The 576,716-nt window shown below is 38.5% G+C and overlaps 3 protein-coding genes and 1 pseudogene across 7 annotated transcripts; 2 read left to right on the plus strand and 2 right to left on the minus strand.

The window, feature by feature from the left end:
- Positions 1 to 88,661: 88,661 nt before the first annotated feature.
- FNDC3B (fibronectin type III domain containing 3B) lies at positions 88,662 to 414,045 on the plus strand. Of its 3 annotated transcripts, XM_081302600.1 has the most exons (27): positions 88,662 to 88,860; positions 160,474 to 160,615; positions 184,786 to 184,861; positions 254,290 to 254,366; positions 271,169 to 271,412; positions 275,032 to 275,322; positions 309,968 to 310,026; positions 318,601 to 318,752; positions 321,498 to 321,557; positions 329,816 to 329,954; positions 333,023 to 333,076; positions 347,840 to 347,964; positions 349,152 to 349,326; positions 351,157 to 351,243; positions 353,112 to 353,250; positions 355,471 to 355,542; positions 358,009 to 358,127; positions 360,087 to 360,192; positions 361,121 to 361,293; positions 363,324 to 363,437; positions 363,770 to 363,919; positions 368,563 to 368,843; positions 383,682 to 383,894; positions 398,791 to 398,957; positions 401,506 to 401,633; positions 412,262 to 412,594; positions 412,702 to 414,045. In XM_081302600.1, exons 2-26 carry the CDS (start codon positions 160,502 to 160,504, stop codon positions 412,571 to 412,573), a joined length of 3,627 nt encoding a protein of 1,208 aa, XP_081158726.1. In that variant the 5' UTR covers positions 88,662 to 88,860; positions 160,474 to 160,501; the 3' UTR covers positions 412,574 to 412,594; positions 412,702 to 414,045. The 3 variants fall into 3 exon arrangements, with proteins under 3 accessions (XP_081158726.1, XP_081158725.1, XP_081158727.1); XM_081302599.1 differs by having other exon boundaries at positions 88,664 to 88,860; positions 412,262 to 414,045; XM_081302601.1 differs by lacking the exon at positions 88,662 to 88,860 and adding an exon at positions 88,874 to 89,736 and having other exon boundaries at positions 412,262 to 414,045.
- Positions 414,046 to 460,951: 46,906 nt separating this feature from the next.
- On the minus strand, positions 460,952 to 464,742 carry GHSR (growth hormone secretagogue receptor; the record flags this gene model as incomplete). The annotated part of the gene is made up of 2 exons (XM_081302704.1): positions 460,952 to 461,256; positions 463,947 to 464,742. 2 exons carry the CDS (start codon positions 464,740 to 464,742, stop codon positions 460,952 to 460,954), a joined length of 1,101 nt encoding a protein of 366 aa, XP_081158830.1.
- Positions 464,743 to 502,074: 37,332 nt separating this feature from the next.
- Positions 502,075 to 521,078, minus strand: TNFSF10 (TNF superfamily member 10). 2 transcript variants are annotated; one of them, XM_081302694.1, is made up of 5 exons: positions 520,720 to 521,078; positions 511,903 to 512,040; positions 508,800 to 508,842; positions 505,220 to 505,321; positions 502,075 to 503,489 (listed from the first exon to the last, which is right to left on the minus strand). In XM_081302694.1, exons 1-5 carry the CDS (start codon positions 520,876 to 520,878, stop codon positions 503,041 to 503,043), a joined length of 891 nt encoding a protein of 296 aa, XP_081158820.1. In that variant the 5' UTR covers positions 520,879 to 521,078; the 3' UTR covers positions 502,075 to 503,040. The 2 variants fall into 2 exon arrangements, with proteins under 2 accessions (XP_081158820.1, XP_081158821.1); XM_081302695.1 differs by lacking the exon at positions 520,720 to 521,078 and adding an exon at positions 512,152 to 512,404.
- Positions 521,079 to 540,262: 19,184 nt separating this feature from the next.
- Positions 540,263 to 541,046, plus strand: LOC308653303 (small ribosomal subunit protein uS5-like; annotated as a pseudogene). The gene has a single exon. The product of its transcript is annotated as a small ribosomal subunit protein uS5-like (transcript).
- Positions 541,047 to 576,716: the final 35,670 nt, after the last annotated feature.

Genomic DNA, 576,716 nt, shown 5'->3' on the forward strand with positions numbered 1-576,716 from the left:
ATAAGGGGTTGTGAGGGGAATGGGAAAATAAACAAGGAGAGAAATGAATTACAGTAGATGGGGTAGAGAGAGAAGATGGGAAGGGAGGGGAGGGGGGATAGTGTGGGATAGGAAAGGTAGCAGAATACAACAATTGCTAATAGGGCATTATGTAAAATTGTGGATGTGTAACCGACGTGATTCTGCAATCTGCATTTGGGGTAAAATTGGGGGTTCATAACCCACTTCAATCTAATGTATGAAATATGATATGTCAAGAGCTTTGTAATGTTGTGAACAACCAATAAAAAATAAAATAAAAAATAAAAAAATAACTTTTCACATGAAAAAAAAGATAGTGTTTCTTAATTTATTTACTTAGCCATCATTGAAGTTACAATTACAAGAGATATAAAGTTGGATAAATCAATCCCTGTCTCGTTGAGTGTCTTCTAGCCTGAAAAGAGAACATGTCCAATTCAATGGTGATACAACATTGGAGGTTATGATTGTGGAATAAACCAGAACCACAGACAAAAAAGAAGTGTCAACTCATTGTACCTGGGGCTTGAGCTGATGCAAGTGTGTCCTTATAGGATGCATGTGGGTGTGTGGGGGTGTTGAGGGCTCATTCAAGAACCTGATCAGCTATTGGAGACAACCATTTTGTCATCAGTTCATTCAGGAGTCAAGGTGACCTAGTGAAAGAGCCTTAAAATTTAATGTGAGCATCTTACTAAAATGCAGACTGTGATTTAGTGGGCAGAAAGGTGGACTCTGAGATTCTGAATTTCTAACTAGCCCAGGTGATACCCATGGTGTGTTTGCGGGGACCACACTGTGAGAAGTAAAGTTCCAGTAAAATGGGCAAGAAAATGGAGCTGGGATTAAACTCCCTTCTATGTGAAAACCTCTGTAATATTATATACCTTCCAGCCTGCAAAGGTTGAATAAGAGTGTAAGCTCGATGTTTGAGACAAAGTAAAAGCCTAATCAAAATCAGTTCCTTTTCTCTTGATTTCAAATACACAATATGTATTGGTTGAGAAAATAAATTTGGCTCCAAAGAAAAAAAATCACTTAGAAAGCAAATCTGATTCCTAAGTTTCATGACCCTTTTTCAAAGTAAATATCCTTGATATATATTTGTTTTTACAGCAAATTGAGGCATTAAGCTTTTCCCTGAGGCAATAACAAAACAATGGCCAACTCAGATAAGAATACAGGAAGTATTATGCCAAGACTCATAACCTAACCACTAGCCCACTGAACCTTTTCCTTAATGAAGTCATGTAACCGACCGGTGAAACACGGGCAATTTTGGAACTTCCCAACATAGCCAAGGGAAAGGATCTGCTATAATGTGGTTTCCTACCTCTAAACTTTCTTTCATGTACATGGAAAAAGATCATCGGAGATAAAAGCAGTAACCATATTTGTATAGGGTTTTACTTGTTTCGTTTTCTTGTGTGTCATTTGAACCTCAGAAATACTGTGATTGTCATGGAGGTCATGAAATGAGGAAACTGAGGACCGAAGAGGTGAAATGTTATCCCTTCCTGCAAGTGGTTCAGTGACAAGAACAGTTCTGCCCCAGAGAAGCTGCCTCTAGTAACTTAGATTTGTTTTGCCAGGGATGGGAGATGGAGTAGGAAATATGGGGGGGAGGGGGATAGAGATTTGTAGTGGGGGAGGGAAGTGGGGAGGGAAGTGGGGGAACTTGTGGGAGATGCCAGGAGAATGGAAGGCTTCTTTTACCTTCTAGTCACTGTGGCTTCAGAGATTTAGTGCCTGTGTTCTTGGTGACATTTGTTGGGCTGCAGTTTAAGTAAATCACACTGGAGGGAGAACAAAATCTCACATGACTGATTTTTAAAAATGTTCTGGCAAATTTACAAGTTGTGATTTTGGGATTCACCCAAAGTTTTTCTTGATTTCAGTGTGGCCTTTTTTTTTTTTTTTTTTCTGGCTTCAGCTTTTTTTTTTTTTTTCCTGTTTTCTCTATTGTTTTGTGATTAAATCCCAATTTAAGGAAGTTTGGCCAATTGTGAAAACTCTTGTATTAAATTCAGATTTCCTTTATCCTGCCTATAGCTCAAATTTATTAATCCCAGGAAATATAAAGTCATTTTAATGAAGAGCCTTTAAGTAATGGGATTAACAGTTTATATTTTAAGTAGGATTACTATTTTGCATGCTTGTGACATTGGCTCTTCAGATGTAATGTTTGTCCTACTGAAATTAAAAGATAAACTAAATTGAAAAAAGATAAGCAATACTTTTTAGAAAACGTAGCAGCATATTCCACTGCAAAACAAGTTAGTCAGGGCAGGGGCTGTAGCTGTGGTAGAGCATTCACCTGGCATGCAGGAGACCCAGCACCTGGGGGTAGGGGTGGGGGGTAGTTGATTTGACATCCTACCACTAGGGATTTATAATCATTACCTTCAGACTTGGTGATCACAAATGTTTATGAAAATGACAAGAAGGAACAAGGCTCATTCAACAACTACAGCTACTCTTGATAACTCTTCACCAGGCACAGCTGGAAACGTGATCGATAAGGTCCTGTTCAATAAGGAAGTAACACTCCAGTATTTTCTGGGATGTCTTCTGATCATGAGATAGTCTGCTTAATTCTTTGGAATTGAATATGTCATTATATTTTAATTTTTTTTTGAAATTACTAATTAATATAAAATGGCAAGTCTCTATCCTCCGCTAGCTATTAAATTCCTTGGAGACAGGAACCACATCTTGCTCATCATTCTTTCTATGCTGACCAGCAGAGTGCTTTGCTTATAATAGGCATTCAATAAATATTTTCGAATTCAAGTTTCTGGATGAAATCTTCAGAGAATTTGATGAACTGACTGCATTAGGTAATGGAACTTATTAAATAAACAGACATTTTTCATCCTAAATTCTCGGTTGCTTTCCAAGATCAAATGTGAGACTGGAATGAAAAGATGATTCATCTTTTTGAATGCATATTACTAGCCCTATGCAGCTTTAAATTCAAAAGAAAAAAAAGTTTTAACTTTTATTTTTTAATAATGACAGCTTCTGGCCCTATTTAAGAGTTCACAGTTGTTACAAAGCAATAAAAGCTGGTCAGAAATTCCAAGGTGCCTGCCGGGCAGCACATGTCAAAGCTTAAATCCCAAATAGGTTATAAGTGTCATCAGTTTGGATTTACATAAGCAATGAAATTCCCTAAAATCACAAATATTACTCACTGGTAGAGAGAGTGGTTTAAGCGAACTTGCCTTTCTCAAAAGGATTAAATACCCAGATAATGGATGGGCTTATACCTTCTTTGATGAAAACAACTGTCTCTGTGAAAGCTGCTCTTTTATCTTTATCTTTTTCTTTCTCCCTCTCTCTCTGTCTCTCTTTTATCCTACTTCTTTTCTAATTATGAAGCCAACAGTGCAATATTTGCTGAGGAACTTGTCTATTTCTTCCAAGACTTGTAATAACCTGATACTGATGGTTTCTTGAAAGCAAGTATTATTTCGTTCATATTTTAGAGTAGTACTGACCTTCTAACCTTTCTCTATTTTCTTTTTACTCAGCATATTTCCCATTTATTTTGTCATCAATGCTTGAATAACTTAATAATTAACCTCAATTATCTGAAACCCAATAAAATGTAAGCCACAAAACAAGATTGGGCTGAGGTCTGCCCAGCTGTACCAGTCTACATTTCTTATTAAGAGAAGAGCCACAGGTGGTGGCAATTGAATCTAAGACCATCCAATGTATTTGTAGAATCTAATGTAACCAGGGGTGTGCTGGTAAATGTTCAACAACCAGATCTCTGAAAAGGAAAGAGTCTTAGTTTACAGTGCCTGTGGATTTTCACCACATCGGTCCTCCCACCAAAGTGATTTTCAAGCTGACCATAAAAAAAATTGAAAGAAAACGCTGCAATTGGCTCTCGAGACTAGACAGGTGCTGATACTGTCACATGACTTGATAAAAAGTTCAGAAAATGAGGTCTCCCTTTCTCAAAACTGCTAAAAATAAAGCCAGAGTCTGATCTGATCCAATGATTGACACACAGAGAAAGGAATTCTATGACAGGTCTTAATATAGAAAGCCCTCTTAGAACAATAGGGGTGGCACCGCAAAGGCTTTTGGAAAGTTAAAATGTTCAAGAAAACAGCTTTGGTAACAGAAGTGGATGTTATCATTGTTTTTCTTTTTCCCTAGATATCATCGTCTAACGTATTATTTTGATGATTTAACGTTCACTGGAGATCTGATTAAAAATGTCATTCAATATTGTCAGGGAATAGGTATTTTACAAAAATGATTTTTTTACACAACTGAAGTTTATCTCTCTGCTCAAGAAATCTTTAAATATCATTCTAATCGTATTACATTAAAACTGGGGGGAAATATAGCAAATTTCTGACTTCTTAGCCAATATATAATGGAGGCTATTAAATCCCTGGCCCTTCTTTTAGGGCATTGAAAAGGCTTTGGACTGGTCTATAAGACACTGCAGTGCACTGAGGAGCTATTTAAATAAAGCGAGCTGTGGGAGTCCCCCTTGCCCACTGTTGTGTTCTTGAGCATTTAGGTTGGCTTTTTATATTTCTCCCTTCCTTTCATCCTTTCTGCCTGCTGTGAGCTGTCACTTGCTGTCTGAGTGACGGCCTCTGGCTATTTCCCTGCCTCCTTCCCATTTCTAATTTGCTGCTTCTAACCTGCTGAGGGCTAGGAAACAAAGCAGCCTGCCCACCTTCTTTCCCTTACATAAAAAATAGACTCCGAGAAGGTCTGGAAGGCTCTCTTAAAGGGCAATGATTTCAATCCATCAATTTTGACATCCGCTTTCCCAACTGGAACTCAATCTGTACATTTCCTAAAACAAGCAAAAACAGACTAGTGTGGGTATGATCCTACATAATTGAACTTGGAGCCAAGATGGGTATTATCCACAAATTGACTAAGGTATTATGATTGTCATCTTTCAACAATGTGAAATATTGAGTGACGCTTTTCCTATCTAAAGATACCTTGAAAAATAGATTTGTCCTATTAAAATAGAGTTGGATTCCTGACGTGAAATTCCTTACCTTTGCCTTCTTCTATTCGGGGTTCTCTACTGCCTCCAATTTGTTACCACAGTCACACAGAGAAAGAAAATTCTGCTTAAAATTTTGAGATCTTTCTTTCCCAAAGTTTCTTCTCCCTTTAGGTAAAATTTGCATGCAGAAATTCAGATCCCAGGTGTACAAGTCAGCACATATTGATTAATGTATACACCAAAGTATCCATCTCTCGGATTGTGATAAAAACACCCATCCCCCCCCCCCCAGAGAATTCGCAATGCTTCTTCCAGTCAATTCTCACCCCTCACAGGCAATCACTGTTTGATTGTCTACTTCTGAATTTTGTCTCTGGCTTATTAGGTGTATCATAAGGTTTGGAAGATTTATCTTGTGGTTCATTATTATCAGTTGTCCATTCATTTTTATTGAATAGTTGAATAGTTCTCCAGTATATAAATGTACCACAGTTTGAATATCCATTTCTCCTGTTGATGGATACTTTTTTAGTACTATGAATAATGCTCTGTAAAAATTCTTGTGTATGTATCTATGTGAACAATTTTTAATTTCTTTTGGGTAAATATCTGGGAGTGAAACTGCTGTGACACAGGGCAGGCAAATATTGTTTTTTGTTGTTTTTGTTGTTGTTGTTTTATTTTGGTACTGGGTATTGAACCCAGAGGTACTTAATCACTGAGCCACATCCCCAGACCTCTTTTTTTATTTTGACACAGGGTCTTGCTAAGTTGCTTAGGGCCTTGCAAAATTGTTTGGGCTTTGAACTTGCTACCCTCCTGCCTCAACCTCCTGAGCTGCTAGGATTACAGGCATGTGCCACCACGCCTGGTGATTATTGTTTTCGCTTAACATTGTGTTATAAAATTTTTAGATATACACAAAAAAACGAAAGGAACTACGCAATCGAATTATTATTTTTTTTTTAAAGAGAGAGAGAGGAGAGAGAGAGAATTTTTTTAATATTTATTTTTCAGTTTTCGGTGGACACAACATCTTTTTTTTATTTTATGTGGTGCTGAGGATCAACCCAGTGCCCCACGCATGCCAGGTGAGCGCTACCGCTTGAGCCACATCCCCAGCCCCGCAAATTATTAACTACAATATTCATCATCTAAATTCTATAAGTAGCATTGTGTTAATTTACTTTATCCTGTATCTATTTCTGTATTTAGCCATTAATCCACCTTACTTTTTGATACTTTTTAAAACAGATTGCAGACACCAGTACACTTTACCCTAGACAGTATATCACTAACTAGAATTCAGAATTTGTTTATAGACCTTTTTTAGGTAAAATTTATATTATTAGTTCATGTCTCTACATGAACTATTTACATGAGCTTACAACTCCACTTAATGAGTTGTATTTTTGTTATTGGATTGTACAGTTTTTATATATATATTCTGTGAGACATGCAATTTAAATATTTTCTGCAATCTGTGGATTGCCTTTTCATTTGAAGTCTTTTGATGAACAGAGGTTTTCATTCTCATGCAGTCCAAATTATTAATTTTTAATGCTTAACGCTTTCTGTGTTGTTTTTAAGAAATTTTGCCACTTCCAAAAATCACAAAGATATTCTGTATTTTCTTATACAAACATTATAGTTTTAGTATTTACATTTAATATGGCGATTTTTTTTTAAAAAGCAATTTTAAAAGTGTATTTAAAATTTTCTAGCTTTATTGAGGTATGTTAACAAAAACTATATACATTCAAGGTGTACAGTATAATATTTAGGTGTATATATTAATTGTGAGGCGATTTAATAATCAAGCTAAATAACATGTTTGTCACTTGATAGAATTACCTTTCAAGTGTATGATGAAAATATTTAAGATCTACTTTTTTAGCTTCTGAAGTCCGGAAAATGCTGCTAATACACACATTAGTCGTATACAAAAATAAGAACTGATAACTAACTTCATTGTATTAATTTTAAATATTTTCTCTCTTTTTTATGGAGTTTACCTAAACTCTACTCAAAGGAGGAATCAGTTTCTCCCCAGCTCTAACAACAGGAGAAAATCCATTGTGTGGTCTTGTTGAGTTATTGAATATGCATCTCCTGGTTTGTGGGCTGATTTTGGAAAGAAGCACAGGTCCTCTCCTGATGGCCACTGTGCCCAGGGCAGCAAGTGATGTATGAAAATCCAGGATTGGTGGGAAAGTGCTGTGAAGTATTGCCTGGTCCTTTGCCAGCTTTGTGTACAGGATCTTGACTAAAATGTCACTCTGACTCCTGGGTCAGCTACATATTCCTAACAACATTGCCTCAAAAATTCAGATCCTTATCAAGGTTTAACCGAGAATGATGACAGTACACTGGAATGTGATTAATAAACAGAGAGAGAAAGAGACAGAACAGTAAAATACACAGCTGTTTCTTCAGTAGGATCTCCAGCCTCCAGCCCCTCACTGAGGAACTGTGAAAGACCTTCACGAGTCTAAGACTGACCACCCCACCTCCACACACACACAGATTTTTCCCCTTCACCATCCGTCCTTCAGGTCTGCATTGTCTGTTGCTCCTTCTCTAGGCAGCCCTAGTCACAGCAGGAACAATGGCTTCCTTGTGTTCTGTTATTCAACACCAATTGCAGAGAGAGAGCTCTGGCTCCGTGCTCATGTGCTCCAAGCTCAAGTTTTTCACTTTTTTTATTTTTTCTCTTCACCAAACCTTTTTTCCATAACTCTAGCTACCCTGGTTATTAATCTCACAGAGTAAAAGGAGGCGTGCCCCCATGCAGCTCCTGCCACTGACTGTTTGGGGGCCTCCAGAGCAGCACCTTGGTGCTCAACCCATTCTGTAGGCTTCTAAGCTGCGGCAGTGGGAAGTGTTAGGTGCCTCTCTTGGGCCTTTGACAGAAGACAGCTTCTGGTATTCCAGATTGAACATGAACTGCAAGTTCCTGCACCTAGGGATTGCTGAATGTCTCTTTTCATGCCCTGGCCTCCTGTACCTTGCCTTTGGGGCACTCCAGCTTACAGCCTGAGTAAGTGGCTGGAGCAGCACAGTATGCTTTGTGTAAATACCTAAATTAAAAATGTGCTTCCGTGCTGGTTCACAGGGTGTTAAATACAGCAAAAGCTTTACTTTTCACACAGTCTTGTGACTGCTTACCAACAGTCTTTGTTGAAATGCTTAGCACTTTAATTTATGCAAGTTAGTAATTCTCACTCCACAGCTGGTTTACTCTAAAAATACGGACATTTAATTTTACCAAAGTCAGTAAATATGATAGATTTTTTTTTTTTGCATGAGAATTCCTGGGAAAACATTTTAATCACTTAAAATATCATTAATTTGAAATCTAATTAGACTAAACAAGATTTGGCAAATTCCTACCCTTAAGACAAATCGTTCATATTTTTCTTAATTTGTTCGTGCACGTTACCATGGAGACGGTGAAGTCAAAACACGCCAGCCAGTGCATTGTTCAGCTCTGGACTTCCTACTATAGATTTGATTAAGTAATCTGGCTTGCTCGTTTTGAGAATCTGAGAACATGGCATTGTTTCTTTAGTAAAAACATGTTTGGCATTCAAACGTGATCAATAAAGCAGTGAAAATTAGATCTTAGTGTGACGGTGGCCCTTTCTCATGGGATAAAATAAGAAAAAGGTAAATCATTTACTCCAATTAGTTATATTTTGGGGCAAATGTAATGCCTCTGATTCATTCCTCATAGCAACAGGGCTTGATTTTATAAATGGGATGAAAAAGAAATGCTTATTTGGTAAGTGGAACAGGTGGCCTTTGAAACTAAAGCACCAAATAAGGCAATTTGGGGATTCATTTCCTTTGCAGATGTACTGAATGTTATTCTCTTTCTTCCTGTCCTACAGAACACAAGGAACAATAGGAAACACACCTCTCTTTCAATAGAGTATATTTATGATCTTCTGATTTTGCCTTTTCAAGATCCATTCATGACAGGTTTTCTCATGAGAATGTTACTTTTACCCCCACTGGGGTTCATCTAGAAAGTCAGTATGGTTATCATGTCTACATTCTTTTCTTTGCTCTGAAGACTGGCAGGAGAGAAAGGTGAGACAATCTCCTGCTTCAAGGAGAACAAGATAATAGTGCCCAGAGAGGTAGATTTTGCATTTATTAGGACCCACTCCTTCATAAGGACTTGGAAAGAGGAATGTCTTAGGTTGGTTTCATTTTTTAAAACAAAAATGATGAATTGTCTGACTCACCAGTTATCAGAGACCATCCTATTCCATGCTCTATTCATTATCAGCAAAACAAAATTTATTACTTAAAAAAAGTATGTTTTCTTTGTATCCAAGCACTCCAATGGAATTTTGAAGCCAACCAATTGCAGTGATTTGTTTTTCTAGCAAGGGTTTTATTAATTTCAGTGCTTTGTATAAAAAAAAATGTTGCTTCTGCAACAAATAATGAAATTATTTGATTGCAAGTACAGAAAAAGACTAACTCTAGGTTTTTCTACTTGACTGTATTTGGAAAATACTTCTTTTTTTCTTATTTTATTTTTTCTATATTTTTATTGGTGTATTATAGTTTACATAATGGTTGGATTTATTGTTACATATTTGCACATGCACACAATATCATAATGATTTGGCCAATATCATTCCCCAGTGTTTTACCCCTCCTTCTTCCTCTCCCTCCCACTGGTGTTTTTCCTCTGCTCCACTGATCTCACTTTGATTTTTATGAGATTCCCCCCTTTCCTTTCCTTTTTCCTCTCTACCTTATATGGAAAATATTTCAATAATAGTTTCCTAATGTATTTCTTTCCTATAATTAAAATGTGAATATTTAACCATATAATTACATTTCATCTTATTGGAGAGATTTATGTGTATAATTTCTACACACGTCTTAAAGTATGGAACACTCTGTAATCTCAGAGATGCGATCTCTTCCATGGCATGCAACTTGAAGCACATACCAGACATCAATGACATCCATTGAGACTGCAGTTCATCTGTACATACTTTGGAATGTACTCCTGGAGAAAGATCCATCCCTTTGAATCTGCCCAATCAATGGCCTGTTCAAGGCACAGGCATGGAGCAGACTCCTTACCCAATTCTGTTGATGGGGAGGTGGAGCCTGGGGGACTGTCTCTCTGCCTTAGGGAAGCCTCTGTCCTCCTCTCCAGGGAGAGCCAGGACAGATGGGAGTGTGTTTGACAAGGAACCCCTGCATCCTTGCTTCAACGTTCTTCTACTCTACTTTAAAAGCAGTACTGTATTTTTTAAGTGTTGGAACTGGCAGCTCTACCAGCCACTGGCTACAACTGAACAATCCTCCATTCAAATCAAGCAGCCCCAACCCAGATTCAGTGGAAAGTTGGGATGGAGCACATAGAGGGAGGCCTCTCTGCCCTCCACCGCGCAGAGGGTGAGGGTTATGTCAGGCACCCCAAAGATTACAGAAGGAAGAATTCAGCAGATTTCTTATACAGCATTATTCCAGTTTCCAAGGAAGATTTACAAACTGGGGGAAGAAAAAGTTTACCTTTGTTGGCTTCTTTCTGCAGTGCCACCAGGGTCTGAGCAGGAGGCCTGAATCTCTCTTCCTCCCTTGGAGGCCTCTTCACCCACACCAAATTTTGTAGCACTAACATTTCTGTGTAAACATCAGAATAAAATGCTCCTTATGAAGGAGCCAGTGCAGGTCTGGAGGGAGAGGTTGCAGATTTGGCAAAGCAACCCCAAGGCAAGAGGAGAAAGAAAAGTGTAAAAGGGAAAGAAAGGAGAGGGGGAAACTGCTAATAAGCATAAGTCTTTTTTGACAAATGGCATCTGCTTAGCTTCCTAGAAGCTGGTGTGTTACCCGCCTGTGATGTAAATTGCTTTCCAACAACAGCAACATACACAAATGCACACAGCCACACACCACACACACACACACACACACACACACACACACACACACACACACACAAACACACCACTCTATCAATTCACACAAAGCTCAGCTGTATTGGTTTCCTAAGGCTGTTATAACAAACAACCAAAAATGTGTTTTCTCACAGTTCTAGAGACTAGAAATTCAAAAATCAAGGCACTGGCAAGGCCTGGCTCTCTCTGACAACTCTTGGAGAGAATCCTTCCTGGCCTCTTCCAGCAGCTGGTGTTTGCTGGGAATCCTGGACATTCCTTGGCTTGTAGATGTGTCACAGGGGTCACGTGGCTGTTTCCTCCCTCTGTGTCTCCACATCATCTTCCCGGCATGCACTGTCTGTCTCTGTGTCCAAATCTCCCCTATTTATAAGGCCTCTGGTCATACTGGCTCAGGGCTCACCCTAATAACCTTGCTTTCACGTGATTACTGATGTAATGACCCTATTTCCAGATAAGGTCACATTCTCAGGTAATAAAGGGTTAGGGCCCTCAACGTATTTTTGGGGGGGTGATACAATTTAACCTGGAACAGACCTTTCCTTGTGAAGCACTTCCCAGTGCTCTGTGCTTGCCTCCTAACAAGTGGCCACTGCAGCAGGGGAAGCAAGAGGAGCCTCTCAAGGGACATGAAGTTCTGGATCAGGGATAAATAGAATAAGAGACTTCTGTAGCTCCCAGAGACATGCCACTGATGGCATTGGGAAGACATGGATCTCTCTCTTCTTGAGAACTCACTCCAGTTATCTCTTGCTGTCCATGGAAGATTGGGTTCAGGAAGATGCCAAAATATCTAGCTGCTCAAGTCATTTGTATAGAATGACCAAGTATTTGCATATAACCCATCCACATCCTCCTGTTCTCTTAAATCATCTTTAAATTCCTTATACTGCCGAATACAATTTCAAGTCTGCATGTTAATGGAAAAATAATGGGGGAAAAAGTCTGTACAGGTTCAGTGCTGACACAGTTTCTTTTTTCCAAATATTTTCCACCCAAGTTTGGATGAATCTGTTAATAAGGAACTTAGTAGATACAGAGGGCTAACTTTATGGACCAGGGCTACAGCAGGCACTTTACAACCATCACATATCTAAAGAGCTGGATCACCTAGTTCCCGTTAAACTTTGCTTTTTTCTCAAACCCGACTAAGCACTTTCACCCTATCACAGACCTGGGATATCCCCTAGAATTTAACATCTCTTGAACCAAATTCTTAAGTTGTCAGAGAGACCAAATAATCTCTCCAGTGATGCCCAACTAGTTAGGGTCAGAACTAAGACTAGAATCCAAATTTACTGATTCCTGCGGTGGCAGTCTTTGTTTAAATGTTGCCTACTGATTTGACTTTGACATTATTTACAAAATGGGTATAAAATTTAATTTTAACTCCCAACCTTCCCAAGCAGAGCAGATAGGAGGGCTGGTAGACACTGTCTGGAATTCTCCCTGAGATTTGGCCACTTCTTAGTTATTTTGCTCCCAAGACAAGCATACATTTGCATACGAGTAGCAAGTAATAGATATTTCTTGCACAGATAACTCTGTCCTTGCCAGGGCCTGTATGGAAGATGAGAATCCAGAGAAAAAGAGAGACAGTCTCTGTCTTCAAGGAGTTCATAGTCTTCTGGATCATGTTCATAGTCTTCTGGATCATGCAGAGATGTAAAAAAAAAATGAATCCCATTCTAATGGGAAGCATCACAAGATTTTAAACAAGTGCAGAAAGGAGGTTAGAGATGGCTAGCAGTTTAATGGATCCTAAGAATGAGTTTACTAGGTATTATCAGTGGAGCAGGTCAGTTTAAGGCCAGAGACTGTGTGGTGGCTTCCTGGGGTCTGGAGACCAACAGAGGTTTGCAATGGCTACTGTGTTGGATCCTTGAAACAAATAAATGAGTGTCAAAACTGAAAAAGTGCTGGGCTCAGTGGTACATGCCTGTAATCTCAGTGGCTTGGAAGGCTGAGGCAGGAGGATTGTGAGTTCAAAGCCAATTTCAGCACAAGTGAGGTGCTAAGCAACTCAGTGAGATCTTGTCTCTAGATAAAATACAAAAAGGGCTGGGGATGTGGCTCAGTGGTTAAGTGTCCCTAGGTTCAACCCCTGGTATCAAAATTAAAGAGACAGAGACAGAAGGTTGGAGCCAATTTCCCCAAAATCTTGGGTTCCATAGGAAATAACTTAGACTTCATCTTATGGGCAATAAAGGTCCAAAGTTTTTGTTTTGTTTTGTTTTGTTTAAAGAGAATCTTTTTTTTTTTTTTTTTTGGTAGATGGACACAACACAATGCCTTTATTTTTTATGTGGTGCTAAGAATCGAACCCAGGTCCTGCACGTGCTAGGCGAGCCCTCTACTGCTGAGCCACAATCCCAGCCCTCCAAAGTTGTTTTTAAAGCAGAGGAGTTATAGGAATGGCATTTTTCTCTTAGGACACAAGGAGAAGGTCTGGCCGGGATGAAGGAACCTCATCTCCCTCAACAGGGCTTTCCCCTTGCAATAACTGACATCAGACACACTTCAAACTCAAGCTGGTCCCAGATCATAGCCCAGGGCTTCCCCCAAAAGCAGGAGTCCTGAGTGAGTGCCAAGCAACCAGTTTACCTGTGGGAAAATCCAGCTCCACTACCCCAGAGAAAAGCCCCTGATAAATTGTTGAGAGAGAGGCAGCAGGAGGGAGCCTCGGCACTTCAGAAAACCCTTTTCCCCTCCCATTGTCCTTCCCAGTCTGTGTCATTAATTTCCAGGCCGTCTCCATAGCAAAGTCCAAAAAGCACCTTGGTATGTGGGTGGGAGCGTTATCAGGCAGAACTGTTTTCAGCTATAGGTATATTTTTGGGGGGTTCAATACTCAAGTAAACTCTGACTGGTTAATGATGCTGCTTTCCCCAAAGGTTAAAAGGAATAAGACCGTTTTTGTGCTTTTGTGGTCTGACTTTTTACAGGCTATTAAGAAGAGGTGGGGGTATCCATATAATTTACATATTAATGTTTGCTCTAAAAATATTCTCTCAGAAAGGAAAAAAAGGAAAATCTTCAAAATATGTTTTGAAGGAACATTTCAGTTTTTATAATCCCAGCATCAAACAGTAAAGGAAAGAAATTGATTCATCTCCATTAATTTTATTTATGACAAGTTTCACATGTCATTATTTATATTTAAATTTGGGGTTAAAATATCATATTTATGTGCTTATTAATGTCTAAATAGGATCAGGAAGTTCAAGACGACATTCCTGTGAAATTTTTCTGTTTCTCCCTTTCCTTCCTCGACAAATACATCTCAACCACTTGTTCTTGAGGCCTCAACCTGGCCCCAGATGCCTCAACTTGCAGCACCTCAACTTCAGAAGCAGAAATAAAGTTGTATAATCTCATCCTACAAGGAAAGGAAGCCATAGTACAGTGATCCAATTCATTAAGAATTTTCTGACTTATGAGTCAGGATATGAAATTTTTCTCCTAAAGGGCACCACAGAAAAATTCATCCTGAGGAAAATAGGATGGGCAGTTAGGAGTCTGAGCTCTCTGCTCTGAGGCTGGCCTGAGAGGGTGAGCCTCCTGGGTGTTTGCAGGGTGGCCCGGGAGGAATTGCTGTTGCCTGTGGAATCACCCTCCCCATATCCTGGCCTGCCCGCTCCCCAGGAGGTGTCTGCCCTTTCAGTATTAACCACATTTGCTCAGAGGAAGATGAAATCACCACCATGTTAGTTTGGGGGATGGCCAGAGAATGGCCTCCTCAGATAAACTGGATCCATCTTGGGGAGCAGGGAGGCCACACTTTCCTGGGTACTTAACCTGGGCAAATCCTGAAGAAGATTTGAGGGATCTTCACAACTTTTGTCACGGTTTCCATTCCCTTAAAGTTGTGAAAACTGGCCTTTATGTTTCTCCCTCTATCTAATTGTGTATTTGTTGAGGGGAGAGGCGTCACCCCCCCTAAACTACTAAAGTACAGAAATGAAGTGGGGAAAAGGCAGAGCTTGGAGGGACAATATCCTGAAGAACATGCAGCATGAAGGGAACCATTGGCTCAGAACAAAAGGCGGGATGGCACCAAGACAGTTTTTTCCTAACTTTACCCAGAGCCAGAATAAATGATCTACTGCTGCTAGATCAAAGCATAACCCAGCATTTGCGAAAAGAAATTTTCAAAAAAATTGTGTCCACCAGGAGGGCATAATGGCATCTTTTTTTGAAGCCATATTGATGCAGGATCATTTGAATAAATCAAAATCTTCTATCCCAACAGATTCATTTGGTGAGAATGCCCAACAGGAGTTAGTCCATACTAACCCCTGTACCCGTTTAACTAATGTATAGGTAGATTTTCAATCCAACTGACAAAGGATGAGCTTGTTTGCCTTTCTCCTTTTTTCAGAGCAATGTGATGATTACCCTTACCAGGGTTTCTGAGGAATGTGCACGTACGTGTCAAAGACGACCGTGACAGATATTCAAATCAATCACATTGATCAGGCACCTTTAGATTTTAGGCATCACATTGGAGAAACAAAGATAAGTAAGACATGGGCCTTGACATCAGAGAGGACTAAGTGTGTCAACAAATACATTACAACACAGACTCCTCCCAAATGCCATGACACACTGTGGCCTGAGCAGGAAGGAGATGGAAGTAATTAACTCCTTCTGGGAATGTTTCTCAGTGATTATAGAAATTGGGGGAGGAAAGATTGTATTACACTGACTCTTGAACTATTTATAGAGGTGTTGTTGTACAACATTTGTAACAACAAATCATGTATGATTATAATGCCTCAATAAAATATATGGGAAAGGGAACATTTCATCAAATGATTTAAACAGGTCCTTTTGTGCAAGATTTACTTTTACTATTTACTTTCATCTGTTATTATGTTGAATACATACGTGTGTATCTCTATAGATACAGACACACCTTACAATTATCACTCCAATGACATAAGGGGTTAATACCTCTATTTTACAGATAAGGTAATGGAGGTACAAAGAGATTTAGAAGCTCGTCTAAGATATACCCCTGACAAATGGTAGAGCCCATGCCCAGGTCCCAGGAGATACCTGGTAACACAGTAATTGGGGCTGTGTGTTATGAGAAAGAAGTCAAAGAAAGAAGGTGGCAATGGTTTTCCTAGCAGTAAAGTAGAATCTTGTATCCTCTCACTTCCCAAAAGGAAAGGGGAAATCAGTAGAGAGCAAAGAATATCATGGTTGGGGCTGGGGATGTGGCTCAAGCGGTAGCGTGCTCGCCTGGCATGAGTGCGGCCCGGGTTCGATCCTCAGCACCACATACCAACAAAGATGTTGTGTCCGCCGAGAACTAAAAAATAAATATTAAAAATTCTCTCTCTCTCTCACTCTCTCTCCTCTCTCACTCTCTCTTAAAAAAAAAAAAGAATATCATGGTACATACACCAATTGGAGAAAAGATGGTGAGTGAATTTCAAACAGTCTTCTCTAAGATCAAAATCAAAGTTGTGACCAATAAGTACATCCAGTTGGTCATGATGGTACATGCCTGTGATCACAATGACTTGGGAAGCTGAGGCAAGAGGGTTGCATGTTCAAGAGGGTTGCATGTTCAAGAGGGTTGCATGTTCAAGCTTTGGTTGTTTTAGTTAGCTCTTTCATCACTATAACCAAAATCTCGACAAGAACAACTTAGAGGAAGAAAGGTTTATTTGGGGCTCACAGTTTCAGATGGACTGAGACCAGTCCATAGATGGCCAACTTCATTGCTCTGGGTCCAAGATGAGGCAGCACATTATGGGGGAAGGGCACAGTGGAGGAAATCTGCAGCTCGTTGCTGGTTCAGGAAGGGGAGGGGTCCCTCGGGGAATATTAACCCTATTGGGGTACCCAGTGATCCACTTCCTCTAGCCATATGTTACGACCTAGTCAGTCCATTCAAACTATGATGGATTGTCAGGTTACCACACTCACAATCGAATTATTTTACCTCTGAATATTCATGCATAAACATAGGGCTCGTATCAAAACATAACAGCAATTTAGTGAGACCCTCAGCAACTTAATGAGACCCTGTCCCAAAATAAAAAACAAAAGAATGGGGATATAGCTCATTGGTAAAGGGCCCTGGGTTTAATCCCCAGTATAATAGTAATAATAAGAAGAGTATCCAGGATTGGTAAGTGTTTAGGAATAAACAATGATTCATGACAGGGTTTTAAATGCTGGGTATGTTATGAACTGTAGGGCAATCCACTATACATTATATGTAAAACTCATCTTAATGGAAAAAGAACAACTGTTGATTGTACTTCTTAGAAATACTCTTGTATGAACTAAGGATAAAATTCCACCAAATCTCCAGGAATCAATATGTTAATTTTAATAGGAGCTTTCTATAAAGAAAGACTTCAGTGTTAATGGCTTTCATTTATTGAAAACCTAACACTTAAGAGCATTCACTTTAGGGTCAGAATTGTACAGGAGTTCAAACCCTGGCTTTGGCTCCAGCAGGTGTATGACTTTTGGACAATTTATTCTCTCTGCCTGTGCCTTCATCTGCAAAATGGAGATAATAAGACCAGACTCCCAAAGATGAGGATTTAATGCTTCATGCATGTAGCATAGCATCTAGCATTTCATGTTGCCTCAAAACTTAGCTTTTCCAATCAGTACTGCTCTATTTGTTCACATAAGAGCAGAGAGGAGAAAAATGTTCGATTCATTCTAGGGGGGAGAAGTCAGAGATGAGTTCACAGAAGAAAAATATTTGTAGTGCTCTCTAGAATGGCTATTTTTTATAAGAAAATAATAAATGTAACAGGAATGGGGAAACTGGAACCTTCCTACGTTGCTGGTAGGAATGTAAAATGGTGCAACCACTTTTAGAAAACAGTTTGAAAATTGCTCAAAAAGCTAAGCCGAGATGTACTATCTGATGCAGCAAGTCCAGGCCAAGGTATATGCCCAAGAGAAATAAAAAATAGACATTCACAATAAAGCAAGTACAGATGTATTTAAAAAGTAATGAAAATTCAAACACTGCTGTCAATTCAAAGACATACAATGCTAGTAGTTAGAAATAATTCCATCTTACTAAATTTTCATTCTTTTAGGAACCACTTTTAAATAGAAACAGAAGTTATAAATAGAAGTTATAATCCTTATGTTAAATAAATCTTCTTTATTTAATTAAAATAAAAAAACTAGTATATGTTACCAGCAACGATATTCATGATAGCCAAAAAGTAGAAACAACCCAAATGTTCATCAATTGATGAGTAGATAAACAAAATATGATCTATGTGCCATGGAATATCATTCATCCATAAAAAGAAATGAAGAACTGATATATGCTACAGTGTGGATGAACCTTGAAAATGTTATGCTAAGTCTCCAAAAGCTACATCTCATATTCCACTGATAGGAAATGTCCAGAATGGGGAAAATCCATGAAGATTGAAAGTCATGCAAAAAAAAAAAAGAAAAAAGAAAGTAAGTAATGCTTGCCAGGGGCTGGGGGAAGTGAGGAAGGGAAGGGACTGCTAGTGAGCACAGGCTTTCTTTAGGTTGATAAGGAATGTTTCAGAATTGGGTAGTGGTAACGATTGCTCAAAATCTTACATGTACGAGTCCATTCCAAGGTGTATGCCCAAGAGAAATGAAATATATATTCACATTAAAACAAGTTCAGATTTTAAAAAAATAATAAAAATTCAAACACTGTATCAGTCCAAAGAAACACAATGCTAGTAGTTAGAAATATGTTCATCTTATTAATTTGTCATTCTTTTAGGAAACACTTCTAGGATTTATTCATACAAAAATTAATTTTAAAAAAGAAAAATACATTATAAGCTCCTGAATTGAATTTATACTGTAACATGGTGAATTTTATATTATGTGAATTATTTCTTAATTGAAAAAAAAAAACTTAATGTGGGCAAGACAAGTAAGGAGGGGCCAGGCCAAGCAAGGGGAACAGGAGCAAGGGCACTCAGGCTAAGTCAAAAGCAATGTCCCTGGTTTGCTCAGAACATGGTGAAAATTGGTGAAGATAGAGCCCTATGGCTGTGTAACTCAAACCATTGCCAGTGGACTTTGAATTGTTTATTACATTCCATGATTTTTTTAAGTTTAAAAACTGAGAGTGAGCTGTGGTAATTAGCAGCTTGGCATCTCATCGCCAGTAGCCTCTTCCCTTTGGATGGGGTATAGACCATGCAGAGCTTGTGGTGAATTGCATGTTGCCCAACTTGCACACTAGGTGTGCACAGTAGTCACATATGGGATCTTGACAGACCGGAAATGAAAACAACTGTTAGTTCGAGAAGCACCAGTATATGAAATATAAAGAGTAATAGGATAGAGAAATAGGTTGGGAACAGAGTACGAGGAGCCTTGTAGTAAAATATTTGGAGACCACTTTTTGTCCCACCTTCTATAGCTAGGTTGTGTTTACTTATGCACAACAATTGTGAACTGTGGCATTTCTAAGGATGGATCACCTTTTAGGAGTCGAGAAAGCAGAGTAGCCAGGAAACTGCAGGGAAGAGAAAATCTTAAAGAAAACCAAACCAATCCTGGAAAACAAATAAGGACATATCTACTCCATCTTGGAAAGAGGGGGAGGTGGCAGGGAGAGGGTGAAGAACAGAGAATAATTAAAAGGGATTAAAGGAGGCACACGACATGCTAATCAACATGCAAAGGTTTATTTCTATTTGTTGGCTATGAGAAGGGAAGGAAACTGAATTCAGAGCCAGGGAGGTGGCAGAGAGACAAATGAGGCAGGCAGGAGGGCAGTGGGAAATCTCCCAGCTCACACTCCTGCAAAGACAAAGAGCAAAACCGGTCATCTCAGTGTGTGGGAAAACACTCTAAGCCTCTCGGACCAAGAGCACTATATTGATTCCAGACGTTGTTATTCCTGCACGCAGGGGGAACGAAGAACAGAAAGGAAACCAAGGTACTGACAGGAAAACCAGCTTCTACTTTCTCATGGATGTCACCATGAAGCAACCACGAGACGTGCCCATTGTCATATGTTGATTCGTTCTTCCTCAAGCCAAGGCCATTGACTTAACGTCTGGTCTTGTTAAAGCCGATGAGATTTTGTTTCAGAATCCAGGGCAGTGCTAATGTAAAGGCTTGTTTGTCCATGCCTGTGCAGAATGAAGGAAGTTCATGCTCTGCGCAAGTAAAGCAATGTGTCATGTCATCTTGCCAGAAAGTTGCATCATTTCTAAACTTTCCGGAAGACTGGATGGGCGAGAGGTCATCTGTGTTTATTTTGTGAAGTTTGATCTACCAGGAAATGTGTGGGTACAAGGGATATTTTGGGCCCATGAGACTCTCACTTAAGACACTTAATCCGGCAGCATGTGCTATAAGCTTCAGTCTCTAACTAAATCTTTGCAAGAGTGGCAAGTTGCAAAGTATGTGAGGTTTTTTGGCTGCACTAACATAGCCACGTATAAAACCCTGTTGCCAAACAGAGACCAGAACCAGATGACAAAGACTGAAAACACACACCATGTATTGACTTTTCTATAAAATACTCATTACAACCGAATCCAGCAATATTCATTTCTAGAATTGCATAATCACTCACTGACCCACATTAATTAAGGGTGTAAATTGACCTTAAAAGAAGATTTTTGAACAAAATTTTCTATGTCAAGTTTCTTTAAGAATATAATGGAATTACTTCAACAAGGAAGAAAAAAAAAATGTCTTAGGGAAGTAATTTTCAGCACACAGTTGAACAGATGTGGTTATTAATGGCCTACCAACAATCCTTCTCTGGACCTCTTAGAGACATTTTATTTTGATCTTCTCACCATACGCAGTCTAGAAGACAACAAGAACCCTTACCTAGAAGAAACTATTCTTCCACTCACACACACCCCTCCAACACACACACACACACACACACACACACACACACACACACTTCCCAACCCTTCCAACTCCAATCATATAAGCAAAGCTCAGGAAAACCCACAATAGCAGATAATGAAACCAACACAGAGGAAGGTAATATTAACAGATGGAAATGGAGGCCAACCGTACCCCCTGGAAGGCACAGGATTGAGCAGATATATCCCTTCTATTGTTTAAGCTATTTCCATTTTTTCTGTTACTTGCAACCAACACTAAAACCCAGAGTCTCCATCTCTCTAGCAGACAGCAATCCATTTCTCTCTTCCAAGAACATCATTCTGGGACTGCTGCAACAGAGAGTGTGGATTATGTGGCTGTCCCCTCTGGAGGACAACCATGTTAATGTGAGCTGCTTGTGAATGGTGCCTGGAGTCATGCAGTGTGATGACAGACCGGATCATGGACTCTCCTTGTTGTGCCCACCAGCCCCCTCCATTTCTCCATACTTTGCTTGGACTTGAGTGAAGCTGCTTCTAGAACTTTCTGCCACATACACAGTGCTGTGTGGCTATTCAGACAATATTTCTCCACTGTCTTCCCTTCCCTGGATCATCACAATGCTGGGATTACCTACTCTATGGAGAATCTTCCGGCATAACACCCAGGTGGAACAAGGCTTTTTTTGCCCTTAGAAACACTTGTAGTCTCCATTTCCCTAGAGGCCACAAGTTCACTTCTCAAAAATCCACCTCAATTTACACATCCTTCGAACTTTTCCAATTCATAGAGGCATTTTCTTCTTCTGACCTGTCCTTTCCCTACATATTGGATTCGAAAATCCATCTGTCCTGTCTGCTTTTAATACAATAGTAACTCAGAAAATGTACTGTCTCCTTCTTTAAAAGAATCCGTTTAAATCTTGGAAGCAAGATTTAGGTTTCTTTGCATGTGGGAATGTGCACCCTGCCGAGCCCTGGATTCTTTCCTTACTGGTTGCAGATGCACCTTCATGTGTCATTGTCCACACCTCCAAGGGGCCTATCCTTGACCAATGGAAGAGGGAAGAGGCCTCCTCTCTGGAAAACACTCAAAAAAAAAAAAAAAAAAAAAAAAAACAAGACATGCGGAACCCCTGAGGAGCAGGAAGGTCATAAGTTCAAATCCAAACTGGGCAACTTAGTGAGAATGCATCTCAGAATAAATAAAAAGAGCTGGAGAGGTAGTTCAGTGGTAGAGTACCCTTGAGTTCAATCCCCACTACTACTACAAAAAAAAAAAAAAAAAAAAAAAAAACCCAAAAAACAAGATGAACTTCATTGCCAAGCCTCTGATAAAACACACCCTCCCCCACACTCACACCTACACACACACAGAGAAAAAAAAAGTGAACAATGACAAATTTAAAAAAAAATCAATTGACCTAAATACTGTGCCAAAAGTTGTTTTAAAGAAAGAATCATCTCTTAAAGATATACCATAAAAAGGCAAAGGGAAGTCAGTTCGTTGGTGGGAAGACAGTCTGCCAGGAACCTGCTGGAACCGTCCTCACAGCTCTCAGAGCTTCTGCCCTCCACCTGATCTGCATCAGTCATTTGTCATCAATTTTATTTCCACCCTGGTCATTTATACACCCAACACATATTTATGGAGCACCTACTGTGTTTGTAGGGACAAGAGATGCAACAAAGGAGAGAAACAAAGTTCCTGCTCTCCTGGAAATTATAATCTAGTGAGAGAGGAAAATTATAAACACGTGAACAACGCAATTTCAAATCGTGAGAGGTGCCGCAAAGACAGCAAACCAGGATCTTCTGCCTGGAATTCACATTTTAAAAATTCCTTCAGCTACTGTTCTACTTATGATCCTCATTCCTTTTTAGCTGGATAAATATAATCACTTCCTATTGGACTTCCCACTTCCTGCCTGTCTCCATTGAAGCAAGAAATCCCAGTGCAGTAGAGCCATTCATCTATTTGGGAACTACAGCACAGGCCACATGAAGTACACCCCTATGTGCACCACTGCAGGCAGCACCACAAGCGCCCCTTCCTGGCTCATCTTCCACCCCTATATTTTGGGCAAACCGGATAACTCACAGGGCCTGGGCACTCCATAGGCTTTCCTGGCTCCCTTTCCAGGACCTTAAACCCACAGTCCCTTATGGATTATCTCAGAGGTCACCTCCCTGTTGAAACCCCAATCATATTCTTTCTCCTTCCTCTTCTCAATTGCAAAAATCATCTCTCTCTCTCTCTCTCTCTCTCTCTCTCTCTCTCTCTGGCCCCCCAAAAACTTCATTTGTATCTGTGCATTAGATTTGGCTTACTACTTATTTTAGACTCACTGCTACCCTTTGCTCCTAAAAGCAAGAATAATGGCTTCATAGTTTCTGGATTCCTATTGCATGTCACTGTGCTTGGTAGACAGAAGCTTTTAGATGATGTTTATTGTGAAAATTATTGAGAATAAATTGAGTGATCAATAGTAAATTTTAATGATACAAATTATCCTCATGGCTGCACCTACAAGATTGAGATTAGGTGATAGGTTTCGCCACAAGTGAGTTTTACAACAGTGATTCTTAGTGTGCTTTGTGGACCAAATGTTTATATTCTCCCCAAATTCATGTGGAAATCCTAGTTCACAATATGCTGGCATTAGGAGGAGGGCATGTAGGAGGTGATTAGGGTGGAGCCCTCACAAATGGAATGAGTGCTCTTACAAAGTGACCCCATAAGAGCTTTCTTGGAATCTTTTTGCCAGACAAGAATACAACAAGCAGATAGAAGTCTGCAGCCCATAGAGGACCCTCACCAGAAGTCGGCCAGGCTGGCACCCTGATTTTGAACTTCCAAACTCTAGAACTGTGAGAAATAAATTTTTGTTGTTTATAAGCCATGCAGTCTTGGTCTGTGATACATTGTTATAAACAGCCTTAACAGCTAAGACATATGGTGCTGCTGTAACAAATACCTAAAAATGTGGAAATAGCTTTGGAATTGAGTAATAGGTAGAAGTTGGAAGAACTTGTTTGAAGATGCATAATAGAAAAACTCTAAATTATCATGAATGGATTTTTTAATATTTATTTTTTAGTTGTAGTTGGACACAATACCCTTATTTTATTCATTTATTTTTATGTGGTACTGAGGATCGAACCCAGGGTCTTAAACTTCTGAGACAAGTGCTCTACCACTGAGCCACAACCCAAGCCCCCATGAATGGAATTTTAAGAGAGCAAAAATATTTACACTGGATTGGTAGCTCCAGCTAGGAAAGGAAAAGGAAATAATACTATTAAGCATCTACTATGTGTCAAATATTGTGCCAGACACTCTGAATATCTCATCTGTCCTCCAAGTAAGGAAATCATCCACATGGTGAAAAGTAAACATCTCAGTATATAAATTTACCTTTTAAGCATCAGGATAATTTCATCAAACAAACTATGCCTTATTTATTATTTTTTAAAAATTATTTATCTCCCTCATCTTCTTTCCTAACTAGAGCAGAGACTTTTTCTTTTTTCTACCTCTGTACTATCAGCACCTAGAATAGTGTTGGGGAGCCAGAGTAGATACTCAAAAATATCTACTGATTGGATGATTTTTGACTTTACCATTTTCTTTTCAAATCCCTGCAAATTTATCTTAGCAGGTCTTCCAGTGGAGCCCTGAGAACAAAATGACCATTTAAACATTTGCATGTGAAGATCGCATTCTTCTTTGCTGTAAATAAAACTCAAGCATTTTTCCCAAGTGACCCAGCTTCACAGGTGTACATCCTGAGAACCAGAAACATCTGGGTGAAGAGGAGGAAAAAACCCTGCGATGTTCCAACCCTACAAAATGCATTTTAAAAGGCAAAATGAGAGAAAGCTTCAGGAACAGCCAAAGGCTTTTACAGAAAGAACTCCCTTGTGGAATGATGGAAAAGTTTGGAACCGAGGTTTCCCTGGGGCTAGAAGTGTTGCTGGCCTCAGGATTGAAGCAATAAGGCTGCTGCTCCGAGGGTGTGGGTTCCAAACTCTGCGCCTGCCAAATCCAGATTCCTTCTCCCCAATTCTGAAGACAAACCAGATAGGAATTAAATCGGCTGGATGTCTGAGGTGCAATGGAAAGTACATGTGGTTACAACTAAAAGAAGCCATTTCTATTTGTTTTTGAATAGCAGACTGCTCTTTCACATTCTTCCATAATAATGTCTTGGTAACCGGCATGTGATTTTAGTAGCAACCGTGCACTCTTTTCTTCAATAAATAAGTCGGATAAGGGACATCATCTCTAAAAGTTGATTGGACTTAAAACTTGTGGGACAAATTAATAAGCCTATTTGTTTCAAGATACCCACTGGAATAAAAAGAAAATTCCAAATGCTAAATATTCCTGAAACTTCAGCCCAGGAAACTGCTACATTTTAAGGGATATTTTCTCCTCTGATGTTTGAGTCTTTTCCACTTGCATTTTGAAAAGAAAACAGAAAGCAGTTATTTCCCCCTTCCTGGACCAGCCTTTCTTTATTTTGAATACCATCTCTGAAATGGCAATGCCAAGGTCAGCAGGACTTTGCTCTAAGTGGCAGAAGCTTTCCCCTTGACAAGGAGACAAAAGCTGAGGATAAGGAAAATTTGGTTTTCTGGCTCCAACACATTGAGGAAGAAGGAAAGACTCCTTGATTCCTATGCCTTTTAAATTCATCTCTTTTTTTGCCTAACACTCCCTTCATCCAAAGCTCATATTGGACTAATATCTATGTGCCCATCATATGCTGTTCATGTGATACAAAGAGTCATTCTTCTTCATTGAAGAGGTGTGTATTGAGCTCCTAGTACCAAGTCTAGACTCCAGAGTTAAAGTCACAAAGAAGACAGGGTTTCTTAAGATTCCTAAAGCTAAGGATGGATGCACGGTTTAAGCCTGATGATGTTACAACAGAAGCAAACATACTGGAATACCACAGAAGGTGAAAGCAACACTAAATCTGTTGCGTAAATGCCTTAGAAGACTTCATGGAAAAAGTGACAAGTGAGTCAACTTGCACAGAGGGAAAAAACAGGGATAAGCATGTGCAAAACAGCAGAGGCAAGACAGCAAGCAACGCTACAGAAATAAAAACAATCCAGTGTGGTTCAAGGACAGGTTGAGGGTGATGGTGGTAAAACACAGCCTGGGAGACCAGAACATTCAAAAGCCTTATATCCTGAGGACAAAGGCAGATTGATGAAGAAACTAAGCAGGAGTAAAGGAAGGGACATGACTAGAGATTCAGAAAGACCACTGTGTGTTTAATGCAAAGATCAAAAACTAAGAGGCAGGATGTGAGGCCCTGGTGGTGATTTGGAGAAAAAAAAAAAATGACCCAAACTAAGCTCGTGACAATGCAAGGAAAGGTGAGCTCTCCAAGCTGACAAATGTTTTGGGGAGGTAGGGAGTCTTTGAGACCTGGATGTTGATTGGATGCAGCAGTCAGGAAAGAGGGAGAGTCAGGAAGATGTCTAGGAGAGGCAGCAGGATTTTGAGTGAAGTAAAGAAAGGAGCTCCATCATTGAGTGTAATATGCAAAGCATCCAGGTGTGAACATTGAGGAGATCTTTGGAAATGCAAGCCTGAAGGTCAGGAGCACCTTCTGGGTCATTGGCATAGTTTCAAGTGTCACCAAATCATAAATATCCATTGTAACCACAAGAATGGATGAGCTGACCAAGGGAGTGGACGAGAGTGGGAGAAGAGAAGAGAGCCGAGGTCAGAGACTTGAGGACAGTGAGCTACACAGAGGGCAGAGGGAAAGCTGTCAAAAAGTAAACTTTTTTTTTTTGATCTTTTTAGATCTTTTGGAGTGGGATAGCAGGTCATATGGTGGTTCCATCCCTAGTATTTTGAGGAATCTCCATATTGCTTTCCAGAGTGGTTGAACTGGTCTGCAGTCCCACCCACAGTATGTAAGTGTTTCTTTCTCCCCACAGCCTCACCAGCATTTATTATTGTTTGTATTCTTGATCATTGCCATTCTGACTAGAGTGAGATGAAATCTTATGTAGTTTTGATTTGTGCTTCCCTGATTGCTAGAGACGTTAAACATATTTTTACATATTTATTGGCCATTTGGGTTTCTTCTTTTGAGATGTTTGGTTTTAGTTCTTTTGTCCTTTTGTTGACTAGGGACAAATTATTATCATTATCATTATCATTATTATTATTATTATTATTATTAATTATTAGTGTTGTTTTTTGAGTTCTTTGTATATTCTGGGTAATCACGTGAGTGGTAGCTGGCCAAGATTTTCTCCCATTCTGTAGGTTCTCTCTTCACATTTTCTTTTCCTTGGAGCAGCACAATTCATGATACTTAAATTATGGAATCAACCCAGATGCCTGTTAACAGATGAATGGATCAAGAAATTGTTGTATATACACAATGGAGTCCTACTCAGCCATAAAAAAAGAATGAAATTATGGCATTTGCCAGTGAATGGATGGAAATGGAGAATATTATGCAATGTAAAATTAGCCAAAGTCAGAAACTCAAAGATCAAATGTTTTTTTTCCTCATATGGAGAAGCTAGAGTAAAATAAAAGAAAAGGAAGGATAAGATAGCATAAAGAACCAATCAAATGCAAATTAACAAACCAGAAAAAGAAAGTCTAGTACAGGAAGAAGAATGGGAGCAGGGAGGGAGGATGGGAAGGAAAAGGGGAGAGAAAAGAGGTGGGGATCATAAACTGAAATCAATTTCCATGCATCTATGAGAGTTTGTAGGGATGAACCCCAACTACTGTGCATATCTATAAAGTAAACTGAGAAGGAGCCTCAGAGACAGAGGGACACTAGGAGAATGTGGCTTAACAGATGGCAAGTGAAGAGGACATCCAAAGCAGAGAAGGAGATGGTGAGTGGTGTCAAATACTGAGAGGTCAAGTCAGATAAGAAACAGAATTGTTCCTCAGATTTAGCAATAGGGAGGCAGTTTGTAACCCAAATGAGAACAGTTTCTGAGGACAGGCGTGGAAAAGAAATACCTGGCCAGGCGTGGTGGTACACATCTGTAATCCCAGACTCCAGAGGCAGAGGCACAAGGATCGCAAGTTCAAACCCAGCCTCAGCAACTTAGCAAGGACTTAAGCAACTCAGGGAGACCCTGCTGCTATTAAAATATATATAAAATAAAATATATAAAAGGGCTGGGATATGGCTTCATGGCTAAGTGCCCTTAGGTTCAATTCCTGTTACCAAAAACAAAAAAAGAAAAAGAAATAGAAAGAAAAGAAAGAGCCTGTAAATAGTTGAGAGGGGAGGGAAGTGAGGAAGCCAGAAAGAATATGAACAGTTATTTCAACAACTTGGACTGTGAGGGGGGAAGTAAGGGGAAAAAATTTTTTTTTAATGAAGAAGACTTGAGGATATTTAAATGAGAAAGATTTAGTGATCTAGTGAACATGTCAAGGTTGAAATGTAGAAGACAGGGATTGTTGTTGGGGAGAAATGCCTGAGAAGACCCACAGTGATGAGAACCTCAGAGCAGGTGGAGGGGTTTATCTTAGCAGAAGATGAGCAGAAGTTAGGGATAGGCAAGATGGTGGAAGGGGTGGGCAGGAAACTGTGCATATACTCATGTCTGTGTTGGAGGGGGACAACAAGTCATCTGGGAGTAGAGGTGAGGTTGAAGAATGAAGGAATGAAGTAGACAGCTTGAAGTCCGTGGAGGAAAAGTCTCATAGTAGATGCTCTGGAGATGGAAGGAAGAGAGATAACCATGGAAACTGGAGTTCCAGGGCAGTACCGCTGGCCGAGGTGATGGGAGAGTGAGTTGGGAGTCCACCCTTCTGGGAAGCTGAGTGCTTTTCTCCCACTGCTGGCCCAAGGCATGAGAAAGGTAGACAAGCGTGGTTGGGAAAGTTGACAAAGTGTAGGGAAGCACCCAGTTCAGGAGTGATCAGGCATCAGGGAAATGGAGAAAAAGTTCAGAGCAGAGTGAAGGGGGGTGGGGGGACTTTCCCTTTGGAACTGGAAAAAATGGAAAAACACTCAGGAAAAGGGAAGTCAGAATTTGGGTCAAAGAAAAAGAATCCAGATCAGAAAAGTCACATGGGAGGAAAGATTTGTCCCAAGAGAGTCAAACCTGGAGCAGTGACAAGGAAGGGCAATAAGGCAAAAGGACTGTGTAGGTATTCCCAAAAGAAAGTTGAGCAGTCATTTTGTAACTAGGAAGACTTCAGCCTCTGCAAAGAAGGAAACCGAGGCTTGCATTGATTGCCTTGTTAAGGGAATGGCATAGGCCCTCAGTGAACAGCTGGCTCCTGGGACCCTCCTCCCATCCCTCCAAAGTAGAATACTGGAGTTTTCTAGAAGAGCAAGCCTATGTGTGGTTCAAGGGTACCTCATTTCTCTGTCTTATTAACATAAGCTTATTTGAAAACCTTGTGAGGTAAGTAGTGTTATCTCCCATTTACAGAGACTCACAGAGTTTAATAACTTACTCCAGGCCCTGAGCTAACAAATGTTGGAAGTGGGACTAAGGGTACAGTTTTCTGGCTGCACATTCAATGCTTTCAAACTACAGTCCTCCATGTTATGGGACTGTCAATCCTTTAGCTACTTCAAACCCTATAAAGAAATGCCAGAGAAACAGTTTTGGCTGCTGTTGTTTCTTGTTTTTTACAGTACTGGGGATTGACCCCAGGGACACTGAGCTCACCGCTTTATATTTTTATATATTTTTTTTAAATTTTGAGATAGGGTCTCTCTAAATTGCTCAAGCTGGCCTTGAACCCATGATCCTACTGCCTCAGCTTCCCAAGTAGCTGGAATTACAGGCATGCACCATTGTACCTGGCAACGGTTTTAATATTTTTGAAAATAATAAACTGATTTTTAAAATTCAGGTTAATACCCAAAGCCTAGATCCTTCTAGCTAATGTATAAGATAGGTCAAGTGGGGATCAATACCTCCCATCTTGGGAATTATTTGGGGGCACTTTTTTAACATTTTTTTTTTAGTTGTAAGTGGACACAATATCTTTATTTTATTTTTATGCGGTGCTGAGGACTGAACCCAGTGCCTCACACATGCTAAGCAAGCGCTCTACCTCTGAACCACAACCCAGCCCTGGGGACACGTTTTGATTGTCACAATGATATAATACTGCTGGCATTTAGTAAGCAAAAGTCCAGGATGTTAAATGTCTAACAACACCTAGGGCAGTCTTATCCAGCAAAGAATTGCCCTGCCACAAATATCAATGCTGTTCCTGTTAAGGAACACTCAAAGAACAATGTGGTGTGGTACAAAGCTTCCAAGGAGGCTCCCAATAATCCCATATCCTGGTATTTACGACCTTGTGGAGTTATGCCCCCACCATTATACTAAGGTTGGTCTGTGTGACCAGTTAGATATGGCAGAAGTCATGATACGTCATGTCTGACATTAGTTTATAAATATTACAACTCCTATCTTGGTTTCCCCCCCATCCATTCATCCATATCTCTCTCTCTCTCTCTCTCTCTCTCTCTCTCTCTCTCTCTCTCTCCACTTGCTCTGTGGGAAGCCATGTCATGAACAACCCTATAAAAATGGCCTCCTAGTGAGGAACTGAAGCCTCCAGCCAAAAATCATATGAGTGAGTTCAAAATGAATCCTCCAGCCCTAGTCCCATCTTCAGAGACTGTAGCCCTGAGCAACAGCTTGACTATAACCTTAAGAGAGACCTTTAGCCAGCTAAACTACTCCCAGATTCCTGACCCTCAGTAGCTGTCAGAGATTATAACTTTATTTTTAAGATTCTAAGTTTGGGGCATGATTTCTTATATAGCATAAGATGACAAATGTAAATGATAAAATCATGATTCAGCTTAATTGTTTGTCTATCTTAATAGCAAGGCTAGTCTTCATAGCTGGGGTTGGTAGACTCAGTCCTCAGAGCTCTGACATGAGTCATGGGGATGGTGACCAAGGATATGGCACAACAGAAGTCTGTGACTACCTAAAGAGAACGCTGAAGGAAGAGCCTCTGGGAAAGAGATAAAAAGATAAGGGAAGGAGAAGAAAAAAGAAGCACTCAGCATTTGGGTCCTATCTTGTTTGTGGTTATGCACTTTGTTCAATGGATACGTGTCTTTGAACAGAGAATCAAGAAGGGTATCGAGGCCATGTTCCACCCTCCAAGATTTGCAGCCTAGCCCCAGGGTACGTCTTCCTGAGAGGTGTCACTTTATAAGGGACATGTTCTAGTTTCCTAGAGCTGCTATAACAAAGGACCACAAAATAGGTGACTTAAAACAATAGCAATATATTCTTCCACAGTTCTGTGGAGGTCTAAAATCAAGATGTCAGCAAGATCATGCTTCTTGGAGACTCCAGAATCCTCCCTTGCCTCTTTCTAGCCTCTGATAATGGTCACAGAACCTCGGCATCCCTTGGCTTGAAGCTATAATCACTTCAATCTGTCTCTGTTGTCACATGGTATTCTTTCTCTGTGTCTATCACATGACATCTTTCATCTTCTTATAAGGACAACAGTCTTATTGAATTAGAGGCCCAATCTATTCCAGTAAGGTCTCTTAATTATATTTATAGTGGCCATATCTCCAAATAACATCATTTTTTGAAATACTGGGAGTTTAGGACTTCAGTATATCTTTTAAAAATTTTTTTTTAGTTGTAGTTAGACACAGTAACTTTATTTTATTTTCTTTTTTATGTGGTGCTGAGGATCAAACCCAGGGCCTCGCTCGGTGCTAGGCGAGAGCTCTACCGCTGACCCACCACCCTGGCCTGACTTCAGTGTATCTTTATATAGTGGATAGATCTCTTTATCTCTTATTTACTCCTAAACAGCAACACAAACACCACCATAAAAACACAAAGGAAGTGATACAGAATCAAGATGGTGGCTAATTTTGGATCTGAGGGACACAAACTAAGCTATACCACCCAAATACTTTTTATAATTATTAGAACATTGTAGTTGTACACAATAGTCAAGTCCATCCTGACAAAATCATTACAGACACAGAATTCTATTTCAGTTCACATTCCCCTACTTTTCCCCTATCTCCTCCCCTCCCCCCCCCCACCACTATCCCCTTCCTCTACTTTAAGGGTCTTCCTTTTACTCATCTATTTATTTATTTTTGATTGGTTCTTTCTACTTATACATAAAGGTGAAATTCCCCATGGTGTATTTATATATGCACATGACATGATTTTTTAAAGAATTTGTTCTGCATTTCTTCCCCTTTCTTGCTGCTCCTCTCTCCCTCTTCTATACTACTGATCTTTCCTATATCTTTTTGATGTTTGATCCTCATCTCCTTCTTTCCTTTATTTTACTCTAGCTTCTACATATTAGATAAAACATTTGACCTTTGATTTTCTGAGTCTGACTTATTTTACTTAGCATAATGTTCTCTATTTTCACCCATTTACCAGCAAATGCCAAATTTTATTCTTCTATAGGACTGAGTAAAATTCCATTGTGCACATAGGCTGCAATTTTCTAATTCATTCATCTATTGATGGACATCTGGGCTGATTCTATAATTTACCTATTGTGAATTATGCAACTATAAATATTGGGGTGACTGTATTGCTATAGTATGCTGATTTTAGATCCTTTGGGGAAAATACCAAGGAGTGTGATAGTTGGGTCATATGGTGGTTCCATTACTCATTTTCTGAGGAATTTCTATATTAATTTCCAGAGTCTACAACCCAAATTCTTAAGAGTGAAGAATAAATGGGGGTGGGGGTGGAAGAAGGCAAGTATGATTTTTTCCCCCCTACAACCAGCTAGAGGCATTATATAGCGCTCAACAGAATGAAGTATGCCAACATTTGAAGGCAAATCAAACTAGCTTCTAGGAGACTTATCCAAGCAAAAAAATTTATAATAGCAGTTGAAATACATCAATATTAAAATAAAATCAAGTTTTACATAATAATCAAAAATAAAAAAGACTGAAAGAAGACCATGTTTAAAAAAACAGGGGCAATTCAGCAAATCAACAAATGTATGCCAGTGGTGGAAATGGATAATAGTGCCTACCCAGCCCTCCTCTAGGTGACTTGTAATTGGATAGAGCAACCTTAGATCTATGATATTGAAATGTTGGAAGCAAGTTCTTGACAAATCAGTCCCTTTCTTTTCAGGATGCCATGAGATCACTGCTTATAAGGCTGCAAAATTCTTGGCTTGGGCTTGACCTCTTTTCTCATATTCTAATAGTCGTGTAGGACTCTGCTTCAGCTGCGTCTTGGTTACTTGGTTCATTTAGAAGTTCCTATATTCCTAACAGGATCTGTTTGATCATAATTGCTGACCTCTGGTGCTTGTTTTCCTTGAGGATGGACAAGCACTCTGTGCCCAAATAGTATTCATTCAAGGTGAAATAACAGTGATTCAGATTTACATTTAGGCAGTGAGGATGGAAGGGAACCTATAGCTTAAACAAACCTCCTTCCCATGGAGTGTCCTTGCTTCCTGGAGGGCTTTCACTTCCTGAAGTTCATCAGGCCATTTGAGTTTTTCGTTGGGATAGTTACAAAACCAAACAGGTCATCATTTTTCCAATTTTTTTTTTTTTACTCCTGGACAAGTTTGCTGAGGACACTCCCCAACATATCTAAAGTCCCTTGCATGGGCAATTCTATTTTGGCATGGGTCTTTTTTCAACCTGTGCCCACTATATCTTTGGGGGTAATAAAGTTCAACTTATAACAGGACTTGTATAAGCTAGCAGTCTCTGGCTCACTTTTGGATTAAAACAAATAGGCAGATAGAGATAACAAGATATGTTCAGAGGTTTTCCAGAGGGGAGGGCCTTTCCTGACTTCTCTAAAGAGACACTGGGACAAATTCAAGTTCCTTTGAAGAACCCCAATTTATCGTGGAAATAGACACGCTGGATAAAAGTGGATGGGAGACAGGGGCAGGTGGAGAGAAGACTGGAGAAGGGCCCATAAGGTCTCTTGTGGCTCTCATGTGAAGTAGAAGTGACCTTGAAGTTCCCACACAGCCCTTATTGAGACTGACTGAATAGAGAGCCAGTGGGCCTGACATAGGGCCACTGAGGCATGGGATAAGGATGAACTTTCCCACTTTGTCAGCTCTGCCTGCAACCAGAGAAACTGCAGAATCCTGGAAGACTCAAGAGAAGGAGTATGAATTTCATCACTGAAGGCTTCAGTGGCAGATGTCAGCAAGGCTCCCTGAGCCAGGAAGGATAAGTGTCACCTTGGGTGTCATAAGTCACTTAGAGCTCATCAAGAGCCTGTTTTAATTTAACAACTCAAGAACCAGTTTCCCCTCTCTCTACCCAACCTCCAGTACCATTAAGAGTCAATTTAGATCCAGATGCAAAGTTGGCTAGAAGACTAAGGGAAGGAATATACTCAGAAATACTAAATATTTACCCAAAATGGACAAATTACCCCAGACGTCAGTTTTAAACAGAAAGGTACCTCTGAAAGTTTTCTTTAATTGACAAATTTATGCCCCACTCCAGCAGCTCATGAAGAGCTGTAGGATATTGTTTATAAAGAATTTCTAAAAGATTTTTGGTGCTCTTTCTAATTTGTAGTGGATCATATATTTAACCAATCGAACTATCGATGTAGTACCTATACCAATTGCCTGATTCTTTTCTCCCTGAACATTTTAAATAAGGAAACATAAAATTCATTTGCTTTTGAATCAAATCTCTAGTGCATTTGGCCACCCTAAAACATTTCTTCCAAATGCAAATATGAACAATAATATATCTTATAGACTACAAATAATTTTTCCATGAATTAAAATTATTTTTAATATTATTTTTAATTACTTTTTTAGTAAAATGTATAAAATGTCTTAACAATTAATAAGTATACAAAGTTGGTTGGAGATGAAGCTTTAAATATCACAAAAGTGTCTTCCTTTCCACGGAAAAATGCTGAATAAAAAAAAAAAGAAAGAAAGAAAGAAAGAGCTGATGATGTGGCTCAGTGGTAGAACACTTGCCTAGCATGTGTGAGGCACTAGGTTGGAATCTCAGCACCGCATGTAAATTAATTAATTAATTAATTAAAGGATCATTAACAACTAAAAATTGTTTTAAAAAAGAAAGTGGAAAAGGAAAGATGAAAACTAGAAGGATAATCCCTTATCTTGACATTTATCTTTATTTTTCTTTCACTTCTTCATTCTCCCTTTATATATATATATATATATATATATATATATATATATATATATATATATATATATATATATATAATTTTTTTGTAGTTTCAGATGGACACAATATCTTTATTTTTATTTATTTATTTTTATGTGGTGCTGAGGATCGGACCCAGGGCCTCACACATGCGAGGCAAGCACTCTACTACTGAGTCACAACTCCAGCCCCTCCCTAATATATTTTATTTTCCAACTTTATTTTAAATCCAAAGCTAATTTTTCTCAAACTTCCAATTTTCAAGTTGTTCTTCAGAGGAGAAGGGAGGTGCTATAGTAGGCTAGTGAGCAACTAAAGAAAAATAAATTTATGAATATACAGAGATGTAGAAAGATCTCTCAAAGGGTAAAAAGTCCATCTCCCGACCATCATAATTCATTCATAGCAAGGTGCAATAGAAAAAATCTGGATCTGAAATAACAATACAAGGCTATGAATCCCAGTTCCACCCTTTATATCTTTGTGAAATTGTAGGATTTATTTAACTACTGTGAATATCAATATATTAAAACTACATACATCACAGAGTTCCTGTAAGGGTTCAATGAAATAAGAATATAATACCCATACTACTTGATAGTAATGCCTAAAATAACCTAATATTGTACAGGAATTATTATAGTGCTATGTATCTCACATATAAAACAAGAAATAATTGTTCCACAGCAAAACAAAAGAAAACTGAAGCTACCACATATGCAGGTGCTAGAACCAGCATTCATATGGTACACAAATTAGTAACCAGCAGCTGTTCCCATGGTTAACAACTCCAGTATGTATTCACTAACAAAGAATTATAGCAAATGCAGACACCCAATGGCAGGCCAGATGACAAGAGAAAATGGGAATCAAATCCACAAGCTGAATTATCAATGGTTTCATAATGAGAAAGAACTGAAGGGTGATAACAAGTTTTGTTGCAAAACCCTATTACCTTTAGATTCTAAAGCTGCTCAAAGTATGATCCATGGACCAACAACAGCCACATCACCTGGGAGGGAGCTTGTTGGAAGTGCAGTATCTCAAGCTCCACCTCAGATAGGCAGACCAAGATCCTGCATTTTAACAACATCCCCAGGTGAATCATATGCACATTATCATTAGAGTAGCGCTGTTTTGAATTGATTGAACCGAGACATATAAGTTCAAGTATATGTAGTTCTCAACACATGCTTTTGAATGTTCATAAAATGTATGATTAAAGAACTCTTCTGGGTATTGTTACACATAGAGAAATCATCCAGGTTGACTCTATTTGACCATTATTATCATGACCTTGATACTCAGATGGGCAAAAATAGGTAAGCAGCACTCTTTTCTAATGTGGTTATGAATACTTCTGTTGGTGTGGCAATACTGCTTTCTACAAAAGTCTCTATTAAGTTCTCTGGTAAGAATTCAGTACATGGGTGTCTTTCCCCTACCCTCTCCTATTTGGTTGCCATGTCCTGAGCTGTTTTCCTCTACCACACCCTTCTGCCATGATGTTATGTCTCACCTTAAGCCCAGAACAATGGAGCTAGCCAACCATGGACTGAACCTCTGAAACCATGAGCCCAAATAAACTTTTCCTTCTCTAAGTTGTTCTTGTTAGGTATTTTGGTCACAGCCATGAAAAGATGACTAACAGAAATTGGTGGTAAGAAGTGGGATCATTGCTGTGACTAACTTGACCATTTGGATCAGAAGCCTCTAGAAATGGTGTTCAAGAGGAGTTTGGAAAATTTTGAAGAACTGCAAGCTGGAGAAACATTAGAATGTTGTAAGCAGAGCTTAAGCAATCAGAATACTGAAAGGAATGTGGACATTAAAGACTATGTTCATGAGGTTTCAGAAGAAAACAAGGACTCAATTGGGACTAAAGTCCACACATTTAATCTTCTGAAAGAATGCCTACATTGTCTACATTTTGCTTATGTCCTGAGACTTTTCATGAGGCTGAATTTAAAGATGACCGACTAATTAAGCTGTTAGAGGAAACCTCAAGGCAGAACAGCATTCAGGAAGTGGCATGGGTGTTTCTGGCAGCTTTTAGCCAGGTTTGCTGTGAGAAGCAGCAGGAAAGACAGAAGATTTTAAAAATTTGTATTTTGGCAAGAAAAGTGTGTGTAAAATTAGGGCCAAGGAAGGTGTGGTTGTTGAGATTACCACCACTAAATAGAAGTTAAGTACTTTGCACAAAGACAATAGGAAAGATTCATTGAGGGTATCTCAGGAATCAGCAAGACCATACCCATTGCAGGATCAAGGATGTAGAAGTGAAAACTCATTTAAGAGACCTTCAGGGTAGTCTAATTACACAGGGTCATTAGAAATCTGTTTCCCCAGGATTCATTTCCCCATGTTCAGCTCCCCAGGCACTTAGAGGTTCCAAGGGGGACCAGGTACTGCTTGAGCTGGTCACATCATCCATGGCAGGTGCTGGTTCTGCATAAATGCACAATGCTGGAGTTAAGAGGTCATGGAGGCTTCCATCAATATTTCAAAGGGAGGCCTGAGAGGCCAGGCAAGGTATAGTAGGGTCAGAATCCTTGCAAGCAATCCCTAAGAAGGCAGTGAATAAAAATATGGACATGTACTATATTCAGGGTTTTATCTTTAAACCAAACCTGAAGTAAATATTTTTTTAATTAAAACTATGTCTCCTCAAAAAAAATGGAGCTACATGTAACTGAAAAGCTTTTAAATCAAGGAAATTTAAACAATTTTACTCTCTTGCTTTAAAATCTATTACCAAAAAATAAAATATTTCATAGGAACAGTAATAGATATTATAAAATACACAGTTGAAATACACTATTTGACCATTTCATCAGAGCAGCCTGGGATGAAAATAGGAAGAAAAATACACAAAACAAGAAAGAATAAAACATGGATTGTGGGTAGGCTCAAAGAAAAAAAATGAAGGACAAGGTGCTGAGAGATGAACAGAGAGAGACAGATAAAAGTTGAGTAAGACAAATGCAGGTGAACTGCGTATGTGGTATTAGGCAAGTTAGAGCTGCTTCTGTCACATCTGACACGTGTTCAGATGACCCACATGTGTTCATGTGAGTTCATGGTAAGACATCATTTCCTTTCACCTTCCTTTGTAAAATTCTGTGGCACTTAAGTATCCTTGACTCTTCCAATCTGCATATCAAATACCACTGCCTCTAAAATGGAGGGGCTGCAGCATTTCTTCTGTGCTTAAAAGTACTTCAATATTGCTTCCAATTATAAGATGAGGATTAATTAATTATCAAAAAGGATAATTTGTATAATTCTAATACTTATCGTGCCCTGGAAAATCTGCTGTAAAGATCTTGCCATCTAATCAGTAGTCATCAAAGCAAAGATATACTCAAACTTGATGTGCACCCTAAAACCCTGGACTAGAACCATTTTATTCCTTTTAAAAAGATATCCAAGAATAGAGGTGACATCTTAACAAATTCATATAAAATTGACATTCATCTGGAATCTAAAATTTATTTTAATAGAAGACCACCTCAAATGATCTGAAATGAATAACAGTGGAATACAGTGGTTTATTATCCCATGGGAACGGGGGGGAGGGGACTTGCTTTTCTTTTTTTTCTTCACTTTTAAGGTAGAGGTTCTTATAGTCTTGGATCTTCTCAAGGCTTACCTCGCTCCCAGAATGAAGTGACACACAGAAGACAGGAGCACTGGCTTGCTTACAGCTGGCTCACCATGCATGTAGTCTAACAATAATGTGCAAGAAAGCAAAGAGACCAGCAAATCCACTGACAGAGCAATTTGAGATTTCCCATGCAAGTTATCCTAGAAATGCCAATTATCTTGCTTCTGACAAATCAAGAATGAAAATGTCAGTTGTCATATTCACTGCCAAAAGAAAACATGTAGAGTGAAAGCCTTTCACATTTTTTTGGTAAAAATAGAAAAAGAGGGGAAAATCATTCATCCTGCAGAAGCTCTGTAATGTAAATTACGCAGTACACTGTAAAAAGGAAAGAAAATGTGCTGCAGACAACCAAAAACATAGCTTTTAGGGAGATGAGCTGCTTTTTAAAAGATGAGTCTGTGATTCTACAATAATGACATAGCTAAAGTGTTATTTCCTAGTCTTTATTACATTTTAACTGTCATCAAAATGGAAGTAATGGAAAAGTTATATTTAATTATCCATTCGTCACAAAACATTTTATCCCTTATCTATTTAGAGAAAATTATAGCCTTGCTTTCTAGAATTTTAGAGAACAGGATGTTGGTTAATAAAAATTTCAGTTAAGTAAGTGTTCATTTTTTGTTATTTTTGTTAGTCTCCCTCTTATTTTCTCCCTTATTCCTTTTTTCTAAACTGGACAAAAGACGTTTTCCAGTGATGTCTGTATTCTTTCCAAAAATTAGTAGGAATAATAACTAACTTTTTAAATAATCTTCTGACATTAGCATTCAGTAAAACTTTTGTGATAGACTACCAGATGTGTTGAATCTAGATAGATTAGTAAAATACTAGATAACATTATTTGTCCATAATTATATTTTTAAAAATACAGCACATAGCCAGGCATGGTAGCACATGCCTATAATCCCAGTACTCAGGAGGTTGTAGCAGGAAGATTGAAAGTTCGAGGCCAGCCTCAGCAACTTAGTATGACCCTGTCTCAAAATAAAAAAATATAAAGGACTGGGGATGTAGCTGGTTGGTAGAGTACCCCTAGGTTCAATTCCCAGTACCACACATACATGCAAAAAATTTAGTATATATATATATATATATATATATATATATATATATATATATATATATACATACACATACACACACACACACACACATATTTTACTCGTGCTTGACATATGTATAAATACTTTCTACCTCATTGTAAGCTTATGGGGGAAGTGACTGAGCCTGTCTTGTTTATTTGTGTATAGCTCCTAGCATTTACTAAACACGATATATCTATATACTCGTTGTATAATATTTATTTAATACCTACTATGCTCCAAGTAGTTTCTATATACTTAAAATATAGGGTTTAAAGACTAAAGAAAGAAAGATTCTGATGTTATGGTGGTACATGATAGAAGGACTAACAAGCAAATACATAAGTCAAATACATAGTATATATGAAAAAATAAAGCCATGTAAGAGATGTAAAATGACAAATGTGAGATACTACAGATATTGGGTGGTAGTAGAAGTTACGTTGTGCCATCCAGCTCTGCCTTTAGGACAAGGCACTCATTCTTCCAGCTGCTATGAATGTTGATGCTGAGGGCTCACAGCCAAGTCCTCTCCAGGACTCACTCTTAGTAAGAGAAAACTGCCTTATGCCAAGGTCTCACCCTTCACTGAGAGTAGCCAGCATCCAATAAACTGTTTCATGCAAAGATGTCTGATGGCATGTTTATCTCATCTCAAGTGAACAATTCTGAGGGCTTATCCCATCTCTAAAGCTCTCTAGAGGATCAGCTGAGGTCTCTGTTGTATTTTGCATCAACAGTTCAACTTCCACATCTCAAAGCAGTTTTTCTAACCCTCATCCATCACTGATGTTTATCTAAAAGGCACTCACCAACAAATATCATGTAAATGTCAGAGTCTCAGAGTGAGCACAGGAGAGTGGCCTTTAGATTTTATTCTGAGCTGTCAAATAGGTGCTTGATATATGATTAGAGAGTTCATGGAAGAAGTGGAGCCAAGGACAAAAATTTGGGAGTGGCAGCAATGCCAAAGTCATAGACTACATAAAAACGACTCAGAGAGTAAATAGAGAATACAGTCGTTTCAAGAGTGAAGTTTTGGAGCCCTCCAACATTTAGAAATCAGAGAAATAGGGAGAATCAACAAAGAAGATTGAAAAGTAACAGCCAATGAGACACAACTGTGGGATGCTGCTGACCTGGACACCGAGAAGGAAAAGTGCTTCCAGGAGGGTAAAAATTGGGTCAAGTGTTACAGAAAAGTCCAAGTAATGAAAACTGTAAAATGATGACTAGATTTGGCAACATAGAGGTCATTGGCGACAAGGGCTGTTTCAGTGGAATCATGAGGACAAAAACATTCATTGATTGGATGAATATAGCACATTTTGTTAGACAGATTTATTAAATGACTTTTATGTGAACAGGATGTACCTATATATCTTCCATATTTGGGAGGGTAGGTAATTTTATTTCCCAAGTCAAGAACAATGCCTGCCTCATGGGTGTGTCTAATGCATATTTTTAAGCATTTTATTACATGTTCTCTTTTTTCATATACCTTTATTTTATTTTACTTATTTATTTTTATGTTGTGCTAAGGATCAAACCGGGAGCCTCACACAGCTAGGCAAGTGTTCTACCACTAAGCCAAACCCCCAGCCCTAATGGGTATTTTTGAATGAATAAAATATACTAGCCCATCTTTGTAAACACAAAGATGACCTGACCATATTTAAACAGAAAAAGTGATCATAATTGTCCCCCCAATTCAACTGTTTCTTTTTGCATCCCTGCAAACTGTGGCCTGAAATTACCACACAGCTGAGCTGTGACCCAAACGCAAATCTCTGAAGTTATCAGCTACAGCATCTTAAGATATGAAACACTTGCTTTATGTGACTTTATGAATGTAAAATCTCCTTCAGTTCAAAGTATAAGAAAATGGAAAAGCTTTTCATGATGTTAAAAAGCTATTAACCTAACTCATTGGTGACATTTCTTAATGCTTCTACATAGATTAAATTGTGTGAAATCTTGTGATTTAAATTTTTATTATTTCATTTAATCTTATTTGCAGTGCTGGGGATCAAACCTAGTGCCTTGTGCATGCTTGGCAAGTGCTCTACCACCAAACTACACTCCTAAGCCCAAAATTCTACTTTTTAATCATATGTTTTCATTCATAAGATACTAAAAAGTCTAAGAGTTTCCAAAATATTTCAAAAGTAACTCTGAAATAGAACAGCATAGGATTTAAGTTCCATTCTTATTCCAAGCAAAAAGTTAACTTACTTGATTATTTTCATTTAAATTTTTAATAGAGTAGTAAAACATAAACTTTATCATTTGAATAAACTCTACATGTACATGGTGATTTTCTTTCCTTTCTCTCTCTCTGTCTCTCTCTGTCTCTCTCTCTCTCTCTCTCTCTCTCTCTCTCTCTGTGTGTGTGTGTGTGTGTGTGAAAGAGAGAGAAACAAGAGGGGGAAAGAAAGTGTTCTGGGGATTGAACTCAGGTCCTTATGCATGCGAAGTATAGGCTCTACCATTGAACTACAGCCCCAAACCAATGATGATTTTTTTTTTAAAAATAGTTTAAGACAATGCCATTTAGTCTGAGATAAATTTACGTTGTGCTAGTCTCTTGTGCTCAAAAGGATCTAACTTATTTTTAATATTAAAAAATGGAGTATTGTGAAATTTCCTAATTTATTTTATAGTGACAGATTTTTAATGTCATACTCAGAAAAGTACTACTTACAGGCAATATTGCTGAACCAGCCTTTGGCAGAAACTTCAAAAACATCTGTCAAGTGCAAAAAACAGAGAGTAGATTAATAATCTAATTCTGGTAAGTTTTACTAATCAATATCACTAATGCAGATGCCAAATTCAAAAAGTGTAATTAATTTGTCTCATTGGCTAATATGTTACATTTTTTTCCTGAAAGTATCAGATAGTCTAAGAGAAAACAGAAAATGTCAGTTGTATTCAGTTTGGTCATGGAGAAATGTGTAAACATAAAGTAAACCTCTTTATTTTTAGTCCACACAGATCAGGTTAAGGAGAAAGGAAGTCATTATGTAGATCATTTAGCTCTCAAACCTGATATGTAACAAAATCAGAGCGTGAAAAAAAGATCCAATATACTTCAATTGAGTTTACTTTAAATAATAAAAAAGATTCATCTGCAACCACCAATGTAATAATTTATTTCGGCAAGGATCATCAATGCCCACGAGATAGCTGGGCTTCTTGGTGGTACATGCCTGCAATCCCAGTGACACAGGAGGCTGGACCAAAAGTGTATATCTTTTACATTAGTATGCATTGCAAGATTACCTTTCAAAACCTGATAAGAGTTCACAATTTCCACAAGGAAGATATGAGATGATTATTCTTCCCCAATCATACTCCCACAACACTAGGTATTATTGCTCTGTAATTTTTCCCATTTTGATGGAATAGAACATGACACTTCACAGATGCTTCAATTTGCATTCTTTCATCATGCTTCATTTTATGTATCTAAAAATTATATTTATTCATTATTTGTCTTTGGTCTTCATATTCCTTTTCTATTTTTCTCTTGAATGGTCAATTCCTTGTTAATATCTATGACTAACTTATATTACTAGAAATATCCATACTTTGTCCTCTGTTAAAAATTTTCTTCAAATGTATTATTTTCCCAATTGATCTGTGTATGTACATTTGGCTATAAATGTATTTAAATTTTATGTATAAATATATGTGTATATTTCATATTTATATAGGGAAATAAAGCTTAGACATTTTTTTTAGTTAAGAATGCCTCCCATACCCATAGATAAAGAAAAATTAATTTATACTTTTCTTTCATATAAATTCTTTGCATTTCTTGTCTAATTTATTTCTATGTTTTTTGATTTTTCATTTTTATGAGAGTGTTATTGAGGTGTAATGGGAATACCATAAAATACCCTGATCTAAATGTACAATTCCATGTTTTTAGCAAATTTTTGTAATTGAGCATCCATCACCATAATCCATTTTTAAAGTATTTCTGCCACCCCAAAATGCTTTTCATGCCTGTTTAGTCAATTTCTTCTCCCATCTTCGCCCCTGACAACCACTGGTCTGCTTTCTGATTATAGATTACTTTTTTCTGAATATTTTATATAAATGGAACCTACTGTCTGCTCTTCAGCATCTAGCTTTATTTCCTTAGCTCAATGTTTTTGAGGTTGCATTAGTTTTCTGAGACGAACACAAATTACACAAAACTGTGTGGCTTAAAACAACAGAAATGTATTGTGTCACAGTTCTGGAGGCCAAAGTTCAAACCCTAGTGTTGGCAAGTCTGCAATCCCTGGAGGATCATTCCTGTTGCAGGACCACACTCCCTGGGATCTGTTCTTGTCTCTTTCTATATGCACTCCTCAGCGTTCATAGTTTGTGGCCACATCTCTCAGTCCTTGCCTTCATCTTCACATTGCTTTCTCCTGTGTAAGTGTCTGTATGTCTGTGTCTTTCCCCGTTCCTCATCAGATCTCCTCATACCTTTATCTTATAAAGGAGATTTGCCACTGGGATTTAGGGACCAATCTTGTCATCCAGGCCAATCTCTTCATCCTAAAATTCTTCAATAAAGGGCATCCTCAAAGACACTTTTTCCAAATAAAGTAACATTCATAGATTCCAGAAATTAAGATGTGGACAATCTGGGAGCAAACGTTCAATCCACCGTAGAGGTTCATCCATGGTGCAGTGTGTGTCAATACTTTTTATTGCCAAATAATATTCCATTGTATTTTTATCTATGCACTCTTCCATTGACAGGCATTTGCATGGTTTCTGCTTTTTGGCTATTATGAATAATGCTATGACAAACATTCATGTGCAAGTTTTGGGGTAATCATGTGTTTCATTCTTTTGGATACACACCTAAGAGTACAATTTCTGGGTCATGTAGTTAATCTATGCTTAACTTTTTTACAGACTGCCAAGTAGTTTTCTAAAGTGAATAAACTGTTATTTATTCCCAACAGCAATATTTGAGGGCTCCAATTTCTCCATATCCTCTCTAATGTTTTTAGAGTATCTATCTTGTTTTATTGCAGTCATTCTAGTGAGTCTGATGTGCTCTCTCATTGTGGTTCTAACCTGCATATTTCTTCGTTCTATTTACTTAGCCTAGGAACAGTGATACCTCAATAGCAATAAGCACACTTAGATCCCAAATCTTGGTTTCTAAACACATATTTTTTTAAATACATATTAAAGTGAATGAAGGGTTCTTAGAGAAATGGCTGATTTCAAGGATGGGGCAGGGAAGTGAAGTTTCTAGAAAATCTTGCTGTAACGACAACAACAAAAAGCAAAGATATGATCGCAGAAAGATACACATCTATCAAAAGCCATCGTGTTTCAAAAGTTTATAAGAGCTCCCACCAGCCAAAATATGAAATAATTTGATCACCAAAATAAGCAATAATAGGAAAGACAAGTAACTCACTGAACAAAGTAAGGATCCCTTAGTCCATATTGATAAATAAATAAATCATAAGAGAAAGTTCTTCCTTACAGGGTAATGCCAACCACCAAATGCAGAAGAAATTAGGGGAATTGGAAATCTCCATTTAACAACCATCATGGTAATCATTCATTTAACAAAAACATCACAAGAAAAGAGTGAATGAAAGTTGGCAGAGAACAAGATGTTTTCAGTATCAATGTGCCATTCCCCTCAAATACTAATTCATTATAAAGGACAAAAGAGAAATCTCAATAGTGTTGAAATCTGGCAGAGGCCACTCTAACTAAGAGAGAAACTCTGCCAGCCATTAGGCAAATCAACCTCATGTACCACCCAAGGGAAGGCAATATCATGTGTTGTGTCCACCCTGCCAAAGATTCATCATCTTGTCATTAGGATGGCAAATCAGACAAGCCCGAATTGGGGGATTCTAACAAATAAATGGTCAGTGATCTTTTGAAATGTGAAAATCACGAGAGTCAAGGAAAAGCTAAGGAACTGTCTCAGGATGAAAGAGACTAAAAAGACAAGGATAGGTGCGACATAAGGTCCCAGACTCGATTATTTTCCCAAGAAGAACAAAACTGGGAGAATTGGCAAAACTTGAATTGTGTCACTGAATGAAATCTCTACGTGAGTGCTTCATGTTCTATGAGTTTGATGTGATTTCAAATTAAGAAGAATAAAAGTTATATAGTTGGATCTCCTGAGAGTGACTGTACTAGTGGAATAAACTCAGTTTGGTCACAGAGATTATTATTTAACACTCTCTTCGGTTTTGGTATTTAAGTTTTCCTGGCTTCATCGAATGAATTGGGGTACTTTTCGTTTTCTCTAAGATCTGAAACAATTTAAAAAACCTTCCAATTACTTTTAAGTTTTTCTAGACTTCAGATATAAAGATAATTGATTCTGTTGCCTTTATAAAAACTAGATCTTAAATTATTTTTAAAAAGATAATAAAATCAGTCACGGTGACATATGCCTATAATTCCAGTGACTTGAGAGGCTGAGGTAGGAGGATCACAAGTTTGAGGCCGGCCTCAGCAATTTAATGAAGCCCTAAGCAACTTAGTGTGACTCTGTCTCAAAATAAAAAATAAAGCTCTTAAGGATGTGGTTCTGTGGAAAAGCACCTCTGGGTTCAACTCTGAGTACCAAAAAGCAAACAAAAGAAAAAACAACTCTTCAATAGTAATTAGTTTATTAGTTTATTTGATTTTCCTGCTTTTACTTGGTTTAATTGTTACATTGTTAGCTAGGAAATAAGCTATGTCTCAAATTTCAAATTTGTTATATAGTTGCATGTAGGGTTTTCTTCTTTCTTTCCTTCTGTTTGATATTTATCTTTATATGTTCTTTCTCATTCACAATTTGTGTATTTTTGCTTTTGTTTTTCTTAATCTCAAATAGAAATGATTTGTCGTTTTGTATGTCATTCAAAGAACCAGATTTTGAGCTTTATTTTATTTATTTATTTCTCCTTATAGCAGAGAAAACATTCTGCATTTGGTTTTTGGGATTGGCTAACTTCACTTAGCATTATCTTCTCTAACTCTATCCATTTACCTCAAATGCCATGATTTTATTCTCTTTTATTTCGGAGTAATATTCCATTGTGTATATATGCCACATTTTTTTTTATCCATTCATCTACTCAAGGGCATCTAGGTTGGTTCCACAGTTTAGCTATTGTGAATTGTGCTGCTATAAACATTGACGTGGCTATGTCGGTTTTTGTTTTCTGCTTCTTTAAATTCCTGTTTTATGGTTTTTGTTTTTTGTTTTTTTCCTTAACAGGGATTAAACCTAGGGGTGCTCAACAACTAAGTCACATCCCCAGGCCCCCCTTTTTTAAATATTTATTTTTTAGTTGTAAATGGACACAATGCCTTTATTTTATTTATTTATTTTTATGTGGTGCTGAGGATCGAACCTAGTGCCTCACACGTGCTAGGCAAGTGCTCTACCACTGAGCTACAACCCCAACTCCTGTTTTATGTTTCTTAACTAGGAAGTAGAAAATTCCTGCTTTTTATTTATTTCATTATTTTCCTGATTTTTGTGAACAGTTACAGAATTTCTATATTTTAACATCATCATTCTTTAATAACGAAGGAATTTAAGTTCTACTTTTTTGTGTGAATTAGCCCTTACCAAATACCATAAGCTTTGTATGCAATATTATTTCCTTTGCTTTATAGATAATTTCAAAATTTTCTTTGCTTTTTAAAATGCTCTTTTTAGTATTCCTTTGAGTTCAGGGGTTATCTAGATATGTACTTTTTAATGTCAATGTAATTAAGATGTTTATATTCATTTTATGTATTTCTAAATTTATTGGATTATAATTAGAAATCATAATGAGATAATATTTAAGGAAAAACACATGGGATATATAAATATATCTGAGGAACTAAATTTCTCTTTAAGTCTATATAGAGTTGATTCTCATTATTAGAGATAGCTATCTCCCACTAATTCAGCACAACACTGAGTTATCAAATACTGCACTATGACTTGTAGGAAAAATACAGGATTTGGTTCCTTTGTACATCAGACATCACAACATTTTTGTTATCTGATCAATACATAACCCTCCTTTATTAGTGTGTCTGTTTAAGGAAGCCATTTATAATACATATTGATGACTCATCAATATTGAATCCATGACCAGCATCACTATAGTTTATGCCTGAACAAAGCTTATATCACGTGTGTATTTTCTCCATAAGGCACATCATACCTTCCTTGGGTTTAGGAACAGGAGACAGCTCAAACTACATTTGGAGAACATTCTGAACAGCAAAATCACCAACAAAAATGTGGCAAAATTTACTGCTAAACAGACACTTGTTTATAGTATAAGAGCTGAAACGAGAACGCAGAGTGTCCTCTTGTTTGATCTTAGCTGGAAACATATCTATTAGGCAACTCAAATTTTTTGCTACTCTGCAAAAATGTCTCAAATATTGAACTGATGGTGACAAATTTTAGTAAGCAGGCAAATGGCAACTAAGGAGGACCAACTGGATCCATATTAGACCAAGCTTCATGAATTCACTATTCGACTCCTCTTTGTATACATACATGTGTCTATCAGAACTAGCAAATTCTAATGTTCAAAGTTTTATTATAACATTGTTACATTTTAAATAGTTTTTAAATTTGTTTAGTTGCCATTTTTCTTATACACAAAGTTATGGCTTTGATTTTTTCATAAATCATGCTTTTTATGATTACATCTAATGTTGGTCTTTTAAAAAAAATCTTTTAATTAATTTTTTATTTATATGTTACAGCAGAATGCATTACAATTCTTATTACACACATAGAGCACAATTTTTCATATCTCTGGTTGTATACAAAGTATGTTCATACGGATTCGTGTCTACATACATGTAGTTTGGATAATAATGTCCGTCACATTCCACCATCACTTCTAACCCCATGCCCCCTCCCTTCCCCACCAACCCCTCTGCCCTATCTAGAGTTCATCTATTCCTCCCATATTCCCTCTCCATATCCCACTATGAATCAGCCTCCTTATATCAGAGAAAACATTCAGCATTTGGTTTTTGGGGATTGGCTAACTTCAGTTAGCATTATCTTCTCTAACTCCATCTATTTACCTGCAAATGCCATAATTTCATTCTTATTGCTGAGTAATATTTCATTGTGTATATATGCCACATTTTTTTATCCATTCATCTATTGAAGGGCGTCTAGGTTGGTTCCACAGTTTAGTTATCGTGAATTTTGCTGCTATAAACATTGATGTGGCTGTGTCAGTCTTTTTTCAGTTTAGAGATTTTAAACTTAAATTTCATTTTCTGTGTCATAGATCCCTACACTTCCTCTGAGATTTTGCTACCTTTTATACTTATTGTTACCTGTTCTTTTTCGCTCACCTATGTAATCAGACATTTCCCTATTATTACAAGAAAATGAGACACCCACTTTTCCCCCACTGAGAAGTCTCTTTAGGGTCCCTCTCCATCTACAGCATAGAGCCTGAAGAGACCTTTACTCCAAATTCCTCCTCCCCCTCTTCCCAAACGATGAAGTCTTTGGAATGTTTGTTGCTTCCTTGCTTTCTTCTCATGTTCCTCCTCACCACAATTCTTCCGTTTTGCTGAGGTGGGTTAGTTCTTTCAACTCCCGGTTATTATTAGAAATTTCCTTTTTATATGCTACTGTACTTCTAGAGTATTTAGTACTCACGTTACACAGTTCCTGATCATCCTCGTCCACTTAGATTAAGTTCATTGTTCACAATGGCTTTCTCTCCTCAAGTCTGTTCCGTTTGTTGTTCTTTTTATGAAGTCTTTTCCTAGAACTTCTCCCCTGATGAGTCATGTGTGTGACTTCTCTGAATCCTTACATATCTGCAAATACATTTCTTTCATTCTGACAGGATAAATATATTTAAATTGAAAATGTATTCTACTGTCTTCTAGCTGCCAAAGATGCCAAGGAGAATTTCAATGCCAGTCCCATTCTTTTTCCTTTATAAGTAACTTACAAGCTTCTACACAGACAGAATGAGATTTTTGTCTTTATATTTGGTGTCTGAAAATTTTATATATGGAAAATTTATTTAGCTGTGTGTGCCCATGTGTGTGTGTGTGTGTGTGTGTGTGTGTGTGTATAATCTTTTCTTATGATTCCTGCCTAAAAGTTGACATTGTTTCTTCCATCCAGGTACATCTTTTTTTGTTTGTGCATTTCACTTTGTTTATTTTGGCTTTATTTTCTCCTTCATGTGCATTGTTTTTCCTCCAGGAACTTCTCCTAGTTGCATGGAAGTTCTCTTAAATCCCACCTCCATCCCCAATGCACTACTCATGATTTGCTTTCTTTTTGTTCTGGGCTTTGGAATATTTCTTGATCCAGTTCCCAGGCTACTAGTTGGATCTTTACAATAACCACGTTCTTCCCTGGTGCATTTTTAAAAACTTTGGTTTGTGTTTTTTGATCAGGGAAGTCTCCTTTGTGTAGCCCTTGTATCTCTTTAGTGATTTTCTTTACAAGTTTGTGTTCTCCGTCCTCCAGCAACTGATTCACAGGGATGCTGTCCTGAAAGTTCAGCTTGTTCTTTCTCTCTCTGTTTGGTCTTTGGTGATCTGTTCATTAAGGCTAGATCGGCTCCAGCAGCTGGCACACCTGTAATGGCAGCAGTTACGGATAGTGTGGCCTGCCTGGAAGTCTCTGTTCAGAAGTCTTTGCCTGGAAGACCCGCACAGTGATGTCAGGCAAGTCGCTGGTGACCCTGGAGGCCACAGGAGGAAACCTGTGCCTGCCACATCTTCACACGGCCTCCCAGCAAACCTTGTCTACCTGTCTGGTCCCTCCAGGGTCAGGAAGAACACTCTCATGCCCACTTTCAACTACTTATTATTTTCCTAATGTTTATTTTATTACTTTTATACAATTTTGTTTGTGTGTGTGTATATGTATGTATATGTGTGTGTGTGTGTGTGTGTGTGTGTGTGTGTATATATATAATTTTTTATTAGCTTGCAATAATTGTACAAATTAATGGAATTGTATATATTAATGGAATTTTTTGAAAATTTAACTTAAAGTCACATTTACCATTTCTTTCTTATTCTAAGCATTAAGAAAAGATGGGGGCTGGGGCTGGGCTGTAGCTTAGTGGCAGAGAGCTTGCCTAGCATGTGTAAGGCACTGGGTTCCTCCTTAGAATCACATAAAAATAAATAAAATAAAGGCATGCTGTCCATCTACAACTACCAAAAAATAAAAAATAATAATAATAAGATGGTACTAGTTAGATGCTGTAGCACACACCTATGATCTTAGGGACTTTGGAGGCTAAGGCAGAAGGATCACCAGCCTCAGCAATTTATCAATTCCTCATCTCAAAATAAAAAGTGAATAAAGGGCTGAGAATGTAGCTCATTGCTACAGCAGATCCGGTCAGTCCCCCGGTACGTCCCTGGTCAGTCCCTGGCACGTCCCTGGTCAGTCCCTGGCCTGGGGGACCAGGCCGTGGGTGGTGGGAGTGGGGTGGGGTGGGGTACGTGTGCTATACTAATTCTGTGTAACCAAATTACATTTAGTGAAATTGAGGAAGGGAGAGGAGGTTCTTGGGGGAAGAAGAGTTTCTATTTGATACGAGGTAATACTGCTTCACACATGACAAACATTGAATTGGAGCCTCAGTAATATGATGATATATGTTATATGTTATAGAAATATTGTATACAAATATATGTTATAGAAAATCAGCTGTAGAATTTGAAAGTGGAGACCTGTTTCCAATGCAACCTGTAATTCACATAAGGACTTATTTTTAAAGGAAAACATGAAAATTATCACTGTCATGTTTACAAGTCTTGTTCTTTTTTTATTTTTATTTTTTTAGTTGTTGGACACAATACCTTTATTTTTATTTGTTTTTATTTATTTTTTATGTGGTGCTGAGGATTGAATCCAGCGCCTTGCATGTGCTAGGGAAGCACTCTACCACTGAGCCACAACCTCAGCCCCTCTTGTTCTTAATATGCTAATTAATATTTCCGATAAGTTTTGGGGGGGAAATGAAAAATGGGTAGATTTTTTTCTTTATGTATGTATATATTTATTTATTTATTTTGCTATATTATGTTCTTACTCATCACTCTCTAGGAATACCAAATAGTGTAATCTCTTAAGATGTACTGAGCACTCAGTCCTTAAGGAAAACCTGTATTGTTTACTCATACACTTACTTTTTAGTTTTTGATACAGGTGAAATCCACACAACATAGTATTAACCATTTTAAAGTGATCAATTTGGGCTGGGATTGTGGCTCAGTGGTACAGCGCTTGTCTAGCACATGCAAGGCCCTGGGTTTGATCCTCAGCACCACATAAAAATAAATAAAATAAAGGTATTGTGTCCAACTACAAATAAAAAATAAAATAATTAATAAATAAATAAAGTGATTAATTCAGTGGCATCTAGCTAAACATTTACTCTGTGTGTATTTTCATCATCCCAAAGTAAAATCCCATACCCATTAAGCAGTCATTCCCTATTTGCCCCTTATGCCACCCTTGGAAGTTATCATAGTGCTTTCAGTCTCTATGGATTTTACCTATGCTGCATTTTTCACATATATGAAATCATAATGTGTGTCATTTCATTTAACATATTTTCAAAGTTCATTCACATTGTATCATGTTTCAGCACTTCACTTCTTTTTATAGCTGAAGAATATTCCATTGTATGTATACAGTTGACCCTCTGCATCTGTGAACTCTTCAGCCACCGATTGAATCAACCACAGATCAAAAATACTTGGAAGCTGGGTGTGTTATCCCAGACTCAGGATGAGGATCACAAGTTCAAAGTTAGCCTGGGCAATTTAGTGAGACACTGTCTCAAAATTAAAAATAAAGTAAAAAGGACTGGGGATGTTGCTCAGCGGTAGAATGCCCCTGGGTTCAATCCCCAGTGCCAACAAATCAACTAACCAACCAACCTTGGGAAAAAAAACTCCTGAAAGTTCTAAAACACAAAACTTTAATGTGAAACACAACAGGTACTATATGGTACTATGCTGAATTCACATAATAAACTAATTGTATTAGGTGGTAGAAGTAATTTAAAGATAATCTAAAGTATAAGCAAGTACTGCACCTTTTATATAGGGGATTTGTCCATATACTTTGGCATATATGGAGGAGAGGGTCCTGGAACCAATCTCTCACAGATACTAGATATGACTGTGTTTATCCTTTCATCCATTGCTACACATTAGGATTGTTTCTAATTTGGAGCTATTGTGACTGATGCTGCTATGAAAATTTGTGTACAGGTGTTTGAGTACCCGTTTCCAATATTTGGAAGTATATATCTGAGTGAAATTGCTGGGTCATATGATAATTCTGTGTTTAACATTTAAGGAACTATTTGATTTTAATTTTGCTTAATTTGAACCTCTATTTCACTAGATAAGCAAATGAACCAATAACACTATAGGATTATTAGTATGATAGTGATATATATTTCTCAAAAAACCAAAGGCCAAATGTTTTCTCTGATGATAAGTGGATGCTGATCCATAATGAAGGAGGCAAGGGATGAATGGAGGAACTTTGGATTGGGCAAATAAGGAGAATGGGGGCGGGGGTAGACATGGAGGTAGGAAAGAAGGTGGAATTAGATAAACATCATTACCCTAGGGACACATATGATTGCACAAAAGGTGTGACTCTACATCATGTACAACCAGAGAAGTGAAAAGTTGTGCTCCATTTGTGTACAATGAGTCAAAGTACATTCTGCTATCATGTATAACTAATTAGAACAAATTTCTTTTAAAAAGCCAGGGCTTTGGATATAGAACTGAGACACTTAATAGTTAACAAGGGACTGACAAACTCTCTAACTACAAATTACAACGTTGTATTAATTACTGAATGTTGTCAAGTGAGAGAGGAAGATGAAAGTAGATTTCATCAGGACATTTATTCAAATTTACATGAAATGTTAAAATTTCATTCTTGAAGTCCAGGTTGTACTTGTTGAACTTAAATCCATAGTCTTTGAAATCAAAACATAGCAGAAAACTTTCCAGGGCATAATTTTTAAGGGGAAACCCCTTTAAAAAATATTTTAACTCCTTTTTTAATGTTTCTGAGAACTACACACACAATACAAATACAGACATTAATATGTATATATCTTTTACTATCTTTATCTTCAGGAAGGGGCCATAATCATAAAGACAATTTGGAGGCATCATGGCATCATAGTTTAAAATTTAGTTTTAATTTCCCTTTTCTTTTAACATTTGCTTTTTTTTTTTTTTTTTTTTTTTTTTGGTTCTGCGTTTTGAATGACAAGGAAAAAAAGACAAATCGAGCATTGTAAAGAGTGCGTCAGGGGAAACTCAGGGGGTATAACCACCTAATTATGAATTTCCTGAATGTGCAACTTGACCAGCAGCAACTGGACGTGATTAGTACAGTGGGCCTCACCTCCAGCTGTTCTACAAAAACAAATTAGCAAAGGATTTCCAAGGCACATTTTCCTTTGGACTTATTTTGTTTTAACAATGCAAATAGTGCAGTATTCCTTTTTTTTTTTTTTTTTCAGATGACAGACTGAAAAGGAGCAAGAATTTCTTACCACAAAGAGATCAGTCTACAGAGCATATGCTTCTGCTTGAGGTGAGTGTGTTTGTATCGGTGCAAGAAAATAAAAACTACTAATCTGTCTCTTTATATGTGGAACCCAGACTGGAAATGTTTGCTCTTGGGGCAACTGTAAAATCATATTTCATCCTGGCACATGGGCCAATGATTGTGCTGTGTGAGTAATGCAGAGATGTAATCCATGTGGTAAGCTTCATGGACTGAGAAAATGTCAGTGCTATCGGCCAAGGCTTGGCAAGCAGGAACCATTTATTTAGAAAATTTTACATGGCCTGAAACAATGCAAAAAATGTACTGTCCAGTTTGTCAGCTTGTAAAATCCACAGCACTCCCATGAGCTCAAAAATTGAGGCAGAAAATCTCTTTTGCTGTTTTTCAGTTTACACTTAATAGAAAAATGATTGTTCTTTTATGAGAAGGGAATTTATGCTTAATGTATACTTTCACCAAATCAAGAGGTACCGATGGGTATTTGTAGAAAAAGAAATCCAAAAAACTCTGACAATTCGATACACTAGCAGGAAACTCAAATAACATTATAGATTCTAATATCATTGTGTTCAGATAAATTTTTAATTATTTTGGGGCATGGATTCTTGAATTTTAGACTACTTAGAGAATATCTTCACTATGCACATAGCAGTAAGCTCTCAGGATGTTAGATAGCTCCACAGAAGAAAAAAAAATAAAGAACCATGAAGATAAACAACCTAGAAAGACTCCCTTAGTCTTTGCCAATCACAAGAAAATTTATTTAGACGTCATATTTTTTTTATTTAATCTACAGACCATTTTAAAATAGAATCTTTCAATTCTTAAAAAGTGACCTAGAGTAGCCAAATACAGTAATGAACCTCTGTAAACTCAGCTTAGGCAGGAGGATCCCAAGTTCAAAACCAGCCTCAGCAACTTAGCAAGGCCCTTAGTCTCAAAAATAAAAAGAAAAGAAAAAAAGGACTGGTGATGTAGCTTAGTGGCAGAGCACCCTGGGTTCAGTCCATAGTACCAAAAAAAAAAAAAAAAAAAAAGTGATCTAGGTAGACAAAAGAAAGAAGCCTGAATAGTTGGACAGTTAGTGGGGAAATTGGGAGTGAGGGCAGGCAGATAGGCAGATAGTTTTCAAAAGGATGCTGAGTTTGACTTTACTTTCAAAGTGTCTCACAAACTAGTCTCTGATGTTTCAATCTCATCTTTTACATGGCTTCTTGTAATGTCTTTTCATTAATCTTACCTGCCACACCAATGTAATTGCTTTACAATTATTGAAAGCTGATTTCTGCCTATGAAGGATTAACTGCTACAGAAATTTCCTTCCCAACATAAACAACTAGGGAAATGAGGCAAAAATATATGAAATGACAGTTTTCAGACATTAAACATAGTGCGGAACTGAATCTCTGAGGGAATCCCTATTATTATCCTAGATTACTGCCTGCAGGAAGTTTAAAGGTGTAGCACAGGGAAAAGGAACTTGGCATCTTTTTTCTGTAGAGGAAAAAGGTGTGTTTGGATATGCCAAGCTAGCTATAATATTAAGGCAGAGTTCAAGAGAGAGCCAGGCAGAAGGAAGTTCAGAAATTTGTATAGGAGTCACCTTGAGTATTCCTGAATATCAATCTGTATATCCATAAATTCCTTCTTCTGGGGCAAGAAAAATTTTTAAGTAGACACTAACTAGTGAGAATCTTCAAAATGAACAATCCCAAGAAGTCACAAAGGATCAAAAATATCTGAATTTCCTCCATCCAGAATGGGGAAATCTTGTTGAAGTCTTAGCTATTTAGTAGGAACTAGAGAGCTACATCTTAGAAGTGAGATTAAATTAGCTCCATAATTAATGTTATCCTAAAAGTTCCCTAAAAGAGCTTTAAAACAAGCCACAGAAAAGATAAAAAGTGATTGGACCCCAGCAATTTCTATAGACTCAATCTCACATGGCTGTGCAAGCCCAGCTGACTTCCAGGGAAGAAGGATGCAGCACCCACATAGTTCAAGTTTCTTTGGGTCCACAGTTTTATGGAGTTTTGAAATGTGTCTCGGTCCATTTGGGCTGTTATTTAAAAGTAACTTAGACTGAGTAACAAGAGCAAAACAAATTTCTTTCTTACAGGCCCGGAGGCTGAAAGTCTAAGATTAGCGTGCCTGCAAGGGTTGGATCTAATAAGGGCCTCCTGGGTTGCAGAAAAGAAAAGTAATCTGCAATAACTAACTCTCCCCCTCAAAAGCTCAACATTCTTTAAAGGAATACAACAAATTCCAGTATTAAACAAGGTAGAATTCACAATCATTATCCAGTTTTTAAAAATCATAAGACATCCAGAGAAGTAGGAAAATGTGATCCATATCAGGCAAGAAATTAATAAATAGAAACAGATCTAGAAATAACAGAGATGGGGCTGGGGCTGGGGCTCAGTGGTAGAGCACTTGCCTTGCATGTGTGAGGCACTGGGTTTGATCCCCAGCACGACATAAAAATAAATATATTGTATCCATCTACAACTAAAAAGAATTTTTTAAAAAATGACAGAGATAATGGAATTAATAGACATATGTCAATGTAGCTACTATAAGCATGCACTGTATGCTCAAAGATAATGGGACAACATAAATATGAGTCAGTAATGGAAGGAAGATATAAAATGTCTGAGATAAAAGTTTCAGAGATGAAATATATAATGGTTAGTTTTGTTTTGTTTTGGGGGATTGAATCCAAGGGCTGCTTTACCATATCCCCAGAAATGCATAAAGTTTTAAATAAGATTTTCACTAAGTGGGATTAATAACAGATTACATACTGCAGGAGAAAAGATAAGGACACTTGATCACAACAACAGAAACAACAGAACATGAAGCCCATAGAGAAAGAAGCCAGAAGAAAATGAACAGAACTTTGGTGTCTTGTGGGACAAAAAGTGATTTCATATATGTCCAATTAAAATTCCCCAAAAAGAGAAGGAACAGGGAAAAAATAGCTTAAGAAATATTGGCTGGAAATGTTACAAGTTTGATGACAACTACAAATCTACAAATCCAAAAAGTTCAATAAACCCCAAGAAGGATAAACATTTTTAAAATGCACAAAGGGATGCCAGGGATGGTGGCACATGCCTATAATTTCAGTGACTCTGGAGGCTAAGGCAAAAGCATCACAAGTTTAAGGCCACTCTCAGCAATTCAGCAAGACTCTCAGCAACTTATGAAAACCCTGTCTGAAAAAATAAAAAGAATGAGGGGATGTAGTTCAGTGGTAAAGGCTCCACTGTGTTTGTTCCCCAGTGTCACACACACATACACACACACACACACACATGCACACACACGCACGCACACAAACCCACCAAGAAACAACATAATCCAATTATAGAAAACCAGTGATTAAAAAAATTTTAAAGGACCCAGAGGAAAAAGGATATATCACATAGGGAGATACAAAGATAAGAATAAAAGCAAATTTCCGGTCAAAAACTTTGCAAGCTAGAATGACATCTTAAAGTGATGAAAGAATTAAAAAGTTAATCAAGAATTCTATACCCAGAATAAATTCATTTGAAAATGAAGATAACATACAGACTTTTCAGACAGACAAAAATTGAGATAATTCAGTGCCAGGAGACCTGCAGTATAAAAAATACAAAAAGAAGGGGTTTTTAAAAAATATGTATATTTTTTTAAGTTGTAGATGAACACAATACATTTATTTCATTTTTAAAATAAAATGTAATATACAATTCAGTATCACAAATACATTCATGTCATTGTGCAGCCACCACCACTTTTCCAGAATTTTTCATCATCCCTCACAGAAACTCTGTATCTATGAAGCTATAACTCCTCAATTCCAACCCCCAACTCCAGTAGCATGCATTCTACTTTCCATTGCTATGAACCTGCCAAGTCCAGGTACCTCATATAAGTGAACTATTTGTTGTTTTGTGTCTGGCTTATTTCATTTAGCATACAATTTTCAAGGTTTATCCATGTTGTAGCTTGCATGAGGATCAAACCCAGGGCTTCACACATGCTTGGCAATTGCTCAACCACTAAGCCACAAACCCAGCCCCAAAATAAGTTCTTTAGATAAAAAGAAAATGATGATAGCCGTCTGTTGGATGAAGTGATTATTTATAGAGGTAATCTAAAAGAATCCTCAAGAAGTGAGACAAAGGAAGAAAAAACAAGGAAGATAAATAGAAAACCAATAGTGAAATGATAAATCCAAAACAAATGTAGTAATAATTACATTAAAGTTACATGCTCAGAAATTATCACGATAAAAAATCAAAGCCAACTGATTTTTAAGTGTTTTATATATATATATATATATATATATATATATATATATATATATATTATATATATATATATTATGTATATGTGTGTATACACACATACACACACACACCATGGAATATTATTTAGCTATAAAAAGGAATGAAATTCCAATGCATGCTATAACATGGATGAACCTTGAAAATTGTATGATAAATGAAATAAGCCAGACACAAAAAAGAAATAGAATCATTTCTATGAGATACCTGGAATTGGCAGGTTCATAGCCATAGAAAGTAGAATGCATGCTACTAGAGTTGGGGGTTGGAATTGAGGAGTTATAGCTTCATAGATAAGAGTTTTTGTGAGGGATGATGAAAAATTCTGGAAATAGTGATGGTGGTTGCACAATGACATTCATGTATTTCGTGATACTGAATTGTATATTTACAACAGAACTAAAATGGCAAATTTTCTGTGATGTATATTGTCATGTGTAATGTTTTGATCAACAATGGACTACATATCTATAGCGCTATAGTAGTATGTGTGTTTAGAATTTTAGCACGCATGAGGTTGCTCGATTTCTAGCATACCTACAAAAAAAAGAAAGAAAAGAAATAGATTGTATCACCTAGCTATATCAAACTCATTTAGTTTAAGTATACTCTATGTTTGCACAATCATGTTTGCTAACAATGCACTTCTCAGAACATACCCCAACATTAAGTGGTGCATTTTATCATGATAAGAAAATATAAGGGACTGGGGTTGTGGCTAGTGGTAGAGCACTTGCCTGGCATGTGTGAGGCCCTGGGTTTGATCCTCAGCACCACATATAAATACACAAATAAAGTGAAAAAATCCATTGGCAATTTAAAAAAAAGTTTTAATGTAAAAAAAAAAACAAGAAAGACCCAAATATATATCTATAATAAACCCATGTTAAATATAAAGATACAGATAAATAAAATAGTTTAAAAAAATAACATGCAAAACTAATTGAAAGATAGTTGAAATGACTCTATTTACATCAACAAAATTTGAATTCAGAAAAAAGGACTATTAACAAAGGGGAAAAAAAAGATAGTTCCTAATTATATCAGGGAAGCTATTCTTTAAGAATAGAACAACCCTGAATATTGGTGCACTTAAAAACAGAGATTCAAAATTCATGAAGCAGAAAGTTGATAAAATGGAAAGAACAAAAAACTAAATCTACATGGAACTGTTCGGATCTTAAATGTTCTTCAAAGGCCCCTTTTCAGAGGTTTGGTCCCCAGAAAGGCATGATTGGGAGGTTGTGAAAACTTTTAAGAGGTGAGGCCTAGAGGGAGGTCTTTGGGTCACTGGGGTTGTGCCTTTGAAGAGGATTGCTGGGCTCTGGTCCCTTCCTCTTCCTCTTTTTTACTGTCTGCCTCATGATAAAGCAAGCAGTTTTGCAATGCCATATGCTCCTGCCATGATGTGCCACCTTGTCACAGACACAAAAAGTAGAAGGGCCAACTGATCACGGACTGAAACCTCCACAACTGTGAGCCAATAGAAATCTTTTCTCTTTTTACATTGATTATCTCAGGTACTTGTTTTGGTGATGGAAAGCCAACTTACATTCTATAACTACAGTTGAAGAGTTCAAGAATCGTATTTCAGTAGTTGATCGAAAAAGTAGATGCATGAGTATGAACACTTGAAAACACTACCATCCTGCTTAACACTCCACCAAATAATAAAAAGAATATATAGTCTGTCAGGTGCCCGTGAAACATTCACTGCAATAGATTATATTCGAGGTCCTAAAAGAAACCTCAGGAAGTTTGAAGGCATTAAAAATATACAGTATATATTCTAAACCACAACAAAATTAGCAATATTAAAATATTTATTGAATACCCCCAAACAGCTGAAAATTAAGCAACACATTTCCAGCTGGTCACTGTTGTGTATACCTGTAATCTCAGAGGCTCAGGAAGCTGAGGCAGGAGGATCACGAGTTCAAAGTCAGCCTCAGCAAAAGGTAGGTGCTAAACAACTCAGAGAGACCCTGTCTCTAAATAAAATACAAAATAGAGCCGAGGATGTGGTTTTGTGGCAGAGTGCCCCGAGTTCAATGCCCAATACCCTGAAAAAAAAATTTCCAAATGACTCAAAGAAGAAATAACCAAAATTGGAATGTATATTGAACTGAATAAAAATGAAAACACAATATGTTAAAATTTGTGGAGGGTAGCTAATGTTTGCAGAGAGAAATCTACAGCTTTAAAATGTTCAAATATTCTAAGATTACTTTTTTCCCTCCTTTGGTACTAGGGATTGAAACCAACGGCACCTAACCACTGAACCACATCTCCAGCTTCCACCTTTTTTATTTTAAGACAGGGTCTTACTAAGTTGCTTAGGGCCTCACTCAATTGCTGAGGCTGACCTCAAACTTGAGATCCTCCTGTCTCAGTTTCTTGAAATCACTGGAATTACAGGAGTGCACCACTCCATCTGGCTATAAGATTACTTTAAGAAACTAGAAAAAAAGTAATCAAACCCAAAATGAGCATAAGCAAAGTAATGATAAATCAAAGAGCAGAAATAAATGATAGAAGGAATCAATGACACCTGAAACTGTTTCTTGAAAAGAGCATCCATAAAACCCTATAATATGCCACAAACTTAATGGTAAAAGACTGAATTCTTTTCCCTAACACTGGGTAAAAAACAAAGATGTCTCATCTACCTCTACTTAGCAGTAGAATAAAGCAGGAAAAAAATTATATGGATGTCAAAAGAAGAAATAAGTAGTTTTTGATACAGGTGAAATCCACACAATATAGTATTAACAATTTTAAAGTGATCAATTCGGGCTGGGATTGTGGCTCAGCGGTAGAACACTTGTCTAGCACAGCAACTTGTGAGGCTGAGGCAGGAGGATCACAAGTTCAAGGCCAGTCTTGACATTTTAGCAAGACCCTATCTCTAGATAAAAAATAAAAAGGGCTGAGGATGCAGCTCAGTGGTAAAAGATGCCTCGGTTCAATCCTCAGTATCAGAAAAAATAAAATAAAAACAAAGTAAGCCTAGATTTATTCTCAAAGAACACAATCACATACATGGAAAATGTTAAGTATCTCCAAAACCACAACTAGAACCTCAAAGGTAGGTCAATTATTTACTAATGACAATTAGAAATTGAAATTTTAAAATACTATTTACAACACCATCAAAACATACTTAAGGATTATCTTAACAACAACAACAACAACAAAAATACTACCCCTGACGTTGAAAACTGTAAAAGGCTACTGGAAAAAAATTAAAGAAGACTTCCATAATTGGAGAGACATATTATGTTCTATTGTTTAAAGATGTCAGTTTTCTCCAAATTGACCTATAGGTTTAATGCAAAGCAAATCAAAACCCCAGAAGGCTTTTTAAATTTTAATTTGACAAACTAAAAGTTAAGTCAGTTATAAAATTTACTGGAAATAAAGAGTCTAGAGACAGACCCACACGTAGACCAGAATCTGATTTTTGAAAAATGCATCAAGGTAATTCAATAATGAAATATTTGTATTTCCAACAAATGAAACATCTTTCCAACAGTCACATCTTTGTGACTTTGTGTAAGGCAAAGTTTTTTTACATAGAATGTTTTGCAGATTTCCATCTGCAAAAATATGAACTTCAGCCCTTACCTCATACCATGTTTAAAACTTAATCCCATAGAATATATAAAGAAGTCTAAACACTCAACACCAAAAAACAAAAACAAAAAACAACCCAGCTGATAAATGGGCAAATGAAATAAACAGACACTTCTAAACAGAAGAAATACAGGGCTGTGGTTGTAACTCAGTGGTAGAGCGCTTGCCTACCATATGTGAGGCCCTGGGTTTAGATAGATAGATAGATAGATAGATAGATAGATAGATAGATAGATAGATAGAGTAAAGGTATTCTGTTCATCTATAACTAAAAAAAATCAACAAAGAAGAAATACAAATGGTAAGCAAATATATGAAAAAATGTTTCACATTTTGCAATTAAGGAAATGCAAATCAAAACTACACTGATTTTCATCTCACACCAGTCAGAATGGCAGTCATCGAGAACACAAACAATAATAAATGCTGGAGAGGATGTGGAGAAAAAGGAACAATTTTACACTTTTTAGGGATTCTAAATTAGTGCAACTACTATGGAAATCACCATATCACCCAGCAATACCACTCCTTGATACTTATCCTAAAGAATTAAAGTAATCATACTACAGTGATACATGCAAACCCATGTTTATAGTAGCACAATTCACAATAGCCAATCTATGGAACAAGTCCAGGTATCCATCAATGGATGAATGGATAAGAAAAATTTGGTATATATACACAATGGAATTTTATCATCCATGAAGAAAAATAAAATTATATCCTTTGCAGGAAAATGAATGAAACTTAAAACCATTATGTTGAGCAAAATAAGCCAATTTCAAAAGGCTAAGGGTCATATGTTTTCTCTCATTTGTGAAATCTATGGAGAAAAAAGAAAAAGAAAGGTATAGGGGAGAGAAAGATCTCATGAAAATCAAAGGAAGATAAGAAGAACAGAGAAAAGGGACCAAGGGATGGGAGGAGGGGAAAGAGTGAGGAAGTGTTGGGGAGTGATAGTAACCAAATCATATCATTATATTGCATGCATGCATGAGTATATAACAACAAATCCCACCATTATGTATATCTATAGAGCTCCAATAAAAAAACTGAAAAATTTAATCACAAATAGAACTGAACCTAAGTGTAAGAGCTAAAATAGTAAGACTTCTAGAAAGACATTTTTGTGACTTTGTGTTAGGCAAAGTTTCTTTACCTGGGATGTTAAAAGCATGAAGCAAAAAAAAATAACTTGTTAAGTTGAACTTTATTGAGATAAAATTTTTTTGTTAAAATGGTATCTTTAAGAAAATAAAATTGAAACTATGGATTTCAAGAAAATACTTGCAAAGTATAATCCTGATAAAGAACTGCTTTTTAAAAAATATTTTTTTAGTTATAGGTGGACACAATATCTTTATTTTATTTTTTTATGTGGTGCTGAAGATTGAACCCAGTGCCTCACACATGCGAGGCAAGCACTCTTCCTCTGAGCCACAATCCCAGCCCCTCCTGATAAAGAACTTCTAACCAAAGAACACACTGTTAAAACACAGAGAGGACAATACAATGATCTTGACATATCATACATTTGAATCAAATGGGGTATAATTTCTCATTTTTCCAAGTGTACAGGTTGCAGGAAAAAAAAAAACAGAGAGGACAAACAACTCACAAAAAAACAGGCAAAAGATTTGAATAGAAAAAAAAAAGATTTGAATAGGCCCTTCATCAAAGAAACTATATGAATAGCAAATAAAAACATGAAAAAAAATGCTCAACATCCAAAATTGTTAGTCATTAAGGAAGTACAAGTTGAAACCATAATGACATACCATGATGTACCCATGGAAAGGGCTATCATTTAAAAGACTTACAATATTAAATGTTGGCAAGGGTGTGGAGCAACTGGAAATCTCATACATGGCCTGTGAGAATGTAAAGTAGCACACTGGATTTTGGCAAAGAGCAAGACAATTTCTTAAAAAGTTAAATATACACATACCATATATCCAGCAACTGCTCTCTTTAAGTATTTACCCAAGAGAAATAAAAATAGATGTTTATAAAAACTTTTGTACATGAATGGTCATAGCATCTTCAAAATAATAAGTACTTAATAATTTTTTAGTAAATATATATTTTTAGTTGTAGTTGGACAAAATACCTTAATTTTATTTATTTATTTTTATGTGGTGCTAAGGATCAAACCCAGCATCTTGCACATGCAAGGCAAGCACACTGCTACTGAGCCACAACCCTAGCCCAAAATAATAAATATTTTGATCAAACCAAATTCTCATCAAAAAATAAGTTAAGCACAATTCATTCAATGGGCTACTGCTGAGCAGTAATCAGAAATGAAAAATTGATACATGCTATAAAGATGATGAATCTGGAAATCAGCACCCCGAATGAAAGAAACCAGACACAGAATGTATGACTATACTCATATAAAATTCTAGAAAAGACCTACGTAATCTAGAAAACCAAAATTATATTAATGGTTGTTTAGGTCTGGTGATGGATCAAGAGTCAAGGTCATATAGAGAGGACAAACAACTGGGGTGATAGAAATAGGCTATGTCATGGGAGAGTAGTTACCTGGGTGTGTTAATTTGTCGAAATTCATGAAAATGTGAATTTAAAATAGATATTTTTTTCATTGTCTGTAAACTGTACCTCAATAAAATTGGGATTTTGTTTGTTCATTTGTTCTGTTTTTTGTTTTGGGAAGTACTGGGGATTGAACCCAGGGCCACAGAACTCTACCTCTGAGTTATATACCCCCATGCCCTTTCTTAAATTTTATTTTGAGACAAAGCCTCACTAAATGGTGAGGTGTCCAGAGTCCCTGTGATTTTAGGTGCATGCCACTGTGCCCAAACTTCTCTGCAATTAAAAACAAAATCAACTTTAAACTGGGCATGGTAGCACATGACTGTAAGCTAGTGATCTGGAGGCTGAGGCAGGAGGATTGCAAGTGTAAGTCTAGCTTTGCAATTTAGTGAGACCCTGTTTCAATATGTTTTAAGAAAGGGATGGGGATGTAGCTCAGTGGCAGAGTGCCCCTGGTTTCAATCCTCAGTACTGAGAGAGGAAGGAAGGTCAGGAGGGAGAAAGGGAGGGAGGATTGCAGAAAAAAAATAGGACAGTAGTTGGGAGAAGGTACTTATTTTTTTAATATATATATATTTTTAAGTTGTCAATGGATCTTTTATTGTATTTATTTACATGTGGGGCTGAGGATCGAACCCAGAGCCTCACACATGCTAGTTAAGTGCTCTACCACTGAGCCACAACCCCAGCCCTGGAGAAGGTACTTATAATGGCTCCCTCACTTCACTTGGCCCTCTTTTTCCATGGACTTCTCCCCCACACTCACTCTAGCCTCTGCTCTTAAATCACAGTCTTCTTTCATTTACCGGCTCTTCAAATATTTGGAGAGGTCTCTATCAATGGTGGCCTTCAACCACCCACCCCCTCCAAAGTCTCCTCTCCCCTGGGTTAAACATTGCCAGATCCCCAGACATTCGCATTTGATGTCCTTTCTACTCTTGATAAAAGTGGGGCTGGAAAACTTTGAGGCCTGTGCAGAGAGCCAAGATCCGAAAGGGCTGTGAATTCCCGAAACTTAAAGAGGGTATTAAAGGGGCTAGGCAACCAACACACACACACACACACACACACACACACACACACACAAACATACACACCCACCCAAATATAAGTGTTTATAGAGGTGTGCATTGTGAGGATGCCTAAGTCACAGTAAAGATTTTGTTCCCTCCTAATTAAGCTTTGGAAGAGAAGTGACAGGATCTATACCAAGTCAGCCTCCCCACATTGGGCCCAGAGAATGTCCTTGATTAACTTCGTCCTTGGCTGCACACATTGGGTATCAGTATTAAGTGACTCCATCATCCTTGACATAATTTATCTTTTCAAATATTTTGCATTCTATGAAGCACAGTGTCTTTAAAACGGTCTTTACATTCTGTGTTATCTCCTATTTTCTCTCCCCCTCCTCCCCCAGTTATCCTAATCCCACTGGAGGCTCCTGTGGATTGAAGAGGTTACTCAATGTTTTGGCCTTGGTTTTATCACCTGTAAAATAGGGACAGCAGTTGTAATAATTTCAAATCATTGCTGTGATGATTTAATATATTCATATTTTTGAAATGCTTTAAATATTTCCTTGCTCCTAGTGAGCTCTCTGAAGTATTTCCTGTTATTATTTACTCAAGGATAAAGGGGGAAAATCTCACTAGCTTCCAGACAGAATTTTAAAAGTTCTTTGGAAAATTAAGAAAAATTTAAAAAAATAAAAAGCCTGGCGATTAAATTCTCCTTTATGACACTGGAAGGTAGAGAGGGTAGTGGAATATATTTTTAACCTAAAAATATTTGGACCGATTGCCATATATTTTACTTCTCTGAGTGAGAAAAAAAGATATTGCATATATGCAAAATGTAGTTCTTTCTCCATAGGAAGTGTTCTGTAAGGGTTTTCCCTTGTCATTATGGATGGCCATAATTTGGGACCTCTAATCTACCTTCTTGGGTTACATCTCTGCTTGCATTCCACACATGCCATCCGTCTCACTCTACTAGACCCATCCTGCTCTCTGTTCTTTCCCACTTCACATTGTAATTATTCCAGTCCCAGGAAGCCAGGAAGAGTCTCTTCTTTCAGCTAACCTAGTGATGTATTTATCCCAATTTTTTCCAGCTTTGTGTGAAAGCAAGATATTTCAATTAGAGGAGTAGGAAAAATGAAAAAAAATTTAAAAACCAGGAATATATTTGGCCTAACTCAACTCTTAGGAAGGAAAGGTAGAAGGGGTTAAAAAACTAACTAAAGCATATCTGCCAAGAATTTTACATCTGAGTTTTTACTCATAGCGATTTAAGGGGGAAAGCAATTCTTATGTTTCTGAATCATTTTTGCTTGAATCATCTAATTGTTTTTCTAAAAGCTATTTCATGACATTTTGAATCCCTTAAAATTTTGTGAGTTCTCTTTGTGCCTTATGTTTGCCCCACACTTATCAAATTGAGATATTGCTAGAGCAGGCCCACTCTTACTTCCAGGCCCTTGTATGGGCACTTTTCTTTGCTTGTAACACCCTTAGATAGCTTCATGGTTAACTTTCTTTTTTCTTTCTTTCTGTTTTCTTTTCTTTGTTGGGTGTGTGTGTGTTTGTGCACGCACATGTGTGTGAGTGTGTGTGTGTGTGTGATGTTTTTATTGTTTTTCCACAGCTTAAAAAATATTGTAGATATACAACTGACAGTCAAATTATTCAATTCAGCCCGTTCCAAGCCACAGAAACCCCTTTCTCATTTTGAATTCCTCACAGGTAACACTTTTAATTCTTTTAGCTGCTTGTTTAGGTAGTTACATTCATATCAATAAGTAATAGGAATAACATGAACCTCTCAACTTTATTTCCCTTGTTTAAATGTAGCCTCTTTCAACCATCCTATTTCAAATTTAAAAATAAGATTAAATCTGTGACAATACATAAAAGTAATCATGTATATTAGTCCCCCAAACAACTTAGCTAATTAAAACTAGGAATCAAAAAAGTGTTAAAGGGAACTTGAAGTACTTCTAGGGTCAATTTCTCATTTTACAGAAGCAGCCTAGAGAAGTTAAGTGATTTCCCTCAGATCAGAGAACCTGAAACAGTGGAATTCGGAAACCATTGTATGTAATAGATGCTCTACCATCAATTTGTGAAATGTTGCTCCAAACTGAACTCCTGTTGCCATCCCAATCCTGAGCCTCCCATACCCGTCCTCATCTTAGTTGATGGCAGTGCTATCTTTCCAGGGTTCTGGCTGCTCAAATCTTCTCCTCCCTTCCTTTCACCCCCACATAGTCAATCCATCAGCAAACCCTCTTTGCTCTACCTTAAAGATGGATACTCAATCATACTCTTTCCAACCACCTCTATGTCTACCACCTTTGTCCATAGCACCAGCACCTGACCTTAGGTTACTATTATAGTCTCCCTGTTTCTGCTTCTGCCCTCAAGACTACTCTCAGGCAGTAGGCACAGTGACCACTTTAAACTTATGCCAGTGCATGCCATTCCTGGGCTTTGTTCAAAGCCTCTTTAGCTCTCTATTTCACTCAGGCATTGCCTACACAACCTGTCACCATCTGGCCTCCCAGTTCCCCCTGACCTTATTTTCTACTCTATCTCTTCTTCTGTGCATTTTAAATATAGTATTCTCCTTGCTATGTCTTGAAAAAGCCGGGCACACTCCTACCTCGGGGTCTTTCGCTGGCTCTCCCCTTTGCCTGGGGTGCCCTTCCCATAGATATCCTCATGGTAATTTCACCTCTTTTATTCAAAGGACATCTTCTCAATGAGTCCATAGTGACCTTTTTGTTGACAGCTGCAAACTATCCATATAAACCCCAGTGATACCAGATGTTTCTCACCCTGTTCTATTTTCCATTTGCTTCTAAAATGTATGGTTCTCTAATACAGTATATTATTTATCTATTTTATAACTACCACAAGAGTGACAATCTTAGTGTGTTGTACCATTGTATCTCCAATGCCTAGTACCTGGCATAGAATGGGTACTCAATATTTGGTGTGTGTGTGTGTGTGTGTGTGTGTGTGTGTGTGTGAGAGAGAGAGAGAGAGAGAGAGAGAGAGAGAGAGAGAGAGAGAGAGATACTGTTCCTTAGACATATGGTCATTATAGTATCTTATGTTGCCTACACCAAATGGACACAACTAACTTCTCTAGAAAAATGTCTTAAGCTGACAACAAGGCATTTAGGAAAAGTGTCTTTCATATCCCCTTCTATGTCCTTCATTATGCAAGACTGCTACTCTGATTCTCCTATTCCATGCAAAATCTGCCTGGTGGAGGTATTAATGAACCCAAGCCACACAACTGTTCTCATACAGTTTTGTTTCTCAATATGTTAAACTTCCCTAGGTATTTACATTAAAAACAAAAACAACAAAACAAACAAACAAACAACAACAACAACAAAAAACAAATACTAGGAAAAGGAGTGAGTCTTTAGTAGTAAAATTACAGGCAGTGTGCGTTGTGGTTGGTAGGAAAAGTCTCAACTGTTTTCTCTAGGTAAAATTAGTCCACTAGTTTAAGTTTGCCAAAATATCTTCTAAATAGATGCAAATAAAATTGAGGGGAAAAAATTACAGAAGACTCAAATATTACAAAATAGAAATCACTTCCAAGCTCCCATATGGCAAGGTCATGGTCTGGTTTGGAAGGATATATTTAGTAAAAGGTTTATGGAATCTAATAAAACGTAGCTTGGAATAAATTCCTAATTTTAAAAAAGATAAAATTATATCATGAAAAATGTAAGTATGAATTTGTAGTGAAGGGAGAATGGGTTGAATTAAAGCATGAATGTATATGAGAGGAAAATTGAGCCTCCTCTGCTAAACAACTAAGAATCGAATAAATTTTCTTCAAATATTTTAAGCAGAACAATCTATTTTGTATTTCTACCAGTCTATACATTGAAAAGCATCCAGAGGGACCACATAAATTTAAACGCAGATAGATAAGACACAGAAAACACCAAATTGTGCAAATGTCTTAAGGAAACAAATTTCCTATGACTTTAGGAAATGAAAAAAAAAAGAGTTGATTGGTTTAGGTGGGGAATGAGATAACTTTGGAGTGGATTGAGAAATTAGTCATTTGAAGTCTAAAGATAAATACAATATAATATCACTTTCATGTAATATATGAATTAAATATTATTTTGCACACACAAAGAAAATTTCAAAACTTACATAAAAAGATTAATATGGTTACTTTTTTGTTGTTGCTCTACCACTAAGCTACATCCCCAGCTTTTTTTATTTTTTATTTTGAGACAGATTCTCACTAACTTGGTTAGGGGCTCTTTAAGTTGTTGAGGTTGGCTTGAACTTTCAATCCTCTTGCCTCAGCCTCCAGAGTTGCTCAAATTACAGGCATGTGCCACTGCATCTGGCCATTTTAATTTCTTAATGACTTAAAACCAAGGTGTTCATGTTTAGCAAGTAAACAAGGTTAATCTAAGAATACTATGCAAGCATTAATTAGGGCAATGAGTATTTCAATTCCATTCACCATCTACAATATAGTAGGCTCTCTATTATAGTGTGCTAGGGCCTGTGGATCCAGGCATGAACTCTGTCATGGAAGAACTCATAGTTTTGTGAGTGAGATCTCTGTGTGCACACAGTTTTTTTATTTTTTAGTTTGAGATAGAGATTTGCTAATTTACTGAGGGTCTTGCTGAATTCCTGAGGCTGGCCTCAAACTTGCAATCCTTCTGCTTCAGCCTGCTGAGTTGCTGGGATTACAGGCATGTATCACCATGCCTGACTCCTAATAACCTTTGTTAGCAAATATCTAGTCGTCTGCATCAGGGAGCACTTCTCTGGATTTACTTACTTTAAGATGCCTCCTTTCTTATTGTTTGTTCCTGGTTTGGGTGAGATTGACTTCATTTGGTCCTACAGAGATAAACCCAGATTGGTTTAATAACCCTTTTTGAAGCCATCTTGGAATTGATGTGTAACCTGGTCAGAGCCAAGGAGAGGCTGGGATGCATTTACTAGGGCTTGTGGGAAAGAGACACTTCCTTGCTTTCTCTCAGGATTCATCAGAAAAAAAAAAATCTCTTCTCCTAGACATTAAAATATGAATATATTAGGTCTGGAATTACTGCAAGTATTTTTTTAAGGAAAAGATTATTTTTTTATTGGCTTCATTTTTAATTTTAAAATCAGGTAACACTTCATTCCATAAAACAGAATCAGTTTTCCGATGAGCCAAGCAGTCATCAAAAATAATTTGATGAGTTAACATCAGAGTATTTATTTTGCTTACACAAAATAAGGACAAGGAAACTTCACTATTTCGCCAGTTGAGAATGGCTGTTCTCCCTCCAATCCAGATTTCTCTTGGAGGACCAGATGTGTCAGCTTGGTTTGATTGACTCCATGTTGGTTCCCGCCCGCCCCGCTGAAATATTGTCTCTGTTGAAAAACTGGCTTCACAAAGAAGGTGGCAGCAGGAAAATTTCAGAATCTAAAGCTTAAAAATAAGTCTTGGGCAGTGTGGGGTTATTTTCTGTCTCTGGGAGGGATCATCCAGTGTCTGAGGCCTGGGGACAGAGGCAAAGTCCCCAGCCGCTCATCCAGGAGATGTCACTCTCAGTAGCGTCTAGTGTCCTGAACTGTGCTCGCCCAGGATGATGGTGGGTAAGGAGCAGCAGGTCACAGGAGCCCCCTGACCCTCTGGGAGACAGCGCTCTCCCTGGGCAGACCCTGGGGCTGAGGGTCAGTGGCCAGGGGAGAATCATGTCAATGACTGTCCCTGCTTGTGGTCCCTGAGGTCCTGGGACAAGAATGCAGGAGGCAGCCAGTGTCACAAGACGTCCCTATCCCCAGCCAGGCCGGGCACCTGGCTAAGTGAGGAGAAAGATGGTGTCCCTCCTCAGGGCCTGGCCCCTGCGTCTGGTCTCACTTCTTCCCCAGCACTGCCTGGAAGGGGAGGAAGTGACACCCAGGGGAAGGCCGGGAAGTGAGGCCACCGTCACATTCAAGTTCAGGGTGCAACAGCTCAGTCTGCCCCCTAATAGGTCCCATACTCAGCTCCCCTTCATGGGCCATGTCCCTTCTGAGAGTCACACCCTGCCCTTTATAGGCATAAGGACCCAGAAGTTCCAGGGACACGTCCATGTTTAGGCTCCCGGATCCAGAAGTGCCTCAAGCGTCCATGTTTAGGCTCCCGGATCTGGAAGTTCCTCAGACATCCATGTTTAGGCCTCCAGATCCGGAAGTTCCAAAGGTGCACGTCCATGTTTAGGCTCTAGGATCCGGAAGTTCCTCAGGTGTCCATGTTTAGGCCCTCGGATCTGGAAGTTCCTTAGTTGCACGTCCATGTTGAGACTCTAGGATCCGGAAGTTCCTCAGGCGTTCATGTTTAGGGCCCCAGAACAGGAAGTTCCTCAGGTGCACATTCATTTTTAGGCCCCCAGATCCAGAAGTTCCTCAGGTGCACGTCCATCTTTGGGCCCTCGGATCCAGAAGTGCCTCAGGCATCCATGTTTAGGCCGCAGCATCCAGAAGTTCCTCAGGCACACGTCCATGTTTAAGCCCCTGGATCCGGAAGTGCTTTAGGCGTCCATGTTTAGGCCCCCGGTTCTGGAAGTTCCTCAGGCATACATGTTTAGCCTCTAGGATCTGGAAGTTCCTTAGGTGCACGTCCATCTTTGGGCCCTCGGATCCAGAAGTTCCTCAGTCCTCCATGTTTAGACCTAGCATCCAGAAGTTCCTCAGGTGCACATCCATGTTTAGGCCCCTGGATCCAGAAGTTCCTTAGGTGCACGTCCATGTTTAAGCTCTAGGATCCGGAAGTTCCTCAGTCCTCCATGTTTAGACCTAGCATCCAGAAGTTCCTCAGGTGCACGTCCTTTTTAAGCCCCTGGATCCAGAAGTTCCTCAGGCATCCATGTTTAGGCCCTCGGATCTGGAAGTTCCTCAGGCCCACATCCATGTTTAAGCCCCCTGATCCAGAAGTTCCTCAGGTGTGTGTCCCATGTTTAGGCTCTAGGATCCAGAAGTTCCTGCTGCAAGTATTTTGCTGCCAGAAGGGGAACAGCTAGAGAATGAGGCTAACAGTAGCTCTAATTCCCTTTACCGTAGATTTGGTATGATGGATAATTTTAAGTGTCAACTTGAATCATCACAGGTTCCCCAGATATTTGGTCAAACATTATTCTGGGTGTGGCCATGAGGGTGTTTTTAGATGAATTCAAATCTGTCGCGTGAGTAAAGCAGATTGCTCTCCCTGTTATGGGCAAAACTCATCCAATCAGGGAAAGGTCTGAATAGAGCAGTGGCCAACCCTCAGACAGTTAAAGTGAGCTCCTACCACCCACCTGACTGCTTGAGCTGGTCCTGCCTTCAGATGTGAACTGAAACATCAGCTCTTCTTAGGTCCCAAACCTTTTGTGTTAAATGTATATCATGAACTCTGTTGGTTCTCAGGTCTTTGAACTTGCATTGTAATTACACCATCCGCTCTCCTGGGTCTCCAGCTTTCTGACTACAGATAGGACTTCTTCATAAGTCTCCATAATCATGAGATCCAATTTCTTACAAGACCAGCAGAAGTGGTAGCCCCACCTAAAGGGGCATGGACTTTCCATCTCCATCAAGAGGAATGATACTGCATTGTCTCAGGAAATAGTAATGGTCGCCCCCTGAGGCATTTGCTATGCAAAACAATGGTTATCCTCCTCAGGACTTATGCCTTCCATCCCTCTTTGTGTCCAGACCTAATTAGACTCAAGTCTCAGCAGGCACCTACAGGTGAGATACAAAGTGTAACCCATAAGTAGATGTACAACCCTCCATTACTGAACCCAGATCCATTTCCTTGCTGTTCAGAAAGGACGCAAGGAAGCAAGGATGAATTGGGGGCAAGGAAAAAATTTTATTTGGTAAATCAGCAAAACCGAGAAGATGATGGACTAGCAGCCTAAAAGACTATCTTAACCCAGGTTTTAAGCTCCCTTTGTACTCCTTTTATCTTTAGGAGGAAATGATTGATGAACCATGGTAGCTGGTAATCTGTTGATTTGCATCAGTCTTAAAGGAGGAGGAGTGAGATTAAGAAAGCTTCAGGTAAATCAACCTTGTACTGCTTGTATAAATGATTAATGAGGCCTGCGTGCTTAGGGAGGTATAGACTTTTCCTAGCAAAGGATAGGTACAACTTTGAGGCTGCTGGGCTAAGTTTTCTTTGCATGGCTACATAGTTACTTGAATTTTCTAATTTATACCAGCAGAAACCCAGGCAAAGTATGTGGCTTAATATCAAATCAGGTTTACTTTATTCATATGGGCCCACTAAACAGAAATTCTGTGTTTAATATTGCAGCCTGAGGAGTTACAAAGGGCTCTGATTGGTTGGCTGAAATAAGAATCAAAATATGGCCACAATGAGCAAACTGGAAATGTCCAACTTCCCTTGGTTTAATGTTCAGGAAGGGACTCAGAGGCTTAGGGAGATTGGAATGTTTGAATGGATTTGGCATTTAAGACCTACTCAACCTCACTAGGAGGGTTCCAGGAGATACATCTTTCATCAATTCCTTGAGAAAAAAAATTGTGAGGGGAGCCCAAATATCTTTGAATAGCCCCAGGCTTCCCCTCCTCTGTAGGCCAGATATTACATTGGGAACCACACCACTTTATTAGAAAACCTAAATATAATGAAAGTAACTGGATCTTGGCATGACAGGAGCCAAACGGTGGCATCCAATCACCAAAGGCAAGGTAGACATAGTTATTACAACGGACTACAGAATCAAATCAGCAATTATAATAGTCTGTCGCAAAAGACCCATGGTATTAGTTAATTGTAGTGTTTCTAGAGGTGAAATAGGAAGACTACTAAATTCTTACTTGATCTGTATGAACAAGCACTTCTAGGCCAATTGAACAAAAGTTTAACTTGAATCACAAAAACAATCATAGCTCTTCAATCAGTTCCCAGACTTGAGCCAGTTCACAGACCCAGAACCAGGTTTGTAAGCTCTTCAGAAGGATAAGCTGTGTCTCTCAAGGTCCCTTAATATTGCTGAAAATGTGTACTGTGACTCTTCTCCCCAGGCTTCCCCAGAAGGACCTACAGCCACTTACCAGGGTAAGTGAGCAACTGGGAAAAGGAATTAACCAGAATTTGGGGGAACTACTGGATACTGGCTCTGATCTGATACTGATTTCAGGAGACCCAAAATGTCATTGTGGCCCTCCAATCAGAGTGGAGGCTTATGGAGGTCAGGAGATTGGGCCTTTAAACCCATTTGATTAGAAAGACCCCATATCCACCAGAAACGAGGCTGCCTTAGCACCTCTGCTATGATCAGTCATTCCATGGGAAGCCTGGAGGAAATGTGTCCTCAAGTAATGTGGTGGTGGATGCAGAGGTGTGGCAGCTGGAATTGTCAGCCTTGCAGTGGGGGATCTCAGAGGCTTACTTCTTTGAGAACTTAAGGGGATGGGTAAAGGAGAGTGCTTGAATTGTATATGTAGGAGTCAGAAGTTTATAGGTGGAATAATTTGAAGGTCACACCAAACCTCTTTATGTTTTTAAAATACTCTGTACTGTTGACACCAAAAAACCCAAATAACCCAATCAATAAATGGGCCAAGGAACTGAACAAACACTTCTAGAAGAGGATATACAATCAATCAACAAATACATGAAAAAATATTTAACATCTTTAACAATTAGAGAAATGCAAATCAAAACTATTTCATCTCACTCCAGTCAGAATGGCAGCTATTAAGAATACAAACAACAATAAGTGTTGGCGAGGATATGGGGGAAAAGGTACACTTATACACTGCTGGTGGGACTGCAAATTGGTGCAGCCAAACTGTAAAGCAGTATGAAATTTCCTTGGAAAACTGGGAATGGAACCACCATTTGACCCAGCTATCCCACTCCTCGGTCTATACTCAAAGGACTTAAAAACAGCATACAACAGGGACACAGCCACATCAATGTTTATAGCAGCACAATTCACAATAGCTAAACTGTGGAACCAACCTAGATGCCCTTCAGTAGATGAATGGATAAAGAAACTGTAGTATATATACACAATGGAATATTACTCAGCATTAGAAGAGAATAAAATCATGGCATTTGCAGGTAAATGGATGGAGTTGGAGAATATTATACTAAGTGAAGTTAGCCAATCCCCAAAAAAACAAATGCTGAATGTTTTCTCTGATATGATGATGCTGACTCATAATAGGAATGGTGGAAGGAGCATGGGAGGAATGGAAGAACTTTAGATAGGGCAAAGGGGAGGGAAGGGAAGGGAGGGGTCATGGGGGTAGGAAATGAGATGGACATCATCACCCTAAGTACATGTATGAAGACATGAATGATGTAAATCTTCTTTGTGTACAACCAGAGACATGAACAATTGTGCACTATAAGTGTAATATGAATTGAATTGCATTCTTCCTCATACATAACACATCAGAATAAATAAATAATTTAAAAAGAAAAGAAATACTCTGTATTGTGCTATGGAACATACATTACCAATCATTAGCTATTTCCTTGGGTCATAGTTTGGAAGACATATAGTAATAGGTATTCAAGAGTTACTCTTGAGAACCCCAGGCATATCATTACTTTTGCTCAGAGGGCACTCTATGATAACCTCTGCCATCACACATATCCTATTTCATAAGATCGTTAATTCACTTTGCTATCACATCACCAGACTCCTAGAGGGTAAGAGTTGTGCCTCTTCTCACTGGAATCCTATGTCCTTTTATTGGGATGACTGTGTGTTGGGAAAAAAAAATAACCAGACTTTGGGGGACTACTGGTACTGGATTTTGGTATGGTGGGGAATTTGATTTTATTATACATCTGACCCTGGAACACAGTGAGTTCTAAAAAAAAAAAAAAAAAGATGGTCAGATTAAATGATTGAATGTGTTAATTTAAAGAAGGTTAATTACTTACGAGATTTACAAGAAATGTGCTTTAGAGCAGATGAAGTTAGGTTAGGACTAAAAGGGATACTCACCATTGGGTAGCAGAAATTGATGTACACCTGGGAAATATGTAAAGAAGGAGGAGATCCTCAATACATGTTGAAGTCTTAATCTTTTCTTGCGTCTGGCTGTTTTTCAGTGAGCAACTGACTTTTATGATGATACCACACTTTATCCATTTCTCTCAACTTCTCCCTTAAAGCTCTATTAGACGTCAAAATAGCCTGTCATTATCAGATAAAGATAAGAAAAACAGTGAAATAGAAAAGGTAAACAACAGAGTAATTAACTTTTACCTCTTAATTGATTGCCTTGGTGTCTACCGATGCCAGAGCATATACAAAATAATAGGCTCCTTAAGGAAAAAAATCTTGGGCAAAACTTTTCACCAGAGCTGGGAGATTGATTTGAAGGTGGAGCTCCTGTCACATTAGCTCCATGCTCTCAGCTTATTGCTGTAGAGGAAAAAGATAAGCCTACAGAGTACAAGATAACAGTACTATTTATAGTAGTAATCATACCTGGATTCAGGCTGATATCACCCATGTGACGTGGTGAGAAGGTTGGTGTTAGTTCTGATTGGTTGGATTCCAAGTCATATCCAATGTTAAATGTTTTGACTATTATTGTTGCCAGATTTCTGTTCTTTAACTTTGTGACTTGGAAAGTTACTCAACTTCATGAAGTTTGCTTTTTCATCTATAAAATGGGGTGCAATTATGATAATGACACTTCCCTTATAAGGATTAAATGAAGAAAAGTAAATGAAACATACAATCTATAAAAAAATTAAAAATTCTAAATATTAGCAATTATTACTATTTGTAATACTAATTTTTGGGAGATACTGGGGATTGAACCCAGGGATGCTTTACTGCTGAACTATATCCCTATCTCTTTTTATTTTTTATTTTGAGAGAGGGTCTTGCTAAGTTGCTGAGTCTGGCCTTGAACTTGAGATCCTCCTGCCTTGGTCTCCTGAGTCTCTGGGATTATAGGCTTAAGCCATGATGCCCATGTGATTCTAATTATTGTACTCCTGTTGATTATGTTTTAGCTTTGATGTTCTGGAGGTAAGTGGGACAGGTACAGTATTGATTCAGTAGTCAATTTCAACATGGTCTGTTAAAGTTAGGGCTGTGGATAAAATGTAAATTGTGAAGGATCTAACAGCATCAGATTTGCCCATAGCTGCCATCCTATCAACAGTCTTTATTATGTGCCTGTGTCAAAGAGACTCCTATTCATATCTTGTCTTTACCTATATACAGCATCATTGATCATCAATAGTGCCAGCATTGTTTGAAGCCAGCCTGAGCAACTTAGCAAGACCCTCTTTCTCTCTCTCAAAAGAAAGAAAGAAGTAAATGAAGTAACATAATACTAAAAAAAATAGATAAATCTATACAACATCCTTTTGTATGCATGAAGTCTTAGAATAACATCTTGTAGCAATAAAGATAGTTTTAAATGGATATTATATCTATTTTATAAATCACATAAAAATATTTTATGAACACATATATGTTGTCCTTACTTTCAAAAATATCTGTATTGTGAGGAATGAGATTGGCCAAATTATATTATGTGCATGTAGGAATATGGCATAATGAATTGCACTGTTATGTAAAATTATAATACACCAATTAAAAATTTTTTAAAAATCTGGGTTGATAAATCTGTACTTTCCTAAATGGGTAGACTATGATTTCAAGTACTATATGTATGTATGTATATATGTATGTATATGTATTTTTGTGTGTTTTTTTTTTGCGTGTGTGTATATAGATTATATATAAAATGCTTTCTATTTTTTTAGTGAGGATGAAATCTCACAGTACTACTAATGCAATTTTTTCAATTTGGTGATTAAACAATTATTATTGAGCATCTATTATTTGCAAGGTAGTGCCAGACATTTGGGGGTAGACAAAGACAAAGATATCAATTAAACTCTCTAATGGTCTAAAAGTACATGTGATGGTAAATTTTATGTCAACTTGGCTAAGCCCAAATACCTAGATATTTGGTCAAACACCAGTCTAGATGTTGCTGTGAAGGTTTCCTTTTTTTTTTTTTTTCAAATGAGATTAACATTTAAATATGTAGAATAAAGCAGATTGCTCTGCATAATGTGAGTGGGCCTCATCCAAACAGTTGAAGGCCTTAGGAGAAAAAAGGCTGATGATCCCCACAGAAAGAAAGAATTCTGCCTTCAGACTGCTTATGAACCCAAGCTGCAACAACTCCTCTTTGAATCTTTACTCTCCTAGCCTAAACTGCAATACTGTGTGAGCCAATTCTTTAAACATTCCCTCCCTTGAAAATATGTCTATATCTTCAACCTATTGATTCTGTTTATCTGGGAAACCCTAATTAATTCAGTATATGATCAAAATATATAATTATTTTTCAGTGTGTGATAATCTCACTTAGATTACAAACTCCCTAAGAAGAAGGATAATGTTGGAGTTTATTCCTTATTCTTTGGAATAATTAACATAAGTTTGAATAGTAAAAGTTGTTAGTAAATATATGTAAAGTAACTAAAACTTATCCTAATAAGAATAAACAATGTATTCTCTCATCTATCACATACAAACTAAAGAATTTTAAAAATGATTACAGTTAGTTTCATTTGTATGAGGAATTCTAAACCAGATTTAGCATAAGCTGTTTCATTCTAACCTTGATATTTTTTCCCTCAATCTATTTTGTATATATTTTCTGTCATTTGAAACCTAAATAGTGGTAAATAAAATATGCCTATGTCTCATAAGGATAGGACAGCATACACTAAGACAGAGGTAAAATAGGTCATTAAAATAAAGATACAATGAATAAGAGTTATGTAATAAAAAAGGAGGAAGAATGTCTTTATCAGAAATCCTAGGCTAAGGATAATTGCCATATTGGGAACATAATATATTTCTGACATTCTTTTTTTTTTTAATTTTTATTTATTTTTTCTTAGTTCTCGGCGGACACAACATCTTTGTTGGTATGTGGTGCTGAGAATCGAACCCGGGCCGCACGCACGCCAGGCGAGCACGCTACCGCTTGAGCCACATCCCCAGCCCCTATTTCTGACATTCTTAGAAGACAAGGCAAAAAGGAATCAAAATAAATTACCTTATTCCTGTTAAATAAAGGAAGTGTATCACTTCATCAAGAAAGATAAACTTTTTGGGTGAGAGCACTGGGAATGAATACAGGGGTGCTTTAACCTGAGTCAAATCCCAGTCCTTTTTAAAATTATTATTATTTTTTTTGAGATACAGTCTTGCTAAATGGCTCAGGTTGTTTTCCAACTTGTGATCCTTCTGCCTCAGTCTCCCAAGTTGCTGAAACAACAGGTGCATTCTACTGTGCCCAGCTAAGAAAGATAAATAATAGATAAGTAACTAACTTAGTTACTAAGGCAGCAGAGCGGTCTCTACACAAATATTGTGATATCATCATGGACAAGATAGGGATATATTTGGGCCATCAAAAATGCTAGTTAAGCTGGGCGTGGTACCTCACGCCTGTGATCCCAGTAACTCGGAAGGCTGAGACAGGAGAATCACAAGTTCAAGTTTGGCTTGGGCATTTTAGCAAGACTCTATCTAAAAATAAAAAAGACTGGGGATGTAGCTTAGTGGTAAAGCACCCCTAGGTTTAATCCAGTATCAAAAAAAAATTTTTTTTTAAAAAGGAAAAGAAAATGCTGGTTAATCCATCCATAAAGATCCCAGAAACTGCAAGATAAATGACATTAGATGAAGTCTAGTTCTTTAAGAATATTAAGTAAGGAGTCGGAGACCCAGAGAGGTAAAATTATTTTTCTGAGATTACACAGCAAGTCATAGCAACAGATCAGTGTTCTTTCCATTAGAAAAGATTAACGGCATCAAACACACAGTAACGTGGTGGGGAGAATGGAAGAACAGAATTTCATTGGATTAGACAAGGGAGAATGAAAGGAAGGGAGAGGAGATGGGAATAGGAAAGACAGTAGGACGAATCAGACATAACATTCCTATGCTCATATATGAATACATGATCACTGAAACTCCACATCATGTACAACCACAAGAATGGGATCCTAATTAGAATAAGTTATACTCCCTGTATGTATCACATGTCAAAATACACTCTTACTGTTATGTATATCTAAAAAGAACAAATAAAAAATTTTAAAAAAAGGATAACAGGATCAGTTTTTACTCAGTCCGAGGAAGGATCCTGAGCAAGAGCAGTAGGCCCCAGGGAAGCTCACTTGCTCATTTCAGGAGTATTTGTTTGGAGTGCAGACATAGGTCCAGGGTTGGGGCTTAATGTCTGAGCCCCTCTTGGAGGTTGCTAGGAAAGTCCATGAGAACATGGGGAAGATCTTATCCCCCATGAAGCCAGTTGTGCCAGGCGTCTGGTCTAGTAACACTTTCTATCATAGGATCAGTTGTGACTTTCGTCAGTCATGGGATCAGAAGCTGGGAGGGAAGGTGTGGCTCTGAGCACACTGTCTCTGCGACTTGTTGCCTCACCCAGTGAGCCTTCATGGTTTTGTGTGTGTGTGTGTCTCAAGGGCAAGGGATTTATAAGCGAAATTTGGGAAGGCTACTTCTCCTTTTTTTTTTTTTAATGTTGATGGACCTTTATTTTATTCATTTATTTATATGCGGTGTTGAGAATCAAACCCAGGGCTTCACACATGCTAGGCAAGCGCTCTACCACTGAGCTACAACTTCAGGCCCAGGAAAGGCTACTTCTGCATAGATTCTTTTTTGTCTCCAGACTTTCCCTCACCTCCAATAACAAATCAGTGGCATCATATCATTTCCATCGGAGTATCCCAAGTCCATTTATTACTCTCTGTCTTTACTGCCACTACCTTACCTGATCTCTTACCTGATCCATCTCTTACCTGATCCACTCTAAAGGCCACTCTGCTTCCAATCTAGCCTTCTTTCTCTCCCAGGGTTCACATGCCCTGCAGTGCAATCATTTATAGGAGGAAACCAGATCATGAATCATGAAACTGAAACTCCCTTTCTAAAATCCACACTAGCGTCTCTGAATAGAATATAAACCCTATGTGACCTGTAAAGCTATGTGTGATCTGGCTCTGTCCATTTTACCCAGTGTCATCTCTTGCCACTTGAACTATGTATGTTTAGTTCTCTTCAACTTCAGCGTGTAACACATGGTTGGGTGTCTGCAAGGTTTTTCTGCAGATTTCAGCTTACATATCAATTTACAGAAAGACTTCTCTCAAAGTAGATTCCTGCCCTCTCCTTCCTTGGCTACCATAGTACTCTGTTTTCTTCCTTTGTTGTACTTTTCTCAACATATAGTTACAGGTTTACTTCTTTATTAAGACTCTAAAACCACGAGACTTAGAGGTATGGATACAGTCTATATTATATTAAGTAATGTCTGTCATGTGGTAGGTGTTCAGTAAACATTTGTACAATGGTTTAATGTACAACGACCATGAGATATTGGGAGCCGAGGGCTCTCTAATTGGTGACCATTATAACAGACCTTGTCAGAGCAAGAGAGGAGTAGGCCAGAGGTGGTGCTGGCTTTGTCGGGAGGTGTTCACGTGGCCTCCTTGGCTGGGTTAACAAGTTACTCCACATTGCTTCTCAGTCTTCTGCAAGCTGAAAAAACTTACCCACAAATTCACAGAAAACTTCTAGAAAGGATTGGAAAGTTTTTATACTACTTCCAAAGAGAGTGGGAAGTCCTGCCTCTGGCAGTCAGAGGCCGAGAAAGGGTGTTTAATAATGTTAATGTGATTAAAATTTAACCCCCTAGCTAGTGAGACAAACAGATTATTATGTGAAATACCAAAAATTACGACAATACCGTAGTAACTCTATAGAAGATGAGACACAATTTCAAATATTATATCCTACTCTTCATAAACCAGAATTGGCCCAGTTGTCTCATTACTGTCTTCGATTTATTGCTTTCTGGTTAAATCTCAGAATCTTTTCTTGACCAAAATGGTTTATGTCTGAGCCACATTGCCTGAGCTAAAGACATTTCTTTGTTTCATTTCTCTTTGAAGGGCACTGTTATAAACTGAGAGATTATATCCTCCTTAAAAGTGTATGTTGAAACCCTAACCTTGAAGGTGATGGTATTTGGAGGTGGGGCTTTTCAAGGTAATTAGGTTATGAGGATGGAGCTCTCATGAATAAGATTAGTGCCCTTGCAATTGGCATTCCAGAGCTTGCCTTTTCTCTTTTTGCCCTCTGCCTAATGAGTATACAACCAAAACATGATCATCTGTGAACCAGAAATCTGACTCTGAACCCTACACCTGATTTGTCAGTACCTTAGATCTTGCACTTTCAACTTCCAGAATGGTGAGATAGACATTTCTGTTGTTCAAGCCACCCAATCTATGTTATTCTGTTATAGAATCTTAAACTAAGATAGACCTGTATACACATATCTACACATATCTATATGTGTATATTTCTCTCCAGGGAAATTTTTAAAAATTGTTAGAGGATGACAATATTTTACATAACTGTTGAGAGGAATCTGGGTACCATTCAGAAGTCTAGACCTCTTAGGAGGAAAAATGACCCTAGGAGCAAGTCAGGTAGGAGAGTGGGCACATCTTTATAGTGATTCTCAGGCTCAACCTGCTCCTCTATGGTGGTATGGTTCAGGGCAAGTCAGTGTGATATGCATATTTGTAGCTTTGTAAATAACTTTGCCTCATGAGAAACATTTCTAGTAGTTTGTCCTTGGGCTTCTCTTGTTTTGTGTTTTTATTAGTGACTGGGATGGCAACATGGGAAGCATTCTTATCAATGTCAGGAAATTAGGAAAGGTTGTTGACAGAGACAAAATCCAAAAAGTCTTAGCAGGCTGATACGTGAGAAATAAAACTTGTAAACAAAATTTAATAATTTAGCTCAATTACATATCTGATATATGCCCAACTTGACAACTTTTCACAGATGGAGTCCTGTGAATTAACAGGATGAGGAAACTGCGAAGAAAATGAGCACAAAATTCAACTATATCAATAGGAGTGTTTTGTCCCGGTTAAGGCAGGAATAGGAACCACTCTGTGGTTTTGTTCTGATCATGCCTGAAATATTATGAACAGAAGAAGCTGGATACTCAGTTTTGAACAAGTAGGCCCCCAGAGGTGGTAGAAAAAAAAGATGGCAACAGATCCTTGAGGAGTTTAGCATGTCAGAGACATTTATCCAGAAATGAGAATCTTTAGGGAGCCAATGATAGACATGATCATTCATCAGAAGGCAAGGTTAGTGTTGTTATTTTGTCTGCCTCCAGAGGGCAGAGACAGGACCAGGGGGAAAGTTGCCAAAAGGCATTCAGAGTTGCCTTCTTGGCCAGAAGCCTTTTCCCTATCCCTGGGGGTGTCCGGCTGAGGCTGGATGGCCTGGGAGCAAAGATGTTGCTTTGGGAGGGGAGCCCAACAGCCTTGTGCTTTCATGATCTCTGACAATCTCGATAGCTTCTCTACCTTAACAGTTCTGATAACTCTTGGACACATCTCTGAAATGTGTTTTTCTTTTGTAAATGTTGGGCTAAAATTTGTCCTTGTCTTGCCCTGAACAATAGAAAAGAAGGTGAAACCACAGGTTTGACTAGTTAAATTGTTCTGGAGGAATTTGTTTAACTGAAGTTGCGATGTTGCTCTAAGATTGTCCTTTAATACTCTAGTAAATTCTGAATGTTGTTCAAAACAGGATGAATTGGCTTTTTGTCAATGTTCAGATCTGGCTTAGGCATTAGAATAAGAAGTAGATGCAAAGAGTTAATGCCCTTCCATCTAAGGTCAAGACGGGTTTTCAAGATTAGGGGCAAGCCAGAGCCTGCCTTTGTGGCAACTCCAGCTATTAGAGAAGGGAGGATATTGAGACAGAAACACCTGGGTCTTCTAGATGCTATGTGCAGCCACTCACAGAGATCTTTGACAAAGAAGCTCAAATTTAAGGATTTTGGACTAAAGAGGGTCTCTGAGGTTTGTTTAATCATTTGAGACCTTTTCAATACTTTCATGTTTACCTACGTGTTACTGTGGCATTTCCTTTGTTATAATATCTCCTTCAGATCAGGAAATACAACTATGACTCTTTTTAAAATATTTCTTTTCTCATATGACTCAGCCAACTTTACATGGGTGATGGGAAGGCTTTTAAGTGTTTATATTTTGTTATAGATCTTAACAACTAGGTATCTTCATTGGATGCTAGGTTTTGGATTTAAATAAAACCTAAACTGCTTTTGGAACAGTCTTAACCTCAAGTTTGGTTCTATAATTTGGAACCTAGGGCAGTAGATGACTCAGACTGTCAATACCAGATAGTGGATTGTGTTGCGTTGGGTTGAGGTTCTTCTCATTTCCAGAAACATGACTCTGATCTAAGTCTTCATCATTTCCCAGATAGGTTCAGAATATGACTTTCTGATGGGAGCTTCTTCTACGTCTAGCTGCCAGAAAAATCAACCTTGAAATCTACTTCAAACACTTCATGCCTCAATAATCCCACAGTGTTTCTCATTGTATGAAATCTAAATCCCTCAGTAGTTGAGAGCCCTCTATCCAAAGTCCCATCTTTTTCTTTGAAGCTTCCAGTTTTCTTTCCTATTAATTTTACCAGGAAAGACAATTTATACATTCAAGGAAGAATCATTTTTTTTTATTATCAGGTGTTTGAGTTTTTAATCCTCACTTTAGCAGAAAAGCAATAGCATAACTTAATAATTAAGAAAATATAGGCTCAGAGAACTTTGATAACTTGTGCAACATCACTGATTTTTGTCTGATTATAATTTCCAATCTCTCTACTGTATCAATTTTCTATTATTTGCAAATGTTGATTGTGTTTCTTTTCTGTGCCAAAGCTGGTATTAGGTGACAGGGATGAGAAGATGACTGAAACACTGAGATTATGTATATGCACATGCATCTTTAAAATTGTTCCTTTTAGATATACATGACAGTAGAGTGTATTTTGACATATTATACATACATGGATTGTAACTTCTCATTCTGTGATTGTACATGATGTAGAGTTACACTGGTTGTGTACCATATATGAACATAGGAAAGTAATGTCTGATTCATTCGACTTTCCTATTCCTATCTTCCCTCCCTTCCCTTCATTCTCCTTGTCTAATCCAATGAACTTCTAGTCTCACCCACTTACTGTGTGTTAGAATCTGCATACCAGAAAACATAGGGCCTTTGGTTTTTTGGGATTGGCTTACTTCACTTAGCATGATAGTCTCCAGTTCCACCCATTTACTGGCAAATGCCATAATTTCATTCTTCTTTATGGTTGAGTAATATTCCTTTGTGTAAATGTACCACATTTCCTTTATCCATTCATCTGTTGAAGGGCACCTAGGTTGGTTCCATAGCCTAACTATTGTGAATTGAGCTGTTATAAACATTGTTGTGGCTGTGACACTGTAGTATACTAATATGCTTTGGGTATTTGTTGAGGAGTGGAATAACTGGGTCAAATGGTGGTTCCATTCCAAGTATTCTGAGGAATCTCTGTACTGCTTTCCAGATTGATTGCACCAATTTGCAGTCTACCAGCAATGTATGAGTGCACCTTTTTCTCCACATCAACACCAACATTTATTGTTACTTGTATTTTTCATAATTGCCATTCTAACTGGAGTGAGATGAAATCTCAGTGTAGTTTTAATCTGCATTTGTTGAGTTGCGAGAGATGTTCAACATTTTTTCATTTTTGTTGACCATTCCTATTTTTTCTTCTGTGAAATATCTATTAGTTCCTTTGCCCATTTATTGAGTTTTTTTGCTTTTTTGGTATTAAGTTTTTTAAAGTTCTTGGTATATCCTGGAGATTAATGCTCTGAGGTACAGGTGGCTAAGATTTTCTCTGATTCTGTAGGCTATATATATATATCTTTATGTTCTTGATAGCTTCCTTTGCTGTGAAAAAGATTTTTAGTTTGATACCATACCATTTATTGATTCTTGATTTTACTTCTTGCGCTTTAGGATCTTATTGAGGAATTCGGTTCCTAAGCTGACATGAGGGAGAGATGGGCCTACTTTTTCTTCTAGTAGGCACAGGGTCTCTGGTTTAATGCCTAGGTCTTTGATCCACTTTGAGTTGAGTTTTGATGCACATGCATTTTTATATACATTAATTCTTCTTAATAAAAAGAAATCTAGTCAGCTTATTGGAAGAAATAGGCAAAAATTTCCATCCACTGAATTCCTCTTGCCTACTCTTCCTTTCTTTGTAAAGCTTGTTCTACAACACTTAATTTGAACTTTCACCCTTTGAAGTTGGCCCACTTATCTAGTCATTTAAATTCTCCCATATACTTTATAATTAATGTATTCAATAAACATAAGGGGGTTTAGGTTGATGCTGGGAATTTAAAAATGAACAGGACTCAGTCAAGTGGAAGAAATATGAGAACTGAAAAGAATGATGAGCTTATGGGAAAAGAGCCTTGGACACGGGATGGATAAGTAAATGATTTTAGGGAAGAGAAGGAAGTGTGTTCTGACAGAGGGAAGGTATGTACAAGGAAAGGGGTGTCTTTGGGAGACATGAGAATTAAGCTGACTGATGGGCATGTCTCAGGAGCAAGCTAGAGGGGCAGAGGCTGGAGAAGGCATTTGGGCCCAAGTGGAATGAGTCACCTGTGCCAGGATGAGCGTTTGAACTGTGCTCTGCGGGCACCAGGGAACCATGTTTTAAAGAAAAAAAATTTTTTTTCCTTTGCATACAGGGTTATAATTTAGAATTGGAACCATGTTTTAGAAAGATGGTTTCAAGAGCCCCCTGTGGGGACATCAACAGGAAAGAAGCCATTAAGGAGGGCTCCATTTGCCTGGACTTGCCATTATCCACAAGAAAAGGAGTTTTTTCTTAGCTTTTTTTTAAAAAAAATTACTTTAATAAGTACTATTTATTTATTTATTTATTTGGGTCAATGAGAATGATATGTTGTCTCTGGTGGCTACTGAGTATTCCTTTGTAGTTTAATAATTGAGAGAGAAAGGAGTTATATAGAATACCTGGGTTGCTATGAAAGGGAGGGGTCTCTCTCCATTAATTTCTGCTTTTTCCTGAAACCCTCCCTAATTTGAGGGGTGAGATGAGAAGTAATCTGTTGACCTCCCTGAGCTTGTGCAATAGGAATATATTACATTTGATTTAATTAATATAAACTCAACAGTTACTTAATGAGCCCTTTTGTGATCCTTGCACTGTGCTATGATATGAGGAAACAAACAGTCTCTACACTGAAGGGCACATACCAGACACTGAAAGGGAATATAGATATTTTAATTTTGGCTCATAAAACTTGCTTATGATATGTTAGCTTCATGAACAAAACTCCATGAGAAATAAAGGAGTGACAGCTGACGAGGTTACTGTGGGAATTAGCCACAGAAAAAGGGAAATATTACGTGTAAATGAAATGTCAGTCTTAGCTTTGATTATTACTGAGCAAACCCTGCATTCCTGCCGGCGTTTTGGAGATCTGCAGAACGCGCAGCCCTCGCAGTTCAGGAGCCGAGAGTTGCCCTAAGCTTCAGACTTCTGTAGTCTGTCTGAATCCAGAGGAGTTTTTGTGTAGCTAGGCCCGGCTGGGGGACAAGCGAGGCCCCCGCCGAGTCTGCGATCGTTCCGGCGGGTATACTCGGCGGTTTACGGTAGTGGGCGGGCCCCAAATCCCCATGTGGTCCCGACATCATTGACATGGCGGAATCCCCCATCAAACCCTCCTAGTAGTTATTTGAGCAGCGGCGGCGGCCGGAGGAGGAGGAGGAGGAGGAGGAGGAGGAGGAGGAGGAGGAGGAGAGCGGCGGCGGCAGCAGGAGCGGCGTAGGGGGCGGCAGGGATTCTCCGGGCTGCCGACTGGGAAGGCGTGGGCGACCCAGTGTGTGCGCGCTCAGAACCCCGCGTTTCAGCCGGAGGGAAGGTAAGGCGTGCAGGAGCCGGGGGCTGGAGGGGACGGGGACCCTCGTTCAGCCGCCGGTCCCGGCGCGTTGGAAAGCCCCAGGCTGCACGCCGAGCCCGCCGAAGTACGTCCCTGGCCCGTGAGTGCTTCGGGCTTCCCGGTGAAAACTTGGCGCCACAGTGCCGGGGCACTCCTCGCTCTCGGGGGGTACCCGGGAACACCGGACTGGCGAGGGGGCGGCCCCTCCTGTCCCCCACTGCTTGCTGAGGTTTGGAGGAAGGAAAGAAAAGGATAGAGTCCTCTTGATGAGGAAAAAAAAAGAAAAGAAAAGAAAAGAAAGAAATCTGGGCTTACCCCCACCCCCCGGCCTTCCCAGCAGATTTTGTCCGAGGAATCCGCTCCCCCTCCCGGAATCTCCGCGGCAGGAACGCTGCCCAGGAGGGGGAGGGCGGGCGGCGAGGCCGAGGAATCTTCGACGTGTCACTTTCTGAGACTGTAGATTTCCATATGGTGGAGGGAGGGGGGCGTGCGTGCGAAGTGGGGCTGGAAGTTGGGGCCTCCTCTGTGCCCGGCGGGGCGGGGGCGGGCCGGGGCCGCCGACCCGGGGATGCTCGGGGAGGGTCCCAAACCCACGCGGGCCAGACCCGTAGCCCCGGCGCCGCCCGGGCCCCCCGCCCCCGCCCGTCCTCTCCGGGACACTCCCCGCCTAGCCGCTGGCCACCTCCGCGCGCGCCACGTCCTCCCTCCCTGTCCTGCCCCCCGGGCTCCCCCCGGGCTGGGGGCGGTAACCGGCGGCCGCGGCCGGACTTGGCGAGCCAGGCGGCTGAAAGCTCGGGCGGGGAGCGGGGCGCGGCGGGAAGGAGCGGGCAACCCGGTGTGTGGGCCAGCGGAGCTCCGGTCAGTCGGTCACCCCGAGGGGCGCCCCGGCCGGGGGTGGGGCGGGCGGGCGGGCGGAATCCGCGCCCGGAGGCGGCCGGGAGGGGCCGGGCAGGCGGGCGGGCCGGGGCCGCGCGGACCGTCTGGTGCCCGGGGCGGGCGGGGGCCGGCCGGCGTGGGAAGGGCCTGTCAGTCCCGGCGGAAAGTGGAGCCTCGGGCCGTGCCCGCGAACTTTCCTACAGGTTGGGGTCCGGCGCCCCGTGGGAGCTCGAGGACCCGGCCAGTGTCCCGGGAGACCGGGCTGGGCCGCCCGGCGGCGCCGTTGGCGGGGAGGCTTCCAGGAGTGCGCGGTTGGAGTTGGAGATTTTCGAATCCCAGTTCCCACCCTGCCGTCCCAGACGAAGGAAAGCAATGGCATTTTATCCAGACAGTGCCGATGGCAGACTTCCTTAAAAGTTACAACTTTTTATTTTCTTTTCTCTTTAGCCCAGCATTTTCTTTAAACAAAATGTAGAATTTGGCTGCGATGGGCTGAAGCTGGGGCCAAAAATGCACACGTTTATCTCACCATCCCGGTTGGTTTCTAGTCTCCCTCCCCCTTCCCTCCCAGGCTTAATCATATTTTGGAACGGGTGAGGTCTTTTGTTGGGTGGGCACCCCCTGATTGCTTGTCTGTTTATTTTTTAATGTGCAACTAATTTGATTTGAATTTCCTCCAGTTACCAGGCCTTGTTAGGGAAAGCTAAGGGAGAAGAAATATGCCACTTTTCTTCTTTTCTTTTTTTATAAATGTGGCAAGAGGTGGGGCATTAGGAAAGGGGAGGCACGGTGGTTGTGGGCAAAGAGTCAGAGGAGCAGACAGACCCGGAAGAAAAGGAATCTGTTCTGGAATAACACTTTTTTTTTTTTTAAGGCTTCAGGCCTTGGGCAAAATCAGAACTGCTCTGTTCTGATTTCTGCTGCTGGAATTGTGCCTTCACCCCCAAGTTAAAGCTGTGACCCTGAGGGTTTGGGCAGATAGCAGCCTGGCCCTGGTTCTGTGCCTCTTGTAGGGGGCCCTTGGTTCCCCCTCATTGGAGGCTGACTCTCTGGATTTAGCGTTCTGTAAATTTCCTGGCTCCCAGGGAGCAGCTGTTAACGAGGGTAAAGTCTCTGGGCATGTTTCTGGCCCTGCAGGAGGACCTCACCAGTGAGGGTACAATTCTCACTTTGTTTAGACACCAGTGGGGCACCCACAGGCTGGCTAAGAGTAGGTATATCTGGTAAAAAAAAAATGCTGCCTTTATAAAATGGTTTTTAAGGTGTTTTTGTTTAAATGCTTTTAGGAGAAAAAAATTCATCTGTAAAGATAGTGTTCATTTAAAAGAAATGGTGAAACTGCAGGATCTCACGGAATAGGGGGTTATAGCTTCTAATTACAGTATATACAATTTCAGAAAGATATTCCGGTAATCTTTTAAGACAGACTTTATAAATAGCTCACATCAGAGTGTGGGCTATATTGGAGAGCCAGTCTTCTGGGGTTTCTGGAAGAATGCTTGGGATCTGTTAGGAACTCTAGGAGCCTAGGTAGTAGTTTACTCAGGAGTTTATTCCTCTTTTGCTCAACACTTCATTTAATGTGGCAGCATTTGATAGGGTCCTGAGAAAGTGACAAGAAGAATTTCCCAAACTTTTCAGTTTAGGAAAATAGAGCTTCCCATGGAGGGGAAGTGAGTATTTCAGGCTCATCGTCATTGTCCAAAGTCCATTTCAGGGTTATATTAATACCTGTTCTTTCTTGGGCATAAAATGTGGGCTGAGTACTATTTCTTGAGCTTTTAATATATTGTCTCATTAAAATTCTCATAATTTTCAATTTAGGTGTTGTTAAGTGCACATTTTACGAACAAGGGCATTGAGATTCACAGAAGTTAATTAACTTGCTTAAGATCATGTTGTTACCAACAACTCTCCAATGTCCCATAAAATTTTCTTCAGTGATGGAAATGATTCTGTCTGTGCTGTCCAGTATACCAACCATCAGGTGTGTGCAGCTGAGTGAGATATGGCTGTTGTGACTGAGGAATTGCCTTTAAACTTTATTTACTTTTAATAATTTTAAACTTAAATTCCAATTATGGCTAGTTACCATGTTGGACAGTAAAACAGAAATTTTGACTCCCATATCTGTTTAATTGGTCACACTGCCTTTTGAATTTCCTAGTTCAATTTTCTTTCTTCTACACTACTAGAAGATGCTTTAGATCCAGTCCTTAAATGAAATTTAAAGGCGTAGTTATCAATCTCTCAACTTTGCTTTCCCAAGTAAAGTAGGTAAAATAAGCACATTGTTGTTATTATTTGAGGTTCTAGGTATAGAATCCAGGGCTTTGCACATACTAGTCAAGTACTCTACCACTGACCTATCCCTTCAGCTCTTATTGTTATTTTTAACTACTTACATTTGACAATAAAGGAATAATAACATTTATGTCCCCTTACATTTGACAATAATAAGGGAATATAAATAGGAGGCAAAATGAAAAGGTCACTAGTACTTGAAAAATAATTATCCCTTCAAACCTGTGTTTTTCTTGTTCATTGGGCAGTTCTTTTCAAATGACTTCAAAAGTGCCAGGCAAACTGTTCCCTTTTTCTATGTAGTTGAAAAATTAATTTGAAGAATTCAAATAATTATTTTATTATCTAAGTATAAAATTCAAATATCAAATACTAGATTCATCCGTGAATTGGAAGGAATATGTGTAAGATTAATACTAGAAAGATCCTTTTGATGGCAAATGGTCAAATGGTTTTCTGATTAATGGATTTAATTTCAATCTGTTGCACTTTTTAAATTTCATTTGGTAAAAGGAATTTCAAGGACTTTCTGATTTTGTCTGAAATAAGTAAAACTTCTAGCCTATGTTAGAATAACCATTCATTTATCTGGGTTGGATTCCATCCATAAATATTCCATAACTTAATACTTTTTTTTTCTTTTGGATGGCTCTTTTCAGGAAAAGACAAATAGGATAAAGCAGTCTCTTTTTATAAGAGTTTTATTGAGTCATCGTCCATGTTCAGTATCAGTATATCTGAATCTGCTATACCTTCCACAGTATGGTACAGTCCATGGACATTTGCAGGTCATAGCCTTGACTCTACAGCATTCTGTGATCCTGAAAGCCTTATTTCAACAAATGAGCTTCAGATTGGTAAATGTTATATATATATATTGCATTATTCCCTGCCCTTTGAAAATTATGAATTCAGCTACAGGTGAGGCATCAGTTAATGAAACTATTCAGATAACTGAACGGCCTCTTCATACCCATCCCTGACCATTGGGAGCACTCTACTATTTTCAAAGAACCAGGATAAGAACCGTGTTATTCCGCTAGGATTATAGTGTCCTAGACAGTGTGACAAATATAGGTAACAAAATTTAGCCTATGATATATTGTTGGATTTGTAGGACATCAGGGTGCTTAGTCCAAATGAGAAATTTACTATAATCTTGAACATGTTGAAATGATGGACAAAGATTGCGGGCACATCTGAGCATTAGTTGGAAATCAGAAAATCTAGTCTGTCAGGGAGTGACTTGTTTTTACTTGTGTCTCTGATAGGCTTTTGAAACCCTATTAGCCTGGCTTTTCTAATTTTAATGAAAGGAGAAAACATTTCATGCATACCTTTTCAAATGGTCATCACTAGGATTAATGATTCAGTGTATTGAAAAGTGTTTGGGAAAGGATCATACAAACTCAATAATTCGTTATACTCCAAAGTTTGAAATAGCGCTGGTCCTATGGTGTTGCTTTGCATGTTTTCAGAGACCTCAGAATTGTTCTTGGACAGTGAAAAATGAGAAAAAATTTTCTCCTTTGTAGCCAGTAAATAAATCTTCAGGCTTTTATCCATGCCCCCCTCCCCCCATGGAATAGTTGATTTGTGACCCCTCAAAAGTTGTACTGTATCTAAGTCATCTCATCTCCATGTTTTCTGGGAAGTTGACCTGTGGCTAGGCTAGCATTGCTGAAGTGCTTGGGCCCATCTGGCTTGATTCCGGGTCATCCAGATGGAGGGGGGAAAAGTGCAGTCTCTTAGAGCAACTTCCCATATTGATTAAGGCCTAAGGTTTTAGTTCTTGTGTGTTATCTCAGCTATTATTTGAGCTTTCAACAGTTATAGATGAGTATGGAAAAGAATCATTTTCAGTAGAGGGAAATCTTTGCAACCTATGTGGGTTTCTACTTTGGAATCACAATTGCTTTTCTTCACGTTAATGAGATAAATCCATTAAAGGAAAGATTTTCCTGATATGATACTATTTTCAGGTGAACCTTAATTTTCATTCTTAGGTATTGAGACTACACTTTGGTGGTTGAGGCAAAACTTTGTTCTTCAGTTTATTCTGTCTTTGAATCTAGTAAAATTCTCATAAGCCTGTGTTTATTATTTTTTCTTAAAAGATACATTGTAGTATGGCATTACTTGTTTTCAAGAGGCTGAGCATGGTTGAATTACTGTGGCCAGTCAGATAGGTCTCTCTCTATATATTCAAGTGCAGGCTTTTGTGGGAAGTAGCTTCGGTGGTACTTGAGTGCTTTGCATCATCCAGCCAAGGAGAGGCCAGTCCCTGGCCATAGGCTTACCTGGCGGACAATTGTTTATTTTATATCAAGGGTCATTCCTTGGAGATCAAAACTGTGTGGCCTAGGGTTTGGGGTTTGGGGGACAGGGAGGATAAATGTCAATCTGGCAAAATAGTGATCAGCCATCTACAAATGGGGGCATTTCTCAATTTTAAAATGGGTCTTTGACTCTCTTTCTTTCTTTGCCCCTAGTTGAGATATACAAGTATAACATTCTGTAATTTCTGGATGGTAGTTTCAGTTCAGGCATTGACCACTAATATGTTTCGTTTCTATAATATCATTAAACCTCCTTGTCAGCTGTAAATCTCTGAGATGCGGGGGTAAATATTTGTGAGATGGTATTGAGCCAAAGGTAGCATTATTTGAGGTTCTAGTAGGTATCCTTTAAAATGTCTTGTGTTAAGTGATATAGAGCTTAAACTGTAATTTTTGTTCCATACACTTGTTATTGACTTAGAAGGCATTTATTGAGATCTGTACTAGATTCTTTCTTAGTGGAATATTTTTCTGTGCTCGCTCGCGTGCTCGCTCTCTCTCTCTCTCTCTCTCTCTCTCTTTTGGCAAAGGTAAGGCATTTTTCTATTTGCATGCAGAGGTATTTTGCTCATATTTTTGGAATGCTCTGTAGCAAACAGTGTCTATCACCTAACTCTTGGGGCAGGATGGTGGCAACTTTGGTCCTTTCTCTCTCCTGAAATTTGCAAAATACTAAAATTGGAGCCCCTTCAGTCTGTGTTCAAAGCTAAATTTATACTAGAATTTAAGCTTCTAAATTATATTAAAATTTAAAAGTCCATTCTTGTTTTGACCCTGGAAGGAGTAATAAAAATTCTTATAAAAATAACCAGTAAGAAAAATTTACTTAAACCAAATTGATACAATACTAACTCAAAATTATAAAAAGCTTTCTGTTGAAAATAATTGCCTAGAAAATGGTCTTTGTACATGAGCAAATGTAGTATGTTTGAGAAATAATTGAAGATTCTGAGATCCCAGAACATAAAAATGATTTAATTTATTCATAAGTGACTTAGATTCTCCACAGCCTGTGAATGAGGGAGTCTCTATTAAAAACAACTCCATTGTTCTGGATGTAACTAATTAGAAGTTTGCAATTATTCAGGCAAAGCTAAAGTAGAGTTTGCCTTCCTATTTTATATGATATTTATATTTACTATAAATATCAGACATTTAAATAGATCACCAGAGAAATATTTATTTAATTAAGAGAACAGATCACTTTTAAAAAACTTGGGAAAATCAGTGTACTTAAAAGCAATGTAAAGAATGCAGTGTGGGCCTAGGCTGAGTCTGCTGCTGGACTTGTCCTGGAGATGCAGAAGATTCTGCACAGTAGGTCCTGTTTATGGATACCTTGAAATAGATGTTGATTTACAACAGACTAGGAACAGTTTACCAGCCACATTTAGAGCTATATTACTTGCATGCAAAATAAGCCACAACATTCATCCCCTCCACCCCATCCAGAGGTTCTAGTTTGGAGTTTTTCCGTTGACATTTGTTTTCCTGCTCGTACATTTCTCTTTGTTACTTTTAAGTACTTGATGGCAGATTGGTAAGAGCAGGTGTTCAAGGTTTAAGAACATCCTTATTGCTTTTAGTAGCCCATCTCCTTCTACCTCTGCCTTTGGACAGAATTGTGAAAAGTCCTGATGTATTTAGATAAGCTAATGACACATCCTCTTCTTTTTGCTAGAACCAAGACCATCCTGGACAGCTTAGTGGTAGGTACTGTATGAACTTACTGGTAATAAGAGTAAATTTCTTTAAAAATATCTCTGTGTATTTTACATTTTATACCCAGTTACTCAGACATGAGGTTTTCTAGTATGTTACTATTTAGTGGTTAGATTTAGTCAATTTTTATAGTACATATTAAAAGTATAGCTTGCTTCATATATTTTTAAGATCATATGTGCCATTTTCTCTGATATATTTAAACTCTTTGGGGAGACCAAGGATGTATGTTAACTCAGTGGTAGAATACTTGTGACACCCTGGGTTTGATTCAAAACCCATTCTGTATCTTTTATTGCTTAAATCATTTAAGAGGAAAATAATAAAATTATTTAGATAGTGCTGTTCTGGATATTCCTGTCATGGTTTTTCTCTTATCTGAGGAAAAATAATTCTGATTAAGAGTAACAATATTCCGTTTTTAAGGGGGTATGGTTTAGTGGTAGAGCAGTTAATTGCCTAGCGTGTGCAAGGCTCTGGTTTGGTCCCCATCACCACCAAGACAAACAAACAGACAAAAAACTGAAAACCTCTTAAGAATAACAGTAACAGAGATAAGTATTATTCTGAATTAGTGAATCAGACAATACTTAAAAAATACATTAAACTGAACCTCTTGTGTATTGCTGTGGGAATGTAAAATGATACAAGTGCTGTGGAAAATAGTTTATGGTCTATCAAAAATTCAAACTGAGTTATCATATGATCCACAATTCCATTCCTAGGTATATACCCAAAGAAAGCAAAGACTCAGACACTTGTACACCATTGTTTATAGTGGCACTAATCACATTTGCCAAAAGGCTATCCATCAGCAGATGAATGAAAAAACAAAATATGGTAAATAGTTACAAGGGAATGTTATTCAATCATGAAAAGGAATGAGATTCCAATACATAATACAACATGAGTGAACCTTGGGCTGAGGGGGAAAAGTGGGGACTGAGAGACAATGCTTAATAGGTACAGTGTTTTTGGAATTTTGAAAAAGTTCTGAAAGTCAGGAGTGATGATGGTTGCACAGCATTGTCAATGTTATGTAATCCCTTGAAATTGTATGCTTAAAATGGTTAAAATGTGAAATTGTTGTGTATTATTTTATGCAAATAAAAATGTAAAAAAATTGAAGATTTATTGTGCACAATCTCTGTTTGCCTTTCTTTGCTCTCCCTGGGTCTACTCCATGCAGGTATGTGTTAGATAGTCTTTTTGTTTTTCTTCATCCTTCTGTTATAGTGTAAAGGAAGATTCCCCTAGGTCATTTAAAAAAAAATTTTTTTTTTGAGATGAGAGAGTTTCTGTATTTTATTAACTGACTTGAAATCAAGAGGAAACAGTTTAAAAGTGGTAGATCTCTGGAGGAGGAAAAAAGCATTTTGCTATTTAGATGAATTAAGTAGTTTATTACTATCCATGAACATGTAAGCATATACAGGTAATCTCTCTTGAGTCACACGTTGAGCCATCTCGAATTGGAAAGTAGATGTACAGTAGGACCTGTCACATTTTCTAACTTTTTAGCAGTTCATTAACTTTTTTTTTTTAAACTGAGGATTGAACCCAGGGGTGCTTAACCACTGAGCAACACATCCCTAGTCCTTTTTATATTTTATTTAGAGACAAGGTCTTGGTGAGTTACTTAAGGCTTCACTAAATTGCTGAGGCTGGCTTTGAACTCAAGATCCTCCTGCCTCAGTCTCCTGAGCCACTGGGATTATAGGCATGTATCATCATGCTTGGCTTCATTCACTTTTGTCATTTTTACTGCTGGAGGAAGCACTTCTACCTGGAGAAATGATCTAGTCTGTATTCATGTTGGAATACATTATATGCTAAAATTCTTTAGTTCTTTAGACTGTAAAACCAAGGTAGGAAGGGGATACTGAAAGTATGTATTTTCTTTTATTTATCTGAATATGTCTAAGGGCATGTAATAATTGCATGGTTATTGCTCTTGAGTGTTGATTACTTTTTAATTTTTTTAGCTTCTGAGGTATTTGATACTGAGTTTAATTAGATCACTCATCAAAAGATGGAAAGATTTTCATTAAGTGATGGGATATAAAATTTAAACATCACATGTGAACTACAATTAGGGATACATATACATGTGAACTACAATTAGGGATACATATACAAAGAAGTTACAGAGAAAATTGTCTGCCATGCACTATATAAAGTATTTGCCATTCGTTCTTGAACTTTTGGAAAACATTGTGGAGTTGCAAGGGTGTGATAGGAATGTGTGTGTGTACTCTCTGGTTATATTTTCTTTTGCATATAATTTTGTGTATATAGTATACTCCATGTATTTAAATACATTTTTAAAAAATATATTTTTAGTTGTCAATGGACCTTTATCTTTTTTATTTTTTATATAAGGTGCTGAGAATCGAACCCAGTGCCTCACACATGCTAGGCAAGTGCTGTACCACTGAGCCACAACCCAGGTGCTTTAAATATCCACACACACACACACACACACACACACACACACACACAATAAATGGTTTGATATAACTCCATTAAATGAACATTCATACCATAGCTGGTCTTTTTTGTGCCTCCTCATATCCCTGGAAGTAGGATTGTTATTGGTTGATATCAAAAGGTACTGAGATTTATGGTCCCCTTATATCAAGGAACAATGTGAAGAATTATTCCATTGTTTTTACAGAATAATAGTTATTGGTTTTTGCCTTCACAAAATAAAGTAATGTCCCATTCTTATTATGTTCTGGAGTTATTGTTTTATGTAATTTATCATTTTCTTAAATTTCTTCTAGTACTTTACAAGTATTTTTCAGAATATTTGTCCCTTTCGACATGGTCTGATTGTCTCCTTTTCTCTCTTGAATGTAGTGATGATTAGTGTTTTAACTTAGGGTTTTCCATGTTAATTTGATGGCTGGATGGCAGGATTCCCAGGTTGAATTTAGTCAGGATGTCTTCTGTCAGGATGTCTTCTGCTTAGTTGATCTCTTTGAAGCCTGGGCCATGTTACAGACACTTTTGTGTTTCCATAGTTTTCTTGAAGTTATTATTTTTTTCTATTTAATTAAATAAAAGGGAACTATTTAATTAAATAAAACAAAGACATGAGTCACCCTCAGTGGAAAGCTAGCTTTCATTTATCGCTATTTAAACAAAACAAACATGAAAGTTCTCTAGAGAGAATATAGACTTTTTAATGTCTCTGAATGCTTATTGATTTATAAAATTTGAGCAAGTACCTTATTTCTGTTCTCTAAAAACATGGCTGTCAATTATATATCTTTTGCTTGTTTATTTAAGGCGAGCCCAGGAATTATAAATTAAGGTATTTTTTTAATATTTATTTTTTAGTGCTAGGTGGACATGATATCTTTATTTTGTTTTTATGTGGTGCTGAGAATCGAACCCAGTGCCTCATGCATGCTAGGCGAGCATGCTACCACTTGAGTCACATCCTCAGCCCAAGGATTTTTTTTAAAGGTAACTTTTCAGAGATTTGTGGTAGTTTTAAACAGTCCCTTTATAATGAAATTCCAGAAGCTAGATACTAAAGGACAGAACCTCCTCTTCCCCCCTCCAATGTGCCTTGCTAAGATGTCGGATGCCCAGCTGAGTTGATTCTGCTAGACTTTTGGTCAGAGTGGTATTTACTCCAAACTAAGTAAGCATTGGAGAAAGCATCAAAGAACTTGCTCTGTAAAGAATTTCAGGAGAATGACCTCAGCTAAAAGAGTAAAAGCCTGTCAGATAAGAAAAGAAGCTCCTGGGGCATTACAGGGTTGTGCATTTGGGGTGGAAGTTGCATGGAGCTCTTATTCTTCAGGTCTGGAATGGGATCTGGCAATTGCTATTTTATCAAGTGTTTTAGTTGAATGATATGATTAGACAAGTTTGGGACAATCAGACTTTGGGAGTTGGCCCTTTTTGTAATCTGTTCCTCTAAGGATTTCAATCTATTGACTGGAAAGAAGTGAGGTGAGAAGAGTACCTAGGAGATCAGAGACCTCCAGTTAGGAATTAGGGCAGAATAGAGGGGTTCAATCATAGAACCCCTACTTAGGGGTAGGGTGTGGGGTTAAAAGATGACCAGCTAAGGACAAGTTATATAAAAATGAAGACACTTGTGCACTATACTTGCAAACACGGACTACAAGTTAGATGAAAAGTCCAATGACAGAGACCAGCAATTTTCAAACCTCCACCATTTGCCAGGCACTTCATTGTAAATGTGTATTTCATCCATGTGTGTATTCCATATATAAAATAACTCTGGAAGGTAGATATTATTTGTTTTCATATAGGTGTTTCCAGTATCCACAGCAGAAGCTGGTATATACCAGGTGAATCAAAGATTGGACAACATGCTTAAAAATGTTAGAAATCTTGGCTGGACTGATGCTAGAACTTTTTTTTAGCAGTATCACACTACTTCTCAATAGATCACAGTAATGATTTTATTTGTATCTCCAGGCTTAGTGCAGTGTCTATGTTTTTAGGGAGCCAAATATCAAGATCAAGTACTTGCTGAATGCATTCTGTGTGCTCACCCTATCTATTGCCCAGGAACCTGAAGTTTATTTGTGATACAATTTTGGACGTCTCCCAAGAGGGAGATTTTCTTGGATTGTTTGTGGTAATAGCAATTTAAGCTTAGAATAAAAGAAACCAGAGAACAAGAGTATACTTCATAGAAAGTAATATATAAGAAACTCAATGTAGTGATTGGGAAATATCTGAAATAGTTAAATTATAGTGGAGTTTTACCTTCTTCAAGCACTTTAAAAACTATGAAAAAGAGTTCTTTAACTCAGTAGTAATACAGTTTTGTTCATCCTCAGTGTCTTAATTTGTGTAGAATAAGAGGTTATACCTATAATTTGCACCTGGAAAAGCAAATCCTATTCCTAATACCACCCTTTCTCTCCTTTTAAGGTTCATAGTGTGTAGTGGTTTGGATTGTACCAACAGTAGCCAAAGGGCAGCCCAGAAATGACTAGAGGAGTCTCATCCCTGGCTATTGGGAGAGCAGCTCCTGCTGTTAATTAAAGGTGACCTCAGGATTCAGAGGCGGCCTGTGTTTTCCCAGGCGGCCCAGGCTAAACCTGGGTAGCTGGCAACCCTAAATGCTTCCTTTGTTAGAAATCATTTAGCTTTCTACTCCATCTTTAGAAAGTGAGTTCACTGAAGGTGAGTTAAGGACAGGGCTCTGAAGTGAGACCTGACTGGTTTCTTTCCTTGTGTTTGTGGGGAGTGGTGTGCACAAAGAGACCAAGTGAAGATGCAGTCCCTGAGGCTGTCTCACCTAAAAACAGCTCTTTGGTTCCTCACAGAAGTGTGCCTCAGGGTCCAGAGGGAGCTGGGGCAGTCTCTGCAGACTTACTTTCTACAGGTGAGGACTGAGAACCATTCTCTCTGGTTCTCTCCTGCCTTAGGAGGGAGGCTGTAAATGGTAACAGGTCAGTGAACAATAGGCAAAATCCCCAAAGTGCAGGGCTCCCTACTTTGGCCACAGTTGAGATAGGAGTCCCTGTTTCAGTTTTCCTTGGTTCAGAGTGTCTTATTTGCTTATGTAAGCACATCTTCTCATACTTAGCTTCTACTGTCACCACCTAAAGGTGGAGAAATAATTAATTTTGGAGTAAGGGACACCAAATTTTCCCTGTGTGTGCACTCTGTTTTGAGGAAATTATTACAATATTGAAAGTTATAAGTGTCTTAGTACGGAAATAAGCTCTCTTAAAAAAAATGCTGTGTGTGTGTGTGTTTCCCTTTTTTGTGGTGTTGGGCATTGAACCCAGAAGTTCTCTACCCTGAGTGACATCCCCAGCCCTTTTTGTTTTTTATTTTGAGACAGAGACTGCTAAGTTGCTGAGGTTGGCCTTGAACTTGCAATTTTCCTGCCTCAGCCTCCCAGGTTGCTGGGATTATAGGTGTTTGCATCTATAATCCAGCCCTTTGTCTTTTTTTTTTTTTTAAAGGAGGGAGGAAATATATAACAACTTTTAAATCTTTTTATTTATTTTTAAATATTTTTGGTAGATGTAGATGGACAGAAGGCCTTTATTTTATTTGTTTTTCTTGATGTAGTGCTGAGGGTTGAACCCAGTGCCTGCTAGGCAAGCGCTTTGCCACTGAGCTACAACCCAGCCCCTAAATCGTATGTTTTATTTTATACCTCATTTAAAAATAGATATCTAAAGTTACCATTATATTTTATCACTAATGAAGAAACAAACAGGTTTATTTGATTTTTGGAAGTAATTTTAACCTTGTTATGTAATAATTGTTCTGAAGCTTTAACTAGATATTAATGATACCTGTGGCAGTCTGAATAATCTAAAAACATACTCTTGAACTTTTAGGGTTTGCTTTGTTAGATTCAATTTAAACATGGAAACAATGTCTCTGTTTCACCTTCCTATTCTCATAAATTAGATCAGTGTTCTTAGGAGCTTATTCAAACCTATCAGGATGTAGTAATTGGCTAAAGATTGTTGAGGGTTCAAATAAATTTCTCTAATAGATTATTTTAGCTTCATTTTGGATCTTAAGTGTTTGTCATTGCTGTTTAGTCTTGCAAGTTGTACTTCTTTGCCTTTTTTTTTTTTTTTTTTTTTTTGAGTGGTGATAGGGATTGAATCTAAGGCCTTGTGTATTTGAGGCAGGCACGCTACCAACTGAGCTATATCCCCAGGCCCCCTGTTCTTTGCCTTTTTGAGGAGTAGGGATAGGAGTGGTGAGCAGAGGGAGTAGGTGTGGGCTTGGGAAGGATGTGGCACCAATGAAGGTGAGTGAGTTTGTTCCTATTACATTTCACATGGGATGGCAAGTTTTCCAAATTCTGGTTTCCACTGAATCACTGATGAGTTCAGTAGAGGAACGATTCTGCCCTGTTATCAGATGTTCTGCTTGGTAAATTAATGACAAACCTTTTCTCTTTTTTTTTAATATTTCTAATACAATTTTTTTTTTCCCTCCACTGCTGGGGATTGAACCCTGGGGTGATTTGCCACTGAGTGACATCTCCCGCTCTTTTATTTTTTGAGGCAGGATCTCACCAAATTGCCATGGCTGGCCTCAAACTTGTTATCCTCTTTCCCCAGCCCCTAGTGTGCCACCACCCCTTGCAGATTGGTGTATTCCACCCCCCCCATAATTTTTTTTATGGTGCATTATAGTTGTACATGATAGTGGGATTCATTGTTATATATTCAAACATGCACACAATATAACAGTTTAATTTGGCCTATATCAGATTGGTGTGTTTGTTTATCATCAGTAAGTTTCAATTCTACCGAAGAAATATCTTCCATAACAGTTTCCAGGAGAAAGTGTAGAATGATTTTCTAGAAAGTTTCACTGCAAGTTATGTCAGGTTTTAAGTCTTTTTAGAGAAACCAATTTTCTTTGGTATTCTTTAGCCCTTGTCCATAAATAATAGCAGATTATCACATACAGTTTTCCTTTTTGGGGTGCAGGTGAAACTACTCACCTTGCTTGGAGTTAATATTTTTTTTTAAGAAGTAAATCCCTAAGTCATCTTTAGAGTGGGAGGACCAAGCCTAAGTGCTATGGAAACAGATCTGAGTTTGAGACTCTGTTGTGCAAATTTCCAACTGTGCTTCAGTTGCTCAATCTCTGTATCTTCATCTGTAAAAAGAAATCGTTAGGACTGTTTAACTCATCATAGTGCTTTGAACAAGTGCTTATTTTATTGCTTTACTGTGCCTATAGAGAGGTTTGTTAGGTATATATTTTTAAAAATATTTTTTAGTTGTAGATGGACACAATACCTTTATTTATTTATCTTTATGTAGTGCTGAGGATCAAACCCAGTATATCACACGTGCTGGGTGAGTGCTCTACCACTGAGCCACAACCCCAGCCCCAGATGTATTTCTTAATGGGATAATAATAATAATAATAATAATAATAATTTTTAAAAATCCCCAGTTATTTTTAAAGTATGTTTGAATATTATTTAACAGTTTTGTCTTGGTCTTGTTGTTGACTCCTTGAATGTCCTTGTTCAAGGGACTGCTTTATATTTCATCCCTAAAGTAATTCTTTTTTTTTAACTTTATTTCATTTTTTTTTTTAATGTGGTGCTGAGAATCGAACCCAGTGCCTCACACATGCTAGGCAAGCACGCTACACTTGAACCACATCCCCAGCCCACATCCCTAAAGTCATTCTTGAGCTGTTTATCTTAGTAAGGTAGTGTGGGCATAAAATGAAGTAATGTACACAAAAAGCACTTTGGGGGAAAAAAGCATGTCTGAATCCCAAGTTGTACTTCGTTATGACAAGTGCTGTTTCTACCAATATTGTTCTTCCTCTCTGTCTCCTGAAAGAGAGGTTGTCCCTTCTTAAGTAGATATATGACAGCTCTGCTTCCTCTCCTAAGTCTAGGATCAAAGGAAGTTGTAATAAAGGAGAGTCACTCCCTCCCATTCCTTCTCCCTTTTTGTGGATGTTGTTCTAACTGTTTTTAAGAGAGATCAGGCCTTGACATTAGTGGGTGAAACCATGGGGCTCCCAGGACTTGCCTTTCATCTCTGGGTCACCACCTCAGAGGCGTTCTTCTCTGCAGTGGCGTCAGGAAGCCTCTGCAGGGAATGTGCTCAGCAGGTTAAGACCTGGAAGAATTGCTAGAAATCTTAACCACCTTTGTTGCTCATTGTTGTTTGGATGTTCATTTCTTTAAAATGACATAGACTGTTTGGCAGAGGTATCAATGAATAGAGTAGTTTTCTTGGCTTTAAGAGTGCCTAAACCTTGTCAACCTATTGTAGATTGGGAGCCTAGCTTCAAAAAAGGTAAAAGAGATAAGAAACAAAGCTGAGTTTCAGCTGGTTGTTTATTGGTAGGTTTATTCTGGACATAAACACAGTAGAATAGAAAGGATAATAGAGACTGGGGCCTATTTTGCTCCATGAGAGTGAATGAGCCAGTTTTAGATTCTAACACTGGACAAAAACAAACAAACAAAAAAGAAGTCCTAGACAGTCCATGCAGTGAAGGTCAGTTTCTTCAGAGCCCCACCTCAGTTCAAGCCTTGGGCCATGGCAATAATGGCAATCCCATTTTTTTTTTTTTTTTTTTTTTTACAGTAGGCAGGAAATGCTGTCTACACCCATTAGATTTGTTTCAGGGCCCCTGGCTGGAAATGAAGAAATTTAATTTTCTGAATTGCAGGGAGGAAAAAAAAATCATAAGAGTGCTGCATACAGTTTGCTACTTGGACTGGAATAAGAAGAGTGTCTTTTTGAAAATTTGAAATTCTTAATCTCAATTAGGACATTTGGCTCTTAATCTCATTGAAATCATGAATGGATTTGTGGGCATATTAGGTGTGTGGACAGACTTATTGACTGATGTCAGAACTGCTCCAATTCTGGACTTTGTGACCACATATTTGCAAACTGCCCAGATGTTCACATATCCCTCTGGTTGCTGGAGACTTGGTTGAAGGAAGACTTTGTTAAGGTTTCTCAGATTAGTTTGCTTTTCAAATGTAGCATTCATGTTGGGGAAGATCTGTGTATTTATTAGGGCAGTCAGTTGCTTTGTGGCTTCTATAGCAAGAAGAAAAAAGTTGATATTATAGGAATAGAAAAAAATGTGAACCTGTTCTTGTTGTAATCATATTACTTTCACAGTTAAATTTCCTAATTTTATGGTTAACTTGGTATCCACTACCACTTTTATGTGCTTTGTTTAAGAATGTAATCTTAAATTTCTTATTTTTTAAAATCTGAGCAAGTTGATGTCCTTCATAATATATCTTTACTTCTTTTTTTATAAGCCGAAGATCTTTATTGCTATTTTGACATATTCTTTGATTCATTGGAATGTTCTGTTACAGAAGCCTCATCTGGCAATTCATTCTTAGACACTCACTCAATATCTATCAGATATCTATATTTCTCCATGATATACATTAGAAGAGGAGAGTCTTCAGGTTACAGGGACTTGTTTAACATCATAGGTGGAGTCAGTATTAGAATCAGAGCATGTTTCAGTCTTTGTGTCAAAAGGAGGTAAAATAAAGTAACCCATCTTAACGAATACCGAACAAAACCCCTTGCCCCTTTAAAGTCATAATTTCAATTTGCATCAGCTACACACAAAGCACTTTCTCATTGCTTCCTGAAAAAATGCATTGGAAAACCGAGAAGCTTCTGTTGTTGTCACAGGAAGGCAATGGTGAATGAAGGAAGTTTTATGAACATTTCTCTTTAGCAGTTGCCTGCAGTGGTGGTTTGCCTCTGTCTTTTTGCTTGGTTGTCATCAGTACAAACATTTTCCATTATGTCTGCTTTCCTCATTTATTTGTCACTGTAACTACTTACAAGAAGCTTTATGTGGAGTTCTTGATTTTAAAAAATAACTAGTATTAATATTATAACTTACTTGTCATAGCATGGGATAATACATATTTGGGGGAACACTTTTTTCTTCCAAATTTTTATTTCATTAATAAAATTATGGGGCTTTCTAGTGGCCTTTTCATAATATGGGTCTGAGGACCCATAGACCCTCTCAGTGGTTTTTTTTTTTTTTTTGATAACTCTGAGATTAGCTCTTAGGACTCCTGATATCAGTTGTGTTCTTTAGCATGGGGTATATGAAGCTAATGTATATACGGTTAAGTGCTTTGAAAAAGTCTTGATAGTCAAAGAGTGTTTGGGAGCTATGTTTTTGATCTGAAAAATTACATTCTTTTTAAGTACCAGGGCCTGAACCCAGCAGCACTTAACCACTAAGCCACATCCACAGCCCTTTTAAAAATTTTTTAAAATTTTGAAACAGGGTCTCTCTCACTAAGTTACTTAGGGTCTCACTAAGTTGCTGAGGCTGGCTTTGAACTTATGATTCTCTTGCCTCAGCCTCCCAAGCCACTGGGATTACAGGCATTTGCTACTGAGAAAATTATTTTCTTGACTGAGAACTGAGGTTTAAAAATGGTTCTATGGATTATTAGCTGACTAACTGGACTCTGGTAGACTGTCTGACCTATTTATTTGAAATGTATCTAGTACATTTAAGTTTTGCAAGAAATCAGGGCACAGACACATTAAGCATATTGTTTGCTTTCCTAAGTCAATAACGCAGTTTGTTTTGCAATGGAAAAGTAATCATTGAAAATAGTACACCTGATAGCCTATATAAACTCACTTAACCTTTAGTATAATGGTATTTTTTCCAGGATACTGACCGGATGATTACGTGTAAGGAAGTTTATCTATAGTCCAGTGAATTAAAACTTTTAGGCAAATAGAAGGCATGTATCACATGTATTTTGAGCTGTCCTTTTAAATTATTTGGTTAATGAGAACCTTCATTTTAAAATGTTTCAAACCAATTAGACATCTTTCAACCTTTAGCTTTAGGAATACATATTTGAATTTTGCAAGAATGAAGATTTATCCAGTTAGTTAGTTCCTATTTGTGGTGAAGATCTTTGACCTTAATTGACTGGTGCTTATTAAATGCTTATTTTCTTGCAGAGTACTTCTGTCATGAAGAGAGAGCCCCATAGTGAACAGTGAGTGGAGCCAGTTGATGGTGTTTTGGTGTTCTCTTTTAGGATTCAACAAGTCAATCTTGTAATCCTCTGAATCAGTAATGAAACAGTGGATTTTAATTTAAAATTGTAGATTTGTCTTTTATATGTCAGTTCCTTTGCTCTAGGATGCCGATGGTGTTGGTGTATTCTGAGTTTGGTGGTGGTCGTTGTGGGTAGAGGATAAGGCCCGTCACATGCATTCCTCTGAATTCCCCAGGTCATAAGGCTGATTGCTCACTGCAAACCCTCTAGTGTGGCTCACTCCATACTTTTCATTATCCCTTTAGAACTAAGAAGTAGAAGATGAGTTGCATGAACCAGTACCTGAAGCCTAGAGTATCTTTAATAAAATCCCAATAATATTGATTTGAGTGCAACTTAAAGGTGTGGTAAGAGAAGGAACAGGCTAATTCCCCTTTGTGTTATTTTCCCATAAAAATATAAGTTCCTTGAAAAGAGGTGTCATGTATTTATTGTATCCTTATTGTATATGGCAAACAATTAGTGCTCAGTTAGTGTTTATTAAATGAATGACTTAATGAGGGAGCGAGACATATTGTGTTGATATTTTGGGTGCTTGAACCCAAAGACCTAAATTTGATTTTAATTTTAAAGCTGTGTTCTATTTCTTTGAAGTATATGAAAATTTCAACTAAAAGGAATAACTGAGATTCCTGAAAATATGTGTAGGTAGAAAGATTTTTTAGTGTTCAGTCAAGGGTTATTGTATTTTAGGTAATAGAAGCCTTCTCAAACTGGCTTACTCAAGAGGGTTTGATTTGTTGGAGGAAATGAGGGTGGTGTTGCTGATCCTCCTGAACTGCTGAAACCAGCCCTGGGAAGTCACTGGGAGCCAGACTCCCATTCCTCCTTCTTCCCTCCCTTCCTTTCTCCCTCCCTTCCTTCCTTCCTTGATACTTCTCTTTCTATAGAGTCCATCTTAAATGAATGCTGGGTGCTTCTAAACTCATAAGGTTGTTTTGGTTTTAATTCTTTCCTTACAAAATGGCCTAGTTTGTGTGCTACATTGTTTTTAAAAGAATATTTTATTTTTTGGTTGTAGTTGGATATATAATACCCCCCGCCCCTTTTTTATTTATATGTGGTGCTGAGGGTTGAACCCAGGGCCTTGCATATGCTAGGCGAGTGGTGTACTGCTGAGCCACAACCTCAGCCCTGTATACTACTTTTTAATGACAAAATTTAAGGGTATGGATAATAGATAATTTGTTTTAGAGCCATTTAGAAGCAAATTCCTTTCTGTGCATGTCATTTACAATCTTTGCGGAAAGAAGCCTACATAAAAAGAAACGACCGCTATTCAAGAAAATGGTGATATTCTGTATTTTTCTGTCTTTTTTGTTTCTTTAAGAAAGTGAGCTGTGGTAAGACATGACCAGGATGATTTCTTCCATTAAATTACCTCAGAAACTATACCCAGTTCATTAATTGCTTTGTTCAGTGGACAGGAAACGGTTATGTTTGTACAAGTTACACAATCTTAACGAACTTGGGGCAAGGAACCAAAGGAGATCTCTGATCTTTTTTTTTTTGAATTAACCTTTTGGTTCCACAAACTAACGTATGATGCATGAACCAGGTTACTGGGAGATATTTACCAAAGAACATAACTTCTCATCAGACTGGCTGCTTGTTTAGGGATATTGAGAAAAGGGGTGCGTGAGATCTTCATGCTGGTGGTGAGGTTAAGTCTGTACAGTTTTACTTCCTTAACTGTTTCTTATACATGCAGTGAAGGAGAAATTCTGAAACTGGTCTCTGCCAGTATTACAATGAAGTAATGAGTCCTCATTCCCTCCCTAGCCCCTTCTTGCAGGCTGTTTGTAAATTTACCTTTTTACTTTTCTTGTATTGGCAAAATACCTTCTTTCTTTCCACCCAAGCCTGTTAACCTGTCTCTAGTACTCTAACTGAAAGCTACTTTTCTCCTTTTTGAAAGTAGGATTTTTCTCTTCATCTCCTTTTGATGATTCTTTAAGTGTTACGATTGGCATTTTGCAATTTGAGTTGAAGTGATTTTATATATAGTATTTCTAAATACTTTTCCAACTGCCTAAGTTTTAATATACTTGTCAATTTGTCTGTCCATATTTCTTCTCTTCTCACTCCTCTCCCTTATTTTGACTTCTTGTAATTATTTCCTGAAGCCCATTTTTTTTTTCTTTTTTGTATTGTGGATTGAACCCAGGGGCATCTACCACTGAGCTATAGCCTCACTCCTTTTTATTTTGACATAGATTCTTGCTGAATTACCCAGGCTGACCTCCAGTTTATAATCATCCTGCTTCAGCCTCAAGAATAATTGGGATTATAGACATTGGCTACTATGCCTGGCTGAAAGTAAAATTTTGAATAAGTGAATGAGTAATAGAAGTTAGAGTGAACGGAGGATGAATGAAGAATTAAGTGAATGGAGGCAGAGTCAGAAAATAGTTTCTCTTTAAAGCCTTAGCTTTTGTGACCCCTCTGAAGAAGTGAAATTGCTACATGAGTGAATGCTGAAAAAACCACATTTCACTCTCATAGGTTATTAAGATTTCACTCTTGAATGATCCATTGACATTTCTTGGGTGCTTGGATCTTTTGCTCCCTTTCTTCTTTGTTAAAATACTTTTTTGTTATTACATATTTTTGAAGTGAGTTACTATTTTTGTGTATATTCTCCATTTTTCTTAGAATGTCCTACAGTTCCTTAAAATAATATGGCATTCTTAGCCTTTTCTTACACTCTATTCTTTGCCATTTACATCACCACCCCTACCCAAAAATGTTCTTAAAAGCCCCTGCTTTTCCTTTTATATTGTCCTTCTGTTCTTGGAATTGTTGATACCTCCTCCACTACCCATTCATAGCTGGTGATATCTGCCTTGGAATTGCCAAATCTTTGGGGAAGGTAATTCTGTCAGCATTCCCTTTTCTTCCTGTCCTAGCCCCAAAGACTGAGAAAGAGTATCCTCTTGTGCATCCCTTCAATGAGGCATCAGCCTGAAGTGTCTGTTCTTTTCATGTGTTCCGAGTTCACTGTGACTGCCTGATAAGATCGCCAGCTTTTTTCCTCCTCTTATGGTTGGACACAAAGGCCCCATTTGGAATTGGCACAGGACAGCCAGATACCATTAATTTAGTAATGATTACATGCTTCTTTGAAGGCATCTCACCTGCCCCCTCCCCCCCCAAAAAAAAGGGAAGCACCTCTGAGAGGTGAGCTGGTAAAATCAGTATGGAATAATCTCTCTTATACTTTTTCCAGTTCTCTTACTCTGAATTTGTGAATTATCCCCAAAGGATTTTTTTTTCTTTATTCCCTCCCCCCCTCCAAAGGGTAAGACCCTGCTGTGGTCCCAATGTTTATGTCATTCTACAGTTCATATGTTGAAATTCTAACCTCCTACGTGATGGTAGGAAGAGATGGGGCATATGGGAGGCCATTAGGTTAGGAGGGTGAAGACCTCTTGAATGGGATCATTGCCCTCATAAAAGAGGCTGAAGGGACCTGTTTGCCCCTTCCACCATGTGAGGACTCAGCAAGAAGGTACAGTTTATAGTTTGGGGCAAGGCCCTCACAGACACCAAATCTGCTGTTGCCTTGATCTTGGACTTCCAGCCCACAGAACTATAGGAAAGAAATTTCTGTTGTTTATGTTACCCACTCTAAGGTATTTTGTTATGGCAGCCTAATTGGACATACCCATTATTACCTATTTTATTATGTTTTTATTTGTAATCTATTTGCAGTTCAATTTTATAATTCATGGTTAGCTATTTTTTTACTTATCTTTTAATCATTTTTAAAACTCCTTATGATTTATCTTTGTAAGAAATAGTCTGCCACTCAATACATGTTCAAATTGTTCACTTTAAAATGTTTTACTTAAAAGCATAAGATAGTTCTGCAATGCTAATTGCAACTTCAGAGATAACTTTCATTTCTTTGAACCCCACAAAAAGATATTTGTAGGAAGTCCTTAGCATTGCTGGTTGACAACTTTCTACTGTTGTGCTCCAGGGGAGTACTAACAAATTTAAGCCTCTGAGCTTTCAAGTGGTGCTTATTGTCAGTGGCTTATTACGTAAAATTGGTTTTTATTCTTTGCAAGATTTATATTTTTGGCAAAGATGTTATGAGCTTTGATTTCATTCACCATTGCTGTAGTATTCACCACATAGTAGGCTGTCCATTTGGTATATTGGATGAAGAAAGCGATCTTGTTGATCACTGGGGTTTAAAAGGAAATCCCCAGCAACTTGATAGGTCACTATTTTTTTTAACATTTATTTTTTAGTTGTAGGTGCACACAATACCTTTATCTTATTTTTTATGTGGTGCTGAAGATCGAACCCAGGGCCTCACGCATGCTAGGCCAGCGCTCTTCCTCTGAGCCACGACCATCCCTGATAGGTCACTATTAATCTGAAGTTCACCCCTGTTGCCTCATGTATTATGTGACCCCACATTTATTGCAGCCTTCTGGATATCCTAGTCTCTGTAGGGGACAGACTCTTAAACTTCCATGTGCCATTTCTGAAATGGGAATGGGCATGCATATTGGCTCCAGGCTAGTCTAGAGGTGGATTTTTTTTTAGTGAAACTTATGAAACATCTTACTTCCTGTCTGTGAAATAAAGTAATAAGCTCATACAGGAAAAAGGCTCTGAGTGACATGATCACTGTTCAGTTTGGAATAGTGAAAAGCAGGCAGATTGATTTGGAAGCACTTTGCTTTTACTGCATGTGTAAAACTCCAGGGAGCATTGAGTAGGACGTGAGGTGCTCCCTTTGGCTGTGCATTAGCAACGTGGCAGTTACTGATCTGTCATTTATTTTGACAAAGGAATTATGAAGTTTTGGCCTTGTGCCTGGAGTAGCTCCAGATGGTCAGAAAAGATTTTTGTATTGAAGTCAGAAAGTATATTGCAGTGATAGAAGTAGCTTGTCATGTTTGTGTTACAACACTGACTTCCCACTTCTTCCCTCTGCGAAGGTTTTCTTTTCCTTCTTTACTTCTTTTTTTCCTCTCCAGAGGGAGTGAGGGGAGGACAATATTGCTTTAGCATTATGGAATCTAATATTTGGAATATCTTTGTTCATGGTGATAGTGACATAGAGATACAGTATGTGGTTAATATAATTGTTTTTGTCAATCTCAGTCCCCCTGATAATTTAGTATTTATAGGGATGCACAAAGACTTGGAATGTGGAGATACATCAAGACCATTCTAGCCTGTTTGGAGAGGTCAGAGACGTCCCTTGGGTTGCATTTGCTTCTCTGATAACCTGGCTGTTAGCCCACAATTATTACTGTAGTTTTCCTTACTTCATCTTCCCTCCCGTTTCCTCATGATTCTGTGGTCACTAGGTTAATGAAGTTTCTGTGTCTAGTATGGGTAGAATATGGGGCCCGGGAGATGAGCAGTGCAGGGGCAGTCGTACTAACCAGTAATTGCCAGGCTTGCTGTTCGGGGCACTTCTTCTTCTTCTTTTTTTTAAAAAAATATATATATTAGTTGTAATTGGACACAATACTTTTATTTTATTTATTTATTTTTATGAGGTGCTGAGGATCAAACCCAGCAGCGCCTTACATGTGCTAGGCAAGCGCTCTACCACTGAGCTGCAACCCCAGTTCCACTAGCACTTCTTTTAAGTTGCACACATGATCTTGTGTTCTTCCATATCAACCCTGGAAGAGGAAGGATGTGAATCTTCTTTTCCAGATGAGAAAACTGAGACTCAGTGAGGTAATATCTACCCAAGGTAACAACTAGGAAACTCCCGTCTGCAGCCTGCTCACATACAGTGTGGGGAAATTTATTACAAGCTTCCTGCCCTTTCAGGGTAGAGGTGACCGCAGGCTACAGGAAATAAAGCTCATTTTCCTCTGGGAAACTTGGGCTTGTCCGAGTTGAGCCTTTTAGTACAGTTTGGTCACAAGGTGCAGATTAAGACCTGAACCTGCTTGCTGTGGCTTCCAGACTTTCAGTTAGTTTTGTGGTTATTGAGTAACTTAGGGAACTTGAAGAACATTAACAGAGTTTTATGTTTTCGAAGAAAAGTATTGCATAGGGGAAGTGACATCAAGTTGTATAATTTAGAATGGAATTTTTATCTCCTTTGAGATTTTGTTATAAATTGAAATAATGTAAAAAAAATTACTGTTTGATAATTATACTCAGTTTAATAGGTGTCAAGGGTGTTTGACATAGGTTATTCTTTTGAAGCACCTTTATTGGAAAGTGTTAATATTTTTGTTGTGGTTATTCAGTAGCAGATATATAGCATCCTTATTGTGGATGGATGGGACTTGTATCAGCTTACCCTTCTCTCAGAGTACAGCTCTTTCTGAGTCCCTGCTTCAGGGGGAGTGATTCTTAAGTGGGTGTTTTTTCCCTGTGCACACCTAAGACTTGGTCAGCAGCTCTGTTCTCACTCAGTCTTCCATGAGGTATCAGAATCCTCCCTTGGGCTTTATGGTTCTGCTTCATAATTTTATATTTTTAAATTAAATTGCCCATTGTTTAGCTATTATTTAGGCAGTAGTAGTATTTTTCTTTGTAGATAACATGGCATTGTAATTAGTTGATGAGGTCTTTTGGGATTGGGTCATAAGCTGCAGGAACAGCCAGCTCTGACTGATGTGCTGTTTGAAGTCCTACTGCCTTTTTGATGAGAAGGATGAAAGTGGTGTGGAAGGTAAGTTTGTCTGGTTTAATGTAAATCCAATCTGTGAGGCTTTTCTGTATTCACAAAGGCACCAGAGTAGGACTCTTGCTTTCTTTTTTTGTTTGCTGTTACTTTATTTCACTTAGGAATGAAGCATTAATGCAGTTATTTTATAAGTGATCATAAAATAAATGTACATTTATTAATGTTTTATATTAACAAAAGACAAACATTGAGTCCTAGAGCTACAGTTATATCAAGAGTTTCCTATGGGAAATGAAGTCTTTAGGGGGTTTTTGGTATAGTCTGCACCTGGATCAGTAGAGTGAAATGTCATCACCCTTGAAAAAAATTATTTGACAGGCCTAACAGGAGTCTTTAGCAGTTTGCATCTTCCTAGAGCCTTGTGGCCAGGAGGTAGTACTACAGAACAAGCCCTTTCACTGGTCTAGGGGAATTTTCCCCATTCTTACCCTTATGACATAACTAAATACATTTTAGGGGTTCCCCCCACCTACTTGTTCTGAAGACACTTCCTCTGGGAATTAATGGTAGGGCACTTGTGGCTCCTGAGAGCAGAAAGTATTCAGGGTATCCTCTTCCTCTCCCTCTGAACCTCGTGACAGGGGTCAGCTTTCTGCTGAGGCAGCACACCTCCTGTATCCCCTTCCCTGGGGTCCCTCCCCACCTCCTCCTCTCCTCCAGTTACAGGATGGCTACCTAGATTTTTGTTTGCATTTCCCAACTCTCAGGCTCATAATAGTGGAACTCAGATAGTCCTTGTATTTGTCAGCTTTTTGTCATTGTGACAACATTCCTGAGAAAATCAACTTAAAGGAAGAAGGATTTTATTTTGGCTCTTGGTTTCGTAGGTCTGAGTCCATGGTTGATTGGCTCACTCGTTCTGGGCCTGTGGCAAGGCGGAACATCATGGTGGGGAGTGTGTGGAGCAAAGCTGCTCACTTCCGGGCAGCTGGGAAGCAAAGAAAGAGCCAAAGGAAGGAGCATGGTCCCACTGTATCCCTCAAAGGCATGTCCCTAATGACCTGACTTTCTTACATTAGGTGCCACCTTCTAAAGATTCTCCTACTAGTGTCACAGCTGGTGACCACACCTTTGGTACAGGGCCTTTGGGGGCCATGTAAAACCAAACCATAACAGACCCCAAAGCTCTTTTCAGGGGCTTGTGTTTTGTTCTTTATGCTGTTGTCCTTAGTTACCTGCCTCTTTCCCCACTGGAATCTGATTCTGGGCTCTTCCAGAGGGATTGTGGGCTCATCTTTTATATCCCCAGCGTCAGAGCTGAAGCTGTGGGATGTGATGCTGAAGGGGACTGAATGAGAGCACAGGAAAAAATAGGAAATGAGCAGCGCTCTCAGACTCTCAGTACTCATTCCCCGATTTACTTGAATTCATATGTGGTTCACTCCTTGAGAACTGCTGACCAAATATTTGGGCACATTGTATTTTTAAACTTAAAATTTATTTGTGGTGTGGGATCGAATATGGACTCCAGAATGTTTTTTGAGGTATATGTAGATCCTTTTGTTCTTACAGCAAGAATAAAAACATTTGGTAGGGAAATTTAATAACAATCCCAGACTGAGTGGCAGACACTGTTCTGAGTGCTTTGTGTGCATCTCTTCATTCACTGTTCAGTTTCTTGAGGAAGGTTCTTTATTACCGTCACTTTATGAATGAGGAAACCGAGGCACTGAGAGTAGGCTCCTTGCCAGAGGTTCATGCTAGTAAGTTGTGGAGTCAGAGTTTGTTCCCAGGCACTTGAGATCTTCAGCCAAGTTGTGTGAGATAGGAAGGGACATAATATATCCCTCTCTTGAAATCTCAGATTTTTTTTTGTGAGCCTTTCTGTGTTACACATTTATTTGTTCTTCATATACTTTTTTTGGGTCAACCTCTTATGCTTTTGCTGCAGAATGTCACTATCAACTTCCTTGACCTGGTAACTGCCTGGTGAGATTTGCCAGCTCTGCCAGTCAGTTCTGCCCTTAGTGGGTCACAGGAGGATCTGGGGGAGTGTAAGGGCATTTCAGTGTAAGCCTTGAGAGATGGCTTTGCTGTTGGCTATCCCTTCATTGGAAGTAGATACTTCTGAATGTCTTTAATGAGATGAGATGAAAGGTTCTTGGTTATTTGCTCATTTTACTTTGCTAAGCAAAATGTTTGGTAAAAGATTTGCTGACTTATTTGGCTAGAGTGTGTAGCTATCTCTGTTAAGGCAAAGGTTGAGATCTTCAAGAATTAGTGAATTGCATAAGTTCTTGTTGCACGTCTCTGGTCCCACTGACATGCCTCTCTTCTGACTTCTGACTCTGTTCTCACTTTTCATAGTACCTGACCTTCACAGTGTCTGACTTTGCAGGTACACACCTTCTGCACTTTAGAATTATGTGGATGTTAAAATATTTTCATCCTGCTGACAATTCCTCTGTTATTAGAGTATTTGACATTCATTTTTATAAGTGGAGGATGGAGTTAGAAGTCACTCTAGTTACCACAGTTGTATAATTTTAGTTCTGGCCAGGAGGCTCTTGTTTCATCATGTCCAGGAGGGAGTTGTAGAGTCTAGCTAACTATTCCATTTAGTTCTCTTCGTTTTCTTGGCTTTTTCCCCCTCTCTAGTTCTAAGTTGGAAAATGGCCCAGAATCATTTTTAGGGGGGACACTAAAATTGTTTACAAGTTGATGCCTTATGGTTAAATAGCTCTTTCTTTCTTTCTTTCTTTCTTTCTTTCTTTCTTTCTTTCTTTCTTTCTTTCTTTCTTTCTTTCTCTCTTTCTCTCTTTCTCTCTTTCTCTCTTTCTCTCTTTCTCTCTTTCTCTCTTTCTCTCTTTCTTTCTTCTCTTTCTTTCTTCTCGCTCTTTCTTTTTTAAAAGATGTTAAATATATATGTATTTTCTAATGCATAATTCTCACAATGACACTGAAGTAAGCAATTAGACATTGTCCCAGTTTACAGGTAAAAAAAAAAAAAAAATCTAGTTGGAGTGAGTGTGCCTGTCTGAGAGCATCTCTGCAAATTAAGGGAGAAATTGGGACAATTCAAGTTCAAGGCTCCCTCCGTCTTTCTTTCCAGGACATGATGTCGTCTCAGAATTGGGTAGCCTCTGATTGAAAAATCTCTAGGTACACACCTTCTGCACTTGAGAAATTATGTGGATGTTAAAATATTTTCATCCTGCTGACAATTCCCCTGTTATTAGAGTATTTGACTTTCATTTTTATAAGTGGAGGATGGAGTTAGAAGTCACTCTAGTTACCACAGTTGTATAATTTTAGTGGTTCTAGTACTAAACTGGGATCCATCAACAGAATCCAGTCTTTTGATAGCTTTTAAAAAAGGGGCGCATTTTGGACTCAAGAATTATGGTATCAGAGTTAAACCCTTGACTATTTCTGAAGTGTGTTAGCTAATGTACCCTGTGGTTTTCTTTCTCTGGAATTGGCGAAGAAAGAGACAAGCAAAGTCCAAAACCAAGTCATATGAAAAAATTAGCACTCCTTTGGGCATGCAGTTGTTTGGGATAATCATAAATTCTGCCGCCTGTGGTGGCTAGTAGGGAAGGGGCAGACAGCAGAAAAAATTGTACACTCTGGCTGCTGGCTGCGAAACTGGTATACGCTTGCTATGACTTTTAACCTTTGCCTTTTACTTGAGCAGAAACCTTAACACTTTCCTTAGGTTAGTTTTTTGTTAAGATTGTAATTCATAAGACTTTTGATCATATTCAAAAGTAGGTAAAGAAAGAGAATGCTAGTGGATCCTCTTGTACTCACCACCCGACTTCAGCAGCCGCCAACCCATTACTTCTGTTCATTCCCCACTCCTTGCTGTAATATTTGGAAGCAAATCTCAGGTCAATTTCAGTATTTTTTTGGGTAGAGTCTTTCAGAAATATATTTCTTTTAATTGAAAAGAAAAAAGATTTCCAAAAGAAATACTGGAATTTCTGCTACATAAGTTGGCGGTCAGAATTATGCAATTTCTGACTAATCAGCACTTTTCAAGTTGACTTTGGTTTCAGCTGACAATTTTTCCTACATGAGGAAAAAGTTATTAAAAGTAATAAAGAAATGCATATTTTGATGATGCTAAAAGTTGGTCTGTTTTTTAGACTTTTTCTTCACTGAAAAAACATGGTGCTTCATAAACTTTTAAGCTATTCTATAGCTAGGAACATAATGTTCTTCAAATTTATGCATTTCTTTTTTTTATTGGATGTTCACAACATTACAAAGCTCATGACAAATCATATTTCATAGATTAGAATCAATTGGGTTATGAACTCCCATTTTTACCCCAAATACAGATTGCAGAATCACATCGGTTACACATCACATTTTTACATACTGCCATATTAGTGATTGTTGTATTCTGCTACCTTTCCTATCCTCTACTATCCCCCCTAAATTTATGCATTTCTAATCATGACATTTACCAGCCATTTCAAATAGGCTAAATATAGCATACCTTAAGCTTAATCATTAATTTAGACTACTGATTTGGAATTTTCAGTCAGTTAACTATAATTTCCATTTAACTTTCCATTTAAACAGTGTATTTGCTAATTGTAGGTGGTTATTAAGGAGAATTCTTAAGGTTTTATGGAAAAAGTAAATTGATTTATGGTCTCATTTATCTTTAGGTATATGTTTATATACCTTAATGCTATGAACTTAGCCTGACTTGAAAAAAAATAAAGTTATATATTACTTTATATGTACACTTAATCAATTAATTGATTCAGTAAAATTTTTATTTTATTACAAGTAATAAAATAAAAAATAAGAATTTTTATTCATTTTAGGTGAAGAGCCTATTTTTTTAAAAAGTGGTCCCACTTAGAAGGCCAGTTCTGACTAATGAATCTTACCTTTTCTCTATGTGCCCTGGGATATCATGGAGGTTGGTTGTCACGGTCATGCATAGGGAAAACATCGAAACATTTATTAACTAAAACAGCCTATGGGCACTTTAAAAAGTTTTGAAACATATTATAGGGCTTAATAAAAATAATGGCAAATATTTGCATAGTACTTGCTGTTCTGAGTACTTAGATATTAGCTCATTTAATCCTTAACTGCAGTCCCATGAGGATAGGTGTTGTCATAATTGTTGTTTTACAGATAAGCAACTGTGGCTTAGAGAGGTGAAGTACTGGCCACAGTCCCAGTGCTAGTAAGTGGTTGAGACAGTTAGAAATTAACAGTTAACTCTAAAGTTCTGGTTCTTAACAGCTCTGCTAAGAGTGTCTTGTTAGGCTTATAAGGTAATACTAATAGTTCATGCCAGAAACACATCTCTTTTGTTTTCTTTAGTGAAAGTATGGCATTTTACAATGTAATATTTAGTAGATTTTTTTTTTGTGTGTGTGTGTGTGTATGTGTGTTGTATTGGGATTTAACCTAGGGGTGCTCTACCACTATGCTAATACATTAAGCCCTTTTTAAAAATGTTTGTATTTTTATACAGTGTCTTGCTAAGTTGCTGAGGCTGGCCTTGAACTTGCAAGCCTCCTGAGCCAATAGAATTTTTGAAATCATGGAAATATATTCTCCGCATTATCTAATGCAACTCGTAGTCACCTGTGGCCATTGAACACTTGAAATGGCTGACTGAGGAATTTATGATTTTAATTAATTTAAATTGGACAGGAAGGTTTTAGAGTCTGAGACCTGGGAGAATTTATAGTTTGTGTTTTCCTGGTGTAATAACAGCATCTTTACATTTTGTGACTGTCAGTATCTTGACCTCGGTAAGGTAGTCAGTGATTATATCATTAAATAGTCATGATGTTAATGAGGGTGAAGATAGATTTACAAATCAGTAATTGAATGTTTAAAAGTAGAATGTCTCACAACAAAATTCTTTTTGATCACCAACGTGAGAGATCACCCATCTCCCACATCTGGAGGCATGGTCTTGTTAATTCCTTTGTAGCCAAGTAAAATTGCTTTGACATGCCCTTATGCATTTCAGCCTTGGAGAGGAGTTCTTTATAGAATCCATCTTCTTGGTCAAGCTTAACATCAAGGAGTGATGATAAGATAGTAAAATGGATTTTGTGGGCCAAAGGCAGTCCTTGTGAAGCAATTGCTTGGCTCTTTATCTTTTTCCTACAGCCTGCCTCTGTGGGATCATGTTGACAGAGCTCCCATCTATGAAACTACATCAAGAAACCCAGGGGTAATGAAGCAGGTTTCATTTCAAATGAGAGCACATAAACTGTGGCATTGATGCCTCCTATAATATGCTTTCATCTAAGTCTTTATGAGGCACTTAAGTCTAATTATTTTAATCTTTTCTTTATGCTGATGAAAAGGGCCAGTGGTTGTTTCCATCAGCCATGGTGAGTCTCTGAAACGCATGTAGGCAAAGCCTCCAGATGGTGGCAGGTTTTGGACCTTAGCCACTTGCAGACATAATTAAACATGTCTGTAGTTCTCCCATTTAACAGTACTAAAACAGACATTTTCTTTGTTTATGGGATTGAACTGTTATCATTAGCACTGCTGTAAGGGACTTGAAGTACGTTAGCCAGGTGCTATTACTCAGCTACTGCGTTAAACTTTGGGTTTGGAACTCTGCTTTGAAAGGTTTGTATGAAGAGAGGTTTTCTCTAAACATTGGAAATACCATGTCTATTTTTCTTTTTTGATAGTGCTGGAGATTGAACTCGGAGCTTTGTGCAGGCTAGGCAAGTGCTATACCACTGGACTATGGGAATTAACGTGGTTGGGTTCTTTCAACAGATGCTGTTGGCCTAGTTCCCATTGTAATTCTTAAGTGTAGCAAAATTAGAATGTAGAGAGCTGAGACTGGGGGTGAAAATGCATTGGGATATGAAGGCAAAAAGTATTGAATGGCAGGTGAAAATGTACCTTGATCCTGGCGGCTGTACCAGCTTCTTTTGAAGCTGGGTAAGTCATTTAGTTGTTGTAAACTTTGACTTATCTGTTTGGCAAAACTACTTTCCCGATGGGAGACCACATATCAGTAGAAAGTGATTTGACTTCTTAAAAAGAGAATTTTGGTTTATTCATGGAATGAAAGATGGCTGTGATGAATGAGTTCCCATGTTTGCAGTAGCTGTCTCATTGCCAATAAACTCTCCATTTACACTTTCAGTGATGATTTAAGGAGCAGGTAAGCATTAAAGGTATTTGTGATGAATTAATTTCATTTAGGTATTATTCATAGTTACCTTTTGCACTGACACTTTAGAACTGACCCTACCTTGTAGTGAGTGAATGATATTGTAAGATAAGTTTATGAATGGATCTTGCTTCCTCTCCTCTTTATTGTGAAACTCTCATTATCCAGAAAAATAAAGTCACTTTTGTGTTTTTCCCCCCTATTCTCTTCTCTCACCATCCTTAAGAACTGTTTTGTTTGGAAACCAGACCCCTTCTGTCATCAATTTTGGAGAATGTCAAGCTGCATCTTCAAGTAAGGATGCATTACTGTTGATGACTGGAGGAAAACTTTGGATATGACCTTGCCAAAGAAGGGTTGAAATAAATTTGCCAGCAAATGAATTGACATATGTTAGACTCTGATTTTCTAGTTACTTAACTGAAAGAATGCTTCTGTCATGAGGGGGTCTTTATGCTGCTGATGTTATACTGATGCTCAACTAAAGCCTGTAGCTGTTGTGATTGCCTCTGATGTGGCCCTCTTGCTATGCAAGGAGAAATGGTTACAAAATTCCACTTGTCAGTATTAAGACTATTCTGTATTTACAGATTTTGTAGGCTAACCACGTATACATGTATGCTCACAAACATTAGATCAGTACCCACACATAAAAAATGACCACTGATCCTTGAACTTTTTTTAAAAGGGAAAAATTAGCACAAGGTTAAATTCTACTTACTTAGAGACATCAGATTTGTTCTGTTTCAGAGCATTCTGTTACTTCATGCTATTACACGTCAGTAACTTGTTCTAGAGTCAGCAAGATTTGTTGCTTGTACTATAGAATCTTGTCTTTTGTCTGTGGAGGATGATTTCATGGTGGTTGCAGATATCTTAGTTTGCTTTTTTGTAGCAGGGGTTATGCTTTAAGGGCAAAAACAAAAAAATAAAGTAATTTAAGTCTGTTTTGGGGCAAATGGAAAGGAAGCTATTTTGTAACTATCAGTCACGTGAAACTTGGCAGGCCCCAAGACTATTAGTGGCCACAGTCACATGATTGATTGCCAGTTTGGGACCCACAGTTAGCTTATTGCAGAATTACACAGTTAGCTTATTGCAGAACTACATCTGGCATAATTGATGTTGTCACCCAGTGTCAAACGATCCACCCTGTTCTGCCAACTTCCTTCCAATAACAAACGGTTTCTTGTCTTACATGTGTGAAAGTTTGTGTGGCTGTATGTGTATAGTTTTAAACATGATCCAATCAAAACTCTTTGAACTTCTTGATTTTAGTAGGACCTAAGGAAAACTGAGGATTCAATAACTTTCCTACCCCTTTCCCCATATTTGGGAAACCTGTAGGTTTCTTCTTATTAACTTAGGGGTAGAAAGATTGCCCTAAATCATGAGAGTTATCTTTGTGCCTTGAGCCTAAAAGAAAGGGACCAACAGGGCTCCAAACCTTTAAATAATGTTACTTAAAAGTTACTTAACATGAAATAATATGAATGTCAAATGTGTGTTGTTGGTTTTTCATGGAAATTAGTGAGTTGTTTCCTGAGCATTTGCTATGAGGAGGCATTTAGTTCTTCTAAAAGGTGTGGAAAGGGGTGGCAATATGGGTGGGACTGGTAGGTAACTGAACAGATTTTATTAATACTTCCTTACTACTTTGCTTTGAATTCTGAAAGATTAGGGGCTAATGTCTCTTTACAGGGGAAAATATGGCAAGGGGCATTTTGATTTCAGAGCCTTTAAAGTTTTAGGTAAGTTAACTAATGATGGAATTTCTTTATTTTAATTAAGGTTTATCCAATACTTACTGTGTCAAAGAGGTGTTTTTCCTTTGTGTCTTTATAATTTGGAAGTTTTAATTTTTCTTAGTGGAAAAATTATTCTAATTTATTTAAAACAATTTAATTAACTAAAAATTAAACTTTTAAATAATATTATAAGTTATATATTATAAATTCTATTATTACCATTTTATATTATACATAATTATATTATTATGGTTTGGATATGAGGTATATCCCAAAAAGCTCTGAACAATGCATGATTGTTTAGAGGTAAATGGTTAGATTGCAGACTGTGACCTAATCAGTGGATTATCCATTTGCTGGATTAATAATTTGAGTAGATTTTGGGGTGATAACTGTAGTTAGGTGGGGTGTGGCTGGAAGAAGTAGGTCACTGAAGAGGTGCCCTTGGGGATTGTCTCTCTGGTCCCTGTGAGCAGTTTTCTTTTGCCATACTCTTATACTATCATGTTCTGCCTCACCTCAGGCCCAAAGTAATGGATTTAGCCAGCCATGGATTGAGACCTCTGAAACCATATCCTCAATAAACTTTTCCTCCTCTAAGTTGTTCTTGTTGTGTGTTTTGGTCACAGTGATGAAAAGCTAACACATATATTATTAAAAAAATTATTATAAATTATTTAATATTTCTTTAATGGTTTTCATCATATTTAAAATCCTGAACTCTATAAATAATGTACTCCCCATTATCTTTTTATGCTGATAATTTATAAATCTTACTGTCTAAAGATGTGTACAGCACTCGTCATTTTGCTTCAAAGAACATAATTGATAGGAACCAGGAAGACATCTAATTCTCTATTCCAGTGAGTGCTGAGACTTCATGGACAACATCTTGACAAGATGTTCCAAGAGTTCTGATTCTTTCCCTAATTACTAGTTTGGTTTTAGGTATCTTTATTTTTATGATTAATGAAATGAAAAAACTGGACCAGGTGGTCACCAGTTTTCTTCAGCTCTTGATCTCTAATATCCACTGACAAGGAGACTTCAACTTTGAGAAGCAATCACTTCATTTTTTTCTTTTTTATATTTCTCATTATTATATTGAACCCAAATTGGCACGGTGGGAGATAGGTGTTCTAAAACACCACTTTTAAACAAATTTTGATGGAGACACACATAAAATGTATTTTACGTTATTGTCCAGTAAGCATAAATACTTACTGGACAAATCAATAACTTGCCTTTTTTCTTTTTCATGTAATTCTATCTTAATCTGTTTATTTGAAAGAATGCCAGTCAGTGACCCACTGAATTGATTATATGACCCAAGAATGGGTCTTGACCTATAGTTAAAAAACACTATTCCACAGCAACCTGTTAGAAGTTTGCTGCTTCTTTCACAACCTCTCAAAGTCAGCTACAGCTAGCTCATTGGCCTTTAGTTCTCCTTTTTATAGGCTTATGGTCCCAGTTTTTAAGGCTTTTTCTTGTATGCCTTGATATTTTGATTCACCACCATCCTGGTTAGCTTTCTCCAGAAACCTGTTTGTGACCCTTTTCAAGTATGATAACCAGAAGAAATGCAGTCTCAAGATAAGACTTGACCTTGGTCATTCTCCCTCCTTTTCTACTGGTGTCTGTGTGTTGCACATTTGTTCCACAAATATTTATCCTACACGCATTTACTGAACTATTTGTGGTGCTTGAGGATTTTGCGGACAGTAGAATAAAAATCTCTGATTTCAGAGAGAGAGAGTACATCATAGCGAATTGTGCCAGCCACTAGGCGTATGATGGTCCATCTTACCCAGGCCTTCACTCACACAGGTCCCTATTTAGAGCTGTGTTGCACGTGGTCTTTTACAGCTCTGTGTAATTGTATGCTTGTTAGGCATTTACTCTCCAAATTGTGAGCTCTTCCTGCCTTTCCACTTGAGTGCACATCTTGGCAAAGTTGAAATGTCAGTTTCCAGGGAGAGAGCATATGTATTGTTTCCTTTATTATTTTTAATTTGTTGAACAAGTTAGGTTGAAGTTAGTTAAAAAAATTATCAAAGTAGAAAATATTAAATTATTCTTCCTGAGGCTCAGTGGTTAAGAGAAGTTTTGAAAGTTTCCATTATATGAGATGAATGCATATGAATTCTGTTCAGTTCACGAGGGCATGAAGAAGGATCTTTATCTTTTTGGGAACATGAATATACTTTAAAAAAATATATAACATTTCCTGGAGTGACTTTGTCATGGGTAGATTTGGGTTAATTTTTAAAAGTTTTAGAGATTGAATTACTTTTTAAATATCTGTTGTATATGAAGTCACATATTGGGGGAAGAGGTTTGAGTGAACAAAATAAGAGGTATGATCCCTTTCTTCAAAGTTTGCATTTGAGTTAGAAAGCAAAATCTACACATATAAAACTATACAAACTGGTGATCAAATCACATAATGAATACAGTTTGAATAGGGAAGCAGAATTAATTAGGAAAGAGTAACCAGAGATGTAGCATTTGAAGTAGAGAATGACCTGGACAGAGAAAGACTATTTTTGCAGTAGGTTAAGTGCAATTTAAGAAATAGGAAGTGTGTTAAAATTCATGGACAGGTGCAGTTTCTTTACCTTTTAAAAAGAGTGTGATTTTTTTCCCCATTGTTCAAGAATTAGCAAATCAGGAATTTGTCATAGAGATGTAAGTATATTTCTGACATGAGAAACTAATGTTTAGATTGGAAGGCCTGGGAAGCAAGCGTTCACTGTGACACTATTCAGTTAGAATAGGCTTGCATGGATCCAGGGGTGTGAAAGTCATTATGGAGTGGTATTTTCACACAGGCCTCTTCCTTTACTTAATTCTGAACTACGTAAGTATCAATTAAAGCTTGCCAGTCCAAGTTAACAGATGGTGATTTATGTTGGACTTATAAACAAAGCCCCACAACATTACTATACTTACTTGATGAATGCTCTCTCCCTTCTCTGAACAAAGATTTTGGCCTCCAGTGTGGTTGAGAGAAAATTAATGAATTCTTTTTGGTGATCTGTAGGCCCTTGCTATAGAAATATTTGTTTGTTTTCCCCTAAAGAAGAAAACTTGAATACTTCTAAGTTGCCTGGTAATTTAAGTTCACAAAAGTGGACTAAAATAGGATTTGGGCAACTGCTATGAAATTGACCTAAAAAATATAATTTTGGCTTTGAAGTAAAATGATGCCTCAAAACCAAAAATAGTAACTAAAATGAAATACACAGAAAAGTAGAACGTGTCCAATTATGATTTCAGATAAACATACAAATTAGAGCTCATTTTAAGCTTTTTCTATGAACTCTTTTTCTTAAAGAACTTGTTGATCTCTCTCTCTCTCTCTCTCTCTCTCTCTCTCTCTCTGTGTGTGTGTGTGTGTGTGTGTGTGGTGCTGGGGGATTGCACCCAGGGCTTTGTGCATTCAGGGTAAGCACTCTACCAACTGAGCTGCATTCCCAGCCCGAACTTGTTAATCTTCCAGTTGAGATGTCATTTGTACTCATTTTCAGCCTGCACCCTCCCCTCCATTTGAAATAAATCTGCAATAACTGTTTTATCATGTGCTTCAGGAGATGGAATCTTGGAGGATAGAAGGGCAATTGCAGATGTCCACGTCTGCTGGAATGTGAATCTCTGAAACAGATTAAATCAGGAGGAGCCACTTGGCTGGTACATCAGTTGTGTAGAATGTGTTCCTTTTGATTCATTTGGAAATGGTGAATCTCGGCTTGTGAAAAAGCCTACTTTGTCTTTTCATCCTAGCATCTTTGATAAGAATAATCTTCTGATTGGGGTAAATGTCTAAAAATAAAGAAACATTTAGATTGCTGTAGATGAAAACACTGGCTTTGGCTGAGAGCAGCTCACACTAAACACCTTTCACTTTAATGAGAGCCTTCCTCTGCTGCCTCCGAGGTGTCTTTCTTGTGTTCCATTGGTTTGAGGGACATTCTTGAAATGAGGAGGGGCAATTCAGATAAAAGTTTTGTGAGTTCCTGCCCAATGCAGCCTTCTAAAGGAAGTTCTCCTGGTGATGACAGTCACATGATTGCCCTGGGAATGTGTTTACCTGACTGTCTGTTGACACTTTGATACAGGCAATAAAGAACATACTGATCTCTCTTTTTCTTATTCTGATCTCTGATGTAGGTAGTAACTCTTCCACACCTTATAAAAATTAAGTGTTATAGGACTTTGTTAGACATTGATCTGTGATAATTGACCTAATTTGTATCTGGCTTTAGGTTTGTAAATAAGTAGATCACCAGCAATGTCATGACATTAAAAATATGAATTTACAAATTCTCCTCCCAAACCATGCTGGGGGAATTCATGGGTTCTTGTGAGTATCATATAGTTATGCTGTTAGACTCTAAAGAGAATTTGAGACAAGACCTCTGAATCTTCTGTCCCATGCTGATTGGAGAAAAAGAAAAATCTGTATCCAGTTGCAGAAGCTTGTGTGATCCTCCTGCTTATCAGATCCAGAACTGGACTCTTGTTTTCCTCCAAAGTTGGAGTTGCTCGAGTGGGATTTTATGTTGGGGGCTGCAACTGCAAGTGCTTCTGCTAGTTTAATAGGAAACCTAGATCAGGAACAGCAAACTGGCAAGTGATGCGGTGACTTCAGACAATTGGAAAGGAATTTGGCATTCATGACTTTTTTTTACCAGCAAGGCAGAGGTATCTTGGGATGATTCTTGTGTTGTTTGGTATTAGGGTCTTACTTTAGCACTTAATTCTTTATGTTCTGAAGCTTTTGGAGACGATAAATAATTCCTAGATAGCCATAATCTGGGAAATCACCAGTGCCCTATAAGATGATGAAATCTAATTTCTAATGAAGGCCAGATTTAAAGCAGTTTTGAAGTGAGGCGCTAATGCTGGGTGTGGAGAGGGAGCAGGGCTGATTTCTGCTAAATGCTTCTCCTTGTCTTTCAAGTCTCTGCTTGTCACGAGAGAAGTATTGTTCCTGGAAATGAAAAGCACGGAAGCAGAAAATGTATTTCTTTTAAGACTGCTGGCCTAGCTCTTGATCTGGCAGCCTTGGCAACTGAAATCCTGTCTACGTGGCTGTGCAGGATCACAAATGCTTGGTTTTAAGTCTGAAACCACAAATAGGGTCCTAAACAAAATAATGACTTTAAAATAATAGTGATGAGGAGAAAAAGATTGATTAAATAGACCAGCTATTATTTTTTAAAAATGTGAACTAGGAGTTTGTTTAAATCAGGAAAACAAAGCAATGGAAAAACTCAGATCAGTTATTATTATTTTTTTTAATTTTAATGAAATGTTCACATTTCACTTTCAGGCCTCCTTGTTAACAACATTCATTTACCGTAAAGAATTATTTTAAAAGGGGACTCTGCCCAGTTTTAGTAATTGCTTTGCCCTGGCTTTGGAGAGATATTGCATATTTCATGACTCTTGAAGTTTGGTGCTATTAACATATTTTGGATATTCTCACCATTCAAGTTGGAGGTATCCATTCCTTTCAAATCTTAGAATTTTTGGTAGTATCTCTGAAGAGATGGAACCTCCTGTCCACCTGGAGTTTCACTCTGGGATGAAGCCAGAAGGCCTCAGCTCATTTGTAATACTTTTTTCTATACCTTTGTTTCTATTTATTTATTTTCATGTGGTGCCTAGGATTGAACCCAGTATCTCACCCGAACTAGGCAAGCATTCTACCACCGAGTCACAACCCCAAGCCCTCACCTGTAATTTGGTGATGGGACACTGATAGGCTGTCATAGGTTCAGAGTTGATGTTTAGTGGGCTGGGGTTGTAGCTCAGTGGTAGAGTTCTTGTCTCGCACATGTGAGGCACTGGGTTTGATTCTCAGCACTGTATATAAATAAAATTAAAGCCCATTGACTACTAAAAAAATTAAAAAAGATTGATGTTTACTTAGTAAGAACCTGTTGTGCTCCAGAGAGGGTATGCACTGACTCCCCTGACTGTATTTAGTAAGGGGACCTCACCTATTATGCATAATATCTTTGTGTAGCCATTAGATTCTTTGAGTAAGTAACTCACTTAAGAATTTCATTTAAGGCCTTCAGCTTATTAAGTTGTTTTTCAGTGTTTGGAAATAGTTAATTAACACTCTTTGGAAAATTGGTTAACCATTAGGGTGTCACTGTAGTTTAAGGGTTTAGCTTAAAAATAGACTTGATTGAAAATTGTGATTTATTAACTGTTTTCCCTAAGACTTACCTGTCCCATTGATTATTCTTTTACTCCTTTTAGGATTGGTTCCAAGACATTAGTCATTACTGGTTTTCAGTTAATGCAAAATAAGAATTAGATTTCCTTTTGGATTGTCCCACTGGCAACCATGTCTTATGTCACCCATCTAATCATCATTGTTTTCTCCATTAATTGGAAATGTAAACCTGGTTTCTGTGGCATTTGTCTCATTAGCTCTCTGCTCTCTCTTTGCTTTTTCTTGACATTGCACAAAATTTATTGACGCAGATCTGGAATTTTGAAGTTGGAACAATTATGCTAATATTGTGATATTCCATTTTTGTGCTTTATATGTAAAAGGACTCTATTTTGAGTTTTTATTTTTCCCTCTTGTTGTTGGTGCTGAGGATTAAACCCAGGGCATTGTGCATGCTAAGAGTGTGCTCTACCCCTGAGCTACACCGCCAGCTCCTCTATTTTGAGTTTTTAAATTTTTTTGGTTAAAATTTTAAGGTTTTGCTGGGCACATTGGTACATGCCTATAATCCTAGCTACTCTGGAGGATCACAAGTTCAAGGCCAGCCTAGGCATCTTTGGGAGAACTTCTCTTAAAAAATAAAGAGCTGGGGATATATTTCAGAGGTAGAGTACTCCTAGTTTAATTCCCCAGTACCACAAAAACAACAACAACAAAACTTAAGGCCTTATTCCCTACTTACATTTCAAAATACAGTGTTGACTTGATATAAAAGTTATTTTCTTTCTCCTTTAATATGTAATATACTGAGTATGTGTGTGTATGTATATATATATATACATACACACACAAATATATACATATATTATATACGTGTTTATACACATACATACATATACACATAACATATATATATTTTTGTGTTTGTGGTACTGGGGATTGAACATAGGAGTGTTCCCCGATGACTACGTTCTCAGACCTTTTTATGTTTGTATTTTGAGACAGGGTCTGCTAAGTTGTTGATGCTGGCCTTGAAATTGCAGTTCTCCTGCCTCAGTCTCCTAAGTCTCAAAGATTACATGTCATGCCCAGCCCTGAATATTTTTTGGAATGCCAAAAATAAAATTGTGAACAGTAGTATAAATTGGAAGACCGAGCGGTTGTGTTGGTAAGGGTAGTAAAGTGTGATGGATTTTGTAATCATACTTATTTGTCATTAGTCATGCCTTCTGTCACTTATTCCTCAGAGCAATTAGATTAGCAAATTAAGCTTTAAGTTTAGGAAATGTGCTTCAAAGTGTAAGGTAGTTAATACTTACCTAATTGGCTAGGAAGAGCCTTTATTCTTTTAAGGGAAATAATTTCCTTGTTTCATATTATCCAGCATAGTGGCCGAGTGAAATTAATTGTTAACTTGAAACACATTATTTTCTGTGGATGTGAATATTCTCAGAGTAGATTTGACACTTGGATAATGCTTTATTGTGGGTTAGGTTCACAGTTGCTGGTGATATGTTGAGATGCAACTTGGGGGAGCCTGTTACAATAGTTTGGTAACAAGAGACTCATTATTTACTAAGATTACAGGAAATAAGTAAATAATTTTTTGGCATGCGAGGTCTTTTATATATGAGAATCTTTTTCTGTATTAGTTTTGTAAATGTGTACGAAAGTTTGATCAATATGTATGTTTTCTTTTGTACATATTTTTCCTACACCAAATATAATATGAACAAACTTAGCTTTATTCTTGCCTGCCCTGGTCATTCACTTTCTATGGATAAATAGTACTCCTTGTTATTTGCAAGGCTGATGTAACAACACAGCTGTTGAATGCTTGGCATTTCTGCTTCTGGTGAAATGCTATTTGTGCAGATTTATCTGATCCAGATGTGTGACTAGCAAGCCACATTTCTAATTATAAGGACAGCCAAATTCCATTATAAGCACATCATGGGATTATAGGGCCGGGAGGCATCCTGAGAGGACATCTAGTTCATTCTCCAGCCTTTCAGCTGGACCACACTTCGTAAACCACTCCAGCACTGAACAAAGCAGCAAAGAATGTTCCACCCATGTATAGGCTGAACATAGAATCATTGGAATTACAACTGGAAAAAGCAAGGAGTCCCTCTGATCTGGCCCTCTTGCTTTGTGGGTAAACAGATTCAGGCCCAGAAAAATTTGAGTTATTCTGGATTTTTAGGACTTTTTTTTTTTGCCTAGAACTTCCTGTGCTTTCTTCAGAGTGTTCTGAGCTAAAGGAGAGAGGGTGGATGACTTGATTGGAAATGCCAGTTTCTTATCCAGGATGTAGCTCTCTAGTTACTCATTTAGAAATAAGTTCATGAATTAGTGACAGCTAGATTCCACTGAAGCTATTAACTTCCTAAAACCTAATAGAGAGTGAGATATTTCATTATAGTATGTGTATATGATACTGTGCTTTAGTGATAAAACACACAAGAAATAAGACACACCATTAGGGCTAGAAGGTTTGCAAATGTTTTACATAAGCTTATCAAGATCAATTTCTCTGAATAAATATGTGGTCCTTTAACTTGATGTTGTTGGGCTTGGGGTTCTATTTTACCCTACTTATAAGCTAGTAGGTAGCTTGTTACTGTTGAATGGATGCCAGAGGAAGACGAGGGACTCCTGTACCACAGACAAAGGACTTATTACTCCTGGCAGCAAATAGTATAAACATAAGCACAGTTATATTGGTTTGTCTTTGCCCCAAGTCCCATAGTGATGATATGGATTGTCCAGATGGAGCTGCACACACAGAGGATTTCTGTCCTTGCCGAGGAATGCTAAACTTGGGGAATCCTTGCATTTATAATGTGTAGTAGGTGAACTTGCTCTTTGTTCCAAGGGGAGACATTACCTCATTCATCAATGTTGTTCACTTCAAATGTAACTTTGAGAATGGCTCTGATGCAGAATGGCCAGGGCCTTACCTTTTAAGCGTACTTGGCAGGATGAGTGAGAAACCTATGGAGGGGGTCTCCCAACACTAGTGATTTATTTCTATCTTGTTATGTGCTGTAAGAAAGAGGTGATCAGATAAAACAGTACTAGCAACTTCATAGACGGTAAAAGAGATCAGGTAGCAGAAAATGTTAAATGCTGGATATCAAGGAGAACGAAGATGGTAGGAAAATATGAAGAGCTTACTTTGATTGCTTTTGTAAATTGACATTACTGTGACTTCAGAAAAAGGTTATGTTAAAAAATTAAAATCAAGTTACAAAGCTGGTTTCTATAATACTAAATCCACTTTTCTTTTTTTGAAGGTAAATGGACCACATGGACACAGGCATAGGGTTAGTTCTGTTTTCTAACTGCATTGTGACTTTTTTTTTTCAATTATAAAAATTATTCTTGTAAAAAAATTATTTTCAAATTTTAGAGAGGTAGGAAAAACTAAAAGCTTCTCCATGCCATCATGCTGTCCCTCTAGAGATCAGAGCAACTGTACCTTCTGTGGCCTTGATTCTGTAAACGTCAGCATGGGGAGGAAGTGTCAGTGATTTCAGTGGCCGTTTGTTGCCTCTGAAGGACCAGGGTCTTGTGAAGTGCTAGGACCACTTAAGAAATATATTGAATGTTTGGATAAATTTACGAAGCAATATTATAATTGTATTGCTAAAATAGTAGCATTATAGTATGATATTATGTTTACTCTTCTCAAATATTAGTCAATGGCTTAGCTACTGGGGGCAAAGTTGATCAGCTAATAATATATTGTATGAATAAGGAAACTGAGGCATATATTTTGGCTCCAATAAAACTTGTGTAAGATAGGAGACTAAATATGGAATTATCCTGTTGCTTTAAGTCATATGTATCATTTTCTTGCAGTCTATGTAATTTACTTAGGGATTACGTTATTGTTTGTTACTAGTGTACTATAATGTAAACTCTATGAGAACAGAGATTTTTCTTCCCCCCAATGTCTGGAATACCAAGCAGCCCACAATAGATATTCCATACTGAATACAGAGATTAAATGATCAGCATGTGGTATATAAATGGTGCTACAAGGAGATGAGACCCAGCTATTAGGTTGTGTTACCAGCTTTGGGCAACTGGCTGGAGATCTTTGGGTGACGCTGATTCATCTGATTTTTGTGAGATTGAATTTGTAAACTGGGACTGTGGGATGTGGCCTATAGATTTTGTTTTTGTGTTTGACTTTGTTCAGTGTTTTTGAAAAATTGTAAGCAACAGGGTCTGGGGTTGTAGCTCAGTTACAGAGCACTTGCCTAGCATCTGTGAGGTACTGGGTTTGATCCTCAGCATCACATAAAAATGAATAAAATAGAGGTTTTGTGTCAATCTATAACTAAAAATATTTTTTAAAAAATTGTAAGCAAGTTTGAAGATTTAAGGAAGTTCACATAAAAAAAGATTTCTGGTTTCTCTTTGAAAATATGACCTGCATTCTGCCTGGTGGTTTATGTCTAGAGCTGAGTAGCAGCTCACTCTTTAAAAGAGGTATTTTTCTCATAGTCTTCACCGTTCTCTGTTACGCCTTGATACTGAAGGCCAGGTATTTTTTGACATCATGTATGTAGTTAAAGTTAAAAAAAATTAAATATATGAAGAAATATTTCTCTGTAGACATGTCTTCAAAATCAAGGGAAAGAAAGAAAACATATACTTTTCTCTTTGGTATTCCCTCCTTGGGTTGGCTTTTGGTGTGTGCCATGTCTTAGGTATGTCAGACTTACACCTCTTGTAGGTTTGAACATTCTAAGACTGCAATTATGATTGCTGATGGGATGTAAATGGGAAGAGATAGCAATTCAAAGGAATTCACCTCAGTTCTTTGTGGAAGTATGGATCTGGGGAAAAGTGCTTCCTTTGTTGAACTATTCACGCATAATGGATTCAGATGTTGAAAGAACATGGCCACATTGCTTTGTGTTCATGCTCAGATACAGCATCAGAAGGGCTCGAAAGGCATATATTCTTGATTCTAGAGAGTATTTGTTTTTCTTTTTATCCGTAATGGTAGAGAAAACATTTTATTGCTTGGGAAAAGTGATAGTTCATCCAGAAGAAATGAATATGTAGATTTGTCATTCTCTTAAAGACTTAAAAAATTGACCTGGGTCCCTTTCAATATAAGAGACAAATGGCATACATTCCTAGGATAAATTGAATGACTAGGCAATTTCAAACCATGCTTAATGGGGAAATGTGCCTTATATTTTGATATTATATGGATGAATAAGATTATACAATCAGTCCTTTAGGCTCATGAATTGCTTATTTGATTATGGGCTTAACCAGTAGGTTCAATTTTATTTTATTCTTTACCTAAAAATTGGCCTAAGTTCTTACTTGAAGAACTATGTAAGTGAAATGATAATATTTTGTATCATCACATAATGTTTATAAAACTAATTTCACTAGGAGAGTTGAAAAGAATTAAACTGTTATATCAGTATTACCCAAAGAGCATTCTCTGGTGAACTCTAGCTCTTGAGAAAGATTTTTATGTTCAACAGAGTTCCATCTTGGAGAGATTCTCAGTTCATATTAGTTCTTTGAAGTCCAAGATTTCTCAAGCTGACTTGATAATAGAATTCATTCTTTACCTCGGGCATATTAGCATGTAGCAGTCTTTGTACCATGGCTAATAATTTGGAAATTCTCATGTGGATGGATTCAGAAACGAAACAAAATGAAACAAAACAAAACAAAAGACATCACGTGTAGTGGGTTCCTGTCTCCAAATTGATTTATTTTACTTTTACCTGGGTTTAAAGTTACATTTCTCCCAGGGATATAATTTAGTGACGTGATTAAAACAGTGTGGAATTCAAACAGAATGGAGAGGTTAGTTGGTGAATCATCTTTTTTGTTGTTGTTGAGAAAATATATCTACATTGAAAGAAACTGATTTCCTGTTTTTGGGTAATGAACTTCTACTTAAGGCACTTAGTTCACTTAGCTCACCATGTTTGCATTATAAACCACCATCTTAATTATTGCCATTCCTTCTGCCATTGATCCTTGGAGACTTACTGCTGTTCACATAGATGGTACTTATGTTTTCTTTGAGTGCTTGCCTGTTTTGGGAGTTTGCACATAGAAGCTGATGTGTTGGGCAAAGACCGTAGGTATAGTATTTTAGAATTTGGTAAGTAAGAGTGAGTGTCTGAGTGTGGGTGTTGTAAAATGCTTGTAACTTAGTTAGGTGGAAAATACAAACTTTGTACTTAAGTGGAAAATATGTTCAGGAATTTGAGATGTTTTGAAAAAAATGAGATCCTACCCTGCCGTTGAGCAATGGTGTGACCTCTAAAAAATAAGAGATTAAATAGATAATCTTGAAGGTGCTGCCGATTTAAACAGCAAAATTAAAAAAAAAAATTCCTTGCAAGCATTAAACGCTGAGATTGCGTTTTTGAAATTACAGATTGTATGCTGGGAGGGAAATCACATCCTCGTGGTGGAACAGTTAATGCTGATGTAAAAATATGATTTGGAATCCTTGGTATTTGCCAGAGGCTGCAAGAATTAAATAGTTCTCCTTTTTCTTTTTTCTCTTTTTTTTAATCGTCTCACATGAAGACTGCAGGAGAATTGGAGAGCTCTAGCGTTAGATCTCAAAATAATCAGAGATCTATAGCAGGATACCATTGGTGTTAGCAGGAAATGATTGTATAATATATATCTCCTCACCTATGGATCTCAAAACTTTTGACATAACACCCGAGCCATTCATTTTTTTTTTCCCCCAGAGTAAGTAATGAGAGCTTAGAACTAAGAAATTGCTTGCCACATCTTGTTCCTGGAAGAGCTGGCAGCCTAAACATGCTTATCATTCAAGGTGTGCCCTGAATGAGTATTGTACAGCCATCATAATTTCTCTGTAAAAGACGTGTGGCTGGGCAAGGTACTTTCTAGGGAAAGTTTCTTCTAACTCTGCCTTTATCCACAACTCTAATCCCAAATTAGCAAATAATCCGATTAAGATCACAGCATTTTATATTAGAAGGGAATTTGTAGATAGTCTATCCCAAATGCCTTATGTTGCAGGTAAACATAGGCTCTGAGAAACCTAAGTCACATAGCTGATGTATTTAAAGGAATTTAAAATAAACCCACATGTACAGATTGCCACCCAGGTCTTCTTTTCTTCGGAATCATGTGGATTTCAGGCAATGTGTACAGTGATAGAATTGTTTGTGAAATATTTTAAAAATTGACTTGTAATTTCCATTCCTCAAATTACACAAATTCATATCTTCATAAGTATACTTTGAAGTGTAAATGATAATTTAAAAACCACTTTTTAAGAATAAATTCTAAATGATGGGGATTTTAACTTTCTTATGGAACAGAATATACCTTGACATAGAGTAGACTTGTCAGGGTGTTGAATTCACAGAATCAGCTTTGAATAAGTAGGACTTACAGTATCTTGTGAGCTTTTTAAACTCACAGTGAGCAACTTCTACCCATAGGACTTTGCAAAGTAAAAGTTAGTTGAAGGTTGGGGTTGTGGCTTGTGCCTAGCACATGTGAGGCACTAGGTTTGATTCTCAGCACCACATAGGAAAATAAATAAATAAAGTTATTGCATCCATCTACAACTAAAAATATTTTTAAAAAATTAAAGTTGAGAATGAATATTGTTATTTTACTAATTTCAGTTTCTGTGTTACATATTTGAATCAAGAATGTACAAGCACATCTTTTAAAATATCTGTTGTAAGAGTACAATGTAAGATTAGGAGCAAGATGTTTTACCACAGCATGTTCTTAAACCCTGGAAAAAAACAGTCAGAATTCATTAGGGGTGAGGAGATTTCCTTAGTGAGCCTTGGAGACAGGATGCACTATGGCACAGCTGTCTGCAGAGGTTTGGAGGGTTTCCCTGGGATAGTCAATACCCAGTCAGTGTTTGATTGAAGGCGATAGCACATACCACACAGAAGTTGAATGTCAGATTTATTAAGCTCTCAGTAGTATGAAGATTTTAAATGATAATTTCAATTGTAGAACTCTCTTAATCTCTGACAAAAGGATCTTGGAACATTGAGAGAGAGAGAGAGAGAGAGAGAGAGAGAGAGAGAGAGAGAGAGAGAGAGAGAGAGAGAGATATGAGATATGATACCTGGGCATGGTGGCACACACCTGTAATCCCAGTGGTTGGGGAGACTGAGGCAGGATGATTGCAGGTTTGAGGCCAGCCTCAGTACTTAGTGAGGCCCTCAGCAACTTATCAAGACTTGTCTCAAAAAATAAAAAAGGTTGAGGACATAGCTCAGTGGTAAAGCACCTCTGGGTTCAGTCCTCAGTACCAAACCAAACAAAAAGATTCTAATAAGGCTGTTCTGTAAAAATTAAGGATATGGATGTTTGAAAATCCAACTTTATTATTTAGATGCTTCATTATTTAGATGTCTCCTGAAATCTTAGCTCAATTGCAAAGTTAACTACCAGTGCAAAACTGGATTTCCAGGGTCAGTCTGCATAGTGGCAGTTGCATAAGACCCAGTAAATGTTTGAACACCTGAGGGAATGAATTTCCAGATCTGCCAACTCAATTTTACAAATTCAGTGACGTCTATGATTTCAGCATATATTTATTCATATCATTGTTTTGGGCACAATATCTATCAGATGTGAAATCTGTTAAATGAATTGAGTAGGTGTGATTAATCCTAATATCTTAATTGTTAGATGTTGCTTTAAACTTTTTGAGTTATTTTTGATTCTCAAACATGGATATTGTCTTTGAAACATCCAATGAATTAGAAGTGAGAGTGTCTCTGTAATTGTCCAGCATCAGATGTGCCTTCTGTTTTCTGCTACTGCTAATCTTAATTGACTCAGAGAATGCTTAGTTTTGAGAGTTCTTGGTGCTTTTTCCCTAACCAGTGGATAGCAAATACGTGACATGGATCTTCTTGCTCTTTAATCTCATGACCTTGACAACTATCTCTGATGGTCATTGAACTGGGGCAGTTAATCTTTCTCAACACTGCACTCCAGGCAAGCACCAAATCGATTCGTGTGAACGTGTAAGGAAAAACCTAGGGCAATTACCAAACAATGAATGTTAGACAACTGGAGAAGGATTTGTGCTTAGGAGCACAGAAATAGTTCCTGATGGAATCACGGTGACCCAGCTTTCCTGATTTTTCCAGTGCAGTATTCCTTATTCATTTTACTTGCTCATGTAACAGGGTTGGACTGTAAAAATGAATTGAAGTGATATCCTTACTTGGGGTCTAGCTCACAGGACTAAATCATTCTTTAGCTTGTAGGATCTTTACATTGAAGATATAGCCAAGCTAATTTTTCAACCCAGTTTTCTTTTCATTGCTTATGTAGAGGTTGGGAAATAATTTAGCAAAATGAGGCTAGGATTGGGGATTTGGGGAGGGGGAGTATAATATAATAGAACTCTTCTGAAGTACTTGGGAATTTTAAAATGGTAGCAATTATTATACGTATGTCTTATCTATTAAGTATATCAGGCAGAATTTCCACTTGGTAATGTGTTGAATAATTTAACTGCATTTAGATTTGTTATTGCAGATACTTGTTTTCATACATTTAGATGTTTATTTTCATTACCAAGATTATTATATCCATATAATTTAAAATTGTGAAAAGAGACAGTATGATCTAAAGAAGAGGTGGATATTTTTCCTTAATTTGCAGACATTTGAAACATACTATTGGTGGAGCATACCTAATTTAGAAATGTAGAATGTTCTGAATTCTGAAACTTTTTGAGCACTGACCTTTACACTCAAAAAGTTTAGACTTTTGGAGGATTTCAGATTTCATATTTTCAGGTTAGAGGTGGTCAACTGTAAACTCAATGCAAATCTTCAAAATCTGAAAAAACAAAAAAACAAAAAACAAAAACAAACAAAATAATCGCAGACCTGAAACATTCCTGGTCCTCAGCATTTCAAATAATAGATACTCAATCTGAATTAGCAATTATAGAAGTCAGAATTTTTAATAGATTTAGAAATGGATCATCATATCAAGTACTCTGTACCTTTCTAGTATTCTAAAGAGTATGTATATATTTATATATGCTTGTGTCTGTAGTATGCACATTGGTGTCTTTGTTTTGGAACATCTGAATTTTATTTGGAACACCTGTCTTTGTGAGATTACTTTGCTGCTACAGTGCTGGATGTATAAATTCATATTTGTATCTGAAGTTTGATACAGAAATTGCCAGTTTCTTCAAAAACTTCTCTTTTTATTTTTAGGAAATGCATTTTAACACATTTTCATGTCAAATTTGTGTTTATCTATCTGGACAAGAATCATCATTAAAGAGCAATTTGCATATTTGAGCAGCTTCTAGGCATAGTTTCTGGAGAGCCTTGACTTTTTATTGACCTTGGGGTGTGTGTGTGTGTGTGTGTGTGTGTGTGTGTGTGTGCCCCCCCTGCCTGAGGTGAGGGGGCGGGCATCAGTGGAGAGGGATGCTCTTGAATGCTTTAGATTGCCTTAGAGAAGAAGAGTGCAAATGATCATAAGATGACCCAGGTATCTTCATTTCATGCCATGGAGGCCCTCCTAACCTAAACAAGTTCTCTCTCAAATGTCATGAAACCATTGTTACTGATGGAAAAAAAAAATCAACACAAATGACAATTCTTTTTGATAGGGATTGGTTGTACCATCTTGGGACAGACAACGAACATTATGTTTCAAACAAGAATACAGATGTGACAAGTCTCCCATGCAATATCTGATATAGACACCTAAGCAAACTGGAGGTACACATATAGGTTCAAGCTGAAGCATTGACTTCTTTAGTATCAATTAAAGAGCTCATCAGGTACTTGAGCCCCTACCTATGCTGTTCCCTAGCCATTATCCTAAGGACCTTTTTCCTGGTTAACTTTTTTTGTGTGTGCTGGAAATTGAACCCAGGTGCACTTTACCACTAAACTACATCCCTAGCCCTTTTCGTTTTTTTATTTTGATGCAAGGCCTTGCTAAGTTGTCGAGATTGGCTTTTAACTTGCAATCCTCCTCATCCTCAGCCTCCAGAGCAGCTGGGGTAACAGGTGTGTGCCATAACACCTGGCAACAGATTTACTTTTTGGAGCCTTAAAAAGATAACATTCTTCCTCAAGTTATTTAATTTCCCCACATATTAAGTGTGAGAGAAAATTGCACAAGACACATTTATGAATGTAAAGGAGGAAGGCTGCTTCCTAGGGTCTTTCCTGAGTCTCTTGCAGAGCCTCAGAATGTCAGGTGTAAAGTCTAGAGTTTCTCCAGCCTATCATTCTCATTTCATGTTGCTGGGTAGGAAGGCCCAAAGGGTTTGTCATAGGGGTCATTGGGAACTGGGTAATCTTGAGGTAGCTGTGGACTTTGCAGGGTGCAGGAGGAGGTATGACAAGAGCAAAGGCTCCTGGGTCTGTTTGCTCCCAGGAGCTAGGTAGTGGGCAGGGTTAGTGGGTAGCATAGGAATTATTCAGATAGGAAGGGTGACTGTGGAGGATCTGTTTGGCTGGAGGTGCAGTTTTGGTATGTGGAATATAATGCATAGTCTCAGAGTTGGAAAGGAGGTAAGACAGTGCTAACTTTAGTGTACTGAAGAATCTTCTGAGGCGCTTAGTGAAATGCACATCCCCTGCCCTTCTTATTCACAGGGAAGTTACCCAGGTCTCCCTGTAGAGATTCACATTTAGTAGACCTAAAGTGGACAGTTAACTCATTTTAGGGTGTAAGATTAATTATTTTCAGTATATTCATCAGGTTGTGTCACCATTACCACTGTTGAATTCTAGAACATTTTTGCCCTTTCTAAAAGAAATCTCGAATCCATTAGCACTTAGCTTCCATTAACTTCCCACCTCCAGCCTGTAGCCCCCAGCAGCCACCAGGCTATTTTCTTTTTTTTTTTTATTATTCTTTTTATTTATTATTAGTTGTTCAAAACATTACAAAGCTCTGGACATATCACACCAGGCTATTTTCTGTTTCCACAAATTTGCACATTCTTGATATTTTATATAAAGGGAAGCATACGATATGTGGTCTTTTGTGGCCACCTTTTTTTTTTTTTACTTTGCATAATATTTTCAAGTTTCTTCCATGTTGTAGCACCTCATTCCTTTTTATTACTAAATAAATTGTACTGTTTGATATACCACATTTCATGTATTCATTTGTTAGATGATAGATTTTGGTTGTTTCTACTTTTCTGGCTACTTTGAAGAATGCTGCTGTAAACACTGGAAAGAATCTGCATTTTTGAAACTAGCACCTCCTTTAATTCTGTTTTGGGTCATTCCTGCACAATACCTGGAAAGACCTTAACCAGGGGCATGGGTGTTAAGGAACTACTCTCTCAGCAGCATGAAGTCCTTCAGTGCATATCTCTCATGGATGCTTCTCTGACCTTTGCTTGAAGAGATACTGTTTTGTGAGTGAATGTGGTGGCTTAGTGGAAGGGATGTTCCATAAGTGAATTCCATGTATGACACATATGGGTGATGTGGACAGAAGGGACACAATAAAGAGACAGTAGTCAGGCTAAATTAGTCCTGACCTTTTTTCAGAATCTAGAAGTAATTTGATTAGTTCTGGAACTAGAGTATTGCTGCTATTACTGGTGGCAGTAGAAAAGAAGGGTCAGAGGCAATGAATGGGCTTTATCAAAGGAAGACACCATTCACTAATAGTGATTTAAAAATACTCAGCAGTTTATATTTTTCATTGACTCAGACACAGTTCTAATTTTGACCTTGACTGCTCCTATCATCCTGTTATTCCATGTAAGTGTATTTTTACTGACTGACAGAAAGGAAATCCTGGGGTAACTAACTGAAGATATAGTATAATAAAAGAAAATGCCAGGTTATTATATTTTGAAGCTCTGATCTATGAGGGATGTTTGCATATACTACAAGTCTGAGTCAGAATTGAACTTTTCATAGTTCCTTTTTAGTCCTTTAGGATTCTTGCGGGTTTAGTCTTGAAACTGAAAATAACTTCTGAGAGGTCCACAGTCCCCACCATCACTACCTGGTGGCTTAGCTGTGCCTAGAGTGAAGGGGAGAACCACACCTTTCCTGATGAACTGTGCACAGCTTTTGAAGATGGGCTGACATCTTTATGTCTGCAACTTGTAGAGGTGCGTTTTGTCTGTAGCATTGTCCAGCAGCTATCTTTTATCTGTTTCTCATCTTCTTTCCCCTGCTTTACACTGGGAATTGAACCCAGAGTTGCTTTATCATAGGTATTTGATGATTATAACAATGACTCAACTTTTCTTTTTTCTTTTTTTTTGGGGGGGGGTTGTGGTACTAGGGATTGAACCAGGGGCATTCTACCACTGAGTTACACCCCCAGCCCTTTTTATTGTTTATTTTAAGACAGAGTATTGTTAAATTGCCCAGGCTGGCCTCCCACTTGAGTCCTCTTGCCTTAGCCTCTCGAAACACTGGGATTATAGGCATGAACCCCTGCACCCAGATGTTTCTTATCTTTCAGTTACATTATTTGACATGTATAATGAAGTTGTATTTAAGATTTTTTTTGTTCTATGCACAGTCATGCACTGCATAATGAAGTTTTGGTAAAGGATGGACTGTGCATATGATGGTGGTCCCGTAAGGTTATTATGGAACTGAAAAATTGCTATTGCTTTAGTGATATTGTAATCATCATGATGTCATGGCGAATCATCTTACTCATTTTTATGGCAATACCAGTGTAAACAAATCTGATGTACTCAAGAATAGGAATGTGGGCAGTCTCACAGAGACTTGCCTTAATCATTATTTTAGACTGTACTTCTATTTATTAAAAAAAAAAAAAAGGTGACTGTAAACAGCCTTAGGTTCTTTGGAGGGACTTCTGAGGAAGGCATTGTTATCATAGGCGATGGCTGTTCAGTGGGTGTTATTGCCCCTGAAGAGCTCCCAGTGGGACATCACATGGAGGGGGAAGACAGTGATGATGATCCTGACCCTGTGTAGGTATAGACTAATGTATGTGTTTCTGCCCCCCCCCCCTTTTTAACTAAAAAGCTTAAAAAGTTTAAAAAAAAAGTGCTGGGAGTATAGTTCAGTAGTACAATATGAGCTCAGCATGCATGCATGAGATTCTTGAGTTCAATCCATAGCGCACACATGTACATACACACACTCAGTTAAAAAGTTTTATAAATAGAGGAAAAGCTCATAGAATATGAATACAAAGAGAATATTTTTATATAGCTGCACAATGTGTTTTAAGCTAAGTGTTATTACAAAACAGGCAAAAGTTAAACATCATTTAGAAAGCTTGTAACATAAAAATGTTACTGTAATCTCAGCTTAATTTATTATTGTGGAATGAAAAAAATTTAATAGACCATGTAACCCGTGCATACAGTATTTATAAAGTCTAGTATAGTGTAGTGTGTGGTTGTGTCCTTGACCTTTGGGTTCGCTCAGCACTCAGTCTCATCCAGAGCAACTTTTAGTCCTGCAAGCTTCATTCCTAGTGAGCGTTCTGTACAGGTGTGCAGTTTTTAATCTTTTATACTATATTTCTATTGTACCTTTTCTGTGTTTTGTTATGTTTAGAGTCACAAATACTTAGCATCGTGTTCCAATTGCCTGTGGTGTTCAGAAACAGTAACGTGCGAGCAGGTGCAGTAGGAGCAGAAGGCCATGCCCCACTGACTAGGTGTGTAGCAGTCTGCCATCTAGGTTTACACTCTGTGACAACCTTCACCCAGAGGTGAGACTGCCAAGAGCACTTTTCTCAGAATGTGTCCTTTCGTTAAGTGAAACATGACTGTACTTTTCCCCCTCCCTAACAAAAGCATTATTAAAACAATTCAAAGTGTTGATAAAAGAAAAAATTCTTCATCCCACCTCCTTCCTCATAAACACCATGAACACTGGTCTATCTTCTGTACTCTTTTCTATGGGCAAATCAACATGTATCTGGTTTTACACAAATAGGCCTTGTTTCTGTTAGCGCATTATTCCTCTTCTATACACAATTGTGGTGTGAACTTCTTCCAGTGTTAGCAGATTGATTTCTACAGCAATTAAAATTGATTGCCATAATCTTCCTTTGTATGGATGAAATAGCTTCAGACTCACCATTTCATGTGGTATTGCATGTCTTTGTATGTGTAAGATATTTTGAATCACATAAAATGTTTTGCCAGTCTGGTTGTGTTAGTGATTCTGTTGGAAGTAGTATACGTAGATACCTAGAGTTAAGTGTTTTGGGGCAAAATGCTGGTGTATGCATTCTGCGTAGAGGAAAGGGTAGGTTCATAGTTGTGAAGGAGGTGCTATGAACAGTCAGCAAAAAATATCATATTTCAGGGGATAGAAAATAAAACTCTTTGGCTTTCAGGAACTTACATGCATGTAAACACAGAAACAAATAGTTGCATTCTAGTTAATCCATAATCCTATTTAAAATACGCGTATACAATCTAAGAGGATTAGATCATTGTAACCTAATATCATATTGAAAGAAATCATGCTTCTGGATACACGTTGGACTTACTAGTTGTACCACCTGTTGTTCCTAACTTAGATTCTGTCTTTTTGCCAAAGCTAAGGACCCTAGAGGAAAATTTTGCCCCCTTCTCTGAAGTAAACTATGATTTAGGAACTAATTCTTCCTTAGTTTTTAAAATTGTCAGTATCCACATACCTGTTATCCCAGTCACTTGAGAGGTTGAGGCAGGAGGATCACATGTTGAAGTCCAGTTCGGGCAATTTGGTGAGATCCTGTCTAAAAATAAAAAAAGGGCTGGGGATGTAGCTCAGAGGTGAAGTACCTCTGGGTTCAATCTCTAGCACCACAACAAAAGTTGTCATTTTGTTATAATTGTCAAATATCAAAAACCAAAAAATTGAAAGAGCTATACAATGTAAGCAGTAGTCCTCTAACTATAAATTTCATATGTCTAGGAAAACAAGATGACAAGTTTATCACCATTTTAGCAGGAGCTATTTCTGAATGGCATGATTATGAATAATTAAAGTTTTCTTCTTGTTTTTTTTTTTTTGTATTTCAGATTTCTAGAGTGAACATGTATTATCTGTTACAATACATGGGAATGTGGGAATCAAAATATGGCACAAGCATTTTTAGAAGGCTCAGAATGAGGGAGGACGGGATGGAGAGAATCCACAATTGACAGTTACTTTTCTACGGTTGGAGGATGAGGCCTGGTCACCTCTAAGGAAAATCTCTGACCCTACCCTGTACTTCTCATAGGGAGAGCTTTTGAAGTCCTTTGTGTTAGTTGGGGACTAGCATTGTTAGCACAGTTAATAAGTATGTAACATTCTATTATTAGGTTTATCTTTGCTGATTCTCATGTGATTGACAGAGAGTGCTCCACCCAAAAAGTTTGATTTGTCAATTGGAAAAGAATTTTACTGAAGCACTTGTTATCTAAAATAGTAAGCCTTGGGTAACCTGCTTTCCCTCTTCCACCTTTTTTTTTTTTTAAAGCTGTTTGGGTTGGTCCTAGTGAGCATTTCTAATCTGGGGATTATTCAGCAAGCATGACCCAAGGGCTAGTTTTGTAAATGATACCAAATCTTATTTTTATTTTTATTTTTTGCTTTTTTGGGTACTGGGTATTGAACTCAGGGGCACTGCAGATGTTCTTCCATTGTTGTTTGCTATAGTCAGAATAGAATGGTGGTAATTAGTTCTGTGAGATTTGGATAAACCCACAGATAGGTCTTTTTGGATAGATCTTTTTGTTGTATGGTAGTTTGAAAGTATTTTATTACAAAAATCTGAACAATGATGTGGTACAAAGTAAATTGAATTATATGGTTTTTAAAAAATTTAACTTTTTTATCATTGTAAAACTTACCAGATGCTCATTGTAAGAGTATTTTAAAAATATAAGTGCAGAGGAAACCTGTAACTCAATCATTATTCATGATCCAAAGGTTGACCATTGTCAGCATTTTGGTTCTAAATGTCATTTCAGTCTTTAAAAAAAAAAAAATCATAGGCTCTGACTGTATACATTTCACTAAATATGTTGTGAATCTGTCTTCATATTATTTCTGCTTACTTTTTCTCTATTGCGTGGTGACTTCCTGAATCTGGTAAGTTGTATGATTTGTGATTGGCATGGATATAGCAGCTGCCTGAAGTGGATTTCCATGAACCTTTGAGCTGTGGATACTAATTCTGATCTTCTTACATCATTCAAATTGATCGATTATTAGAGCTGCAAGGAATCCAGTCCTTTGAGAAATGAGAAAAGAGTTACACTTTGCCCAGTATTATTAAATTATTTCATGGCCTTAAAATATTAGGAAGCAACTGTAATTTCTTTTTTGCAGATCGAGAAACTGGGGTATTGAAAATTTAATCAACATGATTCTTAAAGAATAGGGTTGTGTTTCTTTCTGTGGTCAGTTGTGGGAGGAAAAGTCAAAATATTGAATTGATCAAAGTTATTCATTACTGTTTTTATTCATCCACCAGTGGATTGATTTGATAGTTATATATAAGTGCCGTTATCTTCATTTCCCACACATACCATTGTTCTGTCTATATTTGAAATTTGAGGTTCTCATTTTAAGAGTCCCCTTTATGTCTCAGAAGACTCTTTTTGTGTTCTTTGAAACATACATAAATAAATGTGCAGAAATCATTGTTGATATGATACTATTTGAAAATACACTCTTTTCTACTTGAGTTAAAATAATCATTTTTAAAATTTATTTTGCTTCATTGATAAACACAATGACTGGCATTTAATGGACCATAATTTTCAGTGGAGATAAATAAAATGTGACATTTGAAGTTTTGATTTTTTTTTTGGTATTGCATATTCAATATTAACACCTTTTAGTTGGTTTTGAAAAAGAATAGCTTCTTGGGAGTATTTTCCAGTATATTTGAGAAAAATGTCATTTTTTTTTTTTTAAACAAAATGATGCTTTGAGAGGTTATCTAGAAAGATGACATGGAATTGTTGAGTTTCCTTTCACCTTGGAAGAACTTGGGGGGATGGTTGAGAACAACACTGGCTTTGTTGACCCTGAAGTGTGGGCAGTACTCGGGCCTGTGAGCATGGCCTTTCTAGTGGTTCACCATCTTTGTTGCCTGGGGAAGCTGTCTCTGGAACAGCTGAGGTACTCCTTGCAAGGCCTGCTTCCTGTGTGAGTACCTATTGTGGAGCCCTCCTGGGATGGGAGTTTTATGAGGAGTGGTTTCCCACCAGCACACAATGCTGCCTCTCAGGAATATAAATACGCATTACACATGGGGTCAGGCTGACAGTGACTGGTTAGGATGCCCTTGCAAAGAAAAATATTTTTGAGTTTCATTTATTTATAGTGGCCAGTGGAAAATTAATATGCCTGTTAAATCTATTTTTTAAAACAAAAGGGAAGCTTTTCATCTTACTGTGTTTGTTGAATGCAAATCAATTTGCAGTGGCATATTTTGATTATGCTAATTCATTGCTCTAGGAAATGAATCTCAACATCTTACTAATTGTTCTGACTATATTTGAAAAGGAGGTTCTGATTTTAAGAGTCTTCTTTATGTCTCAGAAGACTCTTTTTTGTTCTTTGAAACACATAAATAAATGAGTGGCCCTAGAAAGTACTAAATCAAATCATTGCAGGATATAAAATGGGCTCATTGAGCAGTAAATGAAGGTCTAGAGATCAGAGCAGATAACATTCTTTCTTAGGAATAGCAACACAATGTTATTTGTCCTTGGTGTTGATCATTTGCTTTTAATCTAGGGCATGAGTCTGATTAAGGGGAGATGAATGGGAATCTGCACCTATGGGCTTGGATTTATTGGCCTCCCACAGGAGTTACCTGGCCTCCAGACTTCAGTTTTCTTACCCCACCAGCCCATTTCTTTTATTTCTCAAAAAATGCGTTAAAGAGTATAGCATAAAGAAGACCTGGAAAGAGAAATCCGTGATAGAATTTGAATACCTCTTTATTTGGATTGTTTTCTTTGTTTGGATGTGTCAGGTGAATTCTAGATGTAAAAATGTAAGATCAGGACAGTAATCTTACTTTACTAGAAAGTGAATATATTTATTTATTTATTACATTTTTTTACATATGTACTACTTGTGTATAGCAGTAGTTCTCAAGGTATAGTCTAGGAGGAAACCCTTGGGCATTCCTGATACCTTTTGTGGGGTACATGACATCATAACTTAATAATCCTAAATTGTTATTTGTTTTTTTCACTGTGATGCTTTTCTGAATTCACTAGTAATATTAACTGAAAAAATATTTTTTTGTGTGGCTTTTGTACTCATCACATAAGGAAAAATACTAAAATTGAATTGGAGAACATGCCTTTCGAGATATGCCTTTTGTGTCCAAGTTGAAATTTAAAATTATTTTTTTTCTGGAAAGATTTTAAAACCTATCCTAACCTCAAATTTAGAATTTTTCATAATTTCAATACAAAAGAATGTCTCATATAGAGTAGAACTTAATTATTCAGTAAATGAATGGATACAGCCTCCTTTTTCTAAACCAATTGTATTAGTATAAACTAGTGTTATATCATTGTTCAAAGGCAGCATTTAGAATATAGACAAACACCATACTTTCCAACACTTGAATTTATTTATTTGCATATAAACCATGTATACATCACTTACCGTTTTCATCTGTTAATTTAAACAAATCTGATGCTCTGGTATATGACATTTTATTTTTTTCTTGAAATGAAATATTTTTCTAAAGAATTGTTCTTTTTTGTGTGTTTTCAAATTGTTAGTCCAAAGTATTAGTAATGTTATTGAATACATATTTCACTACAATTTTATCATAATGGGCTAATCTGAAATAGTAAATAGATGTTTCTTTACATGATGTGTTTTTGCACCTCCTAAATTTGTTTCTTTATAAGTCTTGTCATTTCAGGTAAAATTTTTGTTTCAGTCCCTTCTGAGCTCTAAATAATACCTGGTATTTGCTTTGGATGAAGTCCCATTAATTGAAATACAAAACTACTTATGAGAATTTCATCAAATGTAATGATTTCAAGATATAACTTGTTTTTAGAAAGACATGGTTATTAATAGATTTTCAGTGCATCATGTTAATACGTTGATCCCTGTCCCTCACCCTGCCCCATGAAGTTGGGAATGAAATACTTTTTTGAAAAAAAATGTTGGAACCAATATCTGAAATTATATCAGAAAATTTTGAAGCTATATATTTGTATAAATTGGATGAAAGATCAGTGATGTTTAATGGTATACATTATTTTCCTTATAATGAGTGTTTTTTAATAGCAGTTCAATTAAAGCAAGTATATAAAATAAATATGACTGAATTCAATATGAGCTGATGAAAGAAATAATTTTCATGTCCTTCTGACTGATCAGAATTTTGAAGATTAAGGTGGGGGCATGTTTTGAAGACACCTCCATCTTCTGTAACACATGTCAGATTTTAAAGACTAGAAAAGAGACCACAGCTGGAAAACCAAATTTAGACATTGGAGCTTATCTCAGATGAAAGGTTTATAGAGCATGGCGGTCTTCTGACCTTGTGGGGGTTTCATCAGATGTGCCCAGTGTGGACTTGTTCTTAGCTAATCAAGTATAACATTTCAGTGTAATGCTGTTTAACCTCAGGCCTTTATTTCTAGGTAGAATTCTAGTATCATGCCTGACATAAAGTGAGTGCACCATTACTGTTTGTTAATGGGTGATCTTTGTTCAGGTCTTTTTGTTTGAGGCTATTTTACAATGTATCTTTTAGCTAATTCCTTTTGGAATATTGCTAGTATTATTATTATTACCAAAGGGATATGTCTTCAATGTTCTTTGTACTTACTTTATAACAGTTTTCTAAAAATTATAGATTCCTTAAAAATTCTTATTTATTTTTAGTGTATTAAAATTCCACATAATAGTGGAATTCATAATCCCCTGTTTGTGCAGTACATGACATAATATGATTGGTCTTATGCTGCAGTTCCTTCTATTACACATAATAGAATTGCTGGGTATGGTGGCACATGCTCATAATCCCAGCAGCTTGGGAGGCCGAGGCAGGAGGATCATAAGTTCAACACAGTGAGATCCTGTCTCAAAATAAAAAAAAAAAAATAAAAGGATTGGGAATGTGGTTCAGTGGTTAAGGGCCCCTTGTTCAATCCCTAGTACCCATGCCCCTCCTTCCCCCCATCTTGAAACCCTTACTATCAAAGATATTGTTCTAACAGCCTCCTCATTAATAACTTGCTAAGCTCTCCTCTTGTGAAGTAATTTTGTTTTATGTTTAATCATGGCATATCTCATTAAAATCATCATGGAAGACATAACTTTAGTAGTTTATTGTTTTGTTTCTACTGTTTTTTTCCCCTCTAATTTTTATCCATCCAGGCTAAATAATAATATAGTGATTATAGCTTAATCATCCTTCAGGTATTTTAAAAAGTACCTTAAAAAATCATTAAATCTGTTTGTTGGTAAGGATACACCAAAAACTCAAGGGGAACTGAGGACTGCATAGGAGTGAGATTTTGTATACTCATTGGGTATCTTTGAAAGTTATCAAAGTTTTGATAGCTTTTTCATTTTGTATCATTTGCTTATTTTATCTTTAAAACTCACTAACACACATAACGTGTGTGTGTGTGTGTGTATATATATATTTTTACCAGCTCTTCTAGTTGTGTTTTGTTATCAGATTCTTAGATGTCACAGTCAGCTTAGATGTTGCAGTAAGAAAGCACCCATCTGTTGCCATTACTTTTTGTCTGGTGTTCTTTGAGCTAATTACATCTTAGTTGGTTTGTCTATAAAAGGGCACTATTAGTCATTTCACATGAATGTTGTGAGACCAGACACAATCAGTGTGCAGGTGCTTCAAATAGCAGGTTGAAGTGGAAGCTTGGAACTTGTTTTCCAGACTCTCCAGAAAGCAATCAGTTGTGTTTGGGATGCATTTTTCCCACCTATTAAGGGGTGTTACATTGTTATTAGGTATCCAGGATGATACAGAAATGTGAATTTAATTCATAATAGATATCTAAAAGTAGAATAAAATACATTTTGGCTTTATTAAGCAGGAGTCTAGAAGTCTAGTGTTTGAGCCCCCATATCACCCACATTATAGACAAAGCAGCTGAGGCACAGGGAACCTATGTAGTAAGTGCTAGGCAGTGGGACCTGAAGGAGTGCCAGGCAGGCGCTGTATCCCAGGACTGAGTGAGGGGTGCACTTCTAGTGCAGGGAGAGTGGGCTCAGCTTCTGACTTCCACCCTATGCCCCTCCCTGTGCAGTGGGCGGTGGACTAGAAGGGACTTTAGAGGTGACTTTTTGGCTGTAGTTCTCTGGCATTCTCCTTACTATTAAAAGAAAAGGTATAAAGAAAAATATGGATTTCATTGAAAATGCATACTTTCAGTTATTCTCATTTTTGGAGAAAGTATGTGACACAGTTAACTTGGGTACAAATGAGAGTAAGGGCTCACAGCTTTGCAGTGTTCCCTCACCAATGCTAGACTGTCTCCATTGGAATGTCAGAGAGGGATGTGAGATTTATTGTGATATGAATGTACCTGGAATCTAGATGTTCTAATGGAAATGTCTAATTACATCTGCAAACTTATTTAAGCACATTTAAAAACAACCAACAAAGCAAATGAACCTTTGGTTTGTAAACAGTTTTGGAGATAAGCCCCCTTTCTGTTTAGTTAATATTTGCAGATCTCAGCTGTTATTTATGTGAGGATGTGGATCTGAGGTCAAGAGACTGTGATGTAATTTTTTCCCCCTCTTAGCCTTTATGTTTCTGTAGAGATCTGAGGTATGTGGGGTGCTGTAGAAGCAGCCTCTGTGTATTAATGAAGGGTTATGGAAGCAGCCTCAAATTACTTATATTTTTATTTACATATAACCCTTATGTATGTGATTTTATTTTTTCTTCCCAAAATAGTACTTTTCCCAAATAGTAGTTCTTAGTTCAGGAATGACTAAGCCCTGCTAGATTTAAGATTATGCAAAGTCATTTAAAAATATGCAAAATCAAATTATACAAAGAAGAGTATCTATGGATTCTTGAAGTCAGGGCCTATACATTAGTGACATCTTCTTGCTCTCAAGAGCACAGTGGACAGTTCTTTTTGACTTGTTGCTTGAGCCATGCATCATTTTTTCTTTTATTCTGGAGTGTTGTTCTTTTTAATCTAAAAAAACTCCATTTCAGAGGATTTCTCTATGGATTATATGTTCCAAACCAAATCTTCTCTGCTTATAATTGGATGCAAAAAGCAAGAATGTTTTTAAAGTTAAGAACTTTTTCAGACAACTGTGATTTTACTTTGCTAATGAACACATATCAGACAAGAAGGCAAATTCCAGACTATTTGTGCCTCAACCAACCAGCTGGGCACATACCTCCAGGTACTGCTCATGTCTCAAGAGGTTTTTCTGCATGAACAATTATCACCACTCCTTCTTTCATTCAAGTGGCAAGCCATGGCAAGAGTCTTTCTTGCACAGCTGTATAGAACTCAGCTGTAAAATTAGATTTCACTGGCATAAAAACAGTGACTACCAGCACTATGTGCTCAGTACATTTTTACCTCCAATATTTTACTTAAATTCTTCCTCCCTCCCATTCAGAAGGCTTAGGCTATATCCAAATGAATAACAAAGACCAACAGGTTAGTTTAGTTCATATTAAATAAGCACAGCAAAGATTTTGAAATATAGTATGTTAAGAACAGAAAGGAATCTGTGCTAAGTGCTAAGGAAATTTAAGGGCTAATCTATAATATTTTAATTTTATAAAAGTGGAAATTAATTGCTCAATTTCAGGGCAAAGACCCAAATTGGAACTCATATTTTCTAGTACTCAGTGCTCCATTGTAGTGCCTTTAAAAAGAAAAACAAACACAATCAACAATAACATACTGGTTCTTTGAGCTATTTTTAGCAATGGAGCTGTGAAAAATTCTAACAACGGTCTTTAATCTTTATTTTCTCCCTTTCCATAGCCCTTTTTCTTGTTGCTATTACACTATTTGATTTGATTTTCAAAAAAGGAAAGGGCCAATGCCTGCCTGTACCAAGCACCTTTCCTCGGGGTTGCCCAAAGTGTACAGTAGAGGTGAGAGCAAGGAAAGCACTGAACCACCCCTGGGTTTGTGTCCAATGGCAGTGCCCCACATCAGGTTCATAATGGCCACATGCTAATTCTACCTGGGCAGAGCCAGTGCTAGTGGTGTAGTGTTACTGGGAAGGAAAAGAAAAACTGTACTCACAGTGGCAGGGAATGGTCAGGAAGGTCCTGTGTATGTTGATGGAGGAGAAGGTTTTCTCAGAATTTCAGAGGTACTGAATAATAATTGTGTTTCTATTTGTTTTAATCATTTTGTTCCTTCCGCTGATGTTGTTGGTGTTTCCATAGTTATTATCAAAAAGCTTTGTCTGTTTTGCTGGGAAGGCTAGAAACGATAACCATTTTTAATTTCTAGGTCTAGAAATCAGTCAGGGGGTTTACCTTTCAAAGCCAGCATGGACCAGGAAGGAAAGAGGTTTTTCTGACGAGAAAAACAAAATAGCAAATGATATTTTCATATCCCTCCGGTGGTAGTAATGTGTGTAACTGGCTACCTTGCTTGTTCGCTTGTTCTCTCCCCTTTCTCTCAGTCTTTCTAAATCTTGTTAATAAGCTTAGAAGGGAAGTACACTTTCAGGAAGTTGTCAGTCCTTGTGACTGATGGCTTTTATCCTTAAAGGCCACCTGTATGAGGGGTGGTTCATGAATGTAGTTTTTCTTTTTCCTGTGCTATATCATCGGTTTACATTTTGACTTTTTATGACTTTTCTTTTTTACTATAGCTGTGGCTTAAACAAATGAAAATCAGCTGCATAAATGTTGGTCATAAGTTTTATTAAGTTTTGTATGGGAAGCCATTTAGAAACTAGTCTTGCAATTCCTCATAAAACGCTAGCCACGTTAAGGTTATGTTGGTTTAAAAGAGAATGTAGAGCACAGTGATTTCTTAATAACCCCCCAAATCCCTCTACCCCAACACAAAAGCTCTGTTTTCTATGATTCAGGAGGCTTGTCAGTGTATCATTTTGAGTATTGATGTGCTTTCCCCCATCTCCATGAATCAGAAAACAAGGTTACTTTTCCTTATTGCTCTTATATAGATAGTTAGAACATTTCTGTGGTGTGGTTTTGACAGACTTTCTGAAACCTGACCCATAACAGAGTCTCATTATTAGAAATCAGTATGTGTGTGTGTGTGTGTGTGTGTGTGTGTGTGTGTGGAGGGAGGGAGGAGAGAGAGAGAGAGAGAGAGAGAGAGAGAGAGAGAGAGAGAGAGAGAGAGAGGTGTGTGTGTGTGTGTGTGTGTGTGTGTGTGTGTGTGTAGATAGAGAGATACAGCTATAGATATGAGATCTTGCTGTATTGCCCAGCTGATCTCAAACTCAGGAGCTCAAGAGATCCTCCTGTCTCACTCTCCTGTTTGTTTCCAGTGTTACAGGAATGCACCATTTTCCTGGCTGTAATTATTTTTTTTTTGGTAGAGAAAGAAATTTTCATGAAACATGAATCAAGCTATAATTTTACCAATGGGCCCATGACATTATTTTTCTCAGTGTACAGAACAAGCATGTGCAAATGTTTACATATTTAAATTGCCTGACAGTGATTGGTTAATCTGAATTTTATTGGAAAAGATACTAGCTTTATAGAATTCATGGAATCACAGTTAACTTTAGTGAGATGAATCCTGAAGAGCTTATTTTAAGATTTATTTGCAAGTTGCTTTATAGGTCTTAGGTCTTTATATTTTATAGATTTAGAAAATGCATTTTGAATTGGACCGTAGAAATAAAAAGTTAAAACTGACCATGTGGCTTCTCCTTATTTGTTCTGTTGCCTCATCTAGTGTTTAAACACTTCCCCAGGGTAGTCTAGTCCTTGGTGCACACCCTTGGCTGGATGTTGGGAAGTGAGTGTGGGGGCCTGAGCCTCAACCTGGCTTATGATGGAGCCAGGGAACAATCTTCTATATCCAGCCTGGCGGGGCTCTTTGAGTTCTGGTGGGTATATTTTGTTCCTTTTGGTGTTGTTACGTTTCTCTTTTTCTTGTCATATGAAACTAATTTGTGTACTGTATTGCTAACTCACATCTTGAATTAATGTAAGGAAATTTGGGTCATCAGCTCATGGAGTGAGTACCAGGACATTTTGTTACTAATTTGAAGGCCAGGTTCATAGACTTAAAAACTCTCCCAGCAGTGATTAGTACTTTGGCTCTAAAAGGGAAAAAAAAATTTTTTTTCCTAGTATATAATTGCTTTCTCTGGATTTTGGAGATGGATCAGCTGTTCTCTCCTGTGAATCAGGTTTTTCATGAATTTGGCCTTGTATGTTTTTTAGTGTATTCGGTGACCAAAATGTAGAAAACCTTTTCAGACTTGGAGTAGGGTAAGTAAAATAAGAGAAAAAAGCAGTAAGTCAGCTGCCTTGAGAAATGTAAAAACTGAGATCATTTGTAATCTAATTTTAAAATAAGATTTTCTTTAAAAGCTTCAGGGACATATTTGGGACGAATTAAATGTCTAACAGTGAAGATCTGGTCGTTTTGTTTCCAGGGTACCTAGCCCCGACCCCTGCCATTGTGCTCAGGAGATGTTCCTCAATCTGGGCCTTGCTAGCACATCACTAAGGCCTTGCTCTATTAGGAGAGAGGGATGAGAACCACAGGAGCTCACATGGCAGCCTTCCCTGTTAATCAAAAGGATAGAACTGCTGGGCATGAAGAACTGTGGTTTCAGTTAAGTTAGGATGTGTGTTGGCAGGAGAGGTTGTGAGGGCCTGTGGTTATTGCCAGATTCCTTGAGATAGAAGTATGTGTAAGGGTAAAATAAAGAATGAGAAAAGCCTTGGAGCTCTGTGGGGATGGCAGTGGAGTTCAGTGGACTAGAGATACAGAGAGCTTTTGCGGCATTTTGATCTTATATATCTAGGGAAGTTTTTGTCACCCCACCCCCCACTCAGCCCTTTCCACCCCACAAAACAGTACTCAAATCTCAGGGCCATAGGTTAAATGTGCTATCTTAAACTCTCTTTGGTGTGACAAGTCAGATTGTCCACTGTATACAACAGAGGAAAAAGTCTCCAGTAGGGGCCTCAGAAGTATCCCCAAGTAAACTGTGCCATCTTCCTTGACCACTCAGGACAGATATATAACCTCTGGAGAATCAAACTGTAACTATGTGGTTTTTTTATTTTTAAACTCAGAGCCCAGGAGAAAACACCCTAATGAAACTCTCATTTTCTTGGTGTGGGTTCATTCTCCCCTAGACAGATGTGTATCTGAGCTAGCCAAATCCGTCTCAGAACGCAGGCATCTGAGCCAAGGTTGCACCACATCCACACTGTCTACCCGAACATGCAGAAATCTTGCAAGGAGACCATTCTTGAGATCATTGCCCTTTCCAAAGAAGAATAAATGTGCTGTAGAACTAATCAGAATTAATTAAAAAAAAAAACAGATCATCTCTACAACAATGGACTTCTCTTGGTTATTGGTACTTGAGTCTCATGGTGGCCTTTATTCACTTTCTTGATTCTTCCATTTTTCTTTGTGATTAATAGTGTGGTTGCTGGGCGGCTGAGCTGCAGCATTCTGAATGGATAATGTTCATAAATACCCCCTGTACTTCCTCAGGAGTGTGTGGACATACAGTTGACTGTATAGTTCCTCTGTCTTCCCTTCTCCTATTCCCTTCTCAGTAATGTGTAATAACCACATTATTGAATAGTGATGGAAGTTGATAATCCGTTGTCTAGTAGGAAAAGAAGTTTTAGGCATCTTATCCAAAGTTGCCTAAAAAATATTTGAAAGTAAACACAATGATCTCCTGGTGCCAATGGATGCAGTTTCTTGGGCGTAAAATCCAATACTAAAAGAGATATTTTTGCAGCTGGGCACAGTGGTACATGTCTGTAATCCCAGAGACAGAGGAGGCTGAGGCAAGAGAATTGTGAATTCAAGGCTAGCTTGGACAACTTAGAGAGACCCTGTCTCAAAATAAAAAACCAAAAAGGGCTTGAGATGTAGCTCAGTGGTAGAGCACCCTAGATTCAATCCCTGGTACCACCACCAAAAGAAAAAAAAAGGATGTTTTTTTGCAACTCTTTTTTGTTCCCCATACTCTATTCTACATCTATCTGTAAGACTTTTGTGGACCTGCTCTCTTGAGGTCCATCCACCTTAACCCACTCATGCAGAACATGGCTTCTAACTCCCTACTTTGGACTTGACATCTGTGCTTAGGGGTGCTGCTTACTGGGGCTGGATTGTTGTGTCTTGTCATTAGCAAGTCCCGTTATTTAACATGATGCCAACCGTAAGGTTTCTTAAACGGGCATCATCAGTGTTGTTGTGAAGACAGTCATTGGTATTGGGGACAGGGGACCAAGACTACCTGAATTTTCAGAACCTGTGTTCTATCCCCTAGAAACCACAAAAGAAATGATAAATAGGAACAAAATAGTACTGTTAATTGAATTGAGGCTCAAATCCCAATTTTAAAAACTTTGGTTCTCTGAGTTGGACCATATGGAACATAAATAGCTTTGGCTGGAAGCAGGTTCTAAGGACCGCCATCCCCTGGCCCCTACAGTGCTCTAAAGTATATCATTATTCTCTGTACTCTGGCCTAATAGTAGGGCCTATTATAGAAGCTGGTCAGACCTTCGTGCAGGCCATGAATTGGCTTGTTTCTTCTGCCTTGTTGGGTGACAGAGAGATGGTTCCCTCTGGTCTAGGAGATGACCAGAATTCTTGTTGCTCACTACTGTAGCAGAGGGGAAGGGAGAGACAGCAGAGATCTGCAGTCTGCACCACAACTTCTAGCAAGTGCCAGGATCTCCTTTGTTTGGAAGGAGTGGGAAAGTGGAAATGAGTAGAGTGATTCTTCACCCCCGGATCCTTGTACTCAGACCCCTAATGTATTTTACAACTCACTACTCAGGGATCCAGCCTGCCGTTTTGAAGAAACATTAAGCATCACACTTAAGAAACAGGCCTGTGTAGTATCAATTTGAGAAAGAGTAGCCGTTCTTCCCTCCTGCACTAGATAAAATATACTCGGAAGAAAATTGAAATGGACATTAGCTTTTCTTCTTGATTATCAGTTACTTAAAGTCAGTTATGTCATGCTAGTGTCAGTAGGATTACCTTAGTTTTAACATAGAGACTACATTTCCTTCATCAGGATAAACTATTGGTCTTTAAGCTTTTGTACTTTTATTTACTTAGGAACTGAGTAATTGCCTCATAAAACAGCATGATGGTACTATTAACACTGAATTATAAGACCTGTTATTATGGAATGTGCTTCTCTAGTTGGGACAAGACCTCCTTGTTTGGTGCTTAAATAATTAGTTTCTCTAAATGGGGTTATAATGAATAGTGTAAAATTAACCAATTTAAAATAAAAAAGTTTATAATCTCTTGGGTGGTTTTTATGCATTACTTAATATGTCCAAGGAAACTGTTTCTTTTGGATGGAAGGAAGAGGGGGGAGGCATATTTAATGTTCAGGATGGAGTTAAGAATGAGAATATCTTATTTATATCACACCTGAGACAAATTCAAGGCATTCATTGAAGGATTTGCTGTACTGTTTTGATTGATTTGGTTATTGAGTACTAAAAGATTCATTGGCCAAATATCCTTGAATTTGAAATTTTGGGGGATGTTTTTATGTATAATAAAAATTTAACTTTATGGTAATTTGTTTCTGAAATAATTTAAAATTGTGTTTTATTCTTCTTTGTGCTGCTAAACTTATTGTGCTACAGTTTTTTTTTTTTTTTTGGCGGGGGCGGGGGGTGGCTAGGGATTGAACTCAGAGGCACTCAACCACTGAGCCTTATCCCCAGCCCTATTTTGTATTTTATTTAGAGACAGGGTCTCAATGAGTTGCTTAGTGCCTCACTATTGCTGAGGCTGACTTCAAACTTGAGATCCTCCTCCCTCAGTCTCCTAAACTGCTGGGATTATAGGCGTGCACCACCAAGCCCAGCTGTGCAAGTTTTTTAGGCATCATTTTTAGTTTTTTAGGAAGAAAAAGGAACAAGTTATAATTTTCAATAGGAATTTACTATTATTTTCTTCCTATTGTATTGAAAAGCTAAATACATCAGGAGGCAAGTACTAATATGGAATGCAAGTGGGCATTGTGTTATTTTGAATATGGGTATGAATTTCATTTATTCTGTGGAAACAGTGGCGTCTGCCTTTGGGCCCAACTCTGCACAGGAGGTCATGGGCATATCTGAGACAGGGGAAAGCTCTAGATGTAAACCTATAAATAAAAGGTTAATATGTAACAAGTTATAAATTCAAGTCAAGGAAGTGATGGGGGAGAAATAATTAGAACATGAGTAATTAGTAAATTAATGACTCAGTCAGAAATTACAGCAATAGTATATATACTTAGCCTTGGTTTACTTGTTTGAATTACATGCTTATGTGTATTATTTTGATCCTAATGAAAGGGGGAAAATTATAATGATTAATAAGTATAGGTCATTCTGTAATGACTTAAAGAAAATGATACTATAACAGTTTTTGTTTGGCATTTTTTTCCATGTCAAAATATTACTTTATTCTCAGAAAGCTCTCTGGGGTAGGGTGGTTATTATTATTCAGATTTTTAAAGTTTATAACTGAATGACAAAGCTGAGGCCTAAGAGTTCTGTTTATGTTGCTACTTGGAGACTCTGGTTTTGGTCTCCGGGTTCAGACTATTTCCTTGCCTTTTCCCTGTCCCTCCTTGGGCCTTGCACAATAATAATAATTCTCTGTGATTAGAATAATTTGGGATTCAGAAGTCTTCATGATGGCTAACTTATGTGACTTATGTTACAGGGGATTTTTGTGTCTTTTTTTTTCTTTTTTAAAAAATGATGGTTCTTTTTGCAGGAAACCAGTTGAGGGAAATTCTCCATGAATGTATGTCACAATGATGATGACCGACCAAATCCCTCTGGAACTGCCACCACTGCTGAATGGAGAAGTAACCATGATGCCTCCTCACTTGGTGAATGGAGAAGCAGCCCAGCAGGTTGGTGTTGTAAGAGGGAAATTTTAAATCAAATTAACAGCATTAACCCAGTGTTTAATTTATTTTGGGATTCAGAGGTCTTCAATTTTGAACCTGGGTATTTCTAGAAATATTTTTGTTATAAAGTTGCTATGTTTAAAAAAGTATTAGGAATTGTTTTTGGAAATAACAAATCTTACCTCATCCAGTGAGTATTCTTGAAGCATCAAAAAATATGTGTTTTTTGAAATGAGTCATTTTGAGACCATGTGTAAGTCTTTGGAGTAAAGTGACTATTTATTCATGTCAGATATTGTGTTTGATTTGCTGGATTGGCCAGAGCAGAATGCTCTGAGGGTCAGGTTTGATTTCACATAGGAAGGAACTTGACAAAATGTACAGGTCAGTATGAAAATGTACAGATTAGGATGAGTCCCTCTAGCTCTTGAAAAAATCCATCCACATGTGTAGCTTATAAAAAGTAGGGTGTTTTTTTCTTTGTTGCTAGTTACTTAACATTATGGAATAAAAAGTTATTTCTGAGCTCAGTCATATAGCACTTACAGAAAATATTTAAGCTATAAGGAAAACTTAGAAACCATTAGGAACTGAACCATTTTCTGATAACATTAATTTTTTTTATCTATTATAAAAATTGGGTTTGCTTTGTTTTGTAACTAAATAAATACTTTGCATTTTTTTTAGCAGCATAAAAATCCTTGTTTTATGAATAGTAGAATTTGGAGTAATTGCTTAAAATATTTACTTAAAATATATTAATAATTTAGGTAAGTTAATCAGTCATTTATTTGATGTAAGTTCATGCCCTCCCCATGTATCATAGTACATTAATATTCCATCACAGTATGTTGATACTTTGTAAATGCCTTTGTTGGGATATTACCTTACTGCTTAATAATTTATATTTCTCTTTCCTGCATTAGATTGTGAATCTCTTAAGAGTGAAGAACATCTAATAGGCTTAGTAAATGATAGTGATTTGGATAAATTTCATTCCTTCTCACCACCATGCGACTGTCTCCCTTCTTGATATCCCCACCTCTTTCTATACTGGATTGTGTCTGCCAACATATGATAGTGTCTTCTCTTTTAAACACACAATTACACCTCACCACACCCAAACAAATCAACCCCTCCCTTGCTTCATCCCCCTCTAGTCACCGCCTATTTCCTCTGCCTCTTCCCCCGCCTCCCCGCTTGTAGCAGTGCTTCTTTAAGTGGAGCTGTGCTCACTGCCTCTTCTTCCCAACCTCCCCTTCCTCTTTAGCGCCACAGTTTCCATTGTGTCTTCTAACCTCCTTCTTCCAGCCTTTTAGCTGATGTTGTTAGCATTATCTCAACAATGTTTGCCAAGTCTATACTTCACTGGATCTACTTCATTCCCCCAACCACTACTGTACCCCAAGCCATTATCCCACCTGGATAGGATGGTCCTTCTTGCTGATCTCTGCTTCTACTGTTGTCCTACCAGAAAGCATTTGCTTCAGTAGCTGGAGTGATCTTTTTAAAATATAAAGTATATTTTGTCAGTGCTGTCCTTAACTCTGCCCTGTTACACAGCTAGAATGAAACCCGACTGCAGTGTGTGGCCAGGCAGCGTTTCATGGCCAGTCCTGGCCTCTGTCTTCTTCTCTGGCACTCTTCTGCTCACTGTGCCCTAGCCATTCGTGGGAGGCCTCAAAATGCTGTGAGTGGTTTCAAGATGCAGTTGTTTGCTCTCCCTTCTTTTTACTAATTAAAAGGACTAAAAAAGATAAGACACTGGAACTTGACTAAACTTGGAAAGCAGTTAAGGTCTCCCAAATGTATTCATCGAATTCTGCTTGTCGCCTGGCGACCTGAAGCAACCTATCCATGTTGTTGTGTACCATTTTTGTGTTTTGGTGATTTCTCCCTCATTGCTATGATTCACTGTGCCCAGAATGGCCTTTTGTAGTTTATTAGCCTGCATAAAGAGCCCTCAGTTTCAGAATTTTCCAGTTTTCCCTTCAGAAGTGAACTCCTTTGCCCATAGATGTGACCAAAAGCTATGGCCTTCCTCAGAAAGCCATGTGGCATTTCCTACTCCATATCTGACCTCAACTCTTAAGTAGAAGCGCTTAATAATTTGGGATAATAAAAGCACATTTTCATTGCATCTAGGAAGCTTTCTCTAAAGCTGAAAAGGGAAAATCTGTTAATTTATGTTTTATAAATAAATATCAAGCTTTCTTTGTATACTTTACAAAAATCTCACAGGAAAGAAATGTTTCAGTTGGTCGTGCTGGAAGCATAGATTTATAGGTTGTGTGGGCCAAGGTATTGATTGGTATTAACCTTAAATTTCCCTTAATGGGGCAAAATTGTTAAGTGGGCAAAGTCTGTTTGAAACACCCCTCTCAGCAGGACCAAACCCAAGATTTATTGTCCTTTGATGTTGCTACTCTGTCACTGTGGCTCAGCCTAGACAATGGCCCATGCGCTTGATGTTTTTCATCCATTTTGTGTCCCCAAAGTTTCCATCTGTGTCTCCCTATTCCTTCAAGCCTCCGCCTGCTTCTTTGCATCCCAATGTTTGTTATTGGCCTGGGTGAGTGTGTGCAGTCCTGGAGCCTGTGTGTGGAACTTGGGCTGAGGCACTCGAGGAAGATAGACTGGGGGAGCCAGCAGAACCCCAAACAGCAGAGAAGTGGGGAAAAAGGAGTGATGGAGGGGACCTCCAACTATATGAATGCTTTCTGAGGCTTTTCCTGTGCTCACTCTCTGAGGCAACACATTCTCATCTTCCCCTGCCTAATTTCTTCTTTCTGACTGTCTGTCTGTCTGTGTCTATCTATCTATTTTAATTAGGTATATATGCCAGCACACATTTTCATCTTAACAAGAACCTTTTGGAGGCATAGGAATGACTTCAAGATGGACATCGTAGGCATTGTGTGACAAACCCCTTGGAAGTGACACTTTTAAGACAGGTGGCACTGTGGCCACTTCTCAGATAAAACCCTTGTAAAGTGCTGCCCTCTGGCCACAGATTCTCTGTAAATGTCTTTGAGACGTGCATATGGGGAAGCTTACCTTGTATGTGTTTACAGCATTCTTAATACTTTGCAGCTGTGGAAAGGACATAATAAACATTTCTATATATGCAAAAGAACCACACAGTTATGAGAAAGCTCTTTGGTTCCCACAGCCCTCCTCCTTAGGATTTCTGTCCTAAAGGTTTCTGGATTTAATTAGGGTTAGTTCTTGGCAAGTTTCTCTGTTGTGTTCTAGTTTTCTAAATAAAAGATGCTGTTAATTTTCATAATTTGAAGTCATGTTAAGTTTGAAACCTTGGTTTGTCTTCATGTAGGTAGCAGGAAAGGGAGAACAGTAAAATAGATGATACTTTAAAAAGGAAATTCATTTTTATTATGAATAAAGCTTTTTAAAAAATATATCATCATCTAAAAAATAAATAACAGAACACAAGGTGAACAGAAGCAACTTACCCCACAGCTGTACTTATTTTGCAGCTTTATTGAGATATAATCCACTTGCCATATAATTCACCCACTTAAATATACACCCAGCGGAATTCAGTATATTCACAGCTCTGACTACAGCTAACTTAGAACATGTTTTTCTTCCCTAAACAGAGACTTAGCAGCAGTTGCTCCCTGTCCCCCATTTCTCTGTCCATTCTCAGGCAGCTACTAATCTGCTTTCTCTGTAGATACTGCCCGTTCTGGACATAGCATATAAATGATATCATGCAGTATTTGACTTTTGTGTTTGTCATCTTTCACTTAGCATTATGTTTTTTAAAGTTTGTCCATTTTGAAACACGTATCACTACTTCATCCCTTTTTTATTACTAAATAGCATTCCTTCCTTTGTATGGATATAACATTTTATTAATCCATTCATTAACTGATAGACATTTGGTTGTTTCTCCTTTTGGTATTATGAATACTGCTGCTTATGAACATTCATGTGCAAATTCTTATGTGGACATATATTTTCATTTCTCTTGGATATATAACTAAAAGAGAAATTAAAGAGCTTTATTTCAAAATACTGTTTTCTAAATAAAGTACCACTGCTTGTTTTTAACCTACAATTTTGTCTACTTTTGGATAATTATGCCCCAGCATAACTAAATAAAGTTTGCTTCCCAATAAGCCTAATTATATACTCGTTATATAAATCAAGATTTTGATTTGAATTTTTAATGTGTGATTGTATAAATAATGGTGAATATCCTCCGGTAATCAGAAGATTGGTGCCAGTGTTGACATTCAGAACTTAATGGTGTATTGATTTAATTATCTTTATTGTGGACTTGTGGGACCCCTTAGAGATTTAAAGATGTAGCAGCTAGTTTTGAGCATGAAAGAGAAAATTGCAGCTCAATTTCTGATTATTAATATTGGTTTAATATTTTAATAATCTCTGAAGAAGTATTATAGCAGCCACCAGTTAAATGAAGACAACATTAGGTTAAGAGCAGAAGTACTCACATAAGGTAGGTAGGGTTTACTGGTTTCCTAATTTAATGTGGGCACTTACAACTTAAATAAGGGTACAGTGCCACCTTACATTCCTGTAGTTTTGGTGGCCCTTGATGTATATATTCACTGAAGGTCAGTCTTGGTGGGATGGGAACTGGGTTAGATGCTTCTTTATCCTGACCAGCATTCAGAACGTAGAGGACACCTAATAAATATTTTCTCTTTATTGTTTTCCTAGTAAATATTCTGTTTGTCCTACTATATTATTTTTATTTTTATTATTTATCTTTTAAGCAGATAGATTATTAATTGCTAGTGAGTGTTTTGGTTGCCTCTCCTTTAGGAGGCAGATCTCCTGAAATGTAGACAGAAAATCTCTTACCAGCTCAGGATAGCATGTCACCAACTTGCCCTGAGAGATAGGAGTTGCCTTCAGTTATTTCCATTCTCTGGACTTTTGCCTTTTCCTGGTGATTAGCATTTAGCATGTCATTTCACTGAGAGTGAGGTTTTCTTTCTCCCCTCTCCTTTGATTTCTTTGTTTTTTTGGAAACCCTTATTTCCCTAGACAGAATCCATAGCCAGAATTTTCCTGGAGCATTCCTTTGAATACACATTTCCAGACGATGCATTAAACCTATTAAAACTTTCCATGTTTCAGATGGTGCTCATCATTGGCATGTCTGTTACATCAAAAGTGCGTCTCCTAGTCCAGTGACCTTTTCTGCTCTGGTTGATGTCTTCTTAATAACTCTTCCCTGATGGCTTCCTTCTTTTGTTCAGTAGTTCAGATCCTCTGCCTGCACAGGTTTACTCTTTAAATATCCTAAGAGCTACCACATTGTGGGACTCAAAAGAGTTTTGTATATATAAGAAGTTTTTTCTACTCCTCAGAAATTCCAATACAAAGGAAAATCTACAGGCGTGTAGTGTAGAAAATGGATAAACAACTCTTGGGAAGACTACTCTGGAAAATGAAGGATATTCAAATGAAGATGGTACTTGCAGTCAAAATAGAGGCTGCAGCTATTATTGCTGGGTAACATTATATAGCTATTCCTTTATGTGATAGAATTCTATTTATGGGCTGGGATGTAAGCTAGAAAGTTGAATTAGGCTGGTTAAATGTTGAATTTGGAAAACCAAGCACGGGAAAGCTGTCTTGGGTCACACTCTTTGGCATCAAGATGCACGAGATATGCATAACTTGTGCAGATATTTAAATAAAATTTTTACTGTAAACTGCTACCCAGCTTCCCTCCCCCATTCCAACTTACAGAGGCCTAGGATGTCAAGGTATTAGTAGCCTCTCTCTTCAGAGATATGGAGTTGAAAGGAGTGAGAGGGTAGGATTTATGACTGGATTAAGGAGTGACTGAATAATAGATTTGTTCATTTTAATAAGCATTTATCAAATGTCTTCTGTGCCAGCACTGTATTAGGTGCTAGAGACACAAAGATGAATCGGCACTGTTCTTGCCCTAAAGGAAGGAACAATTCAGTGGGAGAATGAATCCTGGTTTACATGTATGTCAAGCCACAGAAGTGCTTGAATTGCAGAATATAATTGGGCTGTGCGAGTGCAGAGGAGGGCTTGAGGAGTGGGAGAGGTGGGCAGGAGTAAAGGCCAGACTAGGAGAAGTATCTGTGGGGAGACTGAAGTGAAGTTTAGAACTATGATTCAGGCTTTGCACATCAGGTAACCATTTCTGTTTTATTCAAAGAAAAGGCTCTGTAAAGATCATCTGTGCAATGGAGATCTAGTACTAAGGGTACCCAAAGACACTAATCATATCTGCATAATAATATCTATGAACTTTTTGTTTACTTTTGTACTGGGGATTGAACCCAGAGGCATGTTACCACTGTGGTACAACCCCAATCTTTTCTATTTTCTGTTTTGAGTCAGGGTCTCACTAAGTTGCTGAGGTCTTGCTAAATTGCTGAGGCTGTCCTTGAACTTGTGATCCTCTTTCCTCAGCTTCCTGAGTCACTTGCATCACAGGTAGGCACTACCATGCCCGCTATGATCTCTTTCCTTGAAATTTTGCTGTTTGGTGTCCATCTGTATCTTGATATGAATTCCTTTGGCCTCTGATGCTCCAGTCTAGTGGTCCACTCTGTCTCCTCCACGTCTGTTTGTCAGCATTATTGACTCCATGGATGTATAGATCACAAGCACAACTCAACTGGATCCATTTTCCAGCTGCCAAGGCAGCTCTCCCTGCTAGTGAGAGCCTCCTTTTAACTGTGAATAAGATGTGAGTTGATTCAGGTCCATGCTCTGACTGTTCAGTCCTCTTTGCATTATATTGCCTGTTCTGCTCACTACGAAGGTTTCCCCAAAGGCATAGCCCATGCAGAGTCTCAGTCTTTTAAAGGAAAATGTTGATCCCATATTATCAGAGGGTGTTGTTCTAAGTGGCATCCACAGTAATTAGGACATATGACATATAATTATGACACCTCTGACTGTTTGGGTTGAGAGACACTTCAGAATTTAATTAGCCAAAGGCAATAATAAGAAGATAGAAGATGTAGGCAGGATCCTTCAAACGCTAGATATTAAACTGCCTTCAAAAAAGAGAGAATTAAGAAAAATAACTGGTGTGGGAAGGTTGTACCACAGAAAAATGTCAATTTAAAATTCTACATCAGTTTTAACATTATTTGAAAACATGATTGTTTTCAACTTCCTGCAATCTTTGTCTGATTCCATTATAAACTCAGGGAGAATATGGACTGTCTCCCTCTTGTTCATGCTGTGCCTGGCATCTGAGGTAGCAGTCAGTAAATCTTTCTGAATGGATGAAGGGTGAAAGAAATGAACAAATTTAATTCATCTAAACCAGGGCTTGAAAACTGCCTTCTTGTTGCATTTGTCATACAGGCTTTATTTTTTAATTACTTTTATAGTTAAATAAAATAAAAAAGATTTAGGTGCCATTATAGTTGATCCTCCATATCCTTGAATTTTGTATCCTTAGATTCAGCTGACTGCTATGGATCACAAGTATTTACAGAAATGAAAAAAAAATTAGTTTCTGTACTAAACATGTACAGACTTCCCCTTTTCATTATTTCCTAAACAATACGGCATAACAAATATTTTTTGCATTTTGTTTGTTACCGTAAGCCATCTAGAGGAGATTTAAAGTGTACAGGCAGATGTGAAGGTTATTTGCAGATCTTATACCATTTTTAAAAAATATATATATTTTTAGTTGTAGATGGGCACAATACCTTTATTTTATTTATTTTTATGTGGTGTTGAGGATCAAATCTGGTGCCTTGCACATGATAGGCAAGCGTTCTACCACTGAAATACAACCGCAGTCCCAGATATTATGTCATTTTTATGAGGGACTTTAGCATCCTTAGGTTTTGGTGTCCACCAGGAGGCAGGTTGTTCCAGAACCAAGTCCCATTTGGATAGTGGGGAAAAATAGAGAAGATCCGATAACACCAGCTCAGACTTCCCACTTGATGACAGTTGACTGGCAGAAAAGGAGCAGTGGCTGCTTCCACTGAGGAACACAGTCTTCAGTCTCACACTGGCCACTTCCCTCAATTTGGCTTCTGTAGATATCCAAATTTGGAATCTGGAAATAGTTAACATTTTTATTTTTGAAATTGCATCTTGCTCTCATGTGTATCATGTTTTAAATAAAACATTGTAAAGATTTTTAGGGGGATACTTAGTTTATACTGATGAAGCCTCTTAATTTTCTTCTTATGTGATGACTTGTAAATGAATTAGAGTGAGCTCTGGTTGATATGACTTGGAGAGGGTTTCAGTTAGACTTCTTATAACTCAGGACTCATGTTTTGGTATTCCTTTTTTTTTTTTTCCCTCTAGTTTTCAGTGAACAGTGTTTGAACCCCCAGAAGTGCCATCCTGAGCACTCACCACAGTAGAGGAAAAACCAAAGAAACAACCAGATGCCTTGGTTCTCCTATTTATACTCTAGTTAGGAGACATTGGTCAGATTTAAGGTGAGAGTGTTCCAAGGGCAGAGATGCAAGTACTTGGATTTAACCTCAGTTTTACAGTCTCTAGAAACTTAGAGTTTAAAATATTTATCGAGATTTATTTATTTATTTATTTATTTGGTGACAGGAATTGAACTCAGGCACTGAGCCACATCCTAGCACTATTTTGTATTTTATTTATTGTCTCATTGAGTTGTTAGTGTCTTGCTATTGCTAAAGCTGGCTTTGAAATCCTCCTGCCTCAGCTTCCTGAGCTGCTGAGATTACAGGTATGTGCCACTGTGCCCCATGAGAGATATTTTTTTAGAAGTAATCTTTTTTTTTTTTTTTTTTTGGTATTACCTAGATTAGTCACTTTTTGAAGCAAGTTTTGTTCTTTTTAGTTATACATGACAGTAGAATGTATTTTGACATATTATTCATACATGGTATGTAACTTCCCATTTTTAAATGAGACACTTTTAAGAAACATTTGTAGATTAGCATTTTCTTTGGATAAAATTGAATTTGATGGATTTTAACCTTTGTTCTGTTCCTTCCCTTTCTTTTTACCTTTTGTTTTGTTTTGTTTGAAGTTTTGGGGGTTGACCCCAGGCAAGTGTTCCACTGATCTACACCCCTCATCCCTGTCATGTTGAGTGTGATATGATAGCTACTTCTTATCTTGTAATACAGTAAATAATATAAAACAAACAGGAAAAAAGACAAGTTGCTTCTATATCACAATGTATTAAGACATATGTTAGTACATAATGATTTCACGTAGGCAGACTCTTTTTCCTTTTTTTGTCCAAATGATTGATTTTAAAATGTTACTATGTAAAATATATACATTACACTCTGAACATGCTACTGGTGAGCAAGCTGCATAAAATTAGTAACATTAAGCTCCAAGCTCTAAATGCAGATATTCATTCTCATTCTTTTTCTCTCCTACATTTCCAAATGAAAAAATAGCCTGCCAAGAAGCCAGTTGCTTAAGCATCATAATACTGTATTTCAGTAACTTTGGGTTTAGCTACCTTCAGATTATGTTAATTCCTCCATTTAAGTTGGCATTGGCCTGATGGGTGTGGTGGCACACCTTGAATCCCAGCTACCTGGGAGGCTGAGACAGGAGATCTGCAAGTTGAAGGCCTGCCTGGGCAATTTAAGGAGACTGTGTCTCAAAACAAAAGTTATAAAGGGATGGGGGTGGGTAGTTTGGTGGTAGAGGGCCCCTAAATTCAATCCCTAGTGAAACAAACAAACAGGTATTGGCCAGAGTTAGTTGCCTATTAGCCGTTTCCTGGTCAGCTTAATGTTAGAATAACTCAAAGCTCTAGATATGGTGGATCCCTAGTAAAAACAAATTTCATGTGCTGCTTTAGTGGTTCTTTTTTTTTTTTTTTTTTTACATTTAAAGAAACGAAAGTTTATTATTTTCAAACTGTATAGTTTACAACCAATATGTAAATAAACACTGATATGCAAAATAATGTCAGTTGATAAAAACAATAACAATTACAGTAGGCTTACATCAAACATGATCATGTAACCGCAGAAATCTTTAAACACAAAAATTTAATTATTAGAACCAGAAGTTGAGGGCATATTAAAGGTATCCTTAATATTATGAGGCCTAGGTGTCAAAAAACTACCAATTCTTGAATGGATTCTACTCTGGAACTGTTTCCTGATTACTTCTTGTTGCATCTCTTTCAGTGTGGAATGAAACCTTTGCTTTAGTGTTAATGCCTACGTTGGTATTGCTTCTCAGCCCTGGGCCTTTTTCATTAACAACCATCAGATCAGATCATCTGTTGAGAGGGAATGTGTTTTATGAGTAGCTGGTTTTTTTTTTTCCCAGCACAATCATTAATCAGAATTATTTGACCCCACCTTTCCCAGACTATGCTGTCCATTCCTTGCTTGCAAGAATAATTAGATAATCTTTTTTTTTCCTGGTTAATTAGATAACCTTTTGATAAAACAGACAATCTGCATTTAGGAAGTTATCTTGCCAAAATCTTCTGCTTTGCAAATAATTGGGCAGTGGAGTCAGCAAGCAGCTAGAGGTAACTGTGGTTTATTTTTGAGTGTAGATGGATTGGAGAACACATACTCAGAAAACATGAGAACTTTTTAATGACTTATCCTAAACATTTAAAGCATGCTACATAATTGAACAACAGGGCAAATCCATTTTCCTTCAGATCTGACATTTGGCGCACAGTAATATCTTCTTTCCTTCCTCCCTCCCTCTCTTCCTTCCTTCCCTCCCTCCCTTCCTTCCAGTAGTAGGCTTGGCACCTTCATGACATCTTTGCTGTGTAAATACTGTAGTCAGCCTGCTACCAAAACTTGACCATGGTTACCTCCAGTTCTTTGCTGTCTCTGCTTAACTGCCCAATTATTATCATTAGCACAGTTCAGCACTGAGCATGTTATTTTCTCAGAAGTTTCTCTGGTCTTTCTATGGCAGTGTTGTCATTCTAGTTCATTCCTATCTTCAAGTCTCATTAGTGGAGGCTCTTTGGAGTTCCCAGGATGCTTGAAGTGGGACAATGCATAGAGGTAATCAATAAAAAGTAGAGAACTCTTAGTTCCTGACTCCCAAGAAACTGCTTTAAAAATGGGAAAACAGGCTCTGTGATACACCAAAGCATGTGCTTTAGTTAGTGACTGTTTGGTAGGTAGACGGGTCAGAGTGATGCAACTTACTCATCTTTTCTGATTTCACCACTTAAATTTCTGTTTTGCCTTACCAGAATTGATCTATTTAAGACCCGATTAAACTATATAAAGTCCCAGGTGTTCAATTCTGCGACTGTATCAATGAAATTGACACAGGTACATTAAAATAGGTTATAAATCATAATTATATGATTTATTATCAGGGTTATTAATGATACCAATAATCATGAATATCACACTAATCAGTCACATTACTTTCTTAAAAGACTATAAAAACATAAATATTTTAAAGTTATCATAAATGGTATATTTGTTGCTCAATTTACGTTTCATAAATGGGACGATGGTATACAATGAGTTAAACTCTCATCACCTTGGCAAAAAGGCCCCCACAAAGAGAATCCTTTATAACTTATTTGGTGGCTTTAGTTATGACTGAAAGTAAAACTGTAATGTAATATACTATTACAATGTGAATTATGAAGCAGTGGCATCTGTATTTTTCTTTAGAGGTTGTAATAGTAAATTGGATGTTACATTTATATAGAATATCTTGCCTGTGAATTTTATCTCTTTTAAGGACCCGGAGAATCAGTCAAGGGTAGAGTTGGATGACAGGTTGTCATCCAATTGACTTCTTAGAGTTTCTGTTTTCTTGTTTTGAAAATGGTGTGCTCCTGGGCCAGGCACTGAGGGTTCTCCACATTGCAGTGACCTCCCCACACACCAAGCACCCTTTGAATTCCAAAGAGCCTTCAAAGAGCCTTCACCCATTAGACTTGTAGAAGCACATGCCAGGTGTGAACTCCTTCTTTGAGGTGGACAATGGTTCCTAATAATTATTCTAAAACCTTCAGGGAACTGTGGGACAAAAGATTGTGTGAGTTTGACGTTACACAGATTTCAGGGGTATAATAATGTAAAAGGTATGTTAGAAGTCAGATTTTCAACACTTGAAGATTGCCAAGTGTTTGACTAAATTTTTTGGCATTTACTGCAAACTAGAATTTTACTTTGTAATCTTCCTGATCACCAGAAGACTTTTGGTCTTAATGACTTTTAATTGGGTGCTTATTTGTGGATGATAAATTCTTGGAAAGAATGACTTTTAGTAGGTACTTTGGTTTCTTTGTTCCTTCTGCTGTGGAGAGAAGGAATAGTAACCATTTGTGGACTGATGAGTTCCTAAAACCAATGCTAAGCACTTACATTCATCATTTTATCCAGTATTCATATACTCTAAAAGGTGGCAGTCATCTTTATGGACAGAATATGAAGTGAGAAAGGTTAATACTTTTATCAGGCAAATCATAGGGGTGGGATTTGATTCCACTTAGGTCCTCTTCCAAATGTGGGTCCTACCTTCTGGGGAGATGGTGCTGCCTGGGTAGGGCATACACTCACTGTTAGTCTTGTTCAGGCAAACAACTGGGGAGATATGGGATGGGCTTTGCACAGTAGTAAATAGCAAGTTGACAAAGAAGGTTGTTCCTTTTCATTAACTTATGTGGCCTCTACATTAACTCCAGAAGGTGGCAGTGATTCTGGCTTTGAGATATGAGAACTGAGATATGAGAACGAAGCAGTGGCTGAAGGCCTGGGGGGCAGATTTGGAGCAGGAGTTGGGAGCCAAGTCCTCAGAGCCCAGCCCAGGTCACCCTGGGGCTCTCTTTAGGGAATTGTTCTCTCCCTGAGCTTAGTAGCAAGGGAGCAATTTCCTTGCCGCAGTAGCTGCTGAGAGATAGTGGTGACCACTGAAGTGTGGTAGAGTTCCTCCTCCGAGCAGTTTCACACGGGGAGCCAGGAGGGCTTTTCTGCCTGCCTTCTGCTCCCAAACTCCACCCTTCATTTCCATTCAACATTTTTTTTTGAAACTAAAGAAATATAGAAACTTACTTATAAGACTTGATTCTATTGGTTGTTTTTCATTTTGAATTTATAATTATTTCTCTTAAGTAATGCCAGAATAACCCCCCCCCAAAAAAAAAAAAAACCAAAACCCTGAGTTTATTTTCCAAAAAGAAAAATGATAGCCAGTTTGCCACACTATCATTTCTTAGATTTCTCACCTCTACTTTTCCTGTTCTCCAAGGGAAATATAGAATTAAGCTTCCTGCAGTATTTGTACTGTGAACTGTCCCACCACACCCATTTGCTAGTGAGTTTCTCATTTTCTTTGTTTGAGATTGATGAAGGGTTGTTTGGACTTTGACTCTCCTCACGATGTTAATTATATGTTTCAAAATCATGTGTTCTGTTAAAAATCACTTGCTCATAGCCTTGGAAAGAAACTGGAGGCAAGGAGTTGCTTCAGGGTGCAGAATATTGTTTTGGAGGCCTTGGGAAATAAATCTTAGGAGTTAGTTCATTTACCACCAAGACATATTTAGTCAGTGTATATAAACAAAAGAAGTCACAGTGTGCCTGGACATTATTTGTCCCAGATGGAGTTTAAACTTGGCTCACTATACTGCACTGATGTCATGGTGCATAAACTGGCCCCGAATTAGACGTGCATGGAATCTGCTATGTGTTTGTATGTGCTCAGGGCATGCAGGGAGGAGGGGCGGGGCTGGCTGGAAAATCCTTGTCACATTTTTCCTTCGCACTCTACAGAGACTAGTGTCAGTCCTGAGTTTGGACTTGGCGCAGAATGAGGGAAGAATTGGAATGATCTGCTGTTCATTTGTTCAAGTTGGTATGTGTATGTACTCAAGGATGTGATTCTTCCAAGATTGAGAATAAAAATGCGTGTGACTTTCCAACATTTGCTTAACAGAGCTTTAGTACTAGATCTAGCTTTATATTAGAAAGAAACATCTGAAAGAATTTTTTTTTCTTTTTCTTTTCTTTTTTTTTTTTTTGTGGTACCTGAAATTGAATGCAGGGCCTTGCACACACTAGGCTATACTCTAACTACTGAACTATGTCTCCAGCTCTGAAGCATTACATTTTGAAAAAGCACTTTCAATCTGTTTGCCTTGAAATCTTAAATCTGGATAGTTTCTTTAAACTTTTTATTAGTTTTAAGTATCCAACTGTTTCATTTTGTTTTCCTGGATTTTGTGCTAGATAATATCTTAAACTAATTTCTTTAAGGTCTAAAAAGACAAATACCTGATGTTTCTTGGAGATGTTAAAGAAGAGTTTAATTCTTCCATGTGCTTTGACAGAGCAGCCTTTGGGTCAGAAAATAACCAGAGAGGGAGTGTCTTCTCCTGAACTTTAGAAAATTGTTACATTCTGTGGTGTTACTGTTATTACTTTGTCTTGACGATTTGCTTTATGATAATCTTAATCAGAAGCATTTCCAAGTAATCCAAACCATTTTATAGTTGTAAGGGGCTTAGATTTCAGAACTTCCGTGAATGGATTCCGAAGTTACTCTGTTGCTGGGATCTAAGGAAGCTGAACAGATCGATACTGGTGTGTGGTGAGCTAGGAGGTGAATCTTTCCAAGGAGAGCCAGAATGTTTCTCCAACAGAAGCTCTGGACAGAGGTGGGAATTGGCTGTTTTTGGTTTTTATTGAGAACATGAAACAGCGGATTTGATAAAATTTTTTTGGGGGTGTCTCATTTTTATTAATTAAGACTTTGTCACTGTTAGGGTTTTGAAGAAAGTATTAATAACAGTTTTGTATAGAGCTTATATTATGGTTAACGGCCTGCCCTAGGCTGCTCTGTTCTGTGGAGCAGACTAGACTGTGAGGTAGTTATTCATTTTTACAGATGAGGAAATGAGGGATGGACAGGCTATGTGGCCTGCCTGGCAGAGCTGGGACTCAACTTCATCTGTCTCACTTGCTCTTCTCACGATGGATCTTGTGAATACATCCCTAGTTGTCTCCTAGTTGATTTTTAAACAGCTCAAAGATGAGTTGAAACTAAAAGGAGGCTAGCAGAGAGTGACTTAACTATTCAGTTTTTATATACTTGTAATGTTACTCAGAAGACAGCTCTGACCTGAACCCTTTCTAATTTTACTTTAACATTTAGTATGGCAGGAAAAAGAAACTTAAACATGTAATAGCATGTACTTATATTTTGAAATGTTGAATGTCTTTAGGATTCAGTTTTTTCAATTAAAAATTTTTTAATTGAAAAAACTGAATATATATATAAATATATATATAATATGATAAAGGTAAAATTATAATGTCAAGAAATAAGAAACTCAATAATATATATATATATATATATGACAAAGGTAAAATTATAATGTCAAGAAATAAGAAACTCAACTAACTGGTTTAAAATAGAATTACTTAGAAATCAAAGATATTTCGGGGTATGATTAATGTTGGACTTTTGAAAGAAAGTAGTGTACTGATTCTCTGAGACTCAGAATTTTGTTTTGCAGTATTTCCCCTCATACTCCTTTCTGTTTGGTCAGCAAAGCAATGGAAAACATTGTAGGTGGGCAAGAATAGTCCACTGCGACTCAACTACTTGAGAAGTTGCATGAGGTAAAGGGAAGGAGTACTCGGCTGGCTGTTGAATGCTTTTGGAAATTAGTTTTTTAGAGCAAAACCCAAGAAACCAAAGAGAAACAAATACCAAGGGACAGAAAAAGCCTAGAAGGAAGAGGCATGAGAGAGACATGCAGGTGGCAGCACTGATGGAAATGAGAATGGCAGAAGATAACAGGATTATAGTGATATGAGGTAGCTGTGGCTTGGAGAGCCATACACATTACCTCCACAATTTTAGGAACCCCAGTGTTGGTAGAAAGGTTGAGGGGAACTGTACTGCAGCATGCCCTGAGATCTGGACAGCCATAACATTTGATCTATTAGTTATTTTTACAAACTCTTACTTAGAACAGTGGAATTCCTGAATTACATTGCAGATGGATGTTTCACCAACATCTTTTTGCTGGGCTCCACAGGTCTAGTGTTGGCCTCTAAGTTTGAGTTCTCACTGTTGTGAGTTGTCTCCTAATGCAGCTGTATTGCTGTTCACAGGATAAAGTCCAGAATTTTAAGTAGATCCAACAAGACTGTTTTGAGAAAGCCCTGTCTGCCCCTGCAGTTTTTATCTTTGTCCCTCTGTCCTGTTTACTATCCTGACAGCCATGTCAGAATTCTATCCTTTGTTAAACACATCACACTATTCAGGCCTCTGTATTTACTTGTACAATTGTTCTTTTGCTTATCCATTTGCAGTCTCCAATATGCCCCACCCCCTTTTTTTGTAGCATGGGGGAGAGAACCCAGGGATGCTCTACCACTGAGCTACATCCCAGCCCTCTTTATTTTTTATTTTGAGATAGGATCTCCTTAAATAGTGAGAATGGCCTCAAACTTGGTGATCCTCCTGCCTCAGCTGGGATTACAGGTGTGTGTCACTGTGCTGTGACTATTCTTCCTTTAAATGTCACTCCCAACTACAACTTCTCCTGATTTCTAGATGGTTTCATCAGTTTCTATAGCACTTACCAGCATATAATCATATTTTGTTACAGGTAAGCATATTTCTGTACTATAGCACCAACACACAAGATGGGTAGGATTTCATCAATCCCATACAGAATCATCAGTGCTTAATAAAGTGCCTGGCAGTAGGTGTTAACTCAGTAAATATTTGTAAAGTTGAATGGAATGACTAAGGTTTTGGTAATTGCATTATGTTTTGATTTAATAAAGGGTAATATAATCTATGCAAAGTCAAAGTCTGAATAGGTGATATATTCTATACATTGGGGTGGGGAGGGATCTTTCTTTCTCTTCCCTCAAACCCTTCCCAAATTCTAGAACTATGTTAATGAACACAAAAATAAGGTAACAATAGTATTAATTTCAAGCAATTAAGAAATTTTAGAAATATGGAGAAGTTGATTATAAAATGATTCTAATGGCAAAATATGGGAAAATAATATTCTGTCAGAAGGATAGGATCATTGTTTATGAGCATATTCTTTTCTTAAATCTTAAGGAGAAGAACAGTGTTATCTGCATACATAACCAACACTAAAATGGGTTTAAAAAGTGGTAGACTATTGGAATGTAGGCAGTTAAATAACTTTCCTCACTGGTCCAATGATTGCAAAATTAACCGTTGCTTGTTTAGGTTCAATGAAGTTTCATTGTAGAGCTGTGTGACATTAATTAGCACATCAGTGGGGGATCATGTTGCTCAGCCTCAGCTGATCAAAACCAGACATGAGGTAGCTGGATCTAAATGGAGTGAGATGTGCTAGATTCAGTGTGCAGAGCATATTAACTGTTGAGTTGAGCTGGTAGGTTGGAAGTGGCCTTAGCTGCTGATTCCCATTATTGTGGCCAAAACCCAGCTTGAGAATTCAGGTGTAGGGAAGACAAGTTATATTTTTGGCTTTCAACTGCTCTTAGAAAAATGTATTTAATAAAACAAAAGGAAAACTATTTAAATAGTCATGGTGGTACTCCAATCCTGTATGGGTGTTTGGCAATTATTACTCTTGGGGAAGGTACTACCATAAAGCTTACTTGGAATTTTGGCCTTTTATGTTCTTGGTCTTTGTTTTGAAAGTCCTATAATCAAAATTCAAATTCAGGTGTTTATGGCTGTCTTAAAAGAGGCTTTTAACTTAATTTGGGCCCTCTATATTACATTTTTGTCCATTTAGGTTCATGCTATATTTATATTCTTAACACTCAGCAGCTCTTTTTATAATAGAATCCCTTTATTCAAGGCAGTGTGCAATTAGGGGTAGTAAAAATGTACAGATTTTTGTAAATTACCATTGTATTTTCTTTACCACTGTCTTTAAATGGTTTATTTTTATTTAAATGACCTCTTTTTAGGACCTCCAACTCCTTATCCCAGGTAATTCCCTTTCATCAGCCCAAAAAGGACAGCACTTTGTGTTGTCTAGGGCTCTGTCTCCAGTGCCTAGAGGAATACCTGAGTCATCCTGGCACTCACCAGTATTTGCTGAATGAAGTCAGAGACAGTGCTCTGAGAGCATTTATCATTGAACTCTTCCATGTGAATATATTCTCTGCAGGCATAAAATTGTGTGATTTCAGTGCATAAAAACATCCCACTTGATTCATCTGTTTTCTCTTTTGGTAGTAGCTATCCCAGTCTATTTTTGTTAATGACATGTGACTTTGGGAAGCATGAGGGCTTGTAATGCAGTCTTCCCAGAAATCATCTTTTATTTTTCTCATGCGTAATGTTGGGCCATGAGAAGTGGCATCTAGCGATTGGATTATTATAGTATTAGCTCATTAGTCTGTCTGTCCAATATAAAAGTTAGGATCCCTCACAACCCAATGGCCCTATCCTAATTGTAGGGTAGGGGGTTCTGCTTCTGGGAGTGAGCACAGATTTCCTGGAAGAAAACTTGTCCTACATCTTTAAGGGATGTGCCTTTGATCAGTTAGTGGTATTCTTTTATTAGGGAAGTTTTTTGAAGCATCACCATAGAGACGTGACCTTGTGAAACTCATGCCATTTAGAGGGGGAGTGGTGTTATGGAAGAGGAGAGCATGCATTTTGGTCAGGCAAGATTGGATTCCAGTGCTGGCTCAGATACTTTGTAGTTTAATGGCTTTGAACAAACTTCTTGTGTTCTTTTAAGTCTCAATTTTCCCATCTGTAAATCTGGTTAATAATCAGCATAAAAATCAGCATATCTGGCTGACCATATAACTATTTTTGTAGACATTGTAGAAAAAAATCTGGAAAAAGAACTTGATAAAGTAGACTGCATCATGCTCAATCAATTTTATAAATGTGAAAAGTCTGAGGAAGGAGACAACATTTTAACCTTATGTCCTTTGAGGAAATCGGAATATTAAAATTTGGGGTCACTAGAAATAATCTCAAAGAAGCCCAGCAAGAATCAAAGGAAGATCATTTACCTTACTAGTTATGCTGACCCCTGAGGTACTTCACCTGTGAGTGTGTCCTTGTACCTTGACCTGGTGTTTGTTTAAATCCTCTTGGAGGCTTCTTCTTGTTTACTCATTTCCTGCCATTTTGGATTCAGGCCTCAGGGGGAGATGGGAGAGCATGGTGAGCTGATCAATACTTTTCCCATTACTGTGCAGTGCCTTTTTCGTCTGCCTGCTCACATTTTTAATCCTGGGTAGTTTTCTTCATGTGTATTATTAGCCCAAAGAAAATTTTTAGTCATTTGTAACACATCATTTCCCTTTTCCTAATTGGGAGAAAAGAGAGGGATCTAAGAGAACAAATAATGTATGCATTTCAGTTTTGCCTGAGGCCAGCTGTGGTCTGGGACCTGGAGACTAGAATCTCACAGGTGTGTATGGATGGGTAGTAAATTTGGTAATCTAGGATGAGAGCATATGAGGGAGAGGGTGGGGAAGAAAGAGTCCAGAAAATAGTAGCACCAGGCTTAGGTACTACTGCTCCTTTCACGCAGACAAAGGTCAATTTTTAAAAGCTATTATGGGCTATGGCTCAGTGGTAGAACACTTGCCTAGCATGTATGAGTGCTTGGTTTAATTCCCAGCAAATCCCTTCCCCCACCCCACAATCAAATAAAATCAAATCTGTCAGATATTCCTGAATGGAGCCTTGACTTACATGGGACTCTGGCAGCTTTTAGGTTGTATCACGTTTCCTCCCTTATCATAAATGTTGGCTCCAAGGGAAGAGTTCATTTATACATGAAACACCTAAGTAAGTATAAGAGTAAGACAGCCTTCACAAATTGTGGTCAGTGGAAAGAAATTTCTGGAAGCAAAATGAGGTCTCTTCCTGGAATGGTCCAGGTACTGGACTGAACCTTTTTTTTTTTTTTTTTTTTTTTTAAAGAGAGAGAGAGAGAGAGAGAGAGAGGAGAGAGAGAGAATTTTTTTAAATATTTATTTTTAGTTTTCGGTGGACACAACATCTTTATTTTTTTAATTTTTATGTGGTGCTGAGGATCCAACCCAGCGCCCTGCGCATGCCAGGCAAGCACGCTACTGCTTGAGCCACATCCCCAGCCCTGGACTGAACCTTTAAAAGTACTGCAAATACAATATTTTTGCTGTGGGTTAGTGAGTACTACTCTTCTAGCAAAAGTTTTTTTTTTTCTTGCGGAGTCGGGGGGAGGTGTCAGGGACTGAACTGAGGGGCCCTCAACCACTGAGCCACATCCCCAGCCTTAATTTGTGTTTTATTTAGGGACTGTGTTGCTTAGAGCCTCGCTTTTGCTGAGGCTGGCTTTGAACTTGCCATCTTCTTGCCTCAGCCTTCTAAGCTGCTGAGATTACAGGCATGCACCACTGTGCCCAGCTAGTAGAATGTTTTTGATGGACTGATACACACTACAATGATTGCTTAGGTGTCTGTGATTTTTTTTTATTTGAGGCATAAATCAGAAATTTGCCTCCAGGAATAGTCTTAGATGTTATTGCTTTTCTGGTTAATCAGCCAAGCAAAATGTAAATTGCAGAAGTAGCTTTTCTTTTTTTTTTTTCTTCTGATGAGTAAAAAACAGTTGAATTTAGATTTATATCTGTGAGGAAAGATTTGCTACATCCTCTTTCAGTCTGCTTCTTGGGTAAAGCATTCCCAGGATGCTGTGTTCAGCCATTTGCTCAATTATATTAATTCTAAATCTTGTTTTATTGTTTTGTTAGATTTTGGAAGAGTGGTCACTTATTTTTCATTAAGCCTTGATAAACTGCCTTGTGTTTATTTTGGGCTTCTTGGTTCAGGTAGCATTAATGGATTTGAAACAGATCCGATAAAGCAATAGTACCCTGAGGTATGCTTCTATGCTTTGATCAGTGTGGTTCTTTTTTAACATCTCTAGGGAAGAAAATCTATCAGTGATTAAAATCTTTGCCTTTTTCTTCTTCTCTGACAAGACACAGAATATAGCATGAATTGGTTTAAAGTTGTCTTTGAAAAAGCAGGAAACGGTCAGTCAGTGGACAAAAAATGAGATTTGGACAGCTATGTTATGTGTTTTGTATTTAAGAGAACTTGCAGCAGTTAGGTTTGCTTTTTTTGTGTGTGTGCGGGGGGGGGGGGGGCGGCAGAGACAGACACTGGTATGATATAATACAAAAGGTCAGATGCCCTAGCCTGCTAAGGTGTGACTCATGCTCCTCAGGGCTGCGTGATGCAAGGCCTGTTGCGGGAACTCATTCATGTCTGTTGGCGGGCAGGTCACTGGAGCTGGTGCGTCAAAATGTTATTTTTATCTCTGCTTATTGACAGTGAAAGCAGCAAGGTGGTCAGCCTCCCTCAGTAGAACATGACACTTTCCTTTAAACTATCTTTGCAAATATGAATATAGTTTGTTCAAATAGTGGCTTTTGCTTTTACTAAGAAACATTGGTATTGGGACACAAGAGATTTGCCTGGTTTCTGAGGTAACTTGGTAGATTATAATCTGGTTGCCATTATAATCTGGTTGCCATAGCAGCTCAGCAGCAGTGAAAATTACAGAAACTAAACATTTGAAGAGAGGTATTTTGTTAGAATGCTTAGAAGTTGAGCTCAATAAGCAGAGCCGGGAAGGCACTAGTGGATTTGGATGCCTCCAGGCCACATTTGAATGTGTCCTGTAGTGTCAGCAACCACTAAGGAAGGGTTACACTTTTTGTGCAATATACAAGGCAGATAATGTGACAATCTGGAGCATACCCCACTTCGGAAATCCTTTTTCTTGCCTGGGACTTTCCATAATACTGGTGAATTGTATTTTCAGAACCAACAGTCAAGGATACATTGCCTGACAATTATAAGTGAGGTAGAAGAGAATATATCAATTTGGAGTTGTCAAAGAATATGGGACACAGAGTCTTGGTGCCCATTAACCCCCCCCCCCCCAATTAATCCCATAGGCATATGTTACATGCTTATTCCTAGAGCTGTAAACACAAAGCAGATGGTTTCTGCTCTGTTACAGTGATGCTAGAATTTGTACATGGACTTCTAAAAAGACAAGTATAATTTGGCCTGTATTTATGTAGAAACAGAGTTAACTCAGATGATTTTCATGTTAAATAACTTTAAAAGCTCAGTTTCAAAAAAGCAATTGAATTTTTTTAATCATTCTAGAGATCTGAAGGGATTTCCTTTTGAGTCCTTAAAATGGCACAGTGTGTTTACATTGGTGAGAACTTGTACACTGAAGACTCGAGGATTATTTGCATGGTTATTGTACAGGAAAAACAAATTGCCTTGAGGTAGTTTATCATTTATAATAATGAGAAGCACAAGGAATGAAGCTTAGACTGCTTCCTCCTGAATGACCTCCCCACCCAGTTCATGTACTTTCTAATTAAAAAAAATTTAATAACCTAAGCCATGTCTTCTATGGTGAATTATTGTAAGAAGCAAAAGACATGGATATTAAAAGTTTAGTTTTTAAAGGTGAAATGAGTTTTACATATATTATGGTACATATAGTAAATAAAGTTGACTGAAATTGCATCTTATGAAAGCTTATTTTCAAAAGTTAAAATAATTCTGTGCAGTTTTTCTTATGATTTATGACTTCCATTCTTTCAATAAAAATAGTTATTGAGCATTTATTCTATGCCAGGCACACAGCTAGACAGTCAGATCTTATCCGTAAAGCACCTTGATTAATGAAGGAAAGACAGTGAAATCATTGCTTAGCTAATTAATTGCAATTGTAAATTCTATGAAGAACTAAGAGTGTTTTTTTTTTTTTTTTTTAAAAAAAAAAAAGAACATCTATTGGGGCCCAGGCTTGCTCTGAGAGTCAGAGGCTATGTCTTTAGCTCAGGGGAATGAGTAGACATTAGCTGATCAGGGAAGGAATAATGTGTGTGGTGGGCAGAGATGAGCAAGGAGACAACAGTGTACTTGGTAGTTTCAAGCCAAGAAGGCATGAACACTGATACCTATCAGTTTCTAAAAGTATATATTTTAATAGTGCTAGTCTTGCACCTGATAATTTTTAACTCTAGTTTTAAAGTTTGGATTATGACCTTTAATTTATATTAGATGTAAATTACTGATTTTTCCCTTTGTTATCCTTTAATTAGAGCTAAATTGTGAGGCTGTTGAAAGAGCATATTTTGCCATTGTCACTCATAGGCTAGTCTTTTGGAAGTAATCTACTTATATCAAATGTTTAGATAACTGAAACACTACCTCTAGGTAATAAACTTAAACATGTGAAGCTGGTTGTTGTGGTGCACATCTGTAATCACAGCTATTCAGGAGGCTGAGGCAGGAGGATTTCAAGTTTGAGGCTAGCCCTAGGCAATTGAAACAGAAAAGTCTGGGGATGTGACTTAGAGTTACAATGTTTGCAGCATAAGCAAGGCCCTGGATTAAATCCTTAGCACCACAAAAACACAAAACAAAACAAAACAGCTGAGTATTTGGTGGGGCTTATTTATAATATTACTAACTTATCTTGTACAGGTCATCATTTCTTCAGGATCTTATACCCAGATACTTCTTTTTTGCCACTTTTAATTTTTATGAATTGCTTTGTATTGTTATGTAGTAGAATCTTATAACTCAGATTAGTAATAGACACTTGGGAGCAGAATACAACAATGTCATGTCATAGCTTCATTTCTAGGTGCAGTTTTCATTTATAAATAAAGTGTTGCTGTTTTTTCTTTTAAGAGAGAGAGAGAGAGAGAATTTTTTAAATATTTATTTTTCAGTTTTCGGCGGACACAACATCTTTATTTTATTTTGTGTGGTGCTGAGGATCGAACCCAGCGCCCTGCGCATGCCAGGCGAGCGCCTTACCACTTGAGCCACATCCCCAGCCCAAGTGTTGTGTTTTAATTTATGAAAGAGAAAAAGAAGTTGTGCTTTCCAAACAAAAGGCATCTTAAAATTGATTTTTTTTTAAAGTTATCTAAGTAATGTAGTAGGAATCACTTGACTAACTTTAAATGCACATATCCTTTTTCCCTCAAAGTTTGAACCAGGTTTAAGATTTATACCCTAAGTTTTGCATTTATACAAGGTATCTGTGTGATATACTTCCTGCATACTGCTTAAATTTAGATAATAAAACTTGAAGAAAATTTCAGGTTTACTAGTATTAAATTGAAATTTGTGTGTTATTTTGGCAGGTTATTCTCGTTCAAGTTAATCCAGGTGAGACTTTTACAATAAGAGCGGAGGATGGAACACTTCAGTGCATTCAAGGTAAGGAAGTTTTGGTAAACATTCAAATCAAAGGATTTTTTCCCCTTATTTTAAAGAAGGAGGTTTTTCTTACACGTGTGCATGATTTTCTAGAGGTAAAAATATATCTTTTCCCTGAAAAATTGTCTCAAATTATGATGCTATGTAGATGATGCATTTAGTAGTAAAATACTTATTGGATATCTAGTTATCACTGATTAAATGGTCACTCCAAAATTAATGACTTTAAACAGCAACAATCTTCGTTTCTATGGATCCTAGGGCTCAGGACTTCTCAGAAAGCTAAGGTCAAAGTGTGGGACAGGGCTCAGTTGTCTTAAGACAAGTCTGTACATGGATATTCTAGCCTCACTTTGGTTGTTGGCAGCATTTAGTTTTTTGGGGGCCATTAGAAAGTTTTACTCAGTTCCTTGTTAAATGGGTCTCTCTGTGGGGATGGGGCTTATTTTCTGGCAGCTGGCTTCATCAGAGCATTTAACTAGAAGGCAAGAGGGAGTCAGTAGGGCCAGCTCACTATCAGGAAAGAGAATTAAATAAGGGTGTTAATACCAGGAGGCAGTCATTGGAGGCCATGGTTAGAAAGCTGCCCATCACAGCTTTACCCGTTGGCATCCAATGTCCTTTCCATGTGCAAAATGCCCTCTCCCAAGATTTCCAGGAATATTACCCTTTTTAGCATCAGCTGAGTCTTGAACCTTGTCATCTGAAGAAACTGCTTGTGTAAGTGAGGCTCCTTAATATAGTATATTAGGCCTGGGATACAATGGAGGGCTGTATATCACCTATAAGCAAGGGGAAGACTAGGCAGAATATCTCCCACTGTACAGATAGAGTTCTTCAGATGTTTTATGAGTATATGACTTAACTTCACAACCACAGTCCTTTTACTTTGACCCCCATCTAAAGATTGGAAATATGGTCAGTTTCCATCCTCCCGCCCTCCACTCCCAGCACATTCTTGGGGGTCTTTCTTAGTTCACCTTTGAAAACATCAAGCCTTCTAGGCACCTAGTTTTGTTTACTCCTGCAGAAGGCGTGGTTCGTGGTAGCTTCTTCTGGCAGCTATTGGGATTATTGCAAATAGTAAATTGACATGTAACTTAGATCAGTATTAGGTTATTTGTTTGGACTGTAAACTCATCAGAGGACTTGTTTGCAATACATAAACAAATGAGAGGAAATGCCCATCAGTTTAGTTTCCTATAATGAGCTGCATAGAAACAGTTAGTTTTTCCATTACATTCCTTAATGAAACAGCATGGTGCTTTGTAGTTCCATTACTTCTTTTGTATCTTTAAAAACAAAAATATACAACATTCTTTTTAAATTAATGAGTACATTTTTAAAGAATTCAAGCCCAATGAGTATTAATTAGAGTTAATCTGAAATGATTTTTAATCAATGATTTTTACTGGCTGAATTTCTCTCTAATAAGTGGATATTGTCATCTTTGAAAACCTCAACCTATTTTGTATTAGATAAAATCACACTAGAAAAGCTAGATGAAAAATTACCTATATAGTATAAAATTGAGGTTTTCAGTTTAGTAAGAAAATAGTTGAGTCTCTGGTCATGGTAACATTGGCATCCTATGACAGACCCTGTCCCTGTAGAACCAACTGTTTATAATAGAATCTATGAAGGCAAATTGTTGCATAGAGCAATGTATATATAAAATCTAGTCTTTAATGACACCTGAGTTCACTTTTTGGAAAACTTGTAGTTTACTTCTAAGGAGTGTGCACACGTGTGTATATTCTCATAGTTAGCTTTTCCCTGGCTTTTTTTTTTTTTTAAATCTAAGTCAGTAACTAGTATATGCCACAGGAAATGCTGCAATATATTGCTCTGTTCACAATGGGAGCTTTGTATTTATTTATGATAATACTTGGAGATAAGTGACACTGACTCTCTTGCAGTGATTTAAAAAATGCCTTTGACTAAAGAAGAATTGTGAAGCCCATTTATTTTTGGCTCCCCTGGCCTTCCTTGTCTTCGTTTTCTTCTGAAGACCCAGATACTTCCATTATCTTCATTTGGTTCATGGAGATATCTGGCCCAGTTAATTGAAATGGCTCAGGACAGAATGGGAAGGGCCAGGGCCAAGAACCAAGTACTGTGCCGGGATTGGGAAGCACTGTGACAATAGGGTGAACTTCAGAAACCCGAAGTTGCCTGATAGGCTGAACCCCAAGTCTTGACCCATTGACTGCCACCAATGTGTAACAGGCTGTCACCCAGGCACAAAATTCAAAAGCCTTTATTGGAGTTCCAGCATGAGTTAGTGATGCTTCCCTCCACATGGGTAAAGTAGAGCAGTGTAGGATGTGGAAACAGGTGATGTGTTTGTAAATTCCAGTGCATGTTATGCCATCCTTAACTTTCACTGTGGTTTCATCTCTGCTGTTGCTATCCTGTGCATTTTCTCATTTAGAGTATAGTAGGTACACTTGAAGACTCTGAGGCTCATAGATATTGATTCACACTTCAAAATCACACAGCTATTAAAAGGGCAGAATCGCGCTTTCGTCCCCAGCTAGCTCACTCCAGAGCCTGAGTTCTTCATTGCCTTGCTCCTTCAGGGAGGACTCCATTTTCCTCCTCAGGCATGTGACAAGAGCAAGGTGGGTTTCTCTTCCAGAAATAACAGGATTTCTGGGCGTGGTGCCAGGATGAGACAGAGATGGTTTATACAACAAAGTGAATGGGATGGTGATGTCTAGGTCTTGAGAATAAGATAGGTAGTTGGTTGACAGAACTAAGATGTACTTAGTAGTTTAGGGGTGCCTAGCAGATGTGTGATGTAGGGTGTACTGGTTTAGAACTCCTTACATTATTTCCACCCAGGATTGGGCTCAGATTTGGGTGGACTGAGCTTCTAAGTAGGGTGTCCAGCTCCTATTGCTGGGAGTGGGGAGGACTGGTAGAATGGGAGATAGTCTTTTCCGGTTTTCTTTTTGAAAACTTACTGGGAAAGAATTAGAAACTGAGTCATACTGTAGTGGAACCTTCTGAAAGAAGCATTTACGTCTTAGTAGATTTTTTTTTTGTTTTTTTTTTTTAAATTGGGATGAGGGGTCAGTAGTGGTAGAAGGATATTTCTGGAAATTTTTGAAGTCATACCCATTGCTTATGCCATGGTTGAAACTGTCTGCCTAGTAGCTGGCTGTTTCAGCACTATTCAGTAGGTTAGGGATTGCTTTGGTGAAACTAGTGGTAGAAAGTAGAGTTAGTTGCTGGCCCTTCCTGGAACCTTTGAAATCATACCATCTGAGGTCAGCCCCCTTTGTTTGTAGTTTAATTTGTTACTTAATAATTTTCTCTGTAAGACATTGTGAGATCACCCCAGAAACTCATTGTGATGTCATTAAAAGGCAGCTTAGAAGTTGGAAGCAGATGAATATTGGAGAATATAGTTACTCTTGGAGAAAACAAGATTTTGTTTTCATGGGAATGTCCTTGGTGATAATGAAGGAAGAAAAACACAGGAAACATACAATACGCTGTGAAAGCAGATTCATTTCTAATGGAATATTTCTCAATATTTTCCATGAAACATGAATCATAGGTCTTGAAGGGGCCACACAAGGGCATGGTTCATTTTCACTTGGAGACTGCACTATACCTATGGCATCCTAGACAAAAGATTTTTCGTTTCTTGGCCGGATGAAATTGTATAAAGAGCTAATTGTTAGGGGGGAAAAAGTCTTAGCAATCAATATGAATCCTCGCCTTTGCTTAGAGTCAGGATTTAATAGAGGGCAGCTGCAGATCTCGTTCTTTTCATGTCCTTGTCTGGGCTGAGGTGCTGGCAGTGCCGCCTTCCTTCCTGTCCACATAGGCCATCATTTCTTTGCTCCCTGTAAAGTCCTCTAGCCAACACAAATACCTACTTCCTGGAAGGCTCTAAGCCTGTCTCTCCCGAGAGCCCTCCTGGACCTCTGTAGTCCAACCTTTGTCGAAGTTTGGGAGGAGCAGGGAGAAGTAGCACTACTGATTCTGAAGTCAGTTGTGACAGGGACAGTATATCCTTCACCCCAGCCATGCAGCCTGGTGATCATCACTGATGGCACTCTGACTCTGGTCGGATGTCAGGTGTGATGGCTTTTCTTTTAAAGATTACTGTGAGTTGAGAGATGTTTCATTACATGCTTTTACTGGTCTCTAAAGTCTCTATAGAACTTTCAAATTTCAAATCACATTGAGAACTGAAGCTAATTGTTTGCTTAAGAGAAACATTTAAATTTTAAGACATGTCCATAATGATCTATTATTATTACTGCAGCTTTAATATTTTGTTTTAAGGCTAATGCATACTAATTGTGAGTGTGAAGAAAATAAGTGAACGTCATGGTGATAGAAGGAAAAACAACTGAATGTAATCTGCCTGTAATCCTGGCTGAGGCAGGAGGAGTGCAGGTTCAAGGCCAGCCTCAGCGACTTTGTGAGACCCTGTCTGAAAAGATACAAAGGGCTGGGGATGTAGCTTAGTGATAAAGTCCCCCTGGGTTCAATCCCCAGTACCAAAAAACAAAGCAGATTAAAATGTTTAGAAAGCACCATTACTTGAATAAATTATAACTTTTAAAAATATTTAATTGCCAGTGGTTTTAGTCCAAAACTTTAGATCTTTTACAGCAATGATTTACCCTGCTAACTTGTGTTCAGTGAGTTGAAACCTCAGAATGACAAATGACAGCAGAGTCTATGGTAGGAGGGAGACTCAAGAGAGCCTCACTGTGAGTTAGTCTTAGCTTTGAAGCTGTTAGAGTGTGCAACTTTTTTCTTCTCTTATTTTGCTTAAGCCGTCTTCAGCTCTGTGTCTAATTCTGCCTCAGCTCCAGCAAGTGTGGGAACTGTATCATTGATGAACACCACGCTCTGCTCAGTGGCTCTGTGAATGACACCATTGAGAGCTGTTCCATGTTTCTGAATTTCCTCATTTGTCTCCTCCCTCCCTCCCCATCCCCCCATGTGTGATTCAGCATCCAGAATGTTATAGGGATGTTAATGCTATGTTCTTTTTTATTTTATTTTATTTTATTTTGGCACTTTCTTTGCACCTATTAGGCTTGTTTGACATATTAAAACACTGACCTGTCATTCTTTCTAAGAATTTTATGACAGGTCTTAGGGAACTCAGGTTGTCTCTTGCTCTGTTTATTGTGAAATGTCATGAATAGTGTCATAGCTTGGGTTTACAAGCTGAGGTAGGTATATAATTTCAAAAGCAAGGCTTCTAAATGGTCTATTTCTTTAATGCAAGCTCTGCATATGAATGAGAAATTCCTGTTTTACTAGTTTAAAACATAGGAAAGAAGACCTGTTGTAATGAACTCTGGTTTTAGAGTTTGAACCCTTACCTTGGCTTAAACACAACCAATTTTTGATTAAAAATATTTAGGTAGTTTAAACTTGAACTTATAGTGTGAATTCATGGAATAGTTCTGTATATTTTAGTGCATTGGATGCAGAAATTATAGTGACTTGATTGTATTTAATTATAGAATGCCTGTATTAGAAATTATATCTTACTATTACAAGATTAGGATTTGGGGAGCTAGATTTGATACACAAGAAACCCCTTGGAAAACACATTGACTTACATTTGGGTGTTTTTCAAGACATTGAAATGTTTTTGTGAACACTTAGGCTTCACTTGAAAATCTTTTAGAATTGAAAATAGCAGTCTTTCGCCCAGGCTAGCTTCAGTGTTATGCCAAACTTTGTGATTGACCCAAAGCAGCTATATTTGGTAGGTGTTAATTCACAGTCTTGCAGGGAGGCTCCAAGCCAAGAGAGTGTGTATTTAGGAAAATTTAAATTATGTCACCAATTTTCCAGTCCATCTTATAACTCTCAAATATTAGCTTCAAGGCAAATCAGTCCTTTACCTGTGTCTGTGTGTATTTGCTTTATTAGAATTTTTTTCCATGCTTAGAGTTACACATTTTCCCATGAAATATTGGAGAAAACAACTTTTAGCTTTTGAGCATGCCTGATCTCTGAAATGTTTGGGAGCTTTATTTTGCATATGATTGAGCTTTTCTCCTGAACAAGGATGGATACATGCCTACTTGTTACAAATAGGCATTCCATATGCTGACCAGACAACAGCTTGATGTTGAGTAACTTGACGTTTATCAGCGATTGTTCTCAGGCTGGTCAGTACTGATGGACCCACAGCAGAGAATCCAGTTTATGGAAGGGGTGAGAGGAAAAGCTATGATGGTACTTACACTGTCTTCGGGGATTGAGTATTGTCATGGCTCGGTTCATTAATGCCAAACCATGTTGCTTGCCCAGGAGACGTTGAGTCTTTTTTAAGGAAGGTATCTGGTGTTTCTGCTGCCATCTTTCTCCTTCTACCCTTTCCAATTACCTTGATTGTTGCTATTTTTTATTTTATTTTATTTCTTTTTAGTTGCTGATGGACCTTTATTATAATATTTATTATTATTTATATTTGGTGCTGAAAATTGAGCCCAGTGCCTCACATGGGCCAGGCAAGTGCTCTACCACTGAGCTACAACCCCAGCCCTGTTGCTATCTATTTTTATACTTGTATAATTATGGAATTTTAAACAAAACTTCACCCAGTGTTATATCATCAGATTTTCTCTACGTAGAATTTTAGTGATTTGTTAAAAGATTTAATTGGTATTAAGTTTTTAGAGTAAATGCTCTCTAGTGCGAATCCCTGGTCCTTTGCTAGCTAGTGCTTGCCCTTTGAGCCTCACTTTCCTCTTTTAAAATGGGAGTAGTGTTCATACCCATCTGATAGGGTTGTGAGATAATCCACTGTAAGTGCTGTTATCTTCCTCATCATCTAGTCATGTATACAGCTTTGCTAATTATTATTTTTTCCTGAAGAGACTGCACGATTAATTGTGGGCAGTGACTTATTGTCCTGCTTGTGGAAATCAGTTGAAGTTCCAGCTTCTGTTTCATTGCTTATTTATAATAGGCTTTCATGGGATTGCTAATGATGGCACCAGTTCAAACATTTCAGAAGAAGGTTTATGGGAATGTGTATACTGTTCAGATATAGGATTGTAGCTAAAACAATGACCCCACTGTTCCATGCATTTCAAACAAGTCTTGTTGTAGTTGAAGCTTCAGTTGTTGCTTTTCTTTAGATAATAGCTATGAACTCTCACACCATGCCTGAGCAGCCATATTCACATAAGCCCTTAGAACCTTCTGTTGTACCCAAGAAAGCAGCTCCTCTGAGTATGCCTCCCCTTCTATAGGCCTTGCCTTTTACATTTCCATTAAATTCCATACTTCTTCTAATCTGTATTTAGTACCCCCTACTCTTAGACCATGCTAAGGGACAGTGAGGCATATTGGTAAGATCATTATAGGTTTTGGGGTGAGATTGCCTGGCTTCAAAATTCCTGCATGTTAGCACAAATATTTTAATATTGTAAAATTACTTCTTCTGCACACTCCAGAGTAATATCTATCTTCAAGGAATGCCATGAGGATTAAATGAGAAACTGTATGTAAAGGACTAAGAATATTTCTGAGTCATAGTAAGGATCCATAAATAAGAACCATTATTATAAATTCCAGGTCTTCCTTATAGGTAGATATTGAGCCTCCTTTCATTTTTGTTACTCACAACCTTAGAAACATTTCAGAAAGCCCATGTGAACTCGGGTTATTAGAAATTTTTAGATATCCTCATATTTCAACTCTAAAGCTTCAAATAATACATTTTAAAATTATGCAATGGGAGTATACCTTCTGTACTTTTTTTTTTTTGACTTTTGGGCTTAATAATCAATGATTATAATGTCATCTCTGAAGGTACCACTGTTCGGAGTTCTTAAATGTCACAGATCTTTGCATGTCAGGTAATTCAGAAAAGCAAACAGTGTCACATCACTTTAATTGTCTGCCACATTTTATTTCACAGCTTGTAGTCTTTTACTTTTTGCTTTCTTCTTTCTGTTCTTTTTATTCTTGTTCTTACACTTTTAACTTGAAATAGAAAAGTTTGTGTTAGAAGTGCCTTTAAGGAAGACTGGATTGAGTTCTTCAAGGGTAAGGGTCAAATCTTAGTTATCTTTGTAACTCACTTAGTTATCTTTGTAACTTAGTTATCTCTGTCACATCCTAGGTATCCAGAGTAAAGGGAGGCCATTTCATTTATATATATATAAATTTTTTTTGATGGACTTTATTTATTTATATGTGGTGCTGAGAATTGAACCCAGTGCCTCACACATGCTAGGCAAGCACTCTACAAATGAGCCAGAACCCTAGCCCAAGGAAAGTCATTTCTTAATGTACTTGTCTTAGTTTGTTAGGGCTTCCATAATGAAAATACCAGACTGGGTTGGCTTATTAAAAAAATATATATTTCTTGGTTTCAGAGCCTGGGAATTCTAGCATATCTGGTGTCTGATGCAGGTGAGCCTTCTGGTTCATAGATGATGCTTTCTTGCTATATCCTCACCTGGTTGGAAGGGCTAGAGATCTTTCTTGGGCCTCTTAAAGGGTATTAATTCCATTCGAGAGGGCTCTACCTTCTGCAACAGAGTTGGTCATTCTATTCTGCAACTCAGGCTAGATGTACTTTCACCATGTGTATCACATTGCCATGTACCTGAGGCTCTTCATCCAGGTTAGCCTTCTTTAGGAAGTTTGGTAGTGTTTTGAAGAGCCTAAAGATCTTTACTCTCTTATTCATATACTTATTAAATAAAATCTGTACGGTGACTGTACTGAACCTTTTAAGACTGCTCTTTATCTTTTGTTGTAAACTGATGTAAATAATAAATAAAGGTTCAGCTTGAGTTGAAGTTTAAGCTTTCAGCATAGTAGATTTATTTTACCTTTAGATGTAAACATAATAGCACGTTTATTTTAACTAATTCAACGTTGATTGAAACAGATAAGGTATACAGTGTGGATAGAATTGAAAAATTGGGGCTGGGGCGTGGCTCAGGGGTAGAGCGCTTGCCTTGCACGTATGAGGCACTGAGTGATCCGCAGCACCACATAAAAATAAACAAACAAACAAACAAACAAATAAATAAATAAAATACAGGTTTTGTGTCCAACTACAACTAAAACATATTAAAAAACGAGAGAAAATAATCATCTTACAACTTTGGTTTCAGATGCTTCTTTGAGCATGGTTTCCATTTGCTTTTATTAAAGAGTTGAGCTGGGACTCTTGCTTTCCTGTTGGTTCCCTTTATCTAGATCAAGCTGAGGACCTTGAATGGTGTGAATACCCACAAAAAACTTTGATGCTTGATTGGGGTGGTCCCCAAAATAAATGGGTCCCAAGTATGGCAATGCCCTTGATGATTTCCAGTAGGTAGTACCTTGGTTCTTAGATTTGAGCCTGGATCAGAATCAAACAGTAGCTGCTTCTGTCCCCAGTATCTCTGATTCAGGTGTGTAGTAGATGGGGTCTGAGAATTTATATTTCTGAGAAGTTCCCAGGAGGTACTGATGTTCTTGATCATCAGTACTTCTGAGTATAGCTGAGGTAGGAGATGGTTATGGTGGGGGATACTTGTAAGAAAAGGAGATTTATAGAAGTCATGCCCATAAATGAAAATGAAAAACAAGACTCTTAGGATTAAGTTTAGTCATAGAATGGACAAGAAAATGCAAAAGAATAAAAAAGACAAATTGGCTTAATATTTTTTTTTATTCATAAGCTCACAGAATTTTTTTCTTCTTCCTCTTTGTGTCTGAAAAATTTCCAGTGAACTGAGGTTTGAACCTTAGTTTCAAAGAATTTGTTTTTATAGGCTTTCAGTTTACATCTCCAAATTCAGTTGCCATTTTATTAGGAATTAATTTTCCTCCTCTATGCTTTAATTCCCACATAAGGAGAATAAATAGGATTGCTAAATATATCCTAGTGATATTTTTTATTTTTCACGATTTTGGGGATCAAACCTAAGGTCTTGGGCCATTCTGGGCAAGCGCTGTACCATTGACCTATATCCCCAGTCTTTCTAGTGATATAAAAGTTTAATGACTAGTATTTATATAATACTTAAAGATCAATGAGCCAGGAGCAATAGCACACACTTGCAAGCCCAGCAACTCAGGAGACTGAGGCAGGAGGATGGTGAGTTCAAAGCCAGCCTCAGCAAAAGCGAGATGCTAAGCGACTCAGTGAGACCCTGTCTTCAAATAAAATACAAATTGGGCTGGGATGTGGCTCAGTGGTCAAGTGCCCCTGAGTTCAATCCCTGGTATCAACCTCCCCACCAAAAAAAAAAAAAAAAAAAAAAAAAAAAAAATCAATGAGTTAGGAAACCTGTACAAGTATAAAAAATATTCTGAAGAGATGAAATGTTAGCATATATTACTGTATAAGATAATATATCTCCCTGGTCTGCTGGCCTTAGTTAAAAAACAAGCCAAAGGGGAGGAGGATTAAAAAGTAGCTGGACTGATATGGAAGCTGACTTTGCTCTGTAAAATATTGTAAAGAAACGGGAAAGTTTTAAAATTTAAAACTGGGGAGAAAGGATGTGACTCAGAATTCAAAATAGATAGGACTCACCCCCAGTAATGCTGTGGAACTGAGAAACGCTGGCTCCAGAGAGAGACCAGCCATGAGGTATGGTGGCGGTTAGGGAATGGCTCCATAGAAACGTGGGAAACAGGGTCACCCATGTTCTTTCTCTCCTTTTCTCATGTGGACAGGACATCATTGTAGAAATTTAGACATTGTGCCCTGTTGTAAAAAACAGTTTTAAAGGTCAGATTGTTGATTCCCAGACCCATTATTAGTAATGATGGTTTCCGTGTTGAGGAGTGTTCTCATAGTTTCTAGGAGAGTTCTGCTGTTATTCTGTGAGTTGAGTTCATTGATCATTTTTCTGCTCTTCATTGCACTGTCATGCTGATATCAGCAATTAACATTCTTCATTAGTAAATAGAATGCCAGCCTCCAGCTCAGATGTAACTCAAGAACAACAGGTGCACCTGTTTCTTGGCTATTCCCAGAATAGTCAGAAGGCAAGTAGTTAACCATAGAACAGACGTTGAAGAAAATGAGATTCTTTAAAATCTGAGCCAAAGTGCTGCAGAGTAACTCTGGATATGTGTTTAGGAGATGTAGGAAATGGCTCAACAGGAAGGGTGAAATAGCCTTTCTAATCTGGCCTCTTTAAAATTTATTTCAAGCCTATTTCCCTTCCTTGATAAAAATCTTATTAACTGTATGCCTTCCAGAGACCCTGTGTTGTGCAACTTCTAAGAAAATTGGTTTACATCAAAAGGTCATTGGACTTGAACTCACAGTAAAAATCAGTTGATTATAGTCTTAATTTTTTCCCTTCCCTTTTAAATGAATAAGCCTGATGAAATCTGGCTCTGAGACGAGCATGAGAATTTTCTGATACAGATTTAACTGCCCTTTCCATTCAGTCTGTTTCCATTCATTAGGGCCGCAAGTTTCCTCACCTTAAAATAAGGGAAACAGATAATTTCTAAAATTCTACCTACCTCTCAATCTCTTTCTCTTCTCTCCCTTTAACTTCCTTATAGAGTTCTTATTCATTCAAATGTCCCTAATTGAAAGTTGTTAAATTATCATTTGACACTCTTTATGTACTACATGAATTTTTCCAAAGTTTTATTAGCACAAGTTAATGATCTTGACAAGTAACAAAAGGAAAGTACCTGGTGTACTTTTTTGTTTTAGTAATTGCCTTTTTCCACTTTATCTTTTTAACATATGTAACTTTTGTATGCTTGGTGCTTATATTACTGGTTAACTCTGGCCATGTATGAATCACTTGGAATTAAAAAAAAATAATTATAATAATCCCAGTGCTTGGGTCCTACCTCTATAGACTTAGAGGTAATTGGCATCCAATATATTTTTAAAGATAGCATTGTCATAAGTATTTAGCTTACTTTGCATTAAAAAAATAACCTTTGGATATTTAGGGTATGGAGTTAATTTGCAAATGAAAAAACCCTATAAACAAGTGTGGCTTATTTGCCTAGGAGCTCTCCCTCAGATGAGTCTGTGTGACCTCTTCTCTACTGCACTTGATAAGATTCTTGCTGCTAGTTTCTCATCTCTAGAACATTGAGGTGATTTCTAAGGCTTATTTCATTGAATCTTACTACCTCATTGATATTAAAATGCACTATTGTTTTACATATCTACAAAAGAGAAGGGGCCATCAAACTAATTTATAATTGAAAGATTCATTCCTTTTTCTGGTGATGTTAAAATGTGAAAAAGGTTACTTGGAATCAGTGGAATACACTAATTTAGTTTTTTTTTTTTAATTTTTTTTTAGTTGTAGTTGAACACAATACATTCATTCATTCATTCATTCATTCATTCATTCATTCATTCATATGTGGTGCTGAGAATCAAAACCCAAGACTTCCCACATGTGAGACGAGCGCTGTACCGCTGAGCCACAACCCAGCTTTTTGGCAAAATCTGTACTTTGGGTTTTAAAATGTTTTAAGGTTCTTCAATTGTTCATCTGTGTGTTTGCTCTTACAGCATTATTCTGTTGAAAACCATATTACCCAGTTCTATATTATGGGCTTCTAGCACTTACGTGGAAAATACTTAACTTTGCTTGCTTACACCCCTCTCTGCTTCCCTTCTACTCCCATGTGAACCAGGAGAGAGATTACCTTTGGATCTAGCCCATCTCTCTCTAAATACTTCCCTCACATAACTAATTTAAATTTATTCCAGATGTACAAAAATTATATGAGATTTGGTAGTTTTATTTTTGATAAACTCTTTAAGGATTTCTCTAACTTTTTAAAGGTACTTTCCTTCCATGAAAATGCTATATGTTTATTTAAAGCTAATAGCTAATTCATTAGTTGGTAGCTAATTCATCTTGAAATACTTGTTGGGTTTTCAGTAAATTAACAGTAGAATGATATGTTTGCTTTCTCCATCATAAATGGAGATACCCACTTATGGATACTCAACCCTGTTTGAAGACCAGATTTGAAGTGGCCACTCAGTTTAGATGAGTTGGGCGTTTTCATTTTTACAAATGTTTGAATACAAAATTTTATTTCACTAAATCTCTAATTACCTATAACATTTGATTTGGTTCGACGACTACTAGTTTCTCATTACAGAAAACATTGGTTCTGCGGCCTTGTGGAGGCTCCTGGCTATTTCCCTCCGTTTCAGGTTGTGTTCTTGATGCCTTTTCATGCTAGACTCTTCTTAGAGCTTTGTGCTCTGGCTTTTGGATTTATGTGTGCATGGGGCACTACGTCTTCTCAGGAGAGGCTCAGTCCGTGCAGAGCTGTTGGGATGTGTCCTCCTTTGCTGTTTCCATACATGCTCTTCCCCATCCAGTGCCTTTCCTCCCATTTACACATCATTTTCCATGTTTTGAACTACCCTTTCTCCTCCTTTCTCTCCTGCTCATATTCTCCATGAGAAAGTCTTTAGCAAGTATTTTGCTAAAGTATTTTGGGAGAGAAAGTTTTGAGTTTTGCCCCTTAAGAAGCCCTTCCTCTGAGAACAGAGGGGGAAAACTCTCAGCTTAAGACATTTTGGAGAAAAACCACATTTCTTCTTTTCACAGGATCGCTGGTTTAAATTTGCAGCAAATTAAGAAACTCCTAGACAGCCCAGGTGCCTAGGAGCCCCTGCTGTTTTAACACGTTAACCTTAATCATGTTGGCTTTCATTAGTGGGATTGGTTTGGAACTTAGTGAGCCAGCTTCATGAAATACAGTATTGACATTTGTTCAGGCCGTCTCTTTGTACAAGGTGATTCCTTTCCTGTGTCATGAATCCATCCTGTTCAGCATTGCGATGCCATCTGACATGGCTTCTTTGTTTACTGTATTTACTGTGTGTGTTTAGAAGAGAAAAGACCCAGAGTGACCACAGCTCTGCGTCAGCCCCTTAGGTCAAGTTTTCCGCCCTGACTCACAGCTGTGTGTCGTGCTGCTGGGATTGGTTGGTTGGGTGTGCAGAATTTCCTCTGTTGGACTCAGGAGCCAGAAAGCCACGACGAAGTTTGATTTGGCTTGTGGCAGCATTTTCCAAATATGAATCTGGATGCGGTACAGTAAGTCCTCTAAGAAAAGGAAGGAGAAGAAGGGAAAATTGTAACTCTATAACTGGAACTATTTGGGGAACATTTAGAAATGGGGAAATTCTAAACTGTCGTGTTTCATGTCTCCCCTAAACTGTTGTCACTGTGGTGCTGAGAGACTAGCCTTCCTCCAGGCTGAGCGCTCCTGTGCTGGGGAGAAGCCATAGAGGCAGCCTCTGTCCTGAATTGCTTTGCACTGCCCTGCTCCAGACAGTCTTGACTGTGACCTGGCAGCCAGTGCTGCTTCCTGCTGACGTGGCCTCCCACAAATGACAGAACAGAGCTGCCTCAGTGTGCTGAGGAAGGAGCGGGCCCAGGGCATGAATCACCAGCAGGATAAGGAGCAAATTAACAGGGGAAAGCGCCTAACTGTTCAGGTTTCCTTGTAGATATACTTAAAAGACATCTTTCTTATAGGAAGGGAGGAGGGGGAAGAGAATAGTGAAGAATGCGACGAGCATCAAACAGTGATTTGGTTGGCCATAGAAAGGGTTTCTTATCAGCAGGAGTAGACTTCTGGGGTGAGACCCAGTCAGCCTCAGACATATGAGAGGATGCTTTTAGAAGGCCAGCTGCCTGCATCCTGCAGCCTTCACGGGCCACATTTGTGTTCGGGAAGTCTGGGTGCCCAGCCATATCTTGCGGACACCATGCAGACAGATATTAAATAAAATAAAACCCCTGAACCAAACAACTGAGTATTGTGTCTTCGTGGAGAAAGCTCACCTTTCTCCAGCTCAGTAGGAACTGAAGCAAAGGACTCTGAGAAACTGTTAGGGCTCAATCTCTGTGGCGTGATTTTCCCATCTATGGTGTCAGCATCCTGTTCCAGGCACATTTTGTGTTTATGCTTCATTTACTCTTTAATACTTCAAATTTGCTTATTTGAAAAGCTCCAGGGACAGCTAGCTTCCTGTTACCTTCTTGTTACCTTCTCCAAAAATAAAGGTATTGTGGAATTTTTAGAATGAGATGGGAATTTAATTTTTATCTGATCTAAACCTTAGTGACTTCCTCTGTTGTTCGGAAGTTTTTATAGAGTCTTTCTTTCAGTGATTTTCACTTGGGAGTCCAGTATTCAAAACAGATGCAAGTGGAGTTGACTGAAGGTAGAGGGGTAGGCTCACCTGCTTGGTTTTCTTCTGGTAGTGGCCCTTGAAAATTTTCCTCTGACCACTCTGAAATCACAGCATACTTCATTTAGAAACCACTGATCTGATTCACTCTTCTCATTTTTTAGGTGAGGACCTGTACCTTCAGGTAGGGTCACGATGTTAGATATCACGGTAACTTTCAAGGTGCCTTAGAATTAAAGTTTCACAGCTTTCACCATTTTCCGGCCTTTGTGCCTTCATCATATCTCCGCTAGTGACTGTAGCAACCTTGATGGGTTTTTCACCTCAGTTATGGAACAAAATTGGGGCAGATTCAGGTTTAGCATATGGATCTTGTTCCTGGTCAGCACTGGCCTCAAGTCCAGTAGCTAGGTGGTCTTGGGTTCACAAACAGATTTTGGAAATGACTTATGTTGGCTGCATTTTCCAGTGTTTCTCCTTCCCTGTAAGTCATTTTCCTCTGTGGCTCCCCACACTACCACCCCAAGTTAGTAAACAGAAGCCTCTGCCTGAAGCAAACAAATCCCCCGGAAAAGGAAGCAAACTAGGAATGGAAGGGAGAGAATGAAATATTGAGTACATAATAAGTCTAATTACATTTTCAGTACAGTCATTTGATTTACTTTAAGAGGCTTTGAGTTTCACAGATGATGCTTGTAAAGAAAGTCATCCAAGTCACTTATGACTTGGGTTTTTTTTTGTTGCTGTGTTGTAGGCTGGGTTTATACTTTGTGAGGGGCAAGAAGGGGAGAAACTGCATTATCTGGTAATCCTGTTTCAGTAGCAGAGGTGCTGTGTATGCAATTATATGCCTCCCCCACATTTTTCTGAACTTATGCCAGGAAAAAAAAAAAAGCCCAGATACTCTTTTTCCAAATGGTCTTGGTAAATCTATTCTTTTAGTACAGCTGTGAGTAGGAAGCCATGGCAGTTGGGGGTGGTCATTCTTTTGTGTGATGGTAATGAGATAATTTCTGCATTACAGATTTTCAGGAGACTCTTTGTTTAAATGAAACTTCAGATCCCTTGCAAAGCCACATTGCCCGTCTCTTTGCCTTGTATTTTTACAGAAGGTTGTATTAACTTCATATGTTTTGCTGTCATCAATTGCACAAATTAATACAATTGTTTTGAATAAAAGAACTTGGCCATCATCTGTCTGGTGTCTTGTCTTCTTTCCTTTTATTCCCCCAATGCGATTCAACCAAGCCTGGCTCAGAACTGCTATTGTTCCCACCATTAGCCGCCCACTCCAGTGGCTTTTTCCTGGTTGCCAAGTGGCACTTCATCCTGGTGTTGGGCAAAGGCAGGAGGAAGTGTTCAGGTAGAGTGCAGAATGCAGCCAGGTGAGCTGTTGCCCCCAAGGCTGGCTGTGGCCTTCCTGTGGGCTGCAGGGCCTGGCACAGGAATTTCCGTAACATGCAGGAGGGAACCAGGTGGGGGCATGAGGGGTCAGAGTGGCAGACAAGAGCTTAAACAGTTCTTTGTATCATTTGCTAGTGGAACTTGGAAAACCTCCTTGTGGAGGGGATCTAGAGAGAAGTGACTAGAGCTACATTTTGAAGTTTTTCTTACATGTTCACTTTGCAAAGTAACCAGAACTTATTTGGTTAAAAAGCAACTAATTAATCTGTTTGATCTTGATATAGAAATGAGCCATATCAAATTTCTAGGTCAAACCACTTTCCTTTGTAGAATGCTTTCTTACTCTTTTGAGGTGTATTCATCATCAGATTATAGATTATAAAAAGTTTATGTGTCCTCAGTAGTCCCCTCTGCAGTCATGGCATGACTATTGTTCTAATAATGCTTTTAGATATAAATGTAATTTTGTGAACACATAAGTCACATTTATTAATAAATTGTGAAAAGTTACAGGACTGGGTGACTTAATCATGCATGTAGTTCTATATGTGGCACTCTGCTTGAAAAACACTGTGCCATCTCATCTCCTTTGTCTCAGATATAACCCGGTTTTTATTTTTATTCCCCTTTTTAATTATAACTTAAGCTGCTAGCTAATATGATCTTTATTTTAAAAATGAAGAAATTAAAGTTCAGAATGGCTAGCTAATTTATCTGAAGTGTTAGTAGCAGAACCAGAATTTGCACTCAGAATAGTTCTATAGCTCCTAGTATTTTAACAAATTTTAAATTTGCAAAATAAGTTCCTAGGGAGTTGCAAAAAAATGAGCATGGAGGTTCTACGTATCTTCCCAGTTTTGATGGGAAGTAATATCTTGAGTGCCTATATTTCAGTATTTAAGCTAGAAATTAATATTGGTACAATCCAAAAGTCTTATTCATATTTGTGCAATCACTACCACACTTAAAACATGGAACTGTTCTATAACCACAAGAAAGACTCTGTTCTGCTATCTTATTAGAGCTGCTCCCCACTTCCCCACCATCCCTAATCCACCAACCACTAATCTGTTCTCCTCACTATAGCTTTTGTTATTTCAAGAATGTTATATAAATGGGATCTTACAGTGTGTAGATTTTTTAGATTGGCTGTTTTCTCAGCATAATTTGAGATTCATTTGTTGTATTGGTAGTTCAGTACTTGATACTGCTGGGTAGTATTCTGTGATATGGATAAGTTTGTGTGCTAGCCTGTTGACAGACATGTAGTTGTTCTAGTTTTGGCTATTTTAAATAAAACTTCCATGAATTAATTTTCTCATTTTTATTAATTAATTAATCAATTTTTTTATTTTTGGGTACCGGGAGTGAACTTCGGGCCACTCGATCACTGAGCCATATCCCTAGCCCTATTTTGTATTTTATTTAGAGACAGGGTCTCACTGAGTTGCTTAGTGCCTCCTTGTTGCTGAGGCTGGCTTTGAACTCGAGATCTTCCTGCCTCAGCCTCCCCAGCTGCTGGGATTACAGGTGTGCACCACCGTGCCTGGCTCACTTTTAGTTTTCAAAGAGATAGGGTTTTACAACCCCCCACTCCGAGAGAGAGAGAGAGAGAGAGAGAGAGAGAGAGAGAGAGAGAGAGAGAGAGAGATAGTTAGTTTTAATATTATCCAGGCTGGCCCCACACTCTGGACATAAGCAGTCCTCCTGCCTAAGTCTCCTGTGTAGCTGGGACTATAGCCATTTATGCTACTGTGCCTGGCTGCCATGGATATTTGTGTACATGTTATGTGAACATGACATTTCATTATTTGGGATAAATGCCTTATTTTGTGTTCCCAAATTTTAATGTGTAACCTAACCTCCAAGGTGGTGGTATTAAGAGGGTGGGGCCTTTGGGAGGTGATTAGGTCAGGCGTGTGGATCCTTTGTGAGTAGGATTAGTGTCCTTAAGATACCTAAGGGAATTATTCATCCCTTCTGCCCTGTGAGGACACAGTGAGAAGGCACCATCCATGAGGAATGGCCCTGATCTTGGACTTCCTGAATTTAGAACTGTGAGAAATAAATTTCTGTCCTTTATAAATTATGATATTTTTGTTATAGCAGCTCAGGCTGTGACAGTGTACAAGAGTACAGTGCAATGTCCTGTTATAATTGTATATTTAGCTTTATACAAAACTGCTCAAATTTTCCAGAGCAGTGAGGCCACTTTATGTCCTATCTGCAATGTATGACTGGTCCAGATCTCTGTATCCTTGTCAACATTTGGTCTCATAAATATTTAGAATTATCATTGTGGTTTTAATAATATTCCTTCAATAGTTAGTGATGTTGAATATCTTTTCTTGTGCTTATCTGTTTTCTGTATATTCTTTTTAGTGAACTGTCTCTTCATGACTTTTACTTCTAATTAGATTTTTTGTTTATGTTTTTAATGTAGAGTTTTGAGCGTTTATTATATATTCTAGATACAAGATCTTTTTTAGATGAGTAGTTTGCAAGTACTTTTTCACAGGCTGTGGTTTATCTTTATATCATTTAACAGGTTCTTTAGTAAAGCAAACGTTTTTCATTGTGATGTTTAATTTATCATTTTTCCTATTTTGCTGTTGGTGTGAAATCTAAAGACTCTTTGTTGCTCCAAGGTCCAAAAGATTTTTTCCTGTGTATCCCCTTCCCCATAAGTTTTGTAGGTTTCATTTTGCATTCATGTCTGTGATCAGTTTTGAGCAAATTTTTGTAGAAGGTATTAGATTTAGGTTGAATTTTTCCTAACCGTCCTTTCCCCGAAACCTTGTCCCTTCTTCCTTTGTCTTCTCTCCTTCCTCATCAAACTTATTGCAAAGACTATCTTCCTTCATTGCATTGCTTTTTTACCTTTGAAAGAAATCCTTTGGGCCTCCGTGTGTGGGTCTTCTTCTGAGTCATCTGTCATGTTCTGTTGATCCGCGTCTGTCCCTCCTCCATCAATCCCCACACTGTCTGTCTTGATGACTGCGGGGCCCTGTGTTTTCTAAAGTGGATTTTGCCAGAGGTATTTAGGGTAGATGACTCAGAGGAGGTATGCCAGCTCTCCTTACATGAGTGTTTAGAAATATGAGTTCTCATTTAGATGAGTTTTGGGTCAACTCTGACTTACTCCATGAAAATCAGTAGGAAAACCCCAATGTCTGAAGAAGAATGAAGACAAGTTAAATAATAAATTGGTGTGTAGGTCTTAAGTTCTGAATAGTCCTCGCTAATGTCCCCAGGGAATTGAAGTTTACATTGATTTTAAAGTCTCCATCCTTGGGTTTCTTTGGCCTGAAGTAGTTAGCAGTTGATGATTAACAAAAGGAAGCACATGAGCCAAAGATTCAAAAAATGGTTAGGGATCAGATTTTCTTGTTGCGACTGAGATTGAACCCAACGGTGCTTTACCTCTGAGCTACATTCCGAGTTCTTTTATTTTTTATTTTGAGGTAGTCTGGTGAGGTTGTCACTTGTTGGTAAAGCTGGTTTTGATTTTGGGATCCTCATGCCTCAGCCTTCCAAGTCACTAAGACTACAAGCGTGTGCCACCATGAACAGCTCAGACTTTATTTTAAAGCATTAGCTTGTTTGTCTATTTTAATGCATCTCATGTACACTTAAGTCTTGTATTTATTTGTTCCATCATCTTCAGGTACCCCAAATATCATAGCATTAGCCTTCAAAACCAGTTAGTTTCACTGCCACATTTTGCAGATAGGAATAAGATTCCTTTGTAAATGGAAAGGTACATTTGCAGATTGCCTTAGGTCTCCGAGAGGATTGGGAAGGTGGGTAGCAGTTGACCTGAGACTGTCAGCCTTCTGCTTGGTTGTAAGCCTGGTTTTACTCTTTCTCATCTGAAGTGGTTTAGAAGCTAAGGTCAGTACTAGGCATCTCCACTATACAATCCTACATACTACATTAAACTGTGTCCCTGTGCAGCCCCCAGCTGACTCCTTGAGCAGATTCCTCTGTCTGCAGACTTATTCTGAAATTAAACTGGAGCTGACTGTGCTCACTCGGTCTTGCCCACGGTGGAACTTGGTTTCCACTTGCTGGGGAGAACCTTCCTACCTCTACCCATGACTTTGCATTTCTACTGGCTCCCTGTCTATGGCTTAGTTCCTGTTTGTATCACCAGCCTGCTGCTTAGACTGTTCCTTGCCATGGTATATGTTAATATCTTCTAGGGTTTATACTGCAACCCTAAGAAGGCATATTAAATCTTAGAGAAGAGCTGTTAAACACCAAAGGCATGAAAACTGCCTTCCAAATTCAGTAGTATTGGTCAGCTCCTTTCAAGATTGTCATGGAACAGAGAACTAAAAAGTCAGCTATAAATCAGAAATATCAGTTGATGTACTGGAAAGGCATAATCTGATGGTAGAGCAAGATTAATGGAAAAAAGTCTATATAACCATATTAAAGTATACTCATTGCTTATAAAGAACAGAATTAAACATTTATTTTTATAATATTGGCTTTTGATTATTTTTACAAGTAAGTCAAAATAGTAAATTTATTACTAAATATTTATATTGGCTATAATTATTATGAATCCAGAGTAATAAAAACAATCACTATTTTCATCTTTGTATTTTGTGGGTTTTTTTAGTTATAAATTGACATAATACCTTTATTTTGTTTATTTATTTTTATGTATGCTGAGGATCGAACCCAGGGCCTTACATGTGGCTAGGCAAGTGTTCAACCACTGAGCTATAGCCCCAGCCCCAGCCCCTGTATGGCTTAAAAAAAAAAACAAACCCAAAAAACTATATATGTGTGTGTGTGTGTGTGTGTATGTATGTGTATATATATATGTATATTATATATATTTGTAGTTGTAGATGGATAGCATGCCTTTATTTTATTTGCTTGTTTTTTTTTAAAGAGAGAGTGAGAGACAGAGAGAGAGAGAGAGAGAGAGAGAGAGAGAGAGAGAGAGAATTTTAATATTTATTTTTTAGTTCTCGGCGGACACAACATCTTTGTTGGTATGTGGTGCTGAGGATCGAACCCGGGCCGCACGCATGCCAGGCGAGCGCGCTACCACTTGAGCCACATCCCCAGCCCCTTATTTGCTTGTTTTTGTAGTTGGTGCTAAGGATTGAATCCAGTGCCTCCCTCACATATGCTAGGCAAGTGCTCTGCCACTGAGACTCAGCCCTAGCACCTGTATTTTGTGTTTTTAATTCCTAATTCACAATTGAAAGTATTTTTGGCAGTTTTCATAACATATCAAACATTTAAAATGTGAAGGAATTAAAAAAAAGATTATTAAAATAAGTGGAAGCCGGGAGTGATTTTACTTTTAGAAAGCCTTTAAAAGTAAGTCTCAGTCTCATTTTTGTCAATGATCATTCTTGGTACAATGTTTCTGTGATTTCTTAGTTATGTTCATTATTAACTGTTAAAGAGAACTGTCATCAGATGGAGGACTGAAGGGCTTTTGAAATATCTTACTCTCAAGTCTGCCTTTGGGCAAACGTGGATATTGGTGGGGTGGAATGTGAACTGACTGATCGCTTTTCCAATCCTGTTATTTTCCAATGCAGTTTGGAAAAAAATCTCTACATATAAAGTCAAGGAAGCACAAGGAAGTCTTCTGGTTAATGAATTTAGTGTGTTTCAGACTTTCCTCTCATGGAGTCCTGGAAAAATCACTTCAGAAAAGACTGTTATGGGTCACTTATTGAAGAAACTGCTTTGCATGCATGTGTATTCTGCAGGCTACTAGGGATTCAGGCCTAAATCTGATAGATAAATTCAAAACTTTTTGATTACCATAGTAGGTTGGGAAACAGACATTTTGTGCAGCATTTAGGATTATGACTGATTAGATTTCAAAGACCTGGCACTAAACATAGATGTTCATTTGACTAATACACTTGTTCACCAAAGCCAGACAATTTCTGAGGACTATTGTGTATTATCTATGGCAAGGATCGCCTGTAATACAACTTAAAAAGAAAAGAAAAGACAACAGTTTTGTTAAGGTATAATTCACATCCATACAGTTCATGTATTCCAAGTTTACCTAAAGTGGTTTAGGATATTCTACTTGTGTAGCCATCACCACAGTTGATTTTGGAATTTTTTTCACCTGAAAAAAAAAAAAAATCCCACAGGCATTAGTCACCTCCAGTTCCCCCACATCCCCAGCTCTAGGCCACTATTAATCTACTTTCTATCTCTATGAAGTTGCTTATTCTGGACACTTCATATAAATGAATCATAGATGATCTTTTGTAATTATTTTCTCTTGCTTAGCTGAACATTTTTGAAGTTCCTTTACGTAGTAGCATGTATTATATCTCATTTGTTTTTATTGCTAGATAATATTCTATTGTATGAATATACTGTATTTTATTAATCCATTCATCAACTAATGGACATTTGGGTTATTTTTTACTTTTTGTCTGTTAATAATAATTTTATGTTGAACATTTGTGTACAAGTTTTTATGGGGACATACATTTTATTTCTCTTGAGTGTATTCCTAGGAGTGGAATTGTTCAGCCATATGGTAACTATATTTAATCTTTTGATAAATTGCCAGACTGTTTTACAAAGTGGCTGTGCCATTTTACATTCCTACCAACAGTGCATGAGATTTCCCAGTTTCTCTGCATTCTCACCAACACTTGTTATTACCTGTCTTTGTGTGGCCTGATGCAGTCTTGTGTGTGTGTGTGTGTGTGCGTGCACACGCACTAGAAGAAAGGAAATCTAGCACTGGCCATTATTCTGTTTATTGCTCTACTCAGGTGCTATTTACTCCTGTGAGCCCAGTAGTCAACGTGTCATAATCTGCTGTTTCTACTGTTCAACTAAGCATATAGGAGGACTCTCAGATTAGCTCTCTTTTACTCTGATTCTTTTTAAAAATCTTTTTATTTACTTTTTATTTATATATGACAGTGGAATGCATTATAATTCTTATTACACATACAGAGCACGATTTTTCATATCTCTGGTTGTATACAGAGTATATTCACACCAATTTATGTCTTCATACTTATAATTCGGATGGTAATGACTATCACATTCCACCATCATTAATAACCCATGCCCCTTCCCTTCCCCTCCAACTCCTCTGCTCTATCTAGAGTTCATTTATTCCTCCCACGCTCCCTCTTCCTATCCCTCTAAGAATCAGCCTCCTTATATCAGAGAAAACATTCGCATTTGGTTTTTTGGCATTGGCTAACTTCACTTAGCATTATCTTCTCTAACTCCATCCATTTACCTGCAAATGCCATGATTTTTTTCTCTTTTATTGCTGAGTAATATTCCATAGTGTATATATGCAACATTGTTTTAACCCATTCATCTATTGCAAGGCACTTAGGTTGGTTCCATAGTTTAGCTATTGTGAATTGTGCTGCTATAAACATTGATGTGGCTGTGTGTCCCTGTAGTGTGCTGTTTTTAAGTCTTTTGGGTATAGACTGAGGAGAGGAATAGCTGGGTCAAATGGTGGTTCTATTTCCAATTTTCCAAGAAATCTCCATACTGCTTTCCATAATGGCTGCACCAGTTTGCAGTCCCACCAGCAATGTATGAAGTGTGCCCTTTCCCCCCATATCCTTACCAACACTTATTGTTGTTTGTTTTCACAATAGCTGCCATTCTGACTGAAGGAAGCAGAGGAGGTGTTGATTTATCCCCACTGGTCTGCAGCACCTTGTCCTCAGTCTGATAGAGTGGAATTGAGCACACCATGCCAGTGGCATGCTGGAGATGGCTTTTAACATCTCAAGAACTGATTTTTAAATTTGTAGGCATTTTTTGAACTGGTTGTTAAATGCAGACATTATTAAACATTAAAATGCACAAGCTTACAAGTTAAATTATAGCCATGTGCCCTATAATGATGTTTAAGTCAATAATGAATTTTGTATTTACTATTTATTATTTTAAGGTATAGTCCTACTTATTAAAAAAAAAAGTGTATCATAAAGCAGTCTGCCAGGCTACACTGCCAGCAGCTACATACCTTTCCTGTTCACTGCATCTCTTGATTGCATCAAAGGCTGTGTCGAGCGACTTACCTGTACTGTCTAGGTTTGTGTGAGAACACGGTGGTAGTCGCATGATGAGGAAACTGCCTCACAGTGCATTTTTCAGAGAGTATCCCCATCATTAAGCAACACATGTGTATTTATGTGATAACAAAGACAATAAATACTTAAAGCTTGTCACTTCCTGGTTATTGTACTACTTGTTACTAATATCTATGCCCTTGAGGTTTAAAAATTAGTTTTATCTGTGTGGTAGAATATTATGTATGTATGGGGGAACACTGTGCTGCTGGCCACTTCTTCCCAACTTCACACTCAGTGATGTCATGTTGGTGGATTGAAATTGGCCAGGCATTTCAATTCAGGACTCTACTCCTTCCCCACCATATTTTCCCCAGTAGAGTTCCTTGTTAAATATTTACTACTACATGCTCAATGGGATGCATAGAAAATGAGGAGAGTGAATATTAACATCTTTTGTATTGTTAGGTTATCTGTATAATAATCAATCAAAGATGGGGAATGAAAAATAGCTAGGAGATAGGGGAACAACAATGAGGAAGAAATAGAGGCACAGGCGCATGCTTTAGCAAAGAAGCAAACAACTCCGATAATGTCATGCATGGAGAATCTGTTCTGACTTACAAGGGTTGATGTTTTAGGTTATTATTAGATTTTCTTTTCAATAGATACAGCTGTATAAGCTGATCACCCAATGTTTGCTTCTTAGTTAAAAGCCTTTTATAACACTCATTTAGTTTTTTTTTTTGTTGTTGTTTTTGGTGTGGAAATGTTACTACATATAAGCAGTTTCAGAACAATTTCATCAGTTTTTAGGGTTCAGTGAGTCAGAATTGCTTTTAATACAAAAGTTTGGATCTTTGACTCAGTTTTGGTCACCTGTTGATAGTGTTTATATGTGTGTGTAACAAATAATTGAGGATTTGAACTTAGGCCTGCTCGTAGATGCTTTCACATGGATCTTACACATGAGCAGTTAAACTAGATTGCTCAAGTTTTCTTCTTTCTATCTTTAATTAATTAATTAACGTGGTGCCAAGGATCTAACACAAGGCCTTGTATGTGCTAGGGGAGCACTCTACCACCGAGCCGTACCCTAGCCCCTCTTCTTTCTATCTGGATGTAAGTTTTGCTTATGTCAGTTGATTTTTGGGGTATCACCTTAGAATGCATCACTAATGTTGGAGATTTTTCACCAGCAAGCCCATTGCAGCACTCTGCAGTATTCTGTCCCAAGGTCACCCAGAATGCCATGTTGATGCCACTAGAGATGTACTGCAGGCCTCTGGGAAGCGACTCAGGGTTGCTGGAGCATTTGTGCCACAGTTGGTATTTCGAGTGAGGGCTGTCGTAGCCACTCTGACTAGTGCATTTGGAGGTGGAGGGAAGGGAAAGTAGCTACGGACTAAATGTTAAAATAATGCAGGGGCTAAATGCTTTCTACCAGGATGTTTTTAAGCAGACCAGTTTTATGTACTGCAGGGATTGGGTGACTTTGTTGGAGAACAACACTGGGAACAGTGGAGATGAGTCATAAATTTCCTGGCTACTTAGCCAGTATCCAGTAATTAAGGCCATCACATAGATAAGGACAGAAAGTCTTCTGTGGGGACTGACTTTATGATACCCACTCTTCTGAGAATTGATCTCCTCAGGAGGCATGTGCCTGAACACTGGATGTGACAGGAGCACAGGTACAAGTAGGTTGCTGTCATCTGTTCCCTTCTGCTGGATGACTTAATGTGTTCCCATCCTGAAAGTGTGCTTAAATAGCACTCTTATAGTACCTTCCCATCTTTTTGCTTACTGAAAAGAAGGAAATTCATTAATTAAACTGAAAATACGACTTTTAAATGGCGCATAACTATACTCCCAGTGGTTTGGGAGGCTGAGACTGGAGGATTGTGAATTCAAAGCCAGCGTCAGCAAAAGTGAGACACTAAGCAACTTAGTGAGACCTTGAAAAAATACAAAATAGGGCTGGGGATGTGGATTAGTGGTAGAGTGCCCCTGAGTTCAATCCCTGCTGCCAAAAACCGAAACAAACAAACAAACAAAGTAAGAAGACCAGAGCTGGGGGTGTAGCTCAGTAGTAGGGCAATTGCCTGACATGCTGGATACTCTAGGTTACATTCTAGCACCACACAAACAAAAACCTAAGGGAATCTAAAAGCCACTCTAACACATAATTTAAGCCTCCACACTTGCAGTTTCTACTCTGTCCTTTGCTGTTTCACACAGAACTGGCTTTGTTCCAAGGTTTGCCAGTTACCCCCTCTTCCCCCGAAGCAGAACTGTTAACATTCAAATCTAAATATTTTTGTTTAAATTTAATTATCTGTGCTATTTAAATGATACACTGAACATATTAGCACCCCACCACCCCCACTGACTTATTGAAAATAGAAATACAAGCTCAGAGAGGGAGATTATTTCTTAATTTGAAAGAATTTCTGCAGCATTTTTCTTCATCGCTCTTTAGTTGAGCATAGAATATTTGAGATGCTGGAAAGACCATGTACTTATTTCTCCCGTTTCCCTGTGTTCTTGCTTGCCTATACACACTGTGGGTGCCGCCCATGACAGAAGTCCTCAGTGGGTCCGGGCAGATACCAAAAGTTCACTTTTGCTCTGATAAGGGTTGGAATTCGTGGGGTGAGCCCAGTTGCTATTCATTGCTTGCAAATGAATCATGAGTATTGCTCTGGTTGTCCCTATCTCCATTCTACTAGAATGCTCCAAGCTGATGGGGAGAGAGAGACAGAAGAGATACCTAATTTACAATCCTGGAAGAGCCAGGTAGGCATTGTAGCAAGTGTGGAGGAGGCAAGCCACAAATATTATACAGAAGTAAAGTTGTGTGTAGTTTCTACTCCTTAGAGCTGCCTAGATAAGCCTATGGAAGAGCACAGGTGAAATACATTTTGTACATGTAACTTTCAGGTAATGAAAAGTGCCCTTCCTGTTTCTGACCTCTTTTTTTTTTTTTCCTCCCCCCATAACTAGTTTTGAGTTCAAACCAAGACAATAGAATTTCATTATGCAAATCTTTGAGCCACATTCATGGTATTACTGCCTTAGTATTGACTAATGTTAAATGTCTTCTCTGTTTACTGTAAGATAAAACCTTTGTGTGTAGTCAGAGAAGAAAGGGACTCCTTGGAGGACCTTGCCAAAAGCTCTGTGAAGATCTGTGGCAGAGACCTGTGCACAAAGGCCTTCTGTGTATGTCTGTGTGGCTCTACAAAGGTGGTAAGCCAAGCAGAGTGGGGAAGTCCCAGAAGCACAGAGCTGAGGCTCCTGTGTCCCTTATTTCAAAATGAAGTTGCTCCTTTATTAAGAAATGAAGCAACAGATAAGTACATAAACATTTTATATAATCATATTAAAATATGCTTAGAATGTGCTGATGGAGACTTTTAAAAATAACTGATTCCCCCCCTCCCCCACCTCCCCATTCAACCTATTTATCTTCTCTGAAGTTGTTAACTGATGTTTTATGGTGTGTGTAGTCTGGTACTCACACTTTTTATTTAACAGAAAATTTTTCATTTTTGTTTTTTTTCTTTTCTGTAGACGTGGCACACATTATGACTGGAAACTCTGATGCCTAAGCATTTTTTTCTATATTCTTTTTACTAAGAATGGGCTATGTTTCTGATACTGTCTTCATATATTAGCATGAACAAGGAACACAAAATTGTTGGAGATGGGGTTGGGGGAGGTTTAGAGGGAGGAATTGCATTCTTTTGGCATTCCTGAGAGGAAAACAGCTGTATTAACTTTTTTTTTTTGAACATGCATGGTATCTCCCCTGACACTCAGAATTCCAATGTTTTACAGCTGAGCACAAACAGCTTGGCATAGTTAGGCCTGAAGTCAGCATGCTTGAGTATTGCTGTTGTGATTATTAGCCAATAGAAAACAGCTGTATACATTACTAATGAAAGGTCTTTGGAATAAAAAAAAATCCCATAGTGGGCTTTTCCCCTATAAACACCAGATGTGTACTGTGGTTTTACCCCACGTCTGCCTTCTACTTGAGCACCATTGTCCAGGGATGTAAATAGAAGCCAGCATGTAAGAGGTGGCTGTGTGGTGAAAGTAGATATGTTTGTAGCAGAATAGGTATGTTGTGGGTGACTGGAAACATTTGAAGGTTTATTATTTTAAGAGAGCTTTTGTGCCTAGCCAGCCATTCCATTCTTCCTCCTTTGCCTCTCACAAAAAGAAAACATAGTGTGCCTGCAAACATATGGCCTGCTGTCGGCAGCCACACACCCAAACAGCCAAGTCATTTAGCCGTTCTTACTGTTGTCAGTAGGTAAATGACGGTGTAGGAACTTACATTTGATATATCTTCTTTAAGCATCTGTCAAAATGGGCTGCTGCTGCTGCTTTTCCATTTTTTTGCCCATGGGAAATTTTATATTTTTGTCAAGTATATTTAACTTATAAAGCAGAAAGGGGCGTGCGAGATCAGGAACCACAGAACAAGAATGAGGCACCAAAAGAAGGTTTATTGGGGGGCCTCAGGCAAGAAAGGATGAGGGCTCCCGAAGTCAGTGCTGCTGATAAGGGAAGCTGGGGCCTAGGCCATCTAAACTGCAGCTACCTACCGACAGCAGGTTGGCTGAGCCAAGTTTAGGGGATCATGTGTGGTGTGGGTTCATCAGGGCTGATGTGAGATGACAGGGCGATTGCTTCAGCCCTTGGACCCTGGTGGTTGGGGTCCATTGCCTTGTCAGCTTCTGCTTGGCCATTTTGGGTCTCCTCAGCTAGGTGGAAAGTCCCTACCCATGGCTGCCATGAAATGGGAGGGGGAGGGGAGCCTGTGGACCTAACATAACCCATGTGCAAATATTACCTATGTCTCAATTTCTAGATTTTCAAAAAATAGTGAACAAGTAAAGACTATCTTAAATTAGAAATAGGGATATCTAGAATTAACTAAATCTCAATTTCTTTCTTATTCTGTATGTGACAAAGTAAGAATTGTCCAAGATTACAAATATGAAGGAAAATTCCAGTATCCTATTATGTTTCTTTCCAAAGTAAGATGTTGGGCTGGGGATGTGGCTCAGTGGTAGAGCACTTGCCTGACATGCCCAAAGCCCCAGGTTCAATCAGTAGCTTCTAGGGTGGGGAGGGAAGTCAAAGCAATATGTTTCCTGGGGGAAGGTTCATTCCTGATTGGTCCTGGGGAAGAAATGAGACAGAACTGGTATTGGGGTCTTTCTCTGTGGGAACATAGCAAATATATATTTCCAAGAACTTTCTGGGAAATTCCCAGATTCTTTTAAATGTCCTATGTGAAATAGCTTAATGTAAATACAGGTTTAAACATAGTGTTTTTTGATACATCAATACTTGTTTTTATTTTGTTCAGATCATTTTCCACTTGGTCTATCAAATTGTTTTTGTTTATAAATGGTTACTATTTAAATATAAGGAACTCATTCCTTTTATTTAAAGAAATTATTCAATGAAAGATGAATAAGGAAAGTTCAGGAATGAGTTGCTAAGGGGTGTCTTCTATTCTGCATGATGTCAGTTTTATTGTAGCTGCATTTAATTTTAGTTGTGTTTTTCATTCATGTAATGTGAATACTAAAATAGTTATTTAGACTATTTTGAGACAATTCTAATAAAGGCATCTATTAAAAGCTTTTCCTGAGGAGTTTCTTATGGGAATTTTCCTTTACCCTCTTTCAGAAGTCAGAGGAAAAGAAATGGAAATTAATATGTGGTGTTAGAAATAAAGTAAAATGAAGGGGGAATATTAGGAGACTGTTGTCAGGGAAAGGGGGTTTGTAGAATTCTTTTCTGTTGGTCATAAGGTTATATGTTCCTTCTTTTGGAGGTGTTCCCAAGCATTGTATCTCAAGATTTTTTTCTTCATGGATACCCTAAACCTGGCTGTAACTATTTAAAAATAAAACCAAGGATTACCTACTACCTTAATAGAGATGTCTCTATTTAGATCTGAGAGTTGATGGTCCTTTGAACTTCTTTGAGCTTCTGGGAGACTTACTGTGTAACTTTGGAGCTACTGTGTGAATCAGGTTGGAAATGTTTAAAGCCTCCCTATTTCCGAAGAATAGAAGGCCTTTGCTGTGGCAGGAGTGCTGAAATGGGGAGAGTGGGAGCTGCCAGTGAAACCCATTCAGTGTTGATATAGCATTTCTCAGGAACGTGTTATTTACGGGGAAAACTCTGAGTCCATCAGTGAACTGAGAATCCATTCATGGGTGCCGTGGAAGATGCCCATTGGGGGAAATGTTTCTGCGCTCTTTGGCACCTCCTCAGACCAGAGGAATGTGGGCTGCCTTGTGGTGGGGGCTGTGAGGACTGTGCCACTTTCACACCTCTAGGTGCAGAATGACCCCATTCTCCCTGACTACAGAGCACAGTCATTATTCACCCTGTTATGACCGAAAACATTCAAGCATATTTGGGAAAGACTACTCTTGTTCTCTACTGGGAAAGTTTTCAGTGATTAGAAGTTTCAAAATACTGAATCTTCCTCCAGAAATAGTTTAGTCTCTGCGTGCTTTGTTTTCTATTACTGAATGGTAGGACCCCTACTTAGCTGAGTCTTGTGAATTGAAGCTTATTTATACAACATGAAGTCTAACATGCAGACTATTATTTTTAGCTTGAAAAACACAAAGACCATCTATTTAAAACTCCCAGTTCTGAATGGCAGTCTCATCTTGCTTCAAATTTCTTCTAGTACTTTTAAGCCAATGGAAGGGAAAACTATAAACAATTTGTTAATTGCACCAGCTGGTTCCTGAGCATCTTTATATTAATGTTTGGATCTGTGAATTTGAAGGACTTTTCGAAAGAGTATCTGGATTAATGTTTCCATTCAAACCTTAGTCCTGAGAAGTGGAATTGGCTTCTTCAGAACAAACAGATGCCTTAAACAGATCAAGAAAGCAAAAGCATGCTGACATTTCTATACTTTTAATAGGGAATGAAGACAAATGATCTTGGTTTGGTTGTGGGTGAGCAGGCTCTTATTTAATTTTACATGGTGTTTATCTAGCTACTGTGGTAAATGAGGTGAAGTCTTTTGCGTACACAGTTAATTTCCAATTATTCTTACATGCTTTAACCAAATTGTGATTCTCTCTGGACTTTGGCTAGCTCTTCTCCCACCCCATAGTTGGCTGTCCATCCGGTCCCATGGCCTGATTTCCTCCTTGGCCACGCTCTCTCACAGGGGGGCCCAGCTGCTGGCCTCATTTTCATTTTTGTTCTTGTATTGTCCCCCGCTTCTTTGCTTTCTTGGCTGTGTTCCCTTGGTTTACCTGACAGTCCAAGGATCTTGTCTCATATTGCTACTGTTTCCCAGTTATCTTAGATTGGTAATAAAGAAATGAGTTGATTGTGAGGGAGGAGTGCAATGGATATGTCCACCACCCCTTGGGCTGTTTTTGAGTTAGGGGTAGAGACTGAGTAAGAGACAGGGTTTTCTCTGAGACAGGTTCAAACTGCTCTTTTAAATGTTTTCTTCAGGACATTTTAGCCCTGCACATGGTGGGTGTGTGGTGGGGGAAGTATAATAGCTAAATGCTCGAATATTCTTTTCATCCTTTTTTCCTTTTTCTGTTTTTAGCTGGGACTTTTCTCCTCCCCAATTCTAAAATGCAAATTATTAGAAAGGGGTGATTTAGAGTCTATCTGAGAAAAGTTCCAGCTTTGGGATGGCGTCATAGCAGAAAGAACTTCAGCTGGTTTTTCACTTAGCAAATATTTAGTTTATCAAGTTCTTTTTGTTTTGAATATTGTGGGGAAATACTAAAGTGAATTTGACATAGAATCTGCTGTTAAAGAGGTATAAAGATGTCTAGAGAGGAACCTACAGAGATAGCCACATAGAAAACCTCCAATCTAAAGCCAATATGTAAACACATAACTATCATTTCAGGTGAGAAATTTGTACCATGTAGATGAAGTATCAGGGATCTTCTAAGAAAACATTATTTTTCCTGGGGAGGAGGCCAGAGTTAAGGGGTGGGAAAAACTTGCCCTAATGTTCCTGGTCTGCACTAGGGAGAGGTATACAAGATGGAAATGAAAAACTCACCTGTACCAAAAGAATATTAGCTTAAGAATTTTTATGAATCTGTTTTTGTTCTTTTTTTTTTTTGAATATTAAATGTCTACCTAGAATACAATTTTTTTTTTCCCATCAGGTGAAAGCTCAGTAAAAGTATTCAGGCCTCACTTGGCTAAAATATTGCTTAGGGTTACACACAGTCCTGTGTTTCATTCCTAAACCAGTTCTAAGCCAGGCAGTTGGTTGAAAAGGCCTTTGATTAGCCAGTTCTTATAAACCAACACGAAAGCACGTTTGCATTGGAATCATAGAGGAGCCCTTCATTCTCTCACTGAAGCCTGGTGTTGCTGAGTTTACTTTAGTTCCACAAAGCTCTTGGTTTCTCAAACCAAATGAGATTCAAATGAGCAATTTTGAAAAGGGAAGCCTGCAAAGACAGGTATACTAATAACAAGATTTTTGAAAACCCTTAAGATGTGGACAGAGGATTCTGAGAGTATGGTAGTGTTTAGTGGGATTTCTCTTTGAATTTTTGATACTTGAAGAAGCTTAACCCCCTTAATAGAATATCCCAGAACATGCTTTGGATTTGTGAGATGTTTTTGTTAGTTGCAGTGATCTAGAAGCCAAACAATCTCTGAATTGAGTTAGAAAACTTAGTTCCTACTTCCATTGCAGATTTCATGGGGAGGATGAGGCAGGGTTCACTGATTAGAAGTGATTTTGGAGCATCCCTTTAGAGATCTTCCTAAGATAGTGATGATCAAGGAGATAATAAGAATGCTTTGCTGTTGGAAACTGCTAGAGGAACCATGAGTTCATCTGAAACTCTAGCTCAGTATTTATTAAAGGGGAGTCCGAGTGAGCGTTGGTGGCTGTTAGTGTCAGATTCCTGTGCCTAATAGGCATATGGAATCTAAATCTCTGAAGATGAGGATTCGAGTTTCTTTATTTAACAGAGACCTTGGGCATTTCTTCTCTTATATTACAGCTTCTTAGACTGGAAGTTGCAGCCAAAAGGAATTTGCAGTTGCTAGTTGTGAAGCTGCTTTTGGATGGCAGGGAAGTATTAAGGTGGTAGCTTAGTCAGAACTGAATACTAAGTGAGGGAGTTTCAAACATCTGTTCTATTTGGAAATAGAGGTAAGAGACTCACTCTTAAAGCTTATTAAGGTGTTATGATTGACTTCCTTATATGATAAAGTTTTCCAGATAACCTAAGGAAACTTTAATTTTTATTACCCTCCTTTTTTGTATAGGGATAAGTTGAGGGTCAGAAAGATTAGTTAACTTGCTTAGGACTGATCACATAATTGGTTATGGAAGGAGCTAAACTTGAACTCTGGTCTGTTGAGTTTATAGAGCAAGCTCTAGCCTTCATCCATTATGAATTATAAGGTGATGTTGATCATATCCAGTAAGGGATGGGGTAGAAGAGGGGAGGCAAGCAGAGCAGCAATGGGCTAAGAGAGCCAAGATGCAGCCATGGATGCCGGACAATACAAATCCAAGACAGGGTCATGTTGGCATATATTTACTGCCTCCCCTGAGTCCCCCGCCCCCGGATTGAACCCAGTGGCACTCAACCACTGAGTTATATCCATAACACATTTATTATTTTGAGATAGGGTCTTAGGACCCTATCTTAGTTGCTTAGGACCTTGTTAAACCACCAGGTCTGACTTTGAACTTGCAGTCCTCCTGCCTCAGCCTCCTGAGCCACTGGGATTGCAGTCATGTACCACCATGCCTGGCTTGGCGTATTTTTATTGCACTAATTTCTTGGACTTAGTGGGGCCACAGGCAAAGCCAGCATGTCTTCCTCTGGATGAGGATGTGGCAGATAGTGTTGTCCTCTGGTTTCCATCATGCTTCTGTTGTCCTTCCAGTTAGACACAGTGTTTGTCAGATGTGGACTGTGTATCTTTGAGCTCAGTAAGAATGCAGAATCCTGGGCCTCTTGCAAAACTCTCAAGGCAAAATCTTTGGGAGTAAAGCTCCAGAATCTGTGCTGTGCTTCAGCCATTCCCTCCGTGATCCCTGGGCTCTCTACAGTGAGTGATTCACCTCTTAAGTAGTATGTGCTATGGTCTTTAGGTACCACCCTAGGCTCTCTGAAAGCAAGGTGTGTGTGTGTGTGTGTATGTGTGTGTGTGTAGAGATAAAACATCTCAGAATAAGTCGCAATCATATAATCTGGTTTGTTCACTCATGTCTCAAATATTTGCATGCATACTGTATACAAAGTCCTGTGTTAATTGCAATGGGAATGAGAAGAGAATATATCTGAGGAAGCAGAACAGAGAGATCTTGGCAACTGATTGGACACGAGGGGTCATGAGAGGCCAAAGTTAGCTGACAGGTTTGATCCTGGGTGTAGGAATCTAGTTACACCTTAAGAGAGATGGACACACAGGCAGAGCAAACTGTGACTTTGGGAACCTATGAAGTGTTTGACTATATAATATGCCTAAATTTCTGGAATCAGTTAGAAAGCTTGATTGACTTTGGGACTCAGTGCATCATGGTTGCAAGAGGTCTTCTGGATATTGTTTTATTCTTTATGGATGCAGGAAAAACTGGCATGGTTCAGGTTGGGGGGCAAAATATAATGGCAGAAGTCATTTATGTATGAAGTGTCTCTTTCCTCTCAGACTTGAGAGAAGCTGGTTTCTTAATAAAAGTAATCTATAATGGGTTTTAAATCTTTTCCAGAATAAGCCCTGGAAATAAGAGCTGAAATGATATAGGTATTCCAAGCGAATATGTTCATTTGATCTTTTAAAAAACATGCGTTTAGAATTTACTTTCTGTGGTCAAGTGGAGTGTTGGCTTGTTTTCTTTAAAGAGAGCCAGTTACTATCTTCCTTTCCCACTTCATCCAAGGAAGAGGGTATATGGTGGTCTTCAATGGGAGAACCTTCAGTGGGAGTGGCCTCACAGTGTTTCCCCAGAGTGCCTAATAAGTAAGGTTGTGCGTTACTGCTTTCTCCCCACTTTTGCTTGGGAGCGATGCCTGTTGATTTTTAAAGCATCTTGGGATTTCATATCCTTCTTAATAGTAGTTACTTGCCACATCCAGTGAATCAGCATGAAGTTGTTCTTGCATTTATGAGGGTGACTTCCCCTTGTCCCCCCAGAATTGGCAATGTAGGCTGGGAGAGACCCTTTACTAGTAGGACTGGAAGCAGCAAGTGAAGGCTGGTCAGGATGGAAGAGAACAATTCGAGGAGCTGGAGTAGTTGCAGAAAGGGCAGAGAACATGAAGCCCAGAAGAAGGATAAGTCAGGTTGGTGGCTGTCTGTGGTCTTCCCACCGGGATAGCTGGAGAGCTGGGAATGAAGTTTGAGTCAACCTGAAAAGAGGTCTAGGCAATGCCATGGATGCGAAGTGAGCTTCCATAGCCTGGGAGCTTCCTGAGCTCTCCCTGTGGTGTGGGAGACCAGAGCCTTATAGGTTGTGGCCAGCCCCCTGTCCAGGGTATCAACCTGGCAAAACTGTGGCCCTGTGAGGTACATTTTTGCTGACAGTGTTTGCAAGATGAAGGGTCAGGATGTAACTTGTATTTGGCAGAGTACAGCCAAATACATAACTCAGCAGTGCTCATCAGTCGCAGCAGAGTACAAACAGAAGAATGTGGCAAGGACAGGGGATTATAACATGGAATCTGTGGAACTTCGTCTACTTTGAGGATATTATCCATGTTTTTCATGTCAACAGTAGTAGAAATGTAGTGATATTTGGAGTAAATTTTCATCTTTCTAATAGTTGAATGTGTTTAATTTGATGTCAAGATGTAATAAGCTTACCGTATGTAAGTGAGAAATGGAGATGTTGTATTTTATTAGTGTAGAAAAATCATACAAAGGAACTAGTCTTGCACAAAGCTTTTAGCTCCCAAACCTGAATCTTTTACCATGCCAGTAGCAGAAAAGTCATAGAAGCTGACTGTGTTGTCTGTTTGGCAAGTCAAAGCAAGACACAGCAAGCTGAAAGATGTGTTCCTGAGATTGCTTTCACTTATGTGACATAAAGTTTCTAAAAATAAGAAATAAGGAGCCCCTGGGCAGTTGTCCTTTGGAATTTGTGTGGACAGATCCAGGTCATCCTTGTATTTTTTGCTTTTTAAGAAGCGAGACTTTCTGATAAGTGAGTCAGAATATCTGCCTGATAGCTCTTGAGTTTATTTAAGAACATAATTTGTTATAAAAATTTTTAGTTTATAATTTCCTACCAAGTAGGAAGTGAAAATTGCCTTCTCTCTCCTGATTTCACTTCCAGAGGTTTATATTCCCCATGTATTAAAATCTGTAATTTCTCATTTATTATGCAAATATATGAAAATACTTTGAATTTTATTTCTCTTTTGCTGTATGTCACTAAAATTATTGCTTTATTTAATTATATGTACAGTTCAATTGAGAAACACAGAAAGAACTCTTAGTCAGCATGTGTATCATTTTAACCCATTTGAGGTGGTTGTTTGCTAGAAATATAGTTAATTTACTTACTGATTTTCTCATGTACTTTATAACATGAAAATGAACTCTGTTTAGTTGTTGGGTAACATACTATTTCCTTTGTTAGTAAGTATTTCATGTTTTTTTTTTTTTTGACCAAGTTTTGCTGTTCCTAGATAGCAATTTGTGTTCCTGGTTTATTTTTCTTGCCTATATAACTCTTTAAAAAATTGCTCTTTTTAGTTATATATGACTATAGAATATATTTTGGCATATTATACATAGATGGAGTATAACTTATTCTAATTAGAATCCCACTTTTGTGGTTGTACATGATGTGGAGTTACCCTAGTCGTGTATTCAAATACAAGGCAAGGAAAGTTATACCTGATTAATTCTACTGAACTTCCTATTACCCTTCCCATCCCTTCCCTTTGTTTCCTTTGTCTAATTAGTGGACTTCTGTTCATCCTTTCCCCACCCACCCTTATTGTGGGTTAGCATCCACATATCAGAGAGAACATTTGGCCTTTGGTTTTTTGAGATCGGCTTATTTCACTTAGCATGATAGTCTCCAGTTCCATTCATTTACCTGCAAATTCCATATTTGATTGTTCTTTTTGACTGAGTAATATTTCATTGTGTATTTACTACATTTTCTTTATCCATTCATCTGTTGAAGGACGTTGGTTCCATAGTTATGGTGAATTGAGCTGCTATAAACATTGATTGGCTGTGTCACTGTAGAATGCTGATTTTAGGTCCTTTGGATATATAGACCAAGGAGTGGCTAACTGGATCAAATGGTGGTTCCATTCTATTTTTTTTTTAAAAGGAATCTCCATACCACTCTCCATAGAGGTGTGACGAGGTTGAAGTTTAAATGTTGGAGTATTATCAGCCAGTTATTCCTTTTTTAAAAAATATTTTAAAATTTGTTCAAATTAGTTATACATGACAGTAGGATGCATTTTGATACATCATACATAAATGGAGTATAACTTCTCATCTGTCTGGTTGTATACAATGTAGAGTTAAACAGGTTGTGTAATCATATATATGCATGTAGGGTAATAATGTCCTATTCATTCTACTATTATTCCTACCCCCATTCCCCTACCTCTCCCTGGCCCCCCTCTGTCTAGTCCAAAATTCCTTGATTTTTCCCCATCCCCTTTATTGTTAATTAGTATTCACTTATCAGATAAAATATTCGGCCTTTGGTTCTTTGGATTGGCTTATTTCACTTCTTCAGTTCCATCCATTTAATGGCAAATGCCATAATTTCATTCTTCTTTAAGGCTGAGTAATAATCCATTGTATGTATATGTGTATATATATATATATATCACAGTTTCTTTACCCATTCATCTGTTGAAGGACAAAGGTGTTGGTTCCATAGTTTTGCTATTGTGAATTGAGCTGCTACAAACATTGATGTGGCTGTGTCACTGTAGTATGCTGATTTTAAGTCCTTTGGGTATAAACTTAGGAGTGCAATGATTGGGTCAAATTGTGGTTCCATTCCAAATTTTCTTAGGAATCTCCATACTGTTTTCCATAGTAGTTGTTCCAATTTGCAGTCCCACCAGCATTGAACAAAAGTACCTTTCCCCCCACATCCTCACCAACATTTATTGTTTCAGCCAGTCATTCTTGAGTTACGATGCCATTTAGGTAACACTTATAATCATCTTCTGTAGGAAATATTGTTTCCAAAATATTTAAAGAGAAATACTAATTTGCCAGAGGTCTTTTCTTTCATCCTGTTGGATAATTTTCACAAATGAATTTTTGAAGATTTCAGAAGCAAAGGAAAAAATAAAGACTCAAAATTTGAACATTGAAAAAGAAATGTAGTGACCATTCTCTAAGTTGGTGTCCAGGTGCTGAAAAATTACAAAAACATTTTTGTTTTTCAGGAAGGTAGAGAAAAGCCATCATGGCCTGCCATTTAGAAGTAATGTATTTTTGTCTGGTACTGTTTCCATGGACATTGGTCTAACATAGGAGAACCATTTTGGCCCTGTCATCACTTGGTTTGGTTCTTTTCTTTAGTAGGTTCTGTCAAAATCATCATGTTTTCCCACAATACACAAACCTTGTCATTTCTAGGTAAACCTAAGAAACTGCCCTGGGTCTTCTTCCATCATCCCAGTCAATTGGCCATTTAGCCTGGAAATTAAGATTATAGAGACAGGCAATCCAAGTAGATGCAGAGCACACCCTACCCTGTTTAGGGACTCACTACTGGAAAACTCTTTGTGCTCTAGCTACAGCAGAGCAGGGTTTTTTTTTTTTTTTTTAATTATTTTTAGGTTTAGGTGCACACAATATCTTTATTTTTATGTGGTGCTTGGGATGGAACCCAGTGCCTCATGCATGCTAGGAGAGCACTCTACCACTGAGCCACAACCCCAGCCCCAGCAGAGCATTTTTAATGCTGGAAAACTGGAGATATTCAGTTCTGTAGAACATATTTACCCTGTTTTTAGGTGTCTAAAGATTTAGTTCTTTCTAACAATCTGGTTGTTATTGAGATTTGAAAGGATAATGAGAACTTGATTCCCCAATATTTTACCCAGTATAATTTGTTTAGAATATGTTTATCACAGTTAAAGGAAAATTTAACTACTTTTATTAGAAAATGGGCCAACAGGTTCTGTATACTTTGCATTGGTAATTTAGTTTTTATAAAGAAAATAATTTGTCTCATGCATTTACTGAGCTTTTAAGTATGAAGCAATAATTATACTTCATGAATTAATGTAGATTCCCTTCTTTCTTTGCCTTTCTCTCAAAAACTCAGTGTAGTAACTCAGTGTTGTCACTGCTTTTGGGACCATGCCTTCTATTTTGTTGGGGACTGAGATATTTTTAAAAGGGGGGGGGGATGAAAAGGAGAAAGAATAAAGATGATTGTAGATCTACAAGTATCTAAATTAAGAGGATGGGAGAGGAAGAAAGAAATATAAGTCGAGTTAGGGCTTTCAAGTTTGGAAGCTTGAAGAACTTTCATGAATTAAGGATTTTTATAATTACTTTTGCTTCTCTACTCCTCAGTGGAAGTTTTCTTCTCTTAAGTTGTTTCATTTTCTATTATTTTTTAGTCTATGGAAACTGAAAAAAGCAAATAATTGAGTTTCTATGCTATCATCTGTTTTTTTGTTTTTGTTGGTGGACCTTTACTTACTTATATGTGGTGCTGAGGATGGAATCCAGTGCCTCACACATGCTAGACAAGCACTTTACCACTGAGCCACACCCCCAGCCCATCTGTTTCTTTTTGATGTCTCATTGAATTTGGGGTTACAAGTATTTTTCTCCTCACCCTTATGAGAAGGCTTTTAAAAACTCCAAATTTGGGACTTCAGCATTGTGGTGACATCTTTCTAAAAGCATTTGAAATATTTATCTTATTAGTTCGGTTAAGAGCAACTGAGAGAGACCCTGACTCAAAATTTTAAAAAGGCTGGGAATGTGGCTCAGTGGCTAAGCCCCTCTGAGTTCAATCCCTGGCACCAAAAAAGAAAAAGAAGAAAAAAAAATAAAAAAAAATTGTGGGTAGGACACAATCAGGGGTGACCTCATAGAAAACCACCCCAGATTCACAGCCTTGGAGAGGCCCATCAACGAGGGGAAAGTGTGCATGCCTTTCCCGCAATTCCTGACTTCCAGTGTCTTGACACTATGCTATTTTTATTCCTGTTTTAAAATACACCAGCCTATGATCTTGAGGCACGTGGGAGGAGAGTAATGGGAATTCTGAGGGTCTTTATTTTGTATGTCCCTCTTTTCATATTTTGTCTTTATTATAGATTGGGTGGTAAAGAGAGGTTGAGGTTGAAGATTTTTCCATTTCAACAATTTTTTTTTTCCTGCCCTGCCCATGCTTATTCCTTCTGTGACCCACATTGTAGATGCTCTTTCTTCATTATGAGCACCTCACTGTGTGGCTTTTCAGTATCATCCATCAACAACCAAAGTGAATTAAGTGACCCACAGTTTCTGTGACTTGAGTTTCAAAACTAAAGTTGCCCTCAATGGTATCATTCAACTTTGTAAAAAAAATGGTAGTTAGAAGTAAGGAGCTGTTATAAATTGTGACCCTGCTATTATTGGTGGCGGGTGGTAATGACACTTGCTGGCCCATCTAAATGAGTCTAGTTATTGCAAACTATGATGCTGCTTCTTGGCTCGACACTGACAAACACTTGATGAACTCTTGTTTATCCAGATATCATTTTTTCTTTCTTTCTTTTTTAAAATTTTTAGTTGCCAATGGAGTTTTTACTTTATTTGTTTATTTATATGTGGTGCTGAGGATTGAACCCAGGGCCTCACATATGCCAGGCAGGCGCTCTACCACTGAGCCACAACCCCAGTCCCAATATGTATTGTAATTAATTAGAATTCAACCATAGGAATATACATTGAGTTTTACTTAAAATTGTATTTTTATCTTTAAGGTTTTATACACACCTCTACATAAAAGGGTTCTCCTTAGCTTTTATAGCAGTGAGACAGAAGTTAAGTCCAGGGGTTTCTGGCCTATAATCTCTGTACAGAGCACACCCTGCACCTTTAACCTTCTGGCCTTTACTGTAGACTCTGTGCCTCAAGGACCCTCCCTCCCCGGGAGGGTGCAGCTTAGCACCTAGAGGCTGCCTGTCCTCCCCTGCACCTAGCAGCTGCCTGTCCCCACAGTGTTTTAGACTGTACTGTCCTGTCCTACACCCAGTGACACAGTTTGATCATAATTGTTTCTTCACTGCCTGGTGTTTTCCTCACTACTGGAAGAAGAGCCTTTAGAAATGAATCTTCACAGTGGGAGGAAAAGTGTTTAAAATTAATTTACTATGTTTTTATAATTAGGAAACTATAACTATTTTCTTTGCATTAATATTTGCTTTCAAGGGACAGTGAGCTTGCCTACACTTGGTAAATTTTAATCATAATAGTACGATATTCACAATTGTTTTTAATTTTTAAAACATAATTTGCTTTCTTCCTCAGCGCTATTTTAGAAGGGGGAAAATGTTAAATGTTCAATCAAAATATTGTCATGGTAACAATATCATTTTTCAAAATCTGGTAAAAATGATTTTGTGCTGAGGTTGACGTTGTTAGCAGCCATCTCCTCCCACCTCTGCCCATTGCTGGCGTCCCCTCTGCAATGCCCTTCATTTGTAATTACTTACTTTCCATTCCAAATTTTCTGTGACAAGATGCTCCCACCTCAACAGGTGATCACCATGGCAACAAGGTAGTCTCTTCTATTTTTGGAGCATGAAAGTAGTGCCTTCTTAAATCTAATAATAGATGAGCATTTGAGAAATCCAGTAATCTAAAGAAATTTTTAATTTGTCTTCTTTAAAATCACACCATTTAGTCACGTTCCTGTTGAGTTGTTTGGAATAGAGACATGGTTTACCTGTAATCTTTTATTATTTACAAACACCAGCCACTAACCTTTCCCAGTTGCTTACTGTGTCTTGGCAGTATGCTATTTTTATTCCTGTTGCTGATGGGGAAACTCGGTTGAGTTAAGCAGTTTAACCAAGTTCACAGAGCTAGCACCAGTGGGAGGCACCCTGACTTCAGATCGCCATTTGAGAACGTGGCTCTGTCCCCTGGAGCCTTGCTAGAACAGTTTCTCTCTTAGTCCAGCCACTTGAGTTCCAACCCTTCCCAGAGGTGCTGTTGGAGTGGGTGGTGGTCAGCAGACTGATGGGGCCCAGCTGGTGAAGGGAGAGGGAGGCCGAAGTGGCACTGCAATTTCAGCTAGTGAGATGTCTAGTCACATTTGAAGAGTGCATAGCTTCAGATTTAAATGTAATGTTCTTAATAAAGGTTAGAGGATGGAGAGGATTGAATCCAGGGTGCTTTATCACTGAGCCCCACACTCCCCAGCCCTTGTTATTTTTAATTTTGATATAGGATCTCCCTAAGTTGCCCAGGCTGGCTTCTAACTTGTGATCATCCTGCCTCATCCTCCCCAGGAGCTAGGATTGTAGGTATGCCTGGTGCAAGTACTATCTATTTTGTATCAGGGAAAAATAGTTTTGAATGCTCCTACCAACTCTCCATCATTTGAGGCTTATTGGAACACAGTGGAGGATCCAGATGCAGGCTTAGGGACTAGTAGGAAGGAGCAGTGTTTGGTGGGGTCTGCCATGGCTGGAATGGGCCAGGTGGTGCATGTGACATCTATATCACTAGACCTACTCTTTCTTCTAATTTAGTCATCTGATTCTTTAGTTTTATGGGGTAGGAAACTAAACTCTAAGATGAGGATAGTGCTGGTAGTGAGGCTCTGGAAAGCCAGCTCATGGTAACCAGAATCACAGAAGTTTGACTTATAAGCACTAGAACCAATTCTGTAATTTATCTTTCTGTTGTTTGGTTTATTCACATATATTTCTTTATAGTATTAATGTATTTATTAATTTTATAGATGATGAATAGCCTGTATTACGTTGATGGTTATGATATCCACATACAGGGCATGGCAGTTTTCCCATCTTAGTTGTAAAGATTATGCCTATGAAGAGTCTGTAGTGGTCCTATGAATTACTGTCAAGGTTGACTATATCAAATACAGTTTATTCCAGACAAAACCAACAATGTCTTCAAACCCCAAACTTGGATAATTATCTGAAAGTATTCATCATCTTGAGTTTTGATACCATAAAGAATGCAGATAATTTGCATATTAGCTAGGGTCTGTTGTTCATTTCTTATTCCTGTCCTCTTGCTTCACTCTCTGCAAATGTGTAGTTTGGTTTACTTATATTGAATTTTAGGCCTAGCCTCTATTCTCTTCATGGTTTTTATTTATTTATTTATTTAATTTAGTTTTATTTTATTTTGGGGTTGAACTCAGGAACACTCAACCACTGAGCCATATTCCCAGCCCTTTTTTTTGTATTTTATTTAGGGATAGGATCTCACTGAGTTAGTGAGTTGCTTAGTGCCTTGAACTCACGATCCTCCTGCCTCATCCTCCTGAGCTGCTGGGATTACATAGGCATGCCCTGCTGCACCTGGCTTCTTCTTGATTTTTAGCAGACTAAATATTTTGAATGACTTTTTATTTGGCTTGAAACTCCTAATTATTAATTTGTAATCTTACAAATAAGATGGAGAGGCTGTTTGTTTACTTACTTCAGTGCGGGGGGATTGAACTCGGGGCATGGGGCATGCTAGGTTATACCCAGCTGCACCTCTAGCCCATAATTCATGTAATTTTTGTTGCAGTTTTAAAGACACATTTTCCAACACACATACTAACTGTTGTATATTTTGGAATGTGATATTCTTACAGATTCTGAATTTGTTTCTTTTATATTTAGAACACATTAACTTTGTCTAATATGTGAGCAAATGGGTTATATAAGAATTTGATTTCTGAAACAAACTGAATTGGAAATTATTGTGATTTTTGTTATTTGTTGGATGGGATTTAAGAATTCCTCATATGCACTCCAAAGTTTTTGGGCTTTGTATCTGAATTCTAACTTACTACTTCCATAAGTCTTTCTTTCATCAGAATTATATATGGTACTTCTAAGTATATTGGTGAAAATATTCTATTGAAAAGCATAATTATGGCATGGGTCATATACCTAGCTTCTTGTTAAGACAAAGGCATTGAGAGAACATTTGGAGAATTTAGAATTTTGTTTCTAAACATCTACTCATGTAATCTAGCACTAAAGTGTCACATGAGAACTTAATTTCATAGGCAAGTCACAAATGGCCTTAAAATTTTTTTGTTTTTTTCTTGTTACCTTGAACCTATAGATTGAATGAGTTTAATTTATTCCTCTGGTCTCAACTCCTGTGGGTAACCCAATTCTAATACCATGGTGAATGGTTACTGTGACTGCCCTGTTGCTAAGAAACCTGTTATGTTATCAAGTTGCCTTGGTGAAGTAATGGCTTCTTCCGACTCCTTAGCTCTGCTGGGAGGTTGTTAATCAGGGCTGTGAAGGACCTTGCAGATTTTGTTCCCAGGTTATAGCTAAGTTTTCATCAGGAAGAGAAACAAACCTGGGTCTGAAAAAAGTGACATAAAACAAAGTCCAATAATTTACAATTAAGTTATGGCATTTAGTTATCTTTTTTTAAAAAAGTTGTGACCCAAGATACAAAGCTATTTTTGCTAGTATTAAGTTAGAACGATTTGTATCTTGAATAACACGTTCCCCTCCCCCCACTTTAATGTAGCATTCCATTTTTGTTTCCTTAGAGTGATTCTTGGCAGTGGATTTGAAATGTATGGAAGAGTGATTGAATTGAGATAGAGAACAACAAAAAAGAAGTCTGAAATTATTTTTGTCACCATATCAGTTGCTCTTGCTATTAAATGATTCATCATTTTATAATATAACAATACGATACTATGTAGCCCTTTTGTTGTTGTTGTTTTTTAATGTGCCAGACTTGAATTCTATTCAGGGCAGGGACCTGGATTTTGCTAGCTTTGCTTCTTGGCAGAAGATTTGTAACTGAGGTCAATTTGATTGTTGCTGCAGATTCTTAGAGTATGTTCAAGGATCTAAGAAGTTGCGCTGTGCTCAGCTTGCAATTACAGGTAACTTAGATTACCCCCACACTGTTGTTCTCACAATACCCACAAGCACATTGAAGTACTTGTTGTCAGCACATCACATTTTGAGGAACCCTGTTTTTAAGGAGGGTTGTTCAGGAGGAGAAGGCAGAAGAGGCCATTCTCATCTGACCCCAGTCTACAGCAGTACCAGTTCAATCACAAGCCCTCCGGCAGAACCAGGGCAAGCTGGCTAAGCACATAGGAATAGGGGCACTGAAGAATCCAGAATCCAGACTTTGGAAGTCAGACAGACTGGGTCTGTCTTTTTGGGTCTTCCACCTCAAACTTTCTGACCTTAAATGAATTATGTAATGATTCTAATCCTTAATTTCCTCAACAGTTAAAAAAGGGGGGGGGGAGGATGGTAATAGTTTCTATCTCAGAGAGTTTGAGATTAAATGAGATAATGTGAAATGCTGCAAGATTTCTGGCTCTTAATGTGAACTTTAGTAATTGTACAGTCTTAATTACCAGAGAAGGAATTTTTAGGTGGCTGTTAAGTTCGTTCCTTAAATAGTACAGGTTTAGATACTTGGCATTTGATGAGGCCTCTCACACTTAAGGCTTTTGATTGCTGGCGAGAAGTTTCAGATTTTTAAATTTTCCTGTTTGATTTTTAATTCTTCTTGCTGTGTGTCTGTGTGTATTTTACTGGCACTTTACTATTGAGTACAACCCCAACCCTTTTTAAAATTGTATTTTACTTTGAGACGAGATCTCAATAAGTTGCCCATTCTGGCCTCAAGTTTGTGATCCTCCTGTCTAAGCCTTCTGAGTTTCTGAGAGTATAGGTATGTGCTACCACACCCAGCTAATTTTTAATTCTTCATAATATATTCCCATTTGTTCAGATTCCTTTCTTTTTTATTGAGTTTGGAGTTGGGCATTTTGGTATAAGCCCTAACTCTTGGTCTGTCTGGGACATCAGCTCTCTTATCTGTGAAATGGAAGAGGAATAGTTGATGTCTGAAAAATTGATGTCTCTCGTCATGCTGTTATAAGCTCTGGGAGAGGTTCCTGAATGAACCATTTCCCTAAGAAAACCATTTCTCTAAGAAATCCTAGTTTTTTAGTAGAGAATGGTTGTGGGGAAGCTACAACCTGTTGTTACTCTTTGGGCTGTTGCTTTCCAAGACTTAGTGAACAGAGCTGGACAATATGAACATACATATATGCATGTTCTTATACACTCACATCAATACATACATGCATAAAAACTCACATCCTATGTTTATTTCTATACTTACAAGGTAGATTTAAATTTGAATTTAAGTTGATGCCACCAATTCTAATTTAACACTGAAGGTTTTATTCTAATTTTCATATTTATAAAAATCCTGCCATTTCCATAATAGAAATCTGGCTCCTTGTATATGTAACCAACCTTGTAGTGCATGCTCAGATGTCTGTGTCAGATTGCCACTCTGCATAGACTCCCTTCTCACTTTACTCAGAGTCGTGCATCAGTCTTAGCCTGGCACTCCTCAGTTTTCCTCTGGATTTTCTGGCAAGGTACCTTTTTATGTGGGTGCTTTCTGCTGGACTGCCTTTGCATCTGTACCCCTCTTTACCCTGCTCAGGTTATTGTTCTCTGTATCAGGCTGACCCCCAAGACCCAGGAGACCTACCTTAGGGGTAGGCAACAGGAAGAGGAAGAAATTTTTTTTTTTTTTTTTTGGTACCAGGGATCGAACTCAGGGGCACTTGACCACTGAGCCACATCCCAACCCTATTTTGTATTTTATTTAGACACAGGGTCTCACTGAGTTGCTTAGCACCTTGCCGTTGCTGAGACTGGCTTTGAACTTGAGATCCTCCTGCCTCAGCCTCCGGAGCTGCTGGGATTACAGGTGTGCGCCACTGTGCCCAGCTCCTATTTTAATGTTTTCAACATGCCAAGTGAGGGAGTGATAGCTATTCTGAATATTTTATTTTTTAAAACATTATTTTACTGATCTTACCAAAGAAAAAGCTTCATATATAATTGTTTTGTCATTTGAGTTGAACAAATGATATATGTGCTCTCAGTTCGGTGGCTTAGTTTGAAAAATAAAACGAGACTAGAAAACTGGGCAAAATGGATCTTGTTGTTGGGAGAGGGGAGAGAGGAATATTTGAAGCATTTTTTCAAAACTACACCTAAGTACTTTTGTCTTTATTTAGTTTTTAATTAAAGGCTACCTTTGTGGCAATTGTTTTGCCAGATAATCTCTGCCATGTACACACATGTGGGCAGAGAGAGTTTAAACAACAAACTTTTAGTGAGTGTATTTGAACAGTGGTTCAGGCTTTTTGTGCCTATGATCTTGACCCTGTGTGGAAATTGGGCCAGCCGTGTTCTCAGAGATCCTATTGCAGTCAGCCTCGGTGAAGACTCCTGCAGTGAAGTTCTGTTAGCATGCCCATTGGACACCTAGCACAGCGCCTGGGTGGTTCTGAAAGAGTGCCTCCCTCAAGAAAGCCCTGGCCCTGGTGGAGGAACCACAGGGTAGAGTTTTTCCACCCTGATCTGGCTGCTCTCCAGACCCTGGGGTGTCTGTGAGATTTCTTCTCTTTTCTCTTTCTTTCTTTTAAACAAAACTATTAACTTGAGTATATTAGGTATGTATGATGTATGTATGATGTATGGGGGGTGGGAGGCTTTTAGTTAGCTCCTAGCAGTCCTTGTCTTATAAGTATGACCTTATGGGAAATGGCGCAGTACTGCAAGGTAAGTCTGTGTCGCTAAAGGATTTCCTTGTCCTAGGCTTCTTATTTCCTTGTGGTTGTCCAAGCAAGGCAATGGGAATCTCATGCTGGGTCATTGACTGTCTTTCTATACTAGCCTTGGCACAAAATTCTGATGAAATGAGTCCATCTCAGCAGTTTGTTGCCCTCTGCCCTATGAAGTGTTACAAGGTAGCAGCTGATATCCATGTCCCCTTCATGTCTTTATAGTAGGGGTGCTGGATTTAGCATGTTGGATGTCCACTTACAGTTGAATTTGAAATGTACCATATTAGTTTTTTAGTCTATGTCTTATGAAGTATTTGGGGCACACTTGTATGAAATTAACTTGTGGATCCGAAACTCAGCTTTAACTGGGTGTGTCCTTTTATTTGGCAGTCCTGCTTCTTGAATTTTAGCATGATGCAATCAATCCATAGATGCATGCTATACTTAGAATGGTATGAATATATGATCAGTTTCTAAAAAATCGGCTTCACAAAACCTTGAGCAGACAAAAGTTGAGGCTTTAAAAGGAAACTGAATTGTGGTTGAGTTGGCAGATCACAGGTACAGATTTCCATGCTCAGTCAAGCCAGCTATTCTTGAGTTAAAAACTTAAGTTACAAAGTTACATCATCATTCAGAATTTCTCCTCACTCCCCTCTCCCCTCTCTTTAATGAATTCTGATTATAGGTTAGTAATTTGGTCTCAGTATTTATTCCTTTGGTAAAAAGCATCTTTATTCATTGAAAAAGATAGAAATCTATAGTCTTAAATTCTACAAACTAGTCTGTATGAGGCTATGTTTTGCCTGAAGAAAGAAAAAGGAAGTTTTACAAAGCCTACTGCTTTGCTTTGTCTGTCTTTTTGGTAGGCATTTCCTTTGGCACAGTCTGTAGGAAAACCAGAGAACCTCACTGATACCATACCCCTCTCCTGCCTTCTCTTAGGTACTGTCTTTCATAGCCTTTGACTCACTCAATTTCCCTGACACTCTCTTGTAAAGGCAAGTGGTTATTATTCTTAGTTTTATAAGTTAGAGATTCTCTAAGCTGAATGATTTATTGGGGATCTTCCCAAAGAATAAAGGTTTGTCTTATGAAAAAGCTTCAAAATTGTCTTGATAACCATCTGTTGTTGATTGAGTAGATCCTTGTTCAGATCCTTCTGTCCTTACTCTATCATTTCATCTTCTCTGGAGTATCTGGTCACTGACCTCTGGAAGAGCTTATTTGAAAACACATTGATAATTTAGCTTAAATAGAATTAGGAGTTACTATTTGAGGCTTTTTAATAGTTTAGGGTACATGCTGGCAAACTTTTTTTTTGTAAAAGTTAAGATAGTGAATATCAAGCTTTGTAGATAGTCACACAATCTCTGATACATATTTTTAATTTCTTTTATAAATCTTTAAAAATGTGAGAACTATTTTAAACTTTGAGCTGTACATAAACAGCTCATGGGCTGGCAGTAGTTTTCTCAAGTAGGAGTGTTTGTTCCTAGAATTGTGTTATGTGGAGAGTTCTTTGGTGGTTCTGAGATTTACCCTTTACTACAGACATGTATAAGTGTTGGTGTTGGGGAATTGCTATGGGTATTATAATATCTTGGAGGACACTGTCTCTCTCCCTGCCTCTGCTTTTCTTATAGTTACTTGTATTGTTAAAAGGAGAATTATGTCATTTCTCATTTAAAATTTCGATACTGTATTTATACTAAATAAAATGTCATCCTAACAGATTTCTATTATCAGTTAAGAGCAAGTGCTCATATAGCAAGTTCATGCCCAAAGAGGAAAGAAAATAAAATAGGGCATTGGTTTGTCGTCTTGTGTTTGTTTACTTAAACTTGAAGAATTTGGTGAAAACTTGGTAGAAGAGGATATCCTAACCTGTTCTGCTATCTTTCAAAATTGACAATTCTTATTCGTTTATTTTGAAATCCTGTGGGGAAAGATCCTGCCTTCATATTGGAATGTAACTCAACAGGAAGTTTGCTGTTTGATTTGCTCCATCTTTTCTCTGATTTCCTTTGAAAGATTAACTTGGTGTTCTTCCAGATTGTAGCAGTAACAACACCCATGTTCCCAAAATCACCTAAAGGGAAGAGATTGCCCATAAAACCCATCCTACCCTGTGTGCCTTTCCAGCCTCTCTTCTTGCTGATTGGTATAAGGCCAGTCACTCCTTGTCTATTATAAATGGAAATTGGGTATTTCCCATCACTTTTTCCCCCTTCAGATCTTTACAAATGATTTTTGGGCCCAAATGCAATTGTGAATAGACAGACATAGCTTCTAGGAAAGCCGTTGGGACCCATTGAATTGTGAGTGTCAGACAAAGGCATTTTGTTTAGAAGCCTTGTCCCAAAGTGGAGTTGGAGTCTGAAAGAAGGGCCGCCAGCGTCTCCGTCTTTCTGCTGTGAACTAATAGGAAAGCTGATGTTTGCTGAGTGGATGGCTGTACTCACTGTCCAAACAGATTTCTGTTTGCCAACTGTGAACATATTGCTGCCTCTGTGAGGCACTCCATCATGCCTTGAATGGATCCTCTTGTGTTCAGAATTTCTGACTCAAAGAGAGGGAGAGAGAAATATTTCTTTCAGACTTTAGCATTCACTGTAGCATCCATGGTCTCATCTGGCCTTTAGAAACCAAGCATGCACCAGAGACACTTCTTAAGGAGAGTGAGAAAGGGGCAGAGAAAAAGGAATAAAGTAAGAGTCAGCCCCATTGAAATGCCTTTATTCTGGCCACTTGTAGTCAGGTTTTCGTAACTCAACCAGGCTTCCTTGGTAAATAGAACTGTGAGAATATTCCTGATTTCTCTTGAGCAAAATAGAACTTACACCACTGAATTTCTAGCTAATGATTAATTTCTGTTCACTTATATACACAAATACCTCCTCAAAGCATATAGTACCCTCATAATGTGTTATTAAATGGGTGATAGAATTTCATTTACCTTGATAATTCCTTAAGGAAAGAAGGCTAATTGATATGAAGGAGTTTTGATTACCTTAAAACTCTTAAAATTTTGGTGTTACTATCTTACTATATACAAAAGGGTGAAGATAAAATAATATTTTCTGTTGTCATTTTAGTCACTGTCTATACTAAAGTCAACAGTGACAGTAAAGTCTCCTGTTTGCAGCATGAATTGGGGACACAGCTCATGAATAAGCTTGGGCATTCTTTGCGATTACTCTGTTCTATACCTTAGAGTATAGGCGCTATGGTCAAGTCAGGAACAAATAACATTGTTGACAGGGGGGCCCATGGAGCACCTGACTGGGCAGGATGCTTACCCATTTTGGCCTGAGTTGTTTGCCAAGTACCTGTTCAACACTGCTTGGCAAACTTTTTTGGCATTATTGAGGAAACAAAGAGTGTTTCTTGTGGTTGATGGGAAGTGGAAAGGTAGATTTCCATTCAGCAATAAACTGCATTACTTGGCCTTGATCAATGAAAAGTCATTGTCGATTCACTTTCCTAACCCCCAAAAGCTGAAAACTGGAATCATCCTTCCTCCTCCAAACCACAGTATTTACCGTTTTTTGTTGTATGAATCTAGAATTACCTGTACTAAGAAACATCTAGTTCTTTAACCTTATTGCTTACCACTGAACCATAATAGGAATAGTAGGGTCCCTTAGGGGAGCAGACAAATGGCAGCTCTGTCTCTGGTGCAGTGATGGTAATTTCCGCTAATCTGTCTGGCAAGCTAAGCATGTGCTAGGCATCCTTCTAAGCACTTGATGTATTTTAACTCCTTTCTTCAGACAGTCTCTTGAGATTGTTATTACAGGTTGAATATTCTTTGTCTGAAATACTTGGGACCAGAAGTGTTTCAGATTTCAGAGTCTTGTAGGTTTTGGAATATTTTATTGGTTTAGCATTTCTCATCTGAAAATCCAAAATCCAAAACTTTATAAACATTGTCATAGAGCTTTGAATTTCGGAGCATTTTGAATTTGGAGCATTTAAGATTTTTGAATTAGGTGTGTTCAACCTGTATTACTTTCTTCATTTTATAGATGAGAAGACTGAGGCACCGAGAGAGGGTCAGTGACATGGCTAAGATTATACAAATATTAATTGGTGGAGTTGGGAATCAGATCTAGTGCAGTATGGCTTCAGTATCTGTGCCACAGCTATTTACTTGTGATTGGCCAGTAAAGAAGCCTGCCTTTTTCTTGCCAAGTTCTTTGTTTATCGTCCCTTAATTTCTTGGACTGTGTGTATTTTATCATGGTTTTAAAGAAGTAACAGTGTTCAAATCCAGTTGCTAGGAAGCCAAGATCACTTCAGAAAGATAATGTTTGTCTTTCTTTCTGTTTTTATTATGAAATAAATTTCATATTTAACTTATCTCTGGGTTGTTGTTATTATTGTTATAAATTAATTGAATTGTATTATAGTCTACTAGGTAGAACTGGGTATATTATATTCTGTTCAGAGCTTAATTGGCAGCTTGATATTAAACTTGAGGTCAGTAATTATAATGTGTCAGTGTAAAATTAGGATATTTTATGTACTTAAATGACATATATTCATACATGTAATATAGAAATTACCCAAGCATGTATTTCTTTATGATGATGGGATGAGCATGTACACCTGTGAGTGTATGGCTTGGAAGGAACATCTTCAGACTGTTGTTATTACTGTAAGGTTATATGACTGTTGGCTAGCATGATTAGCTTTTCTCAAGAGACCATAGGGCTGATTGGAACTGGCTACTTTACATTGGTTTTTATAGGCATTATAGTTATTGCAGCTCTTTATTGCTATGTTGAGTAGCTAGTAGCCATCTGAAATGTGGTCCTGTATGCAGAGGTCATATGATCCTATTGTTGGGTTATTAGGATCTGAAATACTTCTGCATGGATAAAGTAAGCCAGGCTCATAATTTATTTCTAGGAGCCTATCAAAAAGAAAGTTCGAGAATATGTTTTTTTGTATTCCAGAAAATCACTTCTTTAAAAAGTAAAAGTGGATTGCACTGTATTATGATGTTTTATATAGTATATAAACACTGCATCTAAATTTAAGATTTTTGCAAATATATTGAGTAGATGAAACCAGACCAGAAGTGTTAGTATTAGTTTTATTCTATAGTTTGTTCTTCTTTTGAGAGAGAAATTAAAACAGGAAAGAATAGTCTGGCTTTCTGCTCCAAAGACTCTGTTGGGAATCTTTGTTTTATCTTCTTCACCTTTGTTTTGCTTATTTTGTCTTGGTCCTAATTTTGCCTGCTTTAAACCTGCTTTTGAAGGGCTCCCAAACTGCCCATCAGAGAGCTTATCAGAGGAGAGGAACTTCATACCCAGAGATTTCCTAGGCCTAACAGAATAACACCAAGATCACCACATTAATGTTCTTAGCTGCGCACTGGTCTTTTCTGCTCAGTTCATGTTTAGTCTGTGAAAGGCGACTGGGATTTTAATTTGAATGAAAACCTAAAGAAATCAGAAATTTTTATTGAGTATTACATTTGTCTGATATCTACTCAAAAGTAAAAAACAGAAGTATCTTATAACATTAGTACTTGCTCCCCAATTTATTAGAGTATATGGACAATGAATTTCAAATAAATAATAGATTATCCAGTGGGGAAAGTGACCACAGCATCTCATGGATTCGGACTGGCCACACTTGGCTTTTGTGTGCACATGCACAGTCTGTTGTTTCTGTTTGGTGGTTTTGATAGCTGGGCTTCTCTAGATATATTAAATCATTTTGTCGGAAATACGTTCAGTAAAATTGAAGTGTTAAGAGATGGCTTAATATAACTTTAGTGTTAACATGTTTTATCCCATTGCCTTTAGAGGGAAGACTTGTGTTTTAACTTCTTTATATGTGTCATCCTGTAAAGCCCAGGTGGGATCTGCCCATTGGGTGATTAATATGTAAAACAACTTTATTTTTGCTTTCTTGTGGCTGACATTAATAAGAATATCTGGTAAAAACAGAGGGGACAATGAAGCACAAATGAAAGAAATCTGGCATTTCCCCCAACTGCTTGAGAACAATAGTAGTTTGAACTGTAATATACTGTGTAGTTATAGCAATCATAGAGTAGATGGATCAGTACTGTCTACTCTCTGAAATGGATTTTTCAAGACATGAAGCATAATATGCATATTTATTTTAAGCTTTTCTCATACAGCCTTCTTCCTGAGAGTGTAAGTGGGAAACCAATGGAGAAGACAGTATAGGTTTCAGTGAAAAGTATTGTTTATTGGTTATTATATTCTAAGAATTAATAAAGGGAATGTAGAACTTTTAAAAATGTGGAATAAAGCAATGTTTTTTTCATCGTGGAGAGTCTTGAGTTTTAGGAAGCAATGTTTGTAAGACTTTCCTGGCATTTTAATACAAATCGGGTGTGTTGCAGGGTCCGTGGGGATGAACCACGCTTTCTTAGGACTGTTTGTACCTAGTCTATCTAGAGATTTCAAAAAATTTTAAAGGTAATTTTTTTTCCACTCTGCTAAACAATCATAGTAAGAACTCTGAACCAGTGGTTGTACATTTAAAGGATATGAGAAAAGTAGATTCAAGCCCTCACTTTTAGATTCAGGGGTGATGACACTGTCAGTTTTTCAAGGAGACAGTGACCTCTCTTTTTTGAAAATTTTAAGTATTTCCAAGAAGGGTCTAAAAATTATCTAAAAATTGCCTTGTATTGAGCTTCACTGAAGTAAAACAAATGACATGGTTATAGGAATGCCAACTTCAGCTTAGATACAATGGATCTGAATTTGAGTTAAAGGAGGAAAAGGAGTTGTGCATTTGTTTAGATAAGCTACTTGAATTGTATCTTGGAAGTTTGGGGCTGGAAGTGAACATTGTTAGTTTCTAATAGTTTAGACTTAAACCCGGATCTTATGATAGTGGCTCATTGGGTTAATGGGAATTTTGTGACTATGTCCAAGAGTTCTTAGATACCCACCAATCTGCACAGGGCTTATGCTTTTTTTTTTTTTTCTTTTCTTTTAAATCTTACTTTTCTTGAGCTACAGGAGGGATTCTAGAATTTGGATCCAATTAATAGCTTTGTTTTGTTTTATTTTGAATGGGTAATCACTCTGGGAACCTTACAGTTGAGAAGCTGGGACCGGTATGATTATACCATGAAAGGTCCCTATGAAGATTATGCAGAGTGGGGTGAAATGAAGAAGCAAATTCTCCCAAAGAGGAAATTTCATTTTTCAGGATAACAAAATCAAATAGAAACAAGCATTTCTAGGTAAAACCTTTCCACACTATTTCACAAGTTTTATCAGCACTTAAAAAAAATTAATGAGATTTAACTTAAGGAGAAAAAGAACCATAGAAATTTCTTCTGACATAAATGTCTATTACAGACCTTCTTGCCAAATTATAAAGTATTATATTAATTCTTTGTCTTGGTGTTGGTAGTATGGACAAAGACTTGTAAAGTTGACATGTTTCAGTAGAATGAATAATTCAATTTTTCTGTATAATTCTCTTTTGTATACTTCCTTGTAGTTAAGTTTTTAGCAAAGGGCAAAATATTGAGAAGACTTACATATGACTACCCAAATGGGTGTAAGCTTGAGAATATTGAACTAAAGTCTTAGAGAAGAAAACATGCTTTTTTTCCTGTTCAAGTGGGAGAAATGTCAGCTGAGAAGTTACCCATATGTACAATTATTAAATCATTATTTTTATACACATTCTTAGAGATTTGAGATTTTTCTGCTGACACATTGCAAGTTAGGATTGAAAATTAGAGAGTATCTTGTCCATGCCTTATTATTCCATGTCATGAGAACCTTGGGGTTAGAATTACAGAAGTGAACTCTGTGTTATGATATCATGTGACAATATACATACACACACCTGAAGACATAGTCCTGTAATTGCATAATTTCAAATACTGTACATTAAATTACTCATGACATAAATGTGAAAACTGATAATTAGTGAGTACAGTGCAGACTTGAGATCCTTGATCAGGGTGAAGAAACAGTGAAAGCAGGACCTTCTTCAGATGTGAACATAGAGGGCCCTGTTTTCAGGTCTAACTCTACTGTAGATTGAATTTTCATTTACAAAGGCCCATGAGTCTCCAGAAATATGGAAGATGCAGCAATTCATTCTCATTGGTCACTTGGTCATAATGAGGGAAAGAGGCTGGTGCACTTGTTTCTACCTGAATTTGACTGTGAGTTGGCTGGGCTATAAAGATTCCTCAGATGTTGGACCTATACATACTGACAGAATGTAATGTTTTTAGAACTCAGTTTTCAAAGTGGGTATTTGACTGTTAGAAAGATCCAAGAGGATATGGTATCATAAAAAGAGAAAGCAAAGAAGTCCCAAATGGTTTTGTCTTAGGAGTACTGATGAACTGTTCAAGTATCTGAAGGATTGTTTTATGGAATTGAGGTTTCATTTAGTCTTAGGATAAGAATTCAGATCTCTGCTTATTAAAAAAGTAAACTGTCAATTAGGATTGTTCAACAATTGAATTTGCTGCATTTTGAGAATGTGAACTCTGCATTACCTTAGGTATTCTGGCTACTTACTAGAGATTTTGCTTAGCAGTTCAAGACTTAAATGTGGAAATTGGTCTGGATGACCCTTAGGATCCCCAGGAGAATTCTGATTCAGTGATCTTGATTGTCAACAAAAATGTTTATTAAGATTTTATTGACTATTTTATCTCCTTCCCTATTCTTAGATACATAATGTTTCATATTTAACGCTCACCAGGGGCCAGTAATTATATAAATAAATGCAGTAATTGCCCAGACTGCTTCTTAATAGAGTGCTAATTATTCTATATTATATAAAATCCTATGATTATCTTGTTGCCATGGGAGTATAATAATAGTTTCTTTATTAGGACAAAAGCTAGAATACTATTTTTAGCCAAATTATAGTCATCTTTGTTAGTTGAAGTATATTCAATTAAATACCCATTAATACGATAAAATTTATGGTGCTCTGCTAATGTCTTTTTTTCCCTCTTCACTTTTAAACATTGTGCTGAAATTAAGGCTCAGCTAATTGATCTCAAAGTAACTACAAATGAAGTGTGCCTCAAGAATCTTGAATGTGTTTATCTTTTCTACCATTTATTTAGTTATTTGTGTTCTTTTTAGGCCCTTATTCCTCTGAACTGGCTCAAGGGACACTTGCATCAAAATCAATGGGCTATTTGGTAGTGTGTATGAGGGGAGGTGTTTTAGAAAAAGAAGCAGATCTAGAGGCCTGGAAGTCTACATTATTGAAAGGACCCAGAGATTCTCAATGATACTAACATTGGGGGATTACAGCAGGAAGGATTTTAGGGAATCTTAACATGAAGCTGTTTCCTGGAATCTGAACGAACATGCCTAAATGACAGCAGAACTATCACTCTAGCAGAAGGTGTAGTAATCATCTGGGTTCCTTGCTTTTCATTTGCATTTAACATGGACAGTTAGTACCTGCCCAAGGCCATACAGATTGAGTTCTGAACCTCCTCCCAGCTGTCTGTCACAAAGCTAAGGGGACCAGTAGCCAGCTTTTGGAATACTGTGATGTTCTTTATGACTTATCATTTTGAATGTCATGTACGTGCTGTGGTCACAGGTCTTTTAATGCATTGCAGGGGACAGTGGGGAAAACAAGTCACTTGAGATTAATTGGAGCCATATATTTTCTAGATGTGGTTTTTCCGGTTTGAAAATCTCCACCAGTTTATTCCCCCACCCCTTCCTGTTAGGTGGCTCCTCCTCTCTTTCAAGAAGGCCCCAGAACTTTCCTTCTCTTTGTTACTGCTCTCCACTTCATGCAGTGACAGGTGTCTGTGCACACTGTCTAATGGCCTCAAATGTGAGTCCAGAAAATTGCACACCAGTTCTTTGACATTGTTTTACTCTTCTGCAAGTGAACATGATCAAGGTGTGTCTCATTGGACCTCAGGACATGTGGGCACATGCACATAGAGATTACTTTACAGGTGAAAACAGGGAAGAAAAGTCACAAATCACAGTGGTTTCTCAAAGCACTGATGGGGACAGGGGATGAAAAAGAATAAAAATTCCTGTCCTCACAGTTTAATCTGAGTAGAGGTATCTGGAAAACCTCCTGAAGTTTTGCCTTGAAAGGATTACGAGTTGTTCACATCTATATCTAACTGACATCCAGTTTGTGGCTATGTTCATAGTACCATTGATAGTACTATGTGCAAAACTCCCATTTGGACATTCTTTTGTTTTATTGAACACTAGGTAATTCAGCCTTTTATTCATATTCAGTGTTGCCTAGTCTTCATTCATAATTAGCAAACTGAAGGTTTGTAGTTATCTTGATGAGCTCACTTTAAAAAGGCTTCCTACTTTTTCAGCTCAGGAAAAACAGGAGTGAATCAAAGAGGATACCTTCCTAGTAACCTGCTCCCCCAAGCAGAACCCCTCCATTTTCATTTGTCTCTGGCTTCCTTAGTCATTGGGGGTTGGCTTTTGAAAATCAAGTTGTAGCCTGTTTAGTAGAATTGCTGTTCCTGTGAGACTGGTGTGCCAGGCTGGATGGCTGCCCCTCGGAGCACTGGGTCAACTCTTGAGCTTTGAGAAAGTGGCAGTCCAGCATGACCTCCAACCTCCCACAGTTGCTTGGTGGTGTTGACCAGAATCCAGACACCATGGGGATGGGAGTGTAGAACCTATTTGTCCATGTTGTTTACTGTCCTCAGCCTGCTCTTTGTTTTTCACATACAAACAAAATAGTGAAAGCAGCAGGCTGAATAAACATGGCTAGACTATAGCACTCTCATTTACTTTCCTGACCTCTTCTGTGTGTTTAGGTATGGCTGAGACTAGAGGTATAAATTGAGCCAGTCATCTCAGAGCCCATTATTAGGTCCCGGCCACTGGACAATTCGGAGCATTGTTATTAGCCATCAAAACACTTTGGTAAAATTAAGTTAATTTTAGAAGATTGCTAGTCTCTGGTTGAAAGCGTGACAGGAGGTGATGATGAGCGAGTGTGAGCAGCCTTCTAGACTGGAGAGAAAATAGCACTAGATAAATAAACGGTGACTCTGTGTTTTATGGAACATTTGAGTCTTTTTTTTTTTCATTTCCATAATACTGCTTGATTTATTTAGAAATTCTGTTCCATGGATCCTAGACCTTTCTTTCTGCTCTTTGGACTTGGTGTACATGAGTTAAGAGGACTAAGCCAGTAAACTGGGTAGGGTGTTGTCAATAAAATGCCCTCAGAGTATTGTTCAGGCTTTTCTTTAAGGCAGTCACTCTGGCAGGAGCAACAGAAGACCCAACCCTGAGAACAGTTAAAAGAGATCCTCTGTGGTTTTACTTTGTAAATGTTGTTAAAGCAACAAATAATTGAGCTCCCCTAAATATATTGAGTAATGATATGTTGGTAAAGCTATACATTGCTGTTTGCAATACAGCTTTCAGATGCATGATGTTTTTAATGTTCTTTCATTTGTAACATGAATAATGTAAAACAGAGCTTGTAAGGAATGCAATCACATTTTGTTGTGTGGTTAATAATTACAGTATTATTTTCCAACTTGTCCCACTAGAGCATGACCTTGAAATTATAAAAGCTGAGCACAAATAGGAAGCACACATTTGCCCCCTGAGTTTGTCACAAGGTTGTGATGAAAATATCTCCTTGCTGTCCTGTCATTTGCTCACTCCTCTGTCCATCCTGGGAGAAGAGGGCCATGTGGCCCGAAAAGCGGAATGGAAGGGAGAAGAGGCAAGGTTTTATTCAACCCTGTTCCCTTTCATAACTCTTCCTGAGAGCAAAGAAAGCTGTCTCAGCCTGTCTTTATTTTTCTGTGTCCTTCTTTTGGCCTGAGGTTCCTGACACTTGGGGTCCCAGGAATCAGACTGTATATGTGAGAGAGAATGACAGGCAACCCCTTTCAACATTCAGAACTTCAGTGAGCAATTTCAACTCCATTCCTACTGCATAGGCCATAATTGTCTCCCTGCATTGTCTTCTTTTAAATTAATATTTTTTAGTTGTTTCTGGACCTTTATTTTATTCATTTATGTATATGTGGTGCTGAGAATTGAACCCAGTGCCTCACACATGCTAGGCAAGCTCTCTTCTACTGAGCCACAACTCCAGCCCCATTCCTGATTGTCTTTTAATGCACAACCTATTTTTCTGATTCTTTTCACTACAAATTTATAAATTTTAATGTTATTCTTTAACAACATCCATCTGCATTTTATCTCAAGCATTTAAAATAAAATTTACCCTTATTCTAATAGGGAGAATATTGGGAAATTTTTACCCTCAGTAAGAGCCCTTGGAGGGTTCTTCCAGGAATTTTCTTATTCCACTTTCCTAGAGATTCCCTCTTGAATTTCTTATTAGCTGAAATCCTAGTGGGTTCTCTTTACTCTGAATGAGGAAGTAATAGTGACTGCCTGATGTTCTTGATGGGCATAAAAGAAAACATGCTGGAAATGATTTGCTTTTAAGGGCTTTGAAATGAAGTGCTTAGGCCCATTTTTGATGCCTTTGTCTTAATTTTGTAGTTAATATTTGCAGGGACTTGTCTCTGTAAGATACCAGAAACCCTTTCTCAGCATTATTGCATTGTAATTGTAACATTCTTCAGAGCTTTGAAGTTTACAGAGTCCTGGCTAAAGTATAAGTTTATCCATGGATCACCTACCAGTCCAAACCTGACATTAAAGGTAAAACAAGGAGAGACTGTATCTTAGAATTCACTTAAGAAAGTTTAACTGACAAAGTGATGCTGAGTGTTTTTCATTTGTAACTTGGGTAAGTTAGGTTCCTAATTTGAATAGGGAGTTAAATTTAACTTGAAGAGCAAGACCCGAGAGACTCTTGGGAGATTCAACTTCAGCATCAGACTGAATGTGTGAATACCGGGCCCCCTCCCCCACCAAAAAAATCACCCAGCAACTTTTCTCTTAGATCTTTTACCTATTTCTGTTGCTAGACTAGACACACCCAGTGCTCATGCTGCTTGAGATGTCTGAGCTATATGCCTGACTCCACCATGAGACCCAAGTGTCAGTAACCTCAAGCCAAAAGCAGGACTCTCATCCCTCCCCCGTGCAGTTCTTTGCACCTGTGCATTACTCATTCTGCATGCCATTCTCTCCATAATTAAGTACAGAAATGTCATTGTGTCCTTGGCATCCTGCACAGGGTCTGGCAACTACATTGGGTTTGTTAAACTGAACAAAGCAACATGAGAGTTTTAAAAACTGGCGTTGAAAGTTGTATTATAGGCCACTGTCTTAGTATGTGATATCTTCAACAATGTCAGAGCTTGCATTTCGGTAGACCTGAATTTAAATCAGTTTCTTTTTAAACCATGTTAGCTCATCCTGCCTGTTGTGAATGGACTGCACTCACCAACTGCCTTTATCATTCATTGCCAGTCTGAGTTTTTAAAATATTGTCCCATCCATTCAAGGATAATCAGCACTGTTGAGCTCCAAAGATCTTTGCCTCTAATAAACTGCTGCTGCTTTATGTATTGTTAATGTATATGTTGTAAAATCTTGGTTGATTTTTAATTTCTTACAGCATCTTACATAGTAAATATTTATTTAATTGAATTCAAGAAAATATTACCTAATAGATATACAGCACTGTATATTCATTTAGTAATTATGTAGATTTCTCTTAACATTTAAACCTTAAAACAGCTTGATAAAGTAGATAATCTCAGTTTTATTGAAATTGAAGAAATTTGGGATTCTAGAAGTTTAAGTCTTAAATGAGAATTATTCCTGATGGCCTTATAACAGCTAGATAGAAAACCAAGTTCAAAGAAAAATATTTGGAAAGAAGACTTGCATTTCAATCTGGCAAGGCAAATTTGTTGGCAGATACAGCACCTTCTTTTCTTTGAAAATGGCTAAGTGAGAAGATGGTGGTGACCCATTATTTATGAATTCTGTCTTTACCTGAGTTTCGGTTCTTGGTAGTGATTTACTTCAGGAAGACATCAGTGGGAAGGCTGAGTCATTAGGCCATTTGTTAAGACCATTCAGTGCTTTTAAGGACAATGGCTGGGCCAGACTGGAAGTTCTGGTAATAAAGCCAGGGTTGGAGAGGTAGAAGATTGACTTTCAGAAAACAAGGACTGGGCCTTTGACTTAGAACTGTCTCAGGATACTCAGAAAGTGAAGCACTTCCAATTTTCTAAGATTTCCCAGAAATCAAAGAGAACAGGTAGTATTGGGAGAAACAGAGGGCTGAGATTAAGGATGGGGAAGTAGACAGCCATAGAGAAAATCAAGAACCCTTTTATCTTTATTTTTAAATAAGCATAATATATGTCTTGAATATATCGCATTTTCAGTAAGAGGATATCATTTTGACACTTCAAGATGGTAGTATATTTTAGAAAAAAATGTGATGAAGAAAATTATGATATTTAAGAAATGATCTAATTCATATTGCCTCTGTGGTAAATAATTATAGTATATTAACCTCTTTGTTCATATTGTACTGGATTTTTCTTGTAATGGCACAATATTAAAGTTGTTTAATTACCACTATTTGTCAAGGCACTGTGCTAGGTATTTGACACAATTATACTGTCTAGCCCTCAAGCCACTCTTCAAAGTAGCAGTTGTTATCCCTTTTCCTAGAGAAATTTAATAACTTGCCCAAGGTCATGTTAGAAAGTGATAGAGCCCAGGTGCAAACCTAGGCGTCCCAGGGGCCAGGCCAGGCTCTGCAGTATCCCAGACTCTATTCTTCTCATCCTACTTGCTCTCTGGCATTATACCTTTGAGAAGAAATTGTTTCAGGTTGGAGAGAACAGGGTGCCCACCTCACTTTGCCTGAGCCAGAGGAATGTGCCATCACTACTTAGCTTCTGTGTGAAAATGGCACCTTGAGAGGAAATGTGTTCAGAGTAGTTTTTTAAGGAATAATCATAATAATAATAGTAAGCAAAATTAGAAATAACACTGGGCTAAAGACTGGAATAACTGAGTTTCCATCTCTGCTGTTGTATCACCACCAGATTTTATGGCTAGGATAGTTTTCTTTTGAGCCTCAATCTCTTTATTTGTGAAACAGCAAGATCTCTACTAATTAATATAGGCCTCCAGTTCTGTAATTACTAATGTTTCCACAAGTTGATAACCTTTTAAAATTTTGCTAAATTTGGACAATATCTCTGGTAGCTTCTTGTATTTGTTTGTACATCTGAATCCCCATAATTAGAACATCAGTTGCTTGCAGATAGAGAATGTATCTCCTGGTTTTTGCATAGCACAGTGTCTAGAAATAGCATCCTCCCCAATGTGAATACTTAGGGAATGAAGATGTACACTAGGAGATTTAGATTTAGTTGTTTTTGATAGTTTATTAGTGACCCCAGTGTTATTATCTTACCTTTTCTTAGTTATCTGCTTAATGTCTTTTTAAAAAAACTAAAGTGTAATATATATACTGTAAAATTTATGTACTGTAAAATTGAGTTTAATTACTTGGTATCTAATGCATTTACGCATTCACAATGTTATGCAACAAATATCTCTGTCTAGTTCCAGAACATTTCCATCGCTCTAAAAGAAACCCTGAACCCAAGATTTTCCCCCTTTTCTCTCCACCCCCTCCCCAACCAGTCTGAGTTCCCTCTATATGGTATCGTCGTTGTCGTCGTCGTCGTCGTCGTCGTCGTCATCATCATCATCATCATCATCATCATATTTGCAGTGCTGGGGAACCAACCCAGGGCCTCATTTTTGCCAGGCAAGGGCTCAACATAAACTCTGAGCTTGTGTAAGAATCTTGAATCACCACAAATAATTTGAGATTCATTATTAAACATTCCTGAGATTTTTCAGGAGACTTGGCATGTTTTGTATTTCATCTTAGACCCATGGCAAATAGCATATGTGCTTTCATTTAGACCATTTGTTCTGATAATTACTTTGACCATAATTATCTGCTTTACCTACTAGCCTTTTCCTTATCTTTGTGGCTACCTCTTCCAGTAAGAATTTCTCTTCTTTAGGTATTTAGTAAGACTCAAGAATTGCTTTTGTAGGATATATTGAGTTTTATCACATAATATTTCACCTTTGCTACATTTTCTTATTAGTTTTTATCTTGCTGTATTGTGATCTCAGCTTTCTTATATCCTTTTTTGAATAAGATATTGAAGTTAACAAGGCAAAAATGATCTGTTGCTGCTAAGGTCTAGTGTTAAAAATAGCCATTTGGAGACACAAGTACCAGTTTATGGACAAGCACAATAATGGATTTGATTTATTCACTACCAGTTTACCTATGGTGAATATTTAGCTTTCTGGGTGCCATGGTACACGCCTATAATCCTAGCTAGTCAGGAGGCTGAGGCACGATGATCATAAGTTTGAGGCCAGCCTCAGTAATTTAGGGAGAACCTCAGCATCTTAGGGAGAATCTGTCTCAAAAAAATAAAAAGACTAGGATGAGGATGAATAAAATGTGAGACACAAATGACATCCCATATTGGTTTACCACTCAGTGGTCAAGCCCTCCTAGATTCGGCCCCCAGTACCAGAGGCAGTACTAGGTTTTAAAATTACTTAAAAATGTCTAAAATTGTAGTATAATTAATTTATTGGTGGTTGGTTTAAGTGATGATTTGTACACCAGGTTCCTAGTTTCCACCCCTTTCAGACTTCTGTTCTTATTTGTACATTCACCTTGAGTTAGTTTAGTTAGGTCTGCTTCCATAATGGTTAAGTGTTCTGAAGATAGCAGTGGAGCAAGTCATCTGGATGGGTGAAGTCTGGGGGGATTCCTAGTTGCAGGGAGGAAACAAGGTGAGGCAGAATGGCCTTCAGTTTTGGTGGGAGCTGGGGAGTTCTCTGAGAGTATGTGGTTCCAAAAGAACCATGTGGCTGGACTTTGCTTTAGTCTGTGATATGTGAATAAAGTCACCGGATCATTGTATCAGCTACTGTCAATTGAATAATTAAGCTGCTCACCAACCTTTTTGGTTTAAGGTTTGCTGTAAGGAAATGAAAAATTGTACATTAACAAAGGCTAGACTTTTAATATGTTGGATTATGTATTTGTGTATTATAGTTAAATGTTTTCTGTAAACCAATATGGAATGTCATTTGTGTCTCACATTTTATTCAAGGAAAACAAGGGATTCTTGATTATTGCAGTCACAGCCTAAAACCTGAAACTGATTGAATTTGCTAAGCCATTTTCTTCATGGAGTTACTCAGCTCTAAATAAACATTCTAGTTCCAGTTCTAGAAACTGTATTTATGACATTTTTCATCTGCCCATTGGGAGAGTTTATCCAGTTCCTAGCTAAGCATCTTAGTGTTGAAAGAAAAAAATGATACCCTAATTATAGTGTATGTTTGTGTGCTTTTTGTCTTCAAATTATTTCATCTATGTGTAATTACATGTCTGTATCAACCTACCTGTAGGTAACCAGTGTGTTTAATTAATTAATTAAGTAATTCTGTACTGAGCTATACGCTGCAGTTCCCAGTGACCCATTCTATGCTATTCTCTTTTTGTTACTTTAAATTATTGCCAATGTGTTAACAGTATGTTTTAATTAAAAGTATTCCAGATGCCATAGGAGATTTTTAAAATTCTAATTTGTAAAAAGTCTGATACTTTAATAATTTCCCAAGATAGTCAAGGAACAAAATGGTTTCCTTGAGAGATTGTGTGGCCTTTTATTTTTTTCCTTTTAATATAGCCAGTGTTTGAATAAGAATATTTTTAAAAAACATATTCTAAAGACTCTAGCCATTAAGTTTTGTTATGAGCATATGGATTGAAAGATTAAGAGGAACCTATCCCTAGATGTTTAGGAAGGGATATTTGTGTTTTCATTAGGGAAGGATTACAATAGTCTAGATACATTCACAAACACAAACAATTGAATAGAGGTAGTAAACTCACTGGGAGATAATTGTTTAGGAAGATAACAACTTTCTCATGCTACTATTGTGAATGGGACTTTATTTTTCTAGATTTAAATAAACTCCTGAGTGCCTGGGTGCAATGCCCCCCCCCCCCCCCCCCAGGAAAGAGAGGAACCATGGGGGTTCGAAGGCCCGGTTGTGTTTTGGAATCAATTACTATATATCTTGTACTGTCCTTTGAAATGGTTTTGTTGACAGTGACAAGGGGAAGGGGGAACAAGCATGGTAAAGTCATTTGACTACTCTTGAAATCAAGGCCAAGTAAGAAAACATTTTCTAGCTGTAAATCACTTACTTGTCTTAACATTCTTCAAAGCATTTTACCCAAATGACTTTAACAGTTTTAAGGGTCATGCCTGGGGTTAAGAGACTGTTTGCATGGTATATATTTTGGTGATTAAAAAGCAGTACTGTATTGAGGTGTTCACACTCTGTACTCTGAAATATTGGATATTTTACTGAGGAAGAAGGATTGCCCCAGAAGTCAATATTATACAGTGTGTAGACTTATGATTCTATGTGTTACAGTGTTATAGAATATTTTTTAAATTTAGTACCAAAAAATGTGATTTTAACAAAAAATTGTCAGTAAAATTAAAAAATCGTCATAAAGAATAATGATCAGTAACATTTTGTTGAGTGATTATTGTGCCACATATTATATTAAGAAAACTAACATGTATTATTCAGTTTAATCTTTAAATTTGACTTTATAATTATCTGGGCCCCGTGGTACACACCTATAATCCCAGATATGTGGGAGTCTGAGGCAGGAAGAGCTCAAGTTTATGGTCAGCGTGGGCAATTTAGTGAGACCCTATCTCAAGAATAAAAGATACAGAAGGCTGGGGATATAATGTAGTGATAGAATCCCCCAGATTCTATCCCCAGTATTGCAAAACAAGCAAATCAACCAAAAGTTGACCCTTTGAAATAGGAATTGTTATTCTCACTTATAACTTTTGAGAAGTGAGGTTCCAAGAGGCTACATGAATTAATTGTTCAAGGTTACACAGACAGTATGAATAGTAAACTTAGACATAAAACCAGGCATCCTACTAACACCTGCACTGTACAGAGTGCCCCAGTCCTTCATTTCACAGATTGTGCTCAGGCTGATGCTGAAATAGTTGTATATGATTTCTTTTATGTGAGTCAATTCAAATAAGACTATGAAGTAAATACCTAGATGTCTTGATGGCTATGGGGAAAATGCTAAAGCTTAATATGAAATAAGAAATAAGAATTGGAACCTAGTGCCTTTAGTGATTGGTGGATGTTTTAGCTTAAATTATACTTAAAAATAAAAGGGGGTCATGCAATATTCATTCAGTTTTTGGGGGGAGGGGATGGGCGAGTTGGGTGAATGAATCCAAAGCCTTACATATGGTAAACCTATTTTCTGTACTGAGCTATATGCTGCAGTTCCCAGTGACCCATTCTATGCTATTCTCTTTTTGTTACTTTAAATTATTGCCAATGTGTTAACATGTGAAAGACCACTGTGGGTTTTGTACAGATATAGAGATGATCAGATTGTTTAGTGATCTGGTGAGTTGTTCATGAACTTGAAGTGAAGTGTTATCCTTTGGAATTTCACTTGAATGTCATGCATTTTTTTTTCTGCCCTGCTCCTATGTTTATTCCCTGTATTTCCTGACCAGTTCATGTGCATGCCAGTGTCCCTGCACCCTCAACCCCTGCACTGCCTCCTCTCTTGTGTAGTAGTCAAAACACTGGATTGTGCTCTGATATGAAAGGTCATTATGCTTAAATGTAAATGCAGCACTGGGTGGCAGGAACTGTCTTCTTTTGCCAAATAAAATGTTGTATTTCTCTTGGGTTTTGTTCCAGCTGAGCAATTTTCATTGCCAGCAGCACAACACACATTAGGAGAAAGCAAATAAACAACACAAGGTGCTTGGAGCCAGGAAGTCTTATCCCAGACAAAAAAACCCATGCTTTGGATTGACATGGGGTTGGGGTTAAATAGGAGAGCCAATTACCAAATGGAAAACCTTTTGGTTTTCCTAAGGAATGGGGAAACAGTTTAATGATAGTGTCTTTGGAAGGATGTCAAATTGATTTTGATGTTATGACAATCAGTTTCCTTGTAATTAAACATTAACTCAAACTGTGTCTTAGTGTTGACCTTGCCATTCACTAGTTTGCCTTAGACATGTGATTAATATTTATTAAATCAAATATTTTGAAACTAACCTCTTGTTAATTTAATGCTTTACTTTGAAATAATTCAGATGAATTACAAATGAGTTCCTAATAGTGCCTGATTTATTTTTTTCCTCCCTGTTTTATAAGAGAGATATCAAATGAAGCTGCTTTGAAATATTTTATGTTTTTTTTTACTCTGTCAAAGTAATTAAATATTGTAGTAACTTACTGAAAATAAAAATTTAACTGAAAATTATAAATCCTAAATCTATGGGAGCTTTTTAAACCAGAAGAAGGAAACCCATTTAAAAATTTACTTTAAGGGCTGGAATTGTGACTCAGTGGTAGCACGCTTACCTAACATGTGTGAGGCACTGGGTTTGATTCTCAGAATCACATACAAACAAATAAAATAAAGGTCCATCAACAACTAAAAAAAATATTTTTTAAAAAATTAACATTTATTAACAATACATTTTTAAAGGAATAAAGAAACTGTTTGCTCCATTCTTATATACTACTCTTATCTGAGCAGTCTTGGATTATAGAACTTGAGGCATGTGGGGCCATTAATTATTTATAAAGATGCCTATTTTTTGCGGGGGAGGTAGTTTTTGCTTGCTTTCCTTTAATTAAATAGCTAGAAAATTCCTTTTCTTTATAGTTTCAGTAAGGTAGAATATGCCAGTTATTGAAGACAAATAAATGATTATCTTTAGTTCGTATAGCACATTAAAAGTATAAATGATTATTTTGAATAATGTATGTTTCTTCAACTATTAATACTTTGCTTTTACCTCTTTTAGGGCCTGCTGAAGTTCCCATGATGTCACCCAATGGCTCCATTCCTCCCATCCATGTGCCTCCAGGTTATATCTCACAGGTACAGTATTCGATGAACTTCTCCACTATATATGCTACCACTGCTCCAACAAAATATATGTTTAGTCTTCTGAAATTTATTTCATTGCTTGATTTAATTATTATAATACTAGGGTGGCCATCATTATACTTTATGGCACTTCCCACTTGTAGTGCCATAAAGTATAAGAGGGAAATAAAGGCCGCACTGCCAGGTTCGGGTTATATATCTGATCATTTGGTTGTGATTCCTTCATGGAGTCTTCTCTAGAAATTTACTTCCATCTGTGGTACAATTGGTTGGCAAAAATATTCATAGACATAATTAGTAAAAAGTACCAAAGGTGACATTGTTAACATAAAATATGGTCTATCCTCTTTTTAAAGAGTCCTATGTCTTTATAATATGACACAATCTAGGCTTGGTGAATTACTAGGCATATATGAGAACTTGACTGTTTCTCTTTAAATTTCTCTGAATTTTGGTTTCCTCTTAAGTAAAATGATGGTAGTTGCAATCTCATAAATGTGTTGGAAGAGAAAAAAAGTTTTAAAGTATAAAGTTATACTGCAATAACTGCATAAGATTTAGGTTGCTACGAAAGTATTGAGTGTCTGTATATACTTGAGTTTTTGTCCTGCCCCATACAATCTCGTATCTCCCGGTTTTTTGCCACTCAATTATCTTTCCAAATCTTTCACTAATTAACTCTTTTTTCTTTCTTTCCTTCTCCTTTGTTCTTTGTTTCCTGACAATAAGAACATCATATATGCATTGGAAAAAATTAGGAAAGAGCCCCAGAAGAATATTAAAAAAATCAATCATTTTACTGCCTAGAACTGATAATAATTAGGTTAATATTCTTCTCCCCCACCCCTTTTTACTTTCTGTTTAGTTTCTTTCTTTGTGGTCTGGGAGTTGAACCTAGGGTTTCTCACATGCTAGGCAAGTGCTCTGTCACTGTGCTACATCCATAGCCCCGCTTCTGGTTTTAAAATGGTTCCAAAAGCTGTAATTTTTTTATTTTTAGTGATTTGTGGTAGGGTGAAAAAAAATTGACAGCCATATAGGAAAATTGGTGAAGCGATCAGGAATCAAAGGAGATTTATCCTTCTCTGATATAAAAATGTGTAAAGTATACTATGGCCTCTACGATTTCATTTTTTCTATACTTAAATGTGAGTCAGTTTGACTTCCCCTCCCCCCTTATGTAGCCACATTGTTGGCCAGTTTTCTCACTGTTGAAAATAAATGACTTGTTTTAAATGAGTCTTTGTAAATAAGAATCAGTGGAGGGTGGAAGGGCACAGAACAGCTTTTTCTAGTAGGAGCCTGAGATGATGAGTGGTATTCATATCACCAGTCAATTAAAATAACAAGGAATGTAGAATTCCATTCTGTCCCCTACTTATTAATTTTGAAGAAAGGTTTCATTCCATTGAACATTGTGCAGTTCTCACCATTGTGATGGCAAAAATACCTCCTTTTATGCTGAAGGTCTATTTAAGGAATAGAATACCAGTTAAAATCTGAACATGCTAGTGGTATTGCTATGATTATATTAAAAGCAAAACATTTATTGAAAGTCCTAGGCAAAATGGAGAAATTTTGACCTTGATGTATTTCTGATTCTAAAAAACTCCTATTGAAAATCAAAATAAAGTAAAAGAAGAACTGTAAACTCTCTTTCAAAAACTAATGACGGCTTCTATTTTTTATTTTATCTTTGATTTCTAATTTCATTCCATTCTGGGCTGATAGAATGTAGGGTATTATCTCTCTCTTTTTAAAATTTATTTACTGGGCTGGGGATGTGGCTCAAGCGGTAGCGCACTCGCCTGGCATGCGTGCGGCCCGGGTACGATCCTCAGCACCACATACCAACAAAGATGTTGTGTCTGCCAAGAACTAAAAAATAAATATTAAAAAAAAATTCTCTCTCACTCTCTCTCTCTCACTCTCCTCTCTCGCTCTCTCTTTAAAAAAAAATAAAAATAAAATAAAATTTATTTACTAAAAGTTGCTTTGTGGCCTAAGATATGGTCTATTTTAGAGAAGGAGCCAGGTGGTGCTGAAAAGAAAGTATATTTGTTCATTGTATGATATATCATTCTACTGTCATGTATAACTAATTAAAACAAACGAACAACCAAAAAACTAATGGTGGGGGCTAGGGTTGTGGCTCAGTGATAGAACACTCGCCTAGCACATGCGTGGCTTTGGGTTCTATCCTCAGCACTACATGAATTAAAAATAAATAAATAAATAAATAAAGGTATTGTGTACAACTACAATTAAAAAAAATAAAAACCGATGGTGGAAGCATGGTAACACTTCTTCCCAGTTGATGATTATAGCAGAAAATGCTAGAAGGAATAGTAAAAATGCAACATTTTTGTTCCATTAAACAAGAATAGGAAGTCTGTAGACACATGCACAACTGTTTTAATTGAGCTTCTTAACCAGAAGATGGGCCCAGAGTTTATTGACTTTCAGTGACGGTGACAGATATTATCTTTAGTGCTGTGTCATAGCAACGTATCTGAGAAAAACATTGTTAATGTGGAGAAAACTGAATTGAGAAGCCAATTTGATGTGTGTACAACATCTTTAAAACTGGTAGCAAACACAATTCAAAAAAACAAGGAGGGTAGAACCAAGTATAAAATGTCACAGGAGACTTGTCATCACTAGGAGATCTGAGGAGTGGAATATATTGTTGTCATGCAGTCGTGTAAAGAGTCACAAAATTAAAATCTTTTGGCACCTTCGAAGCAATCTGTCCCCATCTCTGTCATGGAAAACAGTGTTTTCCATAATCATTCCCAAGAACTCTTATCGCCTCATGTGGATTGTATCTCTGTATTTAAAATACTGCCTGGCACATAGTACACAATAAACATTATTGTTGAAGCTTACATACATTCTTGTGTCACACAACATTTTGGACAGTGACAGTCTGCATAAACAATGGCAGTCCTGGAAGACTGTATCCACTTGTGACATCATACTTGGTGGTATAAGTACAGTCTTATACACAGTGATAAAATTGTCTAATGATGCATTTCTCAGAATTGTCCTTAAGCAGTGTATGAGTGTGAAGGAGAGGTTCATATATATGTTTCAAAGATTTATAGGCTCAAGTATAGCAATGTAGTTCCTAAGAGCTGTAAAACAACAAGATCAGACTGATCTATACCTGCAAGTATTGAAATGCTGTGCATATGTATTTAAAAGAGAGAGGATTGCCAAGATAATGCAGTGGAGGAAAAAGTAATCTTCAACAAATGGCGCTGGGACAACTGGATATTGATTGACATGTGCAAAAAGCATAAAGTTGAATCTTCACGTCATATGCAAAAATTAAAACATTATAAATATGAAAACTAAAACTGCAAGACTTTAGGAGTAAAATTCTATAACCTTAGATTAGGCAATGGATTCTTATATGTGACAGCAAAAGCATGAGCAGCAAAAGAAAAAATAGATAAATTTGATGTGTCCAAATTGGAAAATTTTGTGCTTCAAAGGGCACTATACAAAAATGAAAAGCAAACTCATAGAATGAGAGAAAGTATGTGCAAATCATATATGAAAGAAGAGACCTGTGTCTAGAATATACGAAGAACTCTTCTAACTGAAGAATAAAAAGACAACACAAGATGCACTAAGGACTTGGAGTAGCTATTTCTCCAAAGAAGATATAGAAGTAGCCAATCAATACTTGAAAAGATGCTCAGTGGCTGCGGCTCATACCTGAAATCCCATACACTCAAGAGGCTGTGGCAAGAGCATCTCAAGATCAAGGCCAGCCTCGGTAATTTAACCAGACCCTGTCTCAATAAATGAATAGATAGATAGATAAAAATTAAAAATGGCTGGGGATGTACCTCAGTGGTAGTGACCCTGGGTTCAGTCCTCAGTATTTGGGGAGTACGGGAGAAAAAGAAGATGTTCAACATCATTAGCCATCAAAGAAATGCAAATCAGAACTACCATGCAGTGTACTTCATACTTAGTAAGATGGCTATAGTTAAAAAAAAAAAAAAAGAAATCTAACACCTGTTGTTGAGGAGATAGGAAAATTGGAATATTCATACACTCACTGTGTGTGGTCAATATGTGTTTCTACTTTGGAAAACATTCTGGCAATTTCTCAAAGGTTAAATATAGAGTTACCATATGACCCAGCAGTTGTACTCCTAGTTATGTAACCAAGAGGACTGGAAAACCTGACCATGTAAAAACTTGTACATGAATATTCATAGCAGCATTATTCATAATAACCTCAAAGTGGGAGCAGTCCAGTTTTCTATCAACTTATTTGGAAAATTTTGAGCTTCAAAGGGCACTTGGGTAAGTGTAATGTGATATATCTATATAGTGATTATTCAGCCATAAGAAAGAATGAATTACAGATTTATGCTGAAAAATGGAGAAACTTTGAAGACTACATATTAAGTGAAAAAAAAGTCATTCAGTCACAAAAGTTGCATATTGCATCATTCCATTTATATGAAATGTTCATGGTGGGCAAATCCGTTGAGAACTAATGGTTGCCAGAGCTGAGAGAGGGAATAATGGGAGTGACCAATTGCTAATGGGTATAGTATTTGTTTTGGGGTGATGAAAATGTTCTGAAAGTAGATAGTGGTCATTTAATTCTGTAATGTACTAAACTCTACTAAAAGTGTGGATTTGATGGTATAAAACTATATTTCAATAAAGCTGTTAACAAAAGAAGAGGCAGTGACTTGTCCCATTTACGAATTGGCAAATAATGAGTCAGCTGGCCCCACTTACTTTCATGCTATTCTTTGTGGTAACAGTGATAGTACTTACTGTGTATGCTGTGCACCATGCTAAATGAATTAGTTATGTCTCAATTTCTCATCAGCCTAACTTTATAGGTGAGGAAGCTGAGGCCCTGACTAGAGCCAGGATTGCAAACCAGGCATTTCCGATTATACTGATTTCTTTCCTGCTCTGATGTGATCTCGTGTGATCTGATGTGATCTCAGCAGCAGGGCCTGTCTTGATGGATGTATTACTTTCTGGCAGTGTGGGTGTGTGGTGTGCCTGCTTATCTCTAATACTCAGACAGCAGCTATCATGAATGGGATGGTCTGTCATTGAAGAAAATTAAGAGGGAGGCAAGTGAACAATTAAAGATGTTGGTAACTAAGCCAATGGAAAAATTCTTGATAATAGCAAATTTAAGTAACTAAAGCCCTTTTGTCAAATAAATTTGACAAAATCTTAATGTCAATAAGAGCAGATAAACCTACTTTAAGACAATCTCCTAGAGTTTAATAGAGTTGCAAGGTAACTGCAGTCTTTGTTTCTTATGACAAAAGAACTGAACCATAGTTCTTAAAGGTACCCCCAACTTGGGGCAGGAGAAGAGGAATCTTTCTCTTTGGATTCAGTGGTCTTTCTATGTTGAGTGTGAATGTGTTTCGTGCTTTATTTTTGTTGGATTGGGAGGTTGGGGAAGGTTCAAGGAAAAACTAACTTGACCTTTTAAGCTTGAGAGAAAAATAGAGGGTGATTTTTTTCGTCTATGAGGGAATAGAATTAGGTAAGCCTGGATGTAGTTGACTATGTCACAGTCATCATCTCCGCCATGTAAACGCATTTGGAGTGTGATTGGGGTGGAAACTGCAAGTGAACAGGACTAGTAGGCCAGCTGGGAAGAACATGGCTGTACTTGGAAGGACTTGCTTCAGGTTCCACCTTCGCCCCTCCTGTGGGACTTTTACAGTTCTTTTTCTATATATGTGAATATCTTCTTGATGTGGAAGAAGTAAAAATTAAGAGAAGTGTGGTATGGGTTCAGTAAGAGGTATTATAATAAAAAAGACTATGTTACAACAAATCCAGTGTAAGTTTGGCAGGGGCTTGCCTTCCTAAAAATATATCACATGGCATGAAGCAAATTTTTCCTTTTCATTGTACATTGGCCATGGTTATTGTGGTTCTCCCCACCTCCATCATTAACTCTCTGAATAATTTATATGTAAAAATTTCTTAAGCAGATGCACTGAATTTTATTTTCCATGATTTCATAGTAATTTATGGTACATTTTTCCAATTCTATAGGAAAAGCTTCAAAGATTAAAAAAGCATCTGAAAAGAAAAGGTAGAATATCCAAGTTAATGATCTGCCATTTGGGAAGTCATTCTTCTTTTTTCAGATTAACTGATGTAACCCCAAAACTTTGGAGAACAGTCAAAATAAGTATTTTTCTTGCTGCAAGAGAGGTACACTTTTTACCTCAATCCATTGTTTGGGAGGTCAGTACCTGTTGAAATTCTGTTTCTCTTGGCCATGGAGAGACAAGATATGTATATTGAAAAAAATGCATTTCAAATGTGATTTAATTGGTTATTCTCCAGTAGAGAGAGTTTGAAGAGTTGGCTGGAAAGCAGAAGCTCCTGTGGAGAAATAACGGAGCCTGCTAGATGAAAGTCATGCAGTGCTGTCCCCAGTTTGCTCAGCCACATCAGCTAAGCTAAAGCATCAAACTCAACTGCTCCCCTTTGCAATTGCAGGCTGTGACAAGAGCAACACCTTGTTCCAGCTTCAACATTGTGACAGGAGTAGAAAGGGGGGTGGTCCTTGCCCTGTGCCCTGACAAACTGAGAATCAAATCCACTTGACTGCCAGCACTAAGAAAATTAGATTCTCTTTCAAGACTTTCAGTCCTTTGAAGGAATTGTTTTTTTCTATAGGAAGTTAGGAAAATGTTCCACAGTGTACAGTGTGATGTTGGTGGGGACAAGGGAGGGGTCTGTAGAAAAGAGCATTATCAGTGGATTTGCAACAATTTTATTTTCCATTTGTCTGAGAAGTGATTACAGACAGGGTTGGCAGTGCTAAATTAAAGAAATGTCCTAAGAATATCCCCTCCATTCCAAGTATTATGCAAGTTTCTCCTTTTTGTGCCTTCTCCTGTCTCCCTGCTCAACATTTTCTCTTGTATTTCTCTCCTTTGTTTTTAAGATCCTGGCATTGTGACATATTAGAACACAGGATTAGCAGGAGGAAACATGGGCTCCAGTGGGGCTCTATGGGGAATATTAAGTTATTTGTGTGTATCACTTGTTGGTTTACTCAGTCATTATCTGTCTTATGCAAGAGCAGGGAATTTGTGTGTCCTGATCATTAGGATCTCCAGTTCCTTGAAGGGTGCCCAGCTCACCATAGGCATTTATCAAATTTTAGCTGGCTAGCTGGAGTCGTTTTTATCGTATGGAGAGAGGAGAGAAAAGGGAAACATTTGAGGATATCTGAGGTTATTTTCTAATCTAAAATTAGGTGATTCTGCTCTATTCATGCTGTTCTGCCCATTCAGTCCTTCTTACCCTCGAGAGCTAGGATTCCATGGACCCGTTTAAGACTATCTAATCTAGTCAGGGCCCCAGTTGGTGAAATAGTGGTACACTTGAAACAGAGAACCGTGGTGCTGCCTGTCCCTGGGAAAGGCACGGCCCTATTTGTTGATTTCCTGATGCCTTGTACCTAGTCTCTTCATCAGAGTGGGATAGTGCAGGAATAGAAAACGCATGAGTTTCAAAGTGTTCTAGACTTAGGTTTTACTATGTGCTTATTAGGTAATCTTGATCAAATCTCTCAGCCTTGTCTTTTCCTCAGTTTCTTGAACGGTACAGCTTTGTCCTTCTCTGGGAGAGATTATCAAAACTGCCTGATAGGGGGCTGGGGATGTGGCTCAAGCGGTAGCGCGCTTGCCTGGCATGCGTGCGGCCCGGGTTCGGTCCTCAGCACCACATACCAACAAGGATGTTGTGTCCGCCAAGAACTAAAAAATAAATATTAAGAAAGATTCTCTCTCTCTCTCCTCTCTCACTCTCTCTTTAAAAAAAAAAAAAAAGAGTCTGCATGATGAGGAAATTATCAAACAAAACATTCTGAAAAAAATTAAAAAAAAAAACTGCCTGATAGCTGTTAAAATCTTGAAAGATAACATATTCCCTGAAGATGTGTAGATAATGTACTGAGGACTATGTTGGTTGCCTTGTGGGTCAACTATGGAAGGCTCTGTGCCTTGTATTGGTATCCCTTGAGTAATCAGCCTAGTTGCCAAGGATATGAGTGTGCCTGAGAAGCTGGACTGAAAAGATGTGATTGGCCAACCCTTGTGTGCTGATTAATGGAGAGGTACTGCAGGTTCCCACTGTTCATATCTCAAAGACAACTTAGTTGGGCACAAGTTAAACCATTAGATCTCTGCTTGCTCTTCGTCACCTGACAGGTATTCTGTTCCTTTTAAACAGCATTTCCAGTTAGTCAGAAATAATTGCCCTGTTTTAAAATTATTGTTATTATTTTGCCTGTTTTATTGTTGATTGAAATTGTGATTGCAATTTTTTTCTACTTGTCCAGTGTGTGTCCTGATCATTAGGATCTCCGTTTCAAGTGTACCACTTGTCCAGTGTTCTAATATGCCACGTGTTTGAAAGATTGGGTTTGATTTTTGATCTTCTAATTTGCCTTTTTGTTGTTTTTCATATTCAGGTGCACGTTATGCAGTAAAGTATGATAGAAATAGTGTGGTATTTCCACTCACTGTGAAAGTTTTCACCCACTTAACTGACCTTAGGTTAATCACTCCTGAAGAGTCTTCATCTAGACTTTAGGACTATGATGTTACCATGTTAGAAGTCATCTGAGTTATTAATATTAATTAGGTTCTATGTCAAACACTATATAAACTATTAAAATGATGTATAAATTGTAGGAGTTGTTATTGCCTGCCACCTTTGATTCTCATACCAAATTGATTGATTTGCTATTTTGTTTTTAGTGCTACATTTTTCTTAAGTTCCTACTTTGAGAAGAGGTCTCTTGGTTCTCTGCATTATCTTGAGAAGGCTTGACCCTCAACTGGTGTGTCTATGTCTGTGTGTCTCTCCCCACGGGATCCTGTAGTCTGGACAGCTGGTAAAAGAGGAGCTTGTGCTAGCCAGCTGGGGGTCTGCACCGTCATAAGGTGTGTCTTTGCTGGGCTTCCTTATTTATTGGGAATATCTTAGTAACTGACTATATTAACCACTCAACTATTCTATTATATAATTCTCTGAAGTAGTGGGCCAAAGAGATAGCATGCTCCCCCCTCCAGCCCTTGGAGATTTTAATTAGGAATCCTGGAATAATCTATGGATAATAGCACCTGGAAAGAGTCAGATGTGTCTAGTAGAGTGCTAGGAGGTGATTTCACTTATGTGCCCTAGTTGTCCTTTTGCCAGATTAAAAACTTAACATGAGTAAGAATAGAAGCTCAGCCTTTTTCTAAGTGGGTAAGTGTGTTTGCATGTGTAAAGCCAAAAGAGGAGGGATCACCATTTAGGGGGTGTCTCCTCATCCTCATCATCTCTGAAATAAGCCTGTGTATGAGATTCATGTCCAGAAGGATTGAGGGTATATGCTTGTGCTTCCCTCTCTTCAGCATCACAGAGCTTTCTGCTGGTGACACTCCATTGTGTCACCATTCCACCCTCAGTACATACCTTAGCCATTACCTGGAGGTGTGTGGGTTGAAAATTAAGCACCAATGAGAAGTTTAAAGCTTTGTTCGTATTGTATGAGTGTGTACTTTAAAAGTTTTGGGACCTTCTGTCATTCATAAATCAACTAATTGCCTAAAACCTTAGCTTCAATTACCTATGAAGATTGGATGTTTTGACTTAACCATAAGCAAGAACTGCTTGAGAAAAGTAATAGAAGCTTTGAAGAAACTTTCTCTTCTTGATTCAGGAGAGAGTATGTATAATCAACCTGTAGCTGCTCTACTAGATAATCCTTTATTATTATGAAAGGGCTTTTACAAACCTACAAACATCACCAATCAGTTGTCTTGCCATTTGGGTACAAATATAAGCATGTCCTGTGGCAAAAGAAAGTGGTCCTAAACTTAGAGGGTTTATCCTCTCGATGAATGAATGATAATGAGACATTTGAAAGACAAAATATTATCTCATTAGTGTTAACCATTTCACAGTTTTAACAACTTGAACCCTTTTAAAAATATTTTTACCTGTACTTGGACACAATATATATTTTTTAACGTGGAACTGAGAATCGAACCTAGTGCTTCACATGCTAGGCAAGTGCTCTACCACTTAGCCAACAATCCCATCCCTTAACCATTAAATTTTAAAAGACAGAAAAGTATGTGTGTGGGGGGTGAGGGGTAAAGAATAGAAGTTTATTGGATTAGACAAAGGGGAATGAAGGGAAGGAATAGGGGGCAGGGAATAGAATGAATCAGACATAACTTTCCTCTGTTCATATATGAATACACAACCAGTGAAACTCCACATCATGTACAACTACAAGAATGGCAAGTTATACTCCATGTTTGTATATGTCAAAATATATTCTACTATCATGTAAAACTATAAAGAACAAATAAAAAACAAAGACAAATTCTTGTCAGGAGATGAGGGTAAGACCATTTTAATCCAAATAACTTGAACTTCATCTGTAAAATAAAACGCTTGACTGTTTGCTCCTACAACTGTTTTGCTGCTTTGTGAACATGCTTTTATTCTAATTTTCCCCTCTTTTTATAGGTCTGAGGTGATGGTGGTGGAAGTTTGATCCACAGTAGTAGAAAGGAATCAGTTGGCTAGGGAAGCTGTAGTCCTCATTTTTCAAATCTCTATCCAACATGAAGAACACCCTTTCTTTGCCTCTTGTATACTGTTACACATATTAGGAAATGCAGGGGTGGGGGCGGTTAGTGAAGATAGAGAAAGTGAGAGCTGTGGCTTTTTTACTCTTGGTTGGTGACGGATAAACTGCTTAGTCTTATATGGGAATAAAGTAGATCTTATGCTAGACATATGTGGTCTTTCTGTATAAATATTTGTGACAAATATATAATTTGCTGGGCTCAGAGTATCAAAATTTTATTTTTTTTTAAATAGTGCTGGGGATCACACCAAGGACTTCAAACATGCCAGGAAGGTGTTCTACCATTGAACTACATCCCAGCTCCAAGATTATCTGAAATTTTAGAGTAGAATGCCAGTTATTTACCTGAGTTACAGGGCAAAACTTGATAATGAATGTGTTAATATTATTGGCACATGTCAAATCTAAAGTAGATTAACATTATTTTTTTTTAAATTTTTTAGGGGGAGGAGTTTTTTTTCATTTATTTATTTTACCAGAATTTATTGAATGCCTTCTATGGTCCCAGTTGCTTTTGAGGGACATGACTTTGAATTGGGAAGCAGATCCAGGCTGCAGGAGAGAGGTGCTGGGTGGGAAAGGAGCACCCATCCAATTGGACTTGCTGCCTACCTGTCTGACAGCCGTGGAGCTGTATTAAGTTGACTGACCTTTTTCTTCTCTTTGCTCACTGCTTGCATGCTGGCTGTTTTCTAAGATATCTTCACTTCCTGGAAGGGCCTGAAGCCCCCTTCAGACAGATTGGCAGCAGTTAGGAATGCAGCTTAGCTGATTTTCATAAACTCACATGGTCCCAGTTTTCTGTGTTCAGGCAGCTCACGCTGTGTGCCTTGCTACTCCCACAGACTGGCTGCGCTGCACAGCATGCTGTGTCCATGTTTGTGGGTTCATGTGTGTCTACCTGCAGAGGCTGCTGTGCCTGCATCCTGGATCATCCCTGACCAATCCAGGGCAGGTTTTTAAAATTTGTCTTTGCCTCCTGCCCTTTAAGCTTCTGTTTTGATTCTTGTGGTTTTTGCAGCCCAATCAGAGTTGAAGGAAAGAGTTTCAGAAGCTAAGGAGTTTATTAAAATTCCTGTGGAACATTCCAGTTCAGAAAGGGGAACTACCTTCTCTTTTAGCTAAGAAAAGACACTTGGAACAAATGCTTTTTTACAAGATTGATTTTAATTCTTGGGCTCAAAATTTATTTTTCCTCCGGAAAGCTCTGTTTTTAGGCAAGTTAGCTTGACTTCCCTGAGCTTCATTCTTTTTACTTCTAAAATGGGGATAAATATAACCGTATTTGCCTCACTGATTGTTTGGAAGGATGTAATGAGATGGTAACATTGATATTAATAATTGGTGGTAAGATTTTGCCATTATTTTGTGTCAGGCACCGTTCCAGGAACTGAACGTGTTCTGACTCCTTTCAGGTAGAGGGTATTAAAGCACAGTAGTAGGCAGTCAATAAATATTGGCTGTTTCCTGAATCCTTTCACATCTCTTAATAGCTCACATACCCCAATTCTCAACAGTTGATTGTTAGTATTTACTGCTCATCATCCCTACCTTCTGTATAATTCTACACAGAATGAAAACAAGAGTATACAGACCAGAGTGAAAACCTGGCTCTATAACAGACATTTTAATCCTGCTGTTCTGCTTTAGTTCTGCTTCATGTAAAATGGGATGTTAATGCCTCATTCTCAGGTAGGTAGGGAAGTTAGATGAGTTCCTCCCTCAGCTACCATCCCACAGGGCTCCTCTTCTGTCCCCTCTTGCTCTTGTTTCCAGGCTGTTCTGTTGGTTCTCTTGATCATAATTGTATGAGTTAAGACAAAGATTATCCTTGTCTATCCTTCATGCTTTCTTCTCTAGCTGTTTTATCCTAGTATCTAGGCCAAGGATAGCAAGACCACTATACAAGATTTTCAGTAAATGCTTACAGAAATGAACAAGATATGATAAAGAATCAAACCACTGCTACTTGCCATCAGGCTGACTTTCTTGGTTAGCTTGAGAATTAGGGAGGATAAGTGCATCCCTTTTTTTAAAGAGAGATGGTTTTTTGTTGTTGTGTTTTGTTTTTAAAAGCAGGCAAGGCTTGTAGAACTTGTTAGGAGAACCTTGGATTCAGCCTTCATCCTCTGAGGCTCTGATAGGTGGTATATTAGTTTGCCTGGGCTGCCAGAACAGAATCCCACAGGCTTGGTCTGGCTTACACAACATAAATTTTCTTAGTTCTGGAGGCTGGAAGTCTGAGGTTGAGGTGGTGGGCAGGTTTGGTTTCTTCTAAGGCCTGTCACCATACATGTAGATGATTGTGTTTCTTTGGTGTCTTCACATGGTCTTCCCCTGTCTTGGTATGTCTAATCTCCTCTTATAAAGATGGTGGCCATACACTGGATGAGAGCTCATTCCTGTGACCTTATTTTACCTTAATTACTCTTCAAAAGGCACTTTCTAAGGCACTGAGCATCAGGACTTCAACATGAATTTTTGGGTAAGTGGGACACAATTCAGTCCCATAATGGGTGGCAGTCTGAGAACTTAGCTCAGTGATCTTTTTCAAGGTTCTATGCCTCTCCAGAGAAGGTACATGAGTGACGGTTCTGTTGAGTCACAGAGCCTTGCATCTGACTTACTAGGACTTAGTCTAATTTTTCTCTTTTTATTTTTCTCAGGCTCTGTAGATGAGTCTTACTGCTTAGCACCTACTTTTTTCATCATTGACTATTCAGTGCTTAGCACATAGTGTCAGGAAATAATTGTTGAATTGAATACAGGTGATTTGTCTGCCTCTGGAAATTGTCACAATTTCATTCATCCAAGAAGGAAATGAATCTGTCTCTTCCATAGTCATTTAAGAACACTGAAGTCTTGTTGCCTCAGGATTTTTGGACTGAACTCTTTCAGATGTCTAAGTTCTAAAATACAATAATATATTTAGTTATGAACCATCTTTATGAAAATGTTATTGCCACTATTTTCTAAGTCACTTATTCTTTTGTGCATTATGATTGCTCCTGCATAACAAAAGCAAAATCTCCTTAGGCGTAGTTCACTACTGAATTTGATAACTAAAATACGTTGCAATTTATGTTATAGAAGAACAGTAAGCAAAATATTAATACATACTTTTGGCTTTTTTGTACAGGTCAGAGTTTGATAAGAGCAGGTTTCTGAAAGTTTCCCATTGTGTGTGTACATGTGTGAGTACATTCACAAACACCATGGAATAATTTAAGATAATTAGAAATGGGACTGTCAAACACTTTTTATGTGTGCAGGCAATTTGTGGTTTCAGAAGCTACTTAAATTTTCTAACTGGGAACTTTTCAGTGTGTGTATGAAGGGTAATTTATCCCTCAGATTGGCATTTATTAATTTTTTAAGTAGTACAAGTATTCTTACAAAATACAGTAGTAAAAGATAATCATATGGCTCCACATTTTTGTTTCTTTTTTTCCTCTTGATTGTAATTTTTTCTTAGTGCTTTTTGACAAAGCACTTTATTTTTTCTTAGTGCTTTTTTAAAAAAGCACTTTGTTGCAGTAAGTCAGAAATTATATAAGATAAGCATAATGGTGCATGCCTGTAATCCCAGAGGCTTGGGAGGCTGAGGAAGGGGGATCTCAAGTTCAAGGCTAGACTCAGCAACTTAATGAGTTCATAAGCAACTTAGCAAGATCTTGTCTCCAAATAATTTTTTTTTTTAAAGGAGGGGGGTGGCTGGGATGTGGCTCAGTGATTAAGCACTCCTGGGTTTGATCCCTGGTACGAAAGAAAAGGAAGGGAGAGATCATATGATACTATGTAAATAATTTATTTTTATCATTTTAACTACCTTTGTTTACAAGCACAAGAAGATCTTCTTCATAGTAAATGTGAGCTCTGTTTCTGTTTTATTACATCAGTGAAGTCTATGCGCCTGGTTGACTATTGGACACTTAATTTATTGAAATAAAAAAGATTGTATGCCTGTAGAAAACAGATATTTTGCTTCTGTGATCTTCTAGGATTGGATTAAGATCTTATGAAAGAGAAATATCCGGAATATACATTACATTTTTCTTAATAACTAGTGGAAGGTAGAGAAGGGGAAAAAAAGACACTAGAATAATGCATGTTTGTATCAGATGGTAAGAATAATACAAAACATATTTATACTAAAATCATGCAGAATGTTCTACCAAACAGTATATTTCCACTCACATTTTACACAGAAAAAAGGTACTTTGTGTTAATTATCAATACATGCATAAGAATTTCCAATGTCATGCTTTAAACACATTTCATATGCTGTGGTAAATTAGCATCTGTACATTTATAAGTTAATTTATAAATGCATTTATTTATGCATTTATAGATGCATTTATAAATTAATTCATAAATAATTAGTTTGTGAAGGCCCAGAAGAGGTTACATGTATTAGAGAACATAGTAAAAGTTGTCTTGAGTAAGCTTTGATTTAGAATCTAAATTTTAAGGAGTTAATATTATTTTATCTGAGGAAATGTTAACATAGTGAGAACTTTTATGTTAAAATACGAAAAGTTTTATTTTCTTAGGATAAAATGAATGGCTGTTAATTCAAGCTAAACTTATCACTTGTACACTAAAATATAGACTAAACAGTGATAGACTTGCCAATTTGGCTTAAGGAATATTTTAAAAAATGAGCCTAAGTATAGTTTATTGTTGTTGTTAGGCATGATTAAGTCATTTTATTTTGGCCTATAATCAACCTCCTGAGGTGTAATGAGGAATTTATTTCAATATACAGGCTCAATTTTCAGAAAGAAAAAACAAAAACCAAACTTCTTGTCAGAGTGATTGTCTTCAAGGATTGATATTGGTGTGTCTCCTCAGTGGCCTGTTCTTGGCTTGCAAGTTTATTCTGTTTCTAATGTTTGCAGTACTGGGCATTGAACCTAGGCCCTTGGATATCTTAGGCAGTCCTCTACCACTGAGCTACACCTTCTGCCCCCCAAGTATACTCTGCAGGGATCTATTCTGAGGGCCATTCTCTCAGCTGTCTCAGTCCTACAATTTCTTGAGGTCCTTGAAACCTTTCCTGATTCTGTCATCCCATGCCCTCCTATGTACACACCCCACAGCTCTGCCTTTAATTATGGTGTCAGTTGCAGTTACTCTTTCTTTTCTTGAGTTTTACCAAAATTGTTTACACTTTGAACAGTTAGCATGATGCTGGCCACAGAGGCAGTAAGTGTTGGTCTCACACTGCCTTAGTCGCCTTCCTTGAGTGAGTTGAAAAACATTCAGAGGAAGTGTGGATAGAGTGTTGATCACCTCACTTTATCAGACTTGCCCTTCACAGTACCGCCCTTCCCGGCACTCACTATAGCTTCTGGACAACTTGGGAGCAAAAGTGTCCATCCTGATTTGGGATTGCTCAACTTTTTCATTGGTCAGAATCCATTCATTTCATCCACATCCTTAATCCCCAGATTAAATGGTCTTTTAGGGCACTTGTGTGGCTTGTGACACTAATATTCCTTTTGTTTCCTAAAGCCCTTATGTTGCATATTAAAGCAGGAATGGGGTAGAATGCTGTTGGGTAGATCTGGAAGCATAGCCCTGGAAACATGCTCCTAACACCCAGAAAGAAGCCTCTTTTTAGAAAACCATTGACCTGATAAGTACATTCAGAATTACTCCTAAAATCAATTTAAGCATACATGTTCACTTGTCTTAGAATGAAGCTGGTGAAAAGTTTATGACAAAAATGTTTGTGGGACTGGGGATATAGCCCAGTTGGTAGAGTGCCTCCCTCGCATGCACAAGGCCCTGGTTCAATCCGCAGCACCACCAAAACCAACAAACAAGATTTGTTATCAAGCTGTTGGTCTCCTTGATAAGTTTTGTAAGTCAGAATTAGATGGTTGATAGTTTGTTTTTGCACATTTTAATAGTTAAATGTTATCACTGCTAGAACTCATTTTAAATCTCATTATGAGTAGATGAATTACAAAAATCAGAATATAACATACTTTTTTTTGAATAGGAGAATGAAGAATAAAATGAACAAATTATTAATTCCATATATGTTCATAACAAATAATGTATACTATATTTTCTCTTTTGGCTTTTTCTTTAGGTGATTGAAGACAGTACAGGAGTCCGCCGGGTGGTGGTGACACCCCAGTCTCCCGAGTGTTATCCCCCAAGCTACCCCTCAGCCATGTCTCCAACCCACCACCTGCCCCCCTACCTGACCCACCATCCGCATTTCATTCATAACTCGCACACGGCTTACTACCCACCTGTTACTGGACCTGGAGACATGCCGCCTCAGTTTTTTCCTCAGCATCACCTTCCCCCGACAATATATGGCGAGCAAGGTGAGTAGATTATTGCTGGCTCCAGGAGCTGCTGAAACTGTTTACAACACTTAGCACTCATAAGCTATCTATCTGGTCTGCAGCTCATGGGAAATTCCCAGCTTCCATTGTCCTGAATTGTGTCTTGGAATGATTATATTGTGGGTTGCAGCCCTCTTTCTTTCTCTCAATTTCCCCACATTCCCACAGTTTTCCCAATTTTTCAACCCCACAAAGACCAAGGAATGGAATAGCCACTTCTTTAGAAGAACCAGTGATCTGTCTCATATGTTTCCGTGTCCTGTTCTCCTGTGTTTATGTAAGAATGGCCTGAGGCAGAACTGTGGCACAGTATTTCTTTGGCATTGGTATGGGCTAGCAGTAGAAGGGAAATTGAAGTGTTTTGTGCCCTATTTCCAATGTTAGAGGATTGTGAAGTCTCAATATCCTTTTGGTTTCCCCCAAAGATCTGTCTTGGCAGAACTCGTAAATTCCCCGGCTGTTGACGTGGCCCGCCAGAACTTGCTTTTATTTCGAGACTAACCATTAGTGCAGCCACAGTTCTCTGGTTGTTAGGCAAATGCTTATCTTGCCATGAAAAGAGCCTCTGAGCTACCGAGATGCCTTTTTAAAGTTTTGGTCTTGATGTTGCTTTAGTCTAAGCTCTTCTCTATCAAAATGGAACCCAGATAAGTGAGGTAAAAATTAGACTTTAACCTTTTAAGACTTTGCAAAATGATTTTCTTCTGTGAATTGAAACATTTTATGGCTTTAAACACCTATTAGTTTGGTTCAGGTAAATTGGATGAGAAATACTTGTTACATTGTATAGTTTTTGAACAAGTTATCTTGCTTTCTCCTATCAATACCAGTTCTCTTCTCAATTTTTTTCCTATATATTCATCTCACATTCCAGTTTTTTTTTTCTTATTATAGAAAGAAAAATTTGAGATGAGTATTTCAGGTGAAATGTACTGTTGTAATTTAGGGATAGAAATTTTTATGGTAGTCAGAAATTTAGCATAATTCAGAAAAATCAAGGTGTGAGAAAATGATAGCAAAACACAAAATCAGTAGTGCCAGCTGCATCAATAATTTTTTCAGTAATTTGATCTTTTTTGCCTAGTGACATAAACAAACCCATCAGGGAGTGGGCATATAAAACAGAAACACTTACAGAAAAACAATTAAGTTAACTTTAAAAAAACGTAGTCACTGTTTTGACACAGTAAATATTAAATATTGGAGAGTTAGAGTTGTCCAGCTGGATCCAAGCTGCGGTAACATTAGGAAGCACCTTGGCTATTGACTTTCCCCCTTGATCATGCTCTTCTGACTTGCCTTATTTTAGCTTATTAGCAGAATGCCATTTTGTAAATGGTGTCCTTTGCCTTTTTTTTCTCTTTTGAACATAAAAAGGAATATTTATTTTGAATGAGAATACATAAAAATCCTCTAAGTTTTAAAAATTGACAAGCATATTCAACCTTTCACACAGTTGCACATCCATGGATTTAACCAACCTGGCATCAAAAACATTAAAATTATAGTAGCACTGAAAATATACAAACTATTTTCTTTTCATTATACTGTAAATAATACCGTTTACCAACTATTTATGTAGTATTTGATTAGTTATTATAAGTAATCTTTGCATTTTTAGGCAGAGTAATACTGTGACTTAAATCACTATTAGAATTAAACCAAAAATTGCATAGTCTGTTCCTTTCTTGGTGTGTTTTGTTCTGATTTCATTAAAATAACAGCAATAATTTACAAGTAAAAGTTCCTTAGTCGAACTAAAGACAGCAGTGAAACAAAGTCCCTTTAAAAAGTCATTTATGTATTTTCTTAGTTCTTGATGTGTATACCTAAAAATGGCAAATTAAACATTAATTTACTAAGTGATAAGAGTGTAGAAAGTTGTTAACATGTTTTAAATTATTATGTGTCCATGGTGAATATTGTGAATCTCAAGTGGGATGCATTGTAGTATTTAAAAATGTTTATCATTCATCTGGTGTATTTTGGTGTAGTTTATTTGAATATATATGTAGGTCTGTGTGTGTTCTTACACATTTTCTACTGCAAATTGATTGTCTTGTGACAATATAAAAATTTTTTCCTTTAACTGTGTGAACAAAAAGAAAAGAAAAAATAGAATTTTACCACGGAACAATTGAAATATCAGTTGTTAAATTAGACAGGGTATCCATATATTCCTGGGGCAAGTCCCAGTTGAAGGGTATGAGGAGTTCTTCCTTTTTACTTGCAGAAGTGTTCAGGGTTGGATGGTGGTTTATGTGGATACTTTATGAGAGGCTCTTTTTTCTTATAAAGATGTAAGACCCAGTGTCTTTGTTACACACTGTCCTTTATTTTGAAAGTAAAGATTGGATCCTGGGGTGCTTTATCACTGAACTACATCTCCAGCCCCTTTTATTTTTTATTTTGAGACAGGGTCTCATTCAGTTGCCCAGCTTGGCCTCAAACTTGATATCCTCCTGCCTCAGCTTCCAGTTACTAGAATTAAAGGCATGTGCTGCCATGCCCAGCTCCATTGTTGTTTCTGTTGATGCCTAAAGATAATTTCACATTGATTTAAAAATATAGATTTAAGATAAATATCTAAGATCCTAAGATTATATTGCAGATTCCCATTTTCTTTTTGAGCCACTTAAAAATACACATAATGAAGTCAGGGAGCAACCCACTTCTGCTTTGCCTTGGATTACTGCAGAAGAGCAGTTTAAGACCACACCTCCCTGGCACCAGATGGCCAAGATGGCTTATCTTTGCCTCACGCTTTGTGCTTGAACTTTGTCCTGATTCCATTTTTTGTTTTGTTTTTAATGGCAATATCTCATTGTATTATTTTAGCAGTTTTCTTCAATTTTGGCTTTTCTGAATGCTGCAAATAACTCCTTATATTCTGGTTGCTGTGTACCTTCCAGTAGTAATACTATTCTGTCTATAAGGATAAATATTCATTTAGATATCTTGATTCTGACTACACGTTTTTCAAAGGGTAGTTTGTCTATCCTTTTCATGAATTGCAACTGTTAAAACCATTTTGACAGGCAAATAAAACTGAATTATAAATTTAACTAGAATACAAACTCTTTGAGGACAACTTTGTCTTTTTTGTTTGTCTCCATAGTTTATGGAAAATTTCTAAACATGTCATATGGTCTTTTTGTGTTTTTTTTTGTGTGTGTCTTTTGGTGTTTTTTTTTTGTTGTTGTTGTTGTTTTTTAACTTGGAGAAGAACCCTCATCTCTTTTTGTCTTTTATTTTGAGACATGGTCTCACTAAATTTCCTAGATCTTCCCTAAATTGCTGAGGCCAGCCTCAAACTTGCAATCCTCTTGTCTCAGCCTCCTAAAATGCTGGGATTACAGGCATGAGACACTGTGCCTAGCTAAACATGCCATGTGGTCATTAGTAATTGATTATTTATTGATTCGTTAGAAACAAACAGGAATGTTTTAAACATGTACAATGTATATAGCATTTTCTTAAAACATTTTTTATAAAAATGTACTTTAGACTTCTTCAGGGATCAGGTCATTTGACCTTTTAATCATTTATTATTGAAAATATGGGCTGAGCTTGCATTTGTCACACCCATCCATTTTAGAAATTATACCACTCTATGGAATGTCAAGCTACATTACCCGAGAAGACCAGTACAGCAAACCTCCGCACAAAAAACTGAAGGACCGCCAGATTGACCGCCAGAACCGCCTCAATAGCCCTCCTTCATCCATCTACAAAAGCAACTGCACAACAGTATACAATGGCTACGGGAAGGGTCACAGTGGTGGAGGCGGCGGAGGAGGGGGAGGCGGCAGCGGTGGCGGGCCAGGAATCAAGAAAACAGAACGGCGAGCAAGGAGCAGTCCAAAGTCAAATGATTCAGACTTGCAAGGTAATATGACCACAGCCATGAGGAATAAATCATCCCAAAGGAGTCATCTTTGACCTAAAGAGCATTATTTCATGGTGGTTGGTTTTTCTGGTGTGGATGATTTGGTGTAGTCCTCTCTGATTTGTTTTTTAGTAAGAATAGACTATTTTATTTTATTTTTTGCGGTCCCAGGGGTCAAACCCAGGGCCTCATGCACACTAGGCAAGTACTCTACTTTGAGCTACATAAACAGCCCTTTTTTTCTTTTGAGATAGGATCTTACTAAGTTGCCCAGGCTAGCCTCAAATTTGCAATCCTCCTTCCTCAGCTTCCCAAGCAGCTGGGGTTGTAAGTATGTGCCACTGCATTGGGCATTAATATTACTTTTTCAGAATATGTGCCATGTAACTTTTTACTTATTTCTCAGTAACAATTATCTGCATTTTCACATTAGCCTACTTGTATTGTTTCATTGTAACTAGACAGATATGGAAGAAATCCAAATATGGGGCTATTTTAGATCTCAAAATAATTATGTCTTGTAAAACCAGATATTATTTCCATGCTTTAGAGGAGTCTGTCATCACATAACAGGAATATATATATCTATACAGTTGTAGGCATCAGATACTGTTCAGTGCCACCTTTGGCATCCTGAGTGAAGTATTCATAGAACAAGAATAAAATGGATGGATCAGCTTAGCACATTCAGATAGAGAGATATCAGCTCAGAAAGGCTTGTGTTTTGGTTAGATTAATTTTATGGGCTAGATTGGTAGAATGGGAGAGAAAGGTATATGTATTTTTAATGAAGTGTTCAGGTAAGATTTGAATATTTGATGCCACAGGAGCAAAAAGTTGACTTCTTATAAAGGCATATAGCAGAAGTAACTTAGATAAAGCAAAAGAAGGTAATATTTTCAAAAGTATGTGAGTCCTCAGATCAAATGACTAGAAAACAAAGATGTGAACAATTGTCAGACAGGACATGGATTGATTGTGGCACTCACTGAAGTCATTGACTCCTTATTGCTTATCAGCGTAGAAACAGGGAATGTGTCTGAGAATGTGGTTGTAAATGAAAAGGATGGAAGTTGTTGAGTCTGTTGACTTGTCTAAGAAAGACAGGACTCTGACGGGGAGAGGAAAACTCTGTATAACCAAACACTGCCATTACATTTCCTCCCAGGTTATTTATAATGAGTGAATTGTAGCACGAGGTAGAGGAATAGTAACTATAGTGAAATGTGAATTTATTATGGATTCTTTTTTTGTTGTTCTTTATTGCTTTACGTATCTTCCATATTTTATGCAGTTATGTATTACTATGTAATAAAATATAAACAAGTATCCTATGAAAGATACTTAAGTTGCAAAGTTGCAAGAGTATTTTAAATATATCTTAAGGAAAGTGCTGTGTCTGACATATAAAATATGGTTTTTTTTGGGGGGGGGCGAGGCAGGGGTATCACTATTTTGCCCACACTTGACTTGAATTTCTGGGCTGAAGTGATCTTCCTACCTCAGCCTCCCAAATAGCTGGGATTATAGGCATGTACCATTGTGCTTGGCATTAGAATAATTTTAGTGAAATGATACTACAGTTTCTGAGTTTGGAATTAGTTTATTTTTAGAAGTATTTTACATTTTGATTAATATCAATACTTGTAATTTATTAGTGCTTTAGAGTTATACAAATAGTTGGGCTCGTTTTTGACAAAAATTGTCCATGCATGGAATTTAATTTTACTTCATTTCAATCCCCAGTCCCCTCCCTCCACCTTTCCCACTCTCCTCCTCCTTTCTTTTATTCCCCTTCCTCTATTGGTCTTCCCTTCACTTACTTATTTATTTATTTTAATTTTTTTTGTTTTAGTGGACACAACACCTTTGTTTCATTTATTTATTTTTGTGTGATGCTGAAGATCGAACCAGGGCATCACACATGCTAGGCAAGTACTTTACCACTGAGGTAGAATTCACCTTGGTGTGCGCACATATCCATACACACACACATTTGCGTAGTATAATTTTGTCAGATTCTTTCTGCCTTTCCTGTCTATTCCCTTTCCTCCTCCTTTCTTCTTAGTCTCCTCTACTCCATTGGTCTGCCCTATTATGGTTTTTGAGTGACCGCCTCACTATTTTTTCCCTTGACTTTAGTCTAGTTCCCACATATGAGAGAAAACATTATTGCACTCTTAAAAAAGATTTTGAGTCCAACTTAGTTCACATAGCATGATGTTCTCTAGTTCCATCCATTTAATGACAGATGCCATATTTTATTCTTTTAATCCATTTATCTTTTGATGGACATCTGGACTGGTTCCATAACTTGGCTATTATGAACTGTGGTGTTATAAACTTTGAATTAACTGTATCACTACACTATGCTGATTTTAGTTCTTTTGGATAAATAACAAGAAGTAGGATAGCTGGGTCATATGGTGGTTCCAGTCCTAGTTTTTTGAAGAATCTCCATACTGTTTTCCAGAGTGGTTATACTAATTTTCAATCCCACCAACAGTGAATGAGTGGTCCTATTCTCCACATCCTTGCAAGGATTTATTATTATTTGTATTCTTGATAATTGCCATCTGATTGGAGTGAGATGATTCTTGGTTTTATTTCTTGAGCTTTGGGGGTCTTGTTAGGGAAGTTGGTGTCTGTTCCAATATGAGTGTTCACCCTATATTTCTTCAGGCACTAGCAGAGTTTCTGGTCTAATTCCTCAGTCTGATCCATTTTGATTGGACTTTTTTGCATTGTGAGAGATCGGGATTTGGTTTTATCCTTCTACATATGAATATCTCCTTTTCCAGCACATTTCTTCAAAAGACTATCTTTTCTCCAACATAGTTTTGGTACCTTTGTCAGTATCACATGACTAAGTATGTGAATTTTGTTCTTTGACTTCTATTCTGTTGCACTGGTCTTCATGTTGATTTTGATGCCAATACCATGCTGGTTTTATTCCCATAGTTCTGTAGTGTAATTTGAGATTAGGTATTGTGATGCCTCCTACATTGATTGGTCTTTTTGTTCCAGATTGCTTTGGCTATTCTGGATACTGATTCTTCCAAATGAATTTTAGAATTATTTTTTCCTAGTTCTATGAAGAATATTATATTTGTACACTTTTATGAAGTGTAAAGTGATCCTTTTTTTGAGAGGAGTACTAGAGATTGAACTCAGGGGCTCTTGACCACCGAGCCATATCTCCAGTCCTTTTTTGTATTTTATTTAGAGACAGGGTCTCACTAAGTTGCTTAGCATCTCATTTTTGTTGAGGCTGGATTTGAGTTCACCATCCTCTTGCCTCAGCCTCCCAAGCTGCTGTGATTACATGTGTGGGTGCCACCGCACCCAGCTAAAGTGATATCTTGATTCAAGTATTTAATGAATAGTTTATTAGCAATGTCCCAGCTTAATCATGGCATAGAAGAGAATCCACACAAAACAATTCAGAATGTGTTGTCCTAAGGAGAAATTTTTGCCTAAAGAAAAGTAGAAAAGAATGTATAAGTTATCCAGAGAGCTTAGGAAATTTGAAATGCTTTGATTACATGATTTGTTCTTTAATAATTTTTGTCCTGCTGTGTACCAAAAAAGATTTGTTAGATGTCTATATATGTATAACAGAAGCAGGTAAAATAAATTTAAGAATCAACAGACAAAAGAGACTAACAGAAGGAAAATATGATGATTCAGGGCTAAAAGTAGTACAGTAATTAATGCATTATGGAATAACTTTGGAAAATGCAAATGCCTTTCTTTTATGTGTAGTTATTTCATAATTTATATACTTAAATGTGTTAGCTGCTGTATGTTTTAATAGGCTCACAGTTGTAAGTGAAGAACTGAGTTGAAACTGCATTGAAATCTATACTGAAGTATTTGCTGACACACATCAATATGTTTACAAGCACTTTGGCGTTTTTACCTTACATGTGAGAAACAGCGTATAATTATTTTGAGCATCCTAAGATCTTTGCAGTTGTGTAGAAAGCATGTGATTTTGTTGGGCAATATCAAGATCATGTTTGCTGTGGGTTTCTGGGAGCATGTTTACAATGAAAAGTGGAACAAGCTCAGGCTGAACTTTTATCTCTTGCTCCTTTTAGCATTATATTATTTGCCTTCTCAAAATCACTTGAAGTGCTGCTCTTTACCATAAGGGAAAGAATCAGTTGGGCTATATTACTTTATGCACTGCACCTCACTTCAGCAAAGATCTGAGGGTGTTTATATGTTAGATAAAAAATATGTTTACTTAAATGAATTTAAAACTTACGTCTGCACAAAAACTTGCAAGTGTTTATATTTACTTTTATTCATAATTGCCCAAACTTGGAAGCAACAAAGGATGCCCTTTAGTAGGTAAATGGATAAATGAAGATGTGGGACATCCAGATGTTGGAATATTATTCACTGCTAAAAAGAAATGAGCCCACAAACTATGAAAAGATATGGGGTAATCTAAATTCATATTATTTAGAGTAAGAAGCCAATCTGAAAAGGCTACCTCCTGTAGGATTCCATTTATATGACATTCTGGAAAAGGCAAAACTCTGGAGACAGCAAAAGGATAAGTGGTTACTGGATTTTTTTTTGTGGGGGGGAGGGATGAGTAGCTAGAGGACAGAGGAGTTTTAGGATCATGCAACTGTTCTATATGATAGTGGAATGGTAGATACATGCCATTACATATCCAAATTTATAGAATGAAAAGCACCAACTGTAAATGCAATGTAACCTGGACTTTGGGTGAAAGTGATGTGCCAATGTGAGTTTATCAGTTATAATGTATGTACCCTCTGGTAGGGGATGTTGATAGGTGGGGCAGGCTGTGCATAAGGGCGGGGCAGGGTGTATTGGCAACTCTGGACCTGCCATTCACCTTTGCTGTGAACCTAAAACTCTTAAAAGAAAGAAAAAAAGAAAGCAAAAGGCTATTGAAAGTAATAAGTAAGCATTAGAGGAAATTGAGGACAAGAGAGATGAAGTCATGAGTAAGGTTGAATATAAAAGAGTACTGTAGAGTTGTTTGATGTGGGCCATACATTTGGTTTTGAGCCTTCGTGCTGTCAAAGCAAAGAAGAGAATACGAATCAGAGAAGGCGAAGACAAACAGTAAAGCACCTGTTGTTCTCAGAGTCCATTATGTTGCTCATGGCCTTGTATGTTGTGGGACACAGGTCTGAATGAGGGAACTTGGGCGTAGCCTCCTAGGCCTGACTTTCCATGGATCCTGTCCTTGGTGTCTCCATGTATTCCTCATAAATCCAGCTAAGAGTCCTTTCCTCCATCTGATTTATAGGAGACTTCCCAGAAGGAACACCTCATGTTTTCAGATGTGTGTTTATTCTCTTCCCTCTCCATCCTATCCTGTGTCATGAAAGTAGCTAAGTCAGATCTGAATGTGCGGTTGTTCCCCTCCTTAAGAACCTCTCTGGCACTCCCCATTGTCTCCGGAGCACAGTCTAAAATGCCTGACCATTGTTCTTTCAGGCCTTGTGGTACTTTAGATTTTGCCACCAGACACCCTATGGTTTGCCCCATCCCATGAATGTGCCTCATAATCGTTTCTTGGCCTGTTCATTCAGTTCCTCTACCTAGCAAATTCCAACTCAGTCCTTCAAGAATCAGCTCAGGGGTGAAGCCTGTCTCCTATGATATCATAATGGCAGATAACTTAGGGGAAAATAATTCCAGATTTTTTGCTTCACTTTTGTCTTGTAGCATTTGCTTTTAGATTGTTGCGTGAGCATCGAGTCCACTGATGTTCAAGGACAAGCATGGACAAATTTGTCCTTGTCTGCTGATTATTGTGCAAGAGTTGGGCATTGAGCCTGCTCTGTGGCCAAAGCCCAGTTGAAATGATCATATGGCCTTTCATCACAGAAAGTAAAAGAAGTTTCTCTTGTTCCTTATTGAGAAGGAAGTTTCATTCTTTCCATTTTATTCTTGGTAAAAACCAAAGTAATCGCTGTTAGGAGGTTTCTCAGTGGGATACATCAAGTCAGGGTCCAGAATTCTGATTGAAGCACCTTCATTTTCAGCCAAAGCTGTCATCTGTCTTCAGAAGGTAAAGTTATCTGGTAGGATAGTTTTAAAAAGATTGTGTGAATTTAGAGTGAAAAAGAAAAGCTTTAATATAGAACTACTGTCCAATAAAACAGAAAAACCAAAATAGTACTGATGAGGAGGGGGGACAGGTGGGGAGGACGAGGTGTGTGTGTACAAGGGCAGTGGTCTGGGGAAGGAAGAGGAGGGGGAGTCATGAGTCTCCAAACCATGTTTTTGTGTATAAAACTATGTAATGTGTGCAGTTGGTACTGCTGACTTTCACCTTATTCCTGGGTCTCAGCCCAAGTGTAAGGATGCCTTTTTCACACTTGATGCGAACAGTTTTAAAACATCCTAGGATTATAGGATTCAGTAGCTTGGGTTTGGTCTGTGTGATATAGAACAGACTATTTCACTGGGCCCTAGTTTTCCTTTCAGAAAACTGAATGGGTAGTTAGGCTTAGTGATTTTTAAAACCTTACCCAAGAGCAGATTTTCTTTTTTCAGACCATCTTATATAGATCTCCAGCAGTATACGGTATCCTCCACCCCACCACCATCTTACATTCACATGCATATACACCCTGAGCAGAAAGAATTGGAATGCTGGTGATTTATGCAGGGGAACTGGCTCTGTCAGCAGAGAAAATGAACAAACAACATACTTGTGACATTTGCTCTTTGGAATTGTTAACAGTCCAAAGATAAGGCTCTCCCAGCGATCCCACCACCCTAGCTTAGACCCTAGCAACTCAGAGCCTCAGGCCAACAGCATTAGAACCCTCCCAAAGGTTGGGAAGACATGGTCTCTCCTGACCTGTGGAGGTGGAGCCTTGTGGTCTGTGTTTTATCAGGCACTTGAATGGTGATTGGCACAGTAGCATTTGAGAAATACAGGCTCTTGGAATGCCAAGGCAATTTTAACTAAGGAAATTTTAATAAAGTTTTTATACAGCAGGGGTGCAAAAGTGGTGAGTGGGGTGGGGGTTGGGAGGATTCAGTTAATAAAATGCTTGAGACTGGAGCATCTTCCTGACAGTGTGGGGCATGTTCTGGTGGGGGGGAGTTCCTTCTGGGTTCTAACACAAAGGTAGCAGCTTATAAGTAGACCTAGAATTTATAGAGCCAGTGGGGGGAAATTGGGCAAAATGGTAAGAATTCCAAATATAGAAGAAAATGAACATACAACTTACTTGTGGCATTTGACCTTTGGAATTGTTAACAGTCCAAAGATTCAGTTACTCTTTAGATCACATTCCAACACATATAGTCATGGTTTCTGTTTATGACACTGAATGTCATCATGAGGACTTTATTCTTGTGCTTTTCTCCTTCAAAGATGACAAATTACCTTCTGAGCCCTGTTGTCCTGATTGGCAGGTTTTTATTTTCTAATTATTTCCCAGGTGATCTTCCCTGACATATTTTTCTTCCTGTATTTTGCAATCACTGCTCAGAAACCAGAATCAGACAGTAGTATCTACTTAGCCAAAATTAGCCTGAAAGTTTATTCATAGTAATTATTCATCATTAGAAGAATTATTTTGCTAAGGTTTGTGATGGTATTTTTGCTTCTGAAAGTCTGGAATTATGAACATTTGTTGGGCCTTGGAATCTGTTTTTGCTGTAGGTGTGGGCTCTGTGCAGGCATTGCTTGCATCCTCCTGTGCAGAGCAAAAGTGACTTCCTGTGTTTGCAATTATGTGTCTGATGTTAATAAGGTCTGGAATGTTGGGAGTTAAAGCAGATTTTCCTTTCAAATTTCTTTTGGTCTTGGCTCTCTGTAAAAAGATAATGTGGGTGCTTCTCTGCTAAAGTAGGGTAGTTAGTGAGCTTTCATACTTCACCAGTGACTGATTTCTTCTTTGACTTCCAAGCTTTTCCTTCTCTTGAGCACATACCCTCCTAGGCATGCTCAGGCAGGATGTTTCAAAGACTAGAGACGGTTTGGATCTGATCGTGGACAGGGTTGGGCTCTTTTCCCCTCCGAGTGTGTGCACTTCACTGCATTTGAAACTGTACTTTCTACATGGGGTTTCAGTATTGCTTCATCGGTAAGGCTTTAGTTAATAACAAATCTTGTGTGTTCATTGTCTACAGCTGCCTGTAGATCCTGCGCATGGCAAAAATATTAAGAGAACACGAAAAAATATTAAAAATGAGCTCAGAGAGTGGAATTCACCCATCCTGCTGCCAAGTACAGTCTGAAAAGTGAAAATAGTCCAAACAAACCCAAGTAACTTTTAATTTTTAAAAGGACAATGTGGACCCCTGGATCAGAATGCAGGAGATGATCTTCTTGGCAGGACACTGGGCAATTAACACTGTCACTTTCGTTTCAAATGGAGACCGCCAGGTTCATCTTGGAGGCCTCTTCTGGTGAGGGCTGAGCAGACTTTGAGGTCTTGGATCTTTACATAAGCTGGAAAAGGAGGTTGTTTGGGGGTCAGAAGTTTGTTTTCATAAGGAGTGTGGTTTCCAACTTGGTCCGTATGATCTGAGGCCCAGGGCTGGAGAAATCAAACTGAGTATTTTTATGTAAGACCACAGTGTGCCAATTCCCCTCTCCTTCTTACTAGGATGTTAATTTTACTGGTAAGCAGCAAATTTGGCAGCTCCGCAAAGAGAACTGTGGTGGCCCAAATTGTTGTTAATGAATAGGGCTTGTGATGGTCTTTATTAAGTTACATCACATCTCCTGTCTTTGGCCTTTTGTCCCACCCCCCTCGTATTTTTTTGTTACAATCTGGAATGCTTTAAAGATGTTAACTGCATGATTCTCTCAACAGGCAGGATGAGATATTTTTGTCATGTCAGTTTGAAAAGTCTTAACCCATTAAAAAAAAATCATACTTGAAGCTTCACATTTTCTCTTAAATATAAAAAGGCAAACAACACACACACACACACACACACACACACACACACACACAAAGAAGAAGAAGCTTTGCATTTTCTTTTTAAATGAATGTGCACCAGAAGTTTGAGGGCAGAATTTTGATTAGTTTCTACCATATGTAGTACTTAGCTCTGTAAACCCATATTATTTTCTCTGCCTTTTTGCTTTCTTGGGAGCTGATCAGAGCAGCATTTAGATGACATCAGAACCCATGTTGGTAAAATTCATGTCATTCCTTTAAATAGCAGGTATAAGTGATGATATGGTTTGTTTCTGGTATATATGTAACCTTCAATTTTATTGAGTTGAAACTTTTATATGTTTTTCCCTCATTTGACTAAATTGAATTCTGAGTCTAACTAGGTTAGAGTTCATCTTCACAAATGTGCCAAACTTAGAAGCAAAATAATGTACTAGTTGGGACTTTGCAGACCTAGGTTTAGTCCCAGCTCTGCCACTTGTAACTGTGTGCCCTGTGGCATGGTAATTAATCTCCAAGCTTTATCTTCTTTATTTATGTACAAAAGGGGGGTAATTAATGGCACCGATTTTAGAGGACTGTGATGAGTTCTTAATACAGTTTTAGACACTAAGTGCTTTAAAAATTATTACGGAGTACTGGTAAAAAGAGATCATGACATTTTTCTGCTTATGAGAACTGCTTGCTGACACGTCATCAGAACCCTAGTCTGGGAGTGTGTGCGTCAGACTGTAGGCTGGGTCAGTGTGGCATAAGAGTCAATGCCAAGGACTTGAGATATGAGGGGGTTCAGAGTGGCATTCACTCCTAAAAAGACCGTGTTGCCAACCCACAACCAGCCTGATAAGTAAAATTGAGTCCTCTGTCCTCATCTTTTCTCTGCCTAATCTGTTGTGGACTGGATTTTGTGTATGAGTCAGAGGAGTGGAGAGTGACAAACCAGAGTGATTCTGTGTTTGAATCCACACATCAATGGCTCTGGATTACTTAGCTAGGTATTAGAAGTGTAGGAATAAAAGGTGAGAGGGGAGTGCCTGGAGATGACCCTGGTGAACAATGACGTCTCTCTATTGTTACGTTAAAACCCACATTCCTTGTTGTGGAGCAGTTGGTTGAGCAGATGAATGAGGTATCTAGGGATAAGCTACTAGGTAACCCATTACATTTCAAAGTCGTTTGCAGTTTTTTTCTAACACTTTGGAAGCCCTACTCCTAAACCATTGCCCCCACATTGTATGGGTCACATAGGCCTGGTCTATACTCTGTGGAGAAGGGGTCTATGCAAGATTAAATATGAGGAGGTGAACATCATGACACTGGTAGGGCTTTTTGCAAGCTGACTACCACACAGCACGTAGAGGCGGAAACCATTTCTGTTAATATTGTGTCTGAAATAGTCTGAGCATTTGTGATGGAATATTGCCTAATTTCCTTCTGTTGTGTCAACATTATTTTTGTCCCTGCATCTCCTGCAATTGAATGGAGCTCTAGGATGTCTAAACTGTTATATCAAGAGGCAGAATGCTGAATTTCTGGTTCTGTATGATCAGTATTGTAACGTCACAATTATAGTCAGTATTGCAGATATGCTAATCATAAGTCATGCTTTCTGCCAAGATCTGCCCTGGCTTTTATTTTAAATTTAATTTGCCTAACCAGACACACAGTGTAGCAGACTATATTCAGTTTTTTTGTGCTGTAATGAGACCTTGAAATTCTACTGAGAACACAAATGGGAAATGGGAAAGTTCCCTAGAAGATAACAGCAGTGCCAGCTCAGTGTATGTGATTTATGAAGTAACAAGTGTAAATGCCCCTGTAGCCCACTCTAAAATTTCCTACCCCCCCCCCCCTTTACTGGATTTGCATTGTGGAAAACTTTCCTTTTTCTTTCCCTTCATGCTTCCATATTGTGACTGCTTCCTTCTAGCTGCATCATAAGAATGGGTCTTTCCATGCAGGTGTTGTGCCTCGAGAAGGGCAGAAATGGTGGGTGGCAATGTGGGGATAATGTGCTGTGAGCACAGAGGAGAATTGTGATGTTTAGGAAGACTGTGAAGCAATGGAGGGTGTGGAGGGTCTCAGAGCAGTGGCACATTGAAATAAGAGGAAGTGGTCAAAACAAGAAAACAAGTAGAAGGAAAGGAGCAGAGCTTAGACAGACTGTGGAATAAACGTAGTTTGGAAAAAGAAAGGCAAAAAATAAGAGAACTTATGGTTCCATTTTATATATTCCATTCCTTTCATGAGGTTAACATTTTCCGGAGGACGTGGGGTAGGGGAAAGCTCTTCTGCCCTGCAGTAAGCCATGAGGCTTTTTATTGGCAGATTCACTTCAACCAGATCTCTATGTGAGTAAAATCTCTTTTTCTGTTCAGACTTTGTGACACTTCTTTCTTCAGAGTTGGATTAGAATAACCATTGCCAACAAAACACTGATTCCACAAACAAATTTAAAGTTAGTCCCTAAGTAGAACTTAGGAAAAGGTAATAGAAAAGAGTAGCAGCACACTGTACTGAAGAAGTGGTGTGTTGACTAGTGGCCTGAAGTTTAAATGATGTTCTAGAGTTCCAATGTGCTTAAAAACCGGAAAGTTAGGATTTTTTTTTTCCATTTTATGGTTTTAAGCACAAGAAAGGGGAACCCCCACATCTTTATCCCTGGTTAGTCAGTCTTTGTTAAAGGAATCTGCTTTAATTGAGGGAAATGTTCATTTCAAGTCCTCTGCCACATGGAATTTACTCTCATGTTACCTTTATAGAGAATAAAAAGAATGCTTATGACAGTTTTAGACTTACTAGAATCCCCCATGAAAGCTGCATGCATAAATGAGTGGGCAGAACAAGGTCTACCAGTAATTTTAAAAAATTTTTTAAACATAACAGCATTTATTATTGCTACCCTTAATTCACATGGTGAACTTAAATTGACCTCTTTTCTCCTATTATTTGAAAAGACACAAAGTTTGTGGAACAATAAGATTCTTAAAACCAAGAGGGATGGAGAAACTGCCATATTTTCTGTTCACCAAGTTCCTCAAAACTATTTTAAGTATCTTGCCAAGTACATTTAAAAATTTAATATTTAGTCTTTGGGTAATTTATCTTTTTGTGGAATGTGGCTCCAAAGAACTCCATGAGATATCAGAATTTTTTGAAAGCTCTGTTAAAAATCATATGTTACATCAGTGAAAAATGGTTATTGGTGCCTCAGTTATTCAGCTGTCAAGTTAAAAAAAAAAACACTGTCAACATTATTTACTACTTACACTATCATCTATGGGAACATGGCTCAAGTTCTACAGCAGATAGGTTTGTAGGCTATACTTAGATTTCATAGAAGAGTTCCATGTCTCTGAAGTACTATAGTCTATAGATTTTAATTGGCATATAGTGGTCTCAATAGCATCTAGGATGTGGTACATACAGGCAAAACTGTCTCTTTTAAGTTACGTAAGTCACTACTGTGTTATTTCACAGGACAGTAAAGATGTATGCATTGTAGAATCAGTAGGGCTTCTCACCAGCTTGCCTGATGGCTGCAGTACATGCCTGCTTCTGTTTTGCATCATTTCTTTTAAACAGTTTCAGGGTCAGTTAGTTATAGTTCTTTGGTCATGCTTTCCCAAATTTGGAATGGGAGGTACAGTCTAATTTTTTATGCATTAACCTCTATACTTAAGATTTCAAAACTTTTATTTTTTGGATTGAATAATCTATGAGATGTTTTGTGTCAGAGATAGGAGTCTCATCCATTTTTCTTCTTCTTTTTGCGGGGGCAGTGCAGGGAGTGGGGATTGAACCTAGTGATACTTTACCATTGAGCCACATCCCCAGCCCCCTTTTTAATTTTAAGACAGGTGTCACTCAGGGCCTTGCCAAGTTACTGAGGCTGGTTTTAAACTTATGATCCTTCTTCCTCAGCCTCCTGAGTTACTGGGATTATAGGCATGTACCACTACACCCAGCAGAAATTGCTCTTTTTATAGGTCAAAAATAGTAGAATTTTGTAATCTTTGTGTGGTTCAACTTAATATTTCATTCCTTCTATATGTCTGATAGTACCTGTACAAAGTATATTTTTTGTTCTGTTCCTTACCTGTTGTTATGCCAGAGTTAGTTTTAGCCTATTTTCAGTGTCAAAAAAAAAAAAAAAAACAATGAAACTCTTCAGGAAAGAAAACAGTGAACACCAAGGAACTCTGGTGAATTGTCCACTGATAGAATAGTTTTTGCAAGCAACATATCAAAAGTCATGTTTTGGGGAAGCAGTGGGTCAATAACCTGCTTAAGGTAGTATGGGATTTTGTAAAGATAGCAAGGAATAAAATGGAGTAAGATCACCGTGCCCAAGATGTTTTCTTGAAATGATGGCTAGAATCCTATTGATTAATGCTGGTGAATGAGATGCCAGCATAGAAAATAAACCATCCTCAGACAAGTGGTGACCACGGGTGACAATTATGTTAATTGTACTTTATTTAGGTGGTGGTTTTGTTCCTGGAACATTACTTTTATTCAAGAGAAATTTGAGGCATTGGAAAACTGGGTATTTTGTGGAAATTCTTGTATATAAGTTTTCAGTTTTATTCAGTTTCAAAAGTCTTAAGGAAATATTTTCCGGCCTGGGTTTAGACACTGTACATGGTATCTGCTACTAAAAGAGTCTTCTGCTGTTTAGCTTGCTGGAAAGCATGTTGTCTCTCTGCTGTACTGTTGTGAGCAGATATTCCCTCAGCATTTCTGAATTGTTTTTATTTACATAATGGGAAAACAAGAAGTTGAAAAAGAGAAAGCTGGACATTAATTTTGGTGACCAGGAAACTGCATGTGAGTGGGGCTGCTTGTCTCAGTCTTTTATTTGGGGTAATACTCTTGGTGACTCTGTGGATCCTAAAGATTCAGTAGCAAATCTCAGTTCTGTGTTGGCATAAGAATGGATTGTAAATAAAAGTTTGTGATACACCAGCACAGTCATGGCACCCAGGAGCTCAGCTCCTTCAACTGCACCTGCTTCTCTTCGCCTTCTCTTTTGTATTGTACTGGCCACTGTCCAAGGAGAAGCTGAGCACAGTAGAACGAACTTCCCTAGCCTCTATGTCAGTTTTCTGTAACTAACAAATTTCCTCAAAGCTAGTGATTTAAGACAACAAGAATGTATTCTTTCATGGTTCTGGAGAGAATATGGAGAGTTCAGGTCAGAGGAGAGTTGTCATTGGGTTGCAGAAGAGAGCTGGCAGGGCCAGGTCCTCTGCAGAGGGGAGGATCTGGTCCTCTGGTCCATCTGTCCCCAACCCCACCCCACAGGTGGACAGGGTATTCCTTGGTGTGGCTGCATCAATTGAGTCTTCAAGATCAGCTCCTTCGAATCTCTTGCTGTTCTCACATGGCTTCTCCCTGTGTGCCAAATCTCCCTCTGCCTCCTCCTTGGGAAAATGCACAGTATTTCATTTGGGGCCCAGCTGGACAACTCAGGTTAATGTTCCCATCTCAAAGTCCCCAACCACATCTCCAGAGACTTTGCCAGGCAAGAAAGGATTCACCAGTTCCAGGGATGTGGTTATCCTTTCAGGGCCTGTTTTCAGCCCACCCTAAGCTGCTTCTAGCATCTCTGATCTAGAGACCTGGCCTGACCTGGCCCTTTATCCTATACTTGCTTAAGTCTGGTTGATGTCTTCCCTCACCTTCCTAAGCATGGACCTAGGACTTTAAGATATACAATGGCAGCACCAGGAATCTGTCTCTAGTAATAAGCCAAGAGTCTTAGCAGATCTCCTGCCTATTTTTAAAGAAGCGGTTCCCTTAAGTGGAATCTGTGCATGGTAAATAAAGTTCATTGAGACAAGTCATAAAGTTGAGTGCTAGACAATTGTCCCCTTTTACCCTGGAAATAGAAGCAAGTCATGTCACAGATGTGCCTGTGTATATATAGGTAAAATGGTGCTTATGGATTTTCAGGACATATTTAATGAGTGTTAAATATCAGAATCACTGTAGTTCCTTTTTTTAAATTTTTGGTTTTAGATGGATACAATACCTTTATTTTATGTTTTTATTTTTATGTGGTGCTGAGGATCGAAACCAGTGCCTCACACACGCTAGGCAAGCACTGTACCACTGAGCCACAACCACAGCCCCTCTGTAGTGATAAATTTAGTTATTGGCATTTCCTAAAAAGATACGACATGAACCTGTCTACTTTGGAATATATATTTTCTTCTAAAAGGAAACAGGATAGTTTTTACCTAGTATGAGACTCACAAAGCTTTAACAATAATTTTTAATGAAGCTAATATTTCTTAAGTGTTAAATAACCTTTAAGAAAATTCCACAAGGGCTGATCTTTGCTGATTATAGCCTAGAGAGCTCATGTTAAAGATGGCTATATGTGTCTTCTCTCTGATGGCTATCAACGAAGCAAAATCTAGCTATGTGGACCCCAGCATGTCATATGGATGATAATTCTAAAGTCTTTTGAAATAATAATTGCCTGTTACGGTGAACTTGTGTCTTTCTGAGTTTTTGACATTGGGTGGTATTTTGCCTAATTTGAAAACACAAAATTTTAACTACATAGAAAGTAGTATTTAATATCTGTTATTCTTTCCTCTTCCGGCATTCTATAATTCTGCAAAATTGGTGGAGAACACATAGACACAGACACACATACAAACACACACAAAGTTAAGCATGTACAATTTTATAGTCTAAACATTAGCAAATGAATTAGCAGTTTTGTCATCTGCTGTTTCAAAAACTACAGAAGTTCCCAAACAAGAGGTTGATAAAGGTGAAATATAAAGCCTAGGTTGTATAAATGAAACAAAAAGGAGAGAAAATATAGAAAGAAAACAAGTTTTGGCCAGACCTGAGAACTCAGCTGGTTAGGCAGCAGATAAGACACCAGGTTAGCCTGTAAATGAGAAATAGAGAAATGAGGGCTGAGTTTAAGCTATGTGGTCAGTCTTTCCTATGGCCCTTTCCATTCAGGCTTGTTTAGTTCAAAAATCAACTTGTGATATTGTGAAGACCTTGGCTAAGGGGAGAAGAGGTGAGGGGATCACATCATGTTACCTCTCTGAAATAGTTTTTCCAGTCTTTCAATAAATTTAAAGCTCCATCTAAGCCATTTAGCTCTACCCAACTCATGAGTCTTTAGTTTTAGCTACTTACGTGTTTTTTCCATAAGAACATCAATCACTTACAGCATATGTTATGCCCTGCCAGTTCCTTTTGGAACCAATTTAAATGAGAAAAGTGAAGGACTTTGGGAAAAATTATTTAAGTATGTCTGGTAAATTGTTTTACTATTTGAGAACAGTTTTGGAGACTGAAATACATTTTCCATTTGGTGGAATTTGGCCTTTTTTGTGAGCCACATTTGTGGAAATATGTTGAAATCTTAAATGTAGAGAATATGACTTACTGTTCTTGGTATTCCCTGCTGTCCAGAATGACGTTATGGTCTGCACTGTAATATATCACTGGTCACAGTGGTAGAACCAAGAAGAACTCCAGTCTGCAGTGAAATGTGTGGATCGTGGTTCTCAACTTTTCCTGTTCTGGATTCTTTAGATTATGAAGTAAGACCCTTGCATTTTCCCAAGACATTTTTATCAAATACACATTCTTAGGTATTTGAATCACAGCTCTTAGATATTAACACTATATATGAAAACTTATGTCTAAAAACATTGGTGATTGTGAAACAAACAACAAGTATATATATATCCAAAATATATTTCATTAAATGTGTCTTTTCCTTGCTTTCTCATATTACTGTGGTACTTGTTGTGTAGCCTTCTCTCTGTGTATGTGTACGTACATGTGAATACTTTCATAGAGTTAAATATGTCAATTTTTTTATTCCCTTATCTAGTTGCTCTGTCTTAATTTTGTTTCTTCCAAATTCATTCTCCATGTAGCCGTCAGGGAGATATTGTTAAAAATGCCCATTTTTTTTTCTTTTAAACTTAAGTATAAAGTGCAAACTCTGTATCCTGGTGTCAAAGGCTGCGTCAAGTGGCTGCTGTCTGCCTCTGCAGTTTCAGCCCTGTCCAGCATTCTGTGCCTCAGGCAGCGGCTTCCTTTCTAATTCTCTAGTATGTGGGGCCCTTCCTATTCTGGGTCCTTTCCCCTTTTGGTTCTCTCTGCCTGCAGAGTCCCCTTGTTGTTTGTGTGCTTGGCCCTCCGTCCTCCTCCTCTTCCTCCTTCCTCCTTCCCTCCCTCCCTCCCTCCTTTCCTCCTCCTCCTCCTCCTCCTCCTCCTCCTTCTCCTCCTTCTTCCTGGCTAGCCTAGCCCAGGTGCCTCAGGGTCAGAGAAGCATCTTGAGCTACTCCCTTCTTGTATTCGTGCTCACTCCCACCATTAGCTGACCTCATTGGATTTGTTTGTGTATGTACATGTTGTCTACATTCTCCCACAAGAGTTCACCCTTCAGTGTATTTGAAACAGATTTGGGCTGGCAAAAGTTCAAGTGTAGAGCTTAACCAAGGGGACTTCCAAACATCTTTTATAGATAATATGAATTGGTAAATTTGTTCTTTGTTTAAAATTTTTCATCGTATCAGGCTTTGGTTGAAATTCAGAATTCTATTGTAGTTGGAAACAGTTACCAGATAGTTTATTATGCTTGTTTAAATGCTAGAACTCAACAGCACGTAGCACAATCTGTACGAAAGGCTTTCTTGAGAAACTGAAATACTGGGTAAAAAATTCAATGCTAAGCCTATTTCAGCCCCGTGGATGAAGGCCTTTCTGTAAATGAAGTCTCTTTCCTTCCTGCCAAATAAATGTAATAAACAGTCATCACTGTTCCCATTTTTTTGTTGGTAAGAATGAGCCTCTTTTGGTGGCCACAGAGTTACTTTTGGCATTTTAGCATTATTTATAACCATCATTAGCTTTACCCTTAGGTAGAATGTGGACTTTGTATTTTTCCTATGTGATTTCCATCATGTTTCATGTAATTCATAAGAATTAAAGCTTCAGTGTTTTTCTTCGCTGCATAGCCATAAACATATTTCAAAATATTAAAAGGAGGTTTTAATATAGAACCCAATTCAACTTTTTTCCCTCTTTTTAAAAATGGTTGGTTTCTTCAATAGTTTGGGGGTTGTTTCCGAACATTGGCTCTCGGAAGATTTGATCCCATTAATACGTTTATAAAAGTATCTTTTTAAAATGGTATGGTAATACTCAGCACTTTTTCATATTCAGAATGATTTCATATGCCTTTTTTCTGTTGGAAGATGAGATGAAAATATTCTTTCTGGTTTTTAAAAAATATTTGTATTAGTTGTTGGAGCTTTATTTTATATACTTATTTATTTGTGGTGCTGAGAATAGAACCCAGTGCCTTACATGTGCTAAGCAAGCACTCTACCACTGAGCAAACTTCAGGTCCCTGCCTGCATGCATTGCCCGGGTGGGGAGGGGGAGGTGTTGGATGGAGAGCCCTTACCTTAAATATGTTAACAGCGTGCAGGACCAAACAGCAGGGCCTACTTTGAGAATTATTGATAGAGATAGCATTCATACCCAGAGGCATTCTCTGCCAGGTCTTATGCTGGCATTTTGGAATAGGGTGGACTCTGTCATCCTGGTGCAGAGAGCCATTTACTTATGGCATTCTAAAAGAGGAGACCTTTGTGATATGTAGCTTAGGATATGAGCTTGTTTCTGATGGAAAACAACTGAATGGGAAGCAAATCCTGGCCTTTACTTATGTATAGTCACTTGAGCTTAAGCAGAGGTTTGTAATTCTGATTTCTTAAAAAAAAAAAAAAAATCCAGCAATTTGAACTAAAAAATATAGGAGATTCTACAAACCTGGAAAGCAAATTGTCACTGAGTTCAAGACCCAGAAAGAAATCATTCTCTGTCTTTGGTGTGTAAGAACTTCATTAGAGAAAGAGACACAAAGGTATTTTGCAGTTTCAAAGCAATAAAACATAGTGCCATGAGTCTTGCTTGCAACTTTAATAAATTTGAGTCTTCTCTTTGGTAGAGCACCTCTTTAGTTCTGGAGTTAGGCTATGGTAGAGCCTAGGTAGAAACTGCCCTAAGTGCTGTAAGGAGCAAGTAGCTGAGGTTTCTGACATAAAGCAGCTGGGGAACTGAGGACCCAGATGTGGAAGAGGTGGTGTGTTGCAGTGGGAAGGCATACTTTGTTCTAGACATAAGACATAATGTTTTATATGTTGCTTTTTACTTATGTGGGGAGATTTTATTTTTTCCACATTTCAGGAGAATATTCTTTATTTTATCTTTTGGTCTTTGCTATAGAGCATAGAACCTTAAAATCCCCACTGTGATGCTGGGCATGGTGGCACACACCTGTAATCCCAGTGAATTGGGAGACTAAGGCAGGATGATTGAAAGTTCAAGGTCTCCCTGTACAATTTAGCAAGACCCAGTCTGGAAAAAGGAATAGGGTTATAGTTCAGTGGTAGCATGCCCCTGGCTTCAGTTCCTAGTACTACAAAACAAAACACCACTGTGATGATCTTGGAACCACCTAAATTTCTTTCTTTCTTCCCATTTTCAGTTTTCCTCTCCCCCCACCCTGGTCTCTCTCTTTATGGTACTTGGGATTGAACCCAACCCTTTTTAATTTTTATTTTGAGACAGGCTCTTACTAACTTGTTAAGGAGGTCTTGCTAAGTTGTAGAAGCTGCCCTCAAAACTTTTGGTCCTCCTGCCTCAGCCTCCTGAGCTGCTGGGAATACAGGCCTTTCTTTACCACTGTGCCCAGCCTCAGTCTCTGTTCTCATTTCCTTCTCTGAAAATTAACACCTGCTGGAAAAATCAACTTTATGCTCTCTTCACTGGAGGCTGGTGTCTAAAAAGCAATCCTGGCAAACAGTGTAAGATGAAATTTGGAAGATAATCATGATTCTCATGGCCTTGTACAAGCTAAAGTTATTAAAGAGGATTAGGGACCACAGCTGGTGAGCAGATGGAGTGCTTATAATTTCACAATCTTAGGTAGCCATAAACCCAAATATGCACAAACTTCACTTTTCTCCAGTTTATTTCACTTTATCTTTCAGACTAAGTAACTCTGTTCATATGTGATCCATTAATTGTTGGAGACAACAAACCTTAATAGGTTTCTCTTTTAGATGGCATCATTAATAATTCTGGTCCTGCAGTATCCTACTCAGAATTACAGTTTAATAACTTATCAAAGGCACAGTAGGCAGGAAATTGAGACTAAGACATTTTTAATTGCATTCAAAATGTAGAAACATTTTACATTTGAACAATGAGTAGTTTTTTAAATTTTTTTATTTTTGGTTGTTCAAAACATTACAAAGCTCTTGACATATCATATTTCATACATTTGATTCAAGTGGGTTATGAACTCTCATTTTTACCCCGTATACAGATTGCAGAATCACATCAGTTACACTTCCACATTTTTACATATTGCCATACTAGTGACTAAGTAGTTCACAATAGTTGCAACTAGACAGTTCAGTTACTTGATGCTGAAGGAAATGCTTGATCCATCAGTGTCTTCAACTTTTTCTGTATGTCCATTTCTACTGGGAGTTCCTGCACTGTGCAATTAAGTCATCTGGACTAGACTTCTTCCATGACTCTGCTGCCTGCTCATAGCCTCCCCTCTTTCTATACCTGTCCCCTCCAGGTGCTCTTCTGTATTCTGGCTTATTACAGTATGAGGGCCTTAGGCTTACACAGAGCAACTGTGTGCCTCCTCAAAAATAAGAGCCTGGGTCACACTTTCTGGTAGATTAGTGTTTCCTCCACAGAAGAAAGCATTGTTGAGACTTCTGCTCAGTGCCTATTAAGAAGGTGATGTGTAAGGAATGTCATTTTACTAATACAGAGTGTAATGTCATTGGTTGTTACTTTATTTAGGAACAGCGTCAGTGTCCAACTACACTCTTTAGCACTTCTTTATCCTTACTGAAAGGTTCTAGAAAAATGGCTGCTCTCTTCTTGTGCTAATGTTAAGTGTCTGAAAATACAGAAAAGCAGCTGGAGCCATAAATAAGTCGAGCAATTGGATACCCTCTGTACTCGACAGTCAGGAGGAAGACACCCAGACATTTCAGGTGTTGCAACACAGCAAACAGCTGTGGTTTATGGTCCAACAAAGCCTCTATTCTTTTGGGACCAATGTGTGCTTTTTCTCTAAAGCCACAGTCAGCTGCAAAAATATTCTAACATGTGTTTTGGGAGTAATTATTGCATGATACTCAGTGTTCTAGCCTCAAAACATCCTGAATGTAAGATTCCTATACATGGGGGAGGACGGGGAGAATATTGTGTTACTGATACTTTGGCACAAAATGGTCTGTAGAATTATCACTATCAAAATAGTAAGGAAATGATCTTTTTTTGGACCAGCTTGTGAAAAGAATTTCAGTAGCTTCTCTTTGGACTTAAAAACTGACCTTCTGTAATTGGATGTGATACGGAAATAGTATAAAACTGTTTTAACTGCTAGTGTAATTATTTTGTGCTGAACCAAGTAGTCTAGCAATCCCTCCAGACCCATAGATTTGTCTGTCTTAGAAAAACTCAGTCTTTTCACCTTACCCTTTCTACCCTTAGGCTTGGGAATGGCAGGAAGAGAAGTTTTAGAGGGCCCCCAAGAAAAAAATAGACCCAAACTAAGAATCAGAAGACTTAGGGTCAATACTGGGTGGACACATTGATTTAAAAACACATTTTTCTTCCTTTAAAAAAACCTATAATTTAGGATTCACTTATTTGCATTCTTTATAGTGACTTCACAAGTGAAAAGATATACCCAATTCTTTTTTTTTTTTTTTTTTTTTTTTTTTTGGTGGTGGTGCTGGGGATTGAACGCAGGGCCTTGTGCATATTAGACAAGTGCTGTAACACTGAGCTCCCTCCTCATCCTATCTTTTTATTCAACTCTTAGTTGTAGAGGGTTGTTTGGAGGTTGATTGGGAAAGTTTGGATGAGGAATGGATGAGTTGAATTGTTTGTTGCCAGCAGAATTAAAGAAAGGAAAATTAATCTTTTGCTCAAGGATAGATAGATGCTCACATAGCTCAGAAATTAAAGCTTGAGCAAATGGCCATATTTACTAGCAGTGTCAAACTACTAGGCAGCTTGCTAAAGATAAGCAAAAAAGACAAGTTTTGCTGGTATCCCAAGTGAAGCCAAGTAGAGCTTTGTGGGTCTAAAATAAGAAAACATGCAAGGAATGAGATCCCTCAACTATGCTTTTTATTCACTAGATTTACAGTTAGTGAACTGCTAATTATGGAAGTTCACACACACCCCATGCAGCAAAGGGGAAAGGTGGTCAGGACATTAAGATTGCAACAGGGAAACTTAACTTTGTAGGTTAAACTTTCCTACTTGACTGAATAAATAATTATTGACTAAGCCTAAAAGAGTTATGTTTCTTTAGAGATGCACAATTTGTGCACACAATAAAACTTTTGTGGAAAAGGAAAGTTGGAAAAATCTAACTTGGCTAAACCAAACCAGGTATTTTAGCCTGTCAAAACAACTTCATGCATTCTGATTTTACTTAAGATTAGTATGCAATGAATTGAAAAGTTACCTCTAGTAGGTAAAATGCCCTGTCCTTTCAAAGGTACTCAGGAGGGTGAGGTCCAAGAATTCACTGTTTCTTCATTAGTAATGTCCTCAGTTGTACTACTGTCCTCATAGCAAGGGTAATGGTACTTGAGCTTTTTGCCAGGCACACTGTTATCTATGGCTGAAGAAATATTTCTAATTTATACCAAACTTCAAATTCTTACTGAATTTATTTAGAATTTGTATATTTGTATCCTGTATATGATGTTGTAGATTTACAGACTTTGTTTGCAGTTTTATTATAATGTATTATTGATATAATGTTTGACAAACATACCTTTCCTTACAGCTCACTCTATCTCGGTGTCTTTTCTATGCTTGTTTATGAGAAAATAAAACTGCATTGCATGCATTTGTGAGTAGTGTTTCTCTGACCACTTACTTAGTCAGATGTTCAATAAGTATTCCTGTGCAAGCACCGAGTCAGGTACTGAGCAGTCAATGATAAATTTAAATTACTGTTCTTTGATGACTGTTCATAAAGCTCACCTTTCCTGGAGGGGCCAGGATCTACTGAACAGGAATTAACATATGGAGGAAGATAGGATGTTTGAGGACACCCTGCAAAGGCCTGAGTGATGTAGGCAGCACCTAGGGAGGAAATGCTGTTTTGTCAGAGGCGTGCAGGATGCACAGTCAGCCAGAGTGGACGACGTGGGGGCAAACACACTCACATGTTCTGAAGTGTCCTTTTACTGCTGTTAATTTAAAGCTTTGTCTGTCACAAATTAGCCTTTTATACTTTGAAGTTTTATAATAGAATGTTATTATAATATAAAAAAATTATTTTAAAGTCAGTTATCCAGATGAGAAATTGTCAAGTGAGTGTAATTGATAAGAGCTTTATTTTGAGCCTCTTCTTCTGTCACTCATTTCTTTTACTATCTCATTCCCCCTTTTGGCAGAGAGTGAAAGTGAAATCTTTTTCTTCTTTTTTTATTCTGTGCTGTCTTCTATATTTCTTCTTGTGCATTTTTATTTCTCTCCCATTCTAGTTTATGACCCAAATGGCTGCATTTGTTCACAGATGCCCTTTGGGCCTAATGAATTCAGGGTCTAGATACCTCCATTGTTAAGACATGGAAACCAAATAGGCATGCTTCATCATCTCTACTCTTTGAAATGTGGCTGGTCAGAGGTACGCTTTACAGAGCTGATTTGGGGTTTACATGTAATGTTTAAGTTCTTGAACCTTTTAGCTTAATTTTAACAGAGTAAGAATATCATTGTAGTAGAAAGAGAAAATATACGTGGAAAGACATTATTAAGGCTGCTTATCATGTTTCAAGCATAAGGGCAGCCTATTTGGACAACATAAATCTATCTACATGGCTCAAGGTGAATCCTTTTTTTTTTTCTAGAACTATGTGGATTTTTACTAGCTTTCAGAGGGTAGAAAAGTTTTATAATAATTTTTATTCAGCTAAAATCAGTAATTTTCCCCCTTTAACATAGATTTTATTTTATTTGGAGCAATCTTAGCCTCAAACCAAAATTGAGCAGAAAGTACAGAGAATTCCCGTATCTCCCTTGTCCCCATCCACATATCTCCCTTCTCTTCCCCACTATCCACATCAACACCAGAGTGGAACGTTTGTTAAAAATTGATGAACTTACATTGACACATCCTTATCACCCAAAGTCCATTGGGGTTCACTCTGGTATTGTACATTTTATACATTTTGACAAGTACATAATGATGTTTATCTACCATTAGAGTATTCATATAGAATAGTCCTTTGTGCTTTGTAAATTCATCCATTCCCCCTTCTGAACCCCTGTGAGAAGCCACTGACCTTTTTGTCAGCTCCATAGTTTTTGCTTTTTCAAGAATGTCATATAGTTGGAATTGTACAATATATAGTCTTTCAGATCAGCTTCCTTCACTTAATAATATGCATGTAAATTTGGTTCTATGCCTTTTGATGACTTGATAGATCATTTTTTAGTGTTGAATAGTATCCATTGTCCGGATGTACCAGTTTATTCATCCCTTCACATTCTGAAGAACATTTTGGTGGCTTCCAGGTTTTGGCAATGATGAATAAAGTTCCTACAAATGTCCTTGTATAGATTTTTGTGTAGCTATTAAGTTTTCAGTTTGGGCAAATACCCAAGACCTGTGATTGTTGGACCATGTGGAAAGACTATGCTTAATTTTCTAAGAGTCTTTCAAACTGGGTTCCAAAATGACTGTATCATTTTGCATTTTTACCAGCAATGAATGAGAGTTTTTGTTGCTCCACAGCCTAGCCAGTGTTTGGTGTTGTCAGGGTTCTGGGTTCTGGCATCTAATAGGTATATAGTAGTATCTCATTATTATTTAAATTTTCAATTCTGTAATGACATATGATGTGGAGCATCTTTTCATATATTTATTTGCAATACATATATCTTCTTTGGCAAGGTGGATATTCAGACAGTCTGTCCATTTTTTGACTGGGTTGTTCATTTTCTTTTCGTTGAGTTTTAAAAGAGTTCTTTGTATATTTTAAATGTCAGCCCTTCATCAGATAAGTCTTCTGCAAAAAATTTTCTCCTAGCTAGTCTATAGCTATTCTTCTCATTCTCTTGAGATTGTCTTTTTTTTTTAATCTAATGTATGAAATATGATATGTCAAGAGCTTTGTAATGTTTTGAACACCCAATAATAAAAAAAGGTGAATCCTTTATACAGAAAAATGAATAATTTAAGTTATAAATAATTTAATTTTATAATAGAACAAGATAGTAAGATCAGTATATACAGCTCTGGTATACAGTAGATTTCTTGAAAACAATTGAAGACTTCTTTAACAATGACCTTGTGTATATCTACTTTGATGTGTTTGTGTGTGTGTGTGTGTGAATAAAAAGGGAAAATGTTAGGAGTGGACGGCTCTGGTCCTCAGTGTAGTCAATACTCTGGAGAAGAACCCCTCCAGGTAGTGTCCCCATATAGCCATTTCCTGCCTGCTGGTCTCATCTTAACTTTTCATGTTAGTTCATTTCTCAGTTCAGTGCATTTAGAAGACAGTTCATTTTATTTCCTGGACCTGGGCAGATGGTGCTGTCTGTTTTGATTATCTGTTTTTTAAAAAAGCAAATGTTGATTGGAAAGAACAAGAAATGAAGCACAAGGAGATTAAATTGAGAACAGAAATTATATGATCCAAGAAGAGCCAAATGTGTTCTGTTTTTCTACTTAAAGCTTACTACAGTTTGTATTCAAGTGCCTAGAGTTCAAATTTGGTATATTATAAAATGTTTCTTTTATATCAAAATGTGAATTTTGAGTTATCGTGTCTTTAGTTTCAACTTTGTTTTCTAAAAAATGGGGAAGCTAGAAATGCTAAGATGGTTTTCTCTTTCTAGTCACATTTAAATAAGAAAATCCTTGAGTAAGAGTGTTTTTTGACAAATCTAAAATGGTAGGATAATTCTGTTTCATGTTACTGAAATACCTCACTTGCAGTCTAGTGGTACTTTGCATTATTTACTGTTTGCTCACATAATCCTAAACCTTGCAAAACAGAACCCCAAGTGGACAAAGGGGACCAGAAAACAGCTGGAAGGGCCTCCTTGGCTGCATTTGGGACAAGTTTGACATCTCAAAGAGTAATGATGATAATGGAGCATTAAAAATTTTAACACATGGAATAGAAAAGAACCTGAATTCATAAGATACTAGTTAACAGAAGGAATACATAATTAGAAAATATCTTCTTGCATCTACCAATATAATAATGCCTTCTTTTTTTGTTTGTTTTCATTTTTGTACCAGGGATTGAATGCAGGGGCACTGAGCCACATCCCCAGCCCCCCCCCCCCCTTTTTAACATATATGTTTTATTTAGAGATAGAGTCTCACAGGGTTGCTTAGGGCCTCACTGAATTGCTTTGAACTTTGATCCTCCTGTCTCCTGAGTGGCTGGGATTACAGGTGTGCGCCACTGCCCCCACTGTAATAATACCTCTGTACATTGAAGTACACTATAACCATTTCTAATTGAGAAGAAGATCTTTTGACAGTAGGGAAAGGTGTAGGCATCTTCTTAACCAAGCCATTAAATTGAGTATCCCCAAATGGTTTAAACCTCATTTTGGGCTTCCTCATGTCACAAAACAGGAAGTACATCTGTATGTAAATTTAAAGTCCATTTTAATATGGATTGTAGATTAGATTTTTTTGCACTCCTATTAAATCTCTTGTTTGTGATGTTTCCATGGTTATATAGGAAGTCATTGTTCTTAGGAAGGCATGCCAAACTTTTGGAGATAAAGTGTTATGAGGTCAACAACTTCCATTCAAATGATTCTGAAAAAAGTGTGTGTGTGTGTGTGTGTCTGTGTCTGTGTGAGAGAGAGAGAGAGAGAGAGAGAGAGAGAGAGAGAGAGAGAGAGAATGTAGAGATAAAGCATGAGCCTGCAAATACAGCAAAATGTTAATTGGTCGATCTAGGTGAAGACTATTTGGGTATATTTCTTAGCTCAGGCTTCTCTAGCAAGATACCATAGGTAGTTTAAACAACAAACATATATTTATCCCAGCCTGGGGTATCTAGGATCAAGGCGCTGGCTGACTTGGAGTCTGGTGAGTTCCTGCTTCCTGGTTCATAAAGCACAGCTTCTCACTGTGTCCTCACACAGCTGAGAGAAGAAGCACGTTCTCTCAAGACTCTCTCAGGTACTAATGCCATTCATGAGGGCCCCATAGGACTCCATTGAGTCTCTAATCACCTTCCAAAGACCCCCACCTCCCACTACCACCACATTACAGGATAGGCTTTCAACATATGAATTCTGGGAGAACATAAAGATGCAGCCCATAATAGTGTTTATAGTGTGCCTCCAGCTTTTCTGCAGGTTTAAAATGTTTTAAAAATATGTATATTTACAAATTGGGCAATTCCACCCCAAATTTTGTATTTTCATATTCCCTGAAAAAAATGGGAATATCTGTTAAACTTAGACCCCACAAATGGGACAATGGGGCTGATTTCCTCTGAGCTTGTATTGCTATTTCTGAAATTCAGTAGAAAGAATGATTTTCTTTGTAGTTGTAGTGCATTCCATTAATTGAGTTATTGCTTGAATGCACTACAACTGTCCCCTTCAGATAAGCAAGGGCATTTCCAATTTTCTATAGTTCTTATTTATATGAGATGCTGAGACTCAAACCCAGTGCCTCACACATGCTAGTCAAAAACTCTACCACTGAGCCACAACCCCAGCTCCTTACCCTTCTTTTTTGCCTTACATGTTTATTGACATAACCTTTCCAGTAGCTATAGGCATTGTGATACGTAACCCTTGCTGATTTCCTGAGCAGGATAGGTTATAACATGGATACAAATGACCTTTGCATATTCAAGTGATTCTAGTGAGTTATTGGAGCCCTAGCACATGAAATTAGGTCTGGATTTGATCCCCACTTTAGCTGATGGTGGTTCTTATCCCCAAACAGTTTAGTCGTATGAGACATAATTAACAAAATGTTAATATTAAAACTTCAACACTTGCTATATAGGTGGTATAAATACTAAAATTCTCTTTCAGATGTAATGTGTTACAGAATCCTGCTTTGTGGATTCCGCCTGCCAGTCCTCATAGTCTTGCAAAAGTATTGAATAAGGTACTTGAAAAATTTTCAGTGTGCCATGCCAAGTCTTAATGAAAAAACATTTTGTGGAAACGTTTATAGATGCCGCTGCAGAAAGTAGTGTATAAACTTTAATTACCTTTGTAAGTCATTCTATCCTGTGTTTAAGCAACTGCCTTCCTGTTACACACCCAGGAAGGGCACCAGCTCTTGCTGGATAATCATGGAGTTGAGCCTTCCTCCAAAATAAAAGAACTATATCTGGCACAGGTTAGGCTCAGCAAGCTAGTAAACAGTTCAGACACCTGGGGGAAGAAAAGGAAAGGAGGACTGGTGTTAGTGTTAAGCTTGCCAAACAAGCTCATCTACCCATTTTTGTGGAGTTTTCATCCTATTTAATTTGGGAATTTTTAAAATACTAGCTGCTTTTGTCCAGTTCCACACATGTATTTGATTTTTGCCTTGTGACATAACCGTAAGAATATTTCTTAAGGAATTCAACAGAAATAGAATCTCCCAATATTTCAGGCAGAATCCAATTTAGTTGACATCAAAGAAGGTAACTGAGAGACAGACAACCCTTGAGTTGATGTGGGAGTCCAAAAGGGTATCTGGTATCTTCCATTTCCCCTAAATACGAAGTCTTCTATATTGCTTGTCTTACTACCTAAGGTGCTGTACAGCCTTTGCCCACAGGGGCCTGTGGCCTATGAGTAGACCTTGGGCCAGGAAAGAAGATCATTCTTTCTACTGAATTTCAGAAACAATAATACAAGCTCAGAGGAAATTAGCCCCCATTGTCCCATTTACATTCTCTGGCCATTCCTCCTGTCCAGCTGGGCACTCCACCTGCAGAAAGAATTTCTTTCTCCTTTTTCTTTCAGGTTCCAAAATCTGATTGGAAACCAAAGCAATCTTGAAAGTATTTTCCTAGGACCAGAATGCAGCTTCACATAACTTGTGTTCGCCTGCCATTTCCTTTTCACTGTTGAGTGGCCAGTATTCCTTTGACTTCCTTTCAGAATTTCAAATGGAATAATCACTTAACCAAGATATTTCTGGAAATTTCCCTTTGGGGATTAACTGTGTTGTCCTTATTATGCAAATTTATTCTTTGGTGGTGATAGATGTCTTTAATATTTGAATTTAAGACCATTACCTGGAGATCATAATTACTAAATAGAGGTTTTTGGATAATTAATCCTATTTTTGTGGGCACTTATTGATTCCTTTTTCCCCTAGCATAAGTACTATTTTAAATATGATGATAGCCAATTTATTTTCTAAGTGGAAAAGCATCTAAAAGCATTGTTAATATTTTCTTCCTTCATCCCTATTCATTCTCAGAGACATTAGGAGACACTGATTTTGCATCTAGTTTGTCCTTATTATTGAATAATGTTTTTGTTTTACATTCAAAAGTATTTATTTTAGTTTATTGATGATTTTTTTTTTTCAGTGCACAGTATTCAGGATTAAATTCAGGGGTTGTCCACTGAGCTACAACCTCAGCACTTTTTATTTGAGACAGGGTCTTGCTGAGTTTCCCAGGCTATCCTTGAACTTGTGATCCTCCAGTCTCAGCCTCTAAAGTAGCTGGGATGTAGGCAAACACAGCCATGCCTGGCATCATATTCATTGTTTTCTTTGACTTTAAGCCTCTTATCGCCAAAATGGGCCTGTGTATACGCTGCATATTTTCTATCCCCTTAGTTGATTATGCATGGTTTGTTAAAGAGAGTACCTATGTCACTTCTTTGGCAAATCTGAGAAAGCATTTTGTGTTATGACCCGCGTATCTGTAAATGAGCCCTGTGGATGAGAGCTAGACTGAAGGTTCAGAGAGAAATGATCTTGACCTCACTCCATTGGAATGAAGGCACTGCTACAACCATAAATACATTCTATAGCTTGCAGCTACGTGTGGAGCTGTATTTCTTTTCTAAGAAGGAAAAAATGTAAAACAAACCAAAGAAGTAAACTGTGTTTATAAGGGGGATATTTTAATTAGTTTAGGCCTTACAGTTATTCAAACAGTCTGAACTTAACGTTTCTTTTTGGAGCAAACATGAAAACCACTATTTACGGAAAGTTTAAATTTCACATGACACATCTTCCTTCTATGTGTGTGGGTTTTTTTTTTGTTTTGTTTTTTTCTTTTTAAAAACTATATTTGCTTTGCTTGTGTATTTTTATTTTAACCTTCCCTTTGCTAAAAATGCTTTATTTTCTCTGTAGGAGAGTTTCTTTGGGGGAAAGAAAGACTTAAAGAAAGACTTAAGTCTCAGAGCTGAGCCCCTTCCCTTTTTTGGCATTTCCAAGTAGGCTGGTTCTCAGCTCACTGAGGGCATGTTTGAACTAGAGCCTCCCATCTTCACACTTGCTCAAGAAATTCTTGCCCCTGAGTGTACCTGAATCTGCAAAACTCAGCCCACCTTCTGGGTGTGATGCTGTCCTGAGTGCCTGGCATCTGTGCTTCCACCTTTGCAGGGAAGTCTTTCACATACTAAGGTGACAGGATAGGAAATTTGGTTGTCATGTCCCTCTAGCCAGCCAGTTGCCAATGAAATTGAAGCAGGAGGATTTATCTGTTTGCTTACCTTATAGCCAAAAAAAGAAAAATACAAATTGTTTTGCTGCAAAACTCATTTACTTGCTATAAACCAGAAGGAAGTAGGCAGCCCTGAGAATGAAGAAGGGAAGCTTGTCCCTGTCCTTGCATGGGGCCGTCTAGGACATCGTCTTGTTTGCACATATCAAGTTCTTAGGAGAAAAAGCAAAAAGAAGACATAATTTTCCTTTAAACTTGATAATAAAAGAAGATATCCTAAAGGCAAATCATAGTTATTCTTTTTTGTTTTACTTAGTTTTGTGAGGAATTAGCTAGTCTTCCTTTTCTTCCTCTCCCTTTTACAATATGGATATGGGGTGGGGTGGAGTGTGTGTGTGTGTGTGTGTGTGTGTGTAAGAGAGAGAGAGAGAGAGAGAGAGAGAGAGAGAGAGAGAGAGAGAGAAGAGAGAGAAGGAGGGAGGGAAAGGGAGAGAGACAGAAAAGCTTGATCCAAACTCTGGTATACACTCTTCATATATTCATACAGCTGGGCTCAGAAGCTATTCTATGCAAAGGGTGCTCATTCATCAATTTCTCTGAGGCAGCCATACTTAAATCGTGCTTAGGGAAAGGTAGGACAAGAGCTTAGTTAACTCAGTTATTTAGGAAGTAGAGTATTTTGACATTTTCATACCAAACTGTTAACTTTCACACAAGAGTTTATTTTATATGTGGTAACTGTCACTTTAGTTCAGTTAAACAGATTTTATTTTCCCTTCTTATTTGTGCAAACTGTGTGCCTGGGATTTATTTACTTTTTTTCCTGTTCAGTAGTAGCACAAATGGAGAAGCATTAAGTGAATGTGGTATAAATGCATTTTTTTTCTTTTTTGTAAATTTGTGATTAGAAACTTGAAAGGAGGACAGAATTCCAGTCTGGCTTTGATGCTGCCTTTCCTCTTGTCCAGCAGCGTGGTGACCGGACACAGGAGGCGGCGACTGTGTTCTATACTCTCCTCATCTTTTTATTTTTATTCATTTCAGAATCCTTCATTTATTTGGCTCTATGCATGACCCACTTACTACTTTTTTCCTTCTCTCAAATTACTTTTTTCTTCCTGGATCAATGGCCTTTGCTCCATAAGTTGGAATTCCAAGTTTGTAAAAAAAAAAAAGAAAGAAAAAAGAAAAGAAAAAACCCACAAACTCTCTTGTGTGACATGTAGGGGGTCCTCGCTGTCTTCCTTTCCTCCTGCCCACCTCAAGTGCAGACACCCCAGATTCTTGACTCTCGGGCTGTCTCACATTCCCAGATCCCTGTTCACTCAGATACAGTCAAGGGTTCTACTCACTTTGGGACCATGTACAAGGCATTTTCTGACATCCCTGTTTGAAAGCAAGGTGGGAGGGGGATCTCCAGTTTTTGTGGGACAAAGCATCCTTTTAAAATCCTTTGTTTTTCAGATATCATGTCTAATGCATAGTCCTGAGGTGTTTTCCTTTGCAAGTCTCTTTACTTCTTCCCTTCTTTGTTGAGCAGGAGGTCATCCTTGTTCTCCTCTAAACTTTTATTACCTCAAGAATGGGATCTGGCTTCTTGCTTGAGATAATCTAATTGTGTCATTCATGACAGAAGGAAACATCACCCCCTTCAGCTAGTTACTTGAATGTTTTTAGCCATGTGAGTGTCTGTCCATAGGGTCTTTCAAAGCCTCCGCCAACCAGAGACGGGGGAAACTTCATCTTTAACAACTGAACCAGTTGATTTATTGCAATTGTTCTTAGATTTTGGTTTTGGTTTTTGGGTTTTTACTGACAATTAACTTTTGAGACATGTTGTATTTGCAGTTTATTTAGTAGGGCCTCCAGAAAATGTGAGGATTTGTCTACTTTTGACTTATAAGTAAAATTCATTATCTTAATATCCATCATTTATCTTTATCATGTATAATTGTAAATACAGGATTATAAATGAGCTTGTGATTTTTGGTTTTGTAAATGTGGATTTTCTTTTAAAAGGTTGCTGTTTATGGTATTACCACTCACTGGTTTTGCTCAACCAAATAATAGAAAACAGGTTCTTCTAAACAGAACACAATAGGGAAAATGAAGACCTAAACTACTCCTTTTAAGGCTTAGGGTGGTGTCAACTAGAAGTTTTTGTTGTTCTTAACATAGACTTTTTCATTTGTTCAGTCAACAAGTATCTTCTGAGCTCTGGCCATGCAGGACCTGTGCTGGGTGCTGTAGTGCTGTGGGTAGATGGTGACCATGTCCTCAGTAGGACTCAGCAACCTGCAGCCTATTTTTATATAATCCCAAAGGAACATACTCATTACCTTTTAAAGCATCATGAAGGGCTGGGGATATGGCTCAAGTGGTATTGTGCTCGCCTGGCATGCGTGTGGCCCGGGTTCGATACTCAGCACCACATACAAACAAGATGTTGTGTCCACCGATAACTAAAAAATAAATATTAAAATTCTCTTTTCTCTCTCTCCCTCTCTCACTCTCTCTTTTAAAAAATAAAGCATCATGAAAATAAAAACAAAAAGGAATATGTAACAGAGGCCTGAAGAGGTCCACAGAGTTTTAAATATCTGGCTCTTTTCGGGAGGGAAAAAAAATGTGCCTACTCCAGGTCTGCAGTATATCTGCCTTCCTGAACCTTGCATGGGAAAGATCAATGAAAAGCAAGGGAAGAAACAGAGGAGAAAATTCTTCTCAGATTTTGATAACATGTAAGAAGGTAAAAGGATCTGGTAGTGCCAAAGTTAGGCTGAGGCAAAGGGTTGGGGTTAGAGTGAGATTTTTTGAGGTGACTTGCAGATTAGACCTGAACAAAGAGAATGAGCAGCCCTAGGAGGATCAGGGCTAACGCACTCTCACCCCAAGGCCCACCTTCTCCTTCCCCTTCCAGATGCAGGCTCACCCACAGAGCTCTGATAGCACTGGTTCCTAGAAAGCTTCTTGGGCACCCTCTTTGTATTTGTATCAAGTGTGTTTTGAAAATCAAGAGGCTGTTCTGACAGATAAAATTTAAATTCTATCATTTATCCTTTTTTTCCGGGGTGGTGGGGGTGGGTGTGGGGGTGTGGTATATATACTTGCCACCTCATTCTCTACCCCAGGCACTTTTCCTCTTTCATTTCTAAAACATAATTCTTGCCCCATTCTGAAACATGCCCATTTCCCTTTCTTGTTAAGAGACACATCATCTATCCAGTTGATCAGGCTGAAAACTAGAAACTCTCCTTGATTCTTCAGGCTTTCTCACCATTGCCTGTTGCATCTTATCTTTTGACACCTACACCTCCAAAACTAGTCCTGTTTTCATCATCTTTCCAAACTACTCTAGTCCAGGCCAGCTCTATCCTTTAGATGATGGCACCAGTACTGATTGGTCTTTCTGCTTCCGCGATGACCTTTCTTATGTCCCTTGTTCACGCAGGATCAGCACTGATCTCTGAAATCAAAGTAAGGTCATGTCAGTCCCTCCACTTAAATACTCCAGTGGCTATTGGGCAAATTAAAAAATTAGGAACTATACCTACATACATGTGTACATACATATTGAACTAAAAAAATTGAACTTCCAGGCCTGTGTGGACTAGCCATGGTCTCTTTGACCTCCTCTTTCTACTACCCTCCGTCTCTAGCTGTATTGATCTTCCTACTTAACCTTCTTAAGACCTTTTTTCCCCTTTGGGTTTTTGAATTGTTAAGTAGAACTTTGTAATGGTTGACATTGTGGTTATTTAAAACTGTACAGTGGCGAGTTAGTACAACCATAGTGAAACCCTCACCCCCACCCCAAAGACAATCCTGATTTCATTATCAGCTTTGTGGTACCAAAAACTCATGGTTAGAAGCAACTGACTGAATGATAGCTTTAGTTAAAAGGCCTTGGGGAAGGAAATTGACAACCTTATTGCCTTCTAATGGTATTGTTTTTCTTTTTTTGCAATGCAGAGTATGAGTTGGAAGTAAAGAGAGTGCAAGACATTCTTTCGGGAATAGAGAAGCCACAGGTATGTCTTCTGGATTTCTCAGCGTATATTACACTTTCTTAAGTATCTCAAACATTCTTTTCTTTCACCATGCAGTAGGTACTAGAAACTGTCCTTGATTATTTATAAACTGAGAAAATAGTGGTCACTTATTAAGGGAGCATGAAAATATAGAACAGCACCTTCTGCGTAGTCACCCACTGAAATATCTTAGTTTAAATATCTTCAATACAATTTGCTATTCTTCTTGGCTTCTAGGGATGCTTCCCCGCACCCCCACACACACATCCCTTTCTGGGATCTACAGAGCAATTTTCATTTGATAATTTCCTTTTACCTATGTAAGTGTAGTAATAATAATTTTTGAAAATCTCAGAAACCCCAATTGTTTTTCCAGGTAAATTTCAAAAAGATATTCAAGTATTAGCTGAGAAAAATAAATTCAGGACATTGGGTGCAGGGGCAAGAAAAAAAAAATTAGTGGGAGCTGTGATACTGTGAAGTTTTAAGTTTGATTTTGCCAGGTGCTTTGAAATTCAAGTGAAAAATTCAGAATGTTGATTCAGCCTTTCATTTGAGATTAGAGAGCCAAAGTTCTTTGGAGTGTTTTCTAGCTGAATTGGAAAACCTTGATTCTTCATGTGTTTCAAATACTGAGGCTTTTTCACAGAAGTGGCCAAACATGCCCCAGGGTACATAGTTGGGTTTGACTAAACCTGAAAGCATGGGTGTGCTGGAGGAGGGGCACAGCAGGGCGCTTGTGGAGCAGTGGGGCCTTGGTGAGGGCTGGGGAGTCTGTGTGCACATGTACCCTCTGAGACAGAGCAGGCTGCCACTCGGGGCTTTTGAGCACAGAGTAACCTGGGCTGCATTTTCAGAATGATCAAACAGTTGGAAAATGAGTTAGAGAAAGAAGGAAGTGTTAGGAATCTACTGCTACAGTCCTGGTGAGAGACTTGGGGACTCAGAATTAGGGTAGTGGGGCCACACATGTCAAGGAGAGGCTAGATAGAGACTAGGGCCATTCTAGAGATGAATCAGTAGGGCTTTCTAAGTGCTTTAGTCAGCTTTTTGGCCACTGTGACCAAAAGACCTGACAAGAACAACCCCAGAAGAGGAGAAGCTTATTTGGAACTCTAGTTTAGAGATCTCAGTCCATAGAAGGCCAACTCCATTGCTCTGGGGCCCAAGGTGAGACACAACATCAAGGCAGAAGGGTATGGCAGAGGAGAGTAGCTCTGAACATGGCCATAAGGAGTCAGAGAGAGCTCTACTCACCAGGGAACTCTCACCCCAAAGTCATACCCCCAGTGACCTACCTTCTGCAGCCACACTCTACCTGCCTACAGTTATCATCCAGTAAATGCCTATTAGGGGATCAATGTACTGGTTAGGTTTAGGCTCTTATAACCTGATCATTTCACCTCTAAACTTTCTTGCATATGTCACAAGTGAGCTTTTTGGGGACACCTTATATCTAAACCATAGCCATTACCTATTAGATTATCTAGTGTCATGAATAACTGGACTTTCAGGTCTAGATGCTTCCTCTTGGGAAATGCATCCTCTAAGACATGTCTCACATTTGCTTTCCATGCTCTTCAAGTGGAATACTCCTCGTGGTTCTTGCTTAGTATCACCTGTACTACGAACATTTCACTGTGCCCTGAATGGATCTCTGTTGTTGTATTTAATACATCATACTTCATCTGCTTGTTTATGCATCTTTTACAGTTGTCTGCAGTTCCTCTAGGATAGGTTCATCTCTATGTCCTTTCTGTATCTTCAGTGCCATTCTTGGATGTGTTGTTTGTTCCCCTGGCCAAGCATTCAGAAAGATAAATGTAGTGGGCAGTCACAAGTGTCTGGTGGACTTCGTGCTGTGGCGAGAGGAGGATCAAGGCACTGATTAGGGGATCATGTGCATAGGGATGATAGTTGTTGGAGTGGGTGATAGTTTTGTGGGTGAGAGAGGGTGTGTAAGGAGAGATAGAAAAAGTGGATGGGTGGAATCATGGGGAAAACTTTTATTTATAGTACAGTAGAAAGAACAAAAATCCATAAGGAAGACAGAGGAGTCAAAATGAGAGAAAGAAGGCAGAGCAACACCTTCTTTCATTGTCCCAGATTTCACAAGACTTGACAGTCAGGTCTCAGTCGTGTGTGCACAGAAGTGCTTTCTTGCAGGTATTCCAAGTTATTTCTCTACTGCAAAAGTAGCACAAGCAATGTTTTTGTGGACGTGGTGTGCTAGCAAATAAAGAAAATATTTATTTGGTCCTTTACCTTGATCTAGCATTTATTAAATCCATGATCTTCACAGTTTTTAGACCAGGGTAGACAGATACCCTTTTGTAAATAGCTATGATATACTGTATAATATAGTAAGATTGTCAGCATCTGAGAACTATTGTCTGTGTCACTTGGGAACAAGGATTGCTTGACCACAGAGCAGACACATGTTGGTTGTGCCATCCCACCCTGGCCAAGCAACTGTGTCACAATCATAGAGTATTGGCTGGTCAGAGCTCAGTACCCTTTACCCTTGAATAATGTAGCAAGTACCCATTGTTCTCATTTGTTGCCCACAAAGTAGCCTTTTGAGAATTTGGTAGAGAGGAATATGTAAGGCAGGTTGATAGTATTGCCTTGTCTACCAGATAGTTTTGTTTCTCACTATAAATTTAGTTGATTGATGATCTGATTTTATATATCTGGTTCTGTAAGTCTTATAGTTAGTTTATTTTACCATTGCTGAGTGTTACTGACTCTGGGTGCCAACTAGATTGAGTGTCTAAGTCTAAGACAGCCAGACCTGTTATATTCACTCAGGTAAACACCACAGGTAATGGCAGGTGTCAGGGGCCACCATCTTACCTGGATGTGACCCTTTTTATATCTTACACCAAACTCATAAAATGGCTTTGGGGCTAGAAATCCAGGCAAAAGACGACATTTCCATATCAGCATAGTTTAGGGGGGTACAAATACAGTGAGTGGAGCCACAGATTTTTCTCAGTCTTATAAAGCGGGAGTTGTCAGTTTTGCTCTGCAGGCAGCATGCTGTCTAGCATGGACAAGCCAGGCAGAGGAACCCTCGGGAGATGAGTAGAAACAACAAAGTCTTAAGTAGTTCCAAACTCTAAATCAGCTTTCTTATCGAGTGTTTTTTGACAGTGAGACTGGCATCCTACATTTTCAGAAATTTGATAAAAATTGCATAACCTGACAAAAAGTGGTGTCATCGATATGTGGGTGGTGGTTGATGCCAACCACCCTCTTGTGTCAGGGACACTGGATGGCATGGTAAGCATATCCAGGTTGCCCAGGTTGAAGGCGTTCCAGACAGTCCCTCCGGGGTCTAGAGGGTGGGTATCTTCAAGAGCGGGGTTCATTCTGCCTATTATCCTGCTACTGTTCCTCATTAATACCTTCTACTCATCCTTCCCAGCCCAATGAGTTGTTTATATAGTTTTTGTCTCTCCCTTCCTTTTTCTCCACCTCTTATTCTTTCTCTCTGAAGTTCTTATTTATGATGGTGTCTTACTTATCTTTGTGCTATTACCTAGCACTCTCCTTGGCACATAGTCAACCCTTAACAGATGTTTGCTGAATAAATGTGACTGACTGCAGTGGCTGTAGTTAGATTCTGGCAGGTAGCATCAGAGTACGAGGCTCAGCCAGTGTGGACTGATGCTGGGACAGCCAGGTGTCAGAGCGCAAGGCAGCAGCCAGGAGGAGAAGACTGGTATACTAGAGGAATACACTTGATGTTTTCCTAAGTGGTTGGGGAATTACTCTGATGGTGGTGCTAGATGTAGTCTCCACATGCTGGTGGGTTGTTTATTTTCTGGATGTAAGTCAATGTAACCTAGAATTGTGGTGCTACATTGTTTCTATTCACTTATGTTTAGCTTGTAGAAACAATTGATTTGTCTGGTTTTAGAAGTGAGAGCTGAGAGGCATGCTTCCCTGAGAGGCAGCTCCTAGAAAGATAAACAGCAGCTCCTGGGGAATGATTGGAGGTGCAGAGCACTTAAGTTATGGAAGCAGAGGATGGTGACATTTTTAGATCTGAGTATCATTTTTCTTTGACCTTTTCCTTCTTCAATTATATTCCTTTGTGTTGTTATTTCTTGTGATGATTCTTTAAAAGTGAATTCAGTATTTCTGTGGTAATATTTCCTTAGCATATTCTTTCATCAGATCAGTAGGCCTCCTACATAGTTAAATCCAAAGGCCAGACCTAATTTAGAAGCTATTGACTTACAAAGAAGTATTTTTGATGTAAGAGTAACAATTTAGTAACTATGAAAGAAAATGGTGTTTCTGATCCAAATAATGAATATCATTTCCATATAATAAATTTTGAGAATAAAAATTGTAAAATTTTACAGAACAGTATTAAAATACTAAGTTGATCAGAAGAGAAGGCACAAAGAGAAAGAGAGGGCAGGATTACTTGCTAAACAGCTTCAAGGTAATAAGATAATGCAGTTTTCTAATTCACACACAGAACTACTCTTAAGTTGCCAGGAGGCTTTCCCCTCTCCCTCTCTTCCTTCTTGGTACTAGGGATTGAATCCAGAGGTGCTCTACCACTGAGCTACAACCCCAGACTTTTTTTTTTTTTAATTTTGAAACAATGTCTGTCTAGGTTGCTGAGGCTGGCTTCAAACTTGTGATCCTCCTGCCTCGTCCTCCCAAGTCTCCGCTATTACAGTTATATACCACTGCAGCTGGCTTCAAGTTAAGATCTATATTTAATAAATATATGGGCAAGGACTGATTTCTAATCAGTATTTTGATCATTTAGAAATAGGTAATTTGTGGGCTGGGGTTATGGCTCAGTGGTAGAATGCTCACCTAGGATGTGCAAGGCACCACATAAAAATAAATAAAATAAAGGTATTGTGTCCAACTACAACTAAAAAAATTTTTTTAAAAGAAATAGATAATTTGTACTTAAAATCAGCTTAATTTAAACATTTCATATGCAGACTTACACTAGTATACTACATAACAGACCCTTTATGTCTCTAGTACAGAAACAATATCAGATTGCATCTTATCCAATAATTTCATAACTAGAGATCTACACTTATCATCATTAAAGGGAGTTCAATTTCCAGTTATGGCACATTAATTAAACATCAGCAAGCCAGTTAGTTTTATGCTGCTGAACACTTTCAGAGGAGGAATCAACAGCCATGATGATCATTGTGATGATCCAACTAGTATACCCTTGCTCACTTCACTGGTCACGCTGGCAAGAAACTTTGAGCACAGAGAAACTTGGAATGTGAAATTCCTGAATGAGTGCCCCTGCCCTGATTAGGCTTGAACCTAAAGGAGTTCCTAGAGTTCCAGAGCTCTTACCAAGGTGTCACCTCCCAGGACACTTGGAGTAAACACATCAGCTGCTGGAGATTCACCCCTACGTGACAATCTCTTGAAAGACACACTGTGATTTCCTGGAATCAGCCTTGAAATGGTAGTGAGTTCCAAGTTTTAACTAAGGCCAAGAGCTCTTTCTCTTAGGATTCCAGTACCTAAAAAAGGGAGACTGGAAGTCAGGCAGGAGTCATGGAAGGGAGGGAACAGGATTATGGACAGGGGTTGGCCCCAGAGGTGGTCGTAATATGGGTGTTAGTCAGCTTAATTCAAGAAAGAAATTAACAGAAACTACTTTTCTTTGAAGAATAATGCTGAGTTCCCAAAGCACATGTCTGATAGGCTGGTATGGGAAGGTTGCATGACCACAAGTACCATGATCACATAGCAATCTGCCTTCTGAAGCCTTGCTTACAGTTTAGGAAATGTTTTACATCTCTGTTTTTTTGAATGATAAGCAAGTTTTCAAGAAAAAAAAAGTAGATTTGTGATAACTATCACAAAAGGTAAAGTATAAAAGGCTTTGAATTTATGGATATTTGTTCAGTATCTAGAACGCTAGCATCTGACCGAGCTATTTTGAGATACACTGGGACTTCATACTGCCATTCATAGAATCAGTGTCACTACATGCTGTGTTCTGGGAATGGTGCAAAGCAGCCATTTGTCACCTTAGTGACTATTTCATAGAACCTAATCAGCCTCTATAAACTGAACTCTTTTCACAGCAAAATATCTCCCTTTAAGTTACAAATCAAATATGATACCCAGTACCTTCAGGATTGCTCATCAACACATGTAAAGGAATCAGCAAATACACTGGTGTACAGAAGGAATTCTGTCTTCAAATCCCGTGAAGGAAACACTTAAAAAAAAAAAATCAGGTCATCTCAGTATTATGAAATAAACACCAAACAGAAGTACTAGGGAAATGTGGCTGGGACACAAAGGCAGCAGTGATTTGCTCTGACCATGGGCTCTGGAAGGGCAGCTCAGAGCCCTTTCCTGAACCAGTCTCAGTGCTCAGGCTGCCTCTACAGTGTGCATCCATCCTGAGTCCCTCACACACCATTTCTCCTCACCTGGTTGGCACTACGTGAGGACAAAAATGATATCTTAATCATTCTTATGTCCATAGCCCCTCACAGAGTGACGTGGTAATTAGATGAATAAACAAAGGCAGCGTGGAACTGGGACTGGAAGTTAGTTAAAACCAAGAAAGTAGGAAAGTCCACAGCTAAGTGACAAGGTCCTGAGGGGAGTGGAGAGGCACAGTGAGAGGAGCCACTAGGCTGTCATATTCCCTTTGCTTTATTTTCTATTTGACTATGATTTAGGCTGTGCCCTTCGGAAGTCCCTCTGTGTAGTGGGTGGGGTGGGGTGGGGTAGACAAACAACATAAACAGGATCAGCAATGACAGTATATCCACGAGGCTCTGTGGAGCACAGGAGTGAGGATGAGTGAGAGAAGGCTACTTGGACATATTAGGCCCAGCTAGGGTCTGAAAGGATGTGGAGGAGTCTCACTAATAATTAACTAAATATATCACAATGTTCTACCTACATAGAACAGAATGGTGTGAAATAATCTCTGCTAAAAGTAGAATAAATGACAGACTAAAAAAGGATACTCAGTATTTGTTTTCCGTATTTATTATTTGTGTATTCAAATTATTTTGTTATATTTTCATATTCCTTATATAAATCAGTAACACAAATGGAAGATAAAATCAGTGACTGAATAGGTTACACATTTGCATATATTAACTAAATAATCTATAGCTATAAAGTCTTTGTGAACATTAAACATTAGTATGTCATATTTATTTTTATTTTTTATTTTTTCCATATTTTTTATTGTTGCATTGTAGTTGTACACAATGTTGTTACATATTCGTACATGCACATGATATAACAATATAACTTGGCCAGTATCATTCCCCAGTATTTTCTTTCCTTCCCTTCCTTCTTCCCCCTCTACTGATGTCCCTTGATTTTCATGATGACCATCCCCTTTTCTTATTTGTTTCTAATGTGTTATCCAGACCAATGTCCAGCTAGCAATAAACAACCTTTACAAAATTAAAACGTTAAATTTCTGTTGTTAGATTTATTCTAAGGGATTAGACTACCCTTATTCTAAGGGTAGTTTAGATTGGGTTTATTAAAAAGAACCTCTGAGATGAAGTTTTGAGAGCTGGTTGCAGTGGCTCATACCTGTAATCCAGTGTTTTGGGAGTTTGAGGCAGGAGAGTCACAAGTTTCAAACCAGCCTACTTAGTGACACCGTATCTCAAAATAAAGAAAAAGGACTTGGGTGTAGCTCAGTAGTAGAGCACCCCTGTGTCCAATCCCTAGTGCTATAACTAAATAAATAGATAAATAAATAATGATTTGAGTAGTAATACTTTACTTGGGTAGGGGACCCAGAACGTCAGTGGACAGGGAAGGGAAGGCAGGCAATACAGGGTCTGTTCATTTAACAGGTTCCCACTGAAGGGACCTGAGGACTTTTCTGAGTATAACCCAGGGAGACAATGTCAAACATGCCTCAGAGTAGTGCTAAGTAAGGGTGAAAAGTTAGGATATTTGATGTCTTAGTCATGTGTTCAAATGAAGTCTTAAGCAGAGACTAAATCAAAGAGTTAAAAGCAGAGCTCTGAGAGGGGAAATCTTTACTTCCATGGACATTTTCTGTCCCATATTGGCCTAATCCTAGTCCTTAGTTCTAGTTCCCGACTCACATTGGGTTCTCCTGGGAATCACAGGACTTCAAAGGGAATGGTATGAAAGGTGTTAGCTTTAAAGGAGGACTCGATACCAAGTGAGGCTTGAAGGCTTCCGCTCTTTGCACATCAGGCAGTGGCCTACATGTAGAGCATTGAAATCTCCCATTCATCTTTCATCTGGACAGAAATCCTTGGGTATGACTGATCATTTTGTTTTCTGGAAGGCTCGCTGCTCTTGGATAAAAGTTCACGTCATAAGGACAGATGTTGCAGCAGCTGTGGTTTGGTCTCAAGACTTCAACACAAGAACACCATATAGGATTTCTTTCATTATAATTGTTTACCTTGGGTTAACTCTTAGCCAGTTTTGTTTCACTACTTATAATTATACGACTAGTAATTTCCAGGGGAAATAAGAGTCTGATCTAAGTGAAATGGATTTAAATGCTCTGTCCCATGTTTTTCTCCTCAGGTTTCCAATATTCAGGCAAGAGCTGTTGTGTTGTCCTGGGCTCCCCCTGTTGGACTTTCATGTGGACCCCACAGTGGTCTTTCCTTCCCCTACAGTTATGAGGTTGCCTTATCAGACAAGGGACGAGATGGAAAATACAAGATAATTTACAGGTAGTGTATGTTTCCATGTTTTTCTTTGCTGCAAAATTGCAATATTAGTGTTGTTAAAGAAAATAGAAAACAAAGGGAAAATGTATAGGCTTTGCAAGTTTTCCTTTAAATAGTTCATTTTAAGAATTAGTTATTATCTCAAGAATTAATTTTGTTCAAGTAATTATTTATCAGAACTGAGTGGTATAGAGCTACTTGGTATTGGTGAAATAGATCACTTGGTTATGTTAGCTATCAGTATGGTATTAATGAAAAATTTCCACTATTATTTATCAGGCCAAACAGTGACTATGTCTTTTAGTGTCTACATTCACTTTAAACAATCATCTGATCATCTCTTAACTTTTTAGACCCAAGCTTTTTTCTAGTCCTGTTTTAAAAAGATCTGTAGTATCATTTGCTTCCATCTCACTCGCCATGGTAGTTTTCCAGACTGTACTTAAAACAGATCATTCCAAGGCTTTCTTAAATGGTCAGAACATGAGCTCACAGAATAAGAACTTGGCCCCTTCTGCCTTGTGGATTTCCATGTAATTAACAGTTCAGACGATTTATAGCCATGTTCAAACGTGATAAAAATGTTAGGGTTAAGTTCTTTCCCCTTTGTACTTGCTTGGCACAGCTCACTTGTGCAGAGCAGGAAATCAGCAAGTCAGTTTTGTCTTCACTACTTGTTCGACCTCCCTGCAAGTGGCCCCAGAAGGCCTGCCCATGCCAGGGGAATGTGGTCACACACACTGCAGTTCTTTCTCTGCCAGAGGTGTTTGTTTTGTCTCTCATTTTCCTTCCCTGTGAGTGCCACAGACTATGTATCTCCCCCTCCTACTTCCTGTTTCACAACTTGCTGCCTCAGTGGGTCTTCTGAACAAAAAAAGGGGAAGAGATAAGGAGCCTCCTCTGGCTTCCTGTTCTGCTCTGTCCTTGCTGGGCTCCTGCAGTATCCCCTGGTTCTCCCAGCATCCACTTCGCAGAAACATGTCAATCCATATCACTACCCTGCAAAAAAAAAAAAAAACTCTAGTGAGTCCCTCTGTACTTTGAGTGAAATCCTGACTCTGCACTCTGGCTCACAACCAGACTTTTCTGTTTTGAAAAATCAGATTAAGAACTCCAGAGAGTCATTTCCCCCACTTCACCAAAAAATGGATTTTATTTATTAATTTGATATTTTTGAGACTGGGCTCATTGTATTGTCCAGGCTGATCTCAAACTCATGAGCTCAGGTGATCTCCCTGCCTCAGCCTACCAAATAGTGGAACTGTTGGCATGTGCCGTCACACCTGGCTAGCTAGTTTGTACAAATGCAGGATGAACACTGGGTGACAGGAGCTAGGACCTCAAGTTCCCTGAGGAGCAAGGCAGGTAACAAAAGAAAGAAAAGTTCTACTTTCTAAAGTTGGAAATGAGAATTTCTTTGTCTGAGAGAACACTTGGCATTTAGTCTTAGACATTGCCTAAATTTGCTGATTTTTTTAGAGTTTTTGTTGGTTTGTTTTTTGTATGAGAGGTTGAAAATCTGAATTAATGTTAACTTTTCCATTTTAAAGTAGTGTTTTAAATACTAGGATATTTAAAGGTGTAGTGCAAGTTTAAACAGCAGAGCTGCCGGCAAGCTGTGGATATAACTTCCTGTTTACAATTTAAAAAAAAAAATTGGGGGGGGGGAGAATTTCAAACAAAACATTGCACAAATAGTGAGATCAAGATATATGAAGTATAGTCTATCCAGATTTGCCTATTACTAACTTTTTTTACCGTGTTTTCTTTAACCATTTGAATTCTTCTCTCTCCCTTTTTCTCTGCTATCTGTAGTTTTTGCCCCCTCCCAAAGTTATATGTATCACAGTCTTTTATCACTAAATATTTCAGTATATTTCCTCAAAATAAGAATACTTTTACAATCAGTGCATTATCAGCTTCATAAATGTTTTGATACAGTACTTTTATCTAATGATTGTCCATATTCTGTTTTCATCAGCTGATCTGAATAATGTCTGCTGTTTTGAAAAATGTTATAGCATTTTTCTTCCTACTCAGGACAGGATCCAGTCTAGGTCAGACATTGCATTTAGTTGTGTCCCCTCTTAGCCGTTGTAAATTAGGAACTCTTCCATAACACTCACATTTTTGAAGAATACAAAACAAGTCACATCTGCACCCACCCCCACCCCTACCCCACACACACCTATTGAAAAATCTTAATGGAACATTTCTGGTTTTTGTATTGGTTGTTTCCTCATACTTTAAGTTGAGGTTCAGTTGTACCTTTTGATCAGATAAACAATCTAATTTTATATCTGATAGCTATTTAGTGCGTTGGTTTGTGAGGGATGCAGATTGTGATTTCATCAAGGGTTCAAAGTTGAGGGAATCAAGGTTCCTGCCAAGATAAATCTGGGAACTGCCTTTGTTTGACAATTGGTTATTTACTTGTTGATGTATTTGTTCACTTATTTACTCTTGTGGATTTCTTTTAAGAAGTAACAAAATTTTTGGAATTTTATTAGTAAGTTAATTTTTTGTCACTTCCCAGATAAAAGATGGCATCATTAAAAGGAATGTAACTTTTAAGTCCAAAAATAATAATAATAGTAATACCCAATAAGAAGTTTATTTCTGGTTTTTGGTGGATTCATATTTAATAGTTCTGTCTTATTGTCTGTACATAAGTATGAGTCACTAATCCAAAACCTGTTTTACTTTTAAAACTGGTATTATTAACTAACAAATGATTTTTCTTTGTAGTGGAGAAGAATTGGAATGTAACCTGAAAGATCTGAGACCAGCAACTGATTATCATGTGAGGTAAGTTAGGACGTAAGAACTGAACTGTCTTGGAGAGTCCAGATTGAGCAAGTAAATCAAGTGCCCGCTTTCAAAAACGTTTGGTGAATGGCATTTGCCTAACAAAATTTTGGGCCTTTGGCCCACTGGCTATTCATTGCTGTCTGGCACTCTGAAGAACAGTGATTGGGAAGACTCAGTTGTGCTTCTGAGGACAGAAAAGTAGATGATGCTCTGAACAGACATCGTAAAAATTTTTTAAAGTAATTTTTATCTTACAAGGTCTTCTCGGATCTATTGGACTGTGTTGTATAACATGTAGTATTTTCTTTATACAGATATATACATTTTACTATGGATACATCAGTTGTTTATTATAGACCATACATACAAACTGTACATTCAGGCCAAATCACAGAAGAAGCCCTTTCTTTTTTTGCAAGAACACTTTTAAACTTTAAAATCCAAAAGGTTTTGAAATAGGTAATGCAAACATTATTTTATCTCTGACAAGAATTGATTCAGTTTGACAAAACAACCCAAATAACGTAATGTAGTCTGAATTCTTTACTATGATTTCTCCAGAATTCCTGCTATGCCTATTTAGTGGGTGCATTGGGGGTTTATCTTAGGAAGAAATCCAGCCAACCACAGACCTGTGAAGAGGAAAGCATCATCTAAATTATTACAGAGACCATCCAATTATTTAATGGTACATCTGTCCATCAAATTGTAAATAAGCAGGTTTCTGAATGTGGCCCATTAATTATCATGAGGCTTGAGTACTGGTTTGGAGCTGCACACATTGGCTATTTTGACTTCAAGGTACCTAGAAGTTCTATGCCATAATTTTCTCATTAAGAAAGGTGAGAAGGAATAGCTGGGTGTGGTGGTACATGATTAAAATGCCAGACTCTGAAAGCTGAAGCAGGAGAATCATGAGTTCAAGACCTGCTTCAGCAACTTTGGAAGACCCTGTCTCAAAATAAAAAATAAAAAGGACTAGGGTTATGGCCCAGTGGTAAAGTACCCCTGGATTCATTCCCCTGTGGGAATGATATTGGCCAAACTGTATTCTTATATTGTGTACATGTACAAATATATACAAAGAGTCCCACCATTATGTATAAATAAAATGCACCAGTATAAAATATGGAAGAAAAAAAGGTGAGAAAACAGGGATGTGCTGAGTTATATCTTATTAGCCACAGAAATGCTTTAAAACTTAAGTTTAGCACAGTGTGTATATATAAGAGCAAGTTGTTTCATGTTGTCATAAAGCACACATCTGCTTAGCTATTGCATTGTTTAGATGAGCTCCACTGCAACCATCTCTGCCTGTTTAAATCAAAATTTATGGATTTTAAGTCAGTTAGCTTCTGCCCAAACTTCATATAATCTGAATAAACAAAAAGATTTGAATAATTTGTGAAGTTAAGATGATAGTAGAAACAGTTTAACTGTTCTTCAAAATGCTTGATTTAACAACAAACCAAAAAATGTAACACCGTATAGTGAAGGAGTCATGTGAATGTTATACATTATTCATTGTTAACATATGTTTCCTTTTTTCTCCATGTTTTAACAGTTTATTGTTATTGCTTTACTAAAGGCTTATTTTATTAATTTCCTGTTCATTCGTGAGCATACAATATCCTTTTTAAAAATGTAAATGTTATAAAACGTCTGCCCTTTATTTATCATCCTATCTCTTGTTTCCCTTCATTTCTTTTTGATCCCTTTTACAAAAAGTAAATTCTGAGAACACTTGATCATTTATTTTTATTACCGTGTTCTATGAACATCTTGAACTTCTGGGTAGAAAAAAGAAACAATAGTCTCCAAAAGGAATAGGAGCATGAGTGGTTGCCATGTAGAGCCTTTGAATCTAATCTGAACTCTCTCCCGACACATTTGGGACTCTACATCTGTGACATGGGAAATGTACATGATACCTCATAGACAACCCGAAGCATTACCACATATTGTTTGGTCTAGTTCTCTGCTTTCCAGAGAAATAGAAAATCCTCTCCATGCTGATGGTCTGTGTTAGTATATTAAAATTCTTTTTCTTCTAATAAAAACCTTAATAGTCCAAATTTTTTCTTTTCACCCTGCCTATTCCACAATCCATATAGAACTTTCCATTTAAAGTTTCCCTTTCTCAAAATAGAGAAGAAATACATCAAAATACTTTCTAAATTTTTATGTATATCTAAAAAAGATGGAAAAAAAAAAAAGAACAACAACAGGAAAAAAACTAGAGAAGAATCTGAACACTTCCAGCTTTTGGGTTTAGCTTCCTTGGACCTTCCTGGATGGGGGGCAGTGTGGTGCAAAGTGGACATAGCTTGGAATGTGGGTTTAATGGTCTGGCCTTACTGAGGGGATGTGCATAGGTAAGCCATTGGAACTTCTTTGGCTTTGTATTCATATATTTAATATGAAGATAATGTTGACACCAACCTCAGAAAGATGATGTGAAAGTGAATTACATGTGCAAAACTGGTGTAAACCTGTAATATTGTATAAGTATTATTCTTGTTTTGTTTTTCCAAGGTTGTTGCAGCTTTTCTAGTCTCAAAATAAAAAGGACTTTGTGACACAGTTCTTTGAACTTGTTTGTAGTTTTACCACATCACTTTTTTTTTAATTGAGAAAAATATATCGTACTTGCCACTGGGAAAAGAAGGAGCAAAATCTCCTTTATTGAAGATATAGTTAACGATTTCAAAGTCTCGATTGCAGCAATATAAGCTTTTTATCAGAAAAAGTAAGCTCAAATAACTTTTCAAATTCAATAGTCATCGGTGGGGCCTCAGAAGACTCTGTGGAAGTACCTTTCTTACTAAATTTTCATAACAGCTACTACAAAAGAATTCAGTTACTATACAGTTGCAAGATGGGCAGTTAATCCATGGCCATTTTTAAATGTATGTGCATTACCAACTTAGATAGTAATACCCTGGTGGAAGTTTATAGAGTCATTAAAGAAAGTTAAGATATTTATTTTACAGCTCCAGATAGGCTGCATTTTCTCTTCTGATTACTAATATTGCATATTTTGATTAAGACCTACAGAAGTCTCAGTTCAAAAATACGTCTTCCTTACTTTGTGCATTGCAGTCTCCCCTAGGGCTTCTGTTCTCAAGTTTCTTTTTACTTTTGATTTTGCTGCTCTGATTCCATCCTGTTCACACTTATTGTCCAATATCTTCATGCTCCAACATGTTAGTGTTATATGAGTTCACCAATCAGATATACAAACCTTCTTTTAGTTTGGTTTGTTTATTTACGTTTTTAAGTAGCAGTCTCTGACTCATTGAGTCCTGTCATCGAACAGCTTGGTGCTTAACTCAGCCCCTTGGTAAGAGCAGCTCTTCTCATTGCTTTGGGGATTTACTGAGACAAGTGTCATCCTTTGGATAGTGCTGCAGGTCATGTGCTGTTTGTATTGGCATCTGCTGTGCCATTGGAGGCTGAATTCCATATGTAAAATTATGCCCCATGACATTTCACATTTGAAAAATGTTTCTCACCCCTTGTTATAATTTTTTTGTATCATTGATACACATGTATTCAACTACAATTCCTTTTTTATTTCTTGTAGTGATTTGAAGAAAATAATGCTATTCTATTCTTTTATCCATTAATTTGCAAAATTTAAGTCTTGGGTCTTGGCTTGATTTTGATAATCACCTTTTTATTTGTTACTCAGTTCTTAAACAGATAGCCTTTTTTGGTTTAATGTTGACTCAGTGTTTAAAAAAATAATTTATAGTTGTCAAAGAATAGTGTTTTCATAAATTATATTGTGTTGTATATTATATAAAGCCACTGATAACAAAGATCTTGTGTGGTAGGGTATTTTATGTGAGGAAAAAATGGCAGAAATAAAAAAATCTAAGCAAAATAAGCAATTTGCCTATATTATGTCGGTTTACGTAAATATTTGTACATATATATTTACTTCTATTAGCATATATACAAATTTATGCTACCTATGCATTTCCAAAAAAAGTATATTCTTCTTTTAATTGGTAGTTTTTTTTAAATCTAACAATAGTATTGAAATAACCATTTTATTGTGGAAATAAAAACTTTGTATTTTTATCAGTAATAGGAAAATCATGAATTTGAGTGATGGAATGGATAATGATTTCATAACAAAAATCGAAATATCATTTTCCAACCATCATCATAAGCAGTTTGTTAAAGAGGTTGCTCAGAGATGATATCATGCAATGTCATTTCCCAGAAAAATTATGTGAAGAAACATTTCCAAAAATATGTTTGACCAGCACAGTGCAAGGTTGGGAAATAGATATTATTGACTAGAAATCGCAGCTGCTAGTATGTTACAGATATGTGGGAGGAAACTGGAGGTATATTTCTGAAAGGCTTGGAGTACCTGTTTCATGGGCATTTAAATAGTATTTAAAAGGAAACAATATGAAAACCCAACACAAAATTAATTACACTGTATTGTTAGAAAAAAATGTTTTCTTTTCCTAGAATAAATGCAAAAGAAACTCGGGATCTGTTGATTTATTTAACCCAAGAAACTGACCCTTTTCTATGAATGTTCCTATCACAGGACAATATTTAGAGAAAACCTATTAACATCATGTGGGGAAAAAAAATTGCAGCATTTAAAGTATAGCATCATTCCTAGAAACTTGACTTTTATGTAAATTACTAGTAAGATATATTATAAATGGTTTCTGTTTACTGAAGAATTTTAATTGACAAATGTAATCATGGTATACCTAGATATTGTGTCAAATTATACTGTATGCAGCACATTTATATTGCCACATAAAAATAGATCTTGTTTCTTGGGCTGATATACTTTTATGTGTGAAAAGCATTGAACCCTAATTTAAGACAAACTATATATGCACATGTGTGTTTCGTGACAGTACATGAAAGTTCATTAAGTATTTTTTTCCCCTGAAGATTAAATAAACGTGTGCTTTCCCCCAGAGCTACACTCCCAGCAAAAGAAACATTCTTCAGAGTTAAAGTCAAGGAACATGGCTCCGTATAACTACCTCAACATATTCTTGTTGCCATCAGGTTCTTTGACTTTTATCTCCACCAACTCCTCCCATCTTTGCCATTAGGTGCCTCTGTCACTCATGATTTTCTACTCTAGCTGTATGAGTTTCTGACTTCCCAGAATCCTGATAAAACAGGAGCAAAGAATTTGAGTCCAGATTGCCCTCTCCTCAGATAATCGTCTAATAGTACCTTGCAGGCTGTTTTCTGTTTTCTAATCCAGATGGATTTTTGGTACCAGCTATTTTTGTGAATATCCAGGACCTGGTCTGCCTGTGTATGATTCTGCATTTATAGGGAAATGCTAGTGTTTGCAAACTGAAATGCCTGCTGGCTGGAGTCAGGGAACCCACACAGATGGGGCAAAAGTCAGCTGAAATGAGTTCTAGTGCTGAGGAGTATTAGAATTTCCAGTTTTTAGAGAAGCCAGAGATTCACTTATTTTTTATGAGCTCTTAAGTATTTTTTAGTTTGGGCTTAATTTTTATTTTAACATTTTTTATTCAGATATAGTCTATAGTAGAAATTAGTTTAAGAAACTTTCATGGACCCATCATTCAACTTGTATTGTTCAGTGTCCTCAACTACTCTTCCTCTAGCCGTGATTTTGAAGAGAGTGCAGATATTATATTATTTCACCTATAAATCACATTACTGTCATTTCATGCCCACCCAAAACAAACAAGAAATAATCATTTCTTAATGCTCTCAAAATTTAGAGACTGTTCTCTTTCCTCAATTGTCCTAAAAACGAAGGCTTTATTTTTTTTACTTTGTTGTAATGAGAATTCAAATATGATCTTGGTATGCTGTTGGATTGATTTGTCTTAAGTTTCTTTTGACTCTGTAGGTTTTCTTCCTCTTTTCCCATTCCTCCCCTTTAACTTATTTGTTGAAGATTGTGTGTGTCCAGTAGAGTTTTCCAGACATGTGAGTTTGGCTGACTACATCCTTATTGTGTTGCTTAATATGTTCCCCTGTCCTCTGTATTTCTTGGAAAGTGGTAAGGAGGCTTAATCAGGTCCAGATGGAGGGTTTTTTTTTTGTTTGTTTGTTTGTTTTTTTTTTTTGGCAGCATAATTTAAAGGTAGAGAAGTAGTCTTTTATTAGAAATACAGAGTATCTAGTCTATGTGATGATGATGATTATTATAACCTCCTGTATACTAAAATTCATCACAACCACCGACACGTATCTTGACTAAATGCAAACTGTGAGCTACCAGTTAGAGAAATCTGATGTATTAACTCCAGGCTGGAGCCCTGCCTAGAACTGGAACATTCTGTGATTCATTTTAAATAATTGACTCCCAGTGAGCCCATCTTAACACATGGAAATGATCTTGTCAGACCTACCATTCAGCTTTATATCATCATATGTCTAGTTATTCTGAGTGTACAAAGGATTTCCCCCATCTCAAGTTACATGGAGAGCACCCTAACAATAAGTGTTGTTTGTTTGCATCCAATATTATAGTGTCATCCCATAAAGCAAAAAAAGTTGAGTGAAAAATTCACATGTATTTTACCTTTTAGGGTAGAAAGTAGTTACATTTCTTTTAATACTTTTTTTTTTTTTGACTGAGAGAGACACTGGAGATTAAACCTGGGGGTGCTTAACCTCTGAGCCACATCCCCAGCTTTTTTAACTTTTTATTTAGAGATAGGGTCTCACTAAGTTGCTTAGAGCCTGGTTACATTGCTGAGGGTGGCCTTGCACTTGCCATCTTCATGCCTCTGTCTCCCAGGCCACTGGGATTATAGGTATGCACCACCGTGCCCCGCTCTATTAGTACTTTTGATTTACATGACCTCTATGAATTTTTTGTAATGGATATGGAGGAGCAATGATTTTGAAATTCACATGTATAATTGGGACTTATTTTCCCTTATGTTGTTACCTTAGCTGATGTTTGTGCTTATTGGATAGAGTGAAGGGCAGTGGATCGTAGGTGCGTGGAGAAACATGATTGGGTGAACAAGGAAGCCTGGCCATACTGTAGAATGGTTAGATCTGGCTTTCTAGTTGTATCTTTGGGACAGTTATTTCATCTGAGTTACTCTCTGTCAACAATGGGGTAATAAGAGTTCCCTACCAAAGAGTGGTTATTACAACTAGGGCCTTGCAGGGTGTGGTGGTACATGCCTATAATCCTAGGAATTTAGGAGCCTACAGCAGGAGGATTGAAAGTTTGAGGACAGCCTGGGCAATTTAGGACAAAAAAAAAAAAAGAAGAAGAAAGGAAAAAAAAAGATGGACTATGGGCTTGATAATATATTTACCAACTCTGAATAGCTTAATCTTTGCCACCTTTTTAGGTAGCAAAGCCTTCTTTGTCATCATTTTAAAAGAGTATATTTTCAATTTTTAAAAATAATTCCTAATAACAAAAAAAAAATGGAAAACTAGAAAAGAAGATGATAAAAATCAACTTATGCTCTTTGCAATTTGAAAAGAGTAAGGTATAATAATAGCACACTGTATGCTTTTCCTTCACAGCTTCCCTGGTGAAGTCAGGCACACATGCTGAGTCTTGAGCCAAGTGTTTTAAGTGCAGAATGAACATCTTTAATCTTGGCACCATGTGCAAAAGTGAAATGCTCACATGGATAAACTGTACCTGAACACTGTTTTTTAAAATCAGAAAGCAATACCCTTGGCAGTAGCTAATGTGTTTCTATGTGTGAAGCATCCATATTTTTACCCAAATCCACACAGTGTTCTAAAGAGTTCAGATACTCTTCACCCTGTTGGCCCCTTTGTACTCTCTCCAGCCTGTGCACTGTGATCGCTGCATCTTTTCCCTTTTCGCCCAACTCGTAGCTGTGCTTTTCGCCTTTTCCTTGACAAAGTCAACCAGGGTGTAGCTTTTGGTTTTTAAAATGTATATTTGGAAACCATTCTAGGGATTAAGGTTTATTTTCTCACATAGAGTATTCTTTTCCAGTCTCTACACCCTGCCTATCTTAAAATGGGCTGAATGGAATGGGGCTGAATGGAAAACACTGAAACAAATAACTCTGTTGGGATAATTGTCCCCTGTATTTGTTGACCATACCTAGGTCAGGACAAACCTAGCAATAAGAATAAGAGTCATAGTGCTCCCTATGTAAGAAATTCTGTGCACCTATGGAAAACCCTGGGGCAAAGTGGAAATGAGAACCCTGGTCTTCTGTGCTGAGCCACTGCACTGACTATGTCTGTCTGTTTTGTTTCAGGGTATATGCCATGTACAATTCTGTAAAGGGGTCCTGCTCCGAGCCAGTTAGCTTCACCACCCACAGCTGTGCACCTGAATGTCCTTTCCCTCCTAAGCTGGCACACAGGAGCAAAAGTTCACTAACCTTGCAGTGGAAGGTGGGTAGCTAAAGTTGTCGAGGTATTTATTTGACAATATTTTCATTTTGTGATAGTGCTTGGTTTTCTGCATAATAGCTATGTGAAACTAATTAATGAGATATTTCTATAATATTGGGCAAATGAGTGGGAGGAGGGACCTGTAAAGTCCTGCTTTAGCTCTTTTTGAAGGGGAATTTGGTAAATCTCCTCGGATCATAAACAGTACTTGATAAGTGATATAAATATTTAAAATACCTTAATTTCATCACTTTGTAATAGTTTAGTTCATCTCAACAAACATTCAAGGACTTTAGCATAAAGTTTTTGTAAAGAAAGATTTAGAGATAAAGTAGGCTTATGGTTCATTTGGCTTTTTCCAAGGCTAATGCTGAAATGTTTAATATTTAAAATCGTTCCGAATGTATAATGTTCTAAACTATATGAAGACTTCATTAATTTTCACTAATTAGGCTTTAGATCAGTCAGGATCACTAAATATTTTTTAAAGGATGGATTGCAAAGTAGTTTTTCTGAAGTACAATATACCAGCCAAAAATAACTGTTGCCAAAGTAGGAGGCCTGTTGTACCTTCTTTAAAGTGTGTGCTTAACATGTTAATCGTAGTTGTGTGTTTACAAAAAAAAATTATATTATTGCCAGACTCTGTCATAATCATATCTATATATCAGTATTTTCAAATAATATTTTATTAGAATATAATTTAAGTTGTAAAATAGTAGGGATAATGAAGTTTGATGGTTTGGGGGGGAGAATACTAATATGTGAAAGAGGAGGTGTCTGGGTGCTTACCATAGAGCAGTGGGCAGCAGTGGAGCCTGGGCTCCCGTTGTCCTCTGGAGGCACCTGCATTCTCATGCCCCGCTGCTAGCCATGAGTATGTTATTTGGACGTAGGCAAAGTTTGAACCGGCCTAGCATCTGAACTATTTTATTTTCCTTCCTGGCTTCCAGGGATAATCCAGGTCAGTGATTTCCCACCTTTTCAGAGTTTTAATACCCAACTGGTCATCACTGTTTAATTCCTTGGAGAATATACATCCATCTAAACCTATGTGCTATATTTATACTTTGTAAATATATCTGTTCTTAAGAAAAGAATTAAAATCCATTTAAAACATATATATGCTTAAGATTGCCTGAGGGACCCCGGGGTCTTATAAACCTAAAGTTGGGAATCACTGATACGTTCTCTGCTTAAAACCTAGATGAAATTCAGGTCGCAGGCAGACCAGCAATGTTAAGAAAAAATTCCATTGTGAATCAGAAATAATACTCTTGTTCAATTCAGTCATGTTCAGACATGAAAGTCCTGGATTCAGTTCAATTTTTATTTGAATGTCCTTAGTGCAGATTTCCTGATCATAGTGCTCAAGGACAGGGGAATGTTCTCTGGCTGCAGCCTGTACTGAGACCTGTCCTTGAATCCAGGGAGAGAGCTTAAGATCTCCTGCCTATCAGTACTAGTCACAGAAGTCCAGGCAGTTTGCATCCTTGGGATAAAAGACCCACTGGAGGGGCAGCATATTGAAGAAACTACTAAAGAACACTTTCTAGAGGAATTTGCAGTTGGTCATAAATGCAGTTCCTTTTTTAGAAATGGGTTCTCATCTAAAACTTTTGTCAGTTAAAAATGTTAAATGCTTCCCTATTCTGCTCTGCAACTGCAGCCTACAAAACCTTCAAGTTACAGTGCAGGATTCACAGTACACACCTGAGATCTGAGTTGGAGACTCAGATTGTGTGACTCAGAAAGAAGAGGGGGGAGGAAAAAAGGACCAAAAGAAGAGTTTCTTTTTTATCTTCGCACTTACTGATCCCTGATAATGTTTTTGTCTTAACAATAATAGAGTATCAGCTACTGTTTGTTAAGTGTGTTCTGTAAAACTGAGTAGTTTAATAGGTGATTTACGTATAGTCTCCCAACTATTTATCACACTTACCTATTCCTGGAACAAGAAATTAGACATTGATACTAGCAGCCGACCACACACGAAACACACACAGCAGAGCTGGGATACAGATGCAGCTGTGGAAGCTCCAGCTTCCTTCCACAAGGGGTAAGGCACACTGCAGTTCACTGGGCTCCCCTTTTTCTTCCTAAACAAGTACCAGGCCCAGACAAGGTTTTGAAACAGGAGACATGCTCCTGCTTTTCACCTCTTTGTTCCTCTTTCTCTCGAGATCTTCCCTGAGTGCTCTACCCCTCTGGCACCCCTCTAGCAGTCTAATTCTATAAAGCACTCTTCTCCAAAGTTCCTCTCCATTGTTCAGAACCTGTTTTTTCAGTGAGGTAGATCTCAGCTTGCTTGTAAGAGGAAAGCAAATGATGAGTGTAAAGGGCTAATAGCCTCTGGTAATCTATTCAGAGGATCTTGTTTTTTCTTTAGTCTTTAAAAAAGGGATGGGGGCAGGGGATTCAATGCCACAGATGGCTTTCTAGTATTAAGTACTTTGGAAAAAAATAAAAAGCAAAACTGTATGGGGGAAATTACAAAAATTTAAACCCTTTTAGACCCAATGTAAATGGAGAACAATCTAAATCAGACCCTCAACAATGCCTATGTTTCCCAGTAATATTTTTCTTCCTCTAAGCTTAGTTGTAAAGTGCCTCTTAAAAAGTTTTATCCCTAGAGGGGGGGTAGGGCACTGTGGGGCATCAAGGTAGAGGTGGTGAGAGGAGGCAGATTTGTTCTTTGTGGGAATAATTTATTAGTAATGAGGATTCTTTTGGTTGAATTGTATTGAAATTCACGTAATGCCAGTGACTTGGGAGGCAAGAGCATGCAAAGTTCAAGGCTAACCTCAACAACTTTTCGTGGTACTATGACTCAAAAAATAAAAAGGTCTGAGTATGTAGCTCACTGGTAAAATGAGCCTAGGTTCAAACTCCAAAACAAAAAATAAAAATAAATAAATAAATAAAATTTGTCTGACCAAAGAAATGCAGGTTTATCTCTTAGGGGAGAGCACAGAGCTACAATAGACACTGTATTTAAACCGCAACGGTAGCTCAGAACTGTTGTCTATGAACAGCTTTCTCCAATCTCATTTTGTTTTTCTTTTTAGGCACCAATTGACAATGGTTCAAAAATCACCAACTACCTTTTGGAATGGGATGAGGTAAGCATATTTTCACATTCTTTCATCTAAAATGAGATTGTGGAACAAATACCATCTTATTCTTTTATCAGGCTAAACACACGGGGGAGGTGGAGGCAGTAAAAGGAATATAAATTGGAGAACAATTTAAATCAGTAGTTACTGGTTATGGAAAAGGAAGAAGAATTGAAATAGTGTAATGAATTGCGCATTACAACATATTTACCTAACTTTTGCAAGCAATGCCATTGAAAGAAAAGACAGGGTCTTACCTAGTTTGAATGCTTTTTTTCAGCCACTAATCTGTTTTAAAAGTGATCTTGACTGCCTAGATGGTTTTGATAGGTAAAGCACTATGGATGGGAAGCATAATTTGTTCTTCCTTTTTGGAATGTGATGTGTGTACTCTGGTGTGACCCTTCTGAGTGTCCCTGTGGGAGAGTGGACCAGCATATGAAGCTCTCACTGCTTTCTGGGTTGGACCACCCCATCACAGGCCCCTCTGTCCATCAGCAGAAGCCCTGGGATGCTGTCCACGATGGAGTCTCTGTTCTCATAGCCTGTCTTTGCTGACTGGTGAGCCCGTGCACTTGTCCTGTGCTGATGACACGCACAAAATCTCAGGCAGGAAACATTTGATATGGAAGCCGTTTGTTTCTAAATCACAGCTGAGCTTTTTGTTCCTGTAGATCTTAATACATCCATTCATTTGCCTTTGTTTTATTTTATCTTCCTGTGGTTGAGCAAATAAGATTTCAATCACAGAACATGTAGAATTTGGGAAGAAATGCATGTTAACAAAAGTCTTTGTGACTAAAATTGGCATAAGGGGGGATAGTAAAAGATTTAGAAAAGTGACTTGTTACGTATAGAAAAATATTTTAATCAAATGTAAAATGAAAACTTGGTGAAATTTTGATATGAAAGAGGAACCCTGCCTTGCTTTCTGCTGAAGGCTATTTTCCCATGTGGGTTGCATCTGAACAGCTTTAGTTCCAAGTTCCCAATGACAATGTTATTAGGATCCTTACAAATCACTCCTTTGTACAGATGGTGAAATCTCAAACTTAACCTGGTACATTTTACAGAATAGGTAGACTTCACTTTAAAGTGGTTTCATTGGAAAATAAAACCACTTCTATAGCCCTTAGGTATTTTTACAAAAAATCAAGAACATTGGAAAGGAACATGGCTGATCTGTGAGCTCATGGTAACATCTTCCTTTCTCTTCATTCCAGGACAAGTTGAGAGTCTAATGATAAAGTCTTTTTGTGTGTGTGCATTTGTTGTATTGACTTGATTTTTCCCCCTCAGGTCTTAAAGTTTGATATCAAGGTAGAGTTTACCAGTAAAGAGATTTTTTTTTCCATTCGTTTGTTGTTGTTTTTCGTTTTAGATCTCTGAGAGCTGAAAGGTGAGAGTGAGTGAATGAAAGTGTTGTGCTTATGTGTATGTGTGTATGCGTGCTGCTTTTCTGCCTAGGACCATGACCTTCCAAATTAAGGTCAGAGAGGTTGACTATTGGGATGGGCAACCTCTAAGGGAAAATGAGGAGCTGCAGGAAATGGCAGGGACACCCAGTTGCTAGCCCCTTCCCTTAGAATTTAGAATGAAGGTGCCCTGGTGTGATGCTAAATGGAAACATGCCACCTCCTCCTGTGATCATTGGGCCACAGTAGCCCTGATGACCCTCTGTTCTCAGCAGCGACTCAGAAAACTCTAAATGGCCATCTTGGGACTTTCTACCTTTCCTCTACTTAGTCTTCTGTCTTCTCCTCTCTTCTGTCTTAAATCTCTGCCGTCTGTTTTTCTCTTTATTTTCTCTCCTACCTTCAAATCCATGCTGACATTGGTTTGGCTGAGTCCTAGTGGAGACTCCAGATTAGCTCTCACCTATCACAAGCCTTTTGTCAACACAGGAATCCTTTTTTCCTTTTCTGCAGCTTCATATTCATCTGCTAGAAAACATGCCAGAATTCAGACTCCATAGAAAGCCCCCCTTGGCCATTAGGTGGAGTGAGCTCCCTGGCAACAACCATACGTGAAAAGACATGTTGTACACTAAGCAGCTTCAGCTCTCGGTTCTCAGTTTGCCCATCTGCGAAGTGAGTGCTTAGATTAGCCCATTGGTTCATATGCATTGACACCATTTTAATATCTCAAAGCAGAGTATTTACTGTTAACCTCTCAGATAGGAGACATTTTTGGAATCTTTTTCACTATTGTTTGGCCTACTCATTTATTAATTATTTCAGCAGTTATAGAACATACCCCTCAGTGCCTACATGTTGTACACTGTCTTGTGAATGATGTATGCATAGGAAAGATAATGTCTTTACTGCGATAGCTGAAAAAGCTAATGTATGCTTATCTTTTTGTACTTTTGAACCCATACAGATAGAACAGACAGCCACATGCTGCTCAGGTTTTTCTGTTCAGTAGCTTCTTTATAACATATTTCTTTCTGGTCTTTCTGAAAAGATTTAAAAAGGGTTCCATTGAGTTTCCTGGTAATGAGAATCTATATACCAGTAGACAGTTCATTCCTGCCCATCCTGTCATTTTGGAAATGAAGTTTCTGACAAAACCGTCTGGTAGACTGTGTTTAGAATTTAGTCAGGGATCAGTAGCCCTTTTGAGGACAGCTCACTAGAGTTGGTCTTTGAGTTGGTTCCATATACCTGTGTTACCCAAGCTTGGCTCCAAGGAAGGAAAGGAAATGTTGCAGCAAGGAGAGCATCTTCTGGCCCACAGGGAGTGTGTAGGCACCAGGCCCTGGCTGTCCCTCTGCAACTTACTGCTGGTGGTTTATGGAGCCAGGTGCACGTGGTACCTGCAGCTGTTTCCACACCCTGCCCTAGTGAACCCAGTGGGCCAGGAGAATAGGAACGGGATGTTTTGCTGGAATCATCCCAATTCTCCCAAGAGCCAGAACTCCACACCCCCCTGAAAGGACATTCTGCCCCAGCCACATACCCATGGCCTCTCTGTTGTCCAGGGGACTGTAGAAACAAACTTAGAGTGCAGAAAGATTGTGGGCTACAGGGAGTTGCAGATCACTGCCTGAGAGGGAGACAGGTGAGTCTCAATGTTGTGCTCAAGAGGAGGACTCAGCCCTCACTTTTTTCTTTCGCTAAATTTGTAATCACCAATCCAAAAAGGTGATTGATGTAGAATTTTGAAAGTCTTAGAAACACTTAGCAGCCTTTTTCTCTGCTAAGGTTGAAAATGCTATGCTGAGTTGCTCTTCTTGGGAAGATCCACCTTAGTGAATAGCTAACCACATGCTGGTCTCTTAAGCACTAGGCCCTGTGGGAGATCTAGTGGGAAACAGAAAACAGAACAGGGCATAATGCAGGGGGAAGCTGATACATCATCTCTCACTCAAGTTCATTGTCATTAATTTCACATCACTGTTTCATAGAATTCACTTGAAATCTACTCATGATAGTTCTATTTTTAAAAAAAGAGTTAACCTCCTATTTTTCTCCATTAATAACTAACTAGGTAGTCCCTTAATTTTTAAACTAATGTGGAATGACTAGCTATGAAAAGATAATGAGCAACTATAAATGGAACATTCAGGTGCCTTTACTTTCCATCAGTAGTATCAAATTTTGATTTTCACCAGCCACCGATTAGTTTTCATTACTCAAAAAGGTATGGCCTTTCCTAGCCAAGTATCCATGTTGTCATGACTGGTGAACTCTCCTATGAGTTCAGAGCCACCGGTTTGAGAACCAGCCCTGCATTTCTGCAGATCCCTAGCCACTGACCCTTCCTGGGGAAACTCCCCATTGTGAGCAGGAAGGCAGAAGCCCATTTTCCAAGTGGTTTTTCACTTGGCTGTTGGTTGAGTCATCATCACGTTTTAATTTCTTTCTGATCACAGTGTGCTCCCCCACCAATTTGCCTTAATCTGCAAGTAATGGTCATTCTGGCAGAAAGCAAGTTTCTTTTTGCTAGATGTAAGTATTATACTTAGTGCTGACTTTAAAAAAAAAAATCTTGGGGAAAAGCTTAACTTGTTAAAGAGCAAAGTAGTGCTTATATGATAGAGCTCTGAAGATGGAGGTTCTTTCCCACAGTGAGAGAGATTGGTGGGAGGGGAAAGATGGAGGTATTTCTATGGCTGACCACTGTGACTGCCCTGTCCTCTTTTTGGGCATTCTTTCCAGCTAAAGTAACCTCCAGATTTCTTTCCTGCTTGAAGACATCAATATCCAGCAGAGGTGGGTGGAAGATTTTTTTCTAGAAGCTGTCCAGGAAGGATCTTGAGGCTAGAGAGGCTCTCAGGTAGAGAGGGCCTTTTAGGAAAAGGAATTGGGAACCTTTTGATAGACCCTCTCATAAAAGCCTTCCCAGTCTGTTTTAACGTTCCTAAATAGATAGTGATCTGGCCTTTTCTTTGAAAACTTGAAAAAAGGAGTGCATTTTGTGGACAGATAAGAACTTTCTTTTACATAGAAAAAAACGAGTTCTGAAAAGAAGGCATTTATGGTAACCTGGTTTGTAAGTTACACTCTTAGATAGAGTGTGCCATGTGGAATGCTGACTGGCACTGTTACAGCTGGTCACTCAGACCAAACACAGCCCTCCTGGAACTTGCTGTGGGTATGTGCTATGGCTCCGTGGAAATGGTATTCACCTAGAGAGGCCTGGATTAATGGTTGCTAACTGGTCATGAAAAATTTGACACATAAACCTCAGTCTATCCACCTGAAAAATAATGTCCATTATCTCAAAAGTATGTTAAGATTGGATGAGATAATGAGGGCAGTAGCAGGTTCAGTGTCATGATTGGTCCATGTTGGTGATGAGAATCTGCCTAAGCAGACGTTAAAATCTGAGGTAGGAAAAGTCAACGATTGGAAGGATTGTGTGAAAGGAATATGATATTCTTATTTAAGAATTTACACAGGAGCCCTGAGGTTAGCATTACTGGTTTGAAGTAAACAAAGCCTGATTTCAGTGCCATATACAGCTGCAAACAGGCTATTATAAGCTTAGCTTCTGGCCATGACATGTAGGGGTTATGTGGAAGTTCCAGAAAAAAAATAGGTCTGTGGGAATGTGACTAGGGAGTTCCTAAGAATCTTCCTCACATGTGACTCAACTAGCCCCAAAAGGAAGTACATATCTGGTTTCCTGGTGACTGAAGAGCCAACATAGCTGTGAAGCCCAGAGACTAAGGATAAACTAAATGCCTCAGGAGTCAAGGGAAGCATAATGTGAAGTCAAGAGAAGAGAAGAGCCTAGCAGCTTAGAGCCCAGAAGTCCCTGGGGGAAGCATTTGGAGCCAGGCCAGGTCAGGCCATGCCCATCAATTCTGTTGCAGAAACCTCCTTGAGTGGGTGGCAGCCCCCTACCACAGCTTCTCAAACATCTGGTTCAGATGGAGCCAGCCTAGCTCATCAAAAGACCGAGCTAGCCCCCTTGGAGGAATCTGGTAGCTGTTTATCAGACTCCTGTGCAGCTTGGGTGGTGGCTCATTGGTATTGATAATCTCTTATCATAAGTCTTTGCACATAGGCTTTTCTGGTTAGATGACAGTCATTTTATTAATAAAGGAAGAAGAGCATCACAAGCAGAATGGCTTACTGAGTCCCTGGGAATGGATGAGGAGAGCTACCTTGAGAACTTGATGGATTGTATCTCTGAGGTGTGGCACTCCCTTGGGTTGAAACAGTGTCTTGGTTCAGTGATGCCAGTGCCTGACTGGAATGTACCAGGAAGGTTAGCACTTGCCCAGGCCCTGTGATCTTTTGTGACTGCACTCATAAGGACTGGAGAGTGGGGTCTAAGCATCATTTGGCACTCTGTTTGCCATTGGCCAGCTTTCTGTTCATCATTGGCCAGCTTTCAACTATGGCTTAAGCTGCAGCTGGCACCCAGCACAGTGAGTGTCCACACCACCAGCCTTCACTGTCACATCCATTGGTTTTAGAGAGCCAGAGAAATTGTTTCTCCTCACTAGAGCTGCAGCTGGGCAAGGCATAACTCAGAGGCATCAAGGCATAGTTAAAAGGAACCCCCCTTTTTAGGGACCACAGTCCCAGACATGGCACACCTGAAGCAGGTTCTCTCCCTGCTCTTCACTGTATGTGCAAGTTGGAACTGTGGGTGTGGGCCGTAGACCTTGTGGGACCTTATCTGAGGCTAAATCACAAATATTCACCTTGGCCCCGGCACCCACTTTATCAATTTGTGTTTGTTGTGCCTGCTGGTTACCAGCTGGAACGTGGCCGCTGTGGGCCTTGGCTAGGTGGGAAACCCAAGCCCATCCATCTCTTGGCTCACTTTTAAGTTGTACAGGTGCTTGTTCTAAAGTTACCCCACTGTTCCTTTCCTCTCCTTTCACTTGGACAGCCTCAACACACTGATATTATCAAAGCACTTGACATCAGATGAACACCAGTATTTGGAAAGACATATAGGAAAACTTTGTTAGCTTATTTGAACCAGAGGGACCTGCTGATCATTCTTGGCTTTTCTAAGTAGCCACTCCTTGCCTGCTAATAGAACAGCTAGTATTCTAGGACATAAAATGCACGCAGTGATTATTTAATAGCGTGCAACCACAAACCATTCCACTGCCTTTTCTTACCTTGGAAATATCTTCTGTGCCAGTGTGCTTGGTAAAATGAAAGAGGCATCACTAAGAGGAGGGTGGGGCTTGGCACAAGGAACTTGTGAATCCACCCAGATGTGGAGTGTCCCCACCTCCCTGTTATGACCCCTGTCTTATATATAGTCATGCTGAACACACCGTGCACTTTCTTTCTTTCTTTCTTTCTTTTTTTTTTCTCAAGCCAACATTTACCTTTGATGTTGCCCAGGGTCAGCCAGTGCTGGAACAACTTCTAAATATAGACGCACGAGCAGACTAAATCTCAGAGCCTGGCTGCAGTTCAGTTGGCCAGCTTTATTTTTTATTTGATTTATCATTGTGTTTCTGACAGGTTGGATCATGTTGTTACAGAGAGTGCCCGGCCCAGAATCATTTTGCCCATGTCTGGATCCAGCAGCCATGGGCCACAGCACGTGACAACTGATAACCAAATTCATGTCATTCATTTAGCAGGCCATGATCCAACCTGGCAAGTACAACTCAGGAGGAAGTCAGCTCTTCCTGAGAGAACCTCTTAAGAGAAGGAGGGCAGAGATCAAGAAAGCACCAGAGAGGCTACAAGCACATGGCCAGAGGGAGCCAGTTCCCCATGGATTCTAGCAGTCTCATATTGGTTGGCTATCCTTTTTTGCCAGGATTGAAGATGTTGTAAAAAGGAACAGGAAGAATCATTTCCAATCTGTTAATTTTAAAGCAATTGAAAATATCAGCCAACTTCATCTATCAGTGCCAGTAGTGTTGGAAAACCCACTGGCAGTGTTGTCAGTGCCAGGTTAATTGGTGACGTTAGCCAGGGCAACCACTGCCCTACAATCTACAGAATTACTCTGGCAGGAAAACACTAGCCTGAAGTAATTGGGATATATGGGAGTTATGTAGAGAATTGGCCATGGAAATCTTAACTAGTCCATTGAGGGAATTCCTCTTTCCAAGTACTGGACACAGCTGTCCATGAGAATTCTGGGAGAGAAAGAAAAACTGACTTGACAAAGTTTTTCTGGGTTTCTGCCTTTCTATTACATTCTTTTCCAAATTAACACGAACAACGATGTGTTGTGTTTAAACATTTTCAACTTTAAAAATCAGTCACATTTTATGAACTGAATCAAAGAAATACTTTTTGTATACTCAGCTATGAGTTTTCAAACAGGCAAACCCATCTGTAAATTGGTTTCTCAGCTGGAACTGACTTCCATCGTTTGTAAACAGATATCCAGAGAGAGATGGAAACCTGGTTCTATGTGGAGGTCCTTTGAAAGGTTGTTTTGTTTGTTCACTCCTGTGGTTTTGTCACTGGAGACTCCAGGATTCCTCTCTACTCAGGACAAGTGGGGTCCTTGGCATACCTGATGGAAAGTGCCAGACACACAGACACAAGTTTATTTAGAAAAGAAGAGGCACATCAAGGGAGCATGTGGGCCATCCCCAGAGGCAGGGACCGCAAACTTTTGGTGTGGAGTGTTGTTGTTGATAGAGGGACAGCAGCTAGGAGCTGGACTGGAGGTGGAGGCAGGGTGGAGCTGTGAAATTTTGTACCAATTTTCCCTGCTAGACATTTCGCCTTCAGGTTCTTTTCTGCAGGGAGTGGCACAGGTCAGGGGTGAGGGGCAAGGGCCAATGGTACAGGCTAAGGACATGGGCTGAGTTTGCTGGCTAATGCTTGCTTTGCATTTCAACAGTTTGTGGGCCTTTTCTGCATCTAGGGGCTCGGTGGCACTTCTCTTTTGAGACTTCTCTTTTGAGACGTCTATCTTTCCTTTTCTGAATGCCCAAATTTCTATTTGTTTTAGACTGTGCCCTACCCAAAAAGTCCTCCAAAGAGTTATGTCTTTGTTATGTCTGTATCTAAGAACCTCCTCATGGTTCTAGGAATTGGGGATCCCATTATTAAAAGTCTTAATTCAATCTAAAGTGCAGTTCTACATGCTAAAGTAACTGCATTGCCTTTGCCTGACAGTTTTGGTTGATCTTTGTTGTCTAGGAATCTAGTTACATTTTTAGCTTCTATAGCAATAATTTTTAAAATATCCATTAAAAAATAAATTTAAGTATCTAGTTTGTTGGATGGCTTTGAGGGAACATGCATTTATACTAAGGGCAAATAGAAAATAGAATTCTTTACTCAAGCAGGTGTTAAGCATTTGGGGTACTATCCCACATATTTCACTCTCCCACGTCCTGGTTATTTACAGTGTGGGAGAAATTTATAAAAATTTACTGAGGTTCAGAGAGGTAAAACTTCATACTACAAACATATGGACATTAAAATAAACGAGTGGAATATCACATAACAAATTACCTCAAAACTAAATGGCTTAAAACAATCGCTTTCTTGTGCCCAGATTCTGGATTAGGTAATGGCTTATCTGTGCTCTGTAATGTCTGGAGTCTCAGCCGGGGTACTCATTGATGGGGGACAGGAGTTTTCTAGGGATCTTCACTCACAGGTCTAGATGCCAGTGCTGGTCTGGGTGGAACTTACCCAAAGCCCTCCAGAAACCTTTCCATCTGGCCTGGGCCTCTCTCGTAGCATGGCAGCCTCAGGGTAGTCAGAATTGCAAGGTGAGGGTCCCAGAAAGAGGCAGAGACTGTCACCTTTTCAGACCCAGCATAGCAAAGTCACCCAGCTTAATTTCCACTCCATTCTGTCATTTACTAGAGAGTCACATTCAAGAGAAAGGGAATGTACCATTTTTCAGCACAAGAGAATCCAGGAATTCTGGTACATGTTTAAAATTGTGATGTAAGGCTTCTCTCTACTCCTATTGTTACTAGAGTCCTTGGCCAGAGAACGAGGACTCCCCCAGATGACTCATCTGGGGATCCAGCTAATCAAAACCAAACAGAACAGGTAACAGTGAAAAATCATGAAAAGAACTTTAATCTGTGTAGCTACACTAAGAAGATGAAGGACCCCACGTCCTTAGACCTGTCTTTAAGGGACTGACAATGATATTGAGGTTTTATAGAAAGAGAATGAGTGCAAGGGTCAGGAGTTGGTGTAGCTGAAGCTTCTCACCTACCAAAGCTGGTGATCTTGATCCCGTCTGGTCTATCCAGCATCATCTCAGGGTTGGTTAAGTGGGGCCGTGTCTATGAGAAGTTGCTGTTGCCTGGGGTAGAGTTTTAACACATTACCAGATGTTTATGGGGTCAGACCTTCCAGGAACCCAAAGTGACTCAGAGGAAAGGAGATGGTTGCAAAATGGAGTCTTACATCCTGCATTAGCCATCCATAAGACATTTGGAGAAGTGAAGAGTCTAAGTCCTTGTTATACTTTTCTATTTTATCATCGTATAGCATGTGTGGTGTTTAGATACTGTGCCCTACATCTTTTAGCTACAAGGGCATAAACTTTGAAGTACAACCTAAGTATTTTTCCTACCGCTGTTTCTCTTTTGAGGATTCCGGAGAGAGGGAGAAGGAAGAAAAACGTACATATACAAATGCAGTGATGGGATGGTGTTACCAAAAGCTCAGTCCTTGTCTCCTGTGCCCGTCCAGCAACGACATGTTTTGAGAAAAAGGAAAAAGAAGGTTTATTGCTTTGCTAGCACAGGGAAACACAAGGGACTTCTGTCCCAGAGGCTGTGATTCTGCCTATCGGGGGAGCAGGGGGAGTTTAAAGTGATTCAAAGGCTGCATTCCACATGTTCTCAGGTCCCAATTGTAAATCACATGTTAATTTAGAAGACAGTCATTTCTGAAATCTTCTGGTGCCATCCCCAAAGTCTGAATTACTTAATTCCTACAGTGGGTGTGTACTCAGGGACAGATAACTGCCTAGGATCAGGGAGAAACATAATCCTGTTTCCCCTGAAACAGCCATGCATCGGACATTTGGAGACAAGAGGGACTGGGAGAGATTAGGGAGGAGAGAGAAAGAGAAAGAAACATGTCCGTTTTACAAGTAAGTTACACTGGCAGAGCAGTAAGGGCTGTATTCAAAGTATAGAGTGGACACTGTTACAGTAGGGCTGAGACCCTCTCCCTAGTGCTATCCAACTGGCTGGAGGGACGTGCAGCAGCGGCATTCGGATTCTGCCCTTCTCCACCAACAGATGGGAGGCCTGTGCCTGCCCACCAAGATAAACACATACTGTTGGGTCAATGTCTGTGCCTCAGTTGTGTCCCCCACCACCTCCCACTGGGAAAATTCAGCCAAAGGATTTTGTTTTCTCTTTCTTTTCCCCTCTCTCCCTCCTTCCATCCCTTCTTTTTTCTTCTTTTCCTTCCTTCCTTCCTTCCTTCCTTCCTTCCTTCCTTCCTTCCTTCCTTCCTTCCTTCCTTCCTTCCTTCCTTCCTTCCTTTCTTTTTCTTGGATTATAAATTACTTTTTGTGTTCATGTGGTACCAGGGATTGAACAAGGGGGCTTTAACTTTGAGCTACATCCCCAGCCTTTCCCCCAACCCTCCTCCTTTTTGAGACAGGCTCTCACTAAGTTGCTAAGGCTGATCTCAAATTTACAATCCTCCTGCCTCAGCCTCCCATGTCACTGGGATTTCAGGCATGCACCACCACACCCAGCATAAATTACTCTTTTGAGGGTACCACATTTAATAGCTAAATTTATTTTTTAACTATAGAGTTAGGAAGAAATGAAAAAATATTCAAGTAGGTAGAAGGATTAAAAAGGGAAAAATTGGGCTGGGGATGTGGCTCAAGCGGTAGCGCGCTCGCCTGGCATGCGTGCGGCCCGGGTTCGATCCTCAGCACCACATACCAACAAAGATGTTGTGTCTGCCGAGAACTAAAAAATAAATATTAAAAATTCTCTCTCTCTCTCTCTCTCTCTCTCTCTCTCTCTCTCTCTCTCTCTCTCTCTCTCTCTCACTCTCTCTTTAAAAAAAAAAAAAAAAGGGAAAAATGTTCCTAAACATATTTGAAATCTTTTATATTTGTAGTTTATCCCCAAATTTTATTTCAAAGAATGATAATACTGTGGGAAGACATTTTTCCCCTCAAGGGAGAAAGATCTTAAAGTCTCATCTTAAAGTCTGCAGGGTGTGGTCATTTTCCATGAAGCTACCATTGAAAAGCCTGCATTTTAAATGCTTCCCAAGCTCCCTCCTCTCAGCCCTGTCCTTTCACAGTCTGGCAAAAGGTTGGAGATTATTGCCACTCATCAGAATTAGCTGGAATGGTGCAGGACCTGGAACAACACCTGGACTCTCATTATTACTAGGACTTGTAGCCAGAAATGTGACCCCTCTAAAAAGTGAGCGAGTCTGCCGGTGCAGCAGTGATGCAGATGTGGTTCTGTGTTCTAAGCCTGGGACTTTCCCACAGATACAGTAACTTCACTGTGTCAGTCCAGTTGTGAAGAGAGGTACTTGCTTGTCCATGTTTAGGTAAGTGAGATGTCCAGCCTAGGCCAGGTAACAGAGATGCAAGGACATTAGGGCCTGGGCTATCTGAATAGTGGAGGAGATAGGGAATGAGCTGGCATAGGGGTGTCCAGCATGTGGATAACACACAGTGTGGTTTTGTTCTGAGGAGGGAAAAGAGGCAAAGCAGGGAGCTCAGGGCTGGGAAGGATTGATGGCATAGGTGACATGAACGTGAGCCAACTGGCTGGCAAGCAGAGTCCTTTCCTAGAGAGCAGTTTGGATCAGACATAGAGGGCAAGTGCCTGGGCCCCGATCAGGAAATAGTTCCCCACCATGATAAACTGGTGTTCACAAGCTAGATGTGGATGAGGAATGATAGATGAGCAAGAACTGTGAATTCAGTTGAGTGAGAAGAGGAACAGCTTGCAAAAGGACACAATCCAAGTTTGTAATGTACTACCCCACACCAAATAGAGCACCTTGAGTTTTATTTGCACAGTTGGTTTGTACTCCAAGATTTCTTCATAGTCTAGTAAAGATTAACCTTGCCCTGGAGTGAACTCTGAATGAGCTGTACAAACAAGCATTTGGGCTTGCCCAAGATTATGAGATGGAAACAAGCCAGTGAACCCTGAAAGTCTGCCCTTTTCTTGGCTCATAGGCTCTGGCAATAGAAAGTGAGGCCAGAACACAGCTAGGGGTTATATTGATTCATGTCAAAGTAGGTCAGTAGCCTATGGCTAGGTGTATTCCAGAATGACCAGTGGCATGGGCTTTGAGTCCCCTTACCCATTTCTCTAATTGATGAAGTTTCCTTTCCCTTCCTTTCCACAAATAGGAACTCCAGAGGTCACCTTAGAGAGGTTCTGATCCTGAGTGCTTGTGTACTGCATACCTAATCTTCTAAGGCCCCAGAGAGTCAAGGTGAACTAGGGGTTCATCCCTGTGGTCCAGCCAACTCCTAGGCCCTTGGATCCCTGTGGCCCTTAGTCTCTGCTTGTGTCACACCACAAGTGGCCCAGCAGGAGTGGATGAAAAGAATTAGGCCTTGTCAAGGCTGCCCCGCTACTTGTGTTTGACCAGATTATTGATCATAGCAGACCTAAAAAGGGTTAGGATGTTTTCCATTCCACTAAGGCCATGCTTTAGTAGGGAAGTTAGCACAAGACAGACTGCATTATTAAAAACTCAGTTTTCTCTAGGCACAGTGACACACATCTGTAGTCCCAGCAACTCAAAGAGTCTGAGGCAGGAGGATTGCAAGTTTGAGGCCAGCCTGGGCAACTTAGTGAGACTACTATCTTAAAATTTTAAAAGGCTGGGGATGTAGCTTAGTGGAGTACCCTCAGTTCAATCCCCAGTACCAAAAAAAAAAAAAAAAGTTTAATAAGTAAAGCTAGCATTTCTCAGTTATCCTGTAAAGTTTGAGTTAGCTTTTATTAGAAGGAATATGCCACAGATTATAACCTCTCAAAATCATTAAGAGCCACATTGTCTATAAAACGTGAATGTTGTACCATCTATAAAACTTCATTGACAATAACATCTTGGACACATTTAATTTCTGACAAACATGTTATCACTCCTGTCAGTTCATAGAAGTATTCAATCTTCTAAAGCAATCTTCTAGCTTTTATTATTTCCCCCTAACCCCGTGCTAATCAATAAGAACCAGGTAATATTTTACTTGTAAATACTATTTGTAACCTGCAATCTCTCTTGGTTTACCAACAGATTCTTAGTTCTTCTGTACCTTACAGCATGTGCTTACTCTTAATGCTTATCCCTCAGAGCCATCTGAGAGCCTGGCATGGTGCACATGCCAGCAGGATGCATGGGCCACTGCATTTGGTTGCTGGAGCCAATGGCCTTGTCTGTCTCCACTTGCTAACCTCGAGCTAGAGGTCACTTTTGTGCCGTGATGACTTTTGTGAATATTAAGTCTTTTCTTTCCAGATATCCCTTTTATATTAAATTCCATGCCATAAATTAATATTCTGTTATTCAAAACCTTTTCTCATGTCTGAAATATTTTGTTATCCTACTTTCTCTTATTTTTGTTTTAGTCTCGGTGACTTCTAGAAATTTGCCAATGAAGCTGTAATTCTTTAACTCTGAAATATTTGTATTCTTACCTCTTCCAACTAAGACATTATGTCTAAAATTTGACCCCAAAGTTCCAGCAACTCTGCTGGGAAAGTCTGTGTGGTTTTAGAGCACTGATGGCAGTCAAGTTCTTGGTTGATCACATTGGGCGGTTTTGACCAAACCTTATAGATTGGGATCTTTAACCAGAACATCACTTCGTGCCTGAAAGGAGCTTTTTTTTTTTTTTTTTTTTTTTTTATTTTGTTAACCAAAACCTACTTTTGAAACACCCCAGGTACTATGGATTACCTACCTTAGTTATGGAATTTTATGCAGTGCCTTTATGTTAAGGAGATTTCACTGCCAACCCTTTATGTGCAACATGGATCTTCCCTATAAGCTTTCCTTCTGTTGTTTTATTCACACAAACTAAAAAATTAAACAGTTATTAAGAATGGTCCTAGCTGGGCACAAGTGGCACAGACCTACAATTCCAGTGACTCTGGAGGCTGAGGCAGAGGATTGCAACTTAGTGAGAACCTGTCTCAAAATTAAAATTAAAAAAAAAACTCTGAGTATAGCTCCATGGTAAAGCACCCCTGGTTTCAACCCCCAGTACCAATAAATAAATAGATAAATAAATAAATAAATAAATAAATAAATAAATGTTTCTTCATTTTCTCATAGTTGTTTAAAAAAAAATTACATAGAAGGTCGTATTTTTTTCTTTTAGGGAAAAAGAAACAGTGGTTTCAGACAGTGCTTCTTTGGGAGCCAGAAGCACTGCAAGTTGACAAAGCTTTGTCCAGCCATGGGGTACACGTTCAGGCTGGCTGCTCGGAATGACATTGGCACCAGGTATAATGTTTCCTTCTCTTCTTGCCCTTCAGCTTTTCGGTGGTGATTCTGGACCTTTCTTCTTGTTGCTGGGAGGTGTGAGGGAGTCCACTACTCCACATTGGGCCAGCTTGAGATTTTCAGAATAGGAAATACTCGGTGGGGAAGGCCCCTTTGCAGTCTGTTAACTTTATAATGAAGGCCCCATGAGGGGTCTCAGAACCAAGATGAAGTACAGATTTTGAAAGGAATGTCTTATGGGGCTTCATTTTTCAGATCATGGTCTTTTTTTTTGTTTTGTTTTTGCAGCACCCCCCCCCCACCTCCCTTTTTAAGCAATCTTGTCCTGGTTGCCTTTTTAAATTCTGAGTATTTCATGACAAAAAGAGAAGTGTATTGGGCCTGCCATTGTCATGGAGCCTAGGGAGATATTCCTAGCTTGGAGAAACCTGGGCTGTCCTGGATTCCCTGCCTGCCCCAGGCTGCAGGAGAAACGCCAGGACAAGTGTGCTGCCAGGCACCCGTTGACTAAAGAGGCTTTGAAAAGGCTACTTTTCAGCCACACTTTAACTCTTGATGAAGGGAAAAATCTTTTTCTTTCACCGCTGTTTGTTGAAAATCTTCCAAAAGATTCAGCCCATCAGTGGTCCCCAACCTTTCCAGCCTGAAGAACCTCTTTCCAACATCACAGAGTTTTGCAGAACTGCCCTATGGACAGAGTTCCCTGGGTGAAAAAGTCATAATGATAAAGGTGTCTGTGGTTCAGGGATTTTTAAATGAATTGGAAGCCTCTGTAAACTTTTGAAAAACCCGTACTGTATCTATCTGTGAAACATTTATTTCATCAATAGTTATTAGTGCTCACATTGATTTGAAGGCACTTTGGGAGCTTTAACTCAAAGCTCGATAAACATGATACTGTGTGCCGTGCTTTATGTTCAGTGCTTTTGGAGGTAAAATAAATTCTTAAGTTCTGTGACTGCTGTGCTTTTCTAACAGCAAACTGTGGGGCAGTGGGGGATAGGGCAAGTCGAAGGTTACAGCAGGGGATATCACACAAGGGGTCCTTGCCTGCCTTTTCTGACTGAATCTGTCCAACCCCAACTTTTCAACCCAAGCAGAGTGGGCAAGTACAGGCCCAGCCTTCCCCTTATCAGGACTCCTCACAAGCTCCTCAGTGTGTGTCTCCTGTGTTCATCTCTCTGCAGTGGCTACAGCCAAGAGGTGGTGTGCTACACATTAGGAAACATCCCTCAGATGCCTTCTGCCCCCAGACTCGTTCGAGCTGGTGTCACATGGGTCACACTGCAGTGGAATAAGCCAGAGGGCTGTTCACCTGAGGAAGTGATTACCTACACCCTGGAAATTCAGGAGGACGAAAATGTAAGTTTTTCAGGTTTATATCTCCACATGTGTCCTGTGTAAGTCAGCACTATCATACCCACAAGGTACTGTGAATGTCGACTAGCTACCTCAGTTCAAACCAAACTCTTAATCTGTGCCACTGCCACCACCACTACCAACAGGAGCCTGCTCTTCCCCATCTTGGTAAATGGCGTTCTGTCTTTCCACATGGGGAAATCGGAACCCCTGGAGTCATCCTTGACTCCCATATGTGATCAGAGCAAATCTTTCTTTAAAATTATCCATAAATTGAACCATTTTTCACCATCTTCACATACCCTTTTACTAGTCACCTCTATCTCACCCCTGGATGACTGCAATGACCTCTTAATATTCTCCACATTTTCACCCATACTCTGTGACAGTCTTTATCCATGCAGAGCCTGAGTGGTCCTGCAGAATACAAATGGATCATGTCTCTTCTCTGCACAGTACTGTCCCCTCATCCAGAGTACAAGCTAGAGCTTTTCCAGTGTGCACACAGCTCTAGGTGGCTAGGTTTCCTCCACTGCCGCTATGCCCTCCACTGTTGTTTCATAGCCGCATGTCTGTGCTTTGGACACCCCAGGTGTGTTCTGGCCTCTTGGCTTTTGCATTCCTTGCCTTCCAGGCACCTTTGACTCACTCCCCGCATTTCCTTCAGGTCTCCTCTCAAACATCACTTCCTAGGACAGCCCTTCCCTGACCACTCTATAGAAGAGCACCAACCAGCAGAACATTCCACAGTGATGGAAATGTTCTGCAGTTTCTGCTGTTCATCAAGGCTTCACTGAGATGCACGTGCCTACAAGCTGTTGAAATACAGCTAGGGGCCTAAGGAGCTGAATTTTTAATTGTGTATGAAATTTGATTTTAAAGAGCTACATGTACCAGTGGCTTAGGAGGCCTAGACAGAATGATCACAAGTTTGAGGCCAGCCTCAGCAGTTTAGCAAGACCCTTAGCAACTTAGTGAGACCCTGTTGCCAAATAAAAAGGACTGGGGATTTAGCTTGGTAGTGAAGCACCCCTGGGTTCAATCCCCAGTAACAAAAAAATAAATAAAATATACTGTGCTTAACCCATGCAGCTATAGAAAGCAGCGCCTCACTACTCCAACACTCCACCCTCTTACCAGCTTTAGTTTTGTCACAGCACTTAACACTGCATGACATGCTTTCTACTTGCATGTAGGGTTTCTTTTTTCTCTCTAATCCCTTCCCCAAGTTAGCTTAAGCTTCTTGTGGGTTAGGTTCCGTGTGTTTTGGGCAAGGCTGAATCCCTAGAACCCAGAGGAGAGCCTAATGCATAGAAGATACTCAGCAGTATTTGATGAGTGAGTAAATGATAGAGAATGTTAGTGAATGAATTCTATGCATTCAACTTTTAGTGGGATGATTTTACCTTGCAAAGAATGAAACCCTTCCCTGTCTTAGCATCCTCTCTTTCTTGGCCAGAAGAGGACACTGTATGCTCAGGAACCTCAGCTCCAGTTAATTGCATAGCCCTCTGCGGCGTGAATGTGAAGACCTCAGTAACAGAGGCTCTTTTCATGACAGGTGTATTGTTAAGTGTAATTTTAAAAAGCACTTCTTTGTCACAATAAAGTTGTCCAGGCCAAGGAGAAATGATAATGTGATAGAATGAAATTTTTATTTAAGACTTGAATGCTACCCACAGCACCGTGGGCTTCTGATTCTTTGCAGTAGCTGCCAGACCTTTGGCTCACTGGCAGTGGTAGGAAGAGACACTTGTAAAGATCCCATATACAAAGGAATTGAAAGCCCAGATTTTGTGATACTAATATTTCTTTCTGGCTTTGCCTTTTCAGGATAACCTTTTCCACCCAAAATACACTGGAGAGGATTTAACCTGTACTGTGAAAAATCTCAAAAGAAGCACACAGTATAAATTCAGGGTGAGTCAATCGTTTTGGTACCTGAACTGCAAAATGAAACTGTTTAATGTTTCACATTTACCATTTCAAATTGACTCTACAGTTTAAAAAATGTTGAAGTTCACAGTGCTCTACATTTTTACAGTAACATTTATACTTAAAAATGCACACCATACTTTGATTTTAAAATCTACTTTTGAGACAGAAAACTGTCGTAATGTGCTTTAATAAGTTGCATCCCAGCATGGCCAGGTGCCCTAGCTCAGGAGGACGGCCAGATGCTAAGGAGAGCACCTGTCACTCACTAGCATCCAACTCCTTTCTATTCTGCATTTCTCCTTGTAGTCACATTTCTGTTTTGCTCTCCATTGTCCTTTGCTCTTATACCCTGGTCTTTTTCTTAACCTGTTTTTTTTTGTTGTTGTTGTTGTTTTTCTCTCCTATTATCCACTCTCTCCCCACTTAAACAATCACTGTTAAGATGGAGAGGATGTGGAGGAAAAAGAACACTTGTACACCGTTAGTGGGATTGTAAATTAGTACGACCACTATAGAAGTCAGTATGGAGGCTCCTCAGAGAACTAGGCATGGAACCACCATAGGAGTAGCTATGCCACTCCTGGATATTTATCGTAAAAATCAAAATCAAAGTCAGCATACTATAGTGATAGATGCATGCCCATGTTTATAGCAGCACAATTCACAATAGCCCAACTATGGAACCAGCCCAGGCGTCCATCAGTAGATGAATGGATAAGAAAACATGGAATATATACATGATGGGGTATTATTCAGCCATAAAGAAAAATGAAATTGTCAAAATTTGTAGAGAAAGGAATGGAACTTGAGTCTTATTTATGCTATGTGAAGTAAGTCAAACTCAGAAAAGTCAAGGATTGTATGTTTTCTTTCATATATGGAAGTTAGGAAAAAGGAAAAGAAAGTTTCGGTGGGGAAGGGTATCTCATGAAAATTGAAGGGAGATCAGGAAAGTAGAGAAAAGAGGAGAGGAGGAAAAGGAGAAATACTAGGGAATAACACTGACCAGATTATATTGCTATACTGTATACATGTGCAAATATGTAACAACAAATCCTACCATTTTATACAACTGTAGTGTACAAAAAAAAAAAAAAAAATACACAGAGAGAAAAGAAAAAGCAACCACCATTAGAATTACAATAGGATTTCATCTTAGAGCCCAAAGAGTGAATACAACTCAGTGGTCACTAAGAGAGAAAGTGCTGTGGTACAATGGCTCATCTCTATTCATTGGTCCTGTGCAGGGCACATTTTCTAATCTGACAAGCATGTGTGACTTTGGAGATAGAAGATTCCCTTCTGATTCCACCCTTCCTCCTCTAAATTTAAGGCCAAGTGATGTGTTTTGGCACATAATAGTCACTTGATAAATATTGTCAGATTTTCCTGTGTTATGTGTAACTTTTTGAGGAAAATAGTAGTTTGGGTGTATTAAAACCCTTATTATTGATGCCAACTCTGAGAACACAGCCGTATTGCTAGCAGTTCTCCACCAGGTGGCAGTGCCCTGCTCATAGATAAGTGAAGGGATTTTTTTAATCTTTTCCTGTCCCATATATTACTCGTATAAAACAGTACAAAGTACTGTTTGTATTATGTCTTCTTGAAAGGATAAAAATGTCTTTAACTAAAATCTGCCTTATGGTTTTATTCCTGATTTTTAATAACTAAATATACAAAAAAAAATAAGTGATCATGAAAGATCAGCATTTATGTCTGCAGCTAGAAAGCGTGTATGTGCGTGCACACGCATGTGAGTTTATAGATACCTTGGTCTTGCCATAAGTCAATGATTTGATAATACCTGGTAATTAAAGCATGTAAATGTTTTCTTGGTTGTGTTACAGCTTACTGCTTCTAATATGGAAGGGAAAAGCTGTCCAAGTGAAGTTTTGGTTTGTACAACCAGTCCTGACAGGCCTGGACCTCCTACCAGACCCCTCATTAAAGGGCCAGTCACATCTCACGGCTTCGGTGTCAAATGGGGTATGTTCACTCTTGTTGCTTCTGCTTCCTTTTTTGACAGATTTTTAAAAATTGGTTAATTCCACTATCGACACTATTATTTGTGTTGATATCATACATTTAGAATATACATGTGAGAAACTTCCTAAGAATTCCACGAACTAGAATGGACAGTTCCACTAATTTGAAATTTTGATAGATGTTTAAATTTTGTTCTCCTTTTTTCTGTTTGTTTTTGAGGTATTGGGGATTGAACCCAGGGACATTTTACCACTGTGCTATATCCCTGTCCCTTTCCATTTTATATTTTGAGGCAGAGTCTCACTAAATTGCTAAGACTGGCTTTACACTCATGATCCTCCTGCCTCCAGTTTCCAGAGTTGCTGGGATTACAGTTGTGCGCCACCTTGCCCAGCACACATTAGTTAAATTTTAACGGAAATTTAAATGAACTGTTTTAATAGTATCTCGTTCTCTTTATGATTCTCCTATGTTAACCTGTTTTTCTTCCTTCATTTTTAATGTATTATTATTGACTAGAATGTGGTAATTTCTGAATATATAATTAATTCTTCACTAACTCACCCTAAAAATAATTAACAGTATTTAATAGGAAGAAAATTATTCATAAAGTTAATATTGAAAATGAATTTCAAATTTTTGGTATGCCATATTAAGTAATTTTGATATATAGTATGTTTAAGTTACATTTAGATACGATAAGTTTTGTTTTCATATTGTTAGTATATAACCACCATTTTGATCTACAGGAAGTTTTCATATTTAAGTTCATGTGGGGTTTGGGGTTGTCTGGTAGGATGTGGCTCATCAATGTAATTTGGAATATTTCACTGAAATGAATACAACTGGAAGATTGATAAACATTTTATACATTGAGATGTTATGTTTGTAATTTTCACCAGTATCATATAATTATAACTAAAAAGGTTAAAAAATAGTAGTCTAAAATAAGATTTTACCTCATGCCAGGTTTGGTGGCACATACCTACCTATAATCCCAGCAACTTGGGAGGCTGAAGAAGGAGAGTTCAAGGCCAGTCTGAGCAACTTAGTGAGACCCTCTCTCAAAATAAAAAAATAAAAAGGGATATAGCTCACTGGTAAAGTACCCCTGGGTTAAAGCTCCACTACCCAAAACAAAAAAAGATTTTACCTCACAACCATGTAATATTAAGGAGACCAGCATTCAAGACACATAACTATTTCAAGTTACCTAATAATTTTTGAGACAGAATTATTAGGATCTTTCCCCCTGATTAGTGTTATGCTATAATGTTTGGCTTTATAATTATTATTGTGAATGTCTGTTATTGAAGTGTGTGTATGTATGTGTATATATATATATATATATATATATATATATATATATATATGTTAATGGAAATACCAGTTAAAAGCAGAGGTAAGGTGAATTCCCTAAATCTATCTGTGCAAACTCCAGGTCTCTTAGAAGAACTTTCTTTGTGCCTAATAATATGAGGCAGTAGACTGACAGAGGCAAATTTTTCCATACTTGTAAAATTATAATGCAAGGTGTTGTTCTGCTCAGAAAATAAAACTCCCGTAGGAGCAGGGTCACCAGGAGACACACACCCAGGGTGCCGTCTGCGAGGAGCACACGTCCTTGTTGATCCGAAGCTCTGTGTTCATGTCAGGTTCAGCAGAGACATGACGGCTACTTAGGAGAAAGCTGATGGGACAGACTTATTCCATTCTGAGGTTTTATTTATTTTGTAGATTATTTTGCACTTCTATTTTCTTTATCTGGCAAAAGAATCTAGTTACTGATAAAATAAATGAAAAGAACCAATAAGATAATAAAAACAAAAAGCAATATATGGCTGTTTCATCTTATATTTTTAGAAAATCACCAAATATTGAAGAGCTGCCTAAGGAATTCTCTAAGTAAATTTACTAATATAATTCTTAGAAATATCAGTTCATATTTTGAGTTTTGTTCCCATCTTGCTAAATAAATTTAATTCTGACATTTCTAGCTCTGAGAATTTTGAATAGTCTGATAATATTTAGAGTTTCTTGGTATGTTTATTTCCTTTGTTTTTCAAGGAAGGAGTCTAGTGAATTAAATTAATTATTACACTTTTTGGTCAAGTCTAGAATTAAAATGGCATAATGTTATGTGATTTTGTGTTTTCTAATTATATTTGCCAATAAAAATCAGTATTGCCCATTGCTAATCAGATATGTGCTTATTTTCAGATCCTCCCAAGGACAACGGTGGCTCAGAAATCCTTAAGTACTTGCTGGAGATTACTGATGGAAATTCTGAAGGTGAAGTTCTTGGAAATGTTTTTATACAAATTTTGCAGTAGTTGTCCATATTTTCTAATACATTAAGTATCTTTATAGAGTAGCAGGCAGCCATTCATTCTAATAATACAGAGCCCTCTACAATAAACAAACTTTATCCACATATTACCTGTTTTTTCTTTCAAACACAGCACCAAAGATGAGAGTCTACTTGAAGTATACCTTTTTGTCATGTTTTTTTTCTATTTTCTGAATCTTATTATTTTTTAAAATCAGAGTTCCTAGTTAATAGAATAAATAAATTTAAGGTTTTCATCCCTAATCTGACACACTTTTTCTGCAAATTCTCATGAGGAAAGTGTTGGAAACAACTTTCCAGGAAGTATAAGATAGGGTGAGTAAAGGAGCGTAGTCCTCGACAGCTTGCCACGCAGGACAGACAGCATACCGGATCAAGGGCTCATGACCAGTGTTGCACTTTAGTAACAAGTGTAGGAAAGTCTTTCCGTCTCTACTGTGACTTTGGAGTTAGAGGATGTACCCATTACTCGTCAACAGTGTTAGAAATCAGAATTCCAAGGCTGGGGTTGTGGCTCAGCGCATGTGAGGTGCTGGGTTAAATCCTCGGCACCACATAAAAATAAATGAATAAAATAAAGGTATCGTGTCCAACTACAACTAAAGTAATAAATAAATAAATAAAAGAAGAAGTCAAAATTCCTTGGTTAGTGCCTTTTTAAATATTATATTTTCTAATAGAATTGACTAGGCTTTAATAGAAAGTATAGTTACCAGAACTTTAAAAAGGATATGTTATCTTCTATAATTTTGATAATCATTCATTTTTAAAAAGTGAAGCATGTTGGGCACAGTGGCACATCCTGTAACCACAGTGACTTGGGACTCTGAGGTAGGAGGATAGCAATTTCAAGGCCAACCTGGGCAACTTAGTGAGACCTTGTCTCAAAATATAAACAATTTAAAAAGGGCTGAGGATGTAGCTCAGTGGTAGAGCACTTCTTAGTTCAATCCCCAGTATTGCATAATAATAATATAGTAGCTGTAGAAATAGTAATAATAATATACATGCATATTGGCAAAAGAAAGAAAGGAAGAGACTGACAGTAACTTTTACAAACAAGTAGTGTTGGTATGTGGCTTGCTTTTTATTTTGTACCATGACACCACCTGGAGTTTTTTGGTTAAGTCTATCAGCTCTTAATTTAAACTGAGAGATGAGAATTCTTTGACATGGGCACAGCTGTTCTTACCATAAAATCATATTCTATCCTAAAAGTCTTACTTAGTATTTTACATCAGAAAACTTACGTGGGAGAGAAGTTGTACATATGCCAGGGGCTCACTGCAAAAATTTATGTATGTTTTGAATTCTCCTGGCTCTCTGAGCTACAGAAGACAAATCTAAAGTACTTTACATTAACATAAAACATTCAGCACTTAACATTAAAAACTTTTCCAGTACCTGGGAGAGTGACCAATTGTATCTTTCTTAGCTGTCCTTATGCCAGTCCCTTTTTCAGTTTTCTGACCATTAATGTTAGGTAATTGTCTTCAGTATTTCCTTCCCAGGTAGCCCTAGTACATGTACTTTTATTGTAACTCTAACCTAATAAGCTGCTGAGGGAATTTGTGGACATCAGTAAAATATCACGTAATAGAATATACATTTTCCCCCTAAAACAGCTTCTTGGAGTAAAAGGTTTCCGTAAAGTAGTGAACTGGGAACAGCCTGAGTGGGAGCAAACAGGCGGGAGGACATCCCAGTGGCCCAGATTGGTGAGGCAGGCAGTGGGTTGAAGTAGCCCATGGTGCCTTTCCCCGATGGCATCAGCCACCATCTTTCTCTCTTCTGTCCTGAAAAGTGGCTGGATAGCCTGTCTTACACCACGTGTTTTATCTTTAATTTGTTACCCTCCCAGGCATTTTGTCTTTTAAGTGGGGCTGCATGAAGACAGCCATCCTTTATCCAAAGGTCTCAGTCTGTAGTGGGAAGATATTGCTTGCTGTGACCTCCAGGCAGATAGGGCTGGGTAGAAAGCCTTCAGCAGTGCCCAGACTTGTCAGGAGCCCCACTGCTGAGCAGATAGCACGACACAGCTGGTCCCACAGCCTCCTCCCACCATTAAGCATTTCACAGCGTGCTCAACACTGTCCCCGCACCACCACCACCACCACCCCCCTCCTGTGCCAGCTACAGATGTCATGTGGTTTCCCACACCCAAACCTCAGAGCCATCAGTGTGATCATGGTGATGGCGAGTAGTCTAACCAACAGTACCAAGTACTGAAATGACTCCATGTTATTCTAGGGTTTAACTTAGCAGGGAAATGGAAAGACACTCCTTTGCACTAACAAAAAATAGGTGATATTTGTTTTCATGGCAACCACTTACAGCTTTTCTTATCAGTAATGCTTGGTATTACATTTTTACAAAAGGCATGAACTCACACAAGTCTTGTTTTACAGCCAATCAGTGGGAAGTGGCATACAGTGGATCAGCTACAGAATATACTTTCACCCAGTTGAAACCAGGCACTTTGTACAAACTCCGAGCATGCTGCATCAGCACCGGTGGGCACAGTCAGGTTGGTTTGTTTCTGGATAAAAGAAAACATCTTTGATCAGATTTGGACTAGCTGAATTTAAAAGATCAGAATAAGTTGCAGTTTAAAAATGCATCTTGGTGATGCAGCCTTCCATGTTATCACTTTAGGAAATGAAAAATAGACCTTTTTAAATTGTGCTTTAGAGGACAGAAAAAATAGACCCAAATGATTCTCAGCTGAACTGTGATACTTTCAGGTGCATTTATCATTTAGTTATTTCCCAGAAGATTTGGCCATAATCACATGTGACAGTTGAAAATGGTCTGGGATTTGCGTTAGCTAAATATGAGAGACAAGAAAGGTATAGAATTTAGAGTCAGCAAGATAAGACCTCCCGCCCAGCTCTTCTTTATCACAGCTATCAGTTGGTGAGCACTGGAGACAGACCTTCCTCAAGGTTCTTTACTGCCATCTGCTGGGAAACTGTGAAAATGACATATTTTTATGACTGAGCTGAAAGTACATGGTACAATGTGCAGTACCCCGTGTACACACCTGTAAGCCACAGCCTACATTATCTCCTGTCTGTATGACCTTAGACCAGCCAGTTACCCTGTTAGGAGTCTTAGTTTCAACTACATGCTGTTCTCACAGGTTCAGTGTAACTTAACAAATGTACATGAAGTGCTCTAGAAATGAGATAATTGTCTAAATGGCTTTAATTTGTATTCAGGAAAGTGAGTGCAAGGCATGATGGTAAGGCATGTTTTCATTGTAGAGATATTTAACATGATAGTTTAATACCATTAATAGTTAAGAGAGGAGAAATGGTACCTTGAAGGCCTGTGCTGGATTGGCTTTTCAAGAGCATGCCTGCCAATTAAATGCCTGAATTTTTCCCCATCAATCCATTTCTAATGTTTTCTTTCATTTATGTCCACCACTGCCCCTCTGCTCACCCACCCCAGTCCTGTGATGTCTAGATAGCCCATATAGACAGATGCCCTTGAAAGGAATGTCCTAACCAGGACATTTCTTAGGCAGTACTGTGGTTTTCTGTGCTGCCTTCCAGCATGAAGTATATGCCAATCAAAGCCTTAGATTATCAGCTGGTGCCTCCTGTCTAAACCTATGAGGGGCTGCATGGGGCAGCACAGAAGGCTGTACTGCTTGAATGTATGGAGTCCATTTTGTGCACACTTCTCAGGGAGATTGAGTTTGGCCCGTATCTCAACAAGAGGGTCATCTTCCATACCACTAGCCTTCTTCAGCCAAGTCCTACAAAAAGAAGGCCTACTTATTGTAGCATTAACAGAACCTGCTGGTTAATGTCAGATTCAGTTGGTTAATACTAGTAGACTTTGCTTTTCTGCTCTGTCTGAATGGCTGGCCATTGATGGCACCATTCTGAAATTTCATCCAGCTGTCATTTTGTGTTTTCTTCTTTCCTCATGAAGGCTCTTTCTTATTTTGATTTAAAGGAAAATAATTATGAACTTAGGATATATAACTCTCAAACCTACTCTTCTGACTTCAAAAAGAACCATTCTTGCTAGACACAGTGGTACAAACCCGTAATTCCAGCTACTCAGGAGACTGAGGCAAGAGGATCTCGAGTTTAAGCTTGCCTCTTCAAGTTAGCAAGACCCTGTCTTAAAATTAAATAAGAAGGGCTGGGGATGTAGCTCAGTGGTAGAGTGCCTCTGAATTCAATCCCTGTTACCACCCAAAAAAAGAGAGAAAGAATGATTCTTAAGTTTTAACCAATGCCGTATATAGTATAAGATACAGTAGAAGTACACACACACACACACACATACACACACCACTCACGTAAATATCTTTTAGTGTAAAAAGCATATAGTAGTGTGTACACATTCAATATGGAGTTCTTTTTTGTTTGCATTTACAGTTATGGGGTAGAATTTGCCTGGAATATAGAGGTCTGATAAATTCATAGTAACTAAGAGATGATTCTCTCTGGTATTTTTCCTGCAGTGTTCTGAAAGTCTCCCTGTTCGCACACTAAGTATTGCACCAGGTCAGTGTCGACCACCGAGGGTTTTGGGTAGACCAAAGCACAAAGAAGTCCACTTAGAGTGGGGTGAGTGAACGAATCTTCACATTGACATTGGCAGCTTAGACACTGGAGATTAAGACTTAATGCTTTGTAATTTAAATTTCAAGACTTCCTTCTGAAAACTGAATTTTTTTTTTTTTCCTGCCAGAGATGTCCATACTCTTCTTGATCTATGTTGGGCTGGGTTTTCACCATTCCTTGCCTCCCTTGCTGTCACTCATCCTCCTCTTCCTGATGGTGGCATACAAGCTGTTTGTCCTTTACCCTTCAGAGAGCACTCTTCTAAGGAGTTTAGGATAGCCTCTTTCTAAGGACATTTCAACTTTATTTATAAAGAAAAGTTGTGCTCTACTTAGAGGTTAAGCCAAGAAATAGTTCATAGGATAACTGTGAATTCCTCTTCCTCTGTGTGTCACCACCCCTGCTGCTTTGTCACGTGGGTCCTGGTATTTTTATAGCATTAACTTCGGCTGCATTTGTACTTCTTGTTGTGCCAGCAGTTTACAACATGTAAATTGCACGTGCAAATGTCTAGAACAATTGTAGCAGACTATTTTTTCCCACCACTTACATCTAAAATGGAATAAACTATGGTACTAGTTTTGGGTTCTGTGTCCAAATTCATCATGACTCTTGATTTCAAAGGGAAGATTCTTTTTTCCATTTTTTCACTTTATCTTATATTAAAATGTGAAACAGTTTGCCGAACACTTCTGTTATTTGAGAATTATTTTATAAATATATTAAATACATTTAAACATATTTGCTTTGGATAGTAGGAAAAACATCACTCGGGAACTTTTACATTTTGTTGATGGGGGGTTCTTTCTAAGAGAAACTCAAGAACAGGCCACGTACATGGTATTTTGCAAGACATTGTAAAAAATCAGATGTGATTTAGTCAATCAGAAGCACGGAAATGTCCTAAGGTCAAGAAATTCTGCGTTCCCAGATGTTCCGACATCTGAAAGTGGCTGTGAGGTGTCAGAGTACAGTGTGGAGATGACGGAACCTGAGGACGTAGCTTCAGAGGTGTACCACGGGCCTGAGCTGGAGTGCACAGTTGGCAACCTGCTCCCGGGAACTGTGTATCGCTTCAGAGTGAGGGCGCTGAATGACGGAGGGGTGAGTAGGGTTGGGCACCAGACCACAATGCAAGGTTTTGGCATTTCTGTGTCTTCCCTCCTCTTTACCAACCATTAAAGTGTACATAAAATATTACTTCTGAGTTGATATTGCATGGTTCAGGTAGACCTCATATCATTCCGTGTATGTACTTTTGAGACTTTTTAGGGTATTCTCCTTTTCTCTCATTAACTTTATCATTTGTGGGATGATAATAACACTAATCCTGACAAAAGTTCTCTACTATGTTGTTATCTGTGAGTCAACAGTGTCTCAGGTCAGTTTTTAAAACGCACAGGGTAAAGGCTAGGGAGGCCAGCTTGCTTGTATTTGTTATATTTGTTTCAGGTGAAAACTCTAGAACTCTCTGGCCCTTCCTTCTTCTGCTCCATCTGAAGTTTCCAGAAGCTGAGAGTAGATATGTCTATGTTGTCCTCACAATGGGTTTTTCTTTTTTTCTTTGAAATCGCAGAGCTATCTGGGTTTTGAGGGAGATTCATAATGAGAAGGAGATGGCCCAGAAAGTGTGAGAGATTTGGTTGTGTCAGAGATAGAAACAACAGAGGACAGAGGGTGTAGGTAAAGCAAGTTGTTGGTAACAGCTCCCAAAACGGTCAGTGTTTTGTCGAGGTGAACGCCACGCAAATAAGTAGACTTAGTTAATTGACAAAATGTTTAAAAATAAGAAAGGACAGATGATAGTGATAGAACATCACCAGTGACTTGGAGAGTTAATAGCGGTTTTCTCAAGCCTCTCAGAGGTGAAGCCTGTTTATCCATAGTCAGTTCCATGTCAGCTGGCTGTGGAAATGATTGATTTTAAAGTAGGATATCAAGTTTGTACAGGAGCTAGATTTCTTATAATAAAATTTCCCATTAGGAAGGAACTTCAAGCCCAGCAGATATTTAAACAAGAGGGAAAAAAGTCTAAACATGAAAGGAGCATTGGTGGGGAAATAAGAAAGTCTGTGACCCCAAACATACAGTTAGGTACATGAAAAGAAGGAGGATGGTCACAGTCAGTGCTGCAGAGACTTTCTCCATTGTGCTCACCCTTGTCCCCATCGGCTTTCCCAGTGTCTCTGCCATAACAAAGACCCACGTGCAGCAGGGCTGACCTGAGTTTCCCTTTCTTGCCCCTTTCACTGATATATTGTCTAAAGAAATTATCTTCGGCCTTGGTTCATTCCTATTGTACTGGAAGTTAACCATGGTGTGTGTGACTAGTCATCTTCTGAGGTCCAGTTCAGACCTTCCCTCCAATCTGGAGTATTTCCCGAGTCTTGTTTTGTTTTAAATTATCCTCCACCCACCTCCACCCGTCGCCCATTTTGAAAGCACAGGCACATACTTTCTTAACCTGGAAATCATTTTAGTCTTTGCTCCAACTCTTTGCACTATCAAAATGGGTGGGTTTAGTGGGTTGTATCTCTCTCAGAATATGCTCAGTCTCTAAGGACACCTGGCTCTGAGCAGCATGGTCACCAGTGATAACATAAAGAAAGATTCCTGGTGCATAAACCTTGGAGCTGGTGAGCACACGGAGAAGGCTTAATGGAGCATTAGTGTTCAAAATAGAAAATACTGGCAACCAGAAGAAATACCCAGAATTTGATAACCAACATTTCCAAGTTGATTTTTTTATATATTTTTATATATTTAAAATTAAATTGCAGTGGGCATCTGACTCAGTTATCTTGGATGTCCTTGGAGAAATGTGAAAGCAGAGTGCTGTGTTTTGCAAAGAATTAACTTTTTCCCCAGATGTCTTAATAAGGGAAAAATGTTTAGTAAGCCAGCTTTCTAATTTTTTTGAATAAAAAACATAGACATGTGTAATAGACATCTATCTACCTCTCAGGGAACTACCTGCAAGAGAAAACCTGATATACACCTTTAGGTAATATTTTTTAATCAGTTGTATTGATGATGTCACCCTAGCCTTTATTTAGTTAGCTAGCCCTTTTAGATGCACACAAATGCACAAATACACACACATATAAAAGCATATTTGTGTTCTTCTCTTTCAGTACGGTCCCTATTCTGATGTGTCAGAGATTACCACTGCCACAGGGCCTCCTGGACAATGCAAAGCACCTTGTGTTTCTTTTACACCTGAGGGCTGTGTGCTAGTGAGTTGGGAGGTAAGTTGGGTACATGTTCTGCATCAGTTTGTGTTCCTTCTGCTTTACCCCACATGGGGAATATGAAGAATCTACGAAGCCCAAATGTGTGTAGGTGATTTTTTCCCCACTCTGTATATAGTAATCTCCCTTGGCACTTGGTTGTGTCATTTAATTTAGAATTGTAAAAATGATCATTTAGATTGAGTGTGTCTTTCATGCCTTTATTTTATGTATGTTTTTAAAATATCCAGGGTGTGTTGCTCGTATCCCTAGTTAAGTTAGTTGAACGTGGACATGGTAGGATGTTTTTCTCAATGGGATTGTTAACTACATGAATTTCTGCTCTCCAGAGCCCTGAAAGCTCTGGTGCTGACATCTCAGAGTACAGGTTGGAATGGGGAGAAGACGAAGAATCCTTAGAACTCATTTATCATGGAACGGACACCTGCTTTGAGATAAAAGATCTGTTGCCTGCTGCACAGTACTGCTGTAGACTTCAGGTAGGTAGACATTATGCAGACAGTACTCACAAGGACAAGCCTTCTGGGAAGGATACTTCAGGAAATCAACTCAAAGGCTGTCAGGAGGGATGATGGCGGGGAAGAGTCCTTTTAAATAAAAGTAAATGTGGTTGTTTTGGTATTTGGCAGTTAGTTTCTGCTTCTCTAGGAGGCTCTAACTTGTAAGAACAAAACCAGATTCTTCTCTGCCATGCTTCTCACTGGAAGTATCTTGAACTTGCTGGTTTTTCAGTTCACTGAATGACTGAGTCCAAAGGAAGGTGGCACAGGGCTCCTTAGGAAGGATGCCTTCTGATTGCCCTGAGGCATACACTTCAGTGGGAAAGCCACTTAGAATGACAAAAGACAGAATATGGGGCCAAAACCAAATATGAGAGTAATTTAGACCAGTCTGTCTGCTTTAGACCACATTCAAGGCTGGTTGTCTATAAGCTTCCACTTGGGAGTCCAAGTAGAGGAGCATCAGGAGCCAGGGGTCTTAGAGTGATAGTAATCATGGGTTTACTTTTACTTCATCCTCCTGGATTAATGATCTTTTCCCTTTGTAAATCCTTAGTATTCTGAGAAAACAGGGTCCTTGGTCTCTTCCCATTTGTTCAGCACAGTTTCTTGGCACTACTTTGTGCCAAGATCAAAGGACAGAGTGATGAATCAGATGTGGTGCTGACCTGGGAGAGTTCTCTCTTCACACACATGTACTTGTGGATAGGGGAGTAAAGATGCGAGACTTAGGGTCCCACCTGACTTAAGTTATGGGTCACGCTCCTTGTTGGTAGTATACCCAGTGTGTTTTTGAAGTGGCCTTTTTGAAGAAGGTATTCCTTTCAGATGTTAATTTGCCCCATCAACGTTAAGTTTTGTTTTTGTTTTTGTTTTTGTTTTTGTTTTTGTTTTTTGTTAACTCTGAAGCCTGTTTTATCTCAAAACAATTCTGATTAAACTCTTGTTGGGAGCATCCTTCCTTCCTTCTCCAGTGCAGCACCTGGGATGTCATTGACCTTCTGTCCATGAGTCAGTGTCCTGCATATTATCTGATCTTTATAAAACTGGTGCTGAGTCATTGGGAAAGGTTAAATTATGCGCCATTCTCCTGCTTTTGGAACAGACTAGATATAAATAAAGAGCTGTCTGCCACCACATAGAGCTTTTTGAGTTTTGGTATCTCTTCAATATGTTCTCCTACTTCCCTTTCTCTTTTCAGGGCGTATGTTCTCATTTAGCATGACTCTCCAAAAGATACAGTGATCTGAATAGAACCTGCATAATAACCTTGCCTCTCTGTATTGACAATCAGGAGTAGAAAATATCTGTAAATGTCTGTACTTGTTATAAAATAAGACCCAGAGAAAGGGGATAGCACTCCTAAGACCACATTGGTTTGCTAAAGAAGTGTTGTTAGGAAAAGAATTTCCATCTGTATAGGTTTCTTGAATCTGTGGACCACATATGCATTGTGTTCATTTGAAATTACTGTAAAGTTAGATTAAACCCTATAAGTAAGTCATGTTAAATCTGATTTTTTTTAATATTTGGCAAATAAAAAATAAATAACCTATAATGGGTTTTCTAAAAATTGAGTGAAACTTCTTGTTTTACCAAGGATTTTTTAAATTTTTGAATTCTTTTTAAGAAGTAACAAAGTAATTCTAGTCCTATGAGGCAGATTTATATTGTAGTCGTACTATTACTTAGTAAAAGATGCTTTTAAATTTATTTTCCTTTGAAAACTGCTAAGAAGGAGTACTATAAATCAAGAAAGAATTAAGCTAGTAAAAGAAAGTAGGAATATTGGGTATAACCCTGAAATAGAAAAAGAACATAACTAGGAAAAGAGAACATTATTGGCAAGGTTCAATCAGGTCTGTGTGTAGTTAATATGATTGTACCAATGATAATTTCCTGGTTGAGGTCAATATCTATGGCACATAAAATGTTAATATTAGGGAAAGCAAAGTGAGATATATATATATATATATATATATATATATATATATATATATATATATATATATATATAAATACCTCTGTTATTTTTGTAAATCTAAAATCAGTTCAAAATAAAAAGAGCTTTGAAAAAATAGGAAAAATGCTATTTTTGTTCAGGATTTTCCCAGTGGGAAGGAAGGGAGGTACCTATTGTTGGTCTGCCATTCGGCCATGATTTTGCTTGTTACCCAGTTTAATCATTGTAATACTTCAGTGAATAAGATGTTACACTCCCCATTTTGTGTCTGAGGAAACTCTCAGACAGGGTAACTTGCTTATGGTTACGTATTTGTTAAATGATAGACTCACGTTTGAACTAACTACAAATCTAAAAAGCCGTGTCCCTTTCCTTATATTGTATGATGATATAAGCAAAGACTTAGTTGACATGAACACTGGGCTCCACAACATCTTATTTTATGTCTGAGATAAATTTATATCCAAAAATAAAATCTCTACCATGCACAAGGCACTGAGTCGATCCCAGCACCACCCAAAAAAAAAAAAATTATGTCAAAATATAGATTCTTGAAATGATTTGTGATGTTAAAATTCTTCCCAAAAGAGAGTCAGAATGTTTTCATGAAATACGATTAGCTATCACAAAATATTACCATAGAGTTTGAACGATGATTTGAGAGTGAGTGAGTGTGCTAACTTGCTTCTTTGAATTAACAAAGAGGAGTCATACTATGTTTGGTTTTAGACTTTTGATTTAAGAGCTTAGACTTATTTCCTTTAGTTTTATGATTTTTCTCTATAGCTTTCTTATGGAGTTAAAGAGAATGAGGTTTATAAGAAGGTTGCCAAATGTTTAAGAAAAAAATAATTATGACATCTATTGAGCACATACTCTGTCAGGTCCAGTTCCACCTCTCAGAAATAACACAGTGAACCAAACAGGCAATCTCACATTTATGGAACCTGTGTTCTAATCAGAGAAGCAAATACATACTATCTACTATGTTGATGATCAGTGTTTTAATGAAATATAAAGCAACAAAGGAAATACAAAACAAGAAGGATCCCAAGGATTGGAGTGCAAGGGCAATTGCAAGTTTAAGTAAGTGCTTCAGAGAGAACTCCCAGAAAAGGTACCATTTGAGAAGGTTTGAAGGAGATGATTGAGTGAACTGTGCAGAATTCTGGGGTAAAAGCTATCTAGACATAGGGAACAGCGTATGCAAAGGCCCTGAGCCAGCAGCAAATTTAATGTCCCTGTGGGACTACAAAGAAACCTTTGTAGATAGAGCAGAGTAAGTGAAAGGAAGAGTAGCAGGCAATAAAGTCAGAGTGCTAATGGGTTTTTTTTAGAAGGATGCTGATGAGCAGATAGGGTCTGTAGGCATTTGTAAGGACTTTCAAGTTTATTTTGAATAAAATGGAAAGCCACAGAAGAAATTTGAACTAAAAACCTTGACCGCATCAGTCTGATTGCTGTGAATACAGATTTGGGGCAGGGACTGGCACAGAAACCAGTAAGGAGGTTATTACATTAAGTAGATGAGAAAGCGTAGCAGGCCTGGGATAGTACCAGATGGGCTTGTGGCCCAGACATAAGGTATGAGGGAGAAACCGGCATCCAAGGAAACTCTGAGTTATGACTTGAGCGATAGGGAGGATGGAGAAGACCACAGGAGGTGCAGTGAGAACTTTTGTAAGGAGGAGTGGAGTACAGTCAGGGGCCCTCTGGATAGTTGAGTAGGAAATGCTGGTTTGACATGTAAATGGAGATGTTCGATGGCAGTTGGATACAGCTACATTAGTCTGCAGTTAGAGCTGAGGTCAGAGCTACACATCTGAATCTGAGGGTAAAATATTAATGACATTCATGCTCTAGACAAGATGAGACCTCCAAGAGTTTAAGAAGAGGTAGAGTCCTGAGCTCGGGCATCCAGCAGGAATAAGGGCAGTGGTAGCAACCAGCCAAGGAGATTGAGGAGAAGCAGCAGATAAAGCAGGAGAAACAAGAGCATGGTGTCCTGAAAACCGCGTCCATTTGTGTTGCCAGAGCCAGGCTTGCTCACCAGGTCAGCTACTGCTGTCCAGTAAGGTCAGCATGAATTTCCTTCAGATATAAGTTTATCGTTCATGTGGAAAATGGTAAATGCTATTTTAAAATCCCTATTGCTGTTCCCCGGCAGCACTAGCTTTAGAAGTAAGATAACTAGATTCCAGTCCAAGGTTTGCCTCTAAATCCGAGGCCAAAATCATTTAATCTGACTGAGGTCCTTGCACTTTAAAAGACAGATAAGAGGGCTGGGGATGTGGCTCAGTGGTAGTGCACTTGACAAGGAGGCACAAGGCCCCAAGTTCAATCCTGGGGATTGAACTTACCATTTAATGTCTATCCCGAATGTTATTGTGGAGACAATACATTATGATCTGTGAGCTAAAGTGGGCCGTGCAAATAAAAAGTGTTTTTTTAAAATGATTAAAGGTGATGATATACCCATATTGTCTTTTGCTTTATTAATGGAAGAAAGATGTGATTGGCATTTTTTGGAAAGTGGTTATTAGATTAAAATAAACATTCTCTTTCTATTACATGTCTAGAAACAGAACAGACTACTTTACATTACCTAAAATGTGCTCATGGTTTGATGTGGCCGTTGCCTCCCTCTTCTGTGTTTTAGGCCTTCAATCAAGCCGGAGCAGGGCCGTACAGTGAACTTGTCCTTTGCCAGACACCAGCATCTGCCCCTGATCCCGTCTCCACTCTCTGTGTCCTGGAGGAAGAGCCTCTCAGTGCCTCCCCTGACTCACCCTCCGTGTGCCTTGTACTGACCTGGGAAGAGCCGTGCAATAATGGGTCTGAAATCCTCGCCTACAACATTGACCTTGGAGATGCCAGCATTACCGTGGGCAACACCACCACCCATGTTGTGAAAGGTCTCCTTCCAGAAACCTCCTACCGGTGAGTGCAGGAGAGTAGAAGTAAAACCATGCTGACTGCTCAGCCCTGGGGGCTGCACTTCCTGAAGTCTAACAGCCAAAGCCAAGGATTCTAGCCATTCTTACCCTGAAGGATACTAACTGCAAATATGGCTTAAAAATTTGCATTGCTTTCTACTTATTGAGTCAGTTAAAAATTCATACAATTCTTAATCTCAAAGAGAATTTTAACTGCCACTTAAAATCAGTAATTCTTGACCATCTTCTTTTCTCTGTGGTACTAGGAACTGAACTCAGGGTTGTTCTGTCACTGAGCTACACCCCAGGACCCCCTCCTGCTTTTGAGACAAGGTCTTGCTAAGTTGCCCAGACTGGCTTCAAACTTGTGATCCCCCTGCCTCGGCCTCCTGAGTTACTGCGATTACAGGCGTGTGCCACCACAGACAGCCCATCACTTTTTTTCTTTGTGTGTTTTCACAGTGATTCATCTCATTCTGTGGCCACCTTGGTCCCCACCTGGAAGCAGGGCACTCCCATTCTTCTCAGTCCCCCATAACAGATAACAGTGTTACAGAGCATTTATGATATAGATTTTACTCATAATTTCACAAGAGGCCTGGGAAAACAATTACCTCACACGCAGTTGCACAAACCCCAGTTAACATCTGCATTCTCTCCCCCAGAGCTGTTAACCTGGGAGCACCTTCCTCTTCTCACACTCCTGTTTCTCCTTTGAGGCCCTTCAAAATTTCAAATAATTCAGCTCTGTCCCCAGGTTGCTAAAGCCCACTCAAAGCAAAAAGCTTGCAATTAGCAAGACCACATCATTAGAAGAAGTGCAGGAACCATCTCTGGTTATTCAAGTGTGCCCCAGAAGGGCTCCTGTGTTTTAAGGAGGTGTGAGAGCGAATGGCCTCAGACTCCAGCCATGAGCTAGATGTCTCTAGGCAATAAACTTATTCTGTGAGTCCCAGTTTCTTCTGCAAAATGATAACAAGGATTTACTTTTTCATCATTTTGTAAAGAGTAAGTAAGTGAGTATCAAATGCTTCTAACAGGGCCCAGCAGGGTATTGCAAGTGCTCATCAGTGAAACATTATAGTTTGATCAACATCAAGATCCTCATCCAGAAAAAAATTAGCTCTCTTCAGTAGGGCAGGGGAGTGAAGGGCAAGAGATTAACTTGCTGCCAAAAGAGGGGCTTATCATTTTACTTATTTTTTTTTTCTGCAGAGCTTACTGATTCTGTGGTCTAATAGACTAGGCTTTTCCCCCCCCAGGAACTAAAGAAAGAAATCAGCTAATCAGCTGAAGATAACAAAAATCCCACCTGACATATTGTATTATTTTTGCCTCTGTTTCCCTCTTACCAGATCTTTCTTTTATGAGTAATTTATGTATTTGTTTTGCTTTCCAGAACAGTGGCAGGCTTTTTTGTTTGTTTATACACTCTCATTCTTTTAAGAACTTGCAGTTGAGCTCAGTGTGCACTGTGGCTTTATCCAACACTCTCCGCCAGCCTTCAGAGCACTCACAGATTTGAGGGACTCTTAAGTACAAGCCAAGAGGTGGTCATAATGTTATTTTCATCGTTTGGTGAAAATAACATTGTACACAAAGACCTATTGGAGTTTCAGAGAGGATGATCCTTGCTTCAGAATGGTCAGGATGGTTGAAGATAGGACTTGAGAACTTGGCATGTAGCTCAGAGGAAGAGCACTTTCCCGGCATGCATAGGACCCTGGGTTTGATTCTTAGCACCACACACATGAAAGAGAGAAAGAGAGAAGTAAGACTTGAGATGGAAACTGAATAAAGGGAGTGTACATACACAAAGAGGCAGGATGAGGGCACTGTTTCATTTTTAGTGTTTAGCCAATCCCAGAAAACCTTTTTCACCCCTGTTAACCAATTTTGCAGTGCCTGTGTCCAAAGCACTGGGTTCAGGTGCTCAGGAAATCCAGAGATGATTAAACCCAGATTCTGACCTCAGGGAATTTCCCAGTGTGGATGCTCTAAGAATATCTGACCATGAAGTCAACCTGCTGCAGGAAGTGACTGAGGGATTCCATCTCCCAGCTATTTCTAGGAGACCGGGTGTCAAGTGTTGTCCACCTTGATCCCTCAGGCCAGAACTTTGCAAAAGCTACACTTGTACAGACTTACAGGAAGTTTTTTGTCTTCTCCAGTCTGCACCCATCTCTACCCCAGAGAGGGCTCAAAGCCTTAGATCAGTCCTATGAACATTCAGGTCCTAAGTTTATAAAGGGACTTTGGGGCAAGGTGTTAGCCCAAGAATTTCCCTTTTTCCTGACACTGGGCTTAAATAATTATAAAACTTTAAGATTTGTGTAAGGTAACACTGGCGGTCTGTTGATTTGCTAATCAATCTACAATCAAATGACTTAGAAAAAGAAATCTAGAGCTCAAAGACTCAAATGAATGTTGGATATTGAGAGTCTGTTTACAGAAAAACCAATTATAGTTCAAATGGTCAAAAAATGTCTTCCTTGTAAGTGGCTGATGTGAAAACATGTTAGTACCTCAGAGGTTAATTCTGTTATGGAGAAGATGAAATGCTTTAATAATATAGGAACTATGGAAAGCTTAGATTAGAAAGTTAAATTTATTTAATGCCAGTATAAATAATTTAGTACTACTGTGCTAGGGCTAGTATAGTATACTGAGCTGGAGAGAAAGTCATGTTTGGAGATATTACCTGTTAGCTTTACAGGATGACTTACGAGATCCTGTTTTAGACAGATTGCATGAAAATTAAATAGCTATAGGAAAGACGCATCTTTAGTCCTAATCATTGCATGGATTCTTGGCCAAAAAAACAAAAAACATTTTGGCCCGAGTCTTTTATTTTAGGCTATTAAAATAATTAATAATTAAGTTCAACCATTATACATTAGGAATTTAGTTTTCTGTTCACGGTTGGGTTCTCTAAGTACTATATGGTAGAATTCTGGTCATCCCCACAGTCTTGTAATATTATGTTTCAGAAATACACTTGCAATAGTTATAGTGACATACAAAATGAGTATTTCAAGGAACTAGGGGTATAATTTTGGTCCAATCAATTTTTATCTCACCCTTTTCTGTCCCATAAATTGATTGAAATATAAGTGAACAGATCGTGATTTTCTAGACAAAAGTGTAGACTGAAACGTTTTAAGCAGGCCATGGAGCTTTGATAAAGGAAAGACTTGTGGTTTTTTTTTTGTTTGTTTGTTTGTTTTTGTTTTTTTAATTTTGTTTGTTTTGTTTTTGACTTTCAGCAGTTACACATTGTTCTCACAGGGAGCTTATTCTTTCTCCTTGTGGTGAGGAGAGGATTGTGAACCTCTGTAATGAATCTACTGAGGCAGAAATGGGTTTTCAGCAGATGTGTCATTTCTCTTTTTTTTTTTAATTTTTTTTATTGATTATTTAAAGCATTACATAGCTCATGATATATCATCTTTCATACATTTGACTCAAATTGTGTTTTGAACTCCCATTTTCACCCCAAATACAGATTGCAGAATCACATCTGTTACATATTCACATTTTTACATAATGCCATATTAGTGACTGTTGTATTCTGCTACCTTTCCTATCCCCTACTATCCCCCCTCTCCTCCCCTCCCATCTTCCCTCTCTACCTCCCCTGCTGTTGTTCAATTCTCTCCCTTTTTTTCCCTCCCCCTTGCCCCTCATAACCTCTTATAATTTTATGTATCATTGAAGGTCTCCTACTATTTCCATGTGCTTTCCCTTCTCTCTCCATTTCTCTCCCCCCATTTGTCTTTGCTTACTGTAGTCTTTTCCTCATGCTCTTCCTTCCTGTTCTGTTCTTAGTTGTTCTCTTTATATCAAATCAGACATTTGGCATTTGTTTTTTAGGGCTTGGCTAGCTTCATTTAGCATAATGTGCTCTAATGCCATCCATTTCCCTGCAAATTCTATGATTTTGTCATTTCTTAGTGCTGCATAATACTCCATTGTGTATAGATGCCACATTTTTTTTATCCATTCATCTATTGAGGGGCATCTAGATTGGTTCCACAGTCTAGCTATTGTGAATTGTGCCGCTATAATCATTGATGCAGCCGTATCCCTATAGAGCGCTTTTTTAAGGTCCTCAGGGAATAGTCTGAGAAGTGCGATAGCTGGGTCAAATGGTGGATCCATTCCTAGCTTTCCCAGGAATCTCCATACTGCTTTCCAAATTGGCCTCACCATTTTGCAGCCCCACCAGCAGTGTACAAGTGTACCCTTTTCCCCACATCCCCGCCAACACTTATTGTTGTTTGACTTCATCATGGCTGCCAATCTTACTGGAGTGAGATGGTATCTTAGGGTGGTTTTGATTTGCATTTCTCTGATTGCTAGAGATGGTGAGCATTTTTTCATGTACTTGTTGATTGATTGTATGTCCTCCTCTGAGAAGTGTCTGTTCAGGTCCTTGGCCCATTTGTTAATTGGGTTATTTGTTATCTTATTGTTTAATTTTTTGAGTTCTTTGTACATTCTGGATATTAGGGCTCTATCAGAGGTGTGGGGGGTAAAAATTTGTTCCCAGGATGTAGGCTCTCTATTTACCTCTTTTATTGTTTCTCTTGCTGAGAAAAAACTTTTTAGTTTAAGTAAGTCCCATTTGTTTATTCTTGTTGTTAACTCTTGGGCTATGGGTGTCCTATTAAGGAATTTGGAGCCCGACCCCACAATATGTAGATCGTAGCCAACTTTTTCTTCTATCAGACGCAGTGTCTCTGATTTGATATCTAGCTCCCTGATCCATTTTGAGTTAATTTTTGTGGATGGCGAGAGAAAGGGATTCAATTTCATTTTGTTGCATATGGATTTCCAATTTTCCCAGCACCATTTGTTGAAGATGCTATCCTTCCTCCATTGCATGCTTTTAGCCCCTTTATCAAATATAAGATAGTTGTAACTTTGTGGATTAGTCTCTGTGTCTTCTATTCTGTACCATTGGTCCACCTGCCTGTTTTGGTACCAGTACCATGCTGTTTTTGTTACTATTGCTTTGTAGTACAGTTTGATCTCTGGTATTGCTATACCTCCAGATTCACACTTCCTGCTTAGAATTGCTTTTGCTATTCTGGGTCTTTTGTTTTTCCATATGAATTTCATGATTGCTTTGTCTATTTCTACAAGAAATGCCGTTGGGATTTTGATTGGCATCGCATTAAACCTGTAGAGAACTTTGGGTAATATCGCCATTTTGATGATGTTAGTTCTGCCTATCCATGAACAGGGTACATTTTTCCATCTTCTGAGATCTTCTTCTATCTCTCTCTTTAGGGTTCTGTAGTTTTCATTGTATAAATCTTTCACCTCTTTTGTTAGGTTGATTCCCAAGTATCTTATTTTCTTTGAGGATATTGTGAATGGAGTGGTTTTCCTTATTTCCATTTCAGAGGTTTTGTTGCTGATATACAGGAATGCCTTTGATTTATGCGTGTTGATTTTATAACCTGCCACTTTGCTGAATTCATTTATTAACTCTAGCAGCTTCTTTGTAGACTCTTTTGGGTCTGTTAAGTATATTATCATGTCATCCGCAAATTTATCCCTTGGTTTGCTGACAGGCCCTGGATTGGAATTTCAGTGCTGGTTTTTGTTGTTATTGTTTTTACACTACTGGGGACTGAACCCAGGCGTGCCCTACCATTGAGCTATATCCTCAGCCCTTTATATCTTTTTTATTTTGAGACAAGGTTTCACTAAGTTGCTGAGGCTGACCTCAAATTTGAGATTCTCCTTCCTCAGCCTCCCACGTAGCTGGGATTACAAACGTGCACCCCTGCTATAATGGTGTTCTTTTTAAAGACATTACTTTCAAGTGTAGAAGTGAGTTTAAAATTTAATTTCTGTTTTAGTTTGAAAAGGGGAAAAAAGTTACTAGAAATGGCTTTCCTTTGAATGGGTCCAGCCATGTAGAGCTATACATAACCTTTGTGAGGTGAAGGAGGCCTGGGTCTCCTGGTATAGCCCCTTCTCAGCTCTGGGCCGAGCATCCCTAGGGATCAGGGTATTGTTCCAGCTTCATCTAAACTCAGACCCCAGGACTAGAGTGTAGCTCTCGAGGTGTGGCTCCTAGACCAGCAGCAGCAGCATCACACTTACTCATTAAAATACCAATCATGAGGCCCCGCCTCAGCACTGCAGAATCAGAAGCCTAGGGATGGGGCCTAGTATTGTGCTTTATTGGCCTCTCAGGATAATTTGGTGCAAGTTAAATTTGAAAACCACTACCCTAGAGCAATAATTCTTAAATGTCAGTGTGTATCAGTTGCCTAGAGAGTGTTTGCCAAATACCAGTGTCTGAGTCCCACTCTTGTAGACCATGATTAGTAGGCCCAGAAGGGAACTAAACATCATCGTCTTATAAAATGTCAGCTGTCTCTCAGCGAACTGTCACCATCATTCAAATCTTAGCTCAGAACAATTCCTGCTTCCTGATGACCTCTCCATCTGTGGTGCTTAGATCTCTGGGGATGGTATGACGGTCTCAGAGCAAAACAGGGCTGTTACCTTCCTACTTCTGTATCCTGAGCTATTAGTAAAGTTGCCCAAGATTCCCTTTTTTGGCAATCTCATTATATGTCTGACTCATGATAAGCTGGCAAACAACCCAAATGTAGATTTATTTCTTGTGCTCATTTATGCTTTTTGCTGAGTAAAAAGGGAATGAAAACATTATTTTTTTCCTTACTATGTGATAAGTGCTATGTAAGTGAATCATAGATCATTTCACTGTGACAAGATGAGATGGCTTTTATTAGGAGGCAAGTTGTGAATAATTCACAAGTAACAAACTGGAGTTACCCTTGACTTCAATCCCTCACTTACTGTCTCTGTGACCTTTGGCAAGGTATTTAAACTCTGTGTGTCTCCATTTCCTTATAATGTAAAATGATGGTAACAATTTTAACTACTTGGAAGAGTTGTTGTGTATTAATAAGATTTCAGGCACCTAGTCTAGTGCCCAAAACATAAGCATTTAGTGAATTATCTGTTAGTAACATTTGTAGGGAAGAAATGAGTCAGAAAGCAGGTCACCACCTTGCTGTAGGTTGGCTCCTGCATGGACGTCTAGCATTTGCTCTAAGCCATGGAAGACACTTAAGGTTTCCCCCAGCAAGGAGGGACATGAGAAAAGCAAGTCTCGGGGCCTACAGAAGGGACGGTGGCACTGCTGTCCGCAGCCTGTCAGGAGAAGGAGCTTGGTTGAAGGCCAAGGTTCTCCTCCACAGAACGTCTCTGAGTACTCTGATCAGAAGCTGTTTTCATATTTAGGATGTCATTTCATATGACATTTGGAAGTTACCTGACAGTGGTTCTCATAGTTTCCTTAGCTAGATGATTAGGTGGTGGGCCGGGGCGAGGGAGCTGTGAAAAGCCCAACCTGGCTTCTCAGGCCTCTTGTCTCCCACCCCTTCCCCCAGGGCCTAGGACATCTTGCGTACTGGTGTGGCTAGACATGATAGGGAAAGTCATCTTCCCCAGTTAAAGATGATTTGTTTTGAAAGTTATTCTTCTTTTGATATATTTAGTGTTTAGAATTTGACTATGTATGAAGTACATTATAGAAATGTATTTGACATCTAAATTAGATATTTTAGCAGTGAATTTTTAATCAAAATTTGAAAAGATATGACTCTTAATTTGATTTATTTAATCAGTAGTATTACTGTATTGATAAATATAGCTGACTCCTACAAACTTGAGATTTTTCACAGTACCCTGGACAAAATACAATATGCTTGGGTTATATCACTGCCTTTAATTGGAAAGTAAAATTCTATTTCCCTTGTACTTAAGATTCCAAAAACAGATGGAATACAAGTTAAAAAAAAAAAAAAGTTTGTGGGTCCCACCTAAACTTCAAGATTAAAATCTTATTTTGGCTAAAGGGAAAACTTCTTAAGTTTCAGTTTGAAATAGATTTTAATTAAACAGAACTTGAAGCTCATTTTTTGTTTTCTAAGGTGAATTCTTAGAATTGTTCCTCAGGTGAGTATGTTTCTCATCGTTCCCTCTTTTTCTCTTTCCAGGTTTTTTATTGGTGCATTATAGTTGTACATATGATGGGATTTGTTGTTATATATCCATGCATGCACAAAACATAACAATATACTTTAGTCACTATCACTCTGTAATACTTCTTCCTCCCTCCCCATCTTCCACTGACCTGATCTCCCTTGGTTTTTCATGAGATTCCCATCCACTCTCCATCTTTCTTGTTCTTTTTCCTCTCTAGCTTCCATATATGAGAGAAAACACTTGATCCTTGACCTTTTGAGTTTGGCTTATTTCACTTAATGTAATGGTTCTTAATTCCATCCATTTTCCTGAAAATGACATAATTTCATTTTTCTTTATAGTTGAGTAGAACTCCATTGTGTATATATACCACATTTTCTTTTTTTTTTTTTTTTAAAGAGAGAGAGAGAGGAGAGAGAGAGAGAGAGAGAGAGAGAGAGAGAGAGAGAGAGAGAGAATTTTTAATATTTATTTTTTAGTTCTCGGTGGACACAACATCTTTGTTGGTATGTGGTGCTGAGGATCGAACCCGGGCCGCACGCATGCCAGGCGAGTGCGCTACCGCTTGAGCCACATCCCCAGCCCCGACCACATTTTCTTAGTTCCATAGTTTGGCTATTATGAATTATGCTCCTGTAAACATGGGTGTGCATATGTCACTGTAGTATGATGACTTTAATTCTTTAGGATAAATATCTAGGTGTGGTATAGCTAGACATGTGGTGGTTCCAGTCCTAGTATTTTGAGGAACCACCATAGATAGCACCAATACCACCAACAGTGTAAAAGTGTTCCTTTTTTTCCACATCCCTCTAGCTTTCATTATTATTTATATTCAGGATGACTGCCATTCTGACTGATATGAGATATCTTAGTGTTAGTTTTGATTTACATTTCTCTAATTGCTCATGATGTAGGACATTTTTTCATATATTTGTAAGCGATTTTTATTTCTTATGAGAAGTATATGTAATTAATTTGCCCATTTATTAATTGGGTCATTTGGGGGTTTTGCTGTTAAGTTTTTTTAAAATTTTTATATAGTACATATTAATTCCTTTGTCAGGAAAGTAGCTAGCTAATATTTTCTCCCATTCTATAGGTTCTCTCTTCACATTCTTGTTTCCTTTGCTGTGCAAAAGCTTTCAGATTTGATACCATCCCACTTATTAACTTAGCATTATTTCCTAAGTGTTAGGGGTCCTATTGAGAAATTTGTTGCCTATGCCTATATGCTGGAGTGTTGACCTGGAGTTATATAGCATTTGCTCTAAGCGATGGAAGACACTTAAGGTTTCCCCTAATTCCTAGGTCTTTGATCCATTTTGAGTTGACTTTCATGCAGAATGAGGGATAAAGGTCTAATTTCATTCTTCTACATAGGAATAAGCAATTTCCCCATTTGTTAAAAAGGCTATCTTTTTCTCCAGTGTATATTTTCGACACCTTTGTCAAGGATCAGATGGCTGTAAATGTGTGGATTTGTCTCTGTGTCTTTTGTTCTTTACCATTGGTCTATGTGTCTGTCTTGATGTCATTACTATGCAATTTTTGTTCCTATAGCTCTGTAGTATAATTTGAAGTTAGATTTTGATATGCCTCTACCATTCCTTTTATGGCTTAGAATTACCTTGACTATTTCGGGTCTTTTATTCTTACAAATGAATTTTAAGATTTTTTTTTTTTTTTAGTTCCCTGAAGAATGTCGTTGGTATTTTGATGGGGATTCCATTAAATCTGTATATTGCTTTTGGTAGTGTGACCATTTTAATAATATTAATTCTCCTTATCCATGAACATGGAAGGTCTTTCCTGTCATCTAAGGCCTTCTTCGATTTTCTATAGAAGACTTCATTGTTGTTATATAGGAAAGCTATTGATTTTTGTATGTTGATTTTATAATTTGCTACTTTGCCAGATTTGCTTCTTAGCTCTTAACAGTCTTATGTCATCATTCCCTGTTATGAGGATTGGGAAGTTATTTTCACACACTACCATTTTTCACTCTAAAACAAAGGAGACAATACTTGCCATTGTCCTCACCTCCTTCAGCTTTCTCAGCCTTCAGTACCCAGAGTTCTTCATGTTTTTCCCAGGATACAAGACACCATCCTATTTTATCAGTTCTTCAGTTTTATTTTATTTTTGATTGTCCCTTTGTCATTAAAACTAATTAATGTTAGCTCAGTTGTATCAGCTGCACAGGAAAATGGTTTTCATGAATTTTTTACTGAAAAAAATGTAGTTTTATAAAAATGGAAGGATAGGTTGAACTGAGTATTTTAGAGTCTAGGTGTTTGGTTTCAGGACTACACACTGTTTGAATAAAGTGAAAGCAAATTTGTTGACTTTTCTAAATGTCTGCTTCATTTGGCAAAAGGCAGCGGTTGAATTAAAAGTATGGTTTGAAATGATCTTTTGGTCAGATTTGTACCGTATTAGGTCCAAGTTATGACAGGAAAGTGTGGTGGGCACAGGAAGGCCTTTGAACCCTTTGAACCCCAAGGGACCAACTCCACATCCCAGTCTGACCCATCTGACCCGTGTCCAACATAAAATCAAGGTTAACCGCCTGCACTTAGCCGAGCTTCAGTTCCTTTGCTTGTAAACTGGACAAAGTGATCCTGCCTCATTGGACCAGAATAGAAATTAGAGACAGTATTGCATGTATCAGATCTAAACTGCATAGACAGTAGCTGCTATGTCATTAGGTCACCTTTCTAAGCTCTTTGAGTTGACTGTAGTGCCATTACCTCTAAAAGCAGAGATCATAGTTCCTACTCCAGAGCGTGGCGTGGTTTGCAGCTTGTTGGTTGTGATGCTTTCACTGCTCCTATTCTCATCCACCCCTGGGCTTTCATCCACACTGCTTCCCAGGGGGTGGTTTAGGAGGAAGCCAGTCCTCTTGGCCATAATTCAGAAGAAGGACTGAAACATGTTATTAGCAGGCTGGTCACATCATAGAGTAAGGCATGGCCGTCGTGGGCTAGGAAGGAGAGGGACCTGTGTGTGCCAGCACTGTGCCCTTCCTCCTGCTTGCTCAGCACACTTCCTGCTCTGTTGGAAGAATAACAGTCTCTGAAGAAATCAGAAGGATAACAGTTCTGCAAATTAGCATTTTAAAGTTCACCAAAGTGCTTTTGGCCGCTTGAATCCTTTTCTGATTGTATCTTAAAGTATAAGATGTTAGAAATTAGTGCCATGCACGGTGGCTCATGCTCATAATCCCAGCTGCTTGGGGGGCTGAGGCAGGAAGATGGCAGACCTGAGGGCAGCTGGGCAACTTAGCAAGACCTTGAAGGGCTGGGGATGTAGCTCGTGATAGAGCGCCCCTGGGTTCAACCCCTCCCTCAGTACCACATACACACATTAAAAAAAAATTAAAAGATATCCCCAATGTCCTTTAGTTAAATAATTCTGTCAGTGTGGCAAATATGATATTGTTCCCTTCTTATAGATGAGAAAACTGTTGCTTAAAGATGTTAGATAATTTCCCTGAATTCCTTCCCCAAAGTGACTAGCAGGATTCCCAAAGAAATTGCACTCCTAAAGAGAATTAAAATGCTGCCACGTTATTTGTTTTGGTGGTGGTGGGTAATGGTGAGGATTGTGTTTTTAAGGCTAAGATTATATGCCTAGCAAATGCTTCTGAGTGAAAGGTCAGAGAATCATAGAGCTAGAGACATAAGGAACTATAGAGGCTTTGGGGAAATAAGTGAATTCACAGAAGAAATCAAATCATCTTGATACTTGTATTTTCTGATCTTTAAAAGAAATCCTTCAAAATGACTCATATCTCATAATCTTCGTTTTATTTTGTTTAGCAGAGTAGAACAGCAGTTTTAAGCAACTAATGACCTCACTTCCTTTGTGTTAAAGTAGCTAAGGACTATTTAAGACGCACAGAGCAAAAGAAAGGCTAAGGCTGCTTGGAGTACAAAATGAGCTCGTCTCAGAAGGACTGTGGGCCAGCAGATGGTAGAAAGGAAAGCACCTTGACATCTAGACTATATTTGCACCTGTGCCTAGGGTAAAGGAAAGGAATGGTGGGTTGAACACTGGAAGGACCTTAAGATAAATCTTGTAGTTGAGGAAATTTGTTATACCATTGAGGAAAAACCACAACTTACTGTCTGGTTTCTCTTCCTGAGAAGAGAAAGAGGGAAGTCATTTCTGCTATCATGATGACTTTTAAAGTTTTTTCCTTTCCAGTGGCAAGAACATTTGTTATTTTCCAATTGTGGGAAGAAGACCTTATATTAATATCATTAAAGCAATTTTATGAGACTCAAGAAGCAAGAGTTTTTTAATCTTTTAGTGTTACTCCGAAAGACTAAATTGCTTATAAAAAAGACCTTATGCAACCCCCCAGTAAAACAGAATCTAGGAAAAGTAAGGCCCTTTGTAATGGGGTTTTTCTGTACTTTACCACAGATAAGTATTTGCTAAATTCCACACCATGAGGTAGATATCTAGTTGTGGGTGCTACGAATAAAGATGTTATAAACATTTGTGTGAAGGTTTGCATATTAATTTCTCTAGAGTAAATACCTAAGAATGGGATTGCTAGGTTATATGATAGTGGTACATTTCGTGCTGTAAAGGAACTCTGTTCTCCAATGTTGTTAACCATTTTTCATTCTCATTAGAAAAATAATAGAGTTCCAGTTGCTTCTTATTCTTGTGTGTGTGATGTCAAACATCTTTTGTGTCCTTATTTACTATCTATAAAAACTCTTTACCTAATTCATGTTCCATTTTGAGCTCACTTTTATATCAGGTATAAGGTTAAGTTGAGGTTTATTTGTTTCTTCCCACACTATGTATTGAAACGATTCTTCTCTCTCCATAAAACAAGTTTTACACCTTTGTCAAAGATCAAGTGGCCACATCTGTGCGGGTCTATTTCTGGAGTTTGTGTTCTGTTGCCTTGATCTGTGTGTCTGTCTCTCTTCCATGCTGCCTTGATTACTGTAGTATTTGGTAAGTTCTAAAATCAGGTATTGTGATTCTTGCAAATTTATTATTATTTTTCAAATTTGCACTAACTAGTTCCTTTGACTTGCCACATAACTTTTAGAATCGGCTTGTCCTCATCTCCTCGTTTAATCCTGATGTGAACTGGGTGCACTGACCAACACTGTAACCCCAGGGTACTCCCAGCAACTCCAAAGGGTGAGGCGGGAGGATCATAGGTTGAGGCCAGCTCTGGCAACTTAGCAAGGCCCTGTCTCACAATAAAATTAAAAAAAGGGGTAGTAATGTAGCTCAGTGGCAGAACGCTTACCTAGCATGTGGGAGGCCCTGGGCTCAATCTTCAGTATCTTGCCTCACCCTCACCACCCCCAGAAGAACCAAAAGAATCCTGTGGGGGATTTTGTTTGACTGTTTTGAAGTGAGAGGCCACTAAAGGTCAATTGGGGGAGAATTAATAATTTTATTGTGAAGTCTTCCAGTTCATGAATACTATATGATTCTATTTGGATAGGTATTTAGTATTCCAGCATTGTCTTTGGTTTCCATTTATTTTGTTTCTTTCCTGTGTGTTACCTGCCTCCATCCCATACTCTACAACCTACTCCACCCTGTCCCACTGTCTGGGATGTCTAGTTAGTGCTGTTGAACAGGAGTGATGAGAGTAGGCACCCTTGCTCCTTTTCTTAAAGGGAAAGTATGTAATCTTTCATGGCTACTGTAATGTGGGTATTTTTGTAGGTGCCCTTTTCAGGTTGAAGAAGCTCCCTCCTATTCCTAATTTGCTGAGAATTTTTATCATGAATATGTTGGATGTTGTCAGATGCTTTTCCTTTATCAGTTGATATAATCTGTTTTTTCTTCTTTAGACTATCAATATGATGGGGGAAATGGTAGAATAGAAAACAGGAAGAAAAGAGAAGAAAAGAAGACTAGAGAATTTCCCCCATTCTCTGAACCTTTAGAGACATCCCTTCTGCTTTGAGGCAGACTTTCGTAGAACTCTGTCTATGCACACATCCACTCCTGAATTTAGTCTTCATGAGTTCAGGCTAGAAAATAATGGAGGGGGAAATGGCAAGTTCTCTATTGATTTGGTAAAATTAAAATTATATACTTCCACAGATCTGCCACCTATGATATGATTTCCAGAGTTCTTTGTACAGGTTTAATAGCTGCATTCAGTGAGGAACACAGGGTAGAAGAAGGTGCCTTGGGTCTGGGGATGTAGCTCAGTGGTGGAGCACTTGCTTAGCATTCACACAGTCCTGGGTTGACTCCAGACCTGTGGGAAGCTAACAAAATGTGCAGTCCACACAGACAGGGGGTTGAGGGAAAGGACAGCAGTCTCATCAGTGGGGCATTTGATGGTCTGGAGGATTTGTTTCAGTCAACTAGTTAGGAAATGTAAAGGAACAAGGAAGATAGGAATAATATTCCCACTGTACTTTTTAACTGTATTAGATGTTGAATTTCTAGACCATAAAGGTGATGTTAATATGTCTTTACTCTTCATAACACTGTGCACATAGGAAACTCCCAGTTGGGATTTTTACACATCTGAATGGCGTCCTGCTATAGCAGTGGCTGCTTAAGGGGCTGTGGCAGATGACTTCAGAGTTGTTAGGTGAGGCTGGAGAAAGGGAGTGTATCTATCCTGGGCTACCCAGGTCTTGGTCTTGAGTTACTCATTTTGTTCTTCTTTATTCCATAGCATTGCTTTAGGAACAAGTAATAAATACTCTGTTCGATGATTTTGATTTGTTTATTTTGATTGAAGAATTGCTGCTTCTTAAACTTGTATTGTCATCTTCCCCCCTTTCTCCAGGATCAGAATTCAGGCTATAAATGAAATTGGAGCTGGACCATTTAGTCAGTTCATTAAAGCGAAAACTCGGCCATTACCACCCTCACCTCCCAGGCTAGAATGTGCTGCAGCTGGTCCTCAGAGCCTGAAGCTAAAATGGGGAGACAGTAACTCCAAGACGCACACTGCCGATGACATAGTATACACTCTGCAGCTGGAGGACAGAAACAAGAGGTACGGGGCTGAGGGCATGCCAGGGACTTCTTGGCCTTGGCATGGGGTGAAGTCTCAACTCATTCTGTCTTACTCACTTACTCTTAAACACTCTTCCTTCTCATTCAAATAAGGGGCTGTGTATTTGACTCTTGTTTTATTCCCAAAGTTGTCCCCTCCATTTTCCATTTAGAATTTCTAAGCATTCAAAAGATCCTGATTTCCCTGTATGTGTAGTATATGTGTTCTTTTCCCTTCATAAAGCCAAATAATGGCGAGAAATAAGAAAGGAAATTGTCATTTCACTCTATGAAATAATGTATATTAGTCACGAGTACAGAGGGAGATAAGAATCAGGAAGAGATGTTACCTCTTTAAATATTCAGCGACCACTGGGACAACATGTTTACAAATCTGTGGATGATGTACAGATGAGGATTTTGCTCTGTAACTGTGGGCAATGCAAGATCAAATTAACCAGAGCAAATAGGAGATATTTTATGAGTGTTTCCATGGCCAGAAAACACTTGTGGCTATAGAAATCAAATCCAGCCTTTTGTGACATTATTTGTTTAACCTAACTTCATTTCCTCTGAAAATGGCCAATCAGAAGATAGGCGACTGAACTGTATTTGGGGATGATCAGATGCTAAGCGAAAGTTAATGATGACAGAATGTTCCATCGCCAAAGGTCCTGATCAGAGAGTCAAGCACTGGGGTTGGGGGATCACCATACAACTAAGGTAGCAATGGAGGAAACAGCATGCTTCCCCTTGCCACTGAAGCACAGAACCAGTGCTGGAATGGAAGCATCTCTGGAATTTCCTCTTTGTGCTTTGTAGTATTCTGTTTACATGGGGTCTTAGTTCCCACAGGATTCCCCATCCTATTTCAGTCTCCCACTCTGTAATCAGGCATTTTGATTGATTTGGGTGTAGTGGAGTCTGGGGGCCTTCTGTGAAGACCAAGATTCAAAGCAATACAAGGGAGCCTGCTACATCTGGCTCCTGTTCTCACAGCCACTGCAGTACACCGAGCTTCATAGAGACAGCTCCAGGCCACATCAGGGCTGGCCAGGCACCAGGAAAAACAATCTGTCATGGGCAAAGAAGGTCATAAGTAGCTGAAAGACAAAATGTCATCATACGCATTCTTTGTGCAAACTTGCTGGGAGGAGTTCAAGAAGCAGCCCCCTGATATCTCCAGTCAACTTCTCAGAGCTTTCAAGGAAGTGCTTAGAGAGATGGGAGACCATGATTGCTAAGAAGAAAGGGAAATTTGAAGACATGACAAAGACGGACTAGGCCTATGATGAAAGAGCCTTGAAAATCTATACCCTCCTAAAGGGGGAAACAAACAAGAAGTTCAAGGGCCCAACACACCCACGAGACTTCCTTCAACCCTCTTGTTCTACTCTGAGTATCATCCAAAGAGGAGCCCGGCCTGTGCAATGGTGGGCTTGCAGAGAAGCTGGGAGAGATGTGGAAACAACACCGCTGCAGATGAAGCAGCCTCAGGAAAAGAAGGAGCTGAAGGAAAAATAAGAAAGAATGCAGCCGCACACCCAGCTAGAGAAAGCTGGTGCAAGAAAGGGAGTCATCAAGGCTGAAAAAGGAAAAAGAGGCAAGAACGGCACCACGAAGAGGAAGGGAAGGAGGGAGGTGTGAAGATAAGGTGATTGTGCTTGAGTTGGTTCCTGTGAAGCTCTTTCCCTGTCTGTAAAGCGTGGAACTCCTTGAACATGGCTCATTCCTTTAAAAAAAAAAAAAGAATTGAAATGTAAGGCTGTGGTAGATTTGTTTTTAGATTGTACAATGACCTTTTGTATGTAGTTAACACACTACCAAATGCGCCAAACATACTACCAAATGTGTCTTTAGGTAGCCCTGTCCTGGTGATATTTTCAGTAGCTGTGATCCTTGCCAGGTACAGTTATGGGGAATATAACTTCACGTGGAAACTTGTTGTTCAGCACAAATTAGTTATATATGAGTTCAGTGTTTTTTCAAGTTTAGAAGTCTCTGGTGCAGCTTACATGAAATACTTATTGTTCTGGTAACAGTATTATTTTGTAATTGGAAAAAAGGTTGCAGTTACTCTGTTGACATTCTGAATGTGTCTAAGTAAGTACAATGTCTTATTAGTAAAAAGAGGATGGGGGAAGAAAGGGTAGTAGGAAGGAAGAAAAATATCCTCACGAATAATGATAGAACAAATAGTACCACAGGGAAAAGGGTCTAGGAATTAGGAGGAGCCGTGGCCGTCCTCCAAAGATGGAGGCACGAAGAACAGGGAAGGTTTCATTTGAACTTGATTTTGAAATGCCTCGCAGATCCAATAGTTTGAAGATAGGAGAACAAAAAGTGACTGCCCTATTGGAAACTGGTGCTGGTATAGAAAGCACAGAGAGAGCAGTGCTCTCTCCTGACAGGTTCATTAGAGATTAAATTCATTTTCCCTCATGCACAAGATCACTCATCCCATGGTGCTAGATTTCTTTGGATGTGTTTTCATAGGATGATTATTTTCTTATGAGGAACTCCTCAACTGGAGAAGGCTGGCGAGAACAGAAGAGAAACCACGATAAGTATATAAAGCTAGCCTTGGGGGTGAATTTTAAATGAGTCTTACATTTTTTCCCCAGGCTTCATTGATGATGGAAAGAACCATCCTTAGAGAATATCTTTTAGAAAAATATCTGTATAAAAAGAATATCTGTAGAATAAGGGAAGCACAGAAGAGTCACAGAAGCTAATGGCCGAGTTGGGATCACAGCCAGTGCCTCATACTCACACCGCCTCTGCTGCTACCTCCAGGGAGGCAGGAGGCCAGGCACCCCCATCTGGCTGCAGTCCTTCCCTGTGGGGCAGCCGTCCATGGTGGCTCATGGAGAACTCTACAGATCCAATCTAAGACTTTATGTGATACAGAACAGCTCCTGGGCACACAACAAAAGCTCCACAAGCACTCAACCAAATGAGTGTGCTGTCGTGAGGCATTTAAATATGCCAGGCAGAAAACAGTGCAGAAACCTAGTGATCAATACATTCTCCCCACAGCCGCCCCAAATAAATAGAGCCTGACTGGCCTTGTTCATCAAATAAATGATGCTAAATTTAAGTGACAATTTAAGAAATCTGACCATTACAAACAATATTTTTCTTAATTTCATGAGCTAGGATCCAAATTTATCTTTTCTAAATTAGATTTGCCAGTGCTCTCAGAAAGTTATTAAAGTGATGGGAATACAGAGCTTAATAAATTCTCATTCTATTTGTGGAATAATTTTATTCTGGGATTTAATAGGATGAGACAGCCTAGTTTTAGTTGGAAGATGACCTTCCTCTGTATCTTGAAAGTGAACTCTTGGAGTGAGTGACCTTGAATCCAAGACTTTAGATTTGAATCTTGACTCCTGAGGATCAGGAAGAAGCCATTTGAGTTGGACTCATCATAACGTTTGGTGTTAGCCTCGCTTTGTTAATTCTGGCCTTCAGCTGGGTCACTGGGACTTGGCCTGGCCTCGCCAGGTGAAAGAGCAGTGCCTTCTTCCCAGGCAGCAGCTGGCTTTTTCAGCAAGCTAGTTGCTAGAGCAGTTTCTAGCCACGGCTGGCAGGAACTCTGCACGTGTTCTACAGCATGCACGTTAAGTTCATTAACCAAGTTCTTGCTGTGAATGTGGCAAAAAAAAAATACATCCTGCTGAGGCCAAGGTGAGAACCAAAGATAGGTTCAGTTGTGGTTTTATTTTCTTTCTTGTCAGCTCTCAAAGTATTTCTTTCATGCTGGAGAGGTAGCTCTTTTCCGAGCATCAGCAAGACCTGAGTTCAATTCCCAGTACCTCCTACCCCCCAAAAAGGTTCCTAGTAAAATATTTGTTTTGCCATGACCACATTACTAACTCGTCACTGGGCATTTGAGAAAAGAGTTGCTGATGTCTGAGTTGTACAGCTGTCCTTGCCAGCTATTTAAGTATTCGTAACCACTGTGCAAACTAATAACTCCGTGCTTGGTGATGGTCAGATTAAAGAGTTGCATCAGTTTTGCTTCCTAAACCATGACTCTCTCTTTCTTTATCCATGAAGAGTTTAAAGTAGATAATGATCTCTGGTGTCCTTCCCACCTTTCCACCTTAAAGCAAGGAATCTTTATAAATCGTGTGTGAACTAAATTTTTTGCAAAAATATGTCCCTTGTAAATGATTTGGGCACGTTATCTAATTATCTTCATATTTTGAGCTTTTGCATTCCACAAGTAAGAAAATAAGAAAGATACCAACTTACCTTAAGAGTGACTACTTAATGTCTAAAACCCCTAAGATCTTGTTGCATGTGTGATGTACTCATTTATGTTTATTTATATGCCTTTCAAACCATAGAAAATGCCCCCAAGACTTAAAATAATAATTTTTGCTCAAAAATAATATTTTTAAACTTTGTAAAGGAAACTTCTATTTAGTGAGCACCTACAAAGTACCAAACACTAACAGCTTTCTCTATGTTATTTTAGTTCTCAAATAAAAGGTAAAATGTAAAAAGTGAAATGTGCTAGCACTTTTCTCTCTGTCCCTACGTCTGTCTGTCCCTCTCTTAAGGATAAGCCTATTTCATATAGATTGAAGTGATCCCACAGGGCTTCTTGCCACAGCCCCTACCTCCAGGTAAATCACCCTAGAATTCACCCCAGATCATCTGAACTTGCTGTGTGGAAAGTTTCACTTCTCTTGACTAGGACATTTATTTCCCTTGTATTCAAGTTTCTGACCTGTAAGGTCTCCAGTCCACATTTAAGTAGCAGCTTTAAATCTGTGCTTTATACTTACAGAACTAGATTTACTTAGAGATTAGATTATGAGTATTCATTCAATCAGCAATGTTTTTCTTGAATTGCTGCTATGCGTTAGGTCCTATGAGGTATGTGACCTAGCTATAAGAGCTTATCTTGCTGAGGAAATGAATTAACATTAAACAGTGAACAGACAACACAGGAAATTTTGCTTAATTTCAACAGATAAACAAAAATCAGATTAGTTTGGCCTTATAGTGATTTAGTCTATTATTCTTAACAGATCCAACCCAGAAGATCTGAATGGCTTTCATTCCCATGTTATGCAAGAAAAATATATGCCCCAAGTAAGCATTTTCATAATGCTGTGTTAACCTAATACAGGCACTAGAATAACAGGATCAGCTCATGTGTTCTAAGATTGTAGTATTGTAGCAATTATTTTGCATTTGTCTGTGTTACTGCAGTGAAATGTTGTGCTGCCCTGACAGAATTGGAGTTGATGCCAATCCTGACCCTCGCAGGGTCCATGTTCCCCGATAATTATACACAGTGCTGAGGAGGAAGGAACCGTAAATTCCAGGAACACATTTGTGGTTAATCTGTTGTTCAGGGTTAGTCAGACAGCCAGTATTTTTTAAAGCTAGTATCCAGCAAAGCGAAATTGGGCTACAGAGTAGATAATTGTTGCTTGCTCTCTATTGACTTGGCTTGGCCCGTGACACTTTCCCCTAGGCCAGGAAAAGTGGAAGGGATTTGCAGTGTTGACAGCATGATGCCTGTTGGCCTTTAGCAGAAGAAAACTCCTGCATCTTTGTGGTTTTGGTGTTTCTTCAAACGCAAAATAATACATGTTAACTAGCAAAGGTGGCTGGGATGCATGCTAACTGAGGGAAGAATGGATTTTCTCAGTGTTTGCCTGTTATAAAACAAACTCCTGCTTACATTTCTTAGTGTGCTGCCAAGTTCCATGACACAGATGTGAGGCAACAACCCAGCCTGCAAGAGACCCTCAGCATTTGTTTCCTTTGCCTCTCTGGATTAGACCCCAGTCCACGTGATCATTCTGGTTGGATGAATGGCATTCCTATAATTCAACCCCCCAAAGGCAGCTCTGGTTCTTGACGCAGATGTCAAATCTCTTATAATCCCTAATCTACCACTAAATTTCAAGATGATAGAAGCATATCCCCTAACTTCTCTTTGCTGTAGTTTCCCCTTCTATAAAATGAAGTAGTGATTCTGGTCTCCAGTCCCTAGTTAACAGGAGAAAAAAAATCAGAAACATTTTTATTTATTAAAAAAAGGAACATTTTAAAAGTCTACAAAACAAAGAGTTTTGCTGGTTTTGTCAGCCTCAGGCTAAAATGTGGTAAATAAGCTATTTGAGATTTTAACTGAACCAGAAATAGAATCCAAATTAGTCCTTAACCTCTCACTTAAATAAAAAATAAATAAATGGTAGAATAGAAATGAACAGCATTTTCCTCAAATTGAGGCAAGGTCACTGAAACAGAAGTGGACAAATAGTAACCTTGAAGATAAGATTCACTTCATGTATTTGAAAGCAGAGTGGGAAGTTTCAAGCTTCTCTAGTGGTCTTTAGAGATTCTGATGTCAGACATGGTAGCATAGGCCTGAGAGGAAGATCACAAGTTTGAGGCCAGCATCAGAAGCTTAGTGAGACCCTATCTCAAAATAAAAACAAAAAGGGCTGGGGATGTAGCTCAGTGGTAAAATACTCCTGGGTTCAATTCCCAGTACCCTCCACACACACACACACACACAAAAAAAAAAAAAAAAAAAAAAAAAAATTCTGACCTTCATTTGAGTACAAGTGAATCTCTTAATATACCAAGCACAGTTTTTAAAAATTAAAAATAGGACTTTTATGATGTTTAAAGTGTAAACAACAACAAAAAATGGAAAGTAAGATTTTTTTAAAGTTTGTTTAATCATTGTAAAGAGTTTCCATCATTAGTTCCTATAGTGAAATTTTATTTCTTAGAAAAGGAGCGTAGAAATTCAATCAATAAACCAAGAAGTGTTGCTGCCTAGTCACTCATAAAGAGGCCAACATCCAGCTAGGAACAGAGAATAAGAAAGTAACCCATTTTCTCATTAGTTTATTTGGAAAAAGCTCTTGGCACTTTAATGACCAGTCCGTAAATAGGGACTTCACCAACATCAAAATCAGTTTAGGAAACACCGTCCCTGCCTCAGGTGTCCCCACGTGGTACCATTTGCTTCTACCCAGATATGGCAGAATTCTGTGTTCTTGACAGACTAAAGGTAGATATGCTTCATTCCTATTTTGAATATCTTTCATCCCCAAATGCCACTTGAGTAACATAGGAAACACACACACACACACACACACACACACACACACACACCATGGAACCTAGGGAAATTAAGTAAAAGGGGGAAAACATGACATGTCACTCTTAATGAATATAGCTATACTGATGAATATAGTTGTACTGAGCTTTTGAACAGCTGTTGATTTATGATATTGTGAAACATATTTTGAAAGATGCCATTTGCAGCCTTAATAGACTCCCAGCCATTTCAGGTCAGCAGGTTAAGTTATTATGAATAATTAATATCAATGGTCTGTGGTTAGCTTGTAGTAGGCCTAGGGATTATAAGATAGCAGCAAGGGAGTAAACAAAACTCTTGGCATGAAGGCTTATTTTCTACTGTGTGTTTAAGTCATAAGCTATTCAAAGCATTGTTCGATATTTCTTTTCAAAACAAAATTGTTTTAGGCAAACATTTTAAAACTGATTTTTTTACATATTATTGTTTTCCTTAAAATGATTTTTTTAAGGAAATGTAAAGATGTAATGTGACTGAACTTCTATCAGTTGTACTTGAGTACTAAAAGTCATCTTTCACAGTGTTAAAACCTAAAATAACTGAAATCAAAAATATAGCTTTCCCCTAGAATTTTCTGAAAATGTCCAGAATCTGTTGTTTTACCTTCTATTGCATATTCAATAAGTAATCCTAGAATTTGCTTGGAATTTTGCTTGGATGATGTTGATTCCTGTCAAGTGATCAAGACAGTGATCACTGTCTGGAAATTTAGCCTTGGAATATTATCTGACTTATTCAAGTTCATAGTGAATGCTACAGATTGATTGCACTATGGCCAAGGTCTCAATATGTCTTTGTGCTCCTAAAACTTGCCACACCCCCCCATGGAGTACTATGACAAGCACAATTTAAAAAAAAAAATTGTTTTGGCTTTTGGCTTCACAGAAATGCGGAACATTTTTCAATTTTTTTTTTTTTTTTTAGAGCAGTTTTAGGTTCACAGCAAATTAAATTGGAAGGTACAGGGATTTCCCAAGTATTCTCACCCACCGACATGTGAGCAGCATTCCCCACCAGACAGGTACATTTGTTAGAATTGATGACCTCTATCATTGTCACATCATCATCATGCAAGGGTGCATGGGTTCATAGTTACATTAAGACTCACTGTAGATGTTATGTGTTCTTTGGGTTTGGACAAATGTTTGACGACCTGTACTTACCAATACAGTGTCACACAGAATAGTTCATTGCTCTTAAGTACAGAATTTTAAACAAATTCTTAAATCACTGGCAAATCACTAAGAGTAAGATCCATGTGTGTTTGTTATCATCTGAGTGTTTTGTTTCTAGGAGATACAAACAGGCAAAGTTGTAGCATGGGGCGGTGGGGGAGGAGGGACACAGAGCTATCAAGAATTTACTTAGACTCTTAATGACCCATCTAATCTTTTTCTCTCTTTTCCCCTTCCCAAGTACATATTTTTAGAACTTGAGAGCATTTCTCCCCATTTTTCTTTTCCCTAAGTAAAAATGCCCAGAATTCCAACTCAGTGGGCAATGCTGAGGTCTGTGTCTGTCCCTCTTTGTGTTTTCCTCATCAATTTGTGGCTCAGGTTTGCCAGGACAGGGTACATAGCATTTACATGCTGCTCCACTCTCTCCCCCACTCAAAAGCCTCAGGGAATGTGGGCAAGAGGGGTGCCATTCTGGGGACATCCTCAGGATTCTCTAACATCAGAAAACAAGAAACATTCATCAACCTCAGTACTTTGCCATTAATAATATTAGCGTTACAATGTTTACATAGTATTAAAGACAGTACTCTTTACTGAATGCTTCCTAAGTGCTAATGGATTCTCCCTTTATTCTCATTTAGTTCTCGAAACAACCCCACAGGGGGAGTACCGTGCCTTTTCATAGCTGAGGAAATGGCTCGCCTAGTTAGACAGCCCAAGCACCAGCTGAACTCCGCCCAGGCCTGCTGACTCCAGAGCTTCCGTTATTATTATTCCCGTTATTCTGTTGTCCCATAGAGGATGGTGACCCAGGGGATCTGTGCTGCAGCAGGCCTCACAGGTGCTCCCTCACTGGCCTCTTGTCCCCATGGGAGCCCTGGATCATGAGGCTGATGTCTGTTCCCCAGGAACAGGCAGTGGGGCTGGAGGTGGGGTAGATGACCTCAGAAGTATGGCCACTGCGACCCACAGTTTCCGGGCAGTCTCTAAGAATCCATGTGTGATGCCACAGCAAGTGCTGGGGCTATATGTACCTCCACCTGAACTAATACTAAAATGACTTGGTGACCTCAGTTTTGGGCACGTAATGCATTCCAGGAACCAGCTGCCTGCTTACGTATTATCTCAGTGCTGCTCTTGTCAGTGCAGGAGCACTCGTGGTGAAAATAACAGAGTGGACATTTCATTTGTACTCCTTGCTCACCAAATTAGATTGGTAATTTGGGGGAGAGCTGAATGTGTGCCATAGGCCATAATAGATGCAGCAGAATATCACTAATTTAGATTGAACTGTTCCTTCTAGGTCATAAACCACTGATAGAGGCCTGCATGGTAGGAGCTGAGAGCCATAGGGGACCTCAGTGTCCTTTACCTGAAGGGTGGTCTGTGGCACTCTGGTCTGTGACACTGGGTTCGGAGCTGTTGGATAATATGATGTATGGGACTCTTCACCATGAACTGGGCTGTGCTGAACTTTCTGCCCACATTACTGTGTTTGACTCTTAAAACAATCTGTGTGGTAGATAACTGCCCCCTGTTTACAGAAGAGAGAAACTGAAGTTCTGCAGGGACAGTTGATTTGGCAGTAAGGGGCAGAGAGCTGAGATTGCTGCTTAGGTCTTCCTGGGTCCAAGTCCTTGTGCTCCCACAACTCCCCAGCAGTGTGCAGGGCATGGAGGACTATGAGGGATGTCCCACCTCAGCAGCAGCATAGAATAGGAGAGCGGCAAGGTAGAGCAAGTGTCACTCCTCGTGTAGTGTTTCCCTATTGCCAGGCCAGAGCCAGTGTATCAAGGGCCCAGAGTTTTCCACTGTGCCTGGCTCCTTGTATGGGCACCCCAACTGCTCTGAGTCCTCATTCCCAGCTGAATTCGAAACACTCAGGGTCTCCTCCTTCCCCAGGCCGAGGGCAGTACACACTGAAGTGAGAACCCGGGCCTTCTGTATGCCTCTGCTATGTCCCAGGACCTGGGGTGCATCAACCTGTGGAGGGTCCAAGCACCAACCTGGGCGCTCTCAGTCTGAGGGAGAGGGAGGATCGGGAAAGCTGCCTGGGAACCTACCTTGTCACATGGCAAAGCTTGTGCTAAGCTCTCAGTCCTTGGTTGCACTTAAAGTCTTCAGTCACTGTGTCTTATTATGATTAATTCTACTATCACAGGAGGTCTCTGGCTTACTTATTAATGAATTTTAAAATTAGGTTGATCTTTTTAAAAAAGATGTAAGAGAATGAAGAAAATTAAGTTGGTCTTTGTAAAACATATTTGATGAGCATTTTTAATCTCTCCCAGAGTGGTTCTAGCTACAAGGGTGTTAACCTGCAGAGCCTTCAAGGCTAGACACATGCACATGGCCATAAATCACTGGCTCTGAAGTAAGAAGAATCTCACTTTTCCCACCTCCCGAAAGGGTGGTTAGTAATTACAGAACAGGGTTGGAAGAAGGATTATATTCTCATTGAGTTATGTGCTTCTGTTGTTTTGGTTGGTCTTTGTAATTTGGAATTTGAGAAGGGAAAACAGAAGTTGCTGTCAGGTGAATATTTTATGCTAAGGTCTACCAGAAAGACATCTAGGATCAAAGGCACTTGCTTGAGGCCTGCTCTGTTCAGGGGCTGGCAGTTTTACGTGACGTCTCAAGTTGAGCACCCATCACAGTGTTGGAGGAGATATTCCTGCCCGTGCTTGGCCAGCGTGAGGGATGAAGCCCCCACAGCTCACATCCAGCTTTACACCCAGAGAAAGTAAAATAACCACTATGTTCAACAACAGTGATGTGGATGGTCTCTTAGAAGGTAGACTGGGGTCCTTTTTAAAACCCTGGCTCCTCAGCATTCTAAAAATGAGTGGTTGACTGTTACATTTCAGGACAAGGCAAAGCATTTTATTTAACCCATTTAAACCTCACAACAGCTCCATGGGGTAGGCTCCGTCCTTACCCTTTATGTAGATGAGAAAACTGAGGCCCAGAGACTCAAGAGCTTGCTGGTATTTTGTAGCCCATGCAGCTGATTCTCATCTCAGAACTGCATTGACTGGAAGCTTGTGAGGTACCCAGATTGGGGGAGATAAAAGGAACAAATCCACTGTGACCCTTAAAGTTTTCAGAATTCAAACCCTTGAAACAAAATACCAAATTGTTATCACAGGAAGATCCTATTTTCAGAAACCTAAAGTAGAGAGGTGAGATTTCATGGCAGATTGCATTTTTGGTTTATAAGCTGACTCATATGTCAAGTTTAGAACATGCACGTGCAATTAATGCATTTTCTTATTGAATTGAGTAAAATGACACAAAGTTAGAAATGACCAAGATAAATAATTTCCCTATCAGAAAAAATAGTAATGCCCAGTCTTTCTCATCTTTTACCCTATTCTCGATGTTCTCATTTTTGCTGTTCTTTCTACTCCTCTTTTTCCCTGCCTTAAGAAAAAGGCAAAATGGGGCTGGGGTTGTGGCTCAGAGGTCAAGCTCTCGCCCAGCATGCGTGAGGCACTGGGTTTGATCCTCAGCACCACATGAAAATAAAAGAAAAAGAAAAAAAATACCTTTTCAAGTGCAAAAAGCATCATCTCTTAAATAATATGCAGTCTCTTGACATCTGTCTTTAATGTCTCCCAGTGTGTGGCTTCTGCTCACAGGAGTGAGATGATGGGAAAGGTTCTCAAGAAGACATTGGATCACCCTCTTGTCTTCCTGCCCAGCCTTTCTGACCTTGGGCCCCAGTGGCCATCTTAGAACACAGGCTGACAAGGACATGGCCATTTCTTTCTGTAGGTGACAGTTTGGTGTGGGACTGATTCTGTTGATGCTTGGGCTTTCTCCCAAAACTCTCAGGATTCCCGATGTCTCTCCTTGTGTGTTTCACTCAGGAGAATCCTGTTTTGCCTACCATCTCTTCCCTCCACTGACTGAGGACTTGGTACCTGGTTAATTACGTGACATAGGAGTCTGTTGCCATCTGTTTTTCAGCCCTTCCCGTACACATTTTGAGAACAAAATAGGGGAACTCTCCCCTCCCACCCTGAACCCCATAACTTCCTCCCGTGCCCATTTTGTGGGGAGAGAGGTAAGACAAAACAGTGATGACTCTCATCAGAACAAGAAGCAGGCCGCGATTTATTACTGCCACAGTAGGAAGTGGGCTAAATCAAGGACAGGTCAGACGTGTGCCTTTTCTAGGAAAGGCTGAAGAAAGAACAAACTACTGTTTCTCTCACATTCTCAGCTCCTTCTGCTGGGAGTACCAGGCAACAGTTCCCAAGTTCTCCAAGGAAACAGCTATGAGGTAGGCCTCCAGCAGCTGCTTCGCTCTGCCTTCACTGAAAGCAAGATGGTGAAACCTCAAACCCAAACTGGGGTGGTGGAGGGGGGTGAGGGTTAAGATCTTCAGAAGCTTCCTGGTCACTCTTTTCTTTTTCTAAACACAAATGCAACTTTACTTTTTTTGTGTTTTTAAGTAACACTATCTTGGGACATGAATAAATTCTCTAATGGCAACATTTTAAATTTGTCATTACTATCAGCTATTTCCCCAATGCTTTTTATAAATTGGAATGCAGCTTTAAACCATTAATAAAACATTGTAGTACAAAAGCAAAATATCTAGTCTAGAAACAGCAAGTTTTGATGTATTTGAAAATTGTATGTGTGCTATTTGCTCAATTACGCTGCAAAATGAGAGTCCTGAGTGCTTCAGTTAATGTCTTAGTGACAGTGAGCACTACTGCCTACATGTATCATTGAATTTGGGCACAATTATATATTGAACCTGTTTTCAAAAGGAAATACTCTGCTTAGAGCACAGCATGCCAGGAAAGCAGTACTGTTCCTAATATTGTTCTCCAGACTCTTAAAAGAAAAAAAAAATGGAGCTTTATGGCAATTTTGTAATGAAAATCTAACACTTTCGCTTCTTAAACTGGACTTCCATTTGTGATATAATTAAGGGCAATTATCCCTGTTAGAGATTCTGGCCCAGAATCTGAGGCTGAGTTAATAGCTGTTTGCCTGTAGCATTAGCAAGGATGTCTTCATTAAGGTGGTAATGTGTCAAGAGTGCTATGCAGGTTGCTATGGTATTTGTGGGTTTCAGCCTGGACTCTGGCTTTCCCTGAAATTGAAAGTGCTCAGCCTTCAGTAAAAGGTACTTTCTTTCACAAGCCAAACAGGCAGACATTAAATAGGTGACATGATGAGGGCTCAGGAACTTGATTGCAAAAGCTACCACATGCCTGAATGTAAGTATTGACTCTGACAAGTTAAAAACAAGCAGGTTAATTTAGTCTTTCTGTCTCTCCATCCATTCATCCATTCAAGACTATTCCCTAGCAATGGAAAAGCCTTCAGAAAGCCCTGCCCACACTGCACAAATTGACCCATGGAATCAGGCTTTGTTCATCTCCAAATCCACAGAACCTAGCACACTGCAGATGTTCAAGAACTGGTACAAAATGAATTGTGCATAAATTGTGCTTACTCTTTAGGCCAATTCAGCCCAAGAGTCAGGCATTTGGAACTGTAATTCTGTTACTGACTGACTTCCGGTGGTATCTGAAGATAATGGCTTGTTCTTGGAGGCTGCAGCAAAGCACAGGCAGTGGGAAGCAGTTGGCCTGTGTAGGAGGACAAGGCATTGTGGTTGGATTAACTCAGGGATTGGTTCTCAGAGTACCCTTGGACCAGTGTGATTCAGACCCTGAATCTAACAAGGATCCTGGATGATTTATGGGAAGTTATATCATTTCCAAAATTTTACAGTTAACTTTGTTATTTAAAAAGTGGTATTAAAAATGGTTATAGTTGTTTTAGTTACTTTAGTTTCATTGTGAATATATTAAGTTTTCAAAACACTGTGAGAAAACATCTAAAATGCCATACATTATTTGTTTTTTAATCTTTTCACCTTCTAAGGTTTCTTGGAAATATTCTAAATGTCTTCTTGTCAGTTTAGGAAAGGGGGTTTAAAAGCTTTTAAAATAAATAAATGTTAAATTTAAAAGCATTTCCTAAATGTGGGTTATTTGGAAAATTTGGGTTAAGAGGTCATCTTATTTCTGAAGTGCCCAATTAACATTAATTTCACTGCCTAGTGCATAATATAAAGTAAGTTAACAATGTCAGATTTTATATACTTTTTCCATATTTTAATGGGCTGGGGTTGTGGCTCAGTGGTAGAGCACTTGCCTAGCCTGTGTGAGGCATTGGGTTCAATTCTCAGCACCACATATAAGTAAATATGTGAAATAAAGGTCCATAAATGACAAAAAAAGGTTTTTTTAATCGTAATGAAATATTTGAAATATTAGTAAATAAAAACAGGAACAACTGATGATTCTAGAATCTAAACAATAACTAAAGGAATCCATTCCATTCTTTATATGGCTTAAATTTGTGTCTTTCTTTTAGGAAAAATATTAGATATTAAATTTGACCATAACATAGCAACTGGTGGATTCAGATCATGAAAAGCATTTATTGAGTTGGCAAACTCTACTCCATTAATTTGCATCATAATTTATTTCTTGTCATTAAGAGTTCAGACAACTAATGGATTCTTTTTCTTTATCTAGGTTTATTTCAATCTACAGGGGACCCAGCCATACCTACAAGGTCCAGAGGTTGACGGAATTTACTTGCTACTCCTTCAGAATCCAGGCAGCGAGTGAAGCTGGGGAAGGGCCCTTCTCAGAAATTTACACCTTCAGCACAACCAAAAGTGTTCCCCCCACCATCAAAGGTTTGTAGACAGTGGACTATTGTCACTGTCCTTCGAGAATAAGAAAATGTTGGAACTTGGAGTAGGAGGCTCAGTTCTGGCCTTGAATACATTCTTGATATTCCTAATGCCAGTATGATAGACTCAAAAGAATATTCTAAAAGAGAAGGTTGGGCCATGGGTCATCTGGGGGAAATGTGAGCTCTTAAAAGACAGGGTCTGCAGATAACAGCTCCAGGGTGCACGTATGTTTGTTGCAAAAATAACATAAACCTGAGACATTCTCATTCCCACAGATGATTTAAAAAAGGGGTCAGATCCCAGTGACAGACTTTGGGTCAGAAACAGGGGTCAATTCTGGAGTTAGAGCTCTTAGGACAGTTTGCTGAGTAAGGCTGGAGACCCTCCTTTCCCAAGTGCATTCAGAGGACCAGAGGTTGGCATTCATCTCCGTGTGACTTTGGTGCTTTGACCAACGCGGGCAACTTCAGCAGCCTTCTCCTCCAGGCCCGCTGCTCTCACTGTGGAGAACTGCCTATGGAAAGCTTAAGCAGCCACTTTCAGTATTATCTTGAGCTTTGTGAGGAACTAGTTTCTTGCTCTTTCTCCTTAATTGAGTCAGGTGTCGCTGAGTCTGAGACCCCTATATATCCAAATCTTCTCCCACATCTCTCCAGGAGAGGTTTGCCTGTCTATTTCCAGCCACAAAGTTGTGCCTGACTGGGCAGCCAACTTGCAAGGCAGGGCAGACAGTGACAGAAGCTGAGGCCAAGAAACCTGAGGCCAAGCCATTCTCACCCAAAACAGCATTGTTCTTGCCAGGTCCCTGCTGCTTGCCTGGTGGGGGAGTGGGGACAGCTTCTAGTGGCTTTATCCAGCTGCTGCTCAAAACAGCCCTGAGGCTGATGGCAGGATGATAAATACAATCTGTGGAAAAGATTCTATATGTTTGGCCCTAGGACTCATGTGGAACCGAGTCTCCTCCCACTAGGGCACTGAGTCAGTTACAGGAAATTGAGGGGTCTGGCTTGGACTCTGCAAAGATTCCTCATAGTTCCTTTGAGGGCTAGTTTATGGTAAATGCCTTGTCCTCTTCCCTGCCCCACAGGCTCTGCAACAGCTCCTTTTCTGTGACTAAAATATTAGTATAAATTTGCATAACATGTCCAGCCTCGCCTGGTCACTTAGGGGAGACACCGTGACCCTTTGATGCAGCTTCATCTCTCAGCTCTAACAAAGATGATTCCTGAGCATGTGGTGGCTAGTTGGTTTGTGGGTACCAATAACGGGTTGCCACATTTACCAATTACCAACTTCAAGGGTCCTCTCCATATTGAGGGGCACTAACTTTGTGTCTTTGTGTCTTGAAATGCCTGGTGGGGATTTATTTTATGGAAACCTAGAAGAGCAGTTGCACTTTATGGTGATTTTATTTCAGAAGGGCAGTTTCCCCACACTGCCACACTGTCGGGCTGTCTTCCTCCCACTCTTAGATTCAGGAAATTGTTGTCTTGGCTCAAGGACTGTTTAGTCTGTTAAGATTCCTTATTTAATTTCCCACAAATTGCTTGGGAGTTTTAGCCAAGTAATTCCAACTCCTTTCTTTGTTTGTTTTCTTAAAACCTTTATTTTCTTAAACGGTATCATATCATTACAGAATGGCAAGTAGAAATAACTCCTGTAAAGAATTAATTGCATGTAATTAGAAATTGAAGTGTCATTGGGTTCAGAGAGATGAGTCGCACATTCTGAAACATAGCAGATATTGAAGTATGTTGTAGAGATAGCATAAGCTATGAGAACTCTTACAAAATCTTTAACATTTTAAGGCTGAGGGTATAGCTTAGCGCTGGAGTAGTTGCCTAGTGTGCATGAGGCCTGGGTTCAATCTCCAGTACCACCAAAGGAAAAAAAATCTGTAAGTTTAAGTACTTTACTAAAGAGTAATATAATTTGGCTTTAAACAAGAATGATGAATTCAGTGAACTAAAAATAAACTAAAACTGTAACTACAGCTTGATTTGCAAAGCCTTTCAATGCTGCCTATTCTCTGGGACTTTTCTCAAATGTTACCTGTTCTTCAAAACCTTCTTAGACTCTTACCAAGAGGTACACTGTCCCTTTGGTATTGATCTGCCTATTGTTCTATTTCTTTTTGTACCTGTTCCATTCCTGCTCTGCCCCTTCCCTCATCTAGATCTTAATTTCCTTGAAAACAGACTTTATCTTTATTCCTGCATGCCCTTGAGGACCTGGCCTAAGGACCTATGTCATAGAAGGTGCTCAGTAACCACAGGAAAAAATAACAAAAACAGAATCCTGTGGCAAGAAAGTACTAATGGGATAATGAGAGAGGACTTGTCATGAGTGGCTTTCTAGTCGAGGAGTAACTGCTCTGTACCTAAAGGGCACCCTGCTACGTTCCCAGAAGAATGGGCAAATAAACCCCCTCTCGGGGCAGAAACAGGGCTAGTCTCTCTTTCTAGAGTTCTCATTATTAGTACTAGAATATCGACAATTAATGTGGTACTTCAAATTTTAAGCTTGGATATGTGGATTTGTATTTCAGCACCTCGGGTAACACAGTTAGAAGGAAATTCATGTGAAATTTTATGGGAAACGGTACCACCAATGAAAGGTGACCCTGTTAACTACGTACTACAAGTATTGGTTGGAAGAGAATCCGAGTATAAACAGGTAAGGCTCAGTATGTATGTCATATAGAAAGCTTTGGATTCAGTGTGGCTCCTTGCCTCTGTGCAAGGCCATAAATGATTCAGAGAACTACATCTTTCTTAAATATCAGTGGTTGAAACTGTCTAACATGTACCTGTTACCCAGTTCTTCTGGGTATATAAATTCTAATTTTCAGTTCTCAACCATAAGCTTGTCTTGCAAACAGTTTTAAGTTGTATGTTTGCATTTGATATTGACCATGATATTTGCAAGTATCGACATCTGCATATAATTGAAAACTAAAGTGCCAGTGATTTTACTATAGAGGAAAAGTAGTCCCAACCTAACTACTGTCCTTTCTGCTTGTTATATAGAAGTTACAATGGAATGATAGGGAGATGATCCTTTGGCCCTGAGGCCTGTGACGCAGAAGTTCTATATCCCTGCTGGTTATCCTTTACTGTGCATAGGAATCACCTGGCAATCTATTAAAATGCAGATTCTTATTTGGCTGTTGGAGTGGACACTGATGTTGCTGGACCATGGCCAGTAATTTGAGTAGTGAGGTTAAGTCAATCACATGATAAACCTGTTTAAGAGAACAGGTTTGGCATATAGTCAGACACCTGTTGTGGTCCTTAATTCTTCCTAAGTCACCCATTATCAGGCCCCTAACCATGATGGATTCAGATACTCTAGGGTTTCCATCACATCCTCTGGAACTTAATGAAGTAGCAATGTAATACTATTTCTTCCATTAAGAAAACCAAGGCTTATTCTTCAGTGGCACTTATAACAATTCATCATTTATATTGCACTTATAAATGAAAATAAATGTCACCTGTCCTCTGAAACATTAGCATAATTTGTGAAGACCTTTTTTTTTTCAGCTAGTAATGCTCCAAATACAGAAGTGAAAACAATTCAATACAGAGTTTGTGTGACGTTGCTTGTTGGTGTTTCTTAGGTAATAATAAAGAATACTTGCAAATAAAGTGTGTTTTAAAATCAAAATAAATTCTGGACACTTTGAGTCAAATAAAAGACTAAATTGTTTTAAATGTATTTTCCCAAAACTGTATCTTAAATCTGTTGTTTACCAGTATTGGTTGATGTCAGTGATGATGTCCCCAAAGTTTCCATCATTCTTCTTAAATACAAAGGCAGTATACTTTTATTTCCCTTTCCTGTCTCATTGTATATGAACATCCCATTTCAGCATAAGTAATTTCACAATGTGTTTCATCTTATCAGAAAGATATAATTGTTCTTAGGGTCTCAGCTCAAATAAAAGAGAATTTTCCCCATTAGATTTGGTTATCTTTAACACCAGTAGCATCGTCTCATTCCATAGCAGTGTTGAACGGTTAAAATGAGAGCTGTTAGGAACTTCCACAGCTTATCGACACTCAACGATGATTCATTTCCCAACAGTATGTTCATTCCGTGTTCATTGTTATATTTTAAAAAACTTTTATTCCATGTACCATGCTTTTCTATTTGTTCTTGTAAACACGTTCTGCTTCTGGAAGCACAGTGACTACTGTTTCACAGTGAAAATGCCCAGAATTCAGTGATTTCAGATTTTTATTAGTAGATTGCTACCTTCAATCCACTGTTTAATGCTGTATATTTAGACCGATGGATATTTAAACATCAGTTGAATAATGCACAATCTTATATCTGCCACAGAATATTTTTCTCATTCTAAACAGCTATAAACACATGTCCATGTGTTTCCGACATTTGCCAAGAAAAAAAGTAAGGGGAGCAATAGTACGTGAGAAGCTATAATTCAGTCAGGGACAGTTTGTACTAGTATTTTTTGTTTTGCTTTGTTTTTGTGGGTTTTGTTGTCATCACTTCTCCCTATTTAGTAAACGTTAACTTAAGCATGATGTTTTGAGTACTCCCTTGACTTGTTCTGGACATGAAGGCTATTTTTATTATGTGTGCAGAGCAATGGTTAAAATGACTGTAGTTCAGGGATAATAGGCAATGGGCTTTGAATTCATAGAAGCAAAGCAAAAGAAAAAGGAGAGGTAATACCAATCAGTGCAGGGCCCAGAACCTGTGGTGCACCTTGTCAGTTATAGCACTAATCAGACGGGGCCTGCTAATAAGCTTGTGTTTGCTTTTCATTTCCCTAAGATTGGTACATAGGCTCTCGGTGAATGTTTCCTGCATTCATGGAAAAGGCAGTTTCCAAGAAATAGGGCTATTTGTACCTGTAGTGGTGGTGAGAGTAAATTCAACATGGGCAAGATATAGATTGACATTTATCATGTAGTGAAAAAACACAACTCATAAAAGGAGAGTGTTCTTCCCAAGTATTCATGGCCTTCTGTGATGTTTTGCTGGAAACATTGACTTAAGTTGGCCTGGTTCTAGCTGATTAGTACTCATGTATTCAGTTCTCATGATGGTGGGACAAGCAACAGGTTTAATAAATAAGCATTAAATCCTTATCTAAAATTTCATTCTGCATTATAATGCATAAATACATCTATTTGGCCTTTCCACCATTTCATACACATTCTGAGCATAGAGGTCCCCACTCCCACCCCACCACCCCAGGAAGCTTTAACTTCTTTTCACATACTGGTAGTTAGTTGCAAAGCATTCTTGAAAAGGATGAAAATTGTGTCTGTGCATGTAACTGATTTTTTTTTTTTTGCACAGGCACTTTAATATATGCGTAAGAAATAAAGCAAAATTATTCTTGTTCATATCCCTCTTCAGACAGTAATCATTTTTACAGAAAAAAAATGAATATAAGCATTGAGGATGAGAACTTGTCTAACAAACTAGAAGAAATCATTTCTAGTGGCAATCAGTACTCAGGTTTATTGTATTAAAAAGAGAGCCTTTGAGGCATCTGGAAGTCATAGGAGCTCCACCTTTAGTTGGATGGCATCTCGGAGTAAATATATCTTATATCATCTTTGGAATTTAATATTGAGACATGTATTAATTCTTCATAGTATTATAAAAGGTTCTATAAGGAAAATCTTCTTTTCATCAAACTGTCTTGGAAGTCTATAGCACATCCTAGAGTCACAATATATTTCAGTGACTTTCAACACAGAAATTAAACAGTGAGGCTATGAGTGTCTTACAGCATTTTTTAAAGGGTCAAATTCAAAATAATATAAAAATAGATCAAAATGAAGATTTTTAAAAAGCAGTAATTTATTTGACTGGTGTTTTTTTGTTTGTTTGGGGGTTTTGGGGGGGAGGGGTTGTTTGTTTTTGTTTTGTTTTTTAGATTTATAGATTCTTTAAGTGTCCATGAGCCCTTACACCAGAAAAAATTTTCATATGTGCATTCACTTAAAATTTCATGTAAAAATGAATTTATATCGAGTTTCATAGCATCCAGATATAGGACCCTGTTTTTTTGTTTGCTTTGTTTTGTTTTTTTGAGAAACTATTAGGTACTTTGGATTGTGAGGGTACCTAACAGTACTTTTCAGAGTATTTAGGCCAATTAAGTTGAAAAAAGCATATATACAAGAAGCAGTTTAGTAGTCAGTAATAGTATCTTGGCCTGTCTTCTTCAGCTCAAGAACACGATTGCCTGCCCAGCATTATTTGCTCCTCAGAGAAGTCCTGCAGGTTGGCAAGATTCCCTCTTGAGCCAGAGGGTGGCATGAGAACAAGTTGCCCTCCCATATTTCTGTGATTTTGGAGGAATTAATTGTTGAAAGAGCAAGAATAATAATCCTCCAACTCAGATTGTTATTATGAGCATTGCATCCATTCAGACATGAGAAGGAACTGTTTAAATGATAACATGGTGCAATTGCATCTCCCTTTCTATTCTCAGAGACAGGGCAGTGTCAGGAAAGAGGTACCGGTAAGCCTCCTGCAGCCGGGCATGTACTCTTCTCAGATCCTCCCCAAAAAGCTGCTACAGGATTCCAACTATACAGCACATGATACAGAATTAAGGCTTATAGATTTTTCATTTCAGTTATCTGGGTCAATAATACTTCATACCTTCCCATTTGGAATAAACATGCCAAAATTGCTTTAAAACATATTATTCATCAAATCAAGAACAGAAATAGTCTTTGTAAAAACAATGCTACATATATACTTATTTACAATATTATGATTGGTGACATCAATAAAGAAAATCTTAAGTGGAGCTCTGCCTTTTAAATTGGGTGGAGGCAAAAGAAAAAGTCCATAATAGCACTCCTGTCAATGAAAACAAAGGATCACGAAGCATGGCCAGCTCCCGTGTGTACAGCTACATAGTCCCACAGAAAGTGACCCCAGTGGAGGCACAGCTGTGCAGCAGGCTGGATGATCTGGTGATTTTATGGCACTATCAGCCCCTAGGTCCTGTTAGGCAATAGACATGCTGTGGACCCCAGACCCCATGTGGATTCCTACAAGTATTGTGTGCTGTAGGCTCCAAGGTCACCTGACACCAAGTAATTGCCCTGGAGTCCTAGGCATTTCCTGCAAGGGATTCCGGAAGTACAATCCCATAGGTGCCATTTTATGCTGCATTTCTTAAATTCCTACCATATACTAGACTCTGTCCAAGAAGGTGGCTCTGTGCTATCCCATTTAATCCTATCAGGGATCCCATGAGACTTGGTATTTCCTTCATTTGGAGGATGGAAGCATAGCACCGTTAAGGCACAAATGTTACAAAAATGTTGAATTGGGGGCTTCTTCATAGTACCATAGGCTTTTGAATCTGTATTTTTGTTTTAAATACCCACCAGTTTATAGTTAAGGTAGATTTACAAGTATAATAATACAATGATACAAATAATTTATTTTCATATGGTTGTACAAAATATGATTGACTTATTCTACATCCATTCATTTTGTTTGTTAAAAATTGAGGGAGAAGCACATTTTGAGAAATTGTTATTACTTATAGCAAGAAAGCACATATTTGAAAATAATAGTCAAAATATAAATAGTGAAAAATTAAAATAAATTGAGAGAGACATTTCATTTTAAAGCCTACCACCCTTACTTTGTTTGAAAATCCTTAATGTGTTTCTCTGGAAAAATCTCCACTTCTTTGCTATGAGATTTGACTAGCTTCACCACACTGGCTCATGTGAATTTGCTGGTGTAAGGACATTATAGTCAGACCGTGGATGGAGAAGTTCTAAAGTACACATGTTCACACACTTGATGTAAGTTTTACTATTTGAAACATCTCAAAAACTATTCACAGACTGGGATTGTGGCTCAGTGGTAGAGTGCTTGTGTGTCACATGTGAGGCACTGGGTTCAATCCTTGGCACCACATAAAAAAATAGTTATTTTTTAAAAAAACTATTTACCTTTTTTTTTTTCCTTTTGAGACCTATTTAGAAACACTTTAAACTGCTAAAATGAAGATATTTCATGCAGAGTTTTTTTAATACTAGGAAAGATATAAAATTTAGTGTCTTGAGCAGTTATTAAAATATAGGTTATAAAGAGCTTAATTAAATAAAACCAGAGAAACACTGACTGTCTACAGTGGGCCAATCTTGCATGCTGCACCCCGGACTTGGTCTCATTACATCTTCTGGCAGTTTTGAGAGTTGAAATTTGTTAGACCCTTTTCACAGGTGAGGCTGTTAAGGAAGAAAGGTTATGTGAGCCTCCCAGGGTCTCAGCCAAGATGCTGATAACTCCAGGTGCAGGGCACTATCCACTCTCCACTGCTGTCTGCAGTCCCTCTGCCTTGGGCCTGCCTGAGCACTCAGCTCCTCCATACCCATATCACAGTCGCTGCGGGGGCTGCCTCCGTTGGCGTCCATTACTGGACTCTCCATTGAACAGTTGTCCACATCTGTGCCAGTGTCACCATGTCCTCATTACTGTAGCTTTCCACTGTGTCTTGAGACCTGGAAGGCGCAGGCTTCCCTGCTCCCATCTTGTCTCTCTCCTTTAGAGGATCTTTGCTGTTCTTAAAAAATATAGATGTATATTTTTTTAATGACAGTACGTAAAACATATTCTCAAGCCTTGGATCAGTATCATGTGGAATATAGAGTAACAAATGTGGTCGATCCCATGTGACTATGATTGTTTACACAAAAGCAATAATTTTCATCAAACTTCATGAGATCAGAATCCTCAGGAAATGGGGCATTAGGAATGGTAAGCTTTTGTTCAGCTAAGAATTAATCCAAAAGGCTTAGTTTAATAAGCATTAGTGGATATTTCTAAAATACATCAGAAATGCCACATTTTTTATCAATACACTGAAAATAACTTAATCGAGGTTATCAATCCACTTTTTGTCGTGATGGCTGTGCCTATACTAAAGTCTCTCAGTTGCCTTATGATTTCTGTGTTTCTGATGCTAAATGTTCATAGAACTTATTTCTGGCAGTTATTTGCTCTTTTCAAACAATATGGGATAAGAGTGTCTATTAGAGTATTTGGAAGTTTTAATTGGAGAACATCACTGAGCATCTATTTTGACAACCCATTATGCAGATCGCTATGGAGGCAATAGAACACAATCCCACACTGTACTGGCAATGCTTGTGAAAGATGGGTGGTGTCCAATTAAAATAACAAGAATGGCTAAAGTAAAAACATGGAAAAATTAAAGCCTAAATTTCTATTGGATTTGTCATTATGAAGTTCCCTTATTAGATATTTTTACTTCTTTCATTAAGCTTTTTTCCTAATGGTAAAAGAATAGTAGTATTCCTTTGTTCTGTTAAGTACATTTTCAAAGATCACCACTCTGAGGAGGTAGGGTTGAGAAATTCCATCAAAATTAATATAGAAAGTCTCTTTGAAATTCTCTGAACTGGGTTTCTGGGAAATTAAATACACTCTGGACTGATTTTCTTAAAAGGATGTAGTCATGCAAATTCTGAAAACCAGAGAAATTTTTTAAATAGATGTAAGTGCACATTTATATCCACTTTCCAAAAGTCTCTAAAACATCTGTGGGAATAGATTCTTAAGTAGTTTTCTGCAATAACATCATCCTTTGATGGCAGAAATTAAGAAATCACAAAAACACTGCCCAAGTTTTTGGCACAGACTGAGTCGGGAGCAACTTTCAATAACATGAAAAAGAAAAGGCAGTGTTTTCTCTCATAGGGAAAAGCAAGACCCAGACCAGGGGATCTGGAAGTCGTTAATGGATACACAAGGGAGATGGTGGAGCTATGTGAAAGTCCCGTGGGAAAACACAGGCCAAGAGACTGCACCCAGTCACACTCATCCTCAGATGGGGACTAAGTGGGTGACAGTGTCATGCCATGTGATTGGATAACAACGGGAACATTTCCAGTGGTGAGCAACTCTGAGTTAGGTGGGGTCTCACCTTGAATCTACCACTTCCCTTATTTGCAGTGAGATTTTAAGAAATTAACAGCCTCTCTGAGCCTTTATTCATTCATCTCGAAAATGGAAATAATGATATTGACCTACAGTGTAATGTGAAGCATTAAATTCAATGATATTGACCTATCTTCAACATGTTCCTTTTACAAAACATTTTCACATGTTTTCTCATTTGATATCTGCAAATCCTCTCAGAAGTAGTGTACTGTTACTCTCCCCATAGTAAAAACGAGAATACTAATGCTTAAGGCTTTTATTTAACCTAGTAAGTGGCAGAGCAAGGACTTAGCCAGGATCCTATTTTTAGTTGCTGTGCTTGGGAGCACGTCTAGTGCCTCCCAGTGACCACATCAGTCCAGACCCAGTTCTCACAGGGAAGAACTAACTGCTTAGTTGTTCCACCCTTTGGTAAATACAGGTATTGCAAAAGGTGTTTCCTCTAAAAGAATTGAGAGAGGCTTCAATGGCAGCTTTTTCCAACTTGATAAATACCACAACATTAACTTATACCACCATAGAGCGTCAGAATGAATTGTGTACCTGTGATATAGCAGAGAGGGAAACCAAAGCCCAGATGGCAGTCAGTCAAGGGGCCTGCCTCGTCAAACTGGTGTACCACTCCCAGAGGTTGTAAATCATTCCCTTCATGAGCAATTTAAAAAAAATTTTTTTCCTCATAAAATTCCAACTTGAACATTTTCGATTTAAGAAATTAAGTAAGTAAAGAACAAGAACATTAACAACTGAGAATTCTCTTTAAGGGAAAAAAAAAAAAACATTGTTTTCCTGAGACCTCCCACATGTTGGTAACTTATAAATAGGCAGTTCCATGGAGGTATGGTCTGAACTCTTCAATAGCTGGCTGTGTGCTTTGGAGTGATCACCATGACAACGAACTCATCTTAATATATTCATTTAAACTCACTGGAACAGTGAATGGCAAGAAAGGGTCTCTCAGTACCATAGGGGTTTTCTTTACAGCTCTTTCCTTCTTGGTTGCTCTGGCCTGGCTCTGTAACTCCTGTTGCTAAGGCACATACCACAATTTGTAAAGAAACAGGGGTAACTTGCCAAGAGGAACATGCTTACAGTCTCACAAAGGGAATAGCAAAGCAGTGAGAATTCTGAAAAAGTATTTAAGAAGCAAACAATTGAATTCCTGGGACTCACAGTCACCAAACAGAAATACAGTAATTAAGACATTTAAAGTCTGCTTGTAAGATTTGAAAATAAGGGAGGAAAATCTTAAGAGAAAGGCTAAATATCAAATGAACAATGGAAGTCTGCTGCCTTTTTAAAGTGTAAGATCCTTTGCTGTCTTTCAGTCTGCCCATCACTGGGCACAAGATCTGTATGCTTGTGTTCACTAAGGAGGGCTCTACCTCCTCCTAGAAGTTTGCAAACATACACATCGGGCTTTAGAAACATGGAGAGACATCGGTAGATTTCCAACAACTCTGAACAGCTGGCGGATATTTCAGATAAAATTGAGCTTGTCACAAACACTTTTTCATTTCTAGGGGATTTTTATTAAGGGGCAAAACTGACAGCTTTATTAAGGTGACCTGTTACTAAGTTGAAAATACCCATCTCTGTTACTTTTAATTGCTGTACTTTAAAGGGTACATTTCGTATTGGTTTTAGGTTTTAAAGAGAACGATTATAATGGCTAACTTTTACTATGCAGTGTTGCATACCAGGCGTGTTTAAGCACTTTTTAGGTGCTCAGTGCTACTCAGGTAGAAAGGGTTCAGTTAATTGTATTTCCTTTTTTAATTGCTCATCAGTCCAATCTCAATAATTTGGTTTAGTTGCAGCTATTTTTTCCTGTGTCTATTCATTGCATCTAATTTAAACTGTTTAAACTTTTAACGTGATAGCATTTCTTCTAAGATCTAGCTGAAGCTCAGTAACACTGTGATTTGGGGGAACTTTGCCAGGCCTCCTGCTTCCCTCCCCTTCGCTCACTCAATTCAAAGGGTGATAATTTTTAAGTAGTTCTCAAGTCCTAATAGTAAACCTCCTGATGATTATGTTAGGGTTAACTAAAGGGAAGAAAACATCCCAGATCTGAAATGAAAGAAAGCAGGTTGGTCATATGCACAGATAACACTCAAGAGAGAGAGGCCACCGAATTATTTTAAATGTTAATTTGTGATAAATTGGGTTACATTTTTTAAAAAAAACTCCTCAAGAAAACAATTAGGCAGGCCACATAACTGAGAAAATATTCACAATACATATCTGCCAAAGAATATCTGTATGAAGAGCTTGTACAAATTAACACTCAAACTAAAAATGAACAAAAGACTTGTCTATGTCCATATAAAAGAGATTATCTGAATGACCAATAAGCACCTGAAAAAAATAACAGAACATCATGGGATGAGGTGCCACTGAAATATGAAAGACGGTGGATAACGTGTCAAAGATGGGAAGTAACACAGACTCTCATACTTTGCTGGTAGGAGTACAGAGTGGTTGAGTCTTTGTCTTTTGGGAAGATTGTGTCTCACCTAGATAAATATACACCTACCCTACCCTGTGACCTAGCATTTCTTCTCCTAGACAATTGCCCAAGAAAAATGAAAACTTAAATTCTCAAAGATTTGTACAACGTGTTCATAGCATTCTTATTGTATAAAACCCCAAAACTGGGAACAACCCAATTGTCAATCAAAAAGAAAAAGGATAAACTGAGGTATGTTCTATGGTGAAACAACAGCAACAAAAGGAGTAACTACTGAGTCACTCATAATGAAGGTGAATCTCTAAGGCGCCAGGGAATCCGTTTGCTTCCATCTGTATGAACTCAGAATAGACAGAAAAAGTTACAGAACAGAGTGTACCTCTTAGGGAGGAGGAAGTGGATTTTCTTGTTGAGTCAGTGTTACGTGTCAAAAAAATCATCCACTGAAAACTTTGCTTTTTATTGTTTATATGATTTTTTCATTGTTTCAGCTTTAAAATATTACTTTGTTTTGGGAACTGAAAACATAGAGCTGTTTTTATTAAGGCCTCTTCTGATTTATAGCCTGAATTATTAAAATTCAACTAGATAAATCTTTATTACTTAAAATGTCAGTTGCATTTCTATTCAGTGCCTTATTTCCTTCCATCGGAGTTACTGAATTTTATATTGTTATTTTATCCAAAGTGAGCTGGAATGCCTTTTCTGGTGGATGAAACAGATTGGGAGATATACCTTTTTCTGTCACTCTTGTTGATGGGGAGTGAATTTAAACCAAGCCAGTGTCCACAAGGCTCCTGATGTTACATGGTGATCACTGGGACTTTTCCTTTTCTCACAGGTGTATAAGGGAGAAGAAGCCACATTCCAAATCTCAGGCCTCCAGAGCAACACAGACTACAGGTTCCGCGTGTGTGCGTGTCGTCGCTGTTTAGACACCTCTCAGGAGCTAAGCGGAGCTTTCAGCCCCTCTGTGGCTTTTGTATTACAACGAAGTGAGGTCATGCTTACAGGGGACATGGGGAGCTTAGATGATCCCAAAATGAAGAGCATGATGCCTACTGATGAACAGTTTGCAGCCCTCATTGTGCTTGGCTTTGCAACTTTGTCCATTTTATTTGCCTTTATATTACAGTACTTCTTAATGAAGTAAACAAACCAAGTGAAACTAGAGGTATGAATCGAATTAATGCTACACATTTTAATACACTCATTTATTCAGATACTCCCCTTTTTTAAGGCCTTTTGTTCTTTGATTTATTTACTTCTCTTGTTTTACAGATTTAGCTAGGAAAAAAAAAATGTCAGTGTTTTGGTGCACCTTTTTGAAATGCAAAACTAGGAAGAGGTTAAACTGGATTTAAAAAAAAAAAGAAGAAGAAAAAGAAGCAAAAGAAGAAGAGAAGAAGAAAAGCAAACCAGATACCAAAAGCTAGCTTTCTTATATTTTCTTTAAAATTTTCAAATTTACCTTTATTCTATTTTCACTGATGTCTTTTGCAAGCCTTTGATATTTTTTTATGTTCTAGTTTAGTAATTTATATTCACCAGTCACTTCTTTGTCTTGATCATCTGTATTTGTAACCAGAATCACAGTGTGTGTAGGTACAGGGCCAGGATTTCATGCAAGCGTTGTCAGGGTATCACCACATAGCAACGTACCGAAGATGTGTTCACTCAGATAAGGCTGCCCTAAACCATCGTGTCACTCAGTTATTTAATTGTGTTTAGCCCATTTAAATCAAAATGTGTACTTTAATCTAAAATGTTTAGTAATCTGTATTTCTTATGATTTTAACACTATGAGCTGCCTGTATAAGAAATCAAGTAACCAAAATGCACCTATAAATTATGGAGCATTGTAGATTTTACCACATTGATTCATAGCAGTAACTTTAAGAGGGCATTGTGCAATAGTTAGTTGTTTCCTTGTTCAGCTATTTTAAAAGCTGCTTTACCTTGTTTGTCTGTCTTTGTATATAACTACTTCTAATCTAATCACTAGAGTTATTATATATTCTGTTATGTTTGACCAGAATTATCTGACAAGAACTGGTGACAGTTTAGTGCCTCTGCCCATTGTCCATGACTTACACTAATGTGAGCCGTCTTCTTATGTGTCAGCTCATCATCTTTTGAAAGATTTGCCTTTAGGCTGTTCTTTGAGGTATCAATGAAGTGATTGAATTTCAATACCTTAATTCAGTGCCCATAATACTAATGTAACAGCAGATGAAAATTGATACAACCCAAAAGGGAGTCATCTGAATTTGTAGTTCCTATTACTGTGGGGTTGATCTGGCCATGTTTGGAGTGGGAATTGTATTTGGTGGTAAGCACAGGGTGTTTGGGGGTCAAGGAGCCTAGATTCTTTCCCTGGATCTGTCACTAACTTGCTGCGTGACCTGAACACGTCACTTTACCTCTCTGTGCCTCAGTTTTCCCATGCATGAAAAATAAAATAAAATAAAATGGGGATTCTAATGTTTGTAAGTGCTTTGAGATCTTTGATCAACAGGTGCTATTGAAGTGCAAAGCGTTACTCTTACATGTTTGAGTCATGAGATAATCAATTTTAACCCAAAGTCATTGGATTATTTATATGAAGTCCATAATGTTCGAGTACCTCAGGGACACTTAAGAGTTGGAGGTGCAAATATATTCCAAAAGGGTGCAACAGACACAGCATATCCCCCTGCTCCCGTTTTTTGTATATTTTTGCTACTTGGTTTTTCTTGATCATAGCTACTTTGTGCTTGATCTATGTTGTCTAAGATGCAGTAAGTATCCTGTACTAGCTTATAATATTCCCATACCAAAGTCATGGGGAAACCAACATTATTTTGTTTTTGGTTTATTTATACTATATTCTGCATACAGTACTTTAAATGCCAATTACAGTGCAATCTTTATTTATTGTAAAAATTTTAAATGTACTTATGTACTAATTTTCCCTTGTAGCATGTTATTTTTTTGTGTTTTATACTTTTGTAATTTTAGGTCAGTCTTGTTCCTTGGCAACATCTGTAGTATTATTAACCTTCTGACATTTTCTTGTGTTTTTAAAGGTAAGAGCATCTAGTGCATTAAATGCCAAAAAAAAAAAAAAATCCATTATCAGTGATTGAAAGGTTTACATGTACCCAAAAAAACATAATCATCTCTTGAAAGAGTGCTAAGATCAATGAATTATTCTGTGTGCCTATATTGATGTAGTAAGTACTAGAGAGTTCTGTATTTTGTTATATTGACTACAATAATGAGTTTAATTCTTGCAAACTGATGATATCAAGGTAGATATATTTTTGCCAAAGTTCTGGCCTTCCAAAAACTCATCCCCTATTTAAATGTGATGTGACCCACTATGACATTACATCTGCATTTTCTGAGACAATTTCACGCAGATGTTTTGGGGAGAAGGCGTTTTTTTAAGCAATGAAAATTCAACTGAGTAAGAAACCCTTTTTGCAGGGGAAAAATGTTTGTCCTTTTATAAACACTTCAGAACTGCTGCTACAAAGAAATTCTCTGAATTGGTTGTATTTTTTAAAGGAAATGATACTTTAAGCCAAAATTGCTATGCAGAGTTGATCTTTTTGAGGTTTCCATACTCTTCCTCTAATCATCAGAAGCTGAAGTGTGTGAAATACAAGCTGACAGCACTTTATTTTATTGCTTTCCATTATGTCATATTCAGTATAATCCCTTCAGTCAGAAAATTATTGCTCTCTGCAGCACTGTTTTGTATCACAAATCTGTATATGTGATATGGGTATATAACTATATATATATTGCCATTACACATGAACAATAAAATAAAGTGTTCTGTTAACCTGATCTCTTTGCCCTTTTGCAGTATGTAGGAATGAGTGAGGGGCTGTCTGATGCTCTGACGCTTCTCTGTATGTGAAAGCCTGACACGAGAAATTCCAGTCATGTGAAGCAAACTACCCTTTGTCCTCAAAGAAATTGTTTAAAAAGGAAACTTTTTTTAAAAAAAAGATTTTTTTCATATTATCTGCCTTGTTTTTTATCAACTTGAAATGTTGGCATTTTCTAACCTTGTTTTGTTGGCTACAATAATTCAGTATTCATGTCAAAATTGAAAAGTGCCCTAACTGAATGTGTTTGAATGTTATCCTTGCACAATTCTTTAAATTGAAAGACAAAATGTTTTACCTCACTGTTGGACATACATTCCAAGCTTTTCAACTTTAGGAGAAAAAAAAATAATCATATGTTTTCCTGTATTGTAAATTTTAGACTATTTCATATACATTGTATTAAAACTGCCATATCAATTTTAATGTATAGATTTTGCAAATACTATGCTATATGTAATACCTAACTGTATCTGTAGTGTATATGTAATATATTTATGCCCAATAAATGTTTTAATTCTTTCTGACTTAAGTAGGGTTTTTCTACCATGAGTAGGATTGCTGCTATTGTTGCTGTTACTTTTTAAATGCTTACACCACATCCCCAGAGTGCCAAATCAAATGCTGTTAGAGGCCAGGCAGGTGCAGAGTGCCATGGAAAGGGGCCGCTGCAACTTGGCTGCCCCTGGCTCAGGTCTCGAAGGACTGCTGGCCACAGATACACTTCAAAGGAAGAGAAAAATCTGGATTTCTCCATATGGGCTGAAACATGATTGTGGACTCTCTAGGCCCACGAATGCCTCTTTAATTCTTTGTCAGAGTGTGTGGACAGTGTACCTGTTTGCCAAACATTTTATCTGTATGCCTGAATTCAGGAGGTCTCGTCTCCCTCTGCTTACCTGGCACACTGGGTGCTTCCTCTCCTGTGACAAACTCATAACCATCTGAATCTTCTTCCTCCAGGTACAACAGCAACAACAATGGCAATAAAGCACAACAACACAACTCCTTCTTCAACAACAATAGCTTTAAAGCACAGTGTTCCTGCTGTGACCCTGATTCCATCACTGTGGTCAGATTGTTTTGCTAGAAATCCTAGCTCTCTCTCTCTCTCTTTTTTTTTGGGGGGGGGAGGGAAGGGGGGGGCAGGGATTGTATGGAAAAACTAATTGTCTATAACTCAAAAGTTCACTTTCATATATAAACAATGGGAATCATTCTTTTGGGTAAAGCTGATAAATACCTGTCAAATTTTTCATGAGTCTGATACTCTAATGAAAATATACTCAAGGATTTTTCCCCCCCTTAAGGTCACAACTCCCCTCACTATTGGAAAGAGTGGGAAAGAAGTCATTAACACCAAACTTTTGGAAACTTGACATAAGAAAGCTGAACTCTAATTTGACAGAGGGAAAATGGATACCACTTCAGTCTTTCACATCTCGATGCAGACCATGATAGCTCAAAAATTGACAGCAGCATGTCCCTTTGAAGTGGTAGTGAAGAGGACAGAAAAACCTTCAAATTGTATTGTTTTAAAGCTTTTGGGGTTTTTTTTACAATATCTTTATTTTTATGTGGTGCTAAGGATCGAATCCAGGGCCTCACACCTTCGAGACAAGCACTCTACTACTGAACTACAACCCCAGCCCTTATTTCAAAGCTTTTTAAAGTGCAGTTAGATCCATAAAATGCTTCCCCTCTTCATGCATGCTGAGGACCAAATCCAGGGCCTTGCATATCTAGCCAAGGCTCTACCACTAAGCACGTTCCCAGCACCTTGGTTTGTTTTTAGCTTTCCCTTCATCTCCCCTGCAGAACCCTAGAGTTTTATCCTTGGGAAAATATTAAAAAAGAAAATCTCTGGATGGAGAAACACAATTGAAAATGAAGTCAAGAGAGATTTAGTGAAGATGGTCATACACGAGAATGATTGTTAAAGTCTTGCCTGAATTGCTCCATGGGGCAAAATGAAAGATCTGAATATCTTCAGTCAAATAGTTCATTTCCGGTACCCTTTGGTGGTACTTTGCAACCTTAGCTGCACATTAATTGCCTGGGGGGTGTTTCTCAAAATCCCCAGATCCTGCACCCATAGGTATTACTGAGATATCAGTTCCCCAGGTGATTATTGCCAAGACTAAGAGCCACTGCCCTATAAGGAAGCTGAGTCAGCAGTACTGTATCAGCTTCTTAGTTCTCCTTAATCAAGGGCAACCTGACACTTGACAAAAAAAGCTTCTGGCATGAATGAAAAGCCCAAAGTGAACAACTTGGGAGAATCTGACTACAGGAAGAAGCAGCTTCAGAAAACTATTATATATCCAGAAAAATGAGAACAGGCAAAATGTCCTGTGAAATAAGGATAGGATGCCATTGGAAAAAACACAAAGAACAAGAAAATGTTCTTGGAAAATTGCCATAGGAGGGTTGAAGCCGAAATTAAGCAAATATTATCCTTCCAAATAGAACAAGGATCGGTATCCAGTACTAGGATCTCTAGAAAGGTCAGGAAATGTCCGGGAAGTCGTCAAACACATGAGTTTCCAGAACTAAAGGGCACCAGGTGCTCTGCACAGTGGAGGAAACAGGCTCCCACCAAGTCCAGGCCGTCCTGAAATACCAACACGAGTGCTGGGGGAAGCTCCAAAAACGGAAAAGAGCTGATCACATAGAATTAGGAATCAAGAGTGGTTTTAGACTTCCTAGCAATCCTGGAAGTTGAGCGTCGGTGAAGCAGTTACTTCAAGATTTTGAAAGAAATTAGTAGTAAAACACCATGAAGACATTTGCAGAAATGCAAGATCATGCAAATTTGCCTCCCCCGCACCCTTTCTCGGGAAGCTTCTAGAGAACCCGTTCTCCCCTACAAGGAATGAAGCCAGGAAGGTGAGTCCGTGGAATCCCACCGCCAGTACTTTTCCTTCAGGTCAGAAGCTAGTTCTCTGGCAGGTTGCCACAAAAGGACTTGTACAACTTTCACTCTTACCCTTTCTGCACCCCCAGTCACCCTGTGACTAAATGACTAAGAGACCTCAGGGTATCTTTGCCTTGGGCTAAGTGGAACTAACAAATCTTTATTCAGGGTGGTGACTTTTTAAAAAATAATTCCCACCTCCTTGCTAGACTATAAGTTCCTCAAAAGCTGGGGAGAAGGAGGATGTGCATAGATGGCCTGCAAGTCTCATTTTAACTGCAGCTAAGGGCGCATTGCCTGGCAAAATAGAAATCAAAGAAAGTTCATCAGGTTAAACTCAGTTAACTAATTTAGTAGGGATAAGTTCACATAGTGATGGGATTCATAGATTTTGCTATTCCGACCCTTATTCTTGTTGTCACTGTTGTGTTATTTGGAGGTACATTTTTTTAATAGAAAGTGTCAGTATCTTTAAACATGGAAACTTCACACAGAATACCAAAATTCTAGATCCTATTGAAATTTGGAATACCTGGCAACTTAGGTGTGCAAGGATATGGAGGTTATCAACAGGATTCGTGGGTAACTTTGTTGGTTAGGGCATTTGCTCTATAGTTGATGACATTTGCCACTATGCCTGATGTGAATATGAACAATATCTCTTCTAATAGAAAATCTCCTGATACCATGTCTCCATCAAAAGTTAGTGAACCTGAGACAGGGCATCCAGGATGATGGAGTCAAGATCTCCATAATTCCATTTTTTCACAAAAGCAGCAAAAATACTAGCAAGAAAAAAGAAGTGCAGAAATCAACTTTTTCAGAACTCTGAAAGTTAACCAAAGTTGAATTGTTTGTTTTCCATCCAAGTTATAAGAAAATGTGTTTAGTTCAGATAAATGAACTTTCTTGCACTCATGAGCCATTGAGTACATAAGACTTTCTACTGTAGCAGAATTTCCCACTGTGAGGAGGTAGACGAGATAACCGGAAGTGGCCACATGTCTAACGTGCTCAATTATGTGGTTTCTATCATCTGTATAAGCAAAAATGTATCTGTCTTACCAAAGAAAAAAAACAGGTAAGATTAAAGTGGATATTGGAGTTTATAATGGAAATGCAAAAGTACCTAATAGTGCAGGTGCTACTCCGATATGGCAGAAATCATAGGGGAGGAAGGAAACAAAGAAACTGGAAATGTTGCCTCCTGAAATACAAATAGGTCATGCAACACAGCACATTTATAGCACCTGCAAATACATCCTGTATTTTTCCAGGTGAAAATAATTTTGCTTTAAGAGAGAAGGAGAGAGGGAGTAGGAATCAGCATCCACACAGAAGTGGAAATTGATGAATTTGGAAAGTTTGTGTAGTGGGCCATATGACATCCTCAATAAGCTACTTTGACTTTTCTGTTTTACTGTGCATAGGTTTTCATGGTCAGTACTTATGTGAGAATTGGTTTTTAAAAAGTTAAGATTCTTTCTCCCAAATCCTAAAGGTTGTTTAAGGATATTTTACAGTGGCCCGAGAGGAGAAAAAAACAGAGTCTGGTTCTGTAGAAGGCCTGAGGAGAGAGAACTAAAGTATAATGGGACAGTGAGCTGCAAACACTCTTTCCAGACCCCAAGTACATCCATTTGGTTTTCCAGAAATTGCTGTATTCTTCCAAGATCTTGCACAGACTCAACCCATAAGATGAAAATCTTTAAAATACTGGGCAGCTGGTTTTCTTGAGGCAGAGAAAGCCAGTGTTAAGTGGAAGAAAATGAAGACAGCAGGAAGAGAGAAGCAAAAATGTAAAAAGTGAGGTGGGACAGAAATACAAGATCCTGCTTAAGGCCCAGTTCATTCTGTCCTTAGGTTTGCTAAGACCCTTTCCTAGTTTCCTTTGGATCAACTTCCCATTATGCTTGAGTTTCTGACACTAGGGTCCAGAAGCTTCCCAACTGCACAGCAAGCATTTACGATGTCCCACGTGGAATTTTCCTGTGCGGAAAACTCACAACCTCAAAAGGTTTTTGTATCGGATGTGCATTGATTAGGCCTTTTTCTTTGTATTTTTGTTTAATTTTTCCCTTCAGGCAATATGAACTAAACTTGGAAAAGCTATAGGTTGGTTATTAAAATTAAAAGTAGTGCCGAATTAGAGAATTATTATGAGCCCTTAAAGCACCTAGAGATTTGACATGCATTATCTCGTTCATGCCTCAAAACCACCCTTTGAATCAAGTATGTCTGTACCCCTAAAGATAGGATGCCAAAGTTACTTAGGTGAAGCAGAAAAGTGTTCATAGGAAACTTAAACCTGGCTCTAATTAATCTCAGAGGCTTGTGTACTTGACCCTGACAAACACCCTTCAGGATCTCTTCTGTCATCGTATGTTAGCTGATGTAAGCAAGGATGAGACCAGCCTTGGATTTTGTCTCATGTGATGGTATTAAAATACATTTCAAATAGTTATCAAAAGACTAGTAGCTGTAACTTTGACCTTCAGGTTGGAATCTATTCTCTCCCTTCCCGATGAAAGAAAAGGCACCATATATACTCATCCAAGTCACATGGTTGATGAAGGGATGACCATCCCTAAAAACAGAGTGAGTCTCCCTGGAGTCACAGCTCTGGGATCTGAGATCGGGGACTTCCTGCAGTGCAGGGCAAATGGAACTGTATCACCTACAGTGTCTTTAACTCTGATGCTGTGAAGACTGGACTTCTAGGTAGATAGACCTCAGTCCAAACTACAAACCCTTGATTGAAATCATCAAGGGATGTCTGCAAAGTCCTGCATGTTTGTGCAGCCTCAAACTGTAGCAGAAAAAAATTAGCACCCATCACTGTGAGTATCTGAAATTTGGATTGCAAATCTGCCACAAAGGAGAGTTTCCCAGTCAACCCCAGTACTCCTACTGCACAGGGGATGTACTACATTTCCACAAAGCTCATTTCAAGTGCTTCAGAGTAGGGGTCATAGAAAGGGGTAAACAGGAGGCACCACGGATGTAAAAAGTGCGTGCAGTAATGCATCTGAAGATGGCATTGGAGGGCCAGTGGAGTTTGCCCAGGCATCCTGTGAGTTCTTGTCGGGTTGCCCCAAGGGTTCTTGACCTAGAGAAAATGGACCTATTCTTCTGTGTGAGGTCTTCATCTTTGCAGCATGTCAAGCCCTTCAGAACCAAGCCTGAGACTATTCTTTCCTTCTGTCAAAGCAGTTTTCTCACAAGCACCTTCTAAGCATCTTTCTGGAATGGTTTATTCAACTCACTCAGTTTGAAGGCATTTGTGTAAACTTGCTGCTGAAGCAATGGAAAATAGTGGTTTTAAAAATCTAAAAGCTAGAAAGGAAAAGATTGGCACATTTAACTAATTAAAAATAAGAGAAAATAATTTGAAAACATCATTAATATCCTTGCTATCCTTACATCAAAAGCCCCTGCCCACTCAATTCACAATAGCTAAGCTATGGGACCAACCTAGATGACCTTCGACAGATGAATGGATAAAGAAAATGGTATATATACACAATGGAATATTAATCAGCCATAAAGAAGAATCAAATTATGGCGTTTGCTGGTAAATGAATGGAACCGGAGACTATCACGCTAAATAACACAAGCCAGTACCCAAAAGCTGAAGGTCAAATGTTCTCTGATATGTAGATGCTGACACACAACGGTAGGGAGGGAAAATTAGAAGTTCACTGGAGCAGATAAAGGGAAGGGGGGAAGAATGGGTAAGACAGTAGAATGAATGGGACAGAACTTTCCTATGTGCATATATGAATACATGACCAGTGAAACTCCTCATCATGTGCAGCAAAGTAAATTACTAGTCATGGAGAACAGTGTTTAACCCTGGTGCATGTTAGGAAAATTAAAATTCAAGTAATTATAAATATTTAAACCTTTGGCCAAAATTTAAAAGATCACTATCTTACACTAAAGAATATATTTAGAAATAAACACATATCCTTCTGAGAAGACATAAGTTACAACACTTTTGTAAAGTAATCTAGAAATATTATAATTTAAAATGAACATATGCTTTTAAAAAGCAGTCTTGTATTTAGAAGAAAAAATGAATATGTAAAGATATGTGTAAAGTTCATTTCAGTCTACTTATTAAGGAAAGGGTATAAATTTTATAGTACTGACTAGTTGGAGGACTATGAAAATGAATTAACATCACAAAAAACTATAGATCAATATCCCTGATGAATACAAATGCAAAAATCTCAACATATTGGCAAACAGAATCTAGCAACATATAAACGTTTATAAATCATGACAAACAGATTTATCTCAAGAATTCCAGGTTGGTTCAACAAATTATAACCAATCAATGTAATACACCATGTTAATAAAGTAAAGGACAAAAATAATATGATCATTTCAATAGACACATAAAAGGCATTTGGCAAAATCCAATCATCTTTCATGATAAAGTACTTATCACACACACAAAAAAATATTATCACTGGGTGCAGTATTTGTTTTGAGACTTTGTCTCAAAATAAATATCAGGGCTGGGGATGTAGCTCAATGGAAAAGCCCCTGAGTTTAATGCCCAGAACCCCCATCCACCAAAAAAAAAAAAAAAAAAATTCAAACTTGGAGTAGACAATAAAAGAAAAAGGCAGGGATTTTTATTCTTTCTACTTCTATTTAACACTGTAGTAAAGTAATTACTAGTGAGAGTAATTAGCAATAAAAGAAGTGAAAAGGGGTTGGGAGCATAACTCACTATTGGAGTACTTACTTAGTATATGCAAGGCCATAGGCTGAATTCCTAGCAACATGTACATGTGTGTGCACACGCACACACACAAAAAAACCAAAACAAAGTAAAGGATCCAGCCTGGAAAGGAAGAAATAAGACTATATTTGCTATTGAAATGATCTTGTATGTAGAAAATATCAAAGAACCCACAAAAATATTATTAGTGGTAATAAACAGGTTCAGTAAGGTTGAAGGATATAATATCAATATACAAAAATTATTTTACTATACACAAGCAGTAAAGAATACAAGAAATGAAATTAAGAAAATTCTAAGCCAGGCACAGCAGTGCCTATGATCTCAGCTGCTCTGGAGACTGAAAAAGGAAGATCTCACATTGGAGGCCAATCTGGGCAACTTAGCAAACCCCTGTCTCAAAATAAAAAGGGCTGGGGCAGGGTTATGGCTCAGTGATAGAGCACTTGCCTAGCATGCCTGAGGCACTGGGTTGGATCCCTGGCACCATATAAAAATAAATAAAGGTATTGTGTCCATCTACAACTAAAGAAATATTAAGGGGGAAAAGGGGGGTTGGCTGGGGATATAGCTCAGTGGTAGAGCACCATGGGTTCCCTCCCCAGTACTGAAGAAAAATAAAGGGAAAGGAGGGGGAGGGGGAGGGGGAGGGGAAGGAAAGAATTCTATGATAACATCAAGAATTAACTACTTAGGAATACATTTAATGAAAGAAGACTTGTACACTGAAAACCAGAAAACATTAGTTTAAAAATTAAATAAATGAAAATAATATGTTCATGAAAATAAAAATCTTTAAAATGTAAATATGCCAATATTTCTAAAATTAATCAACAGATTCAACATAATTCCTGTGAAATCTCCAGACATCTCTCTCCTGCTCTTTTTTTTTCTTTTTAATTGACAGTCTGCTTTTAAAATCCTTGTAGATATTTAGGGACCTCAGAAAAGTCAAATAATTTTGAAAAAGAACAATAAAGTCAAAAGATTTCTACATCCTAATTTCAAAACTTACTATAAAGCTGTAATAGTCAAGATCCTTGGGTACTATCATGAGGATTAAATTTTAAATCAATGGAATAGAATTAAGAGTCCAGAAATAAACTCATATAAATAACTTCAACTGATTTTTGATAAGGGTGCTAAAGTCTTTTCAACAAATGGTGCTGGGATAGTTAGATATCCACATGTAAAACAATGAACTTGGACCCCTACATATTATCACATACAAAAAGGTTAAATTGGATCAGACATAAATGTATGAATGACAGCTATAAAATGCCTAAAAGAAAACATACAATTAAAGTTGTAAGAATTAGGTAACATTTTCTTAAATATGACACCAAAAATACATAAAGAAAGATAAATTTGGGTATCATCAGACTTTTAAAACTGTGCTTTAAGAATGTCAGGAATGTAAAAAGACAATCCTTAGAGTGGGAGAAAACATTGGCAAATAACAACTGATAAAAGACTTGTATCCAGGTTATATAAAGAATTGTTACAACTCAACTATAGACAAATAACCAGTTATAAACCAACAAAGGCTTTGAGGGCTGGGGTTGTGGCTCAGCGGTAGAGCACTCGCCTAGCCTGTGTGAGGCACTGGGTTCAATCCTCAGCACCACATAAAGATAAATAAAATAAAGGTATTGTGTCCAACTACAACTGAAAAATAAATATTAAAAAAAGGATTTGAATAGATATTTTTAGAAAGAAATGGACTGATAAGCTTCACATAGTCATTAGGTGGATGTCAGTTAAAACTGTGAAATGTCACTCCATGCTCACTAGTAGTTTTGAAGGTGTGAATTAGAACCCTCATGCATTGTTGATAGAAATATAAAATGGTGCCTCTGCTTTGGGAAATAGTTTAGCAATTCTTAAAAAAAAATTAAACATCAAATTACCGTGTGACCCAGCAGTTTCATTCCTAGGCTTATACTCAAGAATAATAATATGTCCACTCAGAACTTGTTCACAAGCGTTCATAACAGCATTATTTGTAGTAGCCAAATGTCTAAAATGTAAATGAATAAACAAAATGAGGCATGTTTGAGTGAATGTAAGAGTAATGATATTTGCAACAACACGGGTGAGCCCTGAAAACATTATGCTGAATGAAAAAAGTCAGACATAAGAGACTATATATGAATTGTATGATTTCATTTATATGAAATATCTAGAATGGACAAATCTATAGAGACAAAAGAAATAGTAATTTCCAAGGACCAAGGGGAGGATGAGCAGGGGTTACAGAAAATGAATGGAGGGCTGCTTCTTGGGGTATTGAAGATGCTACGGAATTAGAGATGGGACAGATGCACACCTGTCAATGTGCTCCACACCACTGAACGGTACACTTTAAAAGGGTGAAATTTTATGCTACATCAATTATATCTCAAAATGAGAAAATGAATTCAACCTTTTCTCTTTTTTTAAATTTTTGATTGTAGATGGACACAATATCTTCATTTTATTTATTTATCTATTTATTTATTTATATGTGGTGCTGGGGTTTGAACCCAGGGCCTCACACGTGCAAGGCAAGTGCTCTACCACTGTGCTACAGCCCCAGCCCCTCAACCTTCTTTCTTGACCTGAAAACATATCCCACATTTATGACAAGATGAAATAAATATTAATTAAAAAGTATGGGAGGATTAACAAACTGTTAATATTGACTACCTCAAGATCAAGTAGAAAAGGAGAATAAGAAATGTTTTCTTAAAGACTCGGGTAGTGCTTGATTTGCAATAAACATCTATTCCATTGTTTAAAGGAACATATAAAAATGTCACACACATAAAAGTGAGGGCAAAATCCTGGCCTTTAGCAGGTTTAAAACCTTAAGTGAGGGGCTGGGGTTGTGGCTCAGTGGAAGAGCAGTTGCCTAGCAAATGTGAGGCGCTGAGTTCAACCCTCAGCACCACATAACAATAAATAAATAAAATAAAGGTATTGTGTCCAACTAAACTAACAAAAAAATATTAAAAAATAAAAACCTTAAGTGAGTCACTTGGACACTCTAGGCCTCTTTCTCTTGTAAAAACAAAACATTTGGTTGGAATGGATCACAACAAGGATGTAGAGACTTACAAACTTCCCCCAAGTACAAGGAGGCAAATACAAAACAGCTGGAAGAAAGGGAAAACAGGCATGTGTTTTAAAAAACTCTCCAGGTGATTGGTTCTTTTTGATATCCTGTCCCCTATTTCCTGTACCCACAAAACTCCCTGATGTGATACTTTCTAGTCTCTGACTCCTTCATTTGAAAGTAAAATTCCCACAATAACTGCATTAGTCTTATTCTCCATTACCTGCTCACATGGAAAGACAGTGAACCTTGCAGTCACCACCATGAATTAGTTATGACTGTATACTAAGCCACCTCAAAACTCAGTGACTTAAAACAAACAGGAGGCCTTTGTAAGAACAATTTACAGAAAGATGGAGTAGGAGACAGTTTGTAGGGAGTGATGAATGATTAGCAATGGAACTTGTGAGTAGTGAGAAAAGAAAAAAACAGCAGCTGGACAGGAATGCTAGGTTAAAGAAAGGTGTGGTTTGTTGGTTGGTCTTTATCCAGTGAAATTGCAAAGGCATTTGGTAGACCCAAGGGAAGGTATCTGCCTGGAGGAGGCAATTGAAGATACAGGGGAAGGTATGATAGATAGAGCAAAGTTTCGAAGAAAAAGGAATGAATGAGAATGGAATGCACAATGGAAGCATTTAATCATAGAAACTATAAGAGGCATGTCTTCATTTGAGACAAAAGATGAGAAGAAAACAATGGTTGCCTGTAGGACTCAGTGCAGAAATGGAGGGGGCTGAGAAAATTCATGTTTGGAAGAGCCTCTGTTCTTTCAGTGAAAGATGAAACAGTCATTAGATCATCTCCCTAGACTGAAAAGCCTGGGGTCGTGGTGAGGAGAGAGGGGACAGGGTTTAGAACAGGAAGAGATTCTTAAAAAGGGCCAGGCAGCTCTTGTGAAGATGCCTATCAGCAAGGAGCAATTTCCTCTAGCAAAGACAAGGCCCAAGGAGCAGTGTCAAGAAGTGGATGAACAGGACTGAGTGAGCATCTTAATATCAAAAAAGAAAAAAAATCTTGTGAAGAATGTGCAAGAGGGGAGTCAGAGGTACTTATGACTTGAATATTATAAAGAGATGGACTTAAAGCAATCAGGAGACCTTTGTAAGAACAATTTCCAGGTGTAAAATGGGAGCTAGACTAAGCACCAGGAAGCCCAGGACTCCATGTTAATAGCAAACATGCATTAAGCACTTGTTGGGTTCCTAGCATGGAGCCAAGCCTCTTAAGCAGTATTTCATTTCCTTATCATAACAATCCTTTTTAAGATATTGCAATTCTCATTTTGTTTTTTTTTTTAATATTTATTTTTTAGTTGTAGTTGGACACAATACCTTTATTTATTTATTTTTATGTGGTGCTGAAGATCGAACCCAGGGCCTCGTACGTACTAGGCGAGCGCTCTTCCACTGAGCCACAGCCCCTGCCCCCATCCTGGCAATTCTCATTTGATGAGAAACTGAGAAGTGGTTTTTTCAATGTCACAGTGGCAGATATTTTCAAAGATGACTGCATCCCAGCTCCATCCCCTACAATGTGGCCCTACCACTCCATTCTCAAAAGGTGCAGTCTAATACCCTGACCCTTGAATCTGTGTGGGGTTGTGCAAGGCATGCTCCAAATGACTACAGTTAGGCTCCCTAGCTGTTACAGCTTGGGGGTGAGATCTCTCCCCAAAACTCATGTGTGACACAATGTAAGAAGGCTTAGAGATGAAATGATTGGGTTAATGAGGGCCTCAACCCAGTGAATTAAATCTCCTGATAGAGATTAACTGAGTGGTAACTAAAGATAGGTAGGGTAATGCCTGGAGGTAGGTCATTGGGGCATGCCTTTGGGGTACATATTTTGTATCTGGTGAGTAGACTTTCTGTTTCCTGATCATCATGTGAGCTGCTTCTCTCCACCACACTCTTCCACAATGATGTTCTCCCTCAGCTGGAACCCCAAGGAATGGAGTCAGCTGTCTATGAACTGAGACCTCTAAAACCATGAACAGTCAAACTTTTCCTCCTCTAAAATTGTTCTTGTCAGTCTTTTAGTCACAGAAGTGAAAAAGATGACTAAAACTCTTGCCAAGGTTGGCAATGTGTTTAGTACGTAGCCAAGATCATGAACACCCCGATTCAGCATATGTACTCAAGGTCATAAACATTTGCTTGTGAGCATGTGTGCATTTATGTAACCTGTTGGCAATGTGTCTTCTTTGTCTGGCTGCATATTTTTAAAAAGGCATATGGAAAGACTCAGGGCTAAATGGAACTGGCTGGGGCTGGAGTTGGAGGCTGAAGGTGGAAGGCTGAAGGCTGAAGGAAGGCTGCTGCCACCTGAATAAAGAATGACTACTGGGCTGGGGTAGTGGCTCAGTGGTAGAGTGCTTGCCTTGCATGTGTGGGGCACTGGGTTCGATCCTCAGCACCACATATAAATAAAGAAAGGTCCACTGGAAATTTAAATAATTTAAAAGAAGAAGAAGAATGACTACTCCCTCAACTGCGTCTTGCATCTTCTACCTTCCAGGATCTGTAATCTGTCTTCCAGGGCCAGAACTCTGCCCAACAGGTTGTACTTGCCTTGACCAATAGGATATGGCCAAAATAGCTCTCTGTGGCTTCTAAGTCTTCTATACAAAATGTCACATGGTTACCACCTGATTCTGTTGGCACATTTGCTCTCAGAAGAGAACTACCATGTAAGAATTCTGACTTTCCAAAGGCCACCATGCTGGAGCTCCTGCTGAACATAGGTGAGTTCCCAATTCACAGCCAGCTTCAGCTGTAAGCAAGCCAGCTTGTCTCACATCTGGTTCAACCTGGACGAACTTTCAGAAGGCATCTCACTGCAACCTCAAGAGAGACCTCAAGCTAAAACTACCTGGCTCAGTGCTTCCTGAATTTTTTTTTTTTGATTTGGGGTTTTTTGTTGTTGTTTTGTACTGTTGATTGAGCCCAGAGGTGCTTTACCACTGAGACAAATCCCTAATCCTTTTTGTTATTTATTTATTTGTTTGTTTGTTTGTTTGTTTATTTATTTATTTATTTATTTATTTATTTATTTATTTGGAACAGGGTCTTGATAAGTTGCTTAGGGCCTCACTGAGTTGCTGAAGCTGGCTTGAAACTTGCCATCCTCCTGCCTCAGCCTCCCCAATTGCTGGTATTATAGGCATGTGCCACTGTATCTGGCCCAAACCTGAAATTCTGACCCACAAAACTGTGAGCAAAATGGAATGCCTATTCAAGTTTTGGAGTAAGGTGTTATGCAGCAAATGTAATCAGAATAGCCTCACACCAGTACCGGGGAACAGAGCCTGTCTGCTTCTTCAGCCCAGCTCCTCATCACCCCCCCATTCTCCTTCACATTTCTTTTTGTACATTCCCTGCGTCTAGCACAGATTCACAGATCTTGGTGAACATGCTAGAAAAAATATTCTTCCTGCTTCTCAGATGTCTTCTCCTCACCCCTCTTTTCTCTATTCCATTTCCTTACAAAATTACATGGCATACTGTGTTATTGTCCGACATTGCTAAAACAGCATCATTATGAAAGCTGCTATGATATTACTGCCAAGTAAATCTTGGATACAGTCAATCACATATTATTACTCCTATGTTCTGGTGAATCAAAAAGCCTTACATTTACAAGATTTGAGAAAATTATTGTTACTTCCTTTTATACATATTAATTAGAAATAACCTGAGTCCTGACACACCTCTCTTGGATTTTTTCCAGGTGTATTAAACTCTAAGAGACCCCAAATCACAATAAGCCTGGAGAGAATAGGCGACCTGTTGTGATAGAATCATGAGTTAAACAGACTTGAAAGTTTGAATTTGTGCAGAATGTGGATCTCACACACTTCATGAGCTTTCTCTCAGAATTGCCACCTCTTTAAACAATAAGGTACCTTTCTGGGGCTCTATTAATCCTGAAAGTGCATGTATATCAACAGACCACAGAATATGCTAGGCATCATGAAGCAAGTTAAATGTCAAGCAGAAATGAGTGGATGTGCCTTGCGTTTCATTAGCACTATCCGGTGAAGTCACAAACCCTGCCTGAATTGAAATCCAAGCCACACCAAGATCATGGGACCGCTCCTGGTTGGATGTTTTCCTCCTGAATCCTACAGGGCTGAGTTGTTACTACTGAACTAAGAAAACAAGGCTATTCTTGAGTCTCCAGTGTTGTCTTAAGTATCATTTGGTCAGTACCTGACTTCGTTTCTTCTGCTACTCCCTTGTCACTAGCTAGGGTCCAAACTGGGCAACTTGTCTTTATCACAACAGGAAACAAAGTCTTATTTCTCTAACACTCCACCCACTTCATACTATATCATTGCTAGATTTTTTTCCCGAATATTCCTAAACCATACCTATAATCTTGACATGAGCAATTGGGACCATTTTGATTAAGATCATCTTTCACAACATCATTCACAGGTGGTCATTATTTGGGAGCTCAGCCTCAGGAGGGATGAAGTGTTTTGCTCTGTTTTCCCTGCACTAGCTACTAGAGAAGAATGAAGGATCTGGAGCCCATACCAGCAATCTGGGGCCAGGGCAATGGCTGTACAAAGCCAGCAGCAGCAGCCAGTTTTTCTTCCCCACATCCCTGAATCCTGCTCTTTCCCTTTCCCCTTTTTCAATTTGTCCTCTGCTTTTTTAAGTCTCCTGAGATAACAATAGACTTGGCCTGTTAGAGAATTGAGATATTTTTGCACAATAACAAACATGCATCATTTGATAATCATAAGCAGAATAGGTCTTGGAGAATAATCATATGATTGTAAGTCTCGAATTTCATTATTTGATGTTTATTATTATTATTTCACCGATTTGAAGATTTGGGGACAGAATATCACAAATCACATGAATTGTGGAGATTAGATAGGACTTATCTGTTTTTACTTATGATAAGATTGATCTTGTTTTGCTTTCAATTCTCCAAAGGTGCCCTTAATGACTGAATACTGGGTTTCCTTTTTAATTCCTAGAATTTTATGTTTTAGAAAAATAGAAGGAGCCTAAAATTTAGTAAGGAATTGGATTCAAACTGTTGAGCTTTGAATCCTGCTTTGTCATTGCTGGCTGTTAACCTGAGACACTTATTTAAGGCAGATACATATACAACTCCTGGTTCTTCCCAAGCACACAAGAAAACTGTATTGCAAGTAGGTTGAAGCCCTGTGACTAGGCAATTAAGTGTGGGTAGAAGTTTTATCTATCATTTTTAGTTCTGGCTGTAAAACATACTGTGTAACCCTAACTCAGTCTCTTTTGGTTAATGACTGACTGAGAAGACCCAGCTGAAGACTCTAAGGAGGCACTGAAAAATGGTGTGACTTAGAAGCTAGGATCTCAGAGTTATCTTTTAAAGGACAGCCACTCAAGGAGAGCCACTTGAGGGGAAAAACCAGCACTGAAAGTTTCATGTGATAACAGTAAATTTTTATCCCAATAAGCCACTGAAACTCTTGGGTTGTTTAAGACCCTTTGATAATTTTACTGAGTGCAAATGAAAGCATCTGACACTAGGACAGATCAAAGCATCTGTCGTGAAAACAGTAATGTTAGAAGGTGGGAGAAAACGAGGTTCATCAGCATTTCATGACCAAAACCCAGACATACACAATGCAGAGGGACATCATAGAGAGGCGCATGGGTCGTCAGTTATCGCAGATGACAACTCCTGGAATTGCCCTTCCTGAGATGAGATATATGGCTCCTACTGTCCTCATGGGACTTGGGAAGTTCACACTGTAGAGATCTCATAATTGGTGACCAAGTGATTACTTTCAGGGTCAAACACATGTTTTAGAAGAGTTTTCTTACAAGAGTTGTGTTTATCCTTGATTTCCTTGTCAATTTGGGGGCACTTGCCAAGTTGAAGGCTGGCCTGACAATTTTGGGTAAAAGTCATTAAGCTCTCTGGCTGATTCTGTTAAAGTTTCAATGCAGTTTATTATGCAGGCTGGCAATAATTGCCCTCATGCTTAACCTCTCTCCATTGAAAGAGATTATTTATCTCAACTGAAATAGTTGAGATAATGATAATAGTATTTTATTCATGGGGTAATTTTAAGATATGCATATAAAGCTTGTGAAGCAATAACTATGAAATACTAAACCAATTTCAATGACAATCACCATGGCTCTGGAATGAGTGGAGGCTTTTCAAGGTTCTATCATCTTGCATGCTGCAGCCACAGGGCTCAACCATCTCACATCTGATCAGTTGATACAATGAATCTGAAGGCCTCATTTCTTGCCTGATTGTACTGGTTGGAAATGAGAGCAGAAAATCCTTACTTTGTTCTGATTTTATTTCACCAATAAGTTTAAATTTAGCTTCAGGTCTTTCTAGATGGGTTTGATGAAGTTGAAGTTTTCTTATATTCATAGTTTGCCAAGAGTTTTTACCAGAAATGGATAATGTGGGTTTTTTCCTAGTGAATTTGTGGCTATTAAGATGATCATAGAGTTTCTTTTTAAATTTGTTATAAACTATCCCTGTTAACATTTTAATGCTAAATCAATCTCCCATTTTTAGAATACATACCACTTGGTCATGGCAATATATTGTTGAATTTCATTTGCTGAAAAATACAGAATTTTGGTCAGGTGTGGTGGCACATGCCTATAATTCCAGTGGCTCAGGAGGCTGAAAGAGGATCTCGATTTCAAAGCCAGCCTCAGCAAAGTGAGGCACTAGCAACTCAGTAAGACCATGTCTCTAAATAAAATACAAAGTAGGGCTAAGGATGTGGCTCAGTGGTCCAGTGTCTCTGAATTCAGTCCCTGGTATCCACCCCCCAAAATTAAAAAAATTAAGAATTTTGTATTTCTATTCATGATAGATATTGGTATGTGGTTGTCTTCCCTCTCTTTTAAAAATATCTTTGTCTTGTTTTGAAATCAAGGTAACACTGGACTCATAAAGGAGTTGGTAAATGTCCTCTCTTGTATTTTCTGGGTTAGCTGGTGTAAAATCAGCATTAAATCTTACCTGAAACTATTTGGACAAGGAAATTTCTTTTTCAGGAGATTTTAATTATAAGTTCACTTCCTGTAATAGATGTGGAGCTCTTTTGCTTGTCTATTTCTTCTTCTATTTCTTCACTGATTTTTGATAAATCATGTCTTTCAAGGATTTTGTGCATTTTATCTAAGTTGATTTTCTTAGCATAAACACATTCATATTATCCCCTTTAAAAATCTATAATGATGTCACTTCTCTCATTCCTGATCTTGGCAATTTGAGCCCTTTATTTTATTTTTCCCCTCCTAAATCAGTCAGTAAGGCTTGAAGCTTTTCAAAAATAATTTTTTTTTTCTGAAACAATCATGGTTTCACTGAGTTTCTCTATTTGTTTTGTGATTTTTGTTTCATTTATTCCTGTGTTTACTACTTTATTTCTCCACTGACTTTGGGTTTAAGTTTCCCTTTTTTCTAGTTTCTTAGGTAGAAGCATAGATTATTATTTTTTTATGTGGTATAGGTTTTAGTGATATAGATTTTCCTCTAAGAACTAATATAGAAACCTCCCACAAAGTTTAAAAGGTACTTCCATTTTTATTTAGTTTCAATGGGCCTTGTATCATTTTAACCCAGTCTTACTACTTTTCATGCAATATCTGAATTTTTAGGACATTTAAAAATTAATTTTCTCTTACTTTGCAGTGTAAAGATTTTTATATTCTGGATGTTATATTTTATTATTCATAAATCCATTTTGCCGGTATAATTTAAGTGATTTGATTGATTACTTTAATTCATTTTTCTATTTGGTGTAAGACAAGTGTCAAGGAATTTCAGTTTTGTTGTTGTTTAATATGGAAGTCTAATTATTTTAGCAATATTTGTTGGAAAGACTATACCCACTTGGATTATCTTGGCACCTTTGCTCAAAATCAATTCATGTATATGTGGGTCAATTTTTGAATTCTGTATTCTGTACCATTTTTTCTACATGTCCACTATTAGGCCAACATCACATCATCTTCATTAATGTCAGTTTGTTGTAAACTTTTAAATCAGGTAATATGAGTCCTTTAGTTCTATTCTATTTAACTTATCTCGGTTATTGTAAGTGCTTTGTATTTCCATATAAGTTTTGTAATTTGCTTGCCAGTTTCTCCAAAAACAAAACACTGCAGATATTTGAACTGGGATTGTTCATTAGGGGCAAAACTTACCTCTTAACAATATTGAATCTTCTGACCCATGGTCAAGGAAAGTCTGTTCACTTAATTGAGCCTTCTTTAATTTTTTCCCATGCTTGTTTTATAGTCTTTCTGGATACAAGTCCTTCACATATTTTCTTTAATTCCTCTATAATTATTTTATATCCATTTTAAGCTCTTGCAAATAGCACTTTTTTTCTTTTATTATCTAATTGCTTGCTGTTTGGTAAAGAGAAATACATTTGATTTTTGGATATTGCCTTTATGTCCTGCTACCTTGATTAACCCACTTATTAGTCCTAGTAGCTTTTTGTGTGTACATTCATTGTGATTTCTATGTAGAAGAACATGCCACTTCAGAATAAACAATCTTTTACTTCTTTCTTTCCAATCTGCATGCCTCATAGATTTCCCTGTCTTGTACAGGCTAGGGCATCCAATACAATACAGATTAGAAGTATTGAGATGAGATATTCTCACCTCACTCCCTATCTTGGAGGAGAAAGTATTAATCCTTTACCATCAAGGATGATATTAGCTATAGGTGCTTCATCATGTTTTCCTAGAGTGCTGAGAGTTTTGATCATGAACAGATGTTAAATTCTGTCAAATGCTTTTACTATATATGTATATTGAAATAATCAAATTTTTAGTTATTTTTAACACATATCAAACAATCATCTTTTATGGCATAGAAAGCTACTTTAATTGCCTTATTAATTTATTTAATTGCTTGTCTGTCTTCTTCAATAAGATAGAAGTACTACAAGAACACAGACTTTGTTTTTTTACTACTGTATCCCAAGAACCTAGAATATTGCTTGGAACATAGGGGGCACTCTGTAAATAGTTCTTGAATAATTTATATGCAAACATAGGATAATGCTTGCCATATGGTATTCTTTATATGCACCTACTTACTTGCCACTTTCATTATATATTAAGGCCCTGGATGTCAGAGAATGCCCATTCATTTTGTTTCCCACATCATCTAATGTTAAGTCCCCAAATCTTAGGTCCAGAACTGTGTTGCCCATCAACATTTATGAGTCTAAGTGTATGTGAATTGAAACACTGCATAACTGAATCCTCTTTTGATTCCTTCCTTGTGGGTGGCAGAGCAGTTTCAGGAAATCAGACGGAAAATATGGCATGACTGAGTGACATCATCTCTACCTTCCCCATGGCTCTTTCCGCCTTGGATTCTGCAGTCGGTAGGGCTTAGTGAGTTTTGTTTTTCCCTGAGTACCCTGATTCAAAGTCAATAAAACTGATCTCTTCATAATGAGCATCTTTCATAACATGGAAACTCTAATCCCAGATTCTAATCCTGATTCCTCTCTTACAAATCTGCCTAACCCTCAGCAAGTCACCTCACCTTACAGAGCTGTGCAGGGCTTCACGTTCATTGTATGGAGGGATCCTCCTTCACAGGGTCATAGTGGAACAATTAGGAGAGGAAGTGTGAAAGTTCTGTGAAAAGAATGACGTAGGTGGCAATGCTCAATTTTTAATTAAGAGATGAAACTGGAGATTCATTTCTTTAAAAGGCGTAGGGTATAACAGTCATGGCAGGCCATTATAAGTCAGTCTTGCTTTTGTAAGATTTGTGCCACATGGACTTAAACAGATACTTCTAGTACTGTTTCATAATTTAAAAATCATGGTTTCATCAGTAAATATTCCCTCAATCATTATGCATACACTTGATTCACTCTCGCTGTGGCAAGGACTGTTGCAAATGCAAAGGAAAAACTAAGAAGGAGATCCCGCATAATGTGGGTCCATGCTCTAGTGATGGAGCCAGACATATAAACGAATACTTGCTTCTTCTAGATAAACAAGAGAAGAACATTCCAGATATTTGTACCTCATTGGAGTTGAGGAAGTAGTGTTGGTGATGGAGGTGATAGATATTAGGAAGTAATAGCCAAGATGTGTCTTAAAAAAAAAGTAAACACTCAGAAAATAATGAATGAATGCATGATGGAATTTTGCAGTTCTACTTAGTAATAAGATTCCTAGAAGGCAAAGCCCAGCTAGGGAATAAGGAAGCAAAGGGGACATTCCATAAATAAATTACAAGCATTCAAGTTTGAGGATAGCAAATAGGTTGGTTGGAGTAGAAGAAACACAGCAGAATTGATCCAGGGGACTTCAGGTCATGGGAGACCACATTTACTTCATATCTGAGGAGCTCAGATATGATCTTGCAGATGATGGGGAGTTAAAGAAGAAAAGGACTGACCTGGGCATGCCTTAATTTAGATAGATCATCCTGGGTGAGACTTTTTCCTTGAAATCTTTGAAATGAGTGCAGCCCAACTTGAGATTCACATGTCTCCATGCCCGAGACCCTGCCCCACTCCCATTGGTTTTCTGGAAATGATGGTTCAAAGTTAGTCCACATGTTAGTCAGCTTTACATCACTATGATCAATACCCAAGATAGTCCACTTATAAAGAGATGATATGCATTTTAACTCACAGTTTTGGAGGTTCTAGTCCATGTTCTGTTGGTTTCACAGACCTGAGTTGAGATATATCATGGTGGAGCACATGGCAGAGCAAAAGTGCTTGTCTTAGGGAAGAGAAGTGGAAGAAAGGAAGAGACCAGGTCTTACAATCTTTTTTTTAGGGCATGCCCCCAATGACCTAAAGATGGTTCACTAGGCACCACCTTTTAAAGACTCCACTACCTCCCAATATCTCTATTCTCTGGACACTTAGCCTTTAACACATCAACATTTGGGGCTCACACAAGATACAAACTACAGCAGTCCACAGCACAAGGGTTTTATTTTGATCTCAGTATGTTATCTGTATGGACCTGGGACTGGGTTTCTATTTATAATTCATTCTCTCCCCGGGTTATTTTCATGTGGTTTAAGAAGACCTCTTTCTTGTTTTGTCTACTTAGCCATAACTTCTGGACCCTTATAACTTGGCTTATACATGGTTTAATTTGTTTTAACTTCTGTCCTGACTCCATATAATTCCTAAGGTCTCATGCTTAATATCAAAATCACCTTGCTTTCTGAACATAGTAGTTTTAAAAATCTCAAAAAAAATCAAGTTGGCTTAGATCAGCTGCCTTGGCATGAGCTGCTGTTGGGTCCAATGATCATCCCTGGTTCAAACATCTATGTCTAGAAAGAACACATTTCCATATAGAAAAGTGGCTGCTGCCTAGGTCAGTTTTTTTGAGGATGGCCTTTGTTAGGAACAATCCCCCTATTGGCACAGTCAAATGTCCCAAGATAGGCCTTTTACAAACTTAATTTTAATCTTTTTTTTTTTGTATGTTGAGAATTTTGAAATTATCTCCCAGGAAAAAGCATTTTTCTTTCTTTTATCTTTTTTTTGCATTTTTTAATTAAGGTGAATTCCCACAATATAAAAATCAATTAAATGGTACAATTCAGCGGTATTCAGTGCATTCACAAGATGTGCGGTAAGCTCTTTGTAACAACACAGCATGAGGATTTTCCAATTCTTAATTTTTTTTCTTTCTTAAAAATAAATAATGAATATAGTCTCTGAATATGAATAAAAATCAAAATCAATTAATCTTGCTGTATTACCATAATACTTGCAACTTTAAAGAAGTTCATGTTGGAAGTTAGGTGAGATATCAACATGTCCCTCCCCCATTCCCTAGCTCTGGTAACCACATTCTGCTCTCTGTTTCTATGTATTCGATTCTTGTTACCTTTCACATATAAGTGAAATTAAGCAATATTCTGTCTTTTTGTGCATGAATTATTTAGCATAATTCCCTCCAGTTTCATCCATGTCATTGCAAATGGCATGATCTTCCTCTTTTTTTTAAGACTAAGTAGTGTTCCATTGTGTACATGTGCCACATCTTCTTTATTCATTTATCAGTTCATGGATGCAGGTTTATTAAAACTTGGCTGCTAGGAATCAATATGTTTAAGAGGTATCTGCAAGAAGCCTGAAATTTCAGATACCTCTTAAACATATTGATTTCAAATCCTTTGTATATACCCCCAGAAATAGGACTGCTGAATTCTGTGGTACCTCTGTGTTTAGTTCTTTGAGGAACCTCTATACTGCTTTCCATGCGGCTGTACTAATTTTCATTCCCATCAACTAGGTGCAATGGCTCCCTTTTCTCCACATTTTCACAAAAATTTCTTTCACCTTTTGACAACAGCCATTCTGATCCATATGAAGTAATATTTCATTGCATATTTAATTTGCATTTCTCTAGTGATTAGGGATGTTGATAATTTTTAAATGTATCTGTTGGCCATTTGTATTTCTTGAAAAAAATGTCTTTTAAGGTCTTTTGCCCAATTTTAATATATCAGGTTATTTATTTTCTTCCAATTGAGTTGGGTTTCTTCTGCATTTTGGGTATTACCCCCTTATCAGATATATAGCTTACAAATATTTTCTCCTACTCCATAGGTTGACTCTTCATTCTGTTGCTTCCTTTGTTTGAAGAAGCATTTTCGTTTGAGGCAATCCTATTTGTGTATTTTTAGTTTCATTGCATGAGTTTGGGGAGTAAAGTCCAAAGTATCATTACCCAGATCAATGTTGTATAGATTTAGGGAAGGCTTTCTTATATTTGAGCAAATGCCTGAAGCATTGAGTCATGTGAATATTTGTTAATGAATGAAGGAGCATTTCAGGCTGGAAAAATAGAAAGGGAAGGGAAGTAGCATAAAGACCATCAGAGAGGGTAAGTAAACTATAGTCAGTACATACAAGAGAAAACTCTACAGACATTAAGAAAATTGATCTCTATTGGTACTTAGCATGGAAAGATTTCTTTAATAATTTCTTGAGTTCAAAACAGCAAGTGTATAATTTTATTCTATTGATATAAAAGTGTGCTTACATGCCTTTTTGTGCATATATAGAAATAATGTAGGTATAGAGAAATACCTATAAAGACATTTCTTGAAAAGGTATCTTCTTGATCACACAGGGGATCAAGAAGAGAGGAAAAGAGGAGATACTGGGGAACAAAATTGAGCAAATTATACTGTTAAATTGCATGCATGTACAAATATGTAACAATGAACCCCACTAGTAATTATGATTATAATGCACCAGGAAAAATTTTTTTTGAAAAGATGGTCACCAAGTCTTCACAGTGGTACTTTCTCACACACCTTAAAACCAAAGATGGTTGACTGATACTTATTGACTCTCTCACTAGAATGTAAACTCTATGAAAACAGGAGCTTTGCTTTGTTCCATGCTTTATCCCTGCTATCTAGGTGCATGTGAAGTATTCAATAAATATCTTCTGGGTGAGTGAATGAACAAAAGAAAGAAGAAAATGCAGAGTCTATACAGGGACCACATGATTGTCCAGAGTGCAGGCATTCAGGGGCATGTGGGGAAGCAAGGGAGATACAGTAAACATCTGAACAGATCTAGTTGGGTAGAGACTTGAATCACAGCATAAAACTGTTTTCAGTAAACATGTGGTCACTTCTCATGATGGGAGTGGAGGATGGATGTCATATAATTTCACAATGGGCTGAAGAGTGCCCTGCTCCATCTTTCACTACAACAGTAATAATAATGAGGATGATGAAAATAATAATAATACTCCCCACGAATAAACAAGACATTCAGACATCTTCTTTGGGGCTCCTAATTGATGGAAAATTTCAAGGCAGCTAAGACTCTAGGGCTTAACATTCACTTGCTGGTTGATGGAGGTCCAGAAAACAAAGTGAAAATGTTTCCATTTCCCCATTTCAATCTGTGCGCCACCATCTGCTGTGCTGACTCCCATGGCGGCTGCCCTGGTGAAGACAGAATAAGGATGACCCAGGAAGTCACAGACTCATTGATGCCAACACAAGATAGACTTGAAGCCCTGGGGTCAGGAGGAATATAGTTTGTTTTCAGCCATCCAGGACTTTGTACTTAATATATTGAGGGCTTGTGTAAGCAAACACAGGCCACTGAATTATTTCTGTGGACCATCCTTTTGGTCATACCATATAGGAAAAACTACTGCACTATCCTGCAGATTTTTTTCCCTTTGAGAAATCCTAAATAATTTTTTTAAATAAAATTTTAAGAATTTTATTTTTTAATAAAATAAAATTTAAAAAGAAAAATTTCTTTTTATTTTTTTTAATTTATTCTTATTTGTTATACATGATGGCAGAATTCAATTCCTTTTATATTACAGATATAGAGCACAATTTTTCAAGACACGATTGTACACAAACTATTTTCACACCATTCATGTTTTCATACATGTACTTAGGGTAATGATGTCTAACTCATTCCACCATCATTCCTACCCCTTTTCCCCCCTCCCTTCCCCTCCCTCCCCTCTGCCCTATTTAGACTTTGTCTAATCCTCCCATGCTCCCCCTTCCAACCTCACTATGAAATAGCCTCCTTATATCAGAAATATTCGGCATTTGGTTTTTTGGGATTGGCTAACTTCACTTAATATGATTTCTCCAACTCCATTTACCTGCAAATGCCATGATTTTATTCTCTTTTATTGCTGAGAATATTCCATTGTATATATATGCCACATATCCCTTATCCATTCATCTACTGAAGGGCATCTAGGTTGGTTTCACAGTTTAGCTATTGTGAATTGTGCTGCTATAAACATTGATTTGGCTGTGTCCCTGTAGTATGCTGATTTTAAATCCTCTTGGTATAAACTGTGGAGTGGGATAGCTGGGTCAAAGGATGGTTCCATTCCAAGTTTTCCAAGGAATCTCCATACTGCTTTCCATATTGGCTGTATCAATTTGCAGTCCCTCTAGCAATGTTTGAGTGTGTCTTTTCCCCCACATCTTCACCAACACTTGTTGTTTGTATTCTTAATAGCTGTCATTCTGACTGGAGTTAGATAATATCTTTTTGAGTTGTTTTGATTTGCATTTCTCTAAATGTTAGAGATGTTGAAAATTTTTTCATATGTTTGTTTTTTATTGTATATCCTCTTCTGAGAAGTGTCTGTTCAGTTCTTTGGCCCGTTTATTGATTGGGTTATTTGTTTTCTTGCTGCTAAGGTTTTTGAGTTCTTTATATATCCTAGAGATCAGTGCTCTATCTGATGTGCTTGTGTAGGCTCTCTATTCACTTCACTGATTGTTTCTTTTGCTGAGAAGAAACTTTTTAGTTTGAATCCATCCCATTTATTGATTCTTGGTTTTAATTCTTGCACTACAGGAGTTTTATTAAGAAAGTTGGGGCCTAATCTGACATGATGGAGATTTGGGCCTACTTTTTCTTCCATTAGGTGCAAGGTCTCTGGTTTAACTCGTAAGTCCTTGATCCACTTTGAGTTGAGTTTTTTTTTTTTTTATTGATTGTTCAAAACATTACAGAGCTCATGATGTATCATCTTTCATACATTAGACTCAATTGGGTTTTGAACTCCCATTTTTACCCCAAATATAGATTGCAGAATCACAACTGTTACATATTCACATTATTACATAATGGCATATTAGTGACTGTTGTATTCTGCTACCTTTCCTATCCCCTACTATCCCCCCTCCCTTCCCCTCCCCTCCCATCTTCCCTCTCTATCTCCTCTGCTGTTGTTAAATTCTCTCCCCTTTTTCCCCCCCTCCCCATTGCCCCTCATAACCTCTTATAATTTTGTGTATCATTGAAGGTCTCCTACTATTTCCATGTGCTTTTCCTTCTCTCTCCCTTTCTCTCCCCCCATTCGTCTTTGTTTACTATTAGTCTTTTCCTCATGCTCTTCCTTCCTGTTCTGTTCTTAGTTGCTCTCTTTATATCAAAGAAGACATTTGGCATTTGTTTTTTAGGGCTTGGCTAGCTTCACTTAGCATAATCTGCTCTAATGCCATCCATTTCCCTGAAAATTCTATGATTTTGTCATTTCTTAGTGCTGCATAATACTCCATTGTGTATAGATGCCACATTTTTTTAATCCATTCATCTATTGAAGGGCATCTAGGTTGGTTCCACAGTCTAGCTATTGTGAATTGTGCCGCTATAATCATTGATGTGTCCGTATCCCTATAGTGCGCTCTTTTAAGGTCCTCAGGGAATAGTCCGAGAAGGGTGATAGCTGGGTCGAATGGTGGATCCATTCCCAGCTTTCCCAGGAATCTCCATACTGCTTTCCAAATTGGCCTCACCATTTTGCAGTCCCTCCAGCAGTGTACAAGTGTACCCTTTTCCCCACATCCCCGCCAACACTTATAGTTGTTTGACTTCATAATGGCTGCCAATCTTACTGGAGTGAGATGGTATCTTAGGGTGGTTTTGATTTGCATTTCTCTGACTGCTAGAGATGGTGAGCATTTTTTCATGTACTTGTTGATTGATTGTATGTCCTCCTCTGAGAAGTGTCTGTTCAGGTCCTTGGCCCATTTGTTGATTGGGTTGTTTGTTATCTTATTGTTTAATTTTTTGAGTTCTTTGTACATTCTGGATATTAGGGCTCTGTCTGAGGTGTGAGTGGTAAAAATTTGTTCCCATGATGTAGGCTCTCTATTTACCTCTTTTATTGTTTCTCTTGCTGAGAAAAAAACTTTTTAGTTTAAGTAAGTCCCATTTGTTTATTCTTGTTATTAACTCTTGGGCTATGGGTGTCCTATTAAGGAATTTGGAGCCTGACCCCTCTATATGTAGATCGGAGCCAACTTTTTCTTCTATCAGACGCAGTGTCTCTGATTTGATATCTAGCTCCTTGATCCATTTTGAGTTAACTTTTGTGGATGGCGAGAGAAAGGGATTCAATTTCATTTTGTTGCATATGGATTTCCAATTTTCCCAGCACCATTTGTTGAAGATGCTATCCTTCCTCCATTGCATGTTTTTAGCTCCTTTATCAAATATAAGATAGTTGTAACTTTGTGGATTAGTCTCTGTGTCCTCTATTCTGTACCATTGGTCCACCTGCCTGTTTTGGTACCAGTACCATGCTGTTTTTGTTACTATTGCTTTGTAGTACAGTTTGAACTCTGGTATCGCTATACCTCCAGATTCACACTTCCTGCTTAGAATTGCTTTTGCTATTCTGGGTCTTTTGTCTTTCCATATGAATTTCATGATTGCTTTATCTATTTCAACAAGAAATGCCATTGGGATTTTGATTGGCATCGCATTAAACCTGTAGAGAACTTTGGGTAATATCGCCATTTTGATGATGTTAGTTCTGCCTATCCATGAACAGGGTACATTTTTCCATCTTCTGAGATCTTCTTCTATCTCTCTCTTTAGGGTTCTGTAGTTTTCATTGTATAGATCTTTCACCTCTTTTGTTAGGTTGATTCCCAAGTATCTTATTTTCTTTGAGGATATTGTGAATGGAGTGGTTTTCCTTATTTCCATTTCAGAGGTTTTGTTGCTGATATACAGGAATGCCTTTGATTTATGTGTGTTGATTTTATAACCTGCTACTTTTCTGAATTCATTTATTAACTATAGCAGTTTCTTTGTAGACCCTTTTGGGTCTGTTAGGTATATTATCATGTCATCCGCAAATAGCGATAATTTAATTTCTTCTTTTCCTATTTTTATGCCTTTAATTTCTTTTGTCTGTCTAATTGCTCTGGCTAGTACTTCGAGAACTAAATTGAATAGAAGTGGTGATAGAGGGCATCCTTGTCTTGTTCCAGATTTTAGAGGGAATGCCTTCAGTTTTTCTCCATTTAGGATGATGCTAGCCTGAGGTTTAGCATATATAGCTTTTACAATGTTGAGGTAAGTTCCTGTTATCCCTAGTTTTTCTAGTGTTTTGAACATAAAGGGATGCTGTACTTTGTCAAATGCTTTTTCTGCATCTATCGAGATGATCATATGGTTCTTGTCTTTAAGTCTATTGATGTGGTGAATAGCATTTATTGATTTCTGTATATTGAACCAGCCTTGCATCCCAGGGATGAATCCTACTTGATCATGATGCACAAGTTTTTTGATATGTTTTTGTATTCGATTCGCCAGAATTTTATAGAGAATTTTTGCATCCAAGTTCATTAGAGATATTGGTCTGTAGTTTTCTTTCTTTGAAGTGTCTTTGTCTGGTTTTGGGATCAGAGTGATGTTGGCCTCATAGAATGAATTTGGAAGAGCTCCTTCTTTTTCTATTTCTTGAAATAGCTTGAAAAGTATTGGTATTAATTCTTCTTTGAAGGTTTTGTAGAACTCTGCTGTATACCCATCTGGTCCAGGGCTTTTCTTGGTTGGTAGTCTTTTGATGGCTTCTTCTATTTCTTCCTTTGTTATTGGTCTGTTTAAATTGTGTGTGTCTTCCTGTCTAAATCTGGGCAGATCATATGCCTTAAGAAATTTATCGATATCTTCACTATCTTCTATTTTATTGGAATATAGGGTTTCAAAATACTTTCTAATTATCTTCTGTATTTCTGTAGTGTCTGTTGTGATATTGCCTTTTTCATCCCATATGTTGGTAATTTGAGTTCTCTTTCTTCTTCTCTTCGTTAGCATGGCTAAGGGCCTGTCTATCTTATTTATTTTTTCAAAGAACCAACTTTTAGTTTCATCAATTTTTTCAATGGTTTTTTTTGTTTCAATTTCATTGATTTCTGCTCTAATTTTAATTATTTCTTGTCTTCTACTATATTTGCTGTTGTTTTGATCTTCCTTTTCTAGGTTTTTGAGGTGTAGTGTGAGTTCATTTATTTGTTGGTTATTTTTTTTTTTTGAGGAAAGAACTCCAAGAAATGAATTTTCCTCTTAAAACTGCTTCATTGTGTCCCATAGATTCCGGTATGTTGTGTCTGTATTATCATTTGTCTCTAAGAATTTTTTCATCTCCTCCTTTATGTCTTCTGTAACCCATTGATCATTCAGTAACATATTGTTCATTTTCCATGTGATGTAGGATTTTCCCTTCCTTCTTTTATCATTGATTTCCAATTTCATTCCATTGTGATCAGATATGGTGCATGGTATTATCTCCACGCCTTTATATTTACTAAGCGTTGCCTTATGGCATAATATATGGTCTATCTTTGAGTAGGATCCATGTGCTGCTGAGAAGAACGTGTATCCACTTGATGATGGTTGATATATTCTATATATGTCGGTTAAGTCTAGGTTATTGATTGTGCTGTTGAGTTCTATAGTTTCTTTATTCAGTTTTTGTCTAGAGGGTCTGTCTAATGGCGAGAGCGGTGTGTTGAAGTCACCCATAATTATTGTGTTGTGGTCTATTTGACTCTTGAACTTGAGGAGAGTTTGTTTTATGAACGTTGCAGCTCCATTGTTTGGTGCATACAAATTGATAATTGTTATGTCTTGTTGGTGGATGGTTCCTTTTAACAGGATATAGTGTCCTTCTTTATCCTTCTTGATTAATTTAGGTTTAAAGTTGATTTTATTCGATATGAGTATGGCCACTCCTGCTTGCTTCCGAGGGCCATGTGAGTGGTATGATTTTTCCCAACCTCAGCCTGTGTATGTCTTTTCCTATCATATGAGTCTCTTGAAGGCAGCATATTGTTGGATTTGTTTTTTTGATCCAGGTTACTAGCCTATGTCTCTTGATTGGTGAGTTTAGGCCATTAACATTTAAGGTTACAATTGAGATATGATTTGTACTTCCAGTCATGCTTCTTTATTTATTTATTTTAGTTTGGCTGGTTTTACTTTTTGGTTATTTTCCTCCCCCTTTATTGAGACACCTCCTGCTGATAGTTTTGGGCACTATTTTTCAATTCCTCTTCTTGTAGTATTTTGCTCAAAATGCTTTGCAGTGCTGGTTTTCTGGCTGCGAATTCTTTTAGCTTTTGTTTATCGTGAAAGATTTTAATTTCATTGTCAAATCTGAAGCTTAATTTTGCTGGATACAGTATTCTTGGTTGGAATCCATTATTTTTCAGCGTTTGAAATACATTGTTCCAGGATCTTCTCGCTTTCAAAGTCTGTGATGAGAAATCAGTTGTTAACCTAATTGGTTTAACCCTGAATGTAATCTGCCTCTTTTCTCTCATAGCTTTTAATATTCTCTCCTTGTTCTGTACGTTGGCTGTCTTCATAATTATATGTCTTGGAGTTGGTCTATTATGGTTTTGAATGTTCGGGGTCCTGTAGGCTTCCAGGATTTGGCAATCCATTTCATCTTTCATCTCTGGGAAGTTTTCTAGAATCATTTCATTTAATATGCTGTCCATTCCTTTGGTTTGAGTCTCTGTGCCTTCTTCTATCCCGATGACCCTCAAATTTGGTTTTTTTATGACATCCCATATCTCTTGAATAGATTGCTCATGGGATTTAAGCATCTTTTCTGTGTTGACTATATTCTTTTCAAGTTGATAAACCTTGTCTTCATTATCTGATGTTCTGACTTCTGCTTGATCCAGTCTGTTTGTAATATTCTCGTTTGAGTTTTTAATTTGGTTTATATTTTCCTGCAACTCTAGGATTATTGTTTGATTTTTTTTAAGATCTCTATCTCCTGGTAGAGCTCGTTCTTTGCCATTTGAACTTGTTTGTTTAATTCATTTTCAAAATATACTTTTATTGCTTGGACTTGCTGTCTCATGTCTTCCCTAATATTCCTTTCCATTCGAGTTAGGTAGGCCTTGAGTTCATTCCCTATCCCTGCTTCTGATGTTTCTATGTCCTCCTGTAGAATTAAGTTGTCCTGTATTGTTTGTACTCCTTTTTTCCCTTGTTTTCTCATGTTGTCCACGTTACTTTCCAGCTCTATTTGATTGCTGTGTTTCTGCTCTCTTCTATAGATTTGTTTTGGTTCTGTATTACTCTGTTGTTTCTTCTTTGTGTTGTTAAACTGTGCCTGCTAACGTGGATTCTGCTGGGAAGGAATTCCGACGGCCGAGCTCCAGTGACGTCACTACTCTGCTATGACGGGCCCCAGGCTCCTTGCTGGGGTGTCCTAATGGGGCTGTGTGACTGGACTGTCTCTGTTTGGTTTCAGCTCCCCGTCGAGGCAGGCGGGCAGTCTCCAGCCGCCCAATATCTCAGGCAGCAGGCGGGTGATCGGTCGCCGGCGGGGGAGTGGACTTCAGCCGCCCAGTCGCGCGGGCAGCTGGCCGGCTGTCGCCGGTGGGCGGGCGATCTCTAGGCACCCCATCCTGCGGTCGGTAGCTGGCGGGTGGGCATTCTCCTACCGCCCAGTTACGTGGGCAATGGGTGAACTGTCGCCGGCGGGCCTGCGGTTTCCAGCCACCCAGTCGCGAGGGCCTGGCCTCTAGTCCCCTAGTTTCTCCTGCTAGTCTTGGTTTCTCCTGCTAGACCAGATTTCCCCTGAGTGATGGCTCTCGGCAGTTCAAACTGTACTCTGGACCTGCCGTTTGTTGGGAGTGGAGGGTGTCTATTGGGGACCCCGGCACTCTATTGTTTTGTTCCCGTTGTGGGGGATAGAACTGTACCGCTTCCTTCCCCCTCCGAAATCCCGTACTCAGCCCGGGGGTCAGTGCGGGCTTGGCCGAATCCTAAATAATTATTGAAGAGGTTTCCTGTCACTCATCCCATCCCCTTCAGTCCAACCTCACGGGCATCAGAGTAGTCTCCTCTAATTGCAAATATCATCCCATGACCCTCCCACTCCCAACGCTTCATTGGTTCTACATTATTCTTAGAATAAAATAAAAATTCACTGCATTGCCTTCAGGGATCTGCCCATCTCTGGGACAGTGTCCACCTTTGGCCCCATTCTTCCCTGTCAGCTCCCCTCCAGTCCTCTGACCTTCCCTCAGCTTCTCAGATACATCATGCTCCTTCCTGACTCAGACCTTATCCAGGTTGTTCTTTATGTCCAGAACTGCCCTCCTCCTTTCAGCCATCTGATCAGCTCTGCATGACCAAAATACCTGATATAAACCACTTGGAGGTAGAAAGGTTTATTTTGGCACAAGATTTCAGAAGTTTCAGTCCATGTTCAGCTGGCTTCATTACTCTGGGTCTGAGATGTGGCAGATCATTATGGCAGAAACATGTGGCAAAGGAAAGCTGCTCATCTCACAGCAGCTGGGACAGAAAGATAGAGAAAGACAAAGAGAAAGGGGCCAGGGATAATATAGAGCCCTCAAGGGCATGCCCCCAGTGACCTCCTTCCTCAAAACATGTCCCACCTGTATACTGTTTCCAACAGCTCCTAGTAGCCCATTAGGCTATCCACGTGTTATCCACTGATAGAGAAGGAAGAGACAAGAACCCTCTTTCAGAGCATTCGTGATCCGGTCACTTCTCCAAAGACCCCACCTTTAGACATTGCTGCACTGGGGACAAAGTCTTCACCACATGAGCTTTGGGGGACATTCCAGAATAAAACCATAACAGACTTCCACTCATCCTTCACATTTATGGTGTAAATATCACTTCTGCAGTGACACCCTCCTCAGTCTCATGCCCCAGCCCAAGTTGGGCAACTATTAGGGGCATCTACCCAGCACTTCTCTACTATGATATACGACCCAATTATAATGAAATAATTATAGGGCAATTATTATTTGTTCAACATTAGTTTTCTCACTGGACAGACCAAGTTAGTCCTAGCATAGTGCTCGCCTATGAGGCTTACTTGAACTTTCTTTTTCAGTACAATTCATCTTACAATGTTAGCAAGTTAAGACATGAGTGAACTAAGTGAGAATGGAGACAGTATATTTCAACAAGTTTGGTTACAAAGGGGAGGAGAGAGCTGAGGTGGGAGTTGGAGGGCACCATGCTGTTGTCTTAGCTGGCTTGTGCTGATGTGACAAATACCATTGACTAAGTGGCTTAAACAACAGAAATGTATTTCTCACAGTTCTGGAGGATGGATGTCCCAGATCAAGATACCAGCATGGTTGGTTTTGGGTGTGAGTACTCTTCCTAGATTGTAGATAGCTGTCCTCTCATTATGTCCTCACTTGGTGGGGAGAAAGAGGATTCTTGTCTCTTCCTTTTCCTGTCCAAGGTACTAATCTCCATATAAGGACACCACCCTTATGACCTCATCTAAACCTCTTTTCCTCCCCAAAGTTCCATCTCCAGACACAATACATTGGGTATTAGGACTTCAACATATGGATTGGGGGTTGTCACAATTTGGCCCACAGCCAGGATTAAGTGAAGACTTTTTATGGTAGGAAGTCCTGAGCAGGTTTAAATGCTGATGGTAGGAGAGAAACGATGATTCAGAAGAGAGAAGAGTTAATGTAGGAGGTAAAAAGAGAAAGGGAACAGAGTACTGTTAGAGAGGATGGCTTCATTTAGGGAGACAGACACTGTTCCCTCTGTGACAAGGGAGGAGAAGCAAGGGACATGTGAACTTTTCCAGTGTTGGTAATGAGCTATGAAGACTCTCTACTAATGGTTTTTGATTCCCTTTTTGAAGTAGCATGCATGGATGTCTGCCAAGAGGCTGGTATTTTTTGAGAAAAATGAAAAATGTTTGAATAGATTCTGTGGAAAATAAGAAAGAGCAGCTATAGTCTGAATGCATGTGTCCCCTCCTCCAATTCATTATCGCCAAGGTGAGGATTTTGTGGTGTGATTAGGCCATGAGGCAAAGCCTTCATAATTGAGCTTAGTGCCCTCATTAAAGACCCCAAAAGGCTAGCTTGTCCTCCCTTCAACCACTTGAGGACACAGCAAGAAGGCACATCTGTAAGCCAAAAAGCTAGCTCTTACCAGACACGGAGTCTGCCTTGATCTTGGACTTCCCACACTACTGAGCTGTGAGAAATACATTTCTGTTGTTTATAAACTACTGGTTTATAACCCTGCTACAGAAAGCTGATGGACCAGGAGAGTCTGCTCACCCAGATGATTGGAGGCACTGGGTTGTTGGTGCCAAGAGATGTTTCTCCAGCCTTGATCCAGGCAAATTAATAGGGGTGGCAAGCAGGTGGGAACTGAGAACATCAGGTAGCAAGTGGCTAATGCAAGGGTCATGGATCATAGTAAGGTCCTGGAGATGGGAAGGGACTGAGTGACAGGGAGAACGTAAAGAGATTAAAGAACTGGGTACAGGGAATAATTGCTGAAATACATGGAATGGTAAAAGGCTGTGGTCACAGAATAGGATAGTTAATGCAAAATTTCAGAGGAGGAGCCGTCCATAGCAATGCCAACATCCACTGTATAACCTTGGGAGTGAGTGGTTGAGATGGTCTAGTGGTAAAGGGACCAGAAATTGAGAAAACATTGACAGAAATCAGTTGGTGAGAGCCAAAATCTGGTGCTTAGAATGAGTCAAGCCCAAAGCAGCCTCCCCTACAGAGCTGCATCTTCACAAGGCCAGTTTCCACCCAGCAGATCTTCCTGTGACACAAGACTGGCTGCCTATTAGTTACCATAGGTGCCAGGGGAGATGGTCAATCTCTCCTGCTCCTCCTCTCTTTACCCATCAATGCTTCACATCTTGAAGCTCTTTAGTGCAAGTGCAGAGATAGAAAAAGATAGAGGAAGCAAGAAACTGATAAAGGGGGTTACACAGTGATTGAAATCACAGAATTCAGGTGACATTGATTTTTATCTGATATCGACTCTTATTCTTGGCTCCCTAGGCTAAATGGAAATCTTTGCCTTATCACAACAGCAGTATGGGAAACCTTTGGGAAAATCCTCCCTGAGAGCCTGACACTGCCTACACTATTATCACATTATCATTTTTCTTTCATATGAGGAAAGGTGGGATTCTTAGTTAAATGTACTAGAGTTTTCCAGCAAGAATCACCAACACTAGAAAATGCCCCACAATGATCTCCCTCACTCAAGGCAAGTGTCACTAGAAGATCATGGTACTTTTTGCTGTAGAAGTCAAGCATAACTTTAAAATCAAATGACAACAAAATTTATTTTTTAAACTAGGACATTTTGGAGAGTGAAAGTGAATACCAAAATAATGAAGCATCTGATTATGAAAGTTTTAGTTTATTGTCTAACAAATTAGTGTTGTTTTGTTGGTGGAACTCTAAAATAGCTCTACTTAAAAATTGTTTTCAAAGTTCTTTCTAAAAAATAAAATCTGAAGCCAGTCTCAGGCACAGAGGCAGGTGCCTAAAGTCCCAGTTGCTTGGGAGGCTGAGACAGAAGGGTCTCAGGTGTCCAACTTGGGAACATAGCCGGCCACTATAGCAAGTCTTGTCTCAAAAATAAATAAATAAATAAATAAATGGATAAATAGATCAAAATTTAAAAAAAATTCTGTTTCATGAAATCAAAAGACTTCTCCAATTAATTATGTGAATGTTTAAACAGTAATATAAATGAGAAAATTATTGTTGGCATATATTTACATATTTCAATCAGGTTTTTTTATGCCATATCTATTTCTAATGCTGTTATCACTGCTATCTCTACTAGGAATGCAATTTTTCAACTCAACCTCATCTTCATTTTTAATAAAATTTCTTGAAATCTATGTTGCATTTGTGATTAATAAATTTGAAATTCAAAACCTTTGATTACGCCTTTCAGTAAGCTCAGAGAAAATTCCGATTCCAAGGAGGAATGGTTTTCTGTTATTTTTTTGTTATTGAAACGCTTCATTTTGGTCTGAGATTTTTTTTTTAAGCAGACACTGTTACTTTGTCTCGATTCAGAAGACTTCTCTCACACAAGTATTTTTATATGACAAAATTTGTCAAAAAGGTTGGCTCCTTGAGTCTTTTGAATATTTTACCATGTTTAGATCTTTAAAAATCTTAGACATTCTCAATTTCATTCCTTCAAAAGCCACAACCTAAATGTTGAAATATTCTAAAAATCAATTATGGAATTGAAAAATTACATCAATAACCCTTTTGAGGCCTCAGCATGTAATTTGTTCAGTTTCTCCCCATTTTGTGGGGATATATTATAATGTTTTCCTTTTGCAAGTTTGCACATTTCTAAGGCTTCAAAAGCTGGTTTTTAGTTTTTAAGTTTTTTGGTACTCCATTGGTTGACTATTCTAATCAAAGTTTTCAACTGATTTTAATAAAAAGACAATCAAATTAGGAGACTCACAATCCCATTTTAGGATACTAATTATAAAGTTATTCTTTAAAACCACAAGCATTTCTGAACTCTGATTGATAATGGACAACAAAAGAGAACATGGGTACTGCCATTCTGAGATATTTTACCTTGTGTTTCAGTTGCTCTGTGTGTGTTTGTGCATATAGACGTATGGGTGTGTTTTTAATAAATTTTGGCATTTTGGCTTTCATTTTAGTTGTTACAATATCACAACTTCTTGGGATGAATCATGAATCAGTGGGGACCACAATCAGTTCCAAACTCTGTTGTCTTTTCCTCAGGATTTGAAAGTTGATAAGAACATTGTTATCTTGACACTATGACCCACCCAATTTTTATTTGTATTATCACTCCAGAATGAATACATCCAATTTTTTTTTTAAAGAGAGAGTGAGAGAGGAGAGAGAGAGAGAGATTTTTTAATATTTATTTTTCAGTTTTTGGCGGACACAACATCTTTGTTGGTATGTGGTGCTGAGGATCGAACCCGGGCCGCACGCATGCCAGACTAGCGCGCTACCGCCTGAGCCACATTCCCAGCCCCAAATACATCCAATTTTAATGGAGAACTGTTTAACCCAAATTGCAATTATGTTCTCAATAATGTAAAATATTTCACTATGGCAGGAAGACTTCCAAAAGCTTCACGTCAAGTCCATCAGTTGGATGAAAAACAACCCATTAGGGAGATTAGCTGATCTTTTGTTTCAATTGTCTGATGGCATCGATACAAATTGAACTATAGAACTCAAAATGAGTAAAATTAATTTGAGAGAGAAATCACTTCATTTAAATGGAAAACTATGCTGTGCATACTAAAATGTAAGTGGACTTTCTGTAGCAAGATGTGTAAATGGTTATCTTTATGTGTAGCTTTTTTTTTTTTTTTGTACCAGGGATCAAACCCAGGAGTGCTAAACCACTTAGCAACATCCCTGAGCCTTTTTAATATTTTATTTAGAGACCAAGTTGCTTAGGGCCTCACTAAGTTGCTGAGGCTGGCTTTGAACTCACAATCCTCCTGCCTCAGCCTCCTGAGCTGCTGGGATTATAGGTGTGCACCACTGCACCCAGCAGGTGAAGCTTTCTTAAAATAATCACTAACCTGGTTAGATTTATACCAAAACTGAAAACTTGTTACCATTGTAACAAAAATGTTCAGTGGATCCTCTGAAGGAGGGCAACTCTACCTCTATTTCCTGCACCTATGGCATGGACACCTGATCTAGAATATTCCCTGCTTCCCACTAACCCAGCTGACTGGAAATCTGAGGCCTTCAGTATCTTGAAGGCCACAGTGAGAGCCATGTGTGACAAGAGAGGACAGTAAAGAGTAAAGAGGACAGTGATGATCAAATCAGGATATTTAGCATTTCCCTCTCCTTACCATTTGTGTTGGGAAGCTTCGGACTCCTAATTCTTTATGAAATATATAATAAATTGTCATGTGCTTGGATTTCTTCTGTATGAAGGGAACCGACCATCCTCCCTATTGTGTTTCTAAAAAGGGCTTAGATATGCTCTTTAATCTATCGCTGGTGTCCAATGCTGTCTGCTTGCTCTCTTGAGGACCCTCCCTGATGTTCAGGCCACACTAGAGGAGTGTGTGGTAGACAGTCACACTCTAGCACACTCTCGACTTCTCCACAAGTAACAAGTTGTCTGTTCCCACATCTGTCTAGGCCAAACTGCACTTGTTATTGTAACTACTTAATTAGATATAAATGAACTGATGGAATGTGATAGCAAAAAGAAAATCACTGTTTCTCTGAAAACTATACTGAATTCACTGGAAACGCTCTACAAAGGTAAGTCACTATAAAGCTCATTTAATCAGATATGGGTGAAACTACTCTCAAAAGCTGGGTAGAGATGTCTTAAAGCTATAGAAGGATTCCACATTCACATTTCTTCACACCTGGCTTAAGTTCTTGCTCTGCTTTAAAGAAACTCAAACTAGAAATAGTAGGTTGTCAACAACCTGATCACTTGTGGTAATGAACAGAGTCAACATGCATTGGGCTCCTCTGTGTGCTACATGCTGTTGGTGTACATGCGTTGTTGTTTGATCTTGTCAACAGTTGAAAAGAACAAGTATTTTTGGCATTCCTATCCTATTAGTAAACAAGCTGGGACTGAGAGAGGTTAATGTGAAGTGATTGTCCAGTGTCACATGGCTGTAGATGGTGCAGCCACAAGTAATTCTACAACTGTTTGGCCTCTGAGTTGATGTGTACTCCACGTGCTTTGTTCCTGGAGGTTAAATTTGTGTAATAGTTTGGATATGAAGGGTCTCCCGAAAAGCTGCTGTATTGATGCAGGAATATTGGGAGGTAAAATATTTGGATTGTGAGAGCTGTCACCTGGTTTGAATGGACTGAGTGGTAACTGTAGGCAGGAAGGGTGTGCCTGGAGGAGGTGGGTCACTGGGAGTATGGCCTGTAGTGTGGCCTGGAAGGGTGCATTTGCTATAGACAGGTGGGGTGTGGTTAGAGAAGGTAGGTTACTGAGGGTGTGCCTTTGGGGTATATATTTTGTTCCTAATAAGCTGAGCTAAATCTCTCTCTGCTTCCTGATGGCCATGTTCTGAGATACTTTCCTCCACCAACTGTGGCCCCTTCCCCACTTCTGTCTCTGCCATGTCCTGAGCAACTTCCTCAGCCACATCCTCACTCCATGTTCTGCCTCGCCTTTGGCCCAGAGAATGGAGTTGTCCCACCATGGACGGAGCCTCTGAAACCATGAGCCCAAATAAACTTTGCCTCCTCTAGGTTGGTCTTGTTAGGTATTTTTGCCACACAACATCACCTAACACAATTCTGAAAGGAAGAAGTTATTCAATACAGGTTCTGAAGCAGTAAATGAGGTCTGGGTGGTACACTGTGGCCAGGACTGTCAGGAACCCAGAAGACTCTGTAATCTCCATCCTTTTCCTCCTCCTGCTGACCCACTCTGAAATTATTATTTTTTTATTTCATAAATAAAGGTGCAAAATGTCCCCTGGGAGAGGATCCAAGGGATTACTACAAAGTAGAATGGTGGCATTTTGATAAACCTGATGGTGCCTTGTCAGTGCTTCAGCCAAAGCTAAATTTGTAGCAGCTTTTACTAACCTCTCGTAAATTCCATGGTCAATGAAGTTGCTAGAAGAAGTCTGCCCAGTTGGGGTCAATAGCAGACAGAGATGCCTGGAGAAGTGTTCTAGGTAGCAGAACACCTAAGAAAGGAGGCCCAAAATGAAGCAAGGAGCACCCAGTGTTTGTTGATTGACCCCAGGGTCGAATGTGGGAATGAACCTGAAAGAAAGTGACAGGTGCTAGGTAGGCAGTAGACTATCTTAAGGTCTCTTAATTAGCAAATAAAAATTGACCACCTTTGGGCTGGGGATGTGGCTCAAGCGGTAGAGCACTCACCTGGCATGCGTGCGGCCCGGGTTCGATCCTCAGCACCACATACAAACAAAGATGTTTTGTCCGCCGAAAACTAAAAAATAAATATTAAAAAACTCTCTCTCTCTCTCTCTCTCTCTCTCTCTCTCTCTCTCTCTCTCTCTCTCTCTCTCCCTCTCTCTCTCCCTCTCTCTCTTTAAAAAAAATTGACCACCTTTATTGGTTCTCTAATTGTAGCTTTGAACCCTTGTTATGGTTTAGATAGGAGGTGTCTCTCAAAAGCTAATGTGTAAGACAATGCAAGAAAATTTAGAGATGAAGTGATTGGGTTATGAAAACACTAATGTAATCAGTGCATTAATCCATTTGGATGGATTAACTGGGTGGTAACTATAGACAGGTGGGGTGTGGTTAGAGAAGGTAGGTTACTGAGGGTGTGCCTTTGGGGTATATATTTTGTTCCTAATAAGCTGAGCTTCATCTCTCTCTGCTTCCTGATGGCCATGTTCTGAGATACTTTCCTTCACCAACTCTTTTGCCGTGAAGTCCTGCATCATCTTTAGCTGAGAGCAATGAAGCTGGTCGGAGACCTCTGAAACCATGGGCCCCAAATGAACTTTTCCTCCTCTAAAACTTTTCCTTGTCAGGTCTCTTGGGTCATAGTGGAGAAAAAGTTGACTAAAACACTGCTGGACTCCATATGTCTAGAAGATAGTGCTGGGGTAATATGTAATCTAGTCTTTAAACTTTCATTTCTCCAACCAACATTCATGAGTAGTAGCTGAGTACATGAGGAGCAGGAAGCCTCCCTTCCCCTAAGGCAAAGGGCTCCTGTTCTTTGAGTCAATGGTGTATCAGTTTAGTGAGGGGCAGGCTACAAGGATTAGAGAGGGATCACAGTACATCACAGGGTCCCCTACTTTTTAAAATTCAGGCGGTGGTTCATTCATTATAAAGTATTGGGAGCTCTTGAAGAAATAAAATTCATTACAACAAACACCTTATAGTTGTAAACTGTATACTTCAGAACCTTAAAGGACAAACTAGATCTGGGACCAGAGGTGAGATAAAATATCCCAGACACTACGTAAAAAAAGTCAGCACACCCTTCAAAAAGATATTTATTAAGCAAATATTTGGTTATGGACACTCAAAGGAAGAAAAACCAAAGCTGATTTCATAAGAAGATACATGAGAGCTACATTAAACTCTTCTTTAACTTTCACAAAAACCTTAAAAAGAAAGAAAGGCAAAGCATAACATTTCTGACACGTTATGGCAATACAAGTCAACCAAGCGAGTACTATGTAATAAAATCTATGTGAATCTAGACTACACTATATATTAGTGAAACAGGAAGTTATACTGTTTGGCTCTATTTACACTAGGAAATGTTTTCTAGAATTCTAAATCTATGTTGCTAAGAGTTTTTTGTGTGTTTGTTTGAGCCAGGGATATGTTTTGGAGTTGAGATATTAAAACACTACAAAATCTTTCAAACGGTTCTTCCCTGATACATTCTCTGTGGCTAGAGAGAAAAGAATTCTTGTGGAAAGAACATTTGGAAACATTTGGGCCCAACTTTCTGAGCTTTTACATGAGGCATGTGTTTTGAAGGTGTTGATTATTTTGCCAGTTTTAAGGTTAGTTGACAGTCCTTTGAGCAAAGATATATACAGTGTTTCAACATTAAATATTAATTGAAATTCTAGTAAATAGCCAAACAATTAGGAAGCAAGTAAACAGGGCAGCTTATTTTCTTTTTTTTCTTTAGGATGATGATAATTCTACCAATCAAAAGGGCTGAGCTCCAGCATCCTGCTAGAGTAAATGGAAAATTCAATAACAAGCCTCATCCACACTTTCCTCCTCATCTGCTTCAAATTTAAGATTATTGCTAGGGATTAACATGAATAAATTCATTCATGTGAATATATAAGTGATGTGACCAGAAAGCAGTGAGCTGTTGCTTTCTGTTGATTTTTGACTTGCAGTTTATTTTCTGGGTAAAAAAAAAAAAAAATTGTTCACAATCACCTATACATCCTGGTTAATACTGTAATTTAAATTTGCAAAAAATCATAGGATATTCATTAGCTGATGAACCATGTTAGACATAGTTTTATCTTATAACGACATTATTTGCATTAGATACAAGGTAGTTCTATGCTATTCACTTATACATTCTGATGAAAAACATTTTACATATGTAAATATGTATGTCACATTTTAAATATGTACACACCATTTTTTAAAAGACAAGAAGAGTGTCTTCAGGCACCAGTCTTGCAAAATATCTCACAGTTTTTGAAAATATTAAATTCAAGTATGAGGATAAATGAAAAAAAATAACCGAAACTGTTAATGTTGCACTAAAAATTGTAAGTTATGATGATTTCAGGTTTATAATAAAAGCATTTGCATGAAAAAAAAAACTGGTATTAGAAGTCAAATCCCACCACAACAATCTTCATTACAATAGAAAGTTCACCATAGGGCTGAGGGGGGAACTCAGTGACAGAGTAGTTGTATTTAATTCCTAGCAACACACACACACACACACACACACACACACACACACACACACACACGACTCTAAGATGGTTTTCAAGCTGTGACCAAGCACTAGAAGCATTTTTTAAAATTCCATTACCACAAAACTTCCAAAGTTAAATAACTCATGGCAATGAATGTTTGCTTTAAAGAAATCATTGGAGAGTTCTTGCTCACATAACAGTCATTCCCTAAAATGAAAATGATCCAACGTTTGATTTTGAGACAGTGCAAGATGTGGGGATAGAAACCTCATTGCTATTTAACCAGGAATGTGGAAACATGGTCAGATTTTAAAAAGAAGCCAATTTCTTTGTTTTCTCTACATTAAAAAGAATGCTCTGAGTTTGATCATCACTAGCAAACACATTAATTGTGTCTACAAATTTTACTGGTTCACATGGGAGCAGTCAATTTTGAATTTATGTTGAGCCAAATATGCAACACGGTGAAATAAAGAGCCCCTTGAAACATGGGGAGCCATTTAATACAGAATAACTAGAGATGTTTACTTTGTAATTTAAATATACTTATCAGTTACCTACTGTAACAAATTCTCAAATGATTGTGAGCTCACAAGAGATAAATAAAATCCTTGATTTGTTAATTGTAGAGGTTTAGAACATAGCAGGCATATACTAAATGTTTGTGTAACCTTTAGAAACAATTTTCCTCAGGATAATTTCCTCTTTTCCCTGAGTCTTAAATAATATGTGAAATACAATAATATAAGGCTACAAGAATAAAAGCAATGGTTGGAAAAGACAAATTAAAGATTCTTTTCTCTAAATGTATCGGCTGAGTTCTGAGTTCCCCAGATGGACCAGTGAAGGACAGTGGTGATGGTGGTGGTGGAGGGGGGCAGTGAGTAGGTGAAGAAACTAATTAGAAGTGGGTTTGTTTTTCTCCAAGGCAATCAACTATGAGATAGAGGATAAGCTTTGAAGTTGTTTTTTATTTCGTCTTTGGGATTTACTGAGCACTGCTTAGAATAATAATGCTAAATGTCCTAATAATATCTCATGTACCTAATGCATCAGTGTACTTTTTAAAAATATCAATGAGATTCTAAGAAATAACTGAAAGATTAATTTGCTGAAGTTCTATATTTAGACCAAATTTATGGTCCAGTTTTATTGTCCAAATAGATTTCAGAAATATTTCTCTAGAGAAATAATTCTAAAAATAGTCAATCAATTATTTCAGCAAGGTAATCTTTTCTTTGGGTGGGTGGAAAACAATCATGGCAGTCATTTCCCTAAATGACTTAATTAGTTCCGTAAGTTAAACCAATAATCTTAGGGAGAAGCTATTTATATGGTAGTATTGCACAGGATTATGAAGAAATCATTTTTGGAATAACACATTTAAAATGCAAAGTGTTGACTATATAGGGAGCAATGTTAATATAAATGAAACTTTTATCTTTATAACTGATATGTATGAGATTTAATTGAAGGTGTCGACTCATTCATAATTATGATTAAGAGGGAAACTAAAAATTCCAATAAACATATCTATCAGATAAGCAGAGGGATGTAAAAAGCTGAACTAATTTGGAGACAGGACATGGCATAGATATTTTGAAATAAGTGACTTCATGATTTTAAAAAGTTTTGAATATCAGCATGCAGTAACATTTAGGGATTCTGAATCTTTCACATGAGCCTGCCTTCTCCATTTCAAAAATTTCTGTTCATTACATTTCCTCTAAGCTTGCCAGTATAAGTTATAATTATTCTCTTATTCACAAACCAAAGCCTTATGATTGGCTTAAGTATTTTTGTTAAGCCAAGTAAGATGGTTTATGATTACCTGCACTTTTTGTAAAATTTTATTTCCTGAATATTAACATGTACAATTACTTTAAAAATGTATCTTATACACTCTTAACATCCCTTTCTCTTCAAAACATGAAAAATGGGACACTGAAGTATGTTTTTTTAGGACTTGTCACTCTAAAATTCTGCTATGCTAATTCATTGTATAAATATTCAGGGAAGGGGTAAACTTTAAAAAAACCTTTTATGTAAGATTAATGATAATTTTATTTAAAATAAATACACTAGAGCTGCCCTATTTAGTATAGTCAACTATGGTGAACATATTCAACTTTTGAATACTTGAAATGTGCCTAGTACAACTGAAAAACTGAATCTTTAATTTTAACTCACCTTTTAAAAAACTTGTTTTTTTTTTTAGCTATGGGAAAATTTTGAAGAGTATTTAGATAATTTAAGCTGTTGAATCTACTTTTTCATCTATTACATTTGATGAAATCTAAATGCATCCACTGTTACTGATGAAAACTTCATAGCCCGATCGAGGTGAGTGGTAAGTGTGAAAACGTGCTGGACTTCAAAGACTTACTGTGACAAATAGAATGTAAATTTCTCATGAATCATTGTATAATGATTACTTAGGTGACCTGTATTACTTTTCTCTTGGACAGCACTGCTCTAGAGCTTTAGGAAAATTGCTAGTTTTTTAAAGTCATGTTTTAAAATTTTAATGTCATTCTATTTAGCCAAATAATTATGACCTCTTCCTTTCTCTGAATTGCAAAGCACCAGCTGCAGAAAGCAAATCATAGAGGGAGGGGAGAGATGCAGGAATAGCGTGTGAGAACACTGATGAGTGTACAATCAAACCAAACTGCTCATGCCCTACAAATTCTCTTTTCTTTCCCCTAACGGTTTCCAGATCCAAGTGTCCCTAATTCCCCAACCGACCTCCAGCTTTCCTCCCGAGTTCCGCTGTGCGATGGCTTCCAGTGTAGAATAATAAGCGATGACTGCTCAGCAATGTGTCTGTCATGTATTAATACTAGATTTTGTCCAGGCCCGGGAACTTTCATCCTTCAGAGTGGAGAGCTTTCTCTGGGAGAAGGAACTAAATCCCAGAAGTTTCAACACCGCTACCCGGTACTTCTTGGACATGAGGTTGTACAGAATGGGGTTGATGGCCGCGCTGAGGTAGAAGAGGACAAAGGACACTAGGTTGCAGTACTGGCTGATCTGAGCAATATCCAGGGAGCCCGGCTCAAAGGATTTGGAAAATAAATACCTCCCCACGTGGAAGGGCAACCAGCAGAGGATGAAAGCAAACACCACTACAGCTGAAAGGAAATGGGAGAGAGATCGTCACTTCCAGAAATGTTACTGCAGATGACATTCTATTTTTAAAACTTCGTTGGTTTTGAGTATGTATAAGGTGGACACTGAGAAACACTCTGTACTGCTCTTGACATGGAGGAACGCTGTGCTCTTTTTTCCCCTCTTCCATTTTAACAAAGACTGACTGACTAAACCAACAGTAGATACCTACTGAACTTCCCAGTCACTTCTAGTTGAGCTATTTGATTTGGTGATTGAGTTGACATATTGACTCAGCTGAAGCCAATTTTTCACAGTAATCCATCATTTTAAATGTGTTAGATAGGACAGAAACATATATCAGGTAAGGTACTCAACCGTATCTGTGAATCAGAGTTTCCTGGGTGCTTCAAAAATATAGATTCCTTGGATATAATATGGACTTGCAGTATTAAAATCTGTAGGAAGGAGAGCAGGGTACTTACCTCCTTTCCTCTCTCCTTCCCTCTCTTCTCCTCTCCACCCCTCTCCCTAGATGAGGATTTACAATCTTGCCAATGCTGGTCTTGGCCTTGAATCCCTGAGTTCAAGTGATTTTCCCACCTCAGCCTCCTAAGTGGCTGGGACTGAGGGGGGAATGGGCCATCGCATTGTCCAGCTTCCTTTTTTTTTTTTTTTAAGTTTTACAGAGGATTGACTCTTCCTTCCTTCCTTCCTTCCTTCCTTCCTTCCTTCCTTCCTTCCTTCCTTCCTTCCTTTCTTCCTTCCTTCCTTTCTTTCTTTTTTTTTCTTTTTTGCAGTACTGGGGATTGAAAACCCAGGAGTGCTTTACCACTGAGCTACATCTTCAGCCCTTTTTACAGGGTCTTGCTAAATTGCCCAGGCTCACCTCAAACTTGGAATCCTTCTGTCTTTGGAAACAAGATTAAAAACCACTGAGATGTCTATGTCACCTACAATAGACCTAAATAAGGTAGAAAAAGCCTTTAAACTAATCAACATTATCATCCATCCAAAACTTCATTTTGCTCATTTAAGATTTTTTTCCAAGACTTCTAAACTTTTAGAGTAAGTTTTTAAAATTCAGAAAGCAAAGGAAAAAGTAATGTTTTAATCCTTGCACTACTTTAGTGATCCCCTTCAATTGTCAAGTAAGAAGAAAATTAATATTGATTTTGAGACACCAAGGAGGCAACTAATGGCTTAAAAAAAACTGTAGGAAATTACTAAACTTATTCTCAAAACTAAGTTACATAGTAACAACTGAACTACAACTGAACTACCATAGCAGAAACGAGAATGTCACAGGTGAGAGCTTGGAGTACCCTGGAGGACATAAGCAGGTTTACAATCCATGATTCACATAGGGAGAATCACTGGTCTAGAAATAAAATCTGACATTCCTTAAATAAACTCTCATAACTTTAATATGCAGGATCTTGGATTTATAAAATTACAAATATGAAACCATCCTGGAATAACTTCTTTGAAGCATTAAATATGCCAATGGGTATGAAATGTTAATTAAAACACCAACTAACATAATATCAGATGCTGATTTTGAGAAAGCAAGCAGAATTAATATTTTGCTTGGATATGGACACGTTTCCATTTGCTACTTCACCTGTATCAAACACACATCTTTAAAGAGGTTGAATTCATGCAATAAACATTCAGCACACTAGTTGTGACACTGCATCCAGATGTTCCTGGAGGGCCATTTAAGGGCAGTAAGTCCTGTTAGCTTCCATGGTCTCCCTTTCTGCTGTTGGAGCTCTGCTTACTCTAGTTTATTCTACCTTACCCTAGTTTATGCCACCTAGAAAGACAGATAATCATGATATCAAACATAAGGAGACCTAAGCACTGATTGTCACTGACTTCCTTACAAAGCCATATAAATAGCAGCAGGATTAACAGAGTTGATGTGATTTTCCCATGAAAATGCAGGGCAGAAAACAAATCACAAAATTGAAAAAAAAGAATGAATCATCTCTAACAGAATCATCCAAAGGGATCATGGTTTTGGTTAAATTTGCTACTGAATGAATACTTTCTAGCTTTAATGCTTGCTTTCCTTGATGTAACTTTGATATTCACAAATTCTATTTGTTTTTTTTAATTTTTTATTTGTTTTAATAGTTACACATGACAGTACAATGACCTTGACATATCATACATTTGAATCAGATGGAATATAATTTCTGATTTTTCTGAGTGTACAGGTTGCAGAATCATATTGGTCATGTGGTCACCTATATACACATAGTAATAATAATGTCTAATAGAATGACACAAATTCTATTTGAAGCAGGAAGCTTAACCTCACCTTTTGTGAAATATCTCAGTTTTGAAACGTTTCTGGGCTGAGATAAAATAGATTTTAGGGAATGACAAAGGTGGGTCATTTTTCCCATGAAGAAGAGAAAGAAGACACAAGAAGAAAGGTCAAAGAGAGAGAGACTAAAAGAGATGTCAAGACTACAATTACCTAGAGGGTCAGGGGCAGGAGGAGAAGGGGGAAAAGGTTGGAAGGAGGGGAATGGGGAGGGGGGAGTTAGGAAAGGGTGGGACACACAGAGAAACAGACCCAGAGGAATGGGAGAGACTCGGGGAGAAATAAATAGAAACTGGAAATCAGAGAGAAGTGGGAAGGCACGCAGGGAGAGGAGAGAGCCCGGGAGAGGAAGCCCGAGGGTGCGCTGATACTCACCCAGCATTTTCACAGTTTGCTTGTGGTTCTTATCTCTGAGCGAGGCGCCCACCGCTGCATCTCCGCGTCTCCTCCTCCACAGCTTCCTTCCGATGAGACTGTAGAGGACAGTTAGGCAAAAGACAGGCAGAAAGAAGAAGACGCTGGATACCCACACCATGACTGTTAGCAGTCCAGAGCGCACCGCGAACTCGGTGGCGCGGCACTCATTGGTATCCTGAGGGTCGGTGCCATTCTCGTGCTCCACCCCGACTAATACAAAGATGGGTCCCGCGCTGCAGAAGGCCACGGCCCAGATGACCAAGATGACCAGCTTTACCCGGCCCTTGGTGATCACCACCTTGGCGCGCAGAGGGAAGCAGATAGCGAAGTAGCGCTCGACGCTCAGCGCTGTGATGGTGAGCACCGTGGCATAGGTGCAGCTCTCGCTGACGAACTGGAAGAGTTTGCAGAGCAGGTCGCCAAAGTTCCAGGGCCGGTATTGCCAGAGGCGGACGAGGTCGAGGGGCATGCAGAGGAAGATGAGCAGGTCGGAGAAGGCCATGCTGGACAGGTAGAGGTTGGTAGTAGTGCGCAGTTCCCGAAAGCGCGACACCACCAGCATGGTGAGCAGGTTGCCCGCGATGCCCACCACGAAGAGCGCCACACAGGTAGCTGTGACGCCTGCCAGCAGCGGCGCGGGGAAGAGCGGCAGTAGCTCGTCCACCAGGGAGTCGTTAGTGGGGAGAGCATCCCAGTCCAGGTCCGCCAGCGTGAGGTTGGGCTCCGGTTCCCCGCTTGGCGTCGCGTTCCACATGCTGCAGGCTCAGCTTCAATGGCACCGGGACGCAACTGTGCTGAGTCTGGATCAAGTTGGCTCCTTAGGCGCGGGAGAGTGAGAAGAAGCAGCAGCCGCGGGCGCGCAGGGAAGATGCTTGGAGAGGAAAGACCGGGGCGGAAAAAGCAGAAGTCTAGTGGAAAGGTGAGATAGGGAAAGGAGAGGAGAGAGGGAGAGTGACCCGCTGCTCTCTCTAGCACCTCCCCTTTCCTCCACCCTCTTCCTCCAAATCCCCTTCTCCCAACCTAGCCTCTGACCAAAGATCGTACACATACCTATCACCGGAGCAGCCTCGCTTGGCATTCACCGTCTCGCTCTAGCTGCTTCTGGCACTTCCCCAAGCGTCCAAGCGCGGGAGTTCCGCAGAGTCGGGGCTGTGCAAAGCTGGAGCTTGAGTGGCTTTCTCCTGAGCCTCGGGCGCTAGCGTGGCACACAAGGACAGGTCATTCCAGGAGTGGGGGTTGGGGTGGGGACGTGGCGACGGAGGAGGGGATCATGCCTTTCAGTAGCTGGGACCTGAGTTCTTGCTCAACAAGAGTAGAGTTGGTTGAGAACTTGGTGGGGAGAAAAAGCAAGCGTGTCCCCCTCATTTGAGAAAGGGGTAGGAAGCAAAAAGAAGGACCTCGTGATTGTATTCGAACTGGAGGAGATAGGAGCGCACCTGGGAAGAGCTTCACCATCTTGTTCACGAGGAGAAAAAATTTCAGAGATGTGACTGACTCCTTGTTCAAGATCTGGAAGACCAGAGTTGGATCATCCATTAGGTTTGGACTTCTGAAGAGGGTAGGATCCAGACGAATGAGTAATCCTGTCCTGGGTCCCAGTCTTTGTACACACCTCCAACTTGGCGTTGGTAGGGGGCATGCAGTATAAGGGATTAGCTTTGCCTGATGTAAACTAAGGAGAGGAAGATGTAACTAATAGGTAGTAAGAGGAAGAGAAGAGGCTGTGAGACTAGTACAGGTCGAGCGTGCACAGATATCAGCCATTTAGTAGCTGTGTTCCCTTGGGGCAGGTCTTTAACCTTCTGAACTTAGGTTTTGTTTGTTTAATTGCGAAAATATTGTAAAAACCACTGCAGGGGGTCCCAGAACTGGAGCCAGACAGGCCTGTTCCTGCCGGCAGCCCGGGAAAGTATTCAGCACCGCGGCCAGCGGTCAGTGCCTTTCACCGCAGCACCCCCGGGAGATACTGCCCAGCCGCCCGCACTTTCTTTTTTTTTTTTTTTTTTTTTTATTTAATTTTTTTATTGGTTGTTCAAAACATTACATAGTTCTTGATATATCATATTTCACACTTTGATTCAAGTGGGTTATGAACTCCCATTTTTACCCCGTATACAGATTGCAGAGTCACATCAGTTACACTTCCACTGATTTACATATTGCCATACTAGTGTCTGTTGTATTCTGCTTCCTTTCCTCTCTCGGGCTCCAATGAGTAGAGGGGAAGAGTCTCCTCTCCCAGGCACACTTGAGTATCAATCCACTGCCTTAACCAAACCCATCAGTGTTCATCAGCCCTGATTTTAATAAAAATCCATTACATGCATATGAGAGTTTTCAGATACTGGAGTATGCTTACACATGCCTTTGACAGATGGTTTGCAAGATCTTTATTATTTCAAGTCGTTGACGCTTGAAAACTAACACTGGATTGTGCACATGTGCATGAAAGATCCCACACTATGAGGAACTGCAAGAGAGAAATTTGATTCATACCATATACTGGTGAATAGACTACATGTAGTAGCTTGTATGCACTGCTGTGTTACACACTTTGGACAAAATTGACTTTTAAAAAACTTTATTTCTAACTAGTATTTAAAAAATGTTACAACCAAGTCAAACCTTCAGTTACTTAGAGGATTTTTTTTTTAGTTAATAATCTGCCTCACTACTCCCAGCTCTACATTATCAGGTTTATGTGTGGGGACACAGAGAGAACTTGAAAAATCAAAATATTATAAAGTTATTGTTAAAGAATGAGAATCAGGAAAAGACTGTAGGACATACTTCTAGTCAGTGCTAAAGCTATGGCTGATAAATGGGAAGAGAAAGATGAAAAAATTCAAAAAACTACTGTAATAAAATATTGTTCATGATGCAGATAAACTCAACCATTTTCTAAAATATAGATGAATCTGTATTGTATGATCAAGACGAAGCAAAGGCACTATTGAAACTGATGTTTATTTATAACACAAAATTTTATTGTAAAATATATAAAACTGTCTTTAATTATGTGCTAAGCATAGAGAATCACAAAATCAATAAATTCCAGATAATGCTGCATCTATACACTTATAGTCCAGGGAGAGAATGTAGTTATACAAGTAGCTTTAGTTCAGTTTTGTAGGTACATTTGAAGAGACACATTATTTTGGCCCCTGCAGCAATATGGTGCTTTCTGTAGATAGAGATAGGATACATGTTTTTTTTTCTTTAAAGAAAAAGATTATGGTGGTGATGTCATAGATGATAATACAATAGATAAATCAAAAACAGTCTAAGCAAAACATCAAAACTAACATCACCACAGATATACCCAAGGAAGAGCAGTGTCATTTATATAGCCTTCCAGCTAGAAATGCAAAACATCAGACAAACTCAAAATGAAGAATAGTTTATGTAAATAAATCCCCAAATAGTCAGTATTATATAAGATGGGGTAAAATGGAGAAAATGCTCTAAAGAAGAAATACAAATAGCCAACAAACATATGAAAAAGTTTTCAATATCTTTAGCAATTAGGCAAATGCAAATCAAATCGTTTCACCCCAATTAGAACAGCAATCATCAAAAATTTCAATAATAGCAAATGCTAGAAAGGATGAGGGGAAAGAACACATTTACACTGTTGTTGGGATGGTAAATTAGTACAAGCACTATGGAAATCAATATGGAGGCTCCTCACAAGTCTAGCATGGAACCACCATATGACCCATCTATACCACTCTTCAGTATTTATCCTGAGGAATTGAGGTCAGCATGCTACAGTGATATATGCATACCCATGTTTATAGCAGCACAGTAAACAATAGCCAAACATTGGAACCAGCCTAGGCATCTGTCAATGGACCAATGAATAAAGAAAGTGTGGTATGTATATACAAGGGAGTTTTATATAGCCATAAACAAGAATAAAATTATGTCATTTATAGGAAAATGGATGGAAACTGAGAACAGTAAGTGAAGCAAAATAAGCAAAACTCAAAAAGTTAAGGATCTTGTGTTTTCTCTCATATATGGAAGTTAGAAAGGAAAAAGGAAAAAAGTTGGGGGAATCTCATTGTAAAAGAAGAAAAACCAGGAGAACAGAGGAAGGGGATTAGGGGAGGAGAAGAGAAAAGGGGAGATACCAGGGAATAAAAATTACCAAATTATATTGTTATATTGTGTGCATGTATAAACAAGTAACAATGAATTCCACTATTATGTATAATCATAATATACTAATCAAAAAGGAAAATAAATACCAATAACATTCTTCACAGAATTAGAAAAAATAATCCTAGAATTCATGTGGAACCACAAGAGACCCAGAATAACCAAAGCAATCCTGAGCAAAAAACAAAACCAAGTTGGAGGTATCACAATGCCTGACTTCAAGATATACTTGACCAAATCAACATGGTACTAGCATGAATACCTACCTACAAATAGAGCAATGGAACATAGTAATAAACCCGGTTTTTAAACTAATGTTTGACAAAGGTGTCAAGAACCTACATCTATTGAAGAAAGGACAGTCTCTTCAATAAATGGTGCTGGCAAAAATAGATAGTTATATAGAAGAATAAACTAGGTCCCAACTTTCCCCATACACAAAAATCAACTCAAATTAGGTCAAAGACCTAAATGTAAGAACTGAAACTATTAAATGACTACAAGAAAACACAGAGGAAATACTTCACGACATCATCCATATAGGCAAAGCTTCTTTGAATAGAATATCAAATGCACAGGCAACAAGATAAGGACAGACACATGGAATTAAATCAAACTAAGAAGGTTCTGAGCAGCAAAGGAGACAACAGAATGAAGAGACAATCACAAAAGGGGAGAAAATATTTGCCAACTAGTCAAGGAATTAATATCCAGAGTACATGAGGAACTTCAAAAACTTCACACCACCCCCCACAGATAATTCAGTCTGATATGGGCTATAAATCTAAAGAGACATTTGTCCAAAGAAAACATACAAATGGGCGACAAGTGTACCACAGCAAGACGATTCTTAAGTGAAATTAGCCAAAATAGAAGGACAAATATCACACATTTTCACTCATTTGGGGGAAAATTGTTGTTCTCATAGAAGAACAGAGTGGAATAGTGGTCACTAGAACTGGGAAGGTCAGGGTTGGGAGATCGGATGGAAAGAGATTAGATGAAGGAACCAAACACATGAGGAATTGGTTCTGGTTTTCTGTAACATAGTCGGGTAATGATTGGTTGCAACATTCTAAGATATATTTCCAAATTAATAAGAAAAGGAGAAAAATTCCCAATAGAAATGATTAATGTTCAAGGAGATGGAAGTGTTATTTGATTTGATCGTTGCACATTGCATTTTATATTGAGTGAGATTAAGCATCGTACATACTTAAGGGCCATTTGCCTTTTTAAACATGAACTTTTGGGCTATTACTTTTGCTCATTTTTCTGCTTTTGAAGGTTGATTTTTGGAGAACATTTTGTGTTGTGAAGATATCCTTTTGGGATAATATAAATTGAAAATATTTTAATATGCTACTCATTTGTCTTTTCAATTTTGCCTTGGGGTTTTTCTTTTCAATTTTGTTTATGAGATTTTCCCCCCTTTTTTGACATGCAAAAGATTTAAATTTATGTGTCATCAAAATGACATTCTTTCTTGATATTGCTTCTGGATTTTGAATCATATTTATAAAAGCTTTTCCCATTGCCAAGTAATAAAGACATTTATCTCTGTTTTGCTCTATTATTTTGAGGCTCTTTTAACATTTATATTCTGAATCCATTTGCAATTGATCTTGGTACATGAAATGATGTATGGATCCAATTTAATTTTTTTCCAACCAGTTATTATTTATTTAAAAATTTATTTTTTTACTAATAATTCACGGTATTTATTTCATCTTATTTCAAATTTCTATATGTATTTTCAGAGCCCAGACTCAACAGTTATACTCTTCAGACTTGATTTGTACCATCCATGAGTCATTTCTTCTATTAAACTGTAATTGTATTTTTATTTTATTCTTAAAATATTTACTTGTTGATTTTATTTCTTGTATTAATTAGGACTAGAATTGAATATATACATCAGTAAATCTAAAGTGGAGACTAAAATAAGACAGAAGTTTATAGATTTATTTTTCATCCAAAAGAAATCAGACTATGGGATATCCAGGGTTGATATGAGGAACTCATGCTCACTTTGCCTGTCTGCTCCCCCATCCTCTGTGAAAGAATTCCAAGAGCAAGGTTGCTGTGTGGCTCAAGATTGATGCTGGGGCTCATCATTCAAACGAATTCTATGCAAGAAGCTAGTGAGGAGGGAAAGAAGATTTTCTTAAGTCCAACTCAAAACCCTCACGTCTATTACATTGACTTACTCCATCTTCAAGAGAGATTAGGAAAGGAAATTTTATAAAGGACAGAAGATACACGATCATTCCCAGGGTTCTAAACTTGCATAAACAAGTACAGTCTTTGCCATGTTTCTTCAGGCAGACTGCAAGTACTTTGAAAACAAAGGTATTTTTTTCTTCTTTACATGACCCCTAAGACCTGGTGACTGCACTGATGTCTTTGCAGATATAGCACTTAAAACAACACATTCACCAATTTGATTAAATTAGCATTTGATTTAAAATCACATATGTAAACATAGGACACATAAAAAGGCTCATAGGAAATATAAGTGCTGTGTTGTACCTTTAATGATTTTACTTTACTATCATTTACTTTAATGTTTCCTTCAGGCTTCATACATAATGTACTAGTATATTTGGCTTCATTGCTTGTATTTTTTCTACCACATCTTATAGCCTCATTTAAATAATAACATGCACATATTTCAAAAAGAAGTATACATCACTTTTTCCATACTAGCAAGCTGTAAGAATTCAGATTTAATATCAAGTACATCAATAGAGGAATAAAAAAGTTATATTGCTAGAAAAATTTTAATCTTAGCATTCAGGTACTTTAAAAAGTTTTTAAATTAGCTAATGAGATATATTATCCTGAGTTATTATACTGAATAATCAATAATTACTTGGTTTAGGAACTTATTTAATAAGTATTTATAATTTTCTAATTAGAGAAGTAATGTATAGTTCTTAAAAACTCAGCATGTTAAGAAATCCCCGACACTTTTATCTTCCTGACTTTTCCCGTAGATATTCCCGTGTGACTTCCTGTATTTTCATAGATACACATAACTGGTCTTATGTCTGATGTTAAGCATTATTATTTTAACCTAGTTATTTTAAATCTAATCAATACAAGAATACATTCATACATACACACCCATATATATGTTATAGTTTCAAATAATTCTAGAAGGCTTATTAAAGCACTAGGACAGTGGTTTGTGCATTATTCTACTGACATACTGTTAGAAAGAAGAGTTTATAGTTCTTGTACACTTTCAAACCTTATATCACCCGTATATGGGCACCCCCTGACACAAAACTTCCTCTCCCTTCATCATCCAATGCAAACATAATGTAATTTTAGATTAGATCTATCTTCAACATTCACGTTTTAAGCTGATGTAGATAATAGTAAACCCAATCTATATATATTTTATAATCACATTCTCCTTTCTTGAAATACTCTTTGTTTTCTTTGGTGTTGTTACTGTCTCATTGGATGGGCTGCCTAGTTTCTATGTCACTCTCATTAATCCTCCTCAAAAAATATCTGACACAAAGATTGTTTTAAGAATTTACTGTTTCATAGAGACAACAACTCTGGAGATGCCACTCTCCTACTCCAATCTGGACTCATGTTTTCTGGGTGTGCTATACAGATCACTATTCAAATTCCCCATTGATATCTTGGGTAATTCCTTTGCCTGGATGGATATTAGGTCTTTTTCTTTCTTGGTTTGCCTTCAGAAGGAGCACATTCTTCAATAACTTCCGGAGAAAGGGTATATGGGATGTAAAGTTGTGAGGACCTCTTATTTCATATATATTATTATTCTACCATAGTAATTTATTGAGAGTTTATTTAGTGTCTTTGTCTGCTTGGGCTGCTATAGCAAAGTACCTAGGCTGGGTGATTTATAAGCAACAGAAATTTCTTACAGTTCTAGAGGCTGGAGTCCCAGATCAAAACAATTTGGATGTCAGGTGAGAACCCACTTTCTAATTCAGAGATAGTCATCTTCTCACTGTATCCTCCATGGTGGGAGAGGTGTGGAAATTCTCTGTGGGATCTTTTTTTCTGCAAAGGTCCTATCCCATACATGAAGGCTCTATTGTCATGTCCTATTCACCTACTTGGCTTCACAATCTGATACTCTCACAATAGGTCAGGGGGTGTCATAATTTCAAAATATGAATTATGAGAGAGGGACACACAAACATTTAGTCTAAAGAGTTATGTACACATATATATGATTACACAACTGGTGCAATTCTACATCATGTACAACCAGAAGAATAAGAAATTATACTCCATCTATGTATGATGTGTCAAAGTACATTCTACTGTCATGTGGAACTAATTAGAACAAATCTTAAAAAGTGGAAAAGAAGAGTTATGGAATTTTATTTTAAACATAATTTTGCCTCAGAATGTCAGACAAATTGCTCCATGAATATTTTCAGTAAAATTTTTGAAATAAATAAAATTTTAGATGAAATAGCCAGGAGACTTTTGAATAAAGCTTTTAAGAACATGTGGGTATTGAAGAGCAGAGGGAACAACAAAGTGCAAAGGTTCTGATGAAGGTAGGTAGCTTTGCATTGTGTTAGTTTAGATGAACTAATTTGAAACAGCTGCCACACGCAGTTCTTGGCTAGGATTGGCCACAAAAGAAATTCACCCAAGATTGGGAAGGTGAAAATGAAGCAGCAGGCATTTTGTGCTCAGAACACTCATGTAGGGTCAGGTGCTGTTGCTGTCTGGCAGTGGCTGGCTCACCTCTGGGCAGTAGCCCAGTCCACAGCTCTTCCAGGTCTTAGTGGATGTCCTCTTCAATTTCTCCAGTTCCTGAGCCAGATTCATATTTAGCTCCATGAGAAATGACACTAACTTCTGCAAGTCACCAACAACACAGAAGCCAGAGTTTGGAGGTTCTGAAGAGAGACTTGGGTTCAAGTCCATCATCAGTTCTAGTACCTCCTCAAAAGCCCCATTTTGTACTTGATCGCCCCCATTTTATGTCTGTCTTTTATTCCCAACTTCCTGCCCTGCTGGCTTCAGAAACAGCATTGTATGTAGAAGTAAAGACATTTGTAAACTACAGAACCAATTGCCTGAAGTGCATAAGGTCAAATACATAAAATTAATTTCTCATTCTATATCACCACTGGTGGTTCTGTTTCTTTGATAAAACCCTTACACTAGAGCACAATAGGAACTGGCTGTAGTGGAATGATTCAATGGGAAAATGGTAAGAAGATGAGTCAAGAGAGGTAATGGGACCATGTGGTGAAGGTTCTTGATGCTCACAGTTATGATTCTGATTTTGTTGATTGATATGAAAGTCACTGGAGGATTTTGAGGTAAAAGAGTGATATAATCTGATTTATATGGTACTATCATTTTGACTGCTGTTTAGAGAGAGACAGAATGGAGGTAAGGGCAGAGTTAGGAAGCCTTTTGGGAAGCTATTTTAATAATATAGGCATTGATGTGGTGAGAAGTGTTGGTGGCTTGGGCCAGAGTGGAGTCCTGGAAGTTGTGAAGCTCAGTTTAATTTTGAACTTCTGAAAGGTACAGCCTATATATTGTGTTTATGTACCAGATATAAATGTCTCTTGACCAGCACAATTGAAAGTTTGAAGTTGTGGCTAAATGGGATAGATGCAAGGTGGAAAAGGTTTTGAAGGAATGATTAAGACCTGAATTTTAGATATATTTAATTGGATACATATTTGAAATTTAAGTAGAAAACTTGAGAAGGCCCTTAGGTATACTAGTATGGAGTTCAAGGCTAGAGATACTATTTGGGAGTTATCAGAAAAATAGGTAGTATTTGAAATCAGGAAGCCAGTTGAGATAATCTTGGAAGTGAATATTGCTAGAAAAGTGATGATGTCCAAAGTTCTTGAGATTTGGAGCCCTCTAACATTTAGAGGTCAGAGGCATGAGAAGAAACTCATCAGTGGTCAGTGGGAGAACTAAAACCAGGAGAGGTTTATTTTTTTTTTTTAACTTGTTTGTTTGTTTTCAGTACTGGAGATTGAACACAGAGTTGCTACCACTAAGCTACATCCCCAGCCCTTTTAATTTAATTTAATTTTTATTTCGAGACATGGACTCCCTAAGGTTCCCAGGCTGGCCTTGAACTGGTGGATCCTCCTGCCTCAGCATCCAGAGTCTCTGGGATTACAGATGTGTACCATCACCTCTGTAATATGAGAGCATGGAGTTCTAAAAGGCAGTGAAGAAAGTATACCAAGGAAGAAAGATGATCAAGTATATCATGTTCTCCTTGGGTTGAGTAAGATGAGAACTGATGGTCCTAGTGGTCTGTTGAGGGCAAGCCTATTTGGTTCAAGTGAGCGTGAAAGTAGATAGTTTGGAGACAGTGGGCATCGACAACTCCTTTAAAGAATGTTATTACAAAGGGAAGGAGATCAACAGGGTAGTAGCTAAAAGAGGGTGTGGGATAGGGATTTCTTATTTTAAAGGAGTGAGAAATAACAGTGATTTGTATGCTGTTGAGAATAACATGCTATAAAGGAGGAAGTTAACAGTGTGGTAGAAATGAAAAATGACTGAAGTAATGTTTCTGAAAAGAGCTGGGTCTAGAAGCATGCCAGGTTACCAGCACCCGGGTGGAGCAGATTCCTGCTCAGAGATGTGAGCCACCTGGGAAAATAAAAAGTCTGAAATAATCAGTAAGGAATCAAAGACCATGTCAGAAATTAGATTTAAAAGTCAGGTGCCTGCTGGGTCTTCCAACCCTGATAGGAACTGGAACTGAACTACCGAAAAAAAAGGCCCCGATGCTTTATTTAAGGGGAAGTACATCAAAGGTTTCAGTGTGGCAGGGATCTTGAGGTAAACGGGTTGTTTGGCACTTGGCAGGTTATGCCCATCTCCAGACAGTTGTGTTTGATCTTGGGCTGGTGAGCTAAGGCAGAGCGCCAGCATGATCTGGGCTTTCTCAAACTGGGGAATTTCACCCAGGAGTGCTCAGAAGAGCAGCTTCCCTACATTATGTTGGCTCAAACAAACCCATAATTCATACATGGCTTCTGACACAGAAGGGTCAGGTTTAGGGGGGACAATGGCTAATTCATCCCAAGGGACAGAACAAAATGAAGATACATGGGCACAGATGTAGAAGGACAGGTAAGTATCCTTACCTGTTAAGGTAAGGTTAGGCTTATGGAACTGTCCTTTGATGGCTTCAGCCTTATCAGTAACTCAGGAAGCTGAGAAGCTGGGGCAGGCATGTTGGAGGATGAAGGAGAGACACCAGTGTGAAATGGTTATCTGAGGGAGTGGCGGGGATGGGAGTGGGTCAGGTTGTCTGATTGCTGGGCAGCAGTAAGAGCCCACTCCAGGTTAATGGCTGTGAATTTAGAGTAACCCCAGTTGGTATGACTGTTTGTTTTCTCGTTTTTCTGTTCAGCTGCACTGGTGCTGAAATGAAGTGGAAGGAAAATTTAATTTAACCAGGGTTGTGATTTTTGCACAGAACAGATGAGAAGGTACAGGAGGGACACAGATATTGAGGTTTTATCCAAAGAATTAATTGAGATTATTGACTATTGAAATTAAATTGGAGGAAATAGCAGGAGATAGGAGGAGTGGAAGGGACTGAAAAAGATGGTTAGGTCAATGGGATTTTCTTTGTTTCCAAGTGTCTCAGCTGAGCCTTGGTGAGGATCTCTTCCAATTTCATTGTGCTTGGTGCTCTTTTGGCTTTTCAATTGATTTTTTTTTGCAGTTCCAGGAAACTTGATTGAATTATTTCTTTGTTGTTTGTCTTCCTCTCCACTTTCTCTAGTCTTTTGAGAGTCTGTTTATTCATATATTGGACTCCTAACAGGTCATCTGCTCTTTTCTTTCTGGTTCATGAGTGCAATATCATTCACAGTGCTCTGGAAATATTATCTGTCATTTTTTTTTGGTCTCTGTTTTTTCCTTCTGTTAATGTTGGTGCTGGGTATCAAGCCAAGGGCACTGTGCATGCTGGACAGGTGCTCTACCACTGAGCTACATTCCCAGCCCTGTTCTTTTCCAGTATAATGAAATCCTATCTACCCATCTCCAAGCTTCAACTGTTATCAATGTTTTGCCTATTTGTTTCTTTTACTGTGTCTTGAAAATACATTTTAAATACATTATTTAATTGAACTGCAATTACAATACTTCCACATACATGTTCTCTAAATGCTGGGTGCGGTGGCACATGCCTGTAATCCCAGCGGCCTGGGAGGCTGAGGCAGAAGGATCACAAGTTCAAAGCCAACCTCAGCAAAATCAAGGCACTAAGCAATTAAAGAAGACCCTCTCTCTAAATAAAATACAAAATAGGGCTGTATACCTACCCCCCCCAAAAAAAATTCCAAAGACAAAGGGGTGGTTTAGAAGGTTGTATTAGGGTACTGTCTCTCCATTAGACCCTTGCTTCCTTCTAATCCATCCTGTCTTTTTGCCTTCATTTTTCTGTTTTACAGCTTGGATTTCATACTTTATTATTTTAATAACACTCTTAATAATATCCAAAGCTCTCCAGACTGCTCTTTTCCTCTGGCAAGCCCTCAACACTATTTGGAAATTTACTACGTTTTCCTGATCAAGTCCTCCCCTGTCATTCTCAGCCAGTGACCTTAAAAGAAATACACATTTCTCAGATTTCCATCCCTGCTTCCTACCTTCCTATTCATAATCAGCAGAAAAATAAATTTGCCTGTTTTTTTTTTTTTTTTTTGGAAATAAAAGCCATAAGACATGAACTCTCACAGCTTCCCTAACTTAGTTTCTCTTGTACATAGTTACCACTTGGGTACCTCAGTGCTAGTTTTTTCTGTCACCCTTTATTAGAGGAGCTGTTGCTTTTCCTTTGTTTGGGTTACATCTTCTACCTCTCCTAACACTTATGTTTCCTATTACGCCTTCACACATACTAGGCAAGCACTTTACTGCTGAGGCACAACCCCAGCCCCTATGCCTTCTCTTATACACCACCTCTCTCTCTCTCTCTCTCTCTCTCTCTCTCTCTCTCTCTCTCTCTCTCTCTCTCTCTCTCTCATCCTCCCACCTGCTATTAAATATGCTTGAGACTCTCTAACTTGAAGACAAACCAAAGATCCTTCCCTTCCTCACTCTGCATTTGTTCCTCTTGTCCCCGGCTACTGTGAGACCTGCTGAACTCCAGCATATTGTCATCTCACCTCTGCCTCCCACTTGCCCAGCACCACTCCTGCTCATGTCACCATAGGCACTCCTGCTGCTTAATTTTTGGTCCTTATCACAAGTCACTTCTCAGTAATCCAACATCATGGGCCTTCATTTCTGACTTTTGTGACATGGCACTGTTCTGCTCTTTATCTGAACTTCCTACTTCTCCAATGAGTTCTACTCTCACTTTTTAAAGACGTTTTTTTAAATCCAGTCTTTAAATATTAGTACCTTAAGGTTTACTCCCAAGCTCTCTTTTCTCCATCAGAAGATCTCATTTATGCCCTCTCGTTCCTTTATGACCTCTTCACTGACATGCCTTAACTTTATAACTCTTCTGAGCTCTAAACAATATAGAAACTCCTCACCATCTTCATTTGTGTGCCTCAACAGTATCTAAAAATCAACATAGCCCAAACAATTTGTGATCTGGGTGGATCATAAAATCACATTTTTCCACACTGAACTATGGCCTTAGGATGTGTCTGATACCTCAATGATGATATCACCATCCATCCAGTTATGCAAGCTGTAGACCAAACCATCGTTTTCTCTACCCTTCTCTCCTTCTTTTCTAATACTCATATTTAATTTATCACCCATACCTCTTAATACCCTCCAGCCCATGAGAACCCCAAACAATTCAATCTCCACATTGCCGGCAGAGCAAATTTGATCATGTCATCCTTCCAACTACTGCAATGGGCTAACACCTGTCAATTTTTTTTCTATTGCTTTTATAGAAAAAAAAAACCCAAAACAAAATCTTAAGATGATCTCTAAGAGATGCCTGTATGATCACTGGTTTGGCTCTCCCTACTTATATTTCTGGACTTATTGCACAAAATAATGACCACATAGTTGTTTGGAAGGACTATGCTTCCTCTTGTTCTTGACTCTGGGTTTCCTCTCTCTAGAAAGTGCTACTAATCTCCCTGCCTCTTCCCTTCCTCTGCTAGGTTAAGGCTTCTGTATCACTCAGATCTCACCTCGGCCACTACTTCCTCAAGGAAGTTTCTCTTACCATCTGTGTCAAGTAAGTTTGTGCCTTCCACACAACAGTTCTATTTGTGTGGTTCTTTGATTGATGCCTATCTTGCATTAGAACTTTTGGAATTCCCAGCTTCTGAATAGTGCTTCTCACATAGTATTTTCTCAGTGCATGTTAGCTGAAGGAATCAATAAGTGGTATGTGCATTATTTCTATAAATTCAATATGATAGTTTAACCTTTAAGCAAGATTGTGACTTACTCTCTAATCACACTGAGAGACTATGAGAAAGACTATAACTCAATGAATGGCCTGGGTAAAAGAATCTTCTTAGGAGAAACTTCCATGAAGATATTAGACTTTTGTCTACATTTTCACATGTAAATGAAGTCAATCACAGATTCTTTTAAATATGTGATCACTTTCAAAAATCAATACCTTCTTAGGCCTAAACACTGCTTTATTTAATATTATATGATTTGAATATCCAAATTGTTCTAAATCATTTGTGGACTCACTGTTCTGTCAAGTCGATTGATACCATCATTCCAAAATTCATTTGATGACTGGCTTAGAACAGAGTCAAAGGGATAAAAACTTCATTTATTTTGTAGCATTTTTGTTTTATTTATTATTATTATTTTTTGTTTTCTGAATTTTGTTTTTTAGAATAACCAGAGATTGAACCCAGGGCCTTGTACCTGCTAGGTGAGCACTCTACCACACTACACCCCCAGTCCTACAACTGCATGTAAGTACAAAGATGACCATGCACACAATTTATGTAAACAACAAAAAAATTATTAATAGCTCTATCAGGCAGCTTTTTTAGCTGTGAGCAAGGGAAAGCAACTGTGGCAGATGCAAATCAAGGAGGAATTTATTGAACAAATATTAAGTAACTCAAAGAATTTCCAGGAAGAGAGAAAGTCAGGCCTGGAAAACAGGCCAGTGGAGGGCAGACTGGGTAGCAGGGAACACTGTGGCCAAAACCAGGCCCTGAAATCTGTTTAGGAAAGACATCATTGTCAAAGTACATGTCAGCCCCCACCTGATACCACTGACTGACCGACTGCTGGACTGCCCCTGGCTGCAGCCCTTGTTGCCTTGGAGACAACAGGTTCTCTACTGTTGCAAGTTCTGCAGGTTGTAGATTCCTTGCACAAACTCTGGGGTAGGTGTATCTTATTTATTAAGTCTTTGGCCCATATTCTAACTACAAGAAGGTCTGCTAGAAGATTTGGTCCCTGGGCTTCCAGGATGTCCCCTCATCCTCTCCCATGAGCTTTTCTTTCTATCACAATTCAGATGGGGGTAGAGTTTCCCTAATTCAAAAAGGAGTTTTAATAATTTTTAAAAAAAAGTAACAATAGGGGAAATAGTACATAAATTTATGGTTCAACCATGCAAGGAATATTATGTGATCATTTAAATATTTTTGACTGGTGCTTAATAACCTAAACTATAATATTTGATTAAAAATGGTATGGAAATTTATATACAACATGCCCCCAAAACTTTTATGTATTTATCATTATATACAATATATTATGTATAATTATTTATCATTTTGTATCATTATTTTCCTTTACATATCCACTCATTTGGATGCTTTTTTTTTTTAACTTTATCTTTGGCTATTATGAATAATGTTGCTTTGAACACTGGTGTATAAATATCTGTTCTAATACTTGCTTTCATTTTTTTCAGGTGTATAGTCAGAAGCAAAATTGCTGGATCATATGGTATCTATTCTATTCTATTCTAAAAAATTTTAGGAGTCACCGTATGATTTTCTATAGTGGTATAATTTTATATTCTTACCAGCAGTACACAAGGGTTCACATTTCTCTACGACTTCTCTAAAACTTGTTATTTTAAGTTTATTTATTTCTTTTGTCAAATAATGGCCACCCTAATGTATGTGAAAAAATATTTCCTGTGGTTTGGGTTTGCGTTTCCATAATGACCAGCGATATGAACCATCTTTTCATGTGCTTATTGGCCATTCATGTATCTTTTTGGAGAAATTTCTGTTCAAGGTCTTTAGCCTTTTCTATCCACCCCCCGTACTCCCATTATTGAGGATTGAACCAAGGAGCATTCTACCTCTGAGGTACATCTCAGTCCCTTTGACACAGAGCCTTGCTAAGTTGCTGAGACCAGCCTGGAACTCGTGATCCTCCTGCCTCAGCCACCTGAATCACCAGGATTGTAGGTGTGAACCATCTTGCCTGGCTTCTTTGCCCATTTCTTAAACAGTTTGTTTGTTTATTTATTTGTTTTTGTTTTTGCATTGTTCCTCTGATTCTTGAGATAAAGTTTTTTTTCTTACCAATTTATCCTCTAATGATTTTGAAAACATTAGAAAACAAATGAAAAAAATTAGTAAAAAAAGTACTTTTTTTTTTAAAGGCTGCAATCATTACATCTGGTTCTACATAAGCAAGGCAGTTTCATAACGCCTCAACAGATGGTGCCCAGTGAATGAGCTTCGCTGGTAGAGTTATAACAAATTCCATCAAATTAAAAATCCCACTTAGCAGATGCCTCCAACAGTTGGTGTCCTCTCTGAGGCTAAGCTATAGCAGAGACATTGTCCTTTTGGTATTTTTCACTTGTAGTGTATTTGGGCTTTTGAAACTTGAGATTTTCTACAAAAATACTACATTGGTGTTTTGGTGGTAGTTTTTGTTTTGTTTCAGGAGAGCTTAGGGGCAAGAAAACAGAGAGATAAAGAGTATTTTAATCCCAGTCAAAAGGACACAAGAGAGGATAGGTCAATGTTAATAAGCAGAAAAAGTTTGCAAATGGGACACGTGTATTTGAATTTCTTTGTAAAATGAATATAGATTGCAACATATGTATTAATTTTAATGAAAGTATTTTAAATTGTTTTCATCTCACCAAGGTCACTAAAAGAGAACTCTGCTAAAAATTCTTAAAATTACTATTGTCAGAGTTTCTAAAAGCCAGTAGCTATTTATTAGAATGAATGAAGAATACAAACAAATCTGGGCAATTCAATTCTATTGTATGAAAATATTATTCAATATGAGACTGAGATGGTATAACAAAATACTTCATTTCATGAAATTTTCCCAGGTGCATTAGCAATCCGAATTTTTCCTTTGTACAAATCATGGAACATGCCCTATGGGAAGGCTAATGAGAAGAGAATAACATGGGATTGGAAACAGCGCAGAGGAATGCAAATAAAATCATCCAGGTTATACTGCCTCCTGGATATCTGTTACTGGAGAACTTACCACATTTCAAGTTCAACGTGTCAAAAGCAACTATGTTACCTCCAACCTGCTGAATGGTAAGACAGGGCCTTGCTAAATTGTTGAGCAACTCTGGAGGCTGAGGCAGGAGGAATACAAGTTCTAATGGCCGATATCCTAAAACCCGTCTCTTATGTCCATTCTTAGTTGTAGTCGTCTAAGTCCAGCCCTGCACTCAGTAGTCATGCAGATGGCAAATTCTTCTTAGTATAATTAAATCTTGTTTTAATTTGTATCCTTCTCACGTAAAACATTTTAAATAGTTCATTCTTTAATCTCACGTTGAGTCTTAAATTTGACCTCGCCTTTCATATCCAACAGTGCTGTCTCTGTCCTGCAGGAGCCTTCACTCACCATGTTCTCTGCCTGCTGCCACCTCTTGCCTCCGGCCTCTGCATCCAAATCCTAACTATGGGGGTCGTGATCTATTTGCTGTTCTTAACTCCTGTGGTACTCAGAGTTTGAACTTCTCAGTTTACTTCATGATTGATGATACTTGGTTTCTGGGATTTGATACCTGTGCGTCATCATCTTTCCAGTGATGTCATTAGTTCCTTGAAGATAGTTTCAGCATTTCATGGGGAACTCCATCAGTTCACCTGGGGTTCAGTCACTTCTCACCATTTCCACTGTGAATGCTCCAAACCCTCACTAGAACTGCTGAGTTATCCAAGGGACGGGCTCATTCTGCTTGTTGCACAACCCATCTGCCATCCTGTAGCCAGCGATCTTTTGAAAACGCAAGTCTAATGTCAACACTCCTTTATTTAAAATCCTTCAATCCACAATGGCTGGCATGTTTTTCCAAGATCTCCTGGACAATACATTTCCTGATTTCAACCCAGAAGTCTCTTCTTACTGTGCAGTCTAGACCCTGACTGACTTCTTCCCAGGCTAGGTCAGATTCCCATACTGGCCAAGATTTGTATTTCTTTCTTTTCCCCTGTTAATTTTGTCCTCATTTATGTGATTATAATGTCTAATTCCCTTATGTGAACAAGGGTCAAGCCTTTTAAAAGATCATCATCATCTAGGACTTAATAGATGCTTAATAAATATTTGCTAAATAATTGAGCACACTTTTTATGTGTGTGTGTATGTGTGTGTGTATGTGTGTGTGTGCGTGCTTGTGTGTGTGTGTATATATTTTGGACTGGGGATTGAACCCAGGGGTGCTCGACCACTGAGCCACATCCCCAGCCCTATTTTGTATTTTATTTAGAGACAGGGTCTCATTGAGTTGCTTAGAGCCTCGCTAAATTGCTGAGGCTGGTTTTAAACTCAAGATCCTCCTGCCTCAGCCTCCCGAGTTGCTGAGATTACAGGCATGTGCCACCATGCCCGGCTTAGTGCACTTTTTATATTAAACTTAAATCTGCTCTTCAGATCTCAGTGACACTGCTTCCCAACCCAGAACAACATGAGATTCAAAGCACTTGACTTGTATGCTGAATCCTGCTTTATTCATACATAAGTGGTTTACATGAACTATACAATATAAATATACTCGTAGCTTCAGAAAGTACAAAGAGAAGATATTTTTTCTTTGATTTCATCTGCACAATCTAATACAAATATTTACTTAGGAAAAACCCTACATAAACCAAAATTTTAAAATTTTAAACATAGGCTACATCATTTCATTGCAAGATGGATTTAACTGATCATTACAGATGATAAATTCATGCTAAGCTACAAATGTATTGCCAATGCTTTGATCACGGGCAGATATTCTCTGTTGCATAGTTGTATAACGACCTTGGTAAGGAGAATGTATTAAAAATGGCTGGAGCCATGGTGTGCTGGGAAATGTTCAACAACCGAATCTTCAGGGAAAATAAGCCAAAGCTTCAATTTGTAATGTTTGCCAATTTCTGAGTTAACTACTCCCCCTGTGGTCAATTTCACACTACCAAGGTGTTTACTGAAGGCAGCATTCGAAAGCAAGGCTGACACTCTCTCTTGCAAGTCTGTATGAGTTGGGTCCTGCATGACAATTGCTGGAGCAGTCAGTATGTAAGCAGAATAATTCTGTTGGAAAAAAAAAATCACTAGACTTTATATAGCTCTCTCATATAGATTAGATTTCTTGAGTTTGGAAAAATATGCAGAGACATGGGTAAAATATTTCTACTTACACAACTATAGTGAAATGAACAATAAAATTAAAAGATAGTACTTTCATAAGGTAGTTTTAAGCAAATAAAAGGAAGTCCTACAGTTAATTCTAGATCAGGGTGGGCACACTTTTTCTGTAAAAGACCAGACGGAAAAAAATATGGGGGACTTGGCAGTCCTACAGATACTCAACTCTGTCATTGTAGCATGAGAACTGCCACCACCAATCCATCAAGAAATAGATGGAATGAGTTTCAATTGAGACTTCATCTGCACAACCATGCGGTGGTTCAGATCTGTTGCGGTTCTGATCTAAATGAGAGTTACAGAGGTGAGAGGACATTGGTTACCCTAGTCTCATATAAACAAATTTACAATCAGAACTCTCTCATCCTACATATTTACTAAGCAAATCCTCCAAGCAGAGATGACCCAAGCATGGGCATATGACCCTACTCTGGTCAGTGAAACAGGAGCAGGAGTATTTTGAGGGACATCTGGGAAAAGTCCTCCTGCTCTCAATGAGCTGCTGGCCTGCCCCTTTGGGGCAGTGTCTGGAAGGGCTGTGGCAACTGGAGTCATTAACAGCCACCAGCCTGAGGATAAAACTGATACTGAGGAAGGTAGGATCAAGGAACAGAAAGAGCCTGAAGCCTGCCCTACCTCTGGACTTTCTGTGATAAAAGATGAGTTTTCCTTATTACTCAGCTTCAAAGAAGAATGAAATTATGGCATTTGCAGGTAAATGATTGGAACTAGAGAATATCATGCTAATGAAATAAGCCGATCCCAAAATAACAAAAGCCAGATGTTTCCTTTGATAAGTGGATGCTGATCCATAGAGGGAAGGGGGTATGTAGGGAAGAATAAAGGAATGAAGAACTTTGGATTGTGCAGAGGAGAGTGAGGGGAGGGGTGGGGCTGTGGGAATGGGAAGGATGGTAGAATGAGACAGACATTATTACCCTATATATATGTATGATTACACTACTGGAGTGGCTCTGCACCATATACAGCTAGAGGAATGAGAAATTATGCTCCATTTGTGTACAATATGTCAAAATGCATTCTACTGTAAAATAAATTTTTTTAAAAAGGTGAGTTTCCTATTATGTAGTCCATCAGCAAGAGGGTTTCTATAAATTGAAGCTGAAAGTGTCCTAATTGACTCAATTATATTTTTTTCCAAAATATCATTTAGTTACAAATATAATATGGAACCACAGGCTTCTCCAGAAACATATGAAGAGTATTTAATCTTTCTCTGAAAAATCATCAGAGATGGAGATTACCATATCAAATCAGGAAAGAAAGGGTCCAGTTTTGTCTTGAATTTATTCTCTTCCCACCAGGTAAGTATCCTGGAAGTACCAACCCTGCTTTGAGAACCAATTCCTTTTTGGCTCTTCCTCTGATTCAACAAAGGAGACACCGTTGGCCTCCTGTCCTGCAGCTCTTCTGCCCACTCCTCTTTCCTGCAATCTGAATCTTGATTTTGTTCAGCTACCAGGAGACTGCACACTTTGAAAAAGCTGGACTTTTGCCCAGCCCCACGGAGGATCATCTTGATTAATCTAAGCCAATCATGGAAATACCATTTTCTTTGCCAGTAAATGACTTAGGAATGGGCATATCTGCAATTTTAAGCTGTGGCTGTGGGGAGTTTTTCTCAGTCACAAAACAAACAAACAAAAAAAAGGATCAAAGGGAGCCTTTGCTTGTTGTGAAGTACCTGAAGCTGCTGCAGCCATCCTGCAGGCCTGTGATCAAAAACCAACATGATGAGCAAAGAGCAGCAGAAGTGAGGAGACCCTGCTTCAGTGATGGCGGGAGACCCTGCTTCAGTTATTCCTGGCATGACTAAGCCTGGCATAACCCTGCCTTAGCCTTTTATGCTGTAAGAGGTTATTGAATTGGATCTTACGTTCAGTGCTGCTGGAACAAAGAGGTTAAGAGGATACAGGGCCATGTTTCTACACCTTAAACTCCCTCTGAGGTAGTCTATATACCATGCACTGGTAAATGATTTTACAGAATCCATAAAGGTTCCATGGGTACACACTTACTTCAAAACATTAAGCAAACTTAATGAATAAGACAAGATGTCTTACAAATTTGGACAAATTAAAATTTGTAGATACTTTAAGTGGTAGATTGTTGAATCAATCAATCTGTTAAAACTTGAGCCAAGGATTACAGTAAAAAAATTATATATATATTACATATATATATCATGCTAAGTGAAATAAGCTGATCCCCAAAAATAATGTGTCTAAATAAATTTAGAAAAAGATATGAGATAATTTGACTTTTTATCATGGTTTTACTCACATTATCTGGTAGTTCGGTGTTATTTAACTCAGTATTCTTTAATTATCAAAGCAAAACATGAGAATCAGTTTTAGGTAAAGTGATTTGCTCTTTGTACTCCATCTTCACAAATAGAAAATATTTAAAGTTTGTTAAAAAGCCTCTGATGTTGCATCTATTTTTCCCTCTTTTATCTTTGAAAGTGAAATATTTGTTGATTCTTTTTTTGTTTGTACACATTTTAGAGCCCTCAAAAATGTGGTGACAACGACCTTATATTGTATTATTACAAAGAAATAATACAGCTAATTGTTATTAGTATAAGGAACACAGTACATTCTGTATGTACTCCAATAAATTGTTTACATTTATTTTAGTGGTGATTCATAGAAATTCAAGGAGCATATAGTATGTTTTTATATTTATTTGATTTAGGTCTTTAATAAAACAGTCTTTGGAAGGGCATATCAATGATCATATTCTTATAAAGTTAAATAGAATACTTCATTTTTACCAAGATAATATAAATTTACCATCTCTATACTTTTAGTTTTAAAGAAAACTTGATCTAGAAAAGATGAGCAAAATAATGAGAGGCAGGACTTATCATCTTTCTAATGAATCACTGTTCATTTTTAAGTACAGGTAATCTGGGAGAGTAAATGAACTCTCATTGACTTTTGCAACCTGGGAGAGTAAATGAACTCTCATTGACTTTTGATTTTGCCTCCAGTCGCCATCCCGTCATGAAGCATATTCTTTAGTCCATTGTGTTAAAAAATTCAAATCACCATTTTTAGTAGAGAAGGAAGTGAAAAGCTCTCTCTAATATTCCAATCATGAAGATGCCACTCACCTCAAAGAAAATAGTACAAAATTGCCATAATGAGCTTAGTTACTGCTTTTCTCTTCTCCAAGTTTCTTGCTCATTCACAATTCTAGGGGAAAGAATACCCTTCCACAACACATCATGAACATGTTTTTTGAGAACTATTGCATGTGTTTTCTCTTCTTTTGCTTCTACTCATAACACTAGGAAGGACATAAAACAGATTCAAAATTTCTGATTTTGGATGAGATGGCGACTAGCATACCTACCCTTCTGACCTATTTTCACCTCAGCACTGGTCACGTCCCAGGGGTGAGAAGGAGAGATTGATGGATGTCAACCGTACTCAGAAATCAACACAACAGTATGAAACAGCATCACAGAGGGTGCTGGGATCTGTGATGGGGGAACAGCATCGGAGAATGAGGACTGGGGTGGGAGAGCACCAGGGATCACAGAGGAGGTCGATGGTTTAAAAGAATTCTCTCACAGGGTGAAAAAAAAAAGAGGCCTCAATAAATTTGAAATAATCAACATCATAGAATGCCGAAGTCCTGCTGGGCAAAATAAGGGGGAGGTGACAAGCAACTTAAAGGTTGAAATGGGAACTGCTTTATTGCGGGGGAACTCAAGGTAGAGGGAACCCAAGGTAACGGGAACCACTTTATTGCGGAACAGCAGAGGTATATATACCCAACTGATTACACACAGCTTGATTCAATTAGCATCATCTTGATACAGCAGTCAGCCAATAAGGAATCCCCACCATCTTAATGGCTCGGTGGTGTTGCCTCACAAACCACTCCTCCTGGCAAACTGCCAGGTGCCATCTTGACTTGATTTTCGGTCCCCAGCAATAGGAGATATGTCCTCTGACTTCAATCAATGATTTAGAAGTCAAAACCAAAAACAATCACTTAAATATTTCATGTGTCTCACCACTAAACAAAGATTTTATCAAACCCTTAGCTTCAAGAGAATATCATAAGGTAGGTGATGTAAAATTTATCTCTTACTGATAATGAAGGTCACTTATTGATCATATAGGTCAAAATGTACAGTAAACAGTTAAAGTAATATTTAGGAAGAATTACAGAATTGATTTGCCATTAAAGAGTCATATGTTAAAATTGAGTTAAAAATTCATTTCAAGAAGACAGAATAAGTTATAGAAAAAAGCAATCAGGAGAAAAAATGTGGATAAAGGGGGAAATACTATTGATATACAGAACAGAAAAAAAATCGAAACCATTACTAGAACCAAAATCTTGTTTTAAAATGACTAATGAGGTAAATACACTTATGACAAAAAGGAAAAACGTAAAATGAGAGGAGAGGCAAATAAATAAAACAAAATTCTCTGAATCTCAAATATTTAGTTAATAAAGTTAAAATGATTGAAGACCTTGGGATCTGGTTATGTGCTTTGTGAATATAAATAAGTTTCATTGTGAGGCTTTTCACCAAGACTTTCTATATCTAGTTCTTATTTCCAAAATTATATTTTAATTATCAATAAAATCCACGATCCTTATTATTTTTTTAAGAAAGAGTGAGAGAGAGAGAATTTTAATATTTATTTTTTAGTATTTGGCGGACACAACATCTTTGTTTGTATGTGGTGCTGAGGATCAAACCCGGGCCGCACGCATGCCAGGCGAGCGCAATACCGCTTGAGCCACATCCCCAGCCCCTGATCCTTATTATTATTTTAGGACAAAAGCAGTGCCCCAAATAAGAAACATTCCAAGACGGATGCCAGATGCCTTGGCTCATTCCAGTAATCCCAGCTACTCAGGAGACTGAGGCCATTCAAGACCCAAGTTTGAAGCCAATCCGTGCAATTTAGTGAGACCCTGTCTCAAAACAAAAAGGCTTGAGGATGTGGCTCAGAGGTAGAGCATTCCTGGTTTCAATTTCGAGTACTGAAAAATAAAAATAAATGAATAAACAAATAAGTTACACACACACACACACACACACACACACACACTACATAAAAAGAAACATCCCAAGGAGGAAACACTTTGCATAAAAGAAGTTTTTAAATTACTAAAAGGTAAGTGGACTAGGTGGATAAAATCCCACTGTTAGTGAACAGAGTCATCTGCCTAGAGAAGTGTTCCAGGAACGTAGTACCTGGACGCTCAGGTTACTAAACATCTTGCAATAGGGAGCCCAAGGCCAAGAACAGCTTGTCTACTATGTTAGTAGGTTGCCATTGAGGACAACGTAGAGAACGGCCCAAGAGTCCCCCACTGTTTGGTTCCTGGCCGAGACTTTTCCCCACTGCATTACCATCTTTATGAGGAATTGTGATTTTATAGAAAGAGCTCCTATGCTTGCTGATGGGCAGTGGGGGATTGGAGGAGGAAACAGATATTTCCAGAGATAGTTTGCCTAAAGAAGAACATAGAGAACGTGCAAGTCAGTAAAATAAGAAGCAAGAAAACTAATATTTATTTGTCTATTACCTCTTACATCAGGTCACAGGCAGTAACTTTGCATATGTATGCTGATTATTTTCAAATGATACCAATTTTAAGAAACTCCTGTATTTGGCCCATAGGCCTCCTTCCCCACACCTATCCCCTTTGTTGGCTTTTGGAATTAGTTCCCACATAACCTTCTAGGAGAGATGACTATAAAGATTGGAATCGCTTTTGTTTTCTTTTGTATATCAGATTGCATTCATTTGAATGTGACATGAAGACTGAAACTGCACATCATGAGTGATATATGTTAACTCATACAAACCTAAGGTCAAGACCTGAACTCTTTTATCTATAGTTTTATGGCCTCAGATAATGCATGATAAAACTTCAGTCAGGGAGTTTTTGTGGGAATTAAATGAACATTCAAATAAGAGTACCTAGAATAGAGAAAACTCAATAAATGACTGCTCTTCTACATCATTCTCTCTTTAGAAGCAGAGTTGCCCCCACCCAGAAAGGTGCCCAGGCGCAAACAGTACCACACTCAGGTCACTCACAGACTCCTGTCCTGTGGGAGCTTCCTGAGGGAGACAGAGGGAAAGGGGAGGCAGAGCAGAGCCCCTCAGCCCCTTGGTCTGCACAACAGACACAATGGAGTGTGCTCTGTTATCTCTCATCCATTGTCTTGGCCCTCCAGGGGGGAAGGATTGAGAAACAGAGGAGGGTAAACTTCAGGTGGCACAGGAGTCTGTAGGAAAGGGGAAAATCTACAAAAAGGACAAGAGCCAAATTACCAGCTTCTCAATTTATCCTAGGCTTCCCTCCCCTCTCTTCATAGAGCAATTAGTTAGGAGCAAATTGAATTTTATACATGGAATCAAATTCTTCATGCAGAGAAAAAAAAAAAAACCTTCCTTTTCCAGGAACATCATGATGAATCTCCTTTTAAGATACTCTTTTGCAAATCTTGAGTTAATCTTTTCAAAAACTTGAGGATTTTGTACATTGATTTTTTCACAAAACCTGAGCTCCCTTTTCTACTTATGTATCTAAAGGTCATGATCTGTTTTGACATTTTGTGTGGCTTTCTAAGAATGGGCGGGAAATTGAAAGGAACTCTACATAAAAGTAATTAAAATGAAGTTTTAAAACCAGAGGTCTTGTTTTTCTTATCTCTCTCTCTGTCTCTTTCTTTCTCTTACACACACAGCTTACTGAATACTTAGAACTTGACTGGCAGAGAGCTGGGCACAACATGCCTGAAATCCCAGTGGCTCTAGAGGCTGAGGCAGGAAGGTCACAAATTCGAAGCCAACCTCAGCAATTTATTGAGGCCCAAAGACCCTGTCTCAAAAAAAAAAAAAAAAAAAAAAAGGCAGGGGATGTGGCTCAGCGCTTCAGTGCCCCTGGATTCAATCCCTGCTACCACAAAACAAAACAATAACAACAAAAACTTGCCAGTACTCCAAATATATTAATCATTTTCTTATAATCACCCTGCAATGTGGGTTCTGCTATTGTCCCTCTTTAAATGAGCAAGGCACTGAAGACACAGAGAAATTGGACAAACCATAGACCTCTAGGAAGGTGTGCATTTCTAGCTATGGCATGGAGCTTGGAAGAACTTAATTAGGGCACATGTTTGATAGAATGCTCAGCAGCTCTGATTACTCATGGTCCAGATGTAAATCACTCCACTTTTGTTTTAATCAGAGAATTTAAAGTCACTTAATCTCTCTCACCTTTAAATTACTTTAGGCTTTGAGGAAATTAAGGGAACCTCGCCATCTGGTGGCTACTCCCGGTGTGTGTGACAATAAGGTGGCCCCTTTCTGATCTCCAGGAGGGCCAAGAAAAAGCTTAGGTCCTGCTAAGACTTCACTTGTCCAAAAGCTGAGCTCCTCAGGGGCCCATGTGTTTTAAAACACTTTATTTTGCCAGGGTCTAGCCTGATAACTAGAGGAGAAGATCTTTCACAATTATTCTAGGTTTGATGGGACAAAGTCTCAAAGAGAGGCCAGAATTCCCCTGACCTTGTTTCTTAGTCAAAAAGATCAGTATTTATGCCTTTTAAGAAGAGATTCACAGTTGACCAGAAAATTGTCATTCTAGAATATTCACTCCATAGTTGCTCTCCACGTCTTGGGCTTTAGTTTCTAAAGCAAAGGAAGGAACATGCAGGCATTCCTTGTTTAAACAATTTATGAAATTAAAAAGTTGTATGTGAATTGAATTTTTGAACTTCTAATCATAATGATGACCTGGGTATGCCATTTTCTTAAGTATTTAATTCATAAACCACTGCTTTTGAAATTTTGATGAACGTGTGTGTACCCTGCTAGCTGTATCAGAATCACTTATGGAAATTAAACTATAAGCATGCGCGCGCGCGCGCGCACACACACACACACACACACACACACACACATCCCTAGGCCTGCCCCAGACATTCTGATTCGGTATGTTTGTGATGAAATCCAGGCATTAGCTTTTTAAAATACAGATAAGTGGTGACCTTGGGGGGACCAGTGCCACTACACTACCTTTGCTGACCAACACGAAAACAGCAGATAAAGAAACTTGGCCATTGACAGAAAGATGAGATACTGTTTCACTCATTGGTAAACAAGAAGAAAAGTAGTCAATCTTCCCTTCTGGTGGTGACGTGGGGACCATGCATGGTATGTCACTCTCTGCTGTTGAGACTATAAACCACTGCAAAAGATTTAGAAAGTAATCAGTTATTTTTAACATCTAAAATGTTGGGGCTGCAGGTATAGTTCAGTGGTAGAATGTGTGCTTAGCATGTGCAAGGCCCAGGGTTCAATTCTTAGCACCACCACACAATAAATAAAAGATAAAATTAGATTGCCAATTTAGGACCTCAAATATAAGGATCAATGACAAGGAAGTTTATTAGAGCATTATTTGTAGTAACAAACAACAAAGAAGAACCTAATAGTGGAATTTTATGATCTATGCTTTCAATTGAGTATTATATAATATTGAAAAAGAACCAATTAAATCTGTATATATTGCTTTTGAAAGGTATCTATATATTATAGATACTATTAACTCAATGAATTGTTGAGGATATTTTGTGTGTGTGTGTGTGTGTGTGTGTGTGTGTGTGTGATCCTTGAGATTGAACCCAGAGCTCTTGCATGCTGAGCATCACTCGACCACTAAAGGATGTCCCCAGTCCTTTTTATTAAATTCATTCATTCATTCATTAATATGGTATCAGGGATTAAACCAAAAGGCGCTTAACCACTGAGCTGCATCCCCAGCCCTTTTTTATTTTTTATTTTGAGACAGGGTCACTAAGTTGCTTAGGGCCTTACTAAATTGTTGAGGCTGGCTTTGAATTTGTGATTTTCCTGAGCCTCAGAGATTACACCACCGCACCCACCTCCATTTTATTTTTGAGATAGGATCTAAGCTGCCCAAGCTGGCTTTGAACTTGCAATTCTCTTGCCTTAGCCTCCTGAGCAGCTGGGATTATAGACCTGTTCCACTGCGCCCAGCAAGTTGCTGAGTTTTATACACCTACATGCATATATACACATATATGTATGTGTTTCCCACTTACAGAAAGAAAAAAATAATTGGGAGTAAGGAGAAAGATGTGAAAGGACATGCCATTTGACATTGGATCCTTCTGGGGGAGGGGTGCTGGTGGATAATTGATTTTAAGTTTTTCTTCATAATATTTTTAATTTCTACTAATCACAAAGAGCATAAATTTCTCTTGCAATTTATAAGAGAAATTAAATAAAACTTTAAAAACATTGATTGGGCAAAGAATAATGAATTTCCATCAAAATTGCTGGTTTGGCATGATTCCCAACATCATTTGCATATGGTTTAAGTTGTAAAATACTAATAACGTATGTGTAAGGTGTGAAAGTGATGCTGAAGAGAATCAACACGCAAGCCCGTCAGCAGACTAAGAACAGAGGCTTCCCAGACCCTCAAATCCTCTAGTGAAATCTCAATGCATTCACTCCCTTCACCCTGTAATTGTGCATCCCTCAACCTGATGATTTTCTTTATAAATTCATCATACATAAGTATCCCTGAACAATTAGTGTTTAAAAAATGTTTCTGAACTTTGCATGAATGGAGTCACTTTATGCTTATTGTTTTTGAAACTTTCTTCAACCTTATGATCTTGGTCAGATTGATGAATATAGCTGTAGTTTCTTTTTCCTGTTGCATAATATTTCATGAATGGTCTACTTTCAGTTGTTATTTTACTGTTAATGTCCTCAAGTTAATTTCCTTTTTTCCCAGGTATCACTGCACTGGACATTCTTGTGGTTGCTGTTATTCATGTGCCAGTTTTTCCAGAGAATATATTTAGGAGAAGAGTCATTGAACTGTAGGCTTGCACATGATCAATGCTATTAAGGAATGTCAAATGTTTTCCACAGGGATTGTACCAATTTCTCTCCCATCTGTTCTGTATAAAAATTCTGATGCTTCATACTCTCACACACACTTGTGCATAAGGCTTTTAGAAATTATTCATTCATTCAACAATGCCAGACAATGTTCTAGGTATAGAGGATATAGCAGGAAATAAAATACACAAAAAAATCCGGCCTGCATGGAAATTTCTAATGGGGAGAAAGATCATAAATAAAATAAAATAAAGGTATATTAGAGAGTGATGTGTAAAGAAGAAAGATTTAAAAAGCAAGAAAGGAGATAAAAGCCTCTGGATGTTGAGGAGGGTTTGCAGATATGTATAGGGTGGCCAGGAAGGGCCTCACTGAGCAGGTGACTTTTGAGTGAAGACCTGTTGAAATTGAGGAAATAAGCCATGCAGATGTTTGGAGGAAGAACTTCCCAGGAACAGAGAAATGGAAGTTAAAAAACATGGATGGGGCCAGGTGCAGTGGTGCACACCTATAATCCCAGCAGTTCGGTAGGCCAAAGTTCAAAGCCAGCCTTAGCAAAAAACAGCAAGGTGCTAAGCAACTCAGTGAGACCCCGTCTCTAAATAAAATACAAAATAGGGCTGGGGATGTGGCTCAGTGGTTCAGTGCCTCTAAATCCAATCCCTGGTACCCCCTACACCCCCCCCCCCAAAAAAAAAAAAACATGGATGGAGAATGCCTTCTTGTTGGTGGAACAGCAAGGAACCAAATGTTGCTGCAGGGCAGTGATGGATGGGGAGAATTTCAGGGGCATAGGGTGAGAAAGGAAATGATAGTACATCATGAAATGGTTATAAATCAACAGAAGGATTTTGGGAAACCAATTTTTAAGTCAAAGCCACAATTTTCACCTCGTAGCAGAAGGGAATCCATTGAACTTGGTTGAGCAGAGAAATGACATGACTTGGGTTTTAACAGGAGCCATCTGGCTGAGATTTGATTGAGCAGGGCAAAAGGAGAGAGATTGGTTGAAGGGTATTGCTGTTTTCTAAGTGAGAGATGTCAGTGGCTCTGATCAGGATGAAGGCAATGGAAATGGTGAAGTTAGGGCCCAGAGGATTTACAAATGGATCATATTTGGGTGTGTTAGGTGCAGGACAGGCTGAACTAAGTTGTCGGCAGGCAGGGCAGGCTGAACAAATGTTAGCTGTAGGATAACCCACGCACTCAAACCCCACTCTGTCTCGTCCTTTATCACCTGTTTGCGTCAAGTCTGAACACTCAACCCCACTCAAGGCTGAACACTTAACCCCCACTGCTCTGGTGCAACAGAAACCCATATCTGACCCCTGCCCCGTCTGCCTGAGGCAGAAGATGATGCTACTATATGATCCAATCACTATGCCAACAAGCAGCTTGCAGACCCAGAGACCCCATTAGATTTGGGCTATAAAAACTCCTTCCTGCGGGGGGGGGGGCTCTCTTGCTCTTGCTCTTACTCTCTTTCTTCTCTTGATCTCTCTTTCTTCTCTCTCTCTCTCTCTCTTTTTCTCCTGTTTTGCACTGCTTCAATAAAGATCTCTTGGTCGCTCCAAGTGTTGTGGTCACTTTCCTTTCAGGGTGAATAAAGAGAAGTCAAGGGTGATGACAAGGTTTTGCTGAAGCAACAGGAAGATTGAGATTGTCATGAAAGATGTGTGGCTAATGGAGAGCCAGATTTCAGAGGCCATGCCAGAAGTTCATTTTGGACATACTAACCTTGAAAACCTTGCTAGAAATACAAGTAACAGAAGTAAAGCAGGTGACAGGATTGTTTCCGGACGCATGGTTCTTGTCCTCAATGCCAATCCAATAATGAGGATGCAGTTTTGGGAAAAAGGAAAAGGAAGTTTTATTATTTTGCTGGCAATGGAGAAACACAGGGGACTCCTGTCCCAAAGGCTGTGATTCTGCCTATCATTAAGAACAGAGGGCTTTTAAAGAGGTGTTTCAAAGGCTAAACACATTCCAGGGGTTCTCTGTTGGAGTTGTAATTCACTTGTTGATTTGTGAGACAGTCATTTCTGAGATCTTCTGGTACCATGCTCTGGATTACAGTTCCTATGATGGTGTGAACTCCAGGACAGATAACTCTGCCTAAAATGGGGAAGAAAGGTAATCCTGTTTCCCCTGAGATTAGGGAGGGGGGAAAGATCAGGGAGGAGCAGGGAGAGAGGAAGAGAAAGAAACATGTCCATTTGAAAAGTCAATTGCCGTGGCAAATCAGCAAGAGCTACATTCAGATCATAAAGTGGACTACTGTTATATTTTTCCATGGTCAATTTTGACATTTCATTTCTATGGAAAAATGGGTGATGACATCTCCAAGCTGCATCCTGCTGAAAGGGGGCAAAGTTTTTTGGAAGTATCTCCAAGCTGCATCCTGCTGAAAGGGGGCAAAGTTTTTTGGAAGTAACCCAAAGTCCTTGTTCTCTATCAGGTGGGAGGTGGACAGTTTAGACTATTCCGAATCAGAGCAGTTCAGAGGCCCACAGTGGGAGATGGTAGGTGACTGGACAAGTCATACCTAGGGCAAGGATCATGCTATGAGATGACAACAATAAATAAGACAGCAAACAATTTTGTAAACAATTAGCAAAAAAGCAATTATATTTCAGACAGTCTCCGAAACCCATGAAGACAGTAACTCATAATCATATCAGTGAAAAACAGATCAAGTTTACCAATGTAGAGGTTAGGAAGATTTGTAGGTCTATGAGATCAGGCTCAAATTAACTCAGGACAAAGAATATCATTATTATCAGGCATTCCACACAAGGACCCTTCCTTTATAACCTCCACTTTTGCTTACTTTTGGGAGGGCTGACAGAAACGTACATCTTTTTTTTTTAACTTATTATATGATTCTATTTACATGGAATATGCAATTTGAGATAAAACCCTAGAGCAGAGAGCAGGCTAATGGTTGCTGCAGGGCCGGAAGGAGATGGGATGGAGGATATCTGCTTGCAGGTTGAAGGTCTCCTTTGGGGGTGATAAAAATGCTTCCAAACTAGAGAATGGTGGTGGCCATGCAAGACTGCGAACATGCCAATTGCCACTGAACTGGACATTATAAAATGGTGGAGTTGTGGCGCATGCCTGTAATCCCAGCAACTCAGGAGGCTGAGGCAGGAGAATCACAAGTTCAAAGCCAGCCTCGGCAACGTGGTGAGGCTCTAAGCAATTGAGCAAGACCCTGTCACCTCAAAATAAAAAAATAAAAGAGCTGGGGATGTGACTCAGTGATAAGTGCCCCTGGGTTCAATCCTCAGTACAAAAAAAAAAAAAAAAAAGGTGAATTTTATGTTATACAAATCTCACCTCCATTTAAAAAGCACAGAAAAATGAAATGATAATCAAAAAGTTCTAGATGAATAGCCAGTAATTTTTCTTAATTTGTCACAATTTCATTGAATTTTTGATGGTCATAAACTAGTATTTTAAAAAAATAACACATTAGCCAGGCATGGTGATACATGCCTGTAGTTCCAGCTACTCAGGAGACTGATGCAGGATCACTGAAGCACAGGAGTTCAAGATTACAGAGACCCTGTCTCAAAAACAACAAAAATCATTAAAAGTTCCAAATAAGGCATCAGTGTAGCTGAGGTCCTCTAATATGTTCAGTTGGCAAAGCACCTAGTAGAGTTTACAGTAATCAAGAAGTGTTAAAAATGCTTTTAATTTGTATAAAGTGCAAAGAGACTACTGAGAAACATATGAAAGAATATAAAATGGTAGAAGCTAATGTACATATACAGGTACAATTGTACATCTTAAGTTACATTAAAAAAAAACATTGTTTTTCCTTTTAAGTGTCCATGTAGGACTGTGCTCAGGCTATGCTCTCCTGCCAGGTGTTTAAGACCAAATTGGTCAAAACTGACATTGTTCCTATCTACTCTTAAGAATCAGCTGAAATTCCTCTGAGTTTACTCTTGGGGATGTCTGTGAAGCCTCTTGACTCCATTAGCTTTAGCCTCTTGACTCTACTAGTGGTGCCATCTGCCATGATGGGTCATAGTCTTGCTGACCATACGTGGCTTCTCTTGGAACCATCAGGGATATTTTGCTCTCTAATAACCCTCCTCTTTGCAGAATGTGCATTGGTTGGCTTCCTGTTCTCTAACATTCTCCTGATCTCCCTGATCAGTTAACTCTGGTGGCTCACCAGAGTTGCAGGGGACAGAGGGGTCCTGTCATTCTCTGGGTCCTGGCTGACCTTAGAGGGTCAGGGCCAACGTGTTGGCTGCTTTTTCCTTGGCCATTTTACTTCCTTAACTTTGGTCATCAAGTTTTTGATTCTAAATACCCAGCAAGCCAGTTTCACTAGTCTTAAAGAGGGAGTAACAGGTTATAACTTCAATATCTATAATTTGACAGTTACCCCTTTCATTTAATTGTGGTTAGTATTGGTACTGGTTAGTATTAGTAATAGCATTATATACTATCTGTCCTATAGATGATGGTTTATTATCTCAAATTAACCCAAGTTCTTTTTTTTTTTTTTAGAAGTAGTACCTCTGCAAAACACTAATAGGCAACAGTTATAAAGTTGACAGGAAAAATACAAAATGAAATGAACAGAGAAAAAACATATTCAGTTTATGTAATAGATATGAACCAAGAAAAATGACTTTTATAATTTTTAACCTTTACTCAATTATATAATACATACTCTATTTGAAACCACAATAATCTTTACAACAGAAATTAATCTTTTGAGCACAACTGTAAATGAGCTGGGGTCTAGTCTATTTTGAAGCCATTCTAACATGGAGTAAGGTAGGAGCAGAGCCTTATCTCAGGTAAGGTAGGGGTCTTCACAAATAACAATACAACATTACATCTGAAACATGAATCAACCAAAGGCTAAGAGAAATTTTAACTTTCTTTTTGTGAGAAAATTTCTTAATTCTAATGTCATTAAACTTACCAATGAGACTGTTTCACTGTTTATGCATTTTTCATACTGTTTAAATAAGTGTATATCTCCTTGTGTGTAATCAGTATACATTCCCAATGCCCTGCTCCCTATCCCTCTAACAGTGATTTACAGTTTTCATTCACAAAGTCTCTGTGCAAACGATGACAAATGCTAGCGAGGATGTGCAGGAAAGGGTACCCTAGTACACTGTTGTGGAAAACTGTGAGGAGAATCCCCAAAAACTAAAAATAAAATTACCATATGATCTGGAAATCCTACTTCTGGGTATGTACCAAAAAGATTTCAAGTCAGTATGTGAAAGAGATGCCTGCACTTCCCATATTTATTGCAGCACTATTCATAATAGCCAAAGTACAGAATTAATCTCAGTGTCCATCAGAGGATGAATGGGTAGAGAAGATGTGGTATACATACATAATGGGACTCCATTCAGCCTTAAAAAGGAAGGAGACTCTGTCATTTGTGACAACATGATTGGAATTAGAGAATATTATGCTAAGTGATATAAGCCAGACACAAAAAGATAAATACTACATATTCGTAGTTATATATGTTGCAATCAAAAGCAACAGAACTCACAGAGGTAGAGGGTAGAATGGTGGCTTATCAGAGGTAGTGGAAGGGGGACAGAGATGATCGTCAAAGGGTACAAAGCCTTAGTCAGGAGGAATTTAGGGGGTTTTGTTTTGTTTGGGGGTATTTTTTGTTCTTTTTGGTTTTTGAGATCTATTGCACAGTGTGGTAAATATAATTAATACTAGTGTATTGTCATCTCAAAATCACTCAGTAATTTCAAATAATCCTACCCCCCAAAATAGTACTTGAGGTGTTAAGTATGTTAATTAGGTTGATTAAATTTTTCCATATTGTCTTAAAAATTACATCATCTTGTACCTCATATTCTTAATAGTTGGTCAATTTACAATATACATTTAAAAACAGATTTAAAAAGTGTTCTGTGAGCCAGAGCACTAGCATCAACTGGGAATTTGTTAGAAATGCAAGTTCTTAGGCCATAGGCCAGGACTACAGAATCAAAAACTCAGAGTGGGTTCTAGAAATCTGTTGAAACAAGTTCTCCAGGTGATTCTGATACTGACCAAAGTTAGAGAAACACAAGCTATTGTAGTGCTTACAGGAGGAGTGCATCCACCAGGGGGCACAGTAAGGGTTCCACTGTTGGAAGATAAGCCTACCACTTATCATTTTATGTTCCTCATGCTTTTGGTGAATATGATTTTTAAAATTATAATTATGAATGAATGCTCTCTAATTGTACACACTAATGGGATTCACTGTGATATTTCCATACATTCATAGAGGAAGCACCGATCACATCCATCACCCTTCTTTTGCCACCCCTTCCCAGTTCCTAATAGCTAATTCCCTTAGCTTCTTGCAATTTGTTTGTTTGTTTTTTTAATTTCCACATATGAGAAAAAACACATGAGACCTGTCTTTCCTGTGTCTACTTCATTTCACTTAATGTGATATACTCCAATTCCATGCATGTTGCAAATGACAGGATTTGTTCCATTTGATGACTAAATAACACTCCATTGTGTATATGGATCATATTTTCTTTATCCATTCACCTAGGCAGATTCCTCTCTCTTGGCTATTGGAAATAGGGCTGCAATAAATAAGGATATGCAGATTTCATTTCCTTTGGGTATACACCCAGGAATGGGAGAGCTGGATTATATAGCTCTATTTTTAGTTTTTGAAGAATCTCCACACTGTGTCTCATAGCGAACTAATTGACATTCCCACCAACAGTGTATAAGGGCTCCTTTTTCTCCACATTCTCATTGCCATTTGCTATTTTTTGGTTGTTGTTGAGTAATAACCATTCTAACTACGGTGAGATGGAATCTCATTGTAGTCTTGATTTGCATTTCCCTGATGGCTAACGGTTTTAAGCATTTTTTTTCATATATTTATTGACCGTTTATATTTCTTCTTTTGAGATTTATCTCTCCCGACCATTTGTTCATTTTTAATTGGATTTTGTTATTGTTGTTAAATGTTTTTGAATTATTTATATATTCTAGATTTAATCCTCTATGAGATGAATAGATGGCAAAGATTTTCTTCTATTTTGAAGGTTGTCTCTTCACTTTGTTGATTATTTCCTTTGTGGTGCAGAAGCTTGTTAACTGGATATAACCCCATTTGTTAGTTCTTGCTTTTGTTTCTGTGTTTAGGAATCCTGTCCAGGAAATTGTTGCCTTTGCCAATTTATTGAAATGTTTCCCCACCTTTTCCTCTAGAAGTCTCAGCATTTCAGGTCTTACATTAAGGTTTTTTTAAATCCATTTTGAGTTGATTTTTATATAGGGCGAGAGATAGAGGTCTAGTTTCAATCTTTTACACGGAAATATACAGTTTCCCTGGCACTGTTTGTTTAAAAGGCTGGCCTTCCTCCAATGTATATTTTTGGCACCATTGTTGAGAATTAGCCAAAGATAGAGGATTTAATTTGGGGTTCTCTAGTCTGTTCCATTGGTGAATGTGTCTTTTTTAAAATGCCAATACCATCTACATTGCCACCAGTTCTTTCAAGTTAGTGGTATTGTGGTAGAATAAAATAGAAACTTTAGCAGCTTAAGAGCTGACAGGCTGTGGTTTCACACATTGGCACACAATAGCTCTGCTCATTGGCATTTAATCAGAGATGCTTGCAGCAGCTGACAGGTAGCTGTATCAAGGTGACTATAGTAGCAGAAGCAGAAAACAAAATAACTGGGACAAAAGGCCCCCCCACCCCCACCCCCACCCCCAGGTTTAGTGCAGTAAAAGTCCCCAAGCTTTCTGGGCTGAAATCCCCTGGGCTGTTGACAAACTTGTACCCATATAAGGAATGTAAGACGCAGCCTCCAATAGAATTGCACCAATACCCTTGCCTGGAGTACCCAAACTTGCTTATGTCTAAAAGCCCTACTGCAGTTGGGGTTCAGACTTTGGGAATTATCACTCTGGGTTGTAGCACTAATGAAGTGTTGCTTCAAGATCAGGTTATCCTGACCCTCATTTCTCATCACAGTATCTATTGGCTGCTTTTTTCCCCCCAATAATCTCTTCTTCATAATGACATTGCATTCTAGCTGCCAAAATTTTGTGGTCATCATTCTTTAGCCTCAGATTTCAAAACTCTCCATTACATTAACTGAAGGCTACTCAGTGTAACAGCCTCAAGAAGCTAGGAAATTCCAACAATGCTAAAACATGGATGAATCTTGAAGACATGTTAATAGAAATAAATGAGACATAAAATGACAAAATTTGTGTAATTTCACTTATTTGAGTACCTCAGATAGTTAAATTTAGAGAAATTAAGTAGTAATTTAAATAATTAAGGCCACTGAATTGCATGCTGAGAAAGGATTAAAATAACAAATTTTATGTTTTATATATACATATATTTTACAACAAATTTTTAGAAAAGGGGGTGACATGGGTACAAGATGGACAATTAGAACAATAGGGAAAAAAAAACTGAGCACAGAGACAGACCTATACAATCTTGGTATATGAAAGAAGAGACATTAAACCTGCAGGGAAAAGGGTGGCCTATTAAAAAAAGGGATGAAAAACTGGATATTTGTATGGTAAAAGGTAACATTTAATTCCAACATCACATCACATAGAATTTAAATTAAAGTTGAATGACACTGTGGAACTAGGAAGGCCTAACTAGAAAACTTTTAGAAAAAAATATATGGTGATTGGGGACCAGGTATAGTGGTGCACACCTGTAATCCCAGTGGCTTGAGAGGCTGAGGCAGGAGGATGGAGAGTTCAAAGCCAGCCTCAGTAACTTAGTGAGACCCTGTCTCTAAATAAAATATAAAAAAAGGGCTGGGGATGTGGCTCAGTGGTAAGCGCCCCTGGGTTCAATCCAGGGTATGTATATGTGTGTGTGTGTGTGAGTGTGTGTGTGAGTGTGTGTGTGTATCCATATCTGTATGATTGTCAGTGGCAACATTTCTTGAACAAGGCATGAAAGGCTGTGTCAGCTTCCTAGAACTGCTGGAACAAGGTGTTTCAATCTAGGTGGCTTTCAGCAACAGGAATTCATTCTCTTCTGGCCTCAGAGCTAGAAGTCTGAATCAAGGTGTCAGCCGGGCCATGATCCCTCAGTGGCCCTGCGTATACTCCTTCCTAGTCTCCCCACACCAGAGAAACCAAAGTGAACATTTGGGACTCAGCCAGGCTTCCATTTGTTCCAAGAGGACACTGGTTTAGCTGCTGCCTTGTGTACCTTCTTTTCAGAGATGGAGACTTGCTAAATTTCCCAGGATGATCTTTAACTCCTGGGCTCAAACGACGCTCCTCTGCAGATCATTTAAGCAATCAAAAAGACCCCGAAAAAACTGGCTTCTTGGTCCAAGTCAATCAAGTGTTCATTAGTTACAGAGACAAAAATTCGGTCATTTTCCTTAAGCTCAAACATCCCCCCTTGATAGATGGAATAGAGTCCATATTCAGAATCTTTGGACCAACAACTATTTCTGGCACTTTTCATCAGCAATATAGGGTCAGGATAGTCCGTACATTTGTAAATATACTGTACCAACTGTTTGCTTTTCTTTTTGGTATCTTTTGAAAGTATTCCTGAAGTTTCTTCAATTTCCTGAAATCGAAAGTATGTTTGGGAATAGATGTAATAAAGACCTGTTTGATGGATGACAAGTTCTCCATTCCTCAAGTGCAAATTTTTCAGGAATGAATGTCCCTTCCTTGATGACTCCCAGGATTTTATTTTCTGGCCCAAAGCCTTTTCACTCTTGGAGTCTGGATGAAGATGAGAGACAGAGAGTTAACAGAGGAGAGATTATAGCAAAGCAAGGACTTCCCCAGCAGCTCTGCACAGCTGATATTTTTGCTGGGTTTACAATGGATTTCAATTTAATACCGAATTTCTTGCCCCTTCAATATTATGTGGATTATAAATTCTAGTCATATAGGAAGCAGGAGGTTCCTGCATCATTGTGATGTTCTGGAAGTTCCCTGCCTTACTGTAGCTCATCTACTTATACCACACCTGACACGCTCAGCTCTGAATAGTAACCCAGGGCATGATCCACTCAGGTGGCAGTTTTTACTCCTGAGCAGAGCTTCTGTCTTAACCCCCCTTTCCTCCTTTCCTGTGCTGGTGGGTCTTTTTAAGTTCCTCCTTGGTCTTTCACAGTTCTCCAAAGTCAAATATGTCACCCAAGCAGAAGGCATTTTTAATTTAAAAAATGAGAAAGGCACAAATTTGGACAAAAGAGCCTATATTTAAAGATCCTCAGATCCCTGGATCTTTAACTCTCAAAGATTTTGAGTGAAAAAGAGCTCTATAAAAATATGGACATTTTTAAACTTTGGTTTCATCTTCCTGATTACTGCAAAATTTAGCTTTTTAAGAGCTTAAAACAATTATCAAATTTGTTGATAGATAACAAACAGTAACATTGTAATAAATCTTACTTGTAGGTAGCACATGTCAATCATTTCTAAAACATGATTTTAGGAATACCAAGGAGACAACTGCTCAGGAATATAAACAACTCTCCTAAACAGCTTTTTCATCTCTTAAGTGATTCTTAAATTTCTTTTTCTGGGATAAAATCTTTCCTAAAAAAAAAAAAAAAAAAAAAAAAAAGGTGACTACTTATTGAGTACTCACAGTAGGCTGGACAGTTTGCATGTGTTACTATTAATCTTCACCACTTTATGAGTTAAGGATGATCTCTATTTTGCATATGAAGACATTGAAACTTGACTTGCTTAAATAATTTGCTCTAAACATATCTAGGTGAGGAGGAGCTGAGTATTCACACTTTAGTATTTATACTGTCAGAACCATGCACTTCCTACAGTATTACATTGACACCCGGTCCTACAGAAAAAAACTGGACTTAACATATTTAGGTAAACTGTAGCACACGGATTTAGGTAAACTGTATGGAACTGACATTTTTGTGAATGAAATATGCTCTTATGTTGGCAATGTCCTATGACTCAACTTACAACGGCCATGAAGAGCACCTAATGATTCATAGTGAAAGTACATGGTTTAGAACCTTATAAGAAAAGGAAGATTTGACACACGTGCAAAAAAAGGAAAATGCAATGCCATTGAAGGTGGGGAGGGGAGGGAGGATATCACTTTACAGATAAAGAAGAATAGCAAAAAATGGAAGCCTAGAAATTTCAAAGACAAAATTCTTCCCTTCATATTTTCCCCGAAGCCAGTTTTGCCACAGCAGTAATTGAGCTCTTTGTCTGTAATTTTGCTTCTGAAAATAGTCAATCTGAAACTTGATTATTACAAGCATCTTCTAGATTGCCAAATAAATATTTTAGGTAGAAATTAGATAAATTAAATTCCTTGGAACAATGCTTTCGTTGGCTACCCTTAGGCCAGGTGTTATTTTTCAGTGCTAGGATCAAACCCAGGGCTTCATGCATGCTGGGCACATGCTCTACCACTGAGGTACATCCCAACCCTAAATTGGATGTTTGTTGTTTTTTCTTACCTGGATCTAAGAATGTAATGCTTCTCCGAGTGGTCCCTGTTATGTGAGCTGCTACTCTCTGAGGTCTTCTTTCTCTTTCTAGGGAAGAAATAGCTTGTTTTTCTAAAAGAAAAATGACAAAGACTCATCAGCACTGATCAAACTAGTCCTCAAATAAGTTCTGCTCACAGGTGCTGTCAGTCAAGAAGCACATTGGGCTTCCAAAGTTGATTCTAGGAGTTTCATAAAAAGCCCATGTTTTAGTAGGATGGTCAATCTACTTCAACTATGCTTGATTTGAAAAGTACTTTAGCCAGAAAGAATGAGCACTAATGTGAATTATAATTTATCAGCATCTCAGAGGCAAGGACCAAGTAGGATACAACAAAAGGCAACAAACAAACAAAAACAAACAAAAATTAAAAAGACACAGTGGACTTCTAATAATCATGCTGAATGACTTAACGTGTGCAAATAATCATATATTGGCAAATTTCCTCTTTGAGTTACATATGGAAAAAATTAGAGTGGTAGCATTTTTTTTCCACTCCAATTTTTTCCATCTCAATTGTATTTTCCTCTTTGCTAGGTACTACTGATGCTAAAGGAGTGGAATAGCAATTGTTCATAGATGCTACAAACTAGTATCTAAATAGTCATCCCCAAACCCCCCTCACTCCCACCAAAAAAAAAAAAATAGGAATTGACATGCTGGTCCAAGATTTAGTCCAAGAACATATAAGTTGCTGATTCATGAGATCATAACAAATAGGATTTATTGACCACCATCCAAAGTACTTGAGAGCAACTTAAAAAAAAAATCCCTCAAACCCTACTCTCTTTAAAAATATCAGCTCCAACTTCCCAAATATGCTCACATTGATTGTTAGAATAAGTTGTATTCTTTCGTCAAACAAATATTGGCAGATTATCCCTGCACTACACTGTACAAGGTTACATGAATTAATCATTGATTCTATTGACTGAGTCCTCAAGGGACTTAATAGTATTTCATGAGAGATATGAATTAGAAAGTGAAAAGTTACCTATGAGAAGTAGAAATAAAAGGTGACAGGTGTGTAGAAGAGGAAAGACTCCTAGTTATTTGAGAGCTGAGGTAAGGGGAAGATTTGTCGAGGAGATGGTGCTAAGGTCTTTTCTTTCATTTACTCAAATAAACCAAAGTGCCCACCACACCTGTGCCAGGCATTGTCCAGGACAAAAAGAATTATAAGCAAGGAAATGCAAGAAACTGTTATAATGCAAAGATCAATATCTAACAGGGTGAGGATGGGCAGGCTGCAGGGATGGGAGAAGACATTTCTGGCAAAACAGAACAGAATCCCAGAGCAGGATGTACAAAACATTCCCGGGTCATGGTCCTGAGAGGAGTTCAGTTGCAAGCTTGAATGAGGCATCCAAGAATTGAAGATCTTGACTTAATAGGACATGGGAAGACTGAAAGGTATCCTGGGAAATGAAGAGGTATACGTTGTAGTTTAAGCCCCCTTATGTCATGGTAAAGTTTGATGGATGGGAAGGTGAGAGGGCTGCAGGCTAGCAGGCAAGTTAACAGATAATTATAACTGAGACAAGCACAGTAGGCCTTAATTTAGGCTAGGAGAAGAGGGAGCCAATAGGAGTGCTGAAATTTCACAGAGGAGGATGAATGGAAAACAAAACAAAACAAAACAAAAATCCTTTCCATCTATCTGGTATTAGTTGTAAATGATTCAGAATGGGTGGCCATTTATATGATACTGAAGTCCAAATGTAGCATGGAAATGCATAGTCGATTACACATTAGACTCAGAGTGCTCAGCTTTCAAGGTTGATGTGTCCATTTACCTTTAACCTTGACTGTTAAATAATTCATGATGCCTTGCCTGCCCTAACCCTTAACACAATGTTTTTAAATATTCAGTATCTGAATTCGATTTGCATTTGAGGTCATTGCAAGGATATGGGAAAAAAGATTTGAAAACAAATTTTAAAAGAGAGGGAATTTCCTTCTGGTTATAACAAATATCTCCTAGAGAAAAAACTTGCTTATATGTGTATTTGGGTGTCACCGATACATATGGGCATGCAGAGCACCTAGTGATTCATAGTGAAAGTACATGGTTTAGAACCTTACAAAAAAAGGAAGATTGGACACATGTGCAAAAGGAAAATGCAATGCCATTGAAGGTAGGAAGGGAGGGATGCTTTACTGGGGTGAGTAAAAAGAATACTGTTCCAACACTAAAAAGAGTATGTGCACCTACTATAGCCCATGGATCCAGTGAGCCTTATCAGAACTGGTGGCATGTCCAACATGCTGACAACTGCTTTTACCTTTGGGGAGATGATCAGAAAGAATGCTTAGATCCCGGGACCAGGCCTTGTTATTCATATTTAATAAAGAAAAATGAGACTTTTCACATGATGGGGAGGTTAAGAAACAGTCTCTTCTCTACCAGATTGCTGGCATATGTGTTCAGTCATGTATAGCCAGTCATATGGAAAAATGGGGACATGGTGAGCCAAATGCAAAGAAGTAGCAAATTTAATTCAGTCATTTTATTTACATGTTCATTTATTCATTCCAAAACTATGATGAATAACATTCTGGATAGAGAGGTGGTGTTAGCACACTGTGAATACACTAAATGGTCCACTTTTAAATGGTTAACTGTGTGCTCTGTGAATTTAATTCAACGCGCGCGCGCACATACACACACACACACACACACACACACAGACTTAAAGTAGTACAATAAAGGGGCTGGGTGGGAAGACAGAATCACTAGGCCTGAGGTGTACAGTTAGGTGCAGGGTATAGAGAAGTAAGAAAACAGAAATGTATTCTGTCTTTACAGATCTTGAACCCAGTAGGGAAGCAGACATCAAGTAGTTTTAAAATACATAAAAATAGAAGAGATGGACAAGGTGAGTATGATAGAAATAACAGTGTAGGGAACCTTACTTAGACAGGTGCAGGAAAATCCTCTGTAAAGAGGCGACAGTTAGATGATCCATGATGAAGAGGGAGGAGCCCGGGATGGAAGATGACAGATGGAAGGGTAAAGAAGTTGGCCTGGGCTACCACAGTGCTGGGGAATGTGGGTCAAGAGAAGGCTGCTGATCATGAACAGGAAGGTAGACCACAGGATGAAGATTGCGGTTGGCTAGAAAGATGTTCAGGGGAGGCATGATGCAGGAGGGGCTTTTGCTCATGGTCAGATGCAGAGAAGATGGGTAACTTTGGGGGAATCTTATCTACTTCACTTCCTGCCAGGTTTCAGAAAAGATTTAAGGTAGCTTATTTAAAACATAAGGTAAAAACCAGTTAAGTGAAGAAATTGAGGTGAAAAGGAAATTCATATGGGAAAAACAAAATTGAGAGGAAGTAAAGTTCTGGCTATAGGTAGGCCACAGATTTGGTTCTGAACTTTCCAGCTATTGGTGCAAAGATTAAAATAGAGTCAGTAAGTGGCTTGAGACACTGGGCAGCAGGCCAGAGGTAGGTGGGCAGATGGGAGCAAAGAGGAGAACAGAAAGGTATTTACCTTGTCATGAATTTGACAAATTAGAAGAACAACAACAAAAAAATCACTACCTTCAACTGTAGGAATGGTTTCCTCATAGGTTCTCAAAATCATCTGCAAATAGTATTGAATAAAGCTTGTTAATTCTCTACAAGTTTTCACCCGATATAGAATATGCCTATGGCTCTTCTTGCTGATGTCTAAAAGGACATTTCTATATAAGATACCAACTTAGCTTTAAGTTGTTGATTGAACTCAGTGTTTGTATGGGGAGGGCCGAGGGCAGGGATGAATAATGAGATAGTGGTCCCTATGCAATGACGAAGGGAGGGTCTTCTGCCCAGGAAAGTTCTGTTTCTGGATGAAGTCTTTGAAAGGTCACACTTGGAACGATGCAGGTCAAAGAGGCCATCTGCCAAGTCAGGACAGCCTAAAGTCCCCCAGGCTTCCATGAGGCCCCCTGTGATAATCATGTCATACTACTTTCTGTTGGGGGGGCACATGTGTGTGTATAAAAGCATGACATGACAGAGTCCAGCAGCTTGAAATTATTGGACAGATCCAAATCTTAAAATGTAATGAATACTTCTCTCTTATGATGCCCACAGACATTCACACCCACCAGGGTATGGCCTGGCAATACCATGTCATTCTCTCATTTCTGAAAACGTGGTCAAGATATACTGTACATAAAGATATTTCACTGAGTTGCCATAGCTTTACTAAACATCTAGCTTCACTAAAGCCGCCTCTTTGGGCTAACCAATGGGGAAAAACAGCAAGAAAGTGAAAATTGAACCTTTGTATTTAACAAGCAAAACCCAGCTAGGCTCACTCATGGCTTCTGGACCCCCTTCATTCAGCTCAGTCACTCCTGAGTGCTTGGGCCATCGCTGCCTTCCTTTCCTCATCACTGTCATTAATTTTGGAATTGCTGGAACCTGCCTTCTCTGTACCCCCACCCCAAAGCAGAGGCTCTGTGCTTCTCCCTCTGCCTCCAGCCCTAACCCAGGATAGGGCTAGGAGTCAGTCCTGTGGGCTCTGGTGTAGGGATGGGAATGAGGGGAAGTGAGCATTCTCTCTCTCTCTCTGTTTCTGTTTGTCTCTCTCTTTCACTCTTGCTCTTTCCTTCTCTTATTCTGGGACAGAATGGAAGGGAAGGAGGGAGGGAAGCAAGTGAAGGGGAGAAAGGTCAGCCTCGCAGTGTGGGAAACAAAATGAGGGACTGCAAGTGTCGCTGCATAGCCTGAGTCCAATCTTGCCAATACTAGTTCTGGGAGTCTGCTCAAGTTACTTTGCTGATCCGAACTTCAATTTCTTTATCTATTTAAAAATGTATATGGCCCAGTGCAGGGGTGCACACCTGTAATTCCAGCAGCTCCGGAGGCTGAGTAACTTAGTGAGGTCCAAAGCAACTTAGCTAGACCCTGTCTCAAAAAAAAAGGGCTGGGGATGTTGCTCAGTGGTTACACTCCTCTGGATTCAATCCCTGGTACTAAAAAGCAAAGCAAAAGCAAACAAAACACAAAACAATATCTATGTGTGTGTGTGCATAAAACTTTGATTTTATATATACATATAACCATGATTTCTTCCTCAGAGAGCTGCTGTGAGGATTCAATGAGATAACACAAAATGGGCATTGACTGCTTACTGGAAATAAAATGTTTAACCGTTGTGATGCATCTGATATAAGGGGCAGTTCTTTCCCCACTCTGGTCCCCACCTTCCATGTCCTCCTCCAGCTTCTTTCTACTCTAGTTGGTATCAGAATCTAAGAAGGGGAAATGGAGAGTTGCAGAAACCCACATGTAAATTCTCTTGTCTCCCCACTGCTGCTCCCCATTCCAGAAGACTCCTCAGTCTCCAGGTGTCTACTACAGTTCTGCATCTCTCCCTGTTGCTGGGTTTCGTCCTGCCCTCCAGCCTCCAGATCCCAGGGACTTTGGAATTCCATTTCTGAGGTTCCTCTGGAGCCTTCCACAGCCGGTGCTTTTTCAAGCTTTTGCCCGCCCCCCCTCTCCCCCGCCCCCCCCCTCCCCCGCCCCCCCCCACTCATTGCCATTTGAAGTGAAGGAATCACAGCTGCTCAGTACTACTGCGGGGGGAGGGGCAGCCAAGACCACATTTCTAGGGTGGGCACAGAGCAGGTGCGTTCCTAGGCCACCCAGGTGGAGATGCAATTTCATTTCCTGTGGAAATAGCATCGTGGTGATGTCTGAACTTGACTTTGTCTCTCAACACGCTGCTTCCTCTCTTCTCCTGTGCTCCCAATCAGAGCTTTGCATGCGATGTTGTCTGAGGTCCCTTCCAGCTCTGACGTGGTGTGGATCTTATTCTACAGTTGGAAACCCACCTAGATAGTGTACACCAGACAATGGACTTTACAAACATATCTAAAACACATCCTCCTCCTACACTGGGAATTCCCCAGTATGTCTTTAAACAATAATAGCATACATGGGCTTGTTTTGATATTTGTGCTCTTATCTGATGTTTTCAGCAAATATTTTTAAATGCCATCGTACAGAGAAGGGAGCAGCCAGAGAAGAAATTGATTCAATCGAAGTCACATTGCCAAAAATGAAATCAATCACATTTAGTAAAATTAACTATTAGCTAACACAATATTTCTGCTAGAGGTCTCTTAAGCAACTTATATAAATAGGTATATTTTTGTAATTTGTCACTTAACTGTGAACTGAGATATCTTCACCTTTGGTTCTTAAAGTATCTCTTTTTCCCTTTTCCTTTCTTTCTTCATCACTGTGTGCATGCATAAATAAATATGTATTTAATTCCAGAGAGCAATAATGTGGGAAGCATATAAAACATCATTATTTGGCTTCCTTTATCTTCTGAATGAAGACCAAAAAAAAAAAAAAATCACACCACACAGCAAGACCTTGAACACATTTCCTTGTCTGTGCCTCAGTTTCCACAAGTGAGATTAAAAGTTTAGACTAGAGGAGGAGGCTCTGGGGTATACCAGAAATCAGCCAGGACCTATCATTTTGTGCTACGCCAGTGTTTCCTAGTTCTGTGAATCTGTGGAAAAATCACTTAAACACTCTGGGCCTCAGTTTCCTCTTTTGCAAAATGCAGAGTCTAGTCTTGATAGCTTAAGGATTCCTCCTCCTCTGACCTTGTGCACCTGTGAGGGAGGTTACCTACCTTTCTGACAAACTGGCGGAGTTGCCACTTCCCTTGCCAGCAGGGGCTGTTCATAGAATCTTCATCAGTGGGGTCCCAAAATTGGTCATCTTCCTTTAAGAAACAGGTAAGGACACCTTGGAAGTACTTGTCCTGCATCTGGGTTAAAATGGAATATACCACAATGTTATACACCACAGCTTTTTGTCTTTCTCCAACTGGAAGTTAAAACAATGGAAACGGATGGCGGATTCAGAGAAGTTACAGCACCTTGGATAAAAGTAGGCCTGCTGTCCTTTGCTCTTTGGCTAAAAGCAAGCAGTTGAATATAGGGGGAAAGGTTGTGACACATATCAGATATCCTGGGTCCTGGTGCCGTCCCTGACCTCATCTTTAAACAGCTGTGTTGTCTCTCCACCATGCTTCCTCTCTTCCCTAGGTGCTGCTAAGCAGAGCTTTGAACATGGTGATGTCTTGGGTCCCTTCCAGCTCTGTTGTAGTTGGATCTCATTCTAAACTTGGAAAGCCACCTAGATACAGAATAGGCAGGGAGGTCAGTTCAAATCCCAGCATCCTAAATAAAAATTAGACCCTTTGATGTATGGGCAATCCCCTTTTTCTTAATCAGAACCCAGGTGGCTGAGGAGATTCTGTTATTGATGTGATTTCTGCTAGTCTGGGTGGCATTGTCTGGACCTGTTCCAGAAATCTCCATGGTGCCTCATTAGATGTTTACACTAGCGAGGGACTTGTCTGCAGAGACTTGAAATACCATCTGAAGTTTTGCTGTTTCTTCTGATTGAGAGTAAATATTTATACAGCCGGATCATTGTCAACAAAGTCCTCACCCTTGTCAACAAATCCTTGCTAGATCACACACACACACACACACACACACACACACACACACACACACCAACCATCCAGAACATTCCAGGCTGTTATCTGATTAAGAAAAACAGAAGTTTTTCTTTTTATTTCCTTCTTTCCTTTTTGATTTTATTTTCCTAACAATTGAAATTTAAGAGATGTTATTTCCCTGTAAAAAATTAGTTGAGTTACCTTTATCTGGGGAAATAAATGGGAAAATAATTATTTTTATCTGTTATTTGAAGTTAGTTTACTGCAATGCTTGAAGGAGCAATCAAATTTAATGACAATCTTTTAATTTATGCATAAAACAATCTCATTTTAAACAAAACTTCCTGTTTATGACTCAGCCATGTACCCCTTGGATTTTTGATAAAGGTCGCTCAAGTGTAAAGGTACAGATTTGAGTTAATAAATTCCTTCCACATTCCCTAGCGCAGAACACTTTACTTTTAAACAAACGTTTATTTTTTCAAATTTCTTTCTTTATTTTTATGTTATTTTATATTTTGGTACCAGGGATTGAACCCAGGAGGGCTTAACCACTGAGCCACATGCCCATTCCTTTTAATTTATTATTTTGAGCCCTTTTACTTAGGGCTTCACTAAGTTGCTGAGGCTGGCCTTGAACCTGTGATCCTCCTGCCTCAGCCTCCTGTCTTTCTTTCTTTCTTTCTTTCTTTAAAAAAAAAAAAACTCTAAGAATAGAACTTTGGGCTGGCCACTTCCAGCTTAGTCATGGTGGTTAATGCTACTACCAACCCAACCATCACAGCTGTTGCTCCTAGAGCTTGTGGACAGGTGTGCAGGATCAAAAACTTACATTGTGGTCTGAGGATGTGACTCAAGCAGTAACGCGCTTGCCTGGTATGCACGGGGTGCTGGGTTCGATCCTCAGCAGCACATAAAAATAAAATGAAGATGTTGTGTCCACCGAAAACTGACAAATAATTATTAAAAATTCTCTCTCTCTTTAAAAAAAATTACATTGTGATCAAAAGTAATAAGGAAATGATGGGTACACTTCTTGGATTTAATGACTTTGTCAACACTGTGCTGGAATCACACCAGAAGGAACAAGGATCACTCAATATTAGCTCAGATTTTGCTAAAGGAAATAATAATATTGGTTCCTGGAGGAGAAGAACCTGAAGTAGGAATGAATTTCCTTGACTTATGCTAGTTTCAGTTTTGTTATATAATGACAGCACAATAGAATTGTTTTAATCTTTTGGATTTTCTCAAGTTTCCTGTTATAGGGAAATGCTTTGAAGATGTATTGTATAACCATTTTTTAAGTTAATCATGATTATTTTGGAAAAAGAAGAAAGGAACTTGTAAAAAATAAAGGTGTTTTTGGTTACCTTACTTATTAAACAATAGTAGCCAATGAAATAACAACAAACAACAACAACCAAAAAAAAAAGAGTAGAAGAATCTCATAAATGCAGTTGAGGATGGCCACCTGGACCCACCTGAGTGGTGGAATGTGTCTGGCGATGGAATTAGACAGCCTACCTCACACCTGCCCAACCCACACACCTCTGTTTGGAACAGCAAGTTGCCTCTCCAAATACCTTAGGAGTTGAATAGCCTTTCAGAGAAGGAATTCAGTCACATATGGCTCAAAAGCGTAACAGGGGACCACTTTGTGCTTTGGACATGACTTTTGCTGCTCTGCCACTGTGGCTGATTTTAAAACTGACATTTCCCCCCGATTTCTCTTCTTCCTCTCCCTCTCAATGTCCCTAACGTTGGGAGAAGCAAGATTACCCTTTTCCCCATCCTAGGCTGTTATCTGTCCTTGAGCAAACCCATACCACAGGAATAAACTAATTCAGACTTCAGGATGGTCTCAGAAGATCTAAGAAATGGCTACTTCTCAGGGCCACAAGTAGATTATAGCCCCCCAACCAAGCACGCCTGAAATGCAGCTTTTGAATTACCTCTTTAAAAGCCCTCTGGTCAGATTCACAGACTATGGTACAGGAATCCCCTGTGTTTCTCCTTTGCTAGCAAAGCAATAAAATTTCTTTTTCCATTTTCTCAAAACTGTGTCCTCATTATTATTTTGACTTCAGGGACGAGGACCAAGCTTTCAGTTACAGAAGCAGGAGACCTTATCTAGCAAATGGGGGACAGGGATCAGGGAGGAAGAGGGAAGAGCTGGAATGAGCTACAGGATGAAGATGGTTATAGGAAAAGCAAGTTTTCCTGGTCACTGTCTCAGTGCAGCCAGTCTGAGGAAGTTCTGCCAGGCTTTGGTTTTATGAAACCCAATCAGCAGGCTCATGAACATTGGTAACTTGTTGGGGTACAAAGGTGTGCCTGACAAGAAGGGAGGGATCACTTTGCTCCTTACTTCCCAGAAACTGCAGGCTATTTCAACAGGAAAGAGTGTTGACAGACAGGGAGAGGCAGAGTTGGCTGCCTCTGGGTCAGGCCAGTATCCTGACAGGGGTTAGCAGCAACCTATGACCCCGAGTGGAATTTGAGAAGGGTGGAAATACAACCCAAACAGCAGAGGCCAGTTCAGGCTAATGCCAACTGTGAGTGAGTGCCTGTGATACCTCTTGGGTTTTCTAGAAAATCTGTCAGGAGGTGGAAGGGGGAACTGTGAAAACTGAGTAAGTTCCTGGGAGATTGACAAGCTCGTGTTACTTATGGCTCAAAAGTAAATGCAGCCTAGACACTTGCAAAATACACTGGCAGCCAGAGAAACATAGAAAAGTAAAGAACATGTTTTGAAAGTATAAATGGAAAACAAAATACTCCCCCAAAGTAAAAATAAATAAAACAGAACAAACAGGCAAACACTAAAAGCATCCACAACTCCACCCCATAGTTAACTTTTGGATGCTCTCTCTTGTTTACAGGGTTATCAGACTGCCTGTATACAATTTTTGCATATAGTTGTTTTCTCTTAATATCCAAATTGGGCATGGCAATGCACACCTGTAAACCCAGCAACTTGGAGAGTGGAGGCAGGAGCATTGAAAGATTGAGGCAAGCCTCAGCAATTAAAAAAAAAAAAAAAGGACTAGGGCTATAGCTTAGTGGTAGATTACCTCTGGGTTCAATCCCCAAGTGTCCTACCAAAGACTACACACAAATATCACATTCTTTAAATTTGCATGAAAACCACGCATGGTAGCATATATTCTCTTATGAGATTCACTATAGAAAATGTATAATATCCTGAAAAACAAAGTGGAGGGCACCTCTTATCCTCCTATCTAGAGAGCATACTTATCAACATTTTGGCTTTTGTCTTTCTAGACATTTTTATACATAAATATTGAATTTTGAAAAAAAAAATCCAGAGAGGATGCTTCACCACCTTCCTCATCCTCATGTGTTCCTTGTATTATGATGTTTGGTTGTTCTTTTGCAGGTCTTGGCCTGTTCTAGTGACTGTGTGGCAAGTTTGTGCTGTGGTGAGTCCAACAATGATTAATCAGATGTCTCTTGCCCTCCTTTTCCCCCCCACATCCTTTCTGTCTCAAAGTATGAGCTTCCTGCAGCTCACTGCAGACTGGACTGTTCTTTAGATAACCACATGTGGGTGTTGTGGCTGGGGGATGCAGGAGTTCAGGTTTCATTCCTGTGGCCCCTGGAGGCACAGCTTTGTACCAATTCCTGTTCTTTAGCTCCAGAAGCCCTTGGTCCTGAGAAGTGGATTTCCATGGTGACTGCTTTGGTGCAGTCATAGCATGGCAGCTGCCTAGGCCAGGGCCAACCAGTCCTGGTGGGGCTTAAGATCAGGAAGGTAGATTCCTGTGCTGTCACAGAGATTTTAAGTTGACAGCTTTGGCCCTCCCTGCTCCTCAAACATTAGTCTCTGATCATCATTTTCGGCAAACCACAAATAGCATAAAGAATCATTTATGGGGATCTCCACCAGGCGGCCAGCATGCTGGTTTCATTAAAGAGGTTCATGGCATAGAAGTTAACTAGTGAGATCAAAATAAACACACACAGACTCAGTTACCTTTTTCTATGACCAGGTCCAAGACGGCTCTCCTCTCTGGCTCTCACCTCGAACCACCCGGTGGGGCAGCAAGGCTCACTCAGGACTAGCAGGAGAGAGAGAGAGCACGCCAGGGAGTGGCCTTTTATTGGGGAACAAGAAATTCAGGGGAAAATTCCATCCAGTGAAGGTCGAGGGGGGCAGCATTCCAAGGTCAGGGTCAGTGACTGGTCTCAGGGTCAGTGGTCAGTCACACCCCCACACTGACAGGCTCTCGCACCTGGAGAGGGTGGGGATAGCTCCGACACAGTTTGGCCAGAACGCCTCACACCCAATCCAGGAGATGCCCAATCACGTGCAAGAATGGCTTCCCACAGGGATCTATAGAGAAGGATCCTCTTTTCCCTCCCCGTCTATGATGTCAGAGTGATGGGCCATTTCCTTGCCATGAAACTTTCACAGAATGACACAGACTTTAGAGTTTCCATACGTGCCTCCTACTCGCTGGTCTACAGGCTTCTTGTGATGGTCCAAGTCAATGTTACCGGACCTTCTTTGACACATGCGCCATCCTATAGACCTTGCTTACTGAATCTTCTGCAAATTTTCAAAGGTAGAAACCTGTAATCTGTCTTAGGAAATTGCGGCTTATGCAGAATATGCTTTTTCAAATTCTGCACAGATTCTCAAGAAAATTCAGATTTATTTCCCCTTGGAAAAATTCCTGATGAAGATGGTGATACCTTCAAAAAAAAATCTTTCAACAGAAATTACTATGGCTAAATTTATTGAGCACTTGCTTAATAGCCAGTTTCAAAAGTTGGGCTTTATCTTCTACTAACTTTGTCATCTTGAAAAAAAATTACCTGATTTCCCTAAGCCTTAGTTTGTTCACTTATAAAATGGTATAATTATACTGATTTTTATAAGATGGTTATGAGTATGACACAGTGTAATAGTTATCAAAGTTTCTGGCATGCAATAATTGTTCAATATCTGTTAATTCTCCTTTTATAGTGCTACTCTCAATTAATTCTTATGCATGTGTATGCTCATGTAACTATGCAGTCAAGAAAAATATGCATAAGTGGGGAGATGTTAAGCTTTATTTGAAATTTTCATTTTTTTACGTAGAAGTTTTAAAAACTTGATTTTATACACAGGCTACTGCATAAATCAGCTCAGCAGAGGATTTATTCAGTCTTAAATAAGCAGACCAATTTATGATGTGTATAACTGATAGAGCCGCTTGTTTATGGAGAAATAGCTTCACTCTCTTTATACTATAAAGTTAACAAAGGGCTTCAAATACTGGCTTCAGAATGGTACACGTAGCAGCATTTTGGTCTCTTTTTTCCCATATTTTTATTGGTGCATTATAATTATACATAATGGTGGGATTCATGCATGCACACAAATATAACAATATAATTTGGCAAATATCATTCCTCAGTATTTCTCTTTTCCCTCCCCTTCTCCCTTGCGCTAGTCTCTTTTTCTACTTTTAATGCTCTTCCTTCAATTTTCATGAGGTACCCCTCATCTTTCTTTTCTTTTTTCCCTCTCTCTAGCTTCTATGAGAGAAAACATGACCCTTGACCTTCTGGTTCATTTTGCTTAACATAATGCTCTCAAGTTCTATTTATCCTGCAAATGACATAATTTCCTTCTTATTTATGGCTAAATAAAACTCCATTGTGTCTGTGTACCACATATTCTGTATCCATTCACCGATTGATGGACACCTAGACTGTTTCCATAGTTTGACTATTGTGAATTGGGCTGCTATAAACATGGGTAGCAGATTTCCAGTCTCTTATGTGGACTTAAAACTTAAAGTATGATTATAGTAATATCTATTTTCCTAGAAATACACAAACTCTTCAACATGCCCTCCAATAAAGCCTTCTTTACAGGTCATCTAATGTGTTAGAAATCCTAGGGTGTCATGAGGAATCAGACATATATTCAGAAGTAGCTTCATAAGGCAAAATGTTCTGCAGAAGGGTGTGCTACTGAACAAAGTCTGCCAAGCAAGTGCACATGAGTGAGCTGACTGCCTGTTTTTATCCCCAGTGCAGTACTGCCCCTTGCTCTGATAGGAAGAGCCTGGGGTTACAATCTCTGCAACTGGCTAATTTTAAAATTGCAGTGGGCAAAGGAAAGGGTTATTTCAAGAAATCCATAGCCTAAGGTGCTATTGTGTAACTTTCCATTCTGCTCTATTTCCCCTCTGTAGGCATTTCTTACATCCCAATCTTACATTTAAGGCTAAATACTATATTCTGAAAATGGACCACCAGACTTTTTCTCACAAATGGTCAACGTAATTTTCATAATGACTTACAAAAAAGAGTCTACTTCTTCCATTTCCAAAGGAAAAATTCCCAACCGAGATAACCAAATTTACACTCCATAGGGTATACAAATTGCATTTCCCTAACAGACAATTAGAAAGCACTCTATAGCTTTTATGCATTTATATTTTTCTGGGACTCAGCCTTGCATTTCCTAGTCACCAGCAGATTTGGTGTTGCAGGATGTACATCATGAGCTGCACAGTTTTGACCATGGGTATGCTGCTGTGGAAGGAAGAGCATTAGTTAGGCATTCACAGTCCTGGTGCTAGCTCGTCCCGTGTAAGCTTGGGTAATACATATCTCTGGGGGTGGGTGTCCTGCTTTCCTAATCTATAAAATGAGGATGGGACTGGGGGGAGAGGTATCCAAAATTTTGTCCAGCTCTCAATTCTCTATTATATAAGATAGAATTTGTCAAAAATATACATAAGAAATTAAAAACTGACTTGGTTTATTTGAGTTGGCATTTGTGGTTGGTTTAATTTACATTCACAGTTTCAAAAGTTTTAGATAGTTGAAAAATCATAAACTAAAGTGACACTAAGTCTTTTTCTTTGTATTCATACCTGTTTTTCACCTGGACTAGCCTGAGCATAAAGTGACAATTGTTTTTTCAACTAATTTCTCATGAATAGTCAAATACTGAGTCTATTAGTCTTTCTGTTACAGACTTTACCCATGACACATCTGTGCACCGGGGTAGGCAGAAAGCCAGTCCTTTGTATTCACACTTGTTATTGTCAACACAGAAATGCCATAGTTCTGAAGCTAAAATGCACTTCAAGGAAGTTTTCCTCCACCCCTCACTTGTTCTTGGAGCAATGAGAAACCTGACATTGGTTCTGATTTTAGTTCAGATGCAGATTATTCTACCTGCTAACTTTCAAAAGTCTGGCTTGTCTATGTGAAGAAATTCTATCTACTAACTTAAAATATTAAACAACAACAACAACAACAACAACAACAACAAAAGGAGTGGGAGAGAGAGGCTGGCATGAAGTCTGAGCATAAGCAAACAGTACATAGGTGTTTATGCAGGGCTCACTTCTGAATGTTTTCCCATGTCTCTCTATGGTCCACTGGAATTAACCTCAGCTGGAACCTCATTAAGGGTTTACTTGTTGGGTTTAGGTTGAGCCCCAACTCTCTTTTTGCTGCCTGTCTCTTAGTGGCTCCCACCATGTTTGTGATGGTTGTTCACTTATATAGCCTGTATTTAGAGAGCACCTGAATGGGAGCCATATGCCAGGCTGTAGAGGTGTCAGAAGCAGATGCAGCCTCTGCTCTGATGCCCTCACCCACAGGAATTCAAGCATTTCGCAGGAAGCACTGCAGAATGGTATCAATTTTAAAAAAGCAAATGCATATAAAACTAAACAACAACAGCAAAAACCCTTAGGAGTTTTGTTCCCTGCATCTGCTAGTAACTGGTAGAGCCAGTTCTGTAACTGAGCTTGTTTTTGCACAGTCTACTGAACCTACACCTCCATGAAGTCCTTGGGAATGATAAACTTTAGCAGTTAGAATCTGTACACAGAAAGATATTTTCTTCCATAGTAAAGTTTTCAAGGAGCAGTGAGCTGAGAGGTAGAGAGGAGGGCCACCTGACAGTTGCTGAGACTTGCCTTTTTTACTGACCTGCTTCAGCTCATTGGTGAAGTAGATGTAAGTCACAGCCACACACAGGGACTGCAGGAGCACTGTGAAGATCAGAATCAGCACGCAGGACTGCCCGGGACTGGAGCTCGCCATGGTCTGCATCATGGCCATGATCCTGTGAGGGTCTGATCGTCCCATGTCAGCCAGGCAGCAGCAGGCTACTATGAGGAAACAAAAACCACGGGGGTGGAGTTCGTTTGTTTTAGTTTCTTTTCTGTCAACATGACGATGAAGTTCACAGAACACTACTAGGGGAAGCCAGCAGGAGCAGAAGTAAAAGTCCCAAAGGCTTTCCCCATTCTATAACTATGTCAGGTATCAAGTTGGTGAATGCATTAAAAAAAAATTCAATGTGCAAGGGTATGAGTTCAATCCTCAGCACAGGAAAAAAAGAAAAAAAAATCACCAGGAAATATGTTAAAAAGTATTGCTGCCTGGACTCCACCTCACATCCCTTGAACCTGCCCTCTGTTCTACCCCCATTCCTCTGAGGCTAGAACAGAGCAAAGTGATAAAGCTTGCATCATGGTGGTGACGGGGAGAAGGGAGACCAATACCCCGCCCAATATACTGTGCCCTTCTCTGTCCTCAACTCCCTTTGCCCTCTTCTCTTTCTTGCTTTCCTTCTTTCTACAATCCCCTCAGCTGAAGATGACTGGGGTTTTATTTTATTTTTCCTATTACATCCTCATTCAATTATAGAGCCCTAAGCCTTTCACCCTGGCTGCCATTAGCAGAAGCACTATCTTTCTAAATGATAGGAGTATTCTTATGACTTGAAACTTCCATATCTGGCTTCCCTTCTGTTACCTGAGGTGTAGAAGAGGGTTTATGCCAGAGTGAATAAAGAAAAATGCAATCCTTTTATAACAACGATATTTCTGCATAACCCTATTTTGAATGGCAGAATAACATGTCTTTCCTTTTGCAAACATTCTGAAACAAATTCTCGTCTCTTTCCCGCACCCCAACGCCCTAACAAGGTAATATCTACTGAGTCAAACTGGAGATGGAGGAAATAGCTAACATACCCAGAAGTTAGAGGGGGAAAAATGCACTGATGTTTTCCCAAATGGAAATGGAGACTCAGGAAACTCCTGCTCAGGGTTATGCCATTATTTACCCTTAAATGTAGAACCAGTCCCACATCTGGAGCTAGTAGGTACCATATGATGACTATGCTATATGTAGTCCCTATATTTTGTTCAGCATTTCATGACCTATTCTAGACCCACTGAATCAGAGTTTCTGGCGTTGAGCCTAGGAATCTGTATTTTCACCAAATACTCCAAGAAATCCTTTGAAACCTATGTTAGTCAGCTTTTCATTGCTGTGACAAAATACTTGAAACAAACAACACAAAAGGAGGAAAGGCTTATTTGGGCTCACAGTTTCAGAGGTTTCTGTCCAGGGTTACTTAGCTGCCATTGCCTTTGGACTCTAGTGAAGCAGCACATCATGGCAGGAGTACATGGCAGAGGACACCTGCTCATGTCATGCCAGTCAGGAAGTTGGGGGGAGGGAGGGAGTGCAGGGAGAAAGGGAGAGGCTGGTCCCAATTTGTCCTTCAATAATATGTCTCCCAATGACCTGACTTTCTTCTCCTAGGCCCCACCTCCAGAAGGTTCCACCGTCTCCTAGCCCTGCCACAGGCTGGTGACCTTTGACACATAGATTTTTGGGAGACATTTCAGATCCAGACTATAGCAGAACCTAAATTTGGAACCTTTGTCTAGAGTGAATCCTAGTTATTGTCCCGAGTTTAGACAGGCCCCATTGTTCACCCTTGGATCCTGCCTTCCTGCCCTGGCCTTTGAGCTGAGATCAATTAGCTATATCCACATCTTAAAATATTTTTCAAGTCTTAAGTTGGCTTCTGTCAAAATTCCAGATTTTAAAATGCGAACTCCTTTTGGGCACAGATGGATTGACAAGGAATCAGTTTCAGATATTACGTAAACTGAACAATTTTTAAACATACACTCTTAAGTCCTGAGTCGAAGGACTTTTCAAAATAAAGGGGAAAAATGAATGAGGCAACTGGAATGACAAGATGCATGGTTGATGTGCCTGATCCTTACTGTCTCCAAGCCTTCATCCCTCCTTCTATTCATGTCTTTTGTCATGTGTCCGTGCAGTTCATGTCAAGTGTGAGGGTATGTTCTCCTGCTTCACTGAAAGGCTTAATCATGTGATCAGGCCACTGGGATGTCAGTGGAGCTAGCACGGGACGGCCTGAATTAGAACTGCACACTTGGTTTTACCAGCTCTAATTTCCCTGGGAACAAAAGCCCTGGGTCCTTCAAGGTGGATGAGTGATATCTGGATCTAAAGTTAATCCCAGGTACATTTTGGAGCCGAGGTCAACCCAACACAGCCTAGATCAGTTGATTCCCAAGCAAGCCACAGGTGGCAAGAATAAACAATTGTTCTTTTAATCCAGTTTCAAGAGAGCACTGGGCCATGGGAGCTCAGGTCACAGGAGATGGGAGCTGTCCAACGTGGACTGTGAGAGATGCGTGTGTGTCTGGCATAGTCACCTGCAGTGGTGATGTAGACCACTGGGGCTCTTCAGCCTACTGTTTCCCCATGAAAGAGATGTCCTTCTTGATTCTGAGCTGATACATGTGGGACAGGCAAGATAACTCTCTCTGCTCTCTAGGCTTTTCCACTCCAGCAGGTCTCCTCACCTCCTTGCTGCTCTCCAGCATGCTTCCTCAGTCATGCCCCTCAGAAGATGGCTGTTTAATCTTTGTTGTGGTCCTTTTGTGTGGACTAGACAAATTTTAACAGGTGACTCTAGTAATCTCTCAGATGTCACTCACCAAGGGACCAAATCATGTATCTCCCAAACTTAGTTTATTCGATAATAAAAGGGGTGCTGTTAACACTATGCTGGGATAATAGGTATAAGGTAGGAACATTCTCAGCAATTTGGGAAGGTTGGTTTCCCTACCAATACATCTTGATTACAGAAGTGGGTAGATGAATATATATATATATATATATATATATATATATATATATATATATATATATATATTTTAAGTGAGGATAATAACTGAAAACACCTGGGATTTTTCAAGATGGGGGAATAGAGAAGGTTGCTTTCCTGGCTGCTCCAAGGAGTGAAAACCGAAAGCTTCTCAGCAAGGTGGGTGAACAAAAAAAACGTGGGGGGACTTTACTGGAATTTAAAACTGGACATTTAAAGCAGATCGGGGACTCAGGAGGTTTGGTATAATAAAATAAGGAAAAAATCCCCAGCAGCATGGTCACTGCCATGGCCAGGCCAGAAGCACTAGCCAGAGTGGTCCCTCTGTGAGCAAAGTACAGGGATAAGGGAATTAAAGGAATCTGCATTTTTAGGAGAACTGAGGTGTGTCTGGGTATGGAGTATTTAGTGAACAAGGGCATTGCCCAACAAACTGCTGCACAACATCCTTCTGCAAGAAAGAAACCGCCATCTCTCCAGGCAGAGTGTGGAGGACACAGGAAGGAACTATTTTGCAGCTGCAACCTGGGGCCAGCAGCTGAGGAAGCCAATTCCTGGCAAACCTGAGTTTGGGCCAAAATATAGGCCCAGTAAACATACACTGCACAGCATAGAGTGTGCTTAAGTGACCAGGAGAAAAATCAAATGTCGAGAGAGGTTTACATAGGGGACAGCTGGTGGTGGAAACCCACTTGGCTCTACCCCTCCCCCTCCAAAATGCTGCTTGCAGGAATGGAAGGGAGAGATGCAGTCTGGGAACTGGGATGGGTGGGGAAGGGTTGGGGGGGGAGATTGAGTTTGGAGACTGAAAGCAGGAAATGGGGGACCTTAGATGACCTCGGGGACTAAGAATTGGCTCCTCTAACAGATGAGTGGAACCCAGGGGAGATCCCTGGAATACAATCTTCTAGCATGGACCAGAAATTACCAGGACCTGGAGGCACACTGATTTAAAAATCTCCAGACCAATTGGCATTTAGCACTTTTGATGGAGATTTTTTTTCTCTCTTTTTTCCTTTTCTGTTTAATTGTTACCTTAGTAACATATGGACATTTATACATACTCATATTTTCCCCCCTCGTTTCTAGCATTTCTGAAGCCATTTTTTATGGATCAGTTTTTTGAGAACTAGGATATTTTAACTTTGTTTTGAATTATTTTATTTTTATTTTTAATTTTTTAAAATAATTTTACTTTATATATTTTTTCATTTACCTGTTTCACTTGATTCTCTTTCTCTCTTTTCTTTCACTAACAGTCAATCTCTGTTGTTCTCTCTTTCACTTTTCCTTTTTTTACTTCTATCTTCTCTCCTTTTCATCGTAATCATTACATCCTGTATCATTTCTGTTATCCTCCTTCACCATTTGAAATTGTAAACCCTTTTGCAAACTTGCTAGTTTTATTGTAGGCAATAATTGATCACATCATTTCTATTTATTGTGAAGATTAACATTGTAGATGTCATAGTAGGAACTAGTTGGTTTAATGCAGTATATTATTTGCATTGGTTGTTATTATTTGTCTCCCCCTAAATGGTGAGGTATTGGAAATCTTCAGGGATACTACAAATCCACAGGGTAGAAACTCTACTACCTCAGATCCATACCACTAGATGGGTAGACACACAAAAAACATGAAAAAGCAAGGGAACAAATCACCCCAAACAAACCAAGATACTTCAATAACAGAATCTAATGACACCATGGTGAAGAAATGTCAGGCTTGGAGAGTAGAACACAATCAAGGAGCTGGGAGAGACTGTTCTTGGTTGTCCAACTTAGAAGGAGAACTTATGAGCAATATCCTCTTGGGCAGCACAGTTAATTTCTCAGATCCCAAGTTTTTCTTCTAGAAAGTAAAGCTCCCAGCAGCTAAATGGCTTTCTGAGAAAGCCTGAGGATGCACATGAGGCAAGAGTAAAACTTCTTACCCTTTCTCTAGGCCATCTGCCATTAGCACTCCAGCTAGGGTGCTGTTAGATTTGGCTAGGGAATGATAAAGAAGGACCTAGACATTTACCTGAAATGTCTTTGAGGGATACTTTCCTGTCATTCTGCCCACATAGATACACAGCTAGCCTTCTTTCAACTACTTTGGTCCTTGTTCTTTTCTTTTCTTTTTTAAAATTATTAATTAATTAATTAATTAATTAATTTTTAAAATTTTTATTTGTTTTAATTAGTTACACATGACAGTACAGTGATCTTGACATATCATACATTTGAATCAGATGGGGTATAATTTCTCATTTTTCTGAGTGTACAGGTTGCAGAATCACATTGGTCATGCAGTCACCTATATACATACAGCAATAATAATGTCTATTTTATGCTGCTGTCCTTCCCTTCCCCCCTTCCCCTCCTGTTCCTTTGTTTTCAAGGAACCTACGACACTATTGCATTTAAATTTTGTCTTAAGATGTATTCCTCCATAGGCCTGTCTGCTAACAGTCACAGGCCCATCTTACTGTTCTTGATTGCCATGACTATAACTTCCTGGCACTTAGTAAGCAGTGGGTGTTGGATAGGAAGGGATGGAGGGGAAGAGAGAGGAACTGACAGGAATCCCATGTAGTGGTGCTGGTGTGGGTATAGGGCATTGGGTGGGTGCTGGGAGAACTTTATGCAGGAAATGATGCCTCTTTGGCAGGTCCTGGCACTGGAGGGCATTTCTGAAAATGTCTGAGTCAGGGAATGGGAGTGGTGCTTGACGGGATGAATAGCTTGACCTATCCCATTTGGTAGTTTAGCCCATGCCAGGTCCTGGAGACTGAAACTGAGAGCTCCAGAACTACTTCTTACTGAGAATAGAAACTAAAAAACTAATGCTTGTATCTGGGTATGGTGGTGCATGCCTGTAATCCCAGTAGCTCAGGAGGATGAGCTAGGAGGATTTCAATTTAAAGCCAGCCTTAGCAATTTAGTGAGGCCCTAAGCAACTCAGTGAGACCCTGCCTCTAAATAAAATATTTAAAAAAGCTCTGTACCAAAAACAAACAAACAAAACCCTACCACCTGGCCTGAGTGGGCACCAAGGAAGGTAAAACTGGAAAATTCTCTGGATAGCAGAGCCTACCTAAATCTACCTATGTATATCTCCTCAATTCGTTTTCTACTAATTGTTACTGCTTCTGTAGCCCTGAAGGAGAAAAAAAAAATCTAGCTGCTTCTCCCAGGTTTGACCAAACTGTATTCAATTCATTTTTCTTCTTTACATCGTTTGATTATTTCTTCTGTGGGTGGATGGCTGAATTCAGCCAGCCAGGATCCAGGCAGGTTCCCTGATTAGGCTGCTGGTCGCAAGATCACATCTATTTGCCCAGACCAGTGTCAGGTACAAATCTGGGAGGATGTAAGGCTAGTTTGTTTGTTTGTTTTCCTTACACTGGTTATGTACATATCATTGTGGGAAGGAAGTCTGGGGCTTCTCGATGAGTAAATCTTGGCCCCCATCATTATTTCTTTGAGTTGTCATGAGAAGGGTAAAACCAAATTTAAGTAGCTGTATGAGCCATTGAAAGGCAGAGCTCCTTCAGTTTATCTCAACAACTCAGTATTATAGTACTTAGTGATGCTCAGCCAATATTTGCAAATTTTTTAAAATTCAAAAATGCTTCTCTTGAGTTTCTGTGGGTTTTGCAACCTTTCCTCTTTCTTCTGGAAAGAAAAGTGACAAGTTCTGCTTCCGCTCTCAAACTCACCGAACTACAGGAGCTAAACTGTGGAGTCCATTGTAGGAGGAGAAACTGCTGTTAGAGGAAGTTCAACTGGAAGCACTGATAGTAGATTAATTTTCTTTCACTTCCTACCAATGGAGTCAGTGAAGAAAGCTCTGCCTCTGGCACAAAGCCACACAGTTTGGCTGTGGAATATTTTCCCCCGAAGAAATGTGAGAACAAAATAATTTTTAAAGGGTGGTTGTATTAGACACCTTGTTAACTGGTGCCTCAAAAGCTTTCAGGTCATTTCTGTTGCATGCAGAGGAAAATAGGGCTGTGTAATTGGCCAGGAAATAAAGGCACGCAATCTGTTTGCACCTCCATTATCTGACTAATGGAGGTCACTATATCTGTGTGGGACTCAGGTTGATCACTCCAACAGTTGTATTTGGGGGAACTCAGGCTAAGTTGTTTTGCTTGTCTCTTGATTCCCTTGTGTTGTTAGCCTTTTTCCTTTGAGTTACGGCAGACATTGTATTATTTTATAAAGGTGTCTTGAACTTTCTTTCCACCTTTCTGGATTCTACCTTGACATTGCCTGTAAGATAGCTCTCTGTTCTGCATCGGATCAGTGTCTCTGTCCTCCTGCAGTCTCTGGCACTTGCTTACCAGACTGGCTCAGCAAGAGATGATGTCAAGAACTTACATGTGGCGGTGAGAAAGGGGATGTCTAGAAATGATGACTGTACACTGAAAGTGTCTTCAGTGTCCCAAGTGAATTTAACTTTAAGTTAAAGTCTAAAGAGCACTTATTATAAGGAACTAACAGTTATAGATTTAAAAAAAAAAATTCCAGCAACTCTAGATTTTATTGCTCAAGGAAGACTTCTGGTATATGAACAGTCATGTCTGATTATCTGCATTCCTGGCAAGGAGTCAGTCAATAAGACGTTATTGCTGGTGTTTTTTTTTTTTTTTTTTAATCTGGTGAAGAAGTTAGGGTAGTGTTTATAGCTCAGGAATGAGCCTCCATGGTTAGTCTAGGCTGGTACTCAGGTCATTGCTTGGGCTAGCGACCTATTGGCTATCAGTTCTTGGAAATAATATGGTATAGTGATGAAGTTCATGGGCTTTGGAATCAGAAGAGGCTGGATTTGATTCTGGGCTCTGTAGTTATCTCCTCCATGACTTCTTTAAGCTATAGTTTCTCATTTGTAAAGTGAGAATAATATCAATATCAGTATCTACCAAATATATCCATTTATTTTGAGACAGGGTCTCACTATGTTGTCTAGGCTGGTCTTGAACTCCTGTGTGCAGGAGATTCTCCTGCTTCAGCCTCCCAAGTACTTGGGACTGCAGTGCATTTCACTGAACCCAACTAAAATTAATGTTTACGTCATAAGTGTCACATGATGGTTAATTTTGACAACACATGAAACTGACTTAACTCAATGGCCAACATTTGCAAGGGCTAAGCAAAAGTAAGCTGCTTTTAGAAGGACCAACTTACCCATTAGGCACAGGAGACAAAGTGCCGAAGGCTTATAAAACTTTTAGGGGTCCATGGAAATGTCTTAATTTTAATTTCTTTGAACGTTAGAAGAAAAATGAACATAATAATAATGAACCCTCCCCTGAATTATATTTTTATTTTTACCAATGTAGTCTAAAATATAATTGTTAATATTCTTATGAAAAAAAGGGCCTCAAAGGCAGAAGTGCCTAGAGCCCAATAGATCATAACGTGGTTATGGCTGTTGGCAGTTGTAACTGTGATAATACCAGCAGCTTCAATTCAAAGTAATAGAAGAGGTGAAAACAATGACAAGAAAATGTCTGTAAATCTTCAGAATGGATGCAATTTTTTTTCTTCAAATATTTTTGACCTGTGGTTGGTTGAAGCTGCAGATGTGGAACCCACAGACATGGAGGGCCATCTGTATGACTTGTGCCCAGCAGCTGTCTGGGGTTTGAAGGGTATGTAAAGCAGGAGTCACTCACTGCCTTTGGTCTAGAAGAGCACATATTTTATCTGGGGAGACAACAATGACTCAGTGTTGCCTCTGACTACTTCTAGATGTGGGCAGTGTGTGGTGTCTGGTGAGGGCCTGCTGTTCTGGTTCACAGATGGTGACTTCTTGAAGTATCCTATCATGAAGGAAGGGCAAACAAACTCTCTCGGGTTTCTTATAAGGATACTAATCCCAATCACTCTCCAAAGGCCCCCACCTTCTAGTACCATCACCTTAAGTTAGAATTTCAGCATATGAGTGGGAAGACAGGCACATTCAGGTCATGGTGGCTGCCATCCAACAAGTCCTTCTGGTCCCTGACATGCGAAGGCAGTCAAATCACACATCATCTTCCTTTAATAGTAACAAGGAAAAAAAATGGGGAAAGATAGTTTTTATTGTTTGTTTAAAGAAAATTTGGATGGAACAGGGAGGGGCTTCCATCACATCTTTGCACGAGAGGAAATGAACTTCCTCAGGTTTCCTTTCTCTTCTGTTGAATTGTAGATAAAGTTCCTTGGGTCTGTTAACTTCTGTATCTTGTTCAGGTAGCAGAGCCTGGCACTCGCCATGGCGATCTGTTTGCTATTTTGTGTGCCCTTTGAAGGTCATATGTGGTTTCAAAAGAGCTACCTGAAAACAGGGAAGCACCAGCGACCTTTGGACACATTGGAACCTAAGAGAAAAGGACATAAACAGAACCTTTTCCTGAGGTGAAGGCTCCAGGTTATTCTCTCTGCCTTAAGGAAGTGTAAGTTAACCAACCATACCTAACTAAACAGAGGTAAAACTATAACTAGGCTGCTGTGTCTGCACTCTGAGTTGGGTCTTTCTCCACACAGAAATTTATTAAACTGACCCATGGTATTTGGGGGAAGGCATTTGGTGAAGTCTCTGTGGTGGAGATCCTGATGATTAATTGATTTTAAAGCAATTATTTCCAATGAAGAGAGCTCTAGCCTAGGGCATGGGGGAGGGATAGTGTGACGTGTAGGACAACACAGAAAATATTCCAAGGTACAACTCTTCCACTGTCTGGAGTTCAAGGCTGATAGGAGTTTTGAGGAGGCAGAACTTACAAAAACAGTACAGCACAATTTATTTGGTCCATATGAACACGTGTTGTGGAAATGTGCTTCCTCCCCAGTTTCCATGTTGAAGTCCTAACCGCCTGTACCTCAGAAGGTGTCTGTATTTTGAGATAGGGTCTTTATCTAAGTGTGGGCCCTAATGCAATGTGATCTGGTTCTGCGTAACAAGAGAAAGAGACATCAGGCAGGTAGAGGAAAGGCCCTGTGAACACACAGCCAGAAAGCAGCCAGGTGAGCATGTGTTGTCGAGTCACCCAGTCTGTGGTATTTTGTTATGTCAGCCCTAGAAAACGAACACAATACCTGTCCAATGTCCCTTTCTGAACATGTCTTATTATTTTTCTGGATGTGTTATTGTCTTCATTTTGTAAAAAATATTCTGTATAAAGCCTCTCGTACTAACTGAATAAGCATAAGTGCCTGCTGCTTTGGGCTCTGGCTACCAGCTTCAAGAAAACTAACTCTACCAAATCCTTCCTCCAAGAATGAAGCCTTTCACCTCCCACTTTCCTGTGCCCTCTGGGATTCCTGCCAGAAGTGAGTAGATGCCATAAATATAAGGTCCCCAGACCTAAGATGCAGGAAGGTTGTCATTTTTCAAATTGACAGATGACCTATAATTGAGTAAACAAGTCTATTTTGGCCAGAATATCATGCAACCAAAGGTAGAAAATTAATGTAGAATTGAAAAATATGAGCAAGGCAGATACTTATTTTCTTAGATTTGAAAAATTGATTCTTCTGGTTTCTGATTCGATGCCTGATGCAGCATTTTTATTCAAAAGCTCTGGATTGTCCTGGGGGTCATTTGCCTGAAGTTATCTTGCATAACTCTTTACACAGCTCAAATGCTCGGAGATAACCCCCTCCATTTTGTGTAGAGTCAGCATTACTGAAATTCACTCACTCAGCATTTTGCAAATTGCATTTCATGTTTTTTCTGTGTCTGTTGTTTTGTGTGCAGGAAACGAAAAAGGATCTATGGCCAAGAAAATTAAATGATCCCCTTCCTCTCTCCCGCAACCCAAGGTTCTGATGTATTTACTTTGACTTCTTATGATTCATGGAACATACCATGTGTCTAGCCCTCTGCTAAGTGCATTTTATCATTTAATTCTTGTGTTGTGATTATGAAGCATATGCTAATTTATTTTACTTATGAGAAACTTGGGAACAAAAAATTTAAGTGATGGTCCTGAGATAGGATTTGAATATATCTTCCAGAGGCATTTAAACAACATGGGCAGCACTACCTCATAATCTTTCATAGTGAACATGCTCAGTGAATCCCCTAAGGTAGCATATAGTTTCTCAAATCATTCAACACAAAATCTTTTTCTTTCTTTCTTTTTTTTTTCTTTTCAAGTGGTGGATTATTTTGAAACCCTTGCCTTCCATAAATCACACCCTAGAAAAACCTTAACAACTAAAGAAAAATGGCCCAAATATTTCAATTTTAATTGGTAGAAAGGATCTTTGTACAGAATTACAAATGCCACCTGAAATATTAATTTTTAAAAAGTCTTTTAAAAATAAAATTTTAGTAGTGACTGGGGTCCCCTGGAAGCAGAGCTGAGAAGGGAATTCTTTTTTTTTTTTTTTTTAAGAGAGAGTGAAAGAGAGAGTGAGAGGAGAGAGAGAGAGAGAGAGAGAGAGAGAGAGAGAGAGAGACAGAGAGAGAGAGAGAATTTCAATATTTATTTTTTAGTTCTCGGCGGACACAACATCTTTGTTGGTATGTGGTGCTGAGGATCGAACCCAGGCCGCACGCATGCCAGGCGAGCACGCTACCGCTTGAGCCACATCCCCAGCCCTAGAAGGGAATTCTTGTGCATGTGATTCTGGGGGAAGTGATGGCAGCAGAGGGGACATCATGAAAGCAGGAGAGAGCAGAGAAGAAAGCCAGGCAGGGATGAGGGCTCAGCTGGAGCAATACTTCAGGCTGATGCCCGGGGCAGCTCTGGAGCATGAATTGCAGAGCTGGCTTTTACTCCTAGGTCAGTTAGTCATTCCTTGAGCAATGCTCCTAGGGTCACGTCGGGGTCCTGGAGGCATATCCTGCTGAATGAAGACAATTCTCTGGAAAAGGAGATTTCAGCACAGCAGCTGGGTGGTGACTGGGGCACCAGCTCAGTGGGTGGATGGGTGGGGATCTGACTGATCTACTACATCTTCCCCATGTACTAGTCAGATCCACTAGCTTCCTATGTGACGGTCACATCATTTAAGCATATATTCTTCAGCATCTTCATTGGTCAGTTTCTGGAGAAATTTATTAGAGTAGACTGATGGCATGAATTTAATCCACACTACTGCAGTTGGGTGTGGAGTGATAACTGATGCTCAATTCTTCTTCTCCTCCTCCACTGTATTACTGTCTCTGCAAGTATTTATGCTTGTCTATGTCGTTTTCCTGGTGAAATCACCTTGATCTTCATATGTGGGTTCTCCGTACCACTGGTTACCATGGCTTTACCAGGCTATGGTTGCCATACCTGCCCATCTAGACTAAAACTGTACACGACAGTCTGCTATATGCCCAGTGGATCACCTAAGAATCTAATATATTTCTCCCGACCTTGTTAGATATATCAGATCTACCCTCATGTGATCATCGGAGCCAATTTGTCCTAATGGTATACTGCATCTGCTGCGCAATTAAAACAAACAACCTGATCTTGCTTTGCTTTTTAGTGATGTTCTTACCATGTGCATGGTATCTTGGACCCTTTTTGGGAACCAGGATGTTAAGACCCACAGAGACTAAAGTTGCAGGAATAAGAAGTAGGAATTTCCCAAAGGGCCACTGAAAAGTGATGCTTAGTGGGGCCTCTCCCTACCTCTACCTCCAGAACTCCTGTGTTCTACTTATTTGGTTCAGAATCATATATTAGTCATTGGTTTAAGGTATATGCTGTACTTTAGAGTTCAGTTCTACATCATCATGGGGTGTTATCTCCATTCTGTTGCCACAGCTGCATCTTCAAAAAGCCATTTGAAGATAGGTGTGGTGGTGTGTATCTCTATTCCCAGTGATTTGGGAGGCTGAGGAGGGAGGATATCTTAAGCTCAGGAATTCAAGGCTAGTCTGAGCAACATCTCCAAATATAACAAAAACAAAGCAACCATTCTATCATGTCAGCATCTTGTGGATGGTGCAGTATGTGATAGTGGATTCCACTGTAATTTTTCTACCAACTTATCTTCTATACTATAAAGGAGACCTTCGGTTTGAGGTGATGTTCTGTGGGATCCCACGTTGGTAGATTAGCTGCTGAACTGTGATGCTGACTGAGATTCTACAGGTGAAAAAGGCAAATCCTTACCCAGTCAGAAATACTGCCCTCTCCAGGATGAGGGATCTCACCCAATCAACTTCCCATCAGCAGCTGGAGGACCCTTCAAGGAATGATGCCCTGTCACCATTACTGTTTATAGTGGATATCTGACATTTTGGCTGCCAACCATCACAAAACTCTTATTATTTGGGGAGACTCCCAACAATAGCAAGAGGTCAGGCTTGTACCAAAAGCCAGAGAAGATGGATATTGTCTTACCTGGGCCCCAGTAGCTAGAATGGCAGAAGCTTCTCCATTTCTGGATTCTCAAGATGGAATCAGTCAGCCATTAATCACTATAGCTGCATCCATGAAGGCCTGGTCCCCACACCCATGGCTGTGAGGGCAGCAACAGTGAGATCACAGCTGGCCAGTGTAAACATGGTGACAGTGATGTAGGACAGAAGAGGCTGGACACCCAAGGAATTTTCAGGAAGCCTGTTTATTAGCTTCAGGGTCCACAGGGGGCTATCACCTAAAATTCTCTGAACGATGAGTCTGGAAACTCTTAGAACTTTATACCCACTGGGAGGTGAGAGGCTTGGAGGTCTACATTTTTGTAGGAGTCTACATAAAAGTATTTTTTTTTAATTCACAGAAAATGCTTTTTGTCTCATTTTTTAGATTAGTCAGAGGTTTTACAAGTTTTACCATAAAAGCAAAAATAACATCACCAAGTTTTTGCTCAAATTTAGCTTTAGCAAGACAGAGCAATTTAGTCTTCACAGAAAGTAGGAAGTTTTAAATCACACTGAGTTTGCTGATATTCTGTTAATAAGAACAATTATGGTGAGGGTCTCTGGAGAAACTCAATTAAGACTCTTATTAGCCATAGTAATGATGTCCTAAGTGGCCATTCATGTGAAAACTCTTGGCTCTGCTGAGCCTCCTTTGCTTCCTACTAGAATCCTGATCTCTGCTCTTTTCTCTGATTCTGACTCTCCCATTAATTTTTTCCCCCTTACTGTCATCCAGGGTGAGTTTCTGTTTTTGCAACAAAGAGCCCAGACTAATATATATGCATTTATTATCATTAATCAAGCAGTTGACATAGTAGATAGTAACAGGCAACAGACACAGAAAAATATAAACCATGGTCCTAGAAAGATCAATATCAGGGCAAGACAGAGTAAGCAGAGTGTCAGATGAATGCGTGGGACAAGGATTCACATAACCTCACCAGTCAGGGAAGGGCCTCACTAAGGAAGAGGGACTTGAACCTAGGTCTAAAGTGATTGATACCCATAGTTACTGAAAATACCAAACCACCCTGGCATCATGTTTGCCTCCCTTATCTTTTGTTGGTGAACTCCAGAGTCTAAGGTCACCTTCTGTGAATGATTAGCTCTTGTCTGTCTGCTCATCAGCCTTTCTTCCTTCTACACCAAACAGTAGTTTTGTTCACTTGTGGTTCTGGGAACAGAACCCAAGACCTTGTGCATACTAGACAAGTGCTCTACCACAAAGCTGCATCCCCAGCACAAAATTAACCAAACGAAACATGTAATTATTTTCATTATTATTATTTTTCCTATTTTTTTTGTGTGTGGTTTCAGGGATCAAACCTATGCCTTCATGCATGCTAGGCAAACTATGAATCTGTTTGAAAGGAAAAATAATTGCATCTGTATTTCTATGACCACATTCAGCAGTACAATCAATTTTTTTTTATTCTTTTCTAGAATAGTATTTTTCTTAAAAGACAAAATAACTTATTTCTAAACCATTCTGAAATCAATCAATCCTTTTCTCCTTTTGTTCTTTTTTTATTATACAATAACTTTCATTTTACAAAAGTTAATATATGGTCATTTTAGAGGAAATAGAACAGGCAGAAAAATGAGACCAAAGGCAATAATCATCAATAGTGAAACCACATGGGTTTTTTTTGTTGTTGTTGTTGTTGTTTTTTGGTGTATTTCCTTCAAGAATTATTGTTTGTTCATTTCAGTTGATGTTAAAAAAATTGTAATTAGGAATGGGTAATGTAAGATATTTAGATACACACATACACACACACTATATATATATATCCTGCTTTACCCACTTCACATTTTCATTTTTTATTTAAAAAAAACCCAAGGACAGCATTTTTATGACCATATAATGTCCTATTATATGATATAACTCTTTTATCCATTTCTCTGACAACATTTGGATTGTTTCTAAATAATACTATGATCAAAATGAAATTGTGTTTCACTTGTTTACAAATCTTTTCTCACTTATCTAAACTGCCCTTTAATGGAACTACTAGGTTAAGTGGTATAAAAAATTAAAGTATATTAGAAGCATGCTGTCAAGTTGTTTTCATGATGGTGTTACTAGTTCACACTCTCCCCAGTATTTGCATAAGAATGTCAATCTCACTGTTGGATTTTAAAAAAAAATCTTTACTGATTTGATAGTTATTATTTCAGTATTGTTTTAAAAGTATTTTAATTTATAAATTCCATTTCTACTTTGATGATCAGAGCTGTTGCTCATCTGTTGTTTCCAATTTACAAATGCATAGTTTACTGGAAGAAATGTGTAGATGATTTCTAAAATACATTCTTTGTCAGAAAGACACCTAGTATGAATTAGCCTATTCTAGAAAAGGCGAAAGATTATTGACTATAATTTCTTAACATGATCCAATAACGCAAATAATAAGAAATAGCTGAATATCTCAATAATGTGCATGGTGTTCATTTACTGTAAAAACAAATTATGTGCATTTACTTTCTGTCGTGTTTTAAACTTCCTGGTGTAGGCTTCTCTTTCAAAGTTCAGTAGTTTAATCTGAGTCTAAAGATCGTAACAGTTTTTTCTTGTCTCCAAAAAGTAATTTCCTGAAAGCAATTGAAAACTATAAAACTAGCAATTACTAGATAAGGTCCACTGGCAAAATGAGACATTTGGGGCTGGTAAGTTATGATTTGTGCAGAAAAGATTTTCAGAAAGCCCAGAAAGTGGCAACTGAAGTACCATCGACCCAGACAACATGTGGAGAAAAAATTGCTTCCTCTTTTTGCAAGATGTTGATTCTAAGTTGTCTAGATGTCCTTATTTTGGATGACATTTTTTCAAGTTAAATGCAATCATGTCCTTAAGATCTCGTATGAAAATTTCCGAAGTACAAAGAGGTTTTAAAGCAAGCAACCCTTTAGAAACAGGTTTTGTCAACCAAGTTTGTGACCCTGGTTCATGTTTTAGCACTTGGTACTTTAGAGGGAATAACATCATTCCTTTACACCCGGTCAATGTTACCTGTAGAAGAGTGGGGACTCCCTGACATGATATATACTCACATATGCACAAATACGGGCACACACATCTACACCATATCCCGTTATCTTTCTATTACTGTATCACCACTTGCCACAGGAAATGGATCCAAGCAAGCTTTGTCTTGCTAAGGGTTCTAACCATGCAAAATACTGTTTGATGAAATATAATCTGGAAGTCAATGCTGGGAAGCTAACTAACAGTCACATGATTTCATGGTATTAACACCAAAGTCAGCTGGAGAGTATAATTGAGTTAAAAAATAAAAAATCAGGAAGATGCCAAAGAGATGATAGATAGATCAGTACTATGTAGAGGGAAAATTGGAAGCATGTTTCAAAAGGCATAAAAGCTTTTATCTTCCTTGACCCAGCAATTTCAACTACTAGGAATTTATCTTAAAAAAACAATCACAGTTTTACCAAGAGATTTATGTGTAAAGTGTTCATTGCATCACTGTTTATACAACAAAAAATTGGGAATAACCTAAGAATCCAGTAATAGGAAAATATCAAGTTGAAAAACATACAGTTGATGACATTTGACAATTTAAACCCATGAAGTAACCATTTTACATTATAAATTAGATATGTTGGGTATGGTCTATAAATGAGATGCATCAATGAAGAATCATGTAGTTGAAAAATACTAAATGGTGTGAGATAAAATCACTCTACGTTGGTTAACAGAGTAAAAACAACCGGACAACAAAAACAATGACTACAATGAATCTGTTCAGTAACTAGATGGAAGTACGGCTGGGCATGAACTTGATTTACAAGTATTATCTCTGACTTTTGGACTACGGATTATTTTATATTCATCTTTGTACCTTGCTTTGTTCTGACAATAGCTATGATAATTATATATTATTTTCTCAGTTGTAAAAATACACCAAATACCCCCCCCCCACACACACACACACACCACACTCATCCTTCAGTAAAGAGAATTGGTAAGAATGTTCCCCAGCCATTATAGCTCTGAAAAAAAGTACTTTGCTTCCCCTCAATGCCTGTCACAGTTCTGTCACAGGTTTGTTTTGTTTTGCAGTTGGGTGGATCATCAGGAATATAAAGCCTTCTAATGCCCACCCTTAAGTCAAGGTTGACTAGAAGGTGTCTTCAGAAGGTGTGCCTTCAGGAAAGGCATTCCTGTGCTCCCCAGATGACTGAAATACCTTTTGCAGAGGGAAACCTTCCAAAAGGACATTCTTCTTCACTGAGAAGTGTGATCCTCTCTGGGTTGAGGAGGGACACAGGGATGACCCACTGGGCCAAGCAGTGAGACTGTTGTGGGAGCAGTGCATTAGGCAGGGCGGTGAAGGCTGAATACAGAGGAGGTGCTGTTCCTGCGACTTCTTCAAGTTCATGGTAGAGAAATGGAAAAAAAAAAAAAAAACTTTAAAGAGAACAAAAGCCATAGGGTTTTAAAACTGTTTTATCTTATTTTTGAGCAGTAGTTTTTAATACCTTTTTGCAGCGGACCATGAATGGCGAACTAGAGACATTTTTTTGGTATTATCCTGAGAACCTAAGTACAGATCCAACTGCTGAGGAATCTATTGGAGCTGGTTTCCGTAATCCACTGGCGCGGGTAAAAGCATGTTGAAACACTACAGCAAATGATTCGAAACATGAATAAATCCAGACTTGTTTCTAACGTGTCATCTTAAAAGTACAAATGTAGTTACTTCATACTTGGGCAAGTTTTTCCCGACACAAGATAGTCACAAGGCACCATCAGAAGGATGGTGGGATCCACCCAGGATTTCAGAATGCCTGATTCAGTATTGATGAAGGGAGTGCTTTCCAGAGTCTTACAAAGCAAAAGATTGAAAGAAACATAAATGGCACTATTGATAAAATATACAGATTTGCTAAATAGTTGACGTGGACGAGTATTTTAACATGTGCAGTTATCATTTTAACTACGGATTCCTCTACTCAGTGACTAGTAACAGCACAAATTCCAGACCAGGTTCTGGGCTATAATCCCAGCACCACCGCTTATTGGCTTTGAGGCCTTAGTCAGGCATCCTAACCTCTCTGTACCTCAGTTTCTCTATGGATAAAATGACAATAGTAATAATAACTCCCTTGTAAGAACTTTGTGAGAAATAAATGAGTTAAAATATGTAAAGCAAAACGCAGTCCCTGGATATGTTAAGTGATAAGGAAATATTGGTTCTCAGTATCTCAGGGTTTTGTTTTTTTGTTTTTTTGCCTTCTATATCAGCACTTATCAGTATTTTTTCTGCTGATTAATCACACAGGGATGTATAATAAGGGGAAGTCATAAAATCTCCTCTGGAGGAGGGGGAATGCTAAACTCCCAGAGGCTTCTTTCATTTTGTAAAATCTCTGCAGATGGCCTAGAATCCACTCCATTTCTGAGAAGGTGGTGGATAGAATGATTCAGTCAGGGACATGTCTGGCAGCAACGTTCTCAGGTATACTATTTCTGTACAGCACACTTCTCAGAACCTCCCTACCCTATAATTCCCGGTGCCAGATCACTATGTATATAAGTGTGTTTCTCTAGTCACAAAAGCTTGATGCTGCTGCCCTGAGCCTGCCCTGGGTTTCTTTTTGTGTTGACACACTCCATATCTACCCAGAGAGCTCTGGCTGCTCGGGGGTTCTGCCCTCTGCCTGAGAGGGAGACGGCTGGCCACACTGTGTCAATAAGTTATGACAATGACCTTGCAATCTGAGAGTCAATTTATGGGGGTGTTTTCCAAGCAGTGTTTTCCTTTTACCAGGAGGAAACCTAAAAGGCCATCTCTCCACAGCACTCTCTGGTAGTCAGATTAAAGAACTTCCTTCCCAGGGGCCAGGGCCAGGGCTTTACTGGCTTAAAGGGCACTTTTGTATTGTGGGCTCAGTCCTGTGTGCACACTCACGCGCGCGCGCACACACACACCACATACACACACATAACACTGTTATAGTCGTCATTTTACCAATGGTCATAAAATATATCAATAGTATATAATAAAATGTATTATTCAACCTAAAAGCTTCATTTTTATTCTTTTGATTTTTAAAAGATATCAAAACGCTTCTTCTCTGGGAAAACACCAAATGAAGAATGACGCTGGTCTAGCAAGAGGTCCCGGAGGTCCCAGCAGGGGTCCCAGGGGCCCAGAATGGGTGGCTTCCACGGAGGCTTCTGCAGGGGTCTCCGAGGCCATGGTTGGGGCCAGGACCATGGCCGTGGGGCTCGTGGAGGCACGGCCAATGACAAGGAGTGGATCTTGGTCAGCAAGCTGGGTTGCCTGGTCGACACATGAAGATCAAGTCCCTGGAGGAGATCCATCTCCTCTCTTGGCCCCAGGAAAGGAGTCTGAGATCACTGACTTTTTCCTGGGAGCATCACTCAAGGATGAGGTTTTGAAGATCACGTCTGTACAGAAACAGACTCGTGCTAGCCAGGGACCAGGTTCAAGGCATTTGTAGCTATCGGGGACTACAGTCACATTGGACTGGGGGTAAAGTACTCCAAGGAGGTAGCCACTGCTATCAAGTGTCTTGACATTGTTCCGGTGAGGAGAGGCTCCTGGGGGAACAAGACTGGCAAGCCCCACACTGTCCCTCGCAAGGTGACAGGATGTTGTGGTTCTCTGCTGGTGCCACTCATCCCTGCCCCCAGAGGTACTGGCATTGTCTCAGCCCCTGTACCCAAGAAGCTGCTGCTGATGGATGGTATTGATGACTGCTGCACTTCAGTGAGGGGCTGCACTGCCACCTTGGGCAATTTCACCAGGGCCACCTTTGATGCCATCTCCAAGACTTACAGCTACTTGACCCTCATCTCTGGAAAGAGACTGTGTTCACCAAGTCTCCCTATCAGGAATTCACCGACCATCTTGTGAAAACCCAAGCAGAGCCTTTGTAGAGAGGACCCAGCCTCCATTTGTAGCTACAACATAGGGTTTTTTAACAAAAATAAAAAGTGAACGAAAACTGTTTAAAAAAAAAAAGAAATCAAAACATTTTCATGGACCCTTACAAGTACCGTGGGCCCTAAGGGTTGTGCTCTATCTAAGGGGAAAATTGGCCCTGATCACAGTGGCTGCCGGGGTCTAGTGTGGAAGCATCTTGTCATTCATACCAGCCCTCAAGTGCCACTGCTATATTTTGGACCTTAAATGCCCCCAAAGGCCCCTTGTTAAAGCCTTGGTCTCCAGTCCACGGTCTCCAGTACTATTAGGAGGTATTGGAATCCTTAAGAGGTGGGGCCTAATAACAGGAAAAGTTAAGTCACTGAGGATATGGGTACCCTGACTCCTTCCTTTTCCTCTTTCACTACCTGTCTCCCTTAAGGTGAGTAGATTTGTTCCATCAAGTGCTTCCCACCAGGTGTGTTTTCTCACAACAGATCTCAAAACAATGGGGCCAACTTACCATGCACTGAAACCATGAGCCAAAATATACCTTTCTTCTTTTTAAGGTGATTATCTTAGGTATTTTGTTATAGTGACAGAAAGCTGACTAACACAGTTATCATTGTCTACCACGTTATCATTGTCTACAAATGCCAGTGCTTTGGATTGTTAGTTGAATTGCATGGAATTAAACTTCAAAGGGTAAAACTACTGAAGTAAAGACACTAGGCCTTATCTAGTGTCTAAATACTATCTAAGGAGTACTTGTGATGTTTCAAGTTTTTCATCTTATAAGTACACTCTCCTTTTATATATGTAAAACACCCAATTTTATGTTGCCTGGGGCAGTAAAAATATCTGTGGGAAAAGAATCCCAGGCTGAGGGAAGAGTTTGTGTAAACGCCCCCAAGGAAGGTGTGTATCTGGAGAGACTGAGGATCAGCAGAGGCCAGAGTAAGGGAAAGTGGTGAGCAATGGGGAAGGGGTGGGGGTAGCTCTGTAGAGCTCAGGTAGCTTTGTAGGCCAAGGAAAGGGCTTTGGGTTTTATTCTAAAGGTTCCAGGAATCTATTGGAGGGTCGAGCTCAAATGAAAGATATGAAGCGATTGATGTTCTCAGGCTGCTGTGGGGATCACAGACTCTGGGGGAGGGATGGGAAACTCTGAGGCTAGGCAACCAACCCGCAGGTTATTGCAACCTGGAAAAGGCGACAGTGGCTCAAATTAGGCGGAAGGGCCATGATGCAGGGTCTGAAGGTAAAGCAGACAAGATTTCTTCATGGGTATGTTATGGTCTATAAGAAAAGAAGTTAAATATTATACAAAGTTTTTATTATGGGTAGTTGGATGAATGATAATTCCATCTATCCAGTTTTGTTGCCAATGTTGAATTTTTGGAGTGGCGATTTTGATGAAGGGGGGTTATAAAGATTTTAGTATTGAACATGCTAGGTGTAAGATGCCCATAATGCATCTAGTAAGTTGTCAGTTAAATATGTGAGTCTGAAGTAGGAGGCAGAGATAGAGATAACATTTGGAATTATCAGCTATAGATTTTAACTTTTCCAGGTGAATGAAGTTGCCTAGAAAGTGCTTGAGAAGAGAGAAGAGGATGGGGCCCTGGGGCCTTCCACATGGAAAGGTCTAGAAGAAAGAAAAGATCCAGTGAAGAATATTGCAAAAGAAGAAGCAGAGGTGAGAGGAAGACCATGTTGCAGAAGTCAAGTGAAGAAAGACTGAAGGCTGGGGATAGAGCTCAGTGGGAGAGTGTTTGCCTCCTGTGCATGAGGCCAGCCCTGGGTTCAATCCCAGAACTGAAAAAAAAAAAAAAAAAAGGAATACTGGGGTTGAAAACTTGGTGAAAATGAGCACTTTGGTGCTGCATAAATGTAACGAAAATTGCAGTTAGTGAGGAAGATTGACAGGGTGCCTTCTTAACAGAGCATTTCAGGAGAGACCAGGCTGGGTGATATTCAATGAGTCTGGTTCTGCCACTCTCCCAAGAAGAAACTTGTGTGGGCTCAATTCACAATAGCTAAGCTATGGAACCAACCTAGGTGTTGTTCAACAGATGAATGGATAAAGAAACTGTGGTATATATACACAATGGAATATTATTCAGCCTTAAAGAAGAATGAAACTATGGCATTTCCAGATGGATCTGGAGAATGTTATGCTAAGCAAAATGAGCTAGTCCCAAAGAAACAAAGGCTGAATGCTTTCTCTGATATGTGGATGCTAACTCACAATAAGGGTGGGAGGGCGGGGAGGAATAGAGGACGAAGCACAGGGAGGGAAGGAACGGGAGGGGACAATGGGGTCAGAATCATAATAGAATGAATCAGACATTATTACCCTATGTGCATATGTGATTACATGACCTGTGAAACTCTACATCATGTAAAATCAGATGAATGAGCAGTTATACGCCATTGATGTATGATGTATCCAAGTGCATTCTACTGTCACGTATAACTGATCAGAACAAATATATATACATTTGTCTAAAGTGAAGTGTTCCCATGTTTTGGAAGCCTCAATCACTTTAATCAAAAGATCTCCTCCCCGCCAAGGTCTGTCACCCCAGAACTCCAACATAACACATCCTGGAGCTAAATTTGGGTTCTGGACATATCCTACTACCAGCCATGCTATCTTGCTGCATTGTCTCAGGGATGCATAATAATGTCTAAGCATCTTTTATGCCCGGCCACTTTTTATCCTTCCTATGAAGACTGACCTGTGGACTGGGGAAATCCTCTGCCTGCCATGGAGAGAGATCACTCAGTAAGAGAGTATGGGAAACTGCCCATTCAAGTTGGCCATCATAAGCAGTTAGTGACGCTGACAAGACTTCCTTCCGTGCAAGCTTAGATAGGAAGAGAAGAAATAGATACAGTGAAAATACATAACTCTTCTGAGGACTTGTGTTGTAAAGGTAGTAAATCTGAATTTGAATTTGCAACACACCTTATCTCACACATACACACAAACACACAGCTTCAGTGCTTGATTGAATTCAACCAATTTATTTACTCCTAGATTCTGCAGTGAATTATTTTCATATTATTCCTGTCTAGATAGATCACAGCACTTATAGCTTTTTAGATAATGCTATGATTTAGATCTTTCATGTCCCTCAAAAGCCATTGAGTTGAAGGCTGGTTGCCAGCCTGGGGTGCTCTTGGGAGGTGGGGTCCAGCAGAAGGAAGTTGGGTCACTGGGGGGTGTGTACTTGAAGTGGATACTGGGACCAGGCCCTTCTCTCTTTCTTTCTCTTTGTTTTCTGGCTGTCATGAGGTAAGCAGTTTTGTTCCACCACATACCTGCCAAGATTTTCTGCTTTGCCACAGACCCAAAAGCAACAGAGCCACTTGACTGTGGGCTGAAACTTCTGGAACAGTAAGCCAAAAATAAATCTTTCCTTCTTATATTTATTTATGTCAGGTGTTTTGTCAGAACAAGAGAAAGCTGACTAGCAAAAATAATATCAAATTGGATTCTGGATCGCTCAAAAGCTTTACCTGTCTCAACAGGAATGGAATCAAGTTATTTTGAAAGGAATCAAGTTATTTTATTTCTCTCTTTTAAATGTCTAATTAGATTTTCTGAAATTTCTCACTTTCTCACCCTTCATTAGGTTCTTATTTTTTCATATTTATTGTCACACATACCCAGTCCCCCGGTCTTAGGTTTGCTCCTTTGAACTATATTTACATGATTCAGCTAGACCAGCATTTTCCAAAATGCCTTCTAAGGAACAGTAATCCCATGATATGCTCTACCAAAAAGGGTTTCATGGTCAACTAAGTTTAGGAAATACTGCCTACTGTACCCACCACCACCCCTATGATATTAGTCAGCTTTTCATTACTGTGACCAAGATACCTGATGAGAACAACTTAGAGGAGGAAATATTTATTTTGGCTTATAGTCTCAGAGATGATTGGCTGAATCCATTTCTCTGTACTCAAGGTGAGTCAGAACATCATGGTGGAAGGGTGTGATGAAGTAAAGCTGCTGGGGGGGGGAGAGAGAGAGAGAGAGAGAGAGAGAGAGAGAGAGAGAGAGAGAGAGAAAGAGGGAATGTGTGTGTGTGTGTGTGTGTGTGTGTGTGTGTGTGTGTGTGTATGATCTAGGGACAAGATATAATCCCTAAAGGCAACAATCAGCAACTCACTACCTCCAGCCAGCCATGACCCACTGGCCTAGAGTTACCAAATAGCACAGTAGTCCTTTCAAATTAGAATGGACTGATGAAGTCACAGTTCTCATAGTCTAATTCCTTCATTGACACAGAAGTTTTGGGGGATACCTCATATCCAAACCATAATTCTTATCATCATCTCTTTTTTAAAAAAAAAATTATCTTTTTTTGTTTGTTTGTTTTAGGTGGACACAATATCTATTTATTTTTATGTGGTGCTGAGGATCGAACCCAGTGTCTTGCATATGCCAGGCCAGCACGCTACCACTTGAGCCATATCCCCAGCCCCTCATCACCTCTTTGGAATTTACTGTTCACATTACATTTTAGAACTCCCAGAACTATGTAGTTTTATTCAACACAGGCTTTTACTGTGGAAATACTTATGATTAGGTCTGAAAATATGTTAAGATAGCTATAATTTTTCAGATAATTTGCATACACTCAGTCTATGGTCTTAAAGAAATATGGACATTTAGGGGGTCAGCTAGCATTCTAAACTTTACAAGTGGTCGTTTCAAATACTTGTGTTATGTGCACCTCAAAATTTTCCTTCTACTTTGCTATTTGGCATTGAAAATGTTTAGAAATATTCTTGATAAAGTAGAAGGATCAATGAAGGAAACGAGTTCTCATTGGTAAAATTAAAGGTATTTAGGATTTGAGAATGGGCTAAAATCTAGTATTTTAGAAAGACTCACCATTCTTTCAGGAAAAGAATATACGAATCTAGCAAGCCCTCTAGCTTTCATCTGTAAAGATGGTGCCAAAGCCCGCATCCTCTGTTAGTTATGCATTTGGACACTGAATTTTTATGCCCAGCATTAGGATTTCTGGTTGCCTCATGCTGACTGTAGGAGCAAAGGGAATATTGCATCCACCTCGTGAGTCTTTCACATAAGACATTAGTTCCAGAACAGAAAGCTTGGATTTTATCAATCTTTCCAAAGAATGTGAATCATTCTGTGCATGCCAATGAATATTTGTCTGCATGTATAAAAATTTGGTCTGCAACTTACTTTTATTATAATCTGGTATCAAGGTTGTGGGGAGCAGGTGAACCTCACTTACATCAAACTGTTTCAATAACTACCGTTATCTTCTACTTTTTTTTTTTTAAACCACTAGCTCTCAAATTTATTTAAAAAATTAACATAAGACAAGCATGGAGATCGATCTATGTAAGACATTTGATAGCATAGACAAACTTAAGAATATTTAAATGAGCCAATTATTATTCTTTTTTTTAATTATTTTATTGTTGGTTGTTCAAAACATTACATAGTTCTTAATATACCATATTTCACAGATTGATTCAAGTGGGTTATGAACTCCCATTTTTACCCCGTATACAGATTGCTGTGTCACATCAGTTACATTTCCATTGATTTACAAATTGCCTTTCTAGTGACTGATGTATTCTGCTGTCTATCCCATTCTCCACTGTCCCCCCTCCCCTCCCCTCCCCTTCTCTCTCTCCATCCCCTCTACTATAAATCGTTTCTTCCACTTATATAATTTTTCTCCTACTCCTCCTTTCCTCTTATATGTAATTGTGTATAACCCTGAGGCTCACCTTCCAATTCCATGCAATTTCCCTTAACTCTCACTTTCCCTCCCGCCTATCATCCCTGTTTAATGTTAATCTTCTTCTCCAGCTCTTCATCTCTACCCTGTCCTTGGTTACTCCCCTTATATCAAAGAAGACATTTGACATTTGTTTTTTAAGGATTGGCTAGCTTCACTTAGCATAATCTGCTCTAATGCCATCCATTTCCCTCCAAATTCTATGATTTTGTCATTTCTTATTGCAGAGTAATACTCCATTGTGTATAAATGCCACATTTTTTTAATCCATTCATCTATTGAAGGGCTTCTAGGTTGGTTCCACAATCTTGCTATCGTGAATTGTGCTGCTATGAACATCGATGTAGCAGTGTCCCTGTAGCATGCTCTTGTTAGGTCTTTAGGGAATAGACCGAGAAGGGGAATAGCTGGGTCAAATGGTGGTTCCATTCCCAGCTTTCCAAGAAATCTCCATACTGCTTTCCAAATTGGCTGCACCATTTTGCAGTCCCACCAACAATGAACAAGTGTACCCATTTCCCCGCATCCTCGCCAGCACTTGTTGTTGTTGGACTTCTTAATGGCTGCCAATCTTACTGGAGTGAGATGGTATCTTAGGGTGGTTTTGATTTGCATTTCTCTGACTGCTAGCGATGTTGAGCATTTTTTCATGTACTTGTTGATTGATTGTATGTCCTCCTCTGAGAAGTGTCTGTTCAGGTCCTTGGCCCATTTGTTGATTGGGTTATTTGTTATCTTATTATCTATTTTTTTGAGTTCTTTGTATACTCTGGATATTAGGGCTCTATCTGAAGTGTGTGGGGTAAAGATTTGTTCCCAGGATGTAGGCTCCCTGTTTATCTCTCTTATTGTTTCTTTTGTTGAGAGAAAACTTTTTAGTTTGAGTAAGTCCCATTTGTTGATTCTGGTTGTTAACTCTTGCGCCAAGGGTGTCCTATTGAGGAATTTGGAGCCTGACCCCACAGTATGTAGATCATAGCCGACTTTTTCTTCTATCAGACGCCGTGTCTCTGATTTAATATCGAGCTCCTTGATCCATTTTGAGTTAACTTTTGTGCATGGCGAGAGAAAGGGATTCAGTTTCATTTTGATGCAAATGGATTTCCAGTTTTCCCAGCACCATTTGTTGAAGATGCTATCCTTCCTCCATTGCATGCTTTTAGCCCCTTTATCAAATATAAGATAGTTGTAGTTTTGCGGATTGGTTACTGTGTCTTCTATTCTGTACCATTGGTCCCCTCGCCTGTTTTGGTACCAGTACCATGCTGTTTTTGTTACTATTGCTCTGTAGTATAGTTTGAAGTCTGGTATCGCTATACCGCCTGATTCACACTTCCTGCTTAGCATTGTTTTTGCTATTCTGGGTCTTTTATTATTCCATATGAATTTCCTGATTGTTTTATCTATTTCTACAAGAAATGCTGTTGGGATTTTGTACACCATGATCAAGTAGGATTCATCCCTGGGATGCAAGGCTGGTTCAATATACGGAAATCAATAAATGTTATTCACCACATCAATAGACTTAAAAATAAGAACCATATGATCATCTCGATAGATGCAGAAAAGGCATTTGACAAAGTACAGCATCCCTTTATGTTCAAAACTCTAGAAAAATTAGGGAATAACAGGATCATACCTCAACATTGTTAAAGCAATCTATGATAAGCCACAGGCCAGCATCATTCTGAATGGAGAAAAATTGAAGGCATTCCCTCTAAGATCTGGTACAAGACAGGGATGCCCTCTCTCACCACTTCTGTTCAACATAGTCCTCGAAACACTGGCCAGAGCAATTAGACAGACGAAAGAAATTAAAGGCATAAAAATAGGAAAAGAAGAACTTAAATTATCACTATTTGCAGACGATATGATTCTATACCTAACAGACCCAAAAGGGTCTACAAAGAAACTATTAGAGTTAATAAATGAATTCAGCAAAGTGGCGGGATATAAAATCAACACGCATAAATCAAATGCATTCCTGTATATCAGCGACAAATCCTCTGAAACGAAAATGAGGACAACTACTCCATTCACAATATCCCCCCAAAAAATAAAATACCTGGGAATCAACCTAACAAAAGAGGTGAAAGACCTATACAATGAAAACTACAGAACCCTAAAAAGAGACATAGAAGAAGACCTCAGAAGATGGAAAAATATACCCTGTTCATGGATAGGCAGAACTAACATCATCAAAATGGCGATATTACCAAAAGTTCTCTATAAGTTCAACGTTATCTACTTCTTAAAAAAACCTGTAAAAGTCAGGAATTCTCCAAGTTTTCTTTGCAACAAAATCATATGAGCAGTAGAGCACACCTAGCACATTGTGAGGCACTGGGTTTGATCCTCAGCACCCCCCAAAAATAAATAAAGGTATATAAAAAAATAAGGCATGGTGGATTGGAGAATACAAGATATGTAAGTAAAAGGAAATTTTTGAGATAGGAATTCCAAATAACATTAAGGAAAAGGACTTTTTCTGAGTATACAGATAGTTATGTTTTGTTCCTCTCTTTTTATTACCTCAGGCAATGGAACATGGTTAGAGAAAATGAACCTGTTGAGAACTTGTATGGTATACTGGCCTGGAAATTAGTCATGGATCTCTATCTCTACAATCCCTACAGACCTTCTCAAGTCTAGAAGAAAATTATAAAAGAGAAAAAAGCCAGCCATTGTCATGTTAATGCATCTAAAATTCAGAGCCCAGGGGATTTAAACAAAAGATGGAAAATTTGAACTCTTTAATATTTTAGTGGGTGTTTTGAACTAAAAAACATTAAAAAAATACAAATCAGGTTCCCAGATAGTTAGAAGAAATTGTGACTAGAAGCCTCCTCCTCTCACAACCTAGCTTCCAGACTACAATAAAATCAAGGGTCAGGAAAGATTCCGAAACACAGACAAACATCTGGGGGCAATGATCATTCTATCTGTTCCTATTAGTTTGATGAAATCCAAATGTTTCATCACATGCCCAATCCATATCTTTCATGGAAGTTTCACTTCAGGTAAACATAATACAATTCTAGCAGTGGGATTCAGCTGGCTTCCTAGAGTCAGTTAACAACAATCCTTGGGGCAACTCGAATCCTGAACTTGAAGGGCCATTACAAAGTGTGTGGGCTACTGGGCTTACTGGATACTACACCGTGTTCAGGATGACATGAAATCCCCAGAGAACATCTTGACTATCACTCGTTCCACCAAAGAAAAAAATTAATTTCTGGATGTTAGGTGATTAACTAGGTCTTTTATTGATGAGGGACAGTGAGAAAGTGCATAAGGATTTGTAGTTATAAAAGTTACTATAAATTCCTAGAGCATATTCTCAATTAAGGTCGAATGCAGATTTACATGAATTAACAAAACTTCCTATTACAATTATAATGAAGTAACTGGTACTGGAGTAGTACCTCCACTGTAAACAGCTGGGTGTGGTGTGAAAGAACTTTTCTGATGTGGAACAGTCAATTGCTGTGATCCCTAAAACTAAGGAAACAAGCAAGGCAGTCCCCCAATTTTCTGCTTATAGGCATATTTCTGACTTGGGTACATAGAGAGGGAATCCAAACGCAGTGTGGTCATCTCACTGAGCTAAATACCAGAGATGTGAGCAGCACAGAGAAATCTACATCTTGGTCCCTTGAGTCTTTGCAGAGTGCTCTGCTCATTCCCTGGCGCTGACTTCATGAGGCTGAAGTAATTGTTACTGGGGCAGGAATATCCATGAGGGATCTGTGAACTGAATTGCTATTCAATTTCCCAGGGAGTTGGAAGATTTTCTAGTTCATCTACTCAGCTTGCAGAGACCTCTCTGTGTACTCGGGGCAGAGTGGAGACTGCAGAAAGACAATCTTTGGGGATTATGGTTAATCTAACCCTAAAGCTAATTGCAACTCGACACTCTCCCCAAATCTTAAAAGCAACCTCAAAAAGATCATGCCAATCTGCAAGAATAGCAACTGCCCGCCAGAACAAAACGATGGCATAGAAATTGCCACAGGGAAAAAATCTAAGAATTTTCAGAATGAAAGAAACAGATCTAGCAAGGGATGCGGAAGGAACACAGGAACCCATAGACTAAAAGGCCTATCTCTTTAGCATCCAGGTGGGAAAAAATACTGAACACTTCTCTCTTCCTTTATATGCCACTTTCTAGGTAAGTGTCACCTCAGCACTCTAGCTGAAATTAAGTGTTGCCATTGTTTTAGTCAATTCATTGTTATGGTGACCAAAATACCTGACAAGAAGGACATAGAGAAGTAAAAGTTCATTTGGGGATCATGGTTTCAGAGGTTCAAGCCACAGTTGGCGGACTCGGTAAGGCAGAGCATCATGGCAGAGGGGCATGGCAGAAGAAGCAACTCAGGACAGAGCCACCATGAAGCAGAGAGAGCTCCAACTGACCAGCAACAAAACATAAACCCCAAAGGCCCAGTGACCTACTTCCTCCAGCCACACCCTACCTACTTACAGTCACCACCCGGTTAATTCACTACACTGAAATAATCCACCCATTAAATTTTACCTCTCATAATCTAATCATTTCACCTCTGAAAATTCTTACACTCTCACTCCCATGAGCTCTTATAGTTAAACCATGACACCATTCTACAACACTACCTCTGTCCTAAAGCATTTCTTTCACTTAAATTTTAATTACAGGGCTGGGGATGTGGCTCAAGCAGTAGCACGCTCGCCTGGCATGCGTGCGGCCAGGGTTCAATCCTCAGCACCACATACAAACAAAGATGTTGTGTCTGCTAAAAAAATAAATATTAAAATTCTCTCTCTCTCTCTCTCTTAAGAAAAAAAATTTAATTACAGGTATTTATGTTTGCTTATCCATGCCTATATTTATTTCTATGTTCATTAGTGCCTGGCCCCAGATATATATATACACATACATACATACAGCGGCATGTGGTTAGTGACTGTTGAGTTGCAGCCACATTCCCGTGTACACACTGATCATTGCTACGCTCTAACTGATGCCTCTAACTGTGCCCTGCAGACTGGATTTGATTCTTAGCAGAAAAGGGTATCTAATTCTTATGAAACAGAGGACTTTTGCTAGGTCTCATGATGGTTAGGATTGTGAAAAATTGGATGTAGGACTCGTCAGAGCTGAATTCTGCACAGTAGATGGGAAGAGGGATAACAGTGAATAGGAATTCAGGAGAAAGAGAAAGAGTGGCCTGTCGGCCTGCTTCCATTTGAGGAAAGAATCCTTGGGAGATGTCTTTGGTGGCAATGACAGCCAAAGAAGGAACATTACAAATAGAAATAATAGTTTCTTATTTAATTGAAGGAAGGGGAGATTGTGCAGTGCAAACTCATCTTCTTCATTTCCCTTCTGACATCTTCAGAAAGTATAGAATGCCTCTGTGCAAGTGAATCAATCTTCTTTTGCAACTTTAAAAAGAGGCAAGAGGTGTCAAGCTTGGCTCAGCATGAAACAGAAGCAGCCTTTACAGACACAGGGGCCTGAAGGTGGGAGGGGGACATAGCTGAGAATGGCTTCATGTACCCCAACAATCCTAAAAAAAAAAATCCTAACAGGGAGGTGACAGTCCCCAGACCATATTCACTGACCTTTTTCAAGATGCAGGCTCTCATTTCTTCCAATATGTTTGCAGTTTGTTTTGAAATGGGAATCCCTTGTGGGAGGCCTGGTTCAGGATAGAAAGTTTTATTTTTCATTAAATTCTCCTTTTCTGAAAAATAAAACACCCTTATACTAGTGTTTAGAACTTAACAAACTGCACACGTTCCTGATCCTTTATTATTTCCCTAGGTAACTGTAAAAAAAAAAAATTTGTTCTTGCCATGGTAACCACAGTGCTGGCTCTGGAAAATACCATTTCTAACTGTGCTTTGGGATACTGCACATCAATCGGAAACACACCAAGGAAAAAGGGCATTCTGCAAAAATAAAAAAATTTTAAAAAGCAATCATCTCTTTTTGTATACGTTACTCAATTCCTATCTTTCAATGCACCAACACTCTTAAATGACAAATGAAAATCATGCTTTCCCAGTTAAGTGAATTAGTTCTTAAACCAGGGTTCCCAAAAGATTGAGGTAATGTGAGTTGGTCTTCTTGTCCAATTCTGGGTGACAGTTTTTCTGTGCTTGTGAAATCCAGGAGACTGCTTTTGGACCAAGAACTCTCCATCATCTAAGCATCCTAGAGAGCATAAAAACAAACTGCTGGGCAGGATATGGGGTGCAGAGATGGATAAAATAAAGTTTTTTCAAACTGGGGTGGTATTCTGCTTCTCTGTGTCTTCTCCCCAAATCCCTCACCACCTTTGTTTATTGCTTTCCAGGCTATTTTAAATCACTGCCTGAGGCTCGGTCAATTTTCTTCTTCACAATCCCTTCTCAAGTGTTTTGGGGTCTAGAGCCTCCAGATGGGGGTGTTAGGCATCCATTGAAATCCAGTGGGTGGGTTTGAATATGCACCTGCACTCTGGTAACCTCCACAGAAGCTGAAGCTAAGTATCAAACAGATCCTTCAAAATGTGGATCCTCGGGCTGACACAGGGATAAAGCCAGGTAACAGACACAGAGCAGCAGGAAGGAGACTGAGGGTGTTCTGTGTCAGGAAGCTGGCCTAGAGGATTCTCTGTGATATTTTCTTTGCTACATATGAAGTAAGCAGTTAGAGATGTTATTATTTATGGGGTGGATTATGTCCCTCTAAAGTCTTATGTAAAACTTCTAACCTCAGAATGTGATGTAATTTGGAGAGTATTAAGAGGTAATTAAGTTAAAATGAGATCATTAGGATGGGTTCCAACCCTCGGAGACTGATGTTGGGGAAATTGGGACACAGATAAGCACGCAGAGTACCATGTAAAGATGAAGTTGTAGATTAGGGTAATGTTTCTAATTTAGAAATGCCAAAGATTGTCCAGAAGCCACAAGAAACTTTTTATATGACAAAGAAACAATCTTCAGAATATAGAAGGCATTCAAACAACTCAATAGTAAAAACAAAAAAATTCAATTTCAAAATGGGTAATTGACCTAAACAGACATTTCACCAAAGAGGAAATACAAATGGAGAATGAAAAAATGGATAAGAAAAAATGCTCAATATCATTAATCAATAGGCAAACACAAATCAAAACTACAATGACAGATCATTTCACCCAAGTTAGAATGGTTATTATCCATAAGACAGAAAATAATGTATGCTGATAAGAAAGCTGAAAGAGGATCTCATACACTCTCAGTGGGAATACAAACTAGTAGCCATTTTGGAAAATAGTATGGGGATTCCTCAAAAAACTAGAAATAGAATTACCATGTGAATTGGCAATTCCTTTACTGGTTAAATATCAAGCACATTAAAATCAGTATTTCAGAGAGACATTGGCACTCTCATACTTATTATTGCTTTATTCACAACAGACAAGATAAGGAGTCGATCTAAGTGTCTATCAATGGATGAATGGATAAAGAAAATGCAGCATGTACATACAATGGAATATTATTCAGTCTTAAAAAGAAGGAAATCACGTCACATGCTACCATGGATGGAACTTGGGGAATTGTGCTCAATGAAATAATCCACTTACAAAAAGACTAAAACCATATGATTCTATTTATATGAGGTATCTAAAGTAATCTAATTTATAAAGACAGTAGTTACCAGGAGCTTGAGGGAAATGGAAATGGAAAGTTGTTGTCTAATGGGTCTCAAGTTTCATTTTCACAAGATGAAAAAGTCCTGGAGATTAGTTGTACACAATGGAATATAGTTAACAGTACTAAAGTGTGCATGTAAAAAATGGTTAAGATGTTAAATTTTATATTACGTTACCACATTTAAAAAAATGCATTAGCTATTATAGTTTTTAAAAGTTTGTAATCAACTTTTTTGGAAGAGAGAATGGAAATTTAGGAGTTTTGCTTGTGTTTTTCACTTAAAATTTATTTCAATTACAGTTAAGCAGATTTGCAAGCCTGGATTTCCATATTGTAGCCATTTAAGCTATTGAAGGTTTTGCTGATGATCAAGTCTTCATGTCATTACATGCTTTTTATAGGAGATGATTTGTATTTTACTTCTTGATGATGAAATTAAAGTGTCAGTTTTGGCAGTTGGTAAATCACCTGAGTCATATGCAAAGTTAAGTTAAAATATATTGAGAGAAAAGAAACTTATCTTTTCTAAACAATCTGCTTGTTTAGACCCTAAAAGAATTTTAAAAACCAACATACTCCTTCACATGTTTTAATTGACGTCTAAAATACTTTCTGACAAGTTTAAATAGTTACAAAGGATGTGCTTTACAGTGGGTTGGAAATATTAACATTTTAAAATAAATTTGCTTTATCACTCTTAAAAATTTAATGTTAGTTGTTTCCACAAAAAGTATGAGTTAGGGAAAGGGGAGGGAGGGAGGGAGAGAGAGAGAGAGAAAGAAAGAGAGAGAGAGAGAGAGAGAGAGAGAGAGAGAGAGAGAGAGAGAGAGAGAGAATGAGAATGAATTCAAGTGCTATGCTTGTGTCAATTTGTAACCCTCTTCTTGGATTTCCTGAGACTAAGAAAATTCTACCTGCCTTTAGAGCTTCCTGTCTGCATTCTTTCCTACTAATTTGCAATTTAAACTAACTACTTAACAATGTTCTAATTCTCTTTGATTTCTGAACTGTATAATACATTAACTAAAGAAAATGATCAACCAAAGAAAATGAATAAACTTTTTTACACATTTTGATATGGGTATTTAAAATTTAATTGTTCTAGATCTGAAAGAAGGTCTGGTAAAAATGAAGTTGTGCCAGGTGCAGTGACATATGCTTGTAATACCAACACGTTCAAGGTCAGCTTCGGTAATTTAGACTCCATCTCAAAATAAAAAATTAAAAGAAATGGGATTTAACCCTGTTAAAACACTATGGGCTCAATTCCCAATAGTGGGGGGGAAAAGTGAAGTTGCAATTAGAAAACTGACAGAGAAATGGACTTATTTTGTCTCTAGGAGTTTTATCATGTGATATATTTCTAGTGGAATGAATCATTGTTGTTTTTATGGTCACGGGTCAAAGTGAAGGTTATGCTGGGTAAAAGAATTGTTGCTTTGCATTCTACCAGGCTGATTGGTGAGAATGCCCCTGAATTCAGATTAGAAAAATGTTTATTGCTAGTGCCTACAACACTGATATATGACTTTGTTTTGCAGTTATACTCAGGTCACCTTTCATGCTATTGGGAACTTTCTTTTCAACACAAATGATAAGAGAATATATTAATTTAATTGATATTAAATAAAAGCTGTTATTATCTTTTACATGGTCAGGTTTTGATCTGAGTGGAATCTATGAGAAATGTCAACAAAACTGCAAATGCATTTAAATATAAATGAGTTCTTCCAACAGAACACACAAGGTTATTGCTAAAATAAAGGAAAAAAAACAATAAATGGTAACCCAAAAGCATGAGCAGCCTCATGTCTGGCTTGATTTATGTGATCTTAGAGATAATTATATCTAAAATGGAAATAATAATAAATACTTGTCCTACCCACGTCATGGGGACCCACAGGGAATACTAATGAGGGCCACTTCCACAATAATTTACCTTCCTTTTCACATTAACCTTGCTAAGCATTATGCTAAGTGCATTGTATTTTGTATCTATTCACAACTATTCTATAATGTGGGTCTCTTTCTCTCTCTTATAGAAGAACTTGAAACTCAGAGACTATAAGTAATTTATCCAAGGTGAAGAACTGACAGGTGTAAACTGAAATCATAAAAGTGGGAAAAATGGAAGTTTTCTTCATGAGACATTCTAGTGTGTTTTGAATTGTTATTCCCTTTATGTGGTTATTTTACTTGACAAAATCCAGATGAATAAAAAAGAGAGGCTTACCTTTCTACACAAAGTCATTTCCCCCCCTGGGGAATGTAAAAGTGGAATCATTGTTAAAAATAAGAAAAACAATCCCTTGTATTTATTTAACTGTTTTTCCAGTGTGCATAATACTTTCTCATACATAATCTTTTCTGGCATACTTTGTTGGTTCGTTTTTTTTTTCCCCTTTACCTCCCTAGCAAATGCGAATTAGTGGTCTTTTTTGCAAGCCCCAACAAAGAAAATTAAAGCATAAAAAGAAAGCATACAGAAATGAACTTCTACTAGAGCTTCTCCAATTGGCTAAAGTTAACATCTTTAGTCTAGAGACACATTAGCATCATGACTGAGCCTAGCACACAATGCTTGAGCAACATTCCTGCCAAAGATGCATAACCTTAGTTTAATGGTGAGACATCAAAAAAAAAAAAAAATCCCAAATTGAGGGACACTGTACAGGATAACCAGTTTGTACTCTTCAAAAATGTCAATGTAATAAAACAGAAAGACCATAGAACTATTCAATATTAATGACGATAAAAAAAAACAACAAGATGACCAAATGCACCTCATGATCCAAGATTTTCCTTGGTTATAAAGGACACATTGGAATAGTTGGCCATATCTGAATAAAGTCAGCTTCCAAATTTGAGATAGCAGATGAGAGGAAGGCTACACTTTCAGTGTCTCCATGGCTTGGGGTTCAAGCAACAGGGGTACTGCTTCTTGGCAAAGTGGGTGAAAGAGGGAATTCACTGAAATTCAATATGGGACAGTTAGAAACTCTTAGAGACCCAGAAACTTGGATACCTTGAACACAGGAAAAGACAGAACACATTGAAGCCTAGCCAGCAGCAGCAGTGGCAGTAACACTAGTTTACCAAACAGGAGAAAGAGAATACACAGAGAAACACCTATAGAACAGAAAAGCACTCTGAGCTTAGTTGAACCACAGCCTGCACAGTGAGCTAGGAGCCCAAGAGATCATAGTAAATTTTGCCATAGTATCCCAGCAAGCACCTACAAATGTGGCCTAGAATGTATACAGCAAAACATGATTGAAATAGACACAGAGGAGACTACACAAAAGGGATTCAAGTCAAAGATGTGGAGGTGGGTATAACTCACTTTCCCTTTGGGTATTGTAGCTCACATCACCAGCTGAAGGGGGTCTGAAAACGGAATAGGTGGGCATGATTAAACTCAGGGATTATACATTGGGACCAAGCCTGGGAGAGCCAAGACCTGTGGAGGGGTGGCTCCCCAACCTGATGAGTAGAATTCTGGAGAGACCCTGAGATCCAGACACCAACAGAGAGATTGACATCTGTTAAGCCCTAGGGGTATGCTGATCTAAACTTGCTGATTTAAACTTGGCACCCAATAAAGTCTCAAAGGCTTGATTAGAGCTAGGCTCCCGCCTTGGTACTGTAGCATCCCCACTCCAGGAGTGTATTATGCAGTCCGTCAGGACAAAACTCCAATCGACGGTACTTCCCATACCTTATACTGGTGAGGGTAAGCTGAGAGCTATTACAACTAGCGTCAGATTTAGGCCTCTCTAGCTGGCAATTTGGGGAACAACACAAAAAGGGGAAGAATTTAACAATCTCCAGCTCTTCTTTCCTCTCCCACCTCCCTCTCCCTCCACTTTTTAAATTTTTTGGTGTTCTTGCAGCACTGTTTGGTCTACGGGTATACATACACATGCATCTTTTTCTTCTTATTTTATCATTTTTATGTTTGTCATTTGTCTTGTCTTTGGAGGTTTAGGGTTTGTTTAATTTGGGATTTTTTGGTTTGTTTTTGTTTGTTTCTCTTTCTCTCCTGTGTTTCTTCTTCTAATAGCCAAATTCCCTTGTTTTCCCTGTTTATTTTGTTTCTTAATTTACCTCCCCCAGTTTTTCCTCCTCCTTCTTCACAACCATTACTTGCTAAGTCTCTTCTGCTTTCTCTCTGTTCACATTTGGAATATTTCAACTCTTTTTTTTTAACTTTCCCATCACATTTTCTTTTCTGAATAAGTGTGGTTTTAGTCTCTTTTAGAATAATTTGGTTTATAAATTTCCTGCTCCCACCATTCATGTTGTTGTATAGTTGATACTTGCTGTTTACTTTAATGCCAGATCTACTTAATAGCTCCCTATTTTTATTGCTGTTGGAAATCCCTGGCCCTGCCATTCCTGTTTTTGAGGTAATTAAGGTTGTAAAGGTCTTAGTTGGCAATGGGAGTTTATTTTAATGCTGTATACTGTTCACTGCTATTGTTCCTATTGTTTGTTGCTCCTTTTATGTGATGTTCTGGGAATCTACTGGGACAACACAAATTCACAGGGTAGAGACTCTGCTAGTGAGATGTATCCAAAACTCAGCCAAGACAGCATAACGTGCTTCACACACAAATTAACAGCGCTCAAACTTCAATGATACTTTTAAGGCAAAGAATAGAGGAGACAAAAACCCCAAACAAATGACAAAGCCCCAAGTAGGTATGGCTGGTGGGAGACCTTCAGGTTACCACTACATGCACACAAACAGATTATACACTATCTATTTAAGACAAGAGAAGCATTTTCTATGGTTTTCTTTAGTTTATTCAAGATCAATCAAAGAAAAACTATAATTTGAGTTTATTTTTGATTTTTGTATTCCAAATTAAAAAAAAATAAAATAAAATCATGTCATTTGTAGGAAAATGGATGGATCTTAAAAACATTACCTAAAGCAAAACAAGCCAAACTCAAAGTCAAGATTATCAGCTAGAGAGAAAAAAAGGAAAAGAAAGGTGTGTGTGTGAGCTTATGAAAATAAAAGGGACACCAGTAGAGAAAAGGATGGAGGACAGGAGGAAAAGAAGAAAATCTGGGGAAGAATGTTGACCAAATTATTTTTTAAACCTGATTTCAAATTTTACAATAAATTAACATTAATGAAGACAATATAATATTGGCATAAAAATGGACATGTAGAAAAAAATGGCACAGAATTTAAAAATTAACCCACATATATTGCTGGTGGGACTGCACAATGGTGCAGCCAATCTGGAAAGCAGTATGGAGATTCCTTGGAAAACTGGGAATGGAACCACCATTTGACCCAGCTATTCCACTCCTCAGTCTATACCCAAAGGACTTAAAAATAGCATACTACAGGGACACAGCCACATCAATGTTTGTAGCAGCACAATTCACAATAGCTAAACTGTGGAGCCAACCCAGATGCCCTTCAATGGATGAATGGATAAAAAAAATGTGGTGTATATACACAATGGAATTTTACTCAGCAATAAAAGAGAATAAAATCATGGCATTTGCAGGTATGGATGAAGTTGGAAAACATAATGCTAAGTGAAATTAGCTAATGCCAAAAAACCAAATGCCGAACATTTTCTCTGACATAAGGAGGCTGATTCATAGTGGGGTTGGGATGGGGAGCATGGGAGGAATAGACAAATTCTATATAGGACAAAAGGGAGGGAGGGAGAGGAAGGGGACAAGAGGGTTAAAAAAAAGATGGTGAATGAGATTGATATCACTACCCTAAGTACATGTATGAAGAACACATGAATGATGTGAATATACTTAGTATATACAAGCAGAGATATGAAAAATTGTGCTCTATATATGTAATATGAATTATAATGCATTCTGCTGTCATATATAACAAATTAGAATAAAAAAATTAAAAAGAGCTAATTTGGGTACCATGCAACAAAATTAAATTAAATTAAAATTAAATTTATTGCATGTTTTATAGGTATAAACATGTAATCTTAGGTAGATTCCTAAAATGTGATTGGATGAAGGAAAAATATTTATGAAGAAATTGGAGTACTTAGATTATCTTAAAAGATCTGTTCAAAAACTCTATTAATTACAATGATATGGTATTAAAGATATGTAGACTTAAAGAATAGAGATCACAAATATGACTCACATAAATGAGTTGATTTATGACAGTGGATTTATGACTCTCAGTGGAGTGATTTATGACTATCTATCTATCTATCTATCTATCTATTCTAATCAAGAAATGGTATTAAGGTAATAGGAAATTCAAATGAGAAAAAAATTTAATCCCTGATTCATAACATACACACAAAAAGCCAATTTCAGGATTAGTAAAGATTTTAATGTGAAAAGCAAAGGTTCAAATAAATTGAAGGACATCTTCATGTACAAAGCATAAAAAGTATGAATCATAAAGCAGAAGATTGATAAATAAAACTACATTATCTTAAGTTTTGTTCATCATCAGGAAATGAAAATATAATTCACAAACTGGATTTGGATAAGTGCAAATATAAGTGCAAATAAAAATTTATATCTAGAAAAAAATTCACCCACACATACATGATGTTGACCAAATGATATTGTTATATTGTGTATATTTAACAATGAATTCCACCATTATGTATAATTACAATGCACCAATAAAAATTTGGAAAAAAAAGACCTTTGAAAATTTTAAAGCAAAGTTTGCCTCCCCCCCCCATATATGTACCAAATTGCTTCCAGTTACACCAATTTAAATTTCAGTACCAATACTTCCTACTAGATTTAGTTTCTTTGATTTAAATACAAGCAATTGCTTTATTCTTTGCCTTCTGCAAGCTAGATTTACTGTTAAGACAGAGCTACTTCATGTTGACATGTTTCCATCTACAGAGATCAAATGTTCTGGATTTGATTATTTCCAGACTGGGTCTTCATTAAGGGGATTTTAGCCACATGCCTAAGGACTCAATCTTATTATGAGACAACCTGATGAACAGTATCCTGATAGTTTTGAAGACAGAGAATTAAGAGGCTCAGGAAGATTCAGTATAGGGAAGTTGTAGGGGATTTGAGGGCAGAGGAGGAGAGACACTTAGTTGATCTCATTTATGCCCTGATCAAGGAGGTGTAGGGTGGGGAGAGACCAGGGTAAGTCTTTGGTTCATTTTCCAGAGATATTTTACAGTAACTGTGGAGGTTATCTGTTAAGATTTTTTTTTCAACGTTCCCAATGAGGTCTTGGATATTTGGTAGTAAGCCTCATCTCCCCCAACACACATAAATCTCTCTCTCTCTCTCTCTCTCTCTCTCTCTCTCTCTCTCTCACACACACACACACACACACACACACACACACAGACACATACATTTAAGAGAAACATTTTTGATGGTTTTCTTTAGATGTTTCAAGATCAAAGGAAAATTATAACTTGAGTTTGTGATTTTTGTATTCCACATTTTTAAATATTTCACAAATTAGTTGCCATAATATAATAGTTCAGCACAAATGAGCTAAGTGGGGTTCCCTGTTAAATTTTCCCAATATTAAGCTGAGGGAGCACCTTCTGAGCTCAAGATAAATGCTTAGTTTTGAACAATCAAATGGCAGGAGGAATGCTCCTTTGATTGGAATGATCTTGCTGATTAGGTCTTTACATTATATGTCCTTGCCAACACCCTATAGGGACACAAAGGCAGACATATATGCCACTGCCACAGAGGATCCCTGGGAGAGAAAAATACCTTGAATCCAGATCTGACTCTTTTTAAGGAGACAGACTAGGGATGGGGATGAGGGTTAGGACCCTTACCAGGGATCAATGGCCTACGCCTGAGTATGGAAGGAGGAAAGTATGATATGCAAATTTTTACGGGTCTTTTGGACACAGGAACTCAGGTCATGATTATCATTCTTGCCCTCTTCTGTGGGCCCAAGATGTCAAGGGACCATGAAAGATTCAGAACCAACTTTATCACACATGGAAGGAAAGTCACTATGCACTGGAGTTTCCTTGGCACAATTAGCATTATCAGTGACTGTGGTTGCCACTGCTAAGTGCCTGTACACAAGGCACACATCACTGATTTGGGGATAGGTTCCACCAAATGGTTTCATTGGGGTGATCATCAAGGAATATGTTATCTCTCAAAAACCACATGAATTGCCTCTGCCACAGAAAGTGGTCCAGATCAACAATGTCATATCTCACATGCAGAAAAGGATATAACTATTTTGACTTGAGTTAGTGGTGGCTGAGGTCTTTCGTGGCCCACAATTTCCTAACTTTCCTAACTGCAAGCCTAGTTGGGCCTATAAGAAAAGTGTCCAAGACACAAAAGTCTTGTAACAAACTACTGCCAACTCAGCTGTCTGTGTCACCACTTACTCCAACCTTAATGACATTATTTCAGAGAGTGCTTGTTCAAATATAGTAGCACTTGGTACTCTGCTGTTGACCTAACCAATGTTTTCTTCTCATTTCCTTAAGGAAGATTGGCCAAGACCATTTCACCTTAACGTGGCTGGGGATGCTGCAAATATTTACTGTCTCCCCCCAGAGCTTTCCCGCCATCTGTCACCAGTGAGTATGATTGGACTTACATAATGCTGAAATCCAGCCAAGGTCCTTTGTCTAAATTACATTTATGATGCTATTTTGGTTGGTTCAGATGAAAACATCTGAGGAAACCCAGGCAATGTGATACCGGAAATGACCTTAAATGTTTTGGTCATGTATTTTGATAAGATTCAGGGATCAGACCAACAAGGAAGGACCAGACCAACAAATCACCTTGTTTCAGACATGATTTGAGCCAGAGTCTTGGGAAATTCCAACCAAGGTTAAGAATAAACTCCTGACAAGAGTGTTCCCAATCTCTAAATAGAAAGCACAATACCTGGTAAGGCTATCTGAATACCGGGGAGAACATGATTCATACCTGGGCATTTTCCTTTCTCCCTGTGTCATGGACCCTTGCCATAGGGTCAGGAAAATGGAAAACAAAAAAGCAAAAACCAAACTAAATAAAACACTTGATGTAGGGGACAAGATTCATGGCAAAAAAAATTCGTCCAGTGAGATGACAAAATATGTGTCACCCAAGTGGATAGACATAATAAAGGCCTTTATCCAACCAAGAACAACTAAAACAAGAAGATTAATGCAGGCTGCTCCAGGCTGTTAGCCACTGTAACTTGTTGGGTCCACCAGTGAATGGAGCGTGAAACTGCAGCCCACATGCAGGACTGGACACACACCTGAGGGCTTTCATTTGTGAAAACAAAAGTTACAGTGGTCACGGGGAACTCCTTCCAAGAAAAACAAAGAACCTAAAAAAGCACATCGGGCACATCTTGCCTGGCCTAGCTCTCACCCAAGTTTGACAAATGAACCACATTAGGCTCATTTCACTCCCATCCCCGGTTGGAAATTAAATGATGTCTTACTGTGGTGAACAGCTGTTCCAAATTTGAAAGATGGTTTGCCCTATGGATATGGGAACTACCATCTGAGCCATTGTGACATACCTGTGCCAAGTATTGGAATACCCCATAGCATATAAATGGACCATGGAATGTTCTTCATAGTAGAGGTACTCAACAATGGACATAATCCCATGGTATCTGATAGATGATGATACAAGCCCCACATCATCCTCAAGCCAGTGTCATGAGAGATGTCCCAAACAGGAGGCTGAAGCAACTAAGGATTACACAGGGTATCCCTGATGGTTTGACAACAAGATTGAAGAAAGTTGTCTGGACCCTAAATACAAACATGCAGCAGAAAGAAACCACAATTTGAAATTACTTGTTTGAAAATAATAAAAATGGAAGATAAAAGCACCTTGTATACATGTGGGTCTTATTGTTGATATTCTGTATGTGTCCTCACCACCCTTTTCTCTTTCTTCCAATTGGAATGGAAATCTGAAGAGTAGCAAGTAGTCTGAATGGCTACCCTACATGATGACCAGGCTCCCACCTGGAAGTCATGTTACCCAGTAGAACCTCCCTGACTTGGCCCTCTCACTTCTTAAGGAATTCTCCTCCTCCTCCTCCTCCTCCTCCTCCTCCTCCTCCTCCTCCTCCTCTCCCTCCTCCTCTCCCTCCTCCTCTCCCTCCTCCTCTTCCTCCTCCTCTCCCTCCTCCTCTCCCTCCTCTCCCTCCTCCTCTTCCTCCTCCTCTCCCTCCTCCTCTCCCTCCTCTCCCTCTCCTCTCCCTCCTCTCCCTCCTCCTCTCCCTCCCCCTCTCCCTCCCCCTCTCCCTCTCCCTCCTCCTCTCCCTCCTCTCCCTCCTCCTCTCCCTCCTCCTCTCCCTCCTCCTCTCCCTTCTCCTCTCCTTCCCCTCTTTCCTCCTCCTCCTCCCCCTTCTTTTTTGGTGGTTCTAGGGATTGAACCCAGAGCCTTGTGCATGCCAGGCAAGCACTCTACCAACTGAGCTATATTCCCAGTGACCTCTCATTTCTTAGAAGGGACTTTCAAGGGGTCGTGGAGAGGAGGTTACCTATCACTTATGCAGCCAAAGTGACAGTTGAAGTCATGGGACATGATGAGGTAGTTACCAATATCACCTATCTAGTTGGCTTCGGTGACCACATGTGACTGGGAAGTAAAAATTGGCAGAATCATAACTCCTGGGTAAGGCCAGACAGATAATATTTGTATTCTTGAGCAGAGAACATCTGAAACCCCAGGAGATCTGTGGGGTGAGAGGGGATGCAGGCATTATCTTTTCTTTTTCTCATCCCTACAGAAGCCTCTGATGTGCCTTGCATAATAACACTCTGATAAGAATCAGCCCAGCTCTGACAAGATGAGACAAATTCAGACCTCTCTGAATTTGGGGATTTCAGACTGATGTCCCTTTTATCCAACACACCCATTGTAGTGGCTTTGGCAGTGAAAATAACTTGGACTTTCCTCAACACCAATGAGATGCCCCACACTCACCAGCCAATGTGGTGATGGAAGACCAAATAGCCCTTAATTGGCAGAACAGCGTGACATTTTGTGCTATAGCCAACACCTCTTGTGCATGTGTCAGTAATTTAGAGAAGACAAGATTGACTGGAAAAGATCCATGCTCAGATGGAATAGTGATGAGCTGTGTATTCATAGTCCCCCTTTGACTCATTTTTGGGGCATCTTCATCTGGCTAAAGTCCTTGGCAAGTATCCAGGTACTTGGGGTTTCTGGCTGAAGACCATTCTTCAGGATTGGCCATCCTCCTGGGCCTGCTTTTCCTAGTAACGCTAATGAAATGCTGTTTCAGTTGACAGGGAGGCTCTGGGACAAACCAGATCCATACAGGTTACTCATGGATCCCATGGAGCCCAACTCTGCCTCCAAGTTCAGAGCTGGTTGATGATCCTACCACATTTGATATACTTTATCTGCTCTTTCTTCATCTGAGCAAGGGTCAGACTTGGAATGTTGGCAAAAGCAGTTTTGTGCATGCCATCTTTCAATTTCATTCAGTCACATAATAATGAGCCTTGGGTCTGAAAGTCTTCATCAACAAGAGTTAAGGAGCCCACACAACCTCTGCAGGACTTATTGCCAGGTGTGGGAATACCATTCCTTGTTTCAGACTCAATGTGCACTGTTGTTCTGTGTCAATGGCCTTTACAGAATTTCAGCCAATAGTTGTTCTTTGCTCTTATGTATATACAGAAGGCCTTAAGATGTACCTTTGCTTGGCCCCCAGGTTATTTCCACACTGGATTTTACAACTTGTTATACAGAGGATGCTTGGGTAAGAGCAAAATATGAATGAATAAATGATGTTTGTATAGACTTTCAGTTTTAAGAGATACTTTCCACTATTCACAATCAGCAATCAGAGCACAGATCCCAATGATTGAAAAACAGTGTTCTTTCTTCCCACTTAGGATCCTGAAACCCATAAGTAAGCTGCTCCAAGAATACCTATACAGCCCCCTACCAAGTGTCTGAAGGTGGGGAACTAGAACTGAAATTAGGTAACAATATACCACCCAAACCTTCTTTTAGAAGTTGAAAACGGTCTGTCAGCTTTTCATCACCATGATTGAAATACCTGACATCAATACTTAGAAGAGGAAAGACATTTTGGGTCATGGTTTTAGAGTTTTCAGTCTATGGTGGGATGGCTCTGTTGCTTTGGGCCAAAGAGGAGACAGAACATGGCAGAGGGACATGGCAGAGGAAAGCTTCTCGGCTCATGGCAGCCAGGAAGGAGAAAGGGAGAGAGAGAGAAAGATAAAAATAAAGAGAGAGTGTAAGAGGCCAGGGACAAGATTGACCTACTGGCTGCAAGCAGGCCCCATTTCTGATAGTTTCCACTGCCTCTCCATAATGCCACCAAATTACTAATCCAGCAGAGGATTCATTCACAGACAAGGTCAGAGTCCTCATGATGCAGTCACTTCCCCAAAGCCCCACCTCCAAACATTGTTGCATTGGGGACTAAGACTTCTACACATAAGCCTTTAGGTATACTTCGTATCTAAACCATACAACCATAACAGAAACTTCCAATCCACTTCAGAGTTTGAAAAAAGTTATGTGTGACTCTGCCAATTCAATTGATTCCTATTCCATCATCTTCTCAGAATCTTCTCATAGTTTTGTTTTATTGCATACAAGTAAAAATTACATAATAGCCGCATACAATTCTTATTTGAAGAATATTTTAAGAACACATTTGAGTATAGAAATATAATAACAACTTCTTCCTCTTTGAGTGTCTTCGTATAGTGAAACCACAGAGAAACAAAAGATACCCCTTAACAAAAAAAAAAAAAAAAACTTGAAAAAGAAACTTAGCTTCTGTTTGTTCCTGGAATAGAATTTGAGTTAAATAATTTAGTAATTTAGTAAGGAAGTCCGCTTCCTCTTAGAAAGCAATGAAATCAAAACAAGTCTGATGTACAAAAGTCAGATTAATAATTTTGGTTTACAAAGAACCCTATGGTGGAGATGATAGTCATATAATTAGTTTTACTTGCTATTAAAATTATACTTTTTCTTCTCATAGGAGTCTCAAAGACTTTCAAAGTTAAGGGCTTATATATCTCATTGGCTCAAACACTCAAAGTGTTGAAAGATTGACAATATGAATGAGTTTTACATTCTACAGGAGTAAATCTTTAATTTGTCAACTGTGGTATGGAATGTGAAGCCATCAAATACCATGTGTTATATCAACTTCTTTTTAAAACTTCCTTATGAATTACCACATGGAATAGATTTTTCCAGAGTCCTTGAGGAACATAAATGAACCTAAAAATGTCTCTCACTTTACAATAGTGGCCAGACTTTTCTGTCTATGCAACACCTTTACCTACATGGAGCAGGTTAAGTCATGGTGGGGTAGGTAATTCAGATTAGACAAAGTTGAGGATGTTCATAAACACACCTGACCACCCTACCTGAAGCTCACTCTAGCTATATAAATCAGATTCCTTAAACTACCTTCTTTACTCTTTCAGCATCATCCCAAACAAAAAAAGAAATCTGATGCAGTAGTTATTTTGATTGTACATGCAAATTTACAAGGAATTACATATTGGGCAAATCTATAATGATATGTATTTACCATTGTTGCATCATAAAGAATGTTACTGCCTTAAATATTCACTGTGCTCTGCCTGTTTGTGCCTTTCTCCTCCCAATATCTTCCATTTATCTAAATAAATATTTGCTTACTACCCAATCATCTTATAGAACACCCATGACTTGCAAAAGAACTTTGGGAAACAATGGTTGTGATTACCATGAACAAATGGCTAGAGTCATTCTAAAGAGAAAGAAGAAATTTGTATTCTGCTGAGAAAGAATCATTCTTTCTTCTAAGGATGGCCTCACTGGTTGAATGTGATTCTAGAGATGCTGATATTCATGTGATCACTCCATGCAGAGCTAGCTCTCATGAGAATGAGGTCAACACAGATGGGGGAGGGTATAGATGAAGAGAGGAAAAGAGAAAGTGAGGGTGAGAAAGTGGAGCAAGAGGTGGGGGGGTAGGGAGAAAGAGTGCGGTGGAGAGATGTCTGTCTGTATCTTTTGTTTTGGGATTTAGTTAAGCCAGAGCCCAGACTCATCCATAGACGGTTCAGTTACATAAGCCAATACATGTTTGACTAAGCCCCCAGTTGGATTTCTGAATATCTCAAAAGGTCATAGTTAGTCTGTGAAAATGAGGATTTATATGAGCCAGACCCTAAATGATGGCTATCCTGGATGAGGAGGGAAGATTCCTGGAAGGTGATAGCAAAGTAACCAACTATTATCTGCTGTTTTTTTGCTGGACTTTACTTTCTAGAGCAATTTTAGGTTCACAATAAAGTTAAGCAGAAAGTAGAGAGAGTTCTCGTGTATTTCCTGCCCCCAATGACTGTACAACATTTCCCATTGTTATGGTTTGGATATGAGGTGCCCCCACCCCCAAAAGCTCCTGTGTTAATGCAGGCATAATCAGAAGTGAAATGATCAGATTATAAAAGCCGTAATCAGTCCATACTAGCTTGAATGGATAAACTGGTTGGTGACTGTAGTCAGGTGGGATGTGGCTAGAGGTAGGTAGGTCACTGGGGGCATGCCCTGGAAGGGTACATCTTCCCTGGGGCCCCTTCCTTACTCTCTCTCTGCTTCCTGGCTGCTATGAGCTGAGCATTTCCCTTCACTGTGCCCTTCTGCCATGTTCTGCCTCACCTTGGGCCCAGAGCAATGGAGTTGACCGACCATAGTCTAAATCCATGAACCAAAATAAACTTTCCCTCTTCTAACCTGTTCTTGTCAGGTATTCTGATCACAGAGGTGCAAAACCAACACATCTACTATAAACCTCCTACACTAGAGTGGCATATTTTTTATAACTGATGAACCTATATTGACATATCATTATCACTCAAAGTCTTTAGTTTTCATTAGGACTCACGAATTAGGGGCTATCCATTTCTATGGATTTTGACAGGTATGATGACATGGATCAACCATTAGAGTATCATACAGAATAGTTTCACTGCCCTAAATGTCATCTGTGCTCTGCCTATTTATCCATCCCCTTCTATTAATACCTGGTAATCACTGATCTTTTTTACTGTCTCCATAGTTATGCCTTTCCAGAATGTTAGATAATTGAAAATCCATAGTATGTAAGCTTTTCAGATTGTCTTCTTTTACTAACATGCATTTAAATTTCCTCCATGTCTTTTCACAAAATAATAGCTTATTTCTTTTAGCACTGAATAATATTCCATTGTCTGCAGGTACCACAGTTTATTTATCCTTTTACCTACTGAAGTATATGTTGGTTGACTTTTGGTAAATATGAATCCGGCTGCTCTAAACATCTATGATCAGGTTTTTGCATGGGCACAAATTTTCAACTCCTTGGGTTATACCAAGCTCACGAATACTTAATAAGATGCTAAAAGCATGTTTAGTTTTGTAAGAAACAGTTGAACTGTCTTACTTAGGCTTTTTTGACTGCTAAAGCAAAATACTATAAACTGGGTAGCTTGCACACAACAGAAATTTGTTTCTCACAGTTCTGGAGGCTTAGAAAGTCCAACATCAAGGCACTGGATGATTCTGTATCTGGTGGTCTATTCTAGTTCATAGATAGTAGATGCTAACTATGTCCTCACATGGCAGCATGGACTAGCTATCTCTCTCAGGTATTTTTTTATAAGAGCAATAATTCCATTTATGAGTGATCTACGCTCATGAATTTGGGGGAGACATAAACATTCAGTCCATCGCACTGTCTTCTAAACTGGCTGTACCATTTTGCAATTCCATCAACAATGAATAAAATTTCCTGTTGTTCCACGTTAGGGTTCCATGTTAATGCAGGAGTGTTCAGAGGTGAAATGATTAGATTATGAGAGCTGTAACCTAATGGGTGGGTTAATCCATTTGATGGGTTAATAACTTGAAAAGACTAGTCTAGTGGGTGTTAACTCTAAGAAGGTGGGTCAAGACTGGAGGAGGTGGGTCACTGGGGGTACACCTTGGAGATTATATCTCCTGCCCCTTGGGTCCTTCCTCTTTCTTTCTGCTTCTGGGTACCATGTGGTGAGTAGCTTTTCTTCATCATGCTGCCTCACTTTAAACCCAGAGAGTAAGTCAGCTGACCTTGGACTGAGACCCTGAAATCATGAACCAATAGAAACTTGAGATCTAGAGAAGTTTGATTTTTTAGTCCCCAATACATCCTTGTTTCCTGGTACATCCTCTCTTCCTTAGAGTTTTGTCAATTCCTTTGAAGTAGCCATCTCTGATTCATTTCACCACACTCTTAATTTTCGGGGGAAGTCTGGAAATAGGATTCTCCTTTCCCCAGTGTGCATGATTCACTTGGAGTGAGCATTTACAGCTATTGTCTGCATCAGCAGGTAGGTCCATGCTCTCTCTGCCAGTTGTTAGATATTTTGAACATCATGTCTAATTGGGAGGAGGATATTTGTCTATGTTGTCCTTTGAATATATTTTTTTGGTTCTTGGACAATAATCTTAATATATAACTGACTCCTGTATGGCACCCAGGGTAGTTATACATCTAAACTTTAATCAAATATTGGAAAAATATGGCATTTTATCTAATGTTTAAGCTGGAATAAAGTCATAAATAAACAACCTCTGTGTGGAGCTCAGGAAGGCTTGATTGAGCCACTAGTCCTCATTTTCTGCTTATATAAAATGAGAGGGTTGGAATCTTTAGAGCTCTAAATTTCTATGATCTGTTTGGAATAAGGAAAAGTGAAAATGAAAGAACTAGTAAAAAGCAATACACTCCTTTAAAGCATGCCGATTCCTGTAAATCCCATAAAACAGGCACACCCTTGAAACTTGGCAAGGAAGACAGTAAGTAGTAAGTAAATAACTATTCACCTGCACACACACTCAGACACACACACACACTGGTGAAAAGCCCTTTGTTTTCATGTGAAGTAGGTCTGATGAACTCAGCGTGAGACAGTGTTATTGGCATCTTCCCTGGAAAATGAACCTTTAGTAACTGAATCTTTTCAGACCAGACTGACAATATTTAAGGCAGGTTTTGCCTGATGATCTAGGCATGCCTGGGCTTATGTGTTTACGTATTTGCTTACTCTAGTAAACACATATTCTGGAAATTCTTACCAGTGTGGCTAACATATATCCATGTTATTTCTTCTTTTTTTTCCCCCTTTCTGACTCTATTTTTAGAGACAGATGAAAATTAAAGAAAGTAGAGAAGAGAGTAGAGAAATAAAGAAATAAAAAGACAATATTCAAGGTAAGGATTTAGTTCTGTGTCTGTGAACAACACCTTTTGAATGTATTTGCTAGAAAATACAAAACATGGCAAGAATATAGTAAATTTTCTTTTTTTTATTGATTGTTCAAAACATTACAGAGCTCATGATATATCATCTTTCAAACATTAGACTCAATTGGGTTTTGAACTCCCATTTTTACCCCAAATACAGATTGCAGAATCACATCTGTTACATACTCACATTATTACATAATGGCATATTAGTGACTGTTGTATTCTGCTACCTTTCCTATCCCCTACTATCCCCCCTCCCCTCCCCTCCCCTCCCATCTTCCCTCTCTACCTCCCCTGCTGTTGTTCAAGTCTCTCCCCTTTTTTCCCCCTCCCCCTTGCCCCTCATAACCTCTTATAATTTTGTGTATCATTGAAGATCTCCTACCATTTCCATATGCTTTCCCTTCTCTCTCCCTTTCTCTCCCCCCATTCGTCTTTGTTTACTGTTAGACCTTTTCCTCATGCTCTTCCTTCCTGTTCTGTTCTTAGTTGCTCTCTTTATATCAAAGAAGACATTTGGCATTTGTTTTTTAGGGCTTGGCTAGCTTCACTTAGCATAATCTGCTCTAATGCCATCCATTTCCCTGCAAATTCTATGATTTTGTCATTTCTTAGTGCTGTATAATACTCCATTTTTTTAATATTTATTTTTTAGTTCTCAGCGGACACAACATCTTTGTTGGTATGTGGTGCTGAGGATCGAACCTGGGCCGCACGCATGCCAGGCGAGCGCGATACGGCTTGAGCCACATCCCCAGCCCCCATATAGTAAATTTTCTTCAGAAAAAAAGCAGACATTTCTTCAACTTTTCTTCTTGACATAGAAAAAATATTTACTTATTTATTTTCCCCCAGTGCACTTTTTTCTTTGAAATAATAATTTCTCAGAGAGACCTTTGGGTGTTAAAAATATTAGAACTGAATCCTTTTAATTGTGACATTTTTGTTTTTACAAAGAAGAAGGTACTAAGTCTTGACAGGAAAGGCAAAGCATTAAAAGAATACAATTTTAGTTCCTATTTGCTTGGGTAGAAACAGAAAACAGTTAATCAATATTTCTACTTTTCTCCTACGTATAGCTATCACTGTCTTGCTCAGCCCTGGTGAAGAAGCAGGGCTTTCTGGCACTCAGAGCTCCTGCTACAGGAAGGTAGAGTAGCCTTAACTAACCCATTCTGTCCCATTGTCACAGATGTGGAATCCCTGCAAAAATTTAAATACAGTATATAATGTATAATATGTAATACATAATGTAATTATATAGTATATAACATGCAATTGTGTAATAGTAAGAAGATAATCATAATAGAGTGATTATACTATAATAATATTAATTAGTGTTAATAAATATAATAATATAGATAAGCTTTAAATTGTGGTTTCCAATTTATTTGACTGCACTTGTGTCAATTCCATTAGAATATCTGCAGAACTGAAAACTTCGGATTTAAGCAGCAGCAGCTACCTAGGGTATTCTGTCCTGAGGATCTAAAACTGAAATAGAAAGGAAATGTCAAGTTCTGCCTGAACAGTGGTCTACTTTATGCTTTGAATATAGGCCTTGCTGTTCTGCCACTGCAACTTATTTTTTAAATGGACATGTTTCTTTTCTCTTCCTCTCTCCCTGCTCTTCCCTGATCTTTCCCCCTCCCTAATCTCAGGGGAAACAGGATTACCTTTCTTCCCCATCCTAGGCAGATTTATCTGTCCTTGAGTACACACTCAAGGAACTAAATAATCCAGACTTTGGGGATGGCACAAGAAAATCTCAGAAATGATTGTCCCCCAAATTCACAAGTGGATTACAACTCCAGACAGAGAACATGTGGGACGAAGTCTTTGAATCACCTCTTTAAAAGCTCCCTGTTCCTGCTGATGGGCAGAATCACAGCCGTTGGGACAGGAGTTCCCTGTGTTTCTCTTTTGCTAATAAAGCAATAAACCTTCTTTTTCCCTTTTCTCAAAACCATATCCTCATTATTGGATTGGCATTGGGGACAAGGACTGAGCTTTGGCAACATGTCCACTAAATATCCCAGGGGATTTCCTTAAACACTGGAGCCTGAGATGGCAGACTCTTCCTAAAGCCCTTACCTTTCCGAGCTTGGAGTGCTCAGCAGAAAGATATACAGGGGTTCAGAAGCCAGAGACTGGTTGCTCCTCTTCCTTTTCCTGCCCAACAAAAGGGAGCATCTTGGGTCCATGTGTCTGAGCCACAGTAATGTATATGGTGGTGTGTGCTGTGGAAGGAGCATTCTGGAACTGGAGCGGAGAAACTATCTAACATATCCCTGGGGATGTGAGGATGGTGTTGGCTTTGCTCTGAGCGCAGCATAGACCAAGCAAAAATTGACCTTAAACTTCTAGAAACTGCAGAATTCCACCCAAGCAAAACACTCTATGTGACTTAAGACAGCGAAGGTTGTTTACAGTTGCAATTTGTGGTGTTTTTCTATCAGTTTCAAAGTCTAACAGAGGTAGGATTTCCTGTTCAAGCTGTTGCAATTCATCAAGAGACTTTACATGAACTTTTCCCCCATTAGTTTCTTCCTCTTCCTTTTCCAATTTTCCACACCCTCCCAAAGACAATGCAGATAGAAAACACTCTGGGTTCTCCAGATATTTTAGTCTGTTTTTTCGCTGCTGTGATTGAAAGACCTGACTAAAATTATTAGAGCAGGAAAAGTTTATTTCGGGCCTCACGGTTTCAGAGATTTTAGTCCATAGTCAGCGGGCTCCATTCCTGGGGGTTCCAAGTAAGGCAGAACATCATGGCAGAAGAGTGTGTCAGAGGGAAGTGGTTCAAGACATCACACTAAAAAGCAGAAATTGAGCTCTGGTCAACAAAGACAAAATATATACCCCAAAGGCATGCCCCCCTCCTCCACCACACCCTACATGCCTTCTGGAGCTGGAGCGGAGAAACTATCCAGTTAATCCATTTCAGGGGACTAATTCACTGGTAGGGTTAAGGCTCTCCTAACCTGATCACTTCACTCTAAACCTTCTTGCATTGTCTCACACATGAGCTTTTGGGGGACATATATCTAAACCATAACACTAGAAGAAAGAAATCTTACTTTAACAACTAGATAGCAAAATAAATACCAAGATAACCAGGTACAGTGACCCATGTCTGTAATCCCAGTGACTTTCGAGACTGAGGCAGGAGGAGTTTGAGGCCAGCCTCATAAATTTAGGGAGATCCTGTCTCAAACTCAAAACATAAAAAGGGCTGTGGACAATACTCAGTGGTAAAGTGTCCCTAGGCTCAATTCCTATTACAAAAAAAAAAAAAAAAAAAAAGATAAACATAAAATGGGCATGTCCTAATTTCAATGTTTGGTTTGCTGTTGTTTTGCAGTGCTGGGGATGAACCCAGGGTGCTTTGCCACTGAACTGTATCCCAAGCCCTTTTTACTTAGAGATAGGTTCTTGGTAAATTGCCAAGGCCAAGGCTGACCTCAAAATTTATGCTCCTCCTTCCTCATTCTCTGGAGTAGCTGGGATTATAGGCATGTGCTACTATGCCCAGGACATATTCTTTTTTTTTTTTTTCTTTTTTTAAACCAGAGTGCTTAACCACTGAGCAACATCCTCACTCGTTTTTAATTTTTTTATTTTGAGATAGGGTCTTGCTAAGTTACTTAGAGCTTCATTAAATTGGTGAGACTGGCTTTGAACTTGTGATCCTCTAACCTCTGCCTCCCAACCCTCTGGAATTACAGGCATGCACTACCGTACCTGGCCCAGCACAGAGTCTTAAAATACAGAAGTGTTTTTGCTATCTTGCTGTTCTCTTAGGTAAGAGCCATGTACTCCTCGTCCTCTTCCTTCCTCAGGTGAAGAGACAGTGTGCCAATCCAGAGGGCAGTGAAGCCATTTGAGTTCACCTGTGCAGGTTTATTAGAAACTGCTCACTTGAGCGGCCAACAGTGATTAGTAGAAAGTGAAACTGGCAGAAAATTAGTTTGGAATTTCCCAGAAACTGGGTGGAATACATTACAGATGAATTTTGAACTGAGTCCAAGATGACAGGCTAGCTTATTATCATATGCAACTAATTAACTGAACAAAAGCTATTGAAGCCTACAAAGACAAAAAAAAAATCTTTACATGCATGGAAAGAATATCTTAATGGATTCATTTGTTAATAGATGAGGGGAAAGGACACAAAAATAAAAGTAAAACAGCCAGCTTGAGAGAGAGCTCTAAGTTCAGAATTTCTAGCCAGGGGTTCGAGTACTTTGTTTTTATTTATGGTCACTGCTTTTCCTTATTAGTTGCACAGAAGCAAAGGATTTTGTGGTTTGTTTGTTTTTTCCTTGCCCTGTGATTACTGGGTCCAAATTTTAATCCTGTTGTTTGGGGTTATTATCCGTCCTGTCAGGTGGAGGAAGACATGTGTGTTGGTGAGCTAAGAGGGGTAACGTGAGCAGGAATGAGGTAAATCCAATCATTTTAGGCCTCGTTAGAATAAATCGTATAGGTCTGAAGATCCCATGGTTCTGTGAGCATGGTAAAAGGTCTCGGCTGAGTGGTTGCCATGGTCTTAGCCCTCCCGGACACAGAAGGACAATAAAGACTTAATTCCAAGAAATAGAAAGTCAAACTAGCAAAGCCACTAAAAGAAAATAACTCAGGCTAATTTTCACAGAATCTGTTAGTTAACTGCCTTTTATGGATCTTCCAAATATTACACTCTATGGGACAGAGAACCCTGAGGCATTTTTTTTTTTTCAATAGAGTTCATACATCAGAAACCTCTCCACAGTGAGGACAAGCGTGATCACAAAGCTCTCCCTTGCTGGTGTGGTGGGCGTGACTTTTAGAAGGGAGACACCAAAATACTTCACCTGGAAAATGTCATAATATGAGGACTTATATTTAGACATTAACTTTGCTAATAAATTTCTTTTCTGATTTCTCCTGCCCTCTTTTCAACCTCAAAAGTCAC

The sequence above is a fragment of the Spermophilus citellus genome (assembly GCF_964194105.1).
Source record: "Spermophilus citellus genome assembly, chromosome: 7".
Classification (NCBI taxonomy): Eukaryota; Metazoa; Chordata; class Mammalia; order Rodentia; family Sciuridae; genus Spermophilus; species Spermophilus citellus.

Excerpts from the sequence above, each read along its gene's own strand:
- FNDC3B (XM_081302600.1), top strand. The coding sequence starts at position 160,502 with ATGTATGTCACAATGATGATGACCGACCAAATCCCTCTGGAACTGCCA. Across the intron at positions 333,077-347,839 it reads ACCTTTTGGAATGGGATGAG|GGAAAAAGAAACAGTGGTTT; the intron begins GTAAGCATATTT and ends TTTTTCTTTTAG. Across the intron at positions 401,634-412,261 it reads GAGAATCCGAGTATAAACAG|GTGTATAAGGGAGAAGAAGC; the intron begins GTAAGGCTCAGT and ends CTTTTCTCACAG.
- TNFSF10 (XM_081302694.1), bottom strand. The coding sequence starts at position 520,878 with ATGGGACGATCAGACCCTCACAGGATCATGGCCATGATGCAGACCATG. Across the intron at positions 512,041-520,719 it reads TCACCAATGAGCTGAAGCAG|ATGCAGGACAAGTACTTCCA; the intron begins GTCAGTAAAAAA and ends ATTTTAACCCAG. Across the intron at positions 505,322-508,799 it reads AACCATTCCTACAGTTGAAG|AAAAACAAGCTATTTCTTCC; the intron begins GTAGTGATTTTT and ends TTTTTCTTTTAG.